The following is a 565,054-nucleotide window of genomic DNA, read 5'->3' as shown; positions in this document are numbered from 1 at the left end:
CTGAGGTGGACGTTTGGTTGATCCAAACCGCAGGAGGAATACATCACTGCTTTTAGTTTAATTGTACCTTGAAAACAATGTGAAGGGTTTTTGTTTGTTTGTTTTGGTTTGTTTGTTTGCTTTGTGTGGGCCCATTTTATACAAAACACTATCACAGTGAAAGTCACGACTTGCACATCCCGGTGCAGATAAAGAATGATTCAACATAACAAATTTTGGGAAAAATTCATAACTGTTGAACTCATCCCTTACGAGGATTTGGACAAGGTATTTGCACAGCTATTCAGTTTTTTTGTAAAAGGTAAAAACTTCAAAATGACATTTAAATAACTATTCCGAGGGCTTTTAAGTGTAATTTGTTATGTGAAAACATCCTTTATCTGTGTTCCATAGCTATTTTAATACAAGCCAAAAATGCAAAAAATATGAGGTTTACAAATTTTCCATTTTGCCACTTCAGATGTATATGATGTACAAAGCTGCATCTCTAATTGACAGATCAAAGCTGATTTATAGCTGCTGGTTGGATGATCAACCTTTGGATGTAAGTGCTCGTGAGCTTTGTCTTTTAGCTGCTATCACACACACACACACACACCAGCTCTCGTACTGCATGCAGATTTAAAGTACAGAAGACTGAGCCTGGAGTTTGACTTTTGACTTGAACATGATCAAATGTGGAATGTAACAAAAGCAATACTCCCCACCGGGAGGGGAGATCAGATTGTCAACCTCTTACTCAATAACGTTTTGGAGCATGTTGGTAAGATATATGCAGTACTTTACCTTTGCCATGAGGATGGCTACGCAGAGTCATCAGCCTCTGTGCTGTGTATGCAACATCTTTTCACTCAGTGCTGGTCCAGCAATATGTAACTCTCTGTTATGTCCATGTTCATGTTCTCTTTGACATCTTGTTGCTGTGTTTTTTCTCCCTCACATCTTGGGAAATGATTCTGAAAGAACAGACATAAACACATTTTGCATTCTTCTAAGAAAATGCACCTTGTACAGTTAGGCAAGTGCTTATGCAATAGAATTGTGAAATGTAATAACCCTTAATTACAAAACTGCTTATTTAACTAAACGAATATCTTGCAACTGTACCAGCCACTATATAACCAATAACTGAGAACAGTGTTATACCTCTCTCTGTAATTAAAAACTCTTCTGAAACTTGTTTGTGTGCAATACAACACATTTACCCCCTGATTGTGAGCACAACAAAACTCAACTTGAACATCAGAACAACAGCAGCAGAGTGGGGTTTTTTTTTCCTGATGGTACACACAAAAAAGGGAGCCAGAGGAGGCCCTAAATCTAATTCCGCTGAGCCCCTTCTCCACTTTTACTGCAGGGTATACTCCCTCTCAGATTTTACTGCAGGGTAAATAAGCTGGTCTCACAGGGGTCTTTGTGACAGCATGGAAACCCTTGGAAACACAAGGCACATTTTGCACACATATAAACCTGACGCAGGGGGAAGCCACAGAGCAGATTTACTCCCTCACTTCCTCTCTGCTCTCCCTCCCAACACCCCTGTATACTATCTCTACAACTTCTCATATACTCAAACACGCAGTCACCTACTGTCCACTTTTACCTTGCTCCCCAGTCCAGGCCTTGTTATTGCTGTATGTTATGGCAGGAACAACAGCATTTTGGTTCGAGACCTATTTCCATTCACAGCAATATCCTTTTATTAAACAGTTGTCCTTTCAATTTCAAACCTCAAGACAAGGGAAGAATTACAGACTGACACAAAGAAGAGACAGTGATTCAAACTGTTCAACCCCAAAGTCAGTTGATAATGACTGCATTAGTGGATCAGAGTGGAATATCTTCTGTAAAAGCATGCAAGCATAGCAGTCAGGAGGATGTCGACCTAGGAACAAAGCTGGTGGTAAAGTCATTAATAGAAAGCCATTCAGAGCGTGACTGTGTGATTTAAAGGCCTGAGGAAAGTGTAGAAATGAGTTCATATGCTCTCGGTAAATCCTCTTGCTCTCCGCTGGGCTCATAGAGTCACACAGACACAGGCCTGTTTTTCTTTTCTCTGTGTACTGATTAAAATAGCACACAAATTATGTGCTGCCACAAATTCCCTCCAAAAACTGACACACAAACACATACATAGTCATTCCCATCCTCTTCCCCTCTTCCCATCCGCTCTTTCCCAATTTCACCTTGATTTTGTGTTTTTTCTGCATTATAGACACGTTCAGATTTTGACTAAATTGAACCTAAATGTTCTGTGGGTTCAAAGTTTGGGTGCACACCCTGCATTTGTTGTGATTCCACTGAAAGGTCCTTTAGGGTTGAAGAGGTTAAGTGTGACGTTCTTGCTGCAGTAAAGCTCAAGAGGGCTGAGAATTATTACCCTGGAAGATGCTTTCAAAATAGGCCCCGTCATAGACCATTTGCATTCTCCGAAAACGCAGGAATGAATTCTTCTAGCTCATGTTTGCTGATCAACCAACAAGATTAAACTTGAGCTTCTGCAATGGAACTAACAGAACCAGAGAACATTTGTGGAGGGTGGAAGATAAGGTGGGTGCTGGAACAACAAAGGTCACACAGTGTTAACTCCTGGATGAAGTATTTAAGTATCCACGATGATACAAGCTCCACTATGTTTACCAGCTAACTTTGTGTGCATAAACAAAAGTGGTGAGAATGAGCTAACACACTTAACCCAAAGATGTTAAAAAGCCGCTTAGGGGGTGTACCCCTGCCTTTCAACCAAAGAGAGCTGGGATAGGCTCCAGCAGATCCCCATGACCCTAAATAGGAATAAGCGAGTATAGATGATGGGTGGATGGATGTTTGATATTGTCTGTGTGGGCAGATAACAGAAGAAAAGGTTATGTTGATCCACCTGTGTGCTAGAAGTCCAAATACAACAGTGTCATCAACGATGTGAAATCCTAAAATACCTCCTCCATACAGAAATCACATGGGCCGAATCATAAGAACTGAAATGAACTGTCTCTATATTCCAAAATGTGATGTTTGATTGAGTTTCAAGCAGCAAAATAACTGAGCGTTAATGTGTTTTTCTGAGTTGTTGACTGGGCTCTTTACCCCATAGGCTCCTCTATGATGACAGCCCTGTGACAGAGACACAGAGAGCCATTCATCCACTCTCTGAGCAGAATGTCTTTTTTGTGGCTTTCCAGCCTTTCACAAACCACAGACATGTCAAAGGAAGCAGATTTTGATTATGGTCTCCTCTTGTATGATCACTTCTAATTCTCTTAAGATGTTGATTCGAAGGGTTGGCTATGCTCGCCGTTGGGTTTTCCATGATGAGCTGCAACATCACAATAAGTTATCCAGGGTATTTGTACATTGTCCCCCTGGTCTGTTCTGTTGAGTTTGGTTAAATCTTAAAACTATAAACATGAAACACAACACCAACTAAATACCACATAACTACACATCACCTGAAAGAGAAATAAAGACATTTCCACCTCACTTTATTTGAATGAGGAGGAGTTCCTGAGTTTTTTTTCTTTATTCAACTCTTTAAGATAAAAAAAAAATATTAAGAGTGAACTAGCCAAGAATACAGCAAAAAACTGTATTATACCTAATACAAAACAGCATACACAGGCTAATAAAGCTGCCACATATAATTTGGGGTTGAATAATAAATACATAATTCCAGTGGTATTGATACCTAGCTTTATTGGGAGATGCACTGTCATTTTGCTTTCAATCCCAAAGAAGCAAAGACCATATTTAATGTTAACCCATAATAGGGAAAATCATGTCCTGCGTCCTGAAGAGCACTGATATGCGTGCAAAAGTACTACCTGACGGCATAAGCTCCAGTAAGCTCCAGGTTTAGATATTGCCAGGATACAGGGAATCAATACAGAGCATTGTGCAGCATTTTGCCTGCCTTTGATTTATTTAAATCCCACAGCTACATCAGAAGCAAATAGAAACAGAGTTATTTGTTTATCCCTGTCACAGGCCAGTGAAGTTGAACAGTATTGTATTTTAGGTGTTTGGTTTGTGTGCACTGGAGCAGTACTGAATCCATCAACACAACTCAGGAAAGGCCTTTTTCCACCACTATAATTCACTGCAATTATCATGTGACCTCTCCAAACAGCCAGACTAAAACAGCACCTGTCAATGGGCATAAAGTTTGGTTTTGCTGATGCTCTTTACAGAACAGAACAGATACAGTTTACTGTTATTTACAAGGCTACTTTGGTAACCAAATAGGAATAAATAAATGAAACCTATCTTAAATATCCCCACAGTACAGACATATTCATAATTGAATCCTTCGTATTGTTGCCATTTATAAGAATTTGTCAAATTTAAGACTGTGTCATGATTTATGTAGGCCTAGATTTGGTTGAATGTGGAGGTGATTAAATGGTGCAGAATGGACAGCACTACCAAATGTACTGGGTGCAGCTGAAAGCTCTGAACTGAATGGTCTGTGTCTTTCACTGGCAAGGACGATCTTCTCTTTGTCAAACTCCCTCTTAAATCATGTGTCACACCAGAGCAAGGTTGATTAACACCTGCTTTCAATTAAGTGACTTTCTCATCCAGCTCAGTTTGGCGATATTAAAAAAGAAGACTCAGGCCTCGTCACGTCGAAGATGTTCCTAAATTAGAAAGCTATTAAATCAGAGGAGCAGACGCACAGCGTTGCGAGGAGGCGTCGTTTATCTTCATTTGAGTGGGCGCTCCACGATCATGTCCACAGGGGCGGCTAATTGAAAAAGGGCTTCAAAAATGCGATTGTTAGCAGCGATAATAATTTATTACTCTCAGCTTGTAGAGTCCTGGGAGTCATTTGTATTCATTAGTGTAAATTCAAATTATGTTTGTGATTAAAATGTGACTTTGACAGGCATGAGGGGTGGGGGGGCCAGGCGGGGACAGGCACTGATGAGACCTTTGCTCCGGGTCACTGCCTCCCACATTTGCCTGTTAACAAGTATGCAGCAGAAGAGCCTTCTTTGCCTCACCACCATCAATCTGTGTCTGATTCAGGTTGAGACGTCAGCTGTGATGGCCTGGTGCGTGGATGCTGAGAGCACACTCGATAAGCAAATTAACCTAACTTCTGAAAGGCAATACCAAATCAGATGCAGTATAAGACATGGGTGATGCTCACTAAAGAGTCATTTTCCCCTTTTCTCTTGTATTTAGCCAGCAGTCTGTGATCAGGGGGCGTGCAGGTTATTGTTTTTCATGCCTGACTAGTATTGACCAAGCTTTTCTCCAAATGTCAGGCAGTGATTTCTTTGACATCCAAGAGGAGATGGCAGTTAAGTAGGTCAGTGTCATTGTGATGAACATCAACCATGGCGGGTCACTGACTGGGCTGCTCCTCCACTTGCCCGCCTGTCACAAAACCACTGATCCAGAGGAGGCAGAGGATCTGAGTGCTCCTTTTTTGAAGCCTGGTAAATTACTCCAATACAGGCTGTCACCACATAAAGAGAAGAACTTTATCAGATGTACACTGCCAAAGGTCATATTTTATTGACCTGACAGGTCTCTGGCAGGGCCCTGTTGGAAAGGGTGACAAAGCTGCAGCAAAGGCTGATGGTTAAAGGGTATTTGTGTTGGACATGAAAATGTCAAACCCAGCACTTTGGAAGAAAGAACAGCTTTTTTCTCAATTCAAGCCACATGCAAATTTCCTAAAGGTTTGGTCCTGATGTGCAGAAATAACAATGCAGCTGAATGTAACATGAATATATCCTAATCACTATTTACTATATAGTGCTCTATATTTACTGCCCACCATTTTATTTAGTATACACATCTTGAGAACAAACTTTATGCACAATGGAGTGCCCTAAAACGGTGAGTAATGGAACAAGAGTGAACTACTGAGTGGTATTATAGAGAACTGAATTAGTAAATGAGGGAGTGACTTCACACAATGCTCATATTTCATATGTGTAATCTATATATAAAACTAATGTTGCAACTTTACATGCCTTATATAATTACAGCCAGACTGTTATTTTTCATTTAGTGGGCATACCAGTAGATGGAGCTAAGAGGCCTGACTGTCATTATGTTGTTGAGTTGTTAGAAGTTAAAATTCTACTTTACAATCCAATACCTTCTGATCTGATCTGTTTTTTCTTTTGCTCTTTGAGAATATATATTGATGCTATACATTTATCGATATGATCTCTATGATCCATTGTTACTGATACATAATTTTCCAACGCTGGGCCTGTGCAGGGGCACCCGTCCCCTTTCTGAGGCTCTGTGGCATGAAAACAGATTTCCCCTCTCAATTATGCATGAATCACACACTTTAAAACGTCATACATTTCTATACAAACATGGAAAAGATTCAGGCATGCACACACACACACTTACAACTTTATACCTGTGGAAAATCCCAGAGTTTCCTTCTGACCCTGGTCCGCACTTGACACGGGCACCGGCTCACCATCTTACATCAATGGAGCTTTTCTCTTAGATGCGGGGAAACCTCATATACACACACGCACCCACACAGCGTGCACAGTGGAGGGCAACCCCGTTACATACTCCCACGCTCTAGGCCTCTGTAAATGTCAGACCGTGGGAGAGAGGGTTTATCTTGGAGCGGTATGGTATTTTTACACCTTTCGTTAGTGCCTCTCTCTCACACACACACGTCGGGTCTTCCAACACTACCCACCCAATGAAGGGCCAACCTTGGCCTTGGTGTGCTACCTCAATGTGCATAACACAAAAATATAAAAATAAATATTTATGCCCTGGGACGTCCTTTCATGTCTTTGCAATGTTTAACCAAATGTCAAGATTGAAGCCGTAATAGTACACAGAGTAAAGCTATTTGAAAATCTTTAAGAAGAGTTATTTTCATGTGATTCTGATTTCATGTGTTATGACTTTTCATCAGATTATTTTGGCACACTATTGTTCAACATTTTTGTTTTTCTCATCTGTTATCTGTGCCTGCACAGCTTTTCTCTGCTTGTACTGTTAGCAAACTCCACTGGCACTTACAGACTTCCTCTATGTTATACAAAGACCTTATCAAGGTACACTCCTGGAAGAGAGGGTATATTTTGTGAATAGATGGCCTTTCCTTCACTATAGTGTTTTCCTTTTTCTGGGCAAGTCTAGACTTGAAAAACATTATGAAAAGTGACTACAACCTGCAATGTCAAAAAAGAATAATGGTGATAATACAATATATTTTAATATTACTTTGTTCTACCTGTGAAGAAGATAGGCCATTATGAGGACGATGGATGGCTAAAGTCTTAATTTTTCACATAAACCACCTGTATTTCTTAATCATTTCGTGTCTGTGTCTGTGTCTGTGTGTGTGTGTGTGTGTGTGCGTGTGTGTGCGTGTGTGTGTGTGTGTGTGTGTGTGCGTGTGTGTGTGTGTGTGTGTGTGTGAGGAGATTATTTTGCCCACTGCTGTTTCCAATGTCAAGAGTGAACTGTCTACCTCAAGAACTGTCTAGACTTGGCAGGGATTTGTGCCATAAAAGCACAAAGCTCCTCAGTGTTTCACCAAACTTTTTAACGTGCCTAAATTTATCATTTGAACAATTCATTCTGAGCTGCCCCTCAGTGTGAAGGGTAGGTGCTTTATAGTGGAAGTATGAGTTGTATGTTAATAAGCTATTTGGCTATATGTTCTACCTTTACTTTTGTTAAATTAAAATTTTATTTTAAACCAAACTTACCTTATACACTTAAAACACATTATACAGTTCGATTCTCTTAATATTTAAAGACATTTTTTCCAAAATGACAAAACAAACTAATCTTTAAGAAAAGAAAATTTGTTGATTTCTGTGCAGAGTAAAGAAAAATAAACAGGATGAAAACTGATGGGAAAATAATGTCTACAGCTGACATTTGCTCAGACTTTGGCAGTTTGAAATAGTATGTCAGTGGCCTTCAAAAATAAAGTAAAAAGACCAATCATGTGCAAACACACTGCATACGTTATAAAAATGATATAAGGGAATTTGGTCTGGAAAGGCCCAAACTCAAACTACTTAAAATTCAAAACAAAAACTCAAGTTGATTTATTTTCAGAAACCCCAAATGCATCCTGGGTAATCAGGAAACATGTATATCTAAATTAACTCAGTAAATGTAAATTATAAATGCATTTGGAATTAATATATCAAAATCCCTCATTAAGACCCTCATTAACAGAGGTCAAACATTTACAAAAGTCCTTTGTTTAATGTTGCACTTATATAATTTTGGATATTAAGGGGTAGAAACACACTCACATCCCTACAAGAAGAAATACATCAGCACAGTGTAAGTACTCTGACAGCATCCATCCATTTAATCCATGGTGACTCAAACCTCTGTCACAGCATCTGTGGCCTCAGCAGCAGAAAGGGGAGCTAGGAGACAGACTGTTTTTACCAGGTTGAGGAAATTCAGAAATTTCAGCAGGTCATCTATGTGATTTAAACACTACATTAGAAAACATGGTTTAATGTGCAATTAAACAAACTTATTCTAAAACCTAAATACTGATTTGGATTGTAGTGTCCATTTTGCACGTTCCAGTACATGGGCAGCTGTTTGTTTCTTTAATAACCCAGAAATGGCTGTGTGTGCTGCAGGAACTGAGGTGGCTGCCTGTGATAGGGGTGATGGGGGCCACGACAATGCCTGTCTCCCTCCCTGCTGTTCCACCCAGGAGCCTTAACTACTAATGGCCCCCTAATGTATAAATACCATTCTGTAGACATTAGTCACACTTTCTGTCTTTCTATGACATGCACACACACACACAAACATGTATCCACACACACTCAGAGAGGCAGGTCTACAAGGCATTAGTCACAGTGGCAGCACTGCCTATGGCTGGATTGCAGATGAGGGCCAAGGCCAGGGGCTGAGGGTCTAAATTCTCTTGCACAAACAATGCATGTCAGAGAGGCCCATCAGAGGCATTCTTTAAGCACGGGAAGATGTTGTTTAGAGCACAAAGAGAGGGCAGCAGGACCGTGCCAGAGACTGGTGAAGATAGAGATGTGTACACCCAGAAGCACAGGTCGCTATTGTAATGTGTGTGTTTTTCATTAGTTTATATCATGACTGCGCGTGTATCCAGGCTGTACTATGGCGTAAATGTCCAGTGGGATATGTGAATAGAGAAGTGCTGACAGCCTTGGATTGTCATAGAATAGAATAAGAAAGCATGTTTACTTTGAAGTTGTCTTAGCATGCAAATCTGTGTGGTAGATTTCTTTTTATTTCTGATGTGAGGCAAGACCACAAGCAGGGGAAGACAATGGCCAGAGATGTGTTGACAGCTAAATGTCTTCATTCTCATATGATGCATTATGGATGCAAATTGCCATTTAGGTGCATGTAAGCAAGAACAGTGGTGGTCATTAATTCCCATTTAAAGCCTCATTTATCACAGTTAGAAAAAGATTGTATGAACACTCATTAATCATTGTATATTGAGTCAAAATACACAAAAGTGTGTGTTTTTATGATTTTTTTTTCATATTGTGTGTGGGTGTGGGTGGGTGTATGAGTGTGACCTTACCCTAACTTCCTGACATTTTCCCACAAACATCAAGGAAGTTAAGAGCTGACAGGCACAAACACTGAAATTCATCACCTTCCTCTTTCCATCTACATGCACGACCAATCAAATTTCTTTTTTTTTTTTTTTTTTTTTTGTCAGTTGAGGCACATATACAGACTTAAAGAATTAGCAGGGTTCCTTAGGATAGATATGGTCAATTATGGTAGAAAGTTCTTCTATGACATCTGCAATAGAGATGCAATAGAAATATACAGATCATCAAGAAATCCTGTGATGCCAGCAGTTCCAGGAAAGTCTGCTGAAACTAACAGATGGTCCTGGGTCAAGAGCCCGTCATGCCGTTTCCAAAGTACAAGCCCATATTTCAGTCTGTTTAACAATTAGTGAACCTCACAGCATGGGATGCTGAGATCATTATTGAAGAGCATCAATCAGGTCCCTGAAATCAACCATCACCAAGCCCTGACCACTCTGTGTCTGTGGCCTTCTAACAGAGGCTGTAAAACACATAAAGAGGCTTTTATTCAGTGTTTTTTTTTTTCTTTTTCATTTCACAGTATTCTCCTATCAGACCGCTTACTTTGCAGAACTCATTCATTTAACAATCTGGTCTATGTAGACACTCTTTTGGTCTTTGTAGCCTGTCCAAGTGAAGACAAAATAGAGAACATAGAGAAAGTGAATACCTTATTTTCATCAAGCAAAGGTGATGTATGGTGTGCAGTGTTTGTTGTCACGTAGGCCGTCATGCGACTGAGGAGGAATATGTGTATGTGTGCGGATTAAAATAAGTATTTGGTAACAAGCTAACTGCGTTTTGGGAGGAGAGAGGTCAGAGTCCATGAGAAAACACTTCAGCAGGGCTTTCTTCTGCATCCTTTTCCTCCACCCACACAGGCACCGACACTTGTACACACTAATAGACAGTGACAAGGATACATGCAGAGAGAGTGAAGCATGTTAATTTCTGCTTCTCTTGGACAAAGATAAAACCATGCAGGAAGTCGACACATTGTTTGGATTCATTTGTGTTATTAAGACATCAAATAGCTGGGGCTGGGGACTGTGGCTTTCACTTTTTCATCCTTCACCTTCTGAAAACCACAACGGACACCTCAGAGTCCACATTTAGCTCATTTTCTCTTCATTAGTCTTTTCTCTCTCATTAGATCCAGATTTCACTCATCTTTTCAATAATGTAGTTCAGTCTGTGGTCTTCAGCTGAATCAGCTGTAATGTTTAATATGTAACTTGCCGAATTGCTGGGCAAAGGGGAGCAGTGCTCCCCAGTACAGTGAGACACATTTTCCACTGATTTAGATGTTTCGACTGTTTACCAGGTAAAGACCCCAGAGAGAACAGAGGCTGGAAACTTAAACGAGGAAACCTGTTTAACAAGAAAAGGGGTGGGGGGGACTCTGCAATTTGATTTCACATCATGGCAAAGAAAAGTTGGCCTTTAAAAGTATATGGAAACAGCTAGAGGTAGTGAAAAACAACTGCCTCTGACCTTGCAGGGTGGGAGACAACGATCAGAGTAGCCTTTTGGCGTTTTTCATTCTGAGCATGGGATTTTATGATAAACAGAAAGATTGGCAGCAGCTGCTCAAAACGAACAAATTCTGGACCGCAATGCATTGAAGTTAAAGTGCTATGTTTCAGTACTAATACTTTCCACAATGTCACACATCCAGAAAGCACACTGGCTGAAGAACTGTGTCACGGAATAGCATGGATCATTTGGTGTTTGATGTCATGGGGAACAAGACAAAAGCAATATTTCATTTTTATTTCACCTGCGATTTGGGTGCGTGTACAGTAAGAGAGAGGTATGGGACTAATTAAATAGAATTGGATGATTACTGAAAGATTTAACTGGCACTTCTGGACTGATTCTGTGATAGATATCTAATGTCTTTAAATAAGATTTTTATTCCCACCATTTGACCAAATTACAAAGACACTTTTCCTCAGAATTTCAGCATCATGGAACACAAAAGGTCACACTGATACTAATGATCCTGCAGAGCTGCATTAATCTATTGCACATCAATAGTTTTTCTTTGTAGTAATGAACCAGCCAAGAATTATAATCTGACTCTGCAGTTCCCCTCACTGTACCTCGATGGAGCAGATTCAAGCACCTTTTAGTTTGTTTTTTTTTAAACTATTTTGGTTCACTCTCACTGTCATCATAAGTACCATTTATTACATTTTAGTAACCCAGAGTGTGAAATAAAGATGAATTCATGTCAGTGTTGAGTTCCCCTCTCTTTGCATTGCCCCCAAGTGACCAAATAATTACTAAATGCAAAGTTCAGTAACTACAAATATTATTGTCTTTCAACATTTGACTCTCAGTTCCAGGGATGGTAAGACTGGTTGCTTATACTGGCAGTTTCTGATTGGTTAATTTTTGTTCTAATTGCCTGTTTAACTAATAGCCTGTTTAACCTCAAAGTGAGAGTGATTAACTCTATTTACATTTTTGCTGTCATACTTATGACAGATTGAACTAATATGCCCAAGACATTACACAACACAAGGTTCTGCTAAGGTTCCACGATGTCTGTCAGAAGCAGGTGTGTGAGTTTTAATGTGCAGTTTTTTTTTTATTTTTTTTTTTATTAAATGGTCAGTATTGGCTCGGTACTTGCAGTAGGTCTATACTTTGTAGTGATGAATTTGAAAATGGCACACACACACACCTGTTGGATGTTGCTACAGTCACATCTGACAGCCATTAGATCCCAGTTCAAATCTCCACTCCATTACACTATTGCACTGTTAGCATGATACCACGATACCACCAAAGATGACAGCCTCATCAATCTTTGCACAAGCACATACACACACATACACACACACACACTGAAAGAAAGTGACAGGCTTTTCTCCACTGCTCTCAGGTCTCCTCCTGCAGCGAGTTTATTATTCTTTCTCCTTTGACATGTAACGTGCTCTTTTATCTTTGTATAATGTATGAAGCCTCTTGGAAATCCAGTTCTACATTTGGCACCAACACACAGCTTATTTGGCTTAGCTTTTAGATGTCGAGGTGCCCCAGAACATTATAGAAGTCTGTCAAACCCCACACCCTGGCTCCTTTTCTTTTTCTCCCTCCCTGCTCAGTAATGACACACACAATTTACAGAACTTTCTAAGTTGACTTCGTGCAGCAGGCCCTGTTTCAGCAGCCAGTAGGCCCTGTTTCAGCAGCTGCTCTTTCAGCATTTATAACTTCTATAATTTCTTACAGTAGGATCCAATGCCCAAGCCTGTGACTGGAATCTTTCCCTCCCTTGTGTATTGTAATGGTGTCGGACAGATAATGTAAAGTGTAAGCAGCGGGCCGGGTCACTGGCTGCTGTTTTGAGGCCTCTGTGTTCTCTCAGGCCTCTCGTTTCCCAGCTCCTCTCCCCTGAAGCACTGTGGGTGTGTTTAGAGCATACTCAGCAGGCCCCCTCAATCACAAAGCCCTCTTCTTCCATAGTCCAAGGCTGCCAGCTGGTGAGAGTGGCCAAAGTAAGTGTGTATATGTGTTTGAGAGAAACAGTCTGTGCGGCAAAAAAATAATAATAATGATGATTTTATCTATTCCTCACTACATCACTGATGGAAGAGAATGAATGGAACAGATTTGCAGATGCAAAGCTTGGATGTCATGGTGGAATAAATCAACAAGCCTGACTCATTAGACCTGGCAGTGCAGGTTTTTTATTTTCCCAGCAGGCAGGCAAGGCTGATAAAGCTATTCCACTCAGTAGCAGCTCCACAGACGTAAAAAGAACATAAAGCACAAAGAAAGAATAAAGTGTTGCCTTTGGGGTTTCAGGAATCCAAATTTACTATGGGTCATGTCATGTGAGTGCCTTGCTGCAGCAAAGCAAGAAAAGCAAATGGTTGAACTGCATCACCTTTTTGAGCGGCAGATCAACCATTCCCATGGGAACTCACACGGTCCCAATGATCCACCCACCAAGAAAAACTGCAAGTTCTCAAGCAAAAGAGCAGAAATAGGATAAAACATGGGGCAGTGTGAAAATGAAGGACACAGTATCTCATTTTCTTGAGTCCAAATGACATGCTGCACACCCTCCAGACCTGGCTCAGCTGTATTCTGTGAAGGAGACAGTGACAAGTGGTTGATGAGCATCACCCTCCGATCGAATCCAAGTCCTCAAACAGCACCAGCGGCCACCAAGAGCGATGCATCTGTCAGCTGTCATCTTCTTTAAAGTCTCGCGGTTGGAAAAAAACAGTCCACTTCCTTCCTCCCAGGCATCGTGCAGCAGTCAGGTTTCAGAAGAAAGACATTCTGGTGCTCATCACACACTCGTATGATTATTTACAATAGTACTGGTATGCTGCAGAGACTGAGAGCTGCTTGAGATGTGGCTGTGGCCAGACACATTTTCTGATGCTACAGTGTCCAAAAACAATCGGACGACTTCTTTCAGGGCTGTCAAAACAGCTGCCCATGTGACATGCGGGTTTATAAAGTGGAGCCCAGTCTTCCTATTGCTCTGGCCATTCACCAAACTCTGCTGCTACACAGTGCACACATTCCCGAAGTGATTAATGCTCTCTTAAATATTAGTTTAGTTTTTTAAACTAAATTTGTATTGCTTTTCATAGTATAGTAAACATTAGTCCGATACAACTGAAAATCTCTGAGTCTTCTCATTTGTTATAAACTTGTGTGAATTGTGTCCTTGCTTTTGTTTTTGTTTAATCAAACTCTGATGAATCCTTCAATGTCCGTGAGTCTTTCCATATTAATCATAGCATCCAGGGCCATGTCTTGTAACAGAGCCAAGAACAAGTTGTACATTTTCATGCACAGTATGCGTGCAATGTTGTCAGTTTTTGTTACCTGCTAATGCGTCATCACTTTTTAAATCGACCTTAAACTTCTCTCTTGCTCTGGAAATGTATGGGCACGGCAAACACATTTCTACTCACTGTCAGTGTGTTGGCGTTTTGTAATGTTTTGTAAAAACAGAGTTGAAAAACTTTAGCAAATAAAATCAAAAGTATTGACATGGTTATAAATCCCAATAAGAATAAGTAAGAATGAACACTTCTTTCCTTTCTGTTACTGGGGTTTTGGTTCCATATGGATCAGACCCACATTCTGTTTAAGCTGATTGTTGTGGTTGGCCAAACTGCAGAGCGACAGAGTAGAGCTAGTTTCAAAGACGTTCATGATGATCTCTGCTATTAAAGCAGACACTTAAAGTGCTATTTCAGGAGCAGGCCCGGGGGCCACAATAACAGTGTTTTATACTTGTGGATGGAGCCTGAAATTAAACAAGCCACTTTTAAGCTTCACTGAAACAATTTCAATAGAACAAGGAGAGGCTGACATAATGAGATGGATCTGGGTGGATAATAACAGGAATGATATGAATTCAGAACACATACTGTAGTGGATGAACAGTGAAATCATAGGCCTTTGGACTCAGGAGGCATACGGAAGCACTTCAGAGAGGATCCTACTTGGCTACGGTTTCAGTTTTCATTCCGCAAAACCGTGATTATTCTTTTGAATTTTACCCCACCATAACTGCACTCAGACCTTAAGGCACCACAGCAATCCTCAGGGTCTTTGATTTGCATCAGGATTTATGGAAACATGTTTGAAGATCTCCAGATCAAATGCAATATTAGAACACTGAATTATTCCTTTGTCTCCATAACAAAAGGAAATAATTACACAAACAGTTTTAATGATATATTGAGATACGATGAGAGATGCAAAGCAGATCATTTGGACTGGAGGAGGAGCAGAAGGTCAAGGGCATTTTCAGCCACAGCTTCACACATGCAAGTACATGAAGGATGGATAATTGCTAAATGGCCACATTTACAAATGCTACAGACAATTACTAATGGTGTTAGTCACTGAGTAGTACATTAACAATATTGATGTGCTTGGCCCATAAAGAAAAAATATTAGTTAGTGTCCCTCAACAGCCTAACAAGCTACATGTAACTGCTTTGGCTTTTCTCCTGTTTGTCTTTGCCTGGCCAGGTTTGTATTGGCAATGTGGTGACCGAACGGAAACACAATCAGGTCCAGAGTGCTGCTCTGTGCCCTCCATTCATCCATCACATCAAGCAGAACGCAATGCTGCTAGGAGCAATCAGTGCCACTGATCTGCGGCGCTGGTTGCTGCTCAGTGTAACAGCTGCCTCGAGGCACAGACCATAGAGGTCACAAAGCACTTCCTATACGTTAACTTCAACCTTAGCTGAAACAACAGACGGAGGAAAGCAGTGTCAGCGCAAGATAAAACATCCTTATTAAGCTTATAAACCCCCCGGAGCAACTTTCTCCTCATAGTGTGTCTCGTTCAGCCACTGATTATACAAATGCCTCTCCCTTCACACAAATGCAACATTTTTTTGTATCTTCAAATAGTTTCAGAATTTTTGACAAATCCCATTTTGTCTCATTAAACAGATATTTTGCAAAGGTGTTTGATGAGACGCAAGTTGCCCAGCAGATTACGAAGGGCTGCCATGATTTTTCTGGAAAACAGGAGGTTACACATTTTTTTGCTGTAAAGTTCCACTTTTCAAGTGCACTGATAGGGAAACGTAGTGGAGAGCTCAGAGGAGCAGAGCCAAGCAAACTGTTTTCCTTGGCTCTGCTCAGAATCGGTAACATGGGAGAAAAATATGCTCCCAGAATATACCGTGACATGTTATGTTTAACTTTATATTACAACTATAAACATGTTTTAAAGGGAAAATCAAATGGGAGACAGAGTTCAATTTAGTTGTTGCTCAGTGGTTAGTATTGGCTTGAAAGGCATACAGGAAGGAATGTTTAGTGGACTAAACATATGTATGCATGCACACAGACACACATTCAAAATCATGCATGCATGAACACGCATATTTTCTCTACAACAGCCAAAGACCTTCGTTCTGTTTGTGGTACATTTCGTGAAAACTTTTTATGCCTGATGCTTTCAGGGCTCATCAAACCAGCATAACCACCTCTGTGGGAATGTGAGAACTGCATTTCAAGTTGAATCCTGTGGTTTTATGCTCTATAAAGTGGATATTTTAAAAAGCGTAAAACTAAAATCTTGGGTTGAATTATATTTTTTGGCCTCAGAACTATGACAAATACTTTGGATAAGTATGGGTCATTCTATATATACTGGATTAGCAAAAAGCAAGAAGATGATTGCGGACAAAGTGCGCATTCCATTTATTAACTCGGCACCTCTGCACCTCATGGCTCCAAAACTCTGGTGTGGCTCGTTCTGAGCCACCAGGCTATGAAAAGAGATGAGATAATCTGGCAATGATGTAGGTCCACTGTGGAGAATGTATTGTCTCTGATAAAGCTAATAAAGTCCTGTCATGCTGTCTGATCCTTGATCCTTGGCCTGGGTCCAGACCAGGCATGCTGCTCCTGTCTCACCACTTATCACCTCTTCTCTGCCCCCTCTGAAACTGTGACAGGAGGGTTTCCAGGAGCAGCTTTGATCAGTGTCTGCCTGTCATTCAGCATTAGTCACCCAAGGAGAGGTGGATCCTCTCTGGACCAAGGATGGACCAGAGAAGGGCTGAATCCTGAATGAAAGGGCCAATGGCTGTGGAACAAACAGCTCTGGGTGGGACAGCAGATGTCTGGGTGTTAGCAGGCACGCTCTGGTGTGTGCCGCATGCCTCACCCCTGACACTGTCATGACCCAATCTGCACTCCCCTTACAGCTTTATCTCCCCAAAATGGCCACATAATAACATTAAAAAGGAAGTGCTGCTGAGACCATAGCTACTGCTCACTTAAACATTCTCACTTAATTGATATTTAATTTGTTTTCCAGGGCAAAAATCCTAAAAATACAGAAGGCAAAGCAAACAGATTCATAATGTTTTGCTTCTGACAATTAGATCATTTCCCATTTCATCATCATTATACATGATACAGTCATTATACACAATCCCAGTATATGCACGAGGTGTAACACCTGACACCACTTCCCTGCTGCTCCCGCCATGTCAAGAGGGGAAGTCCGCTCATTTCAGAAAAATGCCTTGTGAATCAGAAAGATTCTGAACCAGAACTGAGGTTTCAGTTTACATGGAGACTGAACATTAACAGCTTGTGTCTGCCAAATCCAAAACCATTCGTAAATAATATTTATATTTTATACACAAAGGCTATGATAAGGTGGACCAGGCCCATCAATCATGGAGCTATGTAGCCCGCACTGCTGCACTGAAGCATAAAAGGTAACATGAAATTCAACATTGTTCGTTTTCACTAAGCATGTGTCTTACTGCATGCAGTCCACTGTATTCTACCTTGTGCTTCTCTTCCACAACCCTTTTAGCATTTCCTGTTGACAAACCACTTCAGCTTCATTCAGAAGTAAACTATTATTAAAGAAGTAAAAAAAAATGCATATGAGCCACTGTACAAACAAAGAGGAAATAAAAGCAAAATAAAAAGCTAATAATCTAAAAAAGGAGAATGAAACATAAGGTGTGTGGGAAAAGAACTGAAGAAAAGAGTGAGATGGGACAGTGTTGGCACATTGATGGGTAAGTTGCTAGTAGCAGCACAACAAAACATTTTCTGTTTACTCTGGACTCGGGACTACTAATACAGCATCTATTTTATGGTCAAGTTACGTAAAGCTCATTTAAATAACTTCTAGCAACACTGAACAATTGCACAGGATTTCAGAATGCATTTTTAAATACAAGAAGTCTTATTGCACATTGCAAAGTGAAGATACAAATAGGATTTAAAATAAAAAATACAGATATTTATGGGGTTAAACTCACAAACTGTGGATGTTACTTCAGGTTTCACCAGTTTGATTTAATTAACTGCCTGATCAAACTGAAATCCCCAGATTTCTAATTCCCATATAAATATTTTTCATTATGATTCAATCTATTTAACACAACCAATACAGCACCACAACTCTCCTTGAGTGCTTTTTTAAAAAATCTCTTATTTTGTATTGCTGTGGCTCTCGCTCCATGTGTTAATTAAAAAAAACTCCCCTATGTCTTCCAGGCTGATGCCAAAATGAAAGCAATAACAGAGAAAGCTGAAGGTCCACTTTGTTTAAAACCAAGAAGTTATCAACAAAGAGCCTTCACTGATTTTAATTGAATCTGCGTTCCTGTGAGATTGGCTACCGCTGCTCTGACCTTGACCTTACAGCGGGCTATCTGGGGCTGACAATGTACACGGGTCTCGCGCTCTCATACTGTTTATTCTGTAGGCTGACCCGCCTGTAACACCACCAGAGACAATGGACCCCAGTGGATGAAATGTTTGTTCTCCTGTCAACGATTGCCAGAATCATGAAATATCAAACTGATTCAACATGACTGGAAAATATAACACACTTCTTTCCGATCTCTACTTTCCTGACTCTCAGTGCTCTTCAGTACACTTACAACTTTAAGAAAACTGCTAATATGACATCACCAAACAGTGGTCAAATCCAATTAGAGCCCGAAGAGTGACAGGAGGCCTGAACCCCGACTGACAGAAAATAGATATCGCAGTTATTCTCCAAGCAAGGTGGATTTATTATTTATCACACACTGCTTTGCTAAATGATGGAGACAGAAGTAAATTAGAACAAGGGTCAATCTGACAGATCCATCAAGCTATGAAAAGCCTCTGCCATCATATTCCCAACACATACAGTATTGCATATCTACTTTCTTTAGAGAGCCAGAGCTCTGGGATAAGGGGGAAGGCTTTTTTTAAAAAAACCTTCAGGCCATCGGGTGAACTCGGCCCAACAGAAACAAACCCCATGTAAATCTCAGCAGGATGTTGTGCTAAATGTGTGTGGGCATATCACTTTCTGGTAAAACACACATGCATGCACGCACAAAATTATCACATCTCACTTAAGAAATACACCTTGTCCATTCTTCCCATCTCAGACCTCAAGTTAAAAACACAACTAATGTAAAGTGAGAAGGAAGTGACAAATAAGTGCCCTTTGATTTGTTTTACAGTTAAAACACTCATGATCATTCCCAAGTGTTTTGTCTCGGTTTTCTGTAAATATTATGAAACCTGCCACAAATCCCAGTGCTCAAATAAATCCTCAAATTTCACTTGAAATTTAGAATATGAAAAAAAAAACTTAGTGTGGTGTCTCACGAAGGCCAAACATTCCTATCTTTGTTTGACACAGTCAGCTACCAAAGGCAAAGTCAATCGGGCCCCATTGTGAAAACCAAGTAATTAAAGGATTTAGCCAATCAATCTCCTGGTGCAATTTCCTCCATCCTGGCTCCAACCCAATGGGGTTTAAGAGCAGCCTGAAGAGGTGAAGGTCACAGGCCTATGGGACGTGCTCAGGAAGTAACAGCACACAGCATGGCCTGTAATGAATATCATGGGTGTCAGAATAAACACAACACCACCGGTCTCAGCTCAAATCACACTTTCTCTAGACTTTTGCTGCATTCCCAGAACACACTGCGCCTTCAGTTACTCCAGTGTCTGAGTACAGAGCTGCTCACTTAGCACAGTCTGTGAAGTAAGTCTCACTGGAGGCTGTATTGTATGAATGGATAAGCAATAACTGACAAACATTTTTATGGTATTAGCAAAAAGCACTAATGCAGGTATTTATAGTTGGCAGGTCATTTGGTGTTTGCCTAGAAACACACATAAACAACATGAATGTGAACCACAAAATAATAAGCGATTAGCTCTTAGCGGAGGTATATACTACAACCTTGATAGCGACTCCTGTCAGGGGATAATGTGGCTATTGATGGATGGAAAGACACAGAACAAAGGGCGAATGTCAGGAGTGGGCAAAGACATAAATCCTGAAAGTGTTTTAAACACACACACGTAGTCCATTTATTTTCCCTAATCACCGGTCAGCTCTCCTGTCAAGTGGTTTAAGCTGCGCTCAGAGAAAATACTCGGCCAGTTAGTGACGGTGTGTACAAATATGACAGTCGGGGCAGGCGTGGACTGGCCGTCTGAAGTTTCCTGGGGAGCTGGTCTGTCTCAACTTGCAAGAGCCAGTCTGTTTTTCTTTCTTCGAATCCTTTTGACAATTTATATCCTATATAATATATGCTATACAGAATATATCCTATACAGATATTCAAAAGACCATCTTGCCTGCATGGTGGCGTAATCCATAGTAGCAGTAAGGGCTTACGCCATCAGTTCGTTGCACGTGCTGTCAAACAAAACATTGAGAGAAAGAGGCAGTCTGTTAGGTACACCAAGCTGAAACTAACGCAGGTCCTGCAATAAATCCTCGATTCAAGAAGGTGATCATGTTCAGTTTTTGTTGAAACTGTTTTAGCGCGGTGCTGTACGATCTTTTTGGAAGCTGAATAGAAAGGTGTTTATGTTATTTAGCCTAGTCTCATGGATATAACTGGGGTGAATGAAATAAAGGAAACATACTGTGCCAGTTGAAGTTTGAACATCTGGGGCCCCTGTGTTTTGGTGAGTGAACTTTTAAGCACCATATGGGATGTGAAGCCAGAGGTGAACCCAAATTCATCTGAATCAGTCAGATGATTAAACATAAAACAGTACTCCCAGTGTGGGATGTTTTTTCCATACAAAAAAAAAAAAAAGATGTCACGAGGTGAAATTGTGAGAAGTCTGGTCCTCACACTTTTTTTAAAACTGCGGCTAGAACAAGCCACCTGTGTGTTCAGGAGCTCACTATCAAAACCAAAGAGTCAGAGGAGAAAGAAAACCCCAAAACACAAAACTACGTATTGATACAAATTCAGAGCAGAAAGGGAAATATTTGGTTAGCTTGGCGGCAAACGGTCGGCGGTGTTGGAGCAGTCCATGGTTGAAGTGGGGGGAAACAGCCGGCCCTTTGTTTGAGGACAGAATGGTGAGCTCCGTGGGGTCACTGCAGGAGGCCCAACATCACAGACACAAGGACACAGACACACATTCTCCCTCTGTCAGACACACAAGCATGTGCACACATACATACACACACACACACATTTGCCTGTACATGGATGCACACGCACGCAAAAACCATAACATTCCTCTGCTTCTGAATGTTTTATTAACCATGTGAATGGGTCACAGAGTTACACCCCCTAGCATAACTATAGTCTCCATAGTCACACACACAAAAACATGCTCCTGCTCTTTCTCACACACCCGCACACCTACCGGGTGAAGTGGATAACATTCACAGGGTGGGACTCCTGGTCTTTCAGTACCCTCCAACCTCTGTTTCCTTGTCAGGGTAGATGTCTGAAACTGGTCAGAAACCATGACTCCTCAGTTGTAGGCAGTCTCTGTTTTTCTGGACACTTGTGTCCCACATCCTGGTCCCAGTCTTACTGCTGAAGCGGGGTATTGCTTGCCACAAATAAGCATTAAAGGATTAGTTCACCCAAACCACAAAAAACATATTTTGTCAGTTTCCACCATTGGTATTTAGCCACACAAATTGTTTGGTTTTATTTGATGCCAATGAGATTTTTGCTTCCACACACATTACATTTAAATCATAAATTACTTTCCACAAACTGTGCCGTGGTCATTCAGAGTAATCCATATCCAGTGTGCCCACACACAAGTATCTATCAGACCCCCACTGCTGTGCACTGGAACCCGAAGGTCTTACCCAATATATGCAAAGGTGTTAAACTAGGCGCATTTCCAGAACCAACCAAGAGTCTTTGTACCACACACACACACACACACACACACACACACACACGGGCATGTTAACTCCTCACGCTAGTCCATACCCCACAGAGAGCAGAACACAACTCCTGTTTGGATTGGACGTCCCTGTGAAGGGACCTCCAGGTTGAACAAACCTTAAAATGCCATGGCCCTGAAACACAGCCCAAGTAGTCAGATAAAACAGACTTCACAGCTCAGTGCTGCTGCAAAGATCACTGGGAAGACCTGGATTATAAAAATCATCATTCAAACACTGCAATGACAACTCATATAATACAAGCCCTGATATATCAACAGCAGCCCAGATTGTTTACATCTAGTAGTTTTTGTTTTCATGTCCCTTTCAGATGCAAGCTTTGTATCACGGTGGCTGATTTCTGATTCTAAACGTCACATGTCTGGTGTTGACTCTCAGCCTGAGAGTAGCACCTTGTTGAGATCTCTTGAGAAACCTTTACCATTCATTTCCTTTTTTAATCTTGTTACATCTAGTCAGTGAATGCTGCTGGCTTCACATTCATGATGGACAGAGTAGTATCATGGTGGATAATACCAAACATTAATCTCACACTGCCCTAAATATTCAGGGTTAGAGGTCAAAGCCATTTCAGGTTGTTGTCCTCACGCTTGAACTTGTATCAGGCTGTCTCCTCCGGAGGACTAGTGACTTTGACCCTAATACCCTGGTTTCAGATATCACTGAAACGATCCCTCCCACTCTCCCTGCCCACACATATGTTGGGTCTGGCTATGGCTAAACAGTTTTTTAAGTATTTTAGTGTAAGCTCCTACATTATGTTGAGCAGATAATGGTTATAATGATCCAAACTACTTGGTCTGTATAAAATGCAGATGTCTCCTTGCATATTTCCATGTGTTACTTCAGAGCACGCAGCAATGATTCACTGCCCTGCTGTCAAAATGACAAGGTCTTTTAAATGGTTTAAGAAAATAAAATGGCATATGACTGTTGGGCAATTATTGTTTGCTTTTCAATGTTTCTCCGTAGAGACAACTGTAAATCCTTCAATCTCTGTAGTCAGGGATTTTGATTTACAGAGTGGTCATTCTCAAATGCCACTCTGATTTCTCACAGTATTTTTTCAAAGAGACATAATTAAACAGAAAATAGTATTGCATGCACTCAAATAAACCACCACAACAATTAATAATATTTTGTTTTGCAACAGAGTGTAACTCAACATGGTATGGGAAAAGCCCAATGTGTTTGTGGGCTATAACAAAACCACAAAGTATGTCACTTCAGCCAAATCTCATTTGTAATGTTCCTAAACACACACACACACACACACACACACACATGCATACTTTCCAACACATCTCCAGAGTTAGTGTACGTGTAGTGGCAGAGAGTGACCTGAGAGGCCCAGCTAGTTACAACCTCTCTGCTGGAGACCACCACCTCCACAAAACAAGCATTGTTGGTACAGAGCTCCAGACACCAGAGACACACACTGAAACAACTCACGTACACACACACACACACACACACACACAAAAATATCAAAAAAAACTGTTCATGTTTTGTTTGCCATGAACAAAATCCCAGTAAGTCCCTCAAAACAGTCTCATCTCACACCACACAGCCTTTCACTAGAAAACTCTCTCACACACAGAATCACACACAGGGCACCCTGTATAAAAAGTGGACAACTGTTACTAACAATAGCCCTTGGGTGGTTTGTCAGACTATTATTGAAGGTGTTTCTCTGTTAATTATGTGTGACTGATAGCATGTCAAAAGCAGTTACTGGAAATAATGTGGTGAGCTGGAAATTGTGAGGTGGAATTACTTTGTCTGTTAGAAAAAAAACAGCATTTGTTGAGTTTCTGCAGAGGCTTTGTGTGACCAGTGCTGAACAAGTTACTGCAAATTAGGTCCTGAAACACTGTGCCAACTGGACCAGTGTTATTACTGCACTGATGTAAAAAAAAAACATGAGGAAGACATTATCATCATCCTCACCATTAGAAAGCGATAGAGGGGGCCTGGAGGGGGGTCAGCATCTTGACTTCCACTTTTGGCTGTGCGCTCTGCAGAGACCTCGTTGGCTGACAGGAGTATACGTCAGCACCTCTAACGGCTCCAGTATAACCCCCTCCAGCCTCTGACGGTCATAAGGACGCAAGTGTAAGTAGCAGCAACTGTTGCCCCGAACATTCAGCATCCACATCCCACACAGTCTGACGCAGATGAGTGAAACGGCTCACCGAGGACGAAGCAGAAAGTGAGAGGAGAAGTGGAAAATTTACGCACAGCATTTTTAGTCTGGATTGTTTTGGAGAGTCTTCAAAGTCCACCTTGGATGGTTTTGGACTGGATTTTTCTACACTGTTTGCCTTTTGGATATTGATTTCAGTTTCATCTCAGCACTTAAATGGCAGCTCAAAGTATGATTTCTTCGTGCCTGCTCTTGCTTATGTTAAACTGTTTCCTGAGTGCGGAATCGGTCAGGAACATAAATTGGCGCTCTTTGAGCGCACGGGACGGTGCCATCTCGTCGGGTCCGCTCTCTGATGACCTGGTCTCCAAACACATGTCAAAACTGTACGAGAAATACAACAGGGGAAATCGCCTCAGAGAGGGAAACACTATCAGGAGTTTCAGAGCCAGTCAAGGTGTGTGACCACATTAATCAACCTGCACACTGTACAGCAGTCAATGGGTATTGTCTTCTACAAGAGTGCTAAAATTGCATGCGGTGCCATTAGTGAAGCAGTAATCCGACGCAAATGGGACAAAATAAATGTCAGGAGTAGACAGAAAGCTCCCTGATCCTTTCCACGGATGGATATTAAATGTGCATGCGCTCAGTGGGGCTGCATGACTCGGCCAGATGCTCCAAATAGGTGGGATTGTTTTTGGAACAGTCTGAGAATGCCTTTAACTGATTCTGGGACGCCGTGGGCACACTGTGTTTGTGGCAGCAGCTGTGCCCATTCTGTGCGTAGTCTGATCAATTACCGCAGGCAGATGCGCAATTTGCGCAGGAATGCATGCGATCCCTTGCGAGTAACGACGAGCTTAAATACAGTAACATACTCAGCGTCAGTTACAGGCTGCAAAGGGTCATTGTCGTGGCTTCTGTGTCGTTGTTGTGGCTACAGAACGTGTGTGACTCCACGTCCTGGAGTCTAGGGGCTTAAAGCATAGTTCCTCCCTGTCTGATGCTGTTTTTATAAACACAACACATAGGCATCTATAAACCCACATAGTTCTCAGATGGCATATCATAACATGTGTGTATTTTTACTGCACAGGCTGAATGTAATCCAAGGAGAGATGTAAGAGAGTTTTCACTACAGTGTAAGATCTGTTAAAACAGTTGATCTTGTCTTGGTGTCTGGGCAGACAGTGTCGCCTGTATTAGACTTAAAGAGAAGCTTTAAGAGGTAAGTATTTCCATATGCAGTCTGAATCCTGGGTAATGTATATCTCTTGAGTCAGTCCATACTTCCGTTGAACTCTTATACAATGAACAATAACTCTGCTGTTGAAGTTAATGTTCATCATGAATATGTAGCTCTCTGCTCACCCTTTCCAGCCCCTGCCAGCCAGATCCCAGGAGTCTGGTTCCTCTTAAGGGCACCTTCTGAAATCCTACCAAGGCACGCTGGCTCGTACCAGCGACACAGCCTGTCGTGTAACACAGAACAAGAAAAGACGTTTAATGGTCCCAGTTTTTTTTAGCAGCTCTTGGTGCAATATGATAGCTCCTTTCTATATTCCCTCCCTAGTCATATATGGCTATATTTTCAATGTGTTTTGCATATTTTTCAGACATTCAAACAAGTGTTTAAACAAGGTTCACTTCCTTGTTTTTGGTGCATACATTTGGAAATGTTTCCATCAACTAACAACACAAAACATTTTAGCCCGTCGGTATACATACCGATCCAACCAAAGAACAGGACTACATGCACTATGTTACAAAGCTAAAACATTGACTTCTCTAAGCTGGAAAACTGTCCCTTTGTTTCTGTTTGGATTCATCTTGTGTGTAAAGGAACTCTGGCAAATCTTTCAGAAGATGTTTTGGTTTTAAAACTGTTTTTTTTATTTTATTTCATGGATGTGAAAAACAGGTTTCAGTGTAGTGTTGTTCACTTGAGTGACTGACACTGATTGATTGTCTTTGCAGACACTTCTGGTCACAGGATGGTGTACCGACTAAACCTTACAACCCTCCAGGACTCGGAGGTCATCCTGTCTGCCACATTCCACTTTCTGCTCGATCAGAGCCCTCATCAAAAACCCTGGTTCTGTAAACGCTTCAAGAGCCCATCCTGTCGGTTCTCGAACATCCGCCCTTCTCCATCCGTCAGCCTACTCCTTCGCTCTGTCTCCCCTGGGTCAGAGGTCAGATCTGGGTCAACGGGGTTATTGCTAGGCAATGTGACCTTCCACCCTCACAGGAGAGGGGTGTGGCAGATGAAAGATGTGACCCAGGTCATAAAGGAGGCACGGGACAAGGGTCAGCTTTTGGTGTCAGTGGAGCTGGACTTAGGACACCAGTATCCAAGGAAACCAGAGGGGGCGCTGTCAGCCAGCAGCCTCCCCTACCTGTTACTGTATGCTGATGACCAAGCTTTGGCAGAACCCAATAGTGTGGCTGCAAGCCTTCAGAGATATGACCCTTTCAACGAGGAAGGAGGGCCCTCACATTCCTCTCAGCCTACTAGGCTCCTACACAGGCCTAACACCTCACCAGAGTCAAAAGGACGGAGGAAAAGGGAAGTAAATCTGCTCTCTGACCCCATCCAGAACAATGAGCTGCCTGAGGTTGACTACAGTCCAGATGGATACTGGAAGGATGATCTTTGGGAGAGCACATGGTACCTGGGACTCAAACCTAAACCTAAAGAAGGAAGGAAGGAAAAGAAGAGAAAGAGCCAGGAGGAAGACGGAGTGGAGGAAAGTAGAGAAGCACATGTTAGAGAAGAACCTCAGGATCTCCAGCACAGACAAAGAACATCACAGGGGCTCAAACCTGATGACTCAGTTGTGGAAAAACTCAAAGACAGCCGCACGCTGACTTTCAGTGATGGACGAAAGCACGAGCAGAGAAATGAGGGTAAGGATGAAAATAAGCACAAAGGAAACACTCAGTCACCTGTTCTGAGTTTTGATGAACAAACAATGCGTAAGGCCAGGAGGAGGCAGTGGAGCGACACCCACCACAGAGGCTGCTCCAGGAGGAACCTCAGAGTGGATTTTGCTGACATTGGCTGGAGCGAGTGGATTATAGCACCCAAAGCATTTGATGCCTACTACTGCGCTGGCACATGTGGATTTCCCATGCCCAAGGTAGTACCACAAACCTCATGTCATTCTATATTTAGTTACAAAATGACACTAATAAGTTATATTGAATAAAAACGTGTGTGGTTCTCCGTTGTTTGATTTTCTCCTATCTTTTTTTCTCAACTCACACTCTCTTAGGTGGCACGGCCGTCTAACCACGCCACCATCCAGAGTATAGTCCGAGCTGTTGGGATCATTCCCGGGGTTCCCGAGCCCTGCTGTGTCCCAGAAAAGATGAGTCCTCTGGCTGTGCTCTACCGGGATGAATCCAGGAACCCAGTACTCAAGGTTTACCCCAATATGTCAGTCCAGTCCTGCTCCTGCGGATAGGAAAGGGAGGACAAATGGGGACAGAGGACAAAACAGGGTGGACATGGAGAGAAAGGACTAATACCTCTGTTTGTTAAGTGGTTTCTTGATACTGGGAAACAAAGTCACTTTGGCCGTTGTTATTCCTTGAGGAACACAGATTGTAGAGAAATCACTGTCATCTTATCTGTTCTGCTGCAGCAGACTTGAAGAGACACACTGTCTGGCGTCTGCCTTTGCAAGAGGCGCAGAGTCACACATGTAAAGTCAGGGCTCTACATGTCTAAGAAGCCCAAGTGATTTGATTCTGTGGTAGAGATAATATTGAGAATTTCATGGACAGGAACATTTAAGGGATGTTTTCCTTTTATCTCAGAATGTACTTTTTCTTTTTTTTTTTTTCAAACAGCCCACAGCGACTTTGTGTTCAGCTTTTCTTTGGACACAAAGGCTGTAAATGAAAGACTTTATCATCATGTCATTGGGCAGCTTTTACAGCAACATACAGATGACAGAGATTATGAAACTTTTTACATTTACGTACAGCTGTTCTTACTTTGAGGCTAATCATATGCCACACTGTACATACATATATATATATATCATTCATTTGTTTGCAATACAGGAAGGTTCCTGTACACCTTTGCTCTGTATATCTTAAAAAAGGAAGTACTCGATAAATTGTAGAAAGCATCTGGAATTCATTTACACCCACTACTCATAACATTTCAAGAATGTTATAATGAAACCAGAAATATTTTTCTATTTTGAATGTGAAACTTGGTTAAAAAATATTTTCTCATGGTTACTAGGATATGTATTGCTATATTTTAGATGAGACTGTGTTTTGTACATGTGTACTGTTTAAATTATGAAAAAGTAGCCTTCTATAAGTTAGAATAAAAAGTAATTTAATCCAATGCTCTTGCTGGAATATTATTGTTTCATACAGTTTGTGTTAATCTTGGGTATTACTATGTGTAATCTATGGGGGTTTGTGAAAACAAACCTAAAAGGGCACCACTGTTCCAAAATAACTTCATACAAAAGCAGGAAGGTTCCACTCAAAGAAAGCCACCATTCTCCTAAAACCCCTTGAATCCTTTATTACCCCACACCAAAGGCTCAGATGTCTGTTGTCCAGCAAAGTATGTGACTGATGCGGCTGTCGGGGATTAATGGTGGATAAAGGAAACAGGCACGCACCTATTTGAACGTCAGCCACTTTGAAAAATCAAAACATGGCGCACTTCCCATTTTCAACCTATCTGCCCCCCTCTCCCATTAAAAAGCAGAAGGTTCTCCTTTTTTAAAACACATGGCTACAGACAGATGATCTCAACCACTTTAACTCCAGCGCTTGTCTCCATTCACAGGAGGAAGAGAATGTGGAGCCTAAGCAGTGTGTCAAAGTGAAATTACAGCGGAAACCTTTTGATTATTAAACCATTACTGTGTGGTTGTTCTACAGTGAGGCTGAGAAAGTTGGCACACTGCACCACATCTGTTTGCAACGACACAATGCTTTGAAGTTTGCCAAGACTGGACAGTATTTTTCTCTCAAAGACAGAGACATGTACTAACCATTCAGAAGAAAGGAAGACAAGCATGAGCCCCTGCACTGTTTACCTCTGTTGAGAATATTGCTACAAGTCTTTTGGCCTACATCCATGCAATTGTGCATGGAGAGCTAAAAAAAGGAACAGCCAGTCAGCTGTTACCATCTCTAAAAACAAATTGTGCCACCGCGCCTGTCTGCATTGCTTTGTTTATTTGATATACAGAGACTATAAGAAGTGTTAACCCTCCTTCGGAAGTTGCAAAACCATAAAACACGGAAACATCTAAGGATGCTGAATGCTTTTTTATAATAAACACACAGTAAAAATTAAATCATGCTCCAGCAGATCCCCATGACCCTAAACAGGAATGAGTGGGTACAGATAATGGATGAATGGATAAAAAATGAAATCTCTAAAACTGAATGAGTGTTCTGCAAAAGGAAGTGTATATATCGCTCACAATGACAAAGCTTTTGTACAAATGAAGGCTTTACTCACCCCAAACCATACCCCATTACTTCATGAGGATAACTTTGATTAAAGTTATTATAAATCATGTTTACATTAATAGATGCTTCAGCTTCACTGGTCCAATCCTCATGTGCTGACTGCTCCTTTTTACAGGCCGGACCCATGCTCTGCTTTTACAAAGTGAACCCCATGTCAACCGCAATCACAGTCACAGGAGAGTACTTACTGGTCAATTCCAGCCGAGAAAACCACAGTAGTCTAGGCTCGCGTTCAGAGACCAAAAAAGCCCAAATGAAACGAGGCAAGCGGAGAACCAAGAACAATATTTGTTTTTCCACATGATGACTGTTCAATTAAAGGAGAGCAGTACCACCATTATTAGACAACAGAGGATGTTCTGTGTCCAGGCTGAATTGGCTCTTTCCTCACATAGGTACTGAGCTCAGAGAACTAATAGTTCTGTACAGTAGGACATAGCTTTAATACAGTGACACTGTGCCTCTTAATCATCCATTTAATCATGTGGATCATTGGGGATTTTTTATTTGTATTTTTTAGAGTGCTTCTAAAGTAAGAAAAATGCCTAAAAATAAATACTGATTAGACAGAAGAAGAAGTTTTAAAACCTAATGAAAGTTTAAGAACATGTTGCAGAATATTTGTAATTACAGCAAAATGTTTAGGTGTGGTTTTGTGTGAGTTTCAGTCAGTAATAAGACATAAAGGTAACGATCTCCAACTTATCTGCATCACAGGCTAAATGATATAACTGAAAGAGATTTGCTATATTTTCAGAAAACTAATTCTCTGAACACACCTGCTGATAGTCCAGTGTGTGGTACCATGAGACAGGGAGGACAAACTCTTTTTCTCACATAAAAGTAGAGTGTGGGTGGGTTTACATCCCTGCTTACGTTACAGACTGACTGAACGAGGTCGAGGCTTGACTTTCCCATGAACTTCATGCCTTCTTCCCGCCTCATTTACCTGCAACAGAGACGGCTATTTATGTCCATCTGTCCGCAGCCTGACCCCCGAATGGGGACGTAAGCTGCTCACTATTGGTGGAAAAAAACATCAAATCACAAGTTCAAAGCAGTGGCTTTGTATGGACTCAATCCAGGTCTGAAGATGAATGAGAACCATAAAACTTTTTAAACTAAAACTGTTGCATTTTTGAGTGCCAGCCTTGTATTGTTCTTCTGTTTCAAATAGCAAGCAGGAGCGTTGGGTGCAACATCCCAAATGACACACTGATATTCATTATTTGTTATTGTCAGTGAGGACATAAAGTTTTTCATTTACCCCTTTAGTTCACTCTCTTCTCTTCTGTTCTATAAATGACTAATCCTGTCCTCATTACAAGCCTGATCACAGAAATTCTGCAAAGTAAAAAAGACAAAAGTGGCCTCAGTAGTTGTCAGACCAAAACTGATTCCCTTTGGAGCCACATGATGATGGTGGAATAAAGTACCAGACACATCTGTTTGATTTTCATAATTTTCGATTTGTGCAAACGCACTCGATGCACATCTTCTGTACACATGGGAGCAAACAAAAGCTGTTAAATAAATACACTGCGTCAAAACATTATGACAATCATGATGTGTTCTCGAGATCTCTGTATTTGTTTCCCTCCGGAGCTCCTTAAGGCACAAACTTCACATACAGGGCTAAACAGACAACAAACTGCAGTGAGATTAGTTTACACGTACCTCTATCGTCATCTAGTGGACAGGCCGTGATGGCCACGTGTGTCCGGTTTCTATTTTCTTTACATTTACCTACATTCACTGTTACAGAGAGTCTTGTCGGGGATCTGGAGTATAAACAAGTTACATACGAGCATCCTTTAGGAGATAAATAGATTTTTTTTTTGGTCACCCCTTGTCTCAGTTATGAGAAGTCATATGTCTGGACAGGTGGTGGCGCTCTCGGAAATATTCGTGGCAGATCGGACAGGTGAGTTTCTCTTCTCTCCTCCTCCTCACCTGGGATTCCGCCGTGAACTCCTTCTTGTGATGAGAGCGCATGTGGAAAACGAGGTCAGAGGTCATGCGGAAGGACAGGTTGCATTTGGCGCACCAGTTCTGCACCGAGACACCGAAAGAGGTGAAAGTCGACGGAAGGATCGTGAGAGAAGATGTGGTCTGCAAATGTGCGCCAATGCTCCTGGGCCAGTGTTCCGGTGCGTAATGGTAGGCACCGTTTAATGCAACCGGGGAGGGGACAGTTTGTAGGTCGCCGCTCAGGATGTTGGACGGCATTAGATTGTTGTATCCCATAACAGTCCTGGAGGTAAAAGCATCAGTCATCTCCTCTAGGCGGCTAGAGGGGGCTGTTGTAGCGCTGCTCAGATGCACCTGGGGCTCAAGTGGAGACGTTCTTTTGCTCGGTTTACAGAAAGCGCTTTTCTGTTCTCCTTGACTGTTGGAAAGGACCAGAGAAAACGCGCTGCTGATGCTCGAGTGCACACCAGAGCTCTCTCCTGTTTCGAATCGTGCATCCACCTCTCTCTCGTGCGTAAAAGTCCTTTTGGCTTCCCCTACTTCTGAAAATGGACCATTCTTACATCCCAAATGATCCGATTTGATCTTATCAGCTTTCAGTTTCCCCGCAGAGGAAGCTGAGTCCCCTGCTGTCTGGTCGAAGCCCTTAATGAGCTGTGTAATATTGTCATCATTTGAAATATTCGTTTTTTCCAACAGGACTGTTTTCCGCCCTTTGAGATACAGAGTTTCGTCGTATTTCCTTCTTTTGGGAGAAATCTCTACGTCCTCGTTGCTACCTGATTTCTTGTGTTCCAAATCTCTGGCGATGTTGTGGAAATCCGTCACTCGGTGTTGCCTCTTAACTTCCATATGCTTGTTCCTGTAAACCTCGCGGCTCCAGTTGTCAGTCTTTACTTGAGTGCACATAAATCGGCAGTGAGCCAGGAAAGGATACTCATTCTGGAAAACCTGGTTACATCTGCCACACTGGAATTCTACAAGAGACAAAAAAACACACACACACACGATGTGACTATGTGTATATATACATTTTATAAAGAACATTTTGGAATGACACAGATGATGGTGAGACCGGTGCCCTTTAATTAGAACACCATGTGCCCTTTAGCAAGGCCTAACCTGACCTTGCACTCACATCAGAGCTGCGCCTCACCTTCACTTGCCCCTCTGGTCATGTCTGTGAATCCCAGTAGGTGAGACAGCTCCTGGTCGTACCACACCAGCAGCTCCTCGTCCTGTAGGATGTCTCGGGTGGTTCGCACATACAGTTGACCCGCTTTCAGAAAGGCCTCTGTGTTCTGCTCCTCTCTGTTGCGCGCAGCCTGCACGAGCCGCAGCCAAGAGAGCACCAGCGCAGAATTACGCATGGCATCAGGGTCCACCTGTTGAGAGGAATCGTCAAAAAATGAAAAAAAAAAATTCGTTTCGGTCTTGCCCACAACTTGGAATTCATTACAAAATATATCAAAAAGTGAAATTATAAATCTGGCTAAGTTTTGTCACATGATGATCTATATTGTTTAAATGATTTAACCCACGCTGTTTTATGTTAGTCCCAAAACAGCATCTTCGTGAGATACAAAAATTGCTGATGATGCAACTTAGAATATTGTCCCATAATATAAAGAATAAACTAAATCAAATTAGTAAAACTAGTAAGAATGAAGAAGACATCTAGTGTTCAGAAGACAGGGGTAATGAAATCCTCCACACCGAATAACTAAAGCTGGTTAGAGATGCCAGTGAAGTTTAACACATGACAACTGACAGCACAATTGTGTGACTCACCCTGAACACATAGGATTTGGCTCTTTTTTCGCAGGATTTCTGCGCTATGAAGGCGATGGTGTCATAAAAGGTGTTTTGGAGCACACACGGACCAAAGCACGTGCCTGCGGGGATGCTGCGCGTAACGATCACGGTGGAGTAGAGATCCGCTGGATGCTGCAGGAATTTACTGTCACCGGTCCAGATGGACCGTGGCAAGAAGGTATGGTCCATCGTCAAACTAATAAAATACAAAGGTCATCATTAGTTAAAGGTTAAAATATTGTCATGTGTTTCAAATGGTTTAATCCAATGTAAAGGTAAGATAAAGAGGCCTGTCTTAATTTTGAATAGAACTCGAATGAAATCACGAGAACTGTACTAACAGGTTTTGAATGATTTGTTTTAAGTTACACATAAATGTAGTGAACAACTGGGCTATATATAAAATCAAATGTACGTGGTAGTGGCCTGACATACCGATAGCCAATTTGGATTCAGTCCTAAACCCAGCCTGGATTGGCATGCACGTAATATTACTGGAAAATGATAATTGAAACCAGTGTTTAATGGGTTTTTCGCTAAAATTAGGCGTCAGGACTGTGAAGCAGCTGCAGTCGGTGTCGAGGCAAAATGATTTCTAACGTCCTTTGTCTCAGTTTTTTCACTCGGTTTCTCCTTTTGTCTCTCCATCTGCCGTGGTGCCCAACTGCCTCCTCTGCACGCAGGAGAAGTTCGGTGCGTTTTCCCCCAATGTAATACGACTATTAACGCACGGAGATGATGCAGCTATTGATTTTTTTCCTTTGTGATACTAATAACTATCGGATCTTTGAGGTTTCGTCTCGTTTTCATACATGACACCACTGATCTGAAAATGTCAGTTTTATTGATATTAAAATTTAGGACGTTTGAGAGAAAACATCGTGTGTCCTTGTGGAGCAAAGAAAGGAGAGGTGCGTGAATAGTGTGGACTCACCCGGCGGACATGGAGGAGGATGTTTGTGCCGTTGGCAGGATAGTTGCAGCAGGTGCAGCGGTGATGTTTCCCTCTCTGTCTGTTTGTTGGTGACGAGTTACTTATCCGACTGAAGCTTCCTCCGTACTGTCGTCCCTCTGCTCGCCCACTCCCACTTATCCCCTTCACGGAGCGCACTGAAGCGTGGCCTATTGGTATAAACACGTGCGCGGTCACGCACGCACACAATGAGATTCGGGCGCTATGGAGAACAGTGAATTTGGTTAGTAATGCGCAGTTTGTGGTCTTCCTGTTATGATCGTTGGCAGAGTTCAGCATGGATGCGTGTGGCTGACGTTGACAGATGAGGATCAAAGCAGCAACATTTTCATTTTCAGTCTGTACTGAAAGCGCAGAGGAACATAACCTGCGGCCTGAGACCTCATTGTTTTTTTTTTTTCATCCCGCGGTTAAACAGATCCAACAGATCTGACATCTTATTGTCTGCCATAAATGAAAATCATTCCACTAAGTGACCTTTGCTCAACAAATTTCCAGACTCCACTTCAGTCTATGTGGGATTTAAAGACGGTTTTTTGGTCACGTTGCTGGAAACAATAACTCCAGTTACGCGACAGTTACACAAGTGGTGGGAATTGTCCTGGCTGATGTGGGCAGTGGGTAATTGTAAAATTGGCCACTGTTACATGACATGATGCAGGGTGGTCTGTGTCTGCCATCGGGCAAATGCATTATTCATAAACTAAATGTTTCTAATGAGCATTTAATGGATTATTCTGCATCAAAGCTTTGGTTGGGGTAAACGTCCTGGTGGTTATAGAGCCAACTTTCTATAATGAGAAAGAGGGAACACACAAAAACCTTCCATGGCGACTGCCCGGGCGCATTGTAAATGTCTGGTTAATGTAGTATAATTGTACTGTAGGCTGAAAAATATTTTTCATTTTATGTTAGATAACATTTCCTCTGATTGTGTTGGCAAAGGAACCCTTTGGAAAGCTTTCACCATCACATCCATTCATGGCTCGATTTGCTATTAAACTGCTCTTGTCTTTGCAGTTCCCCAGTTTTTTCATTTGGGGAGAAGTATCTGAAACAATGACGATGGCACTTTTTGAAGATTTTAATCGAGAGGCACAAAACATTGCCGAATTTTTGCAAATTTCAAAACATTGTCTAAAATTATGAAATAATTTATTAAAAAATGACTTTATATGATTGTCCTGCTTGTTTTTGGGGTTCAATTCTAAATCATCCAAAAATAACTATAAAGCAAAAATGCTGTAAAGAAGATTTGCATCAAACGACTTTTAACTTCATTTAAATGAATGTGTAATACACATGATGCACAGTATGAGCCTCATGAAATACAATGCAGACTCATTTAGAGACACTCCTGCTCCCCCCACCCCCTAAATCCCTAAATCTAGTCTGTAACTTGTAGTTTGGGGCAATCCCACCCCACACAGTGGTTATTTGTCATACTTTTAACAGATCTGTGGGGCAGGATTTTTTTTTTTTTTTTTGTGAGGAAAAGTGGAGTTTTGTGTCTCTCCTCGGGTGTCGCTCCTCTCCTCCATCCTGTCCTGTAGACTTTTTTCTTCAGCTGAAAGGGAAAGACTCGGTGAGCCCGGTTTAAACTGAACGAGACTCCCGTGGATTGAACTCGCTTAACTTAAGAGGACAAAACACCGTGAAACAAAGCGACATAAACACACAGTCGATGCAGAACCAGCTGACAGAGGAAAAACATGTGAAGATCTTCAGTTGTCACGGTGTCGGAGCAGTCAGCGGAAACCGGGGAAAGATGGCGAGGACACAGACTCGCGTGTTCCTCGCCTTGGCTTTGCTGGGAATTTTCTTTCTCGAGGTCTCGGTGAAAGGAGAGCTGCAGGGAGAGCAACAGGAGGCGGAGGAGGAGAGGTCCTGTCAGGGCGCCTTCGACCTTTATTTTGTCCTGGACAAGTGAGTGTCCGATATTATTTATAGCTTTGTTACTTTCTCATCGCTGCGCACTGCCGTGCAACCGGCCAGTTGTTTGGAAACGCAGAGCGCATCAGTCGGATCCACGTCTCTGCTGCTCTAACGGGGCACTATAGAGAAGAACAAATCCAGTCTTTATGAAACTGTTTTCATTGTTACACGGCTCTAAATAATCCAGCCCAGCGGTTTCATGTTGTCTCATGGGATGACTACACTGACAATAGCCTGTACTTTTCAGACCCGTTCTAACGCGTCTTGTTTTGAGTGTGTTTGAGCACATGTAGTCTGTTCATTATTGAATCTGAAGGAGGAAGAGTATTTCAATGGGAGCATGCTTTTCTTTCACGGTGGGGAGGCAAACAGTCTGAGCTTTACCCACGGGATGTGGGCAGGGCGAGCAGGATGGATAGAGTTTCAGGCTGATGACGCCTGCGGACACAGCTGCCCCAGAGCGGTGCTAAGTGGCCTGTCGATCCTTCAAACTATTCTTCTGTCTGTGCTTTATGGCTCGATTGTATCCGGAACCGGTGAAGTGGTGCTGCGGTAGAAGCAGAGGCCATTATTTATTGTTCTCCTGCGGGGAGTTAGATAATTGTTAAACACAAAGTGAGATTTGGTTGTTTTTCTTGATGTTTTTAAAAAAACAAACCACTTTATAAGACATGTTGTATATGGGGCTTAACCAATGACAAAATAGTTACATATTTAACTCATATTCATTTATTCTATATAGATCCTTTGCATGGTGTTTATCCTACTCAAGCATAAACTTGGTTTTCCTGTAATTCAACACTGTGACACCTGCAATAGGCAGTTCAGTCTGGAAAAGGCTGTATCTCAAATAAAAATCAGTTTATTTTACAGTTACACTTTAAATCTACTTTTAATACTATTTAGTAATGTGCTGCCTTTCAGTTCTACTGTATGTTAAGAAATTTTGCACTAACCTTCATCGTAGTCTGATTCTAAAATGACCCTCTTTCTTTTTTTGTAAGAATTTCTCAGACATGTTTGTCTTTGTTTGATAGGAGTTGGTAGAGGTTTGGCAGGAAATGAGACATGGGAGAGCAAGAATGACAAACAAAGATCCATATCCCGACCTCCAGGCCACCAGGATGAACATGACCATCTTTTTAACATTACAGACCCAGAACCCAAACCCAAACCCAAATTTTTAACTTTAGAGTAGCACAGTATTGACTTATCAAACTCATAATAGTAAGATTTTTCAGTGTGCGTGGTTAGCTGGGATGTTTTTGTGCTGTATAAGCATGCACCAGTACTGAAGTACTTTTTTTTTTAAAGTACTTTTTTTCATTATCCATCTAGTCCTGCTGCAGTCTCAGAATATGCCACCCAGACATTATTAGACAAAGTGAGATTATACATGTGGACACAGGACAGACATGTTGAAACCTGCTCAATGAGCAAAGAAAAAGAGAGAGTGCAGGGATTTTGCTGTGGAGCAGTTAAACACTGTGGTATCAGTGTGTATCATTTGGTAATACAGTGAAGTATATAAAAAAAAAAAAAAAAAAGTTGATTTTGATGTATGTCCTCATGCGTCTTGTGTGTACTTTGCACTATGGGGTGGACAGGCTGACTGACATTTCACTCTGGTTTCGACACATTTGATGATCTTTCAAAATGTCCGTGGCAACATCTGTCAGCCGCTCTTCAGTCTTTACCCTTTGCTTCAAAAAGTTTAGGAAGAGCCCGGGGAGCGTGGCGCACCATGCATGGCCAAGCCTCTGGTACTCCTCTGCATGTTTCAGCAGGCCTTCAGGAAGCTGCTGATCTTTCCCCTGCGATGGCACCAACTTGTTGGATGTTTTTTAGATTTAAATGCCACAGAGCAACCTAAGCTAACAGAGCAAAATCATGCATACAAAGTTTTCAAGTGTCTGTGCCGACCGTCATCTCTTTGCCCTGTTTGGCCGTGCCCTCACCGTTCAGATGTTTATGGCCCATGCGGAGTGGAGCATGTGATCGTGCACCATCAGTAGATACAGAATGAGCAGAAGTACAATCAGATTCCCACATTCCTACACTCTACGTCTGACCCACATCAAATACCAGGCTGCATTTTTCCTCTCTATCTGGTTATCCACAAATAGAATAATAGGTGTTGTGTTTAATGGCTTTGTTCTAGACAGAGATGTTTAGTTTCACTGATCTAAGTACTTTGGGGAGCAAATGTTGCCAACAAGACTCTGCCCTTAATCAAACATGGGAGCACAGATAGAAGAATAAAGACTAGTTGCTGAATTTGATGGATGATTACTGTGGTTTAGGTCTACAGCTTTCTTTTGAAAGTAGCAATTAAACAGTGTACCGTACTTCCCACTCCATGAACTTGCTTTGAATATATGGTACATCTGCAGAGAATGAGAATTTTCCAAATGTGTGCAGTATTTAAATTAAGTTATACAGTGTTTAGATAGATTTGTTTTGTTAGTGATCAACTGCTCATTAATGTTTTATAAAAGAATTGTCAGACCAAAATAAAACTGGTTGTTGTACAGTTTGGTGATCAGTGGACACTGTGAAAATTAGAGATTTTATTTCAGAGTGGAAAACAGGTCCCTCTTGGAGAATCCTCATAGCACAGGGACTTTATCATACCCTCTCTTCCAGGCCAAAGTATAAGTGGATTAGGAAGCGACTGGTTAAATGGGAGGTACAAAAGAGCAATCATGAATCTAATCAGTTTAGCCTCTCTCTCTGTTTATGACCCTGTTACACACAGGCACTGCCCTTCTCTGACTTTCATGTGTGAGCTGTTTGAGGTTGCATCTTTAAATAGACACTCACACACACTTAAACTCACAATTACCCCCTGCCAAGTGTTACTTCTGCATCCCTCTGTTGTTCATGTTGTAGCCTTTTCACTTGGCGGGCCCCCAACCTGTTGTTACACTGGCTGTGCTCATTGGGACCATCTGTTCCTCCTCACACTCACACTCACACACATACAGACACACTCACACACACACACACATACAGAGACTATACACACCCATGCACATGGACACGCAGGCCAGCTGCCTGCTACATGGTCCCTGCTAGAGGGAGACTGCTACATCTGTCCCTGTCTAAAGTAAGCCCTCTGGACCGGTTGCAATTAGGCCCCATTAGCGGCCCCCTGGGACTGGGCTTTATTAAGGCGACTGTCATGTACACAGCAGCATGTGAGCAGGCTAACCAGCAGCTCTCACTGCTGACATGTTACAGTCCAAAGTAATGCAATGACTGAGGAGCAATGGGAATGTCCTCTAATGTGGAGGAGACAAAATGTTACTGTTGTTACTGTTGTAATGTTACTCCATCTGTTTTGTACATATTTGCACATTTTCTAAAGTCTACACTTGCATGTTATTATTCTGCCCATGTTTCCTAGGTAATGCAACATTTAGTTCAATAAAATTGTATTGGCTGTGTCTGATTAGAATTAGTCATCTGTTCTAAGGAAGTATACAAAATTCTCATTTTTTCCTTGTGTTTTGTTGTTTTTTCAGGTCTGGCAGTGTGAAGAATCACTGGAAAGAGATTTACTCCTTTGTCAAGCAGCTGGCAGAGAAGTTCATCAGGTACAAGCAGGATTAGCCAAAGAATCAGTCACATTATCTGCTTTTTCCAGCATAATTGTGAAACAACTGTGTGTTAAATTTGCAGCCCCATGCTGAGAATGTCTTTCATAGTCTTCTCCACACGAGGAACCGTCATCCTGAAACTGACTGAGAACAGGTAACACTCACAGCTGCTCAGCACTTCTGATCTGTCACTGCGTCTCTCTGGGTCTCTGTGGACCTGAACCATGCAGTTTTGGTTTTGATTCTTTCTTTGTTTATCTCCACCAGTGATGGATACCAGGACTTTCTAAACAATTTTTATCCAACTCAAAATTTTATTGCATTCAGACTTTTAAGCAACCTACTAATACAAACAGTACGTTCAGTCTACTGAGGACAAATTTGGCTGAGGATTAATTCTTGGATTGAACTTGAGTCACAGAATTATGTGCCAAATCAAATGATTCCCCCAACCCACCCATCCCTTTGTCTACTGTGATTGTGATATTCAGAAATTCTTTTCCCAAGAACAGATTTTATCAAGTGTATTTAATCAGGCTTTGTGTTTACCCCACAGGGAGGCCATCACTGGAGGTCTAATGGCTCTGAAAGGCGTTGTCCCTGGAGGCGACACATTTATGAACTTAGGTCTGGAGATGGTAAGGCCAGGTTTAAGGACACTAAAGATTTGCCAAAGTCAGGCCAGATCACACAAGTTTAGTCTTGGCTAGAAGATGCGATTCTGGAAAACATCCGCTGAGGATTAATTGAGCCTGGCAGCTGTAACCAGGACCAATTAGATAAGTATAAGGAATGGCTCAGATAACTTGATGACTTGCTGCTTCTTGAAACTGCAGAGCTTTCTAAAGTATTTAAGTGAAGCGTAGTAAAATTGAGCCTGATTCCTCATGGTCTGGTTCTCGTTTTTAAATCAATCTGAAACACATTTTCATGGTTAGCAACATTTCCTAATTTAATCCATGTTTGAAAATCTTAAGTAAAGACCAGTAAAATGAGCCTCATCAAATCACAGAGAGCAAAGCACGATTCATGGACTGACATTTTAACATGGTCAACATGGTTTAACATATTATTCATTTTGCCTGATTTTGTGTTGTCTGAAACCATACTAGTGTGTTGTTTTTTTTTTTTATATACTTAACTGATTCATGATCTTGACTAATTCTATCTTTGCAATTGCAGGCTAATCAGCAAATTTATCAAGAGAGGCATGGTAAGCTCTGCCCAGTATACTCTTTATGTTAGCCTACATTTAACACACTGCTGCAGAGAATATGAACGTTGTGTGTTCTGCAGGGACAGCTAGTGTTATCATTGCCCTGACTGATGGAGAGCTGAATGAGTGGCAGTTTGACACAGCTCAGAGAGAGGTAAGGTGTAGTAGACAAAGTGCTGTGAGCGCTTGATGAAAACGGATTTTACACAGGGGTGTGTCTTGTTACTGTAGGTTGCATGCCACTTAGATGTATTTTGCAAGTTGTTGTTTACTGTTCTCTGTGTCAGTTCTATTTCTGTTTGTTATACTCAAGCGGTTATTGCCTGTTTTGTACTTGATTGCCAAGAATTTGCTTTGGTGAGCACAGGACATCACAAAACCACACTGGATACAAGTGGTAAAAGCTCACTGATCCCTGGGAGAAATTTAAAATTGTCTTTGCTAGATTCTTCCAGGGCTAACACATGCTGCTGATTGATATTTAACCAATCTGAACCAAACATTTTAGTTGTGCCACATCTGGGCTGATGTCCATCATCTTGTCCAGCTCTGGTCAAAAAAAAAAAAAAAATTGCATGGACTGAGAAAATTAGATCGTGTGTGTGTGGTTTTTAGAGTAGACATTTATTTCATCAATAAATGAAAAATACAGGACTGTATTTTGGTTCAGTTGTTCTTTGTTTGCAGGCGCAGAGGGCCAGGTCTATGGGTGCTATTGTTTATTGTGTAGGGGTCAAAGAATTCAACCAGACTCAGGTAGGACCCACAGAAAGATAATGTTGCAAATACATGAAAACAAATGCAATTACGTCTTCCTGTATCTGTATGTTTTTCCAGCTTGCAACTATTGCAGACACTGTGGATCATGTGTTTCCTGTATGGGGAGGCTTTCAAGCCCTCAGGGGAATCATCGACTCGGTATGACACATGCATACCACATGTATAGTCATACAAACGCTACACCACGCATAAAGACATACAAAATCATTTATTACTGAATAATCTTTTGTGTTTTATTTTTTTCTTTTCGATCTCTCAGATCATCAAGAAATCCTGTATTGAGATTTTAGCTGCAGAGCCGTCCAGTGTGTGTGCAGGAGGTATGAGATGTGACGACTAAGGGTTTCCCCTCCTTGTTAAGACACTGAGCAGTTATGGTGTGCAACTGTTTCAGATGACAGGCATCTAAAGCCTCTGGAGTGGAACATGGGATTGAATAATCGCATGAACGCTCATCACCGCAGTGTGACAGAGAGCGTATTGTCATTCACGGCCGGGGGAAATTAGCATAGCGGCTTCAGCACAGCATGTTTGCAAAAGGGGAAAAAAAAAAAGGCAGGGGGGGGGGGGACGGGTGTGGTCAGAGGAATTAGCTGTGAATCTTTAAGCATGGATGCTTCTCTGGCCTAGTTTGCCACATTGTATATGTTAAATAGCCATTATGGATGTTTCAGCCCTGTCTGCTTCTTTACCTCCTCTCCCCATGTCCAGTTCTTCTGCTCCTGGACAGCAGTTTAAGGACATAAGAGGCAGGACAGATAGATGGCAGGATGGATGAGCTTTGACATGACCTTGTTAGAACTCACTTAGCAGAGTGCATTTGCAGCCATGCTACCAGTGAAGCTAATGTAGATTAACATCCATTATGGGATGTGGAGAATGTGAAAGCATATGAGGAGAGGAAAAGAGAGGATCAGCTATATTGGCCCAAAAGGACAAAAATGAGGAAGGAATAATCATCATCCTCGTGTGATAATTAGAGTCGCTGGTTTGTTGCCAGAGTCTCAGTGTGTCACTCGGCATGTGGACAAATATCCTCCAACAGCCTCATTTAATATTCGATTGATGAGCAGCCTAATGGTCAGTGAACTAAGAAACCAAAGACCTAATTCAACCGAGGCTTGATTCTGGCCTAGTTAATGAAGGGCAAAGATTTGAATGTGCTGATCACTTACTGATAGTGCACGCCATTTCCCCATGTTGTATCATTATGTGTATGAATAATACAGAGCTCTTATCTTATACATCCAATGCTTATATGTTATGCTTAGGAATGGTTTAGAGTTGCATTGTGGAGAAATAATCTGACCTTCTGTCCATTACTCATTATTCTTGCAACATCACATATAATCATGTGACTGTTGAGCAGTTGTTATAATTATTTAGACTTTGCTTTTATTTGGAAATACAAGACTATGGAGGAGACTCCTCTGTATTTCCATTATAACCATCTAGCCACATCCACCCATCCTGATGCATTTACATATACATACAGTACTTTCATAGTGACATATTGCATAGGTATTGTGACAGTTTCACTCTCTGTCTTTCTCTCTGTCTTTATGTAGTCACATACCGTGCACGCTTTACACCAACATACAAATGCTTAGAAACTCTGTAGCCTGTGCACACACATACACACACACTTTTTAAAGCACATGTGCACACATGTCCCTCACACTGATGTGAAGTGACCAGACTGAGCTGCCTGCAAACAGGCCATCAGACTGGACAGTGAACGTTGGGCTGCACTATCAGACATGACAGCACAGATTCCACCCCCCTCCACCCCACACACAGTAGCACACACACATATACACGAACAGACACAGAGTGAGAGGACAGCAGGAGTTGGGCCTTAGATGTAACATGACAGCAAAGATTGCTGCTTTCATTACCGTCTGACCCTTTCCTCCTCATTGTCCCATCCTCCTTTGCCTCTCCCTGCCCTTCACTGTCCCCTCGCACTAACGTGATTGAAGAGCCACTGTTGGGACAAGCTGCACCCCATTTTCTCCACACACAAAAGACACACACTCACATGCATGTACAGTGCATGTGAATAGCCACGCACAGACACACACTCATCCAAATCAAATCCATGTCAAATGTTCAGGTGTAGATGGAAATGGACATGTGGCTACAGAGGCAGGCAGAAAGCAGAGAGGAAAGGGCAGCAGCATATGTGTTGTACATGGACATGCCCCACCAGTCCCTGCCAACCATGTGTCTGACAGCGCTGACAGGCTACATCAAGCCTCGGTGTCCGTTTGTGTGTAGACGATAAGGAGATTAAAACTAATCTAAATGATTAAAAGATTATTAATAATTTATTAGGATTTAAAAACCAATTTTGTAAACCACTCTTAACAAATTTCTTTTGTTTGGACATATCACATCAATGATGACTGATATTTAATTTGGATTGAATAAGACCCTGTTCTGACAAATATTAATGAACTTAAGTGACATGCAATTCAGTGCACCACTGAATTGTTGTAAAAGTAAAAATAAATAGAGGTTACTGGCTTTATTTAATAAGAGTAAAACAGTAACAGCTCTCATAATTAGAGTTCTGATTTGCTCTGCACCCTGGGTTGTGTGTTTTTGTGTGTGTGTGCACATGCACCCTGTCACTGTGCAGTTCATGCTATTTGATGGTAACAATGTGTGAAAGGGGGATGACTGCTAAAGCAGCCAAAGCACTGAGCATTGGGAATAATTAGTGTCCTCTCTTTGAATTATATGTTGCTATGACTGAAAAACCACATAAACCATCTGTTTATATGAAAATGTATACAATCTAAATGATTTCATATTTCTATGACTTTGATTGAGCGCTCTGTGGCTGTCATTGAGAAGACAATGATTAGGCTATAAAGAGATGTGTGGAAATGACATGAACCGTACTGACAAGTTGCAAGTCATTGAACGTCTGTAAAAAGCATCCACACACATGCAGATTGACAGTTGTGTGAGGTCAACTGTGTGCACAGTTAATGGATATTAGAAATTTTACCTAACAACTCATATATCTATTGTCTAATTTAAGTTATACGTGCATAAACAGTTTCCGTCTTGGATTTCCTTCACATGCAGTAGGCTACTTGCACTCTTTTTGGTTTTGCACTCTTGCACATTTTTGCAGTATCTGTAAACATGTAGTGATGTGCACACATCTGTTAAGTGTTGTATTTTTTTTCAGCTGTGCCTTTGTTTTTCTATTTGTATTTATGGTTTTTCATAGCAGCTTGTCTGACCTTTAAGAAAGCACAGTCACATATACACCCACACCCTGTGATGTTTTTATCCAGTGATCTTCACGCTGGAGCTTTAAATGTTAAAGGTGTGGCAAATGTTCCCTTCTATTAGCCAGAAAAATGCTAGAGGAATATTCAGCGCTCTACCAGAGACCACGCGAACACACACATACATGTTCCAACACATGCCAGTACATATTCACATACTGAAGACATGCAGATATGTCCATGTGAAAAACACAGAGTATGCACAGCTTACATATGTATCCTCACACACACCTCTGTCTACAGACACACACACACTTGCTAACGCCATGACATGGTGCCATAGGTAAGGTCAGACCTACTTTGACAGTGCTGTGCTGTTGTCAGCCCTACAGGCATGTTTTTAAGGAAGTGTTTTTTCCCACTCTCTAACATATGCTGGGTAGCAGCCACATAGACACGCCAGCATATGCTGACAAGCCTCTGTCAGCGCGCTTTAACAGTGCCTCGGGGAAATTAAAGGTCACACTCACACACACATACACACCCACCTTCTGGCTACAGCACAGTCTTAAGATATTTCTGAGTAGCAACACTTTTAGCATTAGCACCACTGGAGCATATTATGGCCTTTCCACACTTACACGCAGAAGCACACAGATATAAACAAGCAGTAATGAGGCATGAACAAGTTTCTACTGCTGAAGTTGAACACAACAGAGAAAGAGAAAAGCTGTCAGCACTCACCATAATGGTACACCAGAAATTTTCTTCTACTTTAGACCAAAATTGGAGACCAGAGACTGTGTCTTACCGTTGTTCTGCATGAGTGTGCTCTTTTTGTTTATTCCTTAGAGAGTTTCCAGGTGGTGGTGAGAGGCAATGGTTTTCTTCACGCCAGAAACATTGACCATGTCCTCTGCAGCTTCAAGCTGAATGATACGCACACCATAGGTAAGTACTGAAAATGTACAAAAGCATCACATGCACACAGACACACACCAGACCAGAGCACATTTTGCACAGGTTAACAGAAAAAATGAATAATTTATGTTCAAGTAAATATGATAATATTTAGTATTTTGTTTCATGAAAAATGATCATCAGGACAGTGCACCGAATTCTAATCAATGTCTTTTTTATACGTCTTGTTACAGCAAAGTCTGGAAATATATGAATGCCTTAATTTTACATGTTTTAATACCCTTTAATGCATCATAGGATTCTGGTTTGGCTTGTTCGTTTAGGAAAAATGTGAGAATGATGTGCAGGATGCAGATTTTTCAATCTCCTTCATAAATGTGGTTTTGTGCAGATGAGAGACCAGCTGGAATAGAGGACACCTTACTGCTTTGTCCTGCTCCTGTTATAGAGGAGGTCGGGAGGTAAGCTGCATATCTCTTTTCACCCCTACACCATTTCTTAGCTATTAGTCCAGTTGCCAAACTCTTTGTGTATAGATGTCACGCTCTGGGCCCAGATATTTGCCAGTTGCACTCAAGTTTGGTGTGGAAGACTGCTGTCCTTGAACAAATTAGGGCCAAAGTCATTGAGTGTCTGTGATCAATCAGTGTTTGTCGCAGCTAACGAAGCCAGACACCAATCACCAGGGACAACAAGAGTAGAGCCCAGGAACATGACTTAATGAGAGCCTGCTGGAGAGGACCTTCGCATCTGTGTATGTGTTTGTGTATTTGCGTGTTTGTGATGTATCCCAAATCTCTGTCTGACACTTTGAGAGACAAAAAGTGTGAGTGGAGTCCACCGGGCACTGTAAAGTTTCCTCTGAGGGCTTTCAGCTTTGCTACTGGTGATCCAAAGCAGAAGTTCCTTGTAGGGCAGACTGAGTGTTGCTGTGGGCTGAGCTTGGAGAGAACCAAAGCCCAGCAGCCTTCCTGTCCCTACTGCTTGCAGTCCTGTGCATAATTATACACTCCGGCCTGCGGCCCCAGACACCTCCCAGTCACTATCTGTCTTGTTGCTGTCACTCAGATTTCTAGCGTGAGTTGAGCTTGTCTTGTCCACCACTCGAAAGTGCTGCTTTGAGGCAGAAGTACTGATCAGAGATGGGAAACAAGAATTTTTTTTATACTATAGCTAAGAGCCCATCACACTACAGTATATTTTGTTCACAAAAGCCCAAATCAATACATTCATAAGCACAGACTTAATAGCTGGTCCTTCGTGTGCCTTTGTGTCTGATAGTTGTTGCCAGCATGGTTTTTGTGGCAGGTTGGGCTGCTCCTCCAGAGAGCAGCGCAGAAGATGGAGCATCATTACACACAGCAATGGTGCCTGAAGGAGGCATCGTTCCGTGTAACCAGAGCACATTAGAGCAGAGTCAGCACTGCCCGACACCCTGAGTGCTACGAAAGAGGAGCTCAGCTGTGAATGGCTGAAGGGCCCAGAGAGGAGGCCAACAGCTGGCTGATGAGTTCTGGGCTGTGTAGCAGTAACATGCAAATAGGAGCAGAAATATGTAGTTATGTGAGATTGCCAACGTGCAGACCGGACAGGTGTTTAAAGTACAAAATTATCCTTTGTGAACTGCTGTTTGACAAAATACTTTTATCTTAGTCATCTGAACAAAATCCAAGGTCTCTTTTGTTTTCCTTTTCTGAACCTCAAAAATTTCCTGTCAAGCTGCTGTTTACAAGGTTAATAACGGAGCTTGATGCTCAACAGTTGAAGTCCATTAACGCAGCCTGAGGCAGGTCCTTGACTGACCTGCGAAAATAGTAAAAAAAAACAGTCATGATGCACTAAATTAATAGATATGTATTTATTATTAGCTGAGAAACAGTGAGCAGTTTTTTTTTTACTTTTATGCAATTTTATAGACCAAATATAAATGATGAATATGATTATTAGCTGCAGCCATATAAAAATCACCCATATATGTTACACCACATGTGAGCTGCTTCCTGTTTGTAAGCCTCTACATGAGGTCTTTGGGACTCCAGCTCCCAGCATCACATCTTCACCCAAACCCCAAAGACCCTCACTCACCTCCTGTTCCACCCGAGCCCCTGTCGCATATAATGAAGTCATTGATGCTGCCGTCACACAAATCTATGTTGACTGTAAACCTTCCGGATGCAGCTTCCCCTGCTATACAAACACATACACACACACAAGGCAAATGCATATATAGTGGGCAGATCAATGATTGATAGGGGCTGAGATGTCTCTGTCAGAAAGAAGCTGATAGCACCATATCCCCCTGCCTGCATGAAGGGAGGTCTGACCATATGATGGGGAAGGGGGTGACAGAAAAGGGAGTAAAGAAGCAACAGAAAAGATGAGTGACACCTGCACCACCACTTTTCTACTCTGAAGTAAGTATCAGCACAAATAATGATATGAGCTACAGTGGTATAGAAAGTCTGTAGGGAGGTTTCAGAAGGAAGGGACAGTGCTGAGGGGACGTAAAACAGGAAGGACCCTTGTTGTACCATCCCCCACTCCCTGTTTCCTCTCTTCTACCCACCCCACTCTGTAGAGACCTCCCCCTCATCAAATCTATACCCAAAGCTCAATGTTCCCATTGTCAATGTCCCCAGTGAACTATAAGAAAAGAACAAAAAACCTTTCTTGATTCTTGTCCAAAACCTATAACTTTAATCCAGCTGTCTGATGTTTCCTCATTCACTGGTCTGTTTTTATTTGTTTATGAATAACCTGTGAACTAAATATTCCACTGTCTGTTTCACTACCTCTAAATCCTGGGTATACTAGTGTTTATTGCTTAAATTGCTATCCAGTCATCTTCCCAACCAAAAAATGTAAAATTCCCCCACCCCCCACCCCACATGACTCTTGTCCCTGACCATTCCTTCAGCTATCAGCCGTGAATACAGGGGGAATAAGAAGTAATTTAGCTGTCTGTGGTTTCCACATTAGAGGTCTGGGTCTGATCCAGACATAGGAGATTTTTTCTGTGGGCGGAGAACTCCCTGACCTTCTTTTCAGACTTTGGCTTTGTGTCTGTGTCAGCATATTTGTGTGCTTATAAGGCAGCAAGTATGGACAGAGTACTTGTATTTATATGTATTTAACACCTCATGTGAGTCTGTGCAGTCGCTGAAACATAGAGCACAAATGTGTGTGCACAAGGAGGGGTGCACTCGGTCCTGTGCCAGTGATCAGATCAGTCATGAGTTTGTGTTTTGCAGGGTGATCTACCTGCAGGTGAGCATGAATGAGGGCCTCTCCTACATCACCAGCAGTGTTCACATAACTACTAGTGAATGTGTAAGTACATCCTCTGCGTACAGTCTGCACTGTGACAACAACACATTGTATTTCCCACTGGCATGCGGCCTATTTCGAATCCACTTTCTTTTTAATCCTACTTATTTTCTCTTGGTTCTCTAGTCTTCTTCTTCTCTCCTTGCTCTCTGAGGTCTCCTCTGTTGCATCTGTCATCAGAGGAGGCTGTGAGTACTTTTGCTCTCCAATTTCAATTTTTTTTTTCTTTTTTTTTTTTTTGTTGTTGTCTCATCATCCAGTTTATTCTTAACCCTGTCCTCCTGTGTGTCTGTAGTTTGACGGCACGATCGTGCTAATATCGTTGCTGGTTGTGTTCCTGCTGTTGGCTCTGCTGCTGATGTGGTGGTTCTGGCCGCTCTGCTGCACTATAGTAAGTTTGCACAGATGATTCAGTCATCTGGAACCAGGCTACTCTAAAATATTTCAGTATTAAATGATTCCATGACATATTCAAATTTCAATCTTTAGGTGATCAAAGAACCTCCGCCCCCTCCTCCTCCAGAACCAGTAAGTCACTGATCTCTGTCAGAGATCATAAAAACATACAAGGATTAAAGCAGTATTACATATCTTTTACTGGTTATCTAACAGCAGTGTGTTTGGAAGAATTTGAGGTGTATCTTAATTGAAGTTCCATTCACAGGACTCAGATGACGATGATGGGATGCCAAAGAAGAAGTGGCCCACTGTGGATGCGTCCTATTATGGAGGAAGAGGAGTGGGTGGCATCAAACGCATGGAGGTATACACACGCACCCACACAAAACACTCAATTTTCAATACTGTGATGCTTAAAAGAGCCATGTTTTTTTCTTACTTTCCCTTTCATAGGTGCGATGGGGGGAGAAAGGATCCACTGAGGAAGGTGCAAAGCTGGACAAGCCTAAAAATGCAGTTGTAAAGATGCCAGAACAGGAATTTGAACCTTATGAGCCCAAGCCACGAAAACCACCCCGCCACCTCCCACAGCAGAGGAGGTGGTACACACCTATTAAGGTCAGTTTTTAAATATATATTTAAGGCTCTATTTCTATTATTTCTATGCACAAATTTCACTTTGAGATACATTTTGTGGTATCTTTTTTTGTCTTTCTGGATTCTCCAGGGGAAGCTAGATGCTCTGTGGGCTTTGTTCAGGCGAGGTTATGACCAGGTGTCTTTGATGAGACCCCAACCTGGAGACCAGGTAAGCCTGTTTCTTCGCTGCAGTTACATTTCATTGTTTATCTTCGTCTAAAACATGACTAAACAATCCAATATGCCACAGGCAGGCATAATGACTGTTACAAAACAATAATTTGATAATTATGTGTAATTTGGGGCACTGTTCTATGGGCAACAACCACTTAAAAACTTTTTAATAACAACTTGAATGGGGACAGAAGGTTTTGGAAAGTATTTTCTGTTTCTGTTGTGAACAATTGAGCGTCTGCATCCTTCTTTCTGTCATACTGATGAAGACGTGTCAGTGAGCAACGTGTACAGCAAAATCAGCAGCTTGGTACTTTTTTATATGCACACTGACACAGTGAGTGAATGAGCTACTGATACCACTCTCTTCGTCAAAGCTGCCATTGTTCACACACTAGCAGTACAGTATTCTTCTCTGTGGCTCCTAAGAAAATGACTGGGTTTCTACCAAGTTTCAAAATAGCATGTTACACGCTCACTCTCTTCAAATGTAATAGGTGTTTTGTGTGCTGGATTTCCTGAAGGCTTCAATGAGCTATAATAGAATCTGTCACTGCTGCCTCGGAAGAAAAAAAAGTCCTAAATCATGACATCACTGTTTGTCCTCCAAGTATGTGTGACAGAACAAGAGAGAGCAGAGTGGCCCCTGTTATCTAACCTTGACCCTGTGCATTGCATCCCATAACCCCACAGACATGGTTCCATTACCATGCTCGTCGTCATGGTGAAACATCTGCTCCGTTGTAAATGGGTTCACTGTTGCTTTTCATAATGGAAGCTGTATCGCTGTAAAATGGATTAGTTTGTTGAATGGAGTGATTCATCTTTACTATGCAACAGTATTAGTGTGTGTGTGTGGGGGTCTACTGTATGTGAAGTCTATAAAAGTGGTCATCAGAAACTGCATTATCCCTTCTTTCCATCTTGGACTTGCAACAGTTAATCTCTGTCAGAACAGGAGTTTCTAGAGTCTTTGTCAAACGCTTTCTGTGGGGCTATGGTTCACACAGTCCACTCAGCAATGACCCCCACAACCCCCTTTACGCACCATTAACTGAGGAAAATAAAATGCTATTTCTAGCGTGGAAAGAAATGAGGGGAAAAAATCCACTTTTGTTGGGAGGAAGATAGTTGTTTAGAATTATCGCTAATAGCCATATCGGAAAGAAAGAAAGACGACAACAATTCCTCATCAATGACAAGTCAGGCACAGAGGCACAGATCTAAAAATTCTCAAAAGCAAGAAACTGCAGCTGGACGACAGACAGCACAGCTGGATCACAAAAAGCCAAAAAAAGCACAGCGATATCTAGCATGGATCAAACTTCTCAATGCAGATTGTTAACCAGCAGCTCGGCAGGAGCTCGTCCTGCTTTCTCCCCACATTACTCCTACTTCACTGCCTCTGCAAACGGCCATCAGCGGGCTGCCAGTTTCTGCCACGCTCCCTGTTTGCATTTCATCTCTCTCTACTGTGTGTGTGCATGCGCAAGCATGTGTCACTCTAACTTGTGTGTCAACTCTCTGGAGTGAGCGTCATACAAACAGATGGGCAGTTGAAAGGCCACGAGCCATATTGTGACAGAAGAGATTCCCTTCTTTTGTCCCCAGAGCTGATGGCACTGATGGCCCCGTCCCACAGCACAGACTAGACCAGAGGGCGGCCACCATCCCCTCAATCAGCACACACAGAGACACAAATGAGCACAGCGGCACCTCCCCTTCTCCACCCTCTTTTTTTCTATCCCTTTATCACTTCACATAAAGCATCAGTTCCCCCAAATTGCAACAACATATATTCTCTCACTTACCTCTATTAGTACTTTCACTAAAGTTAAAATATCTAGTCTCAAATTTCTGCAACTGCTTCAATACAATAGAGGAGAATAGAATTTTGTTTCTGGCACCCAAGGGCCTGACAATGTGTTGAATGTAGTTGTAGTGAAAGCTGTTTTCAGGTCTGTTTGGTGCAGTGTTTAAGAAAGAGAAACACGTGCACCACGTACTTCTGCAGATGCCAGGTGGTATGTGGAACAACTGGACTTTATAAGCTAATTTGAAAAATCCGATGTGATTTGGTTAAAAAAATCCACATATTTGTGTTTAAGTGTAAAGAAGCGCACATACACAACTACAAATTAGTGTGTGCGTAAATACTGGGGATATAACCAAGAAACTCCCAGTTAAGCTGACTATCCATGAACCCTGAGTCAGGTGTTGTACCCTAACACTACATGCCACAAAAGCATCAAAGCTGACATGGGTAGCTTGTGGTACTTGTGTGTATAGGTGTCCATTAATAAATAATATCCAGTCCTAAACACATTTGGAACATACTGATCCAAAACAACTGTCCTACAGATTCAGGGGGGAAAAAAAACTATTACTGTTGAACCCTGTATTGATTTGGTGCTACGCCCATTGTATTGATGAAGAGCATCACTTCTCTCAGATATCTGAAAAATTCAGTAGGTAAAACAGAAACTATCTACATGGTTTGATGTCAAAATATATTTTTCTGTAAGTCGGGTAAAAGACTCTATCTCTCCCTTTCTGGATCAGACCTGTTATCCCCACAGTCCTTAGAGCAGCATATGTAGTCTGTGAAGTATGTCAACACATGGAGCCTTTTCCTTATGTGAGTGGATCGCTGTAACGTCATGCGCAGTGATAGGAAGAGCTGTCAGGTCAAATGTGCGTCTCCACTCTCTCGCCTTTCTCCCCTTTTCTTTACTATAACGGTCACAAATGTGTGTGTGTGTGTGTGTGTGAGTGAATCTGTTTCTTGTAAACAGGCAGACACTGTTTTATCTGCTTTGCGTGTTTGTGAGGGAAGGTCAGAGTCTTGCGGTTAAGAAAGAGAAACACAAGCTAGAGAGAGGCGTGGTGTAAAGAGGGATACTGGAGGTGGTTTGAGGGTTTGTTTTTCCTGCTAAAATGGACTTGAGGGTTTGAAGTAAATAGTTGCCAAGAGAGGAAGTGAAGCAGTGACAGACATTACAGCCAAAGGGACTCACAGCAATGTGTCATCACATAGCAAATTGCTGAACTGTCACACATTTATGCAGACATTGTTTGCTTAAAAGTGAGGAAATCTCCTGTTTTCACTATTTTGCTGGTGCTTTTTTCAAAACCAAGCTTGTGTTTTTTGGTGCTCCCCTGCAGTCAGCCCCTTTATCTTTCTCTATTTCTGTTATTCAAGAGGGAGAGGTTTCATTCAGGCCATATGTTCTGGTGGAGGCATGCTTACAGTCACACACATATAAACACGCTCATATTCATGAGCTTGTGTTCTCATTGTGTCCATATGCTATCTCTGGTGTTGTGCTGCTGCTCTGCTGCTCACAAACTGGCCTTTTCACCGTGGCCTGGCGACAAGACCGAAGCAGTCACCCCCCCCCCCCCCCCCCCCCCCCCGCAGTGCTGCCCCCAATCAATTACACACACCTCACATACACACACACACAAACACACAATGGCCCCTTCAGCCACAAAGCTACTGCTGCGGGAGTCCTCTTAATGGCCCCTGTGTGACTTTAGGGCCTCTCTGTTTAATAAGGTGTTATAATCAGACCACCAAGGGTCTGTGACACAGAGACCTACTCTCCATCCTTCACAAACTGACTGAGCAAGACAGGAGGTTATGTGGATGTGTGTGTGTATGTGTGTGTCTGCCTGCAGAAGGATGCTATGCAGGAGACAGAGAGGTTGAAGAGAGGAAACCCATGAATGAGAACAATAACAGAAGCATTCTTTTCTCCCCGACTTGTAAATTATGTTAAATGTTAAGGGGCCACTGTTAACTGTTGTGGGGATATTGAAATCCTGCCTTCAGATTCCAACAAGTCAAGCACATAAGAGACATAAACCACTTTCTGTTCTGCTTCAAGAGAGGCTGAGTCATGGCAGAGGCTCCTATAGAAGAGAAGGGAAACTGGACACTGCAAAAGTGTGTGTATGTGCGTCCCTGTGTCTTTTCTAGCATCACAGCTATTGTAGTGCAGGTGTGGACAGAAGACAGAAGCAGCTCTGTGTGTCCTTCAGAGCCTAAAACACACACGCCTCTGTCAGCAGAGCTGGGCAAAGACTCAAACAAACCATGTTGGCTGAGGAATCATAGAAGCTCATTGATTTTGCACAAAGATGCATTGCATTTTAATCTGTACTCTGCCTTGAAATGATGATGTGTAGTCATGCTTTAACCTTGTGTGTCTTGCAGGGTCGCTGTATTCGTTTCCAACGGGTCAAAGATAGGGAGTCCAACCCAAACAGCCAGGCTCATCCTCGGGCACATCACTCTCCCTCGTCTCCTCCTCCGCCCATAGAACAGTGTCCTCTGGTTTCGAACTCTGTCCCCCGTACAAAGCCTCCATCGAGAGGACCCCGCACCACACCACCCACCCGTGTACCCCCATCCATGGTTCGACCCCCTCCGGGTCCACCCCCAGCTCGGGCTCCCTCAGGGCCACCAGGACCCCCGCCATCTCGACCCCCGCCCAGGCTCTGATGATAAAAGAGTGAGCCTCTAATAAACAACTAATATGTCAGCTCATTCCATAAAAATACATGTCCTGTTTTAGATTCAGAGACTGCAGAGGCATAAAAACACATATAAGCCAAGGGGCTCTGATTGAAGCTCTGTGCTTTGTTGCTGGACAGCAAAAATATTTATCTGATATCAAAATCAGCTACTGACTTTCATCAATCTTTATTCCAAAAAATCCACGTAGATATTAGAGAAGAAAAACAAGCATGTAGGTGAAGCACTTGATTAAGCCTGTATGTAGAGGTCATGTTGACTTAAGTGGTAAGAGTTGGAAATTCCACAAAAAGGATATGTTGTTGAAAGTTAACCTGTGATGTGTGCATGAACAAGGGGAATATTATTTCTGATTTGTAGAAAATAAGGTTGAGTGAGAACTTGGCGAAAAATAGAGCATGTGGTGAAAGATGATAGTGATGTTGACAATGCTGGCTTTGGCTTTTAAATGCATGCTATCTTAGGTTGCTACAGACTTGACGCTTTGTTTTACCTTTTCAACCAAAGAAACTTTTTTCTGCATCCTAGTTACCTAGTCCGTATAAAAGTTCAGTGATTGTTTTTTCAACTGCAGGGCAGTTTCTTCACATTTTATTTATTTTAATACAAGCCCTGTCTGCAGCTGTTTTCTATTTAGTATCTTGTAGATTTCTTGTAGTGTTCAAATGCTTGAGGAAGGGAAATACCAAGTCGGATATGAGGAAGCATTGCCATGTGTATTTGTGGTCAAAGATTGCATTGAAAATATGTATCTTCAGGGTTTTCCTGTATTCTTCAATTTACTGACTGAAATGATAATTTGCATTATTTCTTTATTAACTACCTGTTGTGACCATCTTTAATAAATATGTTTATTACATGTTGCCTGGCAGTGGTTTCTTTTAGTTATTTGAAGAGTTAAAAAGTGAAGGTATCTCAATATTTCAAGAGAACTTTTCCACAGTCATACTGTGAACCACCTTGTAAACACATTGGGGACAGAACAAGGCACCTAATTAATTATTAGATAATTGGGTTTTGTTGTATTGATGTGGTATGTTCCATTTAACCACAGTGCTGATGCTGTCCTGTGTGAAAATGTCCCCAATAAGTCCCTTCCTCATAAAACACTAACTGACACACTGAGCCCAGGCACATCAAAGTGCAATTAGGAGGTCAGTCTATCGACACATGACTCATTTCGCTGCATTTGACCTAGGAACATTAATCAAACAAGGACAATGTTAAAGTCAACGTAAAAGCATAAAAGGGCAAAAATCTTTTAACCAAATGCTGGAGATAACACTATGTTACTGACATGGAAAAGTTGAAGATAATGTTTTTAACTTTTCAGCCCAATGATGCATATAAGTCATTTCAAACACATCCATAGATGCACGTATTTAATGTTGGTAGTTCAGAAGTCTGCAGCTCCCTCAAGAGACCAACTAACAGTCACAGGACCAGTATTTTTCCCTAAAACAGCCCTAATGTCTGTCTACATACTGCAGCACACAAAAATATTGTATCACCATCTAAAGTGAGTTGTGTCTGATGTAAACACAGGACACAGGTGATTTATTTGATTCTTTTCTAGTCAATCAGTCCGTACACACCAAGGCAGTGACAGCACATTCAACTTTTCTTTTTTACTGTCACAGACACAAACACACGCACACACACGCACACACACGCACACACACGCACACGCACACAACATTGACTGTTGAGCGCTGTATGACACCAGCTAGAGCATTTCTATGACTGTTAATTATGGCACAGTTTAAAAACAAACCGGTTTTACCTTCCATGACAGTCGGTCAGAAACACACCATCAAAGAGTATACCTACATTTCTGTGTGTTTATGAACACATCACACAAAACACATTTAAAGTCCTTGGATTAATATCAAGTGTGTTCATCAGGCTTTCCTCTTTTTCTTTTGCATTTTCTTTCCAGATAGTGCCCCCTTCTGGGCTCCTCTCACCATGCCCTTGAACTGGCCCTGCAGTTTGGCACGCTTCCTGTGGACCCAAAGAATAAAACGTGAGCATCTCACCTTGTTATACAAACCAGTTCCTTGTCAGGTAAGCTTACAGGACTCCACAATGCCAATTGTTGCGCATACCTGCGATTGAGCTGGGCCTTTTTTAGAGGGATGTAAGCATAAGGATCAAGCTTTCCCTTTTTCTTCACATCTCCTTTTCCTTTCTGAAAAAGGTACAACCAAAGAACAGATGCTCAAATTTACAGTTTCTAACTGGCACTTTTGTGTTTTAGAACGTGGTCGGACTCACCTTTGACTTGTAATCAGCTCCAATGTCACGGCTGCCTCCAAGGGGCCTGTGTATACCTGAACCTCCAGCTTAATGAAAACAAAGACATTCTTATGAGTGTTGTCTAGTCTGACTCATATTTATGGGCCAACATGTCATCAGCATGATGCTTTGTATTCCAGCAGATCCGTGGCTGGAAATCCTGGCCAGATGTTAAACTAATACATTTCTTACCTATAATCAATTTTGACCATGTATGGGGTTGATATTTTTGGTACTAAACATACCTTTATATTTTAACTGGGGTTGGATGTCCATGTCCTCATCAAAGTTGTCATCCCGGAACTTCCTTTTCTGTGACTTTTTCTGAGAATAATTTTTAAAAATTAATTAAAAAAAATTAAACAGCAATAAAAAATAGAATTACAGCAACAATAAAAAAAATAATTAAATGTTTGAGTACTCACACTCTTGACTCCAGCTTCTTCCAGAATATCTTTCATGTCTCCTTCATCTGCAGTAAAAGTAATATTTAATTGTACAGTCTGTTCAGATATAAAGCAATACACAGGACAGTATCAGATTCCTCATACTGTACCTTTGTCTTTTACATCCTCCTCTTCGTCTTCTCTAATGATCAGCCGCCCATCGGAGGTCACTTTAAAGCCATGATCAACCTTAGTGCTCTTTTTCATCTCTGGGTTGGTGGCTGAGAAACAAACGCATATTAACTCCAAAGCACATAGTGAATGTTTTTTTTTTTTTTTTGTCAAATCAACATGTGAGCAGACTGCAGGTATCAGAGGTAAATAAAGAGGCTCTTGTTACCTAGCACTCTTTGAGAAACCTTGGGATCCAGGAAGTTGAGCGGGTCATCATCTTCTCCTTCTTTGAGCCAGGCCCGCCCTTTCTGCCGTTTGCCCACTTTCTTTGCATTACTGGCTTTTCCCTCGTCCTCTGACAAATCACTGTCTGACTCTGCAAGGACGTCCTCAATGCTTGAGAGGAGAAGACGAGGATTTTAGGGAGGTCATGGGTAAATTAACAAGAGCAGGTGAAGAGCAGTGTACCTTTCACTCTTTGGTTTAGGTGCCTCCTCTTCACTCTCTGAGTTGTCCTGCTGCTCTGTAGCCTGTTTCCGTCTCTTGGTACGAGCCTCAGCCTTGCGGATGTTTACGAGCACCTTGTGATGTTCTGCAGGCAGCATGCTCTTCACCAGCTCAAAACTGGAGACAGAAAATATCACGTATTCTATTTTAATTCCATTTTAAGAATGCTCATGCGCTGCTATGTACTAATCTTGTTTGTTTTGTGAAGTGAGTGACTTACACTCACTTCAAACACTGTAGAAGAAAAAAAGCAAAAATTACCCAATTGAAATTATTTAATTGTGTTAAGAAAAACACAATTAAAAATAAAAAGTTTGCATCTCAATAAGAATAGAAAATGTTGGAATCGGATGAAATTAGATTCTTGCAATATCAAAGTCTAGCACTTACCCAAACTTTCTGATAAACTTGGTAAAGATGTTCTTCAGTTTTGTTCTGAAGTGTCTCCTCACATCATCTTTGATGTTCCCAATACCCTCCATCTGAAGAAATGGAAAGACAAAAAAAGAAAGAAAGAAAGAACGAATGAATGAATCTCAGGTAATCAAGGCACCAATGTATTTAATTCAACTCCCAGTTTCCATAAAGTACAGTGCATACCATGACAGTGACATGTGAGGCCAGCGTCTTGGGGTCCATTATGAAGAGGATGACCTTGATGAAGCCTAGAGAGGCTTTGACTATCTCTCGGGTACGAGATGACAGCAGTAGACAAATATTGTGCAGCAGCTGCTCCAAGGTGTTCACCTCTATAGAGTCTGGGAACGGAAAGATTGGCCAGACTGAATCCAGAATCCATGAACTCAAAACACCAAAAGGGAGGAGCTGAAAGTGCTGCCAAGCTTACCTTTGTATTCAAACACCAGTCGAGTTAGCGCCAACACTGTACAGGTGATCATGGTGACAGAGCCTGTGAGTCCTGCATATAGCAACGCCAGATACTCCTTCATAGCATCTGGATCAGAGACAGAAATTCAATTAGCATTTTCAAAACTTTACAGTCACTTGAGTCCATACAGACAACAGAAGAAAGATGAGTGTGTTACCTTTTGTGTTCCCACAGAAGCGGCCAAAAGCGTTTCCTATTTCCACCAGCAGAGTGTACGCGTTCTTGCGAGCTCCAACAGACACCTCCTTCGTACATATAATCACCTGAAAGAAAGAACATCATCGTGAAAATGAAACATCGGTGCTCTCTGTGTTTGTGTGTTTGCCAGCATGAATTTGTATGTGTACCTCTGGCAGAAGCGCGACGATAAAGTCTTTGTGTTCCTCGCTGAGCCTCTTCACGATGTGAATCAGACACTTTAGCCTCGGCTGAGAAAAATCAATATAAATTGAGAAGACTGTAAAACAACAATCCCGTCAAGTGTCCAGTTGATTTCTCTCTGTGCAGCAAGCCTCACCCTTTTCGCTGGTGAAGATGCATTTTTCAGAGTCTCGAGCAAGACAAGTTTAAGTGTTTCCAGATTGGCCACAACAAACGACCTACACTCCTCTCTCTCTCCTCCACACATCTCCTCCAGCACACGGTATGCCTTCTTCTGCATGCCTGGTTCCTTGGTCTGGAAACAAATGCAACACCACACAGAGTTTACAAGAAATATACTTCAACAGATTCAAGAGGTTTGAATTAAGCACACAGAGGGCACCCTTACCTCCAGGTATGGTCTAATTAGCTCAAAGGTTTTAGTCATGGTGACTGCATCTACAAAGGGAGCCATGGCAACCAGAAGGTCCATCATTGAGAGCCTGAGAGGTATTGATAGCCAAAAGAGAAGGAGGTACACAGGTAGATGAGAAGGTATACAGATATGTATCCTATAGTAAAATATATAAGACAACTTTTTATAGCAGTACGTGAATTTTCATATCCTACCGTGTGAATTCAGTGCTGTCTTTGCTGCTTAATCTTTCTGTGCATTTTTGCAGGAAACTGCAGATCATCTGAGGATTATTGTTTTCATCAGTTAGACACAAGCACAAGAAACACGGCGATGACAAGACGACCTACCACAAATTATCAGTTTTGCATGAAATGAGACTAGACTCTGTTTATGTAACACACTATCAGCTTTCTACCTCTGGCATACACACTGCTCAGTATAACAGTAACATCTTATTGAACAAGGTAATTAAATGTAAAGCAGTATGAGCAGCTTCATCACTGACCTATATCAAAACACTGCTGAGCAGAATGTGCACACATTTAGCTGACCTGTGTTTCAGTGACAGTTAGGTAGACTTTAATGGTGTCCAGTACAGCCATCCTAAAGGTGCTAGGCTCTCCAGCTGCAGGCTGCTGGCTGTACACATTGAAAAGGATGGGCAGGAAGTTCTTAGAGAAGCGGCCCATTTCAGCCTTTTCTTCTTCTGCAGACATAAAGCAGAAACGGATGTTTGTGAACGGTCTAATTCAAAGAAAAGAGCTGCTGCAGTTTTTATGTATTCCCTCCTCTCTTCCTACCAGTGGAGCAGCTCTTGTTGATGAGAGTGCGTAGAGCCTGGCACACTGTGAGTCTCAGGTCTGGCCGCTCATTAACAGCCATACCGAGTGTGCGTGCGATGCCTTTGAAGGATGCAAGCAGGTCAACAGGACATGTACAGAATCCAGGGAGCATGGTCCAAATCTAAAAGAGCAGATATGTACATCTGAATAATTCATTTGCTGCGTCTCTTTACTCAGTTTATTACAAAGATTAATCTGTAGGTTTACCTGGAGCTGTAAAGTCTGGTAAACCTTAGCCTCCAGATTCTGTCCTGCTTTCTCCAACTCATCAGCTATGGCAAAAGAACAGTCATCAGATGAAGAAAACACACTTTCCCAGTTACCCCAGGGAAGCACCACACACTTGAATTACCTCTCTGCTTGAGTGTAGAGGCCAGAGGGAGGAAATAAGAAGTGAAGAAACCAAGGTGAGTGTTCTTCACATGATCCCGTATGACTGGCACCAGCCAGCTTCGTGGAAACTCCAAGTCATCCCTGGTGGAAAAAGACAAAATTTTTTTTAAATTTTTTTTTATTACACAGTAATGATAAGAATGCCGTTCCACAGTCTTTGTGTCCATGTATGTGCCCTTACTCATAGCCAGTGATGTTGAGAGGAATAGCACCCAGCACAACTTCAGGCCCCATGCTCTCTATAGCTCCTCCAACAGCCAGGTCCAACTCACCACTGAAGGGAAATTGAGGAGTGGAGCGCAGGTCTGCCAGAGACTGCAGAGACTGTCCAGAACACAAGACAAATTATTCTTATAAGACTCAAGCACACTTACTTTTCCTTACTTGCGTAGTTAAATATCTTTACCTTATTCATGATGGGGTGAGCCTGTTTCCCTGCAACTCGATAGAAACATCCCAGGATCTGCAGCACAAATGGCCAGGAGGCATGGAAGCGATAGGACAGTCCTTCTTCTACGATACTGGAACATACACATCCACAATTATCATGATGAAAATTCACAAGTAGTGTCAACACATAAAAAGGGATGACTGAGACTAGCTTGGGATGCTTACCGAAACATTTTGCAGACATAGGAGGGATTTCCTGCAGAGACTGTGCCACTGATCTTTCCCATTTCTTCCATGCGTGGGGCAACACATTCAGTCAACAATGTCTGAAAGAGAAAAATAATTCATTAGGATCTTGCATCTATTGTAAAAAATGAAAACTACCAACTGACTTAGGGGCAGTTGTGGCCTAATGGATAGGGAGTCAAACTTGTAACCCGAAAGCTGCATGGCAGAAATTGTTGGTGGGGCGGAGTGAATAGCCAGCGCTCTGCCTACCCTTCAATACCACGACTGAGGTGAGACCCTTGAGCAAAGCACTGGACCCGGGCGCCGCAGCGATGGCTGCCCACAGCCTATGACTTGTGGACATGTGAACATCTCTGACTCGAGGCTTGACAAACCAAATCACCTTTATGTCACCAGTCAGATTCTCAAGTCTACTGATCAGGGCTTATTTATCCCTAAATGCAGACTTAATGATGAACAGAGTCCTGCACACACTGGAACCTATTGCCACCCAGTCTACGATCTGCGAACTCAGTGGACTCGATGTTCAAAAAGCAGCTGAAGACTTATCTTCTTTCAGTGTAGTGCATCAGTGCAGCATCTTACTGTGTTTCTGCCTTATTTTATTTACTTTTGTTTTGATGTTCTTGTCATTTTATTTTGGTCTTGTATTTCATTTTTGTTTTTATGTGAAGCACTTTGTGATTTTTATCCAGAAAGGTGCTAAATAAATATAATTTACTTACTTTATCAACATGAACATCGTGAAATTAATTTCCTTACCTTTAATGTGTTGGTTGCTGCAGAAACCACCTGTGTGTGAGGTGACAACAGGCAGGACATGGCAGCAGAGAAGAGGCGAGGAAGGTGACCCAAGCTCAGGGAACTCTGCAAACTAAACAAAAGAAGCACTAATCCTGAATAATCCATCATCTATACCCGCTTATCCCTAACCAGGGTCACGAGGATCTGCTGGAGTCCCCGAGCCTGAATAATCTAAACAGAAAACATATAATGTAATGATTACAAAAATAAATAAATAAAAACAATACAATTTTACCTTGCCAAATGAACATGTGCTTTTTCCATTACAGCCAGCCAGGCCAACAGAGGCTGCAGGTCGCTCTCACTGGGCAGGTAGTCATACAGAGCCTGGGGATGGAAAACGAGAATGAGATTTTACACATTTGGCATTACAACTATGGCACATGAGTTTTGTTTACACTGTCTCACCGTGATGATCTGCGCGTTGAGTTCGGCTGAGAGGGTAGAAGCATTTGGCTTCCCACTGAACAGTCTGTGGAAGGCCTGCATGGCACTCGCTGTCACCATCTACAACCAGAAATGCAGCGAGAAAATAATGTGAGTGACCATTAAGATGAAGCTGGTATCTGGTTGCACTTGTGAATGTTTTTGTGTTCGCACCACATGGCTGAGTGTCATCACTCGGAGCAGGGTCTCACAACAAGACTTCACAGCTCCCAGAGGAAATGTCCCCATCAACTCCTTTAGGAGACCAAGAACATGAAGTGTGGTGGTGTCCTCTTTGCTGCCTGAGGGAGAAACTAGATATAAACCAAAGTTCCTGTACAATCATATATTCACAAACTTTTAATCACAGTACCTCCTGCCTGCTCCATTTCTTTGATGCAAAACCTGGCTGTGGTCACCGCAGCAGGGTGATGGGTTGGGGTGTTATCAGTAAACAAGAAGTCACTACCTCTGAGAACGGAACACACACCTTGCTGTGCTGCTTTACGAACCTGAGAGGAAAAGGTGGACAAAAATGAAACAGTACAAGTGTTACAACATGGTGTTAGATTCAGTGTGATACATCTGAGGTCATGGTTGTCCGGTGAGACAGACCTTAGGCTTGCTATGCACTGTGAAGCTGAGCAGGCCGTGGTAAGCCTGAAGAGTGGATGGATAATTCCAGACAGATGCATCCTGCTTCCTCAATAAGGTAGCCAGGCATGACAGGATCTATAGATGGAAAATAAAATAAAATAAAAATAAAAAAATCTATGTCTGCAGCAGATTTCACCAATGAACAGTAAAGAGACAAACAGGTACAGAGAAAAAATATTCTCACCCATCTAAGAGCCGAGGCAGTCTCAGACATGGCCTGTTTAGACATGACGTCCATCAGAGCCTTAGTGGTGTCTGAGAACTTAGACATGAGCACTGGTGCAGGGACCCTAAGGAACACCAATCAGATTTTTTTTTTTTTTTTTAAATCCACTAATATCTAATTAGCTTTTACATGACTCCAGGTTTTAGTTTGGAGAATGAAGGTTTTGAAGTCTGACCTTTTCATGACAAGGTTGAGGAGGTACGCCACTGCAGCCTGTGACTCTGCTGAATCCACTACTTCCAGGGTGGTCATCTGCAAACCACACAGACATGCTTCATCTTCAACATGACGCCTAGCTTCACTATCATTTTTCAACACTACACAAGTCATTTGATAATGTCTTGGCAAACACACTGAAAAAAGACTGCACTCACCAAGGCAGCAAAGTACTCTGTTTCAGTCTCTTTCCCTCCTTGACCACGTATCACCTCAGTAACAGCTGCCAACACTGCACAGATCTGTGAGCCACAGTAGGCCACAATGTTACAGCCATAGAAATGCTCAGCATATTGAATTTGAAATTCTAAGTTAGAATAAATTAACTAGCTTCAGTGTAATGTCTACCTCTTTGTGAGCAGCTGAATTGGACTCCCATAAGCGTTGCACCTTTCTGAAGGTCAGGTTGGAGCAGTCTGACAGGCCGCTGAGGAAAGTTCCCGAGGTTCTTTCTGACAAAGCCTCTTCTGGTCCTTCTTCCATGAAGGCATCTTTACGGCCGCCTGCGCTGAGCTCCAGTTGACCTGTCTGCAGTTCATTGTGTAGCTTAAGAGCATCAACTGTTAGATCGCTCTTTTCTATGGGGGAAAACACACATCATTACATAAAGCAGACATCCCCATAAGAGGGCCCATAATAAATACAGCCACTGTAACCTTACTATGATGGGGTTTTGACTTTTAAACATCAGTCCAGGTCTTTTAAATGACTTTTACCATTTTGTCTAGCAAACCTTTGTCTACCTTAAAACATTTTGATCCAGGTGAATTTTGATAACACTGACATACACAGATACTTGAAGCACAGGCATAAGATAAGTTTGAGTTTAAGTTTAAAGTAAGTTTTGGGTAAGTTAAGTTTAAGGTAAGGTAACAAGAACCTGTATTTGTCCCACAGCAGGGAAATTCACTTAGTCAAAGCAGCAAGCAAGGTACAAGATAAAAAAAAAGGGGGGGGGGGGGCTGAATAGAAACATTAAAAACAAGGTTTTTACAACTAAATATATTAGAACTGGAACAAAATATAAAGTAAAATCGGACAATATTGCACTCTGGTATATTTACAAATTTTTACAGTCTATAAGTTATGAGCTCAATTGGGGGTCAGGCAACTAGAGTATAGTACTCTACTAACTTATCTGGGAAGAGACCCTTACCTGTTTTACCTTTGTACCCCAGCACACTTCATTTGACATGAGATAACTAAGGCTGTGTGCTGACTTTACTGCTTTAAGTGTGTGAACTCCTTTATATAAAGAACAACACAAACCAACTACGATTATAAACATACAGTCAAAGGAAGCAACCTGTTTTATGTATATGCGAATAAGTGACTCGCCAGAGGACACCTACTATCTAATGGTTACCTTTTAATGCTGTCATTCAATGTAAACATCCTCAGGTTACAACACAAAGTTAAAAGTACCTTCAGGATGACCATAAGCACATTGGATAAACAGAAACAACTAGCTAGATGAGTGTTTCTGGTCAACACATAACGTTAACTTTAATACTTCAGCTTCTCAAACAGGAAAACTACAGTGACTGACAAGTTATTTTAGTTGAACAACTGGAAACGACAGTAGGATAGGAAGTTACATCTCCACGGACAGCTTCATTAGTACTGTGTATGAACATTTACTGACGCAGCGTTTAAAGTTACCTTGGCTGGTGATGTTAAATAGCCAACGCTAGCTAATGTTAGCACTAGCCATAGACCCACGTGTAATGTGAGGCTTACCGGTGGGTCGGCTGAAGAAGCGGCTTTTAGCAGCCTGCCGAAAACGACTCGTCTGGGGGTTTGAGTCGCTACTGTGTCCTTTCTTCCACCGTTTAAGTTTCGAGCCTGTTCCAGATCGAAGTTTCCCCGATTTGACCATTTTCGGGGTTGAAAATAGTCACGTTACCCCCCCAGCAGTCTGCGAAGCTCCAGACGAGCCTGTCGCTTAGAAAGTGACGTCACATGTGTCGTCCCCATAGAGACACATTTAGACGCAAAAAAACTGAAAAAATAGGTTTAAAGATAAAAAATTAAAAAATACATTTAGACGCCTAGACTCGAGAGGTAAGTAAATCTATCCGATCTATTGCTTGAACAAGGCAAAATTTCTTCACTGTTGCATGAACAGAACTGCAGTGTTACTGTTTGACCAGCAGATGTCGCCATCTCGCTTCTTGTCAACACAAGTACTTCACCAAATCTCGCTTTATTCATCACAATGTTAAATCACTTTCCACATGTAACTCAGGCTTTGTTTTGGCGGCCAGAAAAAACAAATTAGTGGACCTTGAGTAGGGTATTGGTTAGTTAACTAAATACTAAATAACCTATTTATTGCGAATAACATCTAGCTATCCATTGTATGGACTATGATTCATACCTGAGACCCTTCGTTGTTATGGCATTACTGTGTGCTCTGAGCAGTTTTATTACAACTTTCTTTGTTAAATAGTTTCATGGCATTCAAAAATATTAGTAGCACTCTACTAGAAAGAGCAGGAATTAAACATAATTTGATGTAATAGAAATGTAAATATCTTCCCTTTCCTATCCCTTAACCTGTTGTGATTCACCCACATGTTTGGATTTCATGGACAGTCCCAACTCCCTGGTGAGAATGTATTAATTTTATATGTCTTTCTTTCTGTTGGTTTCTGTGGAGACTTGTGATGCTTAAGAATCAGGATAGTGCAGAATGAGTTTAAATGTACAAGATTTATTGATAAATGACTTGAGTACGGCGAGCAACATATTGTACATTAAACAACAGTATCTTGCTTGGAGTGATAAAGTAAAAAAAAAACAAAAAGAACAAAACAACCTTATCGTCTCTGATCTATATGTTTGTTACATTCTGTGTCTTCATTATAATGTTGTGAAGTGAAAATGTCGTGCGCATATAGTTACATGACCAAACAACACGTATGAACACTGATATTTCCATTTTTTATTTGTCCATTTTGTTTGTGAGAATGGGTTTTGAGAATGGATTATCCTTAGTTGGATCCCCAGTTGAACCATATTCAGTTGATCAATAAGCACAAGTACAAACACACATGACAAGGTGGGGAGCCCATGTAACCAGTAGAGATGTGAATTGATGTCCACACAAAAAGACCAACAGATGCTGGGATGTGCATTGTAGGACTACTTTTAATCTAAAGTGTTTCAGTGCTTTTTAATATTCTTACTTCATTTGGAAAAAGGAAAAAAATACAAAAGGGACCGATATAAAAGCAATAATCTTATTATATAAAAATGTACACAAAATTCCACTGCAGTACCAACTGGAAAGTGATTTCAAGCATATTACTGCACCCCTCTCTGGCACGTTCTTTATCTTTTCTTCACTTCATAGCCCTCCATCGCACACATCAGTTAGCTATGACTGAAGGGTTTATATTCACAATGACTTGGACGACAAAGTCTTTCTGGATCTTGGTATCTTGCAAACGGGTCTTGTCAGTCAGGAGCTTCCCAGAAAAGAACCACCTTTGGCGGATCACATCAATTTCTTCCTGTTCCTCCAGCTGTTTCTTTAGCTCCGCGATGGAGTCAGCCATGCTGGCTGTCAGACGCACATCCTTTCCTAAAGAAAACCACAAGCCATAAAATAGAGTTGACACAGATTCCAGAACAAGCTGTGAGACACTGAAAAGCTATTAATTATACATTAGACTGCAGCTTAGATGAAAACAAGCCATAGTGACATTTTATATGCATGGGCACAATTGCTTATCATACTAGATTTAAATGTCATATTTTATACATAATAGGTCATACCGGATGTTTCTTACCTGTCGACAGTCGTACTCGCAGCTGGAACTCTTGTCTGCATGGAGGGGGTTGACCTTGTTTTTCTGTGGATTCAGACGCTTTGTTCTCGCTGGATGTTTCAGAGATGAGGTTGACTGGCGGGGCTAAAGTGTAAACTGGGAGCTGGTAGCGATTTCCCAGTTCATCATAACTCTCAGTGAGAGAGCCTGCAGAGGACGAAATGACCTAGTTCAACAACCAGTTTCAGTAATAACCAACTAACGTTAACCCAAACACTAACTTTCCAACACACTGTCAATAAACCAGGGGATGCATGAGGCCTGAACATCTACACTAAATGTACTTTCTGTACATCGTATTTTTATCAACAACACTATTGTCCTTCAGTACAATCGGTAAAAGCTCGTATATTCTTCTGTGGGTACATAAATACGAACAGACAGTTTTCTTTCTACCAAACTCTGTCATGGCTTTCTGTGCACCAATCCATTCTCAGTGGTCATGCAGCACTGAGACTATTATGTAACTATTACAGGAGTAATCTCTGAGCAACTGATGCATGGGATTCTGATGGCCGTCCTTTGACATTTTGAGAGATATTACAGTGAGTTATGCATTAGCGCTGGAGGTTCAACATTTATAGCTTACAACTGATAGTTGAATGAGGCACATTTCTATATCTGCGAGAGCATGTGTGTGTTCATGTGCCTGTGGGTGGTGTTTCATACCATGTGGCAGAGTAATGCAGGCTCCATCCACTATAGCTTGTGCTAGTTCTAGGTCATTGCACTCTGCAGCCAGGGCTGCTGCTCTGAGGGCATCCCAGATCTCTTTCCGTCCATCAAAGGCTGGAGCCGTATCCCAGAACTCGTCCCTTTTACTCCTCAGCTGGCCCTCCGTCATTGGATACTCACTCTTCCATTTTGGACGCTCTTTCTTAAGGGGCTCATTGCGTCCTAAAAAATAAAAACACAGTGTTCAATCTGATTTAAAATATGACCAAAGAACAGCTCTAAAGTCTGTGGCCAAATATAAGAAACCATTTATGCACAACTTTTTATTACAGGGCAGTAAAACCAAGTATGGTAGTGAAGCTCTGGGAAATGTGATAAATATAAGATATAGATAGTTGTCGAATTGGCTCAGAAGGTCTGTAAAAATGACTGAGCTCTTTATCATTACTCTGGACATAAGTCAGTGTCAAGACTTCTCAGATACTTCTCAGTATAAGATACATTACAGAAGTTAGAGTGCAGCCACATAAACAGCACATAAATCAAGTAATTGTTTTTATTCTGTGTTTCCATGCTGGCATATATGGTAAATATACAGTAGCATCACACCAAGTCAATTTGATTGACATAGGGAGGAAAATCAAAGTGATTATTTATAGTGCTGTGGATTACTGCAGTGGCACATACATGTGCAAGGACACACACTCACACATACACAAGTACACACCAGTGGATTATAGCCAGTAATCAGGTTCCACATAACAGGATTTAGCTAGCCCTATCCCATAAGGCATTGGTTGGAAAGATGAGCACTGTGGCCAATGAAAGCCTACTACAGCAAGCACACAGAAACACAAACACTACAAACCCATTATTCCGTGAACCCGCATCTTCACAGAAGAAGAGAACACAGATGTTCTGTGGGATATAAGTCTGGGCTTTGTCTGGGCCTCTCAAGGACAATCAGAGACTTGTCCAGTGTTGACTTGGCTGTATGCTTTGGGTCATTGTCATGCTGAAACATAAACCTTCCCAACAGTCTCAGGTAGAGTGCACTCTAAAGCAGATTTTCTTCAGGACCTCTCTATTTAGATGCATTAAAGTACGGCATTCCCTTAATTCTGACCATTCTTTATGCCCCTGCTGCTGAGAAGCTGCCCTATAGCATGATGCTACCACCACCGGTTTCACCGTAGTGATGGTAGAAGCCAGGTGCTACAGACATGGTGCTTCGAGCTCTATCTTGTTTCATCAGACCAGAAAACCATGTTATCATGCTCTTAGAATCCTTTAAATGTCATTTAGAAAACTCCAAGCAGGTCTTTTACTCAAAGTGCCTTCCTTTTAGCCAGTCTAGCATAAAGGTAATGAAGTGCTCCCAGCAGGTTCCTCTACCACTGCAAAAGACTTTTGAAGCTCTGCTAGAGTGACCTGGATTCCTGCTCATCAAATTATTGAGGTAAATCTTTCCTGGAACATTCAAAACTTTTGAAATGGTTTTATCATTAGCCTGATAAATCCCTCATCACAATTTTAACACAGATGTCCACAGAGAGTTCCTTGGACTTGGATTATGTCCTGACAATGCAGTGTGAGGGACCTTATACACCCAGGTGTGCACCTTTTTAAACTACGTCCATTCATTTCAGTTTGCCACAGGTGGACACATTTTCAGAAAATATAGGGCCTATGTTTTAGTTCTGAGGGTTCATGGGATATTTCAAAGTATAAAGTTTAACACGAGCAGATATAAGCTACAGCACACTGTTTACTCAACAAATCATGCTCGACTAAATGTTTTCTTAATTGTACATGTTGTAACATAACAGTACTGTAGGGAGCTCAGTGTATCCCACAGGTCTGAAATATACCAGCAGTTTGGGTTGGCATTACCTGCTGGCACAAAGGTGCCCTACTACATACAACAAAGAAATACGTGTGACTTTTAAGACAATATTTTCATCCACATTAATGCTTTAGTAAGTAGGTGAGCATGTTTGTAGTGGAGTGTAACAAAGGGATCAGCTCTGTCTGTGTGCCCTCAGCTCTAAGCCTGGGTACCTGGAATCTAAGCTTATTTCAAATAAAATCAGTGGATCAATTTCTTTCTCAAGCTTAAACATTCCAGGGTTGAAACACTATCATAAAAGCAATTTAATAAATTCCCATCATGTAAATTAAAGAGCTATTTAGGGACTATTGTTATTCAGGCATCATTTTAGTATGCTATTTTAATCATTACTACTAGAAGATATAATAATATTCAGTGATCTGCCTGTTCATATAAACAGAACAAATATAAATATATATAATATAAACATATCTATGTATATAAATATAAATAATCACAAATCCATTATATTCATAGAAAATAATAGCTTTGCAAACCTAAAAACGTAAACTTACAAACTCACAACTAATCAAGTGATACAAGTCTCCTAGAAAGTAAAGTATTGCAGAAAAGGCTGCACAATGGAGAATGTCAATTATGTTTGTTTTTCTTGTGTTTTTAGCCATTTTCCCTTCTGTTTACTTTTCATTTATTATGGTATTTCTTTTTATTATTATTATTATTATGGTATTTCACTTACAGCTGAGCTATGTGTAAACTAATAATTAGTACTGACATGCAAATCTACAAGAAAATGTTAAACTTGGTACAATAACAACAGGATCAACACAAAAAAATGTCAAATGCAGCACAAAACCTTCTTTGAAAAATAATGGTACAATAAAGTGAGCTGCACAACCACAAAACCAAAAAATATAAAAGCACTTATTTCACCCCAGACTTAAATATACTTACTTTTCAGGAGGATCCTAAAGGGTGTATTTGGAGCCTGATGGTAGTTGTATTCTCTGGAGTTAGGCACCCCCATAGCTGTTTTTCCTCTGATGTTTGAAGCGAGTCAAATTACTGTACATCAAGAGTATGCAGTAATGCACCCTGTACACCCTGAGGAAGAGCACAGCTCCTGCTATGTCCAACCAGCTTTCTGCAGCACACCACACCACTGGCTGAGATAACCACCGTGACACTACTCCAGTTGCTCAAAAATTACCACTCTGCCTCCACTAACATCCATTCTTATAACACTGCACAGGCCCGAAACACCATAAGATCAGTTCCTGGAAACAGATTCAATACACCGGGAGAATAAGTGTTCTAACCAGAACATACAGTAGCTTCTTTACACAGCAGGCTTAATCCTATAAGCTCTATTTAGAGACAGGATAGAAATACCCAAAGACAACATGCTAAACCTATTAACACACAACAAAGCCTCATCAGACCATTACAGTCCATTTGAAGGAGAAGCTACTGTACTTCTGTGAACTGCAGTTGATTGTTTTCCTTCAGGACAGCTCTGCTATTTATATGAATAAATGGAAATCTGTGTCTTGGATGGTGCATTCCAACAGCTAATTGTCAGGTACTTCACTGCAGCAACCTTGTTCTTTTGCATCTCACAGAAATACAAGATCTGGGACTATGGAACTGATCTGAAAGGATATCTTTCTGCATGTAAATAAAATCTCCAACAAACAGGTCACACTCTGATATGAAAAGTGTGCAGCTGCAGCTGCTGCTTCCCAAAACAGAATGTTTGACATCCAGTTGAGTGCACAGCAGCTTTTTCTCATGGAATGAGCAGTGTTTATATAAAACACTGTCCTATCAGGGCATGTCCTCGGCACAGATTACACACATGACTGAGCAATGCCTCCCAAGACACTGGAGACAGTAAGCTCTTCAGATTTAGAAAGACATCTCTGCAACAGGAACATACCTTAGAATCACACTGCCTTTTACAATAAATGTATGTCTAAATTGTTAAGGCTGCATCTTTATACTGGCTTTACACTGTGTGACTGTTCATCCCATTGCACTTTTTCTGTTTTATTCCCAGTTTCTGGCTTAAGGACACAGTGTCCTAATTCTCACCTCCACGTTTTTTGCTCCTTGTCGACGTTCGGGCACTCCCTTGTCCATCGGTCCTGCTCCTGCCCACACAGCCTCCCATCACTGTCCCTACATTCCACACCAGGCAGAGAAATCATCAGTCAGCCCAGGCCATATTTGTCATATACTCGAACACAAATGCTCTTTAAAATGTGCGTGTAGTCATGTCAGTGAATGTTAACGCTAAATGAAGTGCCTTATATGAAAAGCATCATCAGTGAATAATGACAGCTCAGCACTCTTGTTCCGGTGAGGTCAGAGAAGCAGCGATGTTTACGTCACGTGTACTGCCAGCTGACGAGGACACGCGCAAGGACCTCATACCACCCTTCTTCTGATTTTTAATTTACATATTACATTTAAATATGCGATCATGCAGCAGGTCTAATTCAGTTTTTAATTTTAAAAGCGTATGTCAAAATAAGGTTGATCAATTTGCAGTATTATTAAAGTGGTATTGATATAATATATACACTATATATATTAAATATATATATTACAATAAAATATATAAAATAAAATATATTTCCTACCAGAAATCCAGTCTGCTAAATTATGCATTCGTCTGCAGTTTGCTTGCCACATCCGAACTTGTTTCCAAGTGAAGTTATCACAGGACCCTGATGGGACGATGAGCAGAGGGTGAGAGTCAGCAGGTCGACAGACTAACTGGGATATCCTGTGTCTGTGCAGGATTTGGGGGGGGGGGGCGGGGAAATCGGACCGGTGCGGCCCTGCAGAGCCTCCAAATAATCACAACAGCTTCTGCCCAAAGAAAACGGCAATCAAAATCCGCGACACCCCGGGAGTCAGAGTGAATGGACTTCATCCACTCAAACCCTTAGCTCTGATTTAGTATTAAAGCCTTAGCGCCCTGCACGCATGCGCAGTTTAGACCAATTCAATCCCGAGCGTCATGCTAACCAAAATAAGAGCAAAAACTGAGAAACGACTCCTTCAGAATAATACTACGAACTGGTAAAGATAATAATTGACTCTCCAAAGAAGTACATTTCTAGAACAATAAACAGAGTCGTTACAAAAACATTGTAAAAAACAGTAACATGAACTGTAGGGTTACTGAGCCATTTTTTGTAGTGTACTCCTTTACAGGTTTTAGTTTTAAATGCAAGACGGAAGTAGTTTTTTTATTGCTTTAATTATAGGTTTTCCACGACATTTTAAAAAATCTGGCATTTGCCTTAAATTTTATTACTATTAAAAATCAGTCCTTAAAAACTCTCGTTGCTCACGTTTCTTCCTAAAAGATTTGACTTCTATGATGTTATTATATTGCTATTAGTAGTTTCCTTTAGAATAAAATTGGTTAGAAACCGGTTGATATAGGCTACTGTAGACCACACTATTTCAGTTCAACAGGTTTATTACCGTGTGTTGCTTAAATTTAATATCCCAAGTTTAATTTTATTTTGGATTATGTCACAACATAGTCTGGGGACAAGATAATCCTGTACAATTCAATCTTGGCACAAGGATTCTGTTAACCCTAGATAACCTGTCCTCTAACAGGTCTACACAGAGTCATAGTGTATGAATGTGAGGAAAAATATAGTTTTTATTATTAGTTTCCTGTACAGTAGATCTAACGATCCAATTAAAAAAGAACAGCAGGATTCTTCATTGTTAACCAATTATCCTTATTCCTCAACATACTGTACAGCTTTACGCCAAACTTGATAAATTGAACATTGACACCTGCTGGAAGATTTAATATTCACAGGCTTCCCCTGTGTGTGTGTGTGTGTTTGTTTGATGAGCTATTGCAGGCTGAATGAGAATTAGAATCAGGCTAAAATCTTTTACCATCTCTGAATCTCTTCTCTTTACCAAACAGCCTCTTTCTTTTACACCACCCATTCAACTCTCAGTATCAAATTGCCAGTTCAGCAAATGCATTAACGAGAAAATATTAAATATTTATCTTATGTCCTGATATAACAATCTCTACCAACAAATTGCTTCATCAAATGAGCAATATGGATCATCTGGATGGGAAATTTTCATATGTCCTGTTTGCTCATTTCTGTTCTAATATATAAACATCACTCTTTAGCTCAAGTCTGGCATGCATCTCAATTAGTCTTCTGTTACTAGCAGTGTAAGCAACAGTGTGACGTAACCCTGGAGTTTATCTCCTCTTCACAGTAAATGTGAACCAAAAAAAACACCAAAACAGTTACATAGGCACAGATACATATCTTCAAATCTGCAAGAGGAAAATGTATACATCAGTTTTACAAAATGTGAAGTTGTAAACTTGTAAATTTGGCTATGTGTAATAACGATGTACCTCTTTAGTGATAATTAAATATGACAGTGTAGATTTATTTAAATAAATCAAATTACAAAGATTTAATAACATAAAAGGTACAAAATACATATAAATAACACATTATCATGGTACTGCAGTGTTGGACTAGAGTGAGCCAATCAAACAGGGAGGTGGAGGTATTAAGAAAAAACACTGTGTGCTATTCCTTTTTTGAATAAATTGCTAGGCAGGCAAAGATAGTTTGCCTAAAAAATTATGACACTAGGGGTACTTCAGTCCAATGATATGTCAGTCAGAACATGTGGCTTGAAAATGTCAACCCGGTCATTTAAGACCAGTTTCTAAATTAAACCCAGCAAAGAACAAACCATCCATAACATGGAGCCTTTTCCCTGCTGAAGAATATAGACTGTTAAACCATGAGCAACACCACTGCAAGTTTTTGAGGTATTAGAAGTTGATGTGACCTCCACACAACTGAGGAAACAAGTTGTATGAAACCCAACCAGATCAAATGACCAGAAGGGGTTAGACACACAACAGGCTGATGCCAGCAGGCTACAAATATGCCCAAGGAGAGTCTGTCATACAGGTATCAAGTCCTTTTTAATTGGGAAAATGCTCCACGTCAATCCATCACTATGTGGGGTGTGCCCAGAAGGAAGGAGAACTCGTGTCACCCAGTGACTAAAGGTAAAAGATAAAACAAAACAAGTTGGCAAGCAGTACAAGACAGCACTGATCACATATGATGTATGTGCTCCTTAACTAAAAATCTCTGCAAACATTAAATACAACACACCTTCTCTTCTCTACGCCAAAGAAGATTTTCCAGTTATTCAGCTTGCCATAGTTGAAAGGGTTTTTGTAAACCTGGGAGAGCAATTCAAGAACAAGAAAAGCAGCAATTAAAAACTATTAAATGCCAATGCCATATAAACCTAAGAACATGTTTATTGAAGGTTTGTGACTCATAAAAAAAAACATTGCTTTGCACTATTGACTACCTGAATTGTTTAAACATGTATTAATTATGTATCAGGCTAACCTTCCCCCATTTTGCCATTCGCTCTGTTTCTTTGCTGTTAATGTGTCTTTCTATGCTGGTCTCTCCTCTGGATATGAGAATAGCATGCCAAATTGTCAAAGCTCCCAGTGCCACTCCCACTGTGCTGAAAGAAGAAAGCACATTTAATTTGATCCATTACAACAACCATGTCCAAATTTTATACTACATACTGTAGTATATGCAATATGCAACTTATATTACACTGTTTCACCATAATTTACATTGCTGTTAATGTTTTGCAGCTCCTACATTTTGGATTGCATGCCTAATGAATTAAGCGGATTGAGTATTCATACTGATATATTTGAGAATACTGAACTTTTCCACTGTCAACACGCTACATAAAACAAAAATGTGCTTTGAATGAATGTGTAGGGCTTAGTAATATAAGGTGACATGGTCCTACATATGGTAACATGAAATGTGTATTTTTACCTGGTAAGCACCCACATGTAGATGATGCTCTTATTAATCACCTTATCCTTAAAGGTGTATGCTGGTGCAGGTGTCTGATAGTTGGTCTTCAATAGAATAAAAAGAGCATGTATTACAAAACTAACAGATAATTAACCATGTTGTGATACTATAAGATAAGAGATTAAATGTATTAATCCCTGAAGGGAAACTCAAGGATGTGTGCATGTTTGAAAATGTACCTGGACAGTTGGAAGAAGACCTATAAGAAGTCCCATCCCTGTTACGGGTACCCCTGGCTTTTCCATATCCAAATGCTTAAAGCGCTAGTGAAACAGCCCACATACACAAACCCAGGTGTTAATAACAGAAAAAAAGTAGCGTCAGTGAGCAATAGCTAAGCCCCACAGACAAAGACACTAGAAATGTAGGTAAAGTAACAGATAAAACCTTACAAGCCTTACAAGGGAAAAAAAACCAAACACTCAGCTGTGTGAGTCTAAGCATCTCACCTCAAGAGCACTGTATGCATCTAGGAACAGATTTCTGCCACTGATGCTACAGTACACACAGCCTAATGTCATGAACAGACAGAAGGAGAAGAAGTAACGATGGTTAAAATGGCCCACGCAGTTATTCAACCAGGCTGAGATTCTAATATTAAGGAAAACCACCATCTCTTCATCTGACAGCTTGTGTTTTCTGGTACTACAAAAAATGAAATGTTATCACAAAGGATACGACAATGATGGTCCATTTTCAGAATGCATCTGCAAATAAAAAAGGAAATATTCAGTCTAATACTTATAATATAACAATTCTGCAAGGCTTTTTGTTTCTTTTCTAACAGACATGGAGAGCCTGACACCAGAAAGAGCCTTGGCTAACCAGTCCATTACTCCACTAATAAAATGTTGTTAAGTCACCTGTTACAGATACCACAGTGGTGTGTTCTTGCTGGTTTGGGCATGATGCATTTCTTGCAGACTGACACAAATGGAGTATCATTTTTTTCCTAAAAATAGACATTTTTGTTCTATTACTTAACGTAACTTTAAATTTTGGTCAGATTATTAAAACTTGTGGCTCTGCAGAAAAATGGAGTAGACATTTTACCATAGGCGGATACCCAGGAGAGGTCTTGGCGGCCTTGTAGTAATGAAAAGCAATCATGATGAGGTTCCAATGTCCATAACAAATGTGCCAAGCAATCCATGGAGGAGAGTATGTGTTGAGGATCAGAGGCAGTAGTACCACATAGGCTATCACCAGGATGGAGGTGGTCAGTATCACCACCAGGCAAACAAAAACCTTACACACAAAACAGCAGATATTCAGAGAAAGCTTTCTTCAGAGTGAGACTGAAAATCTAAAGTAGCTATTTAAATGAGCACACAAATAAACAGGCACTCACCATGCCAAACCACCGCGTGACATAGTCCACAGTCCAAAACACTGGCTCAAAAATTGAGTCAAAAATCACATCTGAGTCGGTGAGGGAGTTAAAGCAAAGTGACTGGACCAGCAGTTTGATGTAAGACCATGTTTCTCTAATCCAGAGAGGCAGCCTGTTCTTTCCTCTCCTGGCACAGGACCGCAAGCGCACATAGCGCATTAGGTGGAGCACAGAGCTGGGACACCTCCTCATGCTTCATCTGTGATATGTCCACACCTACAAGAAAAATAAAGAAACAATGAAGTCTACACCCTCACAATCTTATAAAATATGTAGATTTGCTTTGATAAACATTCATCTACAATTAAAAAGACACATAATGTAAATTTGACCAAAACTCTGTGCAATTAACTGTTTATATTTAAGCTTGTTGTGATATTAATAATACCAAACCTGAATCTATTCAGTCAGTTAAGCCACAGAAAAGCAGCAAATCCTTATAAATGGCAAACTGCTTATACACAGACACGCAGACTATGTTTGGCATTACGTCTTTAAAAAACAAGTGTCAACAAACCCTCTCAGCTCTAACTTACCATATACTGAATGTGATGGCCAGTCAGCTTGTTTTGTTTGTTACCAAATGACACTTAAACTTCATCAGCTACAGTGTAAAGGCAGACGAAGAAGCCGGAGCATTCACTGACACTGAAATATAGAGAGGTGTGTGCAAATGGGCTGGTTAGTCACATGTGTCCAAAGCATAAAAAGACAAGTCTTGCTTCGCTGCATTCCGGGCAGGGTGGAGTCTGGGTGGAGGCTTAACAGTTAGTTAGCAGCCACCTGAACTTAGAGGGGCAACAATTATCTGTACTGGAGTTGGCTTTTATCAGCAGCAGCACCCAGCTTCACTTTAATGACACGCTATTCAATGAGTATTATAAAGTAGTTAGCTATGGCTGTGCTCATGGAAGCCTTAACAAATGATTTGTCCATAATACAAATCCCCTTTGTTTGGATGTCATGCAGTGTTTTACTGTTCAAATATTTGACACTGAGTATTAGCTGCGGCTCATCTCCCCAATAACAGATTTATTTTAGCGAATACTCACTGTTCTGTGAAGAAAAGAAAAGACCTTCCTTCCCGTCAGAATTTTTAAAAAGGGAGGCTAAAACGATACTATTGCCACATAAAAGGGAAAGAAGAGCAGGATTAGCGACGTTTTCTGATAGTTTTCAGATCCAAATCCTGATCTGTAATTAGTGCGCATGCGCCATAATAGCGCCGAAAGGCATCATGGTATTCTGAGTAAGGAATTGTTATACGTTACAACGTTTCAGGATGATTCTTCCAGAAATGTACATTTATGTTCTTATGTTAAATGTCTGAAACACTAAACAGGCGCGTACTGGTTACTTTACTTCAATACCAGACAGATAACAAGCTGGGAGTCGCTGTTTATTTGAGTTTGCGAGTTTGCGATATTGACTCTGACGAGGGCGCTAGTGATGCAACAAACTTAGATGTGAATCGTGAAGAGGATGAAGAAGAACGTGAACAAGAAGAAGAAGAAGAAAACAAATTTTTCCATGTGCAAATTGCAGTAAACGCAAACACCAACTTTCCAAACAAGTCAGCTGTGTGTGCGGTGTTGTTACTCATCATGTCATTTTGCTTTAACTTCGATGTTCCAGCACAAACAACAAACCCGGACCACGTCGATGGAAATACATCGCAAAACGGAAGGAAAGATAATGCTGCTGAATCAGTGAGTAACGTTACTGACATGATCTAGGTTAACATATAACGTTAGTGTTGTCAGATTGTGGTTTCCGTAGACCGCAGAAATATGCGCAAGCAGTGACATTTATAGTTTTATTAGGGCTAGGGGCAGAACACATAAGGAATTTAAAGCTTAAAACAGCGTTTTATTTAAGACAGTAACTGTAATACTGTAGCAGAAACTAAATTATGCAAAGATTCAAGGACATCAAGTCAGGTTAGGGTAGTATCAAAAACAGACAGCAAAAATAATAAAATTATGCATAAATAATTGAATGTGTTTAAGTCTGAATTGTAGGCCTACTTATTGACAGGTTACATTAATAAAATAAATAAGCACTGAGGTACCAAAACTCTGCTCAGTTACACATACTGATGCAATTCCTCTACTGACTGATTCCCACATCCATGGGAATAGAGAAGTCCTGAGCTCATTAACAAAATAAGTTTAGGAGAGGTATGGGATTTTTAATGCATAATAACAATGAGTAACTTATGACTTTAGATATTTCATTTGCCACGCTAAAGTTACTAGAATAAATTAGAATAGAAAAGATGTGTCCAGTTGTGAACATGTACCCCTCTTCCTGGAAAATCAATCAATGGATTTTGAGTTGTCACTTGAGAGGACCACATAATACTGCCAGTGCACACCCCCTCACTAGTACACACACACACTCGACTCATATAAAGAGATTACCAAACTGGGTAGTTTCCACTGTCAGAGTGATTCCATCACAGCTGATCAACAATGAAAATTTTTCTGATGGGTGTGCATCCACTAGAGAGCGTAGGTTGAATGTTTTCTCATGTGTTCTGACACTACAGTCATAGACGGAGTTGTTACTGTTATGTCTGACCTTAAGGCATGCCAAAAAGGCATGCAAAAGGCTAAGATTTTTATCTGAACTGGTAGGTGTGACTTACATGAACAATTTAACAAACCAGTCCACCCATGATATATTCAGTGTGTGTGTACACTGTGGATCACAGGATTGTATCAGTTCCCATTGTCTTAAGTTCATCAAATAGGTGCTTAAATCCAAATTCTTACAAAAAGGATACCAGCGCTCACCTCAGCTTCATTTTTTTCCCCAAAGAAAGCAAGTTAAGAAAATATGTAGTGCAGCTATAATGACTTTCATATTTAGTTGTTTTATTTTTTTCTTACTGAAACACAGTGCACAATACAGCACACTATGATATCTACATTTATTGGAAATTCTTCTGAAGACCCAAATGAATCATGATCATTTAAATCAGAAAATACTAAAAGTAGTTCCCTCTAGAGCCTCAGCATATTGCTGATTTCTGTCTTTATTGCCAAACGTGCATCAAGCCACACTGTCAGTTTTAAACATGTGTAGTTATCCAAATAACCGTAAGACACATATGTAGCTGAGGGAAAACGCTTGTTCCCTAACCTGCATAGTACTTTGTTTTTTTCAGAATGAGACCCATACCAAACCAACAGAGCCAATGAAAGAGGCCAAGGAACACCTTCCACCATCCGACCCACAGTTTCTCCTTATGGATGCTGTCTTTGAAACGGTTACCACTGGAACTCTTCCTCCTCTCCATTTCCTCAATGAAACCGTTTTTGAGAAGACAGCCTTGGAGAGAGAGGACCGGGAGAAAATTCTGTCTCGCACTGCAGAGCAGAGGTCTGATCTCATCTCTGGTGTGTACGAGGGAGGGCTGAAGGTTTGGGAGTGCACATACGACCTTCTGGAGCTTCTTGAGAAAAATGGAGAGACCTTTGGGGGAAAGAGAGTTTTAGATTTGGGCTGTGGTGCAGGCCTTTTGGGGATATTGGCTGTGAAGAGAGGAGCTAGGCAGGTCCACTTCCAAGATTATAACAGTACAGTTATTGAACAGCTCACAGTGCCAAATGTAATACTAAACTCTCAAGAGGATGATGAAATAGAGAGTGAAGATAACACCAAAGGGAGGAGCAAGGGAAAAATACAGGAGGATGATGGCTGTGAAAAGATGAAAGAAAAAAATGAGGTAAAGGATAGCAACCCACCTCCTAAGAAAAGAGCCATAGACTCAACTCAGCACCCATTACTCACTAAATGTCGTTTCTTCTCTGGTGACTGGTCCACATTTCTTGCTTTGATTCTAAAAACAGCTCCACCACCCAAATATGACATTATATTCACCTCAGAGACGATATACAATACTGCTTACTACCCTGCGCTACATGAGACCCTCCACAGACTGCTGGCACCAGACGGACTTGTGTACCTCGCCACCAAGTCCCACTACTTTGGTGTAGGCGGTGGACTACACCTGTTTGAGACGTTTGTGGAGCAGAGAGGTACCTTCTCTGTGGATCACATGTGGGATGGGGAGGAAGGACTACAGAGACATGTAGTAGTTCTACGTTTTAAAACATTAAAAAACACTTGAATGTGGACTTTTACAGGCTCTTATGCTCTTGACTTGTGATTATTACAGTTTAATAAGAATATATGACATGAGGCCATGTGGTTTAGTTTTGTGTATGAAGCTTGTATATAGGATGGTAGAACAAATGTGTAATAAAAAAGAAAAGCTGTAAAAAAAACATTGCTGCCTCATCTTCTACTTGCTCTTTGGTTAACAGCCCCATTCTTCACTTCCTATATAGAAAATTGAATATGTTTGCCAGTAATAAAAGTGCAGCTGAAAGTGGTTGCTAACAGGTCTTTAGATGCATGGGGAGGAAAGAAAGGAAATGGGCTCAGTGACCTTTGTGAGTGATTTTCCCCTGCGTTTAAACAGCAGTATGAAAGCCAAGCTTGTTTCTGAAGTCCAGCACAAAATGTCAATTGCAACTTATCCCACCAGCCCAAGGATGGACTTTGAAAGTGGATTCTGGAGTCACTGCACATCAGTGGTGATCCTCTATGGGGTCTCTGTACCTTTCGTTCTGTAATGGCGCCTTTTAATTCTGATAGTTTTTAACTTCATTTAGATTCAGCACTTAATCTGGGTGTTGTGAAACCTAAAAGTCATGACACACTATGAGTGTATACGTACTGGAAATGTGTGCAAATATATATACAAGTGCAAGAAGGGAACTGTTCTGTAATTTTTCCAACACCACGCGGAATCCCCTTTTCATCCAGATTAAGGAAATCCATTAAATAAACATATCAGGGCCTTTTCTGAGGAAGTGCGCAGTAAGTCCAGACAAGTTTCTCGTATTAAAGGTGACTAAGTAAAGAGGATGAGGAATTTAGAGTTTTTTATATGGTCACTGAACAATGAAATTCTTTCACCAATATTTTCTGCTAGTTAGTTAAAAAACTGTGGTTCTATCCTACTGACCTACTTTTGTCCATTTGACAGAACAGTATCAGTGCCCAGTATCATTACCATTATGTTTGACTACATGACCAAAGAGCAAACAAAATTAATTTAGGAAGGCTGTGTTATTGAATACAACTCTATCAGACCTCGCCTGAATAAATGACTCCAGCTACACAAATATTCACATGAATCAAGCTCATCCTAAACGTGTCCATGACGCAAGTAATATACACTGCCCTGCCTAGAAAAAATATTTAGTAAAGATAAAACTGTTTTCTAGGGAACAGTATCACCAGCTCAAACATGATTGTGCATTTTGACACCCACAGCGTGAGGACAGAATTTCCAATTACTTTTTAAGTAAACATATATGTAGTATTATTTCACTGTTGAGCACATACAAAACACCGAACGTAGTTTCTGTTTGAATATGAGACTAGCAAACTCTCTATGGCTCCACTTCGTCATCATCTCTCATCTTAACAGCTGTTCATGGCCTGTGGGGGAATTCCTGGTTCCTCCAGTAGACACAGCCTTTCCCCTGCTTACTTTATGGGAACAAGGGGCAGGGCCAGTCAGATGGTTTTCCTCAGAAACTATTATGTGTTGATTCACTCTGAGGGGGCGTGCTGTTCACTCCCACTGTTTCCTTCTTACTGGGAAGTGACTGTCAGGCTTACCGTACGGAGGGAGTGTATGAAAAACAGATAGAGAGGAGGGAGGGAGGCTGACGGGTGATGTGAAAGGTGGTGGTATTTAAGGTTCTTTGCTCTGAATGTCAGATAGTATGCTGTATCCTTCCTTGGGACTTTGAGGACATGGGAGAGCGAGCAGAACATGCAGGTGAACTGGTGAGGGAGGGCTGGTTTACTGTGGCTCATTCACTTTGGAAACCCTGGTGCTGATTCAACGCTAAAACATCTTTTTGTTGAGATTGGACTGCCGGACTAAAGCGTGACTCTGCGACACCACAGCCCTTGGAGGCCTTTATGAGATGTTTTTCTGATATATTAGATATACAAGATCTGGAAAGAAAATCATCTGTGAATTACTGCAGTAAGTATAAAAGAAGAAAACTATCTTAAACTGGTCAAATTATTGGGGTGAAGAATAAACCTGGACACATTTTTTCTGAAGTTGACAGATATGTTTAGCTATACAAAACCACAAGCTGGAAACTTTCAACATATTGTAAACTTTTTAAAAGAAGTAGAATAGAGTTCTTAGAAAGAAATATTAGTTAACTTCCACATTTTGTGAGCAGCAGCAGATTAAAGGCGTTAATGCTGCCATACCATGTTGATTAACCTGATATCTGAATGAGAGGATTTAAGACTGCGTTAATGCATTAATGGGGGGTTTCTTTTTTAGGAACAGGCTGCAGAACCAGTTGTTTCCAGGCCCAACTGCCAGAAAGATACATGTTTCCTGAACATGTTCAGGTGTGGCCTTCCTGACAGTTCCTTGTACTGTATTTCATGTATCTAAATGTAGAAGAATTAAAACTCACATTGAACAAACCATAGTAACTGAGATAACACTGAGGAATTATCTCATTGTACTGTCACTGTCAATATTGACACCGGGCCTTGAACAAGGTATTTCTTTAAATGAAGAAAGAGGTTCTGTAATACAGTGAAGGTCGGTTAATACGAAACTTACTTTGGAGGGCTCAAAGATACGTTGATCAACTATATGTCAGTAATAGCACTATCCCAAAGTTCTTTTCCTGGGAGTGTATGGCTGTAACTGATGAGTCATTTCATGCCTTGACCAGAGCACTATCACCATGAGCTGATTCATTGCATCAGCCCTGTGCACATACTTTCATTTCAGTGGTTGTGAAGCATTTCCAGGAATACTTAGGTTGAGAAGATAGTTGGAATCAGCTTTAGTTGACACATCAATGGCCTCTTGCTCAATCTTCCAATGAAAGAAGTAGTGCTGATCTCATTATCTCATCATCACCCTGCTTTTCTTGAGAAATGGGGATGGTCACGGGTGGCTTAACCTCAGTTTGCTGCCTAATACATTATACATCATACATCTTAAGAACAAGTTCAATTTCAAAATTTCAGAAGTTTTTAATTGGTTATAGATTGTTATAGATTGATCTATATTGGTTTTGTTTTATTAATACATAGGCAATGAGTTAGGCTGAATAGAGCATTAATAATGAAGAGGTGTCAAATGTTTAAGCCGTCAAAATATCAAGAAGCTCCTGAGGACCCAAATTTTAAAAAGTGCTCTACTATGAGAACTGAATTCCATAGATGGTGGCATCTTCATGTGTCATCTATGGGCTCAGTTCTTTTGGCATGGTACTAATCTGTCAGCTTTACTGCACATCACCAGAGAGTGGAAATCATGACCATGTGAAAACATTAATACTCTGTGGTTTGAGTTAATTCCTGCATGTTTTATATTTTCTACAGATTACTTTTGTTTCTGTTCGTGTATGTTGCTACATTTCTTCAACTGACTGAATAGAAGTTACCTCATAATACAGTAAGCAAAATAAGCCCATTTCTAAGTGACTGCTCAGTTTTTTCAAAGTTGATGTTAATCATATTGTATATTGTTAATAAAGAAAATCAATGTGAATTTTTTGCCACTGTAATTTATTAACACTCATATTTGTGTTTTCAAATATTTTATCTCAGTGTTAGTCTTATAAAATCTACAGCTATGGAGATGGCAGCTAGATTATCTTTAAACAGTAAAATTACATATGACAGTCAACATCCTTTTCAATTATAACTTCATGGAAATCTCAGAAATTTACCAGCTGCAACTACTGAAGTATAAAATACAAAACAGCATGTTGTTATAATTATAATACACCAGTACTCATTTAAAGGAGTCCATGTAACATAGCTGTAGTCTCTTAAAGTGATCCTGGGATATGATATACATTGTACACAGGACTCTCCTGAGACTCTCTGTTACCTCCAAACACCCCCACAATAACTTGATTTGGGAGGTGAAGCCATCAGTGCAAAGGCTGCAGGCGGACATTAATCTACAGGCACTGAACATGCCATGGTTGCTGAATTAGGACACACTCACTCTTGCTTGGATAGAACACCGCCACAGAAAAGGGTCCTAACGGTTGTAATCTGGTTGAGACCTATGGCTGTGTATAATGTATGTGGGTGATAGGCAGAAAAAAACATGTTTTATTTTACCACTGTAGGAAGAGGTATTTGTTGTAGCACATAACAAAGTGATTTAGGTAATATAATCAAAGCATGAAGAGGAAATGGGTGAAGAACGGGTGAAACCCTGATTCTTGGCAGTCAGGCAGTGGAAAACCTGTTGACTGATAAAACACTACGCTTCATTACCATTGCTGTCTTGCAATCAGTATTTCGACAGAGATGAAAAACCCATTATTATCTCAGGGAAGTAATCACAAAAAAAAATCCCAAATCTCTCACCTGAGCATATTGGTGTTTTCCCCTTTTGTAATACATATTTTTATTTCTATGAAATAAATCATTTTTGTTTATTAAATTTTGTGTGTTAGTCACTCACTTGGGATACAATAAAGTCTCTGCCATGTGGCACAATGTTAATAGGCAGTGGAAAAAAAAGACTACATCTAAATACTTCTATATCAAAAATTTGATATGACGTTTGAATCTTATTCGAAACATACTGTACAACATACAGTACACTAAACAATATGTGGGTAGAAAAGCTGAAGTATTATACTGTATAATAAAGTTAGCCGTAGTTGTTGAAAGTAACTAAATGTGCTTATGTAAACAACTAAGTAAAGTTATGAAGAGCTTGTGCTTCACTTCAGTAAATCCAGTTCAAGCTACTTTGTAATTCTATTTCACTCTGATTTCAGTAGGGAATGATTGAATTTTACTCTGCTGTTAATGATATTTATTAGATCAGGTTATGTAACAATAATGGATTGTTATTGTTATCTCCACTTCACTAAACATTAAAATGATACAGGCAGTGTTTATTGATCTAGGCCTAACAGTGACTGCCTGTTCTATATACAGCTGATCATGCATACAATGACAATACAATATAGTAAATACATATATGAAAGTGATAAATATGTTAATTGCACATTAATATGCATTTTTATGTATGATAACATTTGTATTCAACACATTATATATTGTATATCTCATTATATATTTATAATGGTTGGTTGATTGGTGACTCTAAATTGCCCATAGGAGTGAGTGTGAGTGTGTGTGACTGTTTGTCTTTGTGTGTCTACATGTGGCCCTGTGATGGACTGGTGACCTGTTCAGGGTTTTACCCCGAAAGAGAGCTGGGATAGGCTCCAGCAGATCCCCATGACCCTGGTTAAGGAATAAGTGGGTATAGAAAATGGATGGATGGATATTTATAATGAGATTTGGCTGGCACTACTTATGCACTTATACTTTCTACATTTTAGTATTGCTACCTTTATTTAAGTAAAGAATCCTATTGCTTCTACAACCAGAGTACATTAGCTTTTCTTTGATGGTCCATTCAGCCTGGTCATCAATCACTTGTAAAGGTTTGAAGCCCTCTCTATATATCACCGCCTTACTGTTTGAATGACAGCGCGTCAAGCCAATCAACATCAGGTATAAATCTACACAACGCTAAAACTCTTTTCTCATTGGCTGTTAGTGAGTCTCGGTCAGTGACGTCAGGAGCGTCATGTAACCAATGAGCTGCTAGTTTTTTGTCGAGGATGAGCAACAGGCTGGTCTCCTGCTGAGAGCAGAACAACGAGCAGAGTTAAACCTGTTTACTTTTACGGAACAGAGACGCCTTTATGGTTTAGTTTAGTATTTTTATGTTGAACTGTGGCTCGGCTACATACGTATTTATACGTTGTTTTCTATACAATAATCAGATTTCCTCGAGGCCGTGTCATGGATGAGGTACGGCCTACCAGTGTCCCGCAAGCCCACGGATTGGTACCTCTGTTTCCTCCTGGACTGCAGGCGATCTACGGGGAATGCCGGCGACTTTACCCCGAGCAGGCCAACCCGCTTCAGGTTACAGCAATTGTAAAATACTGGTAGGTGTCCCTCTCTGTTGGTGCTGTGACACAGTTGTAGCTATGTTCCTAGACTGAGAAACTTGTTCATGTAGTAAGGGCTAGACGGTTAGCCACCAGTTAGCTTAGCCGCCGAGCTAACGCTTCAGCCAACTACACCCAGGAGCGATAATGCAGGTAACTGCTACTGTGGTTTGGTGAGTTTGACCTTTAATGTTAATACTAAACCACACTGGGTTAATTAAAACACCGTATTCTAACTATCTTACTACTCCTGTACAACATATAAATACGAGATATACATGTACATTTTGCAAACTGCCTGCACATACCTGTGCTGAAGAGAGAGTAGTGGGAGATCTCTGACAAGAAAAACAAGTTTTGACACGGTTTTCATTTTATGCTTCTCACAGGTTAGGGGGACCAGACCCTTTAGACTACATCAGCATGTATAGGAATATGGGATGTCCAGCTCAGGACATCCAGGAGCATTGGCACTATGTCAGCTTTGGCCTGAGTGACCTGTATGGAGATAATAGGGTTCATGAGTAAGTACACAAAGTTAATGTAACAACTTGATACCCAGGGTAGTTAGGGGAATTTCAAAATATTTTGGATGTATCTGTAATTCTGTTGTGTGATTGTGAAAAGCAAACTATACCCTTAGGAAGCCCACCTATCAAGGAACACAAACATTTTCAAAACCCTCATACATATAAGAAAGATTAAAAGTACTGCTGCTGGTATGTGTGTCAGATTCACAGGGGCAGATGGACCCAGTGGTTTTGGCTTTGAGCTCACCTTTAGACTCAAAAGAGAAGTGGGAGAGACGGCACCACCAACCTGGCCAGCTGAACTCATGCAAGGGTTGGCTCGCTATGTGTTCCAGTCAGGTGAGAGCGTAGCTTTTACAGGAGAAATAACCTGAACAGAGTGGTACATATGTTTTGCATCTTTGCATGGATTAATCAACTTAACTGAAGGTCAAGGCAAGGCATTTGATTTTGCAGCAGTAATGATGATTAGGAGATCCCATACAACTGCGTAAGTGTCCCAATGAAAAGGAAACTGTTTAGTTTAATAAATTATTTGGGGCTCTGTCCTTTTTATTTTATTGTAGGCATTTTACGAAGGAACTGATTAGTTTATTAATCAGTGAAATAGCCAGCAGACTTGGGATGTAATGAAAAACATTTTTAGTTTTGCAGCCCTAAATTCTTCATCCTTCTTCTGGAAATTCTTTGTCAGAGTAATGATTTGTGTTTTTCATTTAGTCACACTTTGTTTATAGACTAGTAAATGATTTATGTGCATTGGTTTTGGTTAATTTTTGGGCTGTGGTTGCCATGCCGTCTTATGTCTTGTCTCATGTCTTTGTAAACATGAAGAATGAGTTCTTTACAAAGGTGTCTTGTAATTCTACTGACACAGGTAAACATGAATGAATACAGTCTGCTGTGAGCAGCAACCCTAACGTCAGTATACATGATTTGTGTTTACCTGAATCTCTGGGTAGTGGCAGAGGGTCTAATGTTCCCTTTCTTTCCCTTTGCCATTTCATTAGGATAGTTTTCAGGAATGGTAAAGACTGTTGTTGTAGTGTGTGAAAGGATACACACTGTAAGAGAAATGGATCTGTACTATGCTGCTAAGTTCTTTAAATCCTTCAGTTGTGTGTATAATGTACACAACAAAGTGTGTTTAAGAAGAAAGGGGGCATTTAAAAGGCATGAAGAAAGAGAGGGCTATTCTCTCCAGACCCTGTCTTCCCCACCCAGCCCCTCTCTCTTCTCCAGCTGGGGTCAATTTGCACGTGGGTGGGCTGGCCCCCCGAGCTAAATGAATGCTGAATCCTGGCCATCTTCCCCTCAACTTTTCTTCTGGAGTGAATCTGGGTGGGTGTTACCTCCCAAGCAGAAAGATTCCTCAGATAGAAATGTAGTTTTTGTGCTTTTCTTGCCACATTTGGGTTTTGGCTTTTGGCGTTTTCCCACACTCATATTCATGCTGAGCTTTGTCCCCTCTTTCCTTCTATGATCCTGAACTGTCATAATGAAAAGTTGGAGTGTTTCTCAATGCTGGCCGAAGGTACAGTGCTAAATGCACTCTGCTCACTAACGCACGTCATCGTGTATTACAGGCAACTTAAAACTGCATATATTGTCATACTTGAAAAATTAATGTTTTTCTTTGCTCTCTCATCTACAGAAAATACATTTTGTAGTGGCGACCATGTATCATGGCACAATCCTCTAGACAACAGTGAATCTCGTATACAGCATATGTTGCTTACAGAGGATCCACAAATGCAACCAGTTCAAACTCCATTTGGCACAGTGAGCTTTCTTCAGGTGAGTTCAAATATGCAGTAATCACGCACTGTAAGTAATAGCAGCCCTTGATAGCAGCCCTTGAATTTAATATCAGTGATGATAATGCTGGACACGGTTACTTAATGTAAAATGATGTGCACTGCCAGAACTAAGTTCAGAGCCAAAGAATCGGAGTACACTCATTTGTTCTCCAAAAAAATGAATTACTTTTGTGGATGATTAGTCTTACAACAGCTTGCAGATCCACCATCTTCAACATGTTCTAGTATCTGTGTTTTCTTTACATCAGGTTCCACTGGCTAAATTGTTAAATGAATATGTTTGACAAAATACATTGTGACATTTAGTTATTACCTAATGATACCAAATATTAATATAAAGCAGCTGCAGTATACTAACTAGTATCATGTGTATCATCTATTTGAGTTGTCAGTACATTTGTACAACTTGGAAATAAAAAGCATAAATTGTAGCAAGAAGCATGAATAAACATGAATGCAGACCCCACCCTTTCCTTGCATCGTCTCTTGTAGATTGTGGGTGTATGTACAGAGGAGCTACAGGCGGCCCAACAGTGGAATGGCCAAGGCATTTTAGAGCTGATGCGTGGAGTGCAAATGTAAGTAGAATTTCGTTTCAGCAGGTGGTTCACAAACAGGCATGTTTTTTGTTTAACTTTGTTTCAAAAGCGGTTACTGGTTAGTGGCGATCAGATCGGCTTTTGTTGAATGGTATTAGCAAATGTAATAGATGACTTCATCATCCATTGCAACACTGTATTTACATTTACCTCCAAATGGTCAGTCACTGAACTGAGCTGAAAATGAAAGTAGACTGTGGGCATCAAGTGGAGAGCCCAGTTACTTGTTCATTTATTAACTTTGTGTGTTTAACTTGAGGTTAATGCTGACATGGATTAATGTTGATGATTGTCCTATGTGCAGAGCCGGTGGCCCCTGGCTAATCACAGACATGAGGAGAGGAGAGACCATTTTTGACATTGATCCACACTTACAAGTAAGGCTTTTTTAAAAGATCTGCACACTCAGCTGAGTGCTTTTAATTACATATATACAGTGTGAGATAAGGGGCAATCTCTTTTTTTTTTAGCTGCAAAATATTTCATGTGTTCTACCGTTTAATTAGGTGTATCAGTCTTCTGTATTGTGTTTCTGGGAGCATTGTATGCAGCTCCACATAAAAATAGAGACTTCTCTGTTTCTTAGCTCAGCACCACAAAAAAGACAAAATGATCATACAGTTTAATCAGCCTGTGTTTGTTCAAACAGTGAATGTGATCACCTTCATGAATAGAGGCTTTGTTGTGGGACCAGTGTATTAAACTGCATTAATTTTAGCTTTGTGTTCCTAATGAAGTACCAGCTGAGTATATAGAAATGCTCTACAACAGTAATTACCACCCTCTGTTGGCCCATAATTTTTTTAATGCAGCATCTTCTAATTTCTGAAAATGTTAAGATTCTCTCGTGTTTTGTGTGAGCTAGTGTTAATGATTGCGTATATTTTTTGCTCATCTAAGCAGGAGAGAGTGGACCAGGGTATCGAGACAGAGGGGTCTAACCTAAGTGGAGTCAGCGCCAAATGTGTCTGGGACGATCTGAGTCGACCTCCAGAGGATGAGGAGGACAGCCGATCCATCTGCATAGGATCACAGCCACGCAGGCTCTCAGACAAAGGTATGGCAGATCCCTAAGGAGCAAAGACAGTACATCTTCAAAGACTGACCACTTCCAAGAATGCTTAACCAGTCTGTACACCAGAGTTCTGGTTTCATGCATAATGGGGTAATTCCATGTTGGTCTTTTGTCTTTTCACAGACACTGAGCAGATCCGGGAGACCCTGAGAAAAGGACTGGAGTTTAACAGCAAGGCAGCACTACCCCCAATCACCAGCCAGAGGCAGAGTCATGAGAGACCTCAGTGAGTGTTCCTCCCACACACACACACTAACATGGGTTCAGCTCAGCACAAGGGTTGCACCAGGATAACTTCCTCAACCTTGTGCACTGACTCACAACTGACATCTGAACTGTTATCACATTGTTTCTTGGCTACTAGCATAATATGTGGGTTTGTTGCTCTTCTATTGCTATGTCTCTGTGGAAGCTGTTGCTTTTACAGTCAACAGCTCTGAGAGGAGTTGTGAATTTGTTGCGTGTACTGTCCCATTTTCTTTTACAGTATCTGTTTTTCACAGACCTTCTCATTGCTGATTGTACTATTTCAGACTTCCCTATATTTTATTTCTTCTTTGTGTGATTCTCAGGAGTCGGAAGGACAGTTTGGAGAGTGAGAGTTCAGCGGCCATCGTTCCTCACGAGTTGGTCCGAACACGTCAGCTGGAGAGCGTCCATCTGAAATTCAATCAGGAGTCAGGCACACTGCTGCCCCTCTGCCTGCGGTACTTCTCCTTTCCATTTCCTACACCTCTACATGATATTTACCATTTTGGAATTGGATTGTCCAAAAGACAGACCTTCATATATTTGTGTGGCAGATTGTCTTATTAAAAAACAAAAACACAGATGACACCAACATTCAAAAAACAAACCAACTCAGATTTTTTTCCCCTACCATTCTTGCTAAATGTCGCTTCATTCTAAAAGGCTAACAAATTATTAAAATGCCTAACACCATTTTATTTGTGGACATAAATGTAAAATGTGACCAGTGACATGGAGAAAGTGACCGTCATACATTTTTTATTGGTTACTCATAACTTAAATGCAGCATAAAGAAAAAACCTAAAGACAAGACAAGGACTCTGGTACCCGGTATTTGTCCTACATGTTTTGTGTAAATAGGTTCACTGTTGCTCTTTTCTGACCCTTGACTAAGGGAAGTCAGCAAAGGTTATTACTGTACATGTATGCTGTGATTAAGTCTGTCAAGTCTGCACACCTCATGCACATTGACTGGTTGTCAAACAGCAGGAGTAAGCTGTAGGGGGACAAAGGTCATGATTCACTGAACTTAAACTGGGGCATTAAACTTATGTCGCAAACATACCAAAATTTTTAAAATCTAAAAGTGTGTGCTATGAAAATAACCTGCATAGAAAAATTCTGGACAAAATCAGTAGAATACAAGCTGTAGTGACAGAACAAATGGCAATCCTACATAGCAATTTGCAGGATCTTAATATTTGTCTTTCTAAGTCTTTCTACTGTCCATCAGGAGGTGTAGAAGTTTTATAAAGCTCTTCTGCTTATGCTGCTCTTTACAGGCAAGAGATGAGCGTGAGCCTAATTTGTGTAATCTCCGTCTGAGGAAAGAAAAAAGGGCAGCGTTAGTTCACAGAGAGACCTTTGTGTGGGAGGAGGAGAGATAGGCAGGGAAGTTAGAAGAGAGCACAGTGTATAGGGCCTGATTATGGGATACTGGTGTGGGGCATGACTACGTCAAATGTTACCTACAAATTGTGTGAGTTTTAATAGGTAAGCATTTTCCACTATGCAACAAATCCTTGAAGGTTTTTATTTTAGTGTGATATTAATCTGAATTTATTGCAAAACCGCTATATTTGTTGGAGTTCACACGTTTGCAAATGTCAAAATGGAAAGTTGGTTGCTTTTACCATCTTTAGCACAAAACAATTCTTAGAAAGTATAGTATTCAATTTATTTTGAAATGCTTACTACTAATTGTAGTAAAGAGGGAAAGAAATATTACTCATAGCTGGAATAAATGAAAACACACAATGCATTTACGTGGCTGCATTTAACCTTTTTACAGGGGACGATTGCTCCACGGGAGACACTTCACTTACAAAAGTATCAATGGAGATACAGCCATTACATTTGTGTCTACAGGTGTTGAAGGAGCTTTTGCTACTGAAGAACATCCATATGCAGCGCACGGCCCCTGGCTTCAGGTATACACACGCACACAGACCTGCTCGGAAACAATGTAGTGCTTTCAGATTCGTATGCATTTAATCTGACTATCCACTTCCCTTGTACAGATACTGTTGACTGAAGAATTTGTGGAACAAATGCTTGGGGATTTACAGGAACTTAACAATCGTGAGGAGGTAACTAAAAAAAACTCCCTTGGTTTTAACTTTTATTTTCAGTTTGGTTCAACTGCCTGCCTGTTTTACCTCGTCTCTCCTTTCTCTTTGTGTAGACAAAATTACCAAAGGAGTACAGCTGGCCAGAGAAGAAGCTGAAAATCTCTGTGCTGCCAGACTCTGTGTTTGATAATCCACTCCAATGAAGCAGAGACACGTGTTCACTAGAAAACACCCACTACAACACCTGCAGACACACTGCCGAAGAGGACCATCATGAAAAGGAGACATGCAGCTGAGCCTGAGCTGCCAGGGCGCACAGATATATTGTTCCCACGGTGGACAACCAGAAACTGTTTTACTCCTTAGGCTGAGCTGAGGGAGGATCTGAAGATTTCTGACTGTTACTGCATTCACAAACTAGCTGCACTGTTTACAACATTTCTCTAAGGTTTGCATGCTTTAGGAATTGTCGGATGAACCTCAAACCAGCCGGTCCAGTTGGTTGATCTATTAGAACAATCGTAAGAAATGACACACTAGTTGTAGGGCAAAACAGGATGTTACCGTTCCTTCCGTAAGGTCTGTCAGCTCCAACATAGATGTCACAAGTGCAGCTAAGCACGCATCCTGTCATCACCTGACATGGTCCCAAACAGTAACTGGGTTGCAGTTCTTGCAATTTTATTTATTCCAGTGGCCTTAGTATGGGTGAAAATGTCACATGTTGAATCATTTTATCAGTGTTGTTCTTAGATGAGTGAATGTGTGTAGTATTTACAAATGCTGGACATTTTTCTCTTATAGGCTTGTGGTAATACCAAAGTTATAACTGCTGACAGTCTGTTGCGAGAACTGTCTGTGTCTCTGTGTCATAATTCTGTAATAGTGACTTGACAGGCTGAGCTATGATTAATTGCTATTAGCGGGCTGCAATGCCCAAAAAAGCATCTCAATGTTTTTAGGTATTTGGCAAAAACAGCAGATATAACTACCACTTATCTCCTGTGCCAAAAACATGACTCCTGTATTAGGTCATATTTTTAATTCTATCTTGCTTCAGTTTTCTCACGCCTGATTTTGCGTGTTTGGAGATATAAAGTGAAATCCCATCAAGTTCATTGTAGATGCTTAAAGACTGGGAATTCATGTTCAATGTCATCTCTCAAGTGTTGTCAATGGCCCCGTTTTTTTTTTTTTTTTTTTTTTGATCCGTAGGACCTGCTTGAAATCTTTATGTATGAAAATTCCTGAGTGCCTTGAGTTGAAAAACACCACATATTCTCTGTGGCCTTCGGTCCCGCGACGGTTAAGAGACATCACTTTGAATCAAGGCTGTTGTGGTCAATGTCATTTCTGATACAGTCATTGCATTCCCCCCCAAAACAGAAGACTGCTTTTACATCAGTGTCTTCTTACTGAAATTTGATTACATATTGTGTTTATCTTTTTTATTCACAGTGACAAATGTAAAGTTTAGACATCACTGATATGGTGTTTTGTAATTATTATCTTACTGAACTGGCTGATTGTAATCCCAAGTGCATTAAAGTGTGTAGGTATTTACACAAATAAAGACTAATGCAGAATTGAGATTTTTAAGGTTTTGTATGTAAACAGTATAGTATGAGAAGACACACTGGATTCTGTTACTTTATGTGTCCTGTTAACACATACGATACCATGATGTTTATTTAATAAATAACATGTTATATATGGTTTCCTATTCATACATGGGAGTAATGACACACCTTTTATAAAGTTAGAGCAAAGATAAGAGTTTTTCAGTGTTCACTAATGCCATTAGTGATGGTTAATCACAAATATGAAAAACAATAAAAACACCGTTAATAAACGTGGATTATGGTTGCCAGGTTGTTAAAAAAAATCCCTCTGTTCATTTTTATTGAAATAGTGTTTCCAAATACACAGAAGCGACGCGTTCACAGCTTGTGATTCACTGTTTCATTGGCCCCCAGGGGCCTCGGTCCCAGCCAGCCAAGACTCCACTTCAGGACCCAGTGGTGATTAATAGGAAGCGGCTCTTGGTCATTTACCATCTCTCCGGCAGAGTTTGCTGTGGCTGCTCCCTTTGCCTTCCTCCTCTCGGCTCCTCCCCGCCTATGTATCAACTCTGACTGGTCACGTTGTTAGATGGGGGCAGTCGGTGTGGAAGCACTGAGCTCACTCCCTACGAGTCACAAGCTGCCTGCACTTACCATTAAATATTAGTCAAAGAGTTGACGGGAAAGCGAAACAAGCCGAAACAACAGCGGGAATCAGATAAAATCCCAGCACCGAGCGACAGACTGAGGTCTAACAAGAGCCGCTGGATCTCCTCGCCGGGCTGGATGCGAAGCTCCACGGTATTGTAGGTGCACCGGAGCCAGCCGACGACATGGAAAATAAATAGTTGGTAACGTTGCTTTTATTTTAATACAAACACATCTAATATGTTTCAATAGGCTGCGATAATGATTTACTGATAGTTGGCATGAGTGTCTTTGCGTTCAGACGAGATGTCAGCCTAAGATTTTGTTACACAGCGTCCCATTTCCATTACCAGTGTTATTCTCTAGCAAGTTGTCGCTTTCCGACGCCACAGCCTGTATCGTCCTGTCGTGGATTCCTCAGCCAAAACCTCCAAGTCACGGTGCGCCACGTGAATTTGTTTATTACGGTAGTTTGAGGTGTGTTGTCGAAGTTTGACACTTGGTTGTCGCCGGGACACATGAGAAGTTCAACCTTAGCTGTTTCTGTTGAGTCTGTTGGCTGATGGTGTTTCTGTAAAATGCTACTCACCTCTGGCTCTGAGTTTGTCCACCTGTGGGTTTGCCCAGCCCACATCTGTACACGGTGGGAACAGAAATAAGACTGTGCTTAGTTTAATTTCACTGGGGCTATTTCTTTATTTCATTTCAGCAGTAATGAATATTTAAACAATAACTGTTTTTATTTCTTTCAGCCACACCAGTTTGGATCCAGCTGAAGTCATGGATGCGAGTTGGAAGAACTGTTTCGAAGAGGAGCTTCTTTGTCCCATTTGCCTGAATGTTTTTGAGGAGCCCATCCAGCTGCCGTGCAAGCACAACTTCTGCAAGGGCTGCATCTCCGAGGCCTGGGCCAAAGACAACGCTGCGGTCCGCTGTCCTGAGTGCAACCATGACTACGACCAGAAACCCACACTGGAGAAGAACTTTAAGCTCGCCAACATAGTGAAGCGGTTTAATGCTTTGAACACTGAGAAAGTCCCAGCTGTGCTGCACTGTGTCCTCTGCAGACGTGGCCCCCCGCTACCTGTGCGGAAGGTCTGTCTGCGCTGTAAAGAGCCCTGCTGCCAAATCCACGTCCAGACGCACCTACAGCAGCCGTGCGTGGCGCCGGGACACCTGCTGGTTGACGCCGAGGAGCTGAGCGCCTGGACCTGTCCCAGTCACGAGGAGTACAGGCTGCTCCACTGTGAGGATGAGCAGGTGGCTCTGTGTCCGTTCTGTTGCATCTCTCACTGCACTAGCCAAAGACACACAGTCTGCGATGTGGATACACAACGCATACAAATGCAGGTAGATAAATCACACCCACACACACTCTCCTACTCACCAGTTTGCTTCAAACTATCGACTGAAACGCAGGTGACAGTTCTTCTGTGGGTTTTTCTTTGAATTTCAAGTAAGCAAACATATCCTTCAGTCTACTAGTCTGTAATGGCTTTGTCTTTCTTTAATCTTGTCTGATGTGAAAGGACTGGATAGGTGAAAGCAACCCCACAGGGTAGATGATAGAATACGCACGCATACATGTACACACATGCAGGCACACGTCACACACTGCTTTTAACCTTGATCATCATACCACCCACTCCACACCACCACGCCTTTCACATTAGCCGCCCCATGCCCTCGGGTAAGTGCTGTGATGCAATCCACATCCACCAGAAGTGATGACCCCTGCATAGCGGGGGCGGATGCACACCTAGTTTATATTAGCTACACTGATCAGTTACATTCACACTGGCATGGCTTTACAGGCTGATAAATGAAGTGACATACTATTTTAGAGAAGGAAATGTGGTCATTTCTGAAAGTGTTCACAAGCCGGCGAGTTTATAACTTTTCTTTTTAATCATCCTCAGGAGCTGTAAAGTGATTCTGGTGAAATATCCAGGGGCATATATTCTGCATGTGTTCACCTAACCAACGACAAGTGAATAATGATCAGTCTTAGCAGGGTTGACCTCAAGATGCATGAAGGAATGCGCTCACATAAGGCCAACATGTCACGGCTGCTTCTGCTTCTGTATTCTCCTCAGTTCTATACGTTCTTTCAGTTTGCCATCTTTTTACAAGTCTGAGGCAAGTGGCAAGTTGTAAAGCACAACCACCCACACTGCATTATATGCATTTCTTGTCTGTTCCTAGCTGTCTGCGAAGGAGCGGGAGTGAGAATCAGATTAGTTTTATGTGCTGTGTTGCAGCCTTTTTGAAAGATTTGGTGATCTTATTATTCTGGTTGGGAAAGTTGCAGATGCAATTCTTTCCAGTGTGTAGATCACAAAGTTCTAAATCGGTGAAAGTAAGTCTTTTGGTGCAAACTGTTGCTCTGGTTCAGAGCTATTATTGGGACAAAAGATGTCTGTTCAGCCCTTTCCACAGCTGCTCCCTGCATACACACACATGTACACATCCACCCATCTTTCTGTTCTTTCACAACTGTGTGTTTGCAGGGGAAATGCAGTTATCCAGGAGTCAGAGTCCCTGTGTCTTCTCAGATTAACACTGTCCATGCTCAGGCCCTCAGACAGAGTGCACTTTAATTTTGATACATGTGGCAATAGCCAAAAAGTTAGACTCCTTCTTGGATGCTGGGTCATTTGTTAAAGTAATTTGAGGCCGGAGTGGCTTCTCATCATTACTTGCTCAGAGTTCATTCTCCTTGAGAGAGCTGTGGTCTATTTTGGTAAAAGGATTTTAAATTCCCCTGGCAGCACTCTTGTTGCTTTTGGGATAAACAGAGAGGGAAAACCAATGTAACTATGTTCATATCTTTGGTTATCTTTGGCTCTCAAAGGAGACTTCTACAGCAACCTTTTGCGGGCGTGCTGGTAATTTCAAGAAGAGAAAGGAAGTGTAATATAACAGTAATGTCGTCCCTGGGACAGGCGGAGGAGGAGCCCTCCCACACAACCTCACCTTGGTTTTCTCGGGCACCTCAGCAGGAAACCATCAGTCATGGACGCTCTCTCATTTGCAGCTTCTTGTATCTAGGCTGGAATGACTCAGTTCCCCAGAATGCTGAGGGCTGTCCATTGACATCAGACGTGGGGAATAGTTGTCAGTTGATTGTGAAAGAGGTTCTCTGTTCATTGAGCCTGAGGCTTCTCATTTAAACATGAGCTTCCTGGCAACCCGCGGGTGTCTGGATGCCTAAATAGGACAGTGGGGAAAGTGAGCATTGGCAGTTTTAATCTTGATAAAGGTAGGCTTTCACGCTGCTGCAGACAGATCAGCAACCAGACAGTTCCTCCCTCTTGCCCTCTTTATGCTATTTCAAGCACACAAGAAGACAAAAAAGGAATTGGAGGAAACATGGCAAAATGAGGAAGACAACTGTTGAACAGAAGCATCCAGCCACAGAAAAGCAGCTGCCATTATGTGAAGCCAACTCACACGAAGCAGCTCATGAACCGTGACAGCAATAAGCCATCTAAATGCTCTTTCCTGTTTTTTATCAATGCAAGTCGAGCAGAAGGTATGAGGTTCCACTGAGCTTGTGTGCACTGTGATAAGGCAGTGCACAAAGCAAAAGCATGCGATGTCAGCTGCTAAGAGTAGCTACTTACCTGTAGAGTGCCCACTTTTGTGTATCTTTTAAAGTGTGTGAGGCCGAGGTTGCTTTTTTAGCTGGTTCCTAACAATGAAAAACAAAGGAGGAAATTGTAACTGTCATTTCTGTACATTTCTCCAAAATAAACATTGCCCAACGTACCTTAAGGCTAATTAAAGACAGGTGTGTTACCACAGCACCTGTATAATTTTTATCTTTTTATGATGTTTAGCTTGCTCCAACGGCTCAGGTTAGTGCCCACTTCTTTGTGTCCCAGGCCCTATAGTACAATGCTGTCTTGATTGCTCTGGTTGTGGATCCCATTTAACAGACAGTTAACTCTGCAATGATGATGCAGCAATTAATGCATAACCAAATTATTGGAAATGCAATGTTTTCTTGTGAGCACTTAAATTTCACTGATCAATGTTTTTATGTTAACAATTGATCAAATGATGGATAATGTGAGAGGTGTTGCTCTTAGACACAGAGAGCTGTCACCTGACTCTGCAGTTCCACTTAGTTCTCTGGTGCTTTTAAGCATCTTTGCTTAAGTGTTCTGTTATTCACTGTCATCAGTGACATTTCCAGCTGCAGAAGAGAGCTTTTGTTACAAAAAACCTCCCTGCTAAACCCTGTGTAGGCAAATACCCGAGTTAGTCATTAGCTAGCACGGATTAATATTTAGATGCTATCATGCCAGACACAAGTTGGTGGAGACCAAAATGGAGCTAAAAGGGAGTGAATATCAGACTGATATGTGCTTGATGAGTAACTGGACTATTATTTGCTAACACATTTACCAAAAATGGTGATGTGTCAGTGTTGTGTTTACAGTTTGGTCTGCTGTCCCAAATGGTCCAAAATTGATTTAATTGAATTATTTTACCAGATTAAGTGCTACGTTTGTTTACTCTGTACTCCTCCCATCGTCAGTGCTTCCATTGTTGAGTCCAAGGTTCATGTCGTAACCCAGTTGTAATTTTTTTTAAAAATTGCAAAATGTGAACTGTGAAAGATTTCTTCTGTTTCCCTGATGACAAAAATGATCAGCAGCCCACTTCACTAAAAAGGACAGTTTTGAAGAATACAGACAAACACGTATATTATAGTATTATGTATTGCTTTTTATTTTGAGTCATATAAAGTCTTTTTTTGTGGTTTGGTGTAAGAACTAGATAGACTGTTGGAAGTGTTTACTGTGGTGAAGCGTAGTTGCCAGCCAGTCGTTGTACATAAGACTCCATGAGCTTTGTAAACAGCACAAGAGGTCTGAGGCTGTGATACCACAATGTAGCTATCCTGAAGCTTGCTCAGTGGAGACCACAGGAATGTCCTCATTCTCCCTATCTCTCTCCTCTGCTTCAACTCTTCTCTCTGTTGGTTTCACTCTCTTTTTGTATGTCTTTCTCACTTTCTTTATATCCGTACTTGGCATGTGCAACCAGAGCCCCACAGCACTTTGCCTTTCCTCCCATTCCCATGCACGCTCATGTGGAGGGAGCGGGCAGACCTCAGCATTATGCACACAGACATGACAATCTGTTACTGACACAGAGGCCAGTACAAACAATGAGAGCAGTGCATGTGGTGAAATGGGAAAACACAGAGGGGTAGTGACACACCCCCACTTTTTGCCCCCTCCTGTTCCCCCACATACACGTTAGCTTTCACATATAAATATATAAATACATATACAAGGCTTTGTTGCCATGACAGCGGGTTCCTCTTATTTGGGCATGGTGCCTTTCACTTGCAGAAACAGTTCATTAAAAAGCGTACCTGCCCCCCTGTTCTTAGTAAGCTGTCAGCCTGTGACTGTAGATGGATTTCCATCTCCCGCAATAAATGTGGATGTATTATGTTTTCCAGCACCTTTGCTGGCCTTTGGTGCTTTTTCTCCACTCTTTCTGTTTCAGCCCACAGGAGTAGACTGGTCCCAACAATGGACCTGACTTGATGTAGCAGGGTACCTAATAAACATAGAGGCAATCAGGGATGGGTTTGTGTGTGCATTTGCTGGTGCTCTCCTAATGGATAAATGCATGTGGCTGTCGCTGGCAGCTGTCGTTTCCTCTGTCTAATCAGGCTTGTGAAGGAAGTTGTCTTAGTGACTCATGAATAGCAGGCAGGTTTGCTGAGGTCACAGCAAAGGTCTGGGCTTTAAGAAAGTCTCAGTGTTGTGTGTCTACGTGAGTGTGTGCATGAGTGTATTTTCAGCGTATCTTGTTGTGATTCATCTGTCTGATCCATCTCTTGTATGTCATCTCCCCACAGGCCATGCTAATGAGGCAGCAAGACCGACTGGAGGGTCGTGTTCAGAACATCGATGAGCACCTCACCAAGCTGGAGTCAGACAAGACACTGATGAAGGTATAGTACTACACACACATTGCTTATACTTACAGACACAATAATTATCAGTGCTGGCCCATAAGTTCTCCTTGTCATCATGGGGGTTTGCCATAATTCTGTCCACACTGTGCTGTAAATGACTCTGTACCTTTGCTGTCAGAAAATGAAAAGAAAATATAATTTATCTCTAGCTTTGAATGGCCACTGCATTAAAGTGGATAATGCATTTTATAAATGACTTTCCTACTTTCAATCTTACCAAAAAAATCAATTAATGCAAAAACTGAGGAAAGAAAAAATATTGTAATAACACATTAGTTTATTACTGGGTATATTCAATTCCTTTTCTTTGGCCTGGGTTTTTGCTTTAGTACTCCATCAATTTCATATTACATTTTTTGGAGATTGAAGAAACAACGGTAAAACACAATTAAATCTGAAGTGATGACCTTGAATTATTTTGCGCAGACATGACAAAAGCTCCTTCAGATCCACAGAAGACATTATATAGAAATGTTAACGTTATTTGTTAACATCCACAGAATTGTCACAGACTGAGTACTACACTGTTAGCAAATTCATTCTGACAGCCTGTCTTCTCTCCACAGGATACAGTGTCTGAACTGGAGGAGCGTGTAAGAGCCCAGTATCAGAGGATGCATGCCCTGCTAGAAGCGAAACAGGCTGAAACCATGCAGATGCTGGAGAGCACCTACACAGTGTATGTGAGGAAACACTCACAGCAGGTTCTGCAGCTCAATGAGAAGCGCCAGGAGGCAGAAAAACTCTTAGGCTTAGTTCAAACGTTCTTCCGAAGAGCAGACAGCATTAACTTCATGAAGGTATAAATCAACATTTCTCTTTATATGTCTTTACAAGTGTTGTATGGAAATGCAATACATACACCAACAGAAGGCAGTTTACTGCATTTGGATAAACTAAATCAAATCCTGGATTTCTGAGAAAACAAAAATAATTGCCACACACAAATCCCAGGTGCAGTAAACGCTTTTGCATGTATACACACAGTGCACTCATTGTCTGTGTCTGCTTCTGCTCTTATAGTAGCTGTTGGTGAGGCTTTAAAAGGCAGAATGTGGATCTCAAAGTCTTGTCATTTTTTTATTTTCAGAATACAAAACCATATCAGCTGCTCGTAGACAGGTAAGCATTGTTATTTCATCTGTGACTTAAATGTTAAACCGTCAGGGTGACAACGTACTGTACCTCTAGGTGCAGGACAACTTTGAGTGTTTGTTTTCTGCATAATTGGCAACACATTGTCAAAAGCCATTTTGAGTTTAGTCAGATCATTAATCTAAACCAGTGCACTGCATCACGGTTTTATTTGAGTGTGTTTGTGTTTGTGTGTGTGTGTGTTTCCAGGTCAGACTCACACCTGAGTAATTCTATCCCTCCACTCAGAGTGGGCCAGCTCGGCTCTCATAATTTGCTCTCCGAACTCTCAACAAGAGAGAAGAACCTGCGAAAAATGCTGGAAGGTAAGAAAAAAATGCAGTAACTAAAGATTTGGCGAATGTGAATTGTAAGATATTTATCATGTGATATGTTTGGTATTAACTATTAATCTTTTTCTGCCCCACCACTACTTTTCATTCTTAGAACCGTTAAATGAGGTGCCCATCCTTGAGATTGTCCAGTCTCACAACAGCTCTGTTAGTTCCCATATGGGGACTAGTTCAGGACTACAGAAGAGGAAATACAGCATGGCCTTCCTGGAGAGTAGTACAGAAAACTCCACCTCCCTGGACCCTCCACCTCTGCTCTACAAAAAACCCTTCCTGGCTGATCAGAGCCATCGTGCTTCATCCATGTACTCCTCCGAAGGTCTTTCTCAGAATCCTCATGCTACCCCCGGACACAGTCGGCTCCTTGACACTTCAGCCCACCACATGGTGGGTCTAGGTTCCAGCTCAAGCCACCACTCAGGGACTATATTCCCCCCCTCCCACTTCCCCAATGGGGGTACCTCACAACAAGCCATGTACGAAGGGAGGAAAGTACTGATGTGCACTCTGAATAATTGCTGCTGCTCCAGGGCCCCCACCGCTCGTGCCCGTCCTCCATACCCAGCATCGGACTCCTTCCCCTCAGTGACCTCTCAGGAGTTTCCCCCACATGCCCCATTAGCTGCAACCCAGCCCCTGCAGCATTTTCCCATGAGGGGACTGATGGAAGCCTCACAGACCCCCAGGCACCCTGACTTCTACGGGCTGTACGGCCAGTCTTCAACCAAGCATTATGGGACCAAGTAGTAAACCAGAACCAATTTATTCCATCAGAATTGGCATCGAAACATGTCCATGTTTTCTTTTTGTTTTATTTCCGTTTGTGTTTTAAGATATATTGTTAATTCTCTGACAAGACATCATGATAGTGTAATTTTATTCTTGCCCCTTATTTGGGAAACCGTGCCCTGTTAACTTTGGTAGTCCTCTTTGCTTTTTGAATCATAGTGAAAGTAGTATTGCTGTACGTGTTTGGAAGCAAGTCTGTTTTTTATTTATTTTATGATATAATTTGACTGGAAGTGCTGATGTGATAATGTAGTCTTTAATCCATTTAAGCAGTGAGCTAAAGAAACACCATATCCTTCATCATGAGTCTTGATGTTGGACTCCAGAGACTTCAGTGCCTAAAAAGACTGTTAACACACTCTTATTGTTCATGCAAGATCCTAGCTCTTACTTCCTGTTTATGGCCGAAAGCATGCAGGGAGCCTCTCCATGCAATCCAAGGTCCATGTGGCTTTAAAACCCCACTGGACTACAAATGCTTGTCAGGTTTTTCATGAGTTTTTCTACAAGATTATGAATAAACCAAAATCAGTGGAAAATACTGAATAAACAAGCATTTGAAATGACCTTTTCTTGTATTTTAAGCTTTGGTTTACATATTTCAGTATACTTTTATGGGCCTTTAACTATGGTCAATGTAAAGTTTAACCTGCATTTGTTATTTCAGACATATTTGATTATAGCTTGAGGTCTGTTTAATTGTCTGATTTGTTTGGGTTAAAAGGTTTTACAGTTTGACTCGCTGGGTTACAGATGAAATGTCAGAGCCATTATTACAGTGCATCCCACCCTGAAACTCACCCACAATCTATTCATAGGTTAAGGCGTGTAGATGGAATAAGAAGACGCTGGATGACCACACATTTGAGAAACTAGTGTATTCAGAGGAATGTCAGAACACAGTGGAGGAGGCTTGGACAATGATTTGTTATAGACGAGCCACAGCAGGCCCATTATCTGCCAATTAGGACTGTTCGCTTCCTTGTCAACATCCTGAGCTTTGGTAAAATCTCTGCCTCACCCCTCTTTGTATCATTATCAGATCTGGTACTCAAGTTAGGTCAGAGAACAGGAATAACTGATGAGTAGCACATCCCTTCCCTCCGCTCTTTCTGTTCCTCTCCTGGGGTACCATTTTCCAGGGCTCGATGTGGAGGAGGAGGAGGAGGAGGAAGGCTACAGTGTCAGATAATATAAGTGCAGTGTTTTAATGAGGACCGGGACAGTATATTCAACTACTTATCTGTCACTCATACTCCTTTCATCGCCCCGCCCCTCCCCCAGCAAGATGGGGAGATACATGAATGAGCTGAGGGGTGGAGCGGAAGGCTGAGAGGAAGAATGGTTAGAGAGGGGAGGAGGACTACAGAGCAAGTGAGGCACATCACTTATTTATGGGTTAAAAAATGTTCTGCCCTTTTGTTTTATTCTGCCTTTTCACTAGTCTTATCTGTGTTTTTTTTCTTTTAAATTCAAGAGCATGAATACTGAGATTTAGTTACAGTGTGGCATCAATGTGACATTTATTGTGTGAGCGAATGTGGAAGCTCATTATCATTCTTCCTGCGCACCGTTCCTTCAGTGTGTGTTATTAATAAAACATACAGTAGATGTTCTGCAGGAGGCCATACCATTAATTTAATCCATATACTGTAGAGAATTTCATTTTTAGTTCATTTAGAACTGTGTCTTCATATCAACCATGCCAATTTAAACTGTAACATAATATTTAGAGATTAAAATGTCTGAGGACTGAGAACGTTCTTGAAATTGTAAAATTCCATTAGCACAAACATTAAGCTTGAAAAAACGGAGCATGGTTTGATTTGTCCTGCCTCATGTGCAGGCTTAGTGTGACTTGAATCTTGTTGTGTGAGCGAATGTGTACTCAGGTGTCAGTGCACAATCGGTCAATTAGTGTGTCCTTCCTCATATATGTACAGAATAAGGCTTGGTGTGTTTGCTAAGTGAGGTTACCTATAGGGTAAGGGGTGATGTACTTGACAGCTGTGCTCTGTTGTGGCAGGTGTGTTGGAGCTGTATATGTAGGAGTACAACACGCCCCTGCCTGCAGCAGGCCATGATACTGCGGTGTGTGTGTGTGTTCAGTACATAGGGAACTGTCAGCTGTGGTGCAGCTGTTGTTTGCATGTTTTAGCCAGTGGCCAGAGTTACAATCGGAGGCACAGTGGGCACTGTCTCTCTATTTCTTTCACATGCACATTTTCTCACCCAGCATTTAATATATTATTATATTCCTCTGGAGTATATTTACATTTGATGAAATGTTCATACTGTGACAGATGTTTGCACCCTGAAATGTCAGCAACAGTTCTGCAACATTTGCATCCTAGCCACAGATCCACTTCTACAGAACCTAAAAAAGGATGTTTTAAAGAAAAGAGGATGTTTTACAGACAACTATTATGTCGTAAGGGAAAAAAAAAAACAGTCTAAAACACATCTGATTTTAGTGTCAGTCCCTTACAGTGAAAGAAAGGGACTTTGTAGATTCACCATCATGCAACAACATTAAATAACCAAACAGGCCCAAAAAGGGTGGGGTGAAAGCATTTATTTAAAAGAAATGGGTTGCATGAAAACATTTCAAATCAAAAATAACTCTTGGAATGTATTGCACCTTGCACAATGGTGGTATATCGCTTTTGATTGTTTTTCTCTGCGACTCAGGCTTTTGATGAATGTTACTGACATAGTCTCAATACATTTACACAGGTTACAGCTTGTGTAATCGTCCCATCAGCTCAGCGGTGGACGGGAGAGGTGGCTGATGTGACAGTATAAACTATCCCACAATGTGCCATTGATGAATGGCCATTAGTGACTCACACACACACACACACACACACACACACTTTGCAGTCTTCCCAGTAACACACAGGAATATGGACATGTACAGCATAATGCATGCAGAGCAGCTATTCATCAAAAATGCAGAATGTTAATGTTCATCTGATAAGGCCTTTGAAATCTGTGCCAAAACTCTAATCCAACTTAACAGTGCACACACATAAACAGAGCGCACATAAACATCAAAGACAAAGACCTGCAGGGCAAGTGTTTATTGATCTGCAGGTCTCGCTTGCACATGAAAATCGTTGCAACATAAACGGTTTTTCTACTGAGTTCCTGGTGATGGGAAATGGGCAACATTAAAACAATTTCTGTAAATGAAATATGCACAGACAGGAAGGGTGTGTGCAGGTGAGCTGTACTAGTGGAAACATGTTTGTGCATATGAATGTGACAGGTATTTCAGAGTCCATCTGCAGAGAACAGCTTTATCAGGTTTTGAGTGAAATTACAAAGTGGCATGCTTCAGCTGTTGCCATAGTAACTTTGGGTTACCATGCAAAAGTCAGAGGTGAAAACTAATACAGCAACTTATACAAAGTTTATTTATGAGTTCATGGTTATTCCACTAATTATTTCTGTTTTTCACATCTTTATGTTTTCTTAGAGGTGACTTTTTACTGCACTCGCTTTCTGTAGTTGCACTTGTGCTGCTATGTCTGCATGACACTTCTTGCTTCTGTTGTCTGCCATAGAAGCTTCTGCATCGCCCTGGGCCAAATAAAACCGTCAGAAACCGAGCAGAAAGTCTGAATGTGCTCAAAGGGAGTGTGCCGCAGCAGTAAATACAGACAACATCTCTAGTCAGCTTTTTCTGCAGTTATTACACAGGCACTAGAAAAGTCCCAACGTTCCCGCTCTTAGTTCAGTGTGTTTCTCTTTCTGTTTAAAATAAATGTACTCTCACAAAGCATCTCCATTACTGCACTAACTAGTACAAACTGGAGAGATTTGAGCTCATATTCATGTTTAACATCCCAAATGCTGAAAAGGCTTTTTCAATTAATTAGTGAAACTAGTAAAAATGTGTAAATTTAGATAATGTTTCATATAACAGTGTTGAATGTCTAGTAAATGTAAGTTTTGTTTTAGTTTGACAACCAAATGTGTTGTCGAAATACCAATACTACTCTTAACTTACTATTTGAGATAAATAGTGTATTTTCCAATATCCATGAGTGCATTCAACATTGTGTAACTTAACAGTAACCTTCACCCGATGGGATCATATGAGTACAATTACCAGCTGATTGAACTAATTCTTCAATGTCACTGCGAAACTATTTCCTGATGCCATGCTGGACCAGGTCAGTGAACAGCTTTTTGTTGTTCACTGACAAAAAATTTGTGACTCAGCATCAGTCATTTTTATGATGCGTTAACCTCAGGGAAAGATAAAGCTGGATTCTTGTATTATTACATTACCCTCACTGGCACTTCATGGTTCTTTCCTGCCTTAGTCACTTGCATGAAAGTTTTACTTAAAAAGGCATGAGGCCTTTTCTCTCTTTTTTTTTGGTCTTTTTTGTACATGTACATTTATTTGACAACTAAAAAAAGCAGTGAATGAAGAAAATATATGAATAATGAGGTAAACAATGACATCCGTGTCTTACATATTGTTGTCAGAGGAGCAAACGATTCAAAGTGTAGACAAAAAAATATTTATGTTTAAAGGAGCAATATTGAAAATATGAAAGATATTGAATCTAGTGGAAAGATTGCAGAATACAACCTTATGAGACCCCCAACTCCCCACCCCTGTCACTTTTAAAATAAAACCCTATTCCTTTTCTAGAGACAGTTTTTTGGCCATTCTGGGCCACCGTAGAAATATGGCAGCGCAATACGGCTGGCACCATGAAAGGAGACCCGCTATCTATATACATTTAAAAGGCTCGTCCTACGATAAAAGAAAATACAATAGTTGGTATTTTCAGGTGACCACACATCAATGACAACATACTTATAAATACTATATTCCATTTGTGCAAATAGGTCGCTCTAAATATTACACATTAAAGCTTTATATGCAAGTATGCAAAAGAACTCACGTTTAGAACAAGACAACATTAAAGATAAGAAAGCTGATACAAAGCTACTGTCACACAAAAGTGTGTGGAGTCACAGCGTTGGTGCCTCATTTTCAGTAACATTTCATTATGTTAACCAGCAGACTCTTGACACAGCTCTACCCTCTACATGAAGGTGAGGACAGACGCTGGACCATAAAATCCTTATACCCAATAAAAGCGGCATAAAGGTTGACAAAACTCCCACTCTGCATGCACCAGTTGGATGTGGTTTATGGGTCAGAAAATAAGAAGCAGCAGCACCTGCTCTGAGTCAAGGTGACATTACCTAGTCAGAGGGTTGTTACAGATTGATTTGCTGTTTGTAACAGGATCCTTTTCTTACTCTTCTGCTGTGCAATTCAATGAATCTACCTCCGACTCATCCAGATGAGCTGAGATACTCATGATCTGTGACAGCAGCATCAAAACCCAGAGCAGGTAGTGTTTAGTCAACTGTGGTTGTTTTGTAACTTCCTGTCATCTCCGTCACTTCATGCAGAGATGGCATCGCTGTCGCTCAAGGTAAGGAGCCTCACAACCCGACACTGCAAAATAATTTAAAATAAAATAATTTATCGCTAAGCTTCTACTGAGCCTTCATCTCAGTCTTCTCTCCTTGTTATAACAGAAAGCCGCCATCAAGGCCATCACACAGGTGGTCAGGTCTCTCGTTACCATGGCAACGCCCGGCATGACTAAGTTGTTAGCACAAAAGTTATGGTGCTCAGCAGAGATGCTTGTTTAACACTCTCTACACCAGCGTTTCCTCCTTTTACGCCACTTTGCCACACTCATGCTGCTCATCAGTAGGGGAGAGGTGTGAATTAGGCCATGACAGTCTGTAACTGGGTATGTTTGGATCTGAATGTATTATTTTCTCAGATAAAGTTGTTTGACTTTTTTTTTTTACTTTACAATGCAGCCACTGCAATGTGTTATCCATTGCATTTGGTTCACTGTCAGTTTGGTCAATAGCTTTACACATCAACAGGCTCCTTTAGGTATTTGTGATATTTCTGAAATGTGAGCTCTCAACTTAAGGTTATGTTTTTCTAATGCCAATTTTGATTAATTTGCAGCCTGTAGTCATCCAGCTGAAACTATCTTTGCAATCTTACAGACCCTAAAAATCTGTTTTCTGAATGAACAGCTTACTAAGATTAACAGGGTCCTATAGAGAGACACTATAGGACTCTAGCACAGAACTTATTTCATTTATTTAAGTCATTCATATATTGGCTTGTTTTGATGGAGTTGGTGCATTTTGATACCAGGCAACTGTCAACTTGATCTATTTAGCTGACTAACTTCAAAGACGACACTAAACCTACAGAAACATAAATGTGTTTTCATGTAACAGGCTAAAACTTCTACTTATATTAACTTAAATGGAGATAAAATATATAGTTTAAGTAACGTAAAATAAAAATAAAAAATTTAAATATAAAAATTTTTTCTGGATGCATTTACTAGAAGTATAAAATCTAAATATTGATCATTTACTTATCACATAGAAAAAAAAACATTATGGAAGTACAAACATCTTGAAAGTGAGATATTATTGTGAAATATTTAATAAACTGTGTGTATCTCATTGCACTGTTCAGTAACATATTCTGAAAACAGCACGTTCCTGTTAAAGACATACACAATGTTTTTACAGTATCTTCAAATAACACCAGAATCCACTGGGGATTAAAGGAAGCCTTTTTCACCCCCGGAGCATTAAGTCCATGCCTGTGGTGAATGTCTCATAGACAGTATAAAACACTGGGTAACATTTAATAGCAAAAACAGTTCTTGTAAGTGTGAATGTTGTAAGTGCAGTTAAACACACTTGTTGAGATCGGGAGCTTTCAGTGAGAAAGACAAGTCAAGAGGGGAGGACGTTATGATGTTCCCTCCTCCGACACAATATTCAGGTCTCGCCACACTGAGGATTCATGCGGAAAAAGTAGTGAAGTACAACGTGTCCGGCAGGAACAAGAAAACAAAAAAAAAACAAAACAAAAAAAAAACAAAAAAAACTCTGCAGCGACATTTCTGTCTATGGTGCCTGTTTCTTCTTTGCTGGTTTAATGGGGTTCAGAAAAACCTGTTCATGATCGTCCTCATCTTCATCATCTTCATCCTCGTCAGACAGATCAGAGTCTTCGACCTGTGAGGCTGCACAAGAAAATAAGACAATGTTAAATCGCCTTTTCAGTTTGAATCCTGGTGTTTTATATTTAAATTTAGGGTCGGAGAGGTTGCTTCATTTCATCCGTCCTCTCAAACGACCTAATGTGCGGTCAGTAATACTCAGCCACACACACTGATTACAACAATCCCCACTGTGGAGCGTTCCCTGCAGCAATGATACATGTACATTTCACAGATTTTTGAAGTTAAACTCTTTAAACTTTTAAAATTGAAATCCATCCCAAAAGTATCAAAGGTCTTGGATTTCATTGAGAAAGAAATATAACATTATATTCCCCAAAGATACATTTGGCATCTCATGCCAATGGCTCACATTCAAGAAAAACTGAATAAAGACAAAAATAATAATTCAGAACCTGAAGAATCCAAATTTTATTAGACTGTATTCCTGTTGTATTATGTAGAAAAATGCCCATCACAATCTGCCAAACTCTAGTTTCAGTATTCAAACTGTCCAAAACTAGTTGGGTACAAATGCAGTTACCTGAAATAAATCAACAAATATTTATAGTTGAGAAGCTGTGGCCTAAAATTAGTTATTCCAATATGCTTTTTCAAAGATGAATAAGTGACTAGTGGATATTTTTAGAATGTCACATATGAATCCAATAAAGAAGTGGTTGGCAGTGAGGCATCAGTTGTTTAATAAAGACCTGAAGGGTTTTTTTTAAGTGAAGAAGTAGAGAGTTACCAATAAGGTGCAGTCCGCTGACAATAACTGGTCCTGTCCCAGTCTTGAGCCGAATGGTCACCGGGGCTTTCAGCTCAAACTCTCCCAGACTCACCTAAGGAAAGAAGAGTGAACGTGAAAAGACATTAGGCCTCAGTCTCTACTGTGTGATACATCACTCTCTTTCTGGAGATTGGTCACCACTTTATACTCTACCATGGGCAAACAGCTGATGTGAAGGTTGGCAATGGGCACCGATATAGTCTTTCCTTGGTGGTTCATGGCTGTTACCTCCACCACATTGCTCTCTTCCTCTGCACCCTCGCCCAGACAGACCTGCGGTTAAAAACACTTTAGACTGAAGCTGATGGCCCAAAGTTGAATCTATTCCAGACGTAACATCTGGTTACAACACAAACCATTTGCCTCCCTGTGCAAATATCATGTGGCCACAGAAGGATGGACAGACAATTATCTCTCATACAAATAAATATTAAAACTTGAAGCACCTGGGAAAGTGGGAAGCTGTATGTATGGACATATGTCTGTGTGACGTCTATGGCTCACTCAGCTGGTTCAGCTGATGCTGCTGCTCATCAGGACCATCACATGTTCTTTTATTAACCACTAGATAACCAGCAACCATGTGGAGACTGAATGGACAGTGCCAGAGAAACAGCTAAACCCATTTTAGAGCAATTTAATGTGAGCAGTGAAACCTTCACAGCCTCTCACACCTAGAAAACATAAGCCCAGTCCAATCATGAGCCAGAGCCGAATACACTGGACTGGTGGAAACAATACGGACACAGATTAGGACTAAAGGTGGTTACAAACACATGTTCGAGACTACACTGAGCAGATGAAGAGTTTTGCAGCCATTTTAATGCTCTAACTATACATACTGTCCTGAGCTCAAGGAAGTGTTCCAGGTCCTCCTCTTCGTCTCCTTGGAAAGTGTAGAAAGGTACTTTATTCGAGAGCTCGCAGCCTGGAAGAAACATCACAGAAATCAAACACAGGGTTACATGTATGGAGGCTTCTTCTCTTCCGTCAGCGCACTGGCGACTATGAGAATATACAGGGAGATTTTAGAAACAACCATTAAGATTTTTTTTTTTTTTACTGTGAAACACACGTGTGCGCCGGCAGAGCTGCACCGATAAACAAACTTACTGAACAAGAAGCTCTCCAGCTTCGACGGACCAGATAGTCCGTGATCCGAGGAATCGTCGTCGCGGAAAGACATTTTTTTTTTTTAATCAAAGCGCCAAATTTTTTAAAATTTGCTTTTAAAACTTTACTACCAAAATGAGCCCTCGACGAAAACAACCCTGTCGCAGAAAAATTAGCATGTCAGACGCGTCATCACTGTGCGTCAGGAACCTTTCTTTTTTTTCCCAGCGTTACCAAAAATTGTGTCCATACTCGACAATAAAGCTGATGGGTGGAGTAAAAACTACACACTGTACTTGCTACAACACCGGATTAAATCTATTCAAACTAATGATACCAGGAGATAATAAAGAACGTTATATGAAGTTATTCCACTCAGCACAAATACAACTTTTAAATAATTTTTTTCAAAAATGATTAATTTAAAACAAAACAAATTTTTAGTGACTGAGACAGTTTAATACATACATTAGCTTCATTTTATTTCTCAAAGCCTCACCTTCAGGGCTTTAGGGAATAAAACAAGCTTCAAACTGGAAAGAAAACCTGTGTGTAAATCAAAGGACACAATCAAAGTAACTTATTATGGTTTATTAGTTTTTAATTTTACACATCTTACATACAAATTTTACATAGGTAAACTGTTACTTTAAACCCTCCCTCCCTCCCCTCCCAGAGCAAAATGTACAAGCCCTTTCTCAGGCACAGCCCACAGCACAGAGGACAAAGCTCGAGCATCAACAAAACTGCAAAATGAATCATTTAAGGAAGATTCTGCTGTTTGAAAAGATGTACAGCAGGTAAAAAAAACAAACAAACAAAAAAAACAGCACAGCCAGGTAGGATGGCTGTACAGAACAGGGCATCGCAACAAAAATAGCAGTCTGTTTTCCCCTAAGTAAATCAGACTGCTAGCCACAGCTTTAATCCAGATACACAAAATAATAACACTTTATAATCGACAGTGTTAACAGACTGTCTACAGACTACATTACTATGCTCACAGAGGCGAGTGGCATGCTTCCTCCTCTGTGCAGTAAAAGATGGTTATTCTAATGACTGCCACAGCAAATCCAATACACCTCATGCACATTATGAATGTACACAGTATCAAAACATCACATTGGCAGGTAGCTACTGAAAGCAACTGATGATCCTCTTATAATCAAAAGAACACTCTTAACTATATGCAAAGTGCTTTTTTTTAAATCAACTATATAGATTTACAAAAAACAAATCGGAAATGCACCGGAATATAAAACATTCAGTGGACATATACTAAAAGGCCTAGGAATTTCTGCTTCAACTCCCCAAAGCTACAGTTCAGCAGCCACCCAGAGTCAGTGCCACTACGATGTGATAGGATTTACCAACCTTGGATGTTCTTAGAGCGCTCACCAAGGTTCAACTGAGAGGACATTCGTGAGTGTGCGATGTTGAAACAAAGCAGGGAGGGATGACGGGTGTAAACAGATTATTCACGATTTCCAATGACCTTTTAGCACAGCACATCTTGCATTGGGTACTGCTATAACAATGTTGACTTTGATTTTACTTTGACTTTGATAATCTTCCCCAAAGTATCTACAGTATCAATAAACACAACAGTTTAACTACTTGCACAAATTTATGAAAGGCAAAACTTCCATAACATCTAGAAATGTATTATTTTTACTTTACAGTTTGAGATCTGGTAGGACAAAACTAAAACAGGTCAGTCTATATCTGTGAGTAACAACAAGGCCAATGTCCAACATTACCTTTCTCCTGCCGTATCTGAATCAGTGCTGGGAAATCAGACACTGCAATATAAACCTAAAATCCAAAGGCAATGATCCAAAAGGCAGGTGCTCAAAAGAAAAAAAAAAAAAAAAAGATGAATCATCAGAAACACAAAACGGCCAAAAGAAACCACTAAAACATATTTGGCTGAGAACCTGTTTGTAAACACATGTGAACTTTTCTAATGATTTCCAAATGTCTATTACTGCTTGAACAGAATTTCAAAGGACATCCTGGATGAGTCTCAATGTAAACTTTGCTGTTCTGTGATGATCTTATATATACATATATATATATATCTCACAAACTTCAGAAGTTACAGTCTCCCACCCTACATGTGTGCAGACTCAGTAATTCAAATTAATTTTCAATAGAAACATGCGTTTTTTTCCCCAAGTCAAATAAAAGGCAAATTGTCAAAGGTGTCCTACTTATGTCAGCACTGGGGAAGCAGGATGTGTGGGCAGTAAGACACTAGCTGAGATACAGACCACCCTCATTTCACAGTTCTGCCTCCATTTCAGATACAGACATGTTGAGCTAGGGCATGTGGGCAATATCCATGTAATCACTACTGGATTAAATCAGAAAAAAGGCGCATGGAGTTAGTCACTCCTGCCTCCTGGAGGTATATGAGTAGTGGGACCAAGAAACCAATGCTGGAGTGCCACTCTTCCATGATGGCTCAAATCAACTGACTACAGATCACTCCTTGGCCTTTTAGCTTCAGATCTGCTGAATCCAACACAGCCACCTGGTAAGGGCAGTATGTGCGGCTGCCATTCTTCTGTACACAAATCCTAAAAAAAAGGTCTCCCAGATTGTAAATTAGTATAAAATCATCATGGAAGTAGCAAACATGTTTAAGTCATGTTGACTTGCTCTCTGTCTTGTATTGTAGCAAGAGAGTTCTTCATAAGCTACGTCCCATAATGATAACATCTTTGGGAAAGCCCTCCATTTTGGCCACTTCAAAGCATCCCAGCTTACTATAGAAGTCCAACATTCTCTTATCCGTCTGACGAACTTTACAGAACGCACCATGGGACCCTGAAAGTGAAAGACAGAAACAGACAACTAAATCAGTAAGAAAACCCAAACAATTAGTATGGCCAAGTTCAGTGTTGATAGTGGAAGTCACCTACCATTGGCCTTGAGAGAAGATAGAAGACATCCCATCATGCTTTTGGCCACACTGGGGTCAGTGACTTTGGCGTGAATGTCAACCTTAATGAGAGAGGGGAAGTTGGAGAGAAAAGAGTCTGGAAGACCTTCCTCCTCCTCATGGAAGCTCAGCATCATCTTCTACGTGGACAATGGACAGATGGTAAAGTAAAATTCAACACCAGAACACAACCACATGCTGCCTGATAAAGATTAATGACAGTAAGAGAGATGGATTTCAATCCTACCTCAGCCTCTGTGAGGTCCTTCTGGCAGTCAGGTTTGTGGTATTTCTCTTGCATGAAGGGAATCCAGTTCAATTTGTATTTCTTAATGAAGGGATTGACATCCACCGTGCCAAGAGCATAACCGCAGATCCCTTCATCATCCTCTAGGACAAATCCATAGTCTGAACTCAGTGTCAGGAGGCCTCCTACTAACCTGTAAACAAACACGTTTCTGTCAGCCATTTTGATCTGAGAATTAAAAAAAAAAAAAAAAAACTCAGTCCAGGCTTTAATGCAGGCTGATAATAAACAAGAGCCAGAATTTACCGGTCTCCTATGAGGTCAGGATCATCATCAGAGAAAGGGTCATCCTCCATTCCTTCACAGTACATTTCTTTACAGATTTTATAAACACTAGCCTGCAGAAAGAAAACCAATGTCACAGATGGGTTGACACCATTTAAAAATGTAAAACAGCAAAACAGCCTACAAAATGGCAACAAGAAACTCAATTTGTTTTAAGATATTTTGGAACAAGTCTGATGCTGCTTTTACATTTAAGAGATTTAATATACAAAGCAATTTGTGGCACAAAGGATTCCCAGCTTAAACTAGGCCAGTTCTGCTGGGAATTCTTGCTGGCCAACATTATTTTTGCAACCATACACTAACAGTGGTTAATTTTTAACATTATTGCTGCTTAGTAACTAGTTCTCAAGAACAAAATACTTCTGTAAGGTACACAAGGATATGACTAAAAACACAAGCAACATCTTACCTCATCTTTGGGAAAGTATGGTCTTATGGAATAGATTTTGGAGGTTGGCATTGAAGGTGGAGGCTGGTAGAAAAGATCGTTTGCCCCATCTATTGGTAACAATCTCTGTGGGAACCAAAAGAAGAAGGTTCAGTTTCACTGAGACTAGGTGGCATACAGCTATAGCTGACTTCCTCTGTGTATTTGCTACAGTTGAGCCACTATCCAACCAAAAGGTACTACAGAAGAGAGCAAAGTGCTCTGGAATAGCCTTAAATTCTTTAAAAAAAAAAATGTCATTGTTGATCAGACAGTGGACAACAAGAGCAAACAGCACTTCTTTCTCATTTTAAGGAACCTAGCACAACAAGCACATATCTATTTGCTTTTCGAAAATAATAAATAGGGGCAGTATTTTGGTCTGACTAAGGTTTTACTGGCTGAAGGAGATGCTCCTTTCCCTTTTTAATGCATCGCAATATTTCGCTGCGCAGGACCCTCCTGTTGAGAAAAATAATGATGCTGGCGCAGAGACAGAGAGAACTCCAGGAAAAAAAACAAACAGCTTACTGACTCGTTCAATAGCATTTAATTTGCCATTGTGAATCTTGCTCTTCTCCAAGACTGGAGATACTACTTCAGACTGGCATGTTTGATCCTGGAGTTTTCCCATTGCAAACATGCTTGCGTACTCGCTGGCGCTGCGATGCTTGCGCGTGCACTTGCAAAGGGCTGGCTTGGTAAATTGTGCGCTGTGTGCTTCCTGCAAAGAAATAAGATGCCATGAAAATAAAACCTAGCCATGCTCGCTTGCGCTGCATGCGCTAGGGAAAAGCAGCATCTCCTTGGGCAGTTGCTGAAAGAAACTAGAGGTAATTAATCAGAAAATGCCATGCTGAACACTGGCTGTAATCTCTTTTGTTAGGATTTAGGGTTTTGGGTCACCGTTTCCCCTCACACAGGCTTATAACATCCCAAAGTAATACAAGGACATGACCTTCTTTGGAGAACGAGTGAAGGGGATGGAATCGGGATCTTATGAAGCCCAACTCATTACAATCAGCTCACCTTTGACAGACCAAAGGCCTTTATACCTACGCACATATTACCATTTTCTTCTTTGCTCACAACACTCTTTTTTTTTTTTTTCCATTTGATTGCTTTTTAAATTCAGAGCATTAGATACCTGGAACTCTCCTGCTAGACCTCCCCTAAAGGCCCAGGGCTCTTGGTCTCCTCTAAGGAATTGTGCTGAGGACTGACTACGACACCCTGTTAGGAGCAGAGCCAAGCGGACATTGTTACCACAGGATGGGGCTCTCTGACACAGATGAAGGGAATGGGGAGGAAGGGGGTCATATGTATCTAATAGCATAATCCATATAAATATATTTGTCTTAATCATTAAAACATAAAAGGACCTAATGTGGACTAGATAAATTATATTAATAGGAAATATTTTTCGATAAAAATGGGGCTCAAGCAACTAAAGCTTATGTTTACAGGAAGGAATCAGGTCCAAGATATAAAATATTCCAAAAACCAAAACTAGAAACCTTTTTATGAACTCTGCACCTTAAATTTTCAGTGTCAACACAACAATGTCAAACTGCTCCACATGACTTGCATGTCTTAAGGAATAAGATATTTCATGCAGTGGAACACAAGCTCTTCAAAAACTGAGAACAGAATTATGTGCAGTTCAGCCCCCTTGGTGTTTCAGTCAGGGTAACGCTTGACAAGCTGACTCACTTTATAATTATTATACTGACCATCAGAACCGAAACCCACGCTATGGAAAATAAGCTTCAGCTGCTGTCACCCCACTGATCTTAAACCCCGAGTGAAGTCACATTCTCATCATTTCTGCCTTGTCACATGATTGGGAAGCATGAGTCATCAAACCAGGAAGACAGAACGAGAGGGTAGTATTAGAAATGTTCCCTGTGTTAAAGGGCCTCTCAGCTTACTATTAAAAGCCACAATCAGACAGACCAAAAATGATACACACTGCAGGGATAAAAATATCAATACGACTAAGTATCTAAAGCACACAGGGGTCTTTAACACTGCTGTGAACAAAGTCTAACCCTGGTTGACGAGGAGTCCTGTCATGTGACCAGACAAATGCAGCGCGCGGGCAAGACGCCTAACAATGCTTTACATGAACCTCACCCTTATGCCTACAACATTTCCTTTGATGAGCTGACACAACGCAGCACACAGATGCACCCACGGGAAGGAACTCTGAACTTGCTTAAACCGAATTATATAAAGTCACAAAATGGACAAAACAATAATTGCTTGGTGGTTTGCTTCTACCAGAATCATGTATTCTGACTTAACACAACAACATTTCTGCAGAAAACATGAAACCCCTGCTCTTACATGGTTGAAGCAATGTCTATGCAGGGACATATTGTAACTACACAGTCAGAAATATCCCTGGGCAGGATAAGGATCATGTGGTGGGATATGATTTTCAAAGACAAGTGTAAATTCCCTTGAGTAGGTGCATCAGGCTGGTCTGAGCCATTTCTATAGGCCTACTGACAGAAACAAAAATAAAAGTTAGAGAGAAGCTGCCAAAGAGAAAAATTTGGAAGTTAACACTTTGGATTCAAAGTTAAATCGCTGCGCAAAATGTGACTTCATGCGGAGGGCTGCTTCATTTCCTCCAAATCAACTTCTTACATTTATAATTAAAAAAAAAAATAGTACAGAAATCTATTTAAAACATGGACAGGAGAAAGACGCCTGCACTGTGCATACATCGGCCAGTGTCGATCCAATAGCAGTAGAAACTTGTACTGTGGATTCTTCCATCTGTACATAGTGAAGGGAGAAAACAGTAGAAAATAGTTATTAGTAAGCGTTCTCAGTACAATAACCAGGGAGGACGTGACTAAGTGCCGACTGCACAGCTTCTATTTAAGGGGAAAGACATGGGGACTGTTGTAAAAACCTGCCGATGGCAACAGCACAAGTCAGCAGTTAGGCACTTCATGACACTGCAATTAATAAGAAGAATAGTCAAATATACACTAACTTTATGCACTCAATAGCCTAAATATTGCAAGAGTGGTTACATTCATTTACTGATGCATTAAGGCAGCAGTGTGGATTTTTAATGTGGTTTTGCCCATGTAGGTATGCTGCCTGCTGTGTACTTGGGCTAGAGTCCTCAGCTTTACCATACAGCCGGACAGGACAGAAACCTGCGAATGAAATTTGGTTACAGGGTGTAACCTACAGGCCATGCTGGTGCTTCAGACTATTTAAAAAAAACACTCCAAAAAAAGATGGAAATGTTATCATAAGGCTGAATATAACTCAAACTGCATCAGAGTGCACCATCTGAAAGAAATGAAGATGTGGGGTGAAGGGAGAGGGAGATGAGTGGGAGAGAAACAGAGAGAGAATACCCTCTCTTATTCAAAAGGATGGATCTCACCCTGATACAGATTGAGTAAATGACTCAGAGGGTTAAAATCAAACATAAGCCTCTCTTTAGAGACAGCTCAGTGAGGCAACAAGGTTCATGCAAAATATTCATATGGTTCATATTAAAACCAGCTGAAAACAGAGGCCAATTCAGACACTTCTGATTCAGTTTATGCACCAGAATGGCCTTCCACAGTCAGTCAGTCAACTTGCTCTCCAAGCTCGCGTGCGCGCTAGGGCATGTAGGAGGGGGGATGGGGACTTCCCCCCTGGCGCCCTCCCCCACAGACAGAGAGATGGAAGCAAGTGTGTCTGTGTGGGAATGCAGCAGTGATGTTACTGGATACACAGCAAGCAGCAGTAACCCTCCTGGGATGTTTGCCACAGAGACCCAGTTTAGATATCACCAAGATGGAGCAGCTCGTGGAATAAATAGGGACGATGCTAGCAGTGCAAGCGGCATTCAGTCAGATGATGAAAAAAATAAAAATAAAAAAATAAAACAATCAACATGAGAGAAATGAGAAATTTATAGAAATTTGACTATTAAAGGTGATGCAGCTGGACTGATCTGTGCTAAGCTAATCAATAACTGCGGCATTAGCAGCTACTCAGATTCTCGCTCTGTGGCCACAATCTCTAGGAACCATATTCCTCCAAGTCTTTGAACAATAATATCATCTTTTAGGCAGACTTTGCAAGGTAGGTGAAATAATTATGAATTTGCCTTATTAAATTACATTGAACTGCACTATAACATAATCCATGCAGCTAAATAATCTATCATTAAAGAGCATTTTACCTATATAATCAGAATTTTAAAAAATGTAACTGAATTATTTGTGTAACTGTTTCCCTGTGGATAAAGTCAGGACTACCAGAGCTGATCAGACTATTGCTATGCTACCACTGTCTAAGCCAAAGCACCTTATGATTGCCCTCATACATACCTAGCCACTGGACAAATGACTTGACCATAGAAATGATGCTCTTGATGTCCCAGATGTAAGGGTAGAGGTCATATAGGATGGTGCGGTTGACTGAATTGGACAGACGTGTGAACATCTGGATGACTGAGCAGCACATCTCCTCAAACCTTTCTGCCCTTGACTGCCATTCTGCTACCTGCAGGCAACACAGTGATTGGAAACAAGCACAATTAATGTAAAGAAATGTCGACAAGCCATTTTTGGTTTTGTATTGGCAAACTAGACATTTTCACTTGTCATAGCAGGAAAAGCAGAGGTGTTACTTATAACATGAACAATGGTTTATTGTTCATTCTTTATTCAGGTATCCCATTAGGTCAGCAGATATCATTCATTTTATTACTTACACCTGTAGGTTTTCCTACTAGACATGCCAAAAGTCTTCCCAGGAAAAAGGCAGATGGTTTAATAAGCACAAAACACGCTGCTCTGCAACGGTACTCACTTTCCTACAACAACTATGCCACCTTATGGGCAGTAAGGGTAGTACACAGCCACCATTTTGTTTTCAGCAACCAACACCATCACAAGCATGTTCAGTCAATAATGAGCTAGTTTTCTCAGGCTGACCTCTTCCTCTCCAATTTTAATCACTTCATGCATTTAGTTCACCTTTTCAGTTTCCTTTCTCTTGCAGTTGACGCTGACGACGCTGCTGTTGGCTCGCAGCCAGTTGAACTCCTTTAACATCTGCATGGCCTTGGGTCCGTGTTCATAAGGCAAATAGAAGAGCTCTGCCAGCAAGATTAGGTCCTCGAGTGTGAGGGGCTCTGCTGTAAAGAGAGGCTTCTCATTGGGCCCAGGTACAAACACATCCTGAGGACAAAAACCAGTATTAATGCAACTTTGTAGAGAATACTGCTTTGTTTTCTATGTTCAGCTTGAGCTATAAGGGAAAAGAGAAATTCAGAAACATTTGCGCCACCTGTTTAAGCTGATCATCTGTTTGCATAGGGGCGATATCACTCCCAGAGTCCTCCTGTAGAGACTCCTCAGGAGACTTTGACTCTGCCAGACTTTCCTTGTCTGTATCCATGGGCCTCAAGTCCTCAGCCATCTTGTCAGCTAAGATGGGACCGACAATCTTCTCCTCTGGATCAGCTTCTGCTTCTGGCTCTTCCTGCTTCTCAACTACCATCTCCATGGGCTCCTCATCTGAATCCTTCTTCTCCACCTCCACCTGCACAGGTATAGTATAAACACTTACAATAACTAAATGTTAAAAGGGTTATTCAAGTTTTGTAATATTGTCTGAGAATAAACCTCACCTCCTCTTCCTCCTGAGGTCTTTTTGCCATGGGATGTGAAAGTGGATCCAGACACAGAGAAGGCATGGCTGGAGACATGATGGGCTGCTGGAACACAGTCGTGACATTTGTGGAGGAGCAGAGGGAGGGAGCAGCCATGGATGACACATCAATGGCAGTGCTTTTGGCACCGCTCTGAGGCACCTGTCGACCTGAAAGACAAAGTTCAGTCCCACTGCATCATGTTTTTTATTATCATTATCATTGTAGATTGTCCACATTTGTGAGTGTGTTCAAATTATACTGTTAGAAAACTCCTGAGAATAGAGGAATGAGATAATAACATAACTGCTCTTACTGTTGTATTGATGAGGCACGCCGAACTCCCCAAGCCATTCTGTGAGAGCCAGTTTTAGCGCATGCTGTGGACTATAGAGCATGTCTGTCTCTAGTTCTTCATCACTGCCCTCGTTCTCTAACTTGATCTGGATGGACACTGTGCTGTCCTCACCATCAGCTGGTAAAAGCCAAGAGGGAGATACATGAGGAAAAGCACCAATAATAATTGCCCTGCCTTACATTACCACATCACAGAGCATGGCTCATACAGAAAGATCCCATTGTAGCCACATCAAAAATTAAAAATCAGTAAACTTTTAGATCTCACTTACTCATTACCACATCTTTACGGACGCCATTCATGTTAGACTTGTACCAAGTCGCCAGAGTATGGATTGCTACAAAGTTAGACTCAAACTCGCAGTTTGGGTTGGTGAGGACTCCTTTCAGCCTGGGAATGAGCTCTGTGGAGCGGCCCTTGTATGGACCCAAGAAAAGCCTCTTCTGGTCATAATCGTTGGCATGAATATTGTCCCAGATGACAGGGGCCCTTTTTAAGATTTTTGAGACCTCCTCAATAGACTCAACTGTGATATCTTTGGACACCACCTTAGGGCCTGCAGAAAAGAAAAATATATCTAATTTAATTATTTTTCCTACAACTACAGCATGTATGACTGTATGCTTAACTGTAATAATGATATTGGTCAGATGAGAGGATTTACCTGTCCATAGCACCTCAATGCCAGGCAGTAGCTTCTCTCCTACTGTATGGAGGTATGGGGACTGAGCGACACTTGGGTAGCAGAATGTCCCACAGTACTCTGTTATTCAAGGCAAGAAAACAAACAAATAATGGATAAATGGGTAGATCAAACAACCATGTCAATTCTACTAAAGACTCAACCTGGGACTGAGATACCTGTGGGACAGAAGAGGAAGGTTTCAGGCTCTCCCAGGTATTGGTAGATTTCATTGGTAATGGACACCTGAGCGTGTGCAAATGAGCTGAACACCTCTTTGTCAGCAGGGCACATGTTGTGGTCAATATCATCAAAAAGTAAGGCAAATGACTTGCAACCAAAGTGAGAAACCTGTGGGGAAGAGAAAGGTTGGAGATTAAATGCAACAAAATTGTTAGAGTATAGGATGCATGGAATATTTTAATATATTTACCATTAATAATTAATAACACTTGTTGATAATACTGTCAGATTCATTGCTGCAATACCTGATCAAGTTTCCTCTTAAGTGCTGAAACCTCTTTTTGATTGGAGAAGGTGATATCCAGTCCAGGGGAAATGGCATAGATGAACTCTATTCCATGCTCCTTAGCAGCACTAATTAAAGTCATGAGTTGCTCTAGGAAACAGGTGGGGGGAACAAATAAATCACTGAAATCATATTGTGCTTTTATAACATATCTAAATGGGTTTTTTTTTCTGTATCCATGTTTCTAACTGCAACATACAATTATGAACAGGCATTATTCATTTTTATTGACCCAAGACAGCTGATCCCAAGACCTGTTCTCAATAGTCACCTGCTTCTTCCACCGAATACAGCTCTCTCCAGAACATTCTGTGTTTGTAATCATCTTTGGGTGCATAAAGGTATGTATTCAGTCCCCATTTCTGCTGCCTGTGAAATAAGAAGCAGACTCAAGTCATCCAGCTATAATGTCATTAACATGATTAACATGCCTGTTTAAATAATGAGACTTTTCATCATACCTTCTGAACAATTCTTTCCTCTGTTCCATTGTCCACGGTCGACCATAAAAGCCTGCATCAACAAACAGTACATTCAGATTTAATGCAGCCAGCAGTGCTGATAACCAACTACATTTTCTTTGCATACTGAGCTGCTTCACTAACAATGTGCCCGCAGGTGTGGGCTGGGCTGGAAACGCTCTTGTCACAAATACTTGTTAGAGTTTTTATGTCATTAGCAGTTAACCATACTGTCTAGACATTGTCAAATTAAATATGTGAGGCCCGTTTTTCTTATTTAGTTCGACTGGTAGCCAAACTATACAAAACAATTACATTATAATATACCACAAACAAAAGCAAATAATTTTCACCATAATGGAAGTGCAGCCTGTCGACGTTTGTTTTTTTTACTTGCAGACTGATTGTCAAAATGAACTGTCTATCAAAAGTGGAATTACCGTTAAGCATCTGTTAATGAATTATCCATCTTAATTATACAGTAAATTCAGCGATCTGCCCGTCTGTGTTCATTTATAACCACCTTATTTCAAACTATTGATCTTCGAGACTTATCCACTAATCAATGTCTTTCACTCCCACCTAATGTTAATAATGACCTCCCCCAATAAACAGGATTATGATGATGATTATGATGATGCCCTACTTATAGCAGGATGCAAATTTTACCTTCCACGACTCCACTTATGAATTTTCTGTGGCCCACAGTCTCGACACCAATGCCGGATTCCTCCACCGGTCCAGGGGCCTCGGCACATGCCTCTCCGGAGACAGGGCTGGGACTCGGCTCACCGTCCACTTGAGGCGGCTCCAGCGTCTTATCTTTTTGAACCATGATTCAAGCCACCAAAACCCAGGAGAATTCAGAGAGCACTGCGTTATTTCTAAATGTGGTAAAGCAAATTAATTGTTTAGCGTTAAGCAAAACCTGCAGGAAACGTATCGCGTCACTGTCTTGTCTAACGTTAGCTGGCGTACGGTTTTGGCGAGTCTACAGAAAATTCCGAAAATCTAGCATGTGCTAATCCAAGATGTGATCGAAAATCGCTACCAGATAGCACAGGACATTATTTGCGTTGATTAATAAATAAAGAAATACAAGTCGCTCGTTCGTTTTTGTCCGAGCATTTTCTTCTCTTTGTGGCAGTTTTTGACCTGGTTTTAGTCGGTTCTTCCTGTTTACACCGAGTGCGCATGCTCACGGGACTGGATTAAACCAGTCAAAACTAGATCGGCGTGACAAAACACCTCAAAGATATCGCCATGGTGAAAAGATAGATGACATTAACACTCCCTAGCGCTATGTATTAACAGGTAACTAACACTAAAAATATTAAATGGTCTGTTTCAGAATATGAACAGCTACCTCTTATGACTAATAGTGTTAAATGACGGAATTTGAACTTGTACAAAATGCATTTATTGTTACAAACCTGTATAAAGAAAACGCCGGGAAAATACTTAGGGGTTTATTAGTGATTATTGAACAAAATAATAATACTCTCACTGATGTATAAAGCGCCGGGTCAATAATTGTTCTCAGACTACCTAAAGTTGTCACACAGAGTTCAGACAACAGTCTTTGACTTTCTGTTCTCCGTGACTGTGCGAGATATCTCGACAGCTTTCTAAAATCTTAAGATTCCAGGCCATATTAGGAATGCAGCTGAGCTCCAACACCACATTCAAAGTTACCGGAGGGGAGGGTGCTGCTCATGTGTCGTGACCTGAGCCCGTGTCAGCAAAACATACGTGCTTTGTTCTACAGAACCAGGACACAATCAGTTATACCTGAGCATAATCACACAGAGCCTACTCTAATGCTGCAACCAACTCTCAAAAGGTATCACATCAGTTCAGGGAAGCTGCTGTATGAGAGGCCTGCTCTATTTTAGGTGATGGGCCATTTTGACTTGTCACAATAGAAAACACAGGTGCTAAACATTAAAGACTGAAGTGTCCCAGCAAGCCATAGCAGTGTGATGGTGAACCAATTAGGGCTTTTTACAGCAGACATGTTGGCATGCCACAGTGTGTGAATAATATGATTAGCTAGATGATGGCCCTGGTATTTTGCATGTGGCCTCAGTAGGATCCTAAATATGTGTTTCTTGCTAAGACAGTTTATTGTGAGAAAGGTTAGCAGCAAAACTAGATTCAGATTACTGTTTACACCTGTTACATGTCAAAATGTGTGGAAAAAACACCTCCCTCACAAGCTTCTGTTTCTGATATACCAGTGACAAAAACAAAAAAGGTAATGAACGAAGGCAAGCACATTTCAGTTTCTCTTTTTATTTAGGTTTGTAGTACATTTAAATGTATTACATTTTTTTCCTAATAATTAAGGAGTGTGATTCCATTTCATTTCCCCTTTTAAAAATGATCTCTCCATACAATTCAATTTTACATTTAAATAAAAAAAATTATTTCATTTATTCAATTTTTTAGACTTCTTTTACTGCTTTCATTATAAATCATCACAGAAACAAACACTAATGCAACATCTCAAGTGTTGCAGGTGAGGAGCCATGCTTGGCTCTGAGGTAAGTGTCAGCTGGTTCCTGCTGCAGGCCTTCTGTTACCTCTTCAGATTCTGCTGTGCCTGCTTTAGTAAAGTGTCAAAGTCTAGTGCATGAAATTTGCCTTTTGCAGGCACTGCATCGTACTCTCTACTTGAATCTGAAAAGGGGAGAACAGACAAAGTTAGTAATGCATAAAAATTGGAAAAATGGACAGTAGCGCATCCTGCATTTTGTCTGAATGGCTTTAAAACTAATGAGACTGCAAACCAGAGTTAGGGCCAGGATTTTACAAGACGCTTTAAGTCCATTGCAATACAACAAAAAGCTACAAATCGATCAAATTTGAATATAAACCTCATTGGAATGAACATTTAAAAATCCATTGCGTATAATGGACAGTGTCATTAAAAAAAAGTCAGGGTAAAAGAACCTTCACATTCATAAAATCAATACAGAAGCCATGACCTGGGTCTCTTCAAAGCAAGCAAGCGAAATCAAAAGCAATGAAAGATAATGTGGTGACACTGTATGAAAACCAAGGATTGTTGGCTGTTCAACGTTTCTACATGTATATTAGGATGAACTGTAGCCAATATCACCAATTTTATGTAAAACACATCACTATTTAAATAAATTAACAGCAGCATGTTAAGAGCTACAGGAATTTTTCTTGTGTCTGTCAATTTAAAGTCATGCCCACCTAAATCAGCATAGCTGGACTGGCAGAACTGTCTCCTTCCTCCAAAACAGAGATCAAATGGTAGCTCATCAGGTTTGCGCAGCTTGCTTCCATTTTCAATTGCTGTAAAAGCATCCTTGGTGTCGTAATAAGTCACAAACCCATAGTTGTCCCTGTTATAGATAGTCAAATAATCAATCTGTATTCAGTTTTTCAGTAGTTCTAAGACGATTATAACAGGTCTTATACATTTCTAATCTATGACTTGCTTTTAAAAGAGCAACCTGGGAGTGTTGCCAGGAGGCCCCAGTTATGAGCAAGCCTAACTTTGCTTTAGCACTGCAGCTTGGCCTAAGAGGTCACAGACATGACCAACAAGGTTCAAAAACAGTGCAATTTACTCAGATCCCTATTATAAAAGAAAAGAATGACAGACAATGTAGATGTAGATGTCTGTAGATGTACTTACCCACGGTCTCTGAAGTGCAGGGTGCAGTCTTCAATCTCACCAAAGGAAGAGAAACGCTCTCGAAGTTCTTTTTGGGTCATCGTACCTCGGATTCGACCAACGTAAACCACCCGGCGCTCCTCCTGAGAGAACAAAGCAGTCAGTTGATTCAAAGATGATTCAGTATTGTGTATTGCTTACATATTTGTGCACTCAGAGCAAAATTAACTTACAATAGCTTTCTCTTTGCATCTCTTTACCTCCTCCACATTCATCTTTGCACTGTGACCATAGCCAAATTTATAAGATGGACTGAGGAAGACAAGATGAACCCTTGAGTCAATGAGTGTCAAAGAATTTTTAATGCACATGTGAAGCTGCTTTAGAATCCACATAATGACATTCCACCCAGATGAGAATGATTAATATATTGTACCTGTACAATCTTTTGCTCCTATTCCACTGTGCTTGTCTCAGAGGAGAAGGAGACCGCGACCTGGAGCGACTCCATGAGCCAGAATGAGAGGAGGAATAAGAGTACCTCCTTCTCCTGGGAGGAGAGCGAGATGCAGAAGGAGAGGAGCGAGAGGAAGAACGGGATGAGGAGCTGGAACTGCTCTCAGAGTGACGGGGACGATACCTAGAGAAGATAAGGAAGGGGATACCAGTGAGAAACAAGGAAAATAATATCCATTAGATATTAGTATTAAGATGCTGCACCATTCAGATGTTTAGATAGATGGCCAAACCTTTTTCTAACTGGGGAGTGAGATCTAGACCGAGATCTAGAAGAATGGGAGTCAGACTCTGAACTGCTAGGGCTGTGAGAACGATGGGATCTTTTTCTAGACCGGCCTCCAGTCCTCTCTTTTGGACTAGATCTAGGGCTAGGTGAAAGAGATGGTGCATGTTGATGGTAGGATCTCCCAGAAAGTCCTCTCCTGGGGCTTCCTCCTTTAACAGTGTGATCAGTTGCCTGTCGAGCAGGAGAAGCATCAGGAGTTTCCAGGACAGAACTTCTCTCCATCCTGTCAGTTCTATGATCCAGGAGCTCTGCCAGTGGAAAAGCTTCTGCTTTGGTTGTAACTGCTGGGCTTGTGGTAAACTGGGCAGATGATGGCTGGGCAGCTGGGGGTGTACTTGTAGTGGCTGGTTGCTTGATGGGTTTAATAGTGATAAAAGATTGTTGTTTGACATTCCAGCGCTTTCCTGGTTCTCCAGTGGAAGTGCCTTTGCTGGGGAGGCAATAGTCATGGTCCATGCATGCCAGGTCAGGGGCTACAGTGGCAGCAGCCAGAGTGGGTTTGCAGCGGGACCTGACAAAAGGCAGTGGCTGAGCTTCTATCTGGATAACCTTGGAGGGGCTTGACTTGGAGGCCTCAGTGGCCTTGCTTTTCCCCAGCAGGGCCACAGGGGCCAGAGGTTTCCACATCTGGTGGGGAGGAGTGGCTGGAGGAGTCAGAGCTATAAAAAAGTAAAAATCCACACTGCAATTAGGGCTACCATTCAAGAGCAGAAAGCCATCTGTGTTCTTTGACCCTGGTGACTACTATTTCTAATGAATGTGCAGTTAATGTTGGAAGCACAGAAATTACAGCAGTCTCACAAAGGGCAGTGTAAAAGCAAACACTTATAATTTGGCCCTTTACAATGAACAAACTGAAAAATGGCACTTTTATTTTGTGCTTTGCTACTTTAAGTAATTTGTCCTAATAGACTCATATTTAAGCCAAAGACAATATACTGAAGTACCTGCAGTAGATGAGAGGTCATTAGCTCTCACACGCTCCAGAAGTGTCTTCTCTGGAGCCAACTCAAAACTGTAAAATAAGCACAGGAGTGTGTTAGTGTATCATTGTTCAACAGAGTAACTCTCACCACACTTTGTCTTTGGATTAGTGTCCAGCCAGGTTTCGAAAAAAGCCTCTACATTAAGCCAGGTCACACAAATTGAGAACTGAGATGGCCATTTGTCTGGCCAAACAGTAGGCTTGCGGTAGGTCTTGGCAAAAGATGGACATGTGTCGCACGCGCGCGCACACACACGCACGCACACACGCACGCACACACAGGGTTTCAGTCACCATTTAAAAAAAAAAAAAAAAAAGTAGTGAGACTGTTCCTCCATCACTCACACAGAGCAGCTTAGGGCTGTAGGGTAACTCACCTCGAGTTTCCTACAGCTGCTGCTCTGCCAGAGACCTCCGGCACACTTAGCTCCTCTTTGGCTGAAGGGAGAAGGAATAAGTGCATCAGCACAAGGTATAACAAAAGAGACAAAACACCAAAATTGAGAAATATAAGATTGTGTGTTTAACACTGCCAGTATAAATGTAGTGAAAAACACATTTCATATTTTCATTAGATAGCACGATAGTCCAATAACAAAATCACTGACAGAATTGGCCCCTACAGTCCAGGCACTTGTCAGAGTTGGGGTTTGTACATCCGTCCAAACAAAGACAGCAGGGCGAGAGTTAAATGGATTTGCGAACGGGGCAGAATTCCAGCAGCTGGGCTCGCCAGTGCATACAGCTCCCCAACCCACAGTACCCATCTCTTAAAATGGAAATGCTTTAGTAGAACAAAAACATCTGCCATTTGCAAAAGTATTACATCTCTATTGATCCTTGCTGAACACACATCTCTAGGCACAGAACAGCTTAGTTCATATGATATATGACAGTGAACTCTAGGTCTATGCTGTGTTAAAATAAGGGGAATTAAGGAAATAGTCATCTTTAGGTAGGTATTTCCTGTCTTCAAGTCTGTCTACCCACTAACCCACTATTGCAGGCCAAAGATAGAACAGAAATGTTTGTGCCACTTCCTGCCATTATGAAACCAGGTAAACTGATACTCTGACTACATTTAGCCTAGTACTACATCACCCACTAAGATTCTAGCCAGTGCAACCACTTTTATTTTGGGAATTAAGTGTGACTAAAACACTCTGCAACACTGTCTAATATGAACAATCGGCCATGACTGTTTACCTTGGGTTTCTTCAAACTGCTCCAGCAGGCTGGTCAGATCAGCAGCTTCAATACCTACAAAGCATCACAAATTTTAACACAAAGCATAGAAGAACTGTATCTATAGCAATTATATATACATGGTGGTGTAGCTGAGTGTAAACTCTCTTGTATGCAAATAAGTATATAGTTACACTGAAATACAACAAAAACAGTAAACAACAGGATTAAGGTAGAGATAGGTGTAAGATGATTATAGGGAATGATCTTGAAGTTAGAGAGAGACAAAAGTCTGTTGATTTTTACAGTGACATTGCATATTATTTGCAGAGCTGTTAGTGCAGTAAAAACAGTTTTGTTTAAATTATTTCTGATATGGGGTTGTACATCAGCCAACCACTGAAGTAAATTAAGTGCCAGTGTAGAAGACATGACTAGGGCTCTGGAGATTAATACCACTTCATAGTTTGTCAACTAATCCAAATGCATCACTGTGCATTTGTTCACAAAAAAAAAAAAAAAATACCATAGCTTTAACCAAAAAAAAAATAAAATACAGAAATAAAAGGGTAATTCCTTTGATCCATTTATGACCAAAAACATTTGAACAGTACCCTCACTGCACTCACATGCATTCACCACTGAGCTCACCTATCTCACTGGTGAAGGCCTCAATCAGTTCCTGTGTGGGGCTCTTTGCCCTTTGAGGCATCACCGCTGTAGTGGGTTTGTCTTCTGTTACAAGCACAGCAGGTTCTGCTGTCTGACTCTGGGATTTGGAGAAATGAGAAACCAGAGAAGTTTGGAGCTGGGTCCTGTTTGATGTGGGTTTGGAAGGCCTATCAGATGTGGAGGGGTTAGCTGACAAGGTAGCAGCTGCGACCTCAGGCATCTTCTGTGAAACAACAGTGGTCTTTTTGGGCAGATTGGAAGTATACATGGTAGCAGTGGTAGGTGTGATCACCCCAGTAGTGGTTTTAAGACAGGTTTTAGTGAGCTCTACAGACTTAGGATGTACAGACTGAGATTGAGGACTTTGATCATCTCTACTCTTTCCATCAGAAAGTACATAACAGTTCCCATCTGCTGATGACATGAACTGACAAACATGTTTTGAAGAAGCTGGGGAGGCTGTGAGTTGAGGCAAACTAGGCTCTGCAGGTTGAGCATCAGTGTTCTGATCTATGGGTAAACTCTTCAACGAATTTGAGGCAGGTTCTGAAGGCTTCTGGAGTGCAGAAGGTTCTGGTCTTGCCTGGAGGTTAGGAGCAGTGGTAGCAGCTGAAACTTTGCGGGTTGAGGCAACCATGTAGGATGGTGGCACCAGCAGTGCCTCAGGGGTGGGTGGTGCAGCCGGACCCCTTGGCTGCCAGGCAGGTTTGACCTCCTCCACTTCCTTCTTTGCAGCCTGGGGGTTGGGGCGTCGAGCCCTTATTCTGGGGTCTGGCAGACAGGGAATAGGGGGAAGCTCTCTGGGAAGCTCTGAAAGGCTGGGCCACTTGGTGGTGTGACTGTCTTGTTTTTCCACTGTAACAGGCTTCTTCTGCTGTCGGAGTCGCCGGTACTCTTCTAGACTGAGTGCTTTGGGCTTGGGCTCTGGGACTGCTGGGGCCACCGGAGGGAGGGCCTCATTAACAGGTGGTGTCACCTGGATTGTTATGGGATCGGGAGCAGCTGCAGTGCTCTCAGAAGACAGCTGGGGCTGGACAGCAGAGGAAGCTGCTGGTGAGTCCTCCAGGTTCTCCGGAGTTGTGTCCAGCTGTTGGGAGCTCACTGCTGTGGCCGAATAGCTAGGCTGACTCTCCTCAGGGCTGGCCTTTGATGGAGCTGTGTCCTTTTTGGGTGACACAGATGGGGCAGCTTGCATGCTCATTTTAGGTAATAGTGTTGTAGAGGCGTTTTCTATTTGTGTTTCAGTTTGGCTTAGCTTCTCAGGCTTTACTGACACAGAAGCTTTATTTGAGGGAAGAGGAACCTTTGGTACTTTCTGTTTCTTCTCTTCTTTGACTGACTTTTTTTCTGTTTTTTGAGACTCTTCCTGTGCTGTCCTTCTTACTGTGCCACTCCTAAGGACCCTTCCCTCCTTCAAAGGTTCAGGTTGACACTGTTCTTTGGATTTCTTTTTCTTTTTCCTTCGGGACGGGCTTTTCGCCCTAATCTCTTCCTTCTGTCCCTGAGTGATCATCTCTTTCATATCTGAACATAGGTCTGGTGTTGCAGGGGCTCTAACTTTCACTGGAGCATCCCTGACTGTTGCATCTTCATCATCAACAACTATATGCTCCGAACTGTCAGAGATCACATCTTGTGCTTCATCTGAAACCTTTTGCTCATTTTCTAAAGACTGCTCCTGAGGTGGCAGAGACCCTGGGAGACCCATGTCTGAGATGGCCAGGATGGGATCTCCATTCTCTGCCTGATCTACAACCTCAAGTAAGATGCCTCCATCGGACAACATCTGTTCCCCATCTTCATTCTCTACACAAATGGCCATACAGTATGGGTGCATATGCCTGACCAAGTCCCCCAGGCTAACTGAAACTCCATTTTCACCCTCCTGCTCAAAGGTGACAGGAAACGGGAGGGTCAGACCTTCCCAGTCTAACAGGTCGCTGTCAGCAGAGGAAACATGCCTCACTGGGCTCAGGCAGAGGGAGCCATCTTCCTCCTCCTCCCCGTCACTCCTCTGGTGAGAGTCTGCCTGCACTCTGGGGAGGCTCTGGGTGCAGACAAAAAAAAACAAAAAAAAAAACAAAACAGAACAAAAACAAATAACCAGTCAAAGTTGCGTCTTCTGTTTTAGTCCATATACATATTGATTATCCTCATGCTACCTTTCCAGTTGATATGGGTCTGGTGCTACATAGTGTGTCTTTCTTTGGGGGTGACTGGGACAGGCACAGCAATCTCCTGAGCTACACAGTGAAATAAAAAATACATTAGAACTTCAACACATTTTACTTTTAATGCAATGAACAAGATGTTTATTAAGAACCACAGAGGTCAGGAAGATGTTCAGTCCCTTTCACTCTCTGCTCACAGGGCAGAGGTATGTGTGACAGCTGGGCACTAACCGGAGAGTGTTCCCTGCCCTTCTGACTTGACAGCAGGTCTGAGTCAGGCAGTGTGTCAAACGGAGACAGGTTCTCATCATCCACATTGTCAAGTATCTCTGTCAGGGCAGTTAGCAGCGTGGCTTCGCTTTCCTCATTAAGTCCTTTAGTCTAAACAAACAAGAATATTGGGCTAATGAAGGCTCAATGGTGAGTTTAAACATACAGCTGTAAAATGTTTACACATTACAGATCTCCATTAGGTTATCGTAATATGCATAACTTTCGGATTGAGTCTTGCCTCTGTTGTTGGTGTGTCCTCAAAGATAGAAAGGATTGAGGGGTCTAAGCAGCTTTGAAGGGCCTCCAGAGTTTCTCCAGAGCTCAGCACGGCAGTCTAGAGAGGAAGGAAGCGTGTCGGACAACAGACAAACCTAAACACATGGTTCACAGGAAAAAAGTATCTGCAAGCAACCACCATAAATGTGGTTGTTCATGTTTAATTATCACAGTACTAGAAGATGGAGACAAATATTTATATTTCCATTCCTGGAAACCGGACTGCTTTTGTTATTCCCCTTCATTAAAACAGCATATCCGTTTGCCTTTGACTTAGCACTTCTGGATGTTGTAGCTGGGTGTAAGCCGAAGCTCAAGTCAGGTGTGTGTTTCTAGTTTTAGCTTGAATTAGAAAATATACCTGATGTATTTCCCCTAAAATTTGAAATGCCATGTTGGGCATGCACGGCTAAAATTTAAACATAAATTATCAATTATCAGTTGCAACTTTAAATATAACAAAATAATAAATCTGCTTCATTTTTTCAGTAGATTAGGCTCATTTATAATTTTAATAGAAAGTTGTCACACTTAAAGTTTAATTTAAAATTCAAATGATAATTTAACTGTGCCCCATCAAATGTAATGCAAAGTCACTTGCTGTATAACAACTCTTCAGATTTAAGTCATATTAATAACCTGGCACCTGCATAAGTGCGCATAACATTATGCACCTAAGAACACAATAATCTCTCACAGTGACCCACGTGTTTCTGCCTACACATGCACACACAGTGCGCAGACATGTTTGATACTCGCCTCACCCTGTCCAAAGGGAGGCTACCAAGCCCACCTGCTGCACTACAACAAACCGGAGCAGGGGACTCCTCTGTGCTCCTGTCCGATAAGGTTAGCCACACAAACGAAAACATAACTCCACCTTAAACATTAGCCGTGTGTTATTATGTTGTGCATACAAAGATTATAGAATGAGCCAAATTCCTTGTTTGTGTGCACAAACTTGGCCAATAAAGTTGATTCTGATCTCTGCAGAAAAGAAGCGTTTATTTGGTTGACCAGACTAAAACGCACGTGCATGCACGCACAAGGGTCAGCTGCAGCGATGCCACACTGGTGTGCGTAAAATAGCAGAAGAGCACCATCGCTTGTGTGCATCATCACTGCGCCGATGAAGCATAGCTGCAGTGTGCTGGCACTGGGCCTCACGTTACAGAATCACAACGCGACTAAATTAACTTTAAGGTTAGAAAGTAAGAAAGTAACGTTAGACATCCACTGCGCAAAGATGACAACGCAAGATGACTAGCACGATGCGGTGTTTACCACGTGTGTATGAATCAGATGGTGGACAGGACACGGAGTAATTTTGCACCTAAACATAGCAATCAAGCTCAAATGGCTACTATTGATATGGATTATACAACCGGTGCCCATGCCAGGTCTACAAACACCAAAAATACACAACTGTCACTCCACTTGTTTAAATGAGTGTGTGTATTATGGGGAAGGAAACTGTGTCGCTAACTAACCGGCCGGTGTCATGAACACACACCTAAAACCAGCATTCCCAATAATATGCGATATTGGACATCACGGGCTGTTCAATTAGTATACTACCAATGAGAAAACTAAATGCTATAGCAACACAGCGAGTACTTTGGAGTAAGTTTAGCTGGTGATACTACAGCTGCATCCACGTGTCACTTTTCCATGCGCAGCACACGCAGTCCTGCTTTTGAAACACACCCAAAACTAATAACAGTGGAATCGCCTTCTAGGAAATAAAGTACAAAGTATATTCTTTACCTCGTCTAGTCTGTCCATTGAGAAAAAATCTATACTGCACGCAGTTAAAGTCTCCTCGCCTGCTCCCCACCGCGCCGCCATCTTGCAAATACACTCCCTGGACCGACTTGTTTCGGAATGAAAAATCATGAATCGCCCACCAGAGGAACAAGCACGCCGGCAAGAGACACGTGGTCCAACACTCCCGGCAAAATGACGCATAATGACGCTTTCGGTCATAGGTTACGTGTCCACGTTTTTTTGTAGTCCTATCATCCATTTATGAGTTCTACACTGCCATGTGCAGGTTGGCTGTTTTATCTGATCCGCAGAACATGGCAGAGTAGGCAATACATATTGTTTGCAGAGGTTTAAAAAAATATTTAGTATTTTTACAATGGTGTTTATGGCTGAAACAACAGTCATGTGATTGTAAAGCTGAAATAAATTAGTCCATTTACATACCAATAATCAACAACTGATGATATAATAATTAATAATTAATTAGATTATTTGTCAACTTTTAATGTGAGGAATTTAAAAAATTTTATATTATGGATTATTTGGGGGTTTTGGACTGTTGGTTCTACTAAACTACACATCCACTAATTTCTGACAACAATACATTAATTCAAATCAGTCAATTAAACAATATTACATCTAATTGACTGAAATGTTACTGTCAGTCCCAATGGGCAGCTTACAACAAATAATGTTGAAGGAGTTGTTGAGTCATGTTACACAGATATTACAGTCACTCTGCACACTGTAATATGTAATGTCAGGGGACAGTGCTCCAGTGACATGCTGAGTGCTGTACATGTTTACTTATATGTTCATTGAGAAACAAAAATCCAGATCAGTGATTTGTATTTTTACAGTTTGTCTAAGCTTCACTCAGCATTTTTCATTTTTAATGACAAATATTCAACTTTTAATGTTTCCATTTACATGTAAATTGATGCATAAGCACCTTCCCAAATACAGTGAGAAATTGGAAAACACCACCTAAACTTGCAAGAAACCCCACATTGGAACATGATTCTCAGTGGTTACAGAGATAAGTATTAACAGTTCACAGCAAAAGGTTTAGGAAAAGTTAGAATTTTTAGAACAGCCTAATTGGCAGGGCCCATGCGGTTCATTGGCTCTTTTCCATCCATCATGTCTGTGCCCACATCTTTCAGTCTAATTCTTTGCACTTTTAATGACTATGGAAACACAAAAGTACTGAGGGCCCTTCAGGACTGGAGGACTCTTATGCTGTTTTTGGATGAGAAAAACATCATTTGTGTGGAAATAGTTCTCCTTTAGACTGGAGTATATATGTGCAACAGTTAAAGCACAGGTCTCTTTTAAAAAGAAATCTGTAATCATTTTTATTTTTATTCACAGAGTGACATTTGGTTCAAATGTTATTTTACACTATTTGTATATCTTTCATTGTGGTAAGTAAGGCTTGAGTATTTTTATTGTCAAATTTAAACCTAATAATTTATTGCTCTCTGGGGAACAACCAGGACTAACCAAACATCACATTTAGAAGAAAAATGGTTTTCCCCCAGTGCTGGGGAGGTAAATTAAATAAAAGACAGCATTGGATGTCTTTGGTTTTACTGAGGGCAATACATAAGGTACAGAGGTATGGCAAGTGAAGCAGAGAGGTTGATTAAATTGGGTCAAATACAAAAGTGGGGTTGATGTGTTCTCATTAGGAAGCACTGAAAACCCTTAGGCAATTCCCTTTGTCCCACAGGTAGAAATGGATTAGAGGTGAACCCACCACACGCTGTGGTCTACCATTGTGGTTTACCACTTTGGGTCTCTTCTTTCACATTTGTCATTTATTCTCTGCTGTGTGATGAATAAAACCGCCCTGGCATTTGTAAAGTTTTAATATCCCTCGACATTTTCCAGGAGCTGTGGTGGAGCTCTTCAGTATGATCATGCTTCCGTTGTGATGAAACTGAGAAAACATCCTTGTTGCCAAGCAGTCTCAAAACAACAGAGACACCGAGTTACAGATTCACTGCAGTGTTGATTTGTGTCTATGTGCTGTCTCTTTTCTGGCCTTGATCCAGGAATCCCTAAGGCAACACTTATGACTCTCACTGATCAATTGTGTCCCTTGCTGCATTCCCTTTAAAGAACATTAATTTTCTCTTGCTGTGGCAATTTTACTTTACTCAGAACCAGTTTTGGTTCGGTTTCTCCTAGTTTTGGAAAAGGTGTGAATCACCTTTTCTACTATCTGTCCAAAATCACTGTAATTGCAGTGTTTACCATTATCCCTGTTCTGTACTATGAGATGAGAGGACTGGAAGCAATCTGTCTATTTGGAATCAATAATTGCTGAAACAGCGAATCTACTGATTATTACTTGATGCTGGTGGATTGCTGATGTTCATTTCTAAATGTACGGCAGAGTTCACTTGTGTTTCCTTCTTCATGTCTATTCCCCATGTGCCTGAGACATAACAGGCCCAAAAGGTCTGCTTTCCCATCACCTGTCGTGTCTAATGAATCCGCTGCAGCTTGTATTTCCTCTACAGCTTTTCCTCCAGTATATCAGAGGCTCCGTACTGTACATCTGGGGGAGCTGAAAGACTTATGAGCTTGTCTGTGTGTGAGAGAAACAGAGAAAGAGAGGAATACCACTGTGCCCCAACACACTCTCTAACTGCTACCTACCGCTGCTCTGCCGTTGCCATGGATACAGTGCCCTCTCTCTCCTCCTCTCTCCTCTTGGTGGGTATGGAGGGATGAGGCAGGAGAAGAGAGAGGGGAGAGGAGAAGTGGCTCTGGCTGTTGCCTCTGCGTCATATTCATACCAGTGCAGCTGAGAGCTGCCCCCCCTTTCCCCCCTCTCCTCCTTCCTTCCTTCCTTCCTTCCTTCCTTCCTTCCTTCCTTCCTTCCTTCCCTCCTTCCTTCCTTCTCAACATCCAATTTGCACAGTGCTAGATCCCCCCTCCATTTGTGTCTCCTATCTGCATCTGCTCATCACACACACACTCTCTCTCTGTCTCTGTTGGTCCAGCTTGGTTTCCTCAGCGTGGTTGACCCAAGCGGACTTTCTCGAGCGAGTGTGGGCGCAGAAGAAAGAGAAAGACAAAGGTAAGCATTGAGATGGAGGATGTTTAAGAGTGTTTGCCTCTGAGAGAGAGTGTGGAGAGAAGAAGATTGAGGTCTTGTGCACAAAACAGCCACAAGACAAAAGACTGAGAGATAAGCGTTGATGGCATGAACTCACCTGAGATACAGTAAGAATGCCATCAGGAGCCTTTTTAAATATTTTGTCAGGAATTTTTGGAGACAAGGTTGCCAGTGCATGAAAGAAAATGTTTGTCTGCTGTCAGAGGACAAGATACTAAGAGCGCGTTGAGTGGATGTGTGCCTCAGTAAACCAGGCAGCCAGTGTGTCTGTGTGCAGGCACTTTGCTGTCTGTCACATAGTGCTGTGGAACTGCTGCTTGTTCCCACAGTGGAGAGAAGGAGGCGAACGGAGGGGGAACTTCATTATTCTCAGAGAGCCTTTTGAACGATGTGTGGATGTGTTGACAGAACGGGAATCTCTGTATCTGCAAGACTGGGCGAGTGAGAAGAAAAGAGGAGAGAGAAAGCATGCCTGACAGTGCAGTGAGTGGTGAAGTGCACAGCTTCAAAGCCTGATCACTCCTGGAAACAGAAGCCATTTCCCAAATCACATTCATACATGCCTCCTCTGTTTCTGCTCTCTCTCTTATTTCTTATCTTTCTCTCCATACCTATCTTTATCTGCCTTTGTTCAGAGTTAACTACTGTACAGTAACAGGATCTTCTGTAAATGTCATACCTGCAGGTTGCCACCTATAAGGTGTAAAAAGGAACGAACTGTGACAGACTAGCACAGAGAGACAAGAGAACTTGGAAAGAGGCAGACTTTATTACAACAGATAGAGACAAGAAATGTGTGTATGAAGGTGAAAATGAAAAGCATTGGGGTTGGGGGAGTAAGGGGAAAGAGAAGAGGAGGCCCGAAGGGTTGTTCATTGTGTCTAGGTCCTGACAACAGTGTCTGACACAGCATATGACATTTAGCTGCGATGCCTCTGCCAGCGCGCTGGTGTGTGGGGAATCTGCCTGTCAGCTTTCGTTTCAGTGGAGACAGTTGTTTGTCCTTTGTTAGTATATTGGTTGTGAGTGACATATAACAGAGATCTGAGATTTGTTAAACTGGGTATCAACTCACTTGGGGCGGTGGTGGTGGGGGGTTCTTTAGTGCAGGGGATACAGGGATATACAATACTAACCCTTTACTGACATAGCCCATTGTGCATTTGGATTATCTGTTTTATTACAAATATGTTTTTTTGAACTGGTATCAAATCACATTATTTACTACATTTTTACTCTCAGCTATTTACACATTTATCTACATTTTTCCAAGTAGCCTACTCTCTGGCAACTGCAGAAGTATCCCTTTTGAACAATCATTGTGCCCGATTTTACTCTACATATATATTTGTATTTCTTACAGTCAGTTAGGGCCGAAGTTGAATTTTCTTTAAACATTTTCTGTTCTGTTGGTACTTTTTCTTCTGTTCATTCACAGTAACTAGGGTACCGTTATCCACCTGACAGGATCAGGTACATGAGCAACAAAGACATCTAGTTTATGAGAGTCAGTGATATGCTCATCTGTTTGTGTAGCGAAATTGAGATTATGAGATTACTGGCTCGAAGAACAGGCACGCTCGAACCAAGAGAAGTTATGGGATAAATGGGGAGGGAAACCAGAGATGTGGAGGTGAGAAAGGAAATGAAACAAAATCACATCAAGCCATATCAAGCTGCAGAAAGGTCAAAGAAATATCAACAGGGTAAGGAGATTAAATTGACAAGAATGAAGTAAGATTAAAAAGCAAGAGAGGACCAGAAAAGACGAGAAGAGGCAGAGGCTGCTTGGCAAACACTCTGCAGTTGAGTCAGACTGTTTACATGCAGCTCTTGTGGTTGTGAGCGTGTGCGCATTCGCACATGCGCGCTCTCCCTGCCTCCCATGGGTCTCCAGTGTCCCTGCGCTCCAGGTGGGCTTTGCATTTTTAATCGATACTGTCTGTAGTGATTAACACCAGTCTTCTCTCTGCAGCAGAAAAACAGAAGGAGAGGGAGTCGGAAAGAGAGATGGAAATCAGTCATACACAAGGCAGGGCATGTGAGTGAGTGTGTGTATGTGCATGTGTGTTTGTTTGGCAGTAATGACCCTCTGCCTCTGGGCTCCTACTGAGTATGTTTATCTCCCACAGCAGCACCGGGCAAAAATAGACAATGCATCACTGCCACAGACACACCTTGTGCTTTTTCTCTTTTTCCTCTCTTTTTCTCTAATTGCCTCCATCCTGCATTCTGCCTTTCCCTCTCTCTCTCACTCTCACACACACACACACACACACACACACACACACACACACACACACACACACACACACACACACACACACCATATTACTTACTCCAGTCTCACATATCGTTAAGGCTCTTTCTTCCTATTTCACTCCTCTCTCATTTTCCCTCCCACTTGTGTTGCAATATGCCTATTAATGATGCAGCTAGAGCACCACTGCCAACTTCCTGCCTCTGACAGAGAGGGAGGAATGTAGTTGTGGTGTACATGCCCTGCTTTGTACCACTTCCTCTTATCTCCCCACCCCTCTGTCTGTGCTGTTTTCTTCAGAGTTGGCCCATGCAAGCAGCGTGTGGACTGAGTGCAGCTATTTCGTTCAGAGCAGAGCCCAACATGTGAGAAGATGTCCGTTGGAGGTTGTGCTTGTCCCGGTGAGTGGCTACTTTTCTCTCTTTCTCTCTCTTCTCCCTTTTTCCTCCTACGTCTCTGTGCTCAGTTGGTGCTGTCAGAAAAATGACTTATGTAAAAGTGCTGCAAAGCCGCCTAGGGGCAGCGTCAAGCTGTGTGAGTGTGAATTTGTGTGTGCACACATGTGTGTGATGGTGAAGCCATGCTACACTTTCAACAAATGTCCCAAAACAAGGTTATAGACTGAGGCTACCACACTTTAGGATTAACTTGTTCAGCAGGGCCTCTCAGTCACGCTAGCTTGCTGTGCAGCAGATCAATGGCTCTTTGAGTTTTGCCACATACAGAGACAGTGAGGTATCAATAAGTACTTCACTTGCTGATTCTTCCTCTGTTCTATCTGGCCACTATAGATCTGCTTCTTGGCTATTTTTGCTCTTAAATGTCTACAAGATGTGGTAGGAATACTTTTTCATATTTATCCTATACATTGGACCTGAATCAGAGCAAATTACTTTATTTTTTCATGAAAAAGGTTTAAAGCTGGTGTGTCCTCTGATGAATGTAAAACATTAAAAAGAAGATTTTACTAAGTCTTGAATTTATTTGGATTGAAGCAGCTGTTTGGATATCAGACATCTCTTTGTCACTGTGACTTTGCATTTTGCATTCCCACATATTTTAGTTGTTTTATGCAGTTGATATGCTTGACTTGGCTTTGCCTAGAATCATGATTCTTGATGTTATATAAAATATGGTTTACTGCCATTGTTAAGGTGTCTATGGCGCTCTGTAGCCCCACACTCTGCCCTTGTGCTTCTTTATCAGAGCAAAAAGAAGGAGCTGTAGTGCTGCCTGACTCTGTCTACACATATTGGTCTTTGGCAAGCAAAAATGTTTTTGTAGTCTTTATCAAGTAGATCTTGTAATTGGTTTGCTCCCATAGAGTGTTTGATCCTTTTTGACTTTGGAGTAATTTCTTTTTAACGGTACCCGGGTGAGAGCAGGCAGGCTACAGAGACAGTTGCCTTGTGCACTGTGAACAGCCTCATAGTGTCAGGGGACGGGCTCTGTGCAGCACAAGGGAGTGAGTAACAGATAGAAATTGAATCACAGCATCTGCTCAGGGGGATCTCAGAGAGGGCAGATTGAATTAGGGTGTCAGTATCATTTTAATGGGGCTGCTCTGATTCATTGGCAGTCGGCTATCAGATGGGATAATATTAGAGGCCTCTGCTTGGTGGATTTTTCCTTTTCTTATTTTCTTGCTTTCCCTTTTCTGTAGGTTTGTAGTGTTTCTTCCTCCTCTTCTCCCTGTGTTGACAGGCTTTACTGTGGAGCAGAAACTTTTAATGACATCCACATGTTTTTGTAGGATGTATCGAGAAAGAGGTGCCATGTGCATGTTGTGTACAATACACCCATAGGGCTTAACACATGCAAGCCTGCAAATACACACCATGCATGTGCATTCAAACACCTTCATGAGGAACCTGCCAGGGCAAGTTTGGGCTTGTGAATCTCTTGGATAACCACAGAGCAACATTGATCAGCTATGGTTTGCAGTCTCTCTCTTTCTCCCTCTCTGTGCACACACTGTAAATCATTATATTTGAAGGCTGGTTTGTTTACATTCTTGTATGGTGCTGGATAGAAGATCCTCCCCATCCTTTGTGTGTGAATCTGCTTTACAAAAACAAATACTCTCTCATTCTAACATCACTTTCTTGTTTCATCTGGTCTGCATGCATTTGTTTTGTTATCCGGTCCGAACTGTATAGAATAGAGGAATCTGAACAGAGTGGATTTTTATGGCTGAGTGTGGCAGAATGTGAATAATAATACAGAGCAGACGTCTCCTGTCTATCTGGTTTAATGACAAGCCACAACTCACATCTTGCTGTTGTTGTGACGTTGCTGTGAATCAGCTTTTTAAAGGCTTTGTTCCCTGCATGAAGGAGACCTGTTCTAACACAGTGGAGCCAATCACATCCTTTGTTCAGACCATTTGGTAAAAATAGATTGCCTGTGAGCTGAACATACCCCCCCTCCCCTCCTCCATTTTCACATGCACCCACTCAAGCAAGCGCTCCCCTCTGCTCGCCACTCTGCCTGTCTGTCACCCAACTTATTCTAACCCCTCCCTCCTGTTTCAGCCTTCCTCATTACACCCTATTCCCCTTTTGCCCCTCTCTTTCACTCTTTCCCTGTTTTTCTGGCTCTCTGTCACTCCCTCATCCTTCCTTCTTTCATTAGCTTTTTGCAGTAACAGTGGTGTTACCTGATGCAGAAAGTCACATGGCCCCTAATTGGAGAAAAATGACTTAAAGCAGAGCCAAGATGGCAGCCAAACAGCCAGGGCTTTTTTTGATTACCGTTAGTCTGAACACGACTGCCTCAGCTTTATCTCACTGCACTGAAAGCCTGTGCCTCTCTTTCTTTTCCCGCTCAGTTCTTCACTTCTTCTCCTTTCCTCCTCACTCTACCCTGGTGAGTCTCTCAGATCTTGTTTGCTGGATCAAAATGGCTGTGTGTGCAGAGGCATAGAGAAAGAAAGAATGTGTGGGAGACAGAGATGCTGGGGAGTCGGAGTGATGGGGGGTGGAGGCACGGAGTGGAGTCGAGCTGAAGTGATGTCACATCTGCTGCAGGCCGACAGGATGGCAGAGGAAAGCTGGCATGTGCCACACGCACGAGGGGAGGGAGAGGATGAGGAGAAAACTAAATGCGTGGCAAGGAAAATTTGATTTTCTATCAAAGCACATCTTTATTTGTGAGAGATGTGCAAGCTGCAGTGTCTGGAAAACATGAAAGCAGGTTTGGTCCTGCGATAGAAGATGATAGGGTATAGATTCAAACAAAGCTGCACTGAAAACAAAAAGTGTGAGGAGAGCTGCTGTTTGAGATTTTGCTGCTGTATTTCTGTGCTGCTTGTTTATATGTGTGTGTCAGTTCAAGACAATATAAGACTCATTTTGTGTGAATATAGTTCACAATCTATAGTGTATATATTTTTATAAATGTGACTTGAATTAACCAGCCTGTTTGAGCTACCGGTTGGTGTTAAAGATTAATTGTGCTAATAGCACTCCGTAGATTTGATCAAGTGTATGCCAATGCTGTTAAATGTTGACACTTTGAGGCTATTAAAGAGATCTCTGCCATAAGATGAAATTTAGATTGTGCTGCCTGATTTTGGACAGTAAAGTCAGACATGTGTCTCCCTAAAGTGAAAATCAGAAAATGAAGGTTTGGATTAATAAAATTAGCAGGTGGATGTAAAGTTGGTGGAGTTGGTCTATTTGCTTTGAAATAGTGTCTGACTCATCAGGGTTATTGAATAATATAACATCATCACTGCAATCTGTCTCTGTTCTTCAGGTTAGGAAGAGAGAGCCAAACTGTGTTGTGCAGTTTTTTAAGAACACGTGTAGAAATTCTGTTATTACAGATTTTAATTTCTTAATTACACAGACACATTAGAGAAAGTGATCTGGATTTTTTTCTAGTACCATTTCATTCCGTGGATGTTAACACAACAATAGAAGCCATAAAAAATGGTTAATGAGGTTCACTGCCCAAACCTACATTTTTCTACTGCACCAGATCAAATCTGTCAGCAACAATCCTCTATGACAACCTTAGGGATTAGCTGAATTCTGTTTGCATTCAGATCAGGGTAAGTTTCCACAACATCCTGTGTCATGCAGATATTCACATACTAGTTTTCTTCTGTTATCCTTCAGTTTATCTTGAACACATGCCATTTAACTTCCTCCTGTCAAGCCGCAACAGCATCCTCTGGGTACAGTTTTTGTTAGTTCTGTCTAGCTGCTATCACTTCCAGTCAAGTGTCACAAATGTTTCCCTGACAGGATTGTGCTTCCACTGTGATGTCTAGAAAAGCTGCAACAGGAATCTGAACATGAAGTTCACCAGCACTGTCTTCAGATCTACTCAGTAATGCTTCACTCTCTGTCATAACTTCATGTAGAGACACATGGCTGAACATTTTGGAAAAATGTTTTCAATGTTTAAATGTTACCACAGTATGGCACATCTGAACTCATATAACCTGTTTAATTCTCACCTCAGTTCATTTTATACTTTTCTGTGTTAGAGACCAAATTATAATTGTCCATAGCAATGCATCAAGGGCATATCAGTGAGAATGCTATGAAGCTAATCCATAATAGCACATATGCATGAAGTAGTCTTAGGAACTGGATATTTATAAATACAAGAGGATAAGTCAGATGTGTGTGTAGTACAGGGCCAGTTTTCTGGTGACTGAAATAAGACATAGTTCTTGTGCGTATGACCGTCATATTCTGATTCTGCCTTCAATGTTATCACTGCCTGTCAGACCTACTTGCCACAGACACTGTGTCCCTGTGTGCTAAATGTGACTCTTACTGAATAAAGATGAAATAAGATTCAGTTCTCAGAACTGAAACTCCCACAGTAATGCATGCAATATCCCATATTTTTCACTAAATAATTCTCCCTACAATTTGTTGCACTTGGGCACTTTCTTTAAATATCTTGGTCTTAAAATTTAAGAGCTATTATGTAAAACAAAGTTCAGATTTTGGAACATGCAAATGAAGCTAAAGATAAAAAGGTTTTTTTTAGTTTGTAATTTGTGAGCACTATAAAGTATGAGATCCCAAAGAAACATAATTCTTTAATGTACTTTGAAGCATGAGGAGATATTTTCAGCATTTGCCAGCAGAGGGAGATGCTGTTCTATCACATATCTCCTCGTGTCAGTCAAAATGGGAAGTCATTATTTTCTACAAGAGATCCAAGATCTGGACCAATGTTATAACAAAGGCTTTAGTCTTTCTGTTATCCGCCTGTAGCTATACATACAATAGTTCATTTTCTGTCAAAAAATCATCTCTCTAGATTGGACAGTGGGTTTACCAAGAAAGACAGTTTGAGTTGTACTTTTTTAACCAAGTGATGGAGGTTACTGACATAAACTGAATAATATCCTGGTAACAACATCAGGCTATAGCTTTGGGAAAAGCAATCTGATAAGATGAACATTTGGAATAAATTAATTCCAGCTGTATTATGACATAACTTTCCATGTCCAAATAGTTGTGTGAATTATTAGTTTGTTTATATGATGTAGCCTGTTACTCATACCAGACATTTTTGTGGCATTTTCCTGCAATCTAAACACTGAACACAAGCTGAAGCTCTGCTCTATGCCTGACATGTGGGTTTATGCAGTGAAGACTGACTGGTGTGGGTCAGATCTGTTTACTCTCTCAATGAAGTGAAATGCTTCACTTCTCTCATCTGCACTCCTGCCTTATATAATTCTACTAAGTGAGTGGCAGCTCAAGTGAAAGCCTCAGCAAATTGAGCTTTAAATGCACTTTGAGACCACAAAAGGTTTGCTGGACTTCAGATATATTGCTTGTAAACATAAGAGTGGTTATTGATTAAAAGTGAGGCTGCGGATTATATCCTTACATAATCTGAGGCTATTACAGGCTCAAGAATTTGTTCTAAAGGATTTTAGTCATCAGCCAAGTCAGTCATTTTTCATAACCTTTTACAAAGTTAGTTTCAATTGAACTGCTTATTTATGTAGTGGCTGTCACAGGCTTGCTACTGCAAACAGAACATAATAGTCACACTCCATTGATTTAATAAAGGCATTTATTTTGGGTTTGTTAAGGTCAGGACAGACTATCCAGAGCAGGATGACCAGTGCTAGTTCACGGAACGCATTTCTAGCATCCATCCATCCATCATCTACCGCATATCCTGGCACATCCAGGGTCACGGGGTGAGACAGGGCTGGGTCCAATCCCATCTGACATTGGGGGCAAAGCAGGGAATTATTTATATTTAGAATTAAACCTGTATTTATTTCAGTTTATTTCAGAAGATGTGTAGAGGTTTTGTATATTAAGGACATATAGTTACATATAACTTCAGTACACTTCAAATGACTTTTTCCTGAGATTTCAACCAAAGTAAAAGCAAGAAACAAGAGCAAATAAAATGAAAAAATGTTTAGTCGCAGATGTTAAAGCTTCTTCAACACAAATCAACAAGATAACATGTTCTGTTTTTATCTTTGAGGAATTTATATGTATGAAATATACATGTTATTTACAACTACTCACAGCTACTACTTTCTCTCTTGGTAATAACTGAGGATCGTTGCATGTCTAATGGGAATCACATCTAATACAGACTTTCCTAAGTTGAAGCCAAATAGTGGGAACTGGACAGTAGGCCTGTCCTGTTAATGGGTCTTGCAGGTCCGGGAGTTTCCATAGATATTTAATGTCATCTGGTAAAATCCTTGAAAGATCTTCACATTTAAATTTATGGCAGTTTTTTCCCGCTCTGGACAGACATGGGTGGCATCGAACTTTATTACATGCAATGACATTTTAAAGACTACATTTACAACAAGGCATAAATCTGAGATTACAGGGATCATATGAGTGTGAGGGCCTCATTTCAGTCCAAGAAGTGAAATACAGGGATATACCTTTGTAACCTCTGTAACAGCACTGACCTGCTAGGGTCAGACTTACTTGAGTTCTCAAAAGTTTCCAAACAGATGTGTATAAACATAATGCATCTCATCATGCTTCAGTGTGAGACAATGGTGCAGTGATGAATACATGAAGCCAATTGGTTTTCACAGTTTGACACAGAATATATATGATGCTGTCACGCTCTTCTCAATGGGAGCCCACCTTGTGGCCCTGGTGCAGCTTTGGCTCCAGGAAAAGACAAATTGGGTGTGGGGGGGCGGGGGGTCTGAGGCTTGTGTTTGTCCCGGTCTGTGTCGCGGTGGGCGGAGGAGCCTGGAGGAGGCGGGGCCTTTGTTTGTTCGTGTCTCGGCTGGCAGGAACAAAGGGTCCTGTAGTAGTAGTACATAGGTAGCCAAACAAATGACATTTAAAACATATCGCGGACTGCCAGCTGACAGGAATCGGGGCAACTAGCGTGGGTGCGTTACTTTTCGTCTCTTGCCGTCTTGTTCGGGATTGCAGGACTGCATCGTCAGCGGCCGCCGTCGGAGCCGCTCCGGCTAGCAGAGAGGCGGCTAGCTGGCTAGAAACACCGAGCGGAGGTGTTGGGCGACGCCGCTTTTTCGGTTTACCTTTCTCTGCAGGTAACTTAAACTCACGGCCGCGCTACTTCTGTAGCTGCACCGGTTCACAATAAACCGCGGAGGCTGGTCGTAAACAACATGGGGGGGGGGATTATAAGCCGATAGGGGCCGTGCGGCAGCGTTAGTTTAGCAGCCAGGTTAATAGCTTAGCAATGGCATCCGCAAACTGGTAATGAATGCGGCCCTGCTGCTTAATTTACCCCCGGTGCCGTTTGTCCAAGTGACCATTAGCTTTTTCAAATTATTTGTGTACTTATTTATTTTTAATGAACGTGTGCATGGCTGCAGACAGGGCTGCAGGTCCACTAAAGCAGTGCAAGTATGCTGGGAGTCTTTGCACATTGCTTTGGATGTTTTATTGGCTGGGGGCCAGTCTCTGGACGCAGCTCTATTGTTTGCAAAGAACAGTTAGGGCGGACTAAACTGCACCAAAGTCTCACTGTTTAAAGTAAACCAAGAGGGGTCACCCACCCTGAGCTGTCCTCTGATATTAATCAACTTATTTATTAAATGAGGCTCGCAGGCTGCAGTCAAACATCTCTATTTGTCATCTATGTCTCAACCCTGTATGTTTGCTTGGCTTCCATTAAGATGTTATGTTTGGCCTGTGAAATTGTCATTATGTACAGCACATGTCTGTGTTAGATTAACGCCTGTATCTGCAGGTCTTGTGTAGATTAGTGGTGGTGACTGGAGCTCTTTTTAGGGTGCATTGGTTTTTTTTATTTTTATTTTTTTAGCTCCGGGAGTAATCTGTCAGGGTGCATCTTTCAGGGTATGGATGCATTATACATTAGAGAATATAAACTATGTTTTATTTTACAGCAAACATTGTGATTATAAACATGTTTCTATGAGGATGGATTTTTCTTTTTGTTGCCATTGAATCTGTGTTTTTCACCATGTGCAGACTGAACAAAGACTGATAAGGGGCTGAATGCTGTCTGGGAGCTAATGGCTGATGGTGTTGGGGGTATGGGTCTATAGGTCAGAGGTAATGCATAGAGAGGCATTGTTGGCTGTTCCTGAGCCTGTAATGGGGAGGAGAAGGTGACCTGCCATGACTCTCTTGGGTATACTCAAGCAAGGAAGGAAAGAGTGAAAGTAAATCAAGCAGGAGTTGTAGTTGTTGAAAAAACAGAGGATATTCTGAGAAGGAGGACAGTCAGATCAGGGTTCATAAAGACTTACTTAACCCCAAATGATACCTTTCTCTCTCAGCCTTTGTTTGTCTTGACTTTAACTATCACAGGTGATGGATTAGTTTGCCTCTAGGGCAACCATCAATTTGCCAAAAGTGATGTGAAATACACCCCAGTTAGGTTTGATCCTGCACTCGATTGATCCATGTTGGGAGTCTGTGTTTCTCCCCCTGACAGTTTTCTGTGACTTACTGTTGAACACACATTATGACAGCTATCATTATGCTGCCTTCAGGTGCCTATTGGCAGTACCCACAGGGTATGCATGAACAATATTATGTACAGGAAAAGTCAGGATTATCTATTATATCAGTGTTGCAAGTATCTTTTTACTATGTTGTAATCCTGCGACATATCACCACCATTACATTGTGCAGTTTACATTTTTTGTGTCTGTGCTAAAAAGTTAAAGTAGGTTAATATTATTGTTGTGACAGGCCAGCCTGGCTTAAATTTCCCATCCATCTTAGTTACGTGCTGTCGGCCTCCGTATTGAATGTCTTTGGTCAGACCTGGTTACGAGGAGATCCTGTCTTTGTGGGGTCTTCTTGAGTAGAGGTGCAGAATAGATGTTTTCTCAGTCCTGAATTGTTTGAGCATGAATGCCTTATCTGGGCTGACAAGGGTTAACAACAGCCAGAGTAGTGAGTAGGGGGATGGGTAGAAGAGGCAAGCAGAGGGGGGGGAGACACACAACACACACACACACACACACACACACACACACACACACACACACACACACACACACACACACACACACACACACACACACACACACACACACAGAGTGTGTGTAAAGGAGCACAGTTAGGTTCACACAGGACTGTATGCAGAGAAGAGGGTTTCTTATAACGCTTCGGATCCTGAACACAAAGATCACACCAGACCACCTCCTCTGTTTGTGTCCCCCCCATTTCATTGATTGTTTTCTCAGATTTCTGCAGGCTAATAAATATTGCTGTGTTTTTCCCTCATGGTGATTTGTTTTCTTGTCCATTTACCAGATTGAGGATGCGTTAGATAATGAAAGCAGCAGGAAATTGTTTTGGCAGTGTGCTTTTATTGGAGTAAATCTCAACAAAATCATCCAACATTAGATTACTCAAATGATGCTGTGGTTTGAATGAGCTAAATCTAAAGTAATCTAAATCTCCTCTAAATCTCTGCTCCCCCTCCTGCTCTGTGTTTGTGTGCAGGCTGTTCGTCAAAGTCATTCAAGCTGTACTCTCCTAAGGAGCCCCCCAACGGTGGCAGCTTCCCCCCCTTCCACCCAGGCGCTATGCTGGACAGAGATGTGGGGTAGGTCTGCGTTCTACTGTCAGGACACGAGATGTTCTGTCAGAAGGAAAACTAGGGCACATTTGCATTAACTCGGTCATTAAATTATGGCGTTTTCTCATATCTCCCTTTTACTTCTTACAAGCTCTAAGTCTTAATATTATGCCACATTTTTTAGATTACACAGTTTGATCACTCTGTCCTTTGATAATGATATTGGAGTGAAATCAATTGAGAGTTCACTTTGCAGTAGCAGAATGGCCTAAAATGTGGCCTAAAAAAAGCCGAAAATAGACCAGACGCAACATGCAGCTTAAATTAAACGTGACAGAAGTCAGATGTCAAACTCTCCCGCAGCGTTGCTTTCATCCCTTTTTGCAGTACTTATTAAATGTCTACTAGCTTGTTGCAAGTGCTGAATATTTTAACTTTTCCCCCCTACATCTCTCCCTGTTCTATTGTAATGTGGATTTTTATCTGAAACCCAATGTTAGTCTTGTAAGATGAACTGGACTTTTTGTAATTCTGAGATTGAAGCTTTAAAGCTGTTGTATGTAATATGTTGTCGTATTGTGCTAAAGGCCCACATGCTTATCTTTCTTACAAATGTTGCTGGTTGTTGTACTTTTTTCCTCGTAGGCCTACACCCATGTACCCCCCATCATACATGGAGCCTGGAATGGGGTGAGTACACTGATCCTACTGTACTTGTGGTGTAGTAATTTGTACTAATAGTGGGTGCTTTCTGTTTATGGAGAAAAAAAAAACCTAGTTTATTACACTTAATTTGAAACTGTTATTGGTTTATACCATTTGTTTGCATAATGGGTGCTGTAACCCTGTATCCTCATGAATGCCGAATCCTGTTTTGTTTCAGGAGACCCACGCCGTATGGGAACCAGACAGACTACAGAATATATGAGCTGAATAAAAGGCTACAGAACTGGACAGAGGTGAAAGTCACTTTTGTATTCACATAGAATGCTAGAGAGTCAGCACCAAAATGTTGCTGTACAAAAACACCAGAGCAAGGTTTCATTTTGACGTTGGTTTTATCATAGTCTGTGGTGCTATGTTCTGCACCACCTGTGAACTTATTGGTGCCATGTTCAGATTGTTTTCCTCACAGCTGCAGTTTTTGTGAGGTTAACCATCCTGGGGATTTTGTAGGGAAATTAAGTTTGTGAACACACTGACTTAATTTACATTCAGGCTGTAATAGGATTATCTGATCAACCTGGCTGAAATGTAATTGGAGTTCCAACTGTCTATTTGCCTGTTGTGACTCATGTTTTTCTGTAACTGTCTGCACACCACAACAAATGCACGCTAACACCAGTACATTAGAGGGATTACTTTTATGTTTTTAAGTTGTAAGTACCTGCTGAGTTGCAGTGGTTTAAATAAATTAATAAGCTGTAGTACAAGTTGTAGTACATATTGTAAAAAAGACATGTAGAGGAGTTATAGGGTTGAAAAAAAAAATTTGCTTCTTTCTGCTTCTTTGAGCAGTTTTAGAAAATTTAATTCATATTGTATTACACAATACATAGTTTTTCATAACTGACATTTTACTGTGATCACCTTTTGAATGAAAACAATTTTATATTTTTATATATATATATATATATATTTAAAAAAAACTATAACTTGTGATGACCCATTTAGATAATTTGGGCGAAAGTAAAGTTAACATGAATGGGTTCACATGAAAATAGAAAACATTTTATAGAAGTTAAACTTTCTGAATTTAAAGAAGGAAAAACTGAAGGTAATGGTTCTTCCTCTGCTTTTAGGACTGTGATAATCTCTGGTGGGATGCATTCACAACTGAGTTTTTTGAAGATGATGCCATGCTGACTATCACTTTCTGTCTTGAAGATGGACCCAAACGATACAGTAAAAAAACACACACACATCTGAATTTATATATAGTCAGATTATACTGAACAATTTTAGTATTAGGAGATGAAGATTGGCAGATAACTATTATATATACAGTACGTGCATTCTGCTTGTCAGATTGTCTGCTACTGTACTAACGCTTTCTTATATTGATGATTTAAATTACTATTATTTATCATTCTTGTGTGCAGCCATTGGCAGGACGTTGATTCCACGCTACTTTCGAAGTATTTTTGAGGGGGGTGCCACTGAGCTGTTCTATGTGTTGAAGCATCCAAAGGAGTCCTTCCACAGTAACTTTGTCTCTCTCGACTGTGACCAGAGCACCATGGTGACCCAGAACGGCAAACCTATGTTCACACAGGTACTGTTAATGTCAGAAATGTACTTTCTGTCGCTGCTGCTTGACCTTTCAGCTTTCATTTGTCTCCTTTGGACAAGGTTTGTGTGGAGGGCCGTCTGTACCTTGAGTTCATGTTTGACGACATGATGAGGATCAAGACGTGGCACTTCAGCATCAGACAACACAGAGAGGTTCTACCAAGGAGCATTTTGGCTATGCATGTGAGTTTCTGACAAAATAAATAAACAAATTAGCCCTGCAATGAACTGGTGACCAGTCCAGGGTGTACCCTGCCATTCACCCAAAGAGAGCTGGGGTAGGCTCCAGCAGATCCAGGTGACTGGAGGAATAAGTGGATATAGATAATGGATGGATGGATAAATAAATTACAAACACATGCAGACATACTGTGAATACACTTATTCATCTCAGCTTCTTAACATCTCCTTAAAATGCAGGATCCCCAGATGCTCGATCAGCTTGCTAAAAATATCACCAGATGTGGGCTGTCCAACTCCACACTCAACTACCTCCGTGTAAGCCAATGCCTTTATGACCACAAGGAAATCTCAAGTACATTTGCATTAACCTGCTAACATTCCCTCATGTCTCTTTTGTTCCTCTCGTTATCTTCCATGAAGTTATGTGTGATATTGGAGCCCATGCAGGAGTTGATGTCCAGGCATAAGACCTACAGCTTAAGCCCTAGAGACTGCCTGAAGACCTGCCTCTTTCAAAAGTGGCAAAGAATGGTAGCACCTCCAGGTAACACACATACCTGCACACACACAACTTGCTAGTGGATTTTATGGCAGTGTTACATTTACTTAAATTAATTTGAAACTTGACACGTGACTTTTCCCCATAGCTGAGCCAGCCAGACAAGCTCCTAACAAGAGGCGGAAAAGGAAGGTGTCTGGCGGAAGCACTGTGAGCTCTGGTGGAGGCAGCAATAACAACAGCAACAGCAAAAAGAAGAGTCCAGCCAACAGCTTTTCACTCTCCAGCCAGGTACCTGTAAGCATTACATCTGATTGACCTCTAACTGCACCTCCAGATTCAGCAGGGCAAGGAAGAGAGAACAGAGGATGAAGGGGTTGGAAAGAAAGACATAGAGGCTAGAATGTTATTTGCATGTGTAGTTATCACAGAGTAGTAGACAGGCTTCTCAGTATGTTCAGTAGGTGGTGTAGCAGCAGGTCAAGTTGGCTTGAGAAGGCTAAAGGAGGTGGGGTTTGGATTCAGGTGTGATGGGTGGGGAGGGTTCTGTAATTTTTCTTAGGATAACTAGACTAAGCTAGTAGACCCCTGATGTAAACCAGTGATGGGCAGTCCCTGGTCCTCTGGGGCCACAGGTTTTTGGGTTTACATAGAAGGGGTACAAGTGACCCCCATCTCTAAGTAATATATTTTGGGGCCATGGGGTTAGGTGTACCTTGCTCTGGAACAGGTTTTCTCTAACTCTGTCATATCAAGTTGGTTTTAGAATTAGCATTAAAGTCTATCAGAGCACATGCTTCATGCAGCACTGCTGTCTTTGCTTACTTGGTTGCTTGACTGAGCATACGAGACCCGAGGTGGAATGGAAACCCCCTTGCCCGCCCCTCTCCCGCCCGTGATGCAGCACTCAAGGATCAGGGATGCCCACTGCAGGCTAGTAGGTAGGACCCCTCAAACCAAGGTAGATGCCTGATTGTCCTGTTGCGATTGGGTTCAGAATAAGAGGAGGGGTTCCTAGGTCCTTAAACGTGCAGTATGAATAATAACGCATTTCAATAGTTAATGCTGTCACGCTGGAATTGAACCAAGTTAGATCGCACCTAGATCATAGGAAAAAAAAAACAAAAAAACCGTTAGTTACAACCCATCCGTCCAGCCAGTCATTCCGCGCACCCCCTGTATAATGGGGATAATATGTACCGGCCCTTGCTGTCCCTTTTAGGACGTGATGATGGTGGGAGAGCCCACTCTGATGGGAGGGGAGTTTGGTGACGAGGACGAGCGTCTGATCACACGGCTGGAGAACACGCAGTACGATGGTGCGAATGGCCTGGAGGATGAGGACAGTTTCAACAGCTCGCCTGCACTGGGGGCTCACTCTCCCTGGAACAACAAGGCTCCCTCCAGTCAGGAGAGCAAGAATGACAACTCCCAGTCATCCCAGTAGAGCGCTGAAGTCCCAGTCAGGCCCGTTTTTTTTTTTTAATGCTTAAAAGCTACTGGGATCCACCTGAGCCAACGACCTAGAGAGATGAGCCTGAGTGGCCTCGAGCACTTGTGTTCAATAACTTTGTGGTTGTTTTGTTGTGTTCTGCTATTTTTAAGACAAAGAGAGTGATTAGGGAACGGGATAAAAGCAGATGGACTGAGGTCTTTGCTGTCACATGACAAATAGCGTCAGCAGACTCCCTCTCTCGCTTCCTCACAGTGTTGCACATGATCAGTGGTGCTCAGCCTTGGCCCTTATCTGCATGGCTCCAGTCAGGCCATTTAGGAGTGTGGTGAGACTATGGGGTGGCAGTGTGTGTGCATGTGTGGTTACCCCTTCATCCCTCACCACAGTGTATGGGCTAAAGTTGGCGTGTCCTTTTGTCCGAGTGCTCGCCATGGCGACCATGTCAGTGGGTTCTTGTTCCAACCTCGGGTCTCTCATGTGTGCGTTTTCCTTGACAACGCACCTTGTTGTTTCTGTTGTGCTCATGTCACAGGGAAGAAATGCTTAGCTTTCATTTAACTTATTTTTTTGCAGGCTGCAGAAATCTGTGTGAACTCTTTAGTATCAAAATTCAACCTTCGGTTTTTAAAAACTCAATTATTTGTTTTTGTAGGACCTGGTTGGAACAAAAACCTGTACAGTGCCGGAGCTTGAGGACCGGAGTTGAGAACCACTACGCTAAATCTTATCCACACTCACACTCACACTCACACTCACACACACACACACACACACACACACACACACACACACACACACACACACACATGCATACACACACATACATACAGACATACAAAGACCATGCACACACGTACACTCACATTCATCTACAGCTACAGCATAAAACACTGAGGTACTGGAGAGAAGTGGTACACAGCGTGTCTGGACCAGAGCACCAGATGCTACAAAAGTGTGTTTTCATTTTCTATGTTTTAGACTTGTTTTGATGTTTTTTTTTTTTTCTTTCTTTTTTTTTTTTTTTTTTTTTTTTTTTTTTACATTTTTGTAAACAATTTCTAAAAAATAAACAGACAAGCAAGCAAACAAAAACACCCCAGAAATTCTTTGCACTGTTTTCCACTATTAACTCCAATCTATTTTTCTTATGAATTGACGTTGTATTTTCTTTTCTATTATTGCTAATGTAAGAAGTGTAAAACATCTGAAACCTGCAGTATATTAATGTATAAGTATTGCTGTTAGATCATTCTTATTGTGATGGTTATAAGTTTTATGTAAGTCTATGCTTGATATAATGTCATCCATCTGTGTCAGACATCACACTGTCATCAGGTCCATTCGCTTCACTGCTAGAAAACAGGTTGTGGAGAACAAGGCTAGTGTTTTAATACTGTACTGCATCTTGTTTGATGTGAGCCCAAAGCAGCACACTGGAAACCGGTTTCCCCACTAAATTTCCATCAAGTTTGGATCTGTTGTCATTGTTTTGTCTTGAAATCTTTATCGGGGGGGGGGGGTCCTCTCTTCAGAGAACATAAAAGAAAACAGACAAATTTGCTATTCAGAATATTTTAAAAACAAATTTTTTGTCAGGATTGTAAAATATGAAAAAAAAAAAACAACTTTTGTAATAACGTCCCTGAAATGTTTTTAATCACAATTAAGAAAGCTGCAGACCAAGGAGCTATATGTAAAGATTCTTTAGATATTGACTACACTGCGCTGTTTTATGAAGAATCATTTTGTTGGCTTTACTCCTCATGTTTGTGTGTGTGCTTGTATATTTTTAGGTAGTAATTTCTGTAAAACTTATTCTATGTATTCCTCCTTAGAAGTATGAAAAACAATCTAATGTAAAGAGATTAAAAAAAAAAAAAAACTCTTAAAAGTTTTTTAAACGTGATTTTTAATGGTACAATCACTGATAAAAGAATTTTGCCCTCATTTTAGCAAACTGTATTTATTTTTTTATGTACTGATGTTCTGTTTAGGTCCAACCCTCCTATACAATATTCACAATGATATATGGAGGAGTTTGTGGGGTTGCTGAGTCAGTTGATGCTAACAGGTCAATCTATTCCTTGTTTTTTTTTTTTTTTTTTTGGACATTCAGTTCCCAGGTCAGTCTGGCCTGTATATAAAAGTGGTTCAGTATGTTCACAGTGAAGAGAGATTTAAGAGCCGTTTTCCGGTGTTGCAGGCTTCTGGTCTATCTGAAAACCAATAAATAACCAGATTTAGAGAAAATGTTCACCTCTTAGTTGTCTTTTTTCCAAATAGTACAGTTTTCTGATGTGACATCCTCTGATAAAGAGCGTCGAACTCCTCAGATGTTGGAAATGTGCCACAGTGGTACACCTTAAATGAAATTTAAAAATATTTGCCTAAATCTTCAATCGTGATTTTTGGTTTGCGATTTTGTTTTTTCAGATGCATTTCAAATCTGTAACTGATGCATCTCTATTTCATTAATGGTGAAATATGCTGAACCTTTTATCTTTGTAAGAAACTCACTGTAGGTTGCTGTGTCAGGGTTTCCTGTTTACATGTGTACAGTAAAATGGAAAAATTTGACCTGCGTCCCAGCTGACAGCTATTGCATAGTAATTTGCAGACTCTCCCAGCAGGGGTCTCTCAGAGCGCCAGGACGAACGGAGCAGCCTGTCAGAAATTCCTCCATCATATGTGGCAGAAATGCCCTGTGTAAATTCACACTGAGCTACAGGCTGTTAGGTTTAACTCTTTATTCATTGTTTTTGCCACCCAGTCTACTTTTGTGGTGTTTCAGTTCAGCAGGCACAGAATTTAACCTAGGGGCAACTTATTGACACTGTTTCCTATGTAAATTAGGGAATGTAAGGGTTGTGAGACAGAGATGAAATGGCAATGCATCCATAGCTGGCTCTTGTAGCACCTCATCATAGAGGTGATTTTATATCTATATTTTTTGCCAGGTTTCTGTGATTGATAATTCATGTATGTATCAATAAAGATGAATTTTCACTGAATAACTCTTGTGTTTTTTTTTTTTAAAACCTAAAACCAGAACAATTCACACACAAAAGACCCCAAAACATTTTCTAAAGTAGAAAAAACTGTTACTGAGTTACTTGTATTCTAAATCTGACTGTGGCAAATTCTTGAAATCACCAAATAAAATACGGTGACAGAAACAATTATCATTTTTTTGGTCTGCAGAATTGTCGATGGCTGTGTGTTATACAACTTACTGATACAAAGTTTAAAGTTGAGTGTGAGCAAGGCACTGCAGATACTGTGAGTTAATAAATTCTAAATCAATTAATGCATCTCTCAGTGTGGTTTATTTTGTAGCTATTTTTTTTTTTTTCCCTCTGTGCTGTTTTTTTGCAAAACATTCTTTCTTGCCAGGTCAGATGGCAGTAGAAGACATCAGCCATGTTGTTTGGCAAGAAAAGAGCAATGATAACTGATGACAGAAATTGTGACGATAGCAGCGTATGTAATATAGAGAGCCATAGTTTAGAGTTATAAATATGTGGTTGCGAACATATGAATATGTGATGAAGCAGAACGTGTCTGTTTTCTCGACCAACCCATCAGGCGTTTCAGATGCTGGCACTGGTGCTATTTAGTTGATAAATCAATTTTTCTAATAAAAACTACATTTTCCAAAGCTGTTTCCTAACAAGCACATGAGAGGCTTCAGATGTACCTTTCACTAAAAACCAAGAAACAGGTACTGGCTGTCCGAACTACATTTAAGGGTTATCCACAAACACATTCAGTGGCTTGTGTTTATGTAGAGTATGGTTTTATACAAAGCAAGTTAACTAATGCTCTGTCCGACACTCATTGTCAATGACTGATAACAATGCTTCTATAAATCACAATAATGCTCACTGGTGGGAAGCCAGTGAGAACACACACCTGGTTTCAATCTGGCAGTGAAAATAGCTCAGGGAATTCATCAAAAAATACATCATCTTTATTTTTTCAGGATGGACACGAGTGTCGTTCTACAAGGCAGTTTAAAGAACTTTTATATGGTCTCCCAGACGTTTTGTTACAGGAACACAGACTCACTGAGTGACAGCACTACAAGGTCTTGATAGTCTTTATGTGCCAAAGCTACTTGGTAAGTGCTCACTTGGTAGCAGATTAATAATTTGATTAATGACTTTGGCAAGTGGCTGTGCACCTGATATCAGAAACGAGAGGAGAGGACACATGAATTCACAAGGCATATTAGATCTGTGCAATCCAGTGCACTAGACCTCAGAACCAGTGAAGGAGAGATCTCATGAAAATACTATAGGTAAGTAACAGAATCGTCTTCTTTTTGTCCAAGTGTGTGTATTCTTCTCCCGAGAGTTGCAGTGTAGTTCAGTTTGTAAAAACAATGGTTTCATTCTTATCTTGGCTTGTTAAGCCGCAGAGTAATATGTTGTATCTTTTACAGTTTTAATATGGGGGAAAACATCATTTCCTCAGCTTTTGTCAATGATGTCTGCTGAAATATTGAACCATTTAAATATGTGTGCTCTCAAAATTGATTCCCAAACGTATCCCTCCCAGCTCTTTGGCCCTGCATATTTTGGCTTTTGTGTTGCCCGTTTGGACGCCACATGATTGCAGATGTGGACTGATTTACTTGGAAGGAATGGATAAAAGAAAATGATTTTTTATCTGTATATAGTATTTTACTAATGACCTGATTTGAATGAATAATTTCAGAATTCATTTTACTATTCTGCGTTGTGCCCACAGTGAAGCAAACATATCATAATTCAGTTGCTATTTGCATAACCACTGGTAGCACATTAGGCTTGACATTCCTTTATTTCACCCTTGAAACACTCAAATGTTTATATTATTTATTTATTTTTTGCTGTTTCCCTGCCAGTTATTTGCTTAGTTCCCACCACTTTCCCACTCTGTCTCTCTCTCTCTCTCTCTCTCTCTCTCCCTGTTTCTCTCTTTAAGGCCCTCCCTTTCTCCCTGCTCTGATTCATTTGCTCCCTCCTCTTCACTGCCAGTGTTCTCCTGGCCAGCACACACAGTCTGTAAGAGTCACAGTCCCTTGAAGATCAGAACAGAGCAACGGTCCTTCAACGTCCAGGCAAGAAAGGCAAGTAAGGCTGAATGAAAACAGCAAAATTCTCACTCTGCTCTCCTGTTACTGCGTTTGGTTTCTTCGATGTTTCTATTTCTCCTTTCTCTCTTTCTCTCTCTCACTTTGAACTTACTTTTTTTTTTTTTTTTTTTAATCTTCACACTCACACTCTTAACTCAGCTAGTGTCTAGATCTGGAGCAACAGCTTAGCCACAATATGCACAGTAAATAACCCCGGCTGCTGTATTAGTTTAAAAAAATGTCAGCATGTTCTTTAATGATGGTCAAAACAGGTAGACTTCTTTCTCTGCCCGCTTTACCCATTAGGGGAAGTAGGTGTGTTCCGTTTGTTTAGAAATGTTATTTGCTTAAGAGAATTAAAACTACATAAATAGCCAATGGGTTTCATTTGAGAATTATACAAATATTTATGCAGGTGATTTGTGCAAACAGAAGATGTTTGGAGAAATGAACATAAATAGAGGTCATGCAGGTATCCTGGGCGGATGCAACTATTCTGTGTTTGTACTATTAACATAACCGTGACCACAGCTCAACGGGTTATATTGGTATTTCAAGTGTGATATCGTTTTTCCCAAGTCTTTTCCTGGAGCTTCGAAATGTCACCACCTTCAGTACTCTGGGAAAAAATAGTATGAAACAGAAGCATAAAGGGCACTGTTAATCCTAGAACTGAAACAGGCGTTGGCTTAACATTTAGATTTCCCATTTACAAAATGCCATTGTTGCCTCTCCTTTGTAAAATAGCAGCATTTTTTTTTCTACTGTCATTTTGGAATGAACTGCGCTACAACCTCTTTTGCTGTGACTCATTCTGTGGGTTTCTTCTTCAGTCTCTAATTCTCTTGCTTTGTATGAGTGTGCCATTGTTTTCTGTTTTGTTTTTTATCTCATCTCCAGATGAATCCTAATGGGGTTTGTGCCATAGGTTGAGCCCTTTATAAATCCATTTCTCTGGCCAAGTCCTGTCCCGTCTGTTAACATGGGATTATGTGAGAATACGATGATTCGGAGGTGGCAGGGCAGCCATGGAGCATTCAGGGCTGGAGTAGAAGTGATGCTGCTAGGGCTGAGCCTGGCCCAGTCTGTCCTTTCGCAGGCTCCCTGTCTAGCAGCTGAGGTCCCAAAGAACTTCACCCAGCCCAGATACCGAAACATAACGCTGGACCCCAGTGTGGGCTTTATGGCACCTCTGGTCCACTCTTTCCTCGGCACAGTCCAGCCAAAACCATTTCCTGGAGGTCAGTGACATCAGTTTTACTCATTTGAATGTTGTGTAATGCTGTTATGATACATAGCATCCTGTCCACTTGTAATCTCTTTAAAGATATTCAAGATTTACGACCAGTAAATTAAATTAAATCACACTGAAACACTCTTTGGGATTTATGTTCTGTGCTAGGCAGCACTTCTCTACAATTATAAGGTGAAGCATCAGTTTTAAGCTTTACTGAGCTTTACTTTGCTTTGTGCTAATACTACCCATACTCAAATATACCAGGATTGGTTAATCAGTAAGTCAATTAGAAATTGTTCCATTTGCTCTGCCAATGTTTAACCTTTGATACCTTTCTTTGATGTTTTGAGGTCAGCGCCTTGTGTGACTCAGACTTAAGTTGCACCTATTGTCCTTTGTTTATTCTGGGAACTTTTAAATGTGCTCCATAAACCCATCGATCCACCCATTTTCTATACCGGCTTATTCTTTAACCAGGGTCACGGGAACCTGCTGGAGCCTATCCCAGCTTGTTCCAAAACCCTTCTGTTTAAATTTACTTCCTGCTTAATATTGATTTTTTTTAAAAGCAAACAGATGGAAACAAATACATGTTAACCTTTGCCCAGTTCAAAGTTATTATGCTCAGTGATCATGTTGGATATAGTGACTGAATGAATATTGAGTGCATTTCAGTCATTAGCCACCATAATGGCACCATTTTTGTAAAATGAGGTTATAATTATTACAAAGTTAATTATAATGAATTTAGGTTGGCAGCTAAGTAAAACTTAATTTAATTTAATTTAATTTAATTTAATTTAATTTAATGATTTTAACTAAATGCTAATATAATGGACAAGTACAACAATTCTCAGCTAACACCCAAGCAGCTCAAATTCACACATAATATTTGTTAAAGATCAGATACAGAGTTTAATAGCAAAATTAATGCATTTTAAAGTAAAATATAACATGATCAAGGAAATGCAAAGTAATGAGGAAAAATGCTAATTTTCAGAGCAGTTTTTCCAGGCTGTAATCTGATGTGACGAAGACAGAGGGTGACACACAAATCTGAAAAACTGTGCTCTGTGCTCTGTCTGTTATTTACCTTTGCTGAAATAACCACAATAAACAGCATTCAGTCATAAATAGATCATAAAAGTTGGACTTCCTTTTGGTTTCCCTAGTTTCCAAAAGGTGAAACTGTCAGATATCCAGTTTTACAATGTGACATATTAAATTTTGTACAGAGCAAAGGACACATTGTCCCTATGGTTTGTCAATATTTCTGTGTCTTCTGAAGTTATTCAAAAACACATAACCACAAAAATATCTTCTCTCCATTTCTTTTTAGATCTGATCCAAAAAAGTGTCACAGAATTTCAACAATTTGTTCAAAATAAAGAAAACATCAAACAAGTAAGTGAATGAAAATGAATTTTACAAATAAAATATATAAAAAAACAGGCACACTTAGTGTATTTATACCTGTTGACTGAAGACACTGACATCCGCTCTGGACTGTCCCCACAGTAAAGTGAAACCACCATTTGGTGATATTTGATGCCACAACAACACACAAACACCTGATGCAGTTCAGACATCTTGACCTTGAAATTAATATTTGTGCTATGTCATTTCAAATATATGTCAATTCTTTTGCATGTGTATGTTGTGTGTTCAGGTTCTGGTGTATGAAATAGGTTTCCTGGTGTGTGTAGCCATTGGGATCTTGTACATCCTTCTGATGCCCATAGTGGGTCTCTGCTTGGCCTGCTGTCGCTGCTGTGGCAATTGTGGTGGGAAGATGTACCAGAAGCAGACGTCCTCCATTGACTGTCGCAGAAGAACTCTCTACTGGAGTGCGTTTGTCACCACGGTCATTATCCTGTGAGTATGTGCTCTCATGTGTGTTTTTGAACAGCATAATGATGCATTTTCTGAAATTAGCATCAAAATAGACAGCTTGAACGTGCATGCCTCACTGCCTGCGTGTGTTTCCACTGGATCACCAGTATGTTCATGACACACGATTAACTGAGTACTGTATGTTTGTGTGCATGCTTGATGTTTTTGTAGTGCTGGGAACATTTGCATGTTCAAAAGCAATGAAGCCTTCAAAGTGAGTGTGGATCATGGTCCAGAACAGCTCAGTTCTATAATTTTCAACGTCGACAAATTCCTCACTGATGTGCCTCAGGTAAGAGAAAACCTCTGGTTTTCTGGTATAAGAACACAAATATACACAAAGGTCAAAGGTCTGGAACATTAAAGTGGCAGCACTTTTCAACACTGCTCAAACTGATTTTGGTCATTACTTGTAAATGGTTACAGTGTTAAAATAGTAAATAATCTTTTTAGTATCTATTTAGGATTAGTTGCATTAAGCTCTACATCCCTGCCACCAGTTTTCTGTGGGTCGACAGCTTTTGTGTGAGATGAAAACTCATTCTCCAGTCAGCTCACTGATCAAGGACCAGCTTTGTACTTTACAGTGTCAATACACTTATCTCAAGATACGAAAAAGTGAGAACAGGTGGTAGGGAAAGACAGGATTGTGTTCTGTTTGTTCTTCATTTGCGAAATCTGATATAAACACTTTAATCAGTCTTTGATACACTGTGTGTTGTATTTTAACCCATGTCTTTGCTTGTCTATGCTCATTTACTATATTTTGTTTTTCCTGTCGATCTCCAGCAAGTTAATTCTGTGGTGAATGAGAGCAACAACATCATACAAAGAGTTAGGGGGAACCTAGATGGTAAGAACAGGGAACTAATTATGTAAAAGTAAAGGAACTACTTTTGTTCTCTAAGCTCGTCTGTGATAACGTTTGTTCTCATCACATGATTAACCTTTATTTGTCTGTATAAATAAGGAATTGGAGTTCAGTTGGGAAAACCGATCCAGCAGAAATCCAATGATAGCTTGGGGCAAATGCAGCACTCAGTTAGACTTCTGGACCAAGGTATGGCGTACCTGTGTGCGTGTTCTGTCCTGTATCCGTCTGAGCATGTAAACACTTGTGTGCATATTTGGTTGGAGATCAGTAATGACATAGATGAATCCTGAACATAAGGGCCCTGTTCAGATTAATCTCATCTCAAATTCCAGCTTGACTCTGAAAAATTTTCTGAACTAGTCAAAGTCTGTAATTTTCAGATGCATTTTTGTGACCTGTTATTTGTCCTTTGCAGGCAAAGAACAGAAAAGACACATAGAAAAATATATGAGTACAGAAAAAAACTTTTGCAGTGATCCATCTCACCATGGATGAAATATTGCATCGGTCTTCTGGGTACAGGCCTACAGGCAGAAGTGGTCAGACAGCTCCAAACCACAGTTTCTGTTTAGGGTGGCGGTTATTTACATATGCTGTTGGAAAATGACAGAGCTCTGTCAAAAGCACAAACGTACTCAGGGCCCTTATGTAAAGGATCTTTGTGCCTGATCTTGATACACCATCTTTAAAAAAAATCCCCCTGACATCTCTTTAAAATATGTGAAATAAACAACAATACAAACAAACATGTAATAATAATAATACTAAATCTAGCCGTAAGCGGCGATAAATGGCTTGTTATTTTTAATTACAAATTTTTAAATGTTAATAATTAGCTGACTGGCCAATATAACATTTGTTCAAGTTTCCTAACATGTCCGCTCAGACTGAGTAAGAGAGCAGGCTTAATAGAGCAATGTGGAAAATATGTGTAATGCTTTACTAGAGGCAGCTGTACAATATCTCCCTTAAAAATCAGTTTCCTGTTGTTCTTTCTTAGTACCCACTTTTGTTAAGCTCTCCTATTCATTTCAGCTTTTTAAATTTCTTCTGAACAAGAATAATTGATTATTATTTTATAACATATACATATATATATATTTTTTATTTATATGAGCAGCGACTCGAAATGTCAGCCTTCAACTGAACCAGCTGGACTCATCTTTGGCCCATCTGCAATCCACCAGTAACAGCCTGCAGGCCAATGTCACTGCTGTGAGAAATCGCATCAATCAGACTTTATTAAACCCAAACTGCTTTCAATGTGAGACACTAAGCCCAGGGCTGGCGAAATTAACACTGGACACCTCATTCAATGTAAGTACTGATTCTTCCTTGTATGTAGAATGGGGTATACCTGCATTTGTGTGTGTGGGTGTTTTTAAAGGGAAATGAACAGTCACTGAAGTAAAGACTGAGACCTGCCCTCTTACTGGATTTGACAAGACGTTGTCATGAAGCAACAGGAAGAATCATTAATGCAATCAGGCTAGATCTGACGCAGACAGTTTGACACATAATCGTATTTCATTTTTGGCTTTGTCTGAACAGCTGACTTATCCTCCTTCCATCTGCTCCTCTCCATTCCTCCTACACTAACTCTGACACATACACACTCCCTTCCTCTCCTTTTGTTTCCTCTTCTTGTCTTGACTTTCTTTTAAATAATCTTTATCAAGAAAGCAATGACAAGGCACTGTCAAAAATTAGAGATGCAATTCATTACCGTTTGAAATCATCTCTCACGTTTTGTGGATCTTTGATAACGTCATGAAAGGTTGTTTGTTTTGCTGCTGTCTGCTTCCCCCTTCAGTTAATTTAAGGTATGGCGTGTGATTGTTCTCCACAGATTCCCAGCTTGAGTGAGTTACGGTCTGCAGTGGATAAAGTTGTAAAAATGAATCTCAGTACCAGAATCACAGAGGTCAGTGACTTCTGACAGTCTTCTTCAGTTTTTAAAATGCATCAGAAAAGTGCGTTCTAAGCTAAGATAATGTAATAAAACGTGAAGAATGGATAAAGCACGTTACTTTTACATAGAAACAAGTTTCAAAGAAGTGATTCACCTTATTTTTTTTATTCAAATACACACAGAAACTTTAATATTCAAAGCTACTCATGTACAATTATGAAAATGAATGCACTGCTTGCCTTCATTTCAGGTGGAGAATTATTTTAACAGCATTCCCCTGTTGGTGACCAATCAAACAAAGGATCTAGTTCAAAGTGAGAGAGCACATTTACGATCTCAAATTTTAGGTCTTCAGGCCTGTTTCAGATATTAGCTTCCTAGTAAACTTCCTTTAGTTGAATAACACCCAGTTACAAAGATGAATGTGGATGTGTGTGTGTGTGTGTGTGTGTGTGTGTGTTTGTTTTTCAGTCAGCAAGCGGAGGCTGGGTGACATAGAAACACAAATCTCCAAATTTACCAGTGACATCCCTTTACCTCTTTTGAACATGTTGGGTACTCTGGACCAGGTGCAGGGAGAAATTAGCAGGTTCACCCCTGAGGTTAAAAGAGCAGAACATATCAGGTAACAAGCTGGCAATGCAAACACACATGATCAGTAGAAGTAAAATCCACAAATCAGTCATCATTTGTGTGCACTTCTCCAGATGGAGTGTGTGTATAGTCCTGTGCTGTGTGGTCCTGCTTGTGGTGGTGTGTAATGTCCTGGGTCTCGTCATGGGCCCTCTGGGTCTGACTTCCAGAGCAGACCCTGCAAAGCGCTCCTGCACGGCAGACTGTGGAGGAACCTTCCTCATGATGTGAGTACTCCGCCGTAATGTCAGTTTCATTTACGTTACTTAGCGTATACTTTTATATCAGAGAGAAACATCAAACTCTCCTGAGTGTCTGTTTGATCGATGATGTCAATGTGGTTGCAGGGGTGCAGGTTTCAGCTTCCTCTTCTCCTGGCTGTTTATGATATTGGTGGTGCTACTGTTCCTTCTGGGTGGGAATGTTTACACTCTGCTTTGTCGGCCCTGGAACAATGGACAGCTGCTCAAGGTAGAGATAAATAAACCAGCACTTACATACACAATGACATGCGAAACAAAGATGCTTTACGTTATCCTGAATGTCTTCTCTCCACAGTTCTTTGATACTCTAGACATAAATCAATACTTCGATAGAAATCAACATTTAAAAATGAATCTCAACCTTAGCATCTCTGGTATCTATAGGTATGTAAGTCCAGCTCACTTCTCAAACAGTAATAAACCCATAGACATATTGTCCATTCTTTGTCCATTTATAAAGCACTTCAACACTGGGTTTGTAGTTAGGGGATGTTCAAATACAGTAGTTTATGTTTGATTTAACTTGATGTTAATGTTTGTAGAGACTGTGAAAAAAACCAGCCCTTGTGGACAACACTGCATTTGTATGACTTAATAAACCTTGGAGACCTGCTCAATGTATCTAATGTGAGTTTCCTTATCAAACCGGTAATAACTTTATATGCATTAAACCTACATCATCATCATCATCATCATCATCATCAGTCATATCAGTGTTTTTTTCTTCTCTTGCCCTCTTGATTACAGTACATAGATCAGATCCAGCAGCAGTTTGAGAATACAAACATCAATTTTCCACCTGTTACTTTTCTGAGCCCTGAGGTTAAAAACCAACTCAGCAGCTTCTCCACCAACGCTACAATAGTTGACACCACTGTTGTCACACAATGGGTAGGCATCGCATGTGTCTTTGTGTGGATTTACTGTAAGTACATGGATCTATGTGTAACATCTAATTGTAATCCAGAGTTCTCTTTGCATCTCTCTCAGATGAACAACATTTCCAGCATCAATCTGAACACAACAGCAGATCAACTCGATAATCCCCCTGAATATATAGTGAGTCACAAGACATTAACACACATAACATATAATCCCCTGTAAAGATTTTACACTTTGCTCTTTTTTTCTGCATTATCTGGATATCACATTATTTCTACTGTTTAGTAACCATCTACTTCTTGTTTTTAGACAGACAATGATACTATAAATGAGTTCAAAAATGAGGCCAGCGACCTCAGGCAGCTTCAGGCGAACATAGAAACAACCATTATCCCACAAGTGGTGAGTAGCTTTCCTTAACTTGGCTGTGATTCCTCCCTAATCTCCTCACTGGGGCTCTACTTTTTTCCATTACAATCCACCTGAACTAAACATAGGAATCTATTGCCTCTGTTCTCAGAAAAACCTGAACTCAACTATTATGAGCCTTATGCCCAACGTAGAAAAAATGAATGTGAGTACACAGACTAACACCTGGAGCTGCCAATAATAGAGATCGTTCTCCTGTCATTCTTCCAAACGGGTCATTCTCAACTGTTTCAGGGAACAGTGGGGGAGGTGCTGAAAAACACAGAAGCAGCACAGAACTTCCTCAACGCAAATACAGAACAGATTGTCAAGAATGTGAGTAGAGGCATGAGTCACATGAGCCAGAAGGAAAAGTGTTGCATGTGGTCTGTTAATGCCAGTGGTTGGTCAGTTATTTAGCCAGAGGGGGCGAGGGGGAGGTGCTAGGACTGAGTTAGTATGGGGGTACGTCCACATCCAGAGAGCATGAATTATATTTAATTCCTAGTTGTATTTGCCTTCAGTTGTAAAGCAGATATGTATTTTAGTTTTTCATCACTAGTTGCTTTGGTGTGTTGCAGAGGTCCTGAGGTTTCCAGGGTGAGATGCAGAGTCTATTTTTTTTAGACATGGTGAATTTACATTCTTTCTCTCAATTCTAGGAAAGCAGAAAGTTTCTGAACTGTCAGCTGAGTTACTTCACTGTATTTGCTGACTGGGCCAACCTTACGGTAAAGTCCGTTCAAATCTTTGTTCTTGATAAAATGAATTTTGTGTCTCTGTGTACAGTAGAGTTTGATTTTGCACTGTGTCTGATTTGTGTGTTGTCCCTCAGATCACGCAGCAGCTGGGCCGCTGTCGGCCGTTGGCAGAAGCTGTGGACTCTGCAGAGACCATCTTATGCTCACACATGGTGGAGTCTCTGGTGAGAATCAGCTGTCACCGATCGCTGCACATCTTCACCCTTAACTGATTTATTTCTCACAAATACACTGAACTACGATGTGTAGGCACATGTATGGCACGTTCTCATGTTTTCCTTTTTATCAATTGTGCAATGTATCCATCTCTCTTTAGAATGCATTCTGGTTCAGCTTGGGCTGGTGCATGATGTTTTTCATCCCCAGCATCATCTTTTCTATCAAACTCGCCAAGTACTACAGGAGAATGAAGTACTCTGATGTCTATGAGTAAGTAGCATGAACAAAACAACCTATTTACACACGGGCGTCCATGTGTGCATGTGTTGCGTAAGAATCACATGACTGATGCTGGCGTGTTGCTTTTGTCTCTGTTTCCAGTAACCACATAATCATGAACCACATCCCTCGGGCCCAAATGAACATCACCTGAGTGGACGGCATATGTGCATTACAGCTTTAAAAGACTGCAAGCATAACTGTCTTTGCTTGACAAAATCAAAACCTGTGGTGCACTCCTTGCACAGATGTGGCACATTGTGAAAAAGTCTTAAACTGAGAAAAAGTTATGTCACCTATTTAAATCTGTTTATTTCCGGTTTTTGCCATACGGTGGTGAAAGAAAACCACTAATTAACCGATTGCAATGGTCATACAATACATTTCATACACCAGACATAGCATCTTTGATCTGATCTCAGGGGGACACAGGGCTTAAGGGAATCTGCAGGGATTTTTATTATTATTTCAAATAAACACATAAAGAGATTTATTTCAATTATCATATTAGATTACAGTTTTGTATGTATTTCATGACCGAACTGTGCCTGGTGCTCAATTCTGAAACTAGAGTATACTCCTTGTCAGTCTCACTGTTAAATGAAAACTATGAATCCTGTCCCTTTAAATTTTTTTTGTTTGGATTATGTTTAAGAACCAACTGCAACAAAAATCACTACAGTCTTTTACATTGAGGTTTCATTCTTATATTTAGTTATTTTTTTTTAGATTTGTATGTCCACCTTTACTTTTGATGAGAGATTTATTTCCTCCTGGGCAGGTGTGACATTATTGTTGCTCAAATCTGTGCTGAGATGTTATGCCATTCTTCACAGGTGATTCAGGAGCAGGAGTAATAATTTCATTCAATATTTGGGTGTACACATTTGCACTCCATTTGCAGGCTCATATAAGCACACACACACACCTCCACTGTGGTAGTCCTGTCAAGGTCCACACCTAACTTGCTGTGCCTCCTCCGACCCAAACATTTATTTATCTGACTACAGAATGTGCCTGATTTTATCAGCTTACTGTACTTTACTACTTGTTCTTTGACAAAAATTTATCTTACTGTTTTGTGCCATTGTCTGATAAACAGGCTCATAGTGGTTGACTCTACAATGTCCTTTGCACTGTCTGATCAGATAAAAAACATTTAAATAGTCCACCTTTCAGTTTGAAAATAACCAGTCTGTGAGAACCATGTGAGATTTTAGTGATATTGCACAGGAGTGTACTCAGTTTGTTGCAGTATGCTTCATATTGCTTCATATTTTACAACTAAAGTACAACTTTGTTAAGACCAGATCACATTTTTACATTTATATATATAGTCACGTTGCTGTACGGTGCTTTGAGACAACATAAATGTGTTACTGTGCCAACTGCCATTAGTAATGTGACAACCTCTATCTGCTCATCACCTTTGATTGGGAACCTATACACTTTTTAACATGTGAAATTTATATAAATGTTGGAAATCATAGCAATTTACTGCATGAATCATGAAATGAACACACTATTTATGACTGCAATTTATGTCACTACATCATTTGTATTTGCAAACTATTCAATGCAACTACAATTTTGTAACAGTTCTGTTTTGTTTGCAACTATTGTATTTTGATAAATATTGTTTCTGACTGATGGGATTTGTGATACAATGAAATCTTTTGTACATTGCACTACTTTGCATGTGCTTGATTTTTTTCTGTTACACAGCACTTTATATGGTCTGTTTTCTCAGTGTAATTAAAAGGTTGTGAACATTTCTACAAGCTGTTGTAAAATCTATTGTAAGTAAACTGATCAGCTGTTGACAAATGCAGTGTGTACTGTGCATTTTTCTGTGACATAAGTGGAATCTCAGACATCAACTGTCTATTTGACACACAAATGAACAAAGTACACATTTGCACTGCACATTTGTCCAGTGTGTGCCTTAGGATTACACATGGACAACAATCCCATAGATAATGTGTGCCAGTAACATCCAGATTGTTTTATTTTAGTTGTGATTTAATCAATTACATCACTCACACTTGGTCTCTCGTGTGACTTGCTTATATGCATGACCTGCTTGCAGACAGTTAAAAGCACACTACTATTTACATAAACTGCATATTTGCACAAATTCTGAATACACTTTAATTTACTGTGGTGTTGCATTTTTGCGATCGTCATTGTTGTAATGCATCTTTGTTACTGCAACAGGCCATGTAAGCTGATCAAGAACACAACTATAAGTTCCCCACTTATGACACACTTACTGCTCAGATGTGACAATGCATTACTGGTACATTAAGCTCTGTTGGGTATAGTGAGCTATTCAGAGAGAAGGCAAGGACAGAGGAGCAGACAGGGCCAGCCAGCGTCACTTTAGATGTAATACTGTTTACAGGATGGACGTATCTATAATTAGAACAAGTGAATCGATGGCATTACAGCGGCAGTGACTGAAAACCTTGTAATACGAGTTGCAGGACACAAACTCCACCTGAAGAAAAAATGTGAGACAAAATGAAAGTGAAAGAAAGAAGGAGCAGGGAGGTTGGCTGAGGGATGTCTGGTGCCAAGTAATGACCATTTCGGCAGAAACTTAATGGGTAATAACATACACTGAACAAGCCCTGACTACAAAAATATTTGAGTGTATTTACACATGAAAATCCTTTCACTAGATCAAACTCAAGCTGTAAGTAGATTTAACCATGAAGGGAAATTGGGGAAACTCAAATGCAGGCAGTGAATCAGTGAAGTGCACTTGATAAAATACAGAATAAACAACAGCAAAGAGAAGTTTTTTTTACTTCAGTTTTTAATAACATACAGCCTCCATTCATAAATACCTGTATACATGCTCTTCATTTACATGTCGCTTAAATGAGAGCATTAAAGGAAGTAAACAAAGTAACAATGCAGCTGTGAAGCTTCAGGAGGAATTCCTTTTTGTTACCAAAAATCTGAAGCAAAGTTGAGGGTGAATTAACATTTAACATCTGAGCAGTAATAACGTTGGTGGCAGTGGCCTGTCTGGGTATGTCAGGGAGTTCCCAGGGACTTTCAAATGGGCTAAAACATGTAGTGAAACTCGTGGCACTGAGGTCAAATCATTTTGCCTTTCTAAGTATACAGGACTGGGAATGAAAGAATGAATACAATCTATCTAGAATAAGGAATCAGCAGATTCAATACTGAAATTAAAATATCATAAAACCTGCCTTCATCTATAAAGGCCAAGAGCTGTTCCCCCAAAAAGGGAACCGACTACATTAAAAACATAAACAAATCCTGTACTTTAAAACAGATTGTCTGATCTCTTCCTCCAGTAGTTTTTCTAGAATATGCCTGAAGGGAAGAAGACACAGCAGAAATGTGACACTTCCCTGCAAACGAAGAGCAGCACTGTGAAAGGCACTCTCATTGTTCTGCAGCATTTTAGAGCCTGATCATAACTGAGCTTCTCTGTCAGTGGTTCACTCAAACAGGGCAACAGTCAAACTCCTTATTATCCTAGTGGTCTTCCAAAGGTGATTACACAATAAATAACATTTTGTTTTGATTGGTTCCACATTTGCATACATATACGCTAAAACAAGCTATATACTGCTCAAACAGAAACAGTCAATAGGCACTTAAATATACTTTTGTTTACAGCAGTTAAAGAGGAAACATTCATTTCAACAGATGCATGAAAAGCACAGTAGAAACAACACTGACTGTGGTGATATAAAAGTGCAGTTTCAGAGCATAAAAAAACTAGCAGGGGAAGTACAGTAGGCTCAACATCTCTAATAACATTACCCTTACTGGTTTCATGGAGGAAGACCTACATGACCTTATGCAGGCAGCAGGAAGCCTGTGCTAGTCAGGGCATGTCCAGCTGAACAGAATTACCTCCAAAATCGAATTTAAAGTAGAACTGAGAGTCACGTTTACTTGGCATTCGGTCTGGAATGTCCTGTGAGTTAGACAGCGAAGGAGCAGAGTGGACGAGATGAAGTCTAGAGAGGGAAATGGAATGAAAGACTCAGGCAGATTGTTTTGGGTTTGGTTTTTTGGTTTTCAGTGTGGTTGGGCTGAGCCTATTGAACTGAAACTAGGTTCAGGTTTTAGCACTTAGGCCTATAATATTTTAAGGCAAAGTGTTGAACTATCCGTCCACTCCTTTTTCTAAACCGTACCTTAAACATTCAAACACGAATGCCAGCTTGTCTGGATACTACATAGTAAATAAGTCATTGCATGAATGCGCTGACATGAACAAGTGAAAGCCAGCCATATTAAGCTACAATTAGCAGACATCGGCTACTTTAAAGGCTAAGACAGTATTTATTCTACACACACATACGATAAAACCCGAAAATGGGAGTTAGTGGCTTTGTTTTTAAACACTATACTGCGTTAACACAATATATTATTATTTATTGATGGTATTTCAATACAAACTAAGCTTATTCAATTCCTGACTGTGCAGTCATTCACATGCAGTAAAGGCTTAAGAGATAAATAATATTGCAGATACAGTATGTACATATTAAGACGTCAAATGACTTGCATTATTTACACTAAGATCTTCAACAGTTCATAGATTCTAGTAGTCGTACTTCATCTGAAATGACTAATCTGTTTTAAACTAAATCAATCATCACAAATAACTGCATTAGACTGATGATACCTGTAACGTACAGTACATGACATACTGATAATGTTCTGTTTTGATTTGATTGTCATCACACACTGCTTCACAGTTGGTCAGATAATGTGTGGAATGATTTTCAAGAGAGCTTTTGTTCTCCATTTTGAGTGTGTTTGTTCATTTTTATGGAAATCAGACTGGGTTAGCAGGCAGTGCCACCTCGGCCCTTTGTGCAGCTGTGTGTGTGGGCGACTTCTGCTCAGGTGGTTCTGCAAGAAGGGCTGGCGTGATGTCGTTGGCCAGAGCTGAGTCTGTGCTGGGATCTGTCGCAGCCTGCTCTGCTGGCTGACGAGGAAGTGCGGGAGGGGGAAACAATGGAGACTGGAGGATGTCAGCATAGCGCTGGCTGGGCTTGGTTTCCCGCTGAAGGACTTTACTCAGCAGCGGTTTCAATAGGCCGATTGTTAACTGGCTGCTGTTTGAGTCTGCAAAGGGAGCAGGGGATGGGGAGGCTGTACCAGACATGGAGAAAGAGGGGGAAGATGGGGGGGTGTTAGGTGAGGGCAGGGTTTTCAGCACCAAATTAAGAATAGTGGTGACAGTGAGGTCCTCGGGACACAGTGCCCACAGCAGGTCCAGGTAGGGGTCCAGGTGTCTGTGCTGGGCCACCTCGCACAGCAGAGTAGTAAAAATCTCCTTGTTGAGCAGCGGACTCTGTTTGCAGAATTTCTGGGCCACCTGGATGACCCGCTCCCACTCCTGTTTGGCCATAAGGATCCTCAGGGCCTGGAGGATGGCGTTGGGCCGCCAACTGACCAGCAGCAGCTCAACCTCTAAGTCTTGCTGCTGGTCTTTGTCGGGGTTCAGGCTGGACAGGACGCATAGGGCACGTTTGTAGAGTGGCATATGGTTCTCCCTGCCTTCCCCTCCTCTTCCACCTGAGAAGCTCCAGGAAGACGAGGCCAGGCTCAGACCCAGGCCTGATGTGCCCTGATTTTGGGCAAGCTCAAGGAATCTGGGTAGCCAGCTGGGCTGAAAGTGGAAAACTGAGTGGCAGAGGAGCTCAAACACAGGCAGGACAGCAGGGGAAGTGGAGCTGGGAGATTTGGCTTTACAGTTGGCAATGTGGTCATCCTGGAGGCTGCGATTGTGTTTTGGCCCACCGTTTGCGAATGGGAGGTTAGCTGGGGTTCTGGAGGTCGAAACAGGACTGAGGACAGTTTTCCACACATCTGGGGGAGCCCTGCTGCATAGAGAGCCCTCCCCATTGTAGTGTAGCTGGAGGGCCGCTTGTGCTGCTCTCCACGCCTGGCGAGGGAAGATATTGAAGATGGAGTTGAGGTAAAGCAGAGCCTCTTTATCCAGGTCTGAGGATGACAGCACCCTGGCTACTTCTTTCTCAACTAGACTCTCACATAGTGCCTCCACCTCTTTAGCACTTCCCCTCACTAAACTCCCTTTCACCTCCTCCAGAGAGACCAGAGCCTTCAGCTCAGTCTCCAGAGAGCCCATTAGTTTGTCTTGCCCTGCCATATATCCACCTCCTCCATTCTGGGACAGCTCTGCTACTTTTTGCCTCGACCCTGTGCTGAAGTAGTTTGTGAGAATGGAGGCTAAAGAGATGGGAGCCTGGAACCGACCTCCTTTCTTCAGAGTGTCCACAGTGAGCTGGGTGCTACTCAGGCTCCTCTGCTGGTAGTATTTACAGGCCTCCTCAAAGACAGCCTCTATCAGGAGGGGTGCAGGAGGATTACTCTCCACTGTATTGAAATCAGAAGGTTTCATTTTAGAATTGCAATCCCTGCAGTCCGTCTCCTTTACTACCACAAAAAGTCCAGTTCCTGAGAGAAGGTGAGGTGTAAATCTTTCAGCCCGGTTTGCATATAATAACCCCTCTCTCTTCAGCAGAATCTTTTTCAGCTCCCTGCCACAGTTTATGTCTATCAAATGCAGGTTTTGCTCTACCAGCAGCGCCAGAGTGTCCTGATACATGCACAGGCTAGTGTGAGTACCAGATTTTACCAAGACGTTTTCTGCCATTTTGTATAACTGCTGCAGCATCCCATCTTTCTGCAGGAGACAGAGCCAGCCTGTGCTGAGCAGCAGCAGCAGGCCTCCGCAGCCTGTGGCAGAGAAGTCATAGATCTCAGGTGGTTCAAGAGCTGCCAAATATCCTAAACAGTCTGTCACCAACCTCCTAAAGTCCGACTCTTTCGCTGAAAGCCTTTTGAGGGGAGTGTTTCTACATGTGGTGCTAATCCTGAAGAAATCGTGGTGAGGGGACCAGGAGAGGAAAAATTTGGAGATGCTCAACAGTGGCTTCACAGTCAGATCAGGAAGAAGGTGCACACACTCCCCTGAGCTGACAACAGTGAACTTAGGATTGTTGTGGAGGGTGATTTTCACTCCTCCCAGGTTAACAGCTCCCTCCTCTACCTCAAAGTCACGTCTGCAAACACAGTAGCCCAACTTATTCCTAGTGGAGCTGAAACTTTCTGAGGGCGGCTGCTCCTCACACCAGACGATCAGATTGGAGCAGGCACACACAGACACCACTCTGGGCCCTGGTCTGTTGCACAGGTCTGATGTTTGCAGCAGATGCCAGCCAGCTTTACACTCTTGAAACTTCCAAAACTCAGCTTTTCCATTCTCATAAACCACCGCCACGACCGCTGTGCCCGCTGAGCCGCTGCTGTTATTATTATGGTCCAAATACAAAACGTCCACAATGGGCACGGTGCGTGTCAAATCCAGCTTCTTCTGGTTCTGTGCCAGCTGGGGTCTCTCATACTTATCAAAAGTCACAAGACCGACTTTGGGCTTGCGGAGGATGCCATGAATGTGACGTCCATCGGGGCTCAGGCGGACGTTTGACAGGCTGTTTTCCTGCTCCAGTACTTCAGTCAGCGCTTTACTGCCACTATAGTCCCCGAAATCTGACCGCTGCTCCAACACCAACCGCGCCATAACTCCCACTTTTTCTGGCCAAACGTAACTTTACCTTGTAATTAAGTTGTCACGGCGTATTAACTAACATTAGCCCACCGAGCTCGGGCTCCGGTGAAGCTAACTCAACGGCAGCCCGTTAGGTCCCGTGAGAGGCGGAAGGTTACATCCACCGACAGGCTTCCGCCGGGGCGAAGTCATGTTAGTCAGACGACAGCGGAGCTAAAAGGCTAGCTAGCTGACAGTAAACGTTTAAGAGCCAGCCCGAGAGAAACAACACAACTTTAGTCATTCCGATGCTTGCTATGCTAACACTCCCCTGATATCACGGGATTTTTAATTTCCGGATGTTTTACATATGAGGAGGAGCCGAGCGACGCCATGAAGGCTAACAAAGATTGTGTACAGGCAGAGAGAAGAGACACTGCTGTTCGACGTCGGTCTTCAGTCAGGTATTTAATCCAGCTGCTGTGGCTCAGTGGCTATCTAAAGTTAAACATCCTAAAATCTTAGTGTCTAGTGAGCAGCTGTATGAGGGGCCAAAGGTTTCAGGCTCCTAAGTAGACTGTGTGTAAAGTGATGAGTAGTATCTGATTTAACTACAAAGAAGACGCAAAATGAGAAAAGGTAGATGCAAAGTGAGTAGAAGTTGTACAAAATAAGCATAAAAAGAGCTATGAAGATATGCAAGTAATCAAAAACAAAGAGGAAAAAGTACAAAAGTAGACATTGTTGCAAAATAAATCAAGAAAATTATGTCAACAAATAATGTGACTACAAAGAGACTCAAAATGACTTGTCGAGTAGGGTTTTTTTGTTTTTTGTTTTTGTTATCATGTTTGTGCCCAGGGGCCTATATTGTCTAATAATCCATCCATACTAGATAGTGCTGGCAAAAAGCCATGCCTCTTTGCATAATTTACTTTTTTTCACATAACTTAATAGCATTGCAGTAATGTCAGTGCTGTTTGACTGAAAAGAGCCTTAATGTTGCAGATAGAAAAAAAAAACGAATCAGGGCCTGCCATGTTTCCATGTTTACTTTGTCAGCATGCTTTTAAGTTTTTAAACTTAATTCATCCAGTCTAACTATTTACACCAGTTTTCACAGATCTGCAAGCACAATCTACTCCAACTGGCAAAAAATAAAAACAGACAGACTGTACCTTTACCCTCATTGTTCATTTTGGCATGAGTCTGTGAAATATGTGGCTCTTCAGTAACAAACTCAGATGGGTTAATACCAACCTGTGAGACGGACTCACTTAAATCAGCTTCAGACTCAAGATTCCTCCTGCTTCACACCACAGATGTGGTTGCAGGAGGAGCTGACAGTTATGATCTAATTATGTCTTAAATGAATCTGCAGAAAAACATGATGAACAACTCAGGGGCCAATTACTGGAGAATACAAAGAAACCTATTTAGTCTATGAGGGAAAATAGTATATTATATAAGGAATGTGAATGTCTTAGTGGTGACTCGAAGTGAATTTTTTTATGAACATGCTGTTCGTTACTTTAACAAACTTTCGTGGCCACTTTCAAGTCAGTCCAGGCTGTGACACTGTACTAACATTTATATCTTTACATACAGATGAAGGAATCTCTCATTTAGCAGGCAGTGGCACACAACAGTAAGGAATATCTATCTGGTGGATGTTTTATTTATTCAGACATATTTACTTTTGGCAGCATTTTGAGACAAGATCAAGAAAATCTTAGAAGGTGCCGATTATATTTCCTTTCCTATATAGACTGTTCAAATGGTGCTAAATGTCGTATGCTTGCCTTTTGCATCTCTAAACAGATTTTTTGGAATCTCCTGTAGTTTGTCTTCTGCACAGGTTGGGTCAGTTTAAGTCAGTGAAAAAATTAAGAATAAGTTTGGTTGTATTTAACTATATAAACAAAGAAGCTTGTGGTACCAATAAAATAATCAAATTGTGATAAAAGGTCTGTCTGTCTCTCACTTTTTCTCACCTTGTAGTTAGCTGTGGAACTAGACTTTACTAAGTTAAGGTGATTGGGTCTGAATTTTCTGCTGTTGTCTCTCATGTCTGTGAGGTCACTTCATATCCAGGAGGAGGCACTATTGATCTTTAGAATACTCAAAGTACAAATACAATTTTATGAAAATTTCTTGAAAGTGCTCACTGTGGTAGACTTGTTAAATAGGGATGATGTTTTTCTTCTCTCCCCTGTTACCCTACATGCACTAATGTATTGAATCATACTCTGAAGCAGCACAGAAAACACTCACTGTTTTCTTGTGCAAATGTCACATGGTTGTACAGAACCAGTATCACAAGGCTGCTGTCCTTTGTCGCCCAAAGTCAATGAAACTTGTCCACTAACTCTCATGACTTTTATTGTTTCTGCTTTATCTCGTTGCTTCTGGACAGTTCAAGCTGTCTGGTAAAATCCAGTAAAAGTCCTCCTGTATTGACAGCTGTGCGGGTCCACTGAACATCGAAGTGCCTTAAGTAGTTTTTAAAGGATGTGAAAACATTATTCACTTCTCCATACACATTCCCCCCAGTGTAAGGGGTTGAAGTAATGATTTTCTGAATCTTTATCCCACTTTCTTTAAATTCATGTCTACATTGCTCTTATTGTTTACAAGGCCTTGGGAACAAAAGTGTTTTACTTGCTGCTTCTTTTAAACTTTCTGTGACTTAACAAACTGAACAATAACTTTTCTTTAAAGGTTCAAGCCTGGTGGTTTTCTTGCTTTCATCTTTTATATATTTATATTTATATGGGCTGTCTGCATTTTAATTCTACAGTGTTCTTTAAGGGAGGCAGGCGTGTGTGTGTCCACGTCCAGCATTTATGTCCTATTATGTCTCTGTGTCACTAGTGATAAAGTATTAAAGACGCATTATTCAGACAGTGCATTCAAGCCCTGCTGCTTCCAGACATACTTTCCTTGGACAGAAAATACCCTCTATTAGTGAATGTGTTTAGTCTGCTGTGCCTATAGAGAGGAAGATAAAGTGCTTGTCTGGAGACTAGAGGCGGCTGGAGGCAGAGAAGATTTCCTTTTTGAGTTATGTGGTGTAGAAAAGAAAACCAGTGGCTGCAAGAGTTTGCTGCTCAGGGATAAAGAAGATAGGTAGGCTGTCAGCATAGCCCCCCCCCCCCTCAGGACAGTCATTTTAATTTGATCACAACATGGAAGAAGAAATGTGAATATATGTAAAAGTGTGAGCGTGTATGTGTGTGTGAGAAGAGAAAGATGTTTCTCTCGGTATGTTTGGGGTTTGAGTGAGATGCTAGTTCTGTGTCTGTCAAATAAAAGTTGCAGCTGCCTGTCAGTCTCCTTCCTCATGTCAGTTTGCTCTCACTGTTGCAAAGCTGTCATTTGTGCAGCCTTTTTCTCAACATATCTGCCCTTACTTCTTTAAGACACTTCACTACAGCATTTAGATTTTCATTGACTTTCCTCTGTGCTGCCACGTAGTAGCACTGAGGAAATCCACCTTCTTTTTTGTTTTCTTTTCACTCTGGAAACTGGAAATAAACAAGAATAAAATGATCAGATCTGAAGTAGAGGAATGGAGGAACATTGCTGACATCTCTATTTTAGTTTTAAAAATGTATTATATTCAGTATAAGAAATGGAAACATGTTCTTATCTCTTTGAATGACATCTAATTGAAATAGAATATGTTTAAATTGTGTTTAAACAATATGTGCTAAGCAAAAAACCGAAAGCGGCATAAAGAAGAGTATTTGCCAAGGACGTCAAATAAATAAAAGCAGCTGCAAGAGCAAACAGAAGAATTTCAGTACAATTCTGAGAAACCATGAAAGTGTTTGATGGATTTGGACAATATGCAAATATAACAGCCACACTCCTCTTAAGAAATCTATATGAGAAATGCCAATCATCTGGATTTTTTTTTAATAGTTCAAAATGGTCCAACAGCTTGAAAGTTAAATCTTTAGAGGGTATTCTGTCACAGATGGCATCTTTTTAAGAAATAAATAATTTTGAGGGAGATTATTTTCTAACATCTAAGTGCATATCTCACCATTGTTTCTGGTATATTCACTGTCTAATGAATGTGCCAAAGCACATGAGGTGGTTATGGCAGACTAGAGAGGAGGGATGATATGGAGAAAGGGAAGCTTATTGGTTCATCAGCAAAACATTCTAGATAAATGAGCTGTGACTGACTGTATCTTCAGCAGAGATGACTGAACAGTAACAAGCTGGATGAGACGTTAAACAGCCATTTCCAGCCATTGTGTTGTCATAATGAAGAGAGTTTATATTTGACAGAAATAGAAAAAGTTGGAATGACATCCTAGAAGTAGTGCAATGCTTGAAATGAAACTTCTGATGTTCCTCAAATGAAACATCACTGAGAGGTCACAGCAATGCTGAAATGTCTGTGCCATGGAAGCTCATAACACACACCCCGCCTCATTGGCTGATTAGATAACAGGCCATTTACAATTGGCTGTTCCTCCGCATTTAGTGCTGGCTCTTATCTCAATGATCCATACCCAGCCTGTGAACATAAGTAGAAGTGATCTCACATCACACTATTAATCGGATTCATGGCCCTTGGCTTATTGCTGGATGTGCTGATGTTTTCAGAGTGCTTTGCTTCTGCAGCTTGTGTCCTATCTCTGTATCCCTTATTCTGCCCTATCCTAATATAAGTCACACACACACACACACACACACACACACACACACACACACACACACACACACACACACACACACACACGGCTACTGAACTGTAGTACCATGTGTGACCACGGCTTGGCAGTATGTGTTTTGGGTTTTGATAGTACAGTTGAGGTAGGTCATATGAAAATAAAAACAGATTGTGCCATCACTGTTGTTACATGCAGCTTGTTGAATGATCTGTTAATCAGTATACAGCTAGTTGCCATAAAATTTTATGTTATTCTGTGATCTACGCCTTCTATGTGTCATCTTTTCCGTATTTTATAGCTGTGGAAACAGGTGTGAGTCGCTGTGCTTGGTGCAGCTTTGCATGTACAAAAGATCAAAGAACAGGATTCAGCCTTAGCTTCCTCCTTGAGTTCCTGTTAATTTCATCTCACTGTCTCTTCATTAATCAGCCTGGAATTGTATCAAGGTTTCCCTCCACCTTTGGTATTTATGCTCTCTTTTACTCACAGCCTCAATTTCTGCTTGTCTCTTCTTCTGCTTCCATCTCTCTGTTCCAGGATCAAGTATAATTACTGTTGAGATAAATCCTCCGATGCAGTTTCTCCTTTCGTCTCTGAAAACATCTGCCTCGCCTCAGCAACATGGAACAGTCAAACTGGGATCAGTCTAGTCTTTGATCACACAGAGCAGCCCCTCCCCAGGCTTGGCCTAATTTAACTGGTTCTGTATCCACAAAACCTTGATGTTGTCACTTTAAAGGCCTCCACCTTGGCTGTATCTTAGGGAGAATTTGACAGTCTCTCAGCACAAAAGGACCCTCTAAACACAGCTGCTGTGTGTGTATGTGTACCTGCATGTTTATCTGCAGGTGAAAGGCATGTTGCTGGGGGTTTCCACTTAAGTTTGCCCCATGTCCATAAAAAGAGTAGCAGTAAATCCTGCGATTAACCTATGCATGAAATTATAGTGTCTTGCTGTTTCATTAGTGACTTTTGAAATTGTCTGTGTATATTTTCAGCAAATGTCTTTATGTGTCGGCAATCTTTTATAGGTGGTATAGCTTGGAGATGCATTAACAGCAACATCTGTTTCCCTGAATCTTGCATGTATGGGTGGGCACGGCTGGTATGTATAATAAGTTGTCTCCAGTAAAATGTTTGTTTGTTGGATCAGGCATAAAACGACCATATGCACTTGTCTGAGAACAGAATATACCATTCAATTAACGAGAGCAGCATCAAGAAAGTACAGTAGATGGGAAATGCACTGTGCTCTGTGGTTACCAGGTAAAACTTCCAGCTTTCTTTAGAAGTATTAGTTAAAGAATAATTATGATTATGGTTCAGTAGGCGCAAACTGCATACACTTTTCATTAGGCCAGAAGGTGCATATCATCAATATGTGATATAATTAGGCAGCCTCTAGCTGCAGTAATTACGACAGGAGCGAGGACAGTCTCTGTTGGCGATGTATAAACCATGACATAGCCAGGACAGAGCAGGTGTGGGTGGCAAAGCATATGATTTTGAAATGAGAGCCAACTGTTTGTTTCTTGTTTCAAACCAATAGTACAGGAATAACACCCATATTGTAATAAGCCAAAATGATCCTTTACGAAGAGGGGGCATATAGGTTGACTAATCCTCTGGTGGCAAAAACCACTGTTGAAGTGTTCTTCAAGTGCGCTGACCTGGGGAGGACAGCAGAGTGGTGGATTTAATCTTCAGGGGGAGCTTCCAGCCCAGTTGTTTATTGTCTCACTAGAAGGATTGTTTTTGTCAGACTGTTCCAGCATCTGGTATCTGCTTTGCTTTAGATTTTGGCTCAGGGAATAGTAACAGTAAAGATGTGCCATTTATTGTACTCATTCAGCTTTCACAGCTCCCTGGAGGGCAGATGAGAGATAAATAATAAAAATTACTGTAAAGTTGTTACCGGCTTTTTTCTTTTTTTGGTAATATGATGACAAGTTCAAAATCTCTATGTGAAGCTACAATGAGTCTTTCTGTGGGTTTGAGGGTAAAGTATGTGAGGTAGTAATATTTTAACTGTGGCATTATGGCTTCTTTGTACACAGAATGATTTCAGAATTGGTAATAAGCCTACAATGAAAGACAGTACTGGCTGTGTGGATCATGTTTGCTACTAGACTGACTCCTTTCAAATTGTCCTTTAATCATTCATTTTGTGTTTTTAATAGAATGCCTTCTAGATTTAAAAGGAAGCTGAAAACACCACTGTATTGTAGGGCATTAACAATGTTGACCACCTTTATGGACAAAAAGCACTTTCCTCTTCAGAATAGAAGTAAAAATCAAAATTACTATCAGATCATAGCTGTGAAGAAAAGCTCATTTCAAGGCTCATTTGGACACACGCTCACCTTTAGCTTCGATACTGAGATTACTCCAATACAAAACCACCATAACAAATGAAGATAAAACAGTATTTTCTAATAATCGGAGACCTGCCATCTTGCATTATCCTCCCTGCAGGCCCGTGCATGCCTTTTCCATTTACGGTATTTAGCCTTTGCTCTTCCATGCGTGGATGGTGAGAGGAATATGAATACATATGGCTACACGTTGCATGTTACGGCCTCATTTAATCATTTGCTGTGTGGCCACATATCATGAAGAAATGGCTGTGACACTGCTGGCCTTTGTGTGATAAATTAGGTGCCTGGGTAGGCATCCGACTTTACATTGGACATTCATTATGAGCTAACCACAGGCCATATAGTAGGTGCCATATCACCACACATTAGCTGGTATTATCGAGAACTTTCTGAGCCTCGAACTTCCCTCCAGCATTTGAACATTGATCTGTAAAATGAATAATGCCATATTCATATTATATTTCTGATGTATAGGTGTGCAAACTGCATAGTCTTACTATAACTGGTTTACGTCGATAAACTCTGAAATAATTTAGAGACTTAGGGAGTGAAGAGGAATGAGTGGAGAGATGCAGTGTCTAGCAACCAGCGAGCACACCTCCTAATTGGAAAAAAGTGGAGCTCAGGGGACAGAGGAGATCGGTGGAGAGTTTCACACTGGGTGTAATGATTTCCTGTGGGAAGCAGAGGAGTCCTGAACAGGCCTGATCAGGTAGGGGGGTCAGAGGCGGGGAGAAGGAGGAGCTAGGAGGGATCAGAGGATGAAGAAGGCAGCTATCCTGAGACTCATTTGTGTAACAGCTCTGCTCTGAGAGAAAAAGGGATGCCACAGACTTTTGGACCTGGATCATCAATGTCAGACTTTTTCCCGCCTTGTGTGTTTGTGTGCCTTTCTAGTTTTCCTTCTGAACTTTTATTCTGAGGAGCTTCAGGTGAGAAGTTGCCTATCTGAGCCCCTGTCTTTCTTAGAGTCTTTCGTGATGTTTCGCTTTCTGATTTTAGTCTTTCTCACTTTTAGAGTACAAATCTTACCTGGTAGGGCAGGGAATCAAACCTCAATACTGTTTTGATCCTGACTGACACAAGGTTTCTTTACCCTTAATCAAGTTACATTTTGGCACTTACAATACAGAACAAATCTAATAGATCTTTTCCACAGCAGTCATTCTGTCTTGTTGTAGTAGTAAAAGCACAGGTGTAATTAATAACATCAGATATGACATTTTAAATTTAAGGCATAGGTAGACCATTTAACATTTAAGTTTCAAATCTCTTATAGGGAAAGGCTGTTGTAGAACATATTGCTTAAAGATAAGGCCTTGAATTAAAAAAGTCATATCTTGGGGCACAGTGTCCTCTACGTGTCCTGTAACAACACACATCCAGATCAGGTGCCTCTCACATCCAGGAGAGCAAACATGTAGAGAGAGACAAGACTGGAGCACACAGATTAATTAGCTGCTTTTATTGGTGCAAACAAACTAGAGTAACTTTTTGACACAACATCTTCAGCAGAGTGAAGCTGAACAAAGGCATAAAACAAACAGGCAAACCATGATTCTTCAGCCTCATTGAAACCTAATACAGCTAAATGGTTTCGTCTCAGTGAGGAACCTATCGTGTTTTCTTTAGGTGATGATGATGTAAGTTTTTATGAGATTTACTGTAACTTGGATGTAAATAACTCAAGTAAGTCTAGCTTGTTTGCATCATTAAAAGCAGCTAATTAAACAGCGTGCTCCATCAACTCTCGTCTCTTTTCATATCAACAAAAATTATTGCAAAAACTATTACGAAGGCTTTAGGTATAAACCATTTTTTGATCACTTTTTGTTCTTTTTTCTTCATGTTCTCTTCTTTTCTCTCCCTTGATGTACTGTCATAAAAATATAATAAAACAGAACAATTTTTATTTTCTGCTGTTATGCTCTTTCTTCAGCAGCATTGTTTTCTTATGAATCTATCTTCCTAATTTACCTCTTCTTTATTCCTTCTGCCACTTAGCTTCTCCTCATGCACCCTGTCTCTCCACACTCCTTTTGTCATGCCCATTAGTCCTCGGCATACAATCGATACCTGGGGCCTACAACTCTGCCACCATAAAAACAGTGACGGAAAAGAGAGAGGGTGAGAGAAAATAAAGGCATAGGAACAGGAGAAGACAAAGGGTGTCTTAATGGAGCTGTTGTTTATGAAACCCTCTGTTTTTCCTTAATGGTCTGTCACTATGACTAAATTTATTGATTGGATTTAAGGTTAAAGATAAGTGTGTTAAATGCAGTTGTGGCTTACAGGTTCATGCCTTTTTCTCAGTAGGAGCTCCTGTCTTTCAGTGTCTTAGTATGTCCTGACAAAAGCCTCACTTTAAGAACAGGAACCTATGGACTAGCGGGACTCGACAACAGTGCAGCACGTGTAGATTTATAGCTGTGGAGCCTATTTTACGTCAACACAAGTTTAGAGGGAGGAGAGCTGGTGTCTGAGGTGTAAATTAGACTGTAGATCAGGGAAACCGACAGTCACTGATGCTGCAGGCCTGATGAATGGATAATGGTGCCTCTGTTCCAGAGAGCCCTTGGCATATGGCAAATAAACCAGCATGTACACATGGAGGGCCAGCAGACAGACAGGTGCATATGTGATGCACACGCATACACACACAGACACGCACACCATTTCAGTTCTGCGCCAAGATGCTGCAGACAGGAGCAACTCAATATGAATACAAAACATAGGGTTGGGATCAGAAACTTCTGTTTGGGAATCCGAAATATTGCAGTTCCTGTTAAATAAACATCCATAAAATACTGTACACCATCTAATGTTTAATTGACTGACACTGGTATGTTTTTCCCTGACATGCTGCATTTCTTAGTATAATGCCATACGATATCATTTAGACTGCAGTGACCAGGTATGTTGGTAAAAAATTCTTCATTTGAGTTATAATTCACAGTGAGAGCTATCAGGGATTTCTGATGGCTATGATATTTCAGCATAGTGGCAAGGCCACCATTGTTGGCAGTTACATAAAATCCAATTTTGAAACTAACAGAATCAGGAGCTATAGCCTCTGTCTGGTTTCACTTTTTACTGCTACAAATACAGAACACATCAAAAAGAGCAAATTTAGACTACGGTATCTGATGTGACTACATGGTGCCCGGTAGGCATCTTAGAATAACGTGTCTCTCAACTCCTAAGCTTTTCTTGTTTTTCCTCTTTTTCCATTGTGTCAATGCAGTGCAAGTTTTCAACTCTGCCATGATTTTTATTTTAAGATGGAACCCAGCTAAATAGAGCAATGGCAGGAAAATGAGTTGATAGTGTTTCTATAATGTAAATATTAGCTGTTATACTCTTTTTGATTGTTCATGAGGTCTTTGTAGGGAATATTTAACACAGTCAACACTATTGACAAATCATTTAGACGATACTCTGAGTCGGATTAAACACTAATTACTGTTAACATATTTGCCAATATTTTCTGCGCATGGGGGTTGTAAAAGTCTCCGGAAAGAAAGAAAATTGGATGTGACTGAAATATAGATGAGAGTGGGTGCTGGACAGATTGGAATTACTGTTGTTACCTCCTTTACACTTGATATCCATCATTTTGAAACTCTCCATCGAACTGTAACTATGACTCAGCCACATATCTTAGATAACTGAAAGATGGCTAGAAAGACAACACGCAGCAGTGCATGGCTGCTAAAAACAGCCGTGTTATTACATCAGTCCGAGACTTTAATCTAAAGGACACATTTATCATGCTGGTGTGAGTCATACACACTTCTTCAGATAAAGGTCTTCACTTAATTAAAATTAGTTGGATTATTATTTTTTCCAATGCAGTCATTATCTAGAGAGCGTCTTTTCATGCCCTGCTGTACCTGATTTGGTTGTACAATCATAAAGTCTTTTCTATAATCCATCAAAAGGGGCTGTAATAAATAATGTCACTTCTTCTGGTGATGGATCATGTTTATATCTGCGAGCAGTGACAGCAACAGATGCTGTGATTAAGCAGACATTGTCACACACACACACAGACGCATACACAAAGTTAAAAATACAGAAGTGCTTGCATGCAAAGACTAAAAACTTAATAAGCTTTTTTCCCCCCATATATAAAAAACATATTTGATGTAACTATGTACTGTGGAGTATTTGTTAACTACATTTAGATCCACAGCAATACTACAGAGTTTAGACAGCAATCAAAACTGTTTGATGAAATTCCTGGTTGCATGTTGATAATTTGTTTAATGCTGAAATAATTATCTTGACTTTGTTATTCCCATTCACAGTAGATGGAAGCAGTACAAAGAGCTACATGAGACATGGGTCAACAGTCCTTTACAGACAGACAGATTTAAAGTATTACAATTAATGCTAATTCATAGTTGCAATTGTTCTACATACTTAAAGAGTTGTTAATAATCACTGTTCAAATCTGTTGTTTTACTACTCAAGCATCTGTGTTTGACCTGAAATCCTGCTCTGTAGTGACAAAAATGTGTTTTTCTAATATAAATGAGAGTAATGTATTGAGTAGCAAACTACTTAACGTAGAAATAGTGACACAATGTACAGCCAATGACTATAGACTATATTTTGTGCATGCATACTCATTTAATATTCAAACACTTGAGCTTTTAAAGGCCTGAGGTTTCACAGTGATTGACAGCCCTTCCTCCCTCAATACATGGCTCATGTTACAGTGTAGTATACTCATATGACTAATAAGCACTCCCGACTGTAATTCTTTGAAAGCATTTTATGATTCATCAATGTATAGCTGCACTGCTGAGATAATGTGTTGGCTTTGAGGTGATTTATGCAAGTAGGTGTTACTGGTTCCCCTGATGCTGTGGCAGGGTTTTCATTGTGTATGTGCTGGGAAATGTTTAACTGCGAGCTGCCAGTGACGCCATTGACTGATCAGGGTAAACATGAGCTGGAGTCTAATACCTTGGCATTGACTGTTGAAACTGGGAATGAAGGATTTGATTCCCCACTAAGCTTAGATGGGGGAAGATAAGTTATCAGCCTGATTTCAAATGCTGTGTGACTATGTGAAGTGGGGTTTTCCAAAACTCACTCAGGATATATTTGGCCTGTTGTCACAACTTACTGAATTGTATTTTGTTTCCAGTTTAATTAAAATGAAAAGAAAATGTTGATTTTGTTGCAGATGGAAAACTAATATTTAGTGTTTAGTGTATTTGAAGGTGGTGATGTGCTTTAAAGAAAGTGTTTGGGCAGGCTGTTGTACAGCATTCCCAGACCTATTCTCTGCAAGATTTCAGATATCATCAGCTATATGGGTCAGTGGTGCACAGCCAGAGTAATTTCAATTGACTGTTGTTGTCAATTCTTCTGATGTCTGTTGAATTTTACAGTGGATTTCGTAAATATTAATTGCAGTCCTGATGCCACTGTAAATTAGGCCTACAGAAAATTTGTGAAAGTATTCCTAATGAAGTATTACATCAAAATATATGTTGACAAGCAGTGGTTTAATAGGCCAATTAAACAACAGCATTTAGCAGCAATGTCATTATGTAGCATAGATTTCTGAGCTTTAACGCAAAACAATCTCTTTGGAAGTCACTATGATAACCTGACTTTAATTTGTAAACCACTTTTAACTTTGCAGATTCACTCAAAGTCTTTTTTTTTACCAAGATCAAAAGCTTTACAATTTAAGTTTTAAGCAAAGTGTTTGTGTGTTTATATACTATACATGAGGTGAAGCTTCACCAAAAGTTTCTATTACAGATGGTGAATAAAATCTTTTTCTCTTTTGAGCAGAGACTCCCAAGCAGATCAACAAAAACTGTGTCAACTGCTAGGGGAAGCAAACATGCTGTCAGCGGCTAAAAATGCAACAGCAGAAGAACAAGTATACCATGGAGTAAAAAGATGTGGGCTGAGGAAATTTATCATGTTATATTTTATAAAAGATAACTCTAGTAGACAGTGTCCTCAAGATAATGCTTTAATAATGGTGAATAATGTTAGGTAGAGGAGGTAATACTGAACCTATGTTCAAATGTTATCTTTCACTTTGTGTATCATGCTCATATGCGGCTCCAACGTTTTTCTTTTACACCCACTACATGCATCATAAGATTTACCTGTGTAGATCATATAAAAAGTGGCATTTGATATAATGCAAATCTTTCAAATTATAACTTTAACTGTGTGGGGGTTAAATCATTTGGCTTTTTGATGGATTGTTTTCAATCAAATTTACATTTTGCTGGGTTTAATGGCTAATAAGACACTGCTATTAAAAATCTAAGTAACTTAATGGTACGGATATATGTCACTGTCTGAATTTAAAAACAGGATATATTGAATTACCCTGTGATTTGTATTTGTCAGCAGTGCTGACTGGAGTGTGTGGCTGTAATTGTTTTACATATTCCACCTTAGGGCTTATGTAAGACCTCTTGTATTTTTATTTAAGAATAGAAGGTCTGAGCCAACTGGGAGTGTTTTAAGCAATGTATTAAGTGTTTTGGCCAATGAATGAATAATTTATGATTAGTCTGTCCTCATCATTTTTTATTATGTGGTTTACAGTTTATACTTAAAAATACCAAAACCTAATTCACATGGTTTGAATTGTAGGGGACCCAGGCCTCGCTCTCTCTCCTCCTTTCTACCTGTGTCTTCCTGTCTCTGTCTGTCTGTCAAGGCTGTGAGTAGTTTCATGTACAGACCCTCGACATGCTCAACCAAGCATTAACACTTCACATTACATGTCACACATACACCCACCAACACACAGGCATGCACATACACAAAATACAGGCTTTCCATCCAACTGACAAGCTGTCTGCTCCACTTCACCCCCAAAAACACCTGTCAAGTCTACCCCGACTCGCCCTCTGTCTCTCTCTTACTCTATCGTCTCCCTTCCTTTCTTTCTTTCTCATCCACTCTGCAAGCTAAGAGAATTCTCCCCTAATTATCCTTGAGGATATAAAGATGTGTGCGTGCATGTGCCTGTGAGAGTGTGTGAGTGTGACCACGTGCATGCTTATAGATGACTTACTAAGCCTCTCACTCGGAGATCATTAGAGAACCACTCGGTTGTAACAGATCACTGTGGAGAGAGTCGGAGGCTGAAGAGAGGAGAAAGTGAGAGTTAAAAGAGGAAAATGAGCTTTTGTTTTGTAAAGAAAGAAAACAAGTTTGTCTGACTTGGATTTATTGAAAGACTGCACGTCCTGGTTTGGATGACGTTTCCTTACAGTCCACTGAAGAGATGGGAAAATGCACCAAAGCACCTGAGCAGTCAGATGATTGTACAGGTTGCACCAATCCCCAAGTTTAGTTGAACATATTCGGAATAGAAACAAAAGTGAATGCTAAAATCATCAGTTCAGACTGTCTATAACATTTGTTTCTTTTTACAGACTCTCACCTGCAGAAGGTGATTTATATTCTCTAACATTTAGTTACAAAGAAGCGAATTTCATGAAGTGTTTTGCAGGTGAAAGTGTTTTGCAGACACAGTCTCAAAGCATCTCTGTCTGATTTAGCTGAAAACTGACAGGTGTGTGTGTGTATCTTTGTGTGCCTGTAAGCATAAGTGTGCAAATGTGCTTTTGTTTTGTTCCAACGTGGGCTTATGTAAAACATGCATTTATGTACATGTGTGGGCAGCAAATGACTCTCTAAAAAGCTGAAAATAAGTGGACTGATGGATTTGTACATCCTGTATGTCTTGTTCTAAGAACACCACATATCTCCACTGCTGAGAGGCATGAAGCAGAAGTAGTGCTGCTTGTCTCTACTGTAAACCTCTTTCTGTAGCTTTGTGAACCATGTTTGCCTTCAGTTTAGCCTCATTCTCTTCACCTTTGAGGAGCTGTGTGAGCCGTAATATGGGATGTAAAGTGATGATCATTAGTGCATCAGTGATAATGCATTATGTCCTCCTTTGCATTGCGTTCCACTGTGCAGTGATGCACAGGGGTAAACATGACAGACCCACCAACATGAATACCTTCTTTCCTTTTCTCATTAAGTCTCCCTCATGCATGCAGAGACAGGCTCCCCAAGACTTATTAAGGTTGATTTTTCTTCTTTACTTGACACCACCAACTTGGGTCAGACCCAATACAGCAGGAGACCTCTCTCAGTATAATGAGGAACCAAGGACTGGCTTATCATCACATCTGTTCCCACATGGCATTAGCTGTACTGTGGTTTAAACTCATTACATTACGCTTGAGGGGCAAAAGGGTCTTTGATGCAAATGGAGAACATGGTTAACCAGATGGAGACATTATTTGGAATGACAGGTACAATGTTTCCTAATATTTGGACATCATGGGCCTGTCTTCGTGCACCCTGCTTGTTGAAAATTACATTAGTGTCATTGTTTCACCTTGAAAGCTTGTTTACTGTCCAGGCATTTTTTTTTTTTGCAGAAGGGGCTATTACAGCAGGAATTAATTAGCGTCACTGTGAGTTAACATAGGAGGTTCACAGGCAGTCCTTGGCTTGACGCCCAAAATGAGAGCACAAGCACACATACAAACACGGACGTGATAAATATCTTTTTCTTGTCAAATGTGCAAAAAAATATTACTACTTTGGGTATTTATAGGAGCCTATACCAACAGTTCTGAGGATTCTGGTTGAGTGGGATCATAGCTTGGCTGTCAAAGTTCACCAAACTTCTTCTTCATGAAAAATTACTTTGGATTTACTTTACTCTTGATTTGCTGCAACTGCAACTGCAACTGAATGAAAAAAGGAAGTTCTGGTGAGAATCGGCCTTAAGTCTGATGTTTAATAAAGGTTTAAGACATAGACCCAAGTTCTTTGAGATGTGAGGCCAGTGGTTTTATGGGTAGTGAACCATTTTACCAGCCTCACAAAATAGTGAGTTCAATATAAAAAGGATCATTGCAAGTAATTATTTTTATTTGCAAATCTATGTAACAAACTGACATTGCTGCTAAATGCTGTGCATTTGGCTTATGGGGAGGAGAATGCCCTGAAAAGCTATAAGCAACTTTTCATTGGAAGTATGAAATAGTATATAGTCTATACTTTGTTAAATATGTTGCTATGTTTTTAGTATTCTGCTGGACTGCATAGGGTATTAAAAACACTTTTCATACAAGAATAAACGAAAAAGACAACCTGAAGATTAAATACAATCAAATGCACAGGAATATTTTATACAACTATAAATAAAGATTTGCCTTTCATTAGAGGAATTATTCAACTCCTACCTCACACCACCAGATAGCATCTCTCTGTGGTACTTTAGGTTTGGATTTGCCACTCTGGAGCTGGGCTGCCTTTACTATGGGGCTGTGATTAAAGATGAAGGGAATGACAGTAGTAACCTTGAAAAATAATTGGGTTATTTTTCAACATGTGCTGAAGAAAGTGACTTGTAATAATCTACTGTACCTCTACTCACAATTTCACTCCATTATTTTCACTTGCTCCACAAATTAATGAAAATTTAACATACACACATGCACACAGAAGACACACACGCTCAAGTGGACACACCCCGGGGGAAGAGCACTGGATCTTGCAATAGAAATATTACCAACCACAGAAATAATCTGCTCTCTATCCTAAGGACTGAAACAATTTAAATCTTCAGAAAGGCAGAACCTTTTACAAACAAATCCCTCCATTCAGCTTCAGTGAAGTAACAAAATCAAACAGGTTCTTCATTTGGCTGTGGGGATGCCCTGAAGTTTGTTTAGCATGCTGCTCCAAGCTTGCTTACTGCTCTAAGTACCATGTTGTGTTTGTCTCTCGGGGTATAGCCTGTACCCTTCCGTTGGCAGCAGTGGACTGGGTGGGGTGAAGCTGCCACTGTGGAGAGATGGGCAAGCTCCTGGCAACTATTATAGTTCAGTGTTCCAGCGAGCAGACATGGTGAATGGACACAGAATAATGTATGAAGAGCTCCTGAGCCGCAGGTTAAAGTGCTGCAGAATGTAACAGAGTGATGGTGTTTGAGAGTGTGTGTGTGTGTGTGTGCACCAGTGTGTGTGTGTGTGCATGCATATAGGTTTGGGTGAGCAGAATAGGTGCACACAGACTAGATTTGTAATGGCAAAGACTTTGTATTTTTAAAAGAATAGTGGGTGGTCCATAGTAGATTTCCTTTTTCAGGTTTCAGTGAAGCTCACAGATAGCACTGCTTATAATTTAGTTTCAAACATTTATGATCAAACTGGCAGGCATCTCTGTGCATTCATACTTTTGAATGGATGTATACATTTATTTTATGTTTATTTTTTTCTTAGGAATTATTTTCTAAACAAATAATTTCTGTAAATAGGTGTTGCATCCTTTATAGACTATATTACTAGACACCTGCAAGGCCAGTTGTCTTATAATTTTCATCCTCTGGGTGCAGGTTCATATGATCCTTTTCCTCAGTGTGTGATCAGCAATATTTCCCAGTGCTCTCTAATATTTGTTAATCAGCTCTATTATTAAAATGCTTGGGCAATTATGAATTTAATTTGCTGTAATCAAATTCTCAGTGGATGCTTCCTGTTCCATGATAAAGACTACTGGGAGGAAACTGTGATATTGTAGTTTTATTCACTGAGAATTACAATCAGAGATTCAGGGACAATCTGACCCACCCACACACAACAGACACACACAAACAAAGGAAGTTGTAGGTATAAGGAATAATAGGAGAACAGTTGGAGAACCTAAGTATGGCAGCATGTGGCACTGTGTTAATGAGGCTGATGAAGCAATAAAAATCAATTACTAGAAAATGATATGCAAATAAACACAGTTAGAATTCAATCCCTGAGTCCCACTGTTTCCATGGGACAAAATAATGGGACATACGGAAGAAAGAGCTTCTGTCTTCAGTGGTGATTGCCATGGTTTGTGTACAACCAAAAGAAAAGGTTTTCACTGAGAATGGAATTGCTGTGTCATGTAGATTTAGATCAAGTTGCTTTAATCAGATGTTTTTACATAGTGATAATTCCAATGAAATATCCTCAATCTGCACCAAAACCATATTCAGTGCTTTTTAATATTATTTATATTAAATTAATTTTAGTTTTCTTAGTGAAAGCAATAATATATCAGGAAAAAATAAAAGGTAACCATTTTGTGCAAAAGTGCAATTTTAGCATACACATAAAATAAATAAATACATATGCACATATACATACATACAGTAGATGCTGTAACGTATGAACACACACACAGAGCTTTTATAGGATTTTTCCACTCAAGCAAAACAAACAAACAAAACCCCTCACCCCCAATCCTCCAGTGAAAATCACGTAACAGTGCATCATGTTTTCCTAGTGACTTAGAGTTCTTTTTAAAACACGGAGTATGAACCCAGTCCCAGCTTGTAAAGCACCTCATTGTTGACATTCAATAGGATCCAGAGCTAAACAAGATGTTTCTAATATGTTTGCAGTCCTTATTTCCATTTTTCTTATCACTAAAAATACTTCCCTACAGTAGCAAAGTTTCGAGGAGTATGGAGGAGTTTCTTCTTAGAAACTATTCATAGGGCAGCTTTTACAGTGGAGTATTTTTAGGGAATGTAGAGACAGCTCTGACCTCTTTAGATATATCTGCTAGTAATAGGCGTTTTTAACTTGCTAGTGAAGAAGCTGTTATTGCAGTAATTACCACTGCCAGTCAATCTTCAAATGAGATAAGATGCAGACAAAACTCAAGGAAGAATAGTCATTTTTAACCATCTTTCAGATTGCTCTAATGATTTTTAAAGTGATCTCATAATTGCTGAAGAGTTGCAGGCACGGTGTTGGATTAAGACGTTTATTGCTCCGCAAGTGTGGGTAAAGTTTTTATATGTCACCGTAAACAATTTTTTTTGCTTTATCCTCACCAAACCTCCCATTTGCCTCTTAGGGAAATCTTTCTTCTGCTTCAGTGCTTGGAGAATTGCTTTTAGACATGCTCTTAAAATCATGACTGAAAAGCGCATTACTTTTAAAATTTGTTCCTAAATTGGCCAATTAGGACCACCTTTTAGCTTTGGATGGCTTTGTGAATATGGACCCTGTTCATGATTATTTCATGCACTCTTATTTTGGCTCATGTATTATGCAAGAGATGTCATACGTCTGAGAGTTCGGCACTGTGAGCGACCTTTGTGCGTGAGTGTGTGGGTTCATGTGAGTTTGTGTGATGAGTATACTGTTATGTCCCGACTCACTGAAAGAAGTGAGAGATGAGAGAGGGGGCACATTTCAAGCTCACAGTAAAAGGAATATTCTTATCGATGTAAGACAATAGAGAAAAGCCAGTATTTAACACCTCAGAGATTTTGCCTTGTGGGTAGGTTTCTAAGACGGAAAACATAAACAGTGCACAAAAGGTAACGCACATTTCACTGAAGGCAATAGATGTGTGTGCGCATGGTTAATAATGAAACAGCTCACTCCTCTGCCCTTTTTTGTGTTTCAGAGATTAGGCAAACTTCCAGAGAGCATGAACCCAGCCCGTAGTCTGTGGTACACACATAGAGGGAGACAGTATCATACACACACACACACACACGCAAGCACACACACTCTATCTCACCTCTGAAATAGATATTTAATATCTGGTTGGATATTTTTGTGATTTGCCTCATTAAATGCCCAGAAGTTTCACTTTGAAACTCTCCTGTCTGTCGATTAACACAAGTCGGACCTGTGGGAGGAAAGCCCACAGGCTTACATGAAGTCATCTCTCCAGGGACATCTACATTTTCCTGCTGTGCACAGTATGTGTATGTTTCTGTGCACGTTTGAGATGCAGAGTTGAATCCTATGTGACATCTGTGTTCATATCTATGTTTCTTGGGGGTAGCAAAGAATATCAGGGCATGCACATGCATTAGGGGTCCTGACAGGGCAGTTTATTTGCTTGTAATGTGTTGCATTCAGTCTTTTTGGCAGACCCAGGGGTACAGCGCAGCTGCCTGTATTCATTTCTGTGTTTTTTTTTTTTTGTGTCCAGGCACACTCAGGTTCACATTAATACAGTACAGAACAGCCGCAGTCAGAGCACTCCATCTTGTTTATTGCATGAGTTGTACAAATCCCTGATAACCTTGTTTTGGTGATTTCATACTTTTACTTGAATGAAGCTTTAAATGCTCCTTTATGGGTTCAAAGACTTTTAACAGTCTCAAAACTCATTTAAATTCCATCATATTTCAGCAAAACTGCTCTGTCATCAGTATGAACATTTTCCCCTAAACGCTGAAACCCATTCAAGATTTAATGATGGCCACATTATGTAGACAGTCAGCTTGCAGTTGGGACAGAATGAGAGTGGAATAATATAAATATTTGAATATTTTAATCTTCTCTTTTTTAGACTGTTCCACTCTGATAGTTATATTGTTTGCCTCCCAAGAATTTCCCTCCTGTCAGAGAGTACATACAGCAAGTTACTCCAGACCTAAATTGAAAATAAGAACTTTTAAATACTTTTTCTAAATTGAAAATAAGAACTTTTGAATGCTTTTGGCAAAGATGAATGTATTTATATTGTTTTAATCAGCACATGCCGATTTTGTTTTTAATGGTAGTTCAGATTTTAAATGAATAGTGATGGCTAGAACAGGTTAATATTAAAATAATATTAGATCTTTTCTTTTAGTGTTAAATCTTTTACAAATGTAAGCTGATTTTGTCTATATTTGATTTCCAGAGGTTTAAAATGGAACATTTTAATTAGTAATTAGTGCGGTTGTTAAATGGATCCCTGACCTTTACAGGATAACTTTTTGGTATATGAATACAACATAATACAAGTGAAGAAATTGTCCCGGCGGTATGTCAGAACATGTCTCATCGTGGTAGATATTGACTGGACAACATTTATGAGACTTTGTGAAGATAATCCTCATCTTCCTCCTTCTCTTTGGCTGGATGTTTATTGATCGTTCAGAGCTTGGTTGAAATTAAAATCCTACCAGGAACTCCTCTAGTGATCGATCACCTTACACAAGAGGACTGCTGTGGGTGGACAGATGGGGATTTAGAGTTTATGTTATTGGGCAAGTTCACATTTAGATGCACTCACACGCTCGGCACACACACGTATACACACAGACACACAATCGCTTTGATTAATGGGTTGGCATTCCTCTCTCTGTGGATGAATGTGAGGATATCTCAAAGCAGTGGTGGTCAATTATTCCTTCCAAGTGCGGTCTTTTCTTTCTTAGAGTTCCTGCATCCTAATATCGGTCAAGATGTGTCCAGGGTGACTTTTTGTTTTACCTTGATATGTAATTGTGCACCACAGTCTTTTAGTGTTTTATCACTTTGCCTCTGTATTTCACCACTGAGTGGGAAATCAGACAAAACTAAATTAAAAGCAAACCACTGTAAACATTAATTTCAACAGTATTGCACAAAGAGGCTAAATTCCACAGCTTTGTCCTTGGCTATTAAACCCTGGCTGCCGTGGACCTGCATCACTTCCCCTGCAGCAGCCCACCACAACAAGCCCACTTTTGTTGCTGAAAAATGGGATTTTTAGAGGAGAAAAAAAAAAAGCAAAAAAAAAGCAATCAGTGGTCAGACACAAAGAGGGGAAAGGCAGGGAGTGAGAGGAGGGGTGAGGGTGAAAGACCTCAAGGAGTCTGGGAGAAAGGCAGAGGTAAACGATACAGATTGAGAGAAGATGTTTAATTTGGCACAGTCATCCACAGAGACACTTCATCACCTTCAGTTCTTGTGGGAGGTGAAAACTGGGTGGCAGGAGGCGTTAGGGGTTGGCTTGCTCAGGTGGGGAAACCTCAAATCACCCACAAAAGACCACTGAAAGCTTGATATTTGTTTGCTGCTGCTTGTCCTTTTATCTGCCCTGCCGAATACTACTCACGCATTAATTTTTAATATCATAAAATATCAGGAATAGATCTATTTTGTCAAACAAACAACCGTAAAAATCACTGGTACATGAACTATGATACTTCTATTTAATCTTCAACAGCAAACTGAAAGGATGTAGAGGAGGAGCTTTAGTAATGACCCATCAGTCAAGACTTTTATTTTGGCAGCAAGTTTAATGATAATTAACACACAAGTAACAGTTAATAGCCCAGTTAAATGTCTTTGATCATTTGGAGGCAACATGACATTGATGTATATGGGCTGCAGTTGTTTCCTTTTAATGGCTGGATTATCACTGACTCCACTAAACCGGTGTGCAGGAGGGTTAGAGAACAGAAACACAGGAGGAAAATATCTAGAAACTCCTGGAGGTTTCGTTATGCAGTCTGAGAAGCATATTGTATGTTACATGCAGTTTTTGGCCGTAGAGAGCTGATAATAGATATGACTTAAGTTAGGAGACTAGTATAATTGCCTCATAAAAGATCTGAAGAAACTTGTGCAGCCTGGGTAAATAGCAGTGGGGTTTAAAGGCTCCAGAGACTGTCCAGCATAAGAAAAAAGGGTCTTAAACCACACTGTAGGAAACAAATGCAGACAGAAACAACAAAACTGTTACAAAAAAAAAAAAAAAAAAAAAAAAAGACCAAACACTGAGCCACTTATTTCACCATGATGTTGACACAGCTCAGCTAAGGTCAACTCAGCTACTCCACCTGGGGACAATTAGCAAACTTTACTGTGTTTGATGAAGTGCACTTCATATGTGTTTATCTATGCCCATCAGTGCGCATCTTTCACCAGAACCACAGAACGCCTCATAGACTCTGGTCTGCAGTCTGCATTTGTTGGTGATATTGTCTTTAATTTAAGAGCAGAAATCAATACCCTTCATAATCAGCTACTTTCCTACTTTTTCATAGAAGCGTCTTTTCATTGGCTCTTTAGAGAGAAATTCGAGAGTAGCTCAGTCAGTAAAGGAGAGCTCATGTCAAGACTCAGAGCCACCACCAACCCTCTCTGAGACTGATAATAAAAAAGCCTGTGTGTGTTATCAGAATAGTACACACACATTAGTACTGTGTGAACAGAATCAGTATTTTAGCACCTCTGTTTCCTATTTTCAGTGAAAGAGGCATTGTTATATACATACAGTCAACACTGTGTGTGTTTTTATGTGTGTGTTTGTGTCATGCATATCCACTTAGGTGCTCTGTGGGATCCCTCTTTCAATAAAGTGAGGAAATGAATTCATTTATTCAGGGTACTCACACAGACACAAACACACACACACACACACACACACACGCACACAGATATACACACATACCTTGAGTCACACATTGACATGTGTGGTGCAGTGGCATCTGTCCCATATGGTTGTCAGCCACAGTGAACTCTGTCTTCAGTAGTGCATATGTGTCCACTTGGCATAGTCCAATGCTGTTCCCCCCTGTTTTTAATGTTATATAACACTTAATGTTTTATTTTCACGCAGCTGTGATCTATTTTGTTAATTTCATTGTTTTGCATGACACATTTAAAGATGTGTGGACTGCTATGGCCCTAAAGCCAAACAGAGGGGTGCATATTGTGGAACTTAGAGACAAGATAATTATGACATTACCTGTAGGGAAAGTTGTGTTGCTATCTAGCATCTGTTCAGCTGGTAGGGATTCAGTGTCTTGCTCAGAGGTTTTTCAGCAAAGGGGTGAAATGTTACTGACATGGGGGCTTGATCCTGGTGTCTCTTAGCCCCATAGGAAGACATTTATTTATTAAGAGGATAAACCCCCTTGAGATGAATCATCTCGTGGCCTTGTCCTCAAGGCCACCTTCCTGGCCTAAGTGGAGGGACCACCAAAGCTGGATGTCACGTCGCCTCTTTCCTGTCTGCCAGAGGGTATCAGTGGGGGCTTATCCAGCTTGATGGAGGTGCAGATGGCCAACAGAACAAAATGCCTCATGTGTCTCTGCCTGCAAAACCACTGAGTCACACAATGTGATTCACAAATAAATGACTTTGACAACTTCTGCGCCAAAGAAAGCATCTAGAAATAAAAATTAAACAAAGAGATTTGACATCTGTTCTTCTCATGGTCTGACTGTTGAAGTCCTTGCAATAATAAAACATTTTTCAGCGACTACTCTGATCACTGAACTAACTTTGAAATTAGCAGGGCAATTATAGGAATTAAAATCCCCTGTCTGCTGATAAACACACCAGATCTTTTATTGAAATGATTTCTTTCAAAATCCTCCTACCCTGGGACAATGTCTGGATTTATACTTCATCAATTATACATGTGTAAAACAATAAATACTTCAACAACCTAGATTCCTCTACTGTTATGCATCCCTTAAGGGATATAAGTGCAATCAGAATCCCACTATAAATTGCCACCTCTATACATGTACATCATCTATGCTTAAATTATGATTATATCATTTTGTGGGTAATGACTTCTATTAGCTGTATAGCTCCAGAATGAGCATGGACAATGAAGACAGGTGTGATGATGTGTGAATGTTAGTGTACTGATTGTAATTAAAAGGTAAATTAAGTCTTAAATTAAGCCTCAAAGCAAAGAAAGACAAAATCAACCTAAATATACCAATAAAATAGATTCATATGCAATAACACTTTCAGAAGAAGAGAAATGAGAAGAGAAATGTCAGTGCCAAATAAACAAAAACTATCCTCTCTCAGCAGAGTGTTACGTTGCTATGACTACACACCTACAGCTCTAATTTCATTTTTCATTTGTAAATGAAACCAACACTGCGGAAGCACATCTTTAGAAAGTAGACATCAGTTTCTGTTGTACCTGTAGTTCAGGTTATATATATATATATAAAGTTTAAAAAAGTGAAGTAGGCTCTTAATCCTCTAACTTGTGAGCTTTTTCAAGCGGTTGTTGTAGTTGGAATCATGTCAGAGAATGCATGGGTGGACCTGCATGTGGGTGAGAGCTTGCCAGGTAGAGAAAAAGATTGCTGTCTGTAGGTGGAGGTTAAATTATGTGTTTAATACATGAAGAGCCAATGAGAGAGTGACAGAGAAAGCGAGAGGGAATAAAAATGGAGGTGAAAGCTTTTCAGCCTTGCCAGAGGATCAGCATGTAGTCCATTAGCATACTTGATCCGGCATGACTCCATTTTAACAAAGGTGATTGTTTTTTTGTTTTTTTTTTTCCTAATTTGTGTTTTTCTGTAGAGTGATTTTTTTTTTTTTTTTTGTTCTGTCATCAAATGTTTGAAAGTGGAATATGAAAGTCACCAGTATTCAGCCACCAGGGCTATTAGTCAATTAATACCACTTTTCTTTTACAATAATGCTCTGCACTATCAGCGCACCAGCAAGAACTTAGCAATTAATGAAAGAAATGGGTCATAAAGAGGTTTGAGGAGAGGGAGCAGATTAGGAGGGCAGATGGGAGGAGTGGAGCATGGGAAGGAAAAAATGGACAGCATGATGCCCTGAGGACAAAGGATGTAAGGAGGTGTAAATCTGGCTTAATGGGCAGAAAGAGGTCCTTGGGTGTCCATAACACCACACATGCAAAAACACACACACACACCTGCTGGCAACTTAGGTAATAAAGTTAGACTGGTGTGTCTATGCTCACATTGTGCAGCTCTATAAGTGGATGAAGCTGGAAGGGGATCTGTGGGAGGCATGTTTTATGTTAAAAAGACAAGTTGTATTTTATGTGGTGGCAGATTAATGGGGTCTTAATGGGAGATGTGTGATCAAAGTTAGTTGGCTGGTGTGGTGCTGCTGAGAGTGGCTGAATAAGAAATGTGCACCTCCTTTTTATTTCAATTCGCTTCCAGCTGCTGTAAATGTAAAGTCTGTTCTTTCACCCTTAAATATATGGATGTACAGGAATATTTTTTACTCCTTTTAATATTTGTGTGTAATTTTTCATGTGTCTATGTCAAGGTTGGAGAACAGTTTCAGACTTTAGCAGTAAGAAATCAAATGCTACATTAAAAGATATCACCAATGTCATGCAGTGGCTTGTATTTGTAGAATTTCTGTCCTTATCTCCTGCCCTGAAAGCTTAATCATCTTTGTTTCTCCTCTGAAAGTCTAGTCATCTAAACTTTGTACAGTAGCTCTCATAGTCCCTGCTCCTTTCTCTCTCCTGGCTCGCTGATTCCTCATTCTCTCTTGTCCCTCTTTCATCTTTTGTTTCACCCTTACCTCCACTGGTGTTTACATCTTTTATTCCCAAGGCATGTGATCAGTGTCATAGGATCTCACAGGAACATGCACATTGAACATGCATCAAACACGAAACCAGGGGCAGAAAACACCAACACAAGCATGCCCTCACAAGACTGCAAGATGATGACGCTGTTTAAGTGACAAAATGATGACACTTTAAACCAAATGTGAAGTGTGTTGTGCATAGTATGTTTTTTCTTCTCTATATTCTGTGTCCTGCACTGCTTCATTCTCTTACTCACAGTATGAAGAATGCAAGGAGCCCTTTCCCTTTGTTTGAGAAACTGCTGTCATGAGCATTCCAAAAAAAAAAAAAAAAGATGAAAAAATAATACATGACCTATTTTGAGTCTTGAGTGAAAGCATTTTTTGCAGCCCTTCATGGATATTTCATAATGCAAAGGAAAAGGTGGTGTGTTTTGCGGGATTGAGATTGGAGTGCATGCATGAGTTATAAACCGTTTTTGAGAATACTGAAGTAGATGGTTGCTTTTGTTCGAAAAGGATTTTGAAAATGGTTCAAAAATAGTCCAACTGGTCATAAACATATGAATATAAAATGTGAAATTTGTTGTGTTTTAGTTTGTGCCCATGGACTTTGCTGTGCTGTTTTTTCATTTAAAAGCAAAAATCTGCTCCCTCAGACATTTTAGTGGAGAGTAGCCTATAAAGCTCATAATATGTCCTATTTTAAATGTGCTGATTTGGATGTTTCCTGCATTGGGTGAGAGAAATACACAGTACAGACAGCTTCTTTCACATCTGCTGCACTCTTAGACATAATGGATAAGGCAAACTTTCAACTATCAGGCGTGATATGAGACAAACCTGGTGTCACCAACACCAGTTGCAACGTACACTATTATTTCTGCATTTAGTTTTACTTTGCATATGGTTAATACAAAATCAATATGATCACATATGCTACATAGTAATATATGATTGCATGTACTTATATTGAAATGTATAATTTAAACAACAAATAACACCATGGAAAAAATACTTTTCGGAAACGGTCATTATAACAACAGACTCAACTTTGCCAGTGCATTGTGCACAGCAAATTCTATTCCTACGATGGTGTATATATATTTAGATTTATATGTCACCTTGTACACCTTGGAAAATTGCAATGCACTTTATAGGAGTTAATTAGAAACAATAAAAACCACATGAATGATTTTAATTACAACACTAGGTACAGGGGCAACTGAGTGCAATTGCTATAAGTTACCCTAAAGCACCTATCTCTACACGTGCATGCAGAAAAATAAACTGTCATGCATATAAATATAAAGTGGATATTCTTTCCCCCTTAAGACACTTCGAGCAGATAAGCCCAGCAGCAGCTGAGATGTAATCTTTGTGTTTATGGGTTCCATTCAAAGCTGCAGCCCTCATTTCTACCCAGACATATTTTATTGTCCCTCGAAAAAAGCACTGTGTGGACAGGCTGTGTATGAATGATATTTCTGGACCATTAACACTCATTCCCGTTTAAGAAACGCAAAGATTAACTTTATGGAAGTCAAGGTAGAATGTGACATTTGGGGTTTCTGTTACATTCAAGCGAGCATGTGAAATCATGCTCGTAAAGAAACCATGGAACACATGGAACATGATGCAGAGTTTGATAATGTTAAATGAAATGCTCTTAGTTTTGTTACATGTATTTGTCCTTGTAAAGTCCTTCTTTCTAAGTCCTGCAGCCAAAAGCCAAACATAAGATGATACAGCACCAAACTACAACAGCCATGTAAGAACAATGTTTAACATTTTGCCCTGATAAATTTCTTATAAACTGTGAAAAAAGTCAAACACCGATCAATCTTCTGAATAGTGTTTTGTGTTTTTTCTTGGAGGCTACTACAAATAGTTTAAGCATTTTTTTTTTCAATGCACAGTCCAGTTAGGTGTAAAATGTATAATCTGCTCTGTAAGATTCCTGTGAGAAAAACCAGGCAAGGAACCATAGTTGATGGCTGACAAAAAGGTTGAGACACATCCTGTGTGTACATTGCTACAAACTTATTTTATGTGTCCAGAAGATCAAACTCAGACACGTCCCTATTACTAACCCTGAGATTAATAGACATCGTGCTTTACCACCTGAGCCACTGTGCCTTGTATTTACTAGTTATCACAAATGTAGACATTAGAGAAAACGGTGTAAAACACTGATTTTACATGGAAAAATATGTTGCAAGGGGAGTGATATGAAACAACATGTCTTCCTTTCCTCTGATGCACAAATTGATAAAATCAGACAAATTTATGGACTGACTTGCAACTTCAGTTATACACGAGGCACAAGCCAGGTAATATAATGTCAGGTTCATTTATCGTGATGACTTTGCAACACTGTGAATTGACACACTAAATGAAAAAAAAAAAGAAAAAGTAGAGGAAGTATGTGTGTGTGTGGTAGGTGTAGGAGAGAGTTATGGGCTTTACCCCTGTGTAGTCTGGCTGCAGACCTTTTTTGAATCGCCCTGAGTTCAGGACCTCGTTTGTCATGTGGACTGTTCCCCCTATGGCTCTGATACTCCATGTGTGAGTGTGTGGGATGACGACTAAAGAAAAACCATTTGCATATCACCGCACCCCAGTGGCATTCTCCAGTGCTCTCTCCATCACAATATTCTTTGTATTTTGTTTGAATAATGCGAGTTATGAAATATGGGATTCATTCATGGCCAAAAATAGCAACAGCAGACTGATCACCCTCAGGTGTGACTGTGTGTGTGTATATAATCTTTTTCTTTGAGCTCGGTTTTTGATGGTGTTTGTGAAAACCCATTACAGTTGATAAATCAGAGTGATAGGCTGCTCACGGCTTTAGCAGGCGTGCATTATGCATGGATCACAATCTACAGTGATAGCCTTAGGTAATTAGAAAAACGCTACCAAACCATTTGCTCACAAGATGCAATTTGTCAATGTTCCTCCTGTGATCAGAGCACAAATCTTGTTGCATATAAATGCATGGCATTAACATTAATAGGGCTGAATGTTTTCTGTCTAGTTCTGTGCCAATATACACTGCTTGTTTTTGTACACTTCAGTGTGTGTGTGTCTGTGTGTGTGTGTGTGTATTCTATTATTATCTACCAGCAAGAGGCCCCCCTTTAATGTTTGGTTTCACTAAATGTGTGTATGTGCATTTGTGCAAACATAGTCTTAGCACACCAACAATTTCCTACCTAGGGACCAGTCAGCAGCCCAGTGAAAAATGCACCTGGGTGTGTTTTTCCCAGTCACAGCAGGAATGTTTGATGTATTTGTCTGGTATGACACAACTATGTGCACGTCAGTGTGAGTGTGCGTCATTGTGTGTGTGCGTGCGTGTGTGTGTGTGCACGTCTCCCTCTGTCGCCCTGAAGAGAAACAGTTTTCATATTCTCTTACTTTCGCTTATTTATTTTAGGTGTAAAAGGAAGGTCCCCAAAGGTCAAAATGGAATTTGGCTATTTCTGCAACCAAGTTTCTGCAAATTGTGTCATGAAAAAAAAAAAAAAATCATGACTCTAATAACTGTGTGATTTAAGTGGGATGTGTGTTTGAGGGCAGTCAAGGCTTGTTCCAGGGCTACTTCAGATATATCAGGACAGAGATACATGAAGTTTCCACATAGCAGAGAGAGATTACAGCCAAAACATTTATTATTTGTGTATTGTGGATTTGAGTAAAACTAAATTATGACATAATTGGTAGCTGTAGATATTTTATCCTCCCAAGATAATCATATCACTTAAACCTAACTTCACATCACCTCTCGATAGCAGGTGATGTTGTCCATGTTGATTTGAGCACACAGTAGACCCCAGGATCACGTTTTTATAAATTATAAACATTAGTTTTTATTAGCTTGAATTAACTTAAATAGCAAACATTCTGACTGGATAATAATGTCTGCTTACCTGTTGTAGTGCAAGATGACATTGTATGGCTGGTAAAGTATCACAAGTAAATTGACAGTCCAGTTTACAGTTGATTGGTGTTTATCCAACTTAAGAACACTCTCAGGTATGCATCGCTCCAGCCAATATTTGGCCGGATCACCATAACACCCAATGATCTCAGCACCAGCAACAAAACCTCTGCTTCCTAAATGTTGTGATTTCTGTCATCGTTTGTCATGAACTTGTTATTTCTCCAAGTTTTCTTACTCTTATTATATTCTGTAGTTTGTCTCGTTTCCTGTCGACGTTTTACCCACCTCCTCCTCTTCCTGCTCAGTGCTGCCTTGCGCCTGTGGTTCAGTATTTTGACATTTCGCTCCTGCTGAGAGATTAATTAGCCATCTACCTCTGAGATTGGTGTAGGTGCCTCATGGCATCCTTCAGTTCGCCTTGTCATCTTTCTTGCTCTCACACTCGCTCACTTTTCATTTCCTCCTTTGTTATTTTTTCATCCTTCCAGCCTCAAACTAGTTGATATGTTATTCTCATGAGATACTGTAGCAGTGATGACAGATTCTACTCCCTCATTTCAGTCTAAAACTAATTGGTTCTGACATTGCATTTAGAGGGGAAACTAAATTTGATAGATGTCTAGTTGATGCACTTGAGGCGCTGAATAGTTATAATATTCAAACCACAAAGCTTACATGCTGCATGTACATATAGGATGTACAACAGAGAGATCGCCACAGCCTGCTGTTAAAAGGATGAATCAGTCTGATAGCGATAAGATTACGGAGACTACGTGTTATTTGACACACATGTTGAAGCTCGGACTATTGGTAACATGACCAAACCAAATTTAAAAAAAAAAGAAATAAATTCAAACAATTTTCCCCTATTTCTCCTCAAACAGAATGTAGATGTCAGACGCTTAGGCTGAAAGCACTTTACATAATTTTATGCTCTTGGAAAAACTAATTGCCCTTTCTTCAGAACTACCAGCATTCTATTTTAAAATTTCATGTGCTTCCAAAGTGGGTCCAAGGTGGGTTAAATGCTGTGGGAGGAGGTCTTGTTAGGCTGTGTTAGGTAAGCGCTGTGGTAAGAGAGAAATGAGAACCACAGTTTGTCATTTCGGCTGATGAATTGCATATTTTACACTATACTTGATTAACTTATTTTGTACAGCCTATGTTTTTAAAAGTTTTATGAACTAATCTTTTAAATTCAGGCTTATCATGTAGACACAACCACAGGTTAGACCCCATAAGAACAAATGGAGTGGATTAAGAAAAAAACCTTTAGAAGAGGTTGCTCCATGTGATTTAATGTAGTTTATTTGTTGCCTCATTCTTCAGCTATGTTTGAATCTGGAAACCTACAGTATAGGAAAAAGCATTACATGCTTAATCATTTTTATAAACTTCAGAGTAATTCACTGCATAAAGATTGTTGAAAATATTGATGTTCCTCTACATTTAGGTTTCTAAACATATTTTTCAGGTGCATCACTTTGCCAGTCAAGGTCTCTTATGATATAAAAAAGTAAGAAGTTACAGTCAACTACAGTTGGACTGCAGGCTATGGCTATGAGGGTACAAGAGAAATATGAATAGAAAACAAAATAGTTGGAAAGCAATGAATACTATTACTGCTGACATAACGGTCCACAGGACTAAGATTCATTGATCTCTGTTATCAACGAGCTTTCAGTTTCAGTTTCAGAAAGCTTTACTGTTGTGGTGCGCATGGCACAGCACAGAGGCTTTCCCAGGGAGGCAACATGTGGCGTCACTTCACTGGATGTGTAGGCTAATGATTGCTCCTGTTGTGCAACTAATTTAAATCTGAGTACGTGTGTGCATGAGTGTATATCCCGGTGTGCTAGCACGTGGAACACTGCTGTACACTATACATACTGACTGTGCAGTGTTTGTGCACGTGCAAAGGACTTTGAATCTATTCATGTAACCTTTCCTTTTTTTTTCTAAAAAAAAAATTTGTTTGTTTTGGACCATCCACCACACACAATATCATAAAGTCATCTACTGTACGGACAATACTCTGCATAATTTGTTTTGCACAATAGGTTCATTTTTCTGTTCAGCACATGAATGTATGCTGCAGTAGCTGTGCAGGAAGACTTCGTAAATGAATGAGTGTGTGTCTTCATACAGAATGAGGATGTTCACCCTTATGTGATAAATCCAAATGATAACCCTTCATTTTCAATCAGGCTGATCCCATTAGTGCAGAGTGTGATAAGTGTAGCTAAGCTCCACTTTGATTGCAGGGATTTGAGCTTTGGCAATAATAATTACAGATGATTACTGTGTAGTCACACAGGCGACATCCTCTCATTCTTTACTTCGAGTCAGGAGACCGCAGCTTGCTTCTTTTGTTGAATTCTCTCTAACACAGTAAGATAAAGCTTCACTGAGATTACTTTCATGTCCAATTTTCTTTCCTATAAGGTTATTGGCTGAAAATGTATTTGTTGTTACTCTCCTTGTTTTTGTGCAGCATTTGCACCGAGACGTACTGTAACAAAACATTTTATCCTGCTTCCTTTATCATTTTTTATACCACAGTCCTATATATATCCCCCTCCCTTTAATTCTCTTATTAAATCAGAATAACCTGTCTTTATTTCTTTGTTTCTTTTCTTTTCCTGTCCTGGTATGTTGTCCTGGTATGTTGAACCCACAGTGCCTTCTTGCCTTTCTTTTCTTGCAGTTCATACATCAAATTTTTAAGGAACTCCCTCTCCCATCTCCTTCTGTGTATTTTCTCCTGCTAAAGGCAAAGAAAACAAACAATACTAAGATCATAAATCAGTAACTGAGAGGAAGCATGAACTATACATTTGATGGTATATGCACTTCATGTCTTATAGGTGGCTTCGAGCAGTGTTGTCCAACCCATGTTCCTTAAGGCCCACTGCCCTGCTTGTTTTCCATCTATCCCTGTCCTACCCACTGCATATTACCTGGATCAGGTGTGTCCAGTCACTCAGAAGCTGGTTATTGATTGGACTCTGCAGGTTTGCTAGCTTTGACAATTTTTATGTATGTATATATGTGTGTGTGTGTGTGTGTATGTGTGTTTGTGTGTTTGTGTGTGTGTGTGTCTGTCTTTCTATGTAGATTCACAATTTCTACTCTTCATTCTGAAGTCATAAGTTTATGGCCATTCAAACCTACATTCTAATGCAAATTCAGTATATCCACATATAAACAGAAGTGCAGAACCATTGGAGATCATAAGGACAGTGTGCAAAGAGAAAACCCTAAGGCAGAGAACCTGTGAGAGATGCCTGTGTGAGCAATCAATACAAATTTGTAGTTGAGCCTTTCCACATTCACTCAGGGCATAGCAGGGCAGAGTGGGTGCACTGAAATAAAGCTGGGATCAGAGGGAACATGAAATCATTTGAGTGACATTTCCACAACTGTACCCAGAGAAATGGCTAATTATTCTACTGGTGTTGTGATTCACAGAAATCTGCCAGACAGCCCAACGGAATGGGAGGTATTGGTTGCAATAGCTCAAGTGGATGTTGTTGACTGACTTTGCAGCTGACATTTACTTGTATTTGAATGTCTGTGCACAGACAGTAGCAGAGACTACTTTATTAAAAATATGATTCCTTGTTCAATATTGGGTGCGGATGCAAACTCATAAATAAAATCTATGATGCAACATATTGATGTACATATAATGATGGATTGACACTTGAATCAGTATCACTTGTGTCTGAAGACTACAAGCTTGAAAAAATTAAAATCTGGGGGTGTGGAGCTCACCAGACCACTGTAGGATGCTTTTCATCTCTGAGTGCCAGAGTTGGTCTCAGCATCTTATCATTGTAATCGTGAGTGTTCAACCCAAAGCATCTGTGTGCTTAATTGCAGCCTTATACATCAACAAGCACGGTTTTAGACTTAGTCTTATTAAACCAATGTGACTGTCATTTGCATGGGCAACAGGTAGAATAGTTATTTAAAGCTGACTATCAACAATGTCTTGATGAGATGCTTCGAGAGCCTTTCTACACCTCAGAGACACAAGCTGGAAAAAGTCAGAACAGATAGTAGTAAATGTGGAAGATGCCACTTATTCAGATTCCTCTCATGAGTCAGTCAAGGCCACATTTCTGTGAACACAGTTCTTCAGTTTACAAGGAGAGTTACAGTTACACACAACCTTTTAAACTAAAGCCAGCACAAGACAAGAAGATTCTTGTTATCCATACACATCTGGATGGGTCTCTGGTTCCAGTCTCAATAAAGCACACCCACTCCTCTCTGTATTTCACAGGCCAGTGACCAGCTACCGCTCTCATCTGTGAAAGCAGCTGCTATCTGTTCCCTCATTCCACTTTTCCTTATCCACGACCCTGAAATAGTCCCCTCTCTTTTGGCACAATGTGTCCCAGGGGCGCGGAGGGGAGGAGAGAACTGTTGATGGTAAAAGGATAGTGAAGTTCTTTTTCAGAGTGGCTGCAGTTTAGCAGAATAAGGAAGCTGGAGACTGATGAGGAGCTTGTGTGTGTCTTAGTAAGGCTGTAGTGCCTCAAAAGTACAAATGCAGAAATATTGGGATTGAGGTTCTACTTTTTGGTAGACCTATGCAGAAAATGGTGCTATGGGAATTTTAACTTGTAGAGTCCTACAAGAGGGGCTAAAACCTTAGCAGCCATCTGGATACGCTTCATATGGTAGACTGGATGTGTGAATTTATTTGCTTTTGTGTTGTTTTCTCCACCTGTACAGTATTTTGGTTGTTGTTTTGGTTCCTCCACTCTGTGTTTACCCTTTAATTAATAATTGTTTACACCTGTGCACGCCCTAATTAATTTGACAGGCATTTTGCAGTTGCCAATCCCTGCAGGGCCCAGTGGAAACAGGCCTATGGGACAGCAGGAGGGGCGGATCAAGTGTCTTCAGGAGCCAGTCAGCAGCAGCAGTATAGAAGGTGCTTAATGCTTATTGCTGTCAGTTTGAAGTTGGTTTAAATATTAAATGTTTGTGGTAGAGTAATGCACACATCCCATAAACATGGATCAATGCCAACTAAGCTATATTTCTGGCACTCTGACAAATGTAAATCTAAGATCCACTGATCTCCATGTTACTGACAATAATAGCTTTTTAACTCAATGCTAAACTTACCCAACTAAACATTTCAATTGTTTGTCTGCTGTTTGGAGAGCAGGTAGTGTGTGAAGTCTGTGTATCGCACAGTTTATGCTGACATTTGCTGCTGGAAACAGGGATGCTGAGAGTAAATATAATAAATGGTAACCAACACTAGGAATAATCTAGGTAATATGTTTGTACAATTACTCATAGTTACTCATATTACTGGGCTTTATACTCTCACTGTAAGGGTGTTGGAGGAAATGTTATTAAATCCACCCAAACACAAACTCACAACCATGTCCATGGATTGATGGATGTTAGTAATATTTAAGACCTCTACATATAGTGATTGTCCATATGAAAATCATCATACTCTTCTATGTTTCTGTCTTGCCTCTTCTTTGTCCATTTATGGTCTGAAATATATTTTTCTCACTTTTTGTGTGTGGGAGTATTTTTCACAAAATTAAGCACAGATTTGAGGAGATCAACCTGAGTGCGAGAAGAATAATGTTTGGAGCAAAACCAAAACTGTGTCTGAAATAGATACCAGACAAATATGTCATTTCTCTCCTTTCTGCCATTTAAGCTTGTCTTTTATGAAACATATTCCTGCCTCTGTTGTATTCTCTTTTGTTTTGTCTGTCATTCATTTGTTACCTCAACTTTTGCCTCTTCATGCATCATGATGTTATTCCTTTCCCTTCAGCTTTTTCTTTCCAATTTCTCCCTCCACCCTCCAGGTCCCTGCTTTGTATTACTATTCTTTTTCCATTTGCTTATCCCCTCGCGCTCCTGTCCGTCAGTGTCAGACCCAAGGTCAGCGCCAAAGGGAGTGCTGTCCGGCTTCAGATGAAACTCAATTAAGAGGTCTTGGGTCTCTGTATTTGTAGCTTTAAATCTGTATCATTCTTTAATGCCCTCTTCTTTTGTGTCTTTCTAGTTTAATTTTGTCTAGTCTTTCTCTTGATGTATTATTTGTGGAAATAAGAATTTAGCCCTGCAGGAGTTTGGAGTGCTACCAGAGAATAAATAAAGCTTCTCCAATGCAATGCTTAAAATACGATTTCTGGTTCTTGTGGTATCAGACAAACGGTTGGTGGAGTTAACAATCTCTCAAGTTCATTTAAAAAGCCTCATCTTGTCCTCTGAACTGCCCGGGTCACCTCAGCATTTCCTACAATAGCTTTTTTTTTCCAATTATTTTTCTGTCATTCACTGAAATGTTTCCAGGCAATAGCCAGAATTCCTACAAGGCAGCTGATTCACTGCAGCCAGGGGACTAAATATAAATTACAACAAAGCTGCATCATTAGCTCAGCTATGGTTAAACACTGCTCTTATCAGTCTTTGTTTACATAGAAATAGCTTTATACCTTGTATGAGTATGAAAAACTTTGGTTTGGTTAATGATACATGATACTTGCAAAGCCCATGTGTCTTATTATAAAAGTATAAGCCCGACAGGTTTTGACTATGCCTTAATGAAGACAAAGTGCTTGTGGAATTACTGAACATAATCTAAACCCCCACACCCATTAGAACAATAGACAGAACTTAAACTTCTCTTTTTTGTATACAGTGAGGGTATCACACACCAGATCTGGTTGGATGACATTTTGTATGAGCTATCAGAGAATTGGCAACTCTCTCTCACACAGATATCACACTATATCAAAATACATGTGGTGTTTGGAATTTGCCTGTCACAGGCCTGTTTGCAGTTGACCTTGGTCATCCAATCTTCTCTGTCCTCAGGAGCCAAGCTCTGGTAAGGCCTGGTTAGTACTTGGATGGGGGATCGCCTTAGAATACCAGGAGCTGCAAGCAGAGGTTTGGGCTTTGGGCTAACAAACTGTGCCTGTAAACAAACTCATTGCTAAAATGTACAGTAGTTTTGAGATTATGAAGGAGTTTGTGACAGTTAGACCAGGTTATATTTTAAAAAGCAATCTCAACAACAACAAAGCCCAGAAGTGTTGTACTGTAAAGCAAATTAAATTCATGTTCTTCAAAGTAGTACTTAATCCTTTCCAGGTTAAGATCTATCCCTGACTTAATCTTGTATCTGTGTAATCACACTGCTATCTTCATGTTACAGTGATGGCTCTGATCCATGGCTGCACGCTGTTTGACCTTCAGTTTCACTTCAGACAGGAGTGTGGATGTGCCCTGCCCTCAGACGCAGGGGGAGGATTCATCTACACACTTTGACTGATTTCATGCTAGATTAGAGAATTTAATCCACTGCATCCTTTCCTCCAGTAATCCCTCATTGCTCTGTTGTGGAGATAGAGAGTGAGGAATTTTGGTCACCCTGGGATTAACACAGCAGACTTCATTATGTAATTCCTGCACCTGCGCATGTGTGAGTGCACGTACGTGGTCACTCCTAATTGCATCTGTGTCTGTATTAAACGGTTCTTTTGACACGAGGTGTGTGTGTTAGCTAAGTGTTGTACAGTATATACTGTATGTGTAAGTGCACATGTGTGCCCCAGCAATTCTAATCCCTTGGAGAAAACTCCATGAAGTTCTGATGTATTTGTGGAGTGTATTCATCTTGTGGATGGCGCATCTGCTTCTCCGCCTGGGGCACTGTGCACACGCTGGATCTGCTGGCCCAATGCTATGGAAATGCAATGAGTATGCAAGTTCAGTGCCTGTGTAAATTGATACACAGCAATTCAGCCTGGCTTATCTCACACCTTTTAATGTGTGTGAGATTGAACCTGATTGTTCAATATTTACAAAATATAGACGCAGCAAACCATAATCCAGCAAATACTGAACATAAACCCTGTCCTTACACTCTGGATATTAACTAATCTTTTCTGGAATGGAAGCTGTTCTTTCCTGTCTGATATTACAGTTACACGAGACACATGTCTCTAATTTATAATCAATAATGATCGTCGTGTGAGTGTGTGTAGGAATGCCTGCGTGCATGTGTCACTTTGAGTGTTGTTGCTTGTTTGCGTGGGGGATCTTTTCTGACAGATTTCTTGTGCTGTCAAAGCATATTGTGCATGAGTGATTACCTGTCATCGCAAGCCTTGAGCTCTGCTTAGTCCCCAATCATGCCACTGTTGTTGCTTTTCCATTGCTCTCCCGCTCTGCCTTTCTTTCTAACCCCTGCCAGCCCTGTGCCTCTCTCCCCTTTTGTCTGTTCTCTCTCTCTTTCTCTCTCTACTTGTGTATGTTTTTCTAATTTTCTCTTTTGGTCTGACTCTGTTTACTCTATATTGCTAGAAAGGTGAGAGCGAGGTCTTGAGGTTGGTGGTTTCTTTGATCTATTTATTTTATTTATTTCTTCATTTGATTGTTCCTGATGGTATTTGACCACAACACAACAGATGTATCTCCTCATGAAATTCCTGCCAAGCCTGGCTGCAACTTCCATTTGTAAGACATGAATCAACCAGGTCCAGAGGTTGTGCTGACGATGACAGGTCTGCTGACAGTCTCCCACCATGTGGGCTATGCAGATTCCTGCCACAAAAGCCTGGGGTTTTTATGTTTGTCTGGGGCAACGGGGACATGCTGTGCACTGTGTGGTATGATGGTAGTTTGCCCCATTGATTTTTGAATTGTTCAATTTTATTTTTAATGTATTTTCTTCTTTTTGATTTAATCTGTTTCTTGATTTCCTTGCAGTCTACTCGTGGAATTATAATGTGGGCTAGATGTACAGTATATATTCGACTGTGCGCTGAATTTGATTCATGTTGTTAGACAGCTTTTAATAAAGTGGATTATTTTTATTAACTTTTACTCTTTGTTTTGGAAATATTGTGCAAATGTGCTGTTTATGTTCCATCTGCGTTATGGGAACAAACAGCCTGGTTGCCTCTCCAATCAAATATAAATATCTGCACTTAATGGGAGGCAGTGCGGTGGCATCAGGGTATTGATTGTTAGGACCACTACTTGCCCTAACATTGTTACTACAAATCCCTGCCTGTCTGCTTTAACTAATAGTCATCTCAGAATCTCATTACTCTGTATCTGCCTGTAGTTGCTAAACTATAGTGTAATTAGTCTGAACTTGGTGAAAATGGGATTGTTTATTTAAAAGTTCATACCTACTGTGTATTTGCACTAAATATGTTCAGAAGAGCTTTTTCGAGTTGACTGTGTGCTGTCTGTCAGGTTATGTGCTGTCTTCAAAAGACACCATGTGTCTGATTTTGTGGCTGACACTTCCTCCAGTGCCTGGTGACATGTTTTTATTGTCTGCTGGGTACAAACTGTCAAGCGTCGACTTTAGAAACACTCAGACCAGTGATTTGCTTAATACAGAGCTAAGGAATAAGCTAGTGATGCGAGTGCCTGTGCCTCATTAAGGAATTAGCCCTGGCCAGTTTTCATGCAACACCTGTGGTTCTGGGCTAGCTGTTGTACTTCACCTACAGGCAGGAATATAGATTCTGGAAAGGTCTATTAAAGCCCTAATAGTTTAAAGCTGAGAATGTAGAAGTGTTCAAACTGAATCAGTTTTTATTTTGTTCACCATACGGTGAATATATTGTTTTATTGAATGCAGATATTGAAATATGCACAAATTGACCCCTGGCTTTGTTTGTGATAGCACCTGTTTTGTTTTATTTCCCCCTAGTTCGCTATTAAATACTTACCGACTAACTTGTTTTTATTACTTTTAGTAACAGAAATGTACGTTACGTCACTGTTGAGAGAAATGCCCAGTTATATGTTCCAACAGTAATGCCATTAAATATTGGTCTGAGAATAATTTCATTACCTTTTTACCTTTTTACCTTTTTTTTTTCTCAATTATATGTTAACAGCAATTTAGCTGCACCGAAACTGTTAAGACCTATTAATATTTTCCTCCTGTGCAGACCATATATCTCTTGATACATTTGGCACTGGCTTTTCTGTGCTGTAAGTTGTCACACTACAGTGCATACTAGTGTTTTGATTAACGGTATATGGTGAGGGTCAGCATCTGGACCAAACCTTACTATTATGTTCTGGACCCTGTGTGGCCATGTGGCACTAAGCTAGTAGTTAGATGACAGAGAATGGGGGTGAGCTCCAGTGAAGCATCCCTGTTAGATGATAACTCTGGCCTGTGGGAGGAAGCAGCAGGATGGCTGAGACAGCTTGGCTGTGGCACTGCTCCCTCTCAAAAGGTACAGGGGTGTGTTGAGTCAAATGTTGGTTATCTGGTGGGATTCTATGTGAGGCTAGAAATGACAAAAGCAAATGAATGAGATCTTTAGGGAATTTGTTCAGTCAAATGAAGGTCACATTATTAAAATATTATTCTAGATAAATTTAATATATGCTTAAAAAAATTCCTATGATCTCTGCTCTTCAGAATACAATGGTACGTCTCAATACCAAGGGGATGTGAAAAATGTCTCCCATGCTTGGCCAATTGTATCTCACATCCCATGTGCCTTCTTTATTGCTAGGTCATTATAAGCCAGAACACACATGCACGCACACACACACACACACACACACACACACACACACACATGCCAGCTGGCATTTAAAGATAGATGGAAGCCTAGGGGCAGAGGTTTTCTTGCATTCAGACTATAAATGGGGAATCTATTTTCATTCCCTTGTGTTAATCAGGGACACGACTTACATAAATTAAAGTTCACTACTTTATAATAGTATTGACGGCACAAAATAAATACCAGCCTTAAGTGGGACGATGCACAGAGATTGAGCCCTTATGGATGGCAAAGTGCCTTTTATTAAAATTCACACTCAGCTTTAAATAATCACTGAAAAGTCTGGATCTGTGTGGTATGGGCTGGTTTGTGGTTAAACCTCAGAAACAGCATCAACATGTTTTTTTTTTTAATTTTTTTTTTTTTACACTGAATAATCAGACAGCTTCCCTTAGTCTAACACCATGTGTCTTAACTATTGTGCTAAATATGCTACAGATAATTGCATGGCCACACCATGAAAGTCTGTGCGTGTCAGTTTGCATGACTCAGTCCGTCTTTAAAGTATATATGCAGTATAGTGTGTGTACGCCTCTCCATACTTAGTGTATGTGCTTCACCAGCGCATACACTATGATCAGTGGTCCATAGTTCAGTGGCTGATCAGTGGTCCGCTTCAGTACATGCAGGGTTGTTCCTGTAGGTTGAGGTAAAGCTTCAATAACCTCAGCAGGTTGTGAAGAATGAAATACTCTGTTCATCCCATCTATACCCTCAATAAGCTTGTATTTGGAGTTCTTCTCAAAAAGTTGTATTGTTGAAAGTAAATCCAAGAGTAGTTAAGTAGAATAACCCATTTGTCAATTAGCCCAACAACAATCAAGGACACAATAGGTGCTTAGCTCACTGACCTGCTAGTACTTCAAAGTACCATGTGGAAATACGTCGTTTTACATTCATAATATTTTTTACCCATAAGTTTCTGCTTGCAATTCCATAGTTTTACTTGTGATTTTCTGTTTTCTATCTGTCGAACATAGGTATCAGTATGTTCAGTCACTCACCCAACCTATTCCTGCTGTGTGTTCCTTCTGATTTAGTCGGTCTACCAGTTATTCTCTTGACCTTGTTAGCTCTCCTCTTTCTTTCCTCATAATTCTTGTCTCATGAGTACTTATGTGCTATCACATCTCAGCCTTAACCCGAGGAGACTACTGTGTGTTTGTGTGATCCCTTCACTCATCTTTAATTTCAAGGGCCAGTCTCCTCTCTTGACTTATTGTGCATTGTTTTGGTTAAACATTGTCTCCCTGTCTATAAATCAAAGTAGCATTAACGCGTATTACTTCAACTATTCAGCGTTTTCTGTAGAGGCTAGATCCCTCTGAGGAGGAAAACCGCCAACCTTAGTGGTAAGAGCTCTTTCTGACAACGATGTGTGGTGAATAAAACAGAGGCTAATCCTGCCTTCATAGCTGTTGGCTGGATGGCCATTTATGGGTGGTTTGGCTGTTGTGTTTTGTTTCCATCTCCTGTGTTAATCCGCAGGCAGCTGAAGTGGTTGAGACGCTTCAGCACTTCTCAGTATATACAATAACAAACCAGCAAATTCACTGGCACCCGAGCTCGGCCTGAGTATAATGCACTCTTCATTGAAATGCTTTTGTGTTTTCTGTTTGTGTGTGTGTGTGGCTGCATTTGTATATGTGTGTACTATATGTACACACGAATGTCTGTGTGTACATAAAAGTGCATACTTTGTGTACAAAGAAGTAATATCCCCTGGTATGAGTCACAGGGTGGAAATTAAAGCCTCGGATGATCTCTTCCTCAATAAGCAAACACTTCATTTTGACAGATCATTAACTAGACATTATCTTTCATTAGGCGCCTCTGCATTACTTATTCACCACCCCTAGGAACACACATGCACAGTCACAAATGGAGGCAAACACACAGATAACCCCCCCCACACACACACATATATACACATAGCTAAACTTGTTTGGTACACCATTTAAAACACTGTGCTCAGAGCATTATCTCTGTCACCGCATTTCACTGTTACAGGAAAAATATTCTGATTATTGATAAAAGTCTTCTTGCGGCTTGCTGTGGTTACTCCAATCTAATTTCTGTAGTTCCCATTCATCTCATTCATTCCCCACTAGTATCATAGCAAAGTGATCACACAGCCACTTTACAGATGGTCAGAGTAATTAGATTGACAATGAATTTTACAAGAGAGAAGAGCAGGCGGTGTTGTAAAGAGCATCCTGATAAAAAGAGGGACGCTCTTAAGAGCATCATAAGAGAGGAAATCATCACATTATGTAGTGGTAATTCAGATGCCTGCTGCTCCTGTCTCTCACAGTGGAGACAAGTGGAGAGGGACTGAGCTAAAACACTGTGAGCCTCTCCCTCCTCCACAATAGTTATCAGCAATACAACTTTCGTTGCAGCATAAAAAAAACCGATTGGTGACATTAATGGGACAACACATTTCGGGGCAGAGACTGGGGCAGTTTCCGGCCCACCAGACTCCATCCATCTGCTCGGCACATCGGCACTTTTCCTGTTTGCTCTATCCATCATATGCTGCATCTACCCACCAGTCTCTGCTTCTCCATCCATCTCCCTTAGCGGCTTTTTTCCCATTCGTGCCTATAAAACCTGTGTGCCTGCCTCAGTCAGCACACCCCAGCGATCTATCAGAGGGTGATTTTATGGGCTTTCCCCCTTCTTATAGCTGTTTAGCCATCCTCACCCAGCCCGGGACGATTTGTTATTGTAAGCATTTGTCCAACATGTTTAGACTGTTTGCGCTGATGGTACACTAATGAAAAATGAAGATGGGTTCTGGAAAGTTATGACAATTCATTGTGCCAACAGATCAATGACACATAAGGGAAATAGGAAGTGATAATGAGATTGTTGTCAAGAATACTGAATCAATGACGGACTGAGATAAAGGATGTGGTGAGATGCTGAGACAAAGGGGATTCGCTAATATGTCTCTAAATTCACCTTTTAACCAATGATATCATGAAAAAATGTCTAGAGACAAGTCCCATCTCTGCCTCTTTAGTCCTTCCTCCCTATTTGTTGACTGTATTGGCTCCTATGGGCAGGTGGACGACTTTAGTTGGATTTTGTGCGCTTGCTCGCTGTCACTGCTTCAATACACAATCTCAGGTTGCAATACTAGAAGAACATGAGAGTTTATCTCACCTTACAGATGACCGTTAAACGTCGATGAAAATTCATTGTGGAAATCACCTGTTACGTCCACCTTGCAAACATTGGTGATTATAAAATGAGGTTTAAGTGTTTCCAAACTTGTTTATTAGTTTTGCATTTCATGACTGACGGAGTACAATACGGTCAAGTTTCAGATAAGCTAAATACTGTATATCAATATACGGTATATCAATTTGAAAATTTGTGGTTTGTAGTGTAAGCAACAGCCTCTTGGTTCAAAAAACACAGCTTTTCATTACCCTGGGGTAGGGCAGGAGAGGTGCGTGTGTGAGTGTGAATGCACAGTTGCATACAGTATGTTTTCATGCAATATGCCTCTTGAATAAATGAAATACAATAAAGTGAGGAAGCACTAGTATCTGGTGTTTGCTCTAGGTACATCATAAATATATATGATGCTTTTCTGTGCAAATGTTTATACACTGCTTCTAGCACTAGCAAATGCCATTGTTTTGTGGGTATTTGTGGTATTTTTTTGCCTTTAATAGAGAAACACAGGGAAGAGTTCAGATGCTGGTTATGGTTGCTGGTCACCATCCTAACCCAACCCCTAGGCATTTCAATGTTTTTTTTTTTTTAAGTCAAAAATGTGGTACCAGAAATATCTGTTAACGTTCTGTGATTTTATTTGTTTTTCCTACAGTATTTGCTCCTGGCAACTGAAGCATCATTAATATTACTATGTTTATGTGTTGGTAACTTAAAGCACTTGGTTGAGGTTGTTCCTTTTGGTTAAGTTTTTAACAAGGTCAACAGTCAGGACACATTAAGTAGCAAAACCCAGTCCTTCCCTAACCCTTAACCAAAGTGTTTCCAAGCCTAAAACCTAACCACAGTATTAACAACACTAGAGTCAAAATCTAACACTTCCCAGATTGGAGAAAAGCTGTGCCAATGAGCAAAATCCAGGCAGCAAGTAGATTGCCATCAAAACATACTGTATTTGGCAAGAATATTCAACAGTTAACTAACAAAACTTTTAGTAGACAGTCATGCAAATATGATGAAGAGGCAATAGCACAATCACAACAATCGATTTTATGTTCCTGTGAAAGCCTTCTATAAACATACTGCCAGGACATAAAGAGGATTTTAAAATGACAGTCCATTATCTTAACTTTGAGCCTTGGTCTGCCACACTGTATTTGAATGAGGAATGTGGCAAAAACAGATGGATGATTTCTATAAACACCAATTGTCTAGTGATTAAACCATCTAGATGTCATTCTCTTTTTCTACCTGACTCCACTGTCTGGATGGAGTGGACACATCTGGGACATACTCTGCAAGGACACATGGCTGCAATAAGGAATTTGGCAAAAAGGGGGAAAAGGAGGGGAAAGGTAAATGAAGAGTGAAGCAAGTGAGTCAGAGAGAAAGTCTAAACTTCACACTCATGAGTAATTCATAAAGGTTTCTATTCTGCCTTGTTTTATTACCTCCAAGCCAGTAAACATAAAGAGATGCAACATTATTCAGCTGCTCTCTATAGTGTACTAGACCTAAAACACAAGCTCTATATATTTTAACAGAAAGACAAAAGGAAGGTTATTGGACAGCCATACTGTCACATATTCACTGCCCAGATGACAGGCAAGTTGTGGCATGACTGCGTATGTTTGGGCCACTCTGCCTCAGAGGGTGTCATCCCTCAGGCAAACGGTGACATTGGTAACAGCAGCCCAGCTGACATCTGTCAAAAGCTATCACAGGTTTTAAATGAGACAGCAAACATACCTGGAGGTCAGGGGTTACATTCACCAGCAATTACAGTGTAGAGGAAAAAATCTGACACATGTGGAGAGGAAATCTTATGTTCTCTGAAGGTTGCACACATGTCTTTTTCTAAATGGCATTGTTGCATATCTCTGGCTTAAAGGAAGGAAGCTTTAAACAAGATGAGAAAAGAAAGTCAGAGTACGGTGGGGACAGGCTGAGCATGAGAGCGGACAGTCAGGTTGGATTTAGGTTACAACAGGGCTGATGGAAACAGAATGATACTGATAGTAGCAAATTAGGATGGGAATAAACAGCTTAAAGGAAGAGCGGCATGGGGAGACAGAGAAACTTTAGGTTCAGATGTGGTTAGGAGCCACGCTGCAGTTGTGGTGACAAAGTGACTATACTGAGTATACTGTAGCTGTAGTGAATGTTTAAAATAGCAAAAGTAACAAAAATAAAATACTACATATTGAATGAGCATACTATAACAAAATTAAACAAATGATAGTAAATGCTGTACATACACATCGAAATTTGCAAAACCAAACAGGGCTCCCGAAAAACACACACAATTGACAAGAGCATACATCTTTTTTTTTTTTTTTTTTGCCCATATGTGTTTCTGTGTGTGCCTGGGGGCTTTGCATTTGTGTGTCTGTAGGTTTGTTAAGTGTGCATGTGTGTCTGAGTCTCACTGGACATCATCAATCAGTCACCCAGTCAGTATTGGCTGTGTAACTCCAGCCAAGCTGACAGCTCTGCTCTAGAGGTTGCTGGCTGCAGTGAATAATGAAAGGAAGTGTCATTTAGACGTTTGAAGTGCTTTTTAATGCTGCTTAACAAGCAGGGTTTTCTTTCTACTTTGGGAAGCTCAAGGCTTCGAAACACCACCAGTGACAGCTATTTCTAAGTTAATCCTTCTTATTCCATCTTTTCTGCTGAGCTGCAGAATTGTTCTGGCAAAGATTCTTTACCCCACTCTCCCATGGTCCTACATAAAAGTGCAAATATTTAACATTGTGTTACACAGCTGAATTCTGCATTGTTGTACTCATACAATGCAGTGTGTGACATACTGATTTTGCTATGGTTACCGTCACTGCAGATCAAGTGTGAGAGCACACACACACACACACACACACACACGCACACGCACACACACACACACACACACACACACACGAACACCTTGGTTTGGGGTTCCTGGAGTTCTGTATCATTAATATTCACGGTACAGTTTGGCTCATAAGAGAGCTGACAAGGACAGGGGATTGACCTTCGGGTTGCAGTGGGTGCCAGAGGATGCATCTCAATAGTTTGATGAGTGTTCCTTCCCTTCCTTTTCTATCCATTCTTTCCCTCTCCCACTTTCCCAGCTCTGAGTTTTTATCAGTGACTTGCAGACACTAACAATATAACCTGCATGTCCGTGTGTCTGTTTGAGCTTTTGTGTAGGTGTGAATAATCCGGTTACAAGGTGCTGAAGCTTTATAGGCAGACTGAGATTAAACAACTATTGTAGGCCTGATTAGAATTTTCCAAGTTGCATTGTACACCGACACTCACATACACACTTGAGTTTTTAATGTTTATTTATGAAACAAGACATGTATTATAAATAGCAGGTCAGTGTGCTGACCTGGTCCAGATTGAGTGTTTGTGATGACTTGTTGCTGAATAGGATCAGCTAATAGTGTAAGTCTCCTTATTGTTGGTAGAGCAGGTGAACTGTAAAATGGTCTGCAATGAGAAGACCCTTGTCTTGTCCCTAATGTTCTCTGGTGTTAAAAATAAGGATGCAAACAACACCTCACCAACACAACAACAGCAGACCTTGCTACCCAGCTGGCATGATGCCCAGTATTCCTTACTGAGATACAACAAGTTTGTTTCTGGGTCACTGCACAGCTATGATTTGTACACTTTCACATCCAGGTTTGTCTGGAAGTCGCGACCCCACCACAAACACTCGCACTCACAGATAGCCCCCTTGTCAATGACTCACCGATTGTCTTTATTTTGGCTCTGAATCACTAAATCCCCTCTAACTCACCATGAATTGATCTTTCAACTACCCCTATCTTTCATTCTTGCACATTCCTCCTCGCTTTCATTTAGAATCCACCTCTCCTTGTCTCCTTTCATTTACCACACACAGAAATCCAATCACTATCCAATCATCTGTATCTGTGAAATATTTTGTTGGTATTAGATGACAGAAATGCAGGCCTTGTTGTTATTGTAGACCTCCCTATATTTATTAGCAGCAAGCAGGGTTCAAATAAGGCTCAGCGGGGGAACATTCAACATTTCATGACCTTAACTCACCTCTTTTCCAACATATTTCAGAAGGTTTCAGTCAAGACTTACACTCAAATTGCAAATAATTTACAGATAACCCCATATAGATGCCTACATGGTAAATTCACTTGTCTTTTGGTCTGCCAGAATGAAAGGCAAACACACGAAAACAAGTAAATTCAAAATGTGTTGTATTATTACACAATGGCCTGTTCAATCAGAAGAGGGATTGCTACGTTTTGTCCCTCATAGAGAACAGCAGATGACCAATCCTGTTACAAAGCGTTTAGCCTTATTTTGGCAAAATCACTGTTTAGATCATGATTATCACAACAGAGAGGGAAGAAGTGGCAGAGAAAACAAAGAAGAGTGAGAGATACTGTGTCATGGTGATCAGCCCAGTCGAGCAGACTGTGGAGCCCACTGTGCTCCTCTGTGTCCGTCATCATCCTTATGTCTTCCTAACTATGATAAGTTCAGTCACATGTTTATGCCCACCCTTGTACTGTTTATGTGCTACTATCTTTATCCTTGTTAAACACTGAGGCCACCATAGGTAGGCTAACAAAGCTTTAAAAAGTACAAGTGTGGCTTAAAAGGTCTGAGAAACGAAGCTAAAAATCCAGATGCTTCAAAGGAACATGGCAGCAGCTTGGATTCAGGACAACAGCTTCTAGTGAGTCCAGTACAAACACCTGTCGAGTTTTAAAGCGTAAGAGGTAGGTAGAAGTTTGTAGCTATAGAGTCAAATGTGAAAAACTGAGACACAATGCAAGCTCAACAGCCGAAGAGCAGTAAATAGCAGCAACTTTACTTATTAACAATCTGTTTTTGTTGATACGTGTTTCTGTGTCCATTCAGGTTTATGGTAGTTTTGGAGACTGTAGCTACTGTGCTGCTGTGGTGATGGACTGTAATACTCCCTGTGTTTGACACATTAACCTACAATTAAACTGATTAGACCATTACAAAATTGTACAGTTCAGATGCAGGCATTTCTCTTGCATATGTTGTTGTTGTTGTTCATTTAACCTGTTTACTTTACTATATGATTCTTGTGATGGTGTGTCACCAGCTTGAGTCAGAAGTCCTGGGCTATTTTTTTCTGTAGCTTTCAAGGCCTCTCAAAAAGCAAAATCACTGAGATGATTAAACATCATCTCTGACAGAATCTAAAGCTTCATCAGCAGCACTAACTGAACCAGTCTATATACAGTAACTGTCTCAGTGCCGTGTGCTCACATGGTAACAGGCAGCTCTACCGTTACATTGCCATGAGCGTGCAGGAATGTTTTTTTGACACTGCTATATTGGAGAAATGCATATTTCAGTGACAGATCTGACACTTCAGCCGGTCCCATCTGAGGACGAGGTCTTATTGACTTACAGGATGCAGGACTGAGTGAGATCAATGAGGGGGGACTCTTGCATCCAGCACCCAGTTTACACCCTTGCAACGGTAGGGGGCAAAGAGCACAGCTATCTGAATAAAAGAATAACTTCTAACAGACTAGCAAATATTCCAACTGTGACAGGGATTAATGAATGAATGCATGAAAGGATGGAGAGCGTTTTGATGCAAATCCTGATATATTACAGAAAAAATATGGCATCAAAGACAGATTGCTTGACAGATTGTGACCAAATGTCATGCTGTAGTAACCAAGCAGGACTTGAGGGGAGATAAGGGAGGAAAAGAGACCTGGGGAGGGAGAGCAGAGAGGAAGACAAGGGATAGACACAAAGCTTCCCGGAGCCAGTGAGTATTTATAGATCAGATGTAGTCAGAACCACTGCCTGGCTGCAGCAGTACGCGCCTTGTTGCTGGTGCTGATCTCTCTGTACACATCCGCCGAGGCTGTGACTCAGTGGAGAACGTTAGGAGAGACTGTGATGGTGATTTTAATGGCAGACAGACTCACGACCAATTCACAGAGTGAAATACAGCATGAATGAAGCCACACGCAGGCCACTGCTTAATGCCACTAGGGGGGTTGGGGATGTTAGGAAACTCAGTGATGTGATGTTCATATTTTGTTTGGGTACATCTGTAACGATCTCCGAAAAGTAGCCAAACTAAAGCCTTTAATTTGAGAGATTTAGATTTTTTTTCTAGGTGTGTGTCCGTGCGTGCGTGTTCGCGCGTCAGCCCATGTGAGAGTGCCGACCAGAAGCGCGCGTGGTTCACTCAGCTCCTGGATGCCGAGAGCGCACACACACGCGCACACGAACCAACAGGAGAAATAACGACTTAGATACATGGGGCGCAAATCAGACATGACTTGTTAACGGCAGCAGACCTGTAGCCATCCTCCGTGAAGGCGAACAAGAAAACCACTATAGTGTTTCCACAAACCGAAATCGCCAAAATAGCAGCTGTTTCCCTACAGTTCCACATTCCGGCGCACACGGGGAAAATGAAGGCGAAAAACCGGGACCAAAGCTTGTCGGACTCCAGAGAGCTGGACGGATCCTATGACCAGTTAACGGGTGAGTGAGCACTAGTCAATGTTGTGTGACCGCCTGCAGAAACAAACCAAAAAAGATTCAATATGCAAAACTGATAGACGATCTGTAGAGGAACCGGTCCACATAACTTCAGCTGTCACAACCTGTTCGCCATTCACCTCATCTCTAAACGACAAAGAACCTAATCTTTTTATGGATATTAACAGAATCTACACTGCACCAGCGTAAGTTTGTATATAAGTTTGTCGTTTAATTTTCAGCTTCCATGGTAACACAGTTATTCTTGTAGTTGCTGTGTTACCTCAAAGCAGTGGAGCGTTTTTAGATTTGTATAAGGAATAACAGAGAGTGGCGAAGAGTAAAAAAAAAACAAAAAACAATATTTAAATGGAAACATAGACATATTGGATCTTTTAATGTCAGTGTTGCATGTAAGTGTGGTTGCGTAATTGGTGCGTAATGTTGGTAAATGATGATTGATTTCTGTTGATTGGGAGACGACAGTGTGGTTGTGCTGGCCTGGCTCAGATATCGGAGACCACCTCATTGTCATTGTCCTGACTGCTGTGAAAAGCGCTGCAGGGTGGAGAACACCTGTCTACCCGATTGAAATTGTGGAGCTCGTACCGATTTGTCTGCTTTGGCTGTGTTGTTGTGGGTTAAACAGAAATCTGTCACATAACACTGAGCTTTATCTGCCGAAATCTGGGGCTGTATTTTAAAAAATCGAACTGCTCTTCTCTGCAAGCGCAGCAGACCTCTGAGCGACACTTCACGCCATGTGGATTTTAAAGCGTGCCAAATTAGTGCGTAATTTCGTCTGCTCTGTTTGGGGGGAGGAAAAAGTCACGTATTGCGCGTATTGCGCTTTCTTTCTGGGAAAAGTGAACTGATGACTGTACTTCCAGTTTAATGTCAGTGTGAGAACCGTTTGCATCTTAAATGTCAGCTGCCTGAATAAAATGCTTGAACACATCTGAAGCCTGCAGAGGGAAGTTGTGTATGTCCAGACAGCGGTGTGCCCCAGGCTGGATGGTGACAGTACAACCTCACTGTGCTAGTCTGTGCATTAACAGCTAAACGGTGCTTTGTCACAAATTTAATGCACTACAAATTGAGAAATTACTGAAAGGTGAAACTAAGTGAGCTGATGTTAACTGTGCCTGCAGCAGACATACCATATGTACTCTAGGTATCTTCTGCTGGGTTTGTCTGTGAATATTTGTGTGGATCAAAGCATGTGTGTGGGTATACGCAGCATGTGTGGGTGTGTTATGAAGCAGCAGCTTTTCTTTTCCTACAGTCCTTTCTTGAAAGTTAAAATGAAGAATTTGTGCCAGTGAATTCAAAAACATCGATCAGACTTCACAGCTCAGCATAAGTCATGTCAACCAACCCACACAATATGCTGACCATCATGCCGGGCCACACGGTGAGCTTTGCAGAGCTTCTCACTGATTCCACCACACACTTCAGCAGCTTGACTGTCTTTTCTTTCATGGTGAGAATACTGTATTTTTGCAACTTGCATCAGCAGTCAGATGCGATACACACTTGGTTATGAGCTGTATTATGGATTTTTAGTTAATGGGACAGTGTAAGAAATGAAATGTTCTATAATGTAAATTTAAACTCAGCATTTACTCTCCTCTCATCTCTTTGGATTGTTGAACTGGTCCCTTGTGTCTGCCCACTATAAGTCATTGTTTTCTTAATATTTGAGTGGAGAGAGTGACAGTGAGAGGGACCAAGTCATTCGGTGTGGTGGAGCAATTTACTCCTTGCATAGTTTTTAATGACTTTTTCAAAGCTCTGATTTTTATGGTTTATTCATCTTTGTAAGACACTGTCGACAGTAAAACATAGTGTGCCTTGATAGTTTTCAGAGTTATTAAGGCTGGCTCTTGCCAATAAGACTATAATGAAGCTGTGATGCACATAAAGCTGTGGAGAAATATTGTTGCTCTTTTCTTTGTCCCATTTTTCATTTAATGGAAGCAGTTGACTGCAAAGTGATTCAGTGTGTGTGTGTATGAGACATGAGTGACAGGTGATTTTCTGCATAATCCCCACTAAAATGAAAAGGTATATAGTGTGATGTGAGCACATGGTTTGTGAGAATGGTTTCTTAAGTGGATTTTTTTGTGTGGGTAGGACAGCTACAGGTGAGTCATTATTCTTACTTAGAAGTAACTTGTATGTGCGAGTGAGCGAGAAGTGAGAGACAGAGAGAGAGCGTGTGTGTGTGTGTGTGTGTTCATTCTCAAAGCAGAGCTGACCTGTGTTGCTTAAAGGTGGTGTGGGTGTTCTCCAATCACTGTTTGAGTGAAATGCAACCCTCTAGAAATAACTCTCTCTCAGCCTGCTACAGAGTACTGAAGTGCGCCCCACTGTGCGTGTGCATGGGTTGGAGTGTGTGGTAGCCTGGCATTCCCTGAGAGATGAGAGGTAATTATAGAAGCGCAGTGCAGTAATCTCCTCTTCCACCTCACAAGCCACTCTCAAAAGGAATCATATCACCTACACGCACACATACACAACACAATGACTTCAAGTATACGCACATGCCGCTATTACCTCAACCTTATCTAAAAGCAAAATCAGTATTGGTTGGCAGCCAGTCTGCTGATCCTCCCTTTGTTCTGTCTGGAACTAATGGTGCATCATCTCCTGTAGTGGTGAAGAAGACGAAGCCACTAATTTTTAAAACTATTACACCGAAATATTTTTTTGCTTGTTTTATTGTATCTTTTCATGCAGATCTATATTGTTTTTGCTCTATATCTAACCAATCCAGCCTGATTTTCAGATTCAGTTTGATCTTTTTTTTTCTCCATTGTCAGACTGGCAACAGAAACTTTCCCAGCCTGTTTATGTATTCATTTTTTTATTAATGGTCAGGAGTTTACCATGTATTCACTGTCTAATCCAGAGTGATCAGAAACACCACCTTTGTGAGAAGCTTGTTCCCCATGTGTAAAGCTAAAATAATTAGTCTAGTTAATCTGCAATTTTCCTAATTGAATATTTAAGCAAAGAAAATAGTGTTGGGTGATTTTCATCGTCTTGTTTCATAGTAAAATTAGGATTTTGTATTGGATTTTGTATTTGTAGAAGTCACCTTAGACATTTTCTAACTAACTATCTTATCTTATTTAAATCTTATTTAATTGAGAAAATAATTACCAGGCCATTATGAAAATGATGCACCACTGTGTTTGATTTTTGCAGTGTGTGTGCGTGTGTTTTTCTGTGATAGAGTCAAATCTTCAACTTTTTATTTTGGATAAGAACATGTGAAGGTCAATTGAAACTTTTCGATGGACTTGAGAAAACAAGGAATTTAAGTTTATTTTCATGTTTATGCACATGGTAAAGAAAACAGTATGTACAAACGCTGGATTAACTGGGTGTCCATTCTGGCCAGTGACTGTTCAATCATCTCTCTCTCTCACATTCACACACACACACACACACACACACACACACACACACACACACACACATGCACATGCACAGCTCCTAATAAGTGATGTTAAAAGCATTCAGAGTTGTGGCAGGTGTTAAGTTGGAATAGACCTCTGTTTCAACTAAACTGACAAGGGTAGAGGTGAAGGAGATTGGCTGGTGTGGAAGCTAACACACCCCGACTTAGTGATTGATGCTGGGCCCCTGTACTGAAAATTATAATTTACAATTTCCAGACCAAACCGATTCCAGGGCGAAGATTGCCTTCATAATTGAGCCTGTCAGAGAGTTTAGCCCAGAGTCACCTTCTCAGGGAAAACGTTTCTTGGTGCAGCTAGAATTGTAACCGCCACTGGCACTAATTACAAGCCTTTATTTACTGCGTTATATGATCTGCTGGGACATGAGTGACACACATGTCCTTGTCCTCTCTGAGCCTTTTGCTGGGCCCAGGCTCATCTTGAAAGTGCCAGAATTGCTGATGTGTAATGACTGGATTTCTACATGGAGGAATGCTCGGAGTGGTTCACTTAGGCTTGTCTGTCACATTGCTTAGATCATTGAGGGAAGGAAAGAATGAAGGAATAATGAAAGACAGGAAGGAAAGATGGAGGGAGCTGGCAAAGGAACAACAGAGGCAAAGTGCAAGAAGATGAATTAGGTTGCAGAGAATATTGCGTTTACCAGGCAAATCCCAGCGATGCTCTTTGGTAGTCTGGAGGCGTTGTTTGTCCTATTACAGAATCTCTTCCTGCCAAACATATTCTGCTAATGCACTACTCCTATCCATCCGTAAAGTCCTGCAATCATATGGGAGCTGCACACCCGAGACCTGAGATCTTTTTGACATTCAAAAGTGAAAAGTGGATTAGATGTTTGCACGTAGAAATTAAGAGGTTTTCATCATTGGTTATCCATCCTCTGCTGTCCTCTACATAATGTCCCCACTGCATTTCCTAATAATCTGACTGACAGTCTCCACATGAGCTGCACTCTCTTTTTTTCTAACTATATCACACTCCTCCGACTCCACTCCCACAATCAGATTATATAATAATATTGTATATAAATTTCAGTTTCTAGCAGTGTCTTGACTATCCGTGTCCTGATTTATCACACCTCTTCCTCAGCGCTGCTTTATCTGTGTTTATCTCCAAAACTGTTGCCTGTACTTCTCAGGTTTTCTATATTCCATCCTGAAGCCAGACTCTCTTCCAGGCCCCTGTCCTCCCCCCACACTGGGGCTGTGGCTTAATGCAGCTGGAAGTCAGAATCAATTCTTAAGAGTTTTAATCTTTGACCACATCTATTGAGGGCCAGTCAATTATTCATTAAACTAAACCCTGTGCATCTCCCCTCTGGTGCGTTACAAATGTCAGCTTTTTTTTTTTTTTTACCTCAACATCAGTCTGATACTGCTGCCTTGTCAAATATGTTCAGCACTGAGCAACTGATTGATTGATTGATGGTAAGTGTCTCTGAGTGTGACAGAGCTTCATGTCATTCATTGCGTGTCTCTCTCGCTTTGCTTTACTGTCACTCTGAACATCTGATCTGCATTACAGGATGAATTTCTGCCTATTAGCTCAGCCATTCTTCATTAGACTGATGGTAACTCATCAGCATGGGGAGAAAGGGAGGCCAGCTGAGAGGGAAACAATGTTACTGTGCATTACAGCGCAGGTTGCAACTCCTGTTCCCCTCTCTTTGTGCCGTTTGACTCATTCTCTGCGTGTGTGTTTATAAGAGAGAGTCCTTTATTATCAGAGGTTATCAACCTCAGATTGAAGATAGAGCATCACTATGGGTAATTGTGTATCGTGTGTGTGCGTGTGTGTGAGTGAAACTGTATAGATATGTGTAGAGGATGTCTGAAGGGCGTGTGTGACTGCAAGTGATTCTGGGGAAAGGATGTCTGGGCAAGTGTGTGTTTTCCTCTTCTCTTTTTTATTACAGTACAACTTGATGACTCATTCAGATGATGCATATGTGAGAAATTGTATTTGTACAGAAGAGGCCGTGTATGTGATTACTTTTATCCATGAATTATTAAAGTCCAAGTGAGGATTTTTTCCTATTTGCTTTTAATTTTCATTAGATAAAAAAAAAAAAAAATTACTGGACTTTTTTTTTAATTTTTCATGAAATTTTGACATGTCCACTCTGGTGGACAGCTTTTATTTTACTGTCCAGTATATAATAATATCTAGTAACAGTAGAATAAACAGGACAGAAGTTGAATAAAAAAAGGCTCTTTTAACACATCGCCTTTGGCTCTGACATGAGCAGCCCTAAAATGTCCAACACTTCTAAAACAAATTAGTAACCCTCTTTCTTCTTTGGTGTTCTTAAAAGTATAAATCATTTCCTCAGTTTATCGACTATGAAAACTGGCAAAGAACCCAGACAGCAAAGCCACAAGACACTGCATGCAGATGTATCTACTTATTCATGTGCATGCAAAATCACGCTTTTTGCATTCTTTGTGTGCAGTGAGCTGAGATCAGTGGTTTCAAGAACCAACCCAAGGCTTCAGGACACAGTGCACAAAGAAACCTGGCTTCAGGGCACACAATAGTCTTAATTAGTATAAAGTATTGATTTTGTTGCAAATACTCTGCAAATTGTACTTTTAGCACATGATTAATGCCTGATGTCCACTTCAGTGGAAACATGTTCATTGAAATTTTGTACTTATATAGTAACAATATTTAAAAACATTAATAGTGCTGTTCCTTAGATGGTACCTTACTCTTCCTCTTGTCTGTGTGCGAGAAAGTCAGAGGTAGCACAAACAGGCCTACTGAGGGCATTTTCGCGAAGGCTCTGGAGTAGGAATTTCAGTGTGACTGGCAGCACAGCAGAGAGTGATAAGGAGAGAGGTGGAGGTGATTAGAGGAACCATGGGGTTTGCTCTTGTCAAAAGTGAAATCTTTCATGCACTCACACATGAAGGTTTTTGGCCTGAGGGATGGCAGCGCAGGAGAGCACTTCAGATGGTCTTACAATCAATCAGTTAGTTATGACAAGCCTTTGGACAAACTCTAGTTAATAACACACAGGCATGCACATTCACACTAACACACACACACACACACACACACACACACACACACCCTCACACGCACACACACACACAGACACACACGTGAACATGCACAGCTGTGAAAACAGTCAGAGAAGAACACACACTGTGCAAAGCCTGATCAATATCTGTCAGTTAGCCAGCCAGTCAGAATAAACTCAATGTCTCCCAGCGCTCACAGTGTCTAACTGATAGCCCAGTCAACCTGCGATTAATGAAGAATGTCATCCACTGTTTCAGTCAGTGGTGATGAGAAGTGTTACTGTTTCTGTGCCATTTAGTTCATCACAATCAGGAAAGTTTACCTTACCTATCTACCTATTGAAGCAATGTTTGGAAAAGACAATTGAGGGTAAAGCGGTTTACTTTATTCTGCTGTGATTTGAGGGAAAGAGTGAGATTTAGTGGGAATATATCCTGTATAATCCTTTACATACTTAATGCTCAAAATCCCTCCCAAAACTGAAAAGAGATCGGAAAAACTGCTGAAGCCTTCTGAGACTAGATACGCACGACTGATTAAAAACAGAGAGCAACCCTCGAAATCCCAAGAAAACATGACTTTTGGGTCCGTAATTCTTGCTTAAATACAAAAGAACATCTGTTTACCCACAGTTTGCCTTCCAAATTTGTGATGCACTTTGTTTGCAAAAGAAATTAAGAAATAATGAACACAGTTAGCCTACATCCAGTAGCATGTTCAGTGAGAAAATCTGTTTGTTACACTGCATGGTATCAGATATAGTTATATCAGCTGTTAATTATAAAATGCCACTTGGACAACATGATATTGTTCAGCATCGTTAGCTCCGTGGCAGGTTGGCAGGACTGGCTGCCTTTGCTCTGGCAACAAAATGGCCACCTTCATCACTGCCCCTCTCTCAGCCTGGGGCCAGGTTGTTAGAGGGTACAGTTCCTGACAGCTTGGTCTTTATCTCTCCCAGGAGTCATGCTGGAGTCAGCCAAAATCCTCAACCACCTATATATGCACAGTGTGACAATGCAGAGGAAATTGGGAACAAATGCTGTTCGGGGGCTATGGTATGGTTCAAGGTATTACAATTATGTTAGCAAAGTCATTGGGAAACATTGAAATGCTGAGCTGGGAATTTTGTGTTAAGCTTCACAGAGCTGTGTCACTCGATTTTCTGACTCCACTGTTGAACCAGCATGTACTTCTTGTCAAACAGCCATATCGAACTATACAGCTATAAATTCTGAAGATGCGGACTTTAGAGGCCCTACAACATATTTGGGTTCTTTAATGCCCATTTGCTTAAATCATCTCCATTGCACGATGCTCGCTGTGGGTGTTTGCTTGTTGGCTGTGGGGCTTGAAAAGCCTATTTTCCTCCTGCTATCTCACCCTGGCACTGGAAAACAGATTACTCACACAGCAACCTGACGTTCCATAAGTGTGTCTCCCTAGGCATCATGACCTGGCACATGGATTTTATGGAGTCTACCAATCAACACGCGTGCACATATACACACAGAGAGACGCACAAACGCACATACAAGCGGGTTTGATTGATTGGTGGAGTGACAGTCGTGACAGCACTGAGATCGTTACCAACCCAGAGCGGTGCAACAGCCACTGACATCACCAAGAAAGGTGGACCAGAACCTAATGTCACATGGGGATATAGGAAAAGTTTGTTTAAAGAAAGCACTTTTTTCAACTTCTATAATGACATAAGATACACACAGAGACAGAGGCAGTCTCACTCTTTTTGCAGCTTTATTCTCCAGAATATTTCATTCATATATATTTTGTTTCTTCTGGTTCCCCAACCCAAGTCTGGCTCACATACAGCATGACTGACTGATGCTACTTCCACGTGGACCAATTTGGCATGCACACATGAAATTTTGCTTTCATCACACAAAGAGCTTGTTCATCTTACAAATTCTAAAATGATTTTACACCTGGCCGTGGACAAGTAGTTGAGTGCTTGCTCACATTCACTGGCTGCTCACATGACATTGTGAGTGTTGCTGTATGTGTTTAAAATGCTCTTTTAAACATTAAACAGTTCTGTGGAGATGGCTGTATCTTTGCTACTGAAACAGCTGAACTGGAGTTTGCAGCCATATATTTGTGCTTTTCATTTCATTACTTTGCTAGTAACTTTGCTTGTTTATGGTTGACTCAGTCATGCTACTTAAAAAACGTAACACTTCCTTCCCTGCGGTTATCCAGGTTTTACATGGGCTCAACGATATATACTAGTGTAATATTTTAATTAGTTATAGCAATAGGCTAACTGTATGAAAAATACTGTAGCATTTTGTATGGGGTATATAAAATGATTAAAAGCAAATTTTATTCTGTCTATAATTTCTTCAATATAACAATTATGGCATTTATTCAGTCACTGTAAAACTGTCCCAAAGACTCATATTAGTGTTCATACTTCACATTTTCTGAATGTGCAGGGTGCTTAGCAGCTTTGCTATGCATGACCAAGTATGGTATTAAACTCTTAAATTAAATTGAGTTTTGTAGCTTACTCAGACACAATAATGCCGGCAATGACATCATATTTTAAATCAATATTACATGTAAATATACACACTTTAATGAAAAGTCAAGAGTCTCACCATCAGTAAATGTTTGCTTCTAATAAAGGTGAATGAAAGAGGCGCAGTGTTCACATTCCAGTGCACACTAAGAGAAAGTCATTAAGAGGGGTAACTATTATTAATGAGGCCAGTAATAAATTAATGTGCTGAAATATAGGCCTCTTGTTTCCTTCCTGCATTCTTATATCTGAGAGAAGCTCTGCAGGATTTAGGCATCAAAGAAGACATTACTGGTGGTGTATAATCACACACCACTCTCACAGTGCAGCATAAGAACAGTTTGGGCATTGAGCTATTAAATTAAAGTTTCTTTTTTATGTGCATTAATAAACCTGGAAAGTTCTTACAGTGATTTAACATGTTGATTATGTTCATCTTTATTGTGGTGTGTGGATGTGTGCACACATGAATTGTCTCCTCGTACATGTGTAAATTAGCTTTTTAAACCCTCCTTTCCTTCCTCTCTCCCTGACTTATCACTCTAACAACCAATTTGTTCCAGATTTTAATCCAAGTGGTTTTATGGTGGATTATTTATGTATTTATTGTCATCGCTGTGACATCGAATCATGACGGCTTCAGTATTATCTGAAATGCTTTCCAGCAGCCATTTCTGTTTTGAATCCAGACTGTTAAAATCAGAGTCCTCCCAAATTTCTCACTGCATCTTGAATGTCTCTGCATTCTTGTTTATTTGCAAACAGTATATTCAGGTAACAGTGGTCTTGCTTGTATCTTTCACTGATCATTGGTCTTGCCAGTTAAAATGAATGCGTGAGTGGTAGCAGGAATTTTCATCACCTAATTAATGTAAATTCCAAATATACCTTGAAAAAAGAAAAATGTAGCCCAGTTAATACTGTTTTCTGCAGGCTAAGGTCTGCACTCAGCCAAAGATTGTTTGGAAGAGGACTGTGAAGGAATTTCTTAACTTTTATCCATATGATTTAAACAAATTGAGCTTATCAATTCAATAGTTCAGAATTAGGACCTCTGAAATTGGAAGTAGCTTGTGAAAGCAACTGCAAAAATGTTAGATATGTTTTTAATAAAAGATATATATCTATATCACAATATCTTGTGAATATCTTTTTTTTTTTTGCAGCTTCAGGTTGTAAACATTATTCAGGATAAAAGCTTAATTTCACAAACGTTGCATGGAGAGGTCAGTCGATCTGTGAACAGTACAGGAAAACATCTTAAACATCTTAGGAGTGTTTGTGAGTGTCTAGGTGTATGGTACTATCTCACTGATAATCCTTGTAGCTTTTGACATTAGGGAGTGATTAGAGTTTGACAAGAGCCAGAATCTACCCAGAATCCTTTTTACCTATTCTCTCACCTTCATGTTTCACCCTTCTTCATCTCTGCTTTCCCATTTTTTCTTCTCCTTTTCAAGCCTCTCATTTTTTTGAATGAGTGGCATCATCAGTAATGATGTTTTTCTACTTAACCGTCTTCTCTGCGCTCCACCTCAGAGGTGGAAGAGGTGATTAAACTGGATGTAAACTTAATAGTTTCGGCTCCAGCTCTCATGCCTGGGTGGGCAGAAGTCATGAGTGCAATGGGCACTGTGATGGGAAATACTGTGTGTGTGTGTATATGCAGGTTGGAGTTGTTTGTCACTAAGGGAGATTTATTCATATTAGCCCTTCTGTTCAATGAGGGCAGCAGGGTGAACTACTTATTAAGGTCATACAGTTAAAGAAAAAACACAGGCATGTTTCATTCTGTCAGATGTTTAAAAGATGTGTTAATTTTAAAGGACATAAGAGAAAATAAGTAATGTAAAAAAAACCTGTAATGTTATTAAGGCAATCTGGGGTAATTCCAGGGTGTATCATTTCTACTGCAACAAGTGGCCCTTTATTGTCATTCAGAGACTGTGATAATAGATTATCATGAATAATCAGCAAAAAAAAAAAAAAAAATCGTAGACTAACATCACTGAGATAACATATATATTCATTCCTAATTAGGTTTATGTTTTTAATTATTACATTTTTTACATTATTCATGTCCTCTCTGTATTCATCCATTTTCAAGAGTTGTTGTAGCTATTTGCATCATCAAGTCACTTGTGACTTCAGCCCGCTTGAAGTATTGTTTTGTAACAGCTGGTATTTGTTTTATTTTTCTGTTCACAGGAAAAGCTTACAAATTTTATCATTGTTCCTTTTAATTTTTGTTCCCAGGCGTGAAGAATTAAATTTGCACCGACCAGGGAATGCCCATCTTATACATGTACTCTGGTACACAGTATCATGAACACAAATACACATAAAGGGAAAACGTGCAAACACATGCAACATGCAAGACATCATATTCTAAAATCTCAAATGAAATGATAACTCTGCCAGGCCTTTAGTGTAGTCATTCTCTTGTTATAGATAAATCAGTATTGGTGTATATTTGGCAAATACATAATAAGAAATTGAAGGTATAGAAATTACAAAAACACTCTAAGTTCATGTTAATCTATAAAGTGTGCTTTATTTCATAGTTATTACGTTTTATTGTTTAAATTCTAAAATGTTTGGCTAAGAATATGTTGTATCAAACTGATTATTAATACATTTGTTTTTGTAAAAAAGAAAAACCACAGCTTGTGATGACCATTGTTATGCTATTGGTGTCGGACATTGTGCTTTCTCAAGTTTACCCTTTTAAATCTGTGTTTAATTTGTAATTTCTGTGCATTAGCTTAGTGTGAGGCAGATCAAAGATTCACAGTTTCCTGTGACTGTGTGTGTGCATGTGTATGAGAAAGAGAAAGTAGAAGAGGAGGATAGAAGTCATCTCTAGAGGCCCTCTCAGTCGGCCCTTTCTGTGATAGTGATCGTTGCATAAGAAAAAACCAAAAAATCAGAGACTAGCTGCCTGGCTCTCAGATCCTTCTTTTCTCTGAACCTCTCCCATTTCTATCAAAGACTTCCAGACAAAAAAAAAAAACCATCTAACTTGCAGTTAAACATGAACAGGGCAAGGAGCCAGATACACAAACAAAAACATACACAGACTCTGAGCAATAGCAATTTAATAAGCTCAGAAATGACCCTGTAGGTCAAGTCTTTGAACGAGATGAAAACTTCAAACTTGGAAGGCACTGATATCATCTGGTCTGTTTTTTATTTAACTAGCTTTCCAGGCAGTGAACCAAATCAAAGTTTTATGGACTAATACAGCGTCCGTTTAGTGAGTAGTAGAGGATCCAGCTGTCAGTCAACTGAGAGCAGACAGAAAACACACACACACACAAACACACACACACACAGGGTAAACACATACACACACCGGAGGTGAGACTGATGCCCGTTGATCTGTTGATTCTGAGCTATAATACCACAGCTGCTCTCTATCAGCACCTTCAAGCAGCTAGAAAAGAACCTCTGTCACCGCTCGTTTGCCTTTTAGTCTGCCTTTATATGAGAATAATGACTCTGGGAAATATTTTTAGTGCCTCTCACATTTTGTCCTTGGATGAAGTGTAGCATTGCCAAATCTGCAGGGAGGGGATGGGGCCAATTGTTGCATGAAATGATCCCTGAAACAGCTCCTAATAAACTAGTAATTCTGTGAAAATAAAACACAAAATGCAAACAATGTCAGGTTAGTGTGATATCATCATGTGCATCACATCAGTAGTGTCAGTAGTTTGCTGTCAACAAACTGGTGATGTAATCCTTGTAGCTCAAAGACTCAAAAAGGGAGGATTCACTTCCCATACTAGTCTGAAAGCTAATGGTAATGACATGTTCAACTACTCAGCCTCTGCTGAAATGCTTCCTATTCAGTGATTAACCCTGGTACATGACACTTTGGGAATATTAGATTTTGATGGTAGCAGTGTCTGTTTTTTTCTTCCTCCCTGTTCTTTATTCCCCTAAGTTGTTTCCATCAAATATATAATATATTCAGCCTTTTAGGCTGCAGAAGACTTTATCTGAAGTCTTGATAAGACACATCAATGTACCACCCATACAGCAGTGACAAACGATGTGTGTGTGTTTTGTTGGTTTGAGGATATGGAGACAGCTAAGTGACGCTAGTGTGTACACTATCATTAATAAATCTGATTGAAATGTACCTGAGTGTGTACTATACTAAAATACTGATTGAAATGTACCTGAGTGTGTACTATACTAAAATACTGATTGAAATGTACCTGAGTGTGTACTATACTAAAATACTGGTTGCCCCACTAGAGGTGTGGAAACGTGTGCAGTGGTAGCAGAGTGGATGAAAGTGTGTAGGCTGCTTCATCTCCTGCTTTACTTTATTTTTTAAGGTCAGTGACAGAGGGATACACTCACTAAGGAAAGCCTGCGACCGACTGTGTGTGTTCAGCATGTGTGTGTGTATTATGCCTTCAAAGAGAAACAACACAGAGATGCGTGTTCCTTTTTCCCCCATGTGTGTGTCTCCTACTTTGCTTTGCCTTCACAGCAGCAGAGATGACTTGGTCTCTCCACATGTCTGTTTCTTAGCAGCTCCTTAACCAGTCCTCTGCACTGCTCTTCACTTAGCTCTGAGTTAGGCAGCTAGTCTAAAGATAGAATGGAACAATGAGGACTGTGCTACCGCTCTGCTCTAATAAGCAGTGATTGGTACTTTGTGTTTCTTCAATAACTCAAACTTTGAAATAAGCTGAACTGAGCCTGTCTGATTATTGATTATACCTGGTGCTTTTCTCACGCATGAGATCACTTATCATTATTAAGTGTATAAATCAGTATAATTTACCACAATAATCTGAAACCCTTATAGTATAAACATATATGCATGTCCCTGGTGCTCTTCAAGGACAATGTGTAACAGTAAGTGATGCCATAAACTGGCTTGCAACGTGAACATTTTTTTTCTGTAATAAATGCAAGAGAACAGTAGTTAGCATGAGCGGTGAGAGTTACCATGGTTGACCAGCCAAAAAAATTGGCTATTATCATGAAGCAGCCTTTGGAAAGCGCAAAAAAAAAAAAAAAAAAAAAAAAAAGAGAAAGGCACGATCTCATAAATTGTGTGTGGGTGTGTGTGTGTCTACATTAGGAAAGTGATGGAAGGTTTTGGCAGCTGCTTTTACTGTCCTAATGATGTGTGAGCGAAAAAAAGATTTGGTTTGAGAAGGAGAAAAGGACGAAGAGCAACAGTGAAATGCTGGTCTGAGTTCTCTGTTGGCACAACAATGAAATTATGTGTCTTCAGGATTTGCTGAACCTCAGTTATGCTGATGACGCCCTTAGAAGCTTATCTGTTAGTCAAAGTACAGGCAGTCGCCCCGCTGCCCTCCTTCGACTCTAACATCCCTTTTTTCTCTGTTTTTTTTTTTTCTGGAGACCTGCATTGTGGCAGTGATGACAGCTCACTCACAGTTATGACAATAATCCCTTTGCCTCTGTTCTCCTCTTCGCCTCCTTTATCAGCCCCTCGCCCTCAGCCAGCACAACAAAGACTGTTTTCTGCCACAAGAAGACAGCTGCTGTGTCAGAGTGTCAAAGTATAGGTTTCCTCACAGCTAACTCAAGTGGGAGCATCTTTTACATTGTATTATGGATGGAAGTGATATACTAGTTGAGTGGGAGATACACAAACACATGCACCAAGACTTTAACAGAACCCTTTTTACAAGTTATTTTTTGGGTTTAGGGTCACTGAGGAAAGATTTCCCACCACCATACATCTCCAGCATCACCCCCCCCCCCTCTCTCAGTCACAGAGTTCACCTGTATTTTGAAGTCGCCTTTAGCAGCAATAATGCGTCCACATTTGTCGGAGCCATAATAATCAACTGCATGAGAAAACTGTGTGAAGTAAATCGAGTGATTGGTGATTTCACTTTAGACGAAACTTCTGTCAGGCTGCCAAGCTGAACTTCAAATGAACTTTATGCATTGTACTTTCCTCTTGGCTTCTGCAGCCGAAGCTGTTTTTCTTATGAAGCACTGTTCAGAGCACAATAGGACTGTTCCCAGTATTGACTCTGTCTAGGTGTGAGTCATACTTGTATCATTAGGCTTACAAATCAGGAGATTTTTCTGGCCAGACATGATTTTTTTCCCCCATTGCATCTGTGCCTTTCTGACCTTATTAGAATTTGACATATGAGTATAGAACTTTGAAAATATTATAGATGCATGGGAAATAAGGCTGGATAATGGTAATGGCTAATGCCCCATTATGAAAGTATGATTTCCAACATACACAGAAATGTGCACAGACACATAGTATTATAAAACCGTGACATTTCCCTGCTGTACACCTCCCTCTCTCCTCTCCACTCATCTTCTCCTCCTTTGCTCCTATTCAGCTTCGTCCTGATGGGGGAGCCAGTTTGTCTTATCGCCCTCTGCCAGCTGCTGTTCGGATTTGGGATCTAGGGGTCTCTTCTTCCCTCAGCTTCCCCCGCGCTAAAAGACAAGGGGGGGCAAAGATTTGGCATGCTTCGCTTACACACAAGAGCGCAAAGACACACAAGCACTGACAGATAGCACACAGAAACACACACACACTCGTTGAGCTCATCCAGATTTCATGGTTGCTAAGTTGTTTGGACCTCAGAGGCAAAATAATATTGAAGAGGAAATATTGTCCAACTCCTTTCAGCTGACTCTTTCCCCTTTACACTGTCATTACATGCTCTCTTTTTTAGTCTCTGTAATGCCACCTGCCTGTGGCTGTTAATGACTACAGCCGCTCTCTATTCCCCTATTCTCCTCACTCACTTAAGCATCTTAATGAACCACCTGTACAATGTGTGCATATCTTTCTCTCTCAATGTGTGCATGCATTTGTGTGCATGTGTCTGTGTGTGATACCTAAACTGCCGGAGGGTTGCCTCCTCTGTATATGAGCCAGTTATCTTTACTTACTTCTCTCTTAATGACTGCTTTGAAATGAGCACAGAGACGGTTGGTGTTGGAGAATAGAGTTAACTCTGGCAGCCACAAGGAGCACATGTGTTTGTGTGTTTGTGCAAGAGACCAGAGGTTGGAGCCAATCACTGTGATGACTCTGGCTCAAATATGTGCCTGAATCTGGGTAGTTTAATTATTTGGATCACTGGATTATTGGATCATTTCTTTATTGAAATTATGATTATTGCTCATTTAATTTGAAAGATTCACAATCATTTAAAGGTTTAATGAGTAATATTTAGAGAGCTCCATTAGCACAAATGGAATATAGTATTCATAAATACGTGGTTCTTAGTCTGTAATCATTGAAAAGTACCGATCAGTGCATTTTATTAATCTTAGAATAGAAATCTACATAGAGAGTGGGTTTCCTTTCACTGAGACAGCCATTTTGTGCTGCTATTTGTCTACAAAACACTGGCTTTAGATATGGAATCATATTTTATTTTAAAGGTGATGTCCACTGTTCCCTACCTCACACCTGGGAACAGGATGGGGTGGGCTGTAAGGGTTGCTCAGAATCAATCTCATCACTAGATGCCGCTTAATCTTTCACATTTTACACATTGCACCTTTACATTTCCATGAAAAAGTATCCTAACTATCCTACATGTTTCAGGCAAATCTCAGTTTTTACCATTGATTTGTGCACTGGAATTTGAGGAAGGATGGTTTAAATTGACAAAACTCTCGCAGCAGTAAACAAAAATTAAAAAAAAATTTTTTAAAAACTACAAATTACACACATTTTCAGGTTGTGTTTCCATCTGTGGTCCCACAAACTGGGTATTGATGCTGTACCTTTAAAGACAAATCACACAGCAGCACAATGCCTATCATCCCTTGCTCGGGGTGTTGAGATTATTAGATGTCTCTGGTGGATTTCTTACTTGCATTAATGAGTGATTTAGAGTTTGTACAATATAAGGACCTCAGAGATTTGATGAACTTGGTTGCTTTGAAAGCTGATATGGGAGGTAGCAGGTGTTTTTGTCCAATAGCTGGTTTCCTTCAAGCTCCACCAACCCCTGAGGAGAAAGATGGTTGCTGGCTGACTGTCTGTTGTTTAGTGCTGGGTTGGTAGTGCACCATGAGATTTTAGAAGATTTTCACTAAAAACATCTGCTTGCTCAGGAAACGACACTTACGAGGCCAGTGCCTGAACAAGACAAATTGTGTGCTGGAAAATCACAGCAGTGAAACATCAAAATGTTTTACAGAACTTTAGACACAGATTGGTGAATGTGGGACTTGCCAGAAACAATTCAGTGTGTGAAGAGCATGGTGCCACAGGTAAAGTTGTGTTGTACTGTTCTGTGTCTCATCAGATTTTGTCCCCTAGTGGCCAAAAATTGCTTAACGCCCCTTTAATTTTCACCCGCAGCAGGATGGAACAGATTGCCTTTGAAAAAAGTTCTACTTTCTGCCTCAACTGAAGTTAGTAATTGGACTGTCTCTCAAGATTTTTTTCAGACACGCGCGCTCAGACCTGCCTAATTAAGCCTGCACAAACCTCTGACAGTTTCTCATCCCTTCCACTGTGCTCTGGCCTTTTCTAATAAAATTGAGGTCTTAACAGGTAGCACGGTGGTGCTGCTGCTGACAATAATGCCTTTATTTATGTTGCACTCTACGTCACTTTCAAATTATTTGAACACCAGAGGCAGTGGTTCTTATCCACTGGAATCTCTGTTTAATAAACAGGATTCATTCCCTCTGTCTCCCAGCGATGTGACAGGTGGGGATTGAGTTGTGCTGTTTACTCGAACACACGGTCAAATGGTGGAGGTGTCCCAGCTTCTTTTATTCCTTCTAAAACCTAAATCTGGATTGTTGTTTGTATGTGTTCTCGTTTACCATTTGGATGTCAAGTAGCTGTCTTTTTTATTATTAAGATTATTTCATTCCATGCAAATGTGTTCACATCACGTTCACTTCATTAATCCCTTTAGATGGCTTTCTGAATGCTAGACTGCATAAACAACACATAAATCCAACAGCTGCTAAAAATCGAACAGCGTGTAATACATAGTCTGCCTCTATATCAGAATAATGCCCAACTCTTGGATTATTTCATGGCTCCTTTAAAAACTCTGAAATTAGGACATCATCAGTTCTGTAAACAAACACATATGTACAGTACTGTGTGTGTGTGTGTGTGTGGGTGTGTGTGTATTTATTGTCTCTGCACTGAGGGTGTTGCCAAGTTTGTATTGTCTCTGAGGTGTTTGCTTAGATAAAGGTCATCTCAACAATTAACCTTGTGACGAGTGAGGGAGGCAATAGAAACAGCAGGACAGCAGCCCATTAGACAATCTGTGCCTGAACAAACCATCACGTCCTCCATCACGACCACATGACCACCCCCTTTACTGCACCCATGCGCTTTGCAGACCTTCTACACACTTTTGACATAAACAACAAACAGGCCAGTTTATTTTTTATGAGAAGGTAGTCTCAAACAAACACAGACATACCTAAATGCTAGCCACGCTGTCAGTCAGGCTGATTGCTCTAAGGTTTGAGGTGTGTGACCCAGTTCGTCATATCTTTAATGCCTGTCTGAAAAGCAGACTCAATCAGACAGAAAACCAACATACCGCAAGAGCTGTACCCACTTCAAGCCTTCAAGAAAGAACAATACAGCTGCAGCCAGCAGCTTGGAGGCAGGTTAGCTTTATTACTGAACACCTGCTGGACTGTTACCGGGCTCTGGCTTCCAGTTCTCTTGAGTATCTGACAGCTGACATCTGTCTGGGGTTAGATAATGCTAAAGTGGATTTTCAAAATGAAAATACCTGAAGGTGATTTTATTGAAATCAAAAATAAAGAAAGATAAGAAAGAAGAGCTGTCTACAGTTTTATTAGTCATAACAAATAGGTAATTTTTCATAATCAGGATACACATCTGTTTAATAAGTAACAAAAAAGGATTTTTCTCATATCTTTAAAAAAATATATCACAGTTCTGCCCTTGTTGCATCCCTGCTGCACCCAACACTACCACATCATGACTCAAAGCTCCATGCCAGGGTTCAGACTCTCTACTGCAGAGCACTCTCCCAGGATGTGACCCAGCATTAGCCCAAGCAGGCTGTGGAGTTTGCTTTTGAATCTCATTAAAGGGCAGTGAGGTTTCTTTCCATTTTATTTCCATGGAAATATATCTGCTACACCAGAGCTAAAACATGTTTCCTGACTTTAACCATACTTTATTTTTAAATACCCAGGCTGCTGTAATACACTTAGCTCCTCTCTGAATCAATGACACTAATGCAACAGACACAGAAATAGAAAAAGTCCCTCCTTCTGAGTTATCTACAAAACACACTACAATAATACAGAGGGCACCAGTGACTGCAGGTACATTAGCATGACTGTAACAACAACTACAGTAGCTACAGTAGTAGTTCATCTATGCAATCTACACATCTTATCATGTAAAATCCTAAAGCATCCACCTGCACTTCACTTTGCTTTATATTGTCAATCTTACTAAGACATACATGTTGTTAAATGGAATTAATGATTTGGATCATTAGTTTTCACAGGTCAGTTCTCCTTGCTGGTATTATTTTCTGACAAATCATATTGTGTGTGTTTTTCAGTGAATTGTGTAGATATGTGCAGATACAAATATGTACATTATTAATCCTTATGGGTGATAATCCTGAGGTTATGAGTCATTCCTATGTCAACAGACACAAAGTACAAATCACTGATTTATTTATTCAGTTGTGGACAATTCAAAAGTTTTGTAAATGTTTTTCTTTAGACATTGTTGAAGATTTGTAAGTGAAACTAGAAGGCGAAGCTATTTTACATATTACCTACTGTACGTGCACATGGATGGACACAGCTAGTGTGTTGGGTCACCTGTATTCCCATTTCCTCCTACACTGCACCACATTATGCTTTTGCTTTACGGTCAGTGTGTAGGAAGTCGCTTCATGTGGAGTTGCTCTCCAAACTAACAAGACGAAGTCTGAGAAACTCTGCCCCACACATGAAGTACAGTAGGTGGCAGAATGGCCTTTGTGCTCAAATGTCACACCTCTGCTCTTACGTTCTGCCCTTTAAATTATAATCTTTGTGACACTTAGATAGAGAACCACACGCCCACACGTTGCATACAAAGAACTTTTCTGATGTCTGTGCACTGTACTTGTCAATTATCACGGTGTATTTTTAAATTATAGTTTAATTGGCGTTGGTTCTGCATTGTAATAACTTATATTACAGCTTCAACTTGTAAAGTCAAGCTCTGTAGACTCTTATACATTCTGAAAGTCAAGGTAGTGATGAACATAGAAGAACCATATGAACACCTTTGGCTGGTTGTGTGTGTATTATATTGAAAGTAGTTGTTCCCTACAAAGGTACAACGCCTTTTTACAGTCAGATGCATTACATACGCATTACTTTTTACTTGCTGTCAGAGGCAAGACACGTATTCCCTCTGTACACAATTCTCTCATGACTCCCTGAGCATCTCTTCGCCCACTCATTTTATGTCTAGTTTGTGTCTTTGTGCACAGTATTGTATTTGTGTGTTTGTTAAAGGTTTGAGTGTAGTGGCACAGGGGGGCATGCCAGGTTGGACAAAACTAATCCCCCCCAGCCGATATAGGAAATAATAGAAACTTCATTCATGATTTATGAGTGTTGCACAAACACATGTTCATATTTACAGACAAACACACACACACACACACACACACACTGATAGTTGGTCAGTGTCCATTTTTCAGGACTGCAAAAGCCGTTTATTTCTGTCTAGGAAATTCAGTCTTTGATGTTATATTGTATTTATACACACACAGACACACACACACATACCAGCCAGATCTCTACTGAGACATTCACTTTAAATTAGCTGATGGTATTGATGGATTTTGTTGATGTAAATTCATAGTATTAAATTTAGTGGTTAATAATCCCTATCAAATAAGTTTATATGACAATATGTGCTTTAAAAAAAGCTGAACTTATACAATTAGTCAATTAATTGCAACAGCAAATTAACAATTTTAATATAAATCATTTAGTTTGTCATATTTCTAATAAAATAAGAAAATATAATTAAATATGACCCACATTACCTACTTCCAGCTCCTTGGCTGTGTCTTATGTGAAAGTAAACTGAATATCATCAGGTTCTTGGCAAAGGCATCACATGTTTCATGTCAGCATGGTGTTTGATGGAATCTATTCCATAGTTTTTGAGATATTTGATTTTGGATCAATGTGATGGGTTGACTAACTGCTAGTATGCAGCCCTGTAAATTACAAAAGAATTCCAAATACTATTGATTTTTTAGTTTTTTTTTTTTGTTAAAACATCAGTGTGAATTTACCAATGAATGCAGTTATTATAATTGGCCGATCTAAAGCCTTTGTCTTCAGCTGATAGTCATCATCATTCTGAACCTCATCACCAGCCTGATTTCCATCAATCCCTGGGCGAATGATGGGTTTTCTAGTTTCCTCTCTGTGCTGTGGTCATCTGTCCTCGATCTCACTGTAAACATGTCACTTCAGCACTATAGAAATAGCAGTTGTTCCTGCAGCGACAGCTCTCCTTATCCATCCTTGTTTGGAGACTGTCAGAATATTTTGCTTCTCCCTGAGGCAATCTGCCAATATACAAACAGGAAAACTAACTGTCCTCTGTCTATGCTAATATGAAGGTTGGGTAAATCAACCATGATATAAAGCTCAGACACCCTCTGAAGATGCTGAATGTATGTGTGTGTGCATGAGTGGGTGAGCCTTTTTCTCACCACCTCCTGGTCCTCGCTTTTTGTGCATGAATCAGAAGGATGATTTCTCCTGATCTGGTTGAAGATAAGTATCATAGTCATTGTGAATATCTTTTCTGCAGAGAGAAACAGGCAGGGATTATTTGCATGCATACGAACTACAGCGTAAGAGGGAGAGGCAGCAGACGAGCAACAGACCATTCAAATTGTACATATTATTCACTGCATCATTCATCTCTGCAGTTCTTTGCAAATGCTCATTTTTGTTTTATTCTGTGCCAACTCTGAATTAAACACTTCTCTCTCTTTCTAACTATTTTCGCCCCCCCCCCCCACTGCTGCCCTTTTCTCTTCCTTTTCTCTTGTGCTTGTCCATCCTTCCAAACTGTCTGTCAAGAACTAAAAGCCAGAAAGAAATAGGATGGGAGAAAAAATGAAAAGAACAAGTCAGAGATCCTGGGTGTAATACATAAAATTGGTGGTGAGATGGGTCGATAAGAGGACGGTGGATAAATGAACATAAGAGAGGAAGAACCTTAAACCTTCCTTTTAGAGCTACAGGGTTAAAGCCCAGACTTCTCACAGGGGGAGATATTAAGGGTTTTTGGATGGAAATGCTTCCACATAGTGCTTCACAATGAAGCCAGGAGACTTAGTGAATTGGGAGCTAGAGGCAGTGATGGTGCATTTAATATCAGCCACAATACTGTATATATTATAGATAAACCAAAGTTTTGAAACCTTGAGAGATTCTTTTTCTCCAATGCTGGCCTGCACACCTCGCCTTGTGCTATTACTTCTCTTCTGTGCAGAATGAAAGAGCAGGGCGAACAGCAGGAGAGGGGAGCGCAGAGTTTCTATTTTAGAGTAAAACAATAAGAGCAATGCAGAAAGAAAAATAGAAGAATAGAGGACTGTTACAGAAATTCCTCACAATACAAGGTATTGTGTAAGGCTGTTCATATATAGGCCTGTAGTACTTGAATAATTAGGTTAATAGTTTGTTCAGCACATGTTCGTGTTGTATTTTTTTGGACAATGAAGGTGTGAGTTCAATGATCACCTGTGTTCCACTTTGCAGTGCATAACGTACTGTAATTTGTCCCCTTGCAGCATATCATTATTTTGTGGTGATTGTGAATCACTAATTTTGTGTTTGACTTTTCAAGGTAACATCAGTGAAGGCTTGGGAACCAGAGAACATAGTTGGCTGAATTGTTGTTGCAAGTTATGTATTGTGAAAATTGACAATTGCATTGAAATCAGCAGTCCCAAGACACATGAAAACACAAGTTGTAAGATATTTCTGTTTTATCTTCCACTTGTAGCAGAGGATGACAACAGATGCGCAGTATACACAATACAAACACTTCTTTCATTATCTCCTGCACCGTTTGGCGAGACCTTTATAGAGTTGGTTTATGAAGCATCAAATCCACTTGCCTGTCACAGAGACTGATGGGAAAGAAAAGAGCAGTGCTTCTTTTTGGAACTGAGCTGCTCTTTTTTCTGTTTTCTCACAGCTCAAGGTATCATCTCTGAGATAATGCTTTCAGAAATGTTGTTTGGCAGACGTCCTGGCTGATCATTTGGTTCGTGTCCCTAACGTCAGTCAGGAAATAAGCCCCAGTTAAATTTATTGGTAGAGTTTGTGTAATGAAGTGCAAATAACACATTGAAAGTATCTTTATTCTGGTCTAAAACATAAGCACCAAGTTAAACTAAACTTTACAGATATGACTTCCCCATTTCTGTATTAATTCAATTCATGTTTTTCTATATATGTTTTAATTTCCATTAATCCATAGTCTATTATTGATAAACAATACAGAAAACTGTGTGAAAAATGCAATCACTGGCATCTGAACATAAGACGTTGGTGGTGTTTTTTCCCCACTTGAGATGTTTAGACACATGTAGCCAAACATGCACCGACTCAAAATAAGTGAAGCACTCACAACAGGTACAGAAGAAGAGAAAAAAAAATCCCTGAGAGAGACACAGAGAGAACGAGAGCGTTAAAGTGTGTTACAAAGTGAACCCAATCCAACCTACCCACCGTCCTCCTCCTCCTCCTCCTGTCACCGATCCATACCTGTCCGCCCACTGATTTCCCATGAGCCTTTGGGTGATTATGTGAATTCAGCCAAGTTGGGCTCCTTTCTACTTTCACACACGCAAGCACACACTCGTGAAAGAAATACACAAAACACAGCTCACATCGGCGCGCACTCCCACACGCGTGCACATACTCTCTGTCCTCTATGTCTTACATAACTGTCGTGTTTACAGTGATGTAGGATAGATGAGCTGCTTGTTAGCGGAAAATATAGGCAACAAGTTTAGCGTCTCTAGGAATCAATACAACTCTAATGTTTGTCTGTACAGTGTAAAGTGTTTACATTGTCAAGACTGTCTAAATGCTACAGAGTCAAGAATCTAGTTTTAATCACAGACTGAGAAACAGAGAAGCTATTTTCCATTGCTTAATTCCACAAGATCTCTGTTTTTTTAGGTGCTGTGATGCCCCACCTCCACCCCCAATATCATCATACTGTCATTATACAGAAATGTCTCCTGTGCACACACATGCACACACACACCCACGCTGCAGGAATAGTCAAGTGTGGAAGCACTTAAGAAGCCCAGCAAGAGTAGGAGAGTGAGCTCTGAAAATTGAGCTGAGAGTGAGGTGGAAAGTTCAGCAGCAGCTTGGATGGAGAGACAGATGGAGAGAGCTCTTTAAGAAAGCTGTAGATGATGTCAAGAGAAGTGAGGGATTACATTAGAAGAGTTCGTGATTATAGTAGTGTAGAGTAAGTGCTGCACTTGCCATGATCAAAGCTGCTATTACTGCTTTGAGTGTGGATCAAATTGGGCTCATAATACGTGTAACATGGACGCAAATACAGAAGCTGTCAAGCTGCAGAGAAAAAGAAGAGCAAGAAATTAGGGAGTGGGAGGTATTTCTGTTAAATCTCTAGGCTTTTTTTTTGTCAGTGAGTGAGAAGACGTAGGTTTGGGTCTTGCTGATGGACACACTGGCAGGACATGTTAAATTGTGCTCTGTTTGTCTCAGGTCAGTCAGTCTAATCACCTTCCCTGATTCAGCATGGTTTAATGCTTGTGCAACCTTTGCACTGACACTTTTTGATGAATTATACCCTCAGGGCACAAGGTGCTAATATCAATATTTCCTCTCTATACATTCATTTTCTGAGCAGAATCTGTGGCAACTTTCAAACTTCAAAAAGTTATTGTAAGCTTATTGAAAGACAAACAATCTTGATACTGACAGAACGACACAAACACAGTCCCATGCACAAATACCTTCAGGTGGATTGGCGAAGGTGACCTTCTGTCCTCTGGTGGTTGACAGCAATGGGACTGATCTGTCCCTGTTCTATTAGGACTGATTATTTAGATACAGATGGGTCGTTTAACCCAGCAGCTGTCCTCATCAGACACACCAGACTTAGCCCCCTGGTTAATGGCTCAGGAGAGGCCATGAGGGGAACAGTTTGGCAATGAAGAGGAAACATTCTGATTAAATACAGGGGTACCAGGGTGGCAGAGTAGATAGAACAGCCAACTTGCTGCCTGGCTCAAGTACATTCTCTGCCAAAACCACCATTGTGTGGTCCATATTAACTGAGGCAGCATCCCGAATCCTGTTCTGTTCACTCCAGCAGCCAGTAACTCCTAGAATATGTGTCCCTACCAACAGGGGGTGTAACAGCTCTAATTTCATTTGCAACTAATTTTAAGACTGAGCTAGATATCTATTAGAATGAAATGTGATGTGAAGTTTGTAGGTGGTCTGGGGACTGTTGGATGAGCAGATAGATTTCAGTGTGCCATAAATTTTGTAAGCTTTCTAGCACTTTGGGCACTTCCACTGTTTAATTTACTACATGGTTGCTGTTTGCTAAAGCCAACTCATTTTCATATTACTGGGCTTGTATTTCATTTTCATTTTTCTTTCACTCATTTCACTTTAGTCTACTGTAGACTGCTACGTCAGAGCAGCTCCACATTTCCCTTTAGTCTTTTTCTGTTCAGTTTGAATTAGAATTGCACAGAATAATACTTTAAAAATGTTTTTCGTGTCAAGATTCAGATACTGTCGTCTGTTTGAATAAACTTCACTATAATTTTCACAGTGGTTATGTTCAATGTGATTACCCACATCATGACCAAATCACTTGATGTGTACAGTTTGAGCAGTATGTGCAGCAACGGACGAGTAAATGCAGTGTGAGCCAACACACTCTACAAGACTAATACACACATACAGTGTCTGTCTGGCTTAAGGCAGCTTCCAAAATATGACAATTTAGGAACAGTTTGAATTCAATGAGGGAAGAAGATATTCAGAAATAAGAAGTCAGTAAATACACTGTAAAATATATTTATTTTGAATGAACTAACGGCAAGCTCTTTGCATACGGTTGTAAATATAGACAGTGAACTAGAGAGAAATGTGGAGATGCTTCCCTATAAAATAAATCATGCATTTTAGACCAGTTCATCACAAATCTGCGATACATGGACTTAGAATTCCACTACTAAGGACTCTGAAGTAGAGCTGCTGTTAAAAACTACATTATGTTTTATTAAACGCAGCATGTGGGTTGTAGAGTAACAACCATAAGCTATTTATAAAATAAATTCCACACAGAACAAACAGCAAACATAGAAACAAGTCAGAGTAGGCCTGGCAAGATGTTTCCAGAGGGGAAGTGTCATACAGAAATAAATGTTCCACTCCACCCAGTCATCCACCCACAATTTAAAAGCTATACTGTTACCATGGTTGTTTTAAATTTAGACTACACAATCAAGGTATGTAAAAAAAAAAGAGGATGCTCTTTAAATTGTTTATTTTCTGTATTCTTGCTGGGTTGGAAAAGGTGAGTAGGTGAGAGAGAAAAGGGGGACAGTGAAAAAGGAGTGGTATCCACATGATGTGGCTTTGGTGAAAGCAGCTGCAGTTAAAGTATAATTCACACAAGAATGAAAGAGAGAGGAGAGAGGTAATGGAGTCTTGGAGCCAGCATCACTGAAACTAGTTTGAGGTCAGTGAGTGGGATGCTGTGAAATTGGGTTACCTGATTTAATCAGTACAAAGTCATACTGTATTTTAGAGTTTCATCTGCATATTTTATGCACAGACTGGATCTGTTTCTGTTTCTCTTGCTTCATCTCAGCCACTCTGTCGCTTCTTTCCCTTATTTACATTAGTCTATACCTGTGTGCACCCACATTACCTTTCTCCCTAGTGACAACTCAGCGACAAGTAGCTCACGTGATTCTTTACAGTAAAGCTCCTCGCTCAGCCTGTTGGAGACATACAGTATAGGCACATTATGGAGACATGAGGTGTTGAACTGGTGAGCCAGTGGTCTGGGGGTGGGATAAGTGCTCGCTCCTGTTACAGAGAGGAGAAGACACACTCTGAAAATGGAAGCGTAGATTTTCTCTCCTCCTCCTACACAAGCAGCCTATCTCAGAGGGACTCCGCGTCTCTCTGAGGCTCTCTGATCTTCGAGTCACAAAACACCTGCTGCCTGTCTTCAGAAAGGCTGGGAGAGAGCGTGGTGTGGGATGTGGGGAAGAACAGCAGTCAAGTAGCTGAGAAGTGGGGTGTGACATCGAGTATAAGATGCTTCAGAGGAACTACAGGGTGTCTGTGTTAGATGATAACATGTAAAACAGGAGTGGAGCGAGGTGCAGAAAAGGTGAGGTGAAAGCGAGTATTCATGTTGACACTGGCATTTAAGGAATATCAGAGCCCTTTTGTCAGTCACAGAGTGGTTGATTCCTTCAGAGAGGTGCAGGTAGCAGTGTATGATTTAGTGCTTCTCTTTTTCATTCTTAGGTTATGTTTGTTGGTAATAAAAACAATGCGAAAGCCACAGAATCTCCCCTGTGAGTTATTTGCAGACCTCATGGTTCAGTGACTCACCCCTCTGCTCATCTCTCGCTGTTTATTTATCAGTCTCGTCTCCCTTGAGCCTGGTCTCTTTCCATCTTCATCCATTCACAGTCATAGCTTCATCCCTGGCTTTATCCAGAGGGATACACAGAGTATAAAATCATGCTACATTTTTTATATCTTCCATAGTAATAGCAAAGAAGATGGGCTGCACTGAGCAAGAACAATATGAATAGTAGTACTCTGGCTCTTATATTTATAATTTTGCTGTTTTGTCTTCTCATTCATTTTCCATATCTTCTTTTTCCTCTTCTTGCAGACCCTCCCTGACCACAAAACTTCCCCTAATGACTTTTCAACTAATTTACACCATCACAACACTGAACCGATAAAGACTGACAGATTACTCTGATGCCCAGAGCATGGAACAAAGCAAAAGTCTGATCCTTAAATCTGAGGCAACTTGGATGTAGACCCGATAGGACCCGTAAATATCTCTGCTGCATTTACCCTCCAACAATAGCGTCTAACGGTTCAATTACGCTGTTGCTATATTTTCCACAGCTAAAGTAATTAACTGTATATAAAAGCAGACGGCAATAAACTGGTGCTAGACATTAATCCGAGGAAACTCGGCAAAAGTAATTGCTTTGCTAAGATTTGTCTGAAAGTCATTACCAAGATTTAAAATAGTTTGATTTATAAAGTCAAATATTCAGAGAGGGGTTCCAAAATGACCTTTATCAGAGCTGAGTTAATGCATTAGGGATGTATAGTTTTGTAATGTACTCATTTTTGTGCAGTTTGCTGCCTTTCTATGACTCTTAGATTGATTGATTGGTATTTGAAGTCCCTAAAAATAATGTGAAAAGAAAAATAAAATAAAATAATAATTCTTTCTTTGAGAGAAGATTCTGAGTTTGTATGGAATGTATTTTAGACGGTCAGTAGCTGTGGTTTTACTTGTCTGTATCTGCCCTCTGCTGGTCTATGCTACTTGGTACAACCAACTGTTTTAAAGTCACAGGACACAGCAGTAAACAGCGTACACTATATTTTAATATGGAATGCCAGATGTCTTTTTTTTTCTTTCATTTTTTCCCTCTTTATCATTAAAAGTGTGTGTGTTGTAATTTTCAGAACAACTGCAGATAAAACTGGGCAGCAGTACTGAAATCACAGGAAACCAAGCAGATGTTGATGCTGTTTCATATTTATGCTGCTCTGTGTGTTGAAAGCATATTGTTTATTTATTATATTTATTTATACTTTTATCTGTATCATCTCATCTCAATTCAAGAAAAAATTATCTCAAGTCACTTTTCATATAAAGTCAACAAATCTCTTATGAGCAAGGACTTGGTCAAACTCCTTTAATGGAAGAAACCTCCAGTATGCTCTCATATGTCTAAAAGGTTGGAGGTGGAGGAATCATAAGGTCCGTACCGGCTGACATCCCAGCTCTTTGACGCTTACAGGCACACATATTTGCTCACACGCACATACACAAATGATTATTTTGCAATCCATATTTTGCTATCTTTAGAACAGCTTTTAATGAATATTCATTAGTATTCATATTGAAATCCATTTGTCTCTCTCAGCTGGGTGAGGCACGCATCATTAGATACTTATAGTGGCTTCATTAATATCCTCTCTTCCTCTCTGGTCTCCATTAAAGTTGGAATCAGATTTGTGTATGTGTGTATTTGTGAAATTTTCTAAGCTTCGTTTCCCCTGTGCCTTCTCTCAGTCCATCTGTTTGCCTTCAGGGCAGTTGCCTGTTCCTGTAGTTGTGGCTGTGCAGGTTTCTGCCTGCAGATGGCAGCAGCGTCATAGAGCTTATGTTCTGGTATTTGGCATCTGCACCACTAGACCGCCAGTGGCTGCAGTGCTGGAGTGTTTCATAAAGAAAGAGTCACCAACTCATTCAAAATTTAACAGTGTTCAGTGTGTTGCTGCTAAATATCAACAAAGTGGATTGAAGGGAAGGTGCTCTCTCGTTCCCTTCTTCAATTTCACTTGCTTTTTCTAATCACAGAATAATCTCTTTGGTAGATAGAGGCTGTTCTATTTTGGCTATTCAAAATACCAACCTTAAGTAATAGGAGCTAAGATGTATTTCATATAATCCAGTTTAAGTGCTAGAAAGGCTTTCATGTCCACTGTAAAATTTAAAATTTTAATTTAAAATTTAAAATTTTTATTTAAAAAACATCTGAGTTGGGTTTTAGGTTGACATTAAACTACATGGCACATTCATTTTATCTACTAAACTGCAAAAATTCAGATAACTCGAGAGTCTCAACATACTCTATGGTTAATTAGGCCCCTGCACTGCATTTATTGAATGGAAACATTTACAGCTTCTGATATAATGAAGGACACAATGTCCAACAGTGGACAACTGAAGCCCATAAACGACAACATATGTCAGAAAACTACTTTTGGCCACATTCACATTATTATGGATGTGTAGTATAAGTACTATAAGATGGAACTTTATATTATACATGACTGTTCTCTTATCCACTTCCAATCTACCAGCTTGTTTGTTATGGCCTTTTAGACTAAAAAATCCTGCACTCAGATTTGCAAATGGAGCAAGGGTGGTGGATGGGAAGTTGTTTTAGGGGCCAGAATGTCTGTCTCAGCTCTTTGAAGATTCCTCTTCATCTTTGTTTATATTTGAGGCTACACCGCACATCCCTGAAGACAAGTGTTTCCACCTGTGCCTCTTTCTCGCGTCTCCCTGTCTTTCCACTCTTTCTCCTCTCCCCTCCCTTCCTCCGCTCCTTCCCTCCAAAGCCACATGTCCTCAGTGAAAAGAGTGTTGAGTGGGTTTCACCAGCTGGTGCCTTTGCCTGCCACATAAATAGTGTTAAAAACAAATGCGTATGTGTGTGTGTCTTTGCCAGATACTCGAGTAGAGTGTCAGTGTCACATCTGCCCTCCAACATTCCTGTGAGTTTTTGTGCTCATATGGCAGCATACACAGACTGCGGCACTCATTCCAAATCTTTGGAAAATCTCACTTAACATGACTCTGATTCTTGTTCAGTACAAACAATAGTATTCTGGACTGTAAATGAATTTGAAAACAATAAAAGCAGGCCAAGAGAACAATGACAGGTCATACAATCAGATTCATCAATTTATCACCTGCCAATAAAGCCCCATATTGCCCGGCTGCTTGATTACGTTTTTCTCACACTGTCACTGGAATGTCAGGGCAGGTCTCTGGCCTCCATCCTAATGATGGTCCCAGTCACTCAGACTGAAGATCTAGAGCTTCGCTTGCAGATCAGGGTGCTGTAAGTGTGCAGGCTATTTAAAGTTACAGTACAATATGTAATAGGGAAATGGAATATAGTATTCATGAATATGTTGTTATTAGTGTGTAATCACTGGAACAAGTATTTTCTTAAGCTTAGTATGAGCAGTATGAGCAGGTGTGAGTGAGCAGGTCTCCTTTCACAGAGGCAGTCATGTTTCTATAGTAGCCCAGAATGGACGAACCAAACACTAGCTCAAGACAGGAAATCACTTCACGACATGACACCTTAAGGACACCGTACCCTCCCTTGCTCTTGGAAATGGGAGAGTGGGGTATGAGGTTCCATTCTGCGATCTCCCCACTAGATGCTGCTACATCTTTCACATTTCCCACAGTGCACCTTTAATGAATTTCTTCTTGTGTATCAGACCTCTGTCTGTCTGCAGAGTGTTCAACCTGTAATTTCATTGACATTTTAAGAATGACACTATTTTTACCTTATGCACAAATACAATTAAGAGCTCCTGGCATTTGGTCGAAGTCTAAATTAACATGTCACTACTAAATATAAATTGATTTCTCAGCTGATAGTTGGTGCTAAAAAGGGGGGTGCTGTGTGAGGTGTTCTTTGTGTTGTGTTTCTTGGTAATAATTGCTAATGAGCCATAGCCTGGATTTGGATCTGCTAGGTTCACACCCTGCACATCTCAGTGGTGGTGACTCAGACTCCTGGACCGAAAAAAAAAACACATGCCTAAACACACATGCATACTCTGTGGACAGGTGGCTGAATCTTGGCACAAATCCTGGACATGTGTCACAGTTTTTACAACAACAGCACATGCAGATCTCTCATTTTGGAACAGTTGCTACCCTCCATAAACTTCTTCCAAGCACCTCTTTCAAAACCTCTGTGTAAAATATTAATTTTTCAGCTTGATAGCCATCACCTAATCCTGATGTTGTGTCATTTTACCACCACCTCTTCCTCTTTCCTTTCATCTTCTCTGGTTGGTTCAACTGATGGTGCCTCAGTGTTGCAGACAGATTTCTCTGCAATGTCCCTAAACCTGTCAGATCTGCAGAGGGTCTGACATGCTCTACCTCACTCACAGTATCAGACCTGGAGGTGACAGTGTGTGGACTATATGTAAAGCTTTTCTGGAAGAAAGACAGATCCCTGACAGACAGTTAACATTTGGAGAGAAGACATGCTGTAATGAATCCTGACTCCAAGTTTGAGTCAAATTTATGGTCCGAACCCTGAAAGGAAATCGTGTTGTTTTACATCAAGTTCATTGCTTATAGTTCATATAACCTGATCTCTTAAATGCACATATATGTGTGTGTTGTTGGTAGTTTCTAACAGCCATAATTGCAAGTCTAGAATCCATAATGCCACACAGGTAATTTGGTCAGTTCTTCAGCTGTTATCAAATGAACATGTCTATGTGTATCTGTGTGTACCAGTGTGATTTGTTTCTTCAGCTAAAATGAGACTCTAGCAGACTATTATTCACAGGCTTAGGAAGACTTGCAGTGAGCGTGAAAGTGTGTGTGGTTTTTAGTGTATGTGCACTATGTGTGAAAACAAACAAACAAAAAAAAAAACAGTGATGAAGTTTGAAAGTTTGTTGAAACGTAGAGATGATTCATGGATTGCCTATAATCCTTCTGCTCATTGTCTGCCTCACCACCCTGATCTGTAAGTACTCTGGACCTTATCTCACTCACTTTTATGAGAAATTAAGAATGTCCTCAGTATTTGTCAATATAGAATCTTGTTTTGCTTTTTACTCAGGAGCATTTCAAATAACCAAATGTGTTTTTGGAGTTGAGTAATACGGTGCGGATTACTTAATATTGTATGACATGTTTTCAGAGTCAGATGTACTGTACAGTTTTCTGGCAGGAGGATGAAGATGGGCTGCAGAGAGCAGACAGGTTCAGCTTGCTCCTGTCTGCTTCACTTGCCCCAATGTCAACACAAATGTTTCTGTGCTGCACAGAGCTCCACTGTGGGCTGCTGTGTGTGCTTCACCACTGTGTGGCAATAGTTGGCTTTACTCAAATGTCCTTCAAATAAAAATGATAAACAATTACAGAAGAGACATGGTAGTAAATGTTTATGTTACTACCACCAAATGTTTGGCTTGGAGATGATTCAGTGTTATTGCTTATTAACTTTCAGCAGCGTGTTGCTAATTCCTGAGCCCAGCTGGTCTGTTAGAGCTGTGAGGTTTGTTAAAATCAATGGTACCATGTAAATTGAAATATAACATGGTTTTGTTGAGAGTTCTGTTTAACCAAAAGTGCATTTACTCAAGAACTATACAGACTGTGCAACTTGAGCTACTTATACTGTACTTTGCTTGTTTATTCCCAAACTGTCTACTGCAGACTGGATGCTCACTTTTTTGACAACACTACATAGACGAGCTGCTGAGCGTAATTGGCTGACAGTTCTCTGTGGGTTCATGTGATGGAGGCATTGTTAATACAGAAATATTGATTGTAGCCACTTTTGAGTTAAAGTGTCCGGGAAGTTACAATTGAAAACATACACTGCATAATGGTACATGTAGTGGGCACTACCTGCAGTGCTGTACGACATTGGGGAGTTAATCCTGATCTGACTTATTAAACATCCCTGAACCAAGAAGCCAAAGTTAACAATTAGTAAGTAATCCTTATATAATATTTAATCCTGAGTCAGAAAACCTGAAAGTTTTCCCATCTGCTCTCCTGCATGTTCTTAAGTCTCTTTGCTCTAATCTGCTGGACTCAGAAGTCCTTCAGAGCCTCTCACTCTCACTGTCTAATTAAGACAGATATTTGACTGATTTTCTTTCTTACCTGTAGAACAGACAGGTGTTGGTGTGTGTGTGTATGTAAATGTGAGTATATGTGTGTGTCTACCAGAAAAATCTGGGGTTGCTGTGGTAACAGTAATCACTTTTAATTCAACATCAGGGAAACAGAGAGAGGATAATGGTGGGGTGGCAGCAGTTTAGTAGAGCAATGAGGGACTTGTAGGAAAAAAATCCACAATTAAACGTCTCAATGGGGAAAAGAAGGGGAATATGTTTTCCTGTTTAGTAACTCTGCAATTGAATGATGAAGGATGAAGACAGAAAGGTTTTAGATAAATACATTTTTTCAGTCCCATGGAATTTAAAAGCTCCTCCCTTCTCTTCCACCCTTCTCTCTTCTTATCCTCCCCTGCTGGCAGATAATAATCCGTTCATCAACTGCTAGTGAGGGCTGGTATTTATCCAACAACCTTTCTCCTGTCAAGTGTTTTCTCATCTTTAAAATTTTACCACACAGACGAAAGGAGGGAAAGATATTAATTATGCATTCCCCTTTTTGCCCCATCTCCTCCCTATCTGTCTCTTCATGTTCCTTCACTTTTTTGCTTTTTCTCTGCAACCCGTTTTCCTCTCTGTGTTATGATTACCATTAATGAGCGTGCAAGAGACACACAGACAGAGAGGGACGGTGTGGGATACTAATTAACGGGTGTGCTTTGTTTCCTCTGTCACTTTGAGCCAACAGGAGGTTGAGTAAACACACACAGATACACACATGCTCAGAGACTCAGAGACTGGCTTCTTTATGAGTGAAGGAAAAATAGAAGAAGCGTGTGCAGTTAAAGAAAAACCACCACCTGCCACTCAAGTCAGCCTTCTCATAGCATGCTGTTCTCACACACACACACACACACACACACACACACACACACACACACACACACACACACATGCACACAGGCACTCTCATGCACACACACGCGCCGTCCGTAATTTTCCGCCACACTCTGCTTCCAGCCAATGAAAAACCAAAACAGGGCTTTTCAGAACGTGAGTGGGAGGAGACAGAGCGCTTCTTGCTGATTGACAGCCAGCACCCTACAGGTGGAGAAAAGAACGGAGAGAAAGAGAGAGGGGGGAGTACGACAGAGAGAGGTAAGAGAATGGGTGAGTGAGGAGGAGAAGAGAGGCAGCGGCAATCAGACTTTCATAGGCACACATACACACACACATACACACACACACACACTCACAGTGCTCTGTTCCTCCCCTCCTACCTTGCGAGCTTGCTTCCCCCGGCAGACCAGCCGACAAACACCACCATCACTATCATCACCTCCACCTTCACCACAGCTGCACCAAGATGAGCCAGTGCAGGAAAAGGTGCAAGAGGCAGCTCACCAAGGTGGCACGCTATTTCTACCGTTTCCTCATGGGAACGCTCACACAAGGTAGGCACCTAAAACTTCCACTTTCACAGCCAGAGGTTTGCTGGTGCATCCACTTTTTGGGGACCGTCTTAACTGGAGTTTGTTGTGTATGTAGCAGAAGTGTTCAGCTCAGATAACTCGTGTGGTTTCTGATCTTTGTTGATGGTTCTGTTGTTGGTCCTTAAATTCAGTGCCCTCTGTCTTTGGATTCATTTGTTTCTACCTCAGTGATGGTGTAGATGCAGTATTCAGTTGCAGGGTTAAACTCAGGGTTAGCTTGCATGTGTGCTCATGGTGTGTTATCTGTGTGTGTACAAAAAAAAGCAAAGAAGGTTTCATCAAACATCCTAAAGGACCTAGTAATTTTCCTCTGCATAATATAGAGTTACTGCAAATATACATATATATTCTTGTGAGCATATGTTTTTTTTCCCACTTTGCTTCATTCTTATGCACAAGAATAAAATCAATGACCAGTAGCCACACTGAGATCAGAAAGATGCTGGGGTTGAATGAACTCACTCTTACCCTCATTTCCCTGCCCTTCTGTCTCCTCCTGCCTTCTCTCTAGCAGTCAGACAGATTGCCCTCTGGAAGTATGTGGTATTCCACCTTCATTGGGAAACTCTCGGTGGGAGAAAGAAACACACAGCCTTTTATCCAGCCCTTCAGCCATCTCTCAGTACGACATCAACTCACCCATCCCAGCATCTTTTCCGCTCTAACTCCCTCTGTACAACTTTAAAATGCTAATCTGTGCACTGAGATTAGAATACGGGTTTATAGGCCCAATTGAAATTGTTTCTTTATACTTAGTTTTTTATGTCCTCACACCCTTTGTCCTCCTGAGCTTAGTGCTGGTTGAATGAAGTGCCCTTTGCCAAAAACACCCTGTATACCATTTCCTATTGACAGCCTGCTGCTAAGCTTTACACCCATTTTTTTGTGAGTGAAATTGAGCAGCCGCTCAGATTGCCTTAGGGGAAGACACAAGAAAGTAGGGTGGTTCTATTGAATCCCAGCAGTTGATCCTTGGAGCTCAAGATAAAATGTTGTTTAGATGACCTTGTCAATAGAACAGTGTGCGAATGGTAATTTGACATCCGTGCTGCTCATCGTCACATCTGCTTTTCTCCTTGTCTCTTTAGACATCCGCAGAGCTTCGTGTTCTGAAAGCAGCAACTGGACATGAATGCATGTGTGCACAGAAACACACGCACACCCATAAAATCCATAACTGAAGATTGTGTCTTGATAAAAACAATAACTCTGGGACTGATACTCAATTCTATCTTCGGAAAACATGCAACAACCAAAATTTGCATTAATATTGATTTCCTTGGTCCTCAGAGTAATGATCTATGACCAATTACCACATTAAAATTTTAAACCTTGAGTATTACATCATTTATGTAAAAACAAACTACAAACAAGTAAAACACTACACTACATTATATGTAATCACTGATAAGCATAGAGCTTGTGATATTCTGTATCTACGCGTCAACAAATTCCATCAAAAAGCCAAAACCAACAATGAATTGATCCTGTACTACATTATCCCCTTGCCACTTTTGTCCAATAACAACTACAAAATGAGCTTCACTGTTGCATGACATGTTTCTTTATCACACTGAAGATGGGTGCTGTATTTTGAGTCAGTCCTACAGGTGCTAAACCACTGTTGTAAAATACTCCGCAAATGCACATTAAAATAGCTCTCAAGAAATATTCCTCTTTGAAGAAACTGCTGAGCCTTTTAAAAAAATGAAACTATATATTTTTGAGTCATTTTTTAAACGTCCTAAAGAACAGATGGTCCTGGGGCTGGGGGCTACAAACTGGGTTAGAAATGTGCAAACTGTCACAGTTTTGGCTTTGATGTTTTTATGGCATTTGCTGACCGAAGAAACAGAAGAAAAATACAGAATAACACCAGTAATAAGGTTTTAGGACCGAGAACACCTACACAGTCACAAAATCAAACTTTGGATTGTATTGCTTCATTCGACAATGATGCCTGGCACTAAATGTTTAATAATTGTTTAATTAGATTGTGCTAGTTTGCACGCATTAAAATGTATGAAATGGATAAAATAATTGTAATAATGAATGTTCCTGACATGTGTCGGGTGCCCGTTGCTTGAAAAACAAACTACTCACTGTTCAGGCAGCTAACTAGCTACCACAGTCTACCCTGCCCCAGCTCCCATCCATAAAGTATTTATTAAAAACATTGTGTGTATATGTGTGTCAGTGTGTATGCACATACACATCCTTAAGTTTATCCAGAAAGGAGTTACCATGACTACTGGCTCCTGTGTGTCTGTTCCAATGGAAGAGAGAGGAAGAGAAAAAGAGAGAGACGTTGCTGCTTTAGTGCAATGGGAGCCAGTGAGGGCTGAACTGTATAATGGCTGAGCTACATAGGGATTTCATCAAGGCCATTCAGAGTTTGGTATTTGAGCATTGTGGCATTTTTGGCTGTGCCAAAGTGCTGAGGGATGTGCCATTTAAGTCCGGGATGAAGAGACAGAATTGACTCTGCTGTCAGACTGTTTTGAACTTACGCTAACAGCGATTTAACCTATGCAAAAAGTGATAAATGGTGTTTTGTTCCAGCTCATTGGTTAAAGTCAACAGACCATGTTTAAAATCTTCTACCAGTTTGTTTTTTTTTAAATTTACGTCCCTGCTGAACCTTTATACCATATAATGTATTTCTGCATAGGCTATTGTGTCTATCATTGTTTTTGTCAATTAGGACTATAATCACTGCCTGTCAGACCATAGACCTACACAGTGGTTATGACTTGTGTGTGTGTGTGTGTGTGTATGCGTGTATGTGTATGCATTACTAATGACAGTTGTTTGTTGTCACCCTCCCTCCTGCCCCTACTTTCCTTACTAATTAGTGTTGTTTCATTAGCCTCTGTAGGGGAAACACAGCCATGCTGGTGTGTGTGTGTGTGTGTGTGTGTGTGTGTGTGTATACGTGTACGTGTGCATCTTCCTTTCTGGCCTAGAGTTCTGTTTGTGTCGATTTTACCTAATAATGGGACTAGCTCTGTTTAGTGCAATTAAGATATGTTAAATAGTGTTCAACTTGTTTGTCTACCCACACACACAAACACGCACGCACACACACACATATACATCAAGTTAAAGTGTTCACACGCACCTACAGTACTGTACACACATCTTCCATTTTTACTTCACTCGGTTGCATAACACTGTCTTGGTCTGTAGATGTTCTCCACAGATGTCTGTGAGCCCCATTGATCTGTCCTTTAGCTGTGCTCTTATCTTATAACATAAATGGTCCAAGTTGACAGCACAGGTCTCCTCCTCCCTCTGCCCTCTCCTCCTGCAGTACCTCCTGTCCCCATCAGTGTCACATACCTGTGCTTTGTGTTACTGCAATGTCTCGTACAATCAAGGCGAGTAGAAAGCAGCGGTCGAAGGAGCTTTGTCTCCCACTATTGAAATGAGCATAAAATATAAAATAGGCTCTCTGTGTTAAAAATGAAGCAAATGTGGTTAATGAATGAACATGATTGAATAACAGCTGTAGTTTGACATGAAAATGAAAAGTGCACTACACAGGCGCCTGAGTTATCAGCAACTCTTTTCACATCACATGACAAATGAACTTAATCCCATCCTTGTCTATTTTATATATTGTCACGCCCTTTTTATGCAGTTATCCCGAGATTTAATTAGAACTAATCCAGCATAATCCCCTTACGTTTGAGAAACAAAATTTGTTCCCAAAACGTATAAGAGTTTGTGCTTGTGTCTCAAGATGTTTGATGTTTCTTTATTACTTACACTTGCACTCACAAGAAGAATGTGGTAGTTACACCTGTGTTTGAAAGGTCCAAAACTGTCCACAGTAAGAAAACTGTGATGTTTTTATTACATCATCAGTGGATCAGTAATCACAATAGCGGGCAGTCTAGTTTGTGTTAGTCGTTGGTGTAGTTTGAGCATGTTTACAGGGCTACATGACTGCTGAAGTCAGTCTGGTTCTGATTTTGGTAAACAACAAATGACTGTCTGACAGTAATTTCACAGTGACTAAGTGCAGACATGTTTTTCTAATCAAATGAACAAGCAACACTGTGTGTCCTAACAACTTTACGCCACAGTTACTGTATAGAGGCATGGTGCGTTGGCTTGTAAATCACTTTAGCTTGTGATAGCTTTAAATCAATATTTCATGCCTGAAGATGAATGTCTTTGGTAGCTGCGTCAGGAGGAGCAATACCTGCTGTTCATTAATGCAGAAATAACGCTCTTCAGGTGTTCCGAATCATGTGCACATTCATGCTAATTTATTCATTTTATAAAAATGTATTTTCCATCACTGCACCTATTTTACTGCTGAAAGATTTCACCTGTACTTCCCAGCACCAAGAAATAGACCCATCCGTTTCCTTCTTCAGAGTAGGAGTCATTTGTAAGAGGTTTTGACATTTTCCTAAATGAAGCAGGGTGTTAATCTTCCTCCAGAGGCCATTAGGACTTTGTACTTTCTAATTAATAACCCCTGATTACGTCCCTCCATGTGCTGTTTTACCTTTTTTGTTGCATGGGAGTGTATGTAGCAGTGATAGTACTGCACATAAAATGCACATACTGGCTCAGATTGACAGAAACACACACATTTCTACAGACTCTTGCTTTTCAGCTGTAGCACCTTGATGCTGATTCTCTTTGTAGCTCATTCATCGTGATGACCAAAGAGATTTTGTTATCAACCTTTTTACTATGAATAAAATATGTTCTGTCTGATCCTTGTCCCCAGTGTAGAGATTCTGAGCTTTGTGTGTGTTTGTGTGTATTAGATGTTGCTGCTATTGCATCTTGTATTTAAATATGAAAACTTTCTAATAATATTGGGTCTGGTTGTTTGGTGGCGTGACTGGTTTGATTGGGGTCAGTGTAATTGACAGTCGACATTTCAAACTTTTAAAAGTTGTAGCTGCTACACTGTTATTTGTCATTAAACTTGGAGGAGTGATGCGGCTTTTGTCTGAGGTCAGGAGTCTGTATGCGTAGCTTTCATCTAAAGTTATTTCCTTCAAGCACATATCTAATTTATTAAGTTTAACTTTGTCAACTCTGTACCCTCCATCTTGTCTCTGTCAAACATAATCCATCAATTTCTTTGACTTTTGATGAAAATTGATATCAGACATCAGTTTGAGCCTTAATAAAATGTACATTGGCTGCATGAGATGACAAATTCTGATGAGTGCTTGCACACGGATTGTACTGTATGTGTGGAGAGTATGACAGTGAGCTAATTCACAGCCTGTGGTGACAGCAATCACAGTGGGATGAGTGGGATGAATGGAATTGTTCATTACTATAAGGGTAACTTACTCCAAGCTAAAGCCCCCTATTAGTGTGCTTTACTATGGGGTGAGGAGGAGACTGAGATGGATGTTGTCACATATCAGTGCATAATAGGAAATATGAAAACCCAGCAGGAAGCAGTCCTGAAGCCTTGGGTTTGGGTAGATGTGACTTGCGGGGCAGAAACAGAGGGATATATTCAGACTCATTTGGAAGATTTTTTTTCCACTTCATTTGAGATTATTATGTTACTGGCTGTGGTGCCAAGTTGTGATAACAGTTTTGTCATTTCAGAATCTGTTGTGTGACTTCATAGAAACGATCTTAAAGTGAGGGAATGGAAAGATAAAAAGCAACAAAGTGAGAAGACAGGAAGGGACACATAGAGAAAGAAAAATGCAGCATCCTAGCACGACTGAGTGCTCAAATCCATTTTAAGAACGTACTCGTTTTGTCGCCAGAGATGTGAAGATTCTCACTTAAATTATTGTGCTGATTATTCGCTTCCATTTGTGTTGTTGACACCTCCTGACTCGTACAGTCACAGTCAAGATAAAAAGGTGGTCTAAAAATAAACTCCACATCGAAGTTCAAGGTCAAATCTTGCACAGAAAAAACTGTTCTTCTTTGAAGATCTATATTTAAAAACTGCTTTTGCACGTGCTACCAGTTTTTTCTGCACAGGCAGTGGCATTCCAGATCAAGTTATTAAAGGAAAAGCGACAGTTGGTTTGTTGTTATTTGTGCACTCCATGTATGCTGAATAATCCCTCCGTATATCTGTTGCTTGCTTTCTTATCTCTTGTTTTCTCTGGCATCTATCCCACTGTTTTAGCTCTAATCTGCTCCATGCTGTTCACATTTCGCTCTGTCCCAAGCTGATTCAGTCAGTGCTGTAGCTTGTTCTGCCCGTCAGGTACTCCATTGTCTATAGAAGTGTGGGACTGTAACTGCAGTTTGTACTTCTTACAGTATATCAATTTCCAACATGATTTAAAGTAGGTTAAAGGCGTCACACCTTTGACCAGCCCTCTGCCTTCCTTATATGAGATACTGAGGGAAAGACAAGGTGCTAGAAATGGTATATGATTACATTTCAGTTTTCGCCCAAAGCAAAGGCTGGTGCAAGCCGTACTTTAATTGGATAGTACAGCACATCAGGCTGTTCCCGTCATCCCTAATCTCACTGAAGAAGAGCGCTATCATATTATACAGAGCAGCCTGTGATTCTTCAGCTGCTAGTAGGTCAGTTTGCTGTGCCAGTCGGGATTTCAGGTAGATACCTTCTCCTATTCCCTTCTTCATTTCTGAAGTGAAGTAAAAGCCCTTCCAGCATGTGACCTCACTTATAGTCCTGGCTCTTACCCCTCCCTGCAACTTCTCCTCCTTCACTTCCATCCATCTTGCCCTCATCCTTCTCCACTTTTTCTGAAAACTGTAAAACATCATCTCCATTTTTCATGTGTGTACACACACACACACACACACGCACACACACATACCTCATATGCGCTAAAAATACACCTCTATTAGCAGGAGTCTGAGGATGGGGGAGGTGGAAGGGGGCAAAACTAGGTGTGACACGTGGAGAGGGGTGGAAAATGAAATTTGATGCAATGTGCAGAGGAGAAGGGGAGAGACTGAAAGATAGTGTATTTTATTCTAGTGCAATAATTGGATTCTATTTTCAAAAGCCAATGTGTTTATTTATTTATTGGTTTTTGTGTGTGTGGGAAAGAAATCTAAAGAAACTGGACATTATAAATTAGTTTTACTTAAAGCTGAGTGTCTCTGTCCATGGTGCTGAAATACTACATCGCCAACAATATAGTCTTTGTCTTCCTTTTAACCTTCAACTTAAACAGCCTTGATGGCAAGTATCTGCATAATAAGGAGTGAAATTATATTGCAGTGATAAAGCTCACAGGGTTCTACAGAAACAAGATGAACATATGGGATGTGTATACACAATAAAAGTAAAAATGTATAACCACAATATGTAAACATGCCCAAAAAATACAATGGTGCTCTAATTGCCTGTGCTCAGCTTTGTCACTGCTCTCTGTATTAAGAAAGAAGGATAACATTATTCCTCCTACGCTACAGTACATCAGTAGAATGTTTAAAAAACTTGTCTTAAAACTCCTCTTTGTGATTTCTCTTCTCTGTGAGATCTTTCGTATTTAATCCCCATATATTCTTCCTTCTGTATCTTTTACCACTTAACTGTCTCTTCTCTTTCTTATTCCTTTCTATCCATCGATGCATTTATTAGTTCTTGGGGACCTTGTTTTTGGAAGAAGTGTAAATATATGCATGTTTTGTGTATTTTATTAAGAATGGTTTAATATTTGTATGAAAACGCAGTTGTGTAGCTTTAGGGCTTGTGTTTCTGAATTGACTTTAGCATTAAAGTCTAGGTTTCTGCATTGGGAATTGGGAATATAAAAAGGTTGAAAGGTTTAGTGAAATCCACTTGTTAATATGATTTGGACACTGGTGGAGTCTTGTTGCTGGATATCAGGAGGATCAATAGAATTATACTGCTCGGTTTCATGTGCGTATAAAGGAAAAATCAGTTTATAAATGACCAAGTGATGGGAGGAAATGTAGATAGAAATAGCAACAGCCCAAATAATGAACCCTGGGGAACTCTAGCCTTTAATGAACTAGAATCCTGGGCAACCACAGACAGTGTCCCATTTTAAAGACATGATTAAACCTGACCCTGAGTGTCTACCTATAGAAATGATCAGCATTATTGAACACAGAGCTGGGTTTATAATGAACCGCAGCGGAGCAGTAAATCAATTAGAACGTAAAGAAAAGCAATTTCCATATCATGAGCAGCTCAAAACCCAGCTTGAATTTTCTCATAACGGGATCCACTCTATTTTTTTCAACAAGTTTTGTCCAGGAAAGGAAATGGGTCAGTGCATACTGCTTGCTGCTGCATATGATTGGATCCCTCAAAAGGAATTAAAAACTTGTAGCTCTGTGTGTAACAATGTGCACACTATGATGAGTTTAAGAGCAGTGTAACAGCAGTGCACAACCAGTCGCTTATTAGGCATTGACAAGTGAAAAAGGTAAGTTATCGATCTGATTTTACTCCACAATTACAGATACGCCTGAGCCCCCATCACACACCCACCTTAACTTATTCAAGCTCACATATGCATGCATTCACTGAGAAGCCTCTGTCCACACACACACACACACACATCCACTCATATATATAAAGACTTACAGCCTTACAGAACATTCAATTTACACCTTAATGACTTGTTCTCAATTTTTCAGGGGAAATTTTTAGTAGTATTTTGATAAATAATTAATTTTCTAATCAGCTCTTTCTAGCCAGCCCCTCAGTCCTTAAAGGCTAACTAACTCAGTGGAAGTGTTTTTTCCATCTTTCGTTGACAAGTTCGCCTGGCAGGTGGATAAATCTACTGCTAACTATAGCCATCAGAACAGTGAAAAAAAAAATCAAAGCTAACTATAGCTATTAAATGCCTCAGGGATCACTCAGTTAAGCTCCCACCGCTGTATAGATGTGAGCACAATGAATATAGCTGATTTAATAATACTCTTAACAATACTCTTAGTTAATGCTAATAGTTAATTCTTAAGGATAAACTGCATGTTTTTTTGCATCAAGTAATGATGTCGATTTATTCCATCCATCTCTCAGCCACTCCTCTATTTTCCTCTGCCTGTCTTTCTTTCTGTGTTACACTCTTTATAATGGACAGCAGTGGACAGAACAAAGAGAGGATGCACAACAGGCCTATCCACCAGGGAGGCTGGTGGTCAGAGGCACTAAGTCTAATGGTCCCCAACTGGGACAGAGCTGTCAGTTCCACTCAGCCATCCAGGCATGAGGAGGCCAAACCTTGGACAGGCACGACCTTCAGAGACTGTGTCGCTGACCTCTAGTCTACACGACAGAGAGGGTGAGAACAAGAGAGGAAGTGAAGGGGAAGTAGGTATGTAGAAAGTGAGGCAGGAGCAGTGGTAAGAAAAGTGCACAGGTCTTTTACTGAAGTAAAGTGTAAATAAATAAAGTAATAATACTTTTTTACAAGTGAAATATTCTTTCAAAACTTTATTGAACATACAGTCAAATATACTTTAAGTATCAAAAAAAGTACTCACATCAATGTGTTGTATATTATTAGGTTGATGAATTATTGTGTTCATCACTGCTGCAGCTGATAACAGTGGAGCTAATTTTAACTAACCTATATGCTTATAATTCGAAGTACTTTACATACTTAACTAGTAACATTATAAAGTTGTAAAGTTATAAAATAAATGTAGAGGAGTAAAATTACAACATTTTTCACTGAAGTATAGTGAAGTCAAAGTATGAAGTACTGGAAAATATCACAAAATTTACTTGAGTACAGTACATGTAAATCTATTTAGTTACTTTCCACCACCGGGCAGTAAAAGGGTGTTCTGGTGAAGTGAGAAAGAGAAGCAGTGGAAACCAAACCAGGGCGAAAGAAAAAGAAGCTAAAAAGAGTTAGTACAGAGGTTGAGATGGATGTTGAGGATGTCCAGGAGTCACTAAATAATCTCAGATATTTCAAAGTTTATCCCTTTGCTCATACCTTCTTCCTCTGCTTGTTGCCCTTGGATTCCTCTCTTCTTGTGCCTGATTCTGTCACCAGAATTTATTTATTTCAGTGTTGCCTGGAAATAATCAATTCCATGGCATGTCAGGAGACATTTACAGTTAGCGTACAGCATGTTTAATAAAACAGGATTGGTGCCAAAGGGTTTCACACTAGCAGATTCAGATAAGTCACAAAAATCAAGGGGTGCTCCTTATTGATAAAGGGGTGGATTGAGTCAGATATTTATTAGTCATGGTCTTATGGTGCTCATGATACAAGACTACTAAAGACACTAGCCTGTTCTTAGAGAAATAAAGGTAAAAGTACTGTACATAAAAAGCTTAAAAACTATAAACAGACATTTGAAGTAAATAACTAAATAGGGTGAATATAACTTGGCCCTCAGACATTTTATCACCAGCATTTTTGATTGACGTAACTTCTCAACATCTCTCTTCTCTCTGTTACAGTAAATGTGTCACTTGCTTGTCATTTTTTTCAAGTGGCACTTGTTTGTCATCTTTTCCCTCTGCATCAGCTTGATGTCTGTCAGTCAGTCATGGGCTCCACAAACATGTTTGTGCACTTGTGGGTGTGTTCACAGTGAGAGTGATATGTCTCTTAGTTCAGAGGAGCAGAATGGAGGCATTCAAAGATTTTTTTTTTCTCATCACGTACAGTACACGCAGACAGACACACAAACTGTATAAGTTAGAAAGAAAAAGATATTTAATTTCAAAAACTGTCTTGTAGTGATTTTGCTTTTTAGTGGAATTATTATATTATATATCACAATTTCTGTTACCTTTAGGTATGAAAACTGTCACGTCACAACCATTAATTGCACCAGTTCCACCATTTTGTTGTCATCCTCCTCCTCCTCATGCCTACAGTCAGTCCCACCCCAGTTTTTTCACCAGGTAGTCACCTTGATGTCATCTCACACCCATCTCTCAGCTGTGGTGCGTTCAGCCTGTCCCTGTTCTCTGTTCTTCCCACTGTTCTGTCTGCTCATCTGTCTGAGTCTGACTCTCTCCATTTTCTCAGATCCAAGTCTTTTGTTCGGTGTGCATGTCTACTTGTGCACACACACACACACACATATGGATATGTGTGATCTCATCAGTTCCCACCTCCGGTTCTCCAAATCTGATTCCTCTCAGGGCTATTTATAGCTGTGGAGGCCCACTCCACACTGTGTAACACGTCATGACCCGTGTTCTTGCCTGCCTTTGTGAAAAGGGAGCACATAACACTTTAAAGCAATTTCATCAGGTTTACGTTTGCGTGTGTTGTCTTTGTAGCAGATTTCCAGGAATCTAACACTTGCTTACTAGCCATGTGTTTCAAGGGCTTTCATTAAAGTTCACGCATTCTGTGTTAACCGTGTGTTAACGCAATATATGCAAAGTCAAGTTTTGGTCCTTCCTTTTGCCTTGCAGAGCATATGGCATGATATCACATGAGCACACACATACATGCACAGCCATGCGTGCACGACTGAATAGACCCAGGGTCGTCCAAATTATGAGAAAACATATTTTCTCCCTTACCTCATCAGATTCAGATTCATCTGCACTCTTAAAGTGAACACATGAATGATAGACATATTTTGATTTTATTTGCCCACGTTTTGAGATATGTCTCTTTCTGCGTTCACTTAAATGATAATGTAATTTTTGTTATTGAGCTGACAGTAATCAAAAAAACAGAAATCTTTTTTACGCAGCTTTAGTGCTGTATATTTACTTCAGACATGGGAAAAAGTAGGAAAATGATTAGACGTAATTATCCTCTGGGCAGCAAGTGCAACTTTTGAAATAACCCCACTCTGTGTGCATGTCTGTTTGTGTATCTGCTTTGTGGAATACTAATGGGCGCCATAGCCTTTACAGCCATGATAATTAGGTTTGTCATGTCCACAAGGTCTGGTAATATCAGAAAGATGGTGCTGCAGAAATGTATGTGTGTGGTGATACACACACTGCTCTGCATTTGTAATACCATGTGAGTTGCATGCTGGATCAATGCATCCACCCATTCACAATATAATAGATATACTGGGAACACCCATCTGTTTTTACCAATTCATGGCGCTGAGTGAAAATAGATGGTACTTGTAGGTGTGTGCATGTATGGCTTTGTGTACACCCAAACCTGGGGAATTGATGCTATGTCTTGTGTCCATGACGACAGCCTTTCTCCCTGCCTCACTCCCTCTGTCAGTCTATTTTTCTCTTGCTCTCTCACTTTGGTGACAGTTGACAGGTTTAACACAATGGAGCGTTTGACTGGGCCTGGCTGTCAGAGACAATCACAGCTTTCTCTCTCCTCTCTTCTCTTCTCTTCTCCTCTCCCCTCCTCTCCTCTCCGCTCCTCTCCTCTCCTCTCCTCTCCTCTCCTCTCCTCTCCTCTCCTCTCCTCTCCTCTCCTCTCCTCTCCTCCTTCTCTAAATCATTGGTTGCATGTATTGATTAATAAACAAATTGTCCCTATGTGCTGGCATACATTCCTGACAGTCATCATGTCTGGTTAAGACTGTAAAATGTTAAATGCATTTTTATGTCTCTTCATCAGTAGCGTTGTCTTCCTCCCGTGTGACTTTGCAGGAGTTTTGAGTGAGAAGAACAGACAGATATGTCCTTTGCTATGGGTTAGATCAGTTTTTGCCTTTTTATTAGCTGCTGAATCAGCATAGCATCATGTCCATGTGCTTGTTGTCTTTGTCCTGTTGTCCACTGAGACATTCATTCTGATACTAAGGGATGGGCTTCGGGCCAAGCAACAGTATTTATTCTTAACTAGACTGGTGTGAGTCAGGCAAAATGATGCATTCATGCAGTTAGTTGCTTCAACAAAGGTGCTGACATAGAAAAGGTGCTGCACACGTAAGTAGGAGTTTGCTTTGTATTCTAGCAGGCCAGTACTGTGTGCTGCTAAAGGTCATTTTAGAGGTCGTGTACCTCTAATGTAAATTAAACCAGTGACTCTTCACTTATTGTCTCACCTGGGTAAACACCAGGCCACCCGGCTATATGTCAGACTATATACATGGCTCACTTAAAGGACCAGCTGATGAGATGGTGCTACAGACTTGGCACCAACTCAAAACTGCTGCATTGTTTTGTCAGTTTAATGGATATGTAAGGAACAATTGAAAGTCACATAAAAAAACCCTAGATCCATCTACCAGAACATTTTCTGCACATTCTTGTCAAGAAGGAGCTAGAGACAGAGCATGAATGTTGAAACACCTTGAAACATACTGTGTGTAAATGCTTTAATCTACACTGGCCTCTAGTGGAGGTTAATTGAAGTTGCACTTGTTTTTACTGAACATTCAGTGACTGGTGAGAAAAGTGTATATTTCCATTTTCTGTTCTCTAATTATCAAAACCAAAAAAATCAGAGGAAATTATTGTTTGGTTTTCCTCCCGATCATCAGCTGCCTCCAGTGGTAATTCATGTTGAGGAAATTAAACAAGTCTATTCTTATAAATACCTGGGAGTTATGATTGATTCTACTCTTTCAAGGATTTCCCATGTAGAATATATTAGTAGGAAGGTTCAGTAGCTTATTAATATTCTTCATAGGCTTAGATTTTACTTCTATTACAAACCCCTTTTTTAGTCAGTCATTCAGTGTTTTGTTGTATTGTTGGTTTAGTAATTTGTCTGTAAAACTAAAAACCGAATGATATAATCAAATCCAAAAGTGCTCAAAGATAAAAGACCAACTTTTGGAAGGCATTTTTTCAAGTAGCTCACAACAAAACCATGCTCAGACTAGTGAGCAGCATTTCTTCAGACCCCACTCATATGTTAAGAGGAGAATATCATCTCTTGCCCTCCAATAAACCTTACAGAGTCCCTCAGTTTAGAAAGAACAAACAGAAAAACTCCTTCATTCAGCTGCTCAATCAGCATCAGACTGGGACTTTATTAGATCTAAATTTAGAGAATATTGTTTTGCTATGGTGCATAATCATATAATGTGACATAAATGTAATTTTGGTAGTGTTTTATGTGTTATACATTGTGATATATGTTTTGTTACATTATAGTATTTTATGTATTTATGTTGCACTTTCTGATGGTGTGGCCCTGGGATGCAGAAAGATTTTTAGTATTTAACTGACAATAAAATAAAATGTATTATATCAGATCATATCATGCCATATCGTTGTTCCTGCTATTCCTCCAGCCTGTTTTTTTCGAATGCATTTTCACCTCCTATATTAGCATACAATTAAGACTCAGTCCTGTGTTTATTTTTTATTTTGTAATTCTCCTTCCTCTCTCACATTCTGTTGGTCTGTCTTTCTACCCTCACAACCTTCTTCCCCATTCTCTTTCTTCTCTCCCAGTAGCTTTCTAGCCATCCACCACCTGCTCTCTGCCACTGTGAAATTCAAAGTTCACTCACTCTGCATTTGATTCATTGTATAAATAATATATTGTTTTTTTTCCAACCCTGCAATAGACTGTCTTTGTAGATTTGTGTTGAAGAGTTAAAAATTGGAAATTTCCTGCATTCTCATCTATATTTCCCTTAACAGCTGTGTTGCCGTTTACTGTAGCTGCACTTGTTGTTTGTTTGCTGTGCTGACCCACCCGTGTTGTTGTTCCACATGTATTATATGTTGCCATGGGCATAACAGCAGCAAATATAACAATAGCGTATAATAAGACGTGCAGAGACGGTACATAACTGAATGACATAAAGGGCCTCATTTACACCCACTGAATAGTTAAGTGATAGTAGGCAGATTTTTTTTTGTAAACCTTCACAATAGTAGCTAGATCATGAGTGAAAACCCATACAGGCCTCATCAAAACAGGTGATGCATGGTGACATGTTTGTTCACGTGTATGGGTCCACATAGTACATGGGGAAAACCATTATGTGTGTGATTACGCCCACAGAAGGAGGAGAAACTCAGCTGAGCCACTGATGATCTCTGAATATAGCTGCCTCATAATGCAAAGTCCAGTGAAGTCCATAGTCCAGTGATTGTGGTCACTCACCTGTATAGGTTATGTCAGCTTTAAAGTCTGTGGTCATCCCGAACAGCTCTGAGGAGGTCTTTGGAGGGTTTTATGTATTTGTCATCCTGTTAATATTCCCACTGTCTTACTGGCTGTTTATGAGAAGAGGTGAGTGGCACTTTCTAAAAGCAGGATTATAATGTTTATGACCCCATATTGCATTTTTTTATTTTATTTTTTTACTTTAGTAATTAGTGCAAAACTAATATTAAAATTATTACAGCAGACTAATCAGAGAAGAAAAGTTGAAAAGAACATTTTTATACAGTACCAGTCAAACGTTTGGATGTTTCTCATTCAGTTCACTAGTGTGTCTAAACTTCTGACTGGTAGTGTTTGTTTATTTAGATGCAAAATAAGTATTGGTGCTTCAACAGACAATACTGTTATAGAAAATAGATGTCCTTATAATATGTATTGTGTGAGAGCATAGGTGTAAGGTAGTGTTCATCACTGACTGTCTGATAAAGGGTTAATAGAAGAGAGTCAAAAAATGGCAATGGTAGTTAATGAGAAAATATGAATTAAGACAAATGCTTTATGCTTTGTCTAATTTGGTGCTGTAGCGTCTAAACTTTGCCCTTAGTGCCCACTAGATGTCCCAGCTGACCCAGGATCAAAAACTGCTACCTACTTTAGATTTCCAGTCAAACTGTCTCTTTCTCCACATTGTATTATATTTGTATTGATCGTCTGTGGGGTTCGGCTCAGTGTGATATAGTGTGACTACTAAATATGCCATGTTTGGCCAAACATCTCTCTTGCTATTGATTGCAAATGTATTCTGCACGCTCATCCAACTCCTCCCATGATGCCGTTGTGTATGGTGAAATTACTATGTGTGACAGCTGGAGAGTGAGCTCGAGCTCAGTAATCATAACAACTTTCTTCACCTCCTCTCTACTCTCAGAAGGAATTTATCATGTGTTCCCATCATTTTGTGTATGTGTTTGTGTGTGCGTTTGTGAGTTTCTCTCATAAGCACGATCGGTCAAGCTTAGATCAATAGTCATGTTCTCCAATTAGCACATTCTGTGGATTAGAGAATGTAACATGCAAAGATCAATACAGCAGCACTCAGGCGTAGCAGTTTAGCTTAAATATTCAGATCAGAGACCCACGAATCCTGCTGCTGCTTCAAGTCACCATCTATGTGACGTGAGCTGACAAGGCTCAAATATCAGATCGCTGTTCACCATTATGTTCCCCTGAGGCCTTAAGTTTGACATATTAACACATAAATACTGAGACGTTAGTCAGTACAGCCATTCACCTCTGTCCCATGCCATGAACAGTACAATAGAAGAAAGGTGAACAGCACACTCCACAGTTAAGCACCTATCAACTGGCTAGCTTCCCTTCACAGCTCACAGCATCTCTTACAGTATATTTAGCAGCAGAAGAAATTGGGAAAAATCGATAGAAGGCTGAGGAGGAAAGAGAGGAAGTCAGATTGTTGGTATTTTGTTTTTAGAGCAGACTGACTCTGATTGTTTTAGATTATTTATTATTATAAGTCATAGCTGAGAAAAAAGAGTGGGTGTCTAGAAAGATTGCTTGCTTTTGGCAGACTTAATTTGAAATGTCCCAGCAGGTAATACATTGCTCATTTCATATCAGACATCACTGTTAAGTTATTTGGGTCAGGAAAGGAATTTAAATATCATCCATTACTTGAAAGAACTATCAATTAATTGGACAAAAAAAAAAAACCTGCAACAACCTTCCCTTAATCTTCCAAAATAACTTTACCTTATAGTGCTGATATGGAGTAAAGCGAATGTTTACACTACTGCAAAGTATGTTAGTCAGGATAAAGGTACTGTAGGTTAGGAAAAGTAAAATGCACTGTTGTCTGGAAGGCAGTTATTGTCCTGTGGCACTGTAGTGTGAAAAAGGTTAAAGTGATAACTGTTTCTGCTCATTAGTCAAATCTCCAGAGAAACTTTTTGAGTTAGACAGTAAACGGACCTGTTGCACTGAAATTTCAAACTTGATTGAACTCTCAGATTAGTGTGTAATGTTAGTCTTTTGCGGAAAGAGTAACATGTCCTTCTCGTTTTTATAAATGTAGTGAAAAATAAAGGAGAAAATAGCGAAGGAGAATAGAAAAGGAGAGGAGGACACATCTGCAGATCCAATTTTCTGTCGTGACAGCCAGAATGAGGTGAAAAATCCACCAGGAGAGAAAAGATGCTGAAGGGTAATAAACAATAGACAATAGATGTCTCTTCCCTCTGTGGTTTGCTACACAGAAGGATCTGACCTTAGTCGCTCTTTGGTTTGTCCTTCCTTTGTTCCTTCATGTCCTGTTTCTGTCTGTCTTTTCTTACTTGACTCTCCCCTGCCATCATATGTGATACAACTTGTCTTCCTCCCTTTTTCCCTCCATCTCTGTGTCTCTCCCCAAATGGCAGCTCTTTAATAAATGGGTGGGCAGGGAAAGCATTGTTAACCAAGTAAGTATTTGCCTGTCTCTACCTATTTTCAGACTGTGTGGTTCAGTATTTCTGTGTTTACATGTCTGCAATTGGAGCACAGCTTTGAAACAATCAGTATCCATTACTTTCACAAAGTGAAGAGAAAAACTGCTGTGGCGTAGTGTTTGCTTTCACACCATATCTGAATAGTGACATCATACATTACTGTGGTTCCTGTGTGAGTTTTGTGTGTGAGTGGGCATCATTGTGACCCACATGGTTCTTGGTGATGCTGTGTTTGTGTAACAGACGTCTCCATAATGAGACATGCTGCTGTAAAGCCCAGGAACTGGAATGTCAACAAAGAGAAATAACAGCAGAAGTGACTGCAGACAACATACATTTGTCAAACCCCTTTTTGTCTTGCCTTTCTCAACCTTTCCTCTCTCCAAAGATACAGGCGGGTTACACAGTTCGAGAATAAGATAAAGAGGAAAGATACCTTTTTCCAATTCTGTTATTTTTGTAGCATGGGGTGAAATGATACCCTCACTGGGATTAATACTGGGAAGAGCTGTGCATCGGATAGTGGCTAACAGTAGCAGCCTGCCGAGTTATTTTTAATAACTGTAACAATTACATTTTACTCAAGGATTAAAAATAACTACTTACAACATATACTTTTATTTTTGTAACTTTCTCATCTTCTCGTGCTCTTTGCAGTTCTACTTTCATTTAGGGACTGTGCAAAATCATTTGTAAAGAGAAGGTTAGTTTATATTTTTGAGATGAAGGAAAACTATGGGGGCAGCATGGTTAGCACTGTTGCCTCACAGCAAGAAGGTTGTGGGTTTGCAACCTGGCCTTTCTGTGTGGAGTTTGCATGTTCTCCCCGTCATGGTTGTGTGGGTTTAATGCTTCCGGTTTCCTCCCACAGTCCAAAAACATGTATGTCAGGTTGATTGGTGACTCTAAATTGCCCATAGGAGTGAGTGTGAGTGTGTGAGGTTGTTTGTCTCTATGTGGCCCCGTGATGGACTGGTGACCTGTCCAGGGTGTACCCCTGCCTTCCACCCAAAAGAGAGCTGGGTTAGGCTCCAGCAGGTCCCTGTGACCCTGGTTAAGGAATAAACGGGTATAGAAAATGGATGGATGGATGGATGGATGGATGGATGGATGGGTCATAAAAGGGAATTTTGTCATATAAAGGGATGTTGTGCTTCATTTTCCTCATCAAAGTGGAAATAGCTGCTAATACGTGTGATTTAAAAAATTCAGTACATGTCCCTCTTAGTGATTTTTAATTGTTACCTTTAGCTAAAGGCTGGGCCTGTTATTTTCACTAGCCAACGTAATCTTAATGAATCACTTTCATCATCATATCCGCAGCAGCACTACAGTGATGTACCTGTAAATGTGTAAGATGAAGTTTGATCCCCGCTCTCTTGCCCCAATTATTTTCAGACTGTCCCTTATTTAAGCAGATTTTCAATCAAAAACTGGCATTTTGATATTACTGTGCAATTAAAATATTGCTTTTTTTTTAATTAGCCTTAAGTTGTTTTCCCTCAAAAGGCCACTGCTGCCTGAAAAATCATTAACTTTCTGACTACTCACTACTCAAGTGAGTAATGAGTTTTGTAATGTGTCAGATGGAAACAAAACAAAACAAAACACAATTGATTTCATCCAACAATTATCTAAAATTACCTTTTTAATGTCCAATACACTGCTTTTAACCTTGAACTGTGGGATACTTTGTTTTTCATCATGCAATATAAAATGATCACTGAATATAGTGTAAATAATAGCTTAAAAAGGGCAAACATGATGTATGGTGAACAGTGAACCAGTTTAGACAAATCCCAAATGTTTCATTACAACAAACAGATTACTAACAATTTCTAAATTGTCAATAATTTCAAGAGAGGTTTATACTGAATGTCAGCGTGCCATTTTGGTGACTATACACGATGAGCTGTTAAACAAAATTACTTTCAAATAAGGTTATTTTGTACTTGGTTTTAGTATAACTGATGCATTTTACCTCAGTAATATCCACGTCATGTAACAGGGCTACTTTCTCACCTGCTCCTGGTATATCTGACAGCTATTTTCAAAACTGATTTCAAACACAATAACATCAAGCAGCTACTGTGCGTCTCTAAAAAAAAAAAAAAGGCATTTAGGTCTGATTGTTGTTCTCATTTCTGATTTGTCATTCCAGATTTTTCACTTTCTGTACCAAAGCCAAATATCCGTTAAGCTTTGAAAGCAATATATTTAAAAAGTTAATGAGGCATCGCATCGACTGGCGGGCATACAGGCTGCAAAACAGATGTGGTGTTCTCCATACAGTCAAAACACACATATGAGATGGGACATAAATATATTTTCTTTCCATTAGTTAAATCTGGCTTTAAACACTCTCTTCCAGTTACCAAGGAAACCACATTAGGCAAATCAATGAAGGTAATGTCACAGGAGAGGGAGGGCATACCTCAACTCTCTCATCCCCAAAACAATCTCTGGCTTGCTATGTGTCTGTTTGTGTGTGTGTGTGTGTGTCTGGTCGAGTCTCTCTCTCTCTCTTTCTCTCTCTCTCTCTCTCTCTCTGTTAGTCCGATTCCCTTTCTCTCATTTTCTATGCCATCTCCTACTCTTCCTCTCCCTCTCTTCTTTATCTACTGCCTCTCCCTCACTCATTCCCTCTTTCCCCCTCACAACACTCGCTTCCTGACAACCACTGCCAAAGGACTAGCAGACGCAGCACATCCCCAGATTCCATCACTCGACGGGGGCCTGGTAGAGGAAAGAGGGAGGAAAGGAGAAGAGAAAACTCTTGAAACTTTAACCCAGGTGTTGCAACAATCTGGAGCTTTGTGTTTCAGCCTGCAATGTCAGCAGTATGGCCTCCACCATGGGATAAAAAGAGCTGATTGGTGTCGGAAGAGAAACGCTCATCAAGCCAAACCAAACCATCGGTCACTTTGTTTTATTTTCCATTGTAGCTGACAGAATATTTTGCTAGTCACTTTTAAGTTTTAGATTGGACCCAGGTGGATAAAAGTGCAGTAGGAAGAAGACTCGGTCGGGCTAAAGTTTGACAAACTGTTCAGATTAGGTGCAGTTGGGCAGATTTTGAGTTGCTAGCCCGGCCCAACACGACCTGGCTTGGTGGTGCAGTGCTGGGCGATGATAGACAGTGGTCTCTCAAAATGTTGAGTCTGGATGGCTTGGAGATGATTGCAGTGCTGGTGGTCATGGGTCTCTTCATCAAAGTCCTGGAGCAGTTTGGGATGTTTGAACCCGTCGGTGGGGAAGGTAATGGATTTTTCTGTGAGATTTGTTGGTTTAATAACAGGACAGTTATTGTACAGTGAAACGCGAGTTCAGAGACTCTAAAGGTGGCGTGGGTGTAAAATGCATGTGCATGAGCTGTTAAACTCATCTGCAGTGCCCATTCCCTTTGGTCCTGAGTGGGCTGCAGTCCTGTCTGAGGGTTTGGGTTTCCAGTGCAAATGTGGGCCATGCAACACTCTCTTTCACACATACACACGCATTCACAGACACACACGCGCACAAAGTAACTTTAGCTGTGTGAGGCCTTCCTCTGCCCCTGGGGTGTGTGCTTTTACCCTTTAATCAATAACACTATGGACCGAATGGGTCTGAGTGCAGTGTAGAGGCACTTGTCTCACTGAGTCTCAGTACTCTCATTAGCCTATTGCCTTAGTATGGAGCTATAGTAAGAGGGTAAATATGGCTCATATTCTTTGCTGCAGATCATAAGTCAGCATGTTTTTGTGGTTGCTTTGGCCTGATGTGATTTGATAAACTCAATTCTGTTCCAAAGTGTTTCAGTAAATTAATTGTTCTAATTCAATATAATTGCAAAGAGACAGAACTTTACAGAAGCCCTCATTGATTTGTTGTAAAACAGCTGTCCATCAATTAAAAGGTCAATCCACGTATGTCATGTTTAATTATAGTTCAGCTAAATGAAACATTTTCTAGATTACACATTTGTAGTACTTAAAATAGCACTTACCTATAAAACAATGGTTGATTGAACATGTCCTTCTTTTTCTGCTCTGGCTCACCCCAAAGATCTGTCAGGGCACACTAAGGCCTTGTTTAGCTTGTCTTATCTGGATGACCCATGTTTTGTCCCTCCTAAGTCCAATCTATTTAACTTGTTCACACTCGAATATCTCTTCCCTCTTAGTGACAACAGGAAAGATGGGATTCTTATCTCCATTCTCTGTTTTTTCTTCTTTTCCTCATTGCTCCAAAGTGACCTGTATATTCCAACAGGGTCTTACATTTTCTTCTCATGAATCTGTGGTGATGCAGGTCCTCTCTCTTTTTGAGTCACAGTGTAAAGGGCAGACATGCATTTTTCTCAGTTAAAAAAGACTGCATAGATTAAACATTTGCTGCTTTTTTGTGGATGCTATAGTATAAGAGACACTCTTAATCCCTGATGCACCCACTGGCCTGCACCCAATAGTCAAGGTGCCAACAGCTCTGTCATCTCACAAAATTTCACCTTGGAAACCTACAGTTTATGTTATAGCACTGCACACACACACAAACACACATCTGCCCTTGTGCATGCACAGAAGGCTCCATTTATATCCCCATTATACTGAGCATCAGTCTTCAGCATTTTTTGATCATACTTTATTAAAAATGGCAGATTTAATAAGTTGATATGTATTTGTGCCAATTCCCTTCTGAGTACTTAAGCTAATGAATTTTCTCTTTAATGGAGAAACTTGGTCCAGATGGCAGAATGACTGTATTACTCAGACTAGCTGCAGAATCACGTTCTCGCTGAAGGGCTTGGAATCGATGCACACTCCATATAAGGGCATGTGATAAACACTTTATATACACATGATTCCTTCAGTGTGTGGGTTATGCTTATGCAACATACTGTACTTCCAATATATTTACAATACTGGTAATACTGTTATGTGAATGGTAAATTGATCTGTCCCAGGCTTGTGTTCCTGTGCAAAACTGACACAGAATCTTCATTCATAACCATTGGTAAAGTGTCCCCCTCCTATGCCAGCTTTATTCTAATAATATACACAGATGCTTTCATTCTGCATGATCTTTCTATTATAATAATTATAATGTGAAGTCTTGTGTTGGCTGCTTGTGTGGAGGTGTGTCTATCTCAGGATATCAATCTGTTGACATGCACTTAATAGTTAGCGCTCACTTTTGCAGAACCCTTTAATCACATTCACTTGACAAAAACAACACAAACATTAAAAAGCTTGGAGGGGTAGTTTAAAAGTGTGGACACGTTTCATTGACCACCAAGGGAAGGCCAGTTTTGGTAGATAAAACAAAGGATGAAATATTAATTGTGGTTGAAATACTCTCTCGTCTCCTTCGTGCCAGACTCATACTGAGTCATTTTCTGGTGATGCAGAGCGAGACAAATAAAATAAAGAGTCTGTGAGACTCTCATCACTTTAATGAGTTGTGTTGCTGACCTTATGCGTTTGGAACACACACATATACACACACTGCGTGCACATGCATTTTTTCGTTTCCCAAGAGAAAGTTAAAGAGGGAGAAAAATGGATAGAACTGGATGTGTGTGTGATGTAAGATGCATACACTATGTGTGAGGTGCACTCTTGTCTGGAAATTTACAAGACTCTGATAGATTTAAGGTTAATGGCTAATGGCTGGAGTGTGTTCGAGTGTGTTCTTTAGAAGTTTATGAGGTGGAAACTGAAGAGCTGTTCAAAGGGATGTGTGGGCCTGAGAAAAGAGTTTCTAACACAGTGGTTTCTTCCACCTTTCCCTTGTTCTGAAAACATTTCCTAGATTGTTAACTTTGACTTACTCAAAATAGAAATCTCATCTGAGTGTTTTGTAGCAAATACATTGCTTTATTTTTACCCACTTCCAGTCACTGAGATTTACTTCTTCCTGTCTCTCAGTGGATATATGCGACTAATTAGGAGCTACTTAGAAGCTCAGGCCTCAGTTTATTGTGGCATTCCCTGGCAGTCACTGCTTGCATGTAAGGTGTTGCAGCTGACCATATGCACCACTTCTTGTTCGACCTTTAAATTTAACTGGCCCAGATGTCAGGGCTGTGTTCCACTGCTGCTTCTGACAGGCCTTTGATACTCTGATGTCTCTCCTTGATTCATATCAACTCATACCTGATTTAGCAGTGAGCTGTGAGCCTTTAGAATCTAATCATTTACTTTTCACAGTCACGTTCTACTTTTCTCCTTCTGTTTGATCTATGTCAGGTAACTGGAAATCAGAAGTGAGTGTATAAGAAACAATATTAAACTAATTTGGTTTAGACTGCTATGGATGACTCCAGGTTATTTTCAGAAGACATTGATTTATATGGACTATTTTAGATGTAAATTATATAATTATGCTACTTTATGTTTTTATGTCAGTTTAAAACTCTCCTTTTAGCTCATCTGCTTGTGACTTCTTTGCTATACAGAGAAAAAGAATTTAAACAAAATTTGTCATTCAAAAATGATGGTGAATGTTTTTCGTGAGGAAGATCCTTTATAGAACAACTGCATAGCCTAGAATAAGGCTGAGCTTCAGGATATTTAGCTATAGCCAGCACTGTGTGTGTGTGTGTGTGTGTGTGTGTGTGGAGAATGAGACAGTATGACCGAGAAGGATAAGTGCATGTAAATTGCTTAGCGGTCAACAGAGGCTCCATTATGTGCCCAAGCATGCGCGCACACACACAGACACACTGACAGGACACGTCCATCTACTCATATTAGAATTGCCCTTCACTAGATAGACAAGTTAATGTACAATAGTGTCTTTGTGTGGGTGTGGGTGTGTGTGTGTGTGCGTGTGTGTGTGTGTGTGTGTGTGTGTGTGTGTGTGTGTGTGTGTGTGTGTGTGTGTGTGTGTGCAGTCCATTTAGAATGAGCTGCATCCCTAAACAGACTTTGTCGGGGTCTGAGGACATTATTGCTGCCAAATCTAATGACATTATGTCTCAGTCACCTGTAGTACTAGGCTACCTTGACTTGCAAAAAAATTAGAAATGTCACCTGATGATATTTACAAGAATGTTTTTTTTAAATATTTTCCAGCCAAGGAACCGTGATTCTATTGTGGTGGAGAAAGTGGAATTAAGGGCAACTACACAGACATATAGTGACTATCAGTGGTTTGGACAACAAGTATCCTGGTGGTGGCAAACTTTATAAACAGTAATGAAACTGCACTGGGTTTGGAGGAGACTGCCCTTGTTGTCCTTGTCTGAGGCTCTTCTCTCTCTGCCCCTCTGATGACTAGATCCTGGGACACAAGAGAATAAGACAGGGGATATTTAATACACATCTCTCTCTATCCTCTGCCACCCCTCTCTCCCTGCTTCTCTATCTTTCTCGGTTTGTCTCTCTGCCCCTCCTTCTGTCATTGTCTTTCTCTTTCCTCTAGCCCCTCTACCCTCAATTTGAGTTTAGCTGTTGTGTGTGTGTGTGTATGTGTGTGTGTATGTGTGTGTGGGTGAGAGACTGTATTTGTATAGCAGGTGCTCTGTGGATAAAAGAACAGAAGTTGTTGACGTTCCGCTGCGCTTCCTCTGACACACGTCTGTAGAAAGATGATAACATTGAGAGTAAACTAATGAATTCATACACACACACACACACACACACACACACACACACACACACACACACACACACACACACACACACACACACACACACACAGAGCCACACACACGCAGCCCTGTGCTCAAAAATATCCATTACAAACTTCACAGAGTTTGAAGGATTTTCATTAACACAGCATCTGAATCTAAAGAACTTTTCTAGTATGTACAATAGTTTAAAGTGTAAATGTTCCAGCAGTCTGTAGAGTCACAGTTGGTATTTTGTGTAAGATACTCAAGCTGTTTGCAGGCAGTAGGGTTAAAATATTAATAATAGAATATGATGGTTTTACAGCCAGTTACAAGAAACAAAACCATTATGTGGTATCTACAATTTTAAAGTCACCTGTTAAATAGCAGAATAGCAGCTTTTAATATCAGTGTTTTTAATGATCACATTTATTTAAAAAGTAAGGCTTACTAACAATCCATTCAGGTATTTAAATTAACATTGTGCACACAAGGTATATCAGAAGAACTTGTACAATTGTACTGTTGCAAAAAATAAAAAATAAAAAATCTAAATTAATAGATAAATTCACATTTTTTAAGTCTTGTGGTGATCTATCAAAATCATAGTCCTTTTCAGTACAACCTTTCCTTTTTGTGTTGACTATCCTCCCCATCAGATACAATCTGGTAATTGTACTTAATTTATTCTCTTTGGACCGCTGAAATCTCACATTAGTTAAAAATAACCTAAAGAGACACAGTTACACAGACACAGACACAGTATACAGCATAGCGCATGTATGCAAGTTATTCCTGAAAGGAGCTGCTCGTAACTAGGCTAACTACATTTCTAGTAGTTTTTATTCACAGTTATGTTGCTTACTCAAGATGCTGAATGAAAATGTGAGTTGAGTAAAGTTTCATGTGTCTCTCTGACTGAAAACAGCGTGTTCTCTCCCTCTCACACTGTTTAATCTTTTTTTATCTCTCTCTCTCACACACACACAGTATTAACAAGGGCACACAAACCTTGCAGCAGGATTCACCAGTCTAAAACATTTATGTTGAGCAGACAGTAGCTATTATTCACACTGTTTTACAACAAAGGAAAGCTTCGGGCTGCTGTCATACTGTCATTGATTTAGCTGCCAATTTGATCTTTATTCATGGCTGTATCCCAGAAAATGTTTGGGATACTTTGCTGGAGCTGGCTGCCAGCTAGTTGAATCCAATGTTCCACTGTATTTTGTTCCAACATAGTAATGTTTTGTTTGGCTGGAACTTGTGTTAACGATATCTTACTTTGTAACATAGAAAATCTGTTAAAGTTTTTTAGTAAAAAAAATCTTTCAGTAGCTGAAACCAAGCCTTTGGAGAGCTGTGAGTCAAACCCTGTCGTCTACTTTGATTTTTTTTTTTTTTTTTTTAGCATCGATCCATTCAGGATGTTTACCTGATTTGGCTCCTGGCGGGAAACAGCACAGCCGAGTGTTTATGATTTGATGGAAATAAGCTTCGAGGGCTGTTGTGAGCAATACTAACCCAGTTTAGATTGACTGCTTTACACCACTTAAAAACAAAGGAAGCATGTTTAAAAAGCATGAATGCAGCCCAGAAATAAAACAATATCGCTTTAATACACTTTAGGCTGATATAGTTTTGATTTTAAACAGCAAATAAACATGAATGTTTCAATAGTGTGTGAATGAGTGTGTGAGCGTGTTGAAAATAGTTAATGCCTTGTGATCTTTCATTACCCTCCCACTGCTAGTGTGGGCTCTGGTGCTGAATTTAAATGAAGGACAATAACAAAGAGAATAGCTGGAGGTGAACAACATTGTTGACTGGTGTGCTTCTAATCGAATGTCTTACCTGGCACTGCCCTCTTCAGGTGTAGAAGTTAATTGCCACACTATGTGTTTGAGGAGGTCAGGAGTTTTTGTCCTTCTGCGTCTAAGACTCGACACCGTGCCAGTACCTTTGGTTTTTGCTTTGATCTGTGTCAGAAAATAGAGAAACCTACTCATTCTAATTCCCCAGAGATCAAACTGACATAATAAATGTCGTGAAAACAACAGTCCTAAATACTGTTAATTATCACAATTTTTATATCTGTTTTCAGTTCTATCAATCATACAGTAATTCCGGCTCTAGTTTGTTGTATACAATGTATGTCATTGAACTGCTAAAAAAAAACTAATGTTTGTAGGTTTATTTTAGAAAAAAACACTAACTGTATTCTTTTTGGGCAAAAACATTTAATCAACCATTTAAAAAGTTTACTGAAAGTCAAAAACACAATCAATAATTTACAGTATTCAAGTTCCACAGACTCAGCAGGCTGACAGAAATGGTTGTAAATTATGGATGTAAATGATTTAAATCCTTGTTTAGCAGCAATGTCCACCTTTGCTTTATGTATTTACAGCTACCTCTAAACTTTAGTTATTTTTCATTACATGTCACATAAACATGTATGCAAAGTGAGTGTCTAATTTTCAGGATAGATCCCGTTATGTACACCCTACAGAAATAATTTGTTACGTCTTGATTCTTCAAAAAAAAAAAAAAAAAAATAGCTTTGATCCCTCCATCTCTCCTGATTGTGTGCAATCTGAAAACTGTTCATTAACAGCTCTCTGTAGTTTATGCTGAAAGGACTCAGCCTCAGTAGAAGGGATCTGTTTTTGTCCCACATCACAGTAGTAAAAATATCCTCTAAAGCTAATGATCTATGCAAATAGATCTCTTCTTTCACTTATCTAATTGGAAACACACTAGCCAATTTTGAGCACCATTTGTCAATGACCTCCTCTGTGTCTCCTTGGCTGCACACACACATACACACACACACACAATCCCCCTCCTCTCTCTTAGACATTTTAATCAGTTTTGAGAGGAATAATTGCCCAGGTAGACGTCTAAATATGGAGGTATTTCAATTACACTGTGTGTCTGGCTTCAGGCAGAATGTTCCTCACAGAGACTAATCAACTAAGATTGATTAACCTAACATTTCATTACTAAACAGTGTGTGTGCATGTGTGTCTGCATATCAGTGAAAATGTCAAAATCTACCTTAGATGTACATTCAGGCAAGAGAATATCTGTCATTTTATCAAGATCAGAACGTCTCTTGGGACAGATTACAGACATCACTGTCTCATCTACACTTTAGGTTCAGATAAAGATATTTGGCTCAGCTGAAGGAACTTTGTTGCCCTTATAAGACCTCTTGAGGTGATGACTATAGGTCAATGGAGGAGAATAAACATCTAAAAACCCCTCTGGTTTTGTACACTCACCACTGGCCTGCTAATTATATCACACACACTCTCAGTTACTAAGCAAATGCAGCAATGCTTTCACACTTTTGGACACAGACTACACAGAGTTTGTATCTGACATTCAAATGACAGCCATCATGTGAAGAGTTTGATCCCTGTGCATGTTCACAGTTATGGATGTGTTTTTGTTGTTTGCCTAACTTTAACACCCAGAGAAGCTTTCCAGTGCCACAGATTTGGTGATTAGTAGGTCAAAATACACACTGATGCTAAATTTGGTTGACAGCATGACTCCAGGGATGGCAGTGTCAGTCTGTTGACTTGTCTGTTGCTCGGTGGCCACTAGACTGATTGATACGTTATTTTCTACACGTATTCATGGTCCTTGGAGACTTTGATGAGCCCCTGACTTGTCCTCTGATTTTTAACAGTCTTAAACTGTCTTATTGGATGGATTGCCATCAAATTTCATGTGTGGGATGAATTGTAAAGATTTTTGTAAACCATATATGGCCATCATTACTTTAGGACAACATTTGAATATACATCTCCCTATTGGTTTATCATCAAATACCTACAAAACTACTGACATTCAACCTCAGCTGCACTTTATTTTTATTACTGATAGGCAAAGGTTTGTGTGACTGTTAAGATCAGCTATTGTAAGTATAGACTTACAGAGCTTCTAGCATCAATACTCTTGATTCTACATCTAAATGTATTTACTTTTTTATTAAAACCATGACAGTATATTCAGTCTGAATATTTCTGATTAAAAACATACTCACATAGTCATTTAAATGTTGGATGAAATGGGAAAAAAAGGTTAATGTAATCCAATCATCTAAAAAAAACTCAACATTTCAAAAAACATTTCAACCAAATTTAGCCCACCTCAGTTTTACACTATCCTAGACATCTAGACATCTTTTGACCTACAAGTCGCCAAATCAATGCATTCAAGGTTAGGATCTGCAGTGAAGTAAGCTAAAAATTTATGTTGCCATTATTAGAACCAACCAAGATAACAGGAACAAGTTCAGAGGTCAGTGCCTTACAATATTCCTGGAATCACAGAGCCGTCATGTCTGAGCAAAGTTTGAGGAAACAAGAAAAGCTAAAGGGGAGAATTTTTTTGTTTGTTTGCTGTATATTGATCTTACATTTCTGTCTCAGTATATGACAGATATCGCAATGCTTTATGTAAGCGATAATGACAGATAGGCACGGCCAGCCTTAATCTTTCACACTTTTATCTTTGATTTGGCTCTCCAACTGCAGACTGTGTTTGAGAATTTACTGGCCTGAATATGTCACTGTATTAATCTGTTTATGTAGCCTGCCTAATTTATACAACCACAAATGCATGGATTGTATCGGCTAATATACTGTAGTTTACTACTTTATGTAGATTAGAAATCTCTACAGATCACCAACTATAAAGTAAGTCACCTTTAATGGCCATTTTCTCAATTATGTTCTCTTCAGTCATCTCAATTTCCATGATAATAATGACCCTTTTGTAATGTGTCATTCTTCAGTGCCATTAGAAGCTGTAACAGGTCTTCATTCATGGTATTTAGAGCATTTGACCACCTCAGTAGACTATTTCACAATAAATGACACCTTGACCACCTCAGTCTGTGATAATGAGATAACTGCCTATAATATCATTTTTTTGTGCCAAAAAGCATGTGTCTGTTTTAGAGTGAGTGCAGGTTGTTTACTCTCGCAAGGCTGCTCTAAGATGTGTGCTCCCCGAGGCTCAGCAGCTATTCTGTAGATCTAGGTTTGACTCGGAGAATCATTAATCACACGACAGATGGATCGAGCCCTCCGCAGACCTCCCTGTCCCCCCCAGCTTCTCTATTACCTTCCCCTCCATCTCTTGGTTCCTTTCTGTTTCCCTTTGCTCCGATCTGCTCACAGGCTACAGGGAGACAGACAGCAGCACATATACAGTAGACAATATACAATCATGGAGACAAAATGAAGCTTTTAAACTGTTAGAGACTAAATTTTTTAATAAATATATCTCCCTACTCAATTTCCTGTAAAGCATTCACTTCCAATTTGAAGGTGATGGAGGGCCTTTAAGCCAAGTCATGCTACTTTCTGCTTTCACTGAAAGGTCTGAGCGTTTCTTATTTACTAATGCACTGAACCTTTTCTTTACCATTACCAGTTTCTGAGACTGTTATTTCGAGAAGAATAGCACCATCAGTTATTTCAGCATATGCTTCAGAAACATATATATATATATATTCATGTTTAAGTGACACTGCCATTAAACACCTATAGCACTGATAAATTGTTTCCATTAGGAAAAAGTTGGTTCTTTTATGATGTATTTTATAAAATCACAGAGTCCAGAGAGGGAAGAGGTCTTTGTTAAAAGCTAAGAAGGCCTACATCAGTCATACACATATATCTCCTCAGGTCAATGTTAAGTATGTTAATGCTTTATGGGAAGTAAATAATATATCATTATGAATCTCTTCCTCTTTTTTGTTCTTTTTGTTGTTTGGTTCCAGTTGTTTAGAGATTGTGTCTGTTTGTGGTAGGAGATTACTGTGCCAGATGTGACATCAATATATCCTATTCCTACCAAAGTATTCCCTGCTGCTCTGGATTGCATATGCAGTTCATGTTATAGCCAGATTTCACCTCCAGGCTGTGTGTTTCTGTGTGCACGTGTGTTGACTTAACACCCAGGGGAGGTTGTCACATCTGTGAGTTTGTCCATGGTAGGCGCTCGGTCAGATGCTCCTCTGTCATCATGATCTCTCTCTTCCCTGCGGTTAGTCTTTCTCTGCTTCTTTTCCTGAATGTGTCCTTCATTTTCCCCGTTACCTCTTTTTGATTCGTCATCTGTTTTGAATTCCTTGCTATTCCCATAGTTATCATTATTTCCGCCTTTAACCATTCCACCTTGCCCCTCCTTCCCCCTCTCTTCCCATCTCATCACCCAATTCATTCTTCTCATTTGTCTTTTGTGACCGCCGCCCCCCCTGTTTTCTCTCTTACCCTACAAGTTGTTCTACTCCACCCTTCTCCCGCTTTCCTTTTCTCATCTTTCTCCTCTTTCCTCCTTTCACTCAGTCCCATCACTGACCCAATTAAGCATGGGGAGGGACACAGCAGGAGAGTGACGGAGGTAAGGAGAGAAAAAGAGAGGGAGGACAGGCGGAGACTGGAGAGAGTTTGAGAGTCAGTAGCTGAAAAAGCAAAAGGAATCAGAAAATAATATCTGCCAACCTGCCAGGACACACACAGTGAATTGTCCGAACTTCACCTGGAACTTAAGCAACCTCTGACAGCTTTGGAGGTGGCGTGGGAGGAGCAGCAAGTCGACAGTCCTGCTGCCACGCACTTACCATCCTCTATGAAGAAACAAGGGGAATAACAATCTACCTTCAGTGAAGAAAGCAGGCGGGGACCTGTGCGGAGTTAGGATGGCTAAATACCGGCATATAGAGGGAGACTGAGGGGAGAGACTGAAGAGACGAAGACGGTGCATTTCTGGTTAGAGCTGAGGGGGGGGGGACGTGGTCGCCCTGGGGCAAGAGAAAGATTTTTCTTGACAGAAGCAGAGACAGAAAGGAAGGGGAAAGGATGCATTTGTTCTTCCAGGAGAAGTGGGAGGTGGAGGGGCTGCAGACTGTGGGCATCCTCCTAGTGGTCTGCAGCTCCCTCAAACTGATGCACTTTTTAGGACTTATCGACCTTTCCATGGCAGGTAAGACAAATGGTAAGAAACCAAAAGACAGATGCTGAGTAAGAAATCAAAGTAGTGAATATGGTGTGGGGACATTAGGAGGACAACACACAGCTGGAAAAGGGATGTAGTTGTTGGCAGTAATTTGGCCTAATTTCTTTACTAAATAGCTATCATCTTTGTCACACCCAGTTATAGTCCTGTATCAGTGTGTGCGTGCGAGTGTGTGCATCCTTTTAAAATACCAAAGTACATGTTTTGTTTCTGTCTTCTATGGCTTAACTCACATATAGGTGCAGGATATTACAATGTCTGCATTTATGACACAAATCATCTAAACAATTACATTTAAATGAAGAATTAATGTCCAAAAACATATCTTAACACACGCTCATCCATAACACAAATAAGATATTTCTTCATGCAATATTTCTGTCTGCCTGTTATTTTTTTAGTCGTGAACCTTACTTGACAATTGTACTGTGAAGAGGATGTGCACTCTGCCAGTTTGCTCATCATGAAGAGTTATAGTATCTTATGTGTGTCTCTGGGGGGAGCTCTCCAAAGTCTGAAACAACAACCCTGGTGGTGTCATCATGGCTATCTAAGCTTGAGAGGGAGGGAAGGGGGTATGATAATGCAACAGTGGTACCAGATTGGAATTGAACCAGCATGCTTTAGTTATTTGGGGTGCATCTTAACAACAGGGCCACCAGGACAGTCCACATATTTTGTACAGGAAACCTGTATGACAAATGTGGGCATTTACCACACAGCCAGGTGCTACTAAAAAGGTGCATTCTGGTAAATGTATGATTCATTGTTTTGGGAGGCAAAAGCATATTACTATATCTGTCCCTAGCATTCATTTCTTTCTCATTTTTCTTTTGAGACCTTCACTTTAAGGAAGTGCAATACTAAATACCTGGAGTACCGTTAAGAGTAAAGAGAAGCATTGGAAGTGGGAGGACATTGATGGCGTTAGGTGACGTCCTAGGTCTCATTTGAAACCACGGGTATAAAAAGAAAGAGCTGAACTGATGGTCTCTCATCACTAGATGTCAGGAAGGCCCAGCAATTATAGCTGAAAGCTTCAGTGTTTCATCTGCACAACAATATGTATCTGCACCCTCAGTGCACTATATCACTGTGGCTCTAAACTGCAATATGTTTGCTGCTTTCACTTCACTTGAGGGATTACATTGTTGCTCAGTGCCTTGAGAAAATCCTCAACTCTCTTGGGTTTATAAAACATAAAGCTCCTGCAAAAGATATTGGATACTGCCAAAAACATGTTGCCATCAAGCTAAAAATAGAACTGTTTTTCTTAATTCCTGAAGAATTGTGATGGTCTGTCAGTGCACCCTGGGGGAAGCTATTGAACGCGTATTGCACGATCACTACAAGGTGTGCTGAGTAAAAGAGTCATAACACAGGAAGCTGCATTTTCCTTGTCTGATGAGGAATAGACAATTTTTCCTATTTCTTTTTCTAGGGCCAAAATGAAAGGATTTGTTGTCTCATTGTAAGTGTCACTCAAAAAAAAACAATTTTAACTTCAAAGACTGAAGAATAAATCCATCACTTAATATCAATAGTCTAAAGAGCACAGTAACTGGTTGTTTTCAACAAAAAGCTGTTGTCAGCCACAGGATTCAGTTAATGTTAGACACAACATCCATATTATGTACTGTATCTTTCTAAAGGTATATTAAGAATGAGCAGCTTAGTTATAATAGATATAGGCAGACAGGCAGATAATCCCTGTAACATCAAATATCTCTGTTCCAGGAGAGACTAGTCAAAGACAGCCAGAGCACATTTACTCAAAGACATCCTAACAAGCAACAGATTTCATCATCTGCAAAGAACAAAAATACAGAGAAGGAAAACGAAGGAAACGAAGGAGGTGGAAGTGGATGTGAGACAGAAAGTGGAAAATGTGTCTCAGTCCTAAAACAAGCATATCTAGATTCAGCTTTCATAGCCCTTACAAGTATTTGTAGCTCAGTCTTCCATGCAGAGTTGCACCTTTTTTGTTTTTTTTGTTTTTGTTTTTTTTTTCCTTTTGTCAGTGCACTTTCAGGACAATCAGTAGAAATTAAATTTAGGCTGCTTACACCCAGAGACAAGATGTATCTCTTACACAATAAAAAATAGATTTGAGAATGCTGCTTTAAAATTTTATTTCACAACAGTTATTAATGGATGCTTCACTGAAACATTAATTTGTAATGAGACTTTCCAAATGTTAAGCACTAGTGGCAATATCTGGCAAGTTTTATTTGCCTGGACACCTTTGAGGTATTAAAGCATTTCCACTTTTTCCATTTATGCTCCTCAGTTATATCTTGGAAATTGAAATATTAGTTTAAATATTAATTATAATACTACAGTTATTTTGCATTTGTGCTACTACTTAGTTTTATAATCAAGAGTTTATAAACTACATGTTCAAATGATAAAGTATGATGTATATAAGAAATTAAACAAGGTCTTATAAAGAAGTTACAATAATTTGAGGAGGGGTCCATTTAGAAGCTGTCCTGGGGTTTTTGATAATATAACATGATTTTTCTTAGCAAAAGAAATAATCTTAGTCTGGTTATATATTACTGTGTACTGTATAATTAGTTTCTTGCCTCTTGATGTCTAACATGCTGAGATTAGCTTTTGAGCTTTTGAGTGCTGGTTGTGGTGTGAAGAGATGTAGGTTCATATGGAAAAGAAAATGCGTTTATATACACAGACCACGGAGCAGTGGGGCTGGGCCTGTGCTTAGTGGCTCATTGTAGTTTGCTGTGGACAATGTGCTATGTCTCTTCCGGCTCCAAACGATGCAATAGCTTGTGAGATCAGAAGGTGTCACAGTACCTAAGACTCTGTGGTGCAGAGATACAGCAGGATGACGCATCACAGAGGCTACATCGTCAGTGATGGTGCTGTACTTCTAATGGTTTTCACAGCATCATGGTCTTCATCCCTCAGACTGCTGGGGTCCTGCTGAAAGGGGGTGAGGGGACTGTTACCATGGAAACTAAGAGGCAAGAGTAGGTATGTGGGTTCATGTGTGCGTATGTGTTGGTTAATATCATTCTATGAAGCACTCCAAAAATATGACGTTTGTTTGCCCTGAGATGAACTGGTACTATGGTGTTGAGTGTGATAGGCTCCAGTTGAGGCAATTTTACTATCAAATGAAGTTCTAGTTTAATTTGATTGTGAATTTAAATTGATGGTGTTTCACTTGAGCTTTCAAATTATACTGTTTTTCTAATTCCTCATAGAAGTCTCTGTGTGCAGCATTTTGATATGAGAGCCAGTCTGATTAGGGAAACTATGTGTTTCCAGGGTTCATGATGTGCTCCTGTTGCACTGTAATATCTACTGAAGTGGTACTCGTGGTCTCCCGTCACTAAGCCAGGTCAGCAGGCAATTACCAATTTGCCTACTCAGCATGAATCAGTCTTTTGTCGCACTCGTCCAATGCATGGAGTGTGTTTCTTGGTTTTATAGGCATGTATGTGTGCATGTGTGTGTATATGAAAACAGAATTAAATCACATCCTTGTGTGCAGGTGTGTGTCTAACCTTTGTGCTATGGTTGGTGATTGCAGGTAATCCTTCCACCAGCCAAAGCAAAAAAACCATTAAGCAGCGATTCCTCAAGCTGCTGCCGTGCTGCAAACCCTCGGCTGCCCCCTCAATCAGTCAAAGCAAGTGCTCCTTCACTCTCCTTACTCCTCTACTTTCTTTTCCTCTGTGTCCAGCCTCTTTCATGAACTTAGGATTTACAAAGACACTTGTGTAGATGCAGTCATGTACACACCAAAGCATTCTGAATACACATGAGTGAGATAGAAACACTCATTCATAGAGAAACTAATACAAAAACACACTCTGGTGTTATTGTGGCTAATGGGTCACACCTATTTTTGTATTTTGTGATTTAAAGCGTGCGTTGTTCCCTTGGGCAGTGGAACTATTGTTTATGTGTGTGTGTGTGTGTGTGTGTGTGTGTGTTTAATTTAACAGAGATTTAAGGGAGGCCCAAACTAGTAGTTCCTTGAGGTCTGAGAAGTTATAATACATGACATGGTATGAGTTGACAGGTAATTTTGGAGAAACAGATGGAGTGAGAATGGGATGAAGAATGAGTCTGAGTATGAGTATGTGTCTGTGTCGCCACACTTTTTAGAATGTCTCTTGTTTATCATGTTCATTACTGCTAAGCCTCTTCTCTCATCGCTTCAGGTTCTCCCCAGTTTCTTTAACAAACTTGAACTTGACATGAAATTGTGTCATTTAGATGTTTCATTGACCTGGTCCCCTCAGATACATGTGTAGATAATTACATTTATTCATGTTTTCATTTGGTGAAACAATAAAAGATATTATTTTGTTCTCTGTGGGTCATATAAAACTATACAAGTTTGATGACGTCAGTAAAACTATTTTAGCCGGGTCATCGTGGTCCTTGGAGGTTGGCGTGGGTGTAGCCAAGATAAATGCTTATACTGATTTCTTCCTTACACAGACAGCGTGGAAGATGACTTTGAGTTATCAACTGTGTGCCATCGCCCTGAAAGCATGGACAAGCTGCAGGAGCAGACTAAGTTCACCAAGAAGGAGCTGCAGGTTCTCTACAGGGGCTTCAAAAATGTAGGTCTGGCTGAAGAAGAGAGTAAAGAGGCAGACTGCAGATGAAAAAGATAAACTTAAAAAATCTGGTTCTAGTGATGTCATTATGGGATTAAGAGCAGTATCAATTTGACGAGAGCTGAAGTTATCATCTATTCTTTATATATTCTGTGTTAAATGGGAACTAATAAGGTTTCTCAATTCACATTTGTATTGCAGGAGTGTCCGAGTGGTGTAGTCAATGAGGAGAACTTTAAGAACATTTACTCCCAGTTCTTCCCTCAGGGAGGTGAGTTGGCAGCTTCTACCACTGCACCTGAAGAGCTCCAGCGGTGTCCATAATAACTATGCCATTCTTCCTATCTTCATTCATTTCATGAATTTCATCTAAAACTGTAAATAACATCATCTTTCTTATTCTGTCAAGGTACACATGTAGCTTTTCATCATTACAATGAAATGAACATAATTAAGTCATAAATCTGCTGTGCTGAACTATAGTACATGCACTGTGCAAAGGCAGTTTTTCATTTTCTGATATTTAGGTTGATGAAATGTTAACCACTTGCCTCCAGTTGTATTTGAAATCATTTTTATATCTAGGCTATATTTAGCTCGCTACTAATCCTAGCTGTTCAAAGGCTTCATGTTTCGAGGGCACATGAGTTACTATAAGTTTCTACCATTGCAGATTCAAGTATGTATGCACATTTCCTGTTTGAAGCCTTCGACACTAACAAGAATGGCTCAGTTAGTTTCGAGGTGAGCTCTGTCCTTACGTCAGCTTTCTTTAAGAGATAAAAGCAAATATGTACAGTACTCTATTCATGTGAATATGTATTTTGTCTGAATGTTCTCTAATACTGTGTTACTGATAAAAATTTGACTTCACTTACTGTGTCATCCTAAGTCATGACAAAACAATACAGGAAACTGTTCCCCTTCTACCTCAGGACTTTGTATTTGGCCTGTCTATCATCCTGAGAGGGACCATTAATGACCGGCTAAACTGGGCGTTCAACCTCTACGACCTAAACAAGGATGGATGCATTACCAAAGAGGTAATGCAAATACAGTACATGCACGTGCTACATTGCCTTAGTTTGCTCTGACTGGCTGTAATAGCTTCTATACAGGGTTGTAGCTACTCAATTTCAATTTTGGTGAGTTTATCAGGTGTGGAAATTGTCTGCCAAGATATTGTTCGCTGAAAAAAAAAATTTAGCCTAAAGAATTTCAGGACTCATGAGTACCGTACTGCTGAAAACCTGGATATGGCCCAACTTCTAAGTGTTTTTTTTTTTTATTTGTCCAACAAATTCTACATCCTCACTAATATTTACACACTTTCGTCTGTCACTTTGCAGGAGATGCTGGACATCATGAAGTCCATCTATGACATGATGGGGAAATACACATACCCCACTATGCAGGATGATGCCCCAAGAGAACATGTGGAGAGCTTCTTCCAGGTCAAACTCAACAGTCTTTGCTGTCAATGAGTGATTTATTTGGATATCATTGATAGGAGTGTTGTATAAAATGAGATAATGCACAAAGTTTTTGAACATGTAATTGTTTTTCAGCAAGTAAATCTCTGGTTGCTGCATTTTTCAGAAAATGGACCGAAATAAAGATGGCGTGGTCACCATAGAGGAGTTCATTGAGTCATGCAAAAAGGTAGGACAGAAAGATAGATTTTCAAGTCCTACATGAATCGTTAGATATTTTGGAAAAAATACTCTTATTTGCATTCTTGCCGAGAGCTAAATGAGAAGATTGACAGCACTTTCATGTCTGCGTATTAAGCGTACAGCTGAGACAGGAGCCGATTAGCTTAGCCCAGACTGAAAAGTGAAGGATACCAGGCTTTGTCTAAATTTCAAAAACCTATCCTTTTCAGTGATGACAGGAAATCCCCACGCCTGGCCAAGTAATGCTTACAGCACAAAACTACTTGTAAATCCAAGACTTATTGTTTTGCATTTCTTTTTGTTTATGGATAAAACAAATGACATACGATTTGTCATTTGGCTGAGAAGTGCTGGGAGGTAGATTTCTTTTTAGTGGTATCAATCTTTTCATTTAACTCAGCAAAACAAGGCAAAAAACTGTAAAATGACAATATTTTAATCCTCAGTGTCCCCACTGTGACTTGTGTGGCCAATACATAATATCCCTTCTTATGCAAATCTTCCATCTCCGTTCAGGATGAGAACATCATGCAGTCCATGCAGCTGTTTGACAATGTCATCTAAGAATCTGGACCAATTAGGATACTGGAACCAGGGAGGGGAGTGTGTGTGTGTAAGAGGAATCAGGATTGAGGAGAGAAAGGATTTGTGAATGTGTGTGGGGTGTGTGTGTGTGTGTGTGGCTGTCTTCTGACTTGCAAGCTTGTGCTTGTGTCTCTGTTGAGAGCTCTGAGTCCTGAGCACTGAAAGGCCCTCTTCCTCTCCCTGGACCGCCACTGACATTTCTCCAAGGAAAAATGGAGTGTACCTGTCTCCCTTCGTCATCATGCTGAACCTTAGTTTTACCCCAGAGACACAGAGAGAGAAGGTAAGCTGCGAGTTCACAGGCGCTGGAACACTGAAGATTCCCACTTGTTTTATTTGAACTTTTAGTTATTAGTATTAATGATGGAGGAACCAATGCAGCCGGTAACAGCTAAACGTAGAGGGAGGAAGCCGTGACTAAAACTTGACCTGTGATCATTTTACCTAATTTCCCTGTGATGGCTAAGATTTGGATTTGTGAATCTGAGCCTGCCTCTGCGCATGTGGGTAACACTTCACCGAACCTGCTAGACTGCTCATGCCCCGGCCATGAAAACAGAAATAAATCTACCGCCATCTAGTGGACAAAGAGACAAAGAACGGCACTTCCTGTGGGAACAACAGATGAGTTGGAGGTTCAAACATGATTTTACAGATGGAGGTTCAAACATGTTGTTTTCCATGAGGAACTGATTTTAATATCGCATGATGATGTCACTAATATCCAATTATGTATTTACAGAGATACTCCAAAGTCTGCTTGTCTGTCTGCTGTTCCTAGTCATTCACAGGTGCCTCGCCTTTTGTGTATGTGTGTGTGCATGTGTAACAGAAAGAGATGTCATCCATCTTACCTACACTATGTAAGACTCTAATGGGATAACACCCACCTCCTTTCATTGAATTCTGGTAGAGTAATTCCCGGCCTTCCAAACTTTTACAGTCCTAGCTGTAGGTGCCGAGTGTCTCCTGTTGTACATGTTCTAGCATTCCCAGTGGTGTGATATTAGACGGTACAACACAGGGTTTCCACTATAGGTGACAAGCTGTTTTGACCATTCCAGCTTCCCTGAACATGAGACTAGCATACCACTGTCATACTAGTCTACTAATATACATTCAAGGGGAATTAGATTGCAGATTGTATTTGTGAATTTCTTGTAATCAGAAATGTATGTGGTTGTAGCAGGTTCTGCCACTTCAAAAACAAAACATCTCAAATCTCATTGCATAAATTAGGTTCATTCAATTTCAAAAAGGGCATATGTGTGTATGTGTGTGAAATGTTAGATGAATGAGAAAGACATGGTTTAATAACACTTTGATTTTTTATGCCTGCCCTCCCATTCTTTATTTCTTCCCTCTCTGTAACACCAAAGAGAAGATTTAAAGTGGTATATAAGGCCACTCCAAGTTAAGACATATAGCCCACCTGTGGGTGAAGAATGAGAGATGATGTGTAGTGTGGCAAGGGGCAATCAGAGACAAAAAGGTGTAGTCTAATAACCTGGCAATGGCTCTCGTGAATGATTTTTTAGAAAGAATTTCCAACCACTTATTAATTTGCTGCTTTTACCACCAGAACTACTATTAAACCTTAGATGGCGTAAGAACCAGAGGCTCTCATGCCATAATTAAATCGGATGAAGTGTCTTTTTAAATGCACAGACTAACATGGAATAGCAATAATGTTCTTATCAGCACCTTTCCACTCATCTAACCTCTCCTTCCTCTCAGAGCACAGCATAAGGGTGCATTACAGCCCTGATGAAAATATGCACTTCCACCTCTACAATTTCATATTTTGTTCTATTCTACATTTTAAGCCTTTCTTCTCCAGGGGAAAAAGGGGTTTAACTCTGATTGTTCCTTGCCAACATTTTTTAACTTCCATTCCTCACAACAAACTTGTCTGTACCCGCATGTACTGTGTCTAGAACAATGACAACATACAGTAGTAACCTGTTGTTCTGACTGTCTAGTTATAGCTAGCCTCAACTGGTTGCATTATGTATTCAAATGTGTATATTTTGTACAGAGACAATAAAAAAACACAGTTACTATGCAAAATAGACTGGAGTTTGTATTTTAAAGACTGTACATAATTGCTTTTATTAAAATAAAGAGTGCTTTCAGCTTTCAGCACATATTTAGAGACAATCAAGATTCCACATATTTACTACAATTTTACTGTTTTACCTCACTACCAAGAGATGATTTCTATATTAAATATACATAATTTTACACACAATCCCAACAGCCACATCTTATTCAGCTAACAGACACCATATAAGTAGACACAAGGCAACAAGTTAGTAACCAAATTTTCACTGAAAACATCCTGTTAAAACCGTGCACGTAAACAAACCCATTAATCTGCTTAAGCTTTAAATGGAATCCCTGTTTTTTCAAATACTTACCACAATGTATTCTTCTAATTTTTCATTAATCACATAATGTCAACATATGAAGATTACTTGGCTGCACTAAAGCACAGATGCTTCATGCCAAAAGTTTTAAATGAAGGTTTTTCAGTTTCTAACAATTCTGTTTTTTCCCTTGTTTACTCTGAATACCTCACTTATAGTGACATCGCTGACTTTTAGAGGCTTGAGGTGTGGCTTGTAAGGATTGTATCTGTCCATCAAGGACCAGGCATTTACTTGGGAATCTTGCGGAGCTCTGCCAGAACCCAAATGGCCAGTGAGAGGAGAGCCACAGAGCCTGACTGATGAATTGCTGCCAATGGTGTGGGGACATACAATAACAAGGTGCTGATACCAAGGGCGACCTGAAAAGTACAAACACACTATTTGAGTTTAATTACTGGTGAGCAATAGATTGTGTTTACATGTATCTGGGCTGAATGTCAGTGTACCTGTCCATAGGCCATTGCTGTGAGGAGGCTGATGGCAATTTTAGCCCTTCTGGGCAGTACCATTCTTCTTGAGAACAGATAGAGGCCTGTGATTGCAGTCAAAGAAGAGATCCCCTGGAGGAAAAAAGAGAAAAGAGACAATAACAACAATCTGCTGCTTTTCAGTTCACTGAAAAAGAACTTTTGAAGAACTGTTGCCTAAAATGTTATGCAGAAGTCATACCATACCAAAATTCTGTGGTCAAACTGCACAGTTGTGGGATTTTCAAAGAAGTTCTTGAGTTTGGGAGAGAAAGCCAGGAGATCATCAGGGATCCATCTATCTCCCATCTTGGGGTAGGAGTTGTACACCAGCCCGGCATCCAAACCAGCAACAAAAGCACCTGCAACAAAATATTTTGAACCAGAGTAAACATAGACTTATATATATATATGTATAGGAGATTTTTTACTTACCTGACAGAGCAGTAAGGAAGACCAGTCCACCAGTACCCTTTGCGAACCTCTTGAGCTGCATGAGACGTTTGGTCTCTGCCATCTGAGAAGGAGGTGTCAAGAATAGGCATGCAACAACTTGTAACAGGCAGAAACTAACTACATACATTTGTCATGTAAAGAAAAGGCTGCATCTGTACCTTATGTGCAGGGATCAGCATAGTAAGCCCTGTCCAAAGACTGGCGCAGTACAGTAGCAAGGCAGAACCAAGGTGAGCACACAGACGATACTGGCTAACCCGTGGGACGTCATAAGACTCAGGTTTTTCCTCCAGACCACTTTTTACCATATACCACCCAAGAAGGCCCTTAGAAGACATACACAATAACACAATGATTCATATATTGTAAATGTTAAATTGATATTGATACAACCTGATCACAAACTTGCCAATAATCACAGAAAGGGTAAGGTAAGCATTAACTTTTTATGATTCTCTCCCATCACTACAGCTGTATTGAGACTTACCTGGAAAAAAACAAATCCGCAAAGCCCCAGCACTTTTCCCTTCATGGAGCGAGTGAAGTACCCTTTCCTCCAGAAGTAAATGGTAGGAAGGATATAGGCAAGTCCAACCAGTCTGCCCCACATACGATGACCCCACTCCATGTAGAAAATAAACTTAAACTCTGGCAGAGTCATGTCATGGTTCATTCTGGGAAAACATAAGAACAGGTAATAAAGACCAAACTCATAACTGTATTTACTATATAACAAATATAGGTCAGTTTGTATTCATGTGAAAAAAACATTTATAATAGTATGGACTTAAACTTAGTTGTTGTTAACTTGTGTTTTGATTATCAGTAATAGGGCACATTTAAAACTGTGCATGTATATCTCAATATAGTAAACAGAAAGAATGGGAGCTCACATTTTAAATTCAGGAAACTGCTGGTACTTAGAAAATTCAGCTTCCCACTCTGCTTGTGACTGAGGTGGCTTCATCTCTCTCACTAGATGCCAGTCGACCATGGACAGCCCAGATTCTGTTAGTCTGATTGAAAGAAATATACACATACAGTAAGCACCCAGCAACACCACTTCAGTACAAGGAGGACGCTTAGAAGATAAGATGGACCTTAATTTGTTCCACAGTGAGGACATATACAAAGAAGCGTGACTTTTACCTTGTGACACCACCCAAGACAATAGCCCCAGCCACCAGCCCACTGCAGCCGAGTAACCAGCGACCCACTATGCGATTTGTGGCAATGTTAGGGACAGTAGCTGCTGATGGGGAGGGGGATGCCCCTACTTCTGTGGTGATGGTGCTCTGACCTCTCTTCACAATCCATCGTCGTAGGTGTGGACACCGCTGATACTGTAAGCAACGGAGAGCGAGCTGAAAACTGATTGACCTTGCCAATGAACATGTATCTTTAGCTACACAACACAAACCTTAATTCTACAGCACACACTGATATTTGCTTCTAATTTTGTGACAACCGCTTGGTTTAGACCCTTTTCTCATTCAAAATAACTGTCTCACTGCACAGAGTCCACACAGAAATGGTTTTCCTGTTATGGTGTAGAGGGACCTGAGGAAACTTGAGTCTTTCTTGAAGACTGGAGATTCTTAAAGCAGCGCAGTAATGTCCATGGTATTAAAAACATCCAGATACAGGTGGACTATATACGGTTAACCTCTATGATTTAATGTTTCTTCTGACAGCTCATGTCTGATATGTTTACTTCTGATTAAGTTAGGGATTCAGGACTTGTGGGCAGGTTTTCAGGGTGATCGCTTGGGTGCTTTAATGTATTTAGTTGATCGGGAAACAAATTATTATAAATCGCAGTGAAGTTAGGTCAATTTAATCAGTAACATTTGTTTTTTTTCATACAGTCGGTTCACCAGCTATAAGAGATTTAATGAAAATGAATGAAACAGACACTTTGCTGACCGTTGAGTTAGTTAATGTAAGAGTAGTTAGCTGTTACTTGCACGCCCTGACCTTTTTCATGCTTAGCTAACAGCTAGCTCGTTAGTTAGCATTAGCAGCTAGCTGTATACTCACAGTGCTGCGATGAAACCCTTCGCTACCGCCTCTGCAACCCCAGAAAATCGTTGTCCGTAATGAAGAGAGCAACATCTCTGTGTGTGCTGTGGCTGAGCTGCTCCTACAGTCCTGGTGTGAAAGAGAAGTGGCGACTCTTACACCGGCATGTTTTTTCTAAAGCTGTCATGACCAAGTCAACTTTGACCTTTTCACGTCACAAAAACGTGACAGGAATATCAAGATTAGCGTCAGTTCTTTTTTTAATTACAAAACAGGACACCCAGCAATAATCACAAGTAACATATATGAATTTGTTGTTTTTGATAAAATTTTATTGCAGAGAGACGGGACGCCTATGTGGGTGGTGCGTGTTTTGGATCTTAGCGTATCCCGCATGGGCGGTTACGCTTTTCCCTTGGCCCAATAATGCCACACCGCCCACCTGTGTAACCGCGTATTTGAAATGTAATCATCCGGAAAACGCTGTCCCACTTTCGTGGTTGGCTGTAGGAGCAATATCAGTCACCCAAATAACATGTGTGGACTTAGTGTCGCTTCTGAACTGCTGACTGAAGCGATTTGACAGCTAGTTGATGTAACGTTAGAGGTTCAGCTTGTGAACGAAAGGATTGTTAGCTAACTAACACATTTACAGTGGAACTGCTCTGTCTCTGTCCAGGCTGTCAGTATGGCAGATGGCTTTTTGATGGAAGTGTGTGTAGACTCCGTGGAGTCTGCTGTCAGTGCTGAACGGGGAGGTCGGTAATGTGTTTTTATTGGACTGACCACGACCTGCTTGCTAAAGAGATATCACAGGGAGTTCTGCTTTAAAGGCCCCTAGACTGTATATCTGACCCCTTTTCAGACAGACCCCGCCTCACAGGATTTAACCTGTGCTCTGCTTAAACTTGCACTGTGTTATTCTAATTCATTTCAGTCTGAGCCTTGGTCTCTCCTCACAGGGGCAGGTCGCCTTGAGCTGTGTTCCAGTCTTTTGGAGGGAGGTCTCACTCCCAGTCTAGGTAAGCACAGTTCACTCATTTACAGATCACCCTAAGCTCTCGATCGTGTCTCCATATAATATCACCTGAACTGTACTTATGTGCTTTGCCACAGGTCTCCTGCAGGTAGTGAAGCAGTATGTCAAGATTCCTGTCTATGTGATGATCCGGCCTCGTGGAGGAGACTTTCTGTATTCAGACCAGGAAGTGGAGGTGATGAGGAAGGACATAGATCTGATGAAGAGCCATGGGGCCGATGGGCTCGTGCTCGGAGCCCTGACAGAGGATGGACGGGTGGACACAGAGCTCTGTGTGGAGTTCCTGGGTATTGTTTCCCCGTATATATTTTATCTCATATGTATGGTTTACTAAACAAACAACCAAACGCTCACGTTCTTGAGGGAACAGATGAACACAAATTTAAAGAGATGCAGTGTTTCCCAAAAGTACAGTAATTTCATCATCAGGACAGCATTAACTAAATTGTATGCACTAGGTTTAACAGTTTAATTGAGAATGAGAGTGATCCTATAGCCAGAGTTAGCTAACTGAAAGTTAAAGCATAAGGACAAGTTTTCAGTTTGGATTTTAAGGCCTCAACTGGGCCATACAGTCTGATGTCAACAGGGAGGCCTATCCTAGAGAAAGGTGACAGATATAAAGTTAAATACAAAGAGGGAAGAGAAGAGGGCCAAGAACTGAGACCTGGGGTACTCCACATTTCAAACACTTCACAAGACTTTAACCCAGGCCAAAGACACCACATTTGTTTTCCAACTAATCTAGGAATATATGAGCAAAAGAGTTAGGATCTAAATCTATAGTAAACTCTACTACTTTAGTAAGTAGAGGTTCACAGGCATAACAGGCCCTGAAGGTAGATTGGCAAGTCACAGTTACGGCAAGTCCTGATTAAGGTTTAGAGACTGGTCAATAATTATTTAGAAACTCTGAATCAAGCTATGGTTTCTTAAGTAGAGGATTAACCAAAGCAATTCTAAAGCTGGTGAAGAAATTGTCAGTAATAAATTAATCATATTTAGCAATATAATTCACAAATCTGAAAAAAGCATCTGTGCTTTTACTGCTTTATATCGCTATACCTCTCTATTACATTACAAAATTGCCCTTTAAAATAAAATGAAAGTCATAGGGAAAGTATTGTAATATATAATGTGTGAAATATAATTCACTGCTCTATCCATTTTGAGTTCTTTGGTCAACGTTTTCTATGACAGCTTTACTATTTCACATCTCTGCATTAGTCATGTAATAGAAGCTTGCACCTCACATCCACTTCAGTATCCCACTTTAGGAGCATGTTTAAAACTCCATACTTCCATGGCATAAAACTTTACTAAGTCATAAAGTTTTAAAACGGCTGAAAAAAACGATTTCATTTTATTCATCTTGAATGCTGTCCCTTCCTGCTGAGTCCACCACTTGAGTGAATCATATTTTCACTAAAAAACAAAACCAAAATGTTTATAAGATAATAATATAGTTTAAAGTTAATTCATGTATGGTTGCTTTGTTGTTTAGATTGCTTTCAAAACTTTCTGGCAAAAGATTTCACACTGTTATGGTATTACACAAACATACTTTATATGACTACACAAGGCTAAAGTGCTGTGTTTACGATGTTCATTCACACCTGCTTATATTTCTGTGGCAAACCTTGGCCTTGTGTTGGTGGTTACTCTGAATGCACGCTATAAAACGCTCTGGCACTGAATAAACAACCAGAAATACTAAACATAGAGGCGAACCCAAGAGAAGAATGTTCACAACATACACCTTTTTTATATTGTAACTTTCCAGTTTTGTTTGAGGCTTTTATTTTTCTGACTGTCGCTTTTTGTTCACCAGCTGCTGCCCGCCCTTTGCCCGTCACCTTCCACCGAGGTAACATTTTTTCCTTTAATTCACATGTGGTCCTTAACAATCACCAGTGTTTTAATGGAATGAAAGCCCTTTATAGTGTCATAAAGGTACATCGTATAATATTTAGAGGAATCTTTAAGCAGAAATTGAATATATTATTCATAAAAATGTTGTCATTGTTGTGTAAACAATGAAAAATAGCAGCCGTTACATTTTCTTAGTTTTAGAATGAGCCTTTTAAATCTTAGCTTTTTAAATCTTATATAGAGAGTGGGTCCCCTCTCATGGATGCAAACAAACCAAACACTGGCTATATACATAGGGCTCAGGAGGTTGTATTCTCACTACTAGATGGTGTTAAATATTTAACATTTTACACATTGTACCTTTAATCAGGGCTTTCAACTATATGCAGAAAGCTATAATAATTTATAATGCTGAAACTAAGCTCACTTGAATGAACTAATATTTATTATGTTGCAGCTTTTGACATGGTTCATGACCCAGTGATTGCTCTGGAGACGCTGATATCATTAGGATTCCAGCGTGTGTTGACAAGTGGCTGTGACAGCTCTGCTTTAGAGGGACTTCCTCTTATTAAACGAATCATTGATCAAGTATGTATTAACTCTATGTATACATACCTGTTTACATACAAGCATATGAAAATGGCATGTCTATGCATCTGTGCTGCTTAGTCATTGTAATATCCTGTCTCTCTGCTTCTATCATTCTTACATCATAATCAAAACCATCAACAGGCTAAAGGGAGAATTATTATAATGCCAGGTTAGTGCTTTATTCTTTTTTCCAGTATGTCATTTGGGTAATTCTCTAGTTTTTAGTTTTTTTTTTCTCATTTTTCATGACAGGAGGGGGTATTACTGAAAGGAACCTGCAGAGAATTTTAGAGGGGTCAGGAGCTCAAGAGTTTCACTGCTCAGCCCGCTCCAGCAGAGAGTCTGCCATGAAGTTCAGGTAGGTTGAAATGCAGTTTCAATTAATTTGAAATCTGAGAGGTAGGATTTTGGCCATGCTTGTGTCCATTGCAGAATATTTTGTAACCATGAAGAGGCTTTCTTTTTTGTTGCTGTCTGTATAATAATGTTTTCATGTGCCAGGAACCCCTGTGTAACAATGGGAGCTGCTTTCTCAGCCCCTGAGTACAGCCTGAAGGTGGCAGATGTGAGCAAAGTTCGCACTCTTAATGCAATTGCTAGAAATACCTTGTGAAAGGCTACTGGACAGTCATGACGGACAACAAAACAGATACCTCAGAGGTGATCATGAATATGTCATCATTTTTTTTACCTTATGCCAGTTGGACTTCTTGGACATTTCAGAATTGCCACAAAGTGCTTTTCACTGATCAATCTCAATGCTCCTTGTACTGTTAGAGGGATAGGATCAGGGCTCAGGGATGGCCCTGCAGCATTCTGGGATATGGAGTTTTTTTTTTAAGGGTCGCACAGTCCAGAGAGCTGTGTGTGGCTTACATGTAATATTGTAAACCTTTATGTGGCCCCAATGGTCAAATTAAAAATGATTGTGTTCCTAAACTAAGGAAAGTACTGGGCTGTTGCTGTTTTCAGAACAGTATGTTTTCCAGTTGTCATATATTGGCCGTGTTTACTTATTACATACCCCTTTATAGTGGAAGAAAATGCAAATATGAGACATTCTGTAATTTATTTGTTACAATGACAAACACTGAAACTTGATTCAGTTTGCTCAGAATAAAAGGCAGAACATTTCAACACAACACATTGTTTTATTGTTAATGCTGTCAGATGTAGATGTAATGCAAAACTGTGCTTCATTTCTATTGTTATTCATTTGCACCAGCTCTGAAGAATGTTAACGTGGTGTAAGAGGTAGGAGAGTTGTGTCTTATCTCAATGTTTATGAAATTGATTCTCTGGACATGTCTCAGCAAAAACTAACCTCAGCAGCAGTCTGGCAGTACTAATGTGATTGATTTAACAGACAATGTACCTATGATGTAATTGAACAAAGATGCTGCTCAATAGTCCATGGGGCACTCACATGACAGAGATCAGATGATGTCATTTCAGGAAACAGCTTTATAGTATGACTTAAACTTTATTTGTGTGCAAGAAGTTGTCTAAGGCATCATAATAATTGCATCAGAAATGCTAATTCTCACATTTATCTTTGGAAAAACATGTCAGCAAAGCGTTTCATTTGTAGTCTAATTAGGTAACTAATATGCATTTTAAGTATATTATTCTACTTTACCCTCTCTGCTATACCCCCTCTGCTCACTATTACATAACAAGCTGCCAGACTGAGTTGTCAGCTTGTTATGAAGTACAGTACTTTAGTTGCAGTTACACTCATGCCTAATTATCAGAGAACATCATAACTCACTCTTTTCTGTAGTGGCAGAGTTATAAGTCTGATAGTGTCAATTACCAGAGTTACTTTCACATGTCAGGGCCTTCCTTGGGCTTATGCACACAGTGAGTCAGCCAGATTACAACCATGTGTTGTTATCATACATGTAATGATTAACCTTCAAGCAGATAGAGTAATCTGTTTTTGGAACATCACTGTCAGTGAATTACTTTTCACATATATTTTTAATGCTTATAAAGAAATTTGCAGCATTGTAAATGAATAACTTTCCTATAAAACAAAGCTGCCTGTGTCATTCTGAGTATTCATTTTCTTTGCAGTTTAAGCAAGTTCTTTTGCAACGTTACCAAGGATAATTTTGTTTCTCTGTCTATTTATCTAGTCTGTTTTGTTGCTTGTTATAATATAAAGCTGAAAAGATGGTGTGGTGTTTATACTTGCCACCTCAGTGGGGAGATGTATGGCACTGGATGACAGGCATGCATGGATCATAATTCCAGCAAAACAGTTCTGTTGATTCTTTTGTAGATTAAGTGTTCTTTTCTTCTTCCACACAGACATATACACACCATTTTTGTGCTTTGTGTGAAACTAGTGTCTGTTGCACTTTTACCTCTGGAGCAGTCTTTTCAGCACATCTGCATGGCACAAACGGAAAAGCAGAACTATAACATGCTGCTTCAGTGTGGGTGTTACCTACATTTTGAATTTTTAAAGAACACAGAGGCAGGAAGTTAATCTGTGCTATCTTTGACTAAAATCTCTTGTATACAGCACGCATTTTGGTTATGGAGTTGAGCCCTCCTCCTGAGCAGAATGGGGAAACGACAGTCAGTACACTCCCCTCCCCCAAAATTCCCAGCAGCTAGCTTATTTCTGCCATATATTTGGTATGTTTTTAAATAACATTGCAGTGGCTTCAGTGCAACAATTATATCTGAAATTAGTTTGATTTTGACTTATGATCGTGAGATTTGAAGGCATGCAGAGGTAAAGTGGAAAAGACAGGAAAAGGGGTCTAATGAGTCCACTCCCTCCCTTTCTTTAAACACATTCCCGTTTTGGTGGGCTGTCCCCAAAACAGGAAAAATACCAGGAGACACTTGTGTAAGTCCTCTTTCGTTTTTTTCGCTTCAGTGCCTGAAATGTTGAACTTTAGACACATCTAAGCGTTGAAGAGTGTCAGGGGGGTTGGTGGAAAGACAGATTTTCTCAATGACTTTAGACACAAGACACTGACTGTTTGAAGACGAGACCTTCAACCAAGAAAAAAGAGGCTTGAATTACTTTTTTTTTTTTTTACTATTCTTTATATAAATCCAGAACATCTGGCATAGTAATGCGTTTTCTCTGCACAAGGAGGTTTCACGGCTTTCTTTTGGTTTAAAAGCCTCATGGCTCAAAGTCCCTCAGAGGCACGTCTTGCAATTGTCTCCAAGGTGTGGGTGGACAGAGGAGAAAGCAGGGGCATTTGAGTTGGCAGCAGTGGAACAGAGGGCAGGAAGAGTGTTGTGCAGTCATCTAAAGACAGCCAGAACAGTCTGTGTGGACCATGTGTGCTGCAGCTCTGGAACAGTACTGTGGGTCGACCTTCTGGGTAAGTCCAACAGCCTCAAATTACAATGCAGCACACACAGTGGACTTGTGGGAAATTTCTTATTGTTGCCTTAGTTGATACTTCTCACACTGTCAAAATGAAAAACACTGAAGAACATGTAAAACCTGTGATGCATCAGATACAAACAGTAAATTCAATTCAACATACTTAGAGAGCTATCGACAAAGCACCTGTAAACTGTAATACAATCATATTTAATTAGAAAAAAAATCCTGTGATGTCTGAGACATGGATTCTTAAAATTGAAATTATGTTATTACATTACATTTATTATGTAAATGACACAAATCAAGAAAATTAAACAGTTTTTTTTAAGTTCTGGTATTGCATAATGTCTATATTTGAATGTTTCACAGATTATTGTCTTACAGATTATTGTTATCATCTAATGTCATTATGGTTTTAGATAATACTTTTATAGCAGTTTCTTTTTTCAACCCCTGTACACAGTGAGCTCAGTAAACATGTGACCATCCAATAATGACTCTCTAGTAAGACATGACTCAGCACATCCGACAAGTGCATCACATGTTTGTGAGCTCTAACCCTGTGTCCCTATGATTGTAAAAAACAAAACACTTGAAATTTATTTTGTCTATAATTTTTTGATACGTTCTTTTTCTCAGCAGGTTATTCGCTAGAAAAAAAACTTATAAGGCAGGGCAAATTAGAGCTGAAACTACTGGTGGATTCATTCATAATAATTCACTTTATTATATATCAGGGAAGTTGTGATAGGCATTTTTAATGTATTTCTTCTTCATTTTTTTCTTAATAATAATCATTAGCTACGGCCAAACACATTTTGGTTTCTCACAAAATTTATCAAGGAATCGACTAGATTTTTAATGTATCTACATATTTAAAGGAAGTAAAAGACCTCCTCATCTGTCCAGACTGTACAGCTTGAGTCTACATTTGTGTTACTAGTCCAGACTGAAATTGATCTAGGCTTTCTTCACAATATATCAATAATATTATAATATCAATAATGTAAGTGCTTAAAATTCTAATAATACCGTGTACTGTGTCAAGGCTTTTGTTCTTATAACACATTAAATTCGTCAGTGTTCAGCTCCTTTCACATCACATTCCCAGCAGTCTATTAGAAAATCCATCGTTCTCTTCTCTGGAGTGCACATTATACATGCTGCTGCATAGTTAGCAGGGGCTTAGGATTTGAATGCCTGTGAATCACTGTTGATTAAATTTCTAATCATGGCTGAGCAGGCTCTCTCTGTGGTATAATACAGTGTGAGCTCCAGGGGTACATGGATGGGAGTCTGTTTTTCTTTCTATTAGATTAGGAGGGTAGCACAGACTTTATAAAATTTTGTCCTTCAGTGACTTGTTACTTGTACTTGTGCGATTCATGTACGTGTGTGTTTGTGTGTGCAATATAGAATGCTTCCTATCTGGATAAGGAAGACCCAGACCTCCCAATATGTTTGGAGCAGACGGTGCTAGTCTGGATCCCCCTAGGGTTCCTGTGGCTCTGTGCCCCACGGCACCTGGTGTCTCTCTGCAGGAGGACACGAGTTAACACCAAACACCTGTCCAAGCTCTACCTCAGCAAACAGGTAACTTACACAATGAGAAAAAGACAAATACACCCACTGCTCCAGGTGTAATATGATGCTGAGGTAAGTGAGTAGACTTTAATTAGAGTAGCATCAAAAAGTATTCCATGATTAAAAAGTCTTGCAACAAGGGATCAGAGAAACTTGAGCAGATCGATGTAAACACAGTCTTCTACTGCCAAACTCTTCACATACATCATTCACAGGGGATATAAAACACACAAGTGACGAAATGTAAAGCAAAAAACACATTTTTGAGTGGAAAAGGACTTTGATGTGAAGTATTTAGCAGTCTTACCTGTCTTTCCTCCCCTCAGCTGGTGGTGTCCCTGCTGTTACTGACGGCCATAGCAGCCCTGGCAGTCACATTAGGAGAAGATTATGGTCCAAGCAAAGACCCACCATCAACAGTTAAAAGTCCTGGTGTATTCTACACCAACCCTATCCTTTTTGCTGTCACATGGGTGAATATAGCAAGGTTCATGTTTCTTTATTTGTTTGGATGCTGCTGTTGAACAGTGACAAGTTTTTAATGTTCTGGCATGTCTTCTTTGTTAGATCCTTCTGCTGTTGTGTCAAGAAGGAGTGAGACGGAGGGAAGGAGCAGTAGACTCTGCCATTCTCTTCCTCTTCTGGCTGCTCCTTGTTCTATGCAACATCTTCCCTTTCCAGACCCTCATACGAGAGGCGCTCAAGCAGGTATGAGCAGAGACATTATATCAAGTCAGGAGCAAGAAATTCAACCAGAAGAAAACTGGGATCATTATTCAGTCATAATGTAATCACTTGATTCGGTGCATCTCCTTCACTTTTTAACGCCATTGGCCTTCTCATATTTGATCATCAGGGAGCAGTCAATGATGTCCCTCGTTTCTGTCTTTTCTACATTTCCTTTGGGCTGCAATTGATTGCACTTATTCTCTCTGCTGTGGCTGATATCCCCGTGGAACTCAGGGAGCTTGCAAAAAAGGTACAGTATCTACTCCTCCCGGTGTGGAGTATTTTGTTTTCTTTATGCTGTGAAATTTTAAATAATATAACATCCTTCATCAGCTTAGACTGTTGTAAATAATATATTCATATTCATAGAATCCTGAAATAGGTGCAGTATTTTTGAGCAGAATCACTTTCAACTGGTTTAACAGGTGAGTCTAAAGTTGCTACTGATAAAATCCCAGCAAACACCCATGTGCATACTCAGTTTTCCAAAAAATCATTCTGGTCTCTCCAGCATGGTGGTGAAAGGATATAAACAGCCCTTGGTTCAGGAAGACATGTGGGAACTGAACGAGGCCGAGAGCACTGCTTACATCAATCAGCGCTTTCAGTATTTCATGCAGTCGGAGCTGGACTCAGCTCGGGTCCGTTTCCAAAACAAGTTGAAGAACAAACGGGATAAGAACAGAGATATGGCCCAGGAAGAGACTTTTCAAAATGGTCCATCCGACAGTCTGGGGAAAGGAGTCAGTCGAGATGGGCTGATGATGGTGAGTGTGTGCAGTCAAAAACACCTAAAATGCAGTACATTCTTTTTCACGCTACTGGATTTTATTTTCTGTCAGGTGCCCCAGATTTATTGTTGTTGTAAAGACACAATGTGTGCTCAAAGGGCAACAATATTTTTCTCTAGGAGGAAAGGGGGAATAAAGACGATGAAAAGAAGAAGAAAAAGAACAAAAAGAAGGAGGAAGAGAACTATCCCAATTCATGGCTCATTACCACCATTTACGAGACCTTTAAGGGGATCCTGTTCGAATCTGCTTTCTTCAAACTTCTGCAGGATGTGTTGGCTTTTGTCAGTCCTCAGCTCCTAAAGTGAGTTTAAATAAAACCCAGGCATCAGGATACTTTCAAAGTTTCTGCACTTTTCTTGTAAACAGAGAGTTTGCCTTGGAAAATAATATGTGTTTACAATTTTATATTGATTGATTTATATCATACAAAAAAACCCCCCAAAAAACTTACAAACACTGAAGCTGCTCTGTCGATAAAAATCAGTCACTAGTGTTTGCTGCTGTTTTTCCTTGGTTTTGTCAGAATTTTATTCAGTCATTATCTTAGGGTTGTATAACAGACTCATTAAACTCTATATACTGCAGGATGTTGAATTGGTGGCGTATGGAGGAAGAGAATTTAATAACTACAGATAGATGCTGAAATGTGCCTCTCTAACTAACTTTGTTTCTTTACTTAGAATGATGATCTCCTTCACGCAGGACACATCCAGTTATGCCTGGGAAGGGTATTTGTATGCCGTGCTGCTGCTAGTGGTGGCCATTCTGCAGTCTCTGTTCCTGCAGCAGTACTTTCAGCGCTGCTTTGTGCTGGGAATGAAGGTTCGCACTGCCATCATGGCTGCTGTGTACAAAAAGGTAAAAACAGGACAGGAAACATGAAAAATTCTCTACAAAGCAAATAATGTCACTTATAACAACACCCACACAAGAAGCACACTGTGAGGACCATATAACTGTTTCTGTCAGAGCAAAGAAACATTTTCTGCATGGGCTCCATGCCTCTTGCCTCTTGTAAGTATGATACCCTGAGCTGTGTTTATCTGGATAGAGTAATATCTGAACCTTTAGTGATTGAAAATGTTTCGCTGATTGATGTCTGAGTCAAACAGTTGTCCTCTTCATCCTTACTTTCTGTCTCTCTCTCTCTCTCTCACTCTCTCTCGCTCTCTCTCTCTCTCTCTCTGTTCCAAGGCACTGGTGGTGTCTAATGACACTCGTAAAGAGTCAACAGTTGGGGAAACAGTAAATCTGATGTCAGCAGACGCCCAGCGCTTCAACGACGTGACCAACTTCATCCACCTCCTGTGGTCCTGTCCTCTGCAGATCATCCTGTCTATTGTTTTCCTGTGGATAGAGTTAGGACCCTCTGTGTTGGCAGGACTGGCAGTCATGGGGCTGATGGTGCCGATCAATGGGCTGCTAGCCACAAAGGCCAGAAAACTCCAGGTCACCTGATAAAAATATAGGATAACTTTCATACCTTAGATAGTTTGTATACCAACTGTGTTATATTAACAATTCAAATTAATTTTATATATAGTCAGAAAACACTTATGAATATAATTTGAATATCATTAAAATAATATTCATTGGAATGAATACAATACATATGTAGTGAAATGTAGGCTCCCTGTAAAATCTCCCCATAAAAAACAACAAAAAAAAAAAATTTAACATACAATAAAAATGAATATTTTGCATGCACCTTTATATAGTAATATGGTTACTCTGTTATGGAGCAACATCTGCTTCTTTTTTGCATATTTCCAGTCAGTCTTATCTATTTCTGGTACCATTTTGCCTCGTATTATCATTTCTTCAACAGCTTCCATGATTACACTGCATTAGTGCTGAAATGCTAAATTTAGACAACACAGAAGAGCAGAGCGAGAGTGATGCTTTTTCAGCTTGACTCTTTATTCTTCTAATTTGAATAAGACAGAAAATTCCCCAAAACCATAGAGACAGAAACAAGCTGTTGTCTTATTTATTCACTGTGTGGGCTTAAGTGAGATCAAAATTAATTTAACTTTAAAAAGTTTTAAAGTTTCAAAGTTAAAATGAAACAGATGATCACTGTTATGGTCTACTACTGCCACCTCTGCTTACAGGAAAATGTTCGCTGTTTAAAAAACCTAGTTTGCCTTTTTTGTGCATGTTACATGAATATGGTACATTTCACCACTGAATTAAATGATCTCTTTTCAGGTAGAGAACATGAAGTTCAAAGACAAGAGACTGAAAATCATGAATGAAATTCTCAATGGGATCAAGGTGAGCGCCCTCAATTAGTTAATTCATAGTCAGTAGCCCAATATCAGTGTTAATTGACGTAAGATCACTGTTTCTGCTCCTGAGTTTTGTGTAAAAGTGCTCATATAAAAATAGGTGGTGTTTGAGGAAATGCTTTTATGTTTCAGGAAAGAGCTAAGAAATGTTCATCCTTAGTGCCTTCTATTATGCTGCATCCACCACCTGTGGTTTTTTTGTCACTGACTGCATAATATAGGAAAGCTCTGTATACCCCACCCTTCCTGTTTCATGTCATCCACAATGCCCATGACCCCCACGCTTTGTCTTTCATCTCCCACCAGATCCTGAAGCTTTATGCATGGGAGCCGTCCTTCCAGGCGCAGGTGGAAGACATTAGGGGACAAGAACTGAAAGTCATGAGGAAGTTTGCATACCTGACGTCTGTCTCTACCTTCATCTTTAGCTGTGCACCGGCTTTAGTGAGTTCTAAGAAGGAGCCTTACATAATGATGAGAAGCAGTAGATCATGTATGGTATTTACAATTTTTGTATTTCTCTCTCTCTTTTTTTTTTTTTTTTTTTAAGGTTTCTCTGGCCACGTTTTCAGTGTTTGTAGGTGTGAGTTCAGAAAATGTGTTGACTGCTGAGAAAGCTTTCACTTCCATCTCTCTTTTCAACATCCTCCGATTTCCCCTGGCCATGCTGCCCATGCTCATTGCTGCTATTGTGCAAGTAAGGGAACAGCATGCTTGGTACATGCATGCAAAATGTATCAAACATGTGCTAAAAGCTCACTAACCTTTTCATTGACCTGTCAGACAACAGTCTCTAAAAAGCGTTTGGAGAAGTTCCTCGGTGGTGAAGACCTTGCAAGTGACATTGTGCGCCATGACCCGAGTTTCAGTACGTTCACCATCATAATTTACCTCTTCTTCAGTCAATCAAGCTTATTTACCAGTTTGTTGGTACGTTTGCAGTGCATCTGTCATTTCTCCATCTGTTCTCATCTCTTTGTCCATCTGTTTTCATCTGTTAGAATCTGCTGTTAGTGTATGTGATGGTTCTTTTGCTTGGGAAAAAGAAGCTCAGCCTCTGCTGCGAAAGTATGTTTGTTGCATCAAACACAAAATCACTCATTTGAATAGCACATCCTATGTTTTTCTCCCCTCTCTATTTTACTACATTGAGCATATGCATTCTGTGTGTTTGCCAGCGTGTCCTTGGACATTAAGCCAGGCAGGTTGGTGGCAGTGGTGGGAGCTGTTGGCTCAGGCAAGTCCTCTCTCATGTCAGCTGTCCTGGGAGAGATGCACTGCACCAAAGGCTTTGTCAACATCAAGGTGACGCCTTATTTCTGTCGTTATATCTGCTTAACAAAAACATTTATTCATACATTTAATGTATATGACTGTGAATACAGACAGCAAAGGTTTTAATTGAAAGTACAGAATAACATGAAATTGTAATATCAGTCAAGAAAAAAAAAAAAATATATATATATATATTAATTGTGGAGTGGCACAGTCCACCTGTTCCAAAGGCTCTTCATAATAAATTATGGTTACACAGAACCAATTCATGGCTACTTAAAAGTTGCACTGTGGAGCTTTCATTTTCTCCTTTACTTTCTTTTCTTAGAACCGCAGGCTCTTTTATTTTAAATCACCTTGACAGACACTGACAAATGTTACTTCGTCTGTGTTTTAATCCTATGCTAGAAAGGTTAGGTTAACAATAGACTGCTGCAGTTTTAAATTACAGCACAAGGGTGCTCAACTTTTTTTCTTCAAACGGTCCTTCAAACAGTTCTCTCATTTATTAACTTATTTTCCTTTTTAATGGAATGAGGCTGTGGTGTGTGCAACAGTGTAGTTAGAAGGAACTCTATGGCTGATCCATAATGTCTTCCTGTGCAGGGATCTCTGGCCTTTGTGCCACAGCAAGCCTGGATCCAAAATGCCACTTTGAGGGACAATATCCTGTTTGGTTCTCCCCATGAAGACAAGAGGTTGCAGGAGGTGGTAGAGGCCTGTGCCCTGGTCCCCGATTTGGAGCTGCTGCCTGGGGGTGACCTCACTGAGATTGGAGAAAAAGTAAGATTTAAGGATTTTAGTATTTTAATTGAATTAAAGGCATTTATCCACGGCTTAGTGGAGTCATTGTAATATTCATTATTGGCTGAATCTCCTACCACTATCACTACCACTATTTTGCATCCATCCATCCATCCATCCATCCATCCATCCATCCATCCATCCATCCATCCATTTGTTATCTATGCCCAGGGTCCCCTAACCGGGGTCACAGGGACCTGCTGGAGCCTATCCCAGCTCTCTTTGGGTGAAAGGCAGGGGTACACCCTGGACAGGTCACCAGTCCATCACAGGGCCACATAGAGACAAACAACCTCACACACTCACACTCACTCCTATGGGCAATTTAGAGTCACCAATCAACCTGACATACATGTTTTTGGACTGTGGGAGGAAACCAGAGTACCTGGAGAAAACCCACACAAGCACAGGGAGAACATGCAAACTCCACACAGTAAGGCCCCTGAGTTGCTAACCCACTCCCTTCTTGCTGTGAGGCAACACTGCTAACCACTAATCCACTGTGCTGCCCCCACTATTTTGTATGTTTTAGCTTTTTCAATGTAAATCAGGTAACACATTACATATCACACTGTTTTCCCTCCCCTTATGATTATTGTTTTTAAGCTAAAAATGAACTTGCAGAGCCTTTAAACTTACTCAGAAATTGAATGACAATTGGCATTATGTCTTTTAAAATTCCAGTATATAATATTGCCTTGTGCCATTGCTCTTCTCTCTTCTCCTCTCAGGGTATCAACCTTTCAGGGGGTCAGAAGCAACGTGTGAGCTTGGCCCGGGCAGCGTACAGTCAGGCGGACATTTATCTGTTAGATGACCCCTTGTCTGCTGTGGACTCCCATGTAGGAAAGCATCTCTTTGATAAAGTGCTAGGACCCAAAGGGATACTCAAAAACAAGGTTTGCCCTCAGCCTACATAAATGTGTTGATTAGTACCAAATGTTTTATAGAATAATAAAAATGTAAAAGTGGATTTGCAATTATTCCATAGAGCTGTTTGTATACATACAGTACAGGATATAGTTTAATTTTTGCTGCTCAAAATGAAGTTCACAGCTAGGACCCAATGTATCTTTGTACAGACTCGCATCCTGGTGACACATGGAGTGAACTTCCTGCCATATGTAGATGAAATAGTGGTCTTGGTGGATGGAGTAGTTTCTGAGGTTGGATCTTACAACAGCCTTCGTGTCAGCAGAGGAGCTTTTTCTGAGTTTCTAGACACATATGCCAAAGAGCAAAGCAATCATACTCATTCAGAGTCAGGTAATTATTACTTGTATCTAACTGTTGACATAAGTTGCACACAATCATGCACTTTTGTGGCACAATCAAAACCTGAGATTCCAAATGTACTACTGTGTGATTATGAACTGTATGTAGGCTGGCATTGTTTATAATTAAATGCTGCAATTAATTCTGAGTTTTTCATATGAATAAATGAAAGAATTAATGACTTTCTTACAGACTTACAGTCCAGAATAGAAAAAAACAAAGAAAAACATATTAAAAAAGACATTAAAATAATATTTCTATCAATACGTTATATTAATATAATATGGGCACTTTCTCAAGCACTGTAAATTTAGTAAGTTAATAATAATAATAATAATAATGATGTTGTTGTTGTTATTGTTATTATTATTGCCAGATTTTCAATTTCCACATTTGTTTAGATCACTGCCAGGACACTGCAGATCTAGAGCTCATCCCTGAAAGAGAAGACACCCAACCTGATTCTCCGTTGGAGGATTCAGTTTCTTTTACACTGAAGAGAGAAAACAGTATCCGCCGAAGCCAGCGCCATGGCAGGTTAGGGCACAATGAAGTAGTGGGAGACAGAATAAATAAACAGCATGAGAGTGACTGTGATTCAAAATTAATGTGAATGCAGTGGGTTTCTCATGGGATACAGAAGCAGTGCAGGTCACCACAGTTACATTATTCTGTCCTCACAGTAAGTATTTCTCATCCTGTTTTCTCATTTTATTTTGTTTATCTTTTTTTTTTTTTTTTTAAGTGTCAGAATAAGAAAAAATTGTTCTATAAGAACACCAGAAGGTGCTGATGAATCTAAGGCAGGCCAGAGACTAATAGAGAAGGAAACAATGGAAACAGGACAGGTAACCCTAAGTTTTTGTTTTTCCTAAACATTTTTAAAAAACATAAATAGGTACTGTATAAGATAAGAACTTGAGAATTAAAATCTGTTTCCTGATCTGCTTTCCCTTTCTGGTATGCAGGTGAAATTCTCAGTGTATCTCCAGTACCTGCGTGCCATGGGATGGGGATATTCTATCATGGTCTTCGTGGTTTACTTCATCCAGAACATTGCTTTCATTGGTCAGAACCTGTGGCTGAGTGACTGGACTAATGATGCAGTAGAGTACTCCAACAAGACATATCCTGCCTCGAAGAGGGACACCAGGGTGGGAGTGTTTGGAGCTCTGGGAGTGGCTCAGGGTAACCAAACAGTTAAATCCATTACGGTCATTACAGTCAATTTTATGATGCCAATAGGCCATTTAGTTTCAAAGGTAAAGGTAATTGAATTTCTTCTATTTACAATAAAACCATGTCTGTCCTTATTCCATAATACCTACCATATTTATATGGTAGGTATTAAAGGAATCCTTCAATATTTTGAAAAATAATTAGATTCCCTTTTTTGCTTGTGTGCAGCAAGACCCAGGATATTATTTGCTTATTTTATGCTAAATTTGAAATATTGATTGCTGGGATAGACTCCAGCAGATCCCGGTTAAGGAATAGATAATGGATAATGGATATTGTTTTTTTCAAAGAAATTTCTATAGCACATTTCACATTTAAAATGATCTTAATCTTATCATCTAGCTCTTAACAAGGAAGTGAATAAGTAAATTGCCATATTGTTGCCTTAAAAAAAAGAAAAAAAGCATCTGCTCTGATCCTCCTTTGATCTTCTGATTTCATGCTGTCCAAATTATTTCTTCTGTCATTTCTTTGGACAGTCATTTTCACACCGTTTAAACCTAATTTCCCTCAACTACTAATTTTTTTCAGAATGTTCAAAAAACTTGTTGCAATGAGTATCTTGTTGAACTGTGGTGGGTTTTATATTAATATAACAGTTAAGGGAACAATAGAAGAACAGATGTCAGCACTAAACCCAAGGGAACATCAGAATAGAACACCTTGCACTCGTGAAGTGCTGTTGTCAGGTTCTTGACAGCAATTCTGTCATTTTTGAGACTTGTCACTAGAGGTGAACTTCCTGACCTGTGCTGATTTCCCAAAAGACTCATGTTGAAGTAACGGTTGACTCAAGTATACCGAGTACAGGCATATTAATGAGACATTGCTGCTGTCTCAGTTTCATTGTGACTTCACCACCAGTTGCTGTGCTGAACTGTTAGATTTTCATTCCAACTCCATTTTTGTCGACCTTGTCTCCAGCAGGCTAAGCTCATTTTTCCTTTTCTACGAGGGACTTTGTTGAAAGACTTGATATCTTATTAAAAATTAGGTGATCTCTTCATTTTATCAGTACACCTCCAGGAACTATGCATAACATCTCACTGAATTGTACTGATCAAATCTGAATCGGACTGGCTGTTTTTGGAGCTAAGCCTTATATGGACGTCAGTGATCTTTGTTACAGTGTGGGAGTGTTTAATTGTGATCATTAATACTTGTGACAGCATCTTACTATGATGTTTCTTCAAGCTGGATACTGAATTAAAGTCAAGTCAAGGAAATTTAAAGATACACTGCATAGCTAAACATGCAGATTAAGTACAAACATTTAATAGGCATGTTTGATTCAAGAAGAAATACGTTATTACTAAGCATGAAGACTGGACCCTGCACCCACTGGTTTTGTGCTTGAAGCTTATGGTTGCCTAAAGACTAGGGTATTAGCATATTATGGTAAATAGTGTATCATATGGAGTGTGGAGTCATTCAGGTTCCCGGGCACCACCATCTCTCAGGACCTGAAGTGGAGCATGCACATCGACGCCAACGTGAAAAAGGCCCAGCAGAGGTTGTACTTCCTGCGCCAGCTGAAGACGTTCAACCTTCCACAGACGCTGCTGACCCAGTTCTACTCAGCGGTCATCGAGTCTGTCCTGTTCTCCTCCATCACTGTCTGGTTTAGCTCCACCTCTAAATCACACATCCGAAGACTCCAGAGGACAGTTCGGACCGCTGAGAAGGTCATTGGTGTTCCCCTACCCACCTTCCAAGACCTGTTCACCTCCAGAGTGAGAAAAAGAGCTCAGAAAATCACTCTGGATGCCACCCACCCGAGCCACCACCTCTTCCAGCTCTTACCCTCTGGCCGGCGCTTCAGAGCTCCAAACATCAAGACAGCCCGGCACAAAGGAAGCTTCTTCCCTCAGGCCATCAAACTCTTAAACTCATAGATTCCCTTCTACCACCTGCACTATGACACTGGCACCTTGTTGCTCTTTGCACACCAATTAGTTCCCCTTTCATTCTGTTTTCAGGTTATCTCTGCATTTTTCTTTTAGTTTTTTTGTAGCATTTCTGTAGCATTTATGTTTACCGTTTGATCCTTTGTAGCATTAGTATTTATGTCTGTTTGCACTGGAGTACACCCCCCCCCCCCCCGTACCTAAACAAATTCCTTGTGTGTGTGTGTGTGTGTGCACACACTTGGCAATAAAGCGCATTCTGATTTTGATTCTGATTCATATATAATCTGTTCTTTTATGGCAGGACTCTTTGTGTTCCTTGGTACATTACTCATGGCCAATGCTTCAGTCAACGCATCTTGTATCCTCCATTCAAGGCTGCTCAACAACATACTGCGAGTTCCCATGGTTTTCTTTGACACTACACCAATTGGAAGAGTAGTCAACCGCTTTGCAAAGGTATTTAGTTTCTAAAACATTCAAGCATTCAACCAAACATTCATTAACAAATGTTACTTCTGTCTTCATAAAGCCATCTCTTGCGAAAGCGAATTTATATCAGAACTATCTGCTGGAGTGTAGAGTTAAAGCAGTTTTGTTGCTCAAACAAAGCAGCTTCATCGGTTCTGCCTGTGACATTATTACCATGTAGATTGTTACCATGATGCTATAGTTCCTGATAGTCAGAAATTGGACAAAATTGAAGATATTTTCACATAAGGAGTACTTTTGGGGCCATCTCAGATTGATGTTGATCATTTTTGTACAATGCTTTATTTCTTTCAGCTGCCCTGTCAGGTGTACTAAAATATTGTTTGTCCTGATCCACTAAGAACTATGGTATTTGAACAGATGTTGATTAGAAAAAGGAGGAAGGTGATTCCCCTGTTTCAGTCTGCTCTGATCACTTGAAAGCACTTTACTTTAAAAGAAGACTAACTTTCTCTACCACTTTTCCAAAAGGATATTTTCACAGTAGATGAGGCCATTCCCCTGTCATTTCGTTCCTGGCTGCTGTGCCTTCTGGGCGTACTGGGGACACTGTTCGTCATATGTCTGGCCACTCCTTTCTTCACTCTTGTCATCCTGCCTCTAGCCCTGATCTACTACTTTGTACAGGTAAACTCAACAAGAAAGAACAAAATAAAATGCAAAAGAGATATACAGGTATTATTCTACAAACAGTGAATTTATAAGAGAGAAAGTCTTGTTCCTATTATAAAGAGCATTTAATTAAACCTTCCACTGTTTAGTCTTGATGTCTCCTGCCTTCTCTCTGCACCTAGCGCTTCTATGTAGCCACTTCAAGACAGTTGCGTCGGCTGGACTCAGTGTCTCGCTCCCCCATATATTCTCACTTTGGTGAGACGGTGTCAGGTCTATCAGTGATAAGAGCGTATGGCCACCAAGAAAGGTTTCTGAAGCACAACGAAATAACTATTGATGAAAACCTCAAGAGCGTCTATCCATGGATAGTGTCAAACAGGTTAGATAAACCAAATGTATGTGAAAATTCATCAAATTCATCAACAAGTCCAAGTACACATTGTGGTTCCAATATGGTTTCCAGTGTGTTGGAAAGTAACGTCACCCTGAACATCTGTGTGTGTGTTCGCTGCAGGTGGCTAGCCATCCGTCTGGAGTTCCTGGGAAATTTGGTGGTGTTTTTTTCTGCTCTGTTTGCTGTCATTTCCAGAGAGACTCTGGACAGTGGCTTGGTTGGCCTGTCTATATCCTACGCCCTTAATGTCAGTCACACTCTCATCACACACTGCACATAGTGACATTAATATAAAAATTGTGATAACTCTCATGGTGATAAGTAGGTACAATTTTAAAATATACCATCTAAACACAGTCCTCTCTCACACTTGTGCTTTGCAGGTTACCCAAACCCTCAACTGGCTGGTGAGGATGACCTCAGAGCTGGAGACCAATATTGTAGCTGTGGAGAGAGTGAGTGAATACTCTGAGCTAGAGAACGAGGTATGTTGAGTTGAGAGCTATTTTTACATTTGAAAATCACTCTGTGAACATGGCTCTATGGCTGGGCAGTGTGTCAGCATTTTTTGATTCCTTTTTGTTTTGTTTTTTTCTAATAAATCTGATCTTTCAAGTTCTCTGTTTATGGCACTGATGTATATAAGGTCTGTTAAAATTATGTCATTATTGTTTGGTTGTTCAATTAATGTTTTTTTCTTGCTTTTTGTTTATGCTGTATTTTTCATACAAGGCACTATCATATCTTGGATCACAAATAGACAGATGTATCATAGCTCACTTTGACAACTATTCTGTATTTGTTTCTACAGGCTAAGTGGGTAACTGACAATCAGCCTCCAGAGAAGTGGCCCGAGGCAGGAAGCCTGCAGTTTGAAAACTACAAGGTCCGTTACAGACCTGAATTAGACCTTGTGCTGCATGGAATCACCTGTGAGATCGACAGCACTGAGAAGGTCTGTGTGTTTCTGTATATGTGTTACGTCCCCTGCTAGGGTGCAAGGGAAGCAACGTGAAACAGTTTGTTTAATAACACCGGTAAGGTCAAGGAAAAAGCAGTCTTAACTATAATGGAAAAAGAAATTAATCAGGAGAACCTAAAATAATTTGCTTTAAAGGAAACAAAACAACCTAACAAACATGTCTAACAATCCTAACACTATTAAAAGGATGGCAGAGTCTGGGTTTGTGAAGCACTGCCTATGAGTGTCACAATACCTAATAAATAGTCAAAGCCTGGCACAGTCTAATAGACATGATTCCCAGAACAAGGACGATAGTCCTTATAGTGAATAAAAGCTAAGCAGGAAATCTACCATGAAACACACATCTGATCTGCAAACTCTAACAGACAAATAAATAAACAATGTTCTAATATTCAGCATAGATTTGACACAGTTCAGGCAAACTGCTCTCAATAGATCACAGCCATCCACCCTGAATGATCCCTTTTATAGTCCATAGGTTGGTAGTAGTAACTGTAGTCAGAGGCCTGATGTTATCCCTGGTCACTGACAACAGTTAGTTCCACATATGGTCAGGCAGGATGATCTCATACAGCTGGAACCCCTCACAACTCAATATGCATGCAAAGTTAGATACTGGGCACGGAAAGAGAAAAGAGATTAAAAACAGGTTAACTAATAGGCCAGGGTGGTAACAGTATGTCTGTGTGTCTGTGTGTTTGCTAGCCTGTAATTAGACTGCTAAAAAAATCAAACAACTCGATTAATACTGCTGTGTGAAGGTGCAGTGGATTATATCTAATATATCAATTCAAACCCTGGATCATTGGAAAGAATTTATCCATGATGTTTGACGTTGTGTGCTTTCTCTCTCACTGCATGCAGATTGGCATAGTGGGCCGTACAGGAGCCGGAAAATCAAGCCTAACAAGCTGCCTGTTTAGAATCATTGAAGCTGCTGAAGGGCGCATCCTCGTTGATGGTGTAGATATCTCCACAATAGGTCTTCATGATCTGAGAAACAGACTCACAATCATACCACAGGTATATACATTTAAATGACCTAAGCACTAATCCACACAGAGCACTTAGTTTGAAGTGGTACACTGATCTATCCAAATCTGTGGGTGCAGGATCCAGTGCTGTTCTCTGGGACCCTGAGAATGAACCTGGATCCGTTTGACAGATTCAGTGATGAAGAGATCTGGAGTGTACTAGAACTCTCCCATCTAAAGGACTACGTAGCAGGGCTGAAGGAGCAATTACAACATGAAGTCGCAGAGGGCGGAGAGAACCTCAGGTGGGCCATTAACACATTACAAAAGATAAAAAAGGTACAACAAAAGAGAACTATTTTTAGTTTGAGTACAAAGCAGTTTACCTTCAGCTGGATCCTAAAATTACACAAACCTTCAGTAAACACATAGGTAAACAGCACCAAACTTACATGATGCTCAGTTGATAAAATCCTCTAAATATTGTATTGTAACATTTAAATCAATTCAAATTTAATCTAATTTACAGCGATTTTAACTTCCCTTTTAAGAGATCGATTAGAGAAGTCTGCACTCACTTGCAATCGGTGTTCTTTTATCCTCCACATTTAAAAACTGTTAAAATAATTAACTGTCTCCTTTTCAGCAATCATGTTTCCAACAAATGAACTGTTGGTCCATTGCCTGTCACTTTTGTGAATTCCAGCTTCCTCAGATAATTACCTTGTCATTAAATTTGTAGTGAGTGTTTTTCATAGTATAAGCCTAAAAGAGTGCCAAAACACACCATCTACAATGCTGAGGTCCTTGAATATCCTACATCCAGGCAAAACCATTAAGTGTAGCTCAAGCATGTACCAATGGGTATCCATTTGTGGTTTGTTTGTTTCTCACTGTGGCTGAAAACCACTCTCTCCCCAGTGTTGGGCAGAGGCAGCTGCTGTGTCTGGCTCGAGCACTGCTCAGAAAGTCTCGCATCTTAATCCTGGATGAGGCCACAGCAGCTGTTGACCTTGAGACAGACAACCTGATTCAAAATACCATCCGCAGTGAGTTTTCACACTGCACTGTCCTTACCATCGCCCACCGCTTGCACAGCATCATGGACAGCTCCAGGTGAGTTAGTGTCCCATGAAATGGTTTGATGGGATGTCTCTCTTTTGACAAAACAATCAAATCTAACTGTCCACTTATTCACTTTTACTGCGAATGTCAATTCACTAATTTGAGCATTTTCACCATTTTTGGACTATTAGCTCAAAAGTTTTTCTACACGGTTCATTCCTCACCTTCAAGACAGTCTCAACTTACTTACTTACTAACTTGTGACCATATCACAAGGTCGTCATCAGCAGATGACATTGACATTTCAGTTGTTCTGCGTGTTCACAGGACTATGATAATACTGTTATTGTTTCTATTGTTTGTTCAGATCTTGACATATAGGGTGTTTTTTCTGACTGGCTACAGCTGTGAGGCCTTTTTGTCAGCCTCTGTATCACATCTGTAGAGAGAGTCAGACATGAAACGATCTGAAAGACTTCAAAGTCTCCATGATGTGCAAGTAGCACCACAAACTAGAGTAGGCATAGACTAGATGGAAGGTTTGTAAATATGCATTTCATGGTTAAGAATAAGGTAGAAACACACTGCAATATATCAAAAAGGTTGCAATATACAGTTGAAATACAGTACTGTTCAATCTTTTCCTTCATTATGCCATCAGTAGAATAATAAATGTTCTCCCCTTTTTTTTTTTTTTTTTTTTTTTTGCTGGCAAGGACTTTTAATTTTTTTTTATAATTGTGTATTAAAAAATGAAATATTAAAATTATGCCAAAAGTAATGACATGGAGAGAACCTTCAGGTTCAGTGCAGCATATTACAAAAGTAAGCAACAGGCTGAAACTGGTGGGTAGTGCTTTAAGAAAAAAAAAAAACAGAAGCCATCCATCCACTCATTTGTTTATATACTCATACTTTGGACCTCCTGCGTGTTTTTGGAATAAGGCAGTGGAAAGTCTTAGGAGGTCACTCCTTTCCTTAAAATAATAACCACCCTCTTGCATTTTCCCCTGACTTCTTTTTTTTCTGAACTGGCTTTATGTTCAAATAGAAGTCAAAAATGTATGCATCCATTTCTGTGACTTTTGATCCTCTATTGGCTCTGTGGGTCACTCTTTCTGCCTGTGTTTTTCCTCCACAGGGTAATGGTGCTTGATGCTGGTAAAATAGTGGAATTTGATTCTCCAACCAAACTGCTTGAAAAACAAGGCCATTTCTTTGCAATGGCAAAGGATGCTGGAGTAACAAGAGAGGAGATCACAGCTCTCTAATACGTTTTTTTTTATTGTTGGTATGTTTTGTTTATTTTAATAAAAATCCATAAATTCATTTTGTTGTTTGATAAATTTTAAGTTTGAATTTATGCTTCAGTGTAAAGAAATATGTGTTTATAGGATATAATAATATTCATACTGTATGCAACCAAGTTTTATATGTGAGCAATAAATAAGCTTTCTCAAATGTGTATTTGTTTTTGTGCCTCGGCTGTTTAAAATAGTTACATTTTTGCTTGTGTCTCATTGAATACTGGCTTGACTGGGTTGTTAAAGGTATAATTTGATATTCTAGGAATACTGTATGCTTATTTGCTTTCTTGTGGAGACAGCTGCTTTTGCTAGGTTAGCTTAGTGTAAAGACTTGAAACAGATAGCATGATTCAAAGGTAAACAAATCCACATACCTGCACTTCTAAAGTTCATTTATTATCACTTTTATCTCTTGTTCAATCTGTATGAAAACTGTTCTTAGTATGACAATTTGTTGTTTTGGTGCAAAAACATGTAAAACTGCATATTGTCAATTTTACACTTTTTTTTTTGTAAGGATTATAAAAGCTAAGCAAAGCGTTTTAAGTGTTTAGCAGCAGCTTGAAAGTTGCATACATATGTGATCATTCTTCCGTAACACATCACCCTAAACGTAAATAAGCACCATTTCCAGGATGTCAAATTATTAATATATGCATTATGATACTAAATGCCAGTAACTGATACTTGTGTGTTGGTATACTTCTATTGGTCATATATGGACATACAGTAAATTTAGTCACACACTATGTGAACACTCACATTTCATTTGACAGCAAAATACTTGAACCCCATAAAGTAAAACACAAAAAAAAGGTTAAGAATTGAGATTAAGGTTAAGGAAGTTGGTGATCATCTGCATGAAAGAACCAGAAACATTGTTTCTGCAGAAACCGACTGATGGTAGAAACAAACCACTGTTTGCCTCCATAATTTCATTACTACTTTGTATTGTATATTAACACAGTTGCATTGATTTTTCCTATTGGCCAGTGCTGTGACCATCTTTTGTGTGTCTGTGGAGAGAAAAGCAGATGAAGGATGTGAGGGAGATACAGTGAGAGAGAAGCCACAGAGGGAGAAGGTAGGAGGAAGACAACCAAGGAGGTGTTTTTTTTTTCATGGGAAGACAGCAGCTTCATCTGTCATCAGTTTTGCCTCTGTAATGTAAGTTTCCACCTTACTCAATACAATAAACCTTCAATTTTTGACAGTAGAATAATGGCTGTAAAACAGAAATCTTTGCAATTTACTGATTATGCTGATGGGTTGTACAGTGTGTGCTTGTCAGATTTTATTTAGGCATCGGTTAACCTGTCAGATTCCTGATGAATTAAAATGATGAATTTAATAGAGAAATATAATTACAGTGTGCTCTACATTCTGTGTTGGCTATAATTAGTCCATTTTCATAGATATTTGCAGCTGAAAATGAGTATGTTATTGTTTAGCAATATATGTACTACCTTAGTGCTTTGTTTAAAACATTAAGTAAAATAACAGGAGAAATGAATTAAATCATAAATAGTTAACCTTAAATAGCCGTGGCTGATTTTCTACACCATATCTCATTTTCTTCTCTCAGAGCTAATATTCAAGTCAATCTCTGTTTCTTAAGAACCCCTCCTCCTATTACCTTTTCCAGCCATACTGACTCATTCGAATGAAATATATGCATCAAAAATGGACACTGTAACTTTTCTTTAAAAGTAATAAAATAAAGCAATAAAGCCTGACATGAATAATTGTAAATATAATTGTCATTTAATGTGGTTTGCAACTTTGTAAAGGACTTTTGGAAATGAAACCGATTATCTTTATTACATATAATCTAACTCAGACTACTTCTCTGAAACATCTTTCTAGCTCTCAACCATCTGCTTTACCATGAACCTCTCAGAGCAGATGTCATTCCTCTTCAGCTGTAACGTCAGCCCGAGTGAGATGCCACAGCTCAACATTGGTGTTACCAAAAGTGAGCCACTGACAATTGCTGTCCCCGTGACCATCTTCTACAGCATCATCTTCCTGTTTGGAGTATGCATAATCAATTTGTTAGACATACTTGAAATGCAATTTTAGCTTCTGAATTACAACACATAATGTTATAGGCTATGTTGTGATACAGTAAAAGTATAGCAGCAGCACTAAGCCACAATATGAGTCATACAGTGGTAATGATAGGCTGACAGCCAGCCATCCATTCTTTTACACTGTGAACTGCTAAATATGACTCTTAATGTTTTCCAGGTCTTATTCAATGGAGTCAGTATGCTGACCCTGCTCATGGATGCTCATATGAGAGTTAGTGCCATTCGTTTCTACCTGCTCAGTTTGGTCATATCAGGTACACACTATCACCATTCACTTCATGGAAGAACTTCAAACTAAAACGATTCACACATAATGACATTGCATTTGTATGCATAAAATTTTCATTTAATAAAACTGTTTTCAGGTTTAAAAACCTTTAATTAAGCTACTGCCAAACTCTGCTGGTTAATTTTTTGTGTACTCTGTAGTATATTCTTTCCATGTTTTACCTACAACTACATGTTTGTAATTGTGAAATGGACGTTTTATTGTCATTTTTACTTTCAGCTTGGCAAATGACATTTGAAAATGGATGATGTGCCTATTCATTATATTGCAATATAAATGGAAGTCTCAGTTTCCATTTTCATTATTCTCATAATGTTTTTCATTCTTCTTTTAGAGAATCTGTGAAAGCAGTTCCATTATCAACATGGAAACATGCTACAGAGTAAACTGAAGATAATTCATATTATTTCTTTTTGTGTATGCAGTAAACATCTATCTAAAATGTGGAAATTAAAAGTTGTTTCTGATTTAGAATAAAATTTATTAGTTACATATATAACACAAACACATTTAATTTCAATTTGAACAAATGTTTTTATTTTACAGTTCCAGTTCTAGTCTTCAGCAGTCCCTTTGTTTCATGCGTCATGAAACCACCCTCAGTGTAAATTTGCTATATGATGCCCATCTTTTTCTCTCTTTTTAGACATTCTGCAATTGTTGACCATCCCAGTAACTTTGTATCGGTATTACTGGGAAAGCTACCCATGGCGTCTGGGCCAAGCAGTGTGCAAGGTCTACTTCATGGTCCGCCAAGTTTATTGTGCCACCACAAGTTGGGTTATCATGACTTTCACCACTGAGCGATATGCAGCCATTTGTCATACCATGTGGTCGGTCTCCAGCCTGAAGGTTTGGACTACAGAGTGCAATATAAATAATAGTGTTCTATATGCAGTAAACAGTATAACATAAAATGCAAAAAAAAAGAACTTAAAGATGTCTTTTGATAACTACTGTCAACTTGTTCATGTTGGGTTTGTCGCAAAAATGTCTGTGAAACACATTTCCTGTTCATAGTCAAAGAATTGTGTCAAGATAAACTCTAAAAGATAATGTTTAGTCTTATACAATTAAAGTAAGACATGCATTAAAGCTTAAAGTTGAACATTTCTATATTAAAAATATATTCAGTATATATTTTTACATACAAATATTATATTAAGAAAAAACATGGTTGAATCTGGTCTGTGCTATATTTGCATCCAAGACTAAAATGTGGATAGAAATTGCAGAAGGCGCAACTGTGAAGACAACAAGAAATAGCCTGATAGTTAAGATAACTGAAGAAAATGCAGCCCTTATTTAGAACCTAATAAAACCTTGGGAACAACATTTCACAAATGCATTTTCCTACCCTTTCTCCATTCTTTCAAGCAGAAGTTTCGACTGCCATGTGTTCTTTCAGTATGGATCATTTCTCTGGTCTCAGCAATCCCCTTTGCCATGGTATATGACCAAGCACGTGCATGCATCCTGGACTACACAGCTACCACACGAGAGGACACTTTCCACATATCCACTATGTGTGAGATGATAGAGCCTGATCCTGCACACATCTACAAAGGGGCTTTACTCCTGAGAGCAGGGCTCTTTTTTTTGGTGAGATAAATGCAATTTTTGACTGATTGTACCTGCATCAACCACAGGCACTCAACATGCTTCTCCAACTACAGGTCCCACTGGTTTCCATTTTTACTCTCTATCTGCTCATCCTGCTCTACCTAAGGAGGAATGGATGTCAAAGGCGAAGCATGGGTCTTGTACGGCCAGATCCTGAAGGAAGACGAGATATTCAGTGCCATCAGAATGGAAAGCTACTTTTAAATGAAAAGAGAGCTCTAAAACTCATGGGTGAGCCAAGAAATAGTATAAAACATGTCTTGAGTTTGTAGCATTTTAAACCTCTCATTCAAATATCTGGTCACATCAAACAATCAGACACAGAATTTCATTCTTGGCCTTGTTAAGTACACAATGCTGGATAATTGGGAGCTACCACCCATGTGACTATATGCAAGATGTCCCAGTATGAATTGCTATTAGTTTAATGGGAAAAGAGTAAAATTGGCCAGTATAAATGACTGGATATTAATGTAAACACTCTGTTGTTTAGGGTATTCAGGGTACCGAGTTATTAACATCATCTCTGTTTTGTTTTTTCAGGTGCAGTTATTGTGGCTTTTTTTGTTTGCAACTTTCCAGACATTGCCTCCTCACTGATGCAGGTCTATGTGGTTGTGTGGTCCGACACCGTCCTCTCTGTCTACACAATTCTGAAATCATATTTGTCACTTCCACTGTGGTATATCAATGGTGCTTTGGATCCACTGTTGTTTTGCATCTCCTCTCACACATTTCGCAGGGCGTGCTGGAGAACAGTGGGTCGGCTCAGGCCTCGCTGCTACTGGAAATATAGGGGCATGTCTTGGTTGTGGCAGAGAAGTTCTAGTGAAGAAGGAGGTTCAACAGCCAGAGAAAGGGTTGATGGAAGAAGAGATAATAATAGAAATACGGTCACTTACAAATCAAGTGAGAGAAATGGAAAACAAGAAGCGCTTTGAACTGTGAGTGTTTCTCTCAGACTAAGGATTTAATATATAAGTTCATATATGTAATATATTAGGCTGCTGGCTGTGATATTGTGTCATGTTTTGTGAAGCGCTTGCAGATTGTGTGGCCTTACCTATATTGCGCTTTCAAAGAAATTTCTCTTCTTTTTTTTTGTCTAGCTAGACACACCTGTTTAGCACTTACCACCTTTTGTTATTGTGAAAGATTTGAAGACATTTAGTGTGATATCAAATTGTCAAAGTTTGTCAAGAAATCATTTGTCAAGATGTGGTAGTGCATATATTTGTTGTTTATATGCTCTTTGTTTATGGGTTAGAAATATATGTTGGTGAAGCATAACGGTACATGTGGCATATGCAGGATATACAGTTTCCAATCCAGAGAAAGTTTTAATCACAATAATGTGTTGCATAGTTGCATAATCTTCAAAGCTGTTTGGAGCTTATATGAACATAACTATTTTTATCTGTATTTATAATTATACTGTAAAAGGCATATTTTATGCCTTTGTGAATCTTGTTGCATTGTACATGTGATATAAAGATAATTTTTCCAAATATGGGGATTGGACATGGAGTGGAGTAGATAAGTGTTTTTGCATTGTCCAGACAGCAAACATCAATGTGTAATAAATGGAAACAGATTATTTAGGTTCCCTGATGCTGGGTAAAGGCCTAAAACATACAGCATACACCTCCATGTTGCAAACATTCCATTTTCAAAATGTTCTCATCCCTTGCCCTATGGAGGAGCAACAGGAAGCAGCTAAACACAGCTGAACTTTCATGTCGTTTCCCATGGTTACAAAATATTTAATTTTAGCCATATATAAAAAAAAAAATCATTATTTTTTAACAAAACTGTTCTGTGTGTATGCTGTGTTTAAACTTAGTAGGAGATCAGAAGGTTCCATAAAATACTGGATATCATTCAGAATTTTTGTGTCCTGTACAAAAGCATTGAAACAATCATCATCATCATTTGTTTCATATGTAGAGTAAGTTATTCTGTCATTGATTAGCATTTTTTTACCAAAGAACTGAAGCAAATTAAAACTATCCTTCTTCCATCCAAATTGTTAATCTGCATTAATACCTGGGGATATAAGTTCATATATGTAATATATTAGTGTGTGTGTGGTGGTGTTTGTGATCAGAGTATCTTAGCTTGTTATAACATTGCAAACACTTAAAATAACCACATACTTTAATTACTGTTAAGTTGTATTGATATAACACATGTGTATGGTAGCATCTAAATAATGTGATATTGTGATCAATTTTATATGAAACATGGACCAAAGACAACACCATGATAACATGGATGTGGCTTTCACATTTTAAGTGGAGCAATGCTTCATGTGTTGTTTTCAGGAGTAGAAGAATTGAAACATTAGAATGTAAATTGATAACCTACTGTAAAGTAAGGGCTGTCCTATTTAGTTTGCCTGAACCAGAAGCTCGGACTCAGAACACAGTTAAGGCAACTGAACTAAAGCCCCAGTCAGAGGTGTTAAAGGGATGTGACATCTCCATTTCCCCTCTTTTTAACATTGTGAAGGGTGTTATGCCAGATTATATAGGCCTAGCACTCCATTGCACTCCACTGGTGTTGTGAGCCAGTTTGTTAGTGGGTGGCTTGACTGTGTTCATTATTATCTTTTCCCTTGTTAGCTTGGGAGACCCCTGTCAAGTGTAAGGTTTCATAAAGCCACAGAGTACAGAGTACAAGTCATAGCGTATTAGGGCCTGGGGGATATTGTCAAATCCCCTTTAGCAGAACAGTTTTTAAAGCTTAAAAAAAAATCACAAAGAAAGCTGATTAAGTTGCAATTTGAACAGCTCTTGAGAATATTACATCCTTCATTTACAGGCTCATATAAACCCCGACTGTAACCTTATTTTTCATCCACTTATCCACTGCAATGTTAAATTTATACTAAAATTGAGGCAGGGTATTTATAAGTATCTTATGATATCTCAACAAATATAACCTAACAAAAAAAATATGACTTTTTTCTAAAGTCACATAATTTGACAATATTGTGAGAATCTAACATTAACACTAACCTTTTTTTCCCCACAATATTATTAAAATGTGTAGTAGTTTCATTCTTTAAATATAAAATATATGGTTTTGGCATGGAGTGTAGAAAAAGGAAACTCGACGAGGAAACGGACTTTACTTCGCCCTGAATCTACATCCGAGTTTTGGGGTCTAACTCTAACCGTCGCCCTAGCGTCTCTCGCTGACGTCATCCTTACGTTTACAAACGTGATGACTCGCCCCTAGTTACAGGTATTTCAGCCAATCACAGCGCTGTGGGCGGGGTCAACAATGAAGCGGCGGAAGATTTAAAACGAAGATGGCGACTGAAAGTGAATCGTCAAACCGCCACAAGCTGGGCAAAAGGTACCAACGTTTAGTTTAATATGTCGTCAGAATGAATAGGTTACAAAACTGTTCTCTAAGTAGTAGTAATAGTAGTTTTCTGGAATTTTTAGTGCTGATGAAATGTATCTTTTTAATCTGTTTGTTGTACGTAAATACTGGACTAGCTAGCGTTTAGCTGTGTGTTGATTAACGTTAGCTAGCTAACGTAACTACGTCTTGTGTTGTTACTGCTGAATTTTACGTACCTGCTTTAAGCTTTACTATTTAAATGAGTCTCATTATAAACCATAACTCAGCTCCTGTGTTTCTTTTTAACAGAGAGACAAAGTGCAATGTGTTTATCAGCCAGGAAAAGACATACACGAGCCAGCCCGTGATATTTAACCCAGACTTCTTTGTGGAAAGGCTGAGACATGAGCATCCACAGGCCTTTACGGATTTGGTCCTTAGTAATATCACTCGGCTTATAGACCTTCCTGGGGATGAGTTTGCTCAGCTCATCGGAGAATGTGAGCTGAGACTGCCCTCCTCGAATGGCTTTCTGCGCTCCTTCAACTTCCTGAAGCGGAAAGGTAAGAGTAACATTATTCACTCAGTCAGAAAGATGTAAACAAACAATTTATTGGTACTTTGCAGTGCATTAGCTCTACTAAGGCTGAAATTGTGGATGAATTATTTTTATTCATTAATAAATCAATATATAATTAATTGTTTCTAAATCAAAAATATTTAGATTATTTGCTTGTGCATTTATCTGGCAATTTACTGAAGCTAAACATTAATTTATGAAATGACTTGTCCTGCCTGGCCAACAGACTAAACTGAAGACTTTCTGTTTTACATCATATAAAACAAGAACCTGCACTTTAGAAGCAGAAAGAATAGACTCATATGGATTATATGTAAATTATGAGTTAAGTGGTTGTAAAAATATCTAATTTTTTATCTAATAATTTTATTTCAGTAAATTGTCAGCTCTGACAGATCAGTCCTTTGCTGAATATAGTTTCTGTTAAAGTTTTTTGAGGCAATGTGCATTTCAGCTGTTTTGTTTTGTTTTTGTAACAGTAGCAGCATTTCTATGTAATCGATTGAATAGATAAAACTGACCCGTAATTGATTAACGTAATGGAAATCCCTGTACAAAGGATAGTCAGTTTTACTCTACTAATTCATGTCTTCAGATAAAGGGGTTGTTTTTGGTTCGCCATTAACTGAAGAAGGAATAGCACAGATCTATCAGCTCATTGAATACCTGAATAAAAGTGAGTATCACTTCATATACCTGCATAACTTCTGCCATGTATTTGCATGAAAAGTAGTTTATGATCTGTAACATCTCTGTACACCTCTGTAACATCAGAAGTAAGCAGATCCTTAATCATGCCAGTGTATGTGTCAGCCAAACACTAGTAATAACTTAATTTATTGATCGCTTGATGTAACTCGTTGAATTGCTTAATCAATCTGTGTTTTGAAGTCTTGAAAGAAGATTTGGATTTAAGTATCACGTCAGTATCCTAGCTCTTACTACTTGTTCTTTAGCTTAGTTGCAGCATGAGGTCATACTTTATTTCTTGAAAGTGATGTCATTCACTGAAAGTGGACCCTTGGAGCAAATGCTTTGTTCAATAATTTATCTGAAAGCACTTTGCTTCAGCTGTCTGCTTTCTTTCAGTTCATTCACCCTCTCTCCTCACTTTTCTGTTATTGTCTTCTGTCTCTTTGACTCTGTTTGTAACCACATACACTCTGCATCCCTGTTTTCCCTTCTAATTGGCTGTCGCTCTTGATTTTTTTTTTTTTTTTGTTTGTTTGTTTTTCTCCTACCCCTCAGACCTACATGTTGAGGGGTTGTTCCGTGTTCCAGGCCACAGCCTAAGGCAAGCAGCTCTGAGGGAGATGCTTAACGCTGGGGCGGAGATAGATCTAGAGGCAGGCGACTTCCACCCCAATGATGCCGCCACATTACTCAAATCATACCTGGGAGAGCTGCCTGAGCCTCTGCTCACACACAGACATTATAATGCCCACCTGAAAGTTGGAGGTGCTCTTCGACTCATACATTAATTCTTGTCACAGCTCAAGATAAAATTTTCACATCAATGTAATGTAATCAGTTGCTCTTTTGCTGTTTCTAGATCTGACTTGCTTTGATGATAATGGGGAAAAGACGGATGTCCCTGACAAGGAACGCCAGATTGAGGCATATCAACTGCTTTTCATGCTGCTCCCACCAGCCAATCGCAGCCTATTGAAGCTGCTGCTGGACTTACTGCACAACACCGCTCGCAATCAGCACATCAACAAGATGTCTGCTATCAATTTAGCAACAATGTTTGCTCCACACATAATCTGGCCCAAAAATGTAAAGACCTTAGACTTGGTTTTGGTTTTCAGTATGTTACAACCCAACTGAATCCCCAGTATGTTTGTAGTCAAGAAAACCATGGCTGTAACAGTTTGTTTGAAATTGTTACATTTTTTTTTTTTGTGTGTTTTATGTTGCAGGTGAATGCAAGTGATCTGCAGGGGCGCATTGAGAAACTGAATAATGGCATAGCATTCCTCATCAGGCACTCACAAAAACTGTTCAAGGTAAGCAGATTTACAGACCGGTTTTCTGGTGTTAACCTCTTATTTTGTCACTGACAAATTTTGTTTGGCTTACTGATAAACATTTCAGAAATCCTAAATGTGACATGTTTGGTGTTACTTCACTCTAATTGGATTATTTCATCTAATGTTTGTATTGTAAGAAATTTTACTTTCATGTCAAAACAAAATCAGGTCGGTGTGGCACAGATGTTTGCTATTTCACTAAAATCTTTTAGTGAAAAAATGATGAATGAATAAATCCTTCAAGAAAGGTGATGTTGATGTCAGTTTCAAGAAATACAAAACAAAAAGTATTCTTCAATCAGCTGCTTTTTAGTTCCTGATGATAACCTTCTGTTTTGTTTTTTTTTTTTCTTTCACACATACTTTTTTTTTTATCTGCCACATTACACACACAGCTTGTCCTTCCCAGTGTGACACTAACAGTTCTATTATGCCAATCATATTAGTATATGGTATGCTCAAATAATTCTTTCAATAATCTTCTGTCAGAGGATTTATTGTGCATGTTTACTTTTATTACAGGCACCCGTGTATATCAAAGAATATGCACACTTATACTTCACAGGGTTCAAAACTCTTCAGTCGAAGGTGAGTTCTTTTAGTCTTTTCTTCTCTTTGTAACTTCTAGTGCATGATGGTAAAGTATTACATTTATCTCTAATGCTTTTTTCAGCTCCAACAGTAACCTTTTTTCCTTTGTCAAAGTTTTCATCCTGTAAATCTAAGGTATATAAATCTATGGTTATTTATGCATAGTTAAAAGTCCAAATATAGAACTTGGGGTGGCTGTTGTAATTGGTACATTTAAGGGTTTCAAAGGACAGTAAAATAAAACCTCTAAATATTCAGGTTTTGATGCTGTTTGTTCTTCAGATGTACACACTTTCTTGTGATCACATCACTTAAAAAGAATTTGTTGTTTGAGTGAGAACAGAGTTTATATTTCTGTTCACCTGCCTGACCTTTTGTAGGATGACTTGACGCTCTGTTCTGGCACCAAGGATGGGTCCATAGCTGCAGTAACAGCTGCCTTCCCTTCTCCTTCCGTGCTATCAATCGGAGGTGAGGTCTGCAGCACCTGCCCTAACAAGTCATCTGAGACACAGAATTATACGGAATCTGCCCTCAGAGAACTGTACCAGCAAGTTAACAACTTGCCTGAGTCTGCCAAAAAGAAGAAACTCATCAGACAGGTACAATACACATTGTGAGTTTAAACAATATACAAATAAACTACTTGCCACTCAGCCTCTAAACGTGTTGCATTTCTGTGTGTAGTTTGAAAAGCAACCTTTGACACCTTCAGCTGACGCACGGACACCGTTCAGCAGGAAACACTTGCGTTCACGCTCTTTGGGTGGAATTATTAAGGTTTGTCATCATTACATGTACTCCTTTTATACTTCCTTCTTTTCATGCTCACACTGACAGCCAATGATTTACATGTACCCTGTGGAGTTTTTCATTACTAGTGATGCTAATGAATCATGTTTTAATAGAAAAATTATGTAAGCAAATCATGCTGGAAAATATAAAATTTGATTTCGATTTAAAGTAATTGATCTCAGCCGGAGAGATTCCATACTAATTCTTTGTATAGAAAAGGAAGAGTTGGTCTGACTGGCCAGGCTATGAGACTAGCCTTATACCATGAAATAGTATCCCTCCCAGTGATGACTTTTTCTTTTTAAAACAGAGGAAGGTGTTGGGCAGCCAAGTGTTGACAGACAAAGAAAACAGAACATTACAGAGTCCTCCACCCAGCATTTCAATTGAGGACCAGGGAAGCGACAACACCAGCTTTGGAGGAGTAAGTATTGCAAAGCAAATATATTCCACAAATCAAGGGTTAGAATGACAACCTGCAGCACAGCAATCAATCCTTTCTAGAAGGTGGTGAAGGTGAGGACCTGTAGGTCTGCAATATCAGGATGACTGACTGTTACTTCACATACTACTGATGTAAAGGTATAATCTGGGGCAATTCAAAATGTTACAAAAATGATAAAATTGCTTACAATATTCCCCTATGCTGGAAATTACAATACTTAATTTAAACCAAATCCAATAAAACGTTCAAGTAGTTTTTCACGACTGAAGGAGTTTTCTGGCACATCAGCTGCCTATATGTGGTTCATCACAACCATCACTGACTATGACGTGCTCAACTGAAAGAATTAAAAATGACCTAATCTTTTATTCTCCCTTTCTCTTCCTCTAGGATTAATTGCCCTCTTTTTTCCCTTCATAACTAAGGAAACATGAGTGTAACTGTTGCACAAAGCATTTAAACCATCTCAAAGTTGTCAACACAAACGGTGCACTGTTGACCTTTTTTAACACCATCTGTACTCCCCCCACCCCCCATCCCTTCCACGCCACCAACAAAGTTTTAAGTCTTAAAAGTTAAAACAATAGCAAGGAATCACCAGAATTCCTTTGCTTTGCTAAGTTTCAAGGGGTTATTGTACTCAGTGAACATGTTGCATATTTTAATTTTTTTTTATCCAGTCTACAGGGTTTTTTTTTTTTGTTTGTTTTTTTTTTTGTTTTTTTTAAATGATTGCCTGCATGATGCACCTGACCTTTTCTTAATCCTGAATCTGTGGTTATGTAGCTTTATCATCGACTGAAACATGTTTTAATTTAATTTGGAAACATTTTTGTATTTATGTTTTATTCATATCTGGACGTTTCAAGCCTGGAGTCCAGTGCACAAGATGTATTGATGAAATGGAATGAGCAGGCTGTTCTATTTAACCATAACATGCATTTGCTCTAAGTTGTAGCTCAGTCAGTGGTGACTAGAGTATTAGAGAAGTTGTCAATTCAAATATGTGCCTTAAAGTGAATATATCCTGCAATTTTAATTTAAGTTGTCTTTTTTTTTGTTTTTGTTTTTTTTGTTTTCTTCAATCTCGCACTATCTTTCAGTGTGCAAAATATTTTTTTTCGGTAAAGTGAGGGAGCGAAGACTAAAAGAGTATGCAGAATGGACAATGTGAAATACAGAGAAAAAGGTGAAAGGGTGTCAGCACTGATTCTTGAAACTACTGCTACATTTTACATAAATTATTTCTTGCAACCTTTGCATCTAGATTTTCTCAGGCCAGTTTTGATTTCTATGCAAATTGTGTACAGTTCTTAAGCTGTTTAGTGTAAAACCTTTTATTATTTTTAACATTTTTGTTTTTTATCTTTCTTTTCATTGGTTGACTGAGTGCAAACAAAGATGGATTTGTTATTTTGTCTTCTATTGTTTATCATAGGTGCTTTCTGGGAGAGTTGGAGCCATTGTCACTTTTAATACCTTACTCTCTCAGTAGTAATGTTCATTCCAGTGGTCATTTTGGCAAGCTGTTACAGTTAAACTAGATTACGGTAATTACTGCATGGTCAACTTAAAAGACCATGTAAATGGATGATATTGATGCTACTGTGAAGCTATGCAACTCAATGTAATTAAAAGACCTCTAGCTACCTTCACTAGTAAGTTTTTGTTTTTTTTTTATTTTATTTTTTTTAATGTCAGAATATGTGCTTTTGTAGGTTATATAATTATACATCTCCTCAGTGAAGGTATAGTAGGATGTTATTTTTCATTCATTTGTCCACCATGGAATTTGAATAGTAGTAAAGATAAGAAACCTTTATTTGTCCCACAATGGGGAAATTGCATTGTTGCAACTGCAAAGTACAAGTACACAGCAGAGTGCCAGAAGTAGCAAACATGTGAGATAAATAAGAAACTAAAATTATTTTTGAAAATATATATTTAAAAAAAAAAAAAAGTGAACTGGACTATGTGATAGTTTTTTTGCAGCCACAAGGTGATGCTGTTTAGTTGAAAATAGAGCAATGTAGGAATGACAGAGACCTATGTCAAAATTCACTGAGAACAATCTGCTTAATTACTGCTCCTGTTAAATGCCACAGCTCTACACCAATTACCTAACAAAATAAATGTGAACTGAAATACATTAGACTAGTCAGCCTTGCTTATTAAAGCCTTTTTGAATATGTATGAAATAATTAATGGCACTTTACATTTGCCTATTTAACTTTGACCTCTCCTAGGTTTTAAATGTTTTGATGTCCTACAGCCAGAAAGCAGTCAAAAATTAACTTGTAAACTTTAATTAGGTTGTGTCTATTGCAGCAAGTAAGAAACAGAAGGGAAACAAAAATTGAAGCCAAGCAAATGTGAACATATGTGCTGAAATTTACACTGCCAGTTTTTAAAAAAAAAAAAAAAAAAAAAGCCTGTTTTAGGCTCATCACCACCAGAATATGACCAATACTGAAACAAAACACCCAGAATGCCATGGCACCAAAGGGAAACAAATCTTACCAAAATTGTTGCTGTTTTCAGTGAAGGTTTCACCCAAATTGAACATATTTTCAGAAGTTGGAGGGTGAGTGGGTGGCTAGTCAGAGTAAAGGCAGTTCTTAGCAATTGGAGGAATGTTTCAGTGTGTCATTATGGTGTCCATGTCGATGCATGTTTGGTACTGTAAGTATATGTTGTAAACATCTGTGAGAATGAACCTGCTTTTTCCCATATTCTGTAAATATACAACAGACAGCTTCCATGATAGAAATAGTATTGTTTTACAGCCAAAACTCCAGAATGAGCATGATGGCTGTAAAATGAGTCAGACATACTGTAATCAACTTTATATTATCTGCTGTGCACTCAAACCCACAAGCTTATATGACCAGTGGATGTGACTTAGTTTTAATGTATGCACTGAAATTACATTCAGAGGAAGCTAATTGCGTTGAACTTCATATAACGGGGTATTTGTAACAGATAATTTGCGTTGAAAGGAAAAACCAACTTTATTCAAAGCCAAATATTCTGGCACGGTTATGTGTTATTTCAACAATCTGTGAACAATAGACATTTTCTTGACTTTTCTCTAATGCACAGATCCTCTGGGAGTGAAATACTCTGAGTTTGAAGCATTCTGTAAAAAAAAGTATGGATTCTAAGTTTGGCTTCTCGTTTAATATCTCTATCAAGCACTCTTACTTTTGTGTGGCAAGCATGCCCGAGTTGATTTATTCCCCTATTCACTCACAAACAACTGCCAGCTTCATCTTGATAAATGTTTGTTTTTGTATTCCTAACTTTGGGGACAAGCTGTAGGAAAATATTTATTGAATTGGGGGATACTGTGATTTAATTGGGTGTTATTCCACATTAATTGTAGTTGGTTCCTCATTTCAGTCAATTGTTGGCGCGGTCTTATGCTCTCCCAGACTAATTGTAAATTGCTGCCATGGCCTCCCACGGCTTTTAGAGCAACAGAATAATTCTTGTTTATTTGTGTGCATTCCTATCACGACTCTGTGAGAACGGGGGGACGTTACCACCACCACCACCACCCCCTATTACCACTAAATACCACTGTCTCCTCTTTAATTGGCCATTCATAGAAGGAAGATCTACACTGCGCTGACACTTTTACTGAGACAGATGGAACTTTTTTTTTTTTTTTTTTTTTCTTAGGTGTGTATTTGTGTGGACACCTGCTTGTGCACATATGTGAATACATGCATGTTTTGAGCTGGTAAAGTAACAAAGCACACGGACGCACACAAAGTCAAATATTTCTGTTGTATGTTTCTTTTTGTGCCTTGTACAGTTAATGTATTAGTTACTGGTTTTGTGCTTTCAGCAGCTGAATCGCCTTTAATCAAAAGTGTGATCAATATGCGGATTCATCAATGAGGATCTAATCATTACATATTGGTTCAGTTATATAAGAAGTAGGTTTATTGGTGTTACTATTTTTCATTTGTAAGTTCTCGCTTTTTTTTTGTACCTTAGTTCAAGGTGTCACCATTTGTTTTGTGTGGGAAAACTACAAAGAACAGAACAGAACAGAACTACAAAGGACAGAACTCATCAAAATGGGAATATGTTTTCTACCCACACCCAGAATACTGATTTGCAATTCCACGAACTGCAAACCAGTATGCATTTGGAAAAGTTTTTTGAAAGCTACAATTATACTGTCAACAGTGGTTAGACTCTGATATATCCACTGTTATAACAAAATGTCAACCTTTGCAAAATGATATTTATTAAGAATTCCTTAAAAGTAAATAATGCCTTGCAAGTGCTGCTTATCATTTATTTTCCCCTCTCAGCACAGTTGAGTTTAGGTCTTCTCACTTCAGGGAATGCATGGCCCTGGAATTAAGACAGGGACTGTGTGCTAGTTTTTCCCATAAATCCAAATATCAGAGCAGGTTTGGTTCTGAGTGTAGCTTTTTGTCTTTTCATTTGTATATATTAGGATATAATCTCCACTCACGAGCTCATGCTGTGCTTAAAATATAGTGTTGACTTACTTTTTATGGCTGTGGTCTGCCTTCCCAACAGATTGTGTGTGTGTGTGTGTGTGTGTGTGTGTGTGTGTCTTCTGTGTCTGTGTGTGTGTGCCCACCTATTCACCTCAGTTCCAGGCTGCAGCTTCTGTGTGTGTGGCCACACTTTATCTACATGTTGAGACCCACACTTACTGATAATTTATTCCTGCTTTTTGCCTCCAAGGACTGAGGTGTTGATTCCTCTCTTCCCCAATGGATTCTCCTTCGTTACATGTACACATTCACAAAGACACGCAGCCCAGTTTCCCTACAGCTTCTCCCTTCAGGCAGGGGTTATGCAGTGTCAAGCAGGTTAGGTCTCTCTCTAGGGGTTCGCCTAGAGGCAAAACCTGAGAGAAAAGGAGTGGAGTGAGTGGAAAAAAAGCAGAAAAAGAAAGATACTTGGACTCGAATTGTATTGTGCATAGAATCAAGAGAATGAAAGCGGGATCCCAAGAATGAGAGTGAGTTCAGGCAGGGTTCTGGGGGGTGGGGGGGGGGGGGGGTGATGTGTGAGGAGGGAGAGGAGGGATAGGGGTGGAGTCGGGGGCTCTGCTATTTGTAGATCCATGTGATGGATGACTGGTGTGTGTATGCAAGAGAGAGAGAGAAAGAGACTGGCTTTTTTTTTTTCTTTCTGTGCTTTCCTTATTCCCTCTCTCTTCATACAAGGAGAGCAGTGCGAGGCTGAATGAGAGGAGGACGTAGACGTGCGCAGACCAGAGCACAGCAACTCCACAAAGACAACAGAGAAGAGTTTGCACGGACAAATTAAGGAGGAAAGAAATCAGCTTTTTTTTTTTAACATCAGCAAACTGGTGGATGTCAAACCTACATCAAAAGAAATCTAGAAGAACAGGAAGGATTTTTTTTTCTTCACAGTTAATAGGAAGTAATTAGCATTTGTAGTAGTTTTGGTTTTTTTTTTTTGTTTTGTTTTTTTTTTTTTGCACCACCAAAAAAATAATTCTTACAGGATTTGTGAGGTGTAGCAGGTCTGCTGTTTTTTGCAGGGAAGCAGGTGGAAAGATAGAAATAGGGGTTTGCAGAAGAACAGGCTGAGGTGGTGATGAACATGCCCGTTAGAGGTAGCTGTTGTGGGGCAGGCAGGAGCAGGCTTGCCGAACAGCTGCTCTGGATGTGGGTGGTGATGCTCTCTGCCCTGCTCATGGGCAGTGCCAGTGCCTGCCCGGCCCTGTGTACCTGCAGCGGCACCACAGTAGACTGCCATGGACTGGGTCTCAAAACCATGCCAAGGAATATCCCCCGCAACACTGAAAGACTGTGAGTACCATCTGTACTCTACCTCCTTGTGTTTGTGGTGTGAAACTCCCTGAATGTGTCCCTCTGTCTTTTCTCAGTTTCTCATCTCCCTCCTTGCTACATAGTAGTAGAGCACATGACTTTGCTCAGACTGAGAGAGAACAATAGCCCTGTCTGTAAACGTGTGTGTGTGTTTGTGTGTGTGTGTATGTCAGTCAGTCACTCACTGGCATTCCAGTCAGGTATAAATAGGCATGAGGGACTGGAAAGAGCATGATGTGTGCCTTTCACACGTGTCCAGAATTTCCTTACCTGCTTGTTTAGCCTCTTGCTGATTTTTTTTTTTTTTTTTTTTTCTTTTCTTCTAAATTCTAAAATCATACAAATGGAATCTGATTTTTGTTCCAATTTTTTTTTTTATTATGACATGATTTTAGATTTTAAAAAGTTTGTCTTATAGTTTAAATTTTAGATTGTTGTTGAACAGAATCCAATTTTCTGTCTGGTTCTTTTTTGTTTAGGAATGTGTTTTCCTCACCCAAATCTTCAGTCCTGTGTGTGTGTGTGTGTGTGTGTGTGTGTGTATCTTTAGTTCTCTTCTTCCCCTTCTCCCCCTTTTTTTCTCTTTGCTCCTCTCCAAGGCCGAAGACTCCCCTCTCCCCTGTGCTGTTGCCCCTGAACACTCACTCCACAAATCGTTAAATCATGTAGAAAATTAAGCAAATCTGCTACTTAAGTATGTCTTGCATGAGAATCACGTAGCTGTCTTGTTAAACAGAAGGAGAGGGGAGAGGTGAAGGCAGACGCCGGCTTGCAGCATGGAGTTTCTCTGTCTTTTCTGACATTCCTCTGAAATATTCATCAGTAAATCAGAAGTGAGGAGTGCAAGGCGAAATAGATTGTTCAATTTCAGCTTTTATAATATCAGTCTTGAATAAAACATGTTTTGGGAGCAGAGGAGAGAAAGCCTGTGTCAGAGGCAGCATTAGCATAGTGGGAGCTGGCTGCATATTTTATGCTTTTCATATTTAATTTCTAAGAACACATTTTTTTTGGCTTAGCAGGCTAAGCTGCATGTTATTTCCAGGTTGCTTATGCACACATGCTGATTCAACATTGAAGCAGTGAGGAAACGTGGTCATTTTGTGGTTTCCTTTTACATGAATGGCCATTCATATGCCCTGCCCCTCTGTTCAAGAGCATTTTTGTTTTAAAAGTTGTTTGTGCATTCATAGGTCACGTCCAGCAGAGGATTTTATCGTTGTAGCATCTCAGGATATGTTTGAGCATATGTGGTCTCACTGCATTTTAAACCTGATGGATATAAAGGTCACATGTAATTTATTCCATGGCTTTTCTTTTGGCGTGCGTGGTGCATGTATCAGCTGTTTGTGTAGGTTATGTGGACGATAGCTGGTCCCCACAGAGAGGTTCTGCTTAACAATAGAGACTCTCCTCTTTTACAGGCCGTTATATTGGGTGATTCATCAAGGTGATGATGTGAGTCAACGCAGTCCACCCTGCCCCACACGATGGTCCCATGTGCATAGTTGGATATATGTGTATCTATTTGGAAAAATGTGTGTTCATATGAATGAAATTGTGCAACCCCTACTGGGGTCAAAGATGATTAATAACGAAGTCATGTTTTAGATGCTTGTTCTCAGAGTTGGTGGTCTTTGTAGATATATATTTTTTAAATTAATAAATATTTCAAGTGTGTAAACTTGCGTCATGTTTTTGGAAGGAGGAGGTGTAGGATTAGTGTCAGGAAGGAAACCAGATGCTGACTACATGAAGCTAAAAAGTAGAAGCGGTTGCACTTCATTTATTAGGCTTTATGTTCAGAGTGGTCTGTGTAAATTCATATGTATCTGTTTGCACTGATGTACACATGGTGATGCTTTGGGAAGAGTGTGTTTGTGTCTGTGTGTGTGGTTTAGGGTGAAAGTGTGTTTTTGCAGGGTAGTGTGTGTGTATGGAGGGTGTTGAGACAGACAGCAGAATCCCATTTGCACTTGTCAGTGTGGGTTTGGATCAGGTCTGACCCCTGTGCTCTTCAGACCAAAGCCTGTAATGAGACTGTGAGCGCCACGTGTTAATATCACACCCTTTCTTGTACGGACCACCAGCCGCTCCCTCCCCCTCTGTTTCCTCTTCGTATCCATCCTCTCACACCTCTTCCATGCCTCTCTTTTCCCTTGTCTCTTTTTTATTCATCTGCTGTGGCAAAGTATCACATTAACATGCTAAACAGTTTCAAATTAGACTAAACCGAGAGAAGAATAAGCATTTGTAAGCTGATTAAAGTGACTCTAGTGATGATTTTAGGTGGACAGGTATTGACCAAACCTGCAGTTTTTCTTTTTATCGTCCTAACAGCCCTGCTGCTTAGATTGTCTAAACTGTGAATGAGATCATTTGCCGAAGGGGAGAATGTTTAGTGTGTAAATGTGTGTGTGTACCGTCATTGTATTGATGATGTCATTTCTTTGCCAGAAAATACCCTGTGTTGTGATTCAGGGGCATGTTGGAGCTCCTCCAGAGAAGAGGAGATGGAGGCTGCACACCATATGTGTGTGTGTTTGTCTATCTGCTTAAATGCGTGCCTATATAAATCTGATGTTCGCTTGTGTTCGTTCATAAACTCGAGCATGTGCGCCCTTATGTGTGTGTGAATGCATGCACAGAATAAGTAATGTCAGATGAAAACACATGAGGTTTAGAGGTAGTTAAATATGGAGGGCTCTCTTGCTTCGATAACCATGTTCATGTATTTAGGGGTTGGATGTAGGAGGTCTGTGCGCGCGCGCGTGTGTGTGTGTGCGTGCATGCGTGCGCGCGCACATGCGTGTGCATGCGTGTGTGCGTGTGCGTGCGTGTGTGTGTACATATGCAAGGGAATGCCTGAGGGGATTTTGGCACCAGCACATAGCTGGTACGACTGACAGTTCACCGGCCACCTGATCCATAATTTGCCCTGACAAGACTGAACACAGCTTGCCCACTACCTGCCAGCTCTGGCTTTGAGACTAAAGTGGAAGAAGCAACATGTAAAAAGACAAAGATGTTGGGTGAAACTAGGGGGGTTGAACACAGGATGTGAACGTGAGGCTGGCACAGAAACTGAGGTGGTAATCACTGATGAAGGATTACTGTGCAGGGGAGTGAAGAGACTCGTAACTCAACCACAAAGCAAATGAATGAGTAAAATAATTTATGCTATTTTTGTAAGAGGCTAAATAGGTCTAGCCCAGAGGCAGACTGAATTTCATTCAGGAACTTTTAACAGTCTAATATATCCGTCCTCATTGCTGGTAATCCCGGGAGGAGTTGAATGAAGATCATTCAGAGAATGTTTGTGCTCACTGTAGGATTTTGAAATTTCAGGCCTGGGAATCAGTCCGTTAATTTACTGCCTGTGCACCACAGCTGTAGTTTTTTTTTGTTTTGTTTTGTTTTTTTTCTCCCGAGTACTGAGATAGACCCATCTCTCTCCCTCTCTCTAGCTGTCTGTTGAGTTTTAGTATATTGTGAGCAGTTGTGTGAGTCTTCTGCTTGGCAAAGCTGTGACATTATAAGAACTGTGTGCCACATTTTCCCCTGTGCTGTGCTGTTCCTCAACTAGTTTTAATAATGAATTAATTGTTTCAGACAGTTTTCATGATTAAAAGTCAAGCATTTGATTGTTTCAGCTTTTCAGGTAAGAGAAATTGCTGATTATTTTGGGGCGTTTTAGACTGTGGGCCAGAGATCTGTGGGTCAAAAAAATATATTTCCTTAGGTATTGGGATGTGCAGTCTCACCTGCTGTCCAATCTTTTAATAGCCCAAAAAAAATTGATTAACAAAGAAAATGAACAGAATAAATATTGAAGATAATTGATTGCAACCTTATGTGAAAATGCATTATTTTTTTTTAAGCACCTACTGTGACTCTAAATTCCCTTGAGGTGCAGTGGCCTTCTCTCCTGATGAGCTACATTATGGAATTGTTTCATTGGAGTCATGAGAGCTAAGAAATGACCTAATCAATGTGATGTGTGTGCATGTCAAAGAACACCGTCCACATACAATGTGCACTTTTTTTTTTTTTTTTTTTTTTTTTTACTTTCTGTCTGACATGCTTATATATGATATGCATGTGCACATGCGTGATTGCTTTGCATGCCTATATAAGAGCGGCTGCATCTCAGCAGACCATGAAAATCAAATTTGGAGAATCCACCTGGATCACCTTTCATCTTTAAGAAGTCCATCTTTGCTTTTAGTCAGTAGAATGTTGGCAATGGAGAGCGAAGTGTGTGTATGTGTCTGTGGATGGGGGTGTGTGTGCATTTGCGTGTAGCATTAGATAATCCGGATGGTTTTGATGTGATACAAGTTTGAGAGGAAATTATGGGCAGCATTCCAAAATGCAAAAGGCGCTTGAGATAATCATTGGTCTGCAACCATATCAGTGCTGTGTGCAGTGCATCGTGAAGTGTGCTCTGCCTTATGGCAAGTTAGTCATGCTTCATTTTTAATAAGAAGAAACCAAACAAAAGAAATATCAAAAATAATCCAATGGCAGAATCATTCCAAGTATTTTACAATTAGTGTGAAATTAAAAGAATGTGCACTCCTGGTAGTTGTTTTCAGTATCAGTTAACCTATTAGTCAATTAATTATTTTGTCTATAAAATATTAGAATCTATAGGTGCACTATAAAAGTTTTGTTTTGCCCTGACCAACTGGGTAAACTATAACATATAACAAAACCCAGAAGCAAATCCTCGCATCTTTGTAACTGAAAGCAGTCGCTGTTTTGCATTTTATTATTGAAAAATGACTTAAATACTGTGGAACAACTCTTTATTCTTAGGGATCAATGGACGGATTCAAACACACTTGCAACATCCATCAAATTACCAGTCATAAGTGCACATCTGTCAGGCAAACGTCTTCTCTGCCTTCCGCGTGGATTAACTGAAACTTAGTAGATGTGGCAGAGCAGATGTTTTGTCCATATGATCCACTTTGCAGTCAAAGTACACATTCATACAGCCTAAATGCCTTCATGCATTACTCAAAGCCACAACAGAACCTCCACGTCTGTCACTGAACAAACTACAGCTACAGTATAAACCATGAAAGGCCCTTTGGTCTCTGCTTCGACTGGAGCCCCGTGTGTGTTCTTTTTCTGGTCTGTGTCAATAACAATAACACACACTGGAGCAGATGGTTAATTGATTCGCTTCGTCCAGAGAGAGTGCCATAAGTTTGAGTGTCTGTGTGCTGCTTTACTTCTTTGTCTTTTCCCCGGCTTCTTCCTTTCCTAGATGTTCTTGTCATCTGTCTAGTTTGTGCTTACAGCAGCATCTTAAACGCTGATAAAACAGCCTGTGTCTCCTTGTCAAGGTTGTCGTGGCATCGTGAAGTCCAGGTAAAAACAGCAGAAAGAATCTTGGGATTGGGTCCCTAACTTTTGCCTGTAAGTGTTGATAAAATGAGGGAGGCTCTGTGAGGTGCAGGCCCTACATGGGTCAAGGCTGTGACAAAGGGTTGTGTGTGTGTGTGTGTGTGTGTGTGTGTGTGTCTGGGCAATACATGTGTGGTGCCAGATGTTTACCTTTCCTATCAGTAATCTTGATCTTGGAGCCTGAATGAGCAGGATGAAAACTGTAAATAGCCCTTGAGGAACCCTGGAGCCAGGAAAACAGTGCTGAATACACATGCACATTTAGATGCTCACTGACCCCCACTCCCTTCCCAGCCCCACACACAAACACACACTAAAAATGTATAGTTGAGGGCCTTAACTGCTTGTCTGATAGCCACATTTCAGTGTAGATGGAGTGTTTTGTTCGAGCTGAGCAGAAATCTGACCTCTTGTGTGGACAGAAGTGTTCCAGTCGGGTTTGAGAGTGTGTTATTTTGGTCATGGTGGTCTGCTTTCTCTCTCACTCTTTCTTTCACTTACTCAGTCTCTCTATTCGGGTTATTGTGAGCCTAAGATGGTACTGCCTGATCCTGTAGTCTGTTGGACCAACTGACATGTAGGTTACTTTCACCTCATAGTCTACCAGCCACCAAAACCTCATCTCTCCACTGACATTTCCCAGGCAGCCCGTCAACTCTTCACAGCCCCCCAGCTGCTCGAAACACTCCACCACACTTCTCCACTCCGTCGCTTTCAGGCAGCTAACAACACTGTCAGAGCAGCTCTGTCTTCTCTCTGTCTCTCAGTAACTCTATCTTTTTACACTTTTTTTTTCCACCTGCGTGTTTCACGGCTGTCACATCCATATGTTGTTGTAAGTCCAGGAAAACTTCATGCTTACGCAGCCTGTCAACCTGTTCAGTTCATTCATTAAGGAAAGTGCCTGCTGGCTTGGTAAAATAGCGTTATCAGTGTGTGTTTTTGGTTATCCATCCACACTTGAGGCTGTACAGGACCTCAGGTCTGTGGTTATCAGATTGTTTTCACAGCGAGGAGTCTGGACTGCACTGTGCCAACAATCCTCAATCAGCTGGTTTCTGTCTTCCCTGCCAGGCTAAAGCTGCTCAGAACAAATGGCCCCGTGGTGATCACAGCAGTGATACAGAATACACAGCAAAAAAGGCCATTTTAATAAGGCATTTAAATCTAAATCCAAAGAGGAAGGGGGCGAGAGTGTATTATAAAAATATTATTTTCAACTTCTGAAATTCTCTCATTAGTCTACTAGTCATGTTTGCAAAACTTGCAACCCTGGCTTCATTATATCTTTTCCTGCTTCATTTTTGCTACAGCCTGAGTAGGTTTTGCATTGCCAATTGTTTTGTAGCTGCAGGCATAAGCATATTAAACTGAATCTTGGTTCCAGGATGGCCCACTGTGAGTCACATCTAACCCCAGCGTTGGTACAGCTTCCTGTGCATGACAGAAAAAGAGTGTGACCACAACATTTTCAGCACTGTACTAAGCCTGGAGTCTAAAGTGTGGCAGCAATTTAGCTAAAAGAATGTTGTGCAAAATTGCAGAGATGTATGAGCTTTAAATAGAGTAGTCTGCTTTATTCTGCCTTGTTTTAAGTAACTGACTCATCATTTTAACTTGTTTGCTTGCCCACACTGTCCCACTGTGTCTGTAGTTCTACAGTGTTTCTGCATAAATCGATTAAGTTGGTGAAAAGCTGTACAGCCAACAGTAGTTTTTCTTGTGATCAGTAGGTTCTTTTGCTCTGGCCAGCTCCCATCAGAAAACAACTGCTGTTCCCACGGGTGCTGTTGTGCACATGTGGATGTTTGTATCTGTGTGAGTTTATCTGAAGACAAGCCCTGTTGAGCCATTGTGTTTGCCTATCCTCCCTATAGTCTAGTGGTTTCACTTCATGTAATGTTGTTCAATGTACACCAGGTCCCCCCTCAGCTGAGGCACCCCAGCAGCTGGCAGAAATAAACATAATGGGTTTTCAGCATTGTAGCAGTGCTCGGAGCCTCTTTGAATTATAGAGATGTGGAGTGGTGGAGCATAGCGGTCACATGTCCACCCAGGGGATAGTGCACCAGCATCAATCAACCTGGGACGGAGGAAGAAGGAGGATCAGATAGTGATGTCATAAATCCATTTGCTCTCCAGGGTTGCTTTCCGAGTGTGTCAGCACTGGGAATCCTTATCGAGTTTCCAGAGGATGGAATGGATTTGACTGAAGCAGCTGGAGGTTGAAACCCTTTCCTGTAGGAACTGGGAGTGATACCTAATAATTTCAGTAATACAGCAGTACTGTAATGTGAACATCCACACAAAATCTGTTCTGCAAAACATCTGTCTGTGAAAGTGCCTTTGCTGCTGTGCCAAAAGGCGTTGCTCCCTTTTGATTTTAAAAGAAAATAGAAATGACTGATATTGTAGCTAATAAACAGCAGATTTTTCTTTGAGCCACTGCCACCATATATTACTTTGGCATAAAGTGCCATTGTTTAGACATGGAATCAATGCCAGCATCCCTGATTCCAGACTCCAGACTATATGCATGGTCTGGAGATGATATTCTACTGCGTATCTGTATTAAAACTATGGGTTCACATATATTTGTTCATCCATGCAGAACGTGCCACCAAAGTCCACTGTCTGTCAACTATTATACCAATACTGTGTGTGTGTGCACGCAAATGCAAAAGTTACTTTCCGGTCTAAAGCTGATGTGAATCCCAGCTACTTTCCATCAACCAGAGCATCCTTGCAGACAAGGGAGTAACTTGGCAAATTTCCCCAGAGACAGAATATTCCACTGGGTCAGCAGACATAATCAAATGGGTCAAACACCAGAAGCTACAGCACTATATAAGGCCAGTGTACTCTTATCATAAAGTGAAGTCTTCTTAGGAGCAGTTTCATGTTTATGAAAAATGCATGCTTGAAATAGTGGTTTTCATAAATGTGGAATTTACAGCTCAGCATACTAGTCGACTGCAGAAGGTCAAGTCAATATGCGAAACTCATCTATCCTTGAAGTAGAGGAGCTCCAGTGGGAAATTTACTTGTGCAATTTTCAAGGACCTGATTGTCACCTTTGTGATTTCAAGGACTTGAAAACACTGTTTGGTTTCTGTTCGAAAATGCCAACGTAAAAGGTCAGAATAAGTTAAAAACAGTGTGCATCCTGACTAGCTTAAACATCATAGGATGATGGTGGCATTTGAGCATTGCCTAAATGTCACAGCATTACTGAACAGGTGCACTGCTGATATCGTTTTTAAGATGGACAGTTACAGCAGGATCAAGCAACATCCTCTGAAGGCATTTCCATGAACATTAAATTTAGTTCTGTAGCCAGAGAACATTTTGAGATCTTGTTGCATAATGGCCTTGATTAACTCTGGAGTATACACACAAAGTATGGCATGTCTCTTATTACAGGATAAAACAATACTTTCTTGCTACAGGAGAAAAGTGTGGTTTCACTTGTTTATGTGTGAGTCATTTTTCCACATATTCCCCTTCACTTTAACCATCTTTTTCCTGCTCTTCCATCTTTCTCCTTTTTAACGTCCTCTGTGTGTCGTCAGCAATGGCCACCCCGAAGATAAGAGATTGAGATTAAGAGTGTGTGTATGTATCTGCCTATCTGCGTAAGCACCTGTAATGAGCACCACATGTGTCTGTATCAGAGCCCAGGCTAATGAAGCACAGTCCATTATTTATTTCCTGTGGTCCTTTCCTTTGGCCTGTCAATGCACATGTGTGTACACACACACACACACACACCATCTGTCTATAATGACCATTCTCTCTCATGCTGCATAGCGCTACAATCCCTGGAGTGGTCATTAGATGAGAGAAAGCGAGTGGCTGAGAAAGAGACAGGTTTCAGCGTAGATTTGGAACATGTATTTTGTTTGTGCTTTGGGGTGCAGGGTTTGGGAGGTTTGGGAGGTCAGGGAATCAGGGTAGAGCGGGTCCAAAATGCTCAGCAAGTCCAGTAGCACAGACAAACTCTGCATAAATCTGTTTCTCTCACTACCTGGGTGGCTTGTGGGGTATGCGTGCTTTGCCTGTTTTTCTTTCTTTCTGTCATGAGAATACAATCTGCTGCTTATATTAAATGTTGTGCAGCAACAAAGAACAGTACAAACCTTTCTTACTTTAGCAGAAGTAACTGAATGCACTGAGGGTGAGGCAGTCAAGTTCAACATGTTGGCATTAGTCATCAAATGCCAACATTTGATGACATAATGCATTTTCTTCTACAGTTTTGTCTTCTTTTCTTTTGCAGTGATGGCCAGCTCTCAGCAGGGAGCCTGCTCCCATTTTATCCGCAACACTTAGCTTTCTGGCCTTGAGGCCCTACCCAAATCCCCTCTGCTGGCTCCTGCTAATCCCCACCAGTGGTAGAGGGACATGGCAGACACCATGAGAGGGGGGTTGTGGGTGTTGGAGGGCTTCAATAGAAAGACAAATAGGCAGCTCAAATGTGTTTTCCATTTTAATAGGACTTCTTAATATCTCCCAGTGGTTTTAGAATTGAGTGTGAGCTTCTTTTTCTGATTCTATCCAGCAATATATGTTACATTAAACCCACAAAGACATTCTCAGCATATATTACATCATTAGTATGCTTCAGCAAACAGCTTGAGGCACTGTGTATGCAACATGCGTGCCTGAAATGTGTGTGTGTGTGTGTTGCAAAGCACCAAATAATAACTTGACTCCAGTATCTGTAGAAAAAGATGCCCTGATGCCACCATTTACTCCTTTAGTCATCAGGCTGAACAAGTCCAGAGGGAGAATATAGATTAATTATTCATTTATATTTATGTTTCTGTCTTGCAGGGAGCTGAACGGGAATAACCTTACCCGCATCACCAAGAGTGACTTTGCTGGGCTCAAGTACCTTCGAGTTCTGTAAGTACTTCACTTCATGTTTATGTGTGATCATGAGACGTTTGCATGTGTATCTGCGGTGCATGCCGCTGTCTAAGTTTATCTATTCATGCATACCTAACCTTACAGCCCACAAGTTGTACAGACTTGCTGCTCAAATTAGCATAAACCCAGTGAAGTGGAGATGCTTCTGTCAAGAGTCCTACTCCAGAGTGCATTAACCTACTGCATGATGGCAGCTAATGATGTAATGGACTTCTCTCTCACTGTAAATCTGTCTGTTATAGTAGCACTTACTGTCCCTTAGACACACACACACACACACACACACTCACTTGCCCTGTGTTCCCACACATCAACATGTAATGTGTACACAAGCAGCAGTCCTACATAGGCTCTCAACACAATTAACACATTCAGGTGAAGTTACCGAGTCAGTCTGTGCTGAAATTAAACAGCACTTGAGACTTCAGGTAATAAACCAGTTGTAAAAGTGTGAGTAGCAAGCAGTGAGTCTTGCCATATAGGTGTTAAAACACTGCTGAAGGGGAAGCTGTGTAGACTTGAACATGTTTTAAATGTAACACGACCTGCGCATAATTCCAACTACCAGCAGAGCCCGACTATTTTTTTAAGCCTCATCATTACCCGCCCATCCCCCTGTTCTACATTTCTTTTCCTCGCTTGTTCCCACCGCTCCTTGTCCCCTCTCGTCTTCCAATGCCTGGCTCCCTTTCCGCACCACCTTCCACCCCCACGTGTAGGTTAAATGCTTTCATGTCACCAGCTTGTCACTAGCAAGTATGAAGGAACTAGTTCCTTGCAGGGGTACTAAAGCCAAAACTTCGAGTATTGTACTACCACCACCGCCGCCGGTGTGCTGCACACATGCACACAGACACACAGTGCTTGATTTCTGAAATGTATACAGCTGTATACACAATGCACGATTAAAAGGTTTTAGGTGTGTGGCATGTCTGTGTGTGCAACCAGAAAAACAAAATCTGTCTCTGTGTATTCGGGGGTGACCTCTGTGGGGCATCAGCCAAAAGACTAACAGCAGGTTGACCTCTGACCCCTGGGCAACCCTCAGAAGGAGCCAAACAGGAACAGAGGTTTATCTTTACTGTCAGCTGTCATCAATTCTGTCAGTCTACAATCAACACAGCTGATTTATCTGTGACTGGGTGCTCAGTTGGTCTAAATCACTACTGTGTGCATGTGTATGTAATGAAACGCAGAATAATAGAGGAACAATCTGGGAATAAACTATATAGAAAGAGTTCACACAAACTGAGGGTTACACACCCTCAGGATGAATGTGAAAAAGTTTTTTTTCAATTCAGAAGTACACATCATGATCCCCCCCCACTTCCATCTAAATTCATGAGAAAGAGATCGGAGGTGAATTGCACTTTTCTCTCTGTGTTTATGGAGCGCGAACAGTGATTAGCATTTATATTCGATGGGGCGGAAGCCCAGACTGCTGAGTTGCAGTGCAGTGTGGCCTCATAGGAGACATGAGAGGTTGCCTTCAACACAGAACAGTTGTATACGTAATGAAGGAAAGCTCTTGTTGCTTTTAAAGCTTCTGAATGCTTTTCTCTCCTTCCCAACCTTGTGTTATTGTAAGACTTCCAAAACCATCCAAGCCTCTTTTTTTGTGTGCGTTAGCTTTGGCAGTGTAGGTGAGGAAAGGATGTGTTCCTGCTTGTGTCTGTGTACTGTAAGTTTGTGTGTATGTTTGTTTGTGTATGACTAATAGACTTGATGTAGTGCGAGCAGCTCTGACACTGTCCAGATAAGCAATCCAACATACATATACGGCATACTTTCCCTTGATTGTGCCAGTTGTAAAAAACCTTGGAGTCCATCTCAGTTTCCCCTCTCGCACTTTCTGACCCCCTGTCTACCTTTCGTCTCGTCTGCCCCCAGCTGTTGCACCCAGTGGACCACACCAGAGCCTGAACCCACACTTTCTGAGCCACCTTGGAAACATTCCTGGCAGCTTTCCCTGCTTCTTTTGCCAAGATTCCACACTGTGCCCTCAGTCCACACCAGCGCCCTGTGTGTGCGTGCGTGTGTGTGCGCGCGCGTGTGTGTGCGTGTGTGTGTGTGTGTGTGTGTCTTTTTGTTTGTCTGTGAGTGAGAGACAGAATTTATTGCACCCAGCTTAAATATACATAACTTGCCACCCAGACCCCAAGGCCTCCTATACTTTGGTGAAGCCTAAGCGACCGTCTGAAAACTCGTAAAAAATCCATAGCCACACTGTATCATGTCATTTCTAAGGTTTTCTTTCTGTCCTGTCTTTGTAGGCAGCTAATGGAGAATCACATTACTGTGATCGAGCGTGGGGCTTTTGATGACATGAAGGAGCTGGAGAGACTGTAAGTACCACCTTTGTAGATGTGCTGACTAAGAAACAACACATTTTTATTTATTTATTTTAAACTTCAACTTCAAAATAAAAAATCCACCCATCTACTGATTTGTATTCACCTCTTATATTAGTTGAGTGTAATGAGCCTAACAGGAGGAACTGACCATAAGTGGTGTATCAAGTGTGGCCCACTTCCCCTTCATTCCATTATGGTCAGATGGTGCTGAGAAGGGTCCAGGAAGGGCTGGGAGTTTTTTTTTATTTATTGGCTTTCCTTGACAAGAATGCCCTCAGTGGGATATGTGGGCTTATTCGGCCTCCCCCACCACAGACCCTGACTCATCTGGACAGCACCAGGACTCCTCAACAGCTTGTAAACTGTCTGGGAAAACACACAGACAAACACAGTCAACCACATCTCAACCAGCTCATTAGCAAATCAATAGTGCTACCCAAATGGAAACCTGCACAACAGATGACTATATGGACACATGCTGTCATGCACACATAGTGGTTAACTTAGAAAAGACTTTCCCCTGATTGAAAAACCCACATTAACAATTTACATTACCAAGCTCGAGGCCATGTACAGCTTGCCTCCCCTCCTTCATATTCAAACACTGGGTAGACATATTCATGTGCCAGACCAATGTGGAAATTAAGCGGCTCATTTCTCTAATGTTTAAATGCCACTAACCCAACAGCAGGTACAGTTCAGTGTGAACGGAGCGTCAGCAGACCATTAATACCCATTACATACTAAATCTCCACCTCAGCTGGCCAAGCACTCTTCTTCGTGTATTCAGTGAGTGGCACAGGTCCCAACATCTGTCCGAGTGTGTCTGAAGCGTGGCAACGACCTGCCTTTCAGATTTGCAGCTTCCTTGTGCCATAGTTGCTGCATTCACTACCATGTGTCTCCAGTGGGCCATTCAGGGGGAAGAGAGTTGTGGTTTCCAACAGATTAGCAACAGTCTGTTCCTCATTGACTTAATTGTTGTATTTGCATAAAGCCTGCCAGTCTTGGACGTTAGTTGTTTGACATGGAGTCTATTGCCAACCACCATTCCTGCCATTGTTTCCTCGGGCTTGTATAGACACAACCATTCCTCTTGATTTTATTTAGAAATGTCCTGTATTGATAGTTCCGCCCAGATAAAATCTGTTCATGTTCAGATAATTGGTGGATATTATTCACTTGTTTAAATGGAAATGTTCCTATTCTCTTACTCTGGGAAAGTCAGCAAAGCACTGCACTAGGTGCAGCAATGTAATTTGACTGTGCAGAGATAATTTACAGCTCTGTCTCCGACTAGCAGTTTAATTCCCCTGAACTTTAAGTTGGATATTTATGTGACATTCAGAACACACTGAAACACAATAGCCTGTGGCTAAGCCGATTCTACGGCAGCTAGTAGAAATTATTCACAGTCTACACACTCAAGGGCACACATGTATACACACAGACACACAAACTCACTTGTTGATCATATGTTTTCCCTGCCGCAGGCGGCTGAACCGTAATCAACTGCAGCAGCTTCCTGAGTTGTTGTTTCAGAAGAACCCTGCCCTGTCTCGACTGTAAGTACATTACCTTGTTTTTGTTTTTAGTTTAAATTGAGTATACGCTCACTTTTTTCTGTCAGTGAATGTATAATCTTTCTCTTATCTTCAATATACAATCAGGCAGTGTTGCTCAGAAATCTACTGTACTACAACTATATACTGCACCGCAGGGTTTTAAAAAATGTAATGAGGGATGGCTTTGGTTTGGTTTGGTTTGGTTGAAACACAAATTAAACAATCGAGTTTGCATATCAGACTGCATGCCAAGTCATCTGCAGTTCCTCTGGGCTAGTCTGTCTGCGAGAGAATCCACTGGGAACAGGCAGTTGGTGTGAGATTGAGACATGAACAAGAGGACATGTTTAACTTTGAACCCTGTTCCAGGTGGAAGAATGTCTGTTTCTTAATGAGGTCGTTTTATGTCACTGGTGCAGCCCCTAAAGACCACTTTGCCAATGGACTCAAATGCCTCCATCTTTTGAATGAAATGTGTCATAACAGTCTTTATTTGGTTTCCACTTGTTAAGAACTACATCCCATACTGTCATACACCCACACATCCTTACACTCATGCACCCCGTGCCAAGACGATCCCACAGTAACACTAAACTTTTATTCCCATCAGCAACAAGGCTGAGTGTTTTTTTTTTTTTTTCTTTCTTCAGGATAATCACTGTCCCTGTTGCTAGCTGATCACTCCAGCTCCCATTATTCCAGTTCAGATTATCTCGAGCATCTGGGAATAATGAAACAGTGGGATATGGAAAAATCATTTCCCTCCTTTCTATCCACATAGTGGTACAACTAACCCATGATCCCGGCCTCAGTCTTCCATCTGTTTATCTTGCGTTTGATGTTTAACACCATCTTGAATCTATCTGTCACTTCCTCTCAGTTATCTCCCCATGTCACCTATCATTACGCTAAAACCGAACCTGTGCAGTTTCAGCGCAGAGCCTCATGTTTTGGGACAAGGCTGACCTGCTTGTGGCTTGCTAACACTGAGCAGCACTGAGCTGCCTGTCCAGCTGGAACAGATGCAGAGCAGGCCGAGGCCTTCCAGACCTGCGGAGGGCCTTGAACAAGCGTGATTAGTCCATCTGGAGCAGCGGGTTCTGCCAACAGACAGAGGATTGTGCTAACACAGCTCCCCTCTTTCATCCTGTCTAACTTCACGCTCATTATTCTAAACCTAGCATTGGCTTTTCTGCCACATTCTGGAGAATGAGATTTTGTTTAACGTTGCTTAATCGATTTGCTATGTGTCTTTGTATACACTCATTTGTTCTTTCTCCCTGGCTGGATAAAAGAGAACCATAAAGGGCCTTGAAGCGTTTCAGGTGTGGTAGCGCCGTAGGTTTTTTTTTAACAGTTTAAACCAAATGGACAATCCAGGACCATGAAATTGAAACTAATGCAATTTTTATGGTGCCTGTGTTTGATTGACAGTTACAACTTTATGAACAACTTCTAGCGCTTGTTAAAAATTAGGGCTAGTACTGTGGGATTCGGAACAGCAGTAGAAGACAAAGGTTTTTCCTAATGTGTTTCTTAACTCCTAAGCGGTGTGTCTGGGCCACACCATGGGTTCTGATGTGGTTAGCTTACAGCCATGTCTCGCTCCCGCCAGCAGCTTTTAATGGACTTAAAAGATTCTCAGCTCCCAGTGGAAGACTTTTAGCTGCAAATTCATGTGTGCATTTGTGTGTGTTTATCTAAGGACTATAGAGAGCCAGACAGACAGAGAGAAAATCTAAGGCTGCGTATGTATTTGTGTGCGTCTCTTTCCAAGTGTTCACCAGCATTTGTTAGGGTCTGCTTTTATGACCCTAACAAGAATTATTTAATGCGAACGCCCACTGCCCTGAGGTGGAACACTAACCCAGATGGTTTCTCCCCTCTCCTCTCTGAGGCAGGAATAAATGCACCCTTCCCTTTTCTGTACTTTTTACCCTCTCTACTCTACTCTTTTTCTCTCTTTTTGTTCATTCTGGAGTGAGGGCTTGAGGAAAAGCCTGTATAACAAAGTGGCTATTTGTCTTAGACATCCTGCTGAGAGGACAAACAGAATGAAGATCGTAGGGGATGGAGTAGGGATAGCAGATGAGATCGTTGCCCTCATTAAACTTCAGCAAAAAAGTTAGCCGGACTAATAAAAGCCTGTGCGTTAAATGAGCAGCCCACTGTTGTTGTGGAGAGTTTTTAAACACTTGACTCCCATGCAGTCATTAAACTAACGGGATAATGAGTTTTCACTACAAAGGGAAGATAGAGAATTAATCCAAGTCTTCTTACTAGAGCACAATCTTGAAAAAAATAGCCCATTTGGTCTTGGCTGTTCTAAAATCTACAAATAGAACGAAAACATTAAAAATTGTAACTTTGGCTTTTGCAAAAACTGGTTGAAATTCAATAATATTACTTGTGTGTTTACAAAACTGAGTATTGGGATAGTTCATTTTTATTTTAGAGACCTCTGCCTCTACCTCTTTTTCTACACCCCCCACTCAACTCATGCCTGAGATACAAGAGACGCTAACACATGAGGGGCAGACTAGAAGCAAATGGACTTGATTAGAGATGATTAGAGGTAGTTAGAATTAGTTAAAGCTGCCTATGATGGATGGCACCAATGAGAAAGCATGGGAACAGTGGTACAGAGGTGACAGGCTACAGGGGCAGAACATCAGTGAACAATAACAGTGAAAATTGAGTTGCATTCATCACTGTTAATGACCTGTTGCCCCCAGCCCACCACCCCTGACTTCTCCTCATCCCACTTCCACTGCACTTCAGATCTGTAATCTACTCATCTGTGTCTGTAATTAGTGTCTTTTCGCTGTGGGAGAGCTGGAGGAAAGAAGGACCAGGGAACGGAGGAAAAAAGAGGCATAGGTGAGCAGTGTTGAAGGAGTGCAGAACAGTTAGCCTGATAGCTGGCCCCAGGGAACAGCATCTGGTTTGGGATCAGGATAGTGGGTTTGGGGCGGAGAAGGAAAAGGGGTATTTTGCGGTTTTTGATTACTGTGTTGCTTGTTGCTGCCACAAACAAATTCCTGCAACAACACAGGTTTGTTTGAAGGGGTGCTGCTTTCATTATTGGCCAAGATACTGTATTATGTTGGGTTGAGGGGATAGGTAGGAGAGGTTTTCTCTTGTTTATCTCCCCCGGGTGGTTTGGTGGAGAATCAGGTAGGAGGGAAAGGGTGTGGTTGTAACTGCACTATAGGGAAGCTGAGGAAACGCTGGCTCAGGATTTGGTGGGTGAGTGGTGGTGGTGGAGGGTTGGGGTGTCAACCTTCCTTAAGATCCTTTTTTCCATCATTCAATTTCATGTTAATGCTTGACGACAGGTATCCTGATATACACAAACCCTAACACGCACACTGAAACACTGCCTGGGTGACACCCATAAACTTGTGCACACACAAAGAGAGAAAGAAGAGGGGAAATGTAAATAGCACTAATTGTACACAAACACACCCAGAATTACACTATAATTATATCTCTGTGTACTAATGTGTGGATGGTGGGCATACATGAGGGATTACATTCTTTATATGAATTTGACTGTAGATAAAAGAGCAGTGTTGATATGGAGCTGCCTGTTCTGTATTTATGTTGGACTCATGTTGTGTTTTCTGTTTGTTGATCGCTCGATGCTTAGGGAACAGTATCTCGGTTTGAGAAGGAAGAATTGTTTGTGAGAAGGAGATCAAGAATAAATAATGTGGACTCTCATTAAGCCGATAAATCAGCTCTCTGTCACAGTTTTCCCACTTGTTTTGGACTCTTCAATATACATTATTTTTCTTTTTCCTTCGCTGCGGATTGATTGGCTTGTAAAGTCACTCTGGTGTTCCAAGACTTTTTGTTCCACAGAGCAAACAAATTAAGTCTTTCAAATTTAGATTTTTTTGTATATGACTGCATGAAAGTCAGTCAGAAAGTTTTTCCCCCCACCCTCCTGTTTTTGGATAATGCTGTGCTGTGTGTGTGCATGTGTGTCTGGCAGGCTGTTAATGGTCCAAAGCTGGTCTTGTCGTTTCCTTCTCTTTGTCTCTGCTGATGAATGACCTGCCTTGACGTGCTAGGTCTCTTTCTCTCTAAGAGGACCATTTGGGCCCCCGCTTGGCAGCAGTCCCTATGGAAACCCATCTTCATCATGAGGCTTCAATACCATCGATGGCAGAGATCCTGATTTCTTGACTGTGGTTTGTCTGACATTAAGTAAATACTGACAGGACAGACTTCAATTGGCTAACTTAACTTTAGACATTGTAAAAGTAAAATATCTACATGTCTGAGAGAAATTGGCTGCTTAAAGGGTCAGTTAGCAGTTTTTATTCACCAGAAACTGATATCTAGCCTTACAAAAAATTTTAGTTAAAGTTTTCCAGGTTTTGAGATAGCTGTCTTGGAGCTTTCTGGTGCTTACAACACTGAGCACTTTATCAGCAGCATCTCTTTCCAACCCACAGAACAATGTCAACAGTTTTTAGAGGGAATGTTTTCTTTGGTTTATCTGAAAACTGTTCACAGTGATGTCTGTGTATTATCCAGAGTGACAGGGACATTACAAAGGGATACAGCTGCCGAATTGCTAAATGTCATTTTTCAGTGTTGTAAGCAGCCTACTGCAAACTAAACTTAGTTTCCCTCTATCAAATTGGAGCCAAGGCGTACATCTCTGAGAAAGATCTCGCAAAAACCTAAATAAATGAACAATAACTTTTCATATTGCTTCATACTGTTAGAAGTGAAATTCAATAATATTACTTGTGTGTTTACAAAACTGAGTATTGGGATAGTTCATTTTTATTTTAGAGACCTCTGCTTTCTACCCCTTCTTCTACACCCCCCATTTGACTCATGCCTGAGATACAAGAGACGCTGTATGTATGTATGTTTTTTTTAATCTGGGTGAAATTACTTTTTAAGTTCTAACTCTTTAGATGCAGGGCTAGAGTTTAGGTTTTGCAGGAAAATGAAATACATGACCTGGCGGCCAAATGAAAAATACCAGGCAGGCCTTAACTCCTCGACCCTGCCCTGCTTCCTGCCCCTGTCCTTGTCGGCTGGTAAAAGTGGCTTTTATGGCTTGTCGCTGTTTTCTTTACGAGTCGGACAGTGTGTGAGAGAGAAATGCAGACCAAACCATGTGAGGAGAGCGGAAGCCAAAGGGGGTAATTTAAAAACCACTCCGCCATCTGAAATATTCACAACCGCAACACAAGGGGAGCAAGAGAGAAAGAAAAAGAGGACAAAAAAAATACAGACTGGAAAAGGGAGAAAGTGAAAGACGAGAGGTGAGACGGTTAGAGGTGCAAAAAGGAAGAGCAAAGATGTGGCAAAATCAGGATAGAAACTGCTGTTTTTATATTTACTAACGATTCCGTGTCCTTCCTCATGAATAATTGAACAGATGGATTGAGGCTTTTTAAATATTCACACTAAAGCGCTTGGCCTTTTTTGTGTATATGTGAGGGTGTCCAGTGTTTGGTACACACTGCTCTACATATCCGCACATACCAGCTCTGATGCTCTAAATACATGCACAAGCAAGCCTGCACACACACAAGTTCCTCTGCAGTGACCGTCCCAATCATACGCATGTGGTTACGTGTGTGTGTGTGTGTGTGCATGTTCACACTGGGGACTGGCCTGGTCATTATGAATTGATACGTCATGAATAAGACATCACAGTGTGGACTAGATCCGTCATGAGTATACACACACAGGGATTTCACTCACGGAGCTGCCGGAGGAGCCCTCGTCCTCCTCCTCTCTGTGTCGCTGCCGACAGTTTGCCTCTCTGACAGCTGGCTTTGCCTAGTCCAGATTGGAACTGACACACCCAGGAGAAAAGGCTGCCCTCATGTCCTCACACACATACAGACGCACACACACACACACACACACACACACTTTACCCATTGGAATTTTGAAGCAGGGACTCGAGGAATGCTGCAATCCCAGCCAGCAATAACAACCTATGTGGTGCTGGGTGGGTTGATCTGCTTATGGGAGTATGAACACATGCTTAGTGGACATGTGTGTGCATAATGGTTCTGTACAGTTGAGCAGCATGGAGTTTGAATGCAGCCATCAAAATGAGAAACACAGCTCATTCATCACAGCCATAATAGAGTGCAATCTCCCTGCGATAGGTGTTTCCCTCACTCAGTGCATCTGTCCATCTCGTTACGGTTCAGTTCAAGATCTGGGGTTTCAATCAAGGCTATCTGCTCTGGATCTTCACATGGAATTGTGTGAGGAGCATAGCAGGAAGACTACAGTATATATGAATGTGTAATCTCTCGTTATGAGCTGTTAGGGTCTGGGCTTGAGACTTTTGAGTTTAGTGTTGGAAGTAGCCCAAGCAGATCCAGACACAGCCTCTAATCCCATGGGTGGGTAGGGAAGAGAGAGAGGATTATCGAAAACTTTCCCAACAATTTCAAAACAGGAAGAAGCGGGAAACTTCACATACATGTGCTTGTGTTGCCTATCACACATGCTCAGCAAAGCCACACATGTACACTAAATGATTGTTCCCGCCCTGTGCTGCGGCCTCAGGCTCTGTCTCTGATTCTGAGATAAAAAACAAACAAGCAAACAAACAAACAAACTGTGGGGCAAATTATACCTTCACACACACACATCCGCAGATGCAATCACACAAATGCAATCACGCACACTTTCCCCAACCTCCTACTAACTTCCTTCTGTAGCAACCAATGCTCTGCGGGCCCTGGACTTGGGCCATTTACCTTTTCTGAGAGAGCGGAAGAGAAAGAAAGATTTGGGAGGTGGAATGGTTTAAAAAGAGCCCCATATTTTCTGAACGAGAGCTTATCCAATTCCTTGGGAAAAATGTGGTGTAATTGATGGAAAGAGATTTTTGGATTTTTAGTTGTGTGTGTATATATGTAATTATAGGCTTTAGATGCATCCCTTTATCCCCTGGAAGGAGAGACTTCAGTTGAACTCCTTCCTCTCCCCTGTGGCTATATTTCTGTGTGTTTGTATATGTGTGTGAAATCTGGGCTCTGTCTCCTCTGTGTCTGTGGTGAGCAGGTCCATTCTTAGGGCTTTATACTTAGCACACCTCCAGACTATTTGTTCTCAGGACTACACAGGCTTCAGAGTGTAGCAGCAGATCTTGGAGACTTTTGCTGTATAAAGACAAAAACCCTCGTGTGCCAGAAGCTATTGAGTTTAAAGTGGGGCAGGTTACTTGTGAAAGAAGCAAACTTGTGACAGGTTAGCTGGTTTGAATCTCAGCTCAATTTCAGCCAAAACAAGGCAACTTTTGTCTTTCTCCAGCAACTAAGCTTCTAATTGGCACAACTGCTGTTGTTCTGGGAAGCTTTCATGTATTATATATCGCTGAGCATGTTTAGATGTTTTGGATTTATGGCAAAGATAGTTTCATTCGACATTTTAAACAGACGATGATTAGTTATTAATTTTTAAAAATTACTCTGGCACAGATTACTCAGAATGGGTTTCATTTAGTATGAAACTGAATACACAGTGTTTAAAAAGTATTCTACATTTTTAAAGCAAAAAAGTTAAATGTTAAAATAAAAACTGCTAGTACAATATCTCTAATCAAGTTCTTTAAACCTCTGTATAACTATCCAACTCACCTTTTATACTTAGGCATTATGATGGCAACTCCAGCCTCAATAGATGAGCCAGTGCTGCAGACAGTGTCTTTGTAACATTAATGAGTCTGTCTTTTCTAAATAGGTCTCTTGCAGAAAGGCAATGTCAGCTCCCTAGTGCCTCAAATACATTAGGAGTTTGTTTTAATATCCCATAATAGTGCTTTAAGTCTGTTTCATAATCAATTTCTTTAAGTACCACTGCTACAAAAAGCAACTTCTATGCACTAATCAGACAGCACTGATCAAATATTAATTTGCATGTGCCTACATTTTCATAGTTTTGTAAATGATTCACCCATTGCTGTAAAATATATATCTAAATATTACAAAGCTCTAAATCAGAGGTCAACAGCCCGTCACATTTCAGTTCGAATATGCATTAAGGTGCAAAATAAAACACCAACAAACATCAGTTTTTCTACTGACCACCAGACACTCAATGAGACATTAAACTGATTTCTACAAGCAGCTGTTACTCTGAGGTATGTCAACACAAGAACAACACCTGGAAAGTGAAGTTTAAACACTCATCTATTTTGCTGGTTTTAAATCATGTGCCTCTGTGGATTGCACGCACTTCTCATCTGACTTCCATAGCAAACAAAAGACACTTGTCTGCTTAGGTAAGTGGACTGCCCACATTCCAGTAAAAAGACATATTGAACCATGCAATGTATAAAGGAAAAATTGAATTCTAGCACAAATGCCTGTTTCCAATATTGGCTCCCTATGACAACACTGTCCTGCTGGTATCACAGCATGAGGTAGTGATCTCATTAGCCCCAGAGTGTATGTGGCTGCCTACTGGGAAGATATTTTTTTGGTGAGAAACAGCATGTTGTTCTGTGCAGGGGGCATCTTTTCTTCTTTTCTTCTTAGCTTTGTATACAGTATAGCAGGAAATTGCTGGGGGATGGAATCGATTCCCCTTCCCCACTGTTTTGACTAGGAGTATGCTCTCACGTGCATACACACCCTCACACACACACATACACACACACACACACACACACACACACACACACACCTACCCCAACCCACATCACCCCACCCAAACAAAGCCAGATCTACTATGTGTGTGTGCTTACCTGTTGTGCATTGTAAATAGAGCAGCGCCTGCAGTCACACCAATCTGGCACCTCAGCGGAAGGAGAACATATCTGGGTATTGATTGAGAAAGGTGGAAACACAGAGACAGAAAGCACAGTTGGAAAGCAGAAAGGATTAAAGAGTTGTGAGCAGCAGTGAAGCAACAGTGGCAGAAGAGGAATACACACAGATATGTATATGGATAGATAGATAGATAGATAAACAGCTTTCCCCAAATCCCTTGTAGCATGGCAATTCAATTAAGTAAACAGAAGAATGAGAGGAGTGGGAAGAGGATAAAATGGGCTAGAGGGCAATACAAGGACCCATCAGTGCCTGGGAACCAGTAGAGATTGTGAGGATAGAGTGAGTGGGGTTGGTAGATAAGTCAAAAGAAAGAAAAAGAGGCAAAGAGAAGAAAGATTGGTCTCATCTGTAGACTTTGAAAGGATTCTCATCTCTTCTCATGTTAGTGGCCTTGCTGGGAGACAGAAACGGAGAGGGAGCCAGGGGCACCTGCAGTGGAGCATTAGCCAAAAGCCCCATTATCACTTCAAAGCTGGACTCTTCTGGAGGAAGCCTGACTGACACTGGGGCCCTAAGGAGGATGAAACACTGTGTAGAGATAGGAGTAGAAAGCCTCCTCCCACTGTCAGCTTTGCCCATTTTCTCTCTCTGATCCCACTGCCCCTTTTACTGCCCCTCGCTTCCTGTCATCTGCCTTGTCCTAACTATCTTATCACTTCCCTTTCCTCCTCGTCTATTACTTCCTCCCTGCGCCTTATCTGTACCTTTAACACCTGGGTGCCTGGATGGCAAGCACACTATGAGTTCTCTGTGTCTATTCCTCTTCCCTCCTGGCTGAATTTTTCCATCCTCCTTTGCTTATAAAAGGCCGGGTGCCTGCAGGCCCCGATGAGCCCCAGGCTGTGGTAACGAGTTTGCAGGTCCTTTCATGTGGAGATCAAGCCGACTGGCTGCAGGGGGTGTTGTTGGTCCTGGCGTTAGTGGAGTGGATGTTACCACCATTGGATTGTAGAATGGAAGTGTAGTAGGGCAACCTCATCTCAGACCTATACCAGGGATGCAGACAGTTCCCATGAAGTCAAAAGTTTTGGTGCCAGACACAGAGACACACAATACTGTCAAAGAAATCATTATGGTCTGTGTAAGTTATAGCATTCCTCTGTCTAATAGATTATCCCAGAGACCTTTCCTGATGTTTGCAGGCCATAGAAGGGCAGATACTTTAAGCAAGACAAATCTATAGGCCAGAAATCAATGGCTGACACACAAACTCATACATTTTCTATTACGCCGCTCTAAATGTCCGCTGTGTGTGTCAACACTTCATAAATTTGCCAACTGAATAAGTCCACAGACAAAAGAAGAGTGACACAGGGATATTTAAACTAAGTCTGATGCTGTTTGATTTGACATCGTCCAGAAGTAGTGTAGCCACTCCTTAAATCCTCCAAATCCAATGTTCGTGTGTGTTTATTAATCTGTAACACCTAGCAACACACCATTATTGCTCCCTCCCCCTGACACCTTAGCCCCACAGATGCGTATTACTTTTGATTAGATTAAGTCACTTTCCATCACAGTGTGTCTGCTAACAGTTATGCCTGCTAGGCTTGGAACTAATGATTATTAAGTGATTTAATAAGAAATGTGTAGAAAAAGACCATTACAATAACACTTACCCTGAGGTGACATCTTCAGATTGACTGACCAGTTGTTCTAAATCCAAATACATTAAATTTTCAGAGGTATAATACAGATAAAGTGCCTAATTCTAGTGCAAAATAAGTGTGTGTGTGTGTGTGTGTGTGTGTGTGTGTGTGTGTGTGTGTGTGTGTGTGTGTGTGTGTGTGTGTGTGTGTGTGTGTGTGTGTGTGTGTGTGTGTGTGCGTGTGTGTGTGTGTGTGTGTGTGTGCGTGCGTGTGTGTGTGTGTGTGTGTGTGTGTGAGAGTGTGTGTGTGTGAGAGTGTGAGAGTGTGTGAGCAATATACTGGGAGCTGAGGGGATATGCCCAGGTTCCACATCATAAAGCTGCTGTAAAAAGAGAGGAGGCCATTCATGGCTAACAAAGAGTTTTCACATGAACAAGCTAACACACTGGTGCAGCCCTCTGCACTTCCACCGCACACGTTTTACCTACTTTATTTCCCCTCTTTCCTCCCTCACCACTTTCACATAAGTTAACTGATAAAACTGCTTTGATTTTGGATTGTAGGGTGCACTAGAGTGTCAGTTTTAGGCAGAGAAGAGACCTTTCACAGGTGCTGCTTTTCCTGCCAGGAATTTTGGGAAGGGATAATAGCAGAACCCTAATCAAAGAAAAAAAAATGTGATAAATACCTCAGTGAAATTATTATAGCATGAGCCAGTTTTCTGGGTGGGTTTGTCTTTTTATAGTATCCAAATAGTTTCTATGGAGACTGAATTGGCAGTGTTGTTATGCTGCGTTTGGCCCCTCGGCAATCTCACCCTCATTCACCTTCCTACCTGTGTTTCTGGATTTAAAAAAAAAAAAGATGGTGATACATCTGTGTTAACACCCTCACTCCTCCAAGGACAGAAGGATGAGGGGCTCATAAGTCATAACACAAGTCAAGTGAAAGGTTTGGGATGTTGGTGTCAATAATGAAATTAGTTTCTCAGCCCATTGAAGGAATGTGGAAGTTGTCATTTTGCTGTAAGACTTGAGTTTGTCTGCGAAGATATTTTCAATGTTTGACAGGCGCTTTTGTTTTGAGAAAGGAAATATTTTATTTTTCAATGTTTCTTCTTTCCTGGCTTTACCTCTAGCCTCACCTCATACTTTGTGCAGATGAGAACAGGAGGGCGAGGTAGAAAAAAGGTAGAAGTCAAATTGTTTTGTTTTGTTTTGTTTTCTGAGTTGTGAGAGTGTGCTGCGCAGAGCAGAGCCGAATGGAGACGTCCTGCAGGGTTAGAGAAGCACAGCCTTGTTTCCCAGGCAGGCACCCTCTTTGTGACACGGTTTAGGATGTGTCCTAACACCATTCCCATCACCCCTCATCCCCTCCTCTCCCCACCACTGCTCCCATCCCTCCATCTCCAGAGAATAGCCTGCCCTTTGCTCAAGCCATTCCGTCTCCTTGGAGCTCATTGTTCCCTGGTTGCTAGGTGATAGCTGGGGCCTCATTTGGTCACCTTGGATACAGGGGGAGCCTGGGTATTTGGTATGGGGTCAGGGCTGACAGAGGTGATGTGAAGGTGTATGCATGTGTATGTGTGACTACGTAGAAGGTTGCATACACACATTGTTAGTCAAAGTGCCTGTGTGTGTGCACGTATGTGTGTGTGTGTGTGTGTGTGTGTGTGTTTGGTTAAGGGTCAGGCGTGACAGCACCGGTACAATAGTCTGGGGTGTGACCAACCCCTCCTTCACCATTTATTAGCCTATTCAGTCACCCACTCCCCTGCTCCGAGACAGGCTGGGCCAGGAGGCAACCGAGCTGTCAGTCAACAGGGAGGGGGAGGGGCAGAAAGGAGATCCCAGAAAACATAATTAATGTGTAACACGAGCTGCCGTATTGAAAAGAAAGAGGAAATTAAAGAAACAAACAGCCCCTGTAACGGCAATTACACCATGCTGAATAGACCGCTGTCTTTGAGTTGTCAATACTGTTTCAGGCAGTCACACCTGCTATGGCTTTCATCTCTTACCCCCTTTCTCTCGTTCTCTCTCTTTCTCTTTCTCTCTCGTTCTTTCTTTCCATCGACACGGCGTGTTCTCTCATTCTGTAGAACTCACACCAGGGGATAGAGTCTCTTTGTCGGCTGCCCTCCTGAATTCCGATCCTCAATCGTCAAGCTGGCTGTGGCTGGCCGGCCTTGTAGAGCCCTGGAGAGGCTTTCATAAACCTCCACCAAACTCACACACATAAACCTAGACCATTGTTGCCAAAACTGAAGCACTCATCAAGAGAGCACTAGTAGTGAAATGAGCAAAACGAAGAGGAATGTTTTTAGAAAATGAACTCTTATTCAAATGAGACCCTCTGCGCCACCACCCCTCCACCCTTCTTTACCTCTCAGTAACACTCTCTGTTGTTGTAGTCCTGAAGTGTAGTCTATATAGTCTATGTGATTGCGTGATAGCTGCAGAGCCCTGTTCTCCAATATCATTAGGTTCTGTAGTGCATCCCTGAGCCCTTAGAGCAAAACCAACAAGTGATTACCCCCAAATTAAGTTTCATTAAAGATGACTCACAGACACATAACACTGTCAGTGAGTCATCACTGTGTGTTTTGTGTGCTTTATCCAACTCTTTAACACAATAGATAGGAAAACTGTTTCTCTTCCTTCTGCTTCTCATCTGTCTGTCCCACTCTCCATGTATCTGCCTTTTTTTGTTGTTGTTGTTGTTGTTGAACTGCTGTTTCTTTGGTCCCAAGAAGTAGCAATGAATTTGCCCAGAATGGCTTTTGCAGTGCACTGCAGTATTCCCCTGAGAATCCGTTTTCTTCCTGCAGTGTCTGTATGTGTGTGTTCCAAAACCAACCATCGAGCTAAAATTGTTGGAGGTTGCCAGATATGTTGATGCCTTTTCAACACTCATAATGAGTCAGAAGGAATGAGATGTCCTCACCTATGCTGTAACTGATAGCACATATTAAGAGGATCTGACGTGCCCACACAGGGGGAAGAAAAAAAAAAAAAGCCTGGCAAAGCGGAGGGCATACCGGCACTAAGAGGCAGGGTGTGTCTGGCCTCTCAAGACTCAACTCTGACAAAACTGCAATGGTGCATCGGAAAAGGTCTCAGTGGGAGAGTCAGGTTTGTTTTTTCGTCATGCAGTTTCCGGAAGACTCATTAAGGAATTGTTGACTGAGAAAGCAGAAGGATTCATATTCATGGAATTCATCAAAAAAAAAAAATTCATTGAAAGAGGCCAATGCATTCATTCAGAGGATTGGCTGAATTTGTCCAGTGGGTTGTGGTGTTGACCCTAAGACCACAGCATGCACTGCTGTCAGTGTGGCTTTGTTGATGGAGCAGTAACCTTTCTTTGTGCCCCTGTTTGGGCCAGTAACCTTGCTTTGTGATGCTGTGTGTATCAGGGTGTAGTGTGACTCCACTTCTCCATAAATCACTGTCAGATTCCAATGGTATGAAACAAAGCCCTCGCCTGAACCTTGGATAATGGGGTTGTGTGTGTGTGTGTGTGTCCATATGTAAAAGCCTATGTGTCAAGGTCGTGGCCCTTCACTTACCAATCAGTGCCAAGCACAGATTATGAAAATTCATTGGGTGTGAGATGAGCTTTTTTCTTCAGATGAATATTGTATGAAACACAGCATTGGTGACAAAACACTCCATCGATTTCAAGGAAGGGAGGGATTGAGGGAAGGGGAGGAAAGAGAAGGGAGAGGGAATGAGGTTGATCGCTGGTGCATGATGGAATAAACTGAAGAATTTCTGTCACTGTGTGTGTGTGTGTGTGTGTGTGTGTGTGTGTGTGTGTGTGTGTGTGTGTGTGTGTGTGTGTGTGTGTGTGTGTGTGTGTGTGTGTGTGAGGGTGTGTGGGGGTGTGTGTGTGTGTGTGTGTGTGTGTGTGTGTGTTTGTCACACACAGGGGCCTAATAAATAAATTATGTTTGAAATGAGAGCAGCTCTCCGTAGACCATCTCCACTTCATGAGAAGTGCTTGTTTACAACTCCATACACACATATACACAAACTACATCCATGCTGTGGAACATCCTGCTGTTCACCTTTCCAGGAACGTGTCTGTTCTGTGAGCCTCTAAGTGTGTGTTCCCACTCTCAGGGCTTCATCACATTACACTCTGCATTACATCTGTGTTGATTGTGAAGGGATGGGAAGCATTACTATGCAGGCCAAGGCAAACACACACACACATGCATATAAACACCTATCTTGTGAGAGAGGCTGGAGAGCATTAGGGAGCTCAGCAGAGCAAACACAGTGATAAAGGCAGGATTTGGGCAGATTCTAACGGGAGGAAGCAGTGGGGCGAAGAGAGGATTTACCCCCCAGTATCCCCACAGGCCTGGACATGACAGCAGCCCTGAGTATTGTAACCAAACAGTGTGTGGCGCTGACTTACGGTTCCTGTGTTTGCTCTGCGGGCTGTCCTAACATATCATTACTTCTCTCAGGAAAGGCCTCCTTCTCCCACAGGAGTGATGGCTGCCTACCTTGAAGACAAAACCTGACCTTTTACTTTCTCCCAGTGGTAAATGAACCGATTCTGTGTTTTGATATGAGAGATGTGAGATGACCTGTGAGTGAATATGTGTGGTTGTGGTAGGTGGTGACAGTGTACTCATCAGAAAGAGAAAAGGATTTATGGATTTCAAGGAAATGGGAGTTGTTGCATAGATGATTCTCACAGCATCATTGTTTTTGGTAGATTTTTAAACATCCCATATTGAGGCAAGTGAAGCAAAGGTCAAAATGAAGGAAAGAAGAAGGGAACAACAGACTACAAAGAGATGGAGAGAGAGAGATTGGGGATATGGGTTGATGGTGGGAGATACAGCTCTGGAATGCTGCAGTGGTTTTAATTACAGGCAGAGGAATAGCCTTTTTAAATATTTAGAGTACAGATGATCTCTCTGCTTGTATGTGTGTGTGCGTAGGATTTGCACACGTGCACATGCAGTCCTATGAGTTGTTGAGGTCGTGTTTATATGGGTGCATGTGTGTGGGGTGTACGTGTTGGGTGTGCAATGAACCTGTAATCTACACATTGGATGCAGCATTACATGAGAAGAGATTAACACTGAGTGCTTCACATTAACTGCAGTGTCACTATGGTGTTAAAACCCTTTTACATTTCAGATAAGTTTAATTATTACATGCTACTTTTGAGTTGAGAAAAATGAAACACATAGAACAAGACTATGTTGCTAGATCATATGTGTGATGACGAGTTTTTATGTAATGAGTGAGTAGGTTTTGCAGAAAAACACAACAGCCATGGTTTTCATAGTGTCATACTAAAAAAAGATTCACTATGACAGCAGTTTTTGGCACCCAGCAATAAGCAGAGGAAGTAACTAAGAAACACAAGCCTCACTGTTTGTTCTCTAGGAACAGCTTTAGCTTAATCTCTCAAACCCTTCTCCACTTGACTCAAACTAGCAGGCCATCAAAAAGCTGGGGAAAGCTGAAAAAAAAAAAGCAGCTCTAAAGGAGATGAAGTGGGAGATAAAACATGACACATAAAGCAGTGGTAAGATTTGAGAAGTTGTTTAAAGGTGCTAAGTGCTAGGTCTTGACAATATGGGACTTTGTTGTGAGAGACGAGCCTGAACTCTCATGGTTTTAGCTCTCTGGTCGGCTGCATGTGTCTGACTGACGTAAGGGTGCGAAAAGATAGAAGGGCCATAATCTCCTGATCATTAAACAGTGAACTACAGGATGAAAAGAGATGTGACTGCTGCCTGTGAACAGTAAGCAGTAAGAAGGCAGGATGCCAGAGTTAAGTGGAGCAATATCCTCCTTGCACGCGTGTGGGGGGGGGGTGGATTCTTATTAAATGAGTGCTGTCATGAGCAAACAGTCTCTCCGTCTTTTTCTGTATCGTGTGTCTGTTCAGAGCCACGCCAACGGCAGTTCAGAATCAGACCCAGACTGGTGAATAGGCTGTAATTTTGAGGTAGAAAAGCCTTCTGCAAGCTCACATTGATCTGTCATTGACAAAGTTAATGAGCGTGGACATGAGGCACAGATTCTTGCCACAAAGACTTCAAAGTGCCGCAGCTATGGCTGGCCCGCTGTGAAACTGGCCTTCAGGCAGACACCCAGGCTGCTTCAACCCCTGACTCTGCAGGAGGGTAGAGGACTGAGGGGAGGGGATGGAGGTGGAGGCATTCCTGGCACCATGTGAGGAGCGTGTACGGCTCCATCCTTCTCTTCCTGTCCTTCCCGTCTTTCTCACACACAAACACATGTTTTTGGTGCATGCCTGGCATACGTTTGTGGTTAGACAGATAGAAGCCGCTTTTGAGCAGCAAACAAGATTCCCAGACTCGACCGTCTCCTCCTCTGCTCACCACCTTCTGCTTGGGAACCTGCAGGCTACACACATACATGCATACAGATGCAAAAGTCTTGCTACTAGGTAACCTGTTGGCAATCTGCCTTTTCATTCCTTTCTGTCAACAGCAAATAAGAAAAGGGGAAAAAGCTAAATCCAAGAGTAAATATTAGCCTATGCAGACAAAAGCATTCCAGACAGGGTTGTCACTCTCACTCGCTCATCCTTAAAGTCCCATCCTCTTCCTTCCCTCCTCCTTCCCTCCATCTCTCCACCCACCCACGCCCTCACCCTCCCCCATTCCGCCATTCCTTTCTTTCCTCCCAAGGTCTCTCATTGGAGCTCAGAGTGAGGCATCTCTGCTGTCTGTGACACTTTGGTGAAAACTCATCTGACTCATCTCCGCATTTGTGTGCACGTATATGTGTGTGCAGATATGTTTGTATTGTGCAGCTCCCATTTCAGACTCACTGAAATGAGTAACTACAATTATTACTGAAAATTACTGTAACATATTATTTCTTCAAACAATAACCTTGGTCTCAGAGAATCAAAGCTTTTTTTTAATACTATTTATAAAACATTTGATTTTATTCATTTGACTCATACTTGATTGGATGCTCTTGTACACCTTGTTCTTTCCCTGCATCCTGATAGTTAGTTAGTTAGTACACTGAGGATCCACCATTGAAGGTTAAAGATAAAACAAGAATAGAGATCAAAAGTATCTATTTGCTTCAAACACTTAAGAAATTTCTTTAGAAATAAGGCATATTCTTAAAAATCTTATATGGGGTATCTACTTCACCCCACAGCCTATATACTCCCAGCTTTTTGGTTGTCCTCCTCCTGCTCGTCTCCCTCCCTCCCCTGCCTCTGGAGGTTCAGATGTCATTCTCATCCTTGTCAGAGGAGTCTAATGGATCAGTCACGCTTTGGGCCCTCCCAGCCTGACTCACAAAGCTGGGGTGAAAGGTCATGGCTAGGGTGAGATAGGAACCTTGGGTAGAGGATGTCCACTTCGCTGTTCCCAGACACGTGTATGTGTATTATTTTCTCAGTAAACATTTTCTCTCCATCAGTAGGCTCTGTAGCTGGGAAAATGATTTGCACAGAGCGCTAAAATACACCAAAGAAAATAAATAGTAAGGTTCAGCTACAGGATGTAGAATTGTCAGGTAAGCATACAAATGTGTACTTACACACACTGCCAGTGTCTAGCATATCCATCATAGCCTGTAGGGGCCTCTAGTTCTTTCTAGAGGTCAGAGTTGAACGTGGTATAGAGGATGCCTATATAGACATACAGGACAGAGTATATGTGTGTGTGTAGTTGCCAGATATGTGCACAGTCGTGGTGTTGACCAGGGTTAGACCAGTGGGCTAATCTACTGCCATCACAAGAAATACAAACCAAATGTATTTCTGGCAACAGGGCAAGCCAACACATATGATGATATATGGCTTGAGGTTCCATGGGTCAGCAGAACTTTTTCTCTAAACAGCTGATGGTTTCTTTGTGTTGTTTGACATTTGCTGGACTTTTTCGTTTCCTTGATGCAGATGTAAGAATCTCAGCAGATGTCATGAATGCAGAGAACATTTCCATTCTGCTGCTGCACATTTCTTTTGTTTCCTTTTTGACTTGGGTGATTTTATATTGCCAGTCTATTGTGTCCTGTCCTCCTCTGCATCTTTATTATCCTTTGTTTTCCTCTACCACCCCTCTGTTCTCCTCCTCCTCCTCCTCCTCCTCCTTCTCCACCTCCCTCTGACTTTTTTTTTTCTCCCTCTTTGCTGGGTGGTGAGTTTTAATTTCATGCCCCCTGCTCTGGCAGTTGCTCCTCTTGTGAGTGCCAGGCTGTGACATGCAGCTTCCTCAGGGGCTACCAGTCTCTCTTACACACACAAACACACACACAGTGCATGCTCTCAGCCTCAGGCTATGAATCAGAATCCATGCAGAACTTATGGCAACACAGACACATGCTGTAATTGACATGATTGCACAAGCAAGCACAGTGGCATGTTACAGTATGTCAACTTGAACGAATGGACTTGAGTCAGTGTTCATGTATATGGAACAAAAAGCCACTGTGTTCCCACTTATCCATCATAGCTGTCATTGTTGCAGTAATTTATCTGAAGGTATTGGCCTCATCTGGCTTGCGACAGTATGCTAACTGTACTGGCATGCATTCATTAATCCACACTGATGACTCGCAGCTCTGGGGAGCTATCAGTCTTTATGCTAATGTTTGTGGATGGTGATGGATGTGTTTCAGGCTCCTTTGTGTTGTACTATATCTGTTAGGAAAGACCGATTCCTTCCTCTAGAGATATACTAAAGTTCAGACACTGTTGGGTTATTGCAATCATGTTGAAAGGCACCTTTTTTATTTTATTTAATTTTATTGATTTAACTTGGTCGACACAGAGATGCTTTAGCATAGGTCTGCTGGTGTGTGCGTGTGCGTATGTGTGTGTTTGTCTGCATGGCTGTATATAGGTTTGGATCTCATGGTAATCGTTCATGCTTAGAACTGCACCTCTGCAAGGGTTCATTAACCCTGAAAGCTCAGTCATCTTAGGCCTCATCTCCGTCTCCTGAGCCTTGCAGAGCACATCTGCTCCTCCAGGCAGGTCAGTCATTAATGGAAACACCTTAAGGGCCATATGTGACACTTCTAAAAAATGGAACTGAATGCAAGTGGGTAATATTACATGTCAAATGAAAATAAAAAAAACATGTTAGGCATGTTATTCATTGTGCCATCAAACCACATAGGTACTTTTGGTTTTACTTGCTAAGGTATTTATGTTGCCAACCAAATTCAAAGAAGGTGAATGGACTGTCATTAGTGCAAATCAAAGCACTGAAAAATTATATGAGTGCAGTGTGTTTTTCCAGAAACAGTGCCGGGTAATCCACAGACCTGACTGTGAACAATTTTCATTGGCACTACTTTTACCGAAGAAATAATTCCAATGAAAACTCTTTGCAATGAGGTCTGTCATAATACCATGAGGAATAATTATAAATGTCTTGTTGGTCATAGTAGGAGATCATGTGTTTCCTCGAGCTGAAATGATTTTCTTTGTCTGTCATTATGTAGTGGTTGTAAGGTTTGCTTCACTCACTCCCCTGCCTATATTGTATGTGGGCTGTCAGTGTGGGTGGATGAGGATATTCCAGAGAAGTGTTGAGGACAGAATAAACGTCCAGAGCAGCTACTGATGTCCATTGTTAAGCTTGTTTCTCAGGACTATTCCCACCCACTGCAGCACAGCTGGGACCAACTCCATTGTCCTCCCCTTCCCCTGCCAGACTCAGTCCTCACAAACAGAACACACACGTGTAAATGTGCATACTTGCAAACACACACACACAGGCATACACACACACTTCCCTCAAGGCTTAGTCACATCTCCAGCTGGGTACCTTTTGTCTCCTAGCAACCAGCACCTCTGTGATTTCTGGCCTTGCACCTCCAGTTTGGACTAGAGAACCCATCCTCACATTAGGATTATACACACACACACACAAACTGGCTACAGCTGGGCCTTGAGTAGAATTGAATCTGAAAAGTATTGGGCCGTTAGCTCTTGTGGAATGACTTTCTTTATGCACTGAAGTTAATGAAAAGCACTGATAAAGGGAGAGGGAGAAAATGAAAGCCCAGAGTCTTTGAGTCACTTTAATTGTATTTTTGTTAACCAAAAGTCCCAGTCTTTTTCAAACTGTATTTTCTCAGCCCAAAGCACCAGTTTGAATGGGCATCAAAATAAATACAAATGAACCAAATTACCTCAAACAAAAGAGACAAGGCAAGGTATGATTAGTCACACACAGCTAACATGAGCACACACATAGAAATAATAAAATAAACATTTAAAAAGAACCACCATACAAAAATAATTAAACAGAAAATAAAAATGTAAAAACCTATACAAATGGGAGTAATTATATTCTACTCTACAGCTCTGGGCTCATCATTTAGAGGCCAAAGTTAAGTAATTTAATTTTTAAGTTTGCTTGTATGTGTTATTGGTTTGGAAGCACAGGCTCCAAGCAAGCTTGAGCGTAGCCATTTGATTTCCTGAGAGCTTAATGCAATTTTCATGAAAGATTTTCAGTCTCAAAGACCCTGCAGCTCTTTATTAATAGCTTGACAAATACTTTTACTGACCCCTGATATGTACACACACCTGCCACAGGAAGGAAATGCCGCCTGCTCAAACATGTTCCCACACACAGACACACGGTGCTAGATGACAACTGGTTCACCTATACACCATTTTCCTGATGTGCTAGGCTGTTTGGGATGAGCGGTGCAGTCTGGCTGAGCAGCTGGAGATGTGAAGTCTAAATACACCAAAGCACGCAGGATAAATAAGGCCAGCTCTTTAATTGTAGTGCATGTTTCCACAATGTTGTAGGCATCAGTGGAGAATTAGCATATGCTCAGCCCTCCAGCTGCTTCACATATTTTTCATAAGAACTGAATCTGGTTTGCACTGTTACACAAAAGAAAAACAGGAATCTCATTGAATATGTCAGTGTTTTCTGTAATTTCCAGTTTAGAAAATTTATGGCACAAAAATTGATAATGGAAACAGTTGCTTGTTGCCACCCAACAGTGAAAAGTGGAAGATAGCTATTGGTTGCTATTGATCCTTGCAAGGAAACAGTCTGAAGGCAAACCTTCCTGTTGTTTTTCTTTCTCCCAAAGAAAAATAAAGACTGTGAAAAGTATGATACAGCTGACATTCATACGTTTGTGTTGATGCCATCAACAGGTAAAAGTCACTTTAGATCAATTCCTTTCCTAGAACTTATGACAAGTCCGCAGTACTGTACACTGTGTTGCACAAAAGTAACACCTCCTGTCTGTGACAAAGTGGTATGTCCAGCAGCTGCTCTTGTTAACCACCACTTACCGATATTGTATCTATATTGTTTATTTTCTGAAGCACTGAGTGCAAAGATACAGGGAGAAGAGGCCTGACTTTCTGCTGATTACACTGCTCTTTGCTGCATTAAGATAACATGTGGGAGTGAAAGCACTGGATGTACCTACACGTATACCTCAGAGGGTGTCTTTGTGTGGATGTGTGTCCTGTTAAAGATAAGGTGATACATGCCTAAGGTGAATTGTTGACTTGATGTAAGCCACAATGCACCTGTCTCATACATCATAGTGAGAGGGAGGCAGTCGAGAGAAGAGCCTGCAGCCTTTATTGTTCCATCACTTCACCTTTCTCCTCTGTGCTATAGGACAATTCAATCTCCCACTCAGTGCCATGTGGCCTTATTTTCCTTACAGCAAAGTGATGCATATATACTGCATATTTAAGTCAATGCACATCCTTAAAAAGTAAACATCTGATGGTAAAACAAAAGAGAAAATGGTTAGAGAAACAGGTCTAGAGAAGTAACTTGTGCAATAAAAATAAGAAGATGGTTCAAAGGGAAATCATGCATTTTTTTTTTCTTTGAATAAGTTCTTGTCTTTCGATCAGGTGTCCTTGACAGCATTGGTAGATACCTTCAGGCTGTTTTTCAGTTTATCTTTCAGAGGGATTTGGACAGAACGGGCACAATACAAAGGTAGCCCTTCTGCTCACCTTCCCACTGGCTTATCCTCTCCTCTCCTCGAGCATGATACTTTCCATGTGTGATGGTGACTGGGAGAGGTTTAAAGTAAGGACTGGGAAGCTTCACTCTCAATTACAGTGAGTCTAGAGAATAGAAGAGGCTGTGTATGAGTTCCTCAGAGAGAAAATGGAAGGCAGGGGAAACATATGGTTGATCTATGCAGGGGGATCATTTTGGTCAACATTTATCAAATCTCCTACTCCCTGTTTTTTTTTTTAATCACTTTCTCCCCAGAGCTTTTTCACTCTGCTCCTTGATGCAACTCTGCACGTCTGTGAAGTGCATTGAGTCGATCAAATATCCTGAGGTGTGTTCAGTTACATGTTGACTGAAATAGCTCCTGACTGTGTGTTTTAGTGACAGTTCTCTGATTTGGAATCGGCTGCCTGTGCTTAGATGGGGTGGATCTGTCATCAGAGCGGCTCAATAACACTGACCTCAGACCAGCACGTCCACACAGAGCTATCATTCGATCTTCAGGATCAGTTTTCCACTGTTTAGGTAGCCAGTTGTTCACAAAGAGGCAGCTTTAGCTACTTTGTAAGACCACACAGCTTGTATATGTGTGTGAGGGTGAGAACAGCCAGTCACATTGTCTTGTTGTCTTCTTCCCTTTTACTCCTGTCCTGGCTTGGTATAAATCATTAGTCCAATCTAATAAATGTTCTCCAGGCTTTTCTCAGAGATGGAGATCATTATTTCTGGCTTGGTGTGAGCCTGCTGGCTAATGTAGGGATAGGTAATAGCAGTGATAATGGACATGCTGAAAGGTATGTTCGACCTCACCCTCCTTCCTTTCCTCTCTGTTCTTCTCACACTTTTCTTCTATTGTCCAGCAGGTAGACAGCATGATGGATGGACGGGGCTTGGCCGTGTCCCTGTGCAAAGTGGCCGTCAGTTGATAGCGCCTGTAAGCATTTGTCATGATCGATGCCGCTCAGCCCTGCTCCATCACTCAGCCTGACTGCCAATGAAAGGCTTGGACATACTCAGAAACACAAGTAGACGTAATGATAGGGGGAAATTAGGGTGAATCGAGAGCCGGGAGAAAGGATAGATTTTCTCCCTTTTTTTTCTTCACCATGTTAACTCCCTCATTTGCTTCACGGGTGGCAGCAGAGCACACAGCCAAATGTATGTACTCCTGGGATTTCTGAGCTTACAAATACACACAGACATCATGAATCATTTACAGTGAAAGAAGAGATGTGGGCAAGAGTTAAACTGGTTCTGTCTCGATTCTCTGAGTGTCAGTGTGTGCGTGCATGCGTGCGTGTCTATCAGCCCTCATGTGGACTTCATAAGTTCCACTGACATTGTGTTTTCTCTTGGTGGGTGTTGAGTGTTCCAGTCTGGGAGCTCTGTGTGTTTCTCATTGGTTGGTGAGCTGTAGATGATTAGAGCGGAGTCCATCCATGAAATCCCCTTTAGGTCCCATAGAAAAGAGACAGTTGTGGATGTGTGTGTATTATGAGAGCAAGAGAAAGATGGAGACAGACGGTTTAACGCTAGCTGTATTTCTCAACATCAGAATAAATCACAAACCCCTCTCCAGATGCGTCCACATGGCCTCCTGTTTCCTCTTTCAGCATCTCTATAAGCATTGGACATTTTAGGGTTAAATATATAAATGAGTGCTCAGCTATGGAAATGAGATAATGCTGCTTGATGACTTATTTCCTGAAGTCCATATAAATAAATAGAGCAACACTGCAGAGGGAAAATGGGCTATAGTGAACAAACATGAAGCTCTATTCAGACATTTTCCATTGTTGTTTGTACTAATTTTGGTGGACTGATGTTGACATAAGCTTTCAAATGAAGAAAAAAAATCTACAAAGGCAAACAGATGCTATTGAGTTGTGCTGAATTTGGTATTAGTACAGTGTTTGTTTTTCATTAAGGTTCTTTGTAGAGCCTATATATAGTTCTAGAAGAGAGACAGAGGGACAGAGACATTTTCTCCTGGGTTTTTGTGTGAGAGTTTTCCTAAAGCAGCCTGTTTATTTCTCTCTTTATAAAAGGAGCCGTTTCTCCTTCCCCGCTTATCAAGTCCTCCTCCCACTGAGCTACATCCAGCTCTCGCCTCCTCCTCTCATCTCCACCACAAAGAGACTAGAGAAGCACCTCACACACTCTGCATTTCCACGTACCATATCTGTTTGTGCATGAACATGAATGAAGGATTTTTGGATCTTTAAGTGTGTATTTTGACCTGGAATGGTAATGGTGATAATGGTGATGGTGTCTGGCTCCCTTGTCCAGACTGGACTCACTGCTGTATCACGGTACAAAACACTGAGGGGAGACATGGCTAGCAGGCGTATTTATCATTTGTTTTAGCGAGAAAGAAAGCAAAGGTGCAGAGTGAAAGGATGAGGAGAGGGTTTGTTTGAGGGTGAGAATGAAGGCGCAGATACACTTGACCGCACGCCGAAACACTCAGTCACTCTGGGCCACACAAATGCACACACACACATATGTCTGTGTTTTGGCAAGCACCCAAAGATCCAGCAGCTTCAATCCATACTTCTTCTCGCCTCATTCTCTTTATATTATCCCCCACTCTTAACACCTTTCCTCTTTTTCCATCTGCACACCATGGGTTTGTTGTCTACTACAACTTTCTGCACCTCAGCCAGAGGTATGTCTACACATGAATGCAGCATTCGGAGAATAGTTAGTTTAATGATATATATATATATATATATATATATATATATTATATTATATTATATATACTTTTGCTTTTTGACTCTACAATCATACAGTGAAGACATTTTTATAGCTCGGAAATGGCTTCAATCAAAAGATAACATCTACATCCTGATTGTTTCTTTGCAATCTTGCCTTCAATCTTTTTTATTTTTCTATTTTGTCATTGCTTTGTTGGAGCTTGCAACAAATGAGCTGGTTGCATCAGCTGTAGCTTCTCCTATGACAGGAGTAATCGCTCCTTTTTTACACTGAGTCTGATCGTGCCGTCATCAACATCCTACTTCCATTACCTGATCCTTCATACTGTTGTCACATCACTGGCAGAGACAGCTGCTTTTAACTCATATGAGACAAATCCGCTTCAAGTCTTTAGTCAACCGATTTGAGTCCAAGTGAAGTCAAGTCACATGTGTTTCAGAAAAATTGCAGATTAGTTACAGTTACTTGGGTCTCTGTGTGCTGACAATTAAAATGATTTGACATTTGAACATCTGTTTTTTAAATCAGTTTTATAAGTGAATTTGTAACTTTTGTAACATGAAGTAAATGCAGTGAATCAGTATTAACATGATCTGGTGTGGGATCATACCTCCGACACAGATCAAGACAAATTGTGGACGTTTGGTTTGTTTTGTTTATTTAAATGCATTGCCGCGTTATTTGCAGTTGTGTCTTGAGTCATGTGCTGGTACATTTCCAGGTTCAGCAGCTTGTCTCTGAAGTCCCACAGTTTGTGTATGTGGTTGTTTATGTGTGTGTGTGTGTGTGTGTGGGTTTTTACTGTGTAAGGAGGAAGAAAGTAGTTAGCAGCATACTGCCATTCTTTTAACAGCCCTCACACACCTCATTAACTCTCTTAATGAGTAAGTAATCAGACACATTCCCACTCTCTTTCTCTGTCTTTTTTGCCCTCTGTAAATGCTAGAATACAACTAAGAGCATTTGGCAAAGATAAACATTTTCTTATCATGCAGTTGAGTGTAGAAATCAACAGAACTAACACACTATTTCACATACACACTTAAATGAATGCACTTACAATGTTATGTGGCCAAGCATCATACAGGCAACTCTTTAGTTATCAGTGTGTTAGTGGATATAGGTCCACTAACACACTGGTGATAGGTGATGAAATAAAGGTGAGAAATGCAGAAACAGCAAAACTTGGATCATGTCTACATGTATCATTAATATATTGATCTATATCTACCACTTTAAAGTAATTTTCTTTGCTTTTGAAATTCAATAGTGCTATAAAATCATTTCCAAATCTCTTCTCCTGAGCATTCGTACGCCACATTTGCCAGCGTCATCTGATTTACGATCCCTGGTGCCAACCGCTGTAGTTTAACTAACTGTGGAGGTTATTAAGAGACAGTGTTTGCATGGAGGTACAGTATGTGTGTACATGTGCTCACATGACTGATTTAATTTGTGCATTAGAAGTGATTTGTTATCTACCCACAATCTCCTATGGACCTGAAGAGCTGAGGGTTTTAACCAGAAAAGGTTGTCTGGTCCTTAGGTAGCTCAAGTCTTGATCTCAGAAACTCTGTTTTCTGTCAGAAATGAAAATTAAAGAATTACAACTGTGATTATCATCAAGAACATGACATAAAAAACAACTTTAATATCTTTACATAGCTTTTTTGATTGGTGGGATTAGCACCCTAATACTTCCTAATACTTCTGTAGCCACAGTAAGTATTTTGTCATGCAGAGGAGTGTTAAAGTTGTGTACAGTATTAGTCAAGTGTACTAAGATAGAGATCAGAGGTTAATGATGTGAATCAGACAGGAACCAGACACTACCTTCAGTGTGCGACTAATCTGCAGACCAGGCGCCTTGAGCTATGTCTGATAACATTGCTAATTATTCCAAATATAGACTCTGCAGGGATTCTCGTAAACAGGCATATCAGTAGCTACGTTTATTGTCAGAGCACTTTACACTGACTAAACAATACCACTGTTTGAGGTCTTGTATAAGTGAAACCTTAAAAATCCCGACCGCAATGTCTTAGAGGCTGTAGCTCCTATGGTGAGGACACACCTGAAAACACGTGTTACCTCATCATTAGAGCTACAATGGGAATGAACTGTGAGCAACGTCACCTAAAGAGAGCCAGGCTACATTAATGAACTAACTGCCCACTTCAAGGTGTGTAGTGCATTAAGGTAAATCTATACCAGCTCTACGCTGTTTAAACACTAGCATAGAAAAACTCACTCTCACTCACAAAGGCATTGCTTCACACAGCTGTAATGAAAAAGGACTGGTAGGCATGCTGTGTGCAGGAAACAAAAAAGTTAGTCTGACATCAGCACAGCACTCTGAGATGCCTGGGAGCCTGGTCTCCGGCTGGAGGCTGCAGCCATGCCTCAGGACAGTCTTTATAGCATTGCAATGAGTGCATGGAAGCAGTGTGGGCACTGGAGATTGTGGTGTGGCCCTGATGGTTTCCATGAATCTTTTTACCCTGAACAGAGCTGGGCAAGTGAAGTCTAGAGGTTATGATCTGATACTTAGTGTTGTCTGCTCACTGCTTCTGCAATACTTCACAGTCTACTGACCCTAAAGTTAGTTAAATCTGAAACTATATATAGTCTCACATTTTGACAAGTCTGTATTAGCCAGATACTCTGAGGATAATCTAATAGAGAAACAAAGGACAAAAAGAAAGGAATTTTTTTAATCTTTGACCTTTTCTCACCATGAAAGTTTAGTTGTATTAACCATGTCTGAAGTGATTCTCAAGTGGTTTTAGTTCCTGCAGGGCTGTAACATTGGATTTAATGTCACGAAGAAGTTGGTGACGAAGGCCATTATGGATTAAATTATCTTTCGCTGTGACTGTTCTCACATAACCATGTCTGTTTTTGAAGGGATCTGTTCTTCCCTGAAAATCTGTTTCCAAACTAATCAGAAATGTCAAATATCTTAGAACCATCTCAGTCAGGCTGAGCTTAGCAAATACCAGTGAGGGGCAACCACAGACTATGTAAAATACAGCATGGTCTCCCACAGAAATGTCCTCTTTGCCGTTTTAAGAATGTGTAAATGCAGAAATGTAGCATTGCTAAATTTAATATAGCTTTGGCTCCCGTTAACAGCTGAACCAGTCAATAAATCCTTACAGGACACAGAAGACTGCAGACTCCAAACCATGACCACTGTGATTATTCTGTTAGATGTGATAGGGCAGAGAAAGAACCAGGCAAAAGGAGAAAATCAACCTAAGCAAATGAGAGAAAGGCAGACTTTCTGGTAAGATAGCTAGAATAATTTACAGCTGCCATGGGTCTTTTTTGGGCATACACTGTCCCAGAACAGACCTGCACTTATAAAATGACCTCCCACGACCTCAGCCTCTAATCCAATCAAACAGCACCATAAGTGGCAGCGTACAGATCACTCCAGCCAATCGTGTTATAGCGTGCTAACAGGATTATGGGGGTTTTAGTGTGTGGATTCCACCCTAGAGCTTTTATTTTGCTACTTACACACGTAGCATTGTACTCATATTGTCAGAGTCTTACTGACTTGTCTCGCTTTTCAGCCTCTCATGCCTGTCTCCATCTCTCTGTCGCTCTGCCTTTGTTCCTCTCCTTGGACCTAGTCTAGCCCCTGGCACTCCAACAGTGCCGCCCCAGCACAGCAATCTGTTATCATTTCTTATTGTAACCCAGGAGAGAACACACACAGACAGACACGGGCAGGAAAGACGTACCGCACCCCTCACAGATGTCCGTAGGGAGAAGTCATTAACACTGTGTCTGCAGCAGAGCACTATGGCATCTCTGTGCATGTTAGTGCGTTTGTTGCAGGAAGGTGAGGAGAAGGTGACAAGACTAATTAGTCCTCAGATAATGTGTAGCACCCAGGTAGACCAAAAGCATTCCTTTCGCATGGAGCCACCTTGATAAGAGGCACCAATATAGCCTGGGTGCCAGACTGACTCAGCTTTCAACTCTGCACTCAGGCTTTTTTGCCAAGAGAACAAAGGAGCTAGTTGGGAGCACAACTGTTCTGGCTCCGGTTCTTACTAGTGAGGAAGCATGAAGCTGGTTTAATGTTTGGGATATGATCCTGCAAAGTATGGCAGACTGACAGAATAGATAGATTATTGTTGTGTAATTGCCTAAATTGCCTCCTAACTCTGTTGCATGATTTTCCCAGTGAAAGCATATGTTACGCAGATCTGCTGAGGAAATAAAACTCAAAAACCTCAGACTAAAAATGTGCCATTAGATGGAATATTTATGTTCTCTTTGAACACAAGCCAGTGATGTCTTTCAATTGCACATCTGTACATGTACTTTTGCTTTTTTTGCTTTTTTTTTTTTTTGAATTGAGAATAGATGAAGCAATTGGCTATACTGTTGGAATGTGATTCACTTAATATAATTAGACAGCTTATTTGTTAGTTTATCCAAGGTATAAAAGTGCTCATTTTACGACTATGTAGTGTCGTGTCATGTTAAATACACAGCCATCGCCTGATGGGTTGAGGCTGTAATGATGGGACAAGACCTAACAGGTTACAGTCAACTGCCAACATACAGCTTGATCTTTGTACGTGCTTCGCATAAGTTCATGGGCCATGAAATATCGAACTGTGCATGTTCAAGCAAAATGCATCATTTTATTTGGGTGAAGGTTCAACAGTCGCCTTGGATTCCATGTAGTCAAACAACAAAAAAGCAAACACACAAATTCCCTTTTACAATGTGGTGTATTTACAGTGGCCCCCAGAGCACTGTTTCAATTTCTACTGCACCATAAAGGCACAACCACCCATTCATTAGATAGCTTGCACAACACAACCACCATGGTGTGTTTAGCTCCCCACTTTTCTGTCGTGTTGAAGCAATGTCTGTACAACATTAATTCCAAGGAAAATTCTGGAAAAGTTGACCCTGGCAACACTAGGTGAGAGTGATGTGTCACGGTAGTCTCGGGAACTTAATTAACATTACCACTTAGGGTTTTATAAGTGTGGATGCCTGTGTGCATCATGGGATTGCATGCTGTGGCGCACATGAACATAAAAGACTAGAACATCTAACCTGTGGGACCCTCTGTGTGTGTCTCTGGCTGTGATCTACATTTTCCCTGTATAGCGTGTGCATTTAGAAGGGGTGCAGAGCCTTTCTGAATGAGGTTAGCTCACCATTTAAATGGCAGACAAAAGACACTGCTATTTAAAACTATACCTACTTGTGTTGCACTTACTCTCCTTCCCTCCTCTCTTTTCTGACCCTCCCTTCTATTCTCTTACTCCCTTATTTTCCACATACATGCACTTTTCAGATGCCTAAACTGTAGCCACTATTAAGCGCCGAACACACAGCCCAATAATAAAAGATAACGTTCGTTGTTACACGGCGTCTTAGCAAATCCACCCCACAGGACCAGTGAGGACACCTCATTGGTCACTACCCTGCTGTCTCTTTGTGTGGTCTCTGTGCACCTCACACCAGTATGGTCAAGGTGTGGAGAAAGAAATTTTAGGATGAGTGAACACTGAATAATACAGCCACCATGAAATAACCCATATGAATGGGAGTAAAGCAGCAGTACCACCCCTCTGGGGCTTTGCACACATTGGCAAGAAGAAAATGCTCTCAGTTTTCAACTGTGCACCGGTGAGTGTGGTAAAAGAGGGTGTGAATAGAGTCAGTTCTGCTGGTTGGAAAGATTGTTTTAAATACTGGAAATCCAGTGTTTACAGAGGAAATTGCTTTCATCAATAAAGGGTTTCACTGTACTTCAGAACACACACACATTACCAAACCAAACAAACCAAACCATTCTCAAGGATAAGTTGTGCTTAACTAATGTCTACTTATTGTCTCCACAGAGATCTGAGTGAGAACCTAATCCAGTCCATCCCCAGAAAAGCATTCAGAGGAGCTACAGACATCAAAAACCTGTGAGTACCTCACTTTATTTTCAGCAGGGATAGATTTACTTAGAACTACTATTATTATTTTCATTATTTATTAATGATCGTGTATAGAATGTCAGTAAACAGATAATACCTCTCCCAAACTCTGAGGGTCCATGATGATGTCTTCATACAATATGTATTTATTCCTCAATATGCAGTTTACTGTCACAGATCTAAGAAAATAAGAACATATTCATAGTTAAGAACTAGTGAATAAAATTAATACTATTAATCTTTTAATAGCTGCAGATTCATTTTCTGTGAAACAACAAATTGATTCTTTGGCTAATTGTTTTAGTTTTAGAAGTACTGGTAGTGAAATCGGTCACTGGAGATTATTGAGTGAAACAAATCACACCAAAAGCTTCTGTAAATGAACAGCAGGAGAGTGCACTCCATCCCCCACTCATCTAGTAACATCTTAATACATCAGCATTTTTTTTGCTTTGGGTGAGATAATGACGCCTGCTAAGAGTAAAACATTACATGCATATCGGTGTGTCTGTATGCAGGTTGAGTGAGGCTAACTACCTTGCATGCACACACACGCAGCTCCCATGAGAAGCTGTGTACAGCTTCAGCAGCGTACATGCACGTTCATACACTGACATGCCAGTTTACGAGGCGCATTGATGCAGATAAACAATCACTAAAGTCCCCTTCTGCTACTCTTGGGGTTACATGAGCTGAGATGACTGAACCAGTATTGATTTATAGTAGTCCGTCAGTGTAGTACTTACTGTATCAATGATTACAATGACTCTACAGGGAGACTGAAAGATTGCGTATGTGTCTTGTGTAACAAAGGTTTTTCTCTACTCTGTGTGCTCTGCAGTCAGCTGGACAAAAACCACATCAGTTGCATTGAGGATGGAGCTTTCAGAGCGCTAAGAGGCTTGGAAGTGCTGTAAGTATCTGAAGTGATGCTATTCATACAGCCCCACCCTCCATCATTCCATCAAAGCACTTAAATTTGGTTGAATTAAGATGTTGTTTGGCCCTGCTAATAACCATAACTAATATATACGCTTAACTCAGGCCTTTAATTAGTATGGCCTTAGTTATTATGTCAAAGTACCCCCAGAGGGGCTCATGAGGGGGCCTGCATCATGGAGACCAAGCTCCATTAACTCATTGTTCCACACAGTTGACAGCAGCATTCCCCTCCATTGCATTAACACCCCCCAACCCGCTCCTCCACCTCCATCTACATCCAGTCCCAGCCCTAGGCAGGTCATTTGACAGGGGGGGTTCCAACCATTTTCAACAAAAATCCTGTTCAAGTGAGCATTCTCCCTCGGACACATTTGTGATCATATTATGCAGTTTTAAAGCATTCAATTAATCATGTCTTGTCAAAAACCATAATCACAGGCCTCTGTTAGAGCTCTCCACCTGAAACAATGTAGACCAACCGTGCAAGTCGGGGGACAAAGGCGTTTTGACAGCCTTGTTATTTTGATGGTGAAAGACAGTGTTCTCCATTTGTGTGTGTGTGTGTGTGTGTGTGTGTGTGTGGTGGGGGGTGGGGGGGTTGGAAAAACACCATTAAAGGCTTTCATGGCGTGGATTGACTGCAGATGTAGTGGCAGGGTTGTCATCGTAGTGTAAAAGGGAGAATGGGAAGTGTTTTGATGGTGTATGGATACGTTTATAGGGGAGGAGGGCAGGTCGTGTTAAGGATAGGGTGGGGGGGGGATTGAAATATGGTAAAAGGTTATTAGGCTGATTGAAATGACCTGCTTCTCTTCCTGCAGCTGATGCCCAGGGTTCTGAGGGAAACACGTGTGTGTGTGTGTGTGTGTGTGTGTGTGTGTGTGTGTGTGTGTGTAATGTATGTTTCTTGAACTACACGCTGGGATGCTTGTGATCATGGTTGTATGTGTATGCATTAGTGTATGCAAATTTGCATGCATAACTGCATGTGTGTGTAGGAGGTGTGAGGGCTTCCCATCTGCATGGAATGAGGTCATATATTCCCATTGGGATGCCTCAAAAAGAGACGGCACAAAAAGTGGGAGGTGGCTTCAAAAAGATGGAATGAAAGAGGACAGGCGCAACAAAACTTTCTGAACATTTAAAAATGGCATCTCTTCCCTGCACTGACAATGTGACTCTCTTCGCTCTTTTTCTTTTCACAGAACGCTGAACAACAACAACATCAGCAGCATCCCTGTCTCCAGCTTCAACCACATGCCCAAATTACGAACATTGTAAGTCACACCTATCCCACCACATTGGCCTCCATTTCGTTGAAAGTGTTTTTCAAAAAATAAATGAATAATATTTCACATGCGGGTAGCCACAGAAGAGAAGGTGCTAACGTCCCATGTAATCTCAGTGGGAGTAGATAGATTCTGTTGGGAGGCAGCCATAACCACAGAGTACCACAGAAGGGTCTATAGCAATGCCTGGGGCCATTATCCTCTACATCTAAAGCAAGCACAACAACTGGCCCAGAAAGATGCAACTAGCCCCAGAACTCTATTGTACATTGTGTATTGTATGTGATTACTAAATCTGAAATTACGTACAAATTAAAACAATTATCCCTGCTGAAACTCTCAGAACCATGACTCCACTGTTCTTGTGGTCACTTTCTGGGTTTCCTCACTCCCAGTGGGGTTATATTATAGAGCTCTTCTGTTTGTGCGTAAACTATGTGCGTATGCACTTTGGTTTACAAGTTAGTTTACATGCTCCAGTGGTCCACCACACCACAGCAAGAGTTATTCTGGACAGGCTCAGTATTCCTGGAATGCCATGTTTGGAGTGTTGGGTTTAGAAGAGTCCTCTTTACTGTTCCTCCTTTTTAGAATGTGTCATTTACAATCATCCATGTGGCTTGTTATTTAGTGTGTTTCGCCACATGGATGGGATGTGATGAGGTCTACAACAGAATAGACACTTTTGTGCTATTTGTGCCTTCAAGTAAAGAGAGATATAAGATCTTTTAATACATCCAGGTTTTATTTTTTTTCTCTCTCAATAGTCGTCTTCACTCCAACAATCTGAACTGTGACTGCCACCTGGCCTGGTTGGCCCAGTGGCTCAGACAGAGGCCTACCATTGGTCTGTTTACCCAGTGTACCGGCCCTCCTGAGCTCAGGGGGCTCAATGTGGCAGAGGTACAGAAACACGAATTCAGCTGCTCAGGTAAGATGCACAGAGTTACTTATACTTAAACCTTTGAGAAGAAATACTATGAGAACATTGCCTGCCATGTTGTGTATTGTTTATTTAGTCATTTATATGTTTAATAGATAGGGGAAGTAGTTTTCCAGCAGCTCAGAAAGGGATCGTTCATTTGCACATACATACTTTACTCAGCTCATTCATTCCAATAACTGCTTATTGTTCCTGGAAGATATTCTTCTCCCTCTATCCCCGGTGTGTTTTTGTGTCAGTGTATTCACCTAGCAGCTACCTGACAGCTCTGCTGCCCCAGGGACCTCACACCTCTCCTCTAGCCCTTTTATGTGTGTGGAGCTTTTGAAAGCTGGCGGTGGTGCTAGAAAAATGCCCGGCATGTGTAAAACATACAGATGGAACAAAGGCTGCCCCTACTGACAGTAGTATACCTCCCCTCGATTGGAATTATTCCGGGTCTCTCACCTCTTCACACAAGGATTATTGTGGTTTCGAGCTCACTGTTTCACTCTTGCTGCATGTGTGTGAGGGAGCGTGAGCATGTGGGCGTGGCATGGCATGCACTGGAGTTATCATTTCAGGACAATGGAAAACAGCATGAAAACCTCCACTCCCCAGAAGGCCCTCTCACTCTCAACACCAGCTGCGAGGGGTGTTTGTGTCTACACGTGTGTGTGTGTGTTTGTGGGTGTGTGTCCTTCTCTCTCTTCATGGGTTGTGATTTTTATGCAGCCATACGGCGTGCAACCACAGATCATTAACTGTTCATTGCCCAGGGAAAGAGACTCAAAGCGTGGGAGAGTAACAATTCCAGATATGAACAGTGAGCAGGGGGTGTGAGGGAAGCTTTGAGGTCTGGTAGGACACAGATACAGAAAGTTGAGGTTTCGCCTGATGGGGATTTGAAGATGTAGCGTGAGCCTCCAACATATAAGAATTTGAATAGACTGTTGTATATTTTAAAAAGCTGCCACTGATTGGGTCTCTGTGTTGCTGTGTTATGTATTTCTGCCTGTGCATAAGTCACGCTATCACGCATTCATGCAAACATGTGCACACACAAACACATACTCCCAGTTTCGTCTAGAGTGGATGAGTGACCAGAAGTTGAACTCCCAGAGAAGGACTCATTAGGGACCGACTCACTGGCACACACATAAACATTCATACACAAGCATACTTTTTTTTTTTTTTTTTATATATTTCATTGTTTAGCACTGTGTCTGTACGTGTGTGTGTCTGTACGTGTGTGTGTCTGTGCGTGTGTGCGTCTGTGTGCGTGTGTGCGTGTGCGTGTGTTTATGATTTGCATTGTGACCAGGCCAGGCCACCTGCTGGGGATTTGGGGCAGGGTGGCGCTGTGTAGAAAGAGAACGAGGGAAAAATGAGGCACGTTGTTGTGAGAGGCAGGAGAAGGAAAATGGGGTACAGTGTTTTATTAGTTCTTGAAAAATATGATGAAATTCTGCAGCACTCTCTGCATCATGGCTCACTGACCATTGCTCTCAGTATTCAGCTGGAAAGTGTCACGATATTGTAAATTTTTGTCAGTAATGAACAGAGTAACACATTTACTGCTTCACTTCAAGCAATAAGATCACATTTTTCCAGGCCGTCATTTGTCATCAATCAACAATGAGGGATACAAAAATCTATTATGTTTTGTTATAAAAAAGAAATGGGTTTTCATTGTGTATCTGTACTTGACGGTCAGATAAAAATCAGATAAAAACAAATTAATCTGGGGAAAAGTTTTTATTAGTAATATTTGCAGAGCAAATGCTGTTACTTTTATTTTTGTTTTATTAGTTACAGGGACTCTAACTGCCTGACCAGCTGCTCGTTTCTGTTTTCAATCAATCTTGTTTATTTAAAAAAAGAAGGTAAACAACAGAAAACACCAGTTTTTACAATGGGACAGCTTAAAATAAAGACAAACAATCTGTCCTTTTGGGGAAATCAGTAAAAAAAAAAATCCTTGGCCCTACCTAAATATAGCTGCCAACACCTTTTTATCTTAATTACTCACAGTCCTCCTGCTCTAGAATGACTTTACTTGTCTGAACAGCCTCCACTGTGATTTTTATCGAGCAAAACATTTACCTGTTCATCCTCTTTGCTCCCCTTGATCATTTACAGGGGACCCAACTAAAAGTTAGAAGCTGCTTGTGCCAATTTAGGTTATATGACAGACGCCAAACTGAGTACTGAGTTACTGCTCCCCTGGAATAATAAATGAAGTAAAAATATTATCTTTGAAATAAGCAGTAGGTAATAAATTGCTTGAGGAGTTTAATAAAACACAACCTTAGTAGTGGGAAACAGGAAAGAAATGACTGGACAGAGAAGGAAAAAGGGAAACCCAACAAAAACAGAATTTGAGGAAAGAGACAAATGGGAAAAAGCCAATACCAGAATTCTGAAATGAAGAAAGAAATGAGGTGGAGAGGGCTTAAGTGTAAAGACTTGCTTGCAAAAAGGCTGGAGGTAATGCATTGCAGTGAAAGTCACTGGCAGGGATATGGGTGTGGAGAGGCTGAAAATGAGGACACTAAGAGAAATGAGCAGAAAGAGCAGCAGGAGGAGGGGAGAGTGATAGAAAGGTGAGTGCAAATAAAACAACAGAGGTACAGGCAGCGGAGGGGTATCAGATAATGAGGAAAACTGCACTAGAAAGAACAGGGGACCAGCGTACATCAAACAGCTTCACCTCAAGTATACCTGTCAGGAAGCTGTCATTGTTAAGACCACTCCAGCTGTGCTCTGAACTCTCCCTGATCCCAGGGCTGTCAAATACGCCATGTTAGATCAGAAGGGAGCTCTTCTCTGGCCTACACCTGATCCCAGATCTGTCAAACCCCTGCCATCCAAGATCACAGGACCTCAGATCACGTGGGTTGAGCGACTTTGCGAGTGTCGATTCATACTCTTGATGCTATTTGTTGTGTTTACTTGATTCCCAGATCTGTCAAAACATCTTGTCCCTTCAGGTAATTGACTATGATTGGCCAGATGCATAAAGTCTGAGCTTAAACGTAGGTTATTAGCCAAATGGTCCTAGAGCTAGAGCCAGTACTTTCATGGCAAAGCAGAAATATATGTTAGTGTTTTAGGGTGTTTTCTCTGACATCGACTTTCACCATCACTCACTCTCTCTTTCTCCTCCTGAATCTCTATCCCCCCACTCTCCCTCCAACGTTTTCCACAGAAGCTGAGCGATAGATAGGAAGATGATCAAATATTCATGGTTTGGAACTCGAATTAGTAATGCTGTGTAAATGAGGCCATTTAAAAGTCTGTTTTATTCATTTTATCTGGGTTAGGCTTACATACACACATCTTGTGCATGCACGCACGCACACACACACACACACAAGCACACACGGCTGCTTTTCACTACATTGCTGACAGTGCTGCAGCTATTTGAACAGGTATCTAGAGACGGCGTGATGGCTTGTGTGCTCTGTATGCAAATTGAAAAGTTGAAGTTTTGTCGAAAAATGGAAGTGGAGAGATGGGGGTTGCAAAGCTGAATGTGCAGAATGGCATCAATTCCACCCAGGGAACGCAGACTCAGGAGGAAAATTTGCAGAGAGATCAATGGATGTTATTGGGAGGCCTTCAATTGCCACTCCAACTCTATTATTCATGTCTTTCTTTTCCTCACAGCATACTGTGGCGCTTCTCCTTCGATAGATAACCTAGTTTTTTTTTCTCAACTGATTCTCAAGGATGTACGGTTTTATGTTAAAGTCAAGAGTAGAATGTTTCATTTATTTTTCACAATGTCAAAACATCCCAGGAAATGTGTGTTCATTTGCTATTCAGTTTATAAAGCACAAACGGTTGACGGCATGAACAGCAGGGGACGGGTTTGAGCCCCATGGGTGCCAAAGTAGCTTCAGATCACAGCACAATGCTACGGGCGAACAACCTTGCCCTAGCCTTAGAATAATGCTGCTTTCAACAAAACCATCCAAATCCACCTGTGCTCACACACCTGTCGGAGCTGCATATTCTTCTCTTCTCAACATGTTTTCCTCATACTTTACCACTCATACAGTTCTTCTCTCTCCTGCTTTTCTTTTCAGGTCACCAGGACTCTTCGGGCCTGCAACCGTGCAGCATCGGTGGAGGCTCTTGCCCTGCCATGTGTACCTGCAGTAACAACATAGTGGACTGTAGAGGGAAGGGTCTGACTGCCATCCCAGCCAACCTGCCTGACAGCATGGCTGAGATGTAAGGACAATACCTGTTTTCTTAAGTCAATTAAATCCACTTTAAGCAATTTTTTTCAAATGTAAATTTAAGTCCTGATGCACAACCATTTTAGCTTTCCATCTAAATTGTAGTTAAGCCAGTTTCCTGCATCACTTCTTCTGAAGACAGTATTATATTAGACTACAAACAAACTATATAAACACCTACTATTAAGAGAGATTTTTTTTTTTTGTCAGTGGATCCATCCGAAACATTTCAAAGTGCATTTACATTTCCACCAAAGCAAAATAAAGGGGAAGCAGGAGCTACCTCATTGTTCTCATTGTTTAAGCTGTAATTACTGAGTAATTTAATATTATGATAACAACAATGAAAATACACTTTCTGGCTGAACACTGTATATTTGGTTCTAATGCAGTAACCCATCCCCACTATTAGTCACACAGATTTCATCCAAACACATATAATTTTCTCAAAGAGAAAAGATTAAAATTCTACATTTTTTAACTAATAATTTACTAATGCTATTAATAATATTCAGCTCAGTGTAGATCTAATTTTCATTAGATTTGCTGGCAGCTAACCTTGAGTCACAGCTAAATGACTGTTTGGATCTGTCATATTTAGGGAGTTTCAATTTAGATACTTCAGCACTGCAACTTGAGCAGCAGATCTATGGGAAAGAGATTGTCGATGTCGATGTACGCTCATGCAAAGGTTGAGCAGATTTAAGCTTGCATGATTTATGGACGTATGTTCTTCTGGCTTGTTTTTCTCAACGTGCATCACCTGGCAAGGAAACATCCATCCATTTGCCATACAATGAGAGGGAGACATACAAACTTACAGCAAACTGAGACTGCATGCTCTTATCGGCTCAGATGGCTGTGAACCGCATGCGAGCTGACATCCTTCCATCAGTTTATCAGTCCTCTAACATCTGTCTAGGCATTAATTGTTTACGGCCCACATGCTCTCAGCCTACTGTAATTCCTGCCAATTCATGGCTAGACTTTTCAAGGTAGCATTTTAACATTCTTTATCAGGGGTTTATTGCTCCTGGCAGATGTCTGCATGAAATGGCACACCGAAACTGTAATTTATGCATGGTGAGAAAAGCGGAGAATGAAGGGAGAAAGCCAGCAGTCACATTGCATGTGTGTAGATAGGAGGACATGGGAAGTTTCTAGGTCTCCTCCTCCCCATAGGGGTCTGTTTATAAATACCCAGCTAACATGGAAGTCACAGATCCCATGTTCCCCAACAACCCTGACCCATTTCTAGTGCAGGGGTGTGCTCAATTTCCTAATTTGGACATGCAGTTCACACTTCTGTGTGTTCTTATTTAGTTGAATGACCACCCACAAAATACTGAGATATTTTGGATCATTTAAAAGTTTTCACGAATCCTTCATATTGTAGACTTCCCCAGCATGCCCTCAAGTTATAATGCAGTATCTCATGGAGACTGGTGTAATCTATGAGCCCAGTAACCAGCGAGCAGCACTACTGGGGGAACAGGGAGACAGCTGAACGATAGCTCTAACGTGCACTTGTTTTATAGTCAGTAGATTCTCTCTGCACAGCAGATGAGTAAAGACATTTTTAAAGTCTCCCTGCCCTTTAGCTCTAATTGGTGCTTAACCGTGTCCTGCTAATAAACTCTTTTATGTTCAGATTCACTTTTTACAAGACCAGGGTGAAACGCTGGCTTATATCATGCACATTCCTCCAACCATGGCCTTCAGATCCTTACTTTGCAGGTTGTATTCCCACAACTTTTAACTCTTTCTCTGCCTCTCCTGATTTTTTTCTTTTTGACATTTCTGTCTCTCTTCTCATTTCCCTGCATGCCAAATCACCACAGGTAGGTTCAAGGAGGCAGATCAGGAATGAAAACGGGGACGGGGGGTTCACTCAGTAATTCAGTGCAGCAGGTTTGATCTGTGCTTGAAGTTCATTATAAAATCAGTTTCAATTACAGCAAGGCGGGCTGCTGGGCGTCAAGGCCAACCTAATGCCTTGTTAATGAGGCGCTCGGAAACTCACATACACGCTCACAAACACACACATGCTGCTCTCATTACATACAAATCGGAGAACTGCAACCTTTCTGCCCTGCTCTCCCCTAATGAATGCCAGTGTTGTGGGGAGGTGAGCTGGTTTCTATACTCCTCTCTTGTGAGACCAGGCCCAGTTAGCCCAAACACTACCACAACAGATTATTATGCACCATAGTCTCTGTCTGCAAAGACTGAACTCAGCCATAAAAATCTACCCCCGCCTTTCATCCGCCGCTGCGGTCCTGCCATCCATTTCTGACTCACGCACACACTGGGTGAACACCCAAAGGCATAATGTGTTTCCCCTTAATGAAAACCATGCTCAGCCCCTAATGAAAAGGATGAAGACCATTGATTGGGCTGACATAAACACCAGCTTACAGACACACATAAAAATGCTCAATCTGATAAACTGGATGGGAACGATTGATTGTTTGTTTGAAAGTGATTCTGTTTCTTTTTTTCCCTCTGCCAATTGGACAGAGCAGCTCTTTCGTTGATTGGAGGGATTAAGTCGCTGGCACGTATCAGTCTGCAAGGAGTGACAATGTGAAGGCTAAAAACATACCAGACAGCATTGTGCACGTACCCACGTCTGGCTCAGAGAGTTTAGTTATATGCTGACACACACCAGAGAACTATAGCATGTAGGCATGGACGCAAACAACCGACAATGACACTGACGCACATGCAAACATGTACGTACGTAGGGTGCCAGACTGGTTTGGACCAGCCAGACAGAGTAGTTGATGAGAGAAGGCGCTAAAGCCACTTGGCTCAACACTCTGCCGCATGGTGAGGGCAGAGGAACCACGACACTGTCACTCTGCTGTAAATCCATGGACACACTGGGACAGGCAGACAAAAACAGACAGAGAGCATGTCCACCACAGGAATCTGTGGTCTGGAATCACTGCTATCCTAAGAATGTCAATTGCACTGCTTTATCACTCCATAAATGTGGGCCACTCCTTTGAAGAGGAACAATTCTTGATTGAAAAATTGGGAAAGTCAAGACTGTTAAGTGGATGTGTCTAATGTCTAGCAAAACATTTACCCCCATGGACAGGCATAAACACAGCAATGCAGGAGGCCTAAGAGACATGTAGTAAATCTGAAATTATTCTCTAACAGAATAATTAAATCATGTGGGATAGCCCCTGCGCCAAGAAATCACTTATGAGGGTGATAGTTAAATCTCTCAACAACACTCTGTTTGCTAAGGAGTTTTACAGATATTTAAATATTTCTCATTTTCCTGCGGTAACAAATAGCATTTTAATGATCTTTTAATGATCATTTTAATGGTTTCTTCATAGCCGCTGGCCTACCACACCTCACGCAGGCCCATGCCTCCTGTTCTGCGGCCAGTTCATCAGCTAGGAGGCAGCATTGTAGGACAACCAGACACTGGCCTGCAGCTGGCTCCCTCCGGGCCGTGCTAAGCCTTGTTAAGGACAGTTTTAAAAGCTGTGAACTGACCTGCAGATAAACAGCCCTCTGCCAGCTACACCAGGGAATTGGTCTGGAACTGAGCTGGGTCCCAAGTAGCAGCCAGCCAGAAACACACAGACTTGAATGCCCTCACTAATGGGGTTTAGTGACGTGTGTTTCCCCGGGACAACTTGAGACTGATTAGACTTTGTGACTGCTCTGGACTAAATGGCCAGGTGTAGGTTTATCAGTATTTTCATTCTTTGACATGTTTTTTTTTTTTTTTATTATAATGAGATAATACAACATCTTTTTCTTGTCAACTTTGAGTCAGCAGCTCTGAGGCGCACAGGAAAAGTAAACTAAAAGAAGTAATATTTTCCCACTCTGCAAAGGTTTTACCTGACACTTGGCAGACACCCAGAGGATCCTGACAAATTTCTCAAGAAGAAAGTGGGCTAATTATTGATTGCAGCATTGGATCTGAGGAGCAGAAGTGCTGGAAACTGTAAATGTTATACGAAGAAGAAATATGACTTTTAGTCAAAGGCCTTAACACCCTTCTACAAACCGAGACAGAGCCTTTTTGCCCTCCGGTTCTTTTCCACAGCACTTTAGTATTCAGACTGTTTATTGGTTCTGAGGATGTTATGACTCCAACATGCCTGGACCTATTACAGCTGGGGAATAGATCTCCACTAATATAATCAGGCCAATCATCAAGGGTCAGAGGTGATGGGGTGATTACTCAGCTCTGTTGCCATGGTGAAGCCTGTTGTTTGGTTAACTGATGGTCTCTCCTCTCTTCTCCTCTCCAGACGTCTGGAGCAGAATGGGATTAAGTCTGTTCCTCCTGGAGCCTTCTCTCTCTACAAGAAACTGCGTAGGATGTAAGTACAGCAGTACACTCACCTCAGAGCTAAATAATACAGATGGGAGCAAGGAGCTGAGAGCTGGAAAAAGAAGCGACAATTGGCAGTCTTCACATTCCACTCCTCAAGCATGAAGTATTTATTTTGTCTGTACCCGAAGAACATATTCTTGTTCTCAGACTTGGGGTGGCATGGAACGCAAACACAAGGATGCAACATGAGCATAATAACAGCTCTCATCTTTCATTGCAATGCACTGGTATTCCCCTGGTTGGTGTCGTGTCCAGTCTGTGTGTGTGTGTCGTGCCTGTGTGGGCAAAGTGTAAAGGGGACGGAGAGCGTGTTGGAATGAAGGCTGAGGCTTCGCTGTCTCTGGGAGTGAACAGTAACAGGCTGGCAGTTGAGACTGAGTGGTTTTGCACCCGTTCAGGCAGCTGTCCAGTCACCTCGCCAGCAAACACCAGTCAACCAAACCCACAGCTCCAACACCATCAAGACTGACCAACATAGCAGCAGGGAGAGGAAGGAAACGGAAGGTCAGGGAGTTTCTCTGCTCTTCCGAAAGGATTCCTCACTGTTTTATCATCCAGCTCTAGGGACAGTTACAAGTTCAGCTGAGGCCAATGCAGAGCACTTGATGAACTGATACAGCTATAAAAAAAAAAAAAAAAAAAGATTATTATGTATCAAAAGAAACCCTCTAACCCTGATCTTGAACTTACTTGAAGTGTAATATTTATTTGTACCAAATTGTTCAATTGTAATTAAAAAATCTGAACAACAACTTATTTAAGTATTTGTTGTGGCATATTGTTGTTCAATAAAATCAGACCAGTATAACTGTTATAGGGTTATCACTTAAATGAACTTGAATGAAAAGTTGCAGTTGTCTGTGTACAAAAACTGATTCAATCAAGCATACCAGGTTTTTATATTCATTTAAAGAAACTGTAATGAAAAATTGAAGTTCCAGAACACTCATTCTAATTATAATAATAATAAATATATACATTTAAAAAAAAAAAAAAAAAAGGTGTTTGCAAGGTTTTCACAAGCTGATACAAGTCAGATTTAATTGCAGCGAGAATGTGCTGCTGTCTTCCCTTCTGGTCTTCCTAACTGACATGACCTGCTACTGTTACTGCTGATGATTCTGCATCTAGCAACAACAACCCCATGTCTGTGTGTGCGGCTCTGTTGATTCAGCTGGCTACGTGCCCCCCAGCTCCGCCTGTCCTACGTCCACACTACGTGCAGACAGCATCGATACTGCATGATGAATGTGGTCACTCTCCTGGGTCAGACTTTCCAGATGTTCTCATGTACTTTTCATATTCAGTCTTCAGTTTTCACTGGCACATTATCTATTGAGAGCATGAAGTATTTCATTATAAGGCGACATTACATTGGTTAAAGTTATACTTAGGCATTGTGCGTCTGTGCAGGTATGTGTGTAATGCATCTCCTGACCTGATTGCTCTCTTCTCCCAGTAAAAGCCCACCACACACGTTCTCTTTCACCTTGTCCTAGTTTGGATGAACTATACGTGAACCACTTCTTACGACAGGGATGCAGTAACACCCCTCGGACGCCGACACATACACAAACACACCAGTGTCTGATTTTACAGACACACACCAGTGCAGATGTTGGCTCCTTTACTGCATTTTCATTTCCAGGAAACCTCAGTCCTTTGCAAGAAGACAAATGGGTACTTATTTAACTGTTACCCCCAAATGAGAAAATATCCTTCGTCTTCACCACATGATGATTTTCTTTCAAAGGTATCCAGTCGACTGGAGTTCAGTCCGCATACTCCATTAACTCCCTCTCTCTCCATCTGTCTTTCTCACTTTCTGTCCCACTGTTCCTCGTTTACTTCTGCATTTACTCACACAGACACACACATAAACACATGGACACACAAGCTTAGTGGTTATCCTGTGGGGAGACGCCTGTGGATCCTATTAACAACATCTATGTTCAGAGGCAGTCTGCTGTATTTTGCTTTGGATTTCAGCCCCACACCGCATTTTCCCATTTTTACTCACACACACACACACACACATACACACACATATATACACACATATACAGACACACACACACACACACACACACACCTTGGTACCGCATATGGCCAGTCAAAAGGCCACAAATAATGCAAGTAAATGCTTTGATTGGCTAAAAAGTGTAGTGTAGCCTGCTCCATTACATTAAATCACTTGAAGGAAAGCACTATTTAATATGAAAGAGAGCTGGAACACATCTACAAACAACTCACACTACATTTGCTTCCTACTTGCCTGCCAGTGACAAGCAGGCCTCACATGCACACCACAACCTTACGATGGTGACACCCTGTTGACAGTGGGGTCAAACCTCATACAGGAAAAGTAGTTTTTCCCTAAATCTCCACTTCCCTGACTAATTTTCTGGCCTTCTTATTCAACACAGAGACCTGAGCAACAACCAGATCTCGGAGATAGCTCCCGATGCCTTCCAGGGCCTGCGCTCGCTCAACTCCCTGTAAGTGGACCTGAGCCGTGTCCATGCATGTCTACGTGCATAAATATCTAAACTGTTGTCATTTCCCATATCTACTGAAAGTCTGTCTTATGATTTACCAGTGTGCTGTATGGAAATAAGATCACAGACCTGCCCAAGGGGGTGTTTGATGGGCTCTACTCCCTGCAGCTGCTGTAAGTGAAAGACACAGACATATACTGAATACTGGGCACCCTTTACTCCCACTTGGTAAAGGTGTCGTAACCTTCAAATAAACTTTGTGCCTGTGCATAGTTTTCTTGATGGAATGCATAATGAATGAGTGCATAAAAAACTCTGACAAGCTGCTTCCCTCCCTGTTTGCCTTCTTCCTCCATTCTTCTTTCCTGTATCTCCCCTTCTCTCAGGTTGCTGAATGCCAATAAGATTCACTGTGTTCGTGCCAATGCTTTCCAGGACCTGCAGAATCTCTCACTGCTTTCGCTGTACGACAACAAGATCCAAACGCTCGCCAAGGGCACCTTCACTTCACTACGTGCTATACAGACCCTGTGAGTCAAACACATATGAACACACACACACAAATGAGCCACTATACAACACAGGCAATGCGTACTCACAGGTTGGTGTAATGACACAGGAATGAAATCATGAGGTAAAGAGGAGAGTAAATCTGTCATCTTCGCATACAAGGACACACACACGGCTTCTGTGGTCAGATTGAGTTCAACAGCTCACACCAACACCCACTCTTTCTACCACTGCTACTCAGAAAGTATCAATTCTAAGTAAATGAATGTCTCTGATAAACAAGGCAACCCACACGCTGTTATCAATACACACCCCACACTGTGGAATCTACCGTATCTAAAACACAGTGGATTTCAACACAACACATACCAGACACCTGTTGAAGATGATGTATAGTGCTGTCTCTTGTTTCACCACACACACACATACACACACACACAATAATGCATAACTGGCAGTGCATTCAAGGGTCTTCTTGTGATAAGCTTCTTGGATAAAAATACAGTACATTCCTTCCCCCAGTCCTTGATCATCCCAACTGATTACACAAATCTGATTGCAGCACACACACTTTAAAGTGAAGTAAGGGTGGGTGTTAAATTCAATATATTAATAAGCATATTGTTCTAAATATATATCGTTTTGTGTTTGTGTGTCTGTGGCCGTTTTTTCAATCTACCTTTTCTCCTGCCCCTCTGTTCTCTAGTCATCTGGCTCAGAACCCATTTATTTGTGACTGTAATCTGAAGTGGCTGGCAGACTACCTGCGCTCCAACCCCATTGAAACCAGCGGCGCCCGCTGTGCAAGCCCTCGACGCCTTGCAAACAAACGCATTGGACAGATCAAGAGCAAGAAGTTCCGCTGCTCCGGTAGGCCTGTGTCTCAGTGTCTGTCTCCCTCCTATTTCACCCCAGGCCTCGCTATCTCTCAGACAGGCTTTGTTTTTATTCCACTTGCCTCTCTCTGCTCTACTCTTTCCACCGGGAGTGGCTTTTATCTATGCATTGTTCTGTCTGCCTCATACCACATTCAATGAGTGATCATTCCTGGCAAAAGGTTTTACTCAACCTATCATTTGCTGTGCTGGTACTCCTCAATCAATATCTCCCCAGACGAAATTGGGGTCAAGGAGAGAAGGATCGTTGGCAGTTTCTCCATTTAGCCTTCATATTACAACACTGTGAGTCTGGTTTCTCATTCAAACCGCACTGAGCTGAGGTCACCAGTCAAACCTGGTATATTGGCTAGAGTTTCTGTATGTGCCCACCATTCCTCTGCCAATCTCAGGCAAACCCTCCCTCCCACCTTCCATCTCTCCATGTTCACTCATCATTCAGGCTCAGGTTCCCTTCACTCCTCTGCACTGCACTAGCCAGGCCTCTCCATCTTTACTCCCTCCAAACTGTGCCACTACTGTGTTCATTCATTGTGTTACACTGTCTGGCACTCCGCACTACTGACGTTTCACATGTCTTTATAGTGTCATTTGTTTGGCTAGACCCAGTGAAGAAGGGAGTTCATGTGTTTTTATCTTCCTTTTCTTAACTTCTTTCTATCTTACTGTCCCCCTCTTCACCTCATGTTACTTTTCCTTAGCAGCAGACAAATATTTATTGCCTTTTCAACATCATTAGTAGTTTCTTCACATTATCATTCACAGGGAGAGACCCGGGCTTTTCTGTTTAACCGTCATATACCTTAATTCATGTGTCGTCATATATAAATTCTATATATGACAATTGAAGCATAGCAACACCACAGCTATGCGGACCAGACCTGTCTCACTGACATCCGTCCCTCTTTCTTTTCTCCATCACAGCCAAAGAGCAGTACTTCATCCCAGGTGAGTGGCTTGTAATCATCACCCTCCTCTGTCCTTTGATTATCCACCCAGAGCCATGTGGCAGCATCATTTTTTCCATTACATACTGTTCATTTCAATAAAATTGTGCCACCAGTTAAAGGATAATTTCAGTTTATTACAACTTGGGTGCATTTCCGTAGGTTTGCCAGCACTCCTTCAAGTAGTAATTGCATTTTATTTACCAAGTTAATAGCGGAGAACTGGGAAGGTAGTGATGTTGCTAAAAATAAGTCAGATGAGGTAAGAAACACAAACATTTAGATGATCACACAGGTTTTAAACAAACCCGCAGTTTAGCTAAATGTCTTTGGAAGAGAAAACAAGAGAATGGCAAAATTATGACACAAACTGCTTGTGGTTTGCATCTTTCAAAGTTTATAAACTGACATTCTAGACACTGAAATAATAGAAAAATCTATAAAAGACCAAAGTTGTAATAAATCGGAATCGTCTTTTAATGTGGGTGTTGGTTGGATGAACTTCAGAGGAAATGGTCTGCACTGACAAAAAAAAAAAAAAAAAAAAAAAAACTGAGCATTTATTGGTTAAATTGGTTGAAAATGGTTGGCTGCTATCTTCATGTATGTGAGAACAGCTAATTGGGCCCGCGAGTAAATGTACCTGTGTGTGCATTTCAATATGATATATCTGAGAACGTCTGTTTCGCCTCAGCTCTGTTTTGCTTACAGTCTGAGCAGATAGGGTGAAAAGGAAGTGGCTCTTTGCTTTGGCATGAGCACAGACAGTCACTCACCAAGAGAGGCAGAAAACTAAGGAGGGAGAGAAGGACAGAGGGGGAAGGAAAGTGTGTCCTTTCTATCAGTAAAAGAAAATAAAGCCCACCAGAGGACCCAGATTCCTATCAGCGGATGTTTCCGGACCTCTTAACAAGAGCACTTCCAAGAAAATAACTAGGAGGAGCAGTGATGTGTGTCGAAGTTTCTCTCTGTGCATGTGTGTTTGTGCTGCGGACGCCTGTGTGTTTCAGTGTCTTTGCCTGTATGAATGAGTGTGTGCACGTGTGTAAATTAATGTGTCTTTGTGTGCTAAGCTGAGATAAAGCTCTACACTGGCTTAGAGAACAAATGGGAGTATATGTAAGCACAAGGAAGATCAAAGCCAAATGTGATTAATGAGAATTTCACCCTCCCTAAATGATAACAACAAAAATCTCCTCAACACACACACACACACACACACACACACACATATAGACACACACATGCACTCAACACACAGTCACTGGCAGCACAGGAATCCCATAATACACTAATAATGAGGAACCAAGCTGCAGGGAATTATAAAAACTTCTGCAACTCCAGCAATGAGTCATTTTGTGCCACAGAAAGGGAAAGACCTCATTCGTTCCCTATGTGTTTTCTCCAGTTTTGTCTAAATCTGCTGACAGTAAAAGTGTCACCACCATGCACTTGTGACGTTAACAATGACTCAGGTTTGCGAATCTCCCCTGGTCCCTCTACATCCTCAAAGATCAAAGTGCTGTGTTGCGTTTCCTCTGCAGGAGGAAATGCCTTTTCCTGTTGTCTGGTCTAAGGAGGGAAAATTCCTAATGACCTGCATTAATGTGTCTCTCCACACCCTCCTCTGTGTCACAGCTTTAGGTAGCCAGAGAAAACCCCTTATGTGATATTCTAATAAAGTCAACAATGCGGTTTTTGGGTTAGGTTAAAATGTCACCGTATTTATTTGGACAGATGTTGGATACTCAAACCTAGAATTTTGTCCAGAATCTTTGAGGTTTTCCTGTTCATAATTCTGGTTTGGGTGCCCCATGGTGTCCCACTGACGTCATCTCCAAACCTCAGGCAGAGAGGTGCATGAATGTGAGCATGCGGAAAGGAAGAAGATGCAAAAAGGCATCCTAACAGAAAACGCGGGGCTGTTTCTTCTAAGTGGAACACACATAAGCTCTATATGCATATATACACACATAGGCACTAAGATACAATCACAGACACACACTGTTCTAAGTGGTTCCCAGTGCTGTTCCATTATTGAGCAGCCGTGATGTAACTGGCAGCATGCTTTTTGGCACGTAACATCTATTCATAGATAGAAGAGGTGCAGGAAAATGTCCCATATTCCCCTTTCTGCCTCATTCTTGTTCTTCTTCTATTAGGACTCTACCACTCAACTTTCACTTCGCTCTCATTTCTCGTTTTTACTCCCTTTTTCGCCCTCCTTTTTCCATTTCCCTCGATCTCCACCCCTCCGACTCCACCTGTCCACACTCACTTCCTGCACATTTCCACAACCTCTCTCCCACCATCCGCTTTCCTCTTGGGTGCTCTGCTTCACTGAAGCTGGCTGCCCAAATCCTCTTTGGCATCCCTATCTCAGTCTCCCCTGCTACTGTTCTTTTCACCCGACTGCTCCCACTCTATCACCTCTCTAAAATAACTCACCCTTGTCCCTGTGCATCCATCTCCTTGCCCTCACACATTCATCTCTTTCCTATGAATGGTAGAAGAGCTGCAGGATGTTTTTAGGGTGCCTAAGGTTAAAGATTAGTTAAGGAAGCTGCCTTCTTAGGTCAGAACAGGACAACCAGTTGAATACAGATGAGGTGGGAACAGATGCGTGACTAAAAACCAGGTACTTGTATTATAGGGACAGAGAGAAGGCTGATGTCATTTTTTGTTATAAGAATATAGAGTATGTGTTTGAATTTTCTCTTGGTCAGGTACGGAGGACACCCGTCTGAATAATGCCTGTAACAGTGATCCAGTGTGTCCTCCCAAATGCCGCTGTGAATCCAATGTCGTCGACTGCTCCAACCTGAAGCTCACCAAGATCCCTGAGCACATCCCTGCATCCACCACTGAACTGTAAGGAATAAGGGGAAAAAAGTCTATTGTGAGAGATAGCGTGAGCAGAGTCAGCAAATTCCAAATGTCACTAAATATTTAAAAACTATAAATATGAATTTGTTTGTATGATGAAACTTTTTCTCTGTAGCCGCCTTAATAACAATGAGATCACCACTATGGAGGCAACTGGAGTTTTTAAGAACCTTTCCCAGCTGAAGAAAATGTAGGTGAAGCTTTAATTTTACTTTTTATCTTTAGGTATCTTAATAGGTGTACATTGGATTCTCTGACATGCCTTCATTTCCCACAGTAACCTCAGCAACAATAAGATCACAGAGATTGAGGATGGAGCATTTGAAGGTGCATCATCTGTGATTGAACTCCACCTCACAGCCAATCAGATCGACACTGTTCGAAGCGGGATGTTCCGTGGGCTTGAGGGACTGCGTATGCTGTAAGTCACGTAAAAACAAATGTAATGCTGGGTAATAATTCAGACTCTCAGGGTTAAGTATTTTATTTCTTTCCCCACTAGGATGCTGAGGAACAACAAGATCAGTTGTGTCCACAACGACAGTTTCACAGGCCTGCACAATGTCCGTCTGCTGTCTCTGTACGACAACCAGCTGACCACAATCACTCCCGGAGCCTTCGACACTCTGCAGACCCTCTCCACCCTGTGAGACCCTGGCATACACACATGCCTGCCTATCTTCATCGGAGCATTCAAAGCTTCAGTACTCTTATAACCTCTCTTACTCTCGCTTTCTCCCAGTAACCTCCTGGCCAACTCTTTCAACTGTGACTGCCGGCTGGCCTGGCTCGGCGATTGGCTGAGGAGTAGGAAGATTGTGACAGGAAACCCTCGCTGTCAGCGTCCTGCCTTCCTGAAGGAGATCCCTCTGCAGGATGTGGCTTTGCCTGACTTCCGCTGTGAGGAAGGTAGGTGATACCAAGACACACAACTGCAAAGCATTAGTACACATTCTTAGTAATCTTGTCCTTATTCAGACTGTATCTGAAATTGTTTTGCAACTTCTTCACTTCAAACATCTTCACTGTGGGTGAAAGTAACCTGTCTGACTCTGACTGATGAATAAGAGCTGCTTAAAGTGTCTGAGATCATCTTAAATAATCACTGCTATTGTGTGACTCTTTTGCTTGCTGAATAGATTGATGCTCAGCAGTTCCTAAGCTGCTGGTCGATGGCAGGCTGAGTGGAGCTATTGAGCTGTTTGCCTTATTGACCAGTCAGCCTATTTGCACCTGAATGAATGTTAGACTTGTCTTCAGGCCTCAGGCAGCTTCCATTCTTTGCTCTTTCTGGTCGATATTACATTAGTGAGCCCTCCTCCTTCCCCCACCTTGCTTTCTCTGTCCCATTTTACTTTTCATTTTTCACTTCCTCTTCTTTCAACTGTCTTAATGCCTCACCATCAGTTTGGAGGATGCTGCTGTTTGTGCACTGTTTTTGCCTTAAGGTTTATTCTGTCTTTCTACATGTCTGCCAGAGATGACAGCCCTTCGTTTGGCTGTTCTCCATATGTTTCCTATCCTCCTCTCTATCATCTGACTCGCCTCTATCTTCTCTTCTGTTCCCAGGCCAAGAAGAATCAAGCTGTGTGCCCAGACCCCAGTGTCCCAGTGAATGTACATGCCTGGAGACTGTGGTGCGCTGCAGTAACAAGCATCTCCATACGCTTCCTAGAGGCATCCCCAGAAATGTGACTGAACTGTGAGTTCCTTTGCATTAATTACACTAATTGCATTTATATCTTATCAGTTTGAATTCCAGGTATTATTGCTTTTTTTTGATCTGGCTTTGAAGAAGGCAGGACTGCAAAGGAAACCAAATGAGACCATATATAAAAGTAGAGAGGAGCTATGAAAGAGATAAGAGTTAGTGGAAGCACTGGAGGCAAAGAAAGCAGATCTCATCATTTGCAGAAGAGGAAAGGAGTCAATAAACCCTGCAGTTGTTCTCTCAGACATTCTTCTTTTGTGTTCCCTGCAGCCCTTGGGGTTAGCACTGATGTCACTCTCACACTCGGAGCCAAGGATCAGACTGTGTGTATGTGTTTGTGTGTGTATGTGCATATTTGTGTGAGGGCCAAAAGCCTGTCCACAGGAGTGTAGGGGAGCAAGAGGACATTTTAATGAGCAGTTTTCAATGGAAAGGGGAGGGAATGGAATGGGTCTGGAACTTTCCAATACTCCTTCAAGTGGTCCAGACTAACACACACACATACACACACCGATGCGCGCGCGCACACACACACACACACACACACACACACTGTGCAAACCTTAAGGCCTGTCATTGTCCCAGCAGGTGTGACCAGGTGTGCCCCTTAGTTCTAGGCTTTCATCTAGTCCTCTGGAGAGTCTGCTACTCCATCATTATCCCAAGTGTCCTCTGCACCATCATTACCTATCATTACCTCTGAATGCAAGCCCCCCTAAACTAACCAGCACCCACCCCACTGCTCTTCCCACCCTGCATACAGTGAACAACAATAGAGAAGAAATCTCAGGGGGACCAGGCCTAAATCACTCATTTATCAAGGTGGCAGTTCTCTGGTAGCACATTGTGTTGGCAGTCAGCAGGGTATTTTGCATCCCTGCAGGCATGATGTCAACCACAGTGATGTGTACATACATCATAATGTTAACACACACATGCATAAATACACACAAGTGTTTGTTTATCAGCCACTATAGAACTGGGTTACTGGATCACATTCAGAAACTGATGATGAACAGGAAACAAAAATGTTAATGAATCTAATATGTTTCCCCATTTTGTTGCTTTTTTCCTTCATTTTGTCTTTTTCCTTTTTACCTTCTACATTTAAATTGAATATTCAGTATTTTTACATTGAATTCATTTAGATCTCTGTACAACACATCCTTTGGCTTTATTGTCATCTGCATGGCTCACAAATAACAAAAATATCACCTAATACTTCACTAATTCCTAGTGTACACTACTACTACTATTCATAGTGTATTTCCTGTTATATAGATTTGTAAAACTATTGTAGGTCACACATCCTATCTTGGACTGTATGGATCGTTTTATGTTTACAGACTCATTACTGAACTGTCTCTGCCTCTTGTGCCTCAGGTATCTGGATGGAAACCAGTTCAGCATTGTGCCAAAGGAGCTGTCTACCTTCAAATACCTACAGCTGGTGTAAGTTCTTGCCTGTCTGCTCTCTCTGTGTCACTGTGCAGGTCAAAATAATGAATTTATGCCTTTTTAATTTTCTTTTCAGAGACCTGAGCAACAACAAGATCAACTCTCTGACCAACTCGTCTTTTGCTAACATGAGCCAGCTCACAACTCTGTAAGTCAGACCAAAGAGCTACTGTTTCTTTCTTTTGCAGACAGTAAGAATAGAAACAGTGTTTTATATAAATACTTATGTTATTATTTTTACACTGCAGAATCCTGAGCTACAACTCCTTACGTTGTATCCCAAAAATGGCCTTCAGTGGACTGCACTCTCTCCGACTGCTGTGAGTTTCTGTCTGTCTGTCTCTCTGTCTGTCTGTCTGTCTCTCTGTCTCTCTGTCTGTCTGTCTGTCTGTCTGTCTGTCTGTCTGTCTGTCTGTCTGTCTGTCTGTCTGTCTGTCTGCCTGTCTGCCTGTCTGCCTGTCTGCCTGTCTGCCTGCCTGCCTGCATGTCTGTCTGTCTGTCTGCCTGTCTGCCTGTCTGCCTGTCTGCCTGTCTGCCTGTCTGTCTGTCGGTCTGTCGGTCTGTCGGTCTGTCGGTCTGTCGGTCTGTCGGTCTGTCGGTCTGTCGGTCTGTCTGTCTGTCTGTCTGTCTGTCTGTCTGTCTGCCTGTCTGCCTGTCTGCCTGTCTGCCTGTCTGTCTGTCTGTCTGTCTGTCTGTCTACTATTTTTACTACTAATGTTGTGTTTTTTGGTTTTTTTTTTGTCAGATCATTTCAAACATTGCTCAAAACTTCATTGGATTGAAGTTATTTTGAAAGAAAAGTTCTAAAACCAGCAGTGTGTTATTGAGAGAGATATTTTTGCAGCTTGCACTGACTAAAAAGAGACAGTGCAGCAGATGCTGAGAATCTTTGATTGACTCCAGAGGACTGAAACAGAGTCTAAACAGTTATGACAGCTTATGAATCTGAGCACACAAACACACGCACAACCTCCAACCTATTTCTTTCAGTTTAACTGGCAACCACGGGGGCAGCAACGGTGCTTCTTCCAGCTCTTAGTCTTACACCTAGTCTTCAGGCATCTGCCCAGGCTACCAGTTAACCTCTAAATGCCCCAAGCTCATCACTGCTTCACCAGCAGGGCCAAGCATGTGCCCCCACAACCCACTGTACAAAATCACTCTGACACTGATTACCGGAGAATGTTTGCCCTGCTAACCGTAATGGTTTTGACGCTGCCTCTGGGCTTTTATGAAGTTATAAAGTCTTTGACTGTGCATTCTCAGTAACCATGGGCTCCCTGTAGATGCAATGGCCTGCTAAATAACTAAGATGTAGAATTTAAATGTGTCAGACAGATAGATGACGAAACCAAACCGATCTTTGGATCAGCATCCAAACATCCAGCAGCTGGACGCCTCCTACTTTAACTCGAATGTACAGTTTAGTTCTGTGAGAGAGAAACAGGCCGAGCCGTACTCCTTATAAGATTATGTATGCGTGTGTGTGTGTGTGTGTGTGTGTGTGTGTGTGTGTGTGTGTGTGTGTGCGTGTGTGTGCGTGCGTGCGCACGCGTGCGTGCGTGCGCGCGTGCAGTGGTGCCTATATGCATAGGCTAAATGTTTGTCATCTACTGGCTTGGTGCCTGTTAGTATGCGTGTGGGAGAAGACTTATCAGCCTTGCATGTGTGTTTATAGCAGGCACACTTTTTACTACTGACAACAAAGCTTCAACAAAGCCTCTTTTTACAACGGGCTTGGACTAAAGCCCTGATCATTACGAGACACAGCGTAAGAACGCTTTTACGTGGAGTGAGAGCAAAGCTCAGTCATCATTAGCTGATGCCGCTTCGCTAGCTCAGGCGGGTTACTTTGATCTCTAATGAAGCTGCATTGGTTATTCCTGCTCTCACTCACTCACGCCACCTTTACTTCCAAAAATATTCCCTGTTCAAAAGTGCTAGACGCCATGTGAGGCCCTCCCCCATTCAGGCTCAGAACTGTATACAAGCTCACACACAGACTGTCTGGACTACCTTATTGTCTAAGTCAAGGAGGAGTCCAAATGAAGCCAAAAAAAAACTTTGATGTCTTTACTGCTGGTGTGATCAATCATAAGCCTCCCATTAAATGTCAATTGGTGCAATGGCTGTGGGGGGGGAGGTGCAACAATGAGCTCCATTTAATAGTTTTGACTTTAAAGACTCCACAGTAGGTTCAAAGTTCAAAGTAGGAAGCTTCATAGAAACCACAGTGAGATGCCAAAGCTGGCTATGAGAGGGGGAACGCTCATGCACACTCACAAAGCCTTTATAAAGCTGCACCTTTGGCTTTACAGAGCAGTAAAGAGGAGAAGAATCATTAACGCGCAGGGGTTCAAACAAACCAGCGGTCTGAGCCTGGCATGGATGTGGTGTGGTTTGGTATCAGCGTGCATATGTATGTGTGTGTGTATGACTGTTGCAGTTTGAGCTGAGAATTAATAAGCTGCTAATTGGCCTGCTGGGTATTAGGCGTGAGGTGAGTGAGCTGAGACAGCGCCAGGGCGTGGCTCGCCAGGGTTTGAGAAAAGAAAGAAAAGTGATATGAAAGAATCAACAGAAACCTGCACCATGTGAAGTGAAAACTTATTTTCAAACCGCTGTTGGACACAGTGCTGTGTGAAAATGCCAGTACTAAATGATGCCCAACACTCAGCTCAGAACACTGAGAGAATCACTTGACGTTATTAAACGGTTGCAGGTGAATAGGTGGGTGAAATTTTTCAGTTCAGAAGTTCATTTGGGCGGCACAAAACTTTTAGTCATACACCATCATGTTCCCTGCTCGAAAACATCAAAGGCAACTCCACTCCACTCCAGAAGTGTGCCATGGTAGAGATAATATGTAAGATGGAGAAATGTAATGATACGCAGCTGAAGAAAAGCAAAATAAAAAGACACAGACAGAGGCAATGTTAGTAGAAAAGCAGATCAGGTTTCTTTCTGGAGACTTCCTGGCTCCTCTCTCCCATGAAATCTCTGCCTGGCTGGCACACCGCTGCTGGCTTCAGCCTCCGAGTATCTTAACTGTTCTCCTACTGCCACAACCCATCTATAGTCTGCACTAATAAGCATTCTCCCCTGCACACAGACCAATTAACTTGTTGTCTCAGAGGGTTTACACTGTATATTTTCCCTTTCGTACTGGAGCACAGCTCTGTGTGTTTAACACTGACCAGCTTCACTTCTCTGTATCTTTTCCCCTGACTCTTCCACAGCTTAGTGGTATTTCACTGAGCAAACAAAAAAGGAAGTGGGGTTTCAAAGTCTGTTTATACATCAGCCCTCTTCATCCAGACACAGAGAGCAGGTGTGTCACGTATTGGTGCTGTGGACTGAGCTGGGTAACATTAGCATGCGGTCAGCTGAGGGTTGGAGGTGGTAATGACCTGGCGGATTACAGCAGCCATCAGTCATCGAGCCATTAAGCCATGTTGGCTTGTCACCCTAGATAGTAGTAAAATGAGAGTATATGCACACTCAAACAATATACATGCAAGTGTGTAATTGTACCTTATTAATCTGTGTTAACACACAACTGTAATGTTTTTCGCTATTGTGCATACGTGCAAGTCTGGGCCCCCCCCTTCTCTGTACTCGTGTTGGTCCTGCCAGCCAGACACACATAGAAACTTGACACCAGCCTTTTCCAGACTTGCAGAGCCTCACATCTATGCCAGCTGCACAAGGCTCAAACAGAAAACCAAACCACCTACCTCCCATTTAGACTGCCAGCACGACACTGAAATATTCCTCAACATTTTGACTGTTTCTGGTTTATGTTGCCCAAAAAACAAGGTGTAGTATGAAGAACTGCAGCTTACACTTATTTTCTTTACTGACTGTGACATGTATTTTCTGGATTTGTCTTTATAATATCAAAAGACTGCATAAAAAAAAAAAAACTGTTCACTTTCTCTAACCAGCTTCACTCAAATATTTTCACTATTTCTTGCATGAGGTAAGAGGCAACATATCCTCAAAGGAAGCTGGAATGAGCAAATGTTTAAGTCTCTTTGAGCTATAAATGAGAACCGATCATTAAAATGGACTAATTAATGTATTGTCTAATAAGCAGCCTCTGTATGACACCAACAGCAGGCCAAAACACTTTTTTTCCCCCCCTGTGATCAAATATGTCCATGGTGATAACTTTTCTCTTTTGTCATCTCCTTCCCTTTCCCCTCTAAGGTCCCTCCATGGCAATGAAATCTCAGAGCTTCCTGATGGTATCTTCAACGATGTGGCCTCACTTTCCCACTTGTAAGTAGTGACACACACGCAAATGTATGTCCTAAAGGCAGCTTATGAGATACCATCTGCACTTACCACTGACTTGCTGAAGTCCACACACATGTACACACTCACACATACGTATGTTCTTTCAGGCACAAAGAGGGGGGGGGGGGTCTGGCCAGACAGTCGGAGTGTGTAGCTCAGTGGCCTGTCTGTAGTCTGCTTTGGTGGGCTCCGCATGAGCCAAGCCCTCCCTTAATCAGCCACAGTCCTGTGGTTAAAGCAACACACAGACCCCTGTACTGTCTCTTCTCCGAACACACATACACACACACACACACACACAGACACACACACACACACGGTCACTTCTTCTTGGTCTGTAGACTTCAGTGTTTGTTTTGGTTTGTTCATTTCTGTCTCTGAGTTTGTGTGTGTCCATTGGGTGTGTGCCATTGTGTGACTGTGCATACACTTGTGAACATGTACAAGTAGACGTACCTTTGCCCTCTGCCATCCAGCCTCGATAGTCACATCACCCCTTGACATTCACTGATCAATAGACCTATCAGTGTCAGAGCTGCAGAGGAAGATGGGAGAGAATTAAGCAAAGACATTTTAGGGAGAGCAGTATCGGAGTCAAGGCTGCATGAAAACGGGGAGAGGAGAGGGATTGAGAGGAGCCATTGATCCACAGTCACAGTCAAGTGGCTTTCATGTTAGCAGATGTCAGGTGTCAGCTATTGGCCCGGCCTGAAAGATGAGCCTGTGTTCCACCGTAATGGAACAGCATTGATTCAGGAGTGTTTGTGCATCCAGCAGGAGGACAGGGCGGCATTGATTCACGACCACCATGACAGAAGTGTTTAGGAGTGCCTTCTGTTCACACCTTACCGTATAATTGAGAAATCTTCCTCCATATGATGTATGGCACCAAGTGGCATTGATCATTAAACTTTAAATCTGTTTTATTCTCAGACAAGCAGTGTTTAAGTTGTACAATACACCATGTTGAGGTTAGCATGGTTTGTTTTACATGAGGCTGTAGAGACACCTACTGGTGAAAGGAGTTCAATGCAGGCATAATCAGAGTTTGTTACTCAGTTTCTCTGTTCTCTGTCAGGGCAATCGGTGCCAACCCCTTGTACTGTGACTGTCGTCTGCGCTGGCTTTCTGATTGGGTGAAGACTGGCTACAAAGAGCCTGGTATCGCCCGCTGTGCTGGCCCACAGGGCATGGAGGGCAAACTCTTGCTCACCACACCTGCAAAGAAGTTTGAATGTACAGGTGAGTTATGCTGTTGGACAGAAATATGAAAAAAGTAGCATTAGTATCTACATGCAATTGATTCTAATTGGTCCGGCATTTCTCTAGGAGATGTGGACGCTGCAGTGTTGGCCAAGTGTAACCCCTGTCTGTCCAGTCCCTGTCTGAACCAAGGCATCTGTCACAGTGACCTGGTTGAGATCTACAGGTGCAGCTGTCCTCCAGGATTCAAGGTTAGATCAACACAGTGCTGCCCAAGCATACTTCAGTGTGTCGCAGGTCTTTGAGTCTGCACAGTTGATAGTAAAAAATTAACACCGTGTCTGTTCTCGATCTCAGGGCAGGAACTGTGAGACAGCTCTTAATGCCTGCGTGAGTAACCCATGTGCCAACGGAGGAAGGTGCCAAGTGAATGAGGATGAGGAGGGAGAATACAGGTGAGGAAGACCTGCTTTGAAATCAAATGTTATTTCTCTTATACAGAACTCAGCAGCATGACAAATGAGTACATATGTACACATTCACAGTTGCACGTGTCCACTGGGCTTTGAGGGGCGCACATGCCAGACCAACACTGACGACTGCGAAGACAATGACTGTGAGAATGGAGCAACCTGCATCGATGGAGTCAACAACTACACTTGTTTTTGTCCCCCCTACTACACAGGTTAGTGTGTAGTAGTAGTCAATTAAAGTAGTAAGGTGATAGTAAAATAAGTAATGCCATCATGCAGTGGACTTAGCTGATAAATTTAATTGCACTGAGTGAATATTTTACTTAGAAAGTTTTTTTGTGTCTGGTTTAACAATAGTGCTTGTCCATGTTTAAATATAACTGTACTACATGACTTTATTGTTTTGCCATTTTTGCAGGATGGTATTTTTCATTGTATTTGGTATTTTTCAATACTTGTTTCTGTGTAGGGGAGATGTGCGAAGAAATGGAAGATGTGTGTGCCCCAGGGCGGAACCCCTGCCAACATCAGTCTACCTGCCTCATCACCTCCACCGGACCTAAGTAAGTGGCAGCAACATCAGCTACAGATAAATGATGATGTTAAATCATCATTTACACACAGGGTAGAGCTAGCTTTGTCAGTGCTCTGCTTGATTGCAGTATGTGTGTTTGTAAATTGCAGGTGTGTGTGTTCTCCTGGTTATGTTGGTGATGACTGCAGCATAAACTACAATGACTGTGAGGAACATCGCTGTCAGTATGGAGCTCAGTGTGTGGATGAACTAAATGGATACTCCTGCATCTGTCCTGAAGGATACAGGTGAGAAAAGTTCAAAGCTCAATTTTTTATGCTAACTAGAAAAAACTAAACTAAACTAACAAACTCCTCTGCTGTTTCTTGTTAAAGTGGTCAGTTGTGTGAGGTTCCCCCATCTGCACTGTCCCTGTGTGAGCTGGCCGACTGCCAGAATAACGCCCCATGCGTGGAGCGGGGTGGGCGTGCCCACTGCCAGTGTCCTCCAGAGTTCGGTGGGCCGCGCTGTGAGAAGCTGGTCAGCGTCAATTTCATTGATAGAGACTCGTATCTACTGCTGTCTGACCTGAAGAACTGGCCTCAAGCTAACATCACCCTGCAGGTATTCAGTGTGGACACATGGGCATTTACTAGATTTCTGTGCTGATATGGCCTTTTCTGTTGAGTTAAAAGACTCAACCGCCTTATGCAAAAAAAATTTCTCTGTAGGTGTCAACAGCTGAGGATAATGGTATCCTGCTCTACAATGGAGACAATGATCATATTGCAGTGGAGCTCTACCAAGGTCATGTCAAGGTCAGCTACGACCCTGGCAGCCAGCCAGGACATGCTATCTACAGGTATGGTACCATGTACCATCCAAAATGGTTAATTTACTGTCACTTTAGCTAATTCCAGACTATTGTCATTATATCTTCCATCTTTTTTCTATTACCAGTACTGAGACGATCAACGATGGCCAGTTCCACACAGTGGAGCTGGTGACCTTTGACCAGATGGTGAACCTGTCCATTGACGGTGGTCTCCCTACCACAATGGACAGCTTTGGGGCGGTGCGACCCCTCAACGGGGAGGCTCCGTTATACGTGGGGGGTAGGGGCCCTCTCCAGAACACACCTCCCTCCTCTGCAGGCACTCTTTAACTACTACACTACTGTCAATCACCACCCTTCCCCCCTCGCTTTGTCACCACCGCAACCAACCCTTCCCCTTAAACATGCAATCCTGCAACCCTTTCCTACCTCCACCCAAACCCTATCCTCCACCCACACCATCATCACCTTCAGTCATATGACTGTGTTTGTTAGGACCCACATAAAAATGCAAAAATAAGCACAGATGCACATTTGTAATAAACATGACACAATTTACTTTGACAGAACATAACTTAAAAATTAACATACATTCCCACTGTTATTCAAGAGCTCTATTGTTGTAGTAGCACATTTTTTGTTGTGTAAAGTATGCCCTCTAGTGATTAACCTAAAAACTACCAGACACAGTCTTTATTTCAGATTTGTTCTGTATTTGCATGGATTTTGATTGACTGTGAATTTGCAAAAGCCACTCATGTACAAAATTCGATCTTTCAAAAATGTAGCTGATTAATGATAAATGAATAACAAACATCACCATACAATCCTACACTCGGTCTTGATGAGACAGTTTGTTCAGGAGTGGCTCTGAATTTATACACTCTGTATTAGTGTGTTTTGTTGTACTGTTCAGGAAACATTTTCCCATACCTCTTTGCTTTTTGCTGTCCTCTGTTTCAATAATGGTGTGTCTTTTGGTGCCAATACAAAATATCAAAGTCAGCTTGAAAAATGCTTCATATGTTAATTTGACTAATTTTTATATGCACTGTTGAGACACACTGTTGAAAATGCCTCCCCCCATTACACTCATACCCAGCCCTGTGTTAGCTGTCTGTCTGTGATCCAGTATGCACATCCTCACACATATAAACATCACCTCTTTTCTGTCTTCTGCTCCAGGCATGCCAGTTGACGTACATTCAAGCACTTTCCGCCTCTGGCAAATCCAGAACAGTTCCAGTTTCCATGGCTGTATTCAGAACCTGTACATAAACAACGAGCTCCAGGATTTCACCAAAACCCAGATGAAGCCCGGCGTGGTACCGGGCTGCGAGCCCTGCAAGAAGATCTACTGTGTACATGGCATCTGCCAGCCTGATGGGATCCAGGGACCAGTGTGCCACTGCCAGCCAGGCTGGAGCGGGCCACACTGTGACCAGTCTACTACCAACCCCTGCCAGGGCAGCAAGTATGTTAGCAAATGGTATAGAATTGATATTACAGCACAAATGTTACTGCTGAGTGTCTTTTTAGACAAATGAATACAAACTAAATCATGTCCTTAAGCAGAAGTCCCAATACAACAATACAATGCATTAAAATCCTAACAAAGTACAGATGTATTATCAGCACAATGCACTCAGAGTATCAAAAGCTTATTTAGACTTTTGACTAAATTACAGGGCAAGGAAAATGTCCGCGCCTGAAATGTTTAGTTACTGAAAAGAATTGAGAGAATCAGGGTTCACAAAATTAAGAAATTTATTAAAAATAAATTCGAAAATAAATATATTTATTGCCATCCTTATACAAGTAAACACCAACAATTTGTACAATAACAAAAAGCAAAAACACAAAGAGATGAAGGAGCGCTTTTGTTACTGCACATCATTCAAAAATAAGAACCAGACTCTGCAAGTGCCAGTCTGCTTCCTGTATGCACTGTAAAAAGGCCAATTAGGCCAAAAGATTGTGATAAGAAAACAAAACAAATAGCCTATTCTTTTTTTATTCTTTACTCTTTGTGAATATCAACTTTAAACTTAAAAGTATAAAAAGTATACTTCTGAGTATAAAAGTGAAAATTCAGAGAAAAAAGTTTAAAAGTTAAATTTGAAGAAATTTCCTCAAGGTGGAAGGTTCATGGCGTGTCGTACTCACATAAATGGAACAAATGTGGAGTCAGTCACCTTGACCTTTCATCCTTGAGTCCACGTGGATACTTGAGGGAAATTCTTCAAATTTGGCACAACACTTTCATAAGATACTATGTTCAAAAGAATAGGATGTACTGATAGATGCACTAATGGACAACCTAAAAACATAATGCCTCTGTCTGTGGCTATTACCAGCATCTTCTCTCAGAAAATAGTAAAAAGAAATTTAAAGTCATAATTGTGAGTACAAGAGAGAAAAACTAAAGTCAAAATTCTGAGAAAAAATTATTCTTAATTTAAAGTCAGGAAAAAAAAGTGTTTACGTCAGAAATCTCATAAACAAAAATCTGAATTCTGAAAAAAGACAAAAAATAAGTTTTAAAAAGTTTTTTTTATAGTGACAGAAGTCAGGAACAGTGCTGGAGAAGCCAATTGCAATTTGGAAAATGTTTAATGCAATTATTTAAAGTTTTTATGTGTGAACTCTAAAACGTGAACTATTTCTGTCACAAAAGTGTAGTGAAAGAGGGCTAAAATATAGAATACCATAAAATGAAGTAATACTTCACTATGTAAAAGCGATTTCAGTGTCCATGAATCCATGATTCTGTACTCAAGCCATCAATTTGTTCTTATGTATTGGCCATGAAATTTTATCAAGGTTATTCTCTCTTTCTAGATGTGTCCATGGAAAGTGTATCCCACTGGACACTCAGTCGTACCGCTGCGAGTGTGTGGAGGGTTACCGTGGTGCCCTGTGTAACCAGCAGGGGGAGCTGTTCAACCCCTGCCGTCGCCTGTCCTGCAAACATGGTCGCTGCCAGATCTCTGAAACAGGAGATGCTTATTGTCACTGTGAAAGTGGCTACACCGGGGAACTTTGTGACACAGGTTTGTTTATTTGCTTTTTGCAAATTTCTATAACTGAGAGCTGAATCCTCAAAAACAAAAATGAAGCACTCCTTTTCATTATCACTCCAAATAAGGCTGTAATTCTAAGCAAAAGAGGAAAGACTTTAAAAAGTGGTGATATGATTAGGTAATCCTGTCTATGTCATGTCTGTTTTTCCAGAGTCTGAGTGTCGAGGGGAGCCTGTGAGAGACTTCTACCAGGTGCAGCGAGGCTATGCCATCTGCCAGACAACACGCATGGTCTCTTGGGTGGAGTGCACCGGAGCTTGTGACACGGGGGCCTGCTGCGCCAGCCAGCGAATGAAACGCCGGAAATACACCTTTGAGTGCAGTGATGGAACCTCCTTCAGCGAGGAAGTGGAAAAGACCATCAAGTGTGGCTGCGTGGGCTGCATGTAGCAGCATTCGCTCACATTTCCTGCTGCTGCCGCCAAGCAGAAGATAGATAGAAAGGAAGGAAGAGAGCAGACTGGAGGAAAGCGAGGAAGAGAAATAAAGAGAGATTATAAAGAATATATATAAAACCTCTATCTATATATTATGGACATTTGTAAAATAGGACATATTCTCCCTTTCCAAGGGTGTGTGACCTACAGTAACACAGAGAAACCAACATCATGAGCAACAAAGTAGAAGTGACAGCAACGGCAACAAAACCTGCAACATTGTACCTGCAACATTGTTCCAAGTGGTCCAGAAATTTCCTGGTACCTCTCCAACCCAAATTACCCAGAGTGAATTCCCCATTCATCTGTGAGGCCTCTGACAGCCCAGCCATCATGCACCATCTCTATTTCGCGGAGGCAGTGAGGACAGTGGGGTCCAGCCTGGCTGAGGATGGCAGAGGAAAGGCATAGAAAGACAAAAGGAGAGAATCAGAGGAATGAGAGAGCTGGACCACTTGACTTGGCAAAGCTATCTTGAGTTGAGCTTGGCTGGGTTACCTGGATTGGGCTGGAAAAGGGGTTGAGTTAAAGTTGTTGTCTGCCAGGATACAGTCATCCATCCACACATGCACATGTAGAAATGAACTGTTAGGGTTAGAGCGGCACATAATCCAATATGGATGGCATGGCTTCAAGGCCAGGTGGTCTGGTATCACAGTTGTTTGCTGTGAGTTACCATAACATAGAAACTCCAAAAAAACAAAAAAAAAAACAAAAAAAGAGACTGCACTGACTAGCAGCACTGAAAATTACATCTCTCTGAAGTACATGATAACCCATGCATGGCGTACATATGTTTACACAGCCTTAACATTTGTAAAAGTGAGAGGGCTTGTGTGGTGCAACTATCTAGTTATTTCATACAGGAAACAAATTGGGTGCTGGCAGTGCCAAGTGGTGATCAGTCCCCCAGCATGCATTGCCTCTGGGTTAGGATGATTTGCAAAAACCCACCCCTTCTGAGCAGATGGCCATTTAGCCCTGCTCCTCTTGATGCCTGCAGTATTAAACTCATGCAAACTATTGCATGTGTGGAGACGAGTCTGCCAACAAATATGTAGAGCTTTTTAATATCATTCTAAATGTTATTACAATACAAAAGGTTGCAGAATCATCTTCACTTTTTATTTTGTTCTGCCAAATTTTCTCTTTTGTTTTGTTTTTGTTATATTTTGTCTCATGATGTAATCTAGCTATTTTACCTGCCCTCAACCCTCCCTCCAACCCTTTATATAGAAATACTTAACAGATTCTAATATATATATATATATATATTTGTATTTCATTTTGGTATAGTATTTTTCTATGTTAAAGAGTAAGTCTGTTTCTGAAAGTTTGGGGGGACATTCAAATGGTTCCCTAGGTGTTTTTATTTGTTGATTTCACTTGTTCCATCAAGGTAATTAATTGCATTAATTGGCCAAAAATACAGCAGCTGGTTGGCTTTGTTGTATAGGAGGCAGTATTGATCTAGAAATATGTTTAATATTGTATATGTTGTCTTCCATGTGAATATTACAGCTAAATCATGAGAATGTGCTTCTTTTTAATTTATTTTATCTAAAGGCATATCTGGTAGAAAGTGAAAGACATAAATGTTGCTGACTTTCAACTGTTTTCAAAAATTTTGAAAAGATATAAAAATAATGAACAAAATAGCATTAAAAAAATCTGTAATTGTAACATAACTTAATGGCAAGTTATGACAGTGTTTTCCTCCTCTCTGACTCTAACATTCCTCATTTGCTGCAGGGGATAGAGAGGTCAGAGCTGCAATTAAGTGATGCCCCCTCAAATTTACCTTATAATTACCACACCACACTTAAAGGCTTCTGATTGTTTTCATCTTATTTTGTTGATGTCCTGGGTTGTATTTCTATCGGTTTGAGAGATGGTTGCCATAGAAAGAGGGTGTTTTTTTTTTTTTTGTTCATCAGAGTTAAAGTAGTCAAGCTCAACTGATCATAAGCTGCTGTCAAGCCAGAAAAAGTAGGATGAAGTTGCCTCCGTGGACAATAAACATGTTAAGGTAGATCATCCGAGAAGTGTGAAGAGACAACTGTGTAAAGCATTACATGCCTACTACTGACAGATACTGAAGGAGAAAGGTCTGGACATTTCAATGTCTGTCAGTCCTGACTGGCTTTCCAGAAAAAAAGAAGAAATGGTGCCAATTACAGTGAACACAACAGTCATACCTGAATGTATAAATGTGTATAGATAAATATGACCTATGCTTATTCATGAAGTGGTAACTTTTAGCTGTTATTTAGTTCCAATGTAAAATAGAGAAATCACATACTGCCATGCTGTCAGTCAGGATGGCTTAAGGCATTGTTCTCCCTGCAGAGTGGGATTGTGTTTATCCATTTTGCTGATCTAAATGTTCAAAGTGTCTTTATAGTGTGAACGGCTGCAGAGCCAGATCTCAGCTCAGTACAATGCCACATCACAGAGTTCCTATTCATAATGCTACCCATGTTAACTTTCTTTTACATGCTCTTGATGTGACCCCAGTGGTGTGCAATAACATTAAAAGATGATCTCATCTTAAAGGATACTGATGAACAGTCACTGTAATTCCTAGGCTGTGTGCCTCATAAAGGTACATATTTAGTCAAATGTGGCTTTCTTTTCATGTTTCCTTTACTTCCTCAGCACTGATCTGTACTGGACTGGTGCATTCAACTTCCTGGTAGACATCTTAGTGGTGCTTGTGCTATATTGAGATGTAATTCAGTTATCTGGTCACATGACCAGAAACACAGATTTGCCATTCTATGAACTATATACATAAATATGTTATTGTAAACTACACTTTGTCTCTGTTGTATTGAACTGGTGCAAAACTTTACAAAATATCCCTAGTTGGGTTCTGTTTATTTGTTTTATTTGTTTTTTTTTTGTTACAGGATTGATGGTGGGATTGAACTGAAAAGCTCCCAATAATGCTGAATGTATGTAGTGCCACCGACAAAATGTTTACCAAACCTCCACTCTTTTCATTAATTAAACTTAAATGTGTGTGCTTTTAAAGACGCGTTGACCTTTTTCTTTTATTTGATGTCTCACTTATTGAAAAAAAAAAAAAAACTTAATCTAGTTCTAGGGAAAAAATGAAAATTTGAACATCTACAACTGAACAAGCATGATTGAGCAAAAATCCCAATAACAGCTAATAAATGTTTTGGCCTTTGTCAGAGACAGTCTGTGGGTATTGAAGAAGGGATCAGTGGAGAAAGACGGCCGATATATGAACTAAACAGCCACATATACCTGGTGCCTTCAGTGCTCCTAGCTATGGCAAGCCTATTTAACATTTCTGTAATTATATTTTAAACACTGACAATGGCATATCTCTGTCTCTTAGTCCATTTTAATATTTTATCACTAGAGACATATGTATTGCAGATGTCAATAATTAACTCTTCTGAGTTAAAAAGGAAATTTCACATATTCACACTTCATGTCAAATGAACTTTGAATATTAGATATCCACAATGTTATGTGTTAAGTGTGCTTTAGCACCAATCTTATGCAACAGATCTAAGCTTACATTTTAAGGGAAATTGTTGTGAAACACACATAATTTTAATTTCCGATTGCTTCTAACAAATGTTAAAACGGCTTGCCTGAGGATAACTGACCAAAAGACATCACTAATGCGTCTTCAGACAAACAGCACATATTTTTAAATTTCCTTTGAGGTATCAATAATGTTCATCTTATCTTAAATCTGGGGAAACTAGAAAGTAAACTGAATGTGTAATGTTGCTCACCTGTAAAGCAGAAACAGAAAACATTAGGTCTGACTTGAGTAGTAACGTGTTGAAGACACCTCCAAACAGAGTCTTCTTTGACACATCACGTATGGTATCTCTGTCAAGAGTGAAAGAGGGTGGCAGTACAGATTAGTTTGAGCAAACTGGAAATGATATTGAATTTTAGATGGTTGCTTGAAATACTCACCATATGAGCACAGTGTAGAGAGGAGGCCACAAAGAATCATTGAACAGTCAGTGCTTCAAGTGGACACACTTTAGCTGTGTTTATTTCCAACTCCAGCTGGATAACTTGGAACTTGGAAATAGTAAAATGAATCACCATGTTCATTGGTGAGATCTCATTTGTTCATCCTGTTTTCTGCATGAAATGAGCTGATGGAGGCAAACTGTTTACCAATCTGTCCCACAGTGGGGGCTTCATGTGGTGCTCAGGTCTTTCACCTGTGCCTCTCATATGAAAGACCTTCATACATCATGCGTCACAAAGCTAGCAGACTTGCTATGAGGGCACAGTCCATCAAGAGCATGGGTGCCCCAACTGCTGAGCTCTAATGAACAGTACTAAATATTTACATGGCACGGTACTAAGGGCTCAATATACTTCAAATGAGGAGAAACTGGCATACTATGCGGAGACTACAAAGACATGCCCAAGATAACTCTTGGGAGAAATCAGGAAAGCAGCATGAGAGCAGGTATATTTTAAGTCTAGTTTGTGTCACCATACTGAGACCTTTAGTATTCACCCTGCCTCTTTGTCAGGCTAAATGACATAAAACAAAACAACATAAAAAACTGAGCCAAGAAACAAAACATAAAATTCAAACATCTTATTTTTTTTATCAAGTCCAGCAAAAAATACAAAGTTTTTAACATAAAGATGTATCATTCTTGGGATTACCACAAATAAAGCAGTTATTTCTTTCTAATATACAAAATCAAAATCTTTAAATAGCAACTGTAGAGAATAAACATGTTCAAGTCTGATATTTGGTGGGCTGTTTAGATTAGCTAAATTAATTAACCTACATCAAGCTCTTAAATAACAATAAAAACATGATGGACATGTTTTGCATTTACAGATGGTTTAACCTCTAAAGATGATAAATGACCATAATTACAGAAAAATAACACTGTGCTAAAATTGGTATTTTTCCTTTTACAATATACTAATGTAAGTTACTACCACGGAAGCAAAGAGACTTCACATTTTGAGAACATTTGCATGACAAGCAGTGACAATAAAAATCGTAACATAATAAAACTTCAACATACTTGAATACCCAACTCGGAAGTGTGTGTAGACAACCTCCAATTTCATATGCAACTTGTAAAGAATTAAGGGAAGGAATTTATCACCCTGTAATGTGCCATTAATGCTTTAGGCCTTCACCAAACACACATCATTTTCAGGCCTTTGTTATTTGAAAATATTGTTTCCAAAGTGATATGCGAGCTAGTACTCTTAAGTACATGCATAGTCTTAAATGGGGCTAATATTTTCGACGACCAGGGGCAGAAATATAACTCAAGAGTTTCTGAATTTGTCTCAACATCAACAAGAATTGACAAATGCAGAAGCAGGTAAAATACAAAGTGAAATCACTATTACGAGCAGACAACAATGCGGTCATAGGTAACTGCAGAGATGTCAAAAACAGAGCAAAAGCAAGGTAAAAACACAAACTGGTCATGACACAGACCATGCCTGTCTGTTTTTTATCAATTCAGACTTGTATTTGTTTCAACATCTATTACAACTACAATAAGAACAATTTTACATTAATGCTCTGGAAAAATGGGCATATAAAAATAAACCTGTCCGGTTAAGAGTAAATGAGGAAAACGTAATATCTCAGTCAACGTAAGAATTAACAGATGAAGCAGGAGGCACATACTGTGTGGAACGAAAAAAATGTGCACACACTCCATGAAGCAAATGAATGCTGCCTCTTCAGGAATTGAAAGCTGTTACAACTAGAAGACAGGCTTTTTCACATTTAGCAACACATTCTCTGACTTTACACTTCATAAATAAGGCACCTGGTCACAACAGTCACATATTCACAAAGTTTTGATTGGAAGACAGGCTGGAGATACAAACTGCCTTCTTACTGTAAGTAAAAATTGTATTCAAAAATCAATCTCCTATTTCATATCAAGCTCTCTGAACAGTAACTGCAGTGCATGCTATCATCTAAAACAACTGTTATATACAAAACAACAAAAAGAAACAAAAAAGGGTGGTGAATAAATTTAATCTCACCTTGATAACTACATCAACGCTTGATGTGTTGTTATGTCAACTTTTAGAAAAAGTTTTGACAGGCTCTTGTTATCTCCAGCCGTGTCGGAGAGTGCTGAAACATAAAGCCAAAAAGCAACTACATCTGCTAGACATCATGTAGGACTTTCTCTGTAGTCCCTGAACACAGAGCAAATGCTCAGCAAATAACATCACATTTGCATCATCACACTGAAGCTTTACAAAAGCATAAATTAATTTCAAAATCTGTTCCTTCTTCACATATTTGCCTACTGAAAAAGGTATCCTCCAAAGAGTTTGATGAGAGTACAAAATAGATACTTCCGGTCCTTCTTAATATATTCCAGATAAAAGAAAACCACAAAATTGTCTAAATAAACATGATCTCTTTCTGCATGTCCATTTTATTTTGAGAGTGATGTCCTGGTGCGCTTAGCTGGGGTCTCTAAAAGCTCCTGAGCTCTCTTTTTTGCTGATTTCGTTGCACCACGTGGTAACAAGGCCGTCCTACTTCTCTTTGCAGAGGACTTTAAAGCCCCACTTCTCGTCAGCGTGGCTTCCTCAGCTTTCCTGACTGATTTAGGGGATGCATTCTGTGTTGTCGTAGACTTTGAGGCCCTCTTTGGAACATGACTGGGGCTCCCACTGAAAGGGACTGTTGTCTCCATTTTTCTTTGGGATCTTGTTAGTACCTGGTCAAGTGAGGTTGGAAACTTGACATCCATGCTCTGTTGTGGGATTTCGATGACATTCTCGTTGCCTTTGAGTTCGAAAAGTGTACTTTGTGGTGATTCCTTTGTTTGCGGTTTTGCATTCATTTTATTCACAGCAGATTTTTCCACCTCTACCTTCTCCACTTCGATTTGTTTTTTATTGTCGACCTTGCTTTTAGATGTGTCGACAGGGTTGTATTCCGATACTTTAGGAGACCCTAGTCGTTGAGAATATCTCTTTGGCAATTCTTTTTTAGTTGCATCTCTTGAGGCTCTACCTCTGCTCTGAGCCTTGACTGCCCTCTCTTGAACAAGATGCCGTCTAGTTTTTTTGCCAGCCAACGTTTTCCTTCTTACCATCTTAGCTGCAGCCTCTTTCATCCGTTTACTGACAGACAGGGCTGGCTTCTGTGCTTTCAGAGATGGTTTTAAATTTGATTTAGCAGCAGCCTTTGTGGAAGCCAGTCTTTTTATATTGTTGGTTTTTAAGGTTTTTGAAGCCTTTTTCATTCTAACATTAGTTTGCTGACCTTGCATCTTCTCTCTTATATTAGAGTACTTTCTTAAAATCCTTGCACTTGCTGGATTTTTTGATTTACCAGAGGATTTCTGGGATTCACCTATCGGTATACAGGCATGGGCAGAGGAGTGTGACTTAGGCAAAGTCTGAGTAGTACTGGAAAGTTCTCTCCTCTCTTTGCCTTTGACTGCATTTGCCTCTTGCCCTAGTGCTTTAGCAATCAGTTTCTGACTTTTGGGGTTGCTCTTTACAGGAGAGGCGATGGCAAACTTTTTCAAATGTTTCTTTAAGCGCTCTGCCTGTAGGCTTGGAAATACCCCCTGAGATGTCCCTGAAGAACTAGATGAGCTGTGGAAACACAGCTGAGTTTCTGATGGAAGACGGGTATTCACCTTCTTGACAATGACAAGGGACTTTGTTTCTGTTGATTCAAGGAACCAACGACAAATACTGCTGAGATTGAAACCTTTCATAAAGAGCATTTGTACTGGTGAGTATTTCTGGTGCTCTGAAGACTTTGTTTTCCGTGTCCTCCGTTTACTTTTCCATATAGCTGCCTGTCTGTCTGCTTTGCTTTTGTATCTTGTTGTTGGCTGGCCCTCTTTGTCCATTTGTACCCAACCCTTTTGCATTTTCTCATACTTTAGGTTCAGATTTGAAATTAGATGCTGGCTTTCTTCACCAGTGAGAGTTTCAAAGAATTTGTTAACAGTTTGTTTTGGGGGCTCAGGTCTAGGTGTAATGACAGGTATGTGTGAGCTCTGGGTAAACACAGACTCAACAGACAATGGATCTGGCTTCACTGTAGCTTTAGTTATTCTTTCTGGCTTTCTGAGAGGGGAGGCTATGTCACTCTGTCTTCCAGATACGGTTACAGCACTGGTAGAAGGTGCAGCCAATCTTTGTGATCTCAAAGCTAATTTCTTGCTGTCCACTGGTGGTGACTGAGTAACAGGCTGGTGTAACACTTCAGCCTTACTGCTTTCACTTCTTAAGGGCATCCTTGTGGGTTTGTCTGATATGGAAGTACTGCTATCATCTCCACTTGCAGAACCGTCTTCTAATGATGCTACATTTGGCTTTTGTGGCAAAGCAATGTTACTTGCTTCTACCTCCTTTCTGAGGACCCGTTTCCTTCTTAATGGCATAATCTTTGTTTGCATTTCAGTCTTTACAGGGCTCTGATTTTCTAATGGACTTGATACCTCAGCACTAAGTTGCTGATTCTCATACTTGCTGTCGGTTACAGCCTTTGCAGACCTTAGTTTTTGTTTAGCCTGCAATGTATTATCTGCTTCATTTTTTTGTATTTCCTCAGAGGTCATCTCTACTTGTGAAGATTTTTCAATGTTTAATCCTGCAGATGTCTCTGGAACTGACTGTTGGTACTGTTCAAAGGCTGCGGGGGGAGAAGACATGATCAGAGGAGAAGTATCAGGAAATGAAGTAGGAAGGGTGATGGAAGGATTTTGCTCTGTAGACGGAAGAGCATGGGTGTCAGCTGGTTTTGGAAAGGAATCAGTGACAGCATTTGAAGTGGGTTGTGATACTGTACTTCCAGCTGACTTCAGGCTGGCTGATCGAAGTAGCCGTGTGGACTCCGGACTCTGAGTATGATCAGAGAGGACAGGCAAACTGTCCTGATCTCTCTGAACTCTTTTTTGTTTCTGGATCTGTTTTACCCTTGAGGAAACTTTACGTATTGTAGTTAATGCCACGTCAGAAGATGGTTCTGTCACCTGCTCAATCACTGTAGTAGTCGGAATTGGTTTAGTAGGTATGTACGTTTCAGGTAAAGGTTTATCCAAATGTTTGTTTTCAACAGTTGAATCAAGAGGATTTTTGTTGGGCACATTCTGACTAGATATCGCCGAGATTTTAGTAGGTGATGTGGTGCTGTTGCTTGATCTACGACGCAGACTTCTGTCTGAGGCCGATATGGGTCTACCATTGACATAACCAACGATCACTGCTTTTGTTTGTCTTAACCGCTTTGGCAGTAAAATGACAGTGCCTCTCTTTCTACGCCAAGGTGGTAATTCTTTCAACAGTGCATCTAGTGTCTTTGAGGACACATCATACTCATTATCTTCATGCTCTAACGGCATAAGGCTATCAACTGCTTCAGATGTTTTCACTTCTGTCCCTTTCACCATCGGTTCATCTGCTGAAACTGTGGTATTGGATGTTTCTGTTGCTTCAAAGTTGTTATAATGTATCTGTTTCTCTGGCTGACGTTCCTGAGTTTGTTCATCTTGCATTTCCTCCCTTTGATTTTCCTGTGTCTCATCCTCAAACGTATTCACTGGTGATGGAGGGCTATTCTGCTGGAGAGCAGGCTCAGAGTTTTGCAGTTTGTCTGATGAATTCTGGGGTTCAGATTCTTCTATGGTAATTTTCTCTAATATTTCCACTCCTATCTCTGCCACAATTTGCTCTGTACTTTCCTGAATGTCTTCTTGGGTCTCTGGTTCATTGTATTTTTCTGCTTCAAATAGAGCCTGAGCAACACCTTCTTCACTTCCCGCTGCCCCTGAATCTGCAGTTGTATCCTGTTCTACATTTGTGTTCATATCTGTTTCTGTATTTTCTTTTGGAGACCTCAGAGATGGAGGAGGAGACTGACTCTGACTCTGACCAGTCTGACTAGTTTCAACTATAACATCGACTTCACTGGCTGCTACCTCCACTACATCTCCTGTCCCTGGTATCACACTCTCATCTGACTCCTCTGTGGACATTTGCTGATTAATCTCCCTGCATGGTCCAACAAAAGGCATATCCACTGGCGGTACACCTTCTGGCTTCGAAAGTATTTGTTTTGGGGTGATTAATGTGATCAGTTCTGGCATTGGATTTGGACAGTTGCCCTTCCCAGCCAATGTACGGACAGTTTTTAACTCCCAGATTTCATCTGAATACATATGTCCTCTGGTGCTTTTTCTGGCATTGCGACGTCGGAGCATGCTGCGGTGTTGTTCCTTATAACACTCTGTAATTGGTTTGTCAATAAAAACAATGTCACAGTGGCCAAGATCAGGGTCAGCTATTCCCCTACAAGCAGAGTCCCTGGTTCGATGATCAGAGGATGTCCTGATGGTCTTCCTTGCAGTCCGCGGCGAGTCAGAAGGAATGGTCATGTGGACTGAAAACAGTTTTTCTGGTGTATCTTTGGAGTGCTCGAGAGTCTCTTTCTGCCTAGCTTGATGTGTGTGACTAGCCTGACTGTGTCTCTTAATGGAGGAGCTGAGTCTTGCGCTATGAGTTTCTGTTCTGTTGGATGAATTTGAGTTACCCTGTCTATCATCACAAATGTCAGAGTGAGGTGAAAACGAGGCATTGAGCACACATGACAACTTCTTACCATCAGCAACACTGCTAGTCATGATTTTCATCCTAAGAGGTGCATGATCACTATGACGATTCTCTGTGTCCACTGGATTAGTGGTAGGAGTTACTGAACCATGGTTACTCTCTGACCCAGGGCTGCAAAGATCCAAAGCAGGGTCAGCAGAAACAGATGTTTTGAGTGAGACAGCATTCTCTGGAGTATTTTGCATTGCACAACTGCTTGGGCCAGAACGAGAAATATCCTGTAATTCAGGCTTGGGGGTGGATTCGCTAGGAAAACTTTGCTCAGGGCATGACTTCTCAGGGGTGACTGCAGTGGATTTTGCAGTGGAACAAACATCTTCCTGGATCCCAGAGGTAGAGTTAGAGACCTGGTGTGTATTGGAGGCTGTGAGTGCTTTGACCTCCGTCTGTAGAAATCCTATGGCATCTACTATCTGTCTCTGATGGTGGGGGCAGAGTTTGGCCATGAACTGTTCCAGCGTGGAGGTGGACTGCAGGTCTTTTGCCTTCGCATCATGCAGGTCTGGAGACTCACTGAGGTTGAAAAAAGAAAAAGAAAAAAAAAGAAAAAAAAGAAGAAAACAAATGTAATTGCACATTAAGAAGGAATAGCAATGGTCCATACTATTAATTAATTAGAATGTAATTATGTGTTTATGTCCCCTCATCTTAGGGGACATCTTATTAAAAGTCCCTAATAATATAGTGGTGGTGTTAAACATTTAAGTGAAATAACTCAAAAATATATAACAATGCATTTAGCTGCTTATTTATTAGAAGAATAAGTGATTTTAAAATGCAGTAATTCATCCAGTGAACTTGAGCAATTATATTGTTACAGCTATTACATTTTTCTTTTTTGCACAGTAGCGATTTTTGTTACAATACACATCAAGAAAATTTTACACATGCACAAGACATTTAGTAATGACAGCCCACGTTGATTAAAGCAGGTCAAAAACAACACTTTATCATTTAAAGAGCGAAGACAAAATGGGCCATAACTGAGTACATATTTTTTGTTGTGCGTGCCTGAAAATATTGAAAAAACTTGTTATTCTAATAGCACTGAGGATTCCTGTCAATGCAAATTTAAATAAGTTGATGGGAGGGGGGCATGTTTCTGTATTTTTGGCTTAAGTTGTGTCAGTGAGGTAGGTCTATTACAAAATCCTCCTTCCACTTTTGGAACATTTGTACCATTGCATTATGCCAAAAATAGATTTTTTATAAATCTGAAAAGTTTCTTAAAAGGTAAAAAGCAAATCTTCCCCAAGCTACACTGTAATATTTTAAAAAATATTAACAGACACACAAAACCAGATTAGATTATTCAGATTCAGATGTCACAAGGCTATGCTGAGTAATGAAAAAGAGAAATAACTTGGTGGTGCAGGCAACTGCGAGATGAAGATGTCAGAATTAAAATATGTTGTGACTAATGTTTGATCACTACTACTATTATTACTACTTCTAGTAAAACTACTTTGATTTTTAATTAAAGCTGTAATTTGTAACTTTTCAAATGCAGTCAACTTAGCTACAGCAAAGATGATGGAATATTTAGCGTTAAAGTTTGCTACCCAGCCTCTACTGAATGGATTTAAAAGGTCATCTGAATTTTGATATTGCCAAACACTCCACCAAATGCACGAACAAAACAACAGAGTAGTAATTAAAACATTGAGAGTACAATACAAACTTTGAAGTGACAGGAATGAAAGTCATAATGTACATACAGTAAATGAGAAAAATCCCAGGACTTGAAATCTTTAGAAAGCACAGTTTGAGGCAGTTCTCTAAATTAATATGTGCTTGTGAAGCACTAACCTGTAAAGAAACTTTTTATTGTCAACATCTAACCTGCAATGTTATTGACATTCATTGTTTAACAAAGTATAAAAGTAATAAAAAAAGTGAAAATATGTATTAAGGTTTTTTGGCTCTAAACACAAAATGATTTGTACAGCATGCCAAAATATCTCAAATGTAACTGCTGGATATTAAAGACTCAATTTCAGAGATTAAAAATATAATATTTGCTGCAACTGGAACCTGAGCAATCTTTTTTTGCTAAGCTAATTAACTACATCCTTGCTTGAAAGGTCCAAGGAGTAAACTGGGTTACCTGAACAATGAGTGGTATGTTTATAATCCCTGAGGGTTTTGCTATGTTTCATTTAGCTCTACAGTAAGGATCCAACAAAAAGTACTTGTCTTTTACTCACAGAGGAATAAAATAACCAATCTAACAAGCAGAATAAACCAAATTATAATAAACCAAACTCAGTTCCACAATATTTCACAAGCACCCCAAGATATGTTTGATGTCAACTTATCATTTACAATGTCTATATACTGTACATAAGGAATATAAATCTGGCAGTTACAAACTGTATGAAGGTATTTTACCATACATGGTCAGTAAATCAATAACCAATATTGACCTAGTTTAGCAATATTTCAGGTTTCTTGTTAATCAACCTGATATATTTTAGACTTTACAGTGAATGCACCAACACTATTATTTTCAGCAAAACCTCCTCAAAGATAATCCAACTGAGACATATGATTTTTCAATCATGCAAAACACATCAGTGTCATTCCTTATACATTGTAAATGTTAAATCAAATATAAAGTTGTACATATTTTTAATGAAGATGGATACTTATATATTTCCTTGATGAGATCTGTCTTTCTACAGTATTTTTACAAAATATACCCAACTTGTGTAAGATTAAAGTGTTACAGTCTTAAATGTCAGTCTTAAGCTTTCACATCTTTCATGACAGTTAAATATACCTTTCAAGAACTATATACGTATGTCTACAAACACTTACTTTAGATACTTTATCTTTTATTAAACACTAACATTCATGGGTTTGTAAGTCATAATAAAGTCATTCATTAATTAATAAATAATGATTAATAAATACTGGATTACCAAAATAACTCTATACATATAATCATCAGTTAAAACTGGTAGATAAGGAGAGAAAACCCCTTCTCCCACTATAGAAACAAAAAGGTTTCTCAGGAGCAAAGCAGCAACTATAAATCTACACCTGTCCATTCCCAAAAGCACAAAGAACTGAGACAAAATATATTAAAAAGATCAGGGTGGAATTAACTACAAGGATGCACTGAAATATTTACACGTGTTTAATCCTATTCCAACTTTACCCTTATTCCCCAAGCTATTCTCCTTTACACAAAGAATTTTCCAAAAGAACTGTGTGCTGTACACTTGAGAAACTGCTACATGAACAGATATGAGGGTAGAGTGTGATATGGATTTTCCAGATGAGGTAGTCAATAGACAAAGCAATGAGGGCGCAAACATATATTTTACCTCTCAATACCAAAGCGCTTGTACATACTCAGTATGTTATTTAAAATGCATTAAGCCCTCTGAGAAAAGAGTGTGACTTTTGAAAATTGCTGGATAATTGTCAGTGTATGAACAATGAATCTAATTAATTCTGCAACTATATTTTATTAATCATCAACAATTAAAAAAAAAAAAATTTAGTGGTTAACTGGTCAAAAATGCTGATTTTTTACAAGGGAACCATGTGTAGAAAAACAACTAAAGAATACCCGTGTTTAGAGCAAGAGTAGTCAGTAGGTTTAACGTTTAACAAATGTATACCATTGTTACAGTGCTATTGACATACAGTACAAGCTGAAGTGAAGTGAAGCTACAGTGAAGCTCCCTGAACTATATTTTACCGCTTAAACTAAATCTCAATTTCATATAACAAAATGACTGCAAATATAATATCTGAGTTAACTCCTTGTACTTAAGGAATAACTTTTCACCAAAACATCCATGTTAATCTAAGCAACACTGTGCCGATATAAAAGGCTATAAAGTGATAATGCACAATTGGGTGTCCCAAATAGTGTACAGTAATGGGTCAGGTGAAAAACTGAGAAAAAAAAGTTACCAAAAAAAAAATGTATGTAAAAGCAATAGGAGATGGCCTTGTTTAAGGGTTTTAACCTTAATCTTTAGGTACAGGAACAGCACCATGGCCACAATTTATAGTGTTAATTTAGGGCAGTGGCAGATGGGGATAACATTTTAAATTCAATATGTCAAGCCCATTTTAATAAAAGTATGACTTTAGGGAAGCCAAGAGCCTCTAAAAAATAAAAATAAAAAATACTGCACTTACATTTTATTGAGACTCATATGAGCACAGTTCTGATCTCATTTTCTACCTCGATGTATTTTAGTGAGTTTAGCTACTGCACCATTTGCGACTGTTTGTAATTAGGTCACTACAATGAACTACCAGCCTTGCAAATCAGGTGAGTTTTGATAATTCACCAGAAAGATTATTTTTGGTATGGGCAAGCAAGATGTGTGTATGCACGTAAAAACAGTTAAAAGGTTCAACATATTGCAATAGTAGGTTTGTAGCATTACTTTAAGAATCAAAACAAAAAGAAAAATGCCCTTCTCATGTCTGAAAGAAAGACATCCCAGAGATAATACCTGAAATGTAAAAAAGACAAGCCCTGAAATCACATAGAACTGAAATGCTCTGAAGGCTTACACTGGTGCTGAAATGCTACTGCTACCTAGTTAAGGTAGGTTATAAAGTCATTTGAGAGTAGTATAAAATTTATGTCTAAAAGACATCGTTAAATCTTACCTCAAAGGGATATTTGGGGAGACTATCTTTCCCCATTAGAGTGGATTTATATGAGGCAATGGTTTAGCGAAACATATCTTTTTTTCTTTGACTAAAAAGTACAGCATCCCAATGTGAACTTGTCCTGAGTGTGGTAAAGGCAATGAAACAAATGCAACTCATAACACTGCAAAACATATGCAAATTCTGGACAACAGCCTATGATATTAATAAATAGTATAGATGACAGCATTTGGAACTCATAAATATTGTGAAGTTAATAGTGTTAGATTTTGTCCTTACATCTCCTGTCACCATTTCAGTCATACACATGCATCCAATCAACACTATAATATATACAAGGGATGTGTAATATGCTTTCACCTACTCTTGCAGTGCTTACATATACAAACAGAATTATGTATGTATTTTTAACATAAAAGAACTGCTCTGAACAGTACTGACAGAAGACACTGAGGGGCGCCACTTCCTAACACATGCTTCAATTGGGCTCTGGATGTAAAGAAGACCTATTTAGAGCCAGGAATGTGTGACCTACAAAATAACCTGAAAATAAATTAAACCTTTAAACAATAGATGTGCCTCCAGAAAAATAAATGTAGGGCAGGAAGACAACTAGAATGTTTAAAACAGATGACCATACACATACATATAAATGTATTGGGCTATTTGGCCAATTGACCAGAAGTGAGGGGTAAAATTAAATAAGTTAATAAATATGAAAAACCTGATTTAAGTGTTAAGCATAACTTAGTCTTCATGGAAAAGCAAGTCAGCTGTCAGCCACTACCACTGTGCATGCAACTTCATGGACATCACTCATCCGATGACAGGCTTCTATCATGGAAATCTTTCGAAGTCTCGTCAGATGCACTCTCTTTTTTCTCGGAAATAGTGTGCTGGAGGTTTTGAAGTTCTTTCCTCTCAGGGGACCGTGCAACATCCTGTTCTTCTACTTGACTTATCAGCTTCAGTTTCTTTTTAGGAGGGTGTTTCAAGGTCCCCATTCGTTCTTTAACTTTGTATTCCAGAGTGCTGTGTGGAATACCATAGATCGACTGGGCTTTAGACACACTCATTTTCCCACCCATAACCACCACAATAGCCTCTTCCAGCAGCTCAGTGTTGTATTGTCGATATCTCCCGCGTTTTTTCCTTGGTTGCTTGCTCCCTAGATCCAATTCAGAATCCAGAGAACAGTTTCCACCCAAGGCTTGTTGGTCAGTGTCGTAAGGCCAGTATTCCTTCTCTGAACCTGAGCTGCACTTTTTCTGGTTCTGCCTGGGCAGAATGGTACGAAGCTTCTTTCCCAGACTGTTCTCACAAAGTGAACCTGAATACTCGGTTGACAGGGAATCCCAGGATGGTTCTGATCCTGTGGCTAAAACCCGCACCTGGGGAATCTTGAGGTCAAAAAAAGATGAAGGGGAGAGGGAGAGGTTGTGGGCCCTGCAGGTCTCTTGGAGATTTCCTTTCTCATAAGCATGTGACTTTGTCAAAAGTCCAGTGACTTCCAACAACCTGGGTATGTCTGGTATTAAGTGCTCACTAGCCTCACTGCTGTTTCTGAGTTTGAGGAGGGCCCCAAATTGAGTTTTGGAATTCCAGGAAACAGATCCATTTTTGAAAAGGTCAGAGGTGAGGTTATGGCTGAGAGGTGACTCTGGGTCACTTTCCAGTTTGGCCTCCTTTTTGATGTGCAGCGAGTATGCAGGAGACGAGGAAAGTTTATAATGGGTGGAGTGACCGATATTCTCCCTCCTCCTCCCATCCTGTAGGCTCCTCATAAGCAGCCCGACTTGTCCGTCCGCTCTCAAGGATCGCCTGATTGGATGGAAGGAAACTGGGTGTAAGCAGAGCTTGCACAGTGCTTTTATTCTCTTTTCTAAAGGAGGATGGGTTGGGGAGGGGAGGATGTTGGCCACTCCTTTATTCTATGACCTTGCTTTGGTAACATCACTGTCTTAGCATAACTGTGTGGTTGTGTGTGTGGCTTTTAAAAACAAAAAGGCTCTCATTTTTGACATTTTTTATTTGCTTGCTTTGATAACTGTTTACAAATTTTGCATCAACATAAGAAATAAACAGAAGAAAAAGAGAAAAGAAACAATGAAAATAAAAGCAAAGAAAAGGGCATTTATTGGAGTACATAAAGATGTTGGTATTCCTGTGGCTCCTGTGGCCATAAGAAGGAATTATTTTGTCATTGCAGTAAGGCATCTTGGTGTGTAGCTGTTAAACGGGGCACGGTAACTATGCCATACAAAATGACTAACACAAATAAAACTCTCGAAATTTTGTGTGTGACGTTACCACTGAACAAGTACAGCAATAAAAGAGTAAGCCAGCAAAGGGTTGTTGTATATATCAAATTCAAAGCAAAACTGTTCTAGGTATTTCTTTTAGAATCTAAGTAGCTTAATATGGTTTTTTTATTATTTAATTACTCAAGACACCTTAAATGTAGATTGCTTTCATATAGCTACTAGCCACTTTCTTGTTCCCAAAGAAACCCAAAACAGGACCAAACTACAAGTCCAAGTTAAGTCTCAAATCTTGGGTTGAGATAAGAATGAAATAAAATGGCCATTTGTCTACAAAGAGTACAATTAACATTGGATATACAGCCCTCTGTTTTGGATTAATGACATTAAAGAAAATCTGATGCATTGATTCAAAAAATACTTGTGCTACTAATATGATAATAGCAGATACAGTCACCACTTAAATAAACCACTTTCATAAAGAAATGTTTCCTTAAAAAAAAAAAAAAGTTAAATATATGATGTGCAAATGTCAATTTATATCTTTGGGTACTGTTGAAATCTAAATACTATAAATACTCTAAATAATATCTAAAGGACCCACTCTCCACTGCATTTATGCGGGGCTTCAGTCCTCAAGTACTTTCTGATGGTTTATCTGTGAATTTTTTGCAAAAGTCTTTTTTTAATGATGGTCAGAAAGCAAAAACAAATCCAAGCTAATGGAATATATTCAAGTTACAATAGTTCACAAACCAGTAAAATGCTGCCCACTTTGCTCCTATCAGTGACCACTGATGCCACCAAAACATCCATTTCATTCCAAATCGTTTTGTGGTCATCCAATGTACAATGTACAATGTAACATCTCCTCAAAAACATTACTGTTTGAGAACCAGAAACTAAAGAGACAATGAGAAAAAAAACTTGTCTTACCCTTTGAGTGTGGATGTGGCTGGAGAAAGGCAGGGACTCCGGACAGACAAGTTGCTGCTAGAGCGATTCTTTTTTAAAGATAAGTCAAGGACTCCATCTGTTAAAAAAAAGGCAAGAAAAAAAAACTACATTTAGATTCAACATTATGTTCAGGCTGGTCTATCACCAGTGAACTAGTTTAGCCCTGAATAAGCTGCTCAGTCACAGACATGCTGAACTTCACACTACCTTGTTCACTGGGCTCGGGCAGGGGTTTCTTGATTGTGAGGTCAAGAGGAGCATCCTGGTCAGCCATGAGGAGCTTACTGAGGACGGGGTTCTGGTTGTGTGAAAGCCCAGCCAAAGTGGCAGAAGGGCTGGTAGAAGGAGGAGCCCCTGAGAGCAAGGGTGGGGTCGGCAGGCTTTGGTCAGAGCAAGGCTGGGAATCTGAGCAACTGTCCTGAGGGGAGCTGGTTTGTGAGGTATATTCAGCAGCAAACTGTCGGATCATTCTCTGAAGGATCTCTCGAGCCACTACAGGAATGTGTGGGTCCAAAAAATTTGGCACATCTGAAGGGAACAAATGCGAAAACTTCTTAAGTCTGCATTCCTTTACTGAGCTATAAGTGATCGTCAGTAAACATTCACAACCACAGTGTGAGGACATTTTTAAAATAAAAGCCAGTTTGGTGCTTGGCTTGCAAACCAAACAAAACAAAACAAAAAAAAAAAATACATGCAGACATGCTGTAGTAATTTTCGATAGAGTCCATGAGAGCGCTAGTCAAGTAGAACCCATCCATAGAATCCTAACAGTTAAATGAAAGATTACTAAGTGGTAATTGATGTTAGCCATCTAGTCTGCAGGCTGAATAACCACAAGCTAGTATCACTCAACTCACTGACTGATGCACAAGGCCCACTGAGACATCAAGACTCACCTTTTTTGCTGAGGACTGCACTGAGAAATTCCTCAGCTTGTTTCTCTAGTCTGCTGATTGTTGTCTGATCTTTAACTAGGAGAGGTTTGGGTATATCTTCACTTCCCTCGTTGTTTAAATATTCCTATAAAATGACAAATGACAAAGGAAAGATACATTAACTTTTGTGTTCAGTTGACTAACCACTAGTTGACTATCCACCCATTATCTAAGCCCCATCATCTGTTAAAAGTCCTCAGGCACTCCTAAAATTAGTTTGCAAAATCGCTTAAATAAAAATGCCACGTGTAGTTTTCCCTTTACAATTGAATGAAGATCTGATAGACAACACCAAATGTAAAGAGAGAAAATACAAAAATATTACCTTTACTTTGTCCCGTCTCAAACAGCAGAATAGACAATTTTCATAAAATGACCAGTCAGACACAGCTACAGGTTCAAGATCTGTGGACACAATACAAACTATAAAAAAAACTCTGCTTTTCAGTTTTTGTAAAACAATGTATTTTTGTTTAGTGACTTCAACAACTAATATATCAGAACAAATCTGATGTCATTCAAATTTAAATAAAATTAACCAAATATCATTATAGATAATAAAATCAAAGAAATACTAGCAGTTACTCCAAAGGCAACCCACATACAATACATTTTATTTTAAGGTGGTGTCACTTCCTGCATTGTTATGAATATTACACCTGTATTACCTAGATGTATGCAAGAGGCATCATAAAAATGGCTCTGGTTGAAACCTGTAGTGTGCCATATTTTTATATATCCCCGTCTCTGGCTGAAACTTAGATTTTGACCCAAAATAATGCCAACTGTTGTTGCATTAATATCAAGCATTGTAAAAATGTCTTTAGGACACTGGAGACTTTTACACTGGCCATTCAAAACAAAAACTTCGTAGGAACACAAGGCAACTTCTCTTCTGTAGCCAGAGGGGCTGTCTTGTGGAGTGAATGTAGAGGGGTACCAGTTGGTACAATGCAGCAGCATTATCATAAAGAGCAGATGACAGATTAAACTTAAAGCAAAGCAAAAAAAAAAATCTCATTCATGTTTTCCATGTGCTTGTATGATCATAGCCAGTATTATGACAAAGGAAATGGTCTGACATACTTACCTTTAAATAATTTTAGGTCTTCTACCAGCTCTGTCCCAAACAGACCTTCAAGAATGCTCTCAAAACCTAAGGAAGGAAACCAAAACCAATAAACATTTAAGAATTAAAGGTTGATCCAGAACAAAGACTTAAATTAATCATAATTATCTTCCCAAGGCCCAAAATAATTTATTGTAAGAAAAAACAGTATTTAAAGCTTGGTCAATTGTACAACACTAACGTTTAATGTGATAATGTCTTATCCAGGCTGGTCTTTGCTTTACAATTTCCTCTTGACAAGGCCTGTAAGCACTCCACTTGTGTTAAAGTATGCATCAGCTTTCACTCCAGGTTTTTTCAACAGTAAATACATGCACTCCATCCTCCTGTTGCCAAGCAACTAAAGCGCCTACAGCTTTAGGAGTGACGGTATGTTGTAACATTAACAAGAGACAACCTGAAACAAGACTCATATTTGATGGTGTTAAAGTATTCTAAACAATGTTCTTGGGAATTCAACCCAACCCAAATCTTCACAGTCCATTCAATGACAGTTTTCAGTTAAGTAACTTACAAAATACCAGCTGTAAGAGTAAAACTTCTTATATCACATATGCAGGCTAAAGAAAAATCTATCGTGCATAAATAATGGGATGTTGGGCTCCTACAGTCCCAGCCATTTAAAGATATAGTGTTTTATGCTGCAAAGGACTTCACTTAACAGTACATTAACACAATATGCAATGTCTGTTTACTGCTGCAGGGTCAGTATAAATGATCCAAAACCACTACATGCATTAAATGAAGCACTAAAGAGGTCAGAGGTAACATACATCTACTGAGCTAAATATTAATGATAGTGTACACATCCAGATGTGCCAGGAAGCCCAAATAAAAGATCACAAAATAATTAACAAAACCATTTTGACACAAAAACATAAGATTATTAAAAGCTATGAATAACACATTTATTAGTATAGCTTAATATTTAACATTTTGGCATTCATGAAAATTGATATTACAAGTTAAACTAGCCAGATTTGTTGAAATAACTATAGCTATATCAAAATAAAGTCCTACTTACAGATAACCAGTGAGAATACTGTCAGCCCTTACCATCCACTCTCTTCCTAAACTCACACTGAATTCAATAAAAGATGTCATCTGGTAAAACGTCCTTACTCTGCTTCCCTTCAAATTCCCACCCACTTTCCAACAGCCAAACATAAAGAGAGGGGGGTGAAGCATAATCTTGCCTATAGCAGCAACGTGAGTCTTTTTCTGGGTTAGTGCACAGGACTTCAGCTGAAGCTACCCAATCCTATTCCTGAAATATTTCACAGGCACAGGGAGAAAAGTAGGCCATCCACTTTTGTTTGATGGAGACATGTCATATTATCAAACTACAGTTCAAGAATTTGTTTTAGGGCATTTCAAAATTCACCATACTGTTGAATACCTTTGGGGCAATATTAACGCTTTCCTAATGGCAGCACATGGTGCAGTGTTGTAGTTGATGAACAAGCAACAATTTTGAGGAGCAAACTATCTACAAGTACAAAAAATAAAATTCTGATAGCCTGTATAGCTGTGGAGAGAGCTCTATAAAATAGCTGAGCGTACAAAAACAATGAATGATGGCCACAGTTAAAATGAAAAAAATTAATCCAAATACAGACTGCCACACTTTAGTACAATTTCCATATATAATGTACCTTTGGCTGCAGTAATAGCAGTAACATCCAGATGTTAAGGTATCTTTCAGATTTGATAGAAAATTCACCCATTAATTCCAATGAAAAGGGAATTAGGCCATTATTGAGCTGCTGCTGCTACATGAACCTCATTTAATGTATAGTGATCAGATAGCCTGCAGATACAATAATAAGCACTTGGCATAGAGGTACAAAGTGATAATGAGGAAAAAAATAAGCTCAGGATTATCTGGCACCTAATACCTAATAATATTAAAACTTATCAAGGACTAATGAAAAGACATTCAGGACAAAAATATCAGGTTAATGAGGTTGGCAATCTTCATCCATTGCAAAAATGGGGGAAAAAACACGCCTAATTGCATTGACAACATGCCACTGAGCCTCATTAGAAGATTTAGTCCTTTGTTAAAGATTTTTTTTAAACTACAGGAAAATGTTGGGTCATTTATGTCAATCATCTTGCTTTGTGAGATGAATGGTGTTTCAATTTACTATATAATATTTCATTGCTAATTTTAACAATAAAAATGTTTAACCATGAAATAAGGCAAACAGGATTGGTTCCTTTTGTCTAAGACTGCTGAAGCCGTCATCACCATTTTATATAAGAAATTAAAACCATATTCTACTTTGACTACTGCAAATTCTGCTACTACAATATATATATATATATATATATATATAAAAGGTCAAACTCCTCTCGGCCAAGAATTTTTTTTCACTGCAGTGCTTACATTTCAGCCTAAATTTTGGTTTAGGTTTGATTTAGGAGACCATCAAAACATAAAATACTGAAACAAAAAGAATAAAAAAACTATATATATATATATACACATATACATATACATATATATATATAAATCAGACATTGAAGTGGACCACTGAATGACTTCTGAGATCTGCTATTTGTAAAATTGAAGATATGCCAAGACTTATTAAGGACTCTCACCTTGGTACATGTGGTTCATTAAAATGTCCATTAGGACTGCAGGGTACAATAATTTTCAAAACTTGTTAATATACACCTTAGCTACACATTTTTGAGCGACTATAACTTGAGAAACTAAACACTGACCACCACCTTGGCCAAGAAACTTTCTAGGAGGTCTTTTCATGAAGCTTATGTACGCTCATGGTGAACAACAACTCTGCCTAATCTGCCTTAGCCTTCTTCTGACCTACATCTCCAGCCAATCAGAGACAGAAAGAGAGGAAAGATTTGTGGGTGTGTGACAAACCTTTGGTCCTTCCTACCATATCTTAGAGAGAAAAATCACACACAGACCTAGGATGACTAAATCCAAACCTTAACCTATGCTATATATTACTGTGACTTGAACATAAGGCATATTGTAGCCCTCTTCTTTTTGTTGGTGCTATGTTCTACATCGGTTGATAGCACTGTTTTATATGGGTTAGTCTATACACAACAACTGCTGTTAGCTCAATTCTTTACTTTGTCACACTATTTGAACACACTACAGGTTTCACACTAGCTTATTTTTAAATAATGTTATTCTTCATAACTTTTACACAAGGGAATCCAAGCAATGTTCAAATATATGGTTGTTATTTGGTCCTTAGTTATAAATGTTTGACTAAATTTTGAGAAATCTTGTCTTGTGGTTGGTCTGTGACACTATACTGCAATAATTTGGTGCCTTGGGAAGAATCCTACTAGAGTCCCAAAATCTCTAGAGGTTTATTATATCCAAAGTGATTTGTCGAGAGCAAAATAATACATCATAGTAGCAGGGTTTATCCTAACTGATCAATTCTCCTGGATGTGTTCAGCATTTTAGAACCCATTAGTAGCACATGTGACAGAATGAGAAGATTAATGAATGCTGCAGACTGTTTCAATTCAGTCAGGAAGCTGGTTGTTAGAAAAGCTCATATAACAAAGTTATGTAACATTGTCTATAGACACAATTTATGGACTTTTACTTTGCCAATCTGTCCACCAGAAGTAATATTAGGTAGTTTACTACCCATCGTTCAAAGTAAACTGGATATGGGTTGCTTCAGTGTCTGGTATCCAACATAACCAGTTACCAGAATGTAAGCTACCCTATTGTGTGATTTATGCATCACAAAAACTGTTGACAAAATGCCTAACATTTAGCCTCATCATGTGACTGCAGTGCTCTTTCCACTGGGCAACCCACCCTTCCCTCTGCCACTCTCATGCTGAAGGTCTACAGTGCTGCATCAACCTCTAGTCCACCCATCCCCCCTCATAACTACAGTACACATACAGTCACAGAAAGCATGATGACAAGCTTCCCTAACTCAAATCAATGTGCAGCCAAAATAACCCTTGCTAAATCTGGCAGAGTTGGCTATAGCCTTTGGAAATTCTAGAGAGATTGATCAATAAATGTTTGAATATTTTAAAAATGTATCATGTTTTGAAAATCATGAGTGTGCTCATGAGTGTGCAATTGTTTAGGAAGAAAGTCAGTGATATCCCTTAGCAGGTACTTATGGTATGTCAACAAATAATCCTAGAATGTAACTTTGCTAAAACATATTGTTTTCATGACAAGCAATATATAACACTTGGAGCAGGCTATATGCACATCATGCAATGAGCCAACAGCAAAAAAATAAATAAATAAAAGATAACATGAATACTTAATGTGTTATGATGCAAACTGACAGTCAAATGCTGCACAAAGCATTACTTTAAAGACCAAATATGAGACCAACATAAATTATACACACACACACAGACAAACGCACAGTGAACGAGATTTCATATGAAACCATTAAAGCTGTTGGTCGCTTTTCACAAAATGTCAACAAGCCTCAACCAGCTCTTTTGGCAAATTAGCAAAAAGTAGGCCAAAAGCCCATCACAGATAACAGCTGGAGCAGAAAATGGGCCATAATAAAGTTTAAATTACAGACATGACAATGAGTCTGATGTCAATGTTTGCTTGTTATTGGTTTGAGCAAATGCTTAATAATCCCACTCACCCACATTTCAAATGCAAGCATGAGTGATGCACATTCCAGGCATTTTCAAATATTAGCTGCAGCACTTTCAGTCCAAATTTCCCAAATCCAGACAGAATACACATTTGCATCCACAATGCTTGCATCTGGGGGCTGATGAACCATGAAAACATGTATAAGCAAACATACAGACAATTGTTGCTGCTGTTCTATGGGACAATTGCCCTTGTCTCTGCCCTGCAGTTTTACTGCTCACATTAAATACACAAAGACAAAATGCCCATTTCAGCATCAGCGTGGTGGTAGTGTGCAGCCCTCTCCGCCAAAAAGCCAAACAAAAGTATGTCCTTGTTGTCATGGACAGAATATGCTATTCTGTGTCCAGCAGACTGATGCTGTTGTCATGTACTCTGCAGCTTTACAATTATAGCCCAAACACAAGGGACATTTGTCAATCATAAAGGGGCAACTGACTAACTGAACAGTCCTGGACTTAGGGCTAGTGACTAGTCAGAAAGCTATTATTCTCTCTCCATTTTCTTTTCAATGATGAGCACACAGCCCACCTAGTATTGTAGCCTCTTATCTGAAGTAAGTTTGTTCTAGCCTATGTCATTATTTAAGCTAAGAATCCTATAGGTGGTGTCAAGAACCAAAGTTCAACTGTGAAAACAAAGCCCTAAAGTTACTTGAAATAATGTGATGTTCATTCAAATACAATGCCTAAAACATCTTACATAAGGTTGGAACCAAACTTTAATAAAACTGACAGTCACAAGCAATAGGCTGACAGCTTTAGTCACTGCTTAGTATTTGTAAGCAGAGAGCTGAACATTGTAACATACAACCACATCACAACCACCACAAAACCTTTAAGCTACAGGAAAACGCTGTCAGATTCAATATTACTGCCTTACATAAGTACTCCAACAAATGTCAAACATTTTATGCGCACATAATTCATACATTACACATTTCAATAAGACCTATACAAAGATTTCTTTCAAATTCTGCCAAAAATCACAAGGGAAAATATTAAAGGCATTAAAATTTCTAAATATATAACATCAAAAATTACTCAGACACTGACCAATTTATCCATGTGCATGCAGTTTTTTGGTACTCAGGATTTAAGTTAACAAGTTGTTTTCTATCCAGCAAAAAAGAAGGTAGTCCTACATAATATGGTAACAGTTCTTTAATTAAGTATCCTGTATTCCTTAATGAGTTACTACGGGAAACAGCTTGTTCCCTAAAGGAAAGCCATGCTTGTGGTTCTTTGCGGCTCTACATGTGCACATGGGTGTTTTGAACTAATGCTGACGTGAACCAGGTATAATGTTCACCATGGTAACATTTGCCAATTAGCCCTAAACGGGAAGTAAAGCTAAGGCTGACGGGAAATGTAGTTTTGGATGTAACGTTATTGATTGTAAACAAAAACATTAGCCTCAGCCTGATGATGATAAGACTTACAGTTACTATGATGAGTGAATACACTGTGACCTACCAGAGGTCGACAGACAGTCGAGCCATTTATATTTTACTAACATCGCTAAAAAAATCTTCAACTTAGCTTCAACTCCTACCACCCACCCACAATGATATATGAAATAAATGAGCTTTAAAACCCAAATCAACAATTGCCTTTTAAAGTATTGGCTTTAAATGGCTCTGAGAAACTAACTACGGCTGATACATTAAAGAAGTTTATTCGTGTGTCGTCGAAAATGTAAACTCTTTCAGCAGTGGGGTCTCAACCACTTCCTCAATGCAGTGAAGCGCGCTCACAGGAGGTGCTTTGAGAAAAACAAGCTAAATGTTAACCGAAACACCCACCACAGACACACGTCGCCCTCCCCCATCCAAAATACAGTATCATCACACGGGAACGCGCATTTAGCAAGCGGGGTCTTTTAGCCGACGCAACGCCTAGTGACACTCCCTTTAAAACAAGCACGGTGCCCTTTAAACAAACTAACACTACGCCAGTGAAAAACCGAAGTCTAGAGTTCGCTATTAAGACAAATAAAAACACTAAGCAACCCAAGAACTAATGCAAAATTGTCACAAAGTACAACATATAACTAAAGGCTCAACCTGGCTGCCGTGAGAAGGAAACAGTTGAGGACAAAAAAGTCGCTCGCAGATACCCGGAGTGAGTCCGGTAATAGATGCTTATTTACACTGATAACGCTCACACAGACGCAAAATTCAACCTGTAAGATTGTACACTGTGCAAATAGTATTATCCTTACCTACACAGTGAATAAGTTTGTGCCGCCACGAGTCAAGTTCCTGCCGAAAGCCGCGCCTGTCGATTGTGCATTGCTGCCTTTTACACTGACTCGCCATTTTCTACCGTTCCTGTGTGGCGGGCACCAGCACGGGAAGAGGAAGCGCGGCTGCTTGTGAACGCGCGCGTCACCGTGTAGAGGAGTCAACTAACTAAACCAAACCTGGTAGTCTAAAGCAGCGGCTTGGTAATATATATATATATACAAACAGATAATATACAACAGCAAACCCAGTTTCCCTTGAAAAGAAACATAACGTAGGGGTTAGATTGATGCCTTTTTTGCAATCTATATAAAATCAAATGAGATTAAAGGTTAGTAACACTGCAGCCAAGGCTGAGCCTTATCCCAGGCAAGATTACAATTTGGGCAACTGCTCCAAAGGCCTGTGGTTTGCGTACCACAGCGTACCAAAAAATAGGTGGTAATTTGATTAATTGATTAAAATAAACAGAAATAGTCATGCCTCAAGTCATATTGTGAATTTCGGTTTTAGCAACTATACTTAGACAGCCATGAAATTTTATACAGGTAAGCTACTCATGCTTCCCATAAGGACTTTGACAATCCTCTGACATTTATTCTAGCAACATCATCAGGTTTGCACTCACCATGCAAGCAGCTATTCAACATCTACTGATGGAGTGGCTATTTTCATCTAGGAAGAGTAACAATACAACAATACAATACAATTAACATACTATTAAGCTATGCATTTCTTTTTTTTTCTTTTTTTTTGGCTATGGTTGAATTGTGTAACAACAACAAATTTAATAATAATAACAATAACAATATTATTATAATATTATGGTTATTGTTATTATTAAAGTATATATATATTTATATTTTTTCCAGTCAATGGTCTACACATTACATATACGTACCCTAATAGGTTACAAAGTGTTGATTGTATATACTGCATAAGTATATAACAGTGTGTGAGGGAAACAGAGGAGCAGACAGGCTGCAGTGATGCTGTTGTAATGCTGCCTTCAAATGGTATGGGAATTATTGTAATCCTGAGCAAAACGCCCGTGAATACCCACACAAACACGACAACAAAAGTAAACAAGCCTTGAGTCTCGAAACGCGTTTGCCACAGCTTCTCTTGCCATATGTGACCATGCTAGCCTAGCTGAATATCCCTAAAGACTGTCTAACTTGGACTAGGAGCCTACGAGGAGTACCTGAATGCGGCATACGTTTCTCAGCCGGTGTTTTCATATTTTTACACCCCTCTGCTGTTTCACGGTGCTTTCCATGCTTCAGAGACGACAAACGTAGCGTACAGGTAAATGACAGCGTTAACAGACCTGTGTTGTTGCTTTTGGCTCCTGGCGGAGTGGCTGTGTCTTACTGTCGGTTTACATAAGCTTGTCATTTATCGCGATAGTCTATTCATCAACATGCAAAGGCTGCACTGATCGAAACACATAGGCTGAATGTCAGCCTGAGGTACTTACAATAACGTTACAGTGTTTTAGGACGAACTGATGAATTATATATACATTAGCGACCGCATGGGTAAAACTACACCTGACTGCCATTCTGTCGCACACTGTCACTTGGTTTAAAGCAACACAGCTAACAACTAAATATTATGAAATGGCCACCACGAGATAAGCTTTTGTTTGTTGCTACATTCAAGGTTTCCAGTCTGTCCCTTTGTATAAGACGCCTCGCATTCTTGTGCCTTTAAACTGGGCTTATGTCACAATCACAACCACCAACATACAGTAAGTCGGTCTGTTGAGTTACAGGATCTCTGTATGCATTGAATTGACCCACATTTAAAGTTTCAACTACAGTGGCATGCATTTAAGCTACCACACAACAATAATAATGGAGACAGGATGTATGACTGGATGGTTCTGAGCCTTATGTGTGTGTTTGTGTTAAAAACAGGAGTGCCATGACTCTGACCAGGGGATCTTTCACCTATGCCAGTGGGGAAGAGTACCATGGCGAGTGGAAAGAAGGTAAGACGGTTCTGCTGTCAGTTTTAAATAAAGATTTTGTGCAGATATTACCCATTTAATGACAGGGATGAGACAAGCTTTCATCTCTGTACTAGATGTACTGTACCCTGTGTCCTTGTCTCCAAAGGATCATTGTGTTACTCATCTAGTGAAGGGGAATGGTGAGGCACTGGCAGGTTTGGAAAAATGATTCAGTGTTACATGTAGATTTGATTTAACATGGAAGCTGTTAGTTTAAGGAGGTGCAAAAATTCAGCCTATTACCTACTGTAAAACCCCCAAATTCATATTATTCACAGCTGTACGTAGTTGTACCTATAAATAGTTATTATATTAAAGAGAAGCTGGAAGGATCAAATACAAGTACTGTAGTAATGGAAGAAAATTTCTTATGTGCTCTGCCCATAAATGGGCATACTGAAAATTTAAATCTCTCTGTGAAGGGAAAATATCTCGTTGAAATTTTCACATGGCAAAGATTATGAAGATGCTTGCACTTCTTTTACTGTCTCTGTCTCACTCAGACATTCAGCTCAAGCTATTTAGTCAAATCCCTATTAGCTAGCATTGACGATCAATGTCAAACAGAGCCAGATTTACCAGCTCTGGCCTTGTCAATTCTTCCGGATTAGACTTTGGATCTGCTTAAGGGTCCTCTCTCAGCTGCTGTTTAGAAACCAAATGAATCAAAATACTAGGAACAAGACCACTGAGCAGATGGGTTTGTGATGATTGTCAGCTGCAAAACCCTGTCACAGGAATTGACTGAGTTTTTGAATATGGCAACTGTGAGTGTAATCCAGCTTTAGCATTTGTCCAGAAGCTTGTAGGTGCGTGCACAGTAGCCTTCAATACAAGATCATAGGCAACTTAGAGGGCAATACAGGTATTTTCTGGAACCTAAAGTAGAAATCCCTGCTAAAACATCTGCTGGATTAGAGTGCTATAATTTCCACCATACAAGAGACAGATGGGACTCCTAATTCAGTAGTAAACCTTTAGCTGACAGAGTGTGGAGGGAGGAGAGTTAAATCAGAGCACGTACAGTCTCATCTGACATATGTAGTTGCTCTGCAATACCAAGTGAGTACATAACCCTGAGTAGCATTGTAAGTTCCACTGTATCGCTCAGTTGGTTAACAGTATGTTACACACTGCTAAGTGACTAGATGAGGCATCAAATCACACATTTAGATAAAATGTGAAACTGTATCAAGATCTCTTGTCAAAGCCATTTGCCTTGACAGGATTTCTTGAGTTTCCATAATCTGTTTTAAGTTTGAGGCATTACTCATTCTGATGGTGTGCAACTTTCCAGGCCGGAGGCACGGTGTTGGCCAGCTCAAGTTTCTGGATGGAACCTGCTACACTGGCCAGTTTGAGAGTGGACTCTTCCATGGCTCTGGTGTACTGCACCTAACAGATGGATCCAGGTATGTGAGCAAGAAAGAAAAAAAGAAAGCAAGTAACCAAATCAGAGGTTACAAATGATACTTTGGTGTCTTCTCTTATTATCAGGTATGAAGGAGAATTTGCACATGGAAAGTTTCAAGGTACAGGAGTCTTTAGTCGATATGATGGCATGAAGTTTGAAGGAGAATTCAATGATGGACGTGTCGAGGGATATGGTAGGACCGTCACACCACTGGAATAGTTTGTCTATAAGGATGTCAATGCTGTCTTTTTGCATTCGACATCACACAGAGTATCTGTGTCTGTTCTTCCAGGGCTTTTGACTTTCCCAGATGGATCTCATGGTGCCCCACGAAATGAGGGATTGTTTCAAAACCACAAACTTCAGAAGAGAGAGAAATGTCCAGGAGTTGTGCAGAGGGCACAGGCTTCAGCCTCCAATGCTCGCAGTCTTGCACTTTGACTGTCATGGAGTCCAGCAGAGGCAGGGCCAGTGTTCTAGCACCTTTCAGGAGTGCCTCAGGGATGTGTACTCGTATACTCCCCTCCAGCTCTTCTCTCTGTGTCTTTCTCTTTTTTTCCACCTGATTTTTCTGCATCTTCCTTGACTCGCCTTCGCAGTAGCTTGGAATGCAAAAGCAATCTGACCGAACAATGGCTTTCTGTATGACAAACTTGAAATGCACAACACCATGAAGCACATCTCTTAACTTCACAAGTCTTGTAAATAGCAAATGCTGCAGTTTTTCTCGTCCTGATTCTTGAATTTGTAGTGTCTTAGTGTTTCAGAATAGCTAGCTTTCATACATCAAACAGCTAAATATGGGAGACCTCTTATTATCATGTGTTTGCATATATGGTACTTTAAGAGGTTTTTTCTCCTGCCTTAGAAGTAGCTGTAAAGCAAATCTTCATGTCAAGATTTTAGCCACTAATTAGATCAGTCCACCTTAAAAATGCTGCAATTCATTACAACAGACTGATACTTAAAAGTACTCTGTAGAGTTTTGACTATTTGCAGCACCATGTCTTTAGAAGTGGGTCCTCACTTTGTTTTTATCAAGCACAGCTATGATGATGCACTTACGGAAATGAGGACACATGCATGGGGACAACATGGTATACATCCTTTCCAATGTCTTTTCTTCTGTTGCATCATTGGTAGTGCTAATGTGTAAAGAAATATAGCAATGTACCCACAACCCAAATGAAGAAAACCACTAGGAAAAAAAAAGAGATAGATAAAATAGATTTACAAATTTATGAGGAAGGAAATGCATTCAATATATTTATCAGTCTACATTATTGCATTTTGGTGTGAACTGATGAATGTAAATATAGCTTCTGTTTGTTTGCAAGAACACTCCACTGGGCACCTTTAAAATCTCAACAGTGCTGCTGCAAATGGTATCCCTCAAAGAATGAGTTTTGTCACTGGTGCTTCTCCCCATAGAAGATCAGTAATCACATTTGCCTTAAGGACATTTTGAGATTGTAGTTAAAGGGTGCCCATCTGAAAATCAGATGACCATAGTGCCCTCTCCTTCCCTTCTCCTGGTGTCTGCCAGCCTAACAATTTTTGAGGTGTGCCTGAAGATTGCCTTCACTCTGAAAGACACGTTGCTTAGGTGGTGCTGAATTTCAGCTCCAACCACTCACAAGTCCAGCAGCTCTGCTTTCTCTAATAAACATCCCAGTAGGAATCATTGGAGAGGAAATTTAAGTCATGATGATTCTCCCATATAACCTGAAAAACCTGGCTGACTGGACACCATTAAAGATGATAAATAATCACAATTAAATACATTGACTTAGGGACCTATATCTGAATTGATGGGAGCTTAATGAAAGAATAAATCAGATCTTATTGTGGTTTTTTTGTAGAGTGTATAGATTATCATGTTTGTTCTGACCTTTCAAATGAAATTTGATATAATTATTTGATCAGACAGATAGAAAATGGTATAACTAAGTTATTTAAGATCGTTTGGTTCAGTATTATGAGGTGTTCAGAATTTAGGAAATTAATCATTTTACCCAACAAGTCATTCAGATACATTCAGTGTACTTGAACAGTTTATAAGCCTTACAAACAATTTGCAGACATGGCTTGTATCAGGTTGCCTACATAAAACTTCAACCAAAGACAATCACATGATATTATAGGTAGTGTAGAGCATGTGTTATTTCTGAACATAAGAGAAATCAATAAATATAAATCCAGCTTGGTGTACAAGAAAATCAAAAGGATTAAACAAATGATTAAACAGGGAATAGATATGAGATTCTGTTGTAAATAGTCTTGAAATCTTCAGCCTGAACTATTTGCAGTTACTGATTTTTAATATTGTTATATTCTGTAAAGAAAAAAATGTGTCAGTATTCATTCTCATTGTTGTGAGCCCATACTGTTGCTTGCTTTGAATACACACTTTGGTACAGGGGTTTGCTGCAAAGTACAATCAGAAAGAATGAAGATAATATGGACAAAGAAGTGCAGACCAGTGCATGCAACAATACCATATAAGCGCACATTTATATTTCCGTGTTGGCCGTATGTGCACAATATGTAGTATGTTGTATTTCAGCTCATGTCATAGTATTTTTCCTTTCAATTATGTCATTGACAACACCTGCTCAAGCCTTCTTTGCCTATACACTCCTGCCTGAGTGGAAATGAATACACTGGAATACCACATCCATTCCCAACTGGAAATATGGTGCTTTAAAAACATGCCTGTCCAGACTTTTACCTGCCTGGAAAATATTATTTCCATGGAAACCTTTTTTTCAGTGACAAATATAATATTGTTTTGAGTGCTCTTAGAGAAAACTGCTGCACAATATTCTCTTGTTCTCCTGGAATAGGTCTGACTATGTATCATCTAAGTTTTAAATGGTTGATGTGTTAAATAAAGGTCTGTGTTGTACAAGAAATATGTTTTTTTTATAGTATTGCAACATTGGATTTTGGCACAGTGAGATAATAAATCAGTTTGTTTCAGATGATTTTGCAGACATTTCTGATGTTCCAACGCAGAGGTTAAAATTTGCAACTGTAGGAGGGAGTTAACACTGGATAAACAGGTTCTTCTGGTTTTTAGTTGCTACACACTACAATGCAGAAGCCTCCAGGTTCCCCATCCCCCTTCTCAATCCACAACACCCCCAGCCCTCAGAAACATCACAGCACAGCTGCATACAGCTTGTAGTTCACACGGAATTGAAAAAAGATAAAAGTATAGCTGTGAAGCATCTATTGGTCTAACAGAGTGGGTATAGGATTATCTCTATTAAGGTCAGGTTGAAAGAAATAGATTATAACTTGTAGTGGTATAGTATAACTTTGTATTTTACATTGTGTGTCTCTGTACTAAAGTCCCTGACAGTTATGTAGCCTTGAATGGAACAGGAAATGCTGTGTGTGGCTGATAAAATATCTGATGAGTTGTCTGCAGTGAACACGCTGGTATTTAACTGAAGACTCTCTGTACAAAACACCAGTTTACATCCACATTATGAAAAATACAGCAGTGGTACAAAATCTGTTGAACAAAATGTACTTACAGAATAAATGGCTGGTTATAAAAAAAATGAACTGTAAATGAAGAACTACACTTTAAAAAGGGGAATAAGCAGTTCATTTCCACAGTGTAAATGACCCGTCTCCCTTATGAACATTTGAGCCACTGATGACAGATGGAAAATATGTTCACTGATCTCCCTTTGAATCCCTACATTTGGTGGGAGGGGGCATACCAGCCATCTCTGCTATCATCAGCTGAGGTCACAGTGGTACTGTGGGCTCTGGCCCTGTCTGCCACCTTGACAAAACATATACCTCATGATGTATAGTTGAACACAGCTTCTGTACAACACAATCTATTAATATTATACATCCCTTCAAAGGCATCACAAATCAGATATGAAACACCCATGTGAGTAGCCTTAGCATCATAAAGCTCTCCAATTCAAAAATCAAAAACCAAAGTCTGGTATAAGGTTTGAGAAATTCAACTTTCATCATTTTTTGTTTTTTAAGATAAACAGATCATTTTGAATCCATCACATAAAGGCTGATATTTACTTGTGTCAGAGCTCAGACTAATTACAGAGGTTTAACAGCCATGCCCTGGTAAGGCAAATTTTGATCACACAGCTTCATTCCTGTAAGATATCAAATATTAGACCTGCGGTAGAATTACACAAAGTATTCTGAACCTGAGATAGTGATAGACAATGACATTATAAAAATATAAAAAATATTCTGTATGAGTAAATGTAGTCTACAGCTTTTATTTCACTATTCACTTCTTTCTCTAACTGTTTTCAGGTGCTACCAGCCCCACCTCTCTCAGATTCTCCACCCTCTGCAGGATCTCCATGGTTTCAGACTGCCATTGTTTAACCTGCTGCACTGCTGTCCTTCCTTCCTGTAACACAGTTAGTTTGTAGGCATGGGGGCATATTTGTTTGTGGAGTACAGAGGAATGAGCCACAGTATTTAGCTTCTTACTTACATGATTCTTTATTTTGGTGTCAGCTCCTGCAGCTACGAGCAGCTTCACAATCTTGTATCTGTTGAGATGTATAGCATCATGCAGGGGTGTGTCTCCTTCCTGAGAGTAAAAAAAAGAAGAGAAAAAACAAAGGATGCGTGACAAAATTGAATTGCAGAGCTGATGAAATGCAGAAGTGAAACATGTTGTTGAACTGCTACCTACCCTGTCCCTGGAGTTGATTTTGGCACCACAGGACAGCAAGTACTCCACAATGGTAGTGTGGCCTGTCCTTGTGGCCACATGCAAAGGAGTGCTGTGTAGCTGGGGTGTGGATGTAGACATAAACTGCAAATGGCTTATTTGTATGCAAATGCACATGCAAACACATAAAGAGCCATCTACATGTTGGTATAAGATATGCACTATGTTCACACGTTTGTCCAGAGTTTTAAATGCAGGAATAAAATTCACCTTATCTCTGATGTTCAGGTCAGCCCCGTGGCTTTTAAGTGCTTTGACAACTTCCAAGTTGCCTCCTCTGCAGGCCCAGTGTATGGCCCTGGAGCCCAGCTGAAACACAGCAGGAAGGTCCCAGTTGTATTAGTAGTGCTAACTTCAGGCCACTAAAAGCTGGGGCTTAAGTGTGTGAAGATAATCTCACCCAATCTCATCATCTTCTCAAGCAAGCAACGTGCCCATGCGTCTTACTGTCTTACTTGATCTTTAAAGTTGATATCGGCTCCTTTTTCTAAAAGCATTTGGACCACTGTTGTGTGTCCTTCCAGAGAGGCACGATGTAGTGCTGTTCTCTTCAACTGGAAAAAGTAAATATAAGTAGAAATTATTTTTTGTGATTTGTTGTAAACCTATCTTTGCTCAAGGGGAGAGCTTACCTCATCATGGACATCAGGGTTTCCACTATCAGCCAGATACTTGTCTATCACATTCAGTTTGCCTTGACTGGCTGCCTTCATGAATTCTGCAGTATCCACAAGCCCTAGCTGTTAAAACACACACACACCGAGAACATAGAGGGACAGGGCAAAGACAGAGATGAATTTTATTGATAAGGACTCTGAAAACTGCTGCCCACTACAGGGATTTCCACATTTCCACAGGATGTGTTTTCTTGATCTTTTTCTTTTTGCACAGCTCTCTCCTTCTTTCTCCTTCTATCCAGAAATCTCACAATGTAGGTCAGAGGAGACCATCCCCACTCTCTCTTCAGCCTGGAAAATGACAGGCTCTGTAATAATGTAGAAATCACTATTAGAAAACCAAGATGAGAAAGGGAGTACTGGTTTATACAGCAGAGGTGCCAAATAGGCTAAGGGTTGTTGAGAGCTGGGAATGGCACTGTTAATGTCAAAATAAATTCACAGCATAGTGCAAGCTACACCTCACCACAACAAAAACAACGTTCCAAAGAAACTTCCTCTCTTTGGCTGTTAAGATGTTTTTATATAATTTATCATTGACACATAGTTCACAGTAACATGTCTTAGTTTTCATGTGATTCTTTATCTGACTTAAAGTCTTGTTTTTTTTTTCATCTATACAAATAAAACGTTTTCATTACATTTATAGTAGTTGGCTAAAGGGGTCTTTTGCCTTTGTACATGGCAAATAATACATTAAAAAGGGTTTTTAGCAAGTTCAAGCGAGAACTTTCATATCTAGTGGTTCTTGAGCTGCATGTATGGTCCTAAATGTTTTCTAATGTGTCTGCAAATGGATGTTGAAGTAGGCTGACAGAATTGTTCTTCACATGTATGGGACTTAATTGCAATGTTGACATGTTTTCTAGCACATTAATGCACCTTGTCGCATAAAATATATATTCACATTTTTCAACTTATGATGTGGTAACAGTAAGCATTATATGCCTAGCATTCAATCTACTGAGTACGATCTCTCTATTTGTCGGAGTAAGACATTATGGTATAAATATGGAATCATCACAATTGTCACTTACCTGAGCTTTCTCTTCTATTTCTGGTTTATCCTCCATCACACTGCCCACTGCACAACTTTGTCCATCTGTATATACAAAGATTAAAAAACGCAGTCAATGCAGTAATTTTAATAGCTGATATATTTTTTAACATTAACTGTAATAATAATCCGTAATTAAATAAAAGTGGCGGATAACTCAACTGACTGCTTGCCACTCTAAACAGAAGCGCTTCTTACCCGGTGGCTTCCCAGCTGGAATGTCGGGTTCATGGTGGGACACTGTGTTACCCCAACAAACAGGTGTGCGCGCACTTTGGTGCGTGTATGCATGTATGTTTATGAGTACTTACCAGCTCTATTTTTGCTCTCTCTCTTTCCCTCTCTGTCATGCACACATGAAACCCCACACTTTCATATACCCCATAACGATCCCCCATAAACGCATTGTTTAGTGGGATTGCACACTACAAATCAGTCACTAATACATTTGCATACTGAGACTGGAAGAGGTGTCGTCCAGTGTTTATCATCTTTTCTAAAACTGGATGTTATTTCTGGACACTTTCTCTGCTTTGCTGATATTTTCATTAAAACTCTTATTTCATGGACAAACATAAAGACATTTTATTACTGGTATTCCTGCCAGATTTGACTCAATGACTTGTTAATGGTTAACCAGCAGTACTGAGGGAAGTGACAGAGTTCAGTAGGATAGAAAGCAGCAGCAGCCATTTTAACAGGACATGCACCTTGCTGCTATGGAGCACAGGCGAACAGACAGCTAACTACCAGCGTACATTTCTACCAGGCTGGCTGTGAGTTATATTGTTCATATTACTCCAAGTGATGTTGCTCATAACAATTTAGTGCATATGAACAATTTTAAAAGACAGTGTTTGTTCACAATTGGTAACAAAATATTTATAATGACAGTGTTATTATTAAGAAAGGTTGTTTTACTATAGAGAGAAGCAAGATTTGATTCATGGCATTTTTGTCGTACTGTGATTTACATATAATCACTTCTTCAATAATATGTGTGTAATTCAAGTGGAAGTACGGGCACCATGGTTACACTGAATCACTTGAGTGTAGAGGACCCAGATGATGACTCCCCACTGCTTCCTGAAGCTGTCGAAGCAGCAACACCAATGCCTGACTTTCACAAACGGCAAGTGGTCACAAAGACGGACTCCAGGGAGTATTCCCTCAACAGGTACATCTCATCAGGTAGTGTATTTATGTTGTGAGCCAGTTATTTCATGCTAGAAATCAAATTCTGTTCTGCTTTCCTCTCTTCTGTAAAGAAGTGAGAACCTTGCCTTCAGTTTGGTGCTGCTGATTGGATGCTACTCAGCTATTCTAATTCCTGTATATTTCTCCATGGATAAGGAGGCACCTCACAGCAATGACTACCAACATCCGAGAGATTTGGTATGGATTTACATCTTAAAAAAGTTTTTGGACCATTTCATTCTTACAAAACTTCTCTTTATTGTTGCCTCTCTTTTCAGGCCTTACTAAATCGGTCCGCCTTCTTGCTGTCAGGCCCCTGTCAGCCCCGTTGGTGTCTGAACCACCTCAAGCCTCTGTCCTGTTCCGCAGGCCTCCTAAACATCCCTGTGTTTGTGCAGCAGGACAGTCCTGTGCCCTGGGACCTGCCCCCACCGCTGGGGCTCCAGGGCAGTGAAGACCATCTAGCCCTGGCTCTTGCCTCTCTGCCTCAGCTTGGCCTGCCTCCATCCCTGAGAAGAGATAGCAGCTGCAGGCGATGCGTGGTGGTGGGCAATGGCGGGGTTCTTCATGGGAGCCATCTTGGATCTCATATAGATCTGTATGATATCATTATCAGGTATGTGTGCCAGTGGCAGACAAACACAAGTGGAAGGATATATTGCTAGTGTGCTGACAGACTTCCTCCAGACATAATTTTAATAAGGCTCAGGAAAAAGGTAAAGAAAATATACAGCATCAACACATGATGAAAATCATACATATGTTTACATCTGTTACTAGGCTGAATAACGCTCCAGTGTCTGGCTTTGAAAGAGACGCTGGTTCCCACACCACTGTCCGACTGATCTACCCAGAGGGAGCGCCTCACTCTGCAAAAGAGTACAAAAAGACCACCATGGTAGCCCTGGTGGTCTTTAAGAGCCTGGACCTGGACTGGCTCACTGCTGTAATAACCAAACAGCCTCTGGTAAGCCAACATCACATGAACCATTACACACAGTGACAGCGTATTACATAAGCCCTGTTTTGTCACAGCGAATAACGCAGCAACACTACTACCACATCATCACTGCCTCGCCAGCTTAACACCTCCTTGTGTTGTTTTTAATAGAGCTTCTGGTCCAAAATGTGGTTTTGGAGGGAGGTGGTGGATGATATTCCCCTGAGACCAGAGAACTTTAGGATCCTCCACCCTGAGATTATTCACAGGACGGGACAAGTTTTACAGAAATATGCTCTGAAACAGGGAAATGTAAGTTCAAACACAACATGCATATTCTGTTAAATTCCCTCGTGACAAGTTGTGATACACCCACACAGTGTCTGCTTATGCTTTGTTGTATGCTTTCATACCATACTACATGCACAAAGAAAAAAGGGTAATCCTAGAACAATGGCACATTTGGTGAGCCAGACTGAGACGTGTATTGAATGAGCTCTAACAATTAAAGGAGTGAACGATGAGCAAACAGAACTGTCAAGTTCAAGTCACTGGTACTGGTGTAAATAATACATCAAAGGGCATTTTCTCTCCTCAAGTAGATGGTACCAACATTAGGTGCCAGTGCAGTAGTAATGGCTTTGCAGCTATGTGACCAAGTGAGCCTGGCAGGGTTTGGATATGATATGCAGCACCCAAAGGCCAGACTTCATTATTATGAGACCATACATATGGACGCAATGAAGGCTCAAGTAAGTTTAGATTGATTACCAGGCAGTGATAGACGTATAATGCTTCTCATGCCTTTCCTCCAGTGGTTTATTTATAACTCATTTTATTATCGTCATCCAGGTGGTTCATGACATCAGTGCTGAGAAACTCTTCTTGAGGGACCTGGTGGCCGCTGGAGCGGTGACTGACCTCACAGGAGCTCTCTGAGGCAGCGGTGCACAGGCTGATAATATACTGAACTCTACATGCACTCTTCCCTCCCGCTGTGAGCCTGTACACAGTCCACCACCACTGTGCCCTGCTGGAAGGATCCTTCCCACTGTACGCAGTGTGGACTGACCTTTAAATGCTCAGTCTCCAGAGTGGGCAAATTAAACTCTAAAAGGTTACACAAGTTCACCTGAGGAGATCTGATTTAAACTGAATGAACTCACTACATCACCAGCTTTATCATATGGATGAATAACTCACCCATCACACAGGGACATACTCAGTGATTGGCTGGGATTTGTAAAATTAATTCAGCAGTCAGTGGCTCGACCGTGCCATTTCAATTCTGTTTACAATGACACAATAAACAAGTGACTATGAAGACTAGCAATATTTATTGTCTCCAAAAATAATCTATATTAATAAAGACATACAGTAATTTCTACTGCATATTTCATTCATACAAGTTATGGCACTAGCAGTAGTATGGACAGTATCTGCAATTATAAAAATCAGTCCCAAATTTAAAAAATGAAAAAGAAAATAGTATAAACTTATACAGCATTATTAATAAATAGCACTGGTCAAAATGTATTCAAAAATATATTAGAATTTACAATAATGATAGAGTGATATTATCATTATTACTAATACAAGTATCGTGCGATTGTGTGAACTTAAGTGCTTCGAGTAAGTAGATGCGTAACTTATACAGGCACTAGACAATCTACAGTATCAATATAGAGTGTGATTTTTTTTCTTTCATGGCAATACAACAGATACACACCTTGGCTGCTGTGACTCAGATGAAGTGTGTGTGTGTCTACAGCAGCGGATTGCGCGATGGCTCCCAGAGTTTGCTTGCCAGCTGTCTGCAGTGTTGGAGGATGATCTCAGTAGGAATGACCCCTAGGTGAACTGTCAGCAGTTCATAGCACTTCACAACCTCACCTTGGTGATTCTTACTTTTGTACCGCAGCAGCTTCCTGTTGGACACATTACTATCTGTAGTGAGAAGCGCTCTTTTGGATTATTTCCATGTATTTTTGTGATGCACACTTGCTTACCTGTAGTAGTCCCAGGCAAGCATCCCGATGGGGGCAGAGTCATCAGGTAGGATGGGTATGTCCCCTGCCTCCAACTTGTAGCCCTGATTAATACACATTGTATTATTTCCACAGAATTCCTGATTTTCTTTTTTGAACATCAGGTTAAGAAAAACAACAAAAAAAACATGGAAAGCCAGTAGCTTACATTTTCGTTTTCAAACCAGAGAAAGTAGCAGAAGTAGAAATCTCCATCGCGCAGTGTGACAGTGGAATAACCCTTGCGGAGAAAGCAGCGCATTGTGCTGACCAGGTTCCACACCTTCAGTATGGATTAGTGCAAAAAACATTTTAAGACAAAGAAAACCAAAACTATTGATGCAGAATGTATTTTAAAGGAACAGTTATATTATTTTCTTTGTTGCAGAGAGTTATGTGTACTGTAACTATGAAGAGATGAGTCATTCTCTAAATGGTAACAAAGTTTACCTACCATCACCTATAAAGCTCATTAGTAAACATTTTTGATGAATCTGTACAAAATCCCCAGTGTAAAAAGAGCAGTTCACGCACTGGCTTCTGCTACATATTTGCTCTGCAGATGTGAGAATGGTATTGATCTTCTCATTTAACCATTGGTGAACCAAAGTATATATAACTTTTCATAAGTACAGTATTTTGTGTAAACCAACCAATCATGATAGGAATATCAAATTATTAATTTTAAATAAATATTATTATTGGTTCTTTGCATAGAAAGCAAGATTTAAGTGACGTGAAAAGACGGACAGTTTCTAGTGTGTTCTGTTAATCAGAAATTATTGGTTGCAGGATGTACATTTAGGATTTGCATTACCTTATTTTTGATGAACTGAGCCACGGGTCCCTTCCCTAGCTCAGACGTTGTGCGCTCCGCGATGCTGAGTGACGGAGCAATCATTTGGTCGCTGAAGCGGTCCACACAGATAAAATGGACGAGGCCAGGGAAATCCTCCAGGTAAGTGAGATTAACTGGGTCAAGTTCAATACTCACAGGACAAGTGTGTGCTACATCTCCATATGTTTTCTGGACGCATGCATTTTTGTTAAGATTTCTAAAACAAGCATGTATGTCTGGAAATATTACAAATGTAGTTTTGTGCAGATCAGTACTAACAAATTATGGGAAAACATGACATCACAGGAGCAGTATTATTTTGCTGACAGGATATGACACCATGGTGATATTCCTCTTGCTTTTCACCAAAAGGAAGTCTTTCCAGTCCATCAGTTTCTCTCTGGTAGAGACAGAGGGGAGAGAAAGTTATAGACCTGAACGATTAAGGATGACTTGCCATGTTATGAACTATAAACTGATTGTCAAATTTGTAAACTGGTTCAGATTTGAAAAATGTAACAAGTTAACCACAAAAAAAATGCATAAAGATGTCCAGCTGACTGATACACACTGCGCCATGGTCTGGGCTCGTTCCTGAAGAGCAGGGGAGAGACGCTGAGGAATGTCGGCCGGTCCAGAGTCAATGAGAAAGTACTGTCGGTATATGCCACACAGCTGGGTCTTCATATTTTTACACCATGGGATAAGACTAAAACAAAAACATCAGTGTCAAGAGTTCATCCATCGTCTATGCTATGATGAATTTTGACCAGCAGAGGGGTGTAGCAGACTTACTCTTTGTTGAACCCAGATCCTCCTCTGGCAAAGGCTCGGTTCTTGAACTCTGTCCAGACATTTTGTAATTGTGCCGACTGGACAGAAAATAAAAGAATCACCAAAGTGAAGTATCACTTAAAGATGACAGAATTTGTTCCAATATAAAAGCTGCACACTTAGTTTTGTAAAAGGCAAAAAACACGAATGATTGTAGGTGGTGGTAATTAACCAAAGATTTAGTATTATGTCTCGGTTTGTACCAATAGAAAAGACGCACAGTTGAGCCAATGTTCAGTGCCATTTTTCACAGTACATACAGACACCGACTGTATTAAACTATAAACTTTCATGTTTAGTGAATGATATTCCCAAGAAGAACAATGGAAGGGTGGCTGACAGTTTTATTGCTGGTTATAATAAGAGAAAATACAAGTAAACCATGGTCCAAAGTAAACTGTTTTAACTGAGACAAATGTTGGATTTGCTGTATATGGTGCACAAAACGCTGGTTTTCAACACACATTTAAACTCATACCTGTACTTCACTGGTTACAAGGGTTTTAATTAATTTATCCAGTTTGCCACGGATGTCGTGTATATTCGGCGTTCCTCTAGGAGCAGCTGAACCCTCTTGGCTTTCACTTAGCCGTTTCTCCAGCTGATCGAATGCGTCCAAAATCTTATAAACAGATATGGCCAATGCACTGGTGGGAATCTGAAAGATAAATACAGATGCTTAAGTGGTTCATCAAAGACACACTGAGACGCTGCATACAAGTGTAGTTTGTTAGTGTCCCTCTGCTGGCCACAAAACACAAAATCTTAAGACTGAAAGAGGAAACTAAATGAATGTGTAAGGAAATGATGAAGCAAGTACATTCAACGATGTGTTTTGGTATCTACAAACCTTTGTTAGCAGTACCAGTGTGATGCCAGGCCACAGTGGCAGACAGTACATGGAGTGAGGCATCATGGGATACGGCCTATCTTTGCCTGAGATCTCTAAGAAAACTCTGCGAGGGGTTGAAGGGTCAGGTGGAGGTACTTCCAGAGTCTGCAGGCTGTCCTCTGCCATCTGAAGACATGATTATTTTTAGAGTAGTGAGGTATTATTCCAGTTTACTTTGTACTGAACAGGATATTATGAATAGGGATTACCTATTAGGCATAGACACTGAAATACACTCTCACCTGGATGTCTGGGTCCATAAACTCAAACACAGGAGTACTTTCCCTTACTGGCTTGTCTGGAGACACACAACATACAGCTGAAACTGTAAAACTGTAATTATGATGAATCTGCAAGTGAAACCGATCACCTCCTATATGAACACTACACATTACTGTGTAGATACAACACTATAAAACGATAAGGCGCTCACTTTTCCATGAGTATTGGCCCTTGTGCCATAGCAAACTAGAACAACAGATTCAGACTCATCTGTTTGAGTGCACACACACGTACAGTATAAATATGGGCATGAATATATATGTGAAGATGCAAGCAGGTGGATATTTTCTGTTTTATGTATGTCTGAATGTTTCTGTATGGAATATTTACTAACTTTAAAAACAAATCTCCTTCTAAGACAATAAACCGCATCAATACTGTATTTTCAATAGAAGGACATATAGAAATACCTGAAAAACACAAATACACAGATTCCACTACATAACCCACCTGAACTGCTTGAGTCTCTGTCAGTTGGAGAAGGCTCTGGGGTGTAAAAACTTTCAGGACCAGATCCTGAGGTACTCTCAATGTCCTTCAAAGACAAAGACACAACATGCACAGAAATCAGTTATGAACAGAAACTAACATTTTGGGGGTGGTGCTGTGTGAGTGGCTGTCAGCATCTTCTACCTCTGGAACTGGGTCATCCAGGTCTGCGTTGCTAGGATACATACTCTGTGCCATGATAATGAGGGTCAGGAGGTCTGAGGTGGGGAGTCTGCTCGCACTGCGGCTATAACAAGCAGAGGAGCAAAGAGATGGCATATTTTTCAAAAAAAAAAAAAAAAAAAAATACTGAATACAGGAAAATCAAGTGAAATTAAAAGCAATAAGTAATAGTGCAAGTTATAGAATAAAAGTGAAGGGCTTATGGAAACATGTACGTGGAGTAGAAGGCGAGAAGTTTGGTGTGCACCAGGATGAATGCGTGTAGCACCTCCTCTCCTGCTCTCTCTACGCTGCTGTTAAGCTGCTGAACTAAACGCCGCTCCAGGAACTCGATGCACTGCTCACACAGTGTGGGGTGGATCAGCCTCTCCACTGCCTGAGAGAGGGGGGAGACAATATGAGAGCACCAAAGAACTGTTTCCATCCCAGTTTCAACACTGAAAGAGAAGTATTTGTTTTATTTTGTTTTAGACTTTGAACTCACTGGGGTCTCAAATAAGAAAGAAGACAGCTGGAATGTTTTTAAGGGTATGATTCATCAATCTAACACAGAGTCACTCTGAAATTACAGCAGGAACAAACTGAGGTCTTCTGGTTAGACTTCAGACAAAATGTTTCAAAGAAATAGACCCATGTCTACATGTTTATGATAACTACTTAAAGTGAGACAAAAACACAGAAATGGCTTGAACCTTGAACTTGTCATTCCTACTTGACCAGTCAAGACTAAATGGTATATCACAGACCTTTTAAATTCATAGTTCAATTCTTATATTTATTAAGAAAAAAAAAACTAAAGACACCAAACACCAAACTAAAGTGTATTCTATCCACAAAGCTGTGTCCTTTGGTATTTCCTTGATAGCCATTTAACAATGATCAAGCAGTTTGAAAATACAGCATTTACAGCACAACAAAAAAATATAAGAAGGGGTCGTGCGATGCACTGCACCTCCACTAAGAAGCTCTGGTCGTTGTCTCTGAGGTGGCTGTAGGTCTCCAGCAGACTCTGGAGATGCTTCCACAGCCTCACTCTCTGTGCCGTGTCCTGAGGACGCAGTCTGATGGCAAACAACACATTTCATAAACCAACCAGGTGCAACATTAAAACTGTCTTGTATCAAAAAGGAACACATACAAAATGCCTTACTCTTTTCTGAGGAGGTTACTGCTAAGGGTTACCATGCCAAACAGGACCTCAATCAGTTTCTTCATCACATAGACCTTCCTCCTCATATCATTCTCACTCTCCTCACCATCTCCATTCACAGCAATGTAGAGACACTCGTCGAACTGTGGACACAAAGTGACCTACTTAGTTTTATTGCCCCGAGCACATGAATAAAACTGTATTAAACTATTTCGATTCTCCAAGGAATGAAGATTTGAACAAAAATGCCCGAAAAGGCTGATGACAATGAACGGCTCTGAAACAAGTCAAGTGTTTGGACTTGATTATTGTACCATGTGCTTCAGGAGGACAAAGCCTGATTTGATTCTTTAACAAGTCTCACATGACAAACATGATACTTCACTTGAAGAGAGGCCTGCATTTAGGTCACAGTGTAAGAATCTGTTAAAAACTGAATGTTTCAGCTTTATACATTAACAAAAAAATAAATAAATCTCTTTCATTTTTAATGGGTATACATCTGGATAATATATAGTTATCATGGAACAAGCTAATCTAGGGATATAGGCAGGGGTAAAGACAGCTTTTATTTTGAAAGGCAGGTGCTACCTTTTGTAGGACGTAGATATGGTTGTTTTCTGTGGTGAAGGAGGTGTAGCTGTCACTCAGCCTGTCCACCATAGTGCTGCAGGAGATTATTATCGGAGCAAACAGAGTGCTGACGCTGTCTTCAAATGCTGGAAGCTGTAAAATAAAGAAAACATAGAAAGAGTTAGACAACAACAAGAAGCCGGTAAAAAAAGAACATATGCACAGTATCTTTTGAACATGATTTAGTCCTCCTTACCCCCTGGCCCTCCTCTTGAGACGCTCCATACTTCTCCTGGACATTCTGCTGAAATTCTGGGTCAGTCCAATAGAAGAGGACCTCGGCGCTCTCACTGGCTATCAGAAAGCACTTCATCTGGACTACAGATGCACTCCTGTCCTGCTGTACTGTTGCGCCCTATTTAGGCCAACCACTCCACATGCATTATGCTATAAAGGAAAAGGTTAAAAATACTGAAGCAGAAAACATAAACCAGAAGCAGGGGAGTGATTGCGTTAAAGCCCAGACGTCTGGCATCTTAGTATTTACAGCTGTGGCATGTCCAAAAATAACAGGGTGCTAGAATCGCCAGAGTCAGAGACTATAAACAAAGAACATCTCAATCTCATACAAAGGGATTAATGATAAAAGGTCTAAATAGCACTCATTTCTCAGATCATTCCAGATGTTGAATTGATTAATATCCAGACATTTGTATGGTAGAAATGAGAAATGATTTAATAAGCCAGAGAAATCTGGAAAAACAGCCACAACTTGAGGACTTACTGATGTTGTAAACCCTTTTAACCTAAATAAATGTGCATCCCATGCTACTTATCTCATGCTGTCATGAAACACTTCATTGAGCCAATGCCAAAGACCTCCAGAGGACTGAGATGTCACACTCCCATCTGGATCCCTAAACCATCAGTGTAATGTAAACAATGATATTCCATTTTCACACAGTGATCACTGGTGGGGAAAGTTTTCCCTCCACTCCCACTCGCTTTTCTCCAGCAGCAGATATTTTATCAATGACAACGTCTGGTGAGAGCGCTGATGAAAAAGAGGAAGGTCAGAGGAAAAACTGACGAATGAGAGGGATTTCTCTCTTTTTCGTGTCTTTACTTTAGCTACATCGCATAACATATTTCCAACAGCACAGAAAGATAAACCATGTGGTTGCACATGCTTCCTTAATGTTCCCTGCGACTTTCCGAGTTGTGCGCACGGAGAAACCTGCTGGATCGTGTTAACGCGCGGCGGACCCGCATGTTTAACACTATAAGACTAAAAATAAACCCAGTACTCATCGTTACATATCTGCTGTTTGCAGGTGGATCTCTGGAACCACCTGCAGATGATCCGATCCGTAAATTACACCCCGCGTTTTCCCAAAAGCCTCGATCTCTTTACTCTTACCCAACTTCTAACTTCCTCGACTCAAACCGACTGTGCGTCTCCACAAGAAACACAAGGCAGTCTGTGCTCCCTGCGCAGGGCGCTGACAGCGTCGCAGTCCGGTGCCTCTGCCTTGTCCCAAAACCGCAGCTCCTTTCAGGGTTTCGTCTAGTTTTGGGACGTTTTCATCGCTGCTGCTGCGTCAACTGCTTCCTTCCGCACCGTGCGCAGCTCGAGTCATGTGACCGCTGCAGGACTTCGCTTTTTCTGATGTGAAAACGGAGAAAGCTGCCAATGCGACCGAGGAGCGTCCCACGACGCTGCTGCTCCTCCCGGGCACGTCTGCCCTTTTTCCGTGGAGCCCGATGATCAGTGAGGCAGGAAACAGTCATGTGCCTAAAGAGGGAGGGTGGGGGCACATGACCGAGAGGATCCCTGCAGACACTGGTTCGGTATTTACTGAATCCAGCTTCATGGTTGAGCTTGAAGTTAGATGCGCTCTTACTTTCTTAGTTTATAGTTAAATTACTCAGAAAACACAGTAAAATCATAAAACACGTCCTTGGAGTGTGAATCGCGTTTGCAGAGGAAAAAAATAAAACTGTTCACAGGATATGAGGCCTGATATTTTCACTGAAACTCTAATAAAGCAGAAAATAAAAGTCTGTACAGTAATAACTTTTTTATGTTGCTTAAAACTTTCCTACAATATACATGGACCTGAATACCTGACCAGCATAAAAAAATAAATAATAAAAATCATAGTTCAAAAATATTTTTCTTGATACCTGAAATGCAAAACCTGTAAACACTATTATGGGTAAAACAATATAAGACATGCCTCCAACATTTGTTCCACTGCTACAGATTTTTAATGCCAATGGAAAAGCAACAGTAGGGTCATAGGTTTCATGCTCACCCAACACCAGGCTGTTTCTTAGTGAATGTTATGATGGCTCCAACAAATCTGCCTTTTATCATAATATTCAGCAGAGAGTGTATGTGTGGCTTCTGAGCACAGCAAAGAACCCCATAGTAACATAAATATTTATGTTTTATTAACCTTGCTTGGGTCAAAATGGTCCAAAATGCCAAGAGTCCTACACTGTGGGCCAAAGCCTAATCTAGTCCATCAGTTTTCTGGGGACCCAGTATTCATGGAAGTCTTATTTAAGCTGACTCCTGTATATACAGAGTAAACATCATGAAATCCTCAGTGTTTGCTAACAGGGCAAGGGGGCCTTGCATGTCTCAAAATGGATCACTGAGTATAAACAGTGTTAGGCAGGCTTGGGTAACAGTTACCTCCACTAAGCAGGCACTGTCACGCAGAAGTGGCCCAGCATGGCGCAGTTCTCCTGAATCACAACACAATTAGATTTTGTCAGAAGAAGTGACGCTCTGCAGTTGTTATCACAAGGTACAGGTTTATTGGAGCCAAATAAAACCATTCCCAGTGATTGGCTTCATAATTCCACTCCTTGAAATTGCTTTGGTTTACACAAACAGACTTTTGGTTGTAGTAAGTTTCAAACTCCAAAATATTTTGCCCTGGCATAAAAGCATGGTTTGTGCCGTCTGTAACTAAGAACATTGTGATCTCAGTGACAACTAATTTTCAACCGAATTTCTTTAGGAAGTGTAGCCCAATTCGTGCTACCCATCTGTGCCTTAGCATGTCGGCCCTCTCTCATGATGTTTTTTCCAGGATAGCATGTGATTTACAAATAAAACATGCCTGCATATTCATCTAAATATACATATACAGTGTACATGGCCTTTATAGTGAATAATATTTTTCTCTTCAGAAGGACCGAGATTAAATGGACCAGGTGTTAACATGTCTGGTTTGATTCTTGCATGTCAACAATGTTGCCGTGTTTAAAATGAAACACATGCGAAATGAGACTGTTCATTTCTGAGACCAAACATTTCTGCTACTTCCCATGAATGGAACTTAAAACAAAAATATAATTAAAGGTACATGCTTTGGATCAGCGCTCTTGAAGGGCCGCCAGTGTTAATGACTCACTGTCAAGAAATTTCAGTACAGAAATCGGTGCAGTTTTAACGAGCCATGCTTTGTCTGGGAGAAAGCGAAGGCACCTGATTCACAAGCCTTTATAGTCCTTCCTTCTCTCCTCGACTTGATGCTACCAAGATGATCCCAGTTGTCTGTGCCTCAGCAGACACTGAGCCAAGTCTGTCCCAGGTTTAGTCTGTCTGGGCCAAAGCTAAGGTCTGGAGGTTTAGTCCAATCTGGCTTCATGTTTCCCATCAGCAGCTGCCTCATGCAGTGACAAGACAGCACTCTTCCCACTACAAAGACTTGCTCCAGCTGCTTCCACATCTGGGGCCACAGAGTGTAACAGTTTTTGTATGTCTGCGTAAGAATGAGTGAGTAAGTGCGCCGGCAACGGTAACTTTATTACCCCGGTACCTTTTTTTAAGGGTGCTGCTAGAATTTAGCAGGTTTTATTTATGGCTTCTTTCTGTACAAAGATATTTCTGCTTTTCATTGAGGGCTTATGGAAGTATAAATCAAGTCATCTCCCCATTTCTTCTTTTCCTTGCAACCATGTGCTTCTGCATATCCCTATCATATCCTGAGAACTGCTAAGGAGTCTAGCCGCTCGATGTTAATTTACATGACGGGAATTGGCTGTTCATATAGAGGAACAATGTATTTCCAAAGTGTCGCTGGTATGCAGCATAAATGGTTTACATTCAATGGAATAGGAGTAAGAATGCATTCATTAATTTGGAGCAGCATGGATGCTTTTTCATTTTTACCTAAGAACATACACAACAAATACAACTTCTTAGGTATTTGTAGGTGTTTATTATCAATGTAAACGTTTTTTTAACAAAAAATAATATATAGGCATACTTTACATATCAAAATAATGCTCTCCAAAAATATGAACATCTCTACATTTACTATAAACACATTCAAAGGACAAATATTCTTATTTAACATTTTCAGACACTGAACCTGCTCCTGCTTATCATCTGTTGTGTAATTCAAGAAACGTTAACATTTCCTTACTCATGCCACTTCAGAGCACATTACAAACAACACAACTAAAGCTTTCCAGGCAAGGTTTCTGCTCACTCTGTGGTTTTAGAGTCGAGAAAAACAAGTCTATCTTTAAATAAGACAGTCAAAATATTATGAAAAACTGAAATAAATGCAGATGTAAATCATTGGTTATAACTATAATCCATTTTAAGGCAATTCCTTTTTCTTGTAAAAGAAAAATCTCTATGACATCTGCATCATAATGTACTCAGTCGTCCTGTTATTTAATGAATATATTCTGAAAATTATTTAGGATTTTTCTTTAAAGTTGGGGCATTAGTACCAGTAACATAACTCAGTCTTTATCAATAGAAATCTAAAGACAAAGCAATGTAGTTAATCATATAAATTAGGTGTATACTATTTAAGTAAACATAAAGCTTAAATTTCTTATTCTTTTCATGTGCATTATCTAACATATGACAGTAAATCGGTACAAAATTATGTAAAATATATAATGGATTTAAAAAAAAAAAACTAGCAGCATAAGAGGATTATAAAACATGAGACCACACTGAAGAGATAGTGAGACAGGTTAAAATACACCTGAAAAACTGGGATTTTAGAATTTTCTCCTCTAAAGCAAAACCCAGGATTTGAGTGGATGCAGGCTATGTGAGGACTTATGTTTTGGATGGGTTCACATTGTTCTTCAGCTATGCATCGCTGCAAAACAGCACCAGCGACACATCCTGGCTATTGTACTCTGCAGTTAAATTGAAACCTGCAGCAGAAAGGCAATGGTACACAAAACACACAAAAATAACCTTTATTAACAAAACAGATTTTCTCTTGAAGCCACTTGATATGGCAAAGGATGAACCCTACACTTTCAACGGCACGTCAAACAGTCTGGACAGACACTTCAGTAGCTTTATCTTTTAAACACTTGCATAAATACACACACACACACACACACACACACATACAGAACTTTGTTAGTCAAGGCATGACCTTACACACACCGCGGCATTTTCTCTTTGTGGAAAGGATCAAGTCAAAGTGAAGTTGACTTGTGTATGCTTCAAAAACTCAAGAGTTTTCTCCCGTACTGTTGTGTCTGTTAGTCAGTGAAAAAGTAAAGGCTGTTCTCTCAGCAGACACAGAAAAAAACCCCTAAATGTGACAATCCAAGAGGAGAGAATATAGCTTAATCAAGTCAAAGAAAGGTGATATTGCATTTCTGTACCTATAAAATACAAACTTCATACAAAATCACTGTCCATAGTCTTGTAGCATATGAGGAATTTTTGGTGATAAGAATTGAAAAGTGTTCAGTGCAGCCCTTTGTGTGTCTTGGGCAAGTCTTTTTTTTTTTAACTTAGAAAAAAACAGAAGTTTGACTTTATTTGGCTTTTGGTTTAGTGTTTCAAATATTCCCACTGAAATAATAGTTGAAGAAGCTTGTTGAAGTGTTCTTGAAGAAAATGATATTCTGGCTTCCTCCTTTTGTTTCCCAGAAAGGTAAAAAAAAAAACAGTTTTTTTTAAGCTTTGGGTCAAGCTGGCAGAGGGTTGGTGGTTTGATAGCCTAAACAGGATCACGGTAAAAAGCCAGGAATGAATGATCAGTGTTATCTTCGACAGGCGTACGCGTTAATGTTTTTGATGACATAAAAGCCTATGGTCATGGGAGGCATGGCTATTGTTCGTCCGGGCCTCAGTGTCTTAGGCTTCAACTCGGGGAATGTCTCATTGTCCAGCATGAGCAGCTTCTCCCCGTTCAGCTGGACATATCTGCAAGGAACAGACTGCATTAGCTCAGCAACTTTTTCCACATGCGTTCTGACAGAAAAACTGGTAGATGTGAAAACGTATGTGAAGGAAAGACAGGGCCGGTAACGCAGTTTTGCTCCTGATCAACAAAAGACAACAAATCAGGATCAGTGTGTGCACCTTCAGTCATTAACAGTTCTGATTCCAGCAGTTGCACACTTGGGGGTGCTGCTGTTTCAAAATTGTCTTTTCACTGCACAGTAATGTTCCCTGACATTTTAAATTTAATCGACACTGAATGAAACCCAGCCTATTTCTCTACCACAGTTTGGCATCAACTGCACGGAAATTGTGCATTTTATAGCCAAGAGAATGTTCAGCAAGAACTGACATTGCTACTTTTTGCAGGAAGAGTAACAGGTTTTTTTTAAACTTTTACCAATAATAATATTTAAAAATGAGATTTTCAAATTGTTGAAAATGTTTTTAACATAATTTATTTGGCCATGGTACTTAAAACAACAATTGCTTAAGACACAGGAACAGTTTCAGTGATAAAGTAAAATAAGCCAGTTTATTGTAAACATGCTTTATTTTCTAACGTGAAAAGGAAGAGCTAATTGGAAATGCTCCTGCTTTAAGGTGAAAAACTGTTGTCTACATTAGTCTACGGATGCTTTTTCTTTCCTTTAATCCCTGACTGAGCCTCAATAACATTTAGTTAACATTTTTAGCATGGCTGAAACAATGGTAAACAACACCAACAACAAAACACAGTTGTAAGTTAAGTCACACTGTGCACAATTTACAATGAGTCAATTCTGAGGATGATAATCACAAAAATGACACTAACTAACAAATTGTAGAGTCCAGCAGGAATATTTTATGAAACAGACAGATTAAGTATGGAATTCACAATTTTTAATTTAAAAAAAACAGTTTAGTTTTTTTTATCCATACAAAATACTGTCTATGCATATCATGTAACGCGTAATATATAACATAGTAAGTCATGTTCTAATGAAAATGATCTTGCACCTACAACACACCATCCTTTCACCTTTGAAGTGGTACTATTATTAGTAGCCATTTTATTATTCAATTGTAAAATTCACAATAATATACGGATTAAAGCAAGTGGTCTAGATATTTTATGTGAACCTCAAATTCAATAAAGCGTCACATAAAATTACACTCAATAAGGAGAAAGTATGAGTTAAACTAAATCGCTTAAAGCTTCCTATCAACGTAACACGGACCTGAATAGTTGGCCAAGGTAAAAAGTCCCACTACTCAGACAAATTTATAGACATCTGGTGTTGGTAAATTCTTCATAAAAGTTTCCCTGTGCTGCCTGTGATAGAGGAAAGCACTTAAGGCCTGAAACAGGCCGTAGTTAACTTGCTCTCCTATTAACTGCTTTGCAATCTTGTTCTAACACCTAAAACATCCTCTGTCATTACACTGTTAATGAAAAATCATGCCTGACTCTCCATTATGGCTGTATGTAGGTATTGTATAACACACACATACACACGCATACACACACATGTACACACACGCACGCACATGCAGAGTCCTGAGTCATTAGGGTGTTATTCCAAGATTTTAGGCTTAAGTCTGGGTCAGAATAACAGACCAGGAGCTTAAAGGAGAGAGGAAGAGACTGCAATCAACCAGTTTGTCTAAAGGGACCTTTTAACAAAAAAATACTTTGGAGCTGAAAAGCAAAAATATAAAATGACTTAGAAATCCATTTATAAAACATCTGTCTCAGGCAGTAAAAATTTCAAACAAGAAGACGCCAAACATATTGAGCTCTGTGAATATGTTTGTTTTTTTTTTAAACTGTAACTGCAATAGACACATTTAGACAGTCTGAATTAACTAACCTTAATGATTCTTCTGTGACAAAGGAAAATAATAAAAAGGTTTACAAACTGTATTCTTCTTTATTAACTTTTATTTTATTAAGGACTGAACAATATAGATAGAGATAGTAAGAAATTTTGGGAAAAAAAAGTTTTGATATGTTCACACAACATATAGATTAAGTGTGAACTATGCAGCCCATTTCCTAAAATGTATTTAGAAAAACAGCATTTTATGCAGCTTCTGAAGGGCCAATGTTTAATATCCTATAAAGCTTTAAAAAAAATAAAATGATTTAAGAAGCATAAAGTTTTTAGAAAATTCTTTTTACATATTCCATTAATAAAAATGTTTTGAAAATTGTTTCGACTAAGAGTTTTAATATTAGAGTAAAAAAAATTGTGTTTTTTTTTATTGTTCGTTTTATACAGGTAATGACGGGACTGAAATACTTGTGTAACTATTACAACCTGAGTCTCTCACCAGCATATTAGCCATGTTTATTCATGAATGAAACAGAACACACTGTAAGACGACAATATTATTGTTCGGGTAGAAAACATTTATTCAGTACCAGCGTGTGTGTGTGTATTGTATATGTGCCTATGCGCGCATGTGTATGAGATAGCGAGAGGGTGAGAGAGAGATACTAACTTGGCTCTAAGTCCGTCAGTGCCGTAGGGTTGCAGTAGGTACTGATGGACAGTCTTGTTCCGTAACGTCCCGGCCAACTTGATTTTCTTCCGCGACCGATGTAGGTTGATGATGTAGATAGTTATGGAGCCTCTCACGTAGTTATGGCTGTCATCGTGCAGAAAACAGTGAACAACATTATATTCAGAAAGAACAATCAAGGCACCAAAAAAAAAAAAGAGGCTTCTTTCCACATCTGTTAATAGGATTTATTATATACTACATTGCCATGTTGAATTAAATTCTCCATAATTAAAGATGACTACAAAGAGAAGAAAGTCTTTGATTTTTTATCACATATAGTTATAGGATCAAACCACTGCTCATTGATCAAATCTGGATCAAAAGGCTTGTAGAAAAATGATAGAGATAAAGCCTGTATAAAAAGGGAACTGAACTAGCCACCAAGTTCTCCTTTATAAGAGTCTAAAATCTATCATCTATATTTATGGTATGGACCATATTAAACTGTTCCTGTAATGGCTATCTGATGCAAAAATCTGCTTCTCTTGTCTAATATCCAATATTAAAAACCTGTAGTTATATAGGCCAGGGTCAGATGAAGGGTGTGAACACAACAGGCAACACTTCTTCAGTTACACAGACAACAGTGCTTGAGTCCCTCTCCTGAGAGCAAAGCACTGGGGACTCAACTTGATAGGGATACTGGCCAAAGGTAAATAACTAAGAGAGACAGATAAGACAAACATGATAAAATCTAATAAGGGCCCAGGTATGAAGACAAAGACAACAAAGCTGTAGTGAATACCACATGTTGGCTTTGGTGTTCAGGGTCAGGGGTAAACAGTCTGGTAGAGATCTCTCCTAGTTACCACCTCCAAAATCGCATATCTTTTGGTTTAATGTTTAGCAACCCTGCAAGACTTTTTATATTGAATATATTTACCAAGAGAAATGAAGCACTGTACTGTTGATGGGAACACTGTGTGTCTGGCTCTATGTTAAACTCTTGGAGCTTTGTTTCTGAGAAACGTGGACCATGGCTCCGAGTGATAGATCAGATGGTTAGATGGAGGGACAGATAATGACCTCTAAGGCCTTTCAAATGATGAGGTTTTTAGAGATCCAAACCAGGAACATAAACATGTGTTCATGCTGTTTGATGTCAGAGCATCACTGGAAAGTGAAAAAAAAATACCATGCAAACCACTAAAAGGGGTAAAAGGGCGGTGAAAGTCAAATATCTAATCTGCAAAGACTTTTCAAACCACTGACTGCCTGAGCACATTTATAGTCTTTGCTGTCTAACACAGCACAGTCAAACCACTAAGACTACAATGGTTCGTCCACTTAAGGGTTGACTGTGTAAAACCACAAAGTGGCAGAAATAATGGCAACTGAAGTGGCTTTGGATTCAGGAGGGACTGCCTCAATGCTTCACTGTCTGATCACATGAGTCCAGGACTGTCTGGCGTGTTGAATGGAGATGAACAGCACCACATGCCGTTGGCATCTCTTTCCTCCCAAATTCACCATACATACCAGGTGGTTTAGAGAGTACGCTTGTTGAAAACTATTACACATATTTGCATGCATGTCATCAGGCCTCATGTGGTTGTGTGTGTGTTGGTTATGCAACCTGCCCATTTATCAACCATCTATCCGTGCAGCACTTTATTATTTTTGTACGAGATGCTTTGCCTGTAAATGAGCACTGTCTAGAGTAAAGCCGTAAGTCTAGCCTGGTGCTGAAAGCCTGGGCCTGAGTTAAATGATAACCTTGAACAGGCGATGGTGGCACTCTTTTTCTCCTCCCAGCACAGAACGCCTTATTGTCCCTCCCTCTCCCCATAGAAACCCCCCTCTAGCCAATCCGAGATGGAATAAAAGTCTAGCACCCCTTTCAGCAACTCTTTGACGGCAGGGAGACAGAACCCACACACCTGATAAGTGATACCCGTTAAGTTTTATAGGCTCTGAGCTATGAATGAGCGGGTGTCTGTGGTCAGCTTATTTATGGGAAGCTGAATGGGACGGCTGGGGATTTTGTTCTTCCCCACCAGACACAGAGCCTCAGGTGTTTGCAGGAGGACACAGGGAGCTGAAAAAGCCAAAACCGCACAGGTCTGTTTTTCATCGAAATCTTCAAGGACATTCCCATAGTATTTCTACAGACCCCTTAAAGGCTAAGAAGATGTGTGCCGTGTCATCTGTCAGCCTCAAATAAAGAAAAATGTCAAATATCACAGTATATAATAACAATCTACGTTGTAGCTTTATTGAGGTGCAGGTTGCAATCTAATCCAAGGTAGTTAAAGCTGTAGCACGTACTTGTAGTTGCTAGTACAGTGAGCGTAAATACGCAGCTTGTCTCGTATGACTCGTCCTGGTTGCGGCTTCCTCTGCAGTCCAGCCACCCTTACAGCTAAAACCCTTGGCCCAACCAGACGCTTGAAGACCAGAGAGAACCAGTAATCCTGTAAGGGTGACACCACACACACACACACACACACACACACACACACACACACACACACGCGCGCGCGCACACACACACGCACGCACGCACGCACGCACACACACACACACACACACACACACGCACACGCGCGCGCGCACACAGAAATATTTGGTATTACTTTTATGACTGTATGGGTTCATTTTATCGTCAATGTTCAAGACAGGGCTGGATTGTTTATTGTTTAAAGATACAATGCAAAAGCAAGCAGGTGTGGAGATGAAGTTTTAAAGCCCTGATCTGACTGATGGCAGGGAAACCATTTCAATTTTTAAGGGTTTTTTTGTTTTTTTTTTTAAATCACAATTTTATTATAGTAGCGCTAGATTAATGGTCCCCCTTCATGCAAATATTGCTAAAATGTCCATTTTGTTTATTCAACCATGAAATGTGCTGGTGATTTTAGAAACAGATTAAGATTCTCAAATTGGGAATTAAGAATGTGGCAGCAAAGCAGACTGTCCTGTGACAAGGTGAAAAAAAGAGATGTCAGGTCCAAAATGTGTCAGCTTTCTGACAGTCAACATTTAGCAGGGGCTGATTGCCCCATGTAACATGTCATATTGCATCTAAAAACATCAACCTGTTTAGAATTGACAGGACTTAAATATGACATTTTTACAAAGTATTATACTCCATCATAAAATTGCTGTTTTCTGTTATCACTGTTGAGTGGTCCACCATAGTGTGTCTCACTCTATAGACTACACAGACTCAACACCTCTCCAAGAGACCCAGAGCAACATGTGTTCCTCAGGAAGTTCCCATGCAATCCTGCATATGGCAACATTTAAGGGCTTCTTTTTTCCAGGCAGGCTTTAACTTAATTTGCTGCCAAGGCATCGAAGAAGCAGAGCACAGTATGGAACTGTATAGTGTTGGCCACAGGCAGAGGGATGGATGGATGAATGTATGACCAAAACTGTGATCTATGATTATTGCATGTTGTATAAACAAAGACCAGTCATCATTCTGGAGTTTTATTTGTGCAAGATGGCCAAAGAGATCCTACACTTTTGCATTTTTTTAAATTTCAAAACTGAAATAGAAGAATCATCAATAAACTGATATAGTTTGAACTATGGCCTGACCAGAGCAGGAACTGCTGGAACATAAATACTGATTTTTTTTTTTTTTTTTTTTTGGGAGATGACAGCTGAGGTCCTAAATCCTGAGCAGTCTGACTGTCTGCATGTTTTCCTGCTTAATTGTCTCCCTGGTCTTTGCCCGCAGCTCCCCTCCAGATAGATAGACGGGCACAAAGACAGGCATCAGCTGGAGGAACAACTATCAGTCTGACATCCAATCAAAATACCATAAAGCCCATAATAAAATGCAAAAAAAAAAGACAGGGAGGCCCAAGTAAACTAGCAACTTCTCAGGAACCTCAGAAAAGTAAAACCACCAGAGGATAATCAAACCTCAGCTGCAAAGCTAAGGGAATAGAGGATTACAAAGAGAGTAACAGTTGACAATTACATTATTGTTTTGCTACACAGATTAAATAAGAGTCAGACCACCATGTTGAGACCCAGTTAATCTTCCAAAATCCAAAAATCTAAGTATGTGGTTGCAGTGTTTTGATGAATCTAACTGGAAATTCAACATCAGCGTTTTTAATTTTATTAGCTCCATCAAGAAGGTAACAATCCTCAACTTTAAGTGGATTTACCATAAAACAATAAAAAGATAATAGCCGTTACAAATGAAAACAGGAAAACAGTTCCAGTAAAAGGTAAAAATATGTACAAGTGTACCCATAATATGGAGATTATTGAATGTTTTCAAGTTGGAGAGTTCAGCATGCGGGAAAGGGTGGCTTTATATCTAAAAAAGTAAATAGTTTCTCGAGCCTACAAAATTATATATATATATATTTTTAAAGCTGAAATATTATTCCTCTTGAAAGCAGGCAACATTGTCTTTTCAGACAGGAGCAACATGTCTTCACATTTTGCCAGATGGTAAATACTTACATTTCTTCCATACAAGAACAACCATCACATCACGGTTTAGTAGTTTACAACCCAACACTGGAGGAAGACAACAGGCACATGTGGAGTGTAAACAAAACAGGAGAAGCAAGAATAAGTGGGACAGAAAAGTAAGTAAGAAAGAAAAGAAAGGGATAAGTGTGAAAACCAGTGAAGTGGTTGAGTCATCCATTGGGCCGGGGGCTTTGACAAGATTCTGCCAACGGGGGAGTCATCTTATAGGGGAAGGGGCCAGGTCATAAATTTCCCATGCAGGGGACAGGCTGGCCCTGCAGTGAATTCTCTCAGCAGGTAGGCTGGTGCAACCTTGAGACACCCAGCCATGTTAAAAGCATTGTGATCCTAGCAGGAAGCCATCATTCCCAGAAAAGAGGGAAGAAAAATGAAGCCATCTCAATTGTTTAATATCTTATACTTAAAGTGTGGGTTAAGAAAGAGCCTGCCAGAGAGAGCTAATGAGCGTTTCAGTGAAAAATTATTGTCAGATTTTGTAGAAGTGATTACTTCAGGACCAATAACATTAGTGGCTAACATTGTATTTTGGAATTGCCAATACTCATTGTAACAGCTACTTCTCACCAAAGCTAGAAAAAAGAATCTTGAATAACAACAAATGTTTGATAAATGTTTTGATTTCATCATTTTCCTCTATTGCTGGAACAGTGATTTACTGTTCATGTCCTAAATGTAACTTTCTCACCCCTGTTCTGCTTCAGCTTTTTTTTTTAATGAACTCAATAAATTTCTTTTATTAACTTGGCTGATGATAACATTTTATCACGCCTTATACTACCAAAACAAGATGAGTCAAGACTTAAAAGTCCAACTTTTTAAAAGAAATAAAGTCCCAAGGAACACCTCCTTTGATCAACTATACAATACAGATCATTACACACTCAGATGTATGCCTTGAAAACATCTGTGTTATTAAAAAACTCTTTCCTTGTTATACATAGTAAACTGCTCTGATTATTAATACAGCGTTCCGGCCTACGTTTATTGAATTGCTGTTCCTCCATGATACAGAATAAACTATGGAGGAACTTGTGAGTGAGCAGTTCCATTTCAGACAGTGTTGCAGGCTATTTTACTAACATGTCTGTGTTTCAGCATCTCAGGTTGCAGATCTCTCACCGGCCGACTGTCCCACACAGAGAAGCACACAGTTGTGAAGGGGGTTGAGGGGAGCAATGACACTGTCCTGAGCTACTGACAAAGGGCTAAGGTTACATGGCATTTCGCCCCTGCGTCTAACCACTCATCACCGCTAAACGCCTTTCATCTCAGCTAATAGCTCCCACGGGAAAAAGCAAGAGGTGACATCGAGGAACTAGGCCTGGGACAGAAAAAGGTCTAGAGAGTAACAGGACAGATCAGTGCAGATCCTTTTTATTATGACGAGGAAAGCTGAACTGAGGCACTTACAATGTGAGCCTACAGCCATTTTACACATTACTGAACTGAAACTGAGAAACTTACAGGCAAAGGGTTAAAGTGCTGGTCCACAAGGTGTGTGTATCCATAGTCAAAGAATGAGTGACGCATGACAACATCTATCCCCTGCACAGCAGCCATACCCAGTGTGTTCACCCACCTGGAACACATAAAAACACAATAACACACCTAGAGGAAACGTTAAGGATGATTTTCAAAAAATATTGTTTTCGTTAACAAGTTTCAAAGTTATCTTGTGTTGCTGGTTCAGTTCATCATAATGATTTTCGTAAGAAGCTATAATATGATAACTGTACTTACAGAAAGCCAGCAGCATAAGTGTCAGACAGATTACTGATGCCTCCTGCCCATGCAGGTCCCAGTCCACCCAGCCACACTTTCTTTCCAGGAGAATATGTGTTCACAGCCTGCAGTGAGTGATGGAAACGCAGGTGTATCAACAATCTATTGTTTCTTATGCCTTTCTTATGCCTTTCTGATACTTACTGAGAAGCTATTAAAGCTGGACTTCTACATACTCCCCCTCCCATTACATTTCATTGAACGTTTTAAGTTTTGTTCCTGGGAATCAGTGGTTCTTTTTCCCTGAGGCACTTTGGCACTGTTCATCTCTTACCACTCAGCAAGTCTGCCACAGGAGCAACTGTTGTTAATGTTGCCTCATGGTGGAAACAAACCTTTCAACCTGAGGACTCAGTCTTGCAGCTTTCACATGTGGTTTGTCATCACTAAAACTGGCTGAGGTCTGAATGATCCATAACTTGGGCAGACTCAAAAGGTATGGAAATATATCGCATGAGAAAAATTTGTTATTTCTTCATATCTACCTTTGAGGTTGTCTTAAGGTCTAAATTTACAGATAAAAGTTGTTGGAAAAAAGGAAAAGATCAGAGATATGACTTCTGAAATATGCATCACATACCTCACAACCTCACAACCTCATAACCTCATTTTGTCTCCACAGTATAGAAATAGAATTGTCTTAGGGTATGAATTAAGCTGCTACTTTGAAAGTAAGTGATGTTGATATACACAGCACACTGTAAATATGCTATTTATAAATGCAGATTATCTACAACAGATGCATTTCAGGAAATTAAAGTACCTTGATAACTTTATTAATCTGCTCTGTCAGTGTGTCCAGTAGACGAGTTTTTAGAAAGTCTTCCACTGTCTTCACTCTGCCATCCATGTAATAACTGTAATGGAAATGTAGGGAAAATGCTGTGAGAGAAATACTCTATAAACACTCTATGAGCAACAAACATGATTTTTATTACACATGGTAAAAAAAAAATGCACAAGCTTCATTTTGATTCTCTGTCCATCCACGCATCCAACCACCCACCTGCTTAACCTGGTCTGTTTGATCTCACATAACTTACAATTAATTCAAAATGAAAGTTAAAATGTATAATGAAAACTATATATTATATTATGGTGTTTCTCCTTGTTGGATAATTGAATTTACAAGTTAAAATCTCCTCACTTAAAGAACTGTACCATGGTTTATGTATGACCTATTTGATTTTTCATGTTATTAAAAACGTCATTCAGTTTATTTAGGTCAAATCTATGCAGTTGACAATCTCAGTGCCATCTACTTCCATCACTGTAGTAAATCAGATCCTACAATATATTATAATAACATGTACACCTATAAGGTATGTCAATAGTATTAAAAAAAACGATGAAACAACTGCAGGTTGAAAATCCAAACCAAAACTCATTTTCATTGGTCTCACAGATGTAGTACACAAGACAACATTTCACCAACACCTATAAAGAAAAGGGACTGTCATATTCAATTATACTTTAGTGCACTGACAACCCAATTCTGTGTAGAAATGTGGGATTGCATAAGAAAGGCGTTGGAAGAACAGAGATTTTATACAGTGAACAATGAAGAAATCCATCTGTGATGATTCTGTGTGCTAGTGATAAAGTGATAAAGACACAGAGATGATAATAAGAGGTGATGTTAAGAAAGTATGATCAGAGAACTTTTTATTGGTAATCAGAGCCAAGGATCTGAGGAACCATCACCCTGTGGGCAGACAGAAAGCCCTTCCAAGATCCTCTGCAAGAATCCAAGAGAGAAAACAAGAAAGCAACAACCACACACACCAGTTCATGTTTCAGGCACAATCAAACACATTCTTATTGTATTTGCTCTGCAGAAGAAGAAAAAAAAGAGGAAAAATGAGTCTTAAAATCAAACTCTCTTATGTCTCGAAACAAATGGCAGTCAGTCAAGCAGTCACTACATTATGTAGTTGACTCGTGGGTAAAGTTATTTATGTAAAGCATAAACATAAGAACGTTTTAACACTGGGAAATGCCAGCACAGCATTATCAAGAATACACAATACTCTTTAAATTGTTACCAGTTAAAGATCAAATCCCTGGTTTAGTTACAGTGGCAAACAGTGTCCCAAATCCCCAAGCTTCCTGTGCTGAATTACAAAAGTGCAACAGTTAGCTGGGAGGAAATCTGGGAGTTTAAGAGCACTATTAGTCACTATAACACAATCAGATAATGCACCTTTAAGCGCTTTAAGGTCCATACAACTGATCTTAGGTATTTCCAGATATTGCAGCCTCTAAAAGAGAAAACCTCCAAGTGTAACTCAAACTTCCTTCAACCTCTCATTCAATGATTGTTTGTGTTTTAACTAAAACTTAGTTAAACAACATACAAACATCTTCTCTCAGGAGTTAAATCACTTGATATCCAGCCTTAAATATAACCTTGTAAGTTAATCTATCACCATCACCAAAATGCTGAAAAAATATGTTTTCAAAATGTTATAACCCAGTGACATCATAGATGGAGCAAAAATCAAGACTGCTGCACATAGTGAAAATCCCATGCACAAGAGGTAAAATGGCTTATGTCGATGCATTTTTTGGCACAAAACTCAAACATTTCATAAAGTGAAATGAGAAAAAGTAATAGCCTAATCCCTTAATCCATTGGCATTCATTGGTAGAATTTTTACCAATATCATGACATAAGAAACAGATGCGGCACCTGTTTAATTAGAGATTTAAAAAAATAATCTATGACTCATTCTAGATATTCCCTCTGAATCAAAGCAACAACTGTTATTAATAACAGACAAGATCAGCTCAGTTCAGTCCTGCCTAAAGCAGCTACAGTTTAGACTTGTTTCTACTGAAACAGGAAAACACTGTTTAAAAATAAAACTTTAATAGGAAATTTACATTTGAGGCTATTAAAGTTACTTAGAGAATGTCAGTCAACTCAAGCAAACCGTCAACCAACTAAATAGTGGACAATGCAAAAGTAATATCATCAATAGTCAAACCTTGAACCTGTTTTGGAAAATTCAGTGAAAATGTGACAGATGTCTAAACAAAACTGTTGAGAACACAGATGAATTTAGTTCATGTTGGGTGCAGTGGTGTTGCAATCTGAGCTTGTCCCTGGCCTCAAACTGCAAACAACACACGGATTAAGTCATAGCTTTACACAAATTATTTGGTTATCCTATCATCTTTCCCGAGAGCGCACAATAATTCTTCAGCCCAGATCTCAGGGAAAGACATTCCAGTTCATATATGGAAACAGAATCAGACAGAACAAGTTATTGGAGCTATACAAATGAACACTAGATTAGCTTTCGGGGTTCAGTAGAGCAGAAACTGCAGAAGGAAATAAATACAGAGAAAGCTGTCTTAATATCTGGAGCAAGTTTACAAACACCAATCTATAATCCTTCCACTTCTGGTCAAGTCTAAGCTGCAAAAACAAAACCCTGAACATTTCCTTTGTTCATCACAAACCGTGACAGGTTCCTTTAGCTGCCAGATTGACTAGGATTCAATAAAGCGCAAAGAGTCTGAATGTTTTTACACATAAAAGATCCACTTGGTGAGCCTGTTGTACACAACTCCCACTGAGTGCCAGCACCACATCAAAAGACAACTCCCTAACAAAACTATCTACACTCTATTAACACAGAAACATCATAGAGATTAAAGAAACAGATGTGATCAAAAAAGACAAGGATGGATGGAAGCAGGGATGGAAGAGTAGCAATACCAAAACTGGAATAAATGTACTAGAGTATAAAAACATACTAAATACTAACTGTAATTAATTAACTAGCTGTGTTGAGTACAGTCTGTAACAGTTGATTTCTAGTAAGTGCATATTTAAGCATCAAATAGCCATCTGGTGTACTGGGGAGATTCTGGGGTGAATGGAAGGGTAGCAAAGTATGAAGAGTTGTGAGTTCTTGATGTGGACCAGCAGGATATTATCAGATCAGTCCGTGCATAGCAGCAGCTGAAGTCAGTAAATTCAGTCATCAATAAATTTACGGTCACTCTGTGATTTTCAAAAAGGAAAGGTTGCAAATCTTTCACATCGCTGTTCTCTCTCGTCAGCAGCGAAGGAGCAGAACACCAGGCTCTGTAGCACCACTCATTCTGACAAGCAACAAGGTTAGATGCATCATATTAGGGTTAATCATTTTATTTAATGTTTCTAAAACTTTATTGGAGTCCATTATATTAGCAAATTTGAACTGAATGGACATTGTTTAGAAAGACATGCCTGTACAGTTGCACAAATCTCACTTCATGTTAAGCCCAAGTCCAAGGAACTCTGCAGCCCTTTATGATAAAACTGTGGCAAAACATAAATCAGGGCAAGGATTAAAAAACCCATTTCTAAAGATTTGATTGTTCCCAGTAGCACAGTGGCCTCAATAATTGTGACATGGAAGATGTTTAGAACCACAAAGACCCTTCCTAGAGTTGGAAGGACATGCAGCCCAGCTGATGTTTGCCAAACCACATTTAAATGAGAATTTAAAAAATACTGATTGAACTTTCTGCATTACAGTGATCTGACGCATACAGTCAAGACAACGCTGCAGTGGTTTCAATCTCTGACTGGCACTGAATGGCCCAGACAAAGGCCAGATGATGGCAGATGATGGAAGTTCACAGACGCTTCCCATCCTATCTGCTTAAGCGGATCTGCATTGAATGGGTTAAACTGTACCAAATCCAGGTCTACAAAAGCTGTAGATTATCCCAAGAACAGTCTAAGCTCTATACACTGCCAAAGGGGCGTCTAAGAAGTAATAAATTCAGGTGCTGAAAGCTTTTGCACAGTAAATAACATATTTCATTTTTGTAAAAACTTTGTCAAGTTTATAAGCAGAAATATAAATTGTATCATAGTAATAACTCTACAACACAAATTGTGCAAAAAGCCAAGAGGTAATCATACTTTCTAAAGCTTTTGAAAACGCTTTAGAGTTGCTTTCCGGCCAAAGTGCTCCTTTTCAAAAGCAATGGTCATTAAAGTGTATCCGTCAACACTTCATTATTTCAAAAGGGTTGAGCAGGGGGTCTGTGCTTGTTTGTCTCGCATTCAGATGTTCACACCACTAATACATCACTGCTGGAACAATTAGGGCTTACATTAAGTGCATTGCTCAGGGGCATCTAAACAGCTAATTTTGTGAAACAAGGTTAAATCTGTCTTGTTCACCTTTCTTGCTCATATTTTCACAGCTAGAACTGGCAGCTGTATGATGACATACTTCAAAATATAGCCTACTTCTCTCACCAGGAAGCAGCCCATTAGGCAAGGTGCAACATGTTCACTAAACTAAGAAGGCGTGAGTGTTAACATTTAGGTGTGTAATTAAAGAATCAACTGACCTCAATTATGGAAAAGATATTTTCTTACTTACATTCATGGTATCAAACCATGCAGATAGTTCTGGTTTTCTTTGCGGTGGTTTCTATATCTCAAAAAATAAGTTAACATGTTTGATAATATCTCATTGTATTAGAGCTGAATAGGGATGTGTTTGTGGTGTTCACAGGACTCGTGAATTTCAAAATAAAAATCTTGAAGTAAAACGACAGTACTCATATGTCAAAAAAAATGTTTGGATTGTTGTGGTATCTCAAAAGCTGATTTCTTTCAGATAAGTGGTATTGGAAAATTTTGTAAATCTGATAAATTGATTAAGATCTCATACTGGTGTTACAACAAGCTTGTGTATGTCAAGGCAACATCTAGACAAAGATCAAATTAAAGTTGTATTATGATTAAAGTTTTCCTTTCTTCAGGGTGCTTGATGCTAAGTCCAGATTAACAGGGACATTGTTTCTAGGGAGAAAGATGTCCTCATTGATTTTCTTTAAGTGCTGTGAGCACTGGCAATTCAATTCCATTCACCTCCATGGTATTGGCAGGATGGGCAGAAATCTCAGAGACTTATATTTCCAAATCTGAGCAAATTAAATCAAGACATTGTGCATGTTTACAAACCACTGGGGTGAGTGAGAGACTTGGGTCAATTGACTATTTAACTTACTTAACATGACAAGTTAGTGTTAGGCTTCAAGTGCTCTGAAAATAAAATAAAAATTGTGTATACAGATGTTCAGCCATGCATGTTTGGAAAAATGGAGAAACTCTTTCTATAAAGTAAAAGAAAACCTAATATTGCAGCAAAATGGGCTAAAATGGAAAGAAAGTCACACTAACAGAAAGAAAATGAATAAACTTTCTGATCATGAACTGATGGTAAAAGCAAAAATGAATAAGCAGTAACTCAGACAAGATGCTGCAAATGTGAAATTAAAATGTTTATGAAAAAACACTATAACATAATGCAAACCACATCATCAGTGCTTTGTGATCTGGAGGTACAAAATATTTCACTACATAACCCACATGTTTCAACACCACAAGCTCCAACAGAACACCTCTGACCATAAGCCACAGACAGACGTCCTCTAACAAATCCATATGGTGCTCCTAACCAGTTTATAATGAATGCTGCGTTTCTGACCCACTGCGCCTGATTCAAAACAACTTGAGCCAGCTGCCATGAAGTAAAACCTGTTGTAGACGTGTTAATGAGTGGTCTCTACTTTTATTAGTTTGGCTTCTTTTGTAGAGGTCAGAGTTTCTGTCACGCAGCCTGGTTAGACTGGAATCTGGACCTCTAGTGTAAAACAGGCTAATTGACAGAGGGAATGAGCCAGAGCATATGGTTTGATTTTAACAGTGTGGGTGGTGTTTTTCTAAGCCTTGCTGACAACCCTTCTTCCCTCCATTTCTTCTAATTTTTCCTAATTAGATCCGACCTTCACCTTAATGACCACTCACTCAGTCACATAGACTTTGTCTTGGCTTACAGTGGGTGGGTCTTTCCACGCACATTTTTTTTTTTTTTTTTTTTTACATGTGTGTGGAAAGAGATACAGATGAAACATGAGACAAAAGATCAAACCACACCACTGATATGTTTGTATGATTTCTTACAGTACATGCAATGTACAAATGGCAGGTGTTACAAATTTGTAAACACACACACATTTTTAGGCTATAAGACCGACCGTGTGTGCCTTTTTTTTTTTTTTTTTTTACTGCTGTTCAACATTGAAGGATAAACACAGTTCTGCTCATTAAACATCAGTGTTTCTCAGTAACAGTGTTAATAATGCTTATTACTAGCTACTGCATATACACAGTGTGCCGATAATGAAGTAAAAGTACAACATGGCTGTTGCTGTTAGGTTTATGGTTAGTTAAGTGAATGGTCCACTGTTTTAGAGGTTGCAGGTCAATTATGTGGTTTTCTATGGACAAATAATAAAATAGGGAAAAAAGGGTAAAATACCTACTGTTGCCACGTAACTGCATCTACAACAGAGCCAGCATTCTTCATGAACCTGAAGGGAAGAAAAAACAGAGCCGTCTTAAACTCAGTGGCACTTTAAATTTAACATGAAAACATTTTTTTTTAATGACCTGGGTCCTTTTTTCACAGTTAGAGCCATTAACATAGTGTTAATACTGTAGGACCTGGGGATGCAGGAATATTGCAAGAAACACTTTCTGGAGCCATTTCTGTAGCCTGTAGAATTTGCCATTTACATACAAACTCAAAACTCTGCTTGAAGACAAAAATGTTGTGCACCTTTTAATGGACTTATACACAATTACAAACTCAGCACATACACAGTCCTTCCAGCAGTCTGTGTTCCTCCTCCCCCCTGAGCTTTTGGATTTGTGTGTGTTTCCTACTCTACCTGACTCAAATCGCTCCATATTTGGGGGTAACAGCTTGTCTGAGAAGGGTGTCTCTAAACATTATGTCACAAAAACACAACTTTCACCATTCTGGCTTGTTTAGTCTGTGCAGCTCTGATATTTGGACTGTTGAGCTGCTCAGTGTCTAATTCATCTTATTTCCTGAGAGCGGCAGAGTAGTCGGGCTGTCAAGCACAAGATCCACCCCCTCGTAACAGTGTCAAACACCAAAGAATCAGCCCGTCGTTAAATGCGACACTAGTGACCTGCAGATACTCCAGCTCTCTCATCTTCATCCTTTCACTCCTCCTCCTCTTCTCACCACTCCTCTTCAACATTATCCCTTTCCTCTGAGTCCAGCGCTCAACAGTCTGGTCTGTACCGTACACATACAAACATACAAACTATGGTGCACGCAAACCTTTCCATTTATGAGTAAATTTAAACTGTCAGCACTCAGTGAAATAAACAGCAGCCCCTAATGGTTTCACTTATGTAAGTAGCTCAAGTACATAGAGGAGGGAGACCCATATCAAATTATTCATTCTCCTATATGTTCCAACTACCTGTCAAAATGTGTGTGGTTGCAGAAGGGAGCTGGAGACAGATTCAAGCTGAGATATACTGAGACACTAAACTGTTGCTGTGCATGTAGCTGCACACTCGTACGTGTGTGTGTGTGACAGCGCTGTATGTTTAGCACACATTCATTTAACTTTATGGACTCTATTTTGGTTAAAAGGAATGCTGTTCCCTGTTTGTTTAGCAATTCCAGTAAAATCCTAAGCTCTATATTCTACCTTTGTCACTTCTGACCGTCTTGTAAACTGTGTAAAAAAGAAGCGCCTAAATCTGTGGTGACAGTCTAATAGAGTGCTGATGAAAGCTTCATTTCAGCCACTCAGAACAGAAAGTAAATGTTTTATGTGGATGGTGACTGCCCAAGACCAACAATCATGAACTGTACACTAGTGTATCACCTGAATTCATTCGCTGGTGGTTAAGAGTGGACTGTTTTAGACCTTAACATGGACAACGTATTATCAGTATTATCATGTGTGTGAAACATTACACATGACATGTCTGAATGCCTCATTTAACACAAAATAAACATTTAATAAATGATTAACAACAGTGTTGATGAAAGTGTTTATTACTGTGTTTTACTACATTGTCATTTATTATCTGGTTAAGTACCACAACTTCCAGGTGCCCTCAGGGGGAGTCATAGAGATTGATAAATACATGAATAAACTCCTATACTATCTATTAGTGACTAGTGTTTAATAACCAGTTAATTCACTGCTTATATACTGTTTCTAAATGCTAAATGGGGTACGATAGGTAAGAGTTGCCACTCTTTAAATAAAACATTATAAATTTGTTTTTCAAATCAAATGTTATATTCTTGATATTATTGAGATATTTACTTATTCAGGAAGAAAGTTCATCTTTATTATTTGGATCACTCAATACTGAGGGTTGTGTATATTCATAGGTTTGAGTTTCAATGTGGTTTTTGTACAGGGCCACTTTCATTCAAGTTTGTTTCCATTTTGACACCTAGAGAAGCTTAAGTGATAAATATATATGAGAGATGTCATCATCTATTTGGTCAACAGAGCTGAGGAAGCATTTCTGAAAGCACTTTCAACAAACCAAGGCAGGCAATAACACCAAAAACTAGCCCACATACCCAGGGGTTACACTGGTATTTAAGGGGGAGCCCTTGTTTCAATTAAGGGGATGGACATGATTGGACCTGTTCCACAGACCACACTGTCAACGTCAGAGTTTAATTATCACTGATCTGATCTGAGTACTATAGGGAATAAGAGAGAGGATGCTCGTGTTACATCTTTACAGTCCAACTTAAATCACATTCAGTCATCCCTTTTTGTAGCCTAGAATGTCGTCAACATGTTTTAAATGTATTGTTAACAGAGGTGTGTTATTGAAATGAAGAAAAAAGATATTTGGGGTAACATCAGTCTCAGTGGAGAGTGTGTGTGTCTGATTGACAGCAGCTGGTCTTTGACTGAGTAAAATGAGTTTTCTTGGTTAGGGTTAGAGCTTTGGTTAGGTTTTAGTTAGGATTAGGAGAGATAACTTATGGTTAGTATAAAGCTGAGGTCAGGTTAAGAATTTCAGAGGACAAGCCGTCGGGGTTTGGGATATGGTTTGTTTCTGATTTAGGTAAGTGGAAACATTTGCAGGTATGTTTACATGCTGTTTAATGTGCTGCAGCTGAGCAGCTAATTAGCTATCCAGCCTGTAAACTAACGTTAGCAGTGTACTTTTCCCTGGTGAATGTTTGTTTCAATAAGCTAAGCTGCAGGAGAAGATGTGCTCAAGTTAGTCAACAAGGGCCAGTAAAGCTGATGTGAGCTGTTCAAAATCTGTAGCTCTTGCCTTGTGCAGCAGGCTGCTGTCTGGCTCATTGTGACCATCTGGACTGTCTATGATAAAATGCTGGCATTACTGTTTTATGCATGTATAAGATTTGATTGCCTGTATTGAAAAAACAGTCTCCATCCAGATCTAACCAGACAGATATCAAAATTCAATTTAATTAATTTAATATTATGGGGCACCATCAATAAAACCAAAGGGTATAAACTATAAAGTTCTCTCTTATTGTTTCCTCAAAGAAAACAGGACAAGTGATTTACAGATACCATATGTATGCTGTAGCAGACAAAACTGCAGTTTCATTTCAGCTGCACTTTAAGTCTTCAGAGCTTTAAAGATCATATCTACACCAATTTATATCAATTGCAGTAATGCCCATTTCCAATCTATCTGATTTAATACTTTTCAGACAATCACTGGCCTAAAATTATTCGGAACATATGCTTACTGTACATTAAACATTCTTGAAATTAGAAAGTCATTACAAATTGAGTGGGCTTTTTGTTAAAATTACATTGATGTGATAATATATTTCAAAAAACAGAAAAGCTACCAAATTCATATTAGAATTTCATGCTGCCAGTGTTTGTGTATTGTTTCCCTTTTGTGCTTAATTTTTCAAAAACATAGCTTGTGAATGCCATTTTTGTTTTGGCAGGACACAATACATTAACATGTTGCAATAATATTACTTTGTCAAAATGTTCATTCTGACAGTATCAGTACAATAAGTACATTTGTATGTCTCTTAAAGTTGTGTTTATACTGAGCTCAATGGAATCAGTAGTCACCGTGGAAAATGGTAAAGCATCAATGACTCCTAAGTGAAAAGAATTCAAACTGCTTACACAGTCTTTTTGCAGTAAAGGTATGACATCTAACAAGGCTGCTAGATAAGCAATCGGAGTGGAACCAAAACTGGCAGAGCTTCCAGATAAAACCAGCAGGTGGGACTTTGTGCCGTCACGTCATCAATCAGATGACACTTTATTTAGGCTGACATGATATACTGGACCTGAGAGCCTGAAACCTGCAGAGTGGAAACCCATAAACAGTGAACACTACTACAACGTGTGTGTACGTGTGCATTAAACACAGTAGAGCTCAATAAAAGTCCCAAACTTCGGCAGCATACTTTCCACTACCTTCCCCATTTTCTCCAGCCGGATAGCCTAACAAGGAGTGGAATCCAGGGCAATCAGTGTTTTACTTGCTGACTCACCCATCCAACAGCAGGATGGCATTCTTCCGGGGCCGCCCGGCATTGGGGCCATAGAGGTGAGCTCGGTGGTAGTAACGCACAGACTGCAGCAGGGTCCTCAGCTTGGTGTAGTCCTGTGCCAGCTGGGTGCTGTTGACCGCACGACCCACCATGCTGCGGTAGGCATTAGGCTCTGGGAGCAGGAGATGGAATACAGTGAGGCAGACAGACAGAGTATATACAAGCAGCATTGGGGAGGTGGCACAAAATACTGTTGTTGTAGTCTGATCTTCCTCTCCTAGAGAGTGTCCAACAGTTAGCAGAAAAACAGATAATTGGGCAATTCACAGTAATACAGACAGATGGACTCAGTGTTAGGGGACTGGTCCAAGCACACAGGGTGGCCTAGCAGAATCAGTAAAACAAAGAGAGAATGGACCTAGTTTCCCCAAAAGGAGGAAAACTAAACTTATGCAGGCCAACTGCTTTGTAACCACTCTGCTGAAGAGGATTGTGCATTGCATCAGCACCAGGTTGTGTTTGTCTTTCTTTATAAAATCAAACTTTAAATATGTCAGTTTTGTGTGTGTGGCTGTGTTTATGCTGTACTCCTGAGAACCTTGGTTGCAAATATCAAAAGGATCACCTTCTCATTCAGTCTCTCCAAATTCACTCTGCATCTGCACTGTCTGGGTGATTTACTTGAAATGATTACTTTCGCTACGGTTCAAGTCCCCATTAAAATTTAACATGGTCCAATCAAGGGATTTTCCATGGTACTTTTAGGCTTAGTCTAAAATAAACGTTTCTATTGTGAGCTTTATTGTAGATTAAATGAAATGAAAATATGAAGTGATGTGCAGCAGGCAAACACAGGGCTCTGTGTACACTGCAGCTCCCCATGAACACAGATGGTTAGGATGACATGAGGACTAGCAGTTCCTTTCATCCCTGAATGAAACCTTGTCCTTAACCCTTAAACTGATAGACAAACATTTACTTTCATTCTCTAAACAATGTCTCTATCAAAGCTCATAAAACCAGTAAATAAAAGTGTAGTAAATGGACAAAATGTTCAACGTTTTTTTTTTCCATAGGACATTTTTAAGTTTTAGTGAAGAAAAAAAAAAAGAATTCCGGACATAGAAATTGTACTTCATTGAAAATCCTTCAATTAATTCCCGGTGAAGTATGCACCAAATGATCGGAATATAAATGTTTCTCACCACCACCTCCAGAAAAAAAACTTCTCAATGCAATTCTTAGTTTTTTTTTTTAAGAACCTTTAAAATCTTTGTAAGCATCGATCTTAATTTTATCAAATATCAAAGAACTTATGATGCCCAGATATATATGCAACATTATACTCAGCAAAATGTCATAACCTCAAGTTACAGCACAAGTAAAAGTATACACATAGCCTATCATGTTAAGCAGCATACTGACCATTGCCGAGCTCCCAGGAGATGTTGTATTTCTTGCCAGCGCTGTACTTCAGGAGACTCAGGGTGGAGGAGGTGTTCCAGGAGTTGTCTGGGTTTCTGTGCAGCGCGTTTAGACCCAGGATCAGGTGCAGACCAGCACAGTCGGCAAAGTTGTACAATTTGTCTAAAGACCTGGCTGGGAGAAACCCACAAAGCAGTTGTAACTTTGATTCTTTTTGGGCAACTGGGATCAGATGACCATATGAACATGATGGAAACCATGTGGAACGCATTGATCAACCGATTCTCATGTCTATGTGCTGCAAGGAATCCCCTTTAAAACTGTTCTATGACCATGTCTACATGGTCTGCTCTGGTTGTGATAACTATCTGTATCTGCAGGTATCTCTGGTTTCTTCTTGTGTAAGTGAAGAAAATATGAACAGATATGATAAATGGCTGTTTTCACTTTTGAGTACAAAAACTACTATAAAAACTACTATACAATATTTGGTGTATCATGTATTGAAGCACTCACACAACACAAATATCAATGCAGAGAAGGAGGAAAAGGTTAATAAAATCACCAAAATAAAAACCATAACTGTTAAAACAGTTTAGTTAAAAGACTGAAAATGGGTTATTTCAAAACTCTTCTACCTCAGCAAATTGTAACATATGTATTTTTAAAAAAAAATGTGAGCTCTGTAATTTACTCTTGTGCCAGGTACTGAATTTCTGTAGGTGTGTGTCCATTTGTACAAATGACAGCAGCCTCATCTTCTATAACGTTCAGTGAGAATCCAGACAGACTGATTTTCCCATCATGGACTCCTGTGGTGATGCGCTCCTCAAAGCAGAGAGCGCAGAATTGTTCTGTTCTGCAGCCGACTGCTCACTCACATTTATGTCTGCTGTGTCCATCAAAACACACTGCACTCACAGTGCAGCAAAGGATGAGGGTTGAGATGAGGGCGTACTGCAGATATATGCACATGGTGAGAGTGCCAAAAGTATTTTTGTTTACATTTTAATGTGTGACTGCAGGTAATTTTTGGGTACATAAGGCTCTTATTTTGACATTGAATCTGTTTGGATTCATTCCATTAATGTAAATATTACCCTGAACTCTGCCCTTTACTTACTAGATTCAACATGAAACAGATGAAGACTGCGTGCCAGTGTGGTTCCTGCTGGAAATTACCTTTAGATGTAGGTTTAGCTGAGTTTGCCAACTGATAGCTCTGTCCAGTGACAATATATGAGCAGACAGAGGTGCATGGGAGGTTTTTTTCTCCTGGATATGTGTCAAGCTTTAAAAAGCAGATACAAGAAAGAGGCTATAAATGTGTGGCCTAAGTCAGAGCAAGAACCCACCTGAACACTGGACAGGGCTTATTAACCCATGTTAAGCTCAAGGTGTTTTCTTTAATTCAGCATTGACTGCAAGACTTTATTTCCAATAGACCAGTGGTTATGTATAATACATAGAGGAAATACTGTACAGAGAACAGGAAGATTACTTTATGCACCTGGCATTAATTCACTTTCCAGCAACAGCAAGACAAAGCCAGAAAACAAAAAGACGTAGCAGTAACAATGGTTTTATTGCACACAGCTCTCCTCAGAGTTCTCCTGCGTAAACTGTCTGTTCTCCATCTCATTAATAACCACAAATAACGTTATTATCATAACTGCTATTATCATAACTCCTTCCCTCTGTGGTTAAATCAGAGTGGTGTCCGTTTGCAGAATGAGAGTTGAGGGCAACAGGACAGAGAAAGTAGCGCCAGATGTGGCTGTCAGGATGAGTGATTCCAGGCCTTTCCTCACCTGAGATCTGAGCAGAAGGCAACCAGCCTCGCTCCAAGACACAGCGAGCAGCCCTGCACACACACATCATAAAAGCATCATGAGATGCATCAAGCTGCTAAAAATATTGTTTCTTTGCCAGCAGCTCTAAGCAGGCATGCAAGCCTGTACGATCAAATAAACGTCTACGTGTTTATGTGTTGGTCTGATCTCTGGGGACTTTTACTGTTTACTTAACCAGCGACAGAAAAACACACGTTCTTGTGTCTCTACACTTTAAAGGTATGTTGAACAATGAGGTTGACTTTAATGCTTTATAGTCATTTTGTTTGTTTTTTTTAAATTTATTATTAGTATTTTGCAGCATGCAAACTGTAATTCAAAAATAAATGAAATAAATGGCTGTAATTACATGAATAATTATATGCATAGAGCTGAAAATATTAGCCGATTGGTCGACGTACAGTACAGAAAACTAATTAGCAACTAATAACTATTTCAGTCATGTTTAAAACAGAAACAGTGAAAAAAGTGCACACATTCTCATATTCTCATTTGGATGGGGATGCAGCTGCCCTTTGTTATATCATAATAATCAATTGAAACTTTTCAGGTATTGGACCTGTGGGCAGACAAAACAAGACAAAGATGTCACTTCCTGGAAAGTTGTAATACACATTTTTTCCCCACTATTTCTTTACATTTCATAGACCAAATAATGAATCTAATAATAATCTAATCTAATAATTTGCAGAAAAACTGAGAATGAAAGCAAACATCCCCTTACTGCTTCAGTTGCCTATTGTTAGGAAGAGCTGGTACAAACTTTAGCTAAGCGTCAGTTAGCCATGACTTATCCTGAGTAAACAGGACAAACAATAGTAAAATTCCTTGGGCATAGACCATCCCTCTAATTGTTTCTGTTTCAGTGGAGCATATTTAGAACAGCTACTAGCCCGAGGATTAAGTATAACATTACAGCCAGTACAGCAGAGCTCTCGTTTATCGCCTGACAAGAGCAGGGCATCTTATGCTTTCTTCCAAAGAGAAAAAGATGCTGGGTAGATCCACCCCTCCTGGTGTCAGGAAATCTGCAGATCACCCAGGCCAAACATGAAAGAGTTCCTCTACAGACACTATACAGAAAGCCCTGAAGCTACAAATCTGTGATCTCACTCAGACGAAACTAATGACATTACCAAGACACTGTGAGAATCCATGTGTATATACACAGCCCAGCACACATATCATATATATGTCACATCAGTGTAAGGATTCAATGAAATAGGGAGATGAATGGAATAAGAGAACTTATTATCAAAGAATCACCCAAAAGGAAAAATGCAAATGATCTTCTGTTTCACACCAAAAAAATTATAAAATTTTTAAAAAGTGAAAATGTCTTTACCTCTATTAGAGGCATCAGGGTATCAACAAATGGTGCACATCTCAGTGTCACCTAATGTTCTCTCAGACACAACATCAATATTCACTTTGCAGTTTTTGTAAAACAACAGAATCTCCTGTTGCAATAAAATTTAAAGTGGGTCTCAGAAGTCTCGATTACGCAGAACACAATGAAGGTCTGTCTGAGAGGTCAGACTTTACTGGACTAACTCAGCTACAAACTTTTCTTTTATCCACAATCCAGCCAGAAGCAAGCAGAGCAAACCTGGAAAGCTGTGTGTGCATACATGGGTGTATGTGTCTGTATGTGTGCGTGCGCTGGCGTGATCATGTGTTTGTGTGTAGCGGAAATAGTGGGGCCTGGATATTGTCAAGCTGTCTATCTGATAGAAAAGCCAGTTCTGTGAAGCAGAGAGGCCGGCAGCATCAGTCAGCGCTATGCCTCATTTCTGCAGCTCTGCATATTCCTTCAAACACTGAGGTACACATAGGATTCTGTGCACTGAGCCTGTATGGACTCACAGAAACAGTGTTCACTGGTTTATATACCACCCACACAACCAAACACCCAACTGAAGTTTCCAATGAAGTTGTTTCTCTGTTGCTGCACCACGCTGACAACACTTTTTTTTTTTTTCCAGTGTCTCCGAGTGCAGATTAAAATTGTGTTGTTTTACTTTTAGGTAAAAGTAGGTAATCTCAGATAATCAATTTTAATTATGACATATGTACTGCTACTGTAGTGATACTTATGACACAGGTCCTGTAAGCTTCGCTTAACTAAATTATGAAAAGCAGGTTGAAAGGAAAACAAATTCTTTAATGATTACAGGATTAATAAACTTGTAACCTGGTAATCACCTGCCAACTATTAATGAACTAACGTTTCACAATTTATTTAACAACATAACCCAAAAAAGGAGACCAGACAGAAATGTTGAAATGAAACTATAGCTTGTTGAGTTCTTAATAGCTCCTCCTCCATCTGCAGTGGCATGAAATGCAACTCATTTCTATATTGATTTGGACAAAAACAGTCAAATCGATAACTGCACGTGCACCCAACTAAAATGAACGTGTCTTCAAAAAAGGGAACAAGCATAATCTTCTTACACGTCCTCCCACAAATTCAAATTCAGATTTTGATTTGTGAAAATGCCTCACAGCAAGAAGGTCGTGGGTTCGCATCCCGGCCTTTCTGTGTGGAGTTTGCATGTTCTCCCTGTGCTTGCGTGGGTTTACTCCGGGTACTCCGGTTTCCTCCCACAGTCCAAAAACATGCATGTCAGGTTGATTGGTGACTCTAAAATTGCCCGTAGGAGTGAGTGTGAGTGTGTGAGGTTGTCTGTCTTTGTGTGTCTATATGTGGCCCTGCGACAGACTGGTGACCTGTCCAGGGTGTACCCCTGCCTTCCACCCGAGAGAGAGCTGGGATAGGCTCCAGCGGATCCCCGTGACCCTGAACAGGAAAAGCGGGTATAGAAGATGGATGGATGGATGGATGGATTTGTGAAAATAATTCTTGCCTAGGACAAAATTTTACTTTAGAAATGGTGATATGTTCCTACATTCTCCATCATTTACATCTAGGGAGAGAAAATAGGGAGCACTAGTAACTTTGTTTTCTGTTTCTGGTTTCATTCAATAGAGAAATATAATGACTTGTTGCCAGACACAGCTTACTGCCACAGCAAATGTGAATTTGGACGTTTAGTCCCATCAAAGTCAGTCTTGAATGTGCGCCTGCGTGGATATGCATACGCATACACACATGTATACACACATGCACACACACATGCACGCAGACTCTTGAGCTGAGTTCTGGCTTGCTTTAAAAGCCAAATCAAAACCGAATCCTCAAGAGACATGTGCAGACAGGGAGAAGGCTGTTTAGATAAATTAATTCTGAGCCTTTTTTCCTGTTTATGGATACAATGTGTTTTTCCATATCTAAAGATGCACATGTTGCACTCAAGCTTTCAGAGCCCCTAAAATTCATCTTAAGTGTTCAACCTGCTTGGGAATGAGGTCTCAAAAAATGCCTCAAAATACAATGTCATGAGGCAGTGACCTTGATTTTTTTGATAATAATTTCATACTTTGTGGATTAAAAGAAGAATTGATTCTGAGGCAAAAATACATGTGCATGAAATTACATCATGTTCCCGCAGGTTAGAGAAGAGATGCTTGTAATTTTCTCTGTCAGCTGTAACAACTCACATTACATCGGCTGGTGTGCAGTGAAACACCCCCCACACACATACTCACACAATATATTTGCATTTTGAACTCAGTGGGGCAAGCATGGAGGAAACGGCTGCTCTTAGACTGTGAATCCATCAAATTGTTTCTTAACATGCTGGGGACAATTGCTGATGACAGTATTTAAGGTTTTACCACATGGGGTAATTTAACATTTTAACAAACACCACGTGCACACATGCAGTCACAGACTAACACGATGACCAGTCATAAAGGACTGGGAAGCAAACTGATAAAAGCTCCTCCATCATGGCTTCCACCTTTTTGCTCCACCAGCTCCAGCGCTTTCCCTAGCAATTCTCTGCCTTATGTTTCTCATTCGACCAGTCCCTCCACTAACCAGATCCTCTGTGGTTGCAGAAAAAGACACTGTGACTGAAGCAAGGTCATCATCAGATTGATATTTCCATTTTGCCTTTTTTAATAATATAGTCAAAAATTGAAGAACAGCTATCAATGCAGTTTGATCATTCATCCATATCAGTCAAAGCCAGACCAGTATACTGTTACCACCACTGTATCGAAAGCTATTAAATGTGGTGGTTTGCTATGTTCACATGGCGTAGCTGCGACTTACCCTGACGTTAACTTGACACTGCATGTTAGGGTTGCGCAGAGGGAGAAATGTGGTTCCAATATAGTGCAAGACTGTGCTGCTCCACCAGCGTGTTGCACAGAATCCAACGCCTGCATGTTTACACATACACATCTCCACATGGACTCTTCTTTCATACAGGGTGGCTCCACTCCAGCAAAACCATTCAGGTCAAACCACTTTTGTATTTTGGAAGAATGCAAGATATGTGGTGGGCACCTGTTTTCAATTCTGTTAGTAGAGGGGGACTGATGTTTGTGTGTGTGTGTGTGTGTGTGCGCATGCGCGTGTGTGTGTGTGTGTGTGTGGAAACAAGAGTGTGAGAGAGAGATTACCTCAATCTGTGAATTTGCTGTGAACAGATCTGCGTGTGGCCCTATTCTGTGGACCCAGTGTAAAGAGATGACGAGCAAGTCTTCAGTTGGTGAGTAAGATGAGTGGTATGTTAACATAAACGGCTCTCTATGTAAAGTACGTCCCCTCTCTGCTGCCCTGTGGGTGTGCATGCTCCGCCTGAGCAACAGACTGCAGCGGACAACAAATCAAAGACACAGAGTGGACAAATTAACATTAGCTATCTTTCATTAGCTTTGACCCACGTAACATAAACCACTTGTCAGGGGAACAGGGCGTGAGGACGTGTGTATGGGGTGTGAGTGTTTTTCACATCTGTTTGGCAATGTTAATAGTACATTTCTTAGATACTAATGACCTCACTGTGTTTGGCAGGTAATGAAACAAGGTGTGTGGACGTATTCAATTTCCAGGAGAGCAACATCACCATGTCACTTCTCTTAGTGTGCACTGAAAAGCTACCTACAAACCACAACCAAACACAACCAAAGAACATGGAGTTTAACATCCGTTACCATGAGTCAATAGTGGTAATCATTCGGTTAATATAAACTGACAGGCTGTTTAATAATTTATGAATTTAAATCAAAGTTAATCTCTAAGACAAACAAATCTCTTAATTATGATATGTCTTAGGCAGACAGAATTACCCACAGTACAATTGTTTGTTTTGTTCTGTGTTTTTTCCTTTTTTTGTGCATTTCTACAATCCAAAACTGTGACTTTTAAAGTCAAAGTGAAATTACAAACAAAGTTGATGTCAAAGTCATATGAAAATCAGTGTCAACATTGTTTTATCATGGAGAGGTAATATTGGGTTCTGAAATACAACAGAAATGCTCCTTTAGCATTCAAACTGTCAAACTCCTCTTCGGTGTCATTTCCAGCTGCTGCGGGAAGGAAAAGACAGCACTACTGAACACTATCTGCTCAGCACTCAACAGCAGCAAAACAAAATTAGTGACTAGATGTTGAACACAGTGGATCATTTAGCAGGTTTAGGATTTAATCTGAGGATCTTCAGTTAGTGAACTTAAGATGTACACAGGTTAGATGGCCAGAAACACAATTCTGAAAGAATGCTGGCTGTGTAATTAGGCAACTGTCTGCTAACACCTTAGCAATGACAACTTGAAATGATATCATTGTTTTAGATACACAGTGGAGAGAAAACAACTACAAACACATCAATATGTGCAGGATTTATGTTTGCTATATGTGTTTCATGTGACAAGCTCTAGCTACTGTATCTTTCCTGCAAAATGACTTCAGCAGTACAATTATCCCTGATGGATAACCTGTTTGTTTGACAGGTCCTTCAGCAAACCAAGGTCCAGCATCAGACATGTGTCCATACTTGCAGAACAGAGGGACATGTTAGCTACAAAGCTAATGTGAGTTCTTGTTTGCAGTCTGTTGCTCATTTTGTGTTATGTCATCCACTGCTGTCTGGCTGTTATTGTCACCATCAGTCAATTGATGATAACTGTGTGCAAAGAATTTCTCTGTCTACCTAAACACAGGAACAATAACATTCTGACAAGTACATGCAGTTCCAGATTAGGAAACCAGGAATATTTTTAACAATCTCTCTTCTGCATGTTTCTGGCCATTTGACAAGTGTGTTTTCTCTAGCACAGGACATCTATAGTTATTTATAAATCAGACTTACATGCTGTAGCATAAGAAACACTAAAGTTTATGTACAGGGAAAGGTTTGAAGTTTTTAAAAGGAACTATATTACAGGACATATGAAACAAAGTTGGCATATACCAAAGAATGGTATATTTTTAACAGTGTTTGCAGTATCTCATTCAACTCATAAAATCTGATCACCAGAACCATCAATGTTTTCTTTTTTATAAGACGAGATCTGTTAAAAACAGAGTGTGAGAGCCACACCTGACATTTTTTACTAGCAGAGATTAGTAACACTGTCACCTTCAAAGAGAGTGCTTGTAAAGCTTTCACGTCTTATCCAGTTAGCCATCTTGTCATACACCTCTGCTGAGGCTATAATTGAGTAGTGATTGCTCTGTAATTGCAGAGAAACAAGACTCCTTCAGGCAGATAGAATGAAACAATAGAGAAACTAACCCAGGGCTTTACTGCCCCTCAACCATCAAAGAGTTTGGACTTGAAACAAGGTCTGCAGCCTTTCCCACAAAACACTTGCTTAGGCTGCAAACACAGTGTAGATCACTGATTACTCATCCAAAAAGGAACAATTTTAGGTCATTAACAAACGCCTCTTTTACCACCTTAAAATTCATTATGTTAAAAAATTGAAAAATACTTGCAAACCAACAGCAACCAAATAATTTGTTTGGATTTTTTTTGTCCATGGACATCTGTTACATTCCCAGCTCAGGAAGGGTATCTTTGATCCCAGGCTGGGTGATGGATGAGGGTTATGAAGACCAGATCCCAAGCAGGGTAGCAAAGAAAACACACAGTGTACCAGACTCCCTTTCACTGCCGGAATAATCACCATAATCACAGTAATCATCTTCCCCTCTCAAACTATATCCACACACATTACTTATGCTTCAGTTAAGCTGGATGTTCTGTGTTCAGCTGAGCAAGCAGAGCCAGATTAAACAGTTACAGAATCACCAGCTTGCATTACAGCAGGTAATTATACAGTTATAATATCAGACACTGGGCAGAATTACAAAATGTTTTTTTCTGAATGCTACTATGCAGTGTATTGACCACGCTATTTAAACTATTTGTTATTTTAAATATAATGACCTATAATCGACCTAATTAAAAATAATTGAATCAATCATGGAATAACATTTTATATGTTTACGTAATAATTTCATAATTATTCTGAGATAATTGTGCTACAGATGTGACTAATGTCTGCTAGTGAGATAAGGAAACAATTTTTATACAATGCACATTAGCCTACAACATGTACATTAGCCGTGTTTTCATATTTAAGTTTCTTAATGTATAACATATTTGTTATTGACATTTTTCTGACACATCTGTATCTAATACATCAAAAAGTCTAAACATTCGGTGCAAAGTTGATAATTTCGTACAGTTTTGAATAATGCAAAAACATCTGTCAAAGCTATAAATTTGTGTTTTTTCATTTTAAGTGATGTTCAATCATACTTTATTATCACTGTGATAAAAGAATGACCTGGTGCTAAAGCAATGTAGCTCATGTAAAAACAAAGAAAAAAAATCAAAGAAAAAAAACAAAGAAAAAATTGCTGGCCCATGCAGGATGAACACTACAGGGGGCACCTGCCTCAGCCAGTCGCACCGTCTCTCATCCTATAACTCTTAACTTTTAAGTCCCATTTGGGTTTCTGCAGCAACATGTTATGACAGAGCTGGGACTTGTCCCAGAACTGTGATGAATACTCCTGTCAAATGTTTATGAAGAGAAAAGGACATTTTCCAGCAATTCACCTTAACAAATATCTCCCAGATATGTATGTGTAGGCAAACCACCTGCTGATCATGTCTGTCGCAAACCATTATAGGAATCTGAGACCATTTCCACATTTCAAACCATTTTTTTCTTAATTTATGCCTTCCATCTACACTAAGGGGTGTTGGCAGATGTTTGCATGCAAGGGAGATTTTGATTTGTTCCAATATTGTGCTTCAGTTAATTAAGTCTTTTTAGAAGTCTGAGGTTTGGAAAAACAGCAAAAAACTGCTTTAGTGCTTTAACAGCCTACTTGTGGTGGTGCTTTCAACTAATGCAAAAACCATATTGCATGCTAACAGAACTGAAATTAATCATGCACGTTTGTTTCTGTATAATACAAATAAATACCAATTAATTTACAACCACTGTAGAAAACCTCAAAAAATACTGAGACAAAAAAATGATCTGTCAAATTGTTTCTGCAAGCTCATAATTTTGAATAAACACATTTTTGCTTCATCAATGTGATTTACACAATTTAGTGTTGTATGCAAAAAAAAAAAAAAACCCAAGTAATGCAAAAATTGTAGTTCTTAAAATTTCTCAGCCTTGTTGTGCTTTTTTGTTACACATACCTGTTACAAAAAACTTTGGGACTCTCTAAAATGTAAATTAAAACAGGATGCAATGACTTTCAGGTGTTTTACAACCCAAAGTTAATTGTAAACAGGCTATTTAAAGACAAAATGCCAAATTTTGAAACTGTTTTGAAATACACATGTTCATCTTAAATTAATGTTGATGAAAATTTGGGACAGGGTTTGCCACTGTGTTGCATCACTGCTCCTTTTAACAACACTGCAAAAAGACCAGTGTCTGAGGAAACCAGTTGCTTTAGTTTTGAAATCAAAATGTTTTCCTATTCTTGCTTGATATAGGATTTCAGCTGGTCAGCGGATCAGGGCCTCCTTTGTCATATTTTTTGCTTGATAATGTGCCAAATGTTTTCAGTGGGTGACAGGCCTGGACTGGAGGCAGACCAGTTAAGCACCCAGACTCTTTCACTATGTATCCTTCTGCACCAATGCCGCATACAGTTTGAGAGTTCAGACTTCTCTACAGGATGTTTTGGATGATGCAAAACACTTGAATATATCTAAATATTAACACGGTGCCTGGAAAAATGTGTTTAATTTGTGAAGAAAGTAGCTGGTGCTGAAAAATGCTCACCATAATTAGCTACCTCACTAAAGTAAAATTCACAGATGAAGTCCTTTAGCAAATCCAAGTAAATTAGTAAACAAAGATATGTTATCTCTCTGTGTGTGTGTGTGTGTGTGTGTGTGTGTGTGTGTGTGTGTGTGTGTGTGTGTGTATATATGTGTATATATATATATATATATATATATATATATATATATATATATACACATACATATATAGGCCAGTTTAAACAAAATAAGGTGCATTTTAAATGACTCATTGCAGACAAACTGGCTCACATCTGGTAAGGGTACAATGTTTAGGTTACATCTGGAGGATTTCAAAAATGTTTCATGTTGGGAAGACGGAAAGCTCAGGAGAGGCTAAAAGGGAAAGTGTTCTGTTATATGTTCATTGTCTTCTCTCGAACACTGTTAAACAGAGGAGGAACTGTATTCAATTATTTTAGAGGAAAAACTAACACAAAATCTGTATTACCTGAACACTGCCCTTTATGAGTCTATAAAGAATTTGTTTTCAGTGAGTCTGAAGTAATATACTACTATAAGAAAAGTTTTGCATTTTAATTTATTCTTAGATACCAATATGTATTTTAAAATACTTTATAGTACACGTTTATGATAAGGATTACAAACAGTGATTTACAACTTCTGCCAGTGTGGCTCTTACAAAACTTTTTCTTTATTTGGAAAATCCTGGTCAAATTATATATTTGAGCTCAGGGGCTTATGAAAAGAAAAGGGGAATTATAGTAAATGTGTATTAAAAAAAATAAATGGATTCATTAAAAAAAAATTGGACAGAATCACCTGCAGCATCACTAAAATTATGCTAATGTTCTTCTTGACTCTGTTCCTAGGCCTTATCTGGATCTACAGTGGTTTAGTGATTTACAAGGAGTTAGGGCAGAATGAGTGTAGAGTAAGACTATTAGTGTCTTGAATGGGGTAAGCTGGCTGCATCAGACCACAGGTTTCCTACTCTGCCAGGGAAAGGACCAAGCGAAGCCAGTCAAGCATCTGCTCCTGGTTAGAGGTGTCAGCTCCTGCCATTCACAGCAAAGGTTCAAAACCTCGAGGAAAGGTTTCGCTTGGCCTCTTCTTGCCTGGGCCATTGCAAGCAGTCCTGTACACTCCCTAAGGGAATGCAAGCCTGAGGAAAATACCACTGAAAATTCAATTCCACTTTTTCTTTCCGTGCTTGACTCCTCTGACCAAAGCAAATTTCATTTCACACTTATGGACTCATAAAATTCCTTCAATAACAAAGCACTGTGCCCCGCAGAGCAGAGTTCCTTCAGAATCCAATGCTCCAGTGTAAAAAAGCTTGGAGGGCAACCAGCTATGAGAGAGTGTATGAGATGCAGTTGTGAGCCTCGTGCAGTGCTTTGTTTCTTCCTTCCATCCCTTCTCTTTCGTTCTTCATTCTTTCTTTATTTCTTGACAACACATAAACAACTGTACATTACAGTTAAGACATCAATTAAATATGCTTTAACTGCGCTGCAATGCTTAAGGGATGAAAGACCATAAAACAGTTTACATATTTTCTCTGTCATCTTGTAGACACACATCACCCAGCATCTAATAAAATCTCTAAATAAAAACCCAAGGCACCAATTACTGGATATTTAAGCCAATTAACAAAAACAGAAACACAGAGAGACTTTGGCAAATGAGAAAGAAAACAATTTGGTCACACATCTAACATTAAGCTTCCATTACCCCTCTAATGAGCCAATAAACTTTCCGGAGGTGACTGATCTTAAGATGTAGCCAAACCGCTATCTGTTGTTGGTCTCAGTAAAAGTAGGTTACCATCCTAACAGCCAAGACTTAACTGGCTTCCATATGTCCAAGTTTCAAGCATGTTCTTTTTAGGATTTACAAACAAATATCTAGGCTCTGACAAAGACCTAGATTCTGACTTAAATATGTATTCGAAGCTCCATCTGACCTAAAAATACACAGTTCACCATTTTCACTTCAGTTTATGAGACTTTTTCAAGTGAAAACAGGTGTAAACAAAAAGGAACACTGTAATCCATTACTACCTAAAGCTGTTCAGTGATCACTATCTTTAACATCAAACAGAAATTCCCCCAAAAATTGAATGAGACAATTCTGCTCTGAAGTCAGTCTCCTTTTATTTCAGCTGTTTCCTGGATCTCTGAATTATGTTGTTTGGATACTGAGGTTGTTTGTTATTTGGATGTTTGTCTGACAATGTCTGCAATGAATCATTGTTTTGGAAGGTAGCTGGGCACCTGTAGGCTTGAAGTTTCTAGAAGAAAACAGGATATCAGGCCTTCGCTTGTTTTGTACACAGTAACATTAGAGGTTTGATGTTCGAGGTGAGTGAGAAAAAGAATCCATTGCTTAGATCCATCCATGATGAGAATTACAGTATCTCTTTTTATTTCTTGAAATTATTATGCAGCCTGAACCTATTTGTGAAAGACTGTCACTCTATATGTAAACACAATCATTTCAATCCTTTAAAGGACAATGCATGTGATTTTCTACTTTTTGATTATTCCCCCATAAATCCTATAGAGAGATGTTATGAACAACTATTTTCTTGTACTCAATGTAATGTCTGTGAATCCAGAATCGTGTTTAGCATATCCATCTGTGTTATGGTGCTATGTGTAGAGCTAACATCCCGAGAAGCTGGTGGAGATCAGGCACATAAGCAATTGACTCTTTCGGACTTCCTTGACTGCACAAAGTTAACGCTGTTCTTGGCCCTTAGAGATGTTTTTGAAAAAAGACAGACCCCACGCATTTCACTAAGAGCCACACCCAGAGGAGTAGTGTGGCTCACAGGTGTGTTTTTAAATGGTTTATGGACAACAACAGAGGTCTATAACACTGACAAACTAAACCAGGTTCTGGATTGACAGTCATTATGGTGACTAATCACAACACATTGTGAAAAATGAAGGAAATGGAAAATCACCAGCACTATTCTGTAATGGATCAACCAGTGCAGTCCTAATTTACCAGCATTATAAATATTACTCATTATGATTGGGATATTTCAAGCCCGTGGTGTGGTACACAGTATATAGGAGGACAGGGACATGTCTCTTGGCAAGAAATCTATTTCATCTTTTATTCTCATTTGTGTTTAACAAGTAACAGAAGCATGTTTTAAGAGGACCATCTTCACACAGAACAATTAGGAAGCAGCTTCTTCACGTATCCCTCAGGCATATGCATGTTGTTGTTTCATGTGAGGGTCAGAGGTCAGACACAGCCAGCAGTGATGCCGCTGGAGCAAGTAGAGTTTAGTCTCTTACTTAACCCTTCAACAAGGACAGACATGTTTTCTCAATTATTGTGTTTTTTTCTTCGTTGATTTTCTCTGACATCTGATTATAGATTTGCTATAAATGTAATTAAGAATTATTAAGAAATATGAAATCATACGAAACACACATGGCTCTGATTTCCATTTGTAACTGTCAGAGGTAACCAGAAATGAATGCATATTTTGAAGTTAGAGGCATGTGAAAGGTTTTTGCACACACCCCTTTTAATTAAAGACATTTTCTTAACAGAGTCCTAAAGATTGGTGCTCTGAGGCTGTTGGAGAGTCAAACTAGTGCGAAGCTCCTGAGGCCTGAGCCCTTATACTTCAACTCTGAAGGCCCAGCTATACACCACAGGTGTCAGCTGGGCCTTAGCCTGGGAACATCCCTAAATGCAGAGCTGGGATGGTAAAAGGTTTGGTTCCGAGAACATTCTTTGTTGGTCCACATATAATGAAAAATGTGTTATTCATCTTTATATTTAGTTTAGTTGTTTTTTATTCATTTTACCTATTCTTTTCTTCTCTTTTTTCTTTTTGACATGTGTCTGTTGCAGTTAACTTTGTTTCTTACTCCTTCCATCCCCCTTTCTTTTCCCTTTCTCTCCTCTCTCTTAATCTTGCTTTGTTCCCTCTTGCTCTTGTTTTCTCATTTTGAGGGCTGAGAGCTGTGCTGCGAATCTCAACTCAGCAGGACACCATGGAGTGATAGATGGCCTCTGACAAGGTCCAACACAATCCAACCAGCCATATGCTCAGAGTGAAAAAAAAAAAGAGCAGAATTAAAGAGGATTCACAAGTCGCCAAAGAAGAAACATGCCAAACTCTTATGCAACCATTTTCTGGAGTTTACAGTAATATATGGGGGCTTTCACACAGTGAGATTAATGTGCCTGGTGCTGGAGTATCAACACTGGCTAGCAGCACCTCAGTGGGCAAACACATACAGTAACATTTTTTTTTTTTTTTTTTTTTTAAAGAGAACAAATATTTTTTTTATTAAAATGAATAACTCCAACCATAACAGAAAACTAAACAACCAGATTATGGTGAACAAAAGAAGGATGCAAAGTGTACATGGTGATAACGTCAAACCTAAGCTCAGATGAAGACATATGCAACAGAAATCCACATTTGTTTTAAAAAAAATGTCATCTGAGTAAGACTAAGAATGTCTAGGAAATGGTCACAAGAAAATCTGTCCATGTAGGACTATCTTCGATTAGTCAGGGAAAAGAAAAACGAGGTGACAATATTCCACGGTAGTTATATCTGAGGCTATATGCAATATCAACATTTTTTTTTTATTGTAATCACGCTAAATTGCTGAAGTCTTTCGATCCCTACTTATGATTACTGATTACACTAGCGACTAAACTGTATTTTCTCACTGGAGGGACAAAGAGACGCACACACCGACACTTGCATAAATGATGTTTGTGTGACACTAATAGGTGTATTGAATTGAAGTGAAAGCATTCAGAAGAAGAAACATTAGCACAACATCCTTAAACACCAAGTCAGATCACCTCGCTAAAGTTTTGTTACAGCTTCCTTGGCACATACTGGCCCTTTAACTTTACATACAATGAATATATATGGATCCACATACACACGCGCACACACACACACGCACACACACACACACACACACACACACAATCACACACACACACACACACACACACACACAGGGCAATCTCATAAACAACGGATGACAGGCTGAGAGTCAAATTAAGGAAATAAAATGTGTCTCACTGGTAATGAAGGAGGCATGTTTCCCCCCAGGATAACAACTTCATCTGGACCCACAGAGCTGACACACACACACACATACAGAGAAACGCTCAAGAGTCCTGCTACAGGTCCATCCCATTTGTATGAACTGACTCAGAGCAGCAAAGAACACGGTCCCATGATTTGAAATTTGACACAAAACGTATGTTTTCTAGAGTTCTGAGGAAAAATGTGGAGGTTGGCTGTCATGCCAAACAATCACAGGAGTGGAAGGACTGCTTTCAAACATTTCCCATGCATCAGGCTATTAAAATGACATTCATTTGCAGGTTGCTGGCACTTGTCTTAGGGCATATTGCAAACACATGGAATTACATGTTCTGTCCATTCAGGATTTAAACACTAGGTATTCTTTCGATCAAGGAAAAACAGACACTTCTGGATCTGAGTGAACCATGTGGAAAGAGTAAAGAAAAAAAAGCAGGCAGTTGGCAATCAAGAGTTTGTCACGCTGCGCTTACATCACTGTTCATAATTGTAAAGTGACAAGTAAGATCGAAAAACAGCATGTTATATATTCCGCCTAACAGACATAAAATATAGGGTCATGTTCACGTTTTGACAGAGCTCCTTTGTCTGAAGGTGCTATTCGGTGTTGCAAAAATCCTCCATGTGTGAAACTCTAGTGGTTACAGTGGTGTGCCACAGGGCTTAATTCTGGGTCCAAACCTTTTCACTGTGAACATGATCATGAGTAATCTAATCATACAAGTTATTTAAAGAATGATTCTTATTAGAGATGCACTTAAAAATGAATGCTACTTTAAACAGAACTGTGCTAAAAAGATACACATGGTTGCCGAGGGGGCAAATGCACTGAACTAAATCCTTGAAAACCACAAATATATGACACTAAAATCTTTCTGCTGAGCTGTAGAGACAGTTTTGAATGAAAACATAAAACAAGATTTGTGTCACACAGACATATTTCAGTTCATGGGGTTCAATTTAAGTCAGTAAGTTAAAATACTGTACAAAGTTTAACTGCAAAAATAAAAAACCTTTTTCATCATTTAACAGTCAATTTTACTAACTTCAGTGCTAATATAAGAATGACTTTTTCAGTTTAACGTAAACATTTGTTTTGTTCAGTAGCTGGCTCTAATGGCCAAACTCAATTTCAATTTGTTGCGCATGGTTCACGCCAGAAGCATTGCTGGTAATTTTCACAGCAATCTTGGATCTGGTTCTAATACATAATCACTGTGTTGACTGTTGGCATCATGTAATCTAATGCCACAAATAACCCTAAAACCAAACTTAGCAGAACGCAAACCTAATTTGGAAGAGGAGGCCTTGTCCATTTAAATGGCATTTTAAACCCCAATTTTGTATTTTCATGGACTCCATTACAGCAATCACTGCTCATATGTGACCACAGACCAATATTATATCTCCCCCTCCTCAGTATCTCATGCAACCCCTCTCTCTGTCAATTATTAATACTAACCTTAAAAAAGGAAAAAAAAAAGTGTTGAAAAATGTCATGAATTCAGCTTACAAAAAGCAGTAGCTTTCTTTTATTTTACATTTTTAAACAGCATTAATTTAATACATACAAAGCTGTTCAGTAAAAAACAGGTTTGCTTCAGTTAGAAAATAAAAGTGCTAAAATGGTAAAAAGACAAAAGATTTAGGCAAATACTAAACCATCAGGTGAGACATTAGTATAAAATGTCTCCTCAAAACACAAATTTTAAATTAATAGATGGTTAATAACCTCTTAAAAGAGGAATATTTATTTTTATCCATCTAACTGTATAGTCAGTCAGAGACAAAAATAAATCTCTGTTGAATAGCTCAGTTCAGAAGCACTGTTCAAGATTATTGTATGAATTTGATGATGTTCAGATGTGTACTTGCTTACTGCAGAAATATGACTTTTATTTGGATGGTACAGTAAAACAAACAGGTAATTTATTACATGTAAAAATATACACACACTTTTAATGGTCTTTCCTAGGCCCACAATGACTTCATATCCAAAAATATCATTATGAATATTAACAAATCAAAGCTGATTATATTTATTCCCCTGTCTTCACAGCAACTTGCTCTACTGCTGTGTTACAGTGTGAAAATTGGCAGGAGAAACTCTCATAAATGTGCATTTACAGAGAGCTGGAAATAGACCGGGTACTGAAGCAGCTGCAACACCAAACACTCAATCCATCACAGTTCCTGCCGTCTGCGAGGGTGTGCGCATGTTCACAGAGGGAATTTTAAACAGAGATAAGGCAGACATTAGAGAAACTATTCTACTTCTTCCTTACAAAGCGGGTTTAGACACAAGATTAGGAAAAAAGTTAATAAAAGGCTGGGAGGAGTCATATAGCAGAACTAATAGGAAGGATGGAGCATGTTTCCCATTGTTGCAAGAAAATATGTTTTGATTTTCAAATGAGTAAAAACAGAAAGTTATAACTAGAGGCCCTCTGACTATAGACAGCTGTGCTAGTTTGTTTTGATGAAAACATTTTCAAGCCATTCACAGATGTTCACTAAATTCCCCTTTCAGTGCCTGCTCCTAGTGTTTGTCTTTCCAGATTTTTAACCTTCTGCCTTTATGTACGTCCTGCTCAGTGACTCATAATACTTTTTGTCAGGGACATGAATTTCACTTCAGTCTTTACTATTATTGAATTACAGTAGGGGTTTTGCGCATTGAAATTCTGACGCGATACCTGAGCCAAAGAAACTAAAAATGTTGAAATGCGTGTTCTTTAGTTACACTGGCTTCACATCACGTGTGTAACCGTAAATATTGTAGTTTTCACAATATGGACGATAGACTAAAGTGAAACTCAAAAAGCAAAAATCAATCTGACAAAGTATCTTACTAGGATGCTACAAACTACACAGGAATGTAAATAATCCCAGTATTAGTTTTCAAAATTGGCAGCTCTTTCCTGTTTGATACTCATCAGCCATGACTTCAGATTTTTAAAATATTTACTATTCACATTTATGTAGCAACTCGAGAACATCAACAAATGACAATTCAGCAAACCCTACGTCCAAATGGCAACATCTTTAAGATTCCTCCTTTCTACAATATAAGCTGATTGCAATCAACGGGTAAAGACGTTAAAATGGTGAAAGACTGAACAGGGCAAAAAAACCAAAAAAAAAACAACAACAAAAAAACTATATGAAAGGGATGCTTAGAGTTAGGCAACTGATGTAGCCATTACCTTAGTTTAAAAAAGCTGCCTTGCTCTGTTGCAAGTGTATTTGTGTGTATTTGTTGTGAAAGCAGGGTTAGATTAGTAATGCTTCACATTTCTTATGTCTTTTCTACATTGTCCTCCTTCTCGTGTTTCCTTTCAGTGGAGCTGCACAGCTCTCAGTGAGAGTTGTCTGGCTGTTACTGCTGCACCTCTGTGTCAGATCAAAGAGAGGGGCTCAGGTATTAGTGCCTGATGTACTCCCAGCAGTGTTTACTTAAACCTAACAACTGATTAGACACTGTAAACATTTGTGTTATTTGATAGTACACACATGAGCTCAGACTAAGAAAAAGGCAAAAAAGGAGAGTACAAGTCATGATGTCAGGTGCTATTCTATCTGTCTGATCATGAAGTCAACTTTTGATATGTCTAACATTATTAAATTTCTCTATTATCAAATGAATTTAACCAGAATATAGGATATTAATATATGTACAACATCATGGACGACGTGGTGTGGCATCCAACCAGCCCTCTGTTAGCTTTGTTTCACTACCACCTACTGAAACTGATAAACCTCCTTGCAACACAGAGCCACACCACATATTCAGTGTCCTGATATCTGCAGAAGAGTCGACTGATTTAAATTTATTCTGCATCTACACTCACACGTATACATATTTCCTGTGGTGAACAGGACAATCCATACAAACTGATGAAATGGGAGTCTCAAAAGTTCCGCTTTCTGCAGTCAGCTTCATTCCCTTTTTATCAGCTTACATTGCATTCATTCTCCAATAGTAGACCTTAGCAAAGTTTTCACTCTCCCCACCATCATGACTGATGATGACATAAATATCAGGACAACCCACAACAACCAGCTATAGAAGCTCAAGACTGTTGCCAGATCCTCCTGCTTTTTAGATTGTTTACATTTCTGTTTAACAAAATGTGCATTTTTCTCTCCATGAACCTGGCACTGTCCCATGTTAAAACTTTTCTCATCTCCCGTCTAGTTTACTCCAGCGCCTTCGTGAGGAGATGTCCTACTTAATCACACCATCTTATCCAGATGGCTTCTCTTCCCAATCTCTCCAATTCCACTAATGTCCAGTAGCTGCCTGTGTCCAAAAACATAAAAAAACTGGTTGTGATTCAACCTCCACTTCCCCCAATCCCCATAAAAGCCCTGCAGCTGGAATTTTTTGCTCTTTTTTATAATTATGGTCATAATCAAGTATATCTTGTTTATTTCTTATTTATCAGGTTGCTTGTAATAATACAGACAGGAAGTACAGGTTACTCTTTTTTTTTTTTTTTTTACCTCTGTGTAGGAATCAAAATACTAGACATGATTTCCTCATGTATACATATTGGCTTTTATCTATCACTTAAAATTGTGGTTGCAGGTTTATCTACAATTGCGCTTTATAGCTACACAGAAAAAAAAGATCTTTTCAGTTGTGTTTTGTATCTTTTGAATAATCAAAGAACATTTAAAGAGAAATTCTTCATACTTCAAAAAGAAATAGCAAAACAACTGTCCTTGTGTTTTACAAGCAGCTGCAGACCTTATAACTGATAATATCCTATGTTTGGTTGTCGCCTCTCTGGTTTCTCTGTTTTGGGAAGATTTTCTTCTTAGACATGTTAGCAAATATTGATCAGCCAGCCTCAAATGACAAGAAAAACACAGTAAAGGAATTCCTAAATTGAGCTGTGTTTATTCCATGAGCCTTAAACAAAGGGACGAGGCCTCTGAGTTCACAAGTTGAACGGATAGACTGCCTCATTCTCTGAAGTGTTAAATAAACATAGGTCTTTCATATGAAGTCACAATATACGCAGCTAAACCAACAGTAAACACCAAAGAAAAAATGAGGGAGAATGTTAAGTTGTGAGAAGGAACTGATGGAGGCAGAGAAAGAGATGACAGAATTGAAGAGGTGATCTGTGATAGAGGGATACATTCCTGCAGACAGACTAAGATGACGCTGACCATGACCTTGTCTGAGGTCAGGGTATTTTCTCAACTTCATTCCCCTGCTCTATGTGTGTGTGTGTGTGTGTGTGCGTGTGTGCGTATGTGTTAGCTCAGAGTGGCCCCATTATTGATAGCGCTAACAAGCCTGGGTCAAAGGTCAGACAGTGGTGAGTGGAAAAGGATGGAGCAAGACTGTTAACGGTCATTTAAACACCACCTGCCTACACACACACATACACACACATACACACACACACAGAGTGAATCTTGGCTGATTGTTACCAGACCATATTTAAACACATCCCGAGTGCCCCCGTTCCTCTCTACACAGAAACATGAGGCCTCTGCACAGATTCCAGTTTACACAACATGCTCGGAGTTCAACAGAGTGTAATAATGAGACTATAATGCAAATGTGTTCGCACTTTCAGCGTCATCAGTGATTTTTCTGCTGAGTTCTTTCCCCACTAAAACAGTCAGCATATGTTAAATTCCACTAGAGTCAACTTTAGGGTACCACAGAAAGAAAACAGCAGCTATACCTTCACAATATTTGAAAAATATTATTCAGACTTTTGAACAACATTTCTCTGGGGCAGATCTGCAGTTTGTACTTCTGCTTGGAAGAGTGGGAGATTCTGTGAGAACACTTCACAGTAAATCGGCTCTGGGTAAATAAAGTCCTTATGCTTGGCTTCAACCCCCCAAACCCCAAACCCACCCCTCCCCGCCAACCAGTCTGATAACAACTATGGCACCTGCTCAAAAACAGCACAGCGGTGCTTTCTGTCTCCACTTCTACCTCATAATAGGAACCATCACACCAGCAGTTGACATCTAAAAAGACAAAATGCTCCACATGTCCCTAATCAATCAGTAAAATGATGCATAAGTGTCCACTACGTGGGAAAATAACATTCAGTGGTGATTCATTATCATCATAAGTTTTCTGGCATAAATATTTTCTAACTATATTTCATCATGTTCTCACCTGTAAAATCAGTGTTAGTGTTTACATTTAATTTTTAGCCATTAACCAAAGCAATTACGGTCTGCACAAAGAAGTAGAATAAGATTAAATGGGCATATTTTTTTTTAATCAACAAATCACTACCATATTTGTTTTTACTTGACCATTAAAAAAAAACTGGCAACTCCTGTAGGTCTCCATGCTGTAGCAGAGCAAAGTGAGCAATAGGTATGTCATCTTTTTGACAGGAAGCAATGGGGTTTATGGGAAATGTGGTCTTAATTTTGAGTAACATTTGCACTACACCACATATGTGAGACAGAGGCTAGTCATTTCCACCATGGTTTTATACTTTACAGTTACTTTTTTAGCCAAGGATTCAGATTTTAATAGTAGTGTACTATGATGTGTAACATAACAGAACAATATAAAAAAGTAGAATATATAATAGTCACATGATATATTTTTTAAGTCTTTATTATCTACCTATTCCTGCTAGGTGAAATAAGCAATGCATGGCTCTACCTGCCCGTGCCCATCATGCCCACATTACTAATCTTTTTTCTTCTATTGTTTTACTCAAAACTTTAATTTATATGAACACCATCTGGAAACAATCCAAAGATATCAGCACAACTATTGATTAATTCATATATTTAATTGCTAAAAACTGCAAAGCCTGAAATAGATATTAGAAAATGTTGGACCTACATGGAACATCCTGAAGTTAGTGTGGGGAAAAAAAAAATCCTAAGGGCTTTAGTGTCTTTACAGCTTCAACACAAGCTGACGTTTGCCTATTTTGATAAATGCACCAAGGCCGTATTATGACATTTGCGCTTCAGACTATTCAAAAATATGCAGCTGATATATGTTCTTCATACACCCACCTCCATTACTCATACAATAACACACAGAGGATCACTTTGTTCTAAGGAGGGGAGACCTTCCTGAAAACATGGAAAGCACATTGCAGACCCAGTTACGTGAGGCCACTTGTTCTATGTGGTCAATAACAAAAAAATAGTAGTTTGAAAAGAACAAATGGGCTCAATTGATGGATTTAGATTCTGTGTTTTAGGTGATTTTTTTAACATATGACCAAATATTTTAATCCTTCTTCTTTGTGTATATTAGTATATCTAACATTTTAACCATTTAAAGAAAGTAATACATGTAGTCCCACATAGCCAAAATTGTTTTTACTGTTGTTGATTGGCTTGTTGGTCGATCCCACATTGCATATTTATTTTTACACAAGCTCTTTGGATTTCAAAACTGACTTTCTCTGCGGTTTTCTGTTGTGAAATGAAAATCATGCCCACCCAAAAAGTACTTCCCACCCAACCACTTTCCAAGATGGTGAAGTAGATAGAAAATGCGAGCTTCAATTCTGCATTAGGTGCTCTTCAAGCCATCTCTTGGCAACATAATGCATGAACGCCAGATATGCTACCAGCCTTACGTTGATGACACAGCTATATTTGCCGCTGTCCACTAGACACATCGGTCCTGTCAAGTCACCTGTCAAATGCATCAAGGACAGAAATACTTGTTCCCCAACTTCGTCCATCACAGAAACCCTTGTAGTGGGTTCTAAGCCACCTTTAGCTGCAAATATGTTCTTCTCTAGCCTCTTTTTCCCTTAAAAGTATTAAACAGGTCAGAAATCTGTGTGCTGTTATTGATTCAGACACTTCAGCGCCATGTCATCGACCTTACCAAAACTTATTTTTCCCTAAAAAGACTACGAGCAGACCATAGCTAATCCAAAATGCTGCTGCACATTTGACTGGTTCACACCTTTTCTCAGATCTCTGCAGTGGCTACCAGTTAACTGAGATCACTGAGCACAAAAGCGTCCTCCTCGTCTGTAAAACCCTAAATGGTCCTTCTCCACAGGACCTCTCTGAACTGCACATTCAGTATGAAACTGTCCATCTTCTGGTTCAGGCTTTTTAATTGTTCTGAGAATTAAAACTAAAGCTGGTGAAACCATTATGATGGTTTCAGTAGCAGTATTTCTTTACCAGATTGTGTTAAATGTGCCCCAGTATTAGCAGCATCTAAAAGCAGACTGAATCCTTTCATGTTTTTCTTTTACATTCCATTAGATCAAAGTGGTAAACCGGCTTGCATGGATACCTATAAAAGTTTCTTTGTTCTGCATGTGTATAAACTGAAAATACATGTTTCTGTTTTGTTGAGAATTCAATCTGAAGCACACTGCATCTTCCTAGCATTTTAATTGTGCTATATAAATGAATATAGCTTTGCTTCCAGTGTGAGAACGAAACTAAGTAGTAAATGAATTGAAACCACAGATGATTGAATGCTAAACACAGTTTGTACTTATTTCTCATTTACCCTCATCTGTCTTTACTCTCTAAGCTCCATCTTTGCTCCCTTTACCTTAACCATATAACTAACGACCAACTCCGTGAAAACCACAAAGTGTAAATACATCATTTCTGACACTGACTCAGTCTTTGTAGGAAACTCACTGCAAAGTCCAGGTTTGTGGACAGTTTCCAAAGACAGACATTAATTTTAACAGACAAATCCCTCATTTACTCTTTTCTCTTGCAGGCCCTCATTTCCATCTCAGTCAGTCACAGTAAGTGATAAGAATATGAAGCCCACCCAAAATCAGGACTCCAGTTCCTCGTGCAGTCAGGTCAAGTTAACTCCAACCAGTGAAACTGTCAGTGCTCTGTTTACTAGCCTCTGCTGCTGCACCGCTCTATCCATCCCCACATTCCTCTTTTACAAATTACATTTGTCATCCTGAAAGCTGATGGTTTACATTGGCATGCTTTGAACCTTGTGTGTGTGCGCATGAATGTGTATGACACACAAAGTCCAGACTACACAGGATGTAAGCACGCATCAAAAAAAAAAAAAAAAAAAAAAAGACAGTGTTTGTGTACATGTACGTGTGCGTGTATGTGTGTGTGTGATCTCCTACCTGTTATTGTAATGTTGCTATAGATGTTGGACAGTTGCTCTTTCAGCAGGACAAGCTGTGTGGTGGCTGCCTTCTCCCTCTGTAGCTCCAGCATTATGTCAGGATGGTTTGCCAGTTTGCAGCCATTCTGTTTGTCCAATGCAATGTCGCTGCGCACTATATCTGCAAGCCGGCACAGACGAGAAGCAAATGCTGCTTTAACATTTTTACAACCACACTTTACAACAGTATCACAAAAAAAATAAAAATAAAAATCCTAATGTTGCCTATCACACATTATTTCACTTACTTTTAAAACCTAATTTGCCATTAAAGATTGAACCACCTGTTGAAACCTACAATTTTCTTTAGGAAAAAAGGAAAAACAACATCCTCCATACACTCAGCTAAAACCAGTGCAGTATAATATGAACTCACTCCAATAAGCCCTGACTTCATGAAGGTTGTGATGTTGTGTGTGTTTACTCAGTGTCACGCTCATTTGGTGGAGTAAAGTGCATTGTAGCACATTGTGGCTCATTTTCCATATTGTGTCAACCAAACTCAGTGAGGGGAGACTAAATATAAGAATCACCTCCCTGTAACATTTCGAATAAAAGCCAAACATTATAATTGTCATTAAAAATAGGGATTTATGACGTAAGCCTACTATATTTATTTGGAGCTGTCCCTAATAAACTGGCAGCGGTACAGTGTTTGTACAGAAAATGGACGTTGTGTAAAACAGACAACCAGTAACTTTTAGAGGACACATTACTGCGACACATTTTACTGCGTCTATCTGAGCGAGGAGAAACACGGGCAGAAAGAACAGAGACGCCCACGCGTCCTGTAAAAATCCACCTTGACGCAAATAGAGGGACGTGTCGTTTTTTTTCGCTCACCGTCTTCGTAGTTCTTCAGGTAGTAGTCTGGTCCCGGTCCTCTGAACTTGGCGAGGTTCTTCTGGTTGTTGAACTGCAGGAAGTCTGTGCGTTTTCCGCCGAAACGCAGAAAGGCAGGCGACAGGCCGCGCGCCAGGGTCACGAGCCGCTTGGAGCTGCGGGCACAGGCAGATTAAGAAAAAGAAAAAAAAACCCACTGAGGAAATATCCACACCACTAAAATAATCCCTGCACACTCTAGCTTCACTTTATGATCACAGGCATATCTGGGAGGAGCAGAACGCGAAGTGTCATTATGTTTTCCTGTTCTTCCGTTCAGGCTGCTTTATCTCAAACATGTAGGCCAAAAATTTAGGGACAAACACAAATCCTATATAAAGAGATATGAAAAGGTGGTTTACTTTTGCTATGACTGGTAAAGCACCGCTGGCCTGTGCCAAAACATCTGTCCTGCGGGCCCAGGTAACAGGTAAACTGCTACATCACCTGAAAAAGCAGCTATGGCGAGTAGGCCTCTAACCTGAGGAACGAAGGATTCAAGCAGCACAGAGATGTAATGTTTTACTCTGCGCTGCTAAATCCAAATAAAGACCAACAGGCATGAAGTGGAGCCTTGAGCAATAATCTGTATTATTTAAAGATGTTAAAGGACAGATTACTAAAAACAAAGTCATTTGTTTTGTCTTTGTGCTTCCTGCCTGATAATAAATTAAATTATATTAATATCTAATGCGTAACGAGTTCTAATGTTTCGATAAACAAATAAAAGTACACGTAGGACTTTTTCTATTGTTGCAAATAACTACAAATTTCATTACAGCCTACGTGGCACTCGGCTTAATCTAATAAAAAGACGGAAGGTACCTAAAGTCACAGCCGGCAGGCCCGGACGCTACAGCAGCTGCTTAGGTTATTTGTGCCTAATCATCCAAGACTGAGTTTGCAGTGGATGAAAGTGAGTAGATAATATGAATAATAATTCTGAAAATATTGGACGATAAACTACTAACCCAGAACAAATTTGCACAGGGGGGAGTGAGACGGTGTGTGACGTGATGGAATTGAAATTTCATTTACTGCAAAATAAGTAAACAGCTGTGTTTATCATGGGGAGGGTACACACAGTCAAACGTGCTCTCCCCATCAGATAGTTTCCAGTGTAGAAAATATATATAGGCTGTCGTACTAAATTATATGTTTTGCTCTGTAGATCGTCTTTAGATCATATTTACCACATGTTTCTGACAAAGGTCCAATGCAGATTAAGAAGCTGAGATAAATAATATAACTGATTACATAAATCCAGTCTAGGGCTTGATATAGACTGTGATTATTTTTGTCAGTGCATGTGGTTTAGACATGGAATACTTGACTTATTTTTCCGAGTTTTGAAATTGAAATTGTCTTGTTTTATAATCTATGATCAAAACGTGGCGGCCAGAGTCTGCGTCTCCTGTGAAAATTTGACTGAGAAATGCACTCAGATGAAAAAAATCATAAACATGAATGAAAGTCGAGTCAAAAATGTACTATGCATATAAAAACAACTTTTGGCACTGAACCCGAGTGAAACTGCATTTTAATTAATTTAAGGAAAAAAAACTCTATAGGCCTATAGTGAAACTGACAATTTACAAACTAGGCTGGTTAGAAGAACGCAGTTTTAATAAGTACACTGCAAACTATCTTTACATTGACAGAAATAACCTTAAATGGATGGTTTTTGAGCTGTTCACTCTTAACGTTGCCTTATTAAATTATCTAATAGGTTTGCACTTGAAAGCATTAAATAATGTGCAGCATTAGACCACTTAGTGTCCTGGGTGAGGAGAAAACGTACTGGGTCACCCCATGACCATTCAGACAACGTGGCTGTGTGCGTAATGAATAGAATAAAACACCCAAACATTTTGGAGATAGTCGCCAGTGCACATCGATGTTGTGGAAATGGTGGGAAACTCTTTTGTACCTCAGAAAGTCCAGCCAACCATCTTTGATTATCGACGGGTCCAACTGCAAAGAAAGGAAGTTGTCGTTGAGGACTCTGATCGGGCTGCGGGTGTTGACATCCAGGAGAACCAGCGTCCTCTCCATGAAGCCCGGTCGTTTTCCACCGGCTGCAGGTCTCTGGTATGTGGAGGAAGAAGAAGGATACGAGGACGAGAGCACCGACTGCACCACCAAAGTAGCCAAAGATGCCAGCCACAGGGAGGACCATGGGAATACGCACTGGAAGCATTTGGGCATCTTCTTATTTTGGACAGCAGGAGGATCTGTGCGCGTAATGAGACTTAAAGGCGAGAAGAAAACGCAACCAAACACACTCTGCGCCCTCGAAGTTCGATAGTGGGTCTTTAGGTTGGCCTCATCGATCTGGATCTGTCTTCCTGTCTAGTTGTCTCACCCCCTCTGCCCCCCGCCCCTTTGAGTATTTTTGGGAGCTGCTCACAAGAGCGCACGCCCCGAGCCAGCCTTCCCGGTTGTGAGAGCCAGAAGTTGGGAGGAGAAGAGGCAGCACCGCCCCTCTAAGGTTTTCTGAGGTATGAGTACAAACTGCTTAGACGTAGTTTTCTCAGCTCATATGGCTACCAGTTTAGTCTTAACCCCTTAAAGGACACTATGGCGCTTAAAAAAGTTACTTCAGGTGTGTTTTAGTCTTTTTTTATGGTATTCATTGAATGCAGAAAGCTAATTGTAATGACATTATGAACAGCTTTGGCATGGGACTGGTTCAGACTCGTTATTATATGTTTCCAAAGTGTTTTCCAAACAAAAGGTAATAATATAGGGCCTCTTTTCTCTTTGATATGCTTTAACAACATAAGTATATCATGTTTGTGCCTCTGTCTTGCTTTTTTATTCCCATTTTACCATTAAAATAATTTAGTTATACCACTGAAAAAAGGCCAGGGTTGTGAGTGTAATCAAAATGGTTGAAGAACAGAACAGTTTTTATTTTGGGTACATTAATTTTGAGCGTATGCACAAAAAAGGGTGAAATCTTCAGAAGTGAGGGCGCAACATCTTCTAAATGTTCAAGATAAAGCAGAATAGTATTTTTCTAATGGAAGGATAAATATTATTCTAATTCATGCTGAAAAAGTACAAACAAAAGACGTATAATTTTGTAGGACAACAAAGTTGAATTCAGTGGGAAATTAAACCCAAAGAGTTTCAATAAACAGATGCGCATGTTTAAATGTTATCAGGCCAATGTGGTAATGACAAAGAAAAGCCTTTGGAAAATGAATAGGCCATGATGACTGACGCGAGATAATAACCTGCACATCATGGAAAAATATACGATTAATTTGAAGAAACATATGGTGAAAGCTAAAACGAGTAAAGGCACTCTCATATGCAAATAAATTACATAGGTTGTGTTGTGCAAAATCGTTTGAGGGGATTCAGTTGGTGTTAAACTCAGCTACGCTCAGTTTTACCCGCCATACATTCATTTTGATGGCATGAACCAAAATGCGCATCGCACCATAAGCCGTGATCACTGGCTAAAGGCCGTCACCGTCCACACTGCAAATCAAATCTTCCAACTAAAGAATGATGTGGTTGGGTCTACAAGAATCTCCAGGCTACACACTTCAAGAGAACAGGCTTCAAAACAAGAGAAGATAAAATCTCGTCAACAGGATATTTCATGTTCCTGGGTACTGTAGACACTTAAGTTGTTTTGACAAACAACTGATTGATTGCACAAGACCAATGACATTTGGCAACATGAACATTTTGACATTCAAACCCAATTTGGGATTTAAGTTCCTACACATGGAACTCACCTATAAACTATTTATATGACTTTTCTCCAGATGTTCTTCAGGCACTGGTGAGCAAGAAACGCGCCAAAGAAAAGACTGTTTATGGTGATTTCTCCAGAGTCCAGTCTCTCCAGTGTAGTAAGAAGTGGTCGTGTAAGGTCACCGCTGTCTCCTATATGAGCAGCAAAATACACGAGAAGAGAATGTATCGAGGTGGTCCATGTTTTCAAAGAGTAGGCTACAACACGCAAACATCACACCGCAAAATTATCTTAGGCGCGAACGTTTCAGGTTTTACGCACGAAAGTTAAAAGTAATTAAAGGCAATAATACTCCAGCAGGATGTGTGGCGTGATGACGCATCTGTAAAAAGTCTTCTGTTAATTCTTCAACTAAACGTGAAAAGATGTGTGTGCAGATTAGGGTCACCCCTGAGTGTCACATACCCTTTATTAACACATCTGTGATGCAAAGATGAAACCGGACTGTACTGTATCTTACGTAATCCAGTGGTGTCTGGTCTGTTTTCTTTGTCTGGAAAATTATAAGATGAGATCCATTTATCAGACAGGCAGAAAAAAACCGTCTGCTGCTTGCTCATGACAACATGAAACAGTTTCATGTTGTCATTTTTGGCATCATGGTTTGCAAGTGCTTTTAATAAACTACAGGTTTTGGTTTTTAAAGAAAGGTGTAGATGTAAGGCATTTGCCATGTCATAGTTGGGGATGTTTTTTCTTAAAAAAAAAAAAGTTAGAAATAGATTTTACCGTAACGAATCAACATAACTATCTGTGTCTATCACATCATCTGAATTGTCTGTGAGGGGTGAATGTGTTTAGAACATTTTCTACACATTATATTCTGTATAGTGTTTTGCTACGAATGATGCAGCAGCTTTATGAGGATGGCAGATCTAAGGCTCATATAAAAAATAAACAGCACCATGGTTTTAAATACACACGCCCGACTCCCCATCAGATCTACGAACCGTAGTGTTAAACCCAACTTTCAGCTACAGACATTCATTTATTCTAACAGGCTGTTTTGTATGTAAACGTCAACACGTTTTGTCAGCAAAAGATTATTGTTATCACTGTTAATTTAATGTGTTTTTATTTTAGATACTTTTTTCCCCATTAGAGACACCCACGCGTTTTGTTGCAATAGTATAATAGTATTTGGTAATAATTACGGACTATCATCGGGGAATAATGTTTGAGAATTAACTCACATATTCTGATCAAGCAGCAATAAGAGAACGTGATCCTATTATGGTATTTAATGATATGAAGGTATTTAATTACGGTAAAGTCTTTTTAAACTTCGCAAAGGGAAATAGGTTTAAGCAGACACACGGGAATGTTCTGTAGAGCACCGTGAGTCAGTTTTCGTTGGGAAATTATCTATTTTAAAGTTTTATTTGGCCACCTCCTGAGTTTTTCACTCACTGTTTTTGCCACCGACAAAGCTCAGAAATAGGTAGAAATCATGTTTAAAACAAGGAAAAGTGCAGATTTTATTTTCTAAAAAAATATTAAAATCAAATCTCCGGCGTTTTTAAAAGTTTGAGTTGCAAACACTTTTGATTGGCAAACATATTGATTAGGCCATACAGGAACCTGTCCGGAGGGAAATGACCGGAGCTGTTACAGTCGGATGAATCCGATGTCTGCATGGAGCAGTGCTATTCTTTTTGCCATCCGATGACACAGGAAGGCGAAATTAAATCAGGCTGATCCTTATTCATTTGTGGTCCCTGGGAAACCAGATTGATTTTGTTGATGTGTGCGGAGTCTTTTTATACATATGCTCCGCTGGATGTGTGGCTGATGGAAAGCAGAGAGTGTCTAAGTGTTAATACTTGGCAAGTGTCTGTTCTCACCTTCACTTTCTTACCTCGTCAATCCGAACTCAAGTGAATGAGAGCTCCTCTATATAGGCTATTCAAGATAATAATAATAATATACTATAATAATGCTAATAATAATAATAATAATTATTATTATTATTATTATTATTATACATAATAAATTATAATAAATTATTGGGACCTCCTCGTGTGTGTAATAGACCATGCTTTTACTGACCTTGTTCTACTGAATTCATATTTCATTTCCTATGTCTTCCTTTAAAGCCTACATCATCGATGGTAGCCCTGTCAATAATTTGCTCTTAATATATTTATGCCTGTACCTTGTGTACCTTGTGTTTTACGTGATGGCCCATTTAAAAGCCGCAGGATCAAAATCCAGTCTGTCCTCCTTACATGTTTTGCGAATTGTTGTAGGTGTTGATAATTATTTGATTTGTTAAGAGACGCCAGTTCTGGCAGCTAAACTGTTATGGCTCTTATGATAAATAAATAACGCCACTTCAGCTTAAAGTTCACTGGGTTACATGTGAGTTATAGCTGTTTTCAGGGTCGGCTGCACTGAAACAGGTGATGATACTGCCATCTAGTGGACACTTTAAAACTGAGGGGAAGTAATATTTCAAACGAAGACTTTGATCCATAGAACTCGGTCTAAATGATGTTTTGCTGAGCTTTTGATCACGCACATGTATAGATTTTGTTGCAGTTCTGCTTTGGTGTGTGTGTGTGTGTGTGTGTGTGTAATATTCGTCTAATAGGTTTATTTTAAATAAGCGTTGTTTGATCCCGCGTGTATCACATAATGATTCATGATTGGCCATTTCCTTTTTTCTATTTTTAGAAGCAGCAGAAAGCAAATAAGACAGGCCTACGTCACGGTTGTCATGTGTATTTAAGGACTGCGGTGCACACCTCCTCTGTGTGTGTGCGTGTGTGTGCGTGTGTAACGTACCCATCCTCTTCTTCCTGGATATGGCCACCCAGCTGTTCCATCCATCCATCCCATCTGCAGACCACGTGACCCAGCTCTCCCATGTCCTTCAGTAGTTCATTCAGCATGATGGCTGCGGATGCTGCGGATGCTCTGAGCAGCATCCTGCATCCGCGCCGGTTCTCTCTTCTCTTTCTTACCGTCGCCCTCTCCTCTCTACCTTCCCCGACAGTGGCGCTGCTCGGTGTCCGGCCGGAGGACACCCAGAGCGGAGAGCTGTCAGTGCAGGATGGGATACTGAGGGCGACCGAGGGGACCCGATTCATGCTGAGGGTTTACTACTCCGCATCTCTAGAAAATACAGAGCATCCCAACAGCCTTAACATCAGCGGCAGATCTGACGGAGCTCCTGCCGCTCCCTGGATCGCGTTTATAGAAGAACCCGATGAGGATAGCGGGGACGCGAAGAGCCGGCTTCGGTTCAGGGGGAACCCGTGTGAAGAGGAGAACACTCGGAGCTCTGACATCGAGCTGCTGGGCTCTTTCAAATCCACCTCAAGTCACAACTCAGTTTTGGTGGAACTGCTGGCCAAAGACCTGCGCAGGGGCGAGGTAATCAAATACTACTCAATGTGTGCGTTTGATGGAGTGAAATGGGAGCATTTCAGCACCAATGACTTCTGGTTGGCGGTGGTGGCCAGACCTCCAGAGGCAGATGTGTGGCTACAGGCAGGTGTCTCTGTGCTCTTGTTGGGGCTGTCTGCGCTCTGCAGTGGTCTGAACATCAGCATGCTGTCTCTGGACCCCGTGGAGCTGCGGGTCCTACAGAACAGTGGCACAGAGAAGGAACGGAAATACGCACACAAGATAGAGTCAGTGCGCAAACACGGGAACTACATCCTTTGCACTGTGGTGCTGGGCAACGTGCTGACAAATACCTGCTTTGTGGTGTGGATGTGCCAGATTTTAGGAATGACTGCTCTCTCGACTGCCTCCTGTACTTTGGGGATATTTTTTATTGGCGAGATTTTACCTCACTCTGTGGCGTCCAGGCACAGTCTCGCCATCGCCTCCAAGACCCTCTGCGCGACCCGCCTGCTGATGCTGGTGTTTTTCCCCATCGCTTACCCAGTCTCCAAGATTCTGGACATCATGCTGCACCAAGAGATCAGTAACTTTTACACCAGGGAGAAGTTAGTGGCTATGCTGCGCGTCACGGACCCGTACCACGACCTGGTCAAAGAGGAGCTCAACATCATCCAGGGAGCTCTAGAGCTTAGGACCAAGACGGTCGAGGACGTGCTGACGCCGCTGTCAGACTGCTACATGCTGTCCTCGGACGCAGTTTTGGACTTCTGCACCATGTCAGATGTGATGCAAAGCGGTTTCACCCGGATTCCAGTTTACGAGAACGAGAGGTCCAACATCGTGGACATCCTGTTTGTCAAAGACTTGGCCTTCGTGGATCCTGACGATTGCACTCCTCTAAAAACAATTACTCAGTTTTACAAACACCCAATGCACTGCGTCTTCAATGACACCAAGCTGGATGTGATGCTGGAGGAATTTAAGAGAGGTAAGTCTCTCTTTTTTTTTTTTTTTTTTTTTACAAGTTCAGAACTTATAAACCACTTATGTCTGACAAGTCAACGCTAAACGTTGAAGGCGCCACATGTTTTGGCATAGACTCAAGGTTGCCTCCTACCACCTAGGAGTTACATGTGCTTTGAAGTGACTGTGCACTTAAAACCAAGTTTTAAGTCAGTGCATACATTCAGTCCATTGGCTCACAGTGGGCCTGCCAGTGCAGCCTTTTGATCCCCAGAGCAGGGAGAGCCATATGTGAAATCTGATACAGTGTCACACTGAGACTGGTTCAGCCAGAGGTTAGAGGCTACCAAGGATCAGAATGAGGTTATCTTAAGAATTCATGTAGTAAAAGTCATTTTCCCATGACAACAACACTGTGAACTTTATCTGCCTCCATCAACCCCTGCTTTTTTGCCCCCTTTCTATGAGTGTATCAGTCATCAGATCTACAGTTTGATATAATGCTGAGGAGTTTGCTGTAATGGCAGTTGAACTTGCACATCTTTCATCTTTGATAAGCGTCTCTGCTGATAAGTACATTCACAGTAATACAGCAGTGTTTCTCATACACGTACAGTGGTAGCATCTATTCACTGTTGAGTAAAAGTGTGTCGCCTCTCTCCGGAGACCCCATTCAGTCTTCACACTGAATGAGACTCTGAATTGATGCGAGGCTGCGGGAAAGTCTGTTACGTAAGGATTCGATTTACATCAGTTTATTTTGTGGATATTTATATCTAAATATCCTCCATTGACAAAGAAGCTTCAGTAAATGCCAGTCTGAGGCAGCAGCCGTCCAGTCACAATGTGAGAGGGGACGCACAACTTTGGCAGTGTTATGATTGCCACTTACAGGTCAGGAGGTGCACCACTTCATCTTGTTCAGGATTATGGATGATAGCTTTGGGCTAACCCAAATAACCCATTGGCTCAGGTCTGACCTTGTGTTTGTGTGTTTCCATCTCATTTTCATTCTGTTTGTCAATAAATCTGAAGCGTGAAGCTCCACTTCACCTTTAGATTGTTTGTGTTCACATAACTGTCAGCTCACAGTGACTTTGAAGCTTCTTCCACCCTGTGGGTCGTCTCCATCCAGGCCTGCAGTGAACCATGAAAAATTCAGCTCTAACCTTTCCCTACCCCTTTCGACTCCTTTCTACTTTCTACTCTCATGGATTAAAGACTCCTGCTGTTCAGGAAGCCTGGCTGCAAGCTGTGAGGATGTCTGCCTGAGAAGGGCAATGGGCAGGGGTGAGGTCTTTGTCCAGGGAAACCATGGAAATGTCATCAGTAATGTCAAGGAATTGAGGACTGCAACCATACTGCACAGTGGAAAACACTTCTATTTTTTTATCTTTCATGTGGCTATGCCCTTTACTAAGTTATGTGAGCATTACAAAATTGTCTGTAAGACATTCCTTCACTGGTGGAAAATGTAGTCTATTTTCAGGATTTCCTTAAATAAAAACACAAAACACATCTTGAAGTTGACACAGGTCAAATTATAGAAGGCAGGAGCATAGTTTCCAAAGCTAAATATAAGTTGCTGTGTCTGCTTATATGTAAAACAGGAAGAAAGATATAAATAATCCATTATTTCTATTCATAGTACTGTATGGCTGTATTGTTTGCAGAAACCACAGCTACCAAATACGCATATAATGCACAATCATGCACAAACATATTATGAACGATCTAAAACAACACATGGAGTTCAAACATTGACTGGAGGAGCCTTGGGAAACTGGCAGAGCAGAAACATTTGAAAAGGAGCATTCATGGTAGACCCAGTCTCGCCCCAGGCATGTGTGTGCATGGGTCTGGTAAATGTGTGTGTGTGTGTGTGTGTCTGTGTGTGTGTTCTGCAATAGTGTTATGTAACATATGAATGATGTAATGCAGTGACTGGGCACATGCACAGCTGAGGGCACATCTACGTCTGATTTACCTGAGCTCTTCAGATAAGCTGACCTGAGCGCTGAATACAACCTGACCATCTCAGCCAGTGTCACAGCCACAGCTTCAGCTTTGGACATGGCTGCCTTTCAGTCAATCAGACTTTTTTTTCTTTGTTACAGTGGATTAAAGCGCTTGATCTATTTTATCCCTCGGCAGTGATCCCCTAAATCGGCCCATGCCGTATGAGCCACAGATTTTAATCGAAGCAAGGGATGCGGTAAAAGTCTGCCTTCTAGGACATATTTGGTCATCGGACTGACTTAAAGCATGACAGTGAAGGTTTCTGTATGGTGACAAATGAAATACATTAAACAATCGTTCATTTTTTTAAATCTGTGTTTTTGCTGAGTTGAAAATGAAACAATCTGTAATAGCCAGTTTGTGCTGTAACTAGTCGCTACCTACTAATGTGATCATGTGTTTGTAGTCTTTCCTGTTCTTCTCATTGAGTTTGACGACACCTTTGACTTCTTGTCACATTTGCTTTGTAAGCTGACGTCAGAGATGCTGCTGGCGAGCTACGGCACTGAATCTCAGAGGGTCATCATGTTCAGCCAAATGCTTACTGAGGGGGAGCACTGGGTCAGCTCACGGATGTGTAAAGTGTGTGTTTGTGTGTATGCTGTGTAACTCTATGTGTGTTTACAGAGATGGCAGCGACATGGGCAGTTTAGTCAGCAGATGCAAACATCCCCAGACTGATTGTGTAATCTGTGTGTTTACGTAAGACCAGAGTCTTCCAAACTGTCAAAGTGTCTCCAGACTAATCCCCAATGCCCACGTAAATCTCATTCCTGTCCCACACACACACACACACACACACACACACACTCACACACACACCAGGGTAGTCCTGATGTCAAAATGATTTCATATTTAAGCTCTAAGATAGCTCTCCCCTGCAGTTACGGCCTCTGTGCTGATTTTCATCTTGACTGCACAGATCCAGTTGGAGGCTGTTGACTCATGTTATTTTTATCCAGTGACGTTGCCTCACAGCCCATTGCATGAGCAGTTTTCAGCATGAGCTCAGATTTTGAAAACATTTCAACTCACCCTTTTACTTTTCTGCTGAATGCAGGTAAATCCCACCTGGCTGTGGTGCAGAGGGTGAACAGCGAGGGAGAGGGAGACCCTTTCTATGAAGTGATGGGCATCGTCACCCTGGAGGACGTCATTGAAGAAATCATCAAGTCTGAGATTGTGGATGAGACAGACCTGTATAGTATGTATAATGCAGAAACATGTTGATTATAAAGCCCAGATTTTTCAAAGTTACGGTCAAACGGTTTCACAGTTGTAAGACTGCATAGTTTTCTTTATTTTTTCAGCTGTGTGGTCCACATCACTGGAAAATGCTAAATTTAACAGCATATACAGTACACAGTGTTTATTAGGGGTATTACTGTAGTAGGATTGTGTTTTTAATAGCACATTGCCATTTCCGTTCTCTGCCATCTATTCTCATTAAATTATTGATCTCACCTTCTCTCCCGTTGTTCCCTGTTCCTTGCTGATGCATAATTAAATAATGTGAATAAATGGCCCAGTCGCACAGATAAGCACCATAAACCTCTCATATTTAATTGGCTGGAAAGGCTCACCAGAGACATGAATTCAAATGCCAAACTCTTTTCATTTCTCATCTAATCTATTATAGTTATATAATATATTTAATAGTCCTCATTTCTGCAGAGGATAACTCAGTCATGGACTGGTTAAGTTATCTGCAGCCGTAGATAAGCTCACTAAGAGAAATTATGTCTATGTCCAGGCATAATATGTGAAATTTGCACTGTAGACCATGCACTTTGAATGATCTGTGTATGCTCATAGCGGATAACCGGACCAAAAGGAGGGTATCCAACCATGAGAGGAAACAGCAGGATTTTTCTATCTTCAAACTGGCAGAAAATGAGCTGAAGGTGAAGATGTCACCCCAGCTGTTGCTTGCAACCCACCGCTTCTTGGCTACAGGTACAGCAGCACTGCACGTTTGCTTATGCATGTACTGTTTGCTGAGTATTTGTGGGTGCCCAGAATGGATGGCAGGATAAAACGAGGTTAAGGACATGTGGCAGGAACATGGTGTGCTTACTTTGACTCTTATTCTAGTCTGCTCTTGTCTGTGTATCAACACGCATCTTTCTTGTAGAAGTGGAGCCTTTTAGACCATGTCACCTGTCAGAGAAGATCTTGCTACGTCTTATTAAGCATCCCAGCGTTGTGCAGGACCTAAAGTTCAACCCCAAGAACAAACATGCTCCTCAACACTACCTCTTCCAGAGAAACAAGCCTGTCGACTACTTTGTACTCATTCTGCAGGTGAATTACAAACAGACAAAAAGGACTATGTAATGTCAAGTGTTAATTACTTCTGTGCTTGATATTTTTATAACAATGTATTTCTGCATATTTTCTTTTTGGAAGATAGATGAATAATCAATTTAGTATTTACACCATGAGTGTAGAGCTCAAATATAATGCATGTCAATGACTGTGCTGTCATTGCAGGGACGGGTGGAAGTAGAGATAGGAAAGGAGGCTCTCCGCTTTGAAAATGGAGCATTTTCCTATTACGGCATGCCAGCACTCATCTCTCCCCTGCCTATTGGTAAGTAAACGCACATGAAGTGATACAGATCAATAATTCTTGGACTGAAAATTGCGATGATGATAGATAGTTCAGCAATAATCATAAAATGTATTCAGTGCCAGTAATAGAAGTGTTTTTAGTGTCTGTGCAGCATCAGCCTGCAGGAGCAGCAGCAGCTGTGGGAAGTAATTAAAAGTGGTTATTTCGAAGAATTTTCCCTGTGGAAAGGACATGGCCTGCACAGGATTATATGAAATCCAACTAAGACTGCAGAACAGCCCTAGACTTTCTCGCTCTGTTTCTTCTGGTTGTGTGCATGTTTTGCATCTATGATGATCTTGGTAAACTATTTGGAAGACCCCATTGACTATTTAAAAATGCCTCCCAGACATTAAAGGATGAATGCAGAATTTTCTCTTAAATCTTGCACAAATATCACAACTCAAAAGCTTTTTTAAAGTTTTTTTTTTTAATATTGCCTTCTCTATGAGTCACTGCTCTCAATGGACTTGACAAAAACAGTACAGGCACTCAGCTAGGCAGCCCTCATGTCCAAACCACGTCAAATAGAGGACAACGCACCTACATAACACATACACACAAAGTTTAACACCAGCAGTCATCTTTTTTTCCCATGGTCAGTGTGTTAAAACAGGACCTATTTAATAATAAGGGCAGGCAGCAACAACTTCAACTGGTTGTGGCTGCCAGTAGTGGTGGCTGGCGTTTTATAAACCCTTCACTATGTAACAACTCATTTCTAAGTGGTTTAAATGCTTTTGAAATCATAAAAAAAAAAAAAAAACATGGACTAAAATATAGTAAAATGTGAGTGAAGTAAAGTCTACTTACAATACAAGTCCATCAGAATTAATGAATCATGAAAAACAGAGGGGAGATGTATGACTTGTTTAACTTTGAAGGACTCAGTAATGCTGTTTTCCATCATTACAAGGCCAACAAAGCGCTGCAGTGTATTTTAGTCGTGGACTCAAGTGAAAATGACTTTGCATTAGTGCACTAATAAAGAGGGCAATGCTAAAAACAGCTATTTTACTCGTGTGCTGAACATGGACACAAAAAATAGAACTAAGGAGCATTTTGATAGATTTGATGTCTTTCTGTACTTTCTAGCAAAAGTTTTTGTGATGATTTATATATAAAATCTACAACTAAATGTAGGTTTTCTGTATCTTTTCTGTTCAGGTCCAAGGTATAGTTCCAGGGGCAGTGGTCTGAACCAGTCAGATTCATTACTGAGTGGAGGCAGTGTGGGTCAACTCACCACAGGAGGAGCGGTCTACTTACCGGACTACTCCGTTCGTCAGCTCACAGATCTGCAGATCATCAAGGTTAAAAACACAAGTTCCTACACAAACACAACAAAGGAACATATGGAAATACATCAACCACTGTTATGAACTCAGTTAAATGTATAATTTCCTGCACACTGAAGTAAAAACTGGGTGCACAAGCAAGAAACTGCACTTTTAAGCTCCTTCCATTTAATCTTTAAAATTCTCGAAAAAGCACTCTTCCCCTGCCGCAGCTTTTGCCTTTGATATGTCCTAATCCCTGATTCTGACTGAACACAGACATCCTGTCTCTCCCTCCATACACACTCCTTCCTTTAATCACTGGGGATAATTGAGCTCCATTTCAACCATGAATATTTTAGCTTTTTATGATGAATGTGCCCTCTCACTTCACCCTATCCTCCCCTTTCTCCTGAACAGTCCACGTTTCCTCCCAGCCAGGTGCACCGGGGTTAGACAGGTATACACACACATCCAAAGCTGATGATAAAACCCGTCTGTTGTGTCCCCGCAGATCTCCAGGAACCACTACCGGAACGCACTAACAGCCACTAGGATGGACAGCTCCCCTCAGACACCAGATCCAGTGGATCCTGATGTGAAGGGGAGGCCTCCGGCCCCAGAGGCTCGCTCACACAGCATCGCTCTCCCATTAACACACACACACACTCGACTGGGGCTGGCACGCCTTGCACATCTTCATCCTCTCGGTGGCCTTCACAGTACCTCCCGGCTCAATGAGAGAAACCGTATTGTTCGTAAGTCGTGCAGATGCTTTGTAGCAGCATGTTACTATTATTCACTAAACGTCAGAGAGCAAGTTCCAAGGATCAAACACTGATTGGAGTACTAAGGGCCAAAAACTTGTTTGTTAAGACCACTGTGTGATTAATGTGACTATCTGATACTCTGGTTAGACAACAGAAGATCTGAGGATAATCTGATGATCCACTTAATCCGTTTTGTAAAAAACCTAAAAGCCTTTTACATAAATGCTGTTAATATCATAATTAAATTGTAAACGAGTAAACAAATAAAAATGAGGTTTAAACGTTAATGAAGCTTTACACAAGCTAATGTTCCCCTGGTTCCTATTAAGAGATTCATTCAGCTGGAAATAATAATGACATAAGAGATTCATTACTTTAAATGAGTTTTCAAAATACTCATCCAAAAAAATAATGATAATTACGTCAGCTGACCTGCAAACGTAGCATAACTTAGAATAAGCACCAGTCAGTTTATCACCTGCAGTGATTCACTCGCAAAAACTGGTGCAAATGTGGCATTAACCAATCTGTACTGGTTTCAAGGCTTAAACAACGTCCCACAGGCCATCTGTCTAATAGTGTGTAACATGCCAACCAGTTTGTGTTGGTGCCATTAAGACAAATCACTGGACAGATGGTTCTGCTAGTTGTCAGTAAAATAGTAGCATCCTGTTATAATACTGCCAGTTTTCATGTTGTACACAACACCACAGATCTCAGCAGTTAAGGCCCCACATTTGGCCATACCCCATCTTTAGTTGGAATTAAAACCTCACCTCACCTTTATATTTAGCCTCTTACTGGACCCTAAAATGAACACTGATTGTCTACCTCCCTCTGTAGGCAGGACTATGAACCAGCTGCTGTTATGTGGCTATTTAAGGCTCACTGGACCAATTCTCTGTTTGCAGGCAGTAAATCTGATGGACAGAGGAGTCCAAATGATACTGTGTTCCTCCGCATGGATGAGATTCCCTACATCCACGAGGACCGCCCGGAAAATTATGGAGATAAAGGTGAGTGTTGCTCCAGACCCTTATCTCAGTTAGAATTCAAAATGGACTTTGATGTGTTTGCCCCTCTGCAAAAATGCTGTTTTTCTTTGCAATTTTGTATGCAAATTAAATGATAGCAAACAACTGCATTAAAGAGTTATTGTAAATTCTGGCTTTAAAACAAGATTTAATGAAATTAAATTTTTAAAAAATCCTATTACAAATTCACTTTTTCATTTACATGCAACATATGGACACCTTGCTCAGTACAGTACACTTAGGTGGTTTGCTGCTAGAGCTTACCTGGTCCGGTATGACCAGTAGCTTCTGCTGTATCACTTCCATCTTACTCTCACCTCCTAAACTTTCTCTTCTAGATGTGCACACAGAGCCCTCCACCTCTCCCTTCATCAGCTCTCTGTCTCTGTCCAGCTCGGAGGAGAACATTGGAAAGAGGCTACTGCGTAAATTGAGTGAGTGAGCCATTCGTCATCAACACTGATGCGACAGCACGCCCACACACACCGTCAGATGTGCTCAAACTTTTCTGTCAGACATAGCAACGGTGCTGTGTATCTTAGCAACAGGTGATGTGTCGTGTCCCTCACTTTAACCTACCCCTGCCTGCTGAGCAGCATCTCCAGATGCAGCTGTCCAAGTTGGCTCAGATACAGTGTGACTCATTTATTTCTATCTAGTCGTATGAGCCAGTAGCCATGCTGTTTAGTTCAACTGATGTTCCTGTAGTTAAAGGCAAATGTGGTGAAGTTTAAAAACACTCTTAAGCAAGCTGCTTCCGTTCATAGCAAAGCCAATGCAAAGATGAGAAAATCTAATGCAGCTGCAGTTTTTAGGCAGGTACTTTAATCAATGATGACTTGGTTAAGAACATCTGCGGTGCATTTAACCAGAGTCAAAATCCAAAGAAGAAAAAAAGAAGAGGGCTTGCAGACCCAAATCAGCTGTCAAATATCACCACAGGGGGCATTACACAGATGTTTTCGGCTATGCCTTCTTCAGTCAGTTGCACACTGGTGAAGGCGTAGCTGAAAATGTCTGTGCAAGTCCCCACTGTGTTGATGCATGACAAGTCGAATAAATAATAAGAAACTTCTTGTTGATATGGGTGTTTGAACCCTCTTTTTTTTGTATTCTGAACCACAAATGACTTGCTTGAATTTCAGCATGTTCTTCTCTGTTTCTAGGTAACAAGAGGAGGAAAAAGTCTCAGGAAGGAGAGAGGAGTTTGGAGGAAGGCTCTGAGCAACCACCACTAACAAGCTAGCACAGTGACACTGAGGAACAGGGATGAAGCATATGCTGGGCAAAGTCACTAAACAACCATCCCTTCATAGACTCCCCTAACAGGAGACTGAGCCATCCTATTTGCTGTAGCCACTGAAAATACTCAGGTCCCCGCTGATAAACTCTGTCTCACATCTGCTTGACTTCACAGTAACCTGACCGGACAAATCTGAACCACATGATACTGGATTTGTATGGATCTCAGCAGATTTTAATCACATTTTATTGTTAAAGGGAAAAAAATCCATGTTACCTTTTCATGGTACCTCTATTCATAATGTAAACATTTACTCATTCCATTTAAGCCATAAATAACAAACTATGAGATCTCTGAATATAGAGAAACCCAGAAAGTCCTTAGACGATATGTGAGCCAGCTTTAAGCTTTTACTTGATCTAAGAATGAATACGAGAGTATTTATTGTTTATGTGTTATTGTGAGACAGTTCTCACATACTGAAAATGCTGTTTGCACATGGAACTGTCTAAAAAGTTGCCATAAGGGTGCCACCTACTGCCACCACAAAGTAATTACAATGGCCATTGGCTAAAAGCAGCCACAAGAGCACACTTTTTTTACACCAAATAAAAAGAGCACAACTATGTAAACAGCTCATAAATTAATTCTGAGCTTGAATGACTACTTATTGTACACACCAACCTCTCTGAAAGTTTAGAGTGATATGTATAATTTTAAAAATATATCTGAGATTGAAAAAAAAAAAAAAAACCTTACCAGGATTTTATATGGAAGAATTAACTAACAGAATTTGAAGACAGCAATATAACTCATCTTATGTACTGTGACTTGAATTCATCTCCAGGCGATAGAATACATTCAGCAACTGCATCTTTCTAACTTAAATACACATTTCCCATATACAGTCGTCCTTTATTCCCATTGAAACATTCCGTCGTGTAGCCGCGTGGTCACAGTTTCAGTGTTTCTATCAAACACCCTCACTTTTCCACCTTTTCTCTTGATGTTAGTATTTTTTTTTTTTTAAAAAAACACGTATCAACCTGTCTCTGGATTTCATAAGCCACTTTTTTTTTTTTTTTAATGTACAGCTCATCTGTTTTGATGTCAGTCACTAAAGCTGCAATTAAAAACAAGCTAGGGGTCTTGAGGTCCAAATGGATGTTGTGAGTATTCTTGGGGAAGTAGTTGCTACTTGCATGTTTATGCTGCTTTTATTATAGAATTCTCCCCTGTAGGAGCCCCTGTCTTCCCATATGCATGCTTATGTAAAGGGACGCATAAATAGGATGATAGCAGTCTGCAGTAACTCCTCCCCCCACAGATGTGCCATGTCCGACGACTACTGCAGATCATAAATCAATGACACATAGAGGGGAACCTGAAGTCGAAACTGCTAGATTCGAGAAAATACGAGCCTGCAATTTGATGAAGAGCTGTTATTATAAATGTTTATTCTTTATGATGCAGGGGGATGGGAGCTTTGTGGAAGGTTAGATAACTGCACGAACTTTGAATGAGACTGAGAAAGGCTGCACACTGAAAGAAATTTTAGTCATTCATACAGAAATATTTTTGCAATTAAAAAAATGTTGTTAGATCCTTGATAAAACAAAAGTGTTATCTTTTTTTAATGTTAGTGCCAGGCACAGGTTGGATTGCTGATCTGTGTTGGGAAATCTTGACAGAACAGAGAGACAGGGAGATATGAAAGAGGAAAGCATATGACGCACAGTGACGTCAAGCCACCACCTTCGTCCAATACACACACACACACAGGTGGTGTTTGGACAGACTCACTGATATTACTCAGTCTGCCTGGTAAGGCTATGTAAGTACAAAGGACACTGTACTACTAAGTCGTTCACATTGACCCCTCAATGTACACAGAGCACACAACAGGAAGTCATTTGATCTGACAGCAGCCTCTGACCGAGAGGATTTGTGTGAACCCGAAACTGTCGCAAGGTAAATGCTTTCTGAGATTTTGCTGTTGGTTTTTGCCGATTTATATTTGTAAGGATTAACATGCTATTTGTTCGGGATAACAGGCATAGTTACTTTTTGTATTATAAAATTCAGATGATTATATAAATTGCCTAAAGATAGAGACAGATAATATGTCTACCCAAGATAAAATAATGAAATTATTAATAAAGTGAACAAAGTTTTTTTGTCTTCTTTCATTCATTCACTGTGAAGTACAACATCTGTATAATGCACCATTTTTTCTACAGTGACTGACTTCAGGTGGTTTGTTAAGGTTTATGCAGAAATACATACATCATCATTAAACCCATATCAATTCCTAACACATATGGCAACATTACAAACATATTTACATAATATATTTTATTTATTAGAGTAACTATTTCTTCTTATTAGACAGTCTGATAAGGACATTTTTAGCTAAAATTCATTTGCTAAACAGTATAACTGCTTTACTGGTTTGCTGTACACAGTATAGCAAATGGCAGACTCGATCATTTGTGTGTTTGTGCCACTAACACAAGGGCCTCAGACAACCAGTGTGCACCTCAATATTTACTCACATGTGCCTGACAGAGCCAGCAACACCACCACATTCAGCTGGCAGCAGAAAGCAGTGACATTACTCTGGAGTTACAACACCTGTTCAGACAGTTCAATGTCAGGGGTGCTCACTGAACAGAAACTGGAGGAAACAAAACTCCAGATTAAGACTGAGGTAATCGGTATAACACCATTGAATAAATGACGCTGTTCAATTTAAAAATATCTTCCTGAGAACACAATTCTTTTTCACATTTCCTTCAGCAAGGGATTCTATACTGCTACTTCCTTTGGTTTGGCCACATTGATAGTTAATAGTGTTTTTCTAAAAAATGTTCATCATACATGCACATTTGTAATGTGATGTTACCACTTGGAATGGATGAATCATGACTGTATAACACATTGAACCGAACATTTGAGTCAGCACTGATGAGGTAATTCTAACAGTCACAGATATACTAACCCTCTCAAAGGTCCTTGCAATGACACATACACTAACATTAAATAACATATGAAAAATAATAATAAGTCAGTGACACTACAAGTAGGTGACCAGGGAGAAAATATGAGAGCAAATTAAAAACACAATTACTTAAAAGAATACTTCCTATTTTCTGGATGCTGTCAGTTGAGAAATATGTCCAGGATGTGTTTAGCCTAGCTTAGAGCAAACACTGAAAGTTCAGGGGGAGAACGGGGTCAGTGAGTTGTCTGTGTATTTATGTGAATGAGAATTTATGTTTGCTTAGGAAGTCTACTGGATACAAACTCTGTCCATGGGATCGGGAGAGCAAGGGGTCAGGCAGGAGGAAGCGCTGAGACCGGTGGGTAGTGCAGTCTTCTACTGGACCATGGTGACAGCCTCATGGATGGACTCCGCAACATAGTCAATATTCTTGGTGGTCAAACCGCACATGTTGATGCGACCACTGGCCATTAAATAGATGTGTTTCTCCTTCACCAAATATTCTACTTGCTTGGCTGCAGGAAATACAGCAGAGCCATATTTAATTCATTGATAACTGATGTGATACATTTCAGTTTTTTTAAAGATCTCTGTGTGTATTGCAGGGAAACATATTGTGTGTGTATGGGTAAACACATTAATGACTGAATTGAAGTAGAGCATGGTGAATCTGTAACACTTCTGAGATGTGTACTAGGCATTTGCTTTTTTATCTGTGAAGTGTTTTAACTTTTACAGGAATTCAGTGTTTACAGGCTTGGAATTTTTCCCACAAAAAGATACAGTTGAGTTCAGTATTTTGTATCACTGCAGCAACCTTCAGAGCTAAATATACTAGTTTCTATGGAGATATGAGTGTGTTAAGTTGTGTTATGTGTGTGAAATAAACATTTGCTTTCTGCAAATAGTCTCTCTACTCACAGTTGAGGCCTGTGAAGCTGAACATGCCAATCTGCTCTGTGATGTGGTCCCAGGTCCCTGGTGTCCCCAGGGCTTGGAGCTTAGCTTTCAGCTGAGCCCTCATCAATAAGACCCTGTCAGCCATGGTCTTCACATTATCCTTCCTGTAGTCAAAAGAAACAGAAGGAAATAACTCTACAGCATTATTTTAAGGCTGTTACAGCTCATTAAGTGCTTTGACTGTTCCTTTTGTAGGGACACTTTGAGCTGACCATTCACTGAAAAGCTCAGGCGTGTTAAGAGTGATGGCGACAATGCGAGCCCCCTGAGACGGCGGGTTCGACCAAGTGGTCCTGACAATCTTCTCCATTTGGGACAGCCCTCGCTGCAAGTTGTCTGCATCACGAGCCACAACAGTCAGGTTGCCTACACGTTCATCTGACGGGACAAACATATGTCACGTATAAAACAACACTATAGCAAAATCTCTTAGACTGGCAAGTGTAAACAGCTCAATGACTAAACAGCTCCCTCTATGGGAAATCTGCAACCACTGCTGCTGTAAATGGGAGTCAGAGATAGCTGCAAAACATCTGTTTTGTTTTCTTTCATAATAACTGAGTTTTAGCTGTATATCATGTTGATCATATATACAATGTTGTCATGTTTAAAAATAAGACCAGTGAAGATTTGTACACAATTTCATATCATTAGTACTTAAGTAAGCACGTGTGAATTTGACTAAAACTCATCTGTTCCGATACGTCTTGTTGTTTCACTATATATCAAGTTCAACCCTATTCCGATCTAAACTAGGGCCTTATACTATATTGTCTTCAAATAGGGCCATATAAGGTGCTTTAGATCTGTCACTGCAAGGACACCACGAAGTCAATGCACCCATGGGTTACTTACTGTAGAGGCCAAAGTTCTTGGAGAACGACTGGGCGCAGAACATTTCAAAACCCATGGAGACAAAGTAGCGAACTGCCCAGGCATCTTTCTCCAGGCTGCCTGAGGCGAATCCCTGATAAGCTGAGTCAAAAAACACAAACAGCTTCCTCCTCTGGAAAAGAACGTTAAAAAAAGGTCAATCGATCCATGTCTTTAAAGTGATGCGACTATTAGTAATAACAGTTGAGACAGCAGAACAGAGGATGTTTCGTGTGTATTTATATGTATGTGTATAGTACCATCATAACTTCTGCAATCTGCCTCCACTGCCCCTGTGTGGGGTCTATGCCAGTTGGATTGTGGGCACAGGCATGCAGGACAAAGATGGAGTGCTCTGGACAACTCTGAGAGAGAGGGGAAGAAGAAGCACTGTTGACTCCTAATGACAGATGACCAAAATAAGGTCCTTATCACACACTGCTTACCTCCAGGTCACCAAGGAAACCAGACAAATCAAGACCCCTCTTCCCTGCATCCCAGTATTTGTATGGACGGACGTCCTCAAAGCCAGCACTGCTGAATACAGCATTGTGATTTTCTAAAGCAAACAATAAAAACAACACTCATACTCCGTCTTATTTAAACTTCCTCTGGATACAAGAATAAAGATTTCTTCTCACATGCTAACAGATAAATCAAGCTCACTGATAAGATGTAATACTTAACACATTTATCACTAGAATACTGACACCCTGAGTCTAAAGTCTACAGAGAGTCTATTAGATTCTCTGTAAAGCATTCAAAGATCAAAGTTTTTGAATCATGGCCTTCTATTGTACAAACAGTACAGTATGTTCATTTCCTGTGTATGCATGCATGTACCCCAGGTAGGTGCAGACACATAGACTGGTGTTTTGGTGTTGTTGTTTCCATTGTAAAAACGCCTGAGGAACTCTGCCCCCATCTTCAAAGCACCCGTACCACCCAGACACTGGACACCCCCTACCTGTTAGTGACAGCAACAGAGAGACAATGACTTTAAATGACTCAAAAAATAGAAACACTGGATGGTCTTTTATCACACAGACCCTGTTCTCCCGGATGGCAGGACTGTCATCTCCCAGTACTATCCTGGAGGCTGAAGATCTGAACTCAGGCAGGCCCAGGATGGGCAGGTACTCATGGTTTAGCCTGTCATCATGCACAATAATCTTTTCCACCTTTTTTACCACAGGCAAAACCCATGGGTGGCCTTCATCTGTCCTGTAGGCTGCAAGGTACAATGTAAGACAGTCAAAATTATACCATAAAAAGAAAGAAAAGAAAAGGCACAAGTACGAGTATTTAAAACAGGCCTTGATGCACTTTTCAGCCTTGACTTTGATATTTATGTTTCAAGGAGTATGACTAACAGAATGCTCGTTTTTCTCGTTAATGCTCTTGGATCTGTGTTTAATCAGAGGAAAATGAAACTGACCCTGGAAAGATTACTTTGTTTTATAAGACATGCACTTTCATCTGTTTTGTGTTTGGCCACGACCTGATAAGAACTGAAGTATACAACAGCTTATTACCTTCAGAACAAAGACCATCAACTTGCTTTCACCATACTATGTCTCAGGCTAAATATCATCTCTGCTCCCTCCCATGAGCTGATATAACAAGGGCTACAAATAACAATTGCTTTTGTTGTTGACTATTCTGATTGTCTTTTATGTTAATCAATTGATCATTTAGTCTAAGTGTGCCAAGCAGTAAAAAATGTAGATCAAAAAATCCTAAAGCCACACGTGATGTCCTCAGGACGCAAATTATATTCACTATAATATCAAATAAGATAAAGATGTTAAGAAAATTCTCACAATCGTAAAGCTGATACTACTTGAGTTTTTGCTTGAAAAATTACTTAAGCAGTTAGTGAATTATCAAAATAGCTGCTGGTTAATTTTTTAGTAACTGACTAATTCCAGCTTTATGTGTGTGGCCTTTAATAGATGTGGCAGTAGGCACTGTGTGGCCTACATTTTCCAGCTGCCCAGTAGCTGATGACCATCTGCAATGCTCTGAAGGGGATTATGAGGCCTCAGCCTCTTGTACTAACTACAGGACTCAGGTAGTCTCGCTGAGCTGTCCCATTAACAGAGCTAAGCAATGTTTCTCACACTGTTTCATTGCAATGCAAGCAGTGAAGGATTACTACTTTTAATAAGATTAACACAGAAAACAGTGGTGCTGATGGCTGAAATGTGCCATTTGCTTGCTTCAGGAGAGCAGGACTAAGACATAAATTAGTTACATATTTTAAGTCATGAGAGTTGTTTTCTGATTGTTCCTGAGGTTTGATGGAACCGTAATCTCACCAACTCCCTGAAGGACATAATGGGAAATTATTATGCACTGTTGCAGCATTTCATTAATTTATTTTAAAGGACATGAGCCAAAGATGACTGCAATACTATTGCACAATAAGCAAACATTATTAAGAAAGCTGCAATCAGTAGTTGATGTGGAATGACTAACATTAAATAATAGGGACAGGCATAGCGACCACCTGTTTGTGACTGTGACCCAAGTCTAAACCTGTTAAGTCCACGTTACAGGTGAAAAGTCCGCGAGCCAGATAAACGGACTGGCCATAATTTCTACTTTTAGCTCTATTGAAGATGTTTGAGTACCTAAATACCATGCTGAAATTTTGTAGTAAGAGATGTCAAAAAGTTAGTCTATCCTAACTACCTGAATATTATGGGAGCACAATTTAAGAATCTGTATTATCTGTAGACTATACGAACAAACAATAATTCGTACTGCTATTACCTCTCAAGAAACCATGAACACACAAGTTGCTGAACAGCTCACAGAATCTCACGGGTCCCAGAATTCAGCGTAACACCTGCTGTTGCTAATGCCCATCTAGCTAGCTTCGTTACCGTTCTTCACCCAGACAAGCTGGTTGCTGTGGGATACCGTTACCGTGGTGACTTACCTCCCACCCCGAGGTTCACTTTGGTGGGAAACGGATCATTATTGAAATCCTGCGTTAGCTTGAAGACAACTACCGGGGCTGCCTGGGGGACCTCGCCAAACACAGACATAGCTGCTGTTTGTTTTCGCGGAGAACCGAGCCAACTATATAAATGACAAGGAGATGAGGGCGGACTCTCACCTTCAACTTGGATTTGATGAACGTAAAGTGGGCTTGAGCGGATTTACCAATAGAAATCTAACTAGCTAGATGTGTCTGCTAAGCCAGTCCCAGCTCTGATCACTGGTTCAAAGTTCAAAGTTCAACAAAACACACGAACAGAGGCGGCTGACCAACAGATCCCTCTGTAGGATGAATGACAAATGTCACAACAAATGTCCAAAGGGGGTGGTTCAGGAATTTATTGCAATTAAGGATTTCCCCAGAAGGTGGTGCCACAACCTTGTTAAAAAGCATGAATCTAGACCTCTCTTTTATTGCAAAGAACAGAGTATATAGCATTTGTCCACCTAATCTGATCTATAGTACATCCAGTAGCACAAATGAGGAGAGAGACTATACCACAACAAAACAAAAATGCTGTACAATAAGATTAGTTTTTAGATTAGATTTAGATTAGATTAATCTGATCAGATTAGTTTTTGACAAATCTGATTGTGGAGCCATCTTCACGCAACTCATGAAGGAATGTTCAAAGTTACAGCTTGAATTCAGTTAACTTTTTTCATTATAAAACCATATGTACAAAGATAGCAATATCCTTTTCTATCAGACTGTCTTCACAACATGGGTGGAACAATTTTTTTCTGAGCTGCAGTAATCACAAGAATATTCAAAATCCAGTCTAAACCAATCCAGTACATTTAACTGTACATATTTAGAGCAAAAACCAGAGAGATACCTCTTTCACCATATTTTGTGCCAGTTCAGTACTCCATAAAGTGATGTCCAATCTTAAATATTTTATCAGGAGCTTCCTAACACAGATGATGACATGGGTTTGTTCTACACAGTGTTATTTCTTCCAAATATAAATAAAATGAGGTCAAACGACTCAGAGATAGTCTCGAACTGGTCTCAGCTTTATGCTTCACAGTACAAAATCCGTTTGAGAAGGCAAAGCTACACATCACATAAATGTCAGTCTGAAAACTGACTGAACAGACAGCTCCTATGCTTGGCCTCGACGCTGTTTGAGTGTGCGCATGTAAAGCTGTGTAAATGAGTATGTGCAAAGATCTTCATCTGTTCTGTCCTGAGGGCCTCGGCTGAGCTATGGCATAAACACGCCGGCTCCTCTGTGCTCTCCCCACAGCTGTCTGCTGGAGCTAAAGTGGTTGATAAATGAAGGCCACTCCAGCCTCCTCTCTCTTACCATGACTTTTGTTGGAAAGCTTTTCAGTCGCACTGGAGGTAGGACTAAGGGCATTTGAAGCCGCAGTGCTGGTTTTTAATTATTCTGTCTGGTTAAGAAGGGGTTGTTGCATGCCTTAACCTAATTTGCGTAGTAAAAATGTGATGGCGAAATATATTACGACACTTCCATGTTTTACTAATCTATAGCTAGTTGTTAGTTTGCAGATTCAGCTGTTGCACACAAACATCCTGTATGATAAAAATGTATATTATTCCACTGTGTTACATTGAAATAATGAGCAAAATAAAGTAGTTAAAATTACCCTAACCTTCTCCCTGATAGAACTTTAAAATGCTGTGTACATGTTTCTAATTCAGTAAGAATAATACTCTACTATCATAATGCACAATAATTATACCTCCTGGAGGGGAAAGTCTGTATGACAAGCATTTTTTACTTTACATTATATGAAGTTTGAATGGACTTATGAAGCAGGAAAACACTTGTGTTGAACAGTCAAATTTTACAGTGACTAATATTTGCAAATTCACAGATTTTAGATGATCAAATCTTTGGAATCATATTTGAAACAGATCATTATGCCTTTTTAATATAATGTATTGTAAATCAGCTATAACTTATACTTCCTCTTTATGTTTCTCCTAGGTAAACATGAGTTTATTGCATAGAAAGACTAAGTTGTGTAGTTAAATGTGTTTCACATTGTTATGTGCATATTCATGACTATTCATTAACAATGACTGAATGATTTATTAAACATTCAGAATTAACCAATAATAAAATATAATTTACAAAAGTGGTACAATTATTCCTAATGCTCAAAATGCTGAGTTACTATTTTCCCATCATGTTTTGTCCCAGATGTTACTCACTTTCTCCATATCAGCCCCACTCATCTCCGCACTTTGACAGTAGATGTTTTCATTCTTTCCAACCAGGTGAGGGTGTCTTGTATTTTAGCTATCACTGTCAGCTCTGCAATTATGGGATTTGAGCTCCCAGAACAAGGCTTGGGGGCCCAGGGCAGGGTTTAGTGTGTATGGACTAGGGAGGCCTGAGGGCCACAGTCACAGTGATGTGAAGTGTGAGTCAGAGCAGGGAGTGACAGGAGTAGCCTCTGGCAAGACAATGCCAACAGGGGGAGTGTGTCACATCCAGATCAATGAGTTAGCCAGCCAAAGATTCACTTTGCATTTCATTAACACTGATGTGTGGAACATTTATTTTGGCATCTAGCCGTGCAATGTAATTGCAAAAAAAAAAAAAAAAAAAAACTACTGCCAAAAAGGCTTCTTTTATCATTGTTTTAACTTTGCATGCATGCATCATTACTGCTGTACAACGCTGACACTGAAACACACAAACGCACGCATTCAGGCACAAGACACATTCCAGCTGTGGTATCACTGAAACACAAACAGCAGCGTGTGCACACACACTGCAGCACATTCCAGGGGGCACGCCACAACGTTGCTCACATGTTGCAATGGCCTCTGTGTCTCTGGGTCAGAGAGTTGTGGTGAGTGACCACCTTTTTAGCTTCCCGCCTTGTTTGTTTTTCAAAGACAGTGTCATCAATTCTCTAACAAGGGACTAGACACAGCAACAACAGAGAGCACAGGACCTCCCTGTTGCTCCCTGTGAAGCCCAGTGACTGATGGCACATACATGCAATAACAGTCGTTGGCGCTCTGTGTGCCTGACTACATTCCGAGCAGTGTATTTATGTGTGTCTTTTCAGGTTTGTGTGTGTACATGTCTTTCTGGTCTCCATCTGATATCATGAGATGAAATGTAGTCATTGCACCCTATCTACTGCACATCTGACAAATAACCAAGAATGCACAGTATGCACACCTGAACCTAAAGTAGTACGAGTAAAGCTAACCACAAGTGATTAAAAGTTGCTTAAATTAGTGCATTCAAATTAAATGCAAAAATGACTTAGACACCACAGTGTAGTGTCCCAAGAGACAAATTTCACAATCAGATTGCTTCCACATTCCAAAAAACAAAACATAACTTTTTTTAATTTAAACTTACCGACACAAAGATCATACATTATCTGAGATGGTTTTCTGAGAGAAGTTCAATAAAGGCCTAGTTCAACATTCTGATTTCTTGCCATGAGTTGGATGAGAACATTGATATTCCTATTGCATCTGTAACCAGCAGTGTTTTTGCAGTTAGCCTTATAATTATGAAATAGACAAGAGCGTATCAGCCTTCTCATGGAACTCGACAAAAATCTGAATCAATATATGTCCCAAAATGTCAAACATTTCCTTTAAATATGAATAACAAAAAATTCATTTCAATAAAGTAATTTATAGCAAACAGCAAGGTCAGACAAAAATAAAAAATGCTTTGTCTTGTCTACCACTAACTTTTAAAAATATATGTTTCTAGATACTGTCTATATGTTTAATGTATGATTTGACTGTCATTCTAGTTTTGTTCAGTATGACACTGGCTTTAAAGGTCTGCTAATATGCTTGTCAATCACTGCTTTTCACTGATATGGCTTTTTCTCCATAAGTCTGGGTGGAACCACAAACACAGCGTCTACAGTGTGCTATTCTAATTGATTGATGTTGTCTTTTGGCCAACTCAGGCTCTCCAGACCTCAGCTTTATACAAATATTCATGCAAAGAAACAAAGACAGGAAGTGCAAGACTTTTTACCCTGATTGCTTATTTTTTTGTCTGCATAAAGCAAACAGTTACAAAAATTATAGGCATCCTAACAACCTGATGGTCTGTCATGATCTCTGAAGATATGGTATGTTACTACATGAAAGTTTCTGTGATTTCATTCACAGAAAGGTCACAGTTCTGGACCAGTTACCGGACATGAATTCAATACCTATATGAGGGCGGATGCCTGCCAGCACCAGGGCTCTGACCATAACTGAAGGACAGTCTCCCTGCTCTGTACAGTCAGTCCAGATTACAGCAGTACAGACAGTCATTACTACCAGCACTAATACAGAAGGCCGAAACTGCGTCACTCAGCGTTTTATGCAGTAATTATTTACAAAAATTGAGCTTGCTTTATAAAGAGTCAGAGTTTTGCAAAAATAAAATGTCACTTTGATAAAGATACCACCATAGTTGCTGGAGAGACAGTAGCATTTTCTCTCAAGGATGTTTACCTCTTGAATCCAGGATGCATGCATGCATTTATTTTACATCAACATTGTCTTTCCCAAGAGAGCCATTACTGCTTTAGCAAGCTAAAGAGAATCCTTACAGCAACAAGCTGAACTTGATTCAACCTTTTGATATTTTTGATCATTTTTTTTTACTAGCTCTGGCCAAGTAGGACAAAACATACAAGCAGCTAGAAGGAACATTCAAGCCCCACACATCCTACTCAGCAAAGTCCCACCTCCCTGCAGTGTCTTTATCTACATAGCCTGTGTGACAGCACAGAGAGGATAAGCATATTTAGGTTGCATGTTTCCTCCCAAACTACATTCCCAACACCGTAGATCACAGACATCACAGCCCTTACATCCCCCTGTTAGCACTCATATATACAAACACACACCTGCTGGGGCAAGGCCGTCTGGGAGAGAATTACAGCAGGCTAATTTACGAGACCCAAGGGAGGGCAAAGGGCAGGGGACCCAGTCTGGCCTGACCTCACTTCCTCCTTTCATGGTCTCCCAGTTAGACCTTTGATACACATAACAGGGCTTTGGTTTTAAAATACATCAGCCTCTCACAGTATTTCAAACAAACTAGCTAATTAGACAATCTTTGTCCTAACCTGGTTAACACAATGAGCCCTGAGGGACTGTTTCAAAATACAAGTCAGCGATTACCTTCAGCCCACCATTGTGAAATATTTGGCACTTTTGGAGCTGAAAGTAAGTGGGTGAGATGGTTTTTGGATTTTGGTAAAAATCTGGCCCCAGGTTCGCCTCTGGCCTCCTCATTTCCTCCAATGAGAAGGCGCTGTCATCCGTCACTCGGGCCCAGGCAGGGGCACAATAGCACAGTCTGGGTCCTGGCTACTGACACCATCACATGGACTGCTGATAAGACTCACCTTCCGGGACCCAGAAGAACTGAGCCATAGCTGTCACACAACAGTTTGGTCCTTTGCCATTCTTACTGATGACCGTGAAATAAAAAGAAAAATAGAAAGTAAATTATGAGCTGTGTGAGGGAAGTACACTAGCATGTTATTGTGCTTTCTTCTATATTTTCAAGGTCCTTTAGTATTAATGGCCTCATCACTTCCATAATGTAACACACTCTCCTAATGCGAGATGGCGGGGAAAAGTTCATCCTATTAGATAGCCCACTGCTGGGCTTACACACAACATGGAAAACAGATGTGTGCAGACACACTTGAGTTAATCTATTTTCCGAATGTAACAATCTGTTTTTGTTATTAGCTCATTGTGGGCAAATAATGACTAATGGATAATCATACTTCAATTCCTCCTCACACATCTTAGCTGTTATAGTAACACCTGTAAACAAGCAGCTCTTTTGTAAAAAGATGTTAAGTGCTACTCTGCAAAGCTCTGTCAAGTCATAACAACACACTTCCTTTCCTTCAATACACACACAGAAGGCCCGTGCAGTGCACCCACCCACGGGGCACACTGGAGGTGTTGATGCTTTCTTTACGCAGTTTACTACTGTGGTAAAACCATCAGATACCAATCGCCTCTCGGCTTTACAGAAGCAGAGACCACGGGGGGAAAGATAAACGCAGTCATTACCAAGTCATCAAACTTCCACTTGTTCCGTTCAGGGATCTTTAGAGAACAGTCAACCCTACATGAGTCCAAGTGGACTGGTTTTCTGGGCCTGCAACCACTATACACCTGCCACTCTGCAGACAAGGCATTGGTTCAACATAGACTGCCAGAGATATGGAGAGAAAAGGGGGAACAAGATCAAACATGTTCAGCGCTTCCTGACAAGCTACCAACTTTGAAGAAACCAAAAAGTGGAATTGAGAGGAATGATTGAAATTTAACTGCTGGAGAGTTTAATTTATTTTGCTATCCCCCCCACCCCCCCACCCACAGTCTCTTTGCTTCTTAATCAATGACTATACACAGACTAAAATGACTGCAGTTGATCCGTGCTGAGCTCTGTTGTGCATGGGCTTGACCTCACCCAGCTTATCACGATGATTCTGAAATGAAGATGATGTATTGGAGGGACGCATTCAGCACCGAGCGGCTTCTTGACACTGAAACTGGGAGCCTGGGTTTTGTTACAGGCAGGAAACAGACTCTTCCGCTGCGTAAACACGCTTCTCTGCTCGGTCACTTTTGGGCCGCCGGTGGCACGCGAAGACCATCGCTGACGGTCAGTGCGCGCTTGCGTGCTGCACCATGAGCTTGGTAACCTGCGTCTCTCACCCGTGACGCTTTGACTTGACATGAATATAAAGGCTGCGGTTTGAGTTTAGTGTTCTGGGAGCATCGCGTTCAGAAACAGCATTTCTTTGCTTAATCCACGCCCCACCTTAGTTTTGTTTAGCTACAACACTCACTAATCTCAAATTAATCATGTACAACGTTACAGTGATTTGTGTTTGGTCTCTTGTCTCCTTTGACTCGCAGCGTTTAATAAACAGGGTTGAGTAAATATTTGGGAAACAATTTGACCATATTTACTGTGTGTTTAACTTTTTTTTTACGAGCCATTACTTTCCACGCAAGGCCTCATAAATTCCACATTGCAAAATCATTGTTAAAACGACCAGTGGTTGTCCTCAAACGTAAAGCTTATAATGCAGGCTGTTTCAACGCAAAATCAACTGACCATCCAAAGACCATCCTTTCAGCTTTTTTTGCGGGAGTGGACTATATTTGGAAGTTCTAAAGCCTTGTGTACACTAATGCCTATTTTCTCCGCAAACCTCATTCCCTTTTCCCTGTTATCCCGCTTCACTTAAACGAAGCATTTTAAAGACATGGATCTGCCCTAATCTAAACAGCACCTCCTCTATGCCGAGCGGATGAAAGCGTGGAGGCATGTCCTTCTTTTCTTTCCACACGGTCTGGGAGCAATGGGCCTTCAGAGCCTGACGCCTGGACTTGGCCACAGATAGGCGACCAGAAGAGAGGTGTCCCCTTTCAGCATATTTATCCTTTGACACAGGTAAAATGAAAGAAAAATAACACCCACACACACACACACACACACACACACACACACACACACAGACACACAGACACGCACACACACACACACACACGTGCATATAAATATTATTTAATAAATAAGTTTCAAAAGTTAGGAATGCTGGGACTCTGTGTGTGACTCCTGTGCCTGGAGTGATGCGTAAAAATAACTTTTAAAGTAGGTAAAATTATTGTTGTCGAATTAAAACTTTAAAACTTCTGTAGTTTATTTGCACTTGTAGTCCCCCCCCCCCCCCCCCCCCAAAAAAAAAATTTCAATTGAGCAAACTACCTTTTAATATTTCACCTCGGGCTTTTTTTTTTTTTTTTTGGACAAATACTGACCTAATGTCAAGGGAAACCGTCATCGTAGCCAAACTTTGGTGGACACAGTTTCTCAACGTATGAAGACATAAATAAACGACAAATTTATAGTCTTCGTGCCTCATTTGTTTGCCAATTTTATCTCATTTCCCACAGGCACGCCATATTATCTTATCCATGGATATGCGAGACAGGAAATGAAGATATGACTAATCTTAAAACCACTTTAGTGATGATGGGAAGAGCTGCAATATCTTTATCCAACAAAGACAAGAAGATAATTAATGCCTTACTGAAAAACTCATCCTACTATATTAATAATTACTATAACTAAGAATGTGCTACAGCAAAATAAAAATACATTTGTTATATTAACGTCTTAATTATAGAACATTAAAAGGCTTCTGCGCTTTCGTTGGCAAAGTTTTCTTTTGGGAAAACTGGAAACACATAATTAGACCTTCATTACCTTTAACAGGCCTATATGTCTTCCTTATGCGCGCGCACACACACACACACACACACACAGGGAGGGAGGCAGACAGACAGACAGAGAGAGGGGTTGCCTTTATCAATCCCTCCCCCGCTT

General features: G+C 40.4%; 30 protein-coding genes and 1 non-coding gene across 67 annotated transcripts; 16 read left to right on the top strand and 15 right to left on the bottom strand.

Annotated features, from left to right (window-relative positions):
- Nucleotides 1-24,426: 24,426 nt before the first annotated feature.
- gdf10a (growth differentiation factor 10a) lies at nt 24,427-28,648 on the top strand. The gene is made up of 3 exons (XM_026309521.1): nt 24,427-24,911; nt 26,435-27,600; nt 27,736-28,648. The coding sequence occupies exons 1-3, from the start codon at nt 24,671-24,673 to the stop codon at nt 27,925-27,927; spliced, it is 1,599 nt and encodes a 532-aa protein (XP_026165306.1). The 5' UTR covers nt 24,427-24,670; the 3' UTR covers nt 27,928-28,648.
- Nucleotides 28,649-31,741: 3,093 nt separating this feature from the next.
- On the bottom strand, nt 31,742-34,817 carry znf488 (zinc finger protein 488). The gene is made up of 4 exons (XM_026308682.1): nt 34,698-34,817; nt 33,740-33,959; nt 33,105-33,333; nt 31,742-32,925 (listed from the first exon to the last, which is right to left on the bottom strand). Exons 1-4 carry the CDS (start codon nt 34,706-34,708, stop codon nt 31,832-31,834), a joined length of 1,554 nt encoding a protein of 517 aa, XP_026164467.1. The 5' UTR covers nt 34,709-34,817; the 3' UTR covers nt 31,742-31,831.
- Nucleotides 34,818-36,286: 1,469 nt separating this feature from the next.
- antxr1d (ANTXR cell adhesion molecule 1d) lies at nt 36,287-56,376 on the top strand. 3 transcript variants are annotated; one of them, XM_026308680.1, is made up of 19 exons: nt 36,287-36,662; nt 40,199-40,270; nt 40,356-40,427; nt 40,830-40,911; nt 41,456-41,486; nt 41,570-41,643; nt 42,177-42,245; nt 42,327-42,407; nt 42,529-42,589; nt 46,370-46,468; nt 46,830-46,899; nt 49,690-49,815; nt 49,863-49,953; nt 50,061-50,156; nt 50,255-50,293; nt 50,430-50,528; nt 50,618-50,782; nt 50,892-50,972; nt 55,197-56,376. In XM_026308680.1, the coding sequence occupies exons 1-19, from the start codon at nt 36,421-36,423 to the stop codon at nt 55,482-55,484; spliced, it is 1,938 nt and encodes a 645-aa protein (XP_026164465.1). In that variant the 5' UTR covers nt 36,287-36,420; the 3' UTR covers nt 55,485-56,376. The 3 variants fall into 3 exon arrangements, with proteins under 3 accessions (XP_026164465.1, XP_026164463.1, XP_026164464.1); XM_026308678.1 differs by lacking the exon at nt 49,863-49,953 and having other exon boundaries at nt 49,690-49,768; XM_026308679.1 differs by lacking the exons at nt 50,255-50,293; nt 50,430-50,528; nt 50,618-50,782; nt 50,892-50,972; nt 55,197-56,376 and having other exon boundaries at nt 49,690-49,768; nt 49,892-49,953; nt 50,061-50,134.
- A 386-nt stretch (nt 56,377-56,762) lies between these two features.
- Nucleotides 56,763-66,699, bottom strand: rrp12 (ribosomal RNA processing 12 homolog). The gene is made up of 34 exons (XM_026308677.1): nt 66,493-66,699; nt 65,101-65,330; nt 64,911-64,994; nt 64,712-64,788; nt 64,495-64,600; nt 64,269-64,385; nt 64,027-64,165; nt 63,828-63,955; nt 63,636-63,734; nt 63,463-63,554; nt 63,186-63,297; nt 62,400-62,500; nt 62,191-62,305; nt 61,966-62,108; nt 61,744-61,865; nt 61,599-61,663; nt 61,350-61,512; nt 61,101-61,255; nt 60,762-60,829; nt 60,541-60,634; nt 60,289-60,447; nt 60,119-60,199; nt 59,929-60,034; nt 59,730-59,837; nt 59,483-59,640; nt 59,273-59,364; nt 58,844-58,999; nt 58,602-58,771; nt 58,372-58,482; nt 58,241-58,287; nt 58,061-58,139; nt 57,795-57,862; nt 57,626-57,708; nt 56,763-57,521 (listed from the first exon to the last, which is right to left on the bottom strand). Exons 1-34 carry the CDS (start codon nt 66,629-66,631, stop codon nt 57,419-57,421), a joined length of 3,870 nt encoding a protein of 1,289 aa, XP_026164462.1. The 5' UTR covers nt 66,632-66,699; the 3' UTR covers nt 56,763-57,418.
- Nucleotides 66,700-67,587: 888 nt separating this feature from the next.
- On the bottom strand, nt 67,588-73,891 carry ubtd1a (ubiquitin domain containing 1a). Of its 2 annotated transcripts, none has more exons than XM_026309687.1 (5): nt 73,761-73,891; nt 73,210-73,296; nt 69,258-69,485; nt 68,550-68,735; nt 67,588-68,341 (listed from the first exon to the last, which is right to left on the bottom strand). In XM_026309687.1, exons 1-5 carry the CDS (start codon nt 73,810-73,812, stop codon nt 68,127-68,129), a joined length of 768 nt encoding a protein of 255 aa, XP_026165472.1. In that variant the 5' UTR covers nt 73,813-73,891; the 3' UTR covers nt 67,588-68,126. The 2 variants fall into 2 exon arrangements, with proteins under 2 accessions (XP_026165472.1, XP_026165471.1); XM_026309686.1 differs by lacking the exon at nt 73,761-73,891 and adding an exon at nt 72,070-72,155 and having other exon boundaries at nt 73,210-73,394.
- Nucleotides 73,892-75,546: 1,655 nt separating this feature from the next.
- zdhhc16a (zDHHC palmitoyltransferase 16a) lies at nt 75,547-79,658 on the bottom strand. Of its 3 annotated transcripts, none has more exons than XM_026308482.1 (12): nt 79,512-79,658; nt 78,996-79,107; nt 78,418-78,675; nt 78,120-78,314; nt 77,930-78,018; nt 77,745-77,773; nt 77,516-77,649; nt 77,246-77,329; nt 77,025-77,110; nt 76,569-76,692; nt 76,323-76,393; nt 75,547-76,207 (listed from the first exon to the last, which is right to left on the bottom strand). In XM_026308482.1, the coding sequence occupies exons 3-12, from the start codon at nt 78,649-78,651 to the stop codon at nt 76,105-76,107; spliced, it is 1,149 nt and encodes a 382-aa protein (XP_026164267.1). In that variant the 5' UTR covers nt 78,652-78,675; nt 78,996-79,107; nt 79,512-79,658; the 3' UTR covers nt 75,547-76,104. The 3 variants fall into 3 exon arrangements, 2 of the variants coding, with proteins under 2 accessions (XP_026164267.1, XP_026164268.1); XR_003295797.1 differs by having other exon boundaries at nt 76,140-76,207; nt 76,569-76,687; XM_026308483.1 differs by lacking the exon at nt 77,246-77,329.
- A 272-nt stretch (nt 79,659-79,930) lies between these two features.
- mettl18 (methyltransferase 18, RPL3 N3-histidine) lies at nt 79,931-82,733 on the top strand. The gene is made up of 2 exons (XM_026309534.1): nt 79,931-80,168; nt 81,632-82,733. The coding sequence occupies exons 1-2, from the start codon at nt 80,064-80,066 to the stop codon at nt 82,595-82,597; spliced, it is 1,071 nt and encodes a 356-aa protein (XP_026165319.1). The 5' UTR covers nt 79,931-80,063; the 3' UTR covers nt 82,598-82,733.
- Nucleotides 82,734-84,260: 1,527 nt separating this feature from the next.
- On the top strand, nt 84,261-96,591 carry sufu (suppressor of fused homolog (Drosophila)). Of its 3 annotated transcripts, none has more exons than XM_026309638.1 (14): nt 84,261-84,538; nt 84,854-84,924; nt 88,365-88,532; nt 88,925-89,059; nt 89,268-89,404; nt 90,720-90,862; nt 91,378-91,463; nt 91,789-91,861; nt 92,388-92,541; nt 92,683-92,785; nt 93,132-93,266; nt 94,601-94,739; nt 94,830-94,898; nt 94,994-96,591. In XM_026309638.1, the coding sequence occupies exons 2-14, from the start codon at nt 84,917-84,919 to the stop codon at nt 95,081-95,083; spliced, it is 1,440 nt and encodes a 479-aa protein (XP_026165423.1). In that variant the 5' UTR covers nt 84,261-84,538; nt 84,854-84,916; the 3' UTR covers nt 95,084-96,591. The 3 variants fall into 3 exon arrangements, with proteins under 3 accessions (XP_026165423.1, XP_026165422.1, XP_026165426.1); XM_026309637.2 differs by having other exon boundaries at nt 92,385-92,541; XM_026309641.1 differs by lacking the exons at nt 84,261-84,538; nt 84,854-84,924 and adding an exon at nt 88,179-88,245 and having other exon boundaries at nt 92,385-92,541.
- A 433-nt stretch (nt 96,592-97,024) lies between these two features.
- On the top strand, nt 97,025-105,940 carry LOC113132109 (E3 ubiquitin-protein ligase TRIM8-like). 2 transcript variants are annotated; one of them, XM_026309962.1, is made up of 7 exons: nt 97,025-97,289; nt 97,843-98,440; nt 102,978-103,073; nt 103,664-103,897; nt 104,188-104,219; nt 104,442-104,557; nt 104,679-105,940. In XM_026309962.1, the coding sequence occupies exons 1-7, from the start codon at nt 97,276-97,278 to the stop codon at nt 105,329-105,331; spliced, it is 1,743 nt and encodes a 580-aa protein (XP_026165747.1). In that variant the 5' UTR covers nt 97,025-97,275; the 3' UTR covers nt 105,332-105,940. The 2 variants fall into 2 exon arrangements, with proteins under 2 accessions (XP_026165747.1, XP_026165748.1); XM_026309963.1 differs by having other exon boundaries at nt 97,025-97,293.
- Nucleotides 105,941-111,873: 5,933 nt separating this feature from the next.
- npm3 (nucleophosmin/nucleoplasmin, 3) lies at nt 111,874-114,540 on the bottom strand. The gene is made up of 5 exons (XM_026308530.1): nt 114,371-114,540; nt 114,100-114,185; nt 113,411-113,530; nt 113,216-113,309; nt 111,874-112,488 (listed from the first exon to the last, which is right to left on the bottom strand). The coding sequence occupies exons 1-5, from the start codon at nt 114,441-114,443 to the stop codon at nt 112,370-112,372; spliced, it is 492 nt and encodes a 163-aa protein (XP_026164315.1). The 5' UTR covers nt 114,444-114,540; the 3' UTR covers nt 111,874-112,369.
- Nucleotides 114,541-115,045: 505 nt separating this feature from the next.
- Nucleotides 115,046-127,245, bottom strand: oga (O-GlcNAcase). 2 transcript variants are annotated; one of them, XM_026308781.1, is made up of 19 exons: nt 126,722-127,245; nt 126,053-126,104; nt 125,863-125,960; nt 125,551-125,681; nt 125,242-125,413; nt 125,045-125,143; nt 124,652-124,936; nt 124,339-124,497; nt 124,002-124,192; nt 123,659-123,913; nt 123,346-123,549; nt 122,695-122,869; nt 121,073-121,126; nt 119,487-119,572; nt 118,322-118,426; nt 117,871-117,962; nt 117,565-117,757; nt 117,298-117,457; nt 115,046-117,202 (listed from the first exon to the last, which is right to left on the bottom strand). In XM_026308781.1, exons 1-19 carry the CDS (start codon nt 126,885-126,887, stop codon nt 117,066-117,068), a joined length of 2,814 nt encoding a protein of 937 aa, XP_026164566.1. In that variant the 5' UTR covers nt 126,888-127,245; the 3' UTR covers nt 115,046-117,065. The 2 variants fall into 2 exon arrangements, with proteins under 2 accessions (XP_026164566.1, XP_026164567.1); XM_026308782.1 differs by lacking the exon at nt 121,073-121,126.
- Nucleotides 127,246-128,344: 1,099 nt separating this feature from the next.
- Nucleotides 128,345-137,996, bottom strand: pprc1 (PPARG related coactivator 1). 2 transcript variants are annotated; one of them, XM_026309841.1, is made up of 14 exons: nt 137,839-137,995; nt 136,034-136,129; nt 135,754-135,903; nt 135,514-135,594; nt 133,331-135,398; nt 132,701-132,754; nt 131,872-131,932; nt 131,457-131,524; nt 130,454-131,168; nt 130,141-130,344; nt 129,938-130,016; nt 129,726-129,847; nt 129,278-129,429; nt 128,345-128,734 (listed from the first exon to the last, which is right to left on the bottom strand). In XM_026309841.1, the coding sequence occupies exons 1-14, from the start codon at nt 137,965-137,967 to the stop codon at nt 128,634-128,636; spliced, it is 4,080 nt and encodes a 1,359-aa protein (XP_026165626.1). In that variant the 5' UTR covers nt 137,968-137,995; the 3' UTR covers nt 128,345-128,633. The 2 variants fall into 2 exon arrangements, with proteins under 2 accessions (XP_026165626.1, XP_026165627.1); XM_026309842.1 differs by lacking the exon at nt 129,278-129,429 and having other exon boundaries at nt 137,839-137,996.
- On the bottom strand, nt 129,513-129,652 carry LOC113132290 (small nucleolar RNA SNORA50). Its single transcript, XR_003295878.1, has one exon. It is a non-coding gene; the product is annotated as a small nucleolar RNA SNORA50 (small nucleolar RNA).
- Nucleotides 137,997-143,449: 5,453 nt separating the features above from the next.
- ldb1a (LIM domain binding 1a) lies at nt 143,450-159,622 on the top strand. 5 transcript variants are annotated; one of them, XM_026309555.2, is made up of 11 exons: nt 143,450-143,632; nt 153,170-153,272; nt 153,891-153,935; nt 154,129-154,204; nt 155,048-155,150; nt 155,348-155,520; nt 155,598-155,720; nt 155,958-156,035; nt 156,141-156,264; nt 156,368-156,516; nt 157,442-158,308. In XM_026309555.2, exons 1-11 carry the CDS (start codon nt 143,605-143,607, stop codon nt 157,664-157,666), a joined length of 1,227 nt encoding a protein of 408 aa, XP_026165340.1. In that variant the 5' UTR covers nt 143,450-143,604; the 3' UTR covers nt 157,667-158,308. The 5 variants fall into 5 exon arrangements, with proteins under 5 accessions (XP_026165340.1, XP_026165343.1, XP_026165344.1 ...); XM_026309558.2 differs by lacking the exon at nt 157,442-158,308 and adding an exon at nt 158,328-159,622 and having other exon boundaries at nt 143,454-143,632; XM_026309559.2 differs by lacking the exon at nt 157,442-158,308 and adding an exon at nt 158,328-159,622 and having other exon boundaries at nt 143,458-143,632; nt 156,368-156,510.
- Nucleotides 159,623-162,683: 3,061 nt separating this feature from the next.
- Nucleotides 162,684-173,146, top strand: prom2 (prominin 2). Of its 3 annotated transcripts, none has more exons than XM_026309922.1 (24): nt 162,684-162,792; nt 163,695-164,035; nt 165,371-165,435; nt 165,701-165,906; nt 166,096-166,216; nt 166,714-166,777; nt 166,895-166,984; nt 167,919-168,115; nt 168,648-168,722; nt 168,961-169,024; nt 169,182-169,335; nt 169,418-169,570; nt 169,691-169,814; nt 169,902-169,990; nt 170,149-170,233; nt 170,354-170,497; nt 170,597-170,665; nt 170,798-170,890; nt 171,009-171,062; nt 171,152-171,232; nt 171,559-171,627; nt 171,732-171,821; nt 171,974-172,086; nt 172,198-173,146. In XM_026309922.1, exons 2-24 carry the CDS (start codon nt 163,777-163,779, stop codon nt 172,247-172,249), a joined length of 2,511 nt encoding a protein of 836 aa, XP_026165707.1. In that variant the 5' UTR covers nt 162,684-162,792; nt 163,695-163,776; the 3' UTR covers nt 172,250-173,146. The 3 variants fall into 3 exon arrangements, with proteins under 3 accessions (XP_026165707.1, XP_026165706.1, XP_026165708.1); XM_026309921.1 differs by having other exon boundaries at nt 162,685-162,788; XM_026309923.1 differs by lacking the exons at nt 171,009-171,062; nt 171,152-171,232 and having other exon boundaries at nt 162,685-162,788.
- Nucleotides 173,147-174,873: 1,727 nt separating this feature from the next.
- On the bottom strand, nt 174,874-180,016 carry hps6 (HPS6 biogenesis of lysosomal organelles complex 2 subunit 3). The gene has a single exon (XM_026309796.2). The coding sequence runs from the start codon at nt 179,702-179,704 to the stop codon at nt 176,930-176,932; it is 2,775 nt and encodes a 924-aa protein (XP_026165581.1). The 5' UTR covers nt 179,705-180,016; the 3' UTR covers nt 174,874-176,929.
- Nucleotides 180,017-229,933: 49,917 nt separating this feature from the next.
- Nucleotides 229,934-304,403, top strand: LOC113131760 (Kv channel-interacting protein 2). Of its 6 annotated transcripts, none has more exons than XM_026309395.1 (10): nt 229,934-229,942; nt 230,042-230,141; nt 301,112-301,210; nt 302,032-302,156; nt 302,355-302,424; nt 302,827-302,897; nt 303,089-303,196; nt 303,503-303,607; nt 303,753-303,815; nt 304,346-304,403. In XM_026309395.1, exons 2-10 carry the CDS (start codon nt 230,069-230,071, stop codon nt 304,391-304,393), a joined length of 762 nt encoding a protein of 253 aa, XP_026165180.1. In that variant the 5' UTR covers nt 229,934-229,942; nt 230,042-230,068; the 3' UTR covers nt 304,394-304,403. The 6 variants fall into 6 exon arrangements, with proteins under 6 accessions (XP_026165180.1, XP_026165177.1, XP_026165176.1 ...); XM_026309392.1 differs by lacking the exon at nt 229,934-229,942 and adding an exon at nt 278,402-278,416 and having other exon boundaries at nt 230,069-230,145; nt 301,134-301,210; XM_026309391.1 differs by lacking the exon at nt 229,934-229,942 and having other exon boundaries at nt 230,069-230,141; nt 301,112-301,214; nt 302,036-302,156.
- Nucleotides 304,404-306,484: 2,081 nt separating this feature from the next.
- Nucleotides 306,485-310,026, bottom strand: cox15 (cytochrome c oxidase assembly homolog 15 (yeast)). The gene is made up of 9 exons (XM_026308531.1): nt 309,810-310,026; nt 308,919-309,112; nt 308,663-308,785; nt 308,257-308,443; nt 307,928-308,095; nt 307,749-307,830; nt 307,521-307,675; nt 307,293-307,406; nt 306,485-307,205 (listed from the first exon to the last, which is right to left on the bottom strand). Exons 1-9 carry the CDS (start codon nt 309,882-309,884, stop codon nt 307,074-307,076), a joined length of 1,230 nt encoding a protein of 409 aa, XP_026164316.1. The 5' UTR covers nt 309,885-310,026; the 3' UTR covers nt 306,485-307,073.
- A 245-nt stretch (nt 310,027-310,271) lies between these two features.
- On the top strand, nt 310,272-314,438 carry cutc (cutC copper transporter homolog (E. coli)). Its single transcript, XM_026310230.1, has 8 exons — nt 310,272-310,549; nt 310,754-310,813; nt 310,908-311,117; nt 312,662-312,697; nt 313,160-313,293; nt 313,438-313,465; nt 313,549-313,654; nt 313,798-314,438. The coding sequence occupies exons 1-8, from the start codon at nt 310,480-310,482 to the stop codon at nt 313,907-313,909; spliced, it is 756 nt and encodes a 251-aa protein (XP_026166015.1). The 5' UTR covers nt 310,272-310,479; the 3' UTR covers nt 313,910-314,438.
- A 1,751-nt stretch (nt 314,439-316,189) lies between these two features.
- Nucleotides 316,190-334,548, top strand: abcc2 (ATP binding cassette subfamily C member 2). Its single transcript, XM_026309149.1, has 32 exons — nt 316,190-316,652; nt 318,077-318,253; nt 318,571-318,717; nt 318,812-318,952; nt 319,101-319,223; nt 319,343-319,398; nt 319,485-319,740; nt 319,884-320,068; nt 320,448-320,625; nt 320,962-321,216; nt 321,979-322,044; nt 322,365-322,502; nt 322,609-322,755; nt 322,842-322,926; nt 323,060-323,126; nt 323,237-323,363; nt 323,940-324,116; nt 324,869-325,036; nt 325,220-325,403; nt 325,814-325,949; nt 326,158-326,260; nt 326,381-326,600; nt 328,863-329,017; nt 329,522-329,677; nt 329,845-330,044; nt 330,180-330,306; nt 330,443-330,544; nt 330,871-331,014; nt 331,909-332,067; nt 332,157-332,323; nt 332,940-333,134; nt 334,225-334,548. The coding sequence occupies exons 1-32, from the start codon at nt 316,608-316,610 to the stop codon at nt 334,352-334,354; spliced, it is 4,716 nt and encodes a 1,571-aa protein (XP_026164934.1). The 5' UTR covers nt 316,190-316,607; the 3' UTR covers nt 334,355-334,548.
- Nucleotides 334,549-335,424: 876 nt separating this feature from the next.
- On the top strand, nt 335,425-339,336 carry LOC113131997 (pyrokinin-1 receptor-like). Its single transcript, XM_026309794.1, has 7 exons — nt 335,425-335,557; nt 336,257-336,427; nt 336,641-336,737; nt 337,419-337,624; nt 338,153-338,374; nt 338,449-338,626; nt 338,939-339,336. The coding sequence occupies exons 2-7, from the start codon at nt 336,278-336,280 to the stop codon at nt 339,334-339,336; spliced, it is 1,251 nt and encodes a 416-aa protein (XP_026165579.1). The 5' UTR covers nt 335,425-335,557; nt 336,257-336,277.
- Nucleotides 339,337-341,693: 2,357 nt separating this feature from the next.
- On the top strand, nt 341,694-347,842 carry LOC113131385 (rho GTPase-activating protein 19-like). Its single transcript, XM_026308546.1, has 11 exons — nt 341,694-341,758; nt 342,059-342,312; nt 342,925-343,005; nt 343,578-343,787; nt 343,882-344,108; nt 344,252-344,338; nt 344,885-344,950; nt 345,334-345,555; nt 345,641-345,733; nt 346,059-346,172; nt 346,584-347,842. The coding sequence occupies exons 1-11, from the start codon at nt 341,712-341,714 to the stop codon at nt 346,587-346,589; spliced, it is 1,407 nt and encodes a 468-aa protein (XP_026164331.1). The 5' UTR covers nt 341,694-341,711; the 3' UTR covers nt 346,590-347,842.
- Nucleotides 347,843-351,425: 3,583 nt separating this feature from the next.
- On the top strand, nt 351,426-433,115 carry slit1a (slit homolog 1a (Drosophila)). Of its 2 annotated transcripts, XM_026309160.1 has the most exons (37): nt 351,426-352,027; nt 362,303-362,374; nt 364,672-364,743; nt 366,246-366,317; nt 397,351-397,422; nt 398,276-398,347; nt 399,582-399,653; nt 400,433-400,596; nt 404,682-404,829; nt 409,127-409,198; nt 411,639-411,710; nt 411,812-411,883; nt 412,097-412,240; nt 412,927-413,090; nt 414,041-414,064; nt 416,790-416,934; nt 417,065-417,139; nt 417,227-417,370; nt 417,452-417,595; nt 417,692-417,858; nt 418,519-418,651; nt 420,044-420,112; nt 420,195-420,266; nt 420,367-420,438; nt 424,331-424,402; nt 425,499-425,662; nt 425,750-425,874; nt 425,981-426,078; nt 426,169-426,308; nt 426,566-426,659; nt 426,781-426,918; nt 427,006-427,234; nt 427,342-427,472; nt 427,571-427,725; nt 428,631-428,919; nt 430,287-430,498; nt 430,680-433,115. In XM_026309160.1, exons 1-37 carry the CDS (start codon nt 351,813-351,815, stop codon nt 430,916-430,918), a joined length of 4,614 nt encoding a protein of 1,537 aa, XP_026164945.1. In that variant the 5' UTR covers nt 351,426-351,812; the 3' UTR covers nt 430,919-433,115. The 2 variants fall into 2 exon arrangements, with proteins under 2 accessions (XP_026164945.1, XP_026164946.1); XM_026309161.1 differs by lacking the exon at nt 414,041-414,064.
- Nucleotides 433,116-435,565: 2,450 nt separating this feature from the next.
- On the bottom strand, nt 435,566-458,551 carry LOC113131648 (ligand-dependent corepressor). Of its 3 annotated transcripts, none has more exons than XM_026309156.1 (7): nt 458,434-458,551; nt 451,518-451,583; nt 450,753-450,832; nt 450,389-450,512; nt 449,697-450,017; nt 449,469-449,565; nt 435,566-442,137 (listed from the first exon to the last, which is right to left on the bottom strand). In XM_026309156.1, exons 1-7 carry the CDS (start codon nt 458,528-458,530, stop codon nt 437,421-437,423), a joined length of 5,502 nt encoding a protein of 1,833 aa, XP_026164941.1. In that variant the 5' UTR covers nt 458,531-458,551; the 3' UTR covers nt 435,566-437,420. The 3 variants fall into 3 exon arrangements, with proteins under 3 accessions (XP_026164941.1, XP_026164942.1, XP_026164943.1); XM_026309158.2 differs by lacking the exon at nt 435,566-442,137 and adding an exon at nt 442,300-448,092; XM_026309157.1 differs by lacking the exons at nt 450,753-450,832; nt 451,518-451,583; nt 458,434-458,551 and having other exon boundaries at nt 449,697-450,019; nt 450,390-450,511.
- Nucleotides 458,552-459,559: 1,008 nt separating this feature from the next.
- On the top strand, nt 459,560-464,803 carry morn4 (MORN repeat containing 4). 2 transcript variants are annotated; one of them, XM_026308742.1, is made up of 5 exons: nt 459,560-459,763; nt 460,378-460,451; nt 461,770-461,884; nt 461,970-462,079; nt 462,179-464,803. In XM_026308742.1, exons 2-5 carry the CDS (start codon nt 460,385-460,387, stop codon nt 462,325-462,327), a joined length of 441 nt encoding a protein of 146 aa, XP_026164527.1. In that variant the 5' UTR covers nt 459,560-459,763; nt 460,378-460,384; the 3' UTR covers nt 462,328-464,803. The 2 variants fall into 2 exon arrangements, with proteins under 2 accessions (XP_026164527.1, XP_026164528.1); XM_026308743.1 differs by lacking the exon at nt 459,560-459,763 and adding an exon at nt 460,125-460,208.
- ankrd2 (ankyrin repeat domain 2 (stretch responsive muscle)) lies at nt 464,713-472,360 on the bottom strand. Of its 6 annotated transcripts, none has more exons than XM_026308738.2 (9): nt 472,228-472,360; nt 468,342-468,406; nt 467,260-467,367; nt 467,083-467,181; nt 466,838-466,936; nt 466,589-466,711; nt 466,385-466,483; nt 466,214-466,297; nt 464,713-466,031 (listed from the first exon to the last, which is right to left on the bottom strand). In XM_026308738.2, the coding sequence occupies exons 2-9, from the start codon at nt 468,375-468,377 to the stop codon at nt 466,026-466,028; spliced, it is 654 nt and encodes a 217-aa protein (XP_026164523.1). In that variant the 5' UTR covers nt 468,378-468,406; nt 472,228-472,360; the 3' UTR covers nt 464,713-466,025. The 6 variants fall into 6 exon arrangements, with proteins under 6 accessions (XP_026164523.1, XP_026164519.1, XP_026164520.1 ...); XM_026308734.2 differs by having other exon boundaries at nt 464,713-465,688; XM_026308735.2 differs by having other exon boundaries at nt 464,713-465,688; nt 466,589-466,687.
- Nucleotides 469,002-471,879, top strand: st3gal7 (ST3 beta-galactoside alpha-2,3-sialyltransferase 7). Of its 4 annotated transcripts, none has more exons than XM_026308732.2 (8): nt 469,002-469,137; nt 469,374-469,552; nt 469,715-469,756; nt 469,837-470,174; nt 470,339-470,525; nt 470,670-470,810; nt 471,101-471,250; nt 471,351-471,879. In XM_026308732.2, the coding sequence occupies exons 2-8, from the start codon at nt 469,427-469,429 to the stop codon at nt 471,435-471,437; spliced, it is 1,071 nt and encodes a 356-aa protein (XP_026164517.1). In that variant the 5' UTR covers nt 469,002-469,137; nt 469,374-469,426; the 3' UTR covers nt 471,438-471,879. The 4 variants fall into 4 exon arrangements, with proteins under 4 accessions (XP_026164517.1, XP_026164516.1, XP_026164515.1 ...); XM_026308731.2 differs by having other exon boundaries at nt 469,005-469,137; nt 469,374-469,538; nt 469,633-469,756; XM_026308730.2 differs by having other exon boundaries at nt 469,010-469,137; nt 469,374-469,538; nt 469,630-469,756.
- On the bottom strand, nt 472,206-479,560 carry hps1 (HPS1 biogenesis of lysosomal organelles complex 3 subunit 1). 4 transcript variants are annotated; one of them, XM_026308728.2, is made up of 18 exons: nt 479,187-479,560; nt 478,023-478,683; nt 477,785-477,919; nt 477,194-477,336; nt 476,996-477,104; nt 476,259-476,419; nt 476,005-476,107; nt 475,822-475,906; nt 475,332-475,414; nt 475,048-475,215; nt 474,676-474,855; nt 474,159-474,235; nt 473,935-474,072; nt 473,698-473,763; nt 473,343-473,487; nt 472,695-472,808; nt 472,508-472,590; nt 472,206-472,426 (listed from the first exon to the last, which is right to left on the bottom strand). In XM_026308728.2, the coding sequence occupies exons 2-18, from the start codon at nt 478,137-478,139 to the stop codon at nt 472,264-472,266; spliced, it is 2,070 nt and encodes a 689-aa protein (XP_026164513.1). In that variant the 5' UTR covers nt 478,140-478,683; nt 479,187-479,560; the 3' UTR covers nt 472,206-472,263. The 4 variants fall into 4 exon arrangements, with proteins under 4 accessions (XP_026164513.1, XP_026164511.1, XP_033181448.1 ...); XM_026308726.2 differs by having other exon boundaries at nt 478,023-478,213; XM_033325557.1 differs by having other exon boundaries at nt 478,023-479,560.
- Nucleotides 479,561-482,523: 2,963 nt separating this feature from the next.
- On the bottom strand, nt 482,524-534,083 carry hpse2 (heparanase 2). Its single transcript, XM_026309611.1, has 12 exons — nt 533,700-534,083; nt 531,731-531,885; nt 530,847-531,008; nt 505,613-505,786; nt 504,188-504,359; nt 500,145-500,192; nt 493,561-493,654; nt 492,756-492,862; nt 492,480-492,594; nt 488,820-488,965; nt 486,489-486,635; nt 482,524-483,983 (listed from the first exon to the last, which is right to left on the bottom strand). The coding sequence occupies exons 1-12, from the start codon at nt 533,975-533,977 to the stop codon at nt 483,821-483,823; spliced, it is 1,761 nt and encodes a 586-aa protein (XP_026165396.1). The 5' UTR covers nt 533,978-534,083; the 3' UTR covers nt 482,524-483,820.
- Nucleotides 534,084-538,412: 4,329 nt separating this feature from the next.
- cnnm1 (cyclin and CBS domain divalent metal cation transport mediator 1) lies at nt 538,413-548,821 on the top strand. Its single transcript, XM_026309228.1, has 10 exons — nt 538,413-539,886; nt 542,941-543,084; nt 543,696-543,836; nt 544,015-544,184; nt 544,374-544,473; nt 545,662-545,807; nt 546,286-546,529; nt 547,453-547,557; nt 547,914-548,009; nt 548,742-548,821. The coding sequence occupies exons 1-10, from the start codon at nt 538,413-538,415 to the stop codon at nt 548,819-548,821; spliced, it is 2,700 nt and encodes an 899-aa protein (XP_026165013.1).
- Nucleotides 548,822-551,302: 2,481 nt separating this feature from the next.
- got1 (glutamic-oxaloacetic transaminase 1, soluble) lies at nt 551,303-556,734 on the bottom strand. The gene is made up of 9 exons (XM_026309229.1): nt 556,603-556,734; nt 554,705-554,886; nt 554,499-554,622; nt 554,102-554,214; nt 553,916-554,020; nt 553,638-553,788; nt 552,995-553,160; nt 552,744-552,886; nt 551,303-552,337 (listed from the first exon to the last, which is right to left on the bottom strand). The coding sequence occupies exons 1-9, from the start codon at nt 556,709-556,711 to the stop codon at nt 552,198-552,200; spliced, it is 1,233 nt and encodes a 410-aa protein (XP_026165014.1). The 5' UTR covers nt 556,712-556,734; the 3' UTR covers nt 551,303-552,197.
- Between the last annotated feature and the right edge of the window lie 8,320 nt (nt 556,735-565,054).

The sequence above is a fragment of the Mastacembelus armatus genome, chromosome 15, assembly GCF_900324485.2.
Source record: "Mastacembelus armatus chromosome 15, fMasArm1.2, whole genome shotgun sequence".
NCBI lineage: Eukaryota > Metazoa > Chordata > Actinopteri > Synbranchiformes > Mastacembelidae > Mastacembelus > Mastacembelus armatus.
The sequence above is the reverse complement of the archived record's forward strand: the minus strand, read 5'-3'. Positions and strand labels throughout refer to the sequence as shown.

Excerpts from the sequence above, each read along its gene's own strand:
- gdf10a (XM_026309521.1), top strand. The coding sequence starts at position 24,671 with ATGGCAGCTCAAAGTATGATTTCTTCGTGCCTGCTCTTGCTTATGTTA. Across the intron at positions 24,912-26,434 it reads GAGTTTCAGAGCCAGTCAAG|ACACTTCTGGTCACAGGATG; the intron begins GTGTGTGACCAC and ends TTGTCTTTGCAG. Across the intron at positions 27,601-27,735 it reads GTGGATTTCCCATGCCCAAG|GTGGCACGGCCGTCTAACCA; the intron begins GTAGTACCACAA and ends ACACTCTCTTAG.
- znf488 (XM_026308682.1), bottom strand. Across the intron at positions 33,334-33,739 it reads CCAAATCCTATGTGTTCAGG|GTGGACCCTGATGCCATGCG; the intron begins GTGAGTCACACA and ends TCCTCTCAACAG. Across the intron at positions 32,926-33,104 it reads GACCAGAGGGGCAAGTGAAG|AATTCCAGTGTGGCAGATGT; the intron begins GTGAGGCGCAGC and ends TGTCTCTTGTAG.
- antxr1d (XM_026308680.1), top strand. The coding sequence starts at position 36,421 with ATGCAGAACCAGCTGACAGAGGAAAAACATGTGAAGATCTTCAGTTGT. Across the intron at positions 40,912-41,455 it reads TGAACTTAGGTCTGGAGATG|GCTAATCAGCAAATTTATCA; the intron begins GTAAGGCCAGGT and ends TTGCAATTGCAG. Across the intron at positions 50,783-50,891 it reads GGTGGTACACACCTATTAAG|GGGAAGCTAGATGCTCTGTG; the intron begins GTCAGTTTTTAA and ends TGGATTCTCCAG.
- rrp12 (XM_026308677.1), bottom strand. The coding sequence starts at position 66,631 with ATGGTCAAATCGGGGAAACTTCGATCTGGAACAGGCTCGAAACTTAAA. Across the intron at positions 64,789-64,910 it reads CAGAGTACTTTGCTGCCTTG|ATGACCACCCTGGAAGTAGT; the intron begins GTGAGTGCAGTC and ends TGTGGTTTGCAG. Across the intron at positions 62,501-63,185 it reads CAGCAACCAACACATTAAAG|ACATTGTTGACTGAATGTGT; the intron begins GTAAGGAAATTA and ends TTTCTCTTTCAG.
- ubtd1a (XM_026309686.1), bottom strand. The coding sequence starts at position 73,325 with ATGATTTCTCTGCCTGGTGTGGAATGTAGGGACAGTGATGGGAGGCTG. Across the intron at positions 69,486-72,069 it reads CTTTAGGATCCTCCTGAAAA|GACGCAATGAGCCCCTTAAG; the intron begins GTAAGTATATTT and ends TTTATTTTTTAG. Across the intron at positions 68,342-68,549 it reads GCGAGTACGACTGTCGACAG|GAAAGGATGTGCGTCTGACA; the intron begins GTAAGAAACATC and ends GGTTTTCTTTAG.
- zdhhc16a (XM_026308482.1), bottom strand. The coding sequence starts at position 78,651 with ATGAGGAGGTGTCCCAGCTCTGTGCTCCACCTAATGCGCTATGTGCGC. Across the intron at positions 77,774-77,929 it reads CACTGTGGTATCTGTAACAG|ATGCATTCTGAAAATGGACC; the intron begins GTGACTTAACAA and ends TTTTATTTGCAG. Across the intron at positions 76,208-76,322 it reads TTTGGCGTAGAGAAGAGAAG|TCACTGGGTGACACGAGTTC; the intron begins GTGTGTTGTATT and ends TTTTACCTTTAG.
- mettl18 (XM_026309534.1), top strand. The coding sequence starts at position 80,064 with ATGTCATTTTGCTTTAACTTCGATGTTCCAGCACAAACAACAAACCCG. Across the intron at positions 80,169-81,631 it reads AAGATAATGCTGCTGAATCA|AATGAGACCCATACCAAACC; the intron begins GTGAGTAACGTT and ends TGTTTTTTTCAG.
- sufu (XM_026309637.2), top strand. Across the intron at positions 88,533-88,924 it reads ACAGCAATTGTAAAATACTG|GTTAGGGGGACCAGACCCTT; the intron begins GTAGGTGTCCCT and ends TGCTTCTCACAG. Across the intron at positions 92,786-93,131 it reads CAGAGTCATGAGAGACCTCA|GAGTCGGAAGGACAGTTTGG; the intron begins GTGAGTGTTCCT and ends TGTGATTCTCAG.
- LOC113132109 (XM_026309962.1), top strand. Across the intron at positions 103,074-103,663 it reads CAGACAAGACACTGATGAAG|GATACAGTGTCTGAACTGGA; the intron begins GTATAGTACTAC and ends TTCTCTCCACAG. Across the intron at positions 104,558-104,678 it reads CCTGCGAAAAATGCTGGAAG|AACCGTTAAATGAGGTGCCC; the intron begins GTAAGAAAAAAA and ends TTTCATTCTTAG.
- npm3 (XM_026308530.1), bottom strand. The coding sequence starts at position 114,443 with ATGTCTTTCCGCGACGACGATTCCTCGGATCACGGACTATCTGGTCCG. Across the intron at positions 113,310-113,410 it reads ACATCAGCTGTTTGCCCATG|GTGAGTCTGGGAGAGTTTGA; the intron begins GTAGAGTATAAA and ends TTCTTTCCTTAG. Across the intron at positions 112,489-113,215 it reads CAGCGGACTGCACCTTATTG|CCTCACAGGTCGAAGACTCT; the intron begins GTAACTCTCTAC and ends TTTCTTGTGCAG.
- oga (XM_026308781.1), bottom strand. The coding sequence starts at position 126,887 with ATGGTTCAAAAAGATAAGACGCTGGAGCCGCCTCAAGTGGACGGTGAG. Across the intron at positions 118,427-119,486 it reads GTCTAGCAGGAGAGTTCCAG|AGATTGTTACCAATAGATGG; the intron begins GTATCTAATGCT and ends TGGTTCCCACAG. Across the intron at positions 117,203-117,297 it reads ATCTTCTCTCAAGGCCAATG|GGTCCCATGGTGCGTTCTGT; the intron begins GTAGGTGACTTC and ends TTTCACTTTCAG.
- pprc1 (XM_026309841.1), bottom strand. The coding sequence starts at position 137,967 with ATGATTTTTCATTCCGAAACAAGTCGGTCCAGGGAGTGTATTTGCAAG. Across the intron at positions 135,904-136,033 it reads AGGACACACCAACAACAGAG|ACTAAAGGACTTAATGAGGA; the intron begins GCAAGACTCAAT and ends TTGTTTGTTTAG. Across the intron at positions 128,735-129,277 it reads GTCCAGCTATGCTGATTTAG|ATTCAAGTAGAGAGTACGAT; the intron begins GTGGGCATGACT and ends TCCCCTTTTCAG.
- ldb1a (XM_026309555.2), top strand. The coding sequence starts at position 143,605 with ATGTCCGTTGGAGGTTGTGCTTGTCCCG. Across the intron at positions 153,936-154,128 it reads TACATGGAGCCTGGAATGGG|GAGACCCACGCCGTATGGGA; the intron begins GTGAGTACACTG and ends GTTTTGTTTCAG. Across the intron at positions 154,205-155,047 it reads GGCTACAGAACTGGACAGAG|GACTGTGATAATCTCTGGTG; the intron begins GTGAAAGTCACT and ends CTCTGCTTTTAG.
- prom2 (XM_026309922.1), top strand. The coding sequence starts at position 163,777 with ATGGGATTATGTGAGAATACGATGATTCGGAGGTGGCAGGGCAGCCAT. Across the intron at positions 170,234-170,353 it reads ACCTGCTCAATGTATCTAAT|TACATAGATCAGATCCAGCA; the intron begins GTGAGTTTCCTT and ends TCTTGATTACAG. Across the intron at positions 172,087-172,197 it reads AAGTACTCTGATGTCTATGA|TAACCACATAATCATGAACC; the intron begins GTAAGTAGCATG and ends CTCTGTTTCCAG.
- hps6 (XM_026309796.2), bottom strand. The coding sequence starts at position 179,704 with ATGGCGCGGTTGGTGTTGGAGCAGCGGTCAGATTTCGGGGACTATAGT.
- LOC113131760 (XM_026309390.1), top strand. The coding sequence starts at position 297,393 with ATGCATTTGTTCTTCCAGGAGAAGTGGGAGGTGGAGGGGCTGCAGACT. Across the intron at positions 302,157-302,354 it reads TCTACAGGGGCTTCAAAAAT|GAGTGTCCGAGTGGTGTAGT; the intron begins GTAGGTCTGGCT and ends TTTGTATTGCAG. Across the intron at positions 302,425-302,826 it reads CCAGTTCTTCCCTCAGGGAG|ATTCAAGTATGTATGCACAT; the intron begins GTGAGTTGGCAG and ends CTACCATTGCAG.
- cox15 (XM_026308531.1), bottom strand. The coding sequence starts at position 309,884 with ATGTTGCTCTCTTCATTACGGACAACGATTTTCTGGGGTTGCAGAGGC. Across the intron at positions 308,444-308,662 it reads CAGTTTCCTGAATTTAAAAT|AATGAACCATGACATGACTC; the intron begins GTGAGCTCCCAT and ends ATGTTTTCCCAG. Across the intron at positions 307,206-307,292 it reads CAGCAATGGCCTATGGACAG|GTCGCCCTTGGTATCAGCAC; the intron begins GTACACTGACAT and ends TGTACTTTTCAG.
- cutc (XM_026310230.1), top strand. The coding sequence starts at position 310,480 with ATGGCAGATGGCTTTTTGATGGAAGTGTGTGTAGACTCCGTGGAGTCT. Across the intron at positions 311,118-312,661 it reads GCTCTGTGTGGAGTTCCTGG|CTGCTGCCCGCCCTTTGCCC; the intron begins GTATTGTTTCCC and ends TTTGTTCACCAG. Across the intron at positions 313,655-313,797 it reads GAGTCTGCCATGAAGTTCAG|GAACCCCTGTGTAACAATGG; the intron begins GTAGGTTGAAAT and ends TTCATGTGCCAG.
- abcc2 (XM_026309149.1), top strand. The coding sequence starts at position 316,608 with ATGTGTGCTGCAGCTCTGGAACAGTACTGTGGGTCGACCTTCTGG. Across the intron at positions 326,261-326,380 it reads AAACAATGGAAACAGGACAG|GTGAAATTCTCAGTGTATCT; the intron begins GTAACCCTAAGT and ends TCTGGTATGCAG. Across the intron at positions 329,018-329,521 it reads TAGTCAACCGCTTTGCAAAG|GATATTTTCACAGTAGATGA; the intron begins GTATTTAGTTTC and ends CTTTTCCAAAAG.
- LOC113131997 (XM_026309794.1), top strand. The coding sequence starts at position 336,278 with ATGAACCTCTCAGAGCAGATGTCATTCCTCTTCAGCTGTAACGTCAGC. Across the intron at positions 336,738-337,418 it reads GCTCAGTTTGGTCATATCAG|ACATTCTGCAATTGTTGACC; the intron begins GTACACACTATC and ends CTCTCTTTTTAG. Across the intron at positions 338,627-338,938 it reads GAGAGCTCTAAAACTCATGG|GTGCAGTTATTGTGGCTTTT; the intron begins GTGAGCCAAGAA and ends TTGTTTTTTCAG.
- LOC113131385 (XM_026308546.1), top strand. The coding sequence starts at position 341,712 with ATGGCGACTGAAAGTGAATCGTCAAACCGCCACAAGCTGGGCAAAAG. Across the intron at positions 342,313-342,924 it reads CAACTTCCTGAAGCGGAAAG|ATAAAGGGGTTGTTTTTGGT; the intron begins GTAAGAGTAACA and ends TCATGTCTTCAG. Across the intron at positions 344,339-344,884 it reads ACTCACAAAAACTGTTCAAG|GCACCCGTGTATATCAAAGA; the intron begins GTAAGCAGATTT and ends CTTTTATTACAG.
- slit1a (XM_026309160.1), top strand. The coding sequence starts at position 351,813 with ATGAACATGCCCGTTAGAGGTAGCTGTTGTGGGGCAGGCAGGAGCAGG. Across the intron at positions 414,065-416,789 it reads AGAGCAGTACTTCATCCCAG|GTACGGAGGACACCCGTCTG; the intron begins GTGAGTGGCTTG and ends TCTCTTGGTCAG. Across the intron at positions 426,919-427,005 it reads ATCTGTCCTGAAGGATACAG|TGGTCAGTTGTGTGAGGTTC; the intron begins GTGAGAAAAGTT and ends TTCTTGTTAAAG.
- LOC113131648 (XM_026309156.1), bottom strand. The coding sequence starts at position 458,530 with ATGGCGAGTCAGTGTAAAAGGCAGCAATGCACAATCGACAGGCGCGGC. Across the intron at positions 451,584-458,433 it reads CAAACTTATTCACTGTGTAG|GTTTTGAGAGCATTCTTGAA; the intron begins GTAAGGATAATA and ends TTCCTTCCTTAG. Across the intron at positions 449,566-449,696 it reads GCCCGAGCCCAGTGAACAAG|ATGGAGTCCTTGACTTATCT; the intron begins GTAGTGTGAAGT and ends TTTTTTTAACAG.
- morn4 (XM_026308742.1), top strand. The coding sequence starts at position 460,385 with ATGACTCTGACCAGGGGATCTTTCACCTATGCCAGTGGGGAAGAGTAC. Across the intron at positions 461,885-461,969 it reads CACCTAACAGATGGATCCAG|GTATGAAGGAGAATTTGCAC; the intron begins GTATGTGAGCAA and ends TCTTATTATCAG. Across the intron at positions 462,080-462,178 it reads TGGACGTGTCGAGGGATATG|GGCTTTTGACTTTCCCAGAT; the intron begins GTAGGACCGTCA and ends CTGTTCTTCCAG.
- ankrd2 (XM_026308734.2), bottom strand. The coding sequence starts at position 468,377 with ATGGAGGATAAACCAGAAATAGAAGAGAAAGCTCAG. Across the intron at positions 467,182-467,259 it reads ACCCTGATGTCCATGATGAG|TTGAAGAGAACAGCACTACA; the intron begins GTAAGCTCTCCC and ends TACTTTTTCCAG. Across the intron at positions 465,689-466,213 it reads GGGTGGAGAATCTGAGAGAG|GTGGCAGACAGGGCCAGAGC; the intron begins GTGGGGCTGGTA and ends TGTTTTGTCAAG.
- st3gal7 (XM_026308730.2), top strand. The coding sequence starts at position 469,390 with ATGGTTACACTGAATCACTTGAGTGTAGAGGACCCAGATGATGACTCC. Across the intron at positions 470,175-470,338 it reads CTGTATGATATCATTATCAG|GCTGAATAACGCTCCAGTGT; the intron begins GTATGTGTGCCA and ends ATCTGTTACTAG. Across the intron at positions 471,251-471,350 it reads TGGACGCAATGAAGGCTCAA|GTGGTTCATGACATCAGTGC; the intron begins GTAAGTTTAGAT and ends ATCGTCATCCAG.
- hps1 (XM_033325557.1), bottom strand. The coding sequence starts at position 478,139 with ATGAAGTGCTTTCTGATAGCCAGTGAGAGCGCCGAGGTCCTCTTCTAT. Across the intron at positions 476,420-476,995 it reads ACCAGAGCTTCTTAGTGGAG|GCAGTGGAGAGGCTGATCCA; the intron begins GTGCAGTGCATC and ends CCCCTCTCTCAG. Across the intron at positions 473,488-473,697 it reads AGGAATATCACCATGGTGTC|TTACCTGGAGGATTTCCCTG; the intron begins ATATCCTGTCAG and ends AGTTAATCTCAC.
- hpse2 (XM_026309611.1), bottom strand. The coding sequence starts at position 533,977 with ATGCCCAAATGCTTCCAGTGCGTATTCCCATGGTCCTCCCTGTGGCTG. Across the intron at positions 531,009-531,730 it reads CCTGAAGAACTACGAAGACG|ATATAGTGCGCAGCGACATT; the intron begins GTGAGCGAAAAA and ends GCCGGCTTGCAG. Across the intron at positions 486,636-488,819 it reads CACTGTACTAGCAACTACAA|CCATAACTACGTGAGAGGCT; the intron begins GTACGTGCTACA and ends GCACGATGACAG.
- cnnm1 (XM_026309228.1), top strand. The coding sequence starts at position 538,413 with ATGTCCTTCAGTAGTTCATTCAGCATGATGGCTGCGGATGCTGCGGAT. Across the intron at positions 543,085-543,695 it reads GGATGAGACAGACCTGTATA|CGGATAACCGGACCAAAAGG; the intron begins GTATGTATAATG and ends GTATGCTCATAG. Across the intron at positions 547,558-547,913 it reads GGAAAATTATGGAGATAAAG|ATGTGCACACAGAGCCCTCC; the intron begins GTGAGTGTTGCT and ends TTTCTCTTCTAG.
- got1 (XM_026309229.1), bottom strand. The coding sequence starts at position 556,711 with ATGTCTGTGTTTGGCGAGGTCCCCCAGGCAGCCCCGGTAGTTGTCTTC. Across the intron at positions 554,623-554,704 it reads CTGCCATCCGGGAGAACAGG|GTAGGGGGTGTCCAGTGTCT; the intron begins GTCTGTGTGATA and ends TGTCACTAACAG. Across the intron at positions 554,021-554,101 it reads GTTTCCTTGGTGACCTGGAG|AGTTGTCCAGAGCACTCCAT; the intron begins GTAAGCAGTGTG and ends CCTCTCTCTCAG.